This window comes from Meleagris gallopavo, chromosome 1 (assembly GCF_905368555.1).
Source record: "Meleagris gallopavo chromosome 1, MGAL_WU_HG_1.1, whole genome shotgun sequence".
Classification (NCBI taxonomy): domain Eukaryota; kingdom Metazoa; phylum Chordata; class Aves; order Galliformes; family Phasianidae; genus Meleagris; species Meleagris gallopavo.
Genome location: NC_139404.1, coordinates 155395937 through 155972652, shown reverse-complemented (window position 1 = coordinate 155972652; position 576716 = coordinate 155395937). Strand labels below are relative to the sequence as shown.

Below are 576716 nucleotides of genomic sequence, written 5' to 3'. Positions count from 1 at the left end.
ACTGGTTGCCAGGTTGGCATTTTATAGACACAGTCTCAGTTTACATCAGAAGCTCTATCCATCCCTGTAAATTTTTGTCACATTAAAATGATGCATGTTTTTCTACATAAAACATCTCTGATTAAAGATTAAATCCTGTTCAATTACAGCCATAGACTGTAGCTGTAAAATGTAACATGAAGGAAAATGCAATTAAAACTGTAGTGAATATTTATGTAAATCTGAAGTCGGTAGTGGAGCAAATATAATGAGCTAGTCAAACCAATGCTAAATCAGATTCGTTAATGTTCTTGTAGACATATATTTGCACAGAAAACAGATTAAAAAAACAGATGAAAAGGTTATTTCCTTTAGTTCTAGGAACACTGTTGGAACAGTGTTGGAACACTGACTGCAAAATGTATAACTGTAACTATGATCTATAGAAATACGAGAGCCTGCTTTTGAGAAAATAAAATATTTTGCATCATCAGGGCACTTCCTATAAAGGTGAGGAGGATATTAGAAATTGCTAACATAGGCAAATTGCCGCTTTCTGAGTTTGGCTACACTGCTACTTACTTTCTGTTAGCTATTCTGCTTGACACAAAAAGTTTTTCTGGGACTGCAAACTGAATTGCACTGTTTTGAATTATAGTATTTCATTATTTGTAAAAGATAATCTGGTTCTTAATTAATTTTCTATAAAGAAAGAAGAACATCAGAGGCATGGTGAAAAATTAAAAAATGGACAAATGCAAACAAACAGGAAAACAGGAAATTAATAGTATCTTAAATAACTATCTTTGCAGTTATAATACGCTAACTGGATTTTAATTTATTTTTCAATATCTCATTCTGTAGTTTGGGGGGAAAAAAAGGATACAAAAAGGTGACTAAATAATTAGTATTAAATATTGCTTGGATATGTGATACATGTTTTAAAAATCCAAGAAGTTAACAGTAATAGCTTTTCTGAGATAGAAAATGTCACTGTGAGGTTCAAGTGATTCATGATAAAAGATGAAAACCTTGCTCAGAGATGAGACATTAAATATTTGACTGGAGAAAATATCATTGGATTTAGTGTACCCTAATCTTACCTTAGTGTTTAGAACTAAATGACAACTGAAGATGTTATAGAGTATCAGATTATTTATCATATAATTAATTTGTTCTTACACGGAAAAAAAAAAAAAAAAGAAAGAAAATGAGAAATTCCAGGTACTTTCCTTCCACTTGGTTTTCCTCAACCTTTCCTACATTAAACTTAAAGTACATTTTGATTAAGGTAAATACCTATCAGAATGAGTGTTCTATAAACACACACACATAAGACAGGCTGATTAGGATTAAAAATATATTTACAACTATTTCAACTACAACAGTTTTCAGTAAAAGACTCAACATTACGTCTCTGTCTTTAGTGGATGATATTCAGTAATTTACTGCAGAACAATTATTTGAGTAAACAAATCACCAACAAAATCTAAGATCTGGTAGTTTGACAAATATGCTCTCCAGGAACTAAATTCTTAAATTTGGTTTTACATTTATAGTCATTTTATATGTATAGTTGTTCACTAAAGGTAGCTGTAGAAATGCATATTGTAGGATATAATACTTACGGAGAACCAAGATGCTTGCTTGAATGCAATGCTTGATGCTTGAATCTATCTGCCACTTGCTGGAAAAAAATACTTAAGTTAAAAACCCTCAAACAGTCTTCATGTATGCTTCATAAGCAATGCTGTAATCTTTATTAAACTCTGTTTCTTGTGTCATCCAGAATTTCATAATCAAATTATGCAATAGTATAAGTAGATTACAAATGCATCATCATATATTTTAAGGTAATAATCCATTTCTTAAATGAAAGAAAGAACATACATTTTGTAATGTGCCTACATGATGAACATTTTGGGCTACTGTGTTACTATCTCCTTCTGCAGTGATTATTTTAAGTTTCTAACTCCCTGCAAACTGGAATTGGTCTGACTATCCAAGTACAGTCAGTACAGAGCATTGCACTAAATAAATATTCTGGATCTATATTTTCCTGAAGCAAATTCTTACAATAAAAAGTCTCTAACTTAACTTCCTTGACTATATATCTTTAGGGCATTCATGTTTGTATCTTGTTATTACTTACAATCTTCAATCTTGTTCAGTTGCCCAGTCAGCACAGTTCAGTTCAGTTGCACTTATCATGTGAACAAAGTTAAGGTTGTGTTTAAAACAATGGCTTGCAGCTGTTTCCAGCTCTAGTCATTAAAAATACAACATTCTGGTCAACTGAGAGAGTAGCTGACAGTTTTGCTCAAAAATATGATTTAGCATGTATAGTAAATAAGAAATTTAACTGTACTGTAATAAAAGGCTTTTAGATTGACTTCCACAGTGCTGCTGCTTGGTTGCTGTGTATAAAAGATAAAAATAATGTATGCAAATTAGATGAAGCTGAAATTAAAGAATTCTAGCAGAGAATGGCTAAAGAAGCCAATTTTATTTTATGGTTTGTAACTGGATAAATAATTCTTTAGTAGGCATGAAAACAGCAGAAACATATCGGTGAGTTCATTTGAGCATTTCATTTGTTACTCATCCTCACTCAGAAACTACTGCGGAATTAGTTGTTAAAAGAAATATATCATGCTTGTTTCATCTCAAGGTGGACATTTTATCTTCATTTGGATCAAATTAACACACAAATGACACAAAACATAGTTTCCAATTGTGTTTTAAGATACAGCTCAGGAAAACAATCTAGGAGGAAAGAAAAGTTCATAGAAGAGACAAATTAATTTGGATTTTTTTTTTCAGTGAATTGACTCTGAATCATTTAACATTAATATTTACTTAGTGAATAGAACTCTCATAAGGATTCACTAAATACAGAATTTATTCAATTATATATCGACAAGATTATTATTTCTTCTGCTGCTCACATTTTTAAACTGTTAAGCTATTGAGAATCATTGATAATGCAGCAATAACACATCTTCTTTCATGCTTTCATACTTTCTATATTATTTCCTCAATCTTCTTCTAAAAATGTGTAAGACCATTGGTTATGTTATTCATAAACTTCCTTAATAAGAAGTTCAAGATTATTTTAAAAACTTGTACATATATTCAAAAGTACGCCGATGAATGCTTATGCAGTGACAGAACAGTACCCTCTGCTTATTAGGCTAATTTGTTATTGTTTCAATAAAAACTATGTACTTATTTTATTCACTAGTAGCCTTTTAAATTGGCTTAGTCTTTGGGACTAAAGCCAATCATTTTGTTTAAATATGCACAAAACCTAGCAAAATGAGCTTCTTTCCTTAGTGCTTCTAAAATACTACCTGGAAATCCCCATATATTTGTCTAAGGATTTTATAATACACAGCAATACAATTGCTTCTATTTTTCAAAGGAAAGATAAGAGTGAGTGAGAAAGAAATACATCATGAATATGTTTGTCTGAGGAGCTCTATTAAAGCCCTATACAAATCAGTTCTGTTCATTCATCAACAATGACTATGTAATATTAGCCTCTTTGTACTGCTCAGACTTGTAAAGGTAATCTGTGTCATACGTGGGAAAGTACCTACATCTCTAAGGACTGTAATACTAAAGCAACTGTTTATTTTCATGAAAGTCATCAGTTTTCATGACTTAAACAAAAAACAGTGCACATAATTAACTAAAGTCTATCTACTTTTCATCAGCAAGATTAAATGTTTACATTAACTAAGTATGCAGAAAACAGTATTACTCTTGACTGATTCTGGTCTCAGTAACTCTCTTTTCCTTTGTTTTACTTCTCAACATTATCAGAGAATGTTGTTTCTTCAGTGCCTGTAGATTTTCACTGGGTATTAGAAAAAATATTGGATTTGGTCTGATGTATGATCAGAAAGATTTTGCTTGGTGACCTTGCTTTTGTTGTTGCTTTTGTTGTTACTCTTGCTGCTTATGTTTGTGTTTGATTATCCCAATAATTTGAGAGTTGATTAACATGAAACTGTTATTTAAATAGAGAATCCCTTGTAGTTTCAGCTGAATAAGTTCTAGAATGTCCAGTATAGTTGTGTTTAAAAGTTTTACTATATATTTAGCATGGTCAAGTGCCAAGCACAAGATCATCTTTGTTCCTTGCCAGCGATCTAGCACTGATTGGTGTTATACAGCTTTGATTTCAGTAACTGATATTCTCAGATATATTACTTAATCTTAAATATGGAGGATCTCCCTCTATCCTTCATTCTCTCTCTTTCTCTCTCTCCCTCTCCATCCTTCACAGATCTGTATCTGGCAAAATTCCAAACAAACCAGTTTTTCAAATCTGCTGAAGTAAGAGTCAAACCAGTCTTTTTGGCTTGACTTTGGAATCATAGATTATTGTCTGAAGTATAATGGCTCCTGTTCGATTCAGTAAAATCATATGAAGACAAAACATTAACTTAAGTACTTAAAATAAACTTATACACAGGGAAAAATTCCCAGGTTTTGAAATCTACCAGTATCTTTTAAGGTCTGAATTGGTCTACTTTGAGAATTCATCAGAATCATTATTTGGACCAATTTTTATCTAGCTGGCTAGCTATGTACCTATTTTTCCTGTCAGACAAGCAGGATCTAAAATCTTTGTGCAACTAAAGCTTTTAGAGGTAATCACACACAAATGAATACATGCAATATTGAAAACATCAGACTTTATATGGAATTAAATGCTAATATCATAAGATTGTCAGAGATTATGTTGAAATGGGAGAAATTGAGTTTAAAAAAATAATCAGATGAAGTATTTTTCTAAGAATCTCAAAGGAATCAAAGTACAAATGATGTGCTACAGGAAAACTATGCAATTAAAATTGTATTCTGCTACCGCTTAATTTAATGGGTCTTCAATAAGTGACAAAGAAATCAAGATTAGACCTTTCATCATTAAATAGCTATTAAACCACAGAGCTAGAGAGCTGACAGCATTGTACTTCTTTTTAAAGAGGTGCTAAAGATGATCCAAGAAATCATTGCCTGGTATGTTTCATCCCAGTGTTAAGAGAAAATGCTCTAAAACAAAACAAAACAGAAAATCCATTAAAAGTGAAGTCATAAAGAACTTAAATTAACCTAATACATTAGGGGGAAACTAGTAACAACTTCTAAAAAGTGAATTATGCCTACAAGAATTCTTTAAGAACTCTTGTATAACAGACGATACAGATTATCATAGAATCATAGAACATCCTGAGTAAGAAGAGACACACAAGGATCATGAAGTCCAATTCCTGGCTGCATATAGGATCACCCCAAATTCAAACCATATATCGTAGAGCTCTGCCAAACACTTCTTGAACTTGTGGCAGGCTCTGTGCCATGACTTCTTCCCTGGGGAGCCTTTTCTGGTGCCTGACTACGGTGAAGAACATTTTCCTAAGATCCAATCTGAACCTCTTCTGATGCAGCTCCATGCTGTTTTGGGTTCTGTCATTGTCAGCAGAGAAAGAATATTAACATCTTGCCTTCCAGTCATCTCCTGAGGAAGCTGTAGGCCACCATGAGGCCTCCCCTCAGTCTCCTCCGGGCTGAACAAACCAAGTGACCTTAGGTGGTCCACAGACACCTTGTGCTCTAGACCCAGAATAATCTCCACAATTTTGCCAGGCACTGAACTGAAAAAAAAAAAAAAAAAAAAAAACAGGCCTGTTATTACCAGGGTTTTTCTTGTCCTTCTTGAAAACCAGGACAATATTTGCCAGCTTCCAGTCAACTGGGCCTCTCCCAAGACCACTAAAAAATAAGCGAGGAACATCTTGCAATAATATCTTTAATATCTTCCAGCTCCTTGAATACCCTGGGATGAATCCCATCAGGCTCCACAGACTCATGCATCCAGCTCAAGCAGCAGATTCTGCACAAGTTTGATTTTGCTATGAGTTTATTGTTCCTGTGGTCTTGGTCCTCCAGCTTAAGGCTCTGTAGGCCTCACGGGCCATCATCTATGTTAAAGACAAAGGTGAAGAAGGCATTGTCACTTCTTTGTCTATACCCCTATTTATGAGGTGACCATCCTCATCAAGTAGAGGCTCAATGTTATCTCTTGTCTTCCTGTTACTGTTAAAATATTTTTAAAAGCCCGTTTTTATTGATCCCCACACAGTACTGGCCAGCTTAATCTGAAATGTACTTATAATTAATTTTCTTTTTTCTCATATTATAACATTTATCACTGACTACTTTAACAGTTTGTTTTTCATTTGTACTAATTGGTTGGAAAACTGTTCATATAATTATTTAATTTTCAGCACCTCATAACTTGACTTCCATTTGTGGAAGCATCCAATTCTGCCTTGTTTCTTTGCTGTATGTGCATATTCTAAAGGGATTGTATCCAGGTAGATACTGCAACAGTGCTGAAAGACATCTAGTAAGATTCTCATCATAGTACAATGAAAATTTACAACTATGCAAATGCTCTGTATAATTATTAGTTATAAGAATGACAGGATCACATTTATCACATTACACAGCGATAAATTGAAGGAACACAATTATGTTCACAGAAAATATGCATTTCTATGCATGTATATCACAATATGTAAGCACTGAAGAAAGTCAATAATGCAATTTATGTATGTATCTCAAAGATTTAAACAGGGGACTACCAAATTCATGGTCATGTTCCCCCTTCCAGATGGAATTCAGTATTCTACCCTAGGCCTATCTCATAATCACTGCCCAGAGGCAAAGATGTAAAGGTCTGTCTTTAAATTTAATTGTACCAAAACAAGTTCTCTGGTATCTTTCTAGGCTATGGCTAGACAGTCACAGCTAGTGCTAATCTTATTGTTAATGTCAAAGGCTTAGCATGACAGCAGCAGACAAGATAGGTGCTAGTGAATGACAGAGTAATCAGTTTAGAATAGGACTAGTTCATCCATAAGGGATCAGACCATGAGAAATCACTATCAGCATGTCCACATGTTTACTTCTTTTCTCATTCTGATGGCTGTTAGATCATTTAACAGCATACTTCTTTGTCAAAGATTATTTGAAACTCATGCAATTCTAACACTGTATACCTAAAAGGATAAAAATCTTTACATCAGCCTGTAATAGCAGTATTTAATGCTTAAAGATGTAGCTAAAATTTTTCTGTAAAAATGAATTTCTCCAGTCCTAGAAACTTCCCTTATAGTTGTTATTCACTGCAATAATAGATTTTAATGTTATTTAAAGCCATTATACATTTAAATGTTACCTTATTTTAAAAAGAGAATTTGAAAGTGATTTCTACAGAAGAGAACAATGGCATAGTAGTTAATTTATACCTTTTGGGAATTCAGTCCCAATTTGCTAGCAAAACCTGTTTGTTTCTTTCTGCTTCACAGTAGCTCGTTCCAATTTCTGGAATTGCTTTTTTAGTCTTGATGCCGATGGCAGGAATATAAATACGATAGTTGTGCACTTCTAAGAAAAATAAAATTCCAAATCAAATTAGTTCCATGTGGTGTTTTTGCTAAGGACCATCATATTTTGCATTTTCAGTACAAGAGCCAGTTTCTCAGTGACACCTAATCTTAAAAGACTCACTTTCTAAACATTCAACGTAAACTGTAATTTTGCCTTCTTTTTCCATAAGTCAGTATTCCAGCATGTTTTGTACCACCTCTGTATTATTCATTTTCAAAGCTTTATTTATATACCAACAATCACCAATAAATATTTAAACACATTTTCATGGAAAGCAGCTAAATCAATAGTAAATCGAGCCAATGCTAACTTTTGCATGCAATTTCTAATAAGTAACAGTAGAGCTTTGAGACACCATACTTGCACTTTTTTTTTTCTTGAGTTAATTAGGCAGCTGATGGCAAAATAATGACTTATCCAGTGATAATCTAAGCTTATTTAAATTGTAACTGAATAGATGTCCACCTATAATAAATCATTTTTCTCAGTATTTTGGGGTGAATAAATAATAAACACTTAAGTGCAAAATTATAATAATAAAATTTCTAATGTATGCCTTAGAAGAATGTAATTCAAGCATAAGCAAAAACAAAAAAACTCCAATTAATCAATGCATGATTCACTCAAATGAACTTTTTCACCTAGAAAGACTGTTCAAACTTTGTCACTGCACTTAATTTAATTCCTAATTGTTTGCAGATGATTTTACAAGTTTAGAAGACATTTTGGCTCTTCAAAATACTACAGATACTGTAGATTTTCCATCAGCTGACACTCTTAAGCTCTCAAAATGAAAACGTTGAATTAAATATATTTTCTTTTTTATGTGATAAAAAGGCTCCATTATGGAATTGGGATCTAGAGGAAAAAGAAGATGAGAAGCTATCTAGATTTTTATTTACTTCAGAAGACAATGAGAATTTTTAAGAAATTACTAAAGCAAAGCAAAAGATTAAACTAAAGCAAAACAAAAGAAAAAGATTGAAAGTTTGAAAGTAAAACAAAACATAAGGCAGAAGATTAAAAATTTAAGATTATGTAAATAACATTTGAGATGTTAAGTTTAAATGAAGGATCAGTGAAGTTTAAATTTTTTATGGATTAAGTATAGGTCCTGGGAAGTACATATTGTCCTTAATAAAATCTTAGTACACAAGTTATGAGGAATATTTATTCTTTTGCATCCTAAAAAATTAATGGGAATCCTCTTTGGACAATTGTGGGAATATAGTTAACAACTTGGAAATAGGAATATCAAATTCAAAACGTATACATCAGTGCAGTGCAGTCTATGAACAAATGCATTTTAATTAGAAAGTTGATTATCAGTGTTAGTTTTTATGTAGATCTTCTTACTCTTTCAAAAGCTAATAATGTACTACCTGTCCAAGGTGGACTATTTGATTACTTTAATTTCTTTATTAAAAGACCAATTTGCAGGATTCCTGTATCTGTGTTTGTTTGAAGGCATTATCTTCTATCTGCTGATTTCAATAGCATATAATCAACTTTGAAGCAAGCAAGCAATCAAGCAAGCAAAAAACCAAACAAACAAAAAAAAAAAAACAAGATCAGCAGGTAAGGAAATATGCAAAATCTAAAATAAATGGCATCTGTGAAGCAGATTTAATTTCTGTACTTCAAAAGATGCCATATTGTATTTACAAAGATTTAGGTAAATGTAACTACTTTATGTAAATTCAATAACACAAATCCAATTGTGTTTCATTTATTTGAAGTCAATTACGCCGTATAACATGGTTCTTTCAGTTTGCATAAAGCACTAGCAGTCCCCAAGCTGTTTGTGAACTTCAAATTAATTTTTTTTTGACACATTCAAGATGCAAATTAGAGACAAAGATAGGTTAACAAAAGAATGATCAAAAATAACTGAGCCTTACAAGTTATACCTTCAGTGGTTTAAGGTGGAGGTATGAAAAAAGCTCTGCATAATGAAATGGTAGTAGTCTTCAATTACATCACTGATACATTTTCCACTGTCTTTCTAAAGGAGAGAAAAGTTGTATTTATGTAGTCAGTTGCAGAAGAAATGTGTATTCATGACATGTCTGTTAACTAATAGTTTGTAGTCATATTCTGCCTTCAAATCCTTGCCATCTATTTCATATTGTCAGAAATTAGTAGTAGCAATAATAATAATAATAACATTCTTTCCAGTCTAAGACTTTTTGGAGAATTTTTATTTTTTTTAATTCTCCTTGGATAAAATTACAAGTGCTTAACACTGAAAATTATAGCTTTTATAGTACTGGAGAGGAAAAATTTAGATATTTAGAGAAACTCTTGATTTTCTTAAGTTTCTAAACTCTCCTGCAAGTCATTGATTTTCAGAAGATGCTGATAAAATACAACTAACTTTTAGAAAAAGTTTTGTTGCTTTTTTTTCCCCTAAAAATCAGTAGTTTTTAACTCAGTATATATTTTATAGCATTAGCTGAGTCTTTCATATATGTATAACATATTTACAATCTTCATACACTCCCACTGTTAATTGAAATATATTTATTCTGTATTTATAATTTCTTTTTAATTTCAGATCTTTATTTTTATTGTATTTTCATTATATAATAATAATGGAAGCTAAAACAATTAACTATACATTTCACTGCCTATACTGTGTTTTGACACTTTTCATTCTATTTGTTTAAAAATAGAAAAAAATGTTTTTTGTTTTAAAAAAAGAAGAGATGAAATTATATTTTCTGAAGAGGCAAACACAAGATATTTAAATACAAACACTAATAAAATACAGATCTAATGCATTATACATACTGTATAAGAAGATAGATTATAAGAATATAAATTTATAATAAGTTTATAGTAAATAATAAGTATAAGAAACTAGAATTAGATTTTCCAATGAAGGTACATGATACTGATATGGAATAATATACTTTATTGTCCCTCCTTCTTTTTCTGGCATTCATATTTTACTGAATAGATTATATAAACTGTTTCTTATACATGCATCAGATTTTATATCCTCTCCAAGCATAACAGACCCCTTTACCTAAAAACGCTTAGGATATTTCTGTTATCCCTCTATAGGTTCAGCATTTGAGCCCTCTCTTAGTCAAGGCAACATTTTTCTTCAAGGTCATTCAGATGAAATATCTTGATACATGATGTCAAAGCAAAACAAAACAAAACAAAACGAAAAGAACAAAGCACTCATTCTGCATATAATCTGTGGATTTTCATCTCACTAACATTCCCAATATTATGGTCTTAAATAAATGAATATAAATATAAATAAACAACAGAAATTCTTGATCTATGCTAATTTTATTTTCATAACAATCTGCCATTATTCATTTCTCTGTGAGGTAAACAATCTATTTTCTCAGATTTTTTTCTACAATACTGATTTATTTTCATCACCCTTTCCTGAAACACTCTTTCCTGATTGTCAGTGGTAGTTTTTATTAGACGTAGGTGGTTTTTTATTCCATTCAGAATCATGTAAAATGTCACATCTGTACTGGATGATACTCTGTCAACTAAGACCTATCTACGTAATAAAAATGCATGTTCAATATCTCTTTTACTGCAGTGCTTACAAATGCAAAAAATTACTTTAGAATAAGACCTTTATTTGAACAGAACTAGGAAAATGTAAAAAGATTTCCCCCTCAACTTCTGTGAATTAATTTACAGATCTTAGAAATTTTCAAACTAGTGTGGGGCATGGCATTATGACGTTGCAAGAGAAAGACTGTCTTTTTCTCAGGCTTTACTCATAGGAGAGTTGTTTCAGCCCCCTGATCATTTTTGTGATCCTCCTCTGGGCCCACTTCAAATGTCTTTCTTGTTCTTGGAGCCTCAGGCCTGCATGCAGGGTCCTCAGGAAGGCAGAGTAGAGGAGGACTATCACCTCCTTCTCCTAGCTGGCCACTCTTCTTCTGATGCAGCCCAGGACTCAGTTGGTCTTCTGAGCTGCAAACACACACTGCTGGCTCATGCCCAGCTTTTCATCCATCAGACCATAAAGTCTTTCTCCACAGAGCTGCTTCCAGTTAATTCTTCTCCCAGTCTGATCATGTCTGGCATTGCCTCAACCCAAGTGAAACATCTTGCATTTTTCCTTATTAAAATTCATTAGATTCTCATAGTCCCACTTACTAAGCATGTCCAGGACTCTTTGCATTACATCTTTCTTCTACTATATCAACTACAGCACTGAGCTTGATGTCACTAGCAAACTTGCTGAGAGTGCACTCAGTCCCACTGATAAATATAATAAAGAGTGCCTGAAAACAGCACAGCAAAAAGTCTTCTGGGGAATGTAGTTCTTCTTCTGTTTTGGGACAGGTACCCAGAACTGGAGCATTAACACTTTAACTCCCAGTGAACTACATGATGTAGATTACCGACAACCAAAAAGTCATAAAACCATGACAAAATAAATATTATAATTTTAGACTCTTCTTGATACCTGAAACATTGAAAATGGATAGCAAGTTTTGGCATAGCAGAGTAGACCATCATTTGGATCATCTTCTAGCCAGGTAAGATATTTCGCATTACTTAAAAAGATAGCAGGTGTCTGAAGTTACACCACAGAACAATTCAGCTCGCCAAATGTAGATTATTTGGGATGTGATTAATACATCCAGAACTCATTATCTGTATTGACTGAACCTCTTTTGACCAGGATGACTTTGTACATCTAGATTTCTATATAAAAATTCATATACAAGATATCTAAATTTAGTTATTTTATATTTCTGAAGTTCAGGTATTTATTTGTTTGTTTGTTTGTTTGTTTATTGAATTCTTAAGAATATACAATCCAATCAAAGAACTTTATCTAACTCAGTGTTCGAAATAATCAAGGGTATTAGTAAAATAGGGCAGAGGAAGTGTTTTAAAGTAGATACAGCATCATACTGGAAAATAAATACTAGAAATCTGTATATAGAGAGTAAAAATAGCACCTCAGTAATATTTTGGCAGTAAAACTGTCAAAACCAACAAATTCATTGCCAATGTATTTTCATCTCTATACATCAAAAAGGAAAAGCTTTTTCTATCTCAAGACTTACATCTCCTTCAGCTACTAAACCATTTTTGCAGGTTGGTGTCAAATTCTCTCAAAACCTGAATCGAGCTCAAATATATCCATTGGTAGTCTCTGTTGAAATCCTATCCAGTCCAGAGATGTAGCTGTCATAATGGTGGTCATATAAGCCTGATCTAGTGTTAGATTAGTGATCAATTTTCCACAGTTCTTTCAGTTATTCTTCTGTCTTCTGCTCTTCTTGCTGTATACCATTTACAGTATTTTTTCATTATCGTCACTCTCTACTTCTCCCTTAAATTCTTCCAGCACTACTGGATTTTCTACCAAAAACAACTCTTAACTCTAAGGATCTCAAAGCCTTTGAAAATTAGATATATTTTTTTTTCCTGTTTATTTCCAAAATACGATTAATTTTAACATCTCACCATTATTATGAATTATGTTTAACTTATCCTGGTTTAGTATATAAACAGATTATAAAGCAAACCATCACCTTCCCAGATTTGCAATACATGAAGAGTGTACTCTGTACACTCAGCAATAGATACTGATCAGCGGTCAAATCAAGGTGAAGATGAACATGGATATGTCCTGGTTTCAACCTAGACAGTGTTAATAGCACACCAGTGTTTTGTTTTTTACTGAGAGATGGACATGTGAATGAGGCCAGACTGAGACACTCAGTGGGGAAGAGATGTCACCAATTTTACTCATCTTCAATCCCTCAAGAAAATGCTCTTGAACTTTCAGAACTGAATATGGTGAAAATGTCTATATATTATTTCCTCAACGACATTACAAGAAGGATCATGGCAATTAAAATGACTAGAATTTTCTAGAACTAGAACTAGAATTTTCCTTAAGTTCATTTATTACTCTTTAGAAATATCCCTGTCACATATACAACAGTGTTAAAACTGGGAATTACACCAAAAATTCTACATGCTGTTCACTTTGTTCATGAGTTTTAAAGAGAAGCTTAGTTTGTACATTTCAGAGTATCTGAAAATCCATGTTTCATCATTAAAAATAAAAAAGTAATAAAAAAAAAAGAGAGAAAAAAAGAAAGTCTTCAGTTCAATAAGAAAATTATTAACTTTGAAAAATATGAAGGAATATAACTTAATTAAAAGTAAATCTGAAGCTGAAAACAATTTTCCTTTTCTGAAAATTCTTCAAGTTTTTGGGGAGGAGAGCCAGGGAAATTTTTTCTTGTCAGTTTTTTTACTATGTTCATCACAGTTTTTAATTTCATCATTTCTCTTCTTCTGGAGATCCATATGTTAAACACCAGTTGGATAATGATTGCAGTTTCAAATTAAACTACACTAGAAACAGATCACATTCCTCTAACATACTGTTAAATGTTTCTATGTTACCATTAGATTTAACTGTTTTAACCATACAGGCTTCCTGCTCTAGAAATGTTTTCTTTTCAATATTGTTTCCTTGAAAAGTTTAATTCTTCCTTACAATGTCTGTCTAGTTTCTGTAATCAGATCACACAGTGGTCTAGCATTTTTACTTGGATGTAGGGAATATTCTGCATTATATAAAATTTAGTACATTTATGATGTTTTAACTTAAATTCTTATAATCAGGTAAGAGCATTCTTAAATACATTTTGTTTTATATTGTTGAGTTTATGTGAGGCATAAGTGCATATACTTCTAAGAGTTTTGATACAAGAACGCATTAGAAAACAGGCCTTGACTATGTGATACAGAAGGAAAAAACTTTCAATGAAGAAAGTCTATGAGGAGCCCCTGAGGTATTCTTCCTCTTCTCCTGTACCCATTGAAGCTGAAGTAAAACTGCATGTGATAATATTTGATTAACCTTACAGAAGCAAACAAAAAGGAACAGGATTAAATATTGTACTTTACTGCTGTTATTTTAGAATATGCAGAGGCCCACGTGATAACATTCCTCACAAGCATTTGCATAATATATATATTGGAATCAGTGGAAAAAATTCAGTGTTTTAGAGAAGTACAGGCACAGATGTTTTCAGGAAATTAACACCATTCCCTATGCTGTTTATGCTCAGTCTGTAATTTTGTCATTCTGTGAATACTGTTTATTACATGAAAAGAAGCAGAGAACTTCGTAGCAAAGACAGAAGGTACATTTAATACTGAAATAGCTGTAGCTTTGTAAGAATAACTCTTTAAAATTCGCACAGGCTCTTCCCAGTTCTCCTCAAAATAACACACACACACAAAAATCTGAAGTAATCAAGGCATTCAGAGTAATAACAATAAAAATTAAACATCTTATTATTTTGATATTGTTCTTACAGTACTAACACTGCAGGAAGCACCATTATACCACTTTACAAATTCCTAGTATGGTTATAAGTTAAATAATTTTGTGATTCTGGTCATAATTCTGCATGTGAATGGAAGTTAAAGATTTTTTTTGTGTAATGCCTACTTCATTGCTTCAGAACTTGCATATTACATAGATGACCATAATAAATCAGTCAGAAGATAGAAAGACAAAGAAAGATTTTTACCCTGGAAATTATCTATTATTACAGTTAATCAGATTATGTTCTTTCTTGTTCTAGGGAATTCTTGTTTGACACTGAGACAACACCATCATTATTTATGTCAGATTTCTCACAGCAGCATTTAAATATTTAAACATTTAAATATTTCATCATTTTCTGGGTGCTGAAGTTGAGATACAAAAATCAGATTTTATGAGCAGATAAAAATTCCCCTTTAAAAATAATATTAATTAAATTATACCAATATACACTGTCACAAAAGGCTAAACAGTCTGAGGTTTTTTAGAGTGGACACCCAAGATATATAGAAAAGTTTTATTTTCATCTCAGTGTATCTCAGTTCTCTGTTTTAAAACTGAACTTCACTGAAGTAAGACAGTAATGAATTTATGTTTAAAATATTTCTGATCTTTCTGGTCCTGATCTTCTTATTTTGTATTTAGAGATAGTGCTATAGTGTCTAATTGGCTGAATAAATTGGTGAATAATATATATATAGTAGAAAATTGAGAAAATATTACTGAGCAGCTGCTCAGTAATTCTGCATTGTCTATTTTCTTTCTTTTAAATATGAGTGTATGTAACAATGTATGTAGTACCATTAAAAAAAAAAAAAAAAAAGCATGTTTGAACAAGGAGATTAAAAGAAAACTTCATAGGCAATTTCTATAATTCTGCTTTACAAATATAAGTGGCTAGCTTTGCAGTATTTTGTTTTTTAAGCATTCATTTTTGCAGAATGCATACATGTGTGGATATATGTGCAGATAACATTTGTATTAAAAACGAATATGTCTTAAAATTTGTCAGTCTGACAAATGAAAGGTTAAGACTCAAGCTTTCTTCACTCAGCGTAGTGTCACAGACTTTGCCATGTATAAAAAGCAATTTTTATTTTCCAAAACAGTTGTTCACAAAGTGGGAATGTATTTTGGATTACATAGTGTGGGGAGCAAGGACTGAAGAGGACAAAGAACATTTTTGTCTCTTTAACCACATGAAGATGATTCACTGCATTTAATTTGGATAAGGAACTCATTAAAGAAATATTAAAAAAGCACACAAAATCTGCTGATAAATTTACTAAAATTTCCTTTATTGAAGCTTCTTGTTTTTTTTTTTTTTTTTTTTTTAAGCAGTACTTTATTAAAAAATAGTTGCTTCTGCCTTTGGTAAACAAAAAGACTCAAAAACAAAGACAGGGGCTTTTTCTTGTTTTCTCACCTTTTATTATGTCTGTCTATATAGTATAAGATTAATAATCAATTCAGTTCTTTTATTTTTTCCTTTTTCTATCTCTGTATATTTCAACAGCAAAAAGTGCAAAGTGCTTCACCTGGAGAGGAATGAACTCAGTCACCATCACATGTAGAGAGCCACGCTGCTAGGAAGCAGCTCTAAGGAAAAGAACATGATACCCTTGAGGACAATATGCTGAACACAAGCCAGCAAAGTGCTCTAGCTGCAGTGAAGGCAAATGGTATCCTGGACTGCATTAAGAAAGTATTGCCAGCAGGTTGAGGTAGGTGATCCTTCTGCTCTGCTAACTGATGAGGCCACACACGGTGTATTGTGTCCAGTTCTAGGCTCCTCATTATATGAGAAACATGGAAGTACTGGAGAGAGTCCAAGGCCACCAAGATGATGAAGGGGCTGGAGCATGTCTCCTATGAAGACAGGCCCAGAAAACTGGAACCATTTGTCCTAGAGAAGAGAAGGCTCAAAAGAATATTATCAGTGTATATGAAGACTTTGTTGTCATTAATAGCACTAACATACTGGTCTATAAATATAATTATCTTTGTGTTATAGATGCTTGAAGAGAAACTTGAATGGAACTTTGATTGTTAAAATAACTGGTATCAAATTACCGTGCTGAAACAGTGTAAGAAGGATAGAGCAAGGCACTCATACAGAAACAGGAGATTTCTTCTGATCTGTCTTTGATAAAAATTTATAAATATTTGTATAAGGAATAAAAGTAATTGGAAGAGAAATATGCATGCTTCATGCTGAACCTAACAGATTGGAGAAATTGTTCAAGAATTGTTTATTCTCATGGAATGATTGCCCTGTAAGTGCTGCCAAGGACAGTATCAGCTTGAATAACTATCTATATAATGACATTCACATAAGCTACAGTGACTTCCCTTCTAAAATAAAGCTGAAAACCACAGTGTATTAAAGGACACACACTTTTTTTTTTTCTTTTTTTTTTTTTTTTTCTGTTAAATGAAGGAATGAAATGTGGCATTAAAAGCTGAGTGGTAAGTACAGTGAATTCATATTGTTTCCTAAAAGCATGATTTTTATTTCCAGCTATGGGAATGAAGTTTCTCAGAGTTCAAAAAATATTGTCTGTTTATATATTTATGTTTCTATTTCACCGTGAAAAAGAAAAAAGAGACCTGTACAATAAATGCTCATTTTGGCATAGGGTTTTCTACACAGTTGCTGTTGATTTTTAGGGGAATAATATTTCCTTGTATGTGTCAATCTATTTTCTTTTTTAATGAGTATGTCTGTACCTATGTCCATAAATAGAGTGATTTAAAAGAAACTTGCAATAACCCATGGCGCAAAACTGCAGTGTAAAATCACTTGCTATCAAAAGTGGATTTAACCCTTAGTATCATCAAATTTTCAGATTAAAACTTCTTTTGCAAAAAAAATTGGTTTATCTTGTGCTTTTGAATTTTAAAATTTAAAACATCCAGTTCTAATCCTCTTCACAAATAAAACTGAGTGAAAGTTGATTGTCAGCACTCAGTGGAGTTAGAGAGCTCTCACAGTTTCTTGTAGCATTAGAATAGTTCTACTTTATTGCATTCAACATACATCTTATATACCATTCACTTACAAACTAGAAATTCCTGTTCCTCTAACAATTCCTCTAATCAGTTAATTGGCCCTAGCTTCTCCCAAACAACAGTGATAAAGAATGGTTTCTTAAGGCTAACAAGATTAACAGTGCATACAAAAAGAACCTCCTTTTTACCCTTAGACGGAAACAGACACAAAGAGACAGTTTACTCTCTATCTTACACTCCAGTCTCCTAAGGTTTCACAGTGATAGGGTCCATCAAGGAGTCTGATAAGCTCTTTGGTGACTCACAGTTACATCTTCCCCCACAGTTGATGAATAAAACAAAATGGCAGGGATTCTGCCTTTCATATGTTGTATATACTGGAAAGTAATGTATACTTGCACTGTCTCACGTCAGTTATTTTTAGCAGGGAACATGTTCTTCTTTCATGTTTATTCATTCCAATTGTTAGAATTCCACTTCTCTACTGAAGTACCATACTCTGTAGTGATAAACTCTAATTATCTTGTCCTCGGTATCTATCTTAGATGGAAAACTTAAATGTTTTGGTCAATTCAGCATAAGGAAGATGAACCATATTACAAAACATTCAAATACCGTGTAAAGTGGGGAATGAACAGAGACATGCACAGCTACATTAGGTTGCCTAGGACCACATCCAGCCTTGTCTTCAAGTTTCCAGAGATGGGACATCCACCACCATCACTGGGCAACCCGTTTCAGTGCCTTACCACCCTCACTGTAAAAGACTTTTTCCTTATATTCATTCAAAAAAATTCATATAACCTCCTTAAGCTTGAAGCCATTTCTTCTTGTTCTATCACCACAGATTCTGCTAAAGAATGTGTCCCCTTCTTTCCCATGTCTTCCCTTAAGATATTAAAAGGCTACTATCAGGTCATCTCAGAACCTTCTCTTGTCCAGTCTGAACAACCCCAGCTCTCTCAGCCTGTCCTCATAGGAAAGGTGTTCCATCCCTTGGATCACTTCTGTGGCCCCTCTTCAGGACGCATTCCAGCAGGTCCATGTCTCTCCTGTACCAAGGACTACACATTTGGACACGATACTCCAGGTGAGGCCTCGCCAGTGCAGAGTAGAGGGGCAGGATCACCTCCCTCAGTCTGCTGGCCACACTGTGATTGATACAGCCCAGGATATGGTTGTCTTTGTTGGCTGTGAGGGCACATTGCTGGATCATGTCCAGCTTGCCATCCACCAGTTTCTGGTCTGTGCTCCATCCTTACATCCCCCAGCTTATACTGTTAGCAGGGATTGCCACGACCCAGATGCAAGACCTTACACTTGGATTTTATGAACACCATTCACTAGGGGTGGTATGCTCTCCTGGACTTTCCTTTTCTGGTTGAGCTACTTGTAGAACTTTTCTTTGTTTTCTTTGTTTCTTTTTTCCTGTTCAGTTTTGGGTCCATTACTACAAGAAAGACATTGAGGTCCAGAGAAGAGCAATGAAAGTGGTGAGGAGTTTGGAGCACAAGTTTTATGAGGAGTGGCTGAGGGAGCTGGGATTGTTTAGTCCGGAGAAGAGGAAGCTCACGGGAGACCTCATTGCACTCTACAACTTTCTGAAGGGAGGTTGTGATGAGAAGGGGTTTGGCCTCTTCTCCCAGGCAATGAACAGGAGCCAAGGAAATGGCCACTAGTTGTGCCAGAGGAGATTTAGATTAGACATAAGGAAAAACTTTTTTTCTCAGAGAGTGGTCAGGCACTGGAATGGCCTGTCCAGGGAGGTAGTGGAGTTTCCACCCCTGGCACTGTTCAAGAGGTGTCTGGATGAGAAACTACAAGATATGCTTGTGGTAGCAAAGGAAATGGGAGGACAGTTGGTCTAGATGATCTTGTAGGTCCTTTCCAATCTCCTGATTCTATGATTCTATGATTCTTGTTCTTCCTGGCATCCCTTGCCAAGCTTAGTTCAAGTTAGGCCTTGACTTTCCTGACCCCATCCCTACACAGGCTAACAACTTCTTTATATTCTTCCCACAGTACTCATTCCTGATTCCACTGCCTGTGCATTTTCTTCTTGCAGGTCCTTGTTCAGCTGGTCAGCTGCACTCCAATCATGGGAATCATTCCACCAGGTTTTGGTGATGGTATAGAATTAGTAAGGATCAGAAAGAAAATATATATCTGCATGTATATATTTTTGAATTTTTTTTCCAGTGCAATTAATTATATAGTGATGATGGATTAAACATATCTCACGGACATTGTCAGGGTTGGAGGTGCTCAGTGAGGAACTTAATTAAAAGAAAAAGTAAAATTTGCAGCATATTACTCTCTTTTCTGTGATTTTGTTTGTTTTTCACCACTGAATGAAATATCTTTTCCAAACATTTTTTCAGAAAAAGAAAAAGCAATAGAAAGAAAGATAAAGTGCTGACTTCTGGAAGGAGTGTGTAGTCATAGATAATGTCTTCCTTTTCCTCATTCCAATCGTGTACATAGTTGGAAACAGTTGGATTGCAGGAAATGATCCTGTAATTACACACTCCAACTTCCCTACCTGGCTGTTGCATGGCCACACAGTACCAAATTATATAGAAGAGTCTGAAATAAACTTGAGGATCTCTCTCCTAGCAAATTATCTCTGTCTATTTCCCTTTCACTTGTAATTTACCTTCTGAGGTAAATATTCATCTGAAGAGATATGACAAATGTGACTACTTGACATGAGCTGATGGAAAACAATAAGAAATTTTCTGAAACTGAAAACTAAAATAATTATACTATTAACATACTTTTTTATGCTGATTTGTTCTTATGCAGTATATCTGTGCATGCACGTGGATGAATGGATGTTAGTATATATATCTACGAGCAATAGCACGTGTATGCTTGACGATATTTTCTAAGTTCAGGGAAAAGATCTTGATTTTTTTTTCTTTGTCAAACATTCTTTTGATAATGAAACAATGCTTTGAATGTCAATTTTCTAAACAAAACATGGAATAAAACATTTAAGGTAAGAACATAAGCGGAATAAATGTAATTACATCAGACTAACGTAGTCTGAAAGGTTCTATAAGATGCACTACTCTTAAGTAAGTTCCTTTACTTTCAAAGAACAAAATAAATTCATAGCTGAGTTTTAGACATTAATTTAGAGTTTCTTGCCTATCAAACTTCCAGGATTGTGTCTGGTTTTTGTTGTTGTTGTTGTTGTTGTTTTCATTTCTGCAGAACTGTGGGTGGTCCACTGGAACACAGTTGACATGGGAAAGAGCCGACACCGTATTGCAGAAGTAGTTTCAGCTTCAAAAAATTAATTGGTGTGGTGTATTTACTTAGTTAAATAAAATCTCTCATTGTTCATATTTCTTATACCAGAAACAAGGTACTGTGTTTTAAAGATATCAGTAGGCTCTGAAAACCCCCCAAAATCATTGTCTTAAAAATAATTAAGACTCATTATCATATTTCCCCATATGAGAAGCTGCTTAAGAATGTGAAACATTTTTATTAACAAAAGTTAAATATCCTGTTTTAAAAACACATTTTAAAGCTGACAACTGTGTCTGAGAGCAAACACTAAGTGAACAGTTTTGAAAATCAGTGTAGGTGAATAGTTATTTGTTCTGGTAATTAGACAGAAAATCATGTTGAAGCAAGGTGTAAATGCCAGAAGTACAAAACCTTAAAATATTTAATTTTATCTGTTGTAGATACTACACTGATAATCATTTGTTTATTTTTATTAAACAACTACCTATTGTTTCATGAGAGTTACTGAAAAGAAAAGGTACTGAAAGGTACTAAACTGTAAAACTAATTACATTGCAGGGGAACATTCAATTTCAGCTCTTCTATTTGTACTGCAAAAATGTACATTTGAAAATAGTAACCAGAAAAATGAAAGAACATGGAAGGTTCTAGTCTTAAGGAGCTTTTCTTTTTCTTTTTCTTTTTTTTCTTATATATATATATGTGTGTGTGTGTGTGTGTGTGTATGTGTGTGTATATATATCAATGTGATCAATTCTTTTAAAAGTATCTGGTTATCAGCTCCTAGAATATTACCTCATATACAGCATTTTTTTTGCTCTCAACATCTCTTTCCCCTTTAGTCTCTATCATCTCTTTTTGGTTAATGTTATTGGCTTAGATTTAACATGGTCAGAATTGACTGAATACTAATTTATTATTCCACTTCTTTTCTGCAGCTCTTGTTCCAATCATGTTTTCTTTAAGGACTTGCTGTTCACTATGTTGCTTCCTTTTCTCCAAGATCATTGTCAGTGCTGCCATAAAATAAGTCTTGCCAATCTCCTCTGACCCAGATCATTTCTTCATTTTTCCTTATCTCTGAGTCCTTTCTTTCAACCAGTTATCCACTGAGACTTCTTGACATTTGCAACAATTTGAAAATCTTAATACTTTGAAGATTTGGAATGATCCTACTACTTCTTCTAATTGCCTAGATTACTCAGTACATTCCTTAATGATTTGGATGCTGACAACATGCAGCATCCAAATGTAATGTATTAAAGGGAACTACAGAAAGAAAAAGACTAGATCATAACTAATGTGGAACAGAATATAAATTTAGAGGCTCAAAATCCAGTAAAAGACACAGAAGTAGCACTAAAGAACACATTTTCCAATTGTAATTGTCACAAAGAAAAGAACAGGTTTTCTGAATAGATTATACAAACCCCAACATTTAATGAATTGCAAAAAAATTTTGTATTTGTAGGGAATATGGATAGATGATATAGATATATAGTTCAAGGGAAAAAAGGGAAAATAAATAACATTTCAAGTTTGATTTTAGACTTTTCTTCTAGTTTTGTTTTCTTGGTTTTCTAGTCTTCTGGTACATGTGATACTATTAATCCTTTTGCTTCTGTAGTTCTGCAACCCTTGTTCTTCACAAAACTCTTCCCTTCCATCAGCACAGAAAGAAAAGTTATTTCTAGTCAAGAGAGATTCAAACAATATTCAGCAGCATTTATTTTTTTTTTACTCTTACTTCTGTTGCACACATGCAGCATAGCCTTTTCTTTCATTTATTGTTTTTGTTTGTTTGGTTGGTTGGTTTTTTGTGTGTTAGTTTGTTGTTGTTGTTGTTTTTCTATTTTTTAATCTGTAATTTCTCCTTTTCTGCCTTGAGGAATTTCAAATGATAACTGTTTCCCAACCTACTGACAACTTAGACATGCATCTGCACAGGACAGCATGACACTAGTCAAACTTTTCCTGAAGTTCAGAAAGAAGTATGGTCTGAGAATAAGGGTTAATTCACCCCTATTCTGTCTGAGATTTACATTTAGTGTTCAGTGCTGTAATGCTTTCACTTGGTCACAGTGTACAATGTCCTGTGGTCTGCAGTGTCTCATGCACAGACTCAGATGTGAATGATCCAAATTGTTTATTACAAGTTCTCACATCACTTATATACCTTCACAAGTTTTCTAGCTTTCCCATCCATCCCTACAACTTTCCCATCTACCTTTACATGTCAACAGAGCATTCTATGAAACACTCTTCAACCATTCACACAGGCGCTTATCCAATCAGAGCCGTGAGACGTTCTTTCTTCTTCTAGAGGTGTCTTTGGTTCTCATGCTGTTTATCTTGCTCCACAGCTTCTGCTCTGAACAGTTTTTCTTGTATTCCCACAGTGGTCTATTCACTAAGAATTTTTTTTAAAGAACAATCAATATGCTTTATATATGCCTTCCACTTGCTATTTGAGTGTTTGTTACTTCCTACAGTTTTCTACAGATACAAAGTATAAATTCTTTTGCAGTCCAACAGCAGCTAGTGGGACTACCCCTAAAATCCATTTTATTTTTTAGAACGGGGGAATATATGGGGAAAAAAAGGCATTCCCAGTTGATAAGCCGGAAGAGAAAAATAAGTATCTGAGAATAGGCATTAGTGATATACTTACAGAAAGGAACATTGTTGTACACTTTTTGTGAAAAATAAAGTTATTTTTTTATAAGCAACTTTGCAGCATGATAGAAACTGTTGCCTAATGAATGATTCAGTACAATGGACATAAGAAAGGGGATACTAGTCTGATTGCAGAGAGAGAATAACATTATTAAAAATTCAAGTGTTCGTTCTCTTTGTGTTTTATGAAACCCATTCAAACCCTGGGCATCACTGTTCCTCAAAACAATTCATATTATTTATAGTTGGAGTGATCTGGCTGTGTTTAACAACTCATTTCAAAAATTCTCCTTAAAATATCACCTTCTATATGACTTTTGTGTTTAGAGATATTGACTATTCTGGGTTTTCCTGGTGAACTGTAATTACAGATGAACTGTGCTGAGTGAATTTGTTTTGAAACTGTGAACACTGAAAACTTGCAAGATGTGAGGTGTTTTAGTGGTGAAGTGACTGTATAATGAGTTCATATTAATCTTCAATAAAAACAGAAGGTGGCTTTGAGTCAAGATCATCTAAGAACATTTTATAACCCCATCTGTAAAATGCATTGGTTTTTTTATCTAACTGTAATACTTCTATCTTTTATCCCATTAAATACCCTGGATTAAATGGGATTAATATTATGTGTAAAAGCATGTGTAAAACAGAACACTGCAATGAAATGTGTATGAAAGTCTCAAAGTAGTCCATGTGATCAGAATTTAAAGTTTAGTTGTCTATGTTACAAACAAAAGTATTCCCAGCAGCAAGATGCTCACATATACTGAACCATCTAGAGAAAATACAATTGAAAACAATTGGCTTTGATTTCATTTCTGTATGATGTACATACCTGACTAAAGCTATATCTAAGAATATTAGCTATATATACACTGTATAGAAATGATATAATATTTTCCATTAGATAATTTCTCCAGAAAAATGAAAGATAACAAGGATGCTACAAGGTGACATAAGGAATGTGTCTTAGTGTGTTCACCAGTCATTAAAGTAGTAAAATTCTGTGATTTAAAAATAGATTAGAAGCCCTTTAAAAAGTACTGATCTTTCGAAAGCTCTTTGAAAGGTGTTTTGAAGGTTAAATCAAGAAGCCTTTTTTTTTTCTTTTTTTTTTTTCCCAACATAGTTTTAAATAAATTGCTTAGAAGCAGCTCATTATTGCTATCTTTTTGAGTATCTTTATGCTATACACAACAATAAGAAAACAATAACAGCTATGAAGCTAGGTGGTTTATTAATACTGTAAAGCTTTAAAACCCTCTGCCCAAGCCAAAAACCCTAATAAAGAAAAGAGATAAAGTTATTTTAAAGTGTAATCTTCTTATATATAAAATGGCTAAGTAAAATAAATAGATTTTCTGCTAGAATCTGTATTCCTTGCCAGTAGCCAATAAAACCACTACATTTTATTCATGAAAAAAAAAAAAAACCAACAACTTTTTAGATTAAATGTTACCAGCTTGCTGTATATGAAAGGGATAATTTTATTTATATTACTTTTTCCATGTTAAGAATGTTGATTAAGCAATTTTAGTGTCAGTGTTTAGTGTTTAGGAAAGACTGAAGCACAAAATGTTCACTTAAATTAATTCATTTTTGTCCCTGTCATGGGAGCTGAGTAAAATCTGTTGCTTTGTAATAGTCGAAGAGGCTGTAAAACATATTTCATTTTTTGTACTCCTGGATACGCCAAACTGATTTTTGGCAGCTGACTCCCTTCGCTCACTTCTTTCCATACCTTTTATTTATTATTATATATATATATATATATATATATATATATATATATATATAACAAAGAAGCAATGAAATCTTCTCTCACCAAGAAAGTCTAGAATAAACTTTCAAAAAAATGTACTTCAATGTCAGGGTAAGCAATAAGCATAGCAAAGGAAATGCAATGCATACACATTTTTTTCTGATATTGTATCAAACTTATTCATGCTATACAGGCAATATGGGATTGAAGAAAAAAAAAGTAAAATATGTTCCACCCCAAAAGTACCTTACCTCAGGTTTTCACTTCATCTGAACTTTGTTGGCTGGTTTATGTACTGTGAGCTCATGATTGATAAAGAAGCTGGTATACCACAAGCAGATTTCATTTTGGTTTCTCTTGTATATCGAGCACCTGGATCTATATCTCTGAGTCATTCTCAGGTGGAGAGAAGATCTGTATTTCCAATTGTGTTGCTAAGGCAAGCTGGCATACTCATCATACACAGAGATATTTGTGATGTCCTGTTTTTCCTTTTTCAGGTTCTTTAATGTGAGTTACTGTGGTTTTTTTTATTTTTTTTCTGTTTGTTTGTTTATGTTTGTTTGATTTCTTTTCCCACTAGGCATCAGAGCAGGGCACACCTAAATGAATGGGACAATAAATTTATCTGAATCTGTTTCATATTTTATAAATATCTTAGTTGCAGTCTCCTCGTGATTTCAATGCCTTTTTGTAACCAAAAAACAAACAAAATGCACACCAACCAACCAACCAACAAACAAACAAACAAAAAAACACCTGAAAACTGAAATGAAAACAAAATCCAGATAATATGCACATGTTTATACAGAGAATTCACCTGACATAAGAAAAAATGTAAGACCATCGTGCTATAATGAGTCTCCACAAGCTGTTCTGACTTTGCCTTGTGGGCCTCCTAGTGGAGAGAAAACATCTCATCATTCTGGAGGAATCACTTCCAGATTGCTGCTGTTACCAGTGTATGGGAAGCAGTCTATGGAAACCTCGCTTCCAAACTTCTCTTTTGTACCTTTTCCATTTTCTTCAAGACATCTCCAAACAATTAAATGGAGAAAAATATCCAACAATCAGAATGAAGTGTGATATAAATAAATAAATAAATCCAACAGATATTAAGAGAAATCTGGATCCATTACATTATTTTCTCTAAAAAGCAGATTGCATCCTTCTATTCTGCTTTCACTTGGTGGTGATAGAAAAAGCTGTACTGTCCAAATAACTACTATCCAAAAATATCAATAAATCCTCTTTCCTACTCTCCAAAGAAGTAGATATTTGCAAATGTTTTTATGTTACCAAAGCATTGAGCATGCATGAAGTTTGTAAAAACACAAGAAACTCAATTACCAAACTAAAAAGAAAAAACAAAAAAAAAAAAAAAAAAAAAAAACACAAAGGATACCCCTTAAATAACTATATATTGTTAATGGTCTGTAAACAGAGTTTAGTATCCACAGAAGCTATTTCCATAGTTTTATATTTCTGATATAGCCATGATGAGTAAGGCAGTCAGGAAGTTATTATTCAAGTAACCAGTAGATATGGAAGGATGAATATGATGCAGATGCCCAGTCTTGAAAACAACCTTCTATTTCATGTGACTATGACAGATGTCAAAGTGTTCTCAAATATTAAGTATACTGAAATATCAAGTGTTTAAATATGATTTTATCTGAGAGAGTGCTATGGGATTACACCATGTTTTGCACAGAAAAATAAAACAGGAAAAAAAAAAAAATTAGTTCACAAAGCAAAATGTTATCCAGGAACCATGTAGTTTTGCTTGTTTGTTTGGTTGGTACTTTGTGAGAGAGCATTGGTGAATGTTATGAAATATATGCAGTAAACATTTTAGTTTCACAGTTTTACTTCCATCCATGTTCAGTTGAAATTTGTTGTATGGTACATTAAACTGTCTACTACTGTTTAGTTTCCATATTGCACAGCTAAAACCAAATGTGAACATTTGGTGTAGTAAGGTAAAAGCAGGTTGATTTGTCTTAATTGCTAATGAAATCAATTTTATAATTAGAAGGTGGTACGATTTTGGGAACAGAAAACTTTGTTGAAGCTTGTTCCAAATATTTGCAGAGTGATAAGAAACTTCTTGTTTTGACCAGTAATGCAATGCACATTTCTTCCCCTGTCCATTCCACATGGTCAGCTAATAACATGGTCTTTAATCTGCTATGTTTTTTTTCTGCATCTAAAAGATCTGTAGGTACGGTTTCTCTTTTTGTCATAGTTCAAATTACATAGTGGAAGATAAATGGACATCAAAGCAAAGGACCACAGATGCATACAATTTTTATAACATACATGACTTTTATGTGCTGCTGGACAGGTATTGAAAGGAGGAATAGATGTTGAGTAGTTTAGCACTGTTGTTTCTGTCCTGGCAAGAGTTTGGACAGATAAGGGTAGGAGTGTCAGGCATGCTGTGCATAATCATGGAGTCAGGCCCGTAATCAATTCAGTTGGGCTCTCCTCATCTCCCTGTGTTCCCTGGAGGTTAAAGAAGATACTCTGGATTCTGGCAGAGAATTGTGGGATATCTGTGCACAGGAAAACCCTTCCAGAAACTCTTTGCTATCCCAGTATTCATAACTACCTTTATAGGTACTTAGCCAGTTCAAATTGTGCTGCAGCTTTCAGATTTGTTATTGCCATTGTGGGAATGCAGAATCTGTTTCAGACTTTCTGACACTTTGCACTTCTTGAATATCAAGAGGTTTTTGCAAAGTTTGCCTCTCTATTTGCTTGAGCAAACTGTTCTACTGTTGGTACAAGTGGTTGGTCATATTTCACTCAATTCTGTTACAACAAAAGTAAAGTTTCTGCACTTGCATTAAGAGATATGCTAACTAAGCTTAAGTCATGCCAACTGATGCACTCCATTTATAGACTTATAACCTGCAAAATAGAGACAGTTTATTTTGCCTGCCTGAGAAATTTGCCACTAGGAATGACAAGTAAATATATGTCAGAGAACATTCAGCAGGTTCTATCTACTCTGTATGGTTAGTTTATTTTTTAAAATCTGATTATTTCCATAAAGGAAGTTAAAGCTGGAAATTCATTTCCATTTTTTTTGTCTTCCAGCTGGTAACATATAGAAGAAGATCCTTACTAGGTCGGACCAACGGTCCATCAAACTCAGTGTATCACATCTCTAGCAAAATTCAAAAGCCAACACCAAGTAAAAAGAGTATAGCAAGGGAATCATATGAATGCTTCTTCCCTGTACACTCACAACTTCAAATTTTGATGTCAAGGAAGTTTTCTTCCAGAAGACTGAGTATTTCATCAATTACATTGATTTCTATTTTAAGAGCATGTCCAGTCTGCCTTGAATTCATGTGAGATCAACATCTTCTGCTTTATTTTTACTATTAATAAGTAGCTCTACTTGGCACTTCAGTTAAGATACAGAACTGTTTTCTATCCTTATTGGCTATATTATATAATTACATGCCACTATATAAAATTTGTGCTGGGTCTACAAATGGGTAAGGAAGCCGATGAAAAATATTTATACCTCAATTAATTTGATCTCAGCAGAAAAATGAATAAAATAGTTGTGTATGCTGTCAATATTCATCTCATGTTGGAGGAGAAAATGTTTTCTTCATGTTTTTGTACTTAGTATTTTTTTGATATTAAAGAATTAATTAAAAGAGGATGAAAAGGTTCCAACATTCTTATTTGAAACCACATTGAGTATATAAAAATCTGAAACTTAAAATTGAAGTGTGATATTACGCTTGACATATCACAAAGCTAAACACAATGTACAACTGATATGCTTGGTGAAAAAAAGGGCCTCTCTTGTACACAGTATTGACTGTGTTATGCCAGATACATTGAAAAAGAACATTCTTGAAATGCATGAAGCAAGCCACATCGTGTGCACAATTACTCTGTGAAATAGTTGTTATGCCATTATTTCGGTCTCCTGTTATGCTACACTAACTCTGTTCACATAGAATTTTACTAAAAGTGCATCTGGAGGTCTGGCAATACTAGTACTAGTATTCTGCCAGGGCCTAGATGCTTTAACCTTCCTGATGGCTACAAAATCAGACAGAAAGCAAAGGCTCCATCTGGGAGAACTGGTCAAAGTAAGGAAGACATGTTACTAAGGACAATCAGAACCCTAAGATAACAAGTGATTTTCGGCTTATCTCCAACAGAAAGAATTGAAACTAGCTGCTGCTTTCTCTCTCTCTCTCTCTCTCTCTATTTTTTTTTTTTTTCTTCCTTTGATGATATAGAATCTGATGGGCAATTCTCTTACAATGGAAAAAAAAAAAGCACAATAAAAGACCAACAATTCTCTTTTGTTGTTATCTATTTTCTTTATCCAACGTACAGAAAATAATTTGTTTTGAATAGAAGAATAGTATAAAAATGTGAGTGTTGGAAAATAGATGGAAAGAGCCAAGTTATCCAGGCTCTATAAATAAAATATTTTATTTCTCTTATTTAAGAGATGTACTGATGAATTCGGTTACAAGCGTGTGCTCTAAATTACACTTATTTCTTTCCCATGGTAAAGTCTGAAAATACTTTCCTGAATGCTGGATTACTTGTCAGACCATAATGTATGGTTAAGGCACATAATCCCATAACCAAAAGCAGCTCTTATTGCATGTATTAAAGAGGTGAAAGCACCTCAATGCACTAGAATTGTAAGTCTTGGTGTGCAGACAATGAAGTTGGCATGCCTGGTAGACAGGCTGGCTGAGTGTCCTGATAGAGCTCTGTCCTGGTTTCAGTTGGGACATTGTTAATATTTTCTTCCAAGTATCTGGTGTGATGCTATGTTTTGGCTTCAGAAGAAAAACAGTGCTAATTGAACACCAAAGTTCCTTTTGTTACTGGGTGGCGCTGCAAGATGCCAGGAATATTTCAGTTTCTAGTTCTGCTCTGACCATGAGGGGGATGGCTATTCACTATGAGTTGGGAGGGGACAGAATCAGAACAGTTGATCAAAACTGGCTATTAGCATATTCCACACCATATGATATTGTGCAAAAAAAAATTTTTTAAGTGTGGGGAACTGTTCAGAGGAATAGCTGCTGCTATTGGACTAGCTGGGCACTAGGGGTACTTTTCTATCTTAGTGTTACTTGGGGACTGCCTAAATGAACCACAAATAGAAATGTCCATGAAACTGAACAGAAAGTACCTGAAGGTGCTAATTTTATTGTTTAACCACTGTGTATAATCTTTGGAATGTTATGGGGACTGGAGGATGTCTTTTGATTTGAAGTTCTGCTGATTGGGAAAAGAAAGTGTTTATATGTTATCTGCAGGATACTTTCCTTTGCAATCTACTCTAGAGAACCTGTTTTAGCAAGGGGTTGCACTCGATCTCCAGAGATCCCTTTCGACACCTACGATTTTATGATTCTGTGATACCAATTGCCAAAAATTGTAGGAAAGTGTCCAAGTGAATGAATGCACAATCAGTCCCACCTCAGTCCCTAGGAAGATAATGACGAAAGTGCTCAAACAAATTATTTTCACACATCTAACATGCAACAAGATGATTAGCAACAGTCATCACGGATATTTACCAAATATCCATGACTGCCATTTAAGTGAGATGATTAGTTGTAGATAGGAGGAGTTGTAGATAGGAGGACAATGATGGATGACATTTGTCTAAAATTTAGGAAACTTTCTGACTTAGTTTCCTGCATATCTCGCTCCAATTTATAGGAGGGAGAAGAGATTCTTTGATATATGTATATCCAACATGAGATTAAGAAACAATGATTCAAATGTTCATCCCACCAGTTTATTACAAACCTTAATCAGGGTGATGGGGAAGGGAAAGCAAGTGATAGAAAAAATAGGAAAGAAGCAAGAATTATGTAAGAGGGAATAGTCACCAACAAGATCCAGCAGCATCCGTTGCACATCGTTCTGATGGTCCGAGGCAAAAGCACAGGGGGAGAGCAGCAGCAGAGTGGCCAGCTTTAGGTAGCAAGTAGGTGTAGTGACAGGGTAAGTACAGGAGGAAATAGCAGGCCTCAGGTAGCAGGCCCTGGAGAATCCATCAGCAGGAAGGCATCACGTCATGAAGCATCTGATGTCAGACACCTTTTCTTCTTCTTCAGCATACAGGCATCACATCGTGAGTAATCTGATTTCAGACACCTTCTCTTTTTCTTCAGCATGCAGGCATGTTGTGAGGAATCTGATTTCAGACACCTATCCTCATGGCTGTCAGTCTCTTTTTTATCCTGCCAATCTGGCATTCCTGGGCGCCTGGGTAAGAGTCATGTGCAGTGCCCCATGAGATGGCTATCTCCCTTGAGATAAGCCCAAACAGAAGACTGCTTCCTGGCCATTAAGCTGTGGCTTATCTTTCTCTCATTCCCCTTGACCTGCAAATCTTCAGACAATAGATTTTGCCAACTTTGACCAGGACTTGCCTGGACTTGTCCATCTGTGTCCCTCAGACAAAGGATTTTTCGACCTTTACCCAGGACGTGTCCATCAGTGTTCCTCAGCTAGCTTTCAGGCTATGTTGCAAAGAATAATCTCCTACACTGCCTCAGCCTTGTAGCTAAATTGTGGAGATGTAGACTGAATGGATTCACTGCAAGATAAGTGAAGAACTGTTTGAACTGCAAGACTTAAAATGTAATGCTCATCAAAATGAAGTCTAACAGGTAGCTATTTATGAGTAGCATTCTGCTGGGATTAATATCTTCAGTAATCTGTGCATTGTAATGAAATACACTTTCATTGAGTTCATGGATAACTTTAAACTTGAATGATCACTGAAGGGTTATTGAAGGACAGGGTAGCTGTTTAAAGGTGTTTCTGTACACTAGAAGCGTGAGTGCATTGGAATCTCACAAAGTTCAGTAAATACAAATGGGAAGTCCCCAGTGCATCCCCCTCGACCCCTCTGCCATTAGACAGGTTGAAGACTGAATAGGTAGGGACCAGTTTTGTGAAAAGTGTTTTAGAGGTCCTCAATGCATAAGCACTGCATCCAGCAATTAAAACTAATCACAGACTGTGTTGCATTAATAAAAATACAATCACTTCATGGAAAGTGATTATTCCACTCCACTAAGCACCTGTGAAACTGCACTGAGAGTAATGGTTCTTTAGGACCTTCGTGCTGCACAGATATTGACAAATTGCAGCAAAATCAAAGGAGGGCTGTTTGGGTCCTATAGCTGCTAGCATGTGAGAAGATTGAGGTGACATGGAGGTATTTTAGCCTAGACATTGAAAAAAAAAAGAAAAAAAAAAAAAAAGAAGAAGAAAAGAAAAAGGCTAAGGACAGAGGAGAACCTAATATCAGTCCTTCAGATTAATAAGAAGATGAAGTTAGATTCTGCTCAGATATGCACAGCAACAGAGCAATGGGACAGGAAGTAATAAATACAAGTTGCAGAAATTGCAACTCAGTATAAGGAAAAAAATATACACAATTAGAGTGGTTAAGCACTGGAACAGATTTCCCAGAGAGACAATAGAATTTATGTTGAGATGTTCAAAAGTTGATTAAAAGAAAGGCTCTGAGCAATATAAATTTAGTACTGTTTTCAGAAAACCTTTGAGTAAATGATCTTGCCAAAAAGTGGGAATGTCCAGACACACTGACAGGGAAAAAAAAAAAAAAAATAAAAGGAGTTACTTACAAAAAGTTGTAAGACAACAGACAACAAAAGAACACTGTATTTGTTGCTATATAATCACTGCCAGTTTGCCAGTTTTAGCACATGTATCAAAATTCATTGCTGGTATTAGTTCAGCCAACATTATGGCCTGACAATTTGAACACTTTTGTCAGTACTCTTTCCATTCTTGGTAAACTTATAGATCACTCTTGATACATCCGTAAAGTAGTTATACTGCTACTAACATCTGGAACAACTTTCTAAAAGATTATTTTCCATTTTGCATGGGAGGCAAATTAGAAACATTCTTTTAGTTTTGATTTAGAATGCAATCCAAATATACAATACATTTGTTTCCTTGAGGTTTTTCAAACAGATTGATTCGCTAACCAATTCTTTTACTATCCTATTTTAGGAATAAAACCCCTACAAACCATAGCTGTAAATATCTTAAGCATTCCTTTCTATTAGCAGGAAACTAACTTAAATAGCATTTTCACTTGTTTTGACATACTAATTTGAAGTGTTACACCAACATCATCTCTCTTTGTCTTGATAATGTACACTACTCCTTGATGTATTCTCAGACTGATTAGCTGAAGACTTGAGATGGTAGTGTGGTCTTTCATAGAATTGCATTTACATCTTCCAGGAAAAAACGGGTCAAGGAAGCAAAGTGTCAGAGAATGTTTGACACAGATTATAATTCATTCACACAGTGGTTAGCTGTAATACTTCAGCTGCCATTACGTGAACAATTAATCATACTTGAAGTACATTCACAATCTAAATTGATGTAAATTTAAGAACATTTGTTTAAGAGCCAAAACAGAGACATATATCACAGAATCATAGACTGGCCTGGGTTGAAAGGGACCACAATGATCAACTAGTTTCAACCCTCCTGCTATGTGCAGGGTCACCAACCTATAGACCAGGCTGCCCAGAGCCACATCCACCCTGGAGTCATTCAAAGCCAGGGATGGGGCATTCACAACCTCCTTGGGCAACCTGTTCCTGTGCATTACCACCTTCTGAGTGAAAAACTTCCTCCTAGTATCTAACCTAAACCTCCCCCTTCTCAGTTTAAAATCATTCCCCCTTGCCCTAAAAAATATAAAAATATACTTGCCATAGTGGTGTTAAATACACCTTACGATTTAATATATGAAGAAAAAGGAAAGCCGCAATATCTCGGCTATCAGTGTTCCCACCTAATTTGAATGAAATGAAGATTTCCCTGTAGCAATGCATCCCATACACTGATCCAATTCTTTTTCAGAGATTCATCTCTTAATCTTAAATTCATCTCTTAATCTTAATTTCATCAATCTCTACGTGAATTTTGACTAGCCTTTTCACTTGTGTTCAGATTGTTCATGTGTAAACTGGTTATCCTTCAGTGTTTGATAGAAATCTCCTGATAATTACTGGATGTTTACATTGTATTTTCAGTTAGTATCATCAGAGTAACAATATAAGCATTATTTTTTTATTGAAACTCATCAGACAGAACTTCAAGATTAGGTATTAAAAGCATATATTTTCTCCAAATTTTATTTTCATCTTTTTATTGTTTACAAAACACTACAATTAAAGCTGATGAACTGTTAAACAACTACTTGTGACAGAATGCTGAACAAAGGTTATATGCAAAAATAAATAAATAAATAAATTGTTCAATTCATTTATTTAATTCAAACCATGAAAGACAACATTGTAAGATATTGGTTCTGGTGCTTGGTAGGGAAATCAGTTCAAAAAAATTATTGAACACAGATGTCATCAGGCTGAATCCAATCACATTTTCTTGAGCACTGTTTTTTTCCTGCAAGTTAAGGAAAAATCTCGGCATTCCTACTTAAATTTAGGACATTAAATATGATTATACCTTCTGATTTCAGGAGAGTCAAGTAATTTTAGAGAATGTCAGTCCAGTAGGCTTATTTCACAAGACCATTATTTAGTTCTGATTTTTCTTTTATGTGTACCTCAATCAAAGATCAGAGCTCTATTGTGCTGGGCACAGTAAAGACAAGTAATCAAAAAGCAAGCTTCTGCTCTAAATAGTTCCCAATCTAGATACCAGTAAGAATGCACCAGGCAGATGAAGCAGCAAATGGAGTAAAAGAGAGTCAGCCAATAATGAACAGACATTTTAGTTCACAACTTCCCAAATTGATTTCTGCATAGTCACATACCATGATTAAGAAGGTTGTCTGATATCTTCACTTTGAATATCTTACATGGTGGTATTTTGGATATTCTTCTTGGGAAAGAGGAGGGATTCACATGTGAGTATAGAGGAGGAAATAAAATGTGGTTCTCTTTTCATCGATGACTGTTCTAATCAGTAGGATATTTCATTAAATGTTATAATTTCCAAAGACAACATCCTTTAACATCAAAATAAAAACTTGGAGCCAAATCACATACTTGACTTTTCTGATTTACATTCTAGCAAGACAGGCAGACTCTTGTTCAGAATTCAGATTCTTATCCAGATAAAAGTTACCTACCTGCATGAAATGTATGTGGAGCATAGATAAGTAATTTAGTTTATTTCATGGTTAAATGAACAAAAATTAGGTGCAGTATTGACACTGGACAATACTTGATTTTCTAATTAGAAATGGGAACTTAAAATGTATCGTTAAGATGGGGTGCTCCAAAATGTTGTCCATTTTTACTTTCAAAGTCAGTTAAATGCTTCAAAAAGTAGTACCCTAGACTGCTACAAGAACAGATATGATCTGATGCCTGATTTATTCCAAACATTTTCTGTTTCTGAATATGAAGAATTTAGAACTACAAATAAAATTCTTCCAGAATTACTTCAGATATTCCACCAAGTGAGAAACAGGAGGGCAACGTGAGTTACAATATGTGATGGATAATGTTGGTTTGCAAAAAAAAAAAAAAATTGAAAGAATTAATTAGGATTAAATAGATACTCTTTTAAATGTGGATATAGCAATTGGTCTACAATAACATCATTAAACAAAAGATGGTATTCTGTCTTTAGGAGGAAAGTTAACTAAACGCAATGAGTAAATGCATTATTTTTTAGGTTAGTTGTTTTGGAGAGGGAGAGGAAGTTGCTTGTTTCTTTAGACAGTTGATTGTTTGGTATTAAATTAAAATGTAAATTTATGTTTCATACAAATTCCTGCTGTCTGACAGAAGCTTTAGATTTCAGAAAAAAAAGAGAAAAGAAAAAGAGAAAAAAGAGAATCATTTGACCCTAGAAGTGCTTAAAATGATTCAAGCAAATCCATTTTACTCTGAATGGCAATATGCATTATCAATTTTAGTATTAGGGAAAATTCCCAATATTTTAAATCTAGTAATATCTCATTTAAAGAATGAGACACTTTCAGATTAGGTTTTTGTCTGTTTGCTTCTTTGTTTTTTTAACTTAAATAATTTTTTTTTCATGCTCTAAAATACATAGAAATTCATATTTTAGTAAGAATAAAATTCATATTAAAATATATAGAAATATATAGAATAGATATTTCTAGAATATATATCTAGAATATATGTCTAGAATGAGATGTTACTAGATTTAAAATATAAAAAGAATATATATGTTCTATATTCAATTCTATCTATATATCTTCTGTATATATATACATATGTATGTGTGTATGTATACATAGAATATATATAAATATACAGGAAATATGCATATTATACAAAAATCTGAAGTTTATGAAGTAATGGAACTCACTGAATAAAAAAATTACCTAGGGGAAAAAAAGATATTTAAATACATAGCAAAAATATCTACTGTTACTAATATGGAAATTTGGAAATATTTGTCATATTTCGAAGTTTATATCAGTATGGTATAAAAGAGAATGAAGGACCATCAGTATCAAATTATGCTGATAAATTAAATTTAAACCAGTAAAAGACAAGCTAAGATTCCTCTTTGGATAGCAGATACTTCTTGCTTTTTGCATTAGGCTATGATCTGATTTAACCTTGGTTTTGTGCAATGATGATCTTCGCACAGGGAGATTTAAAAGAGATTCAGAGTTCTGACATGAATTGTACAGCCTCGTAAAACTGTTTTTATTGAACAAGCAGAAATATGTACACATCGCAGAATAAGTGCTGTCTACATCAGTGAGTCATGTAAAATAGAACACTTTCTTGTGCAATTATCTATGTGGTTGTACCAGCATTCATAATTACATTTGTAATAATGCAACAAAAATGACATGGCTACATACTTTTCAAACCTTAGTCAGCTTGCATGCACCTCTTCCATCAGGCTGCAAAGTGCTTTCATTGTTCATTGCCATGCAGAACATTACAAGGCAAATATATCTAGATGTATCTGAAGAACAGAACTCTAGACATTTCCCAAGTCCTGAAGTATTCATTGGACCACATTACTTCCACCAACAGCATAATTTACAGAATTAAATACTGACATATTGCTTAATATTTTAAGCTTTGATTTCCTAGATTCTTATTTTATTTTATTTTATTTCTTTTTGAAATAAGGAAGGAGCCTGATCTATTACAATTATACATTCAAATGGTCTCAGAAGTAATGAGAGCCACATTTCATGGTCAGATTTCCAAATCTGCAAATTCTTAATGAGCAAAGTTAAGTATCCTTATGAACATGAACTCAACAGCAATCACATAAGAAAAGCAGCAAGGAATCTTGCACAAATAATTATGTAAACTCCACAAAAATCACATGTACAACTAAATTGAACATAGTGTCCAAAACTGAAAAATATTTATGAACTGCTACTATTCATATAGTATTAACTGCTTGTTTTGTAACTTTGTTTTGTGAACCATTTGACATATAAAGTATACAGCAGGAATAAATGGTTCATCTTGTTGGTTTCCATGTTAATTCAAACACATCTGCTTTGCCTGAGATTTTTTGTTAAATAATTTTTGCAAAAATATATTAATTTAATTGCAGAAATATATTAATTTTCTAGATAAACATGTGCTCAAATTTACTATTCCATTTCAGTACACAATAGCTGGAAAAATCTAATATTATATTAGTTGTTGTTTCTAATGTTCATGTCACGCATGGCACTAAGATCTTTATTACCTTTTCTGTTGTCTGCAACCACTCAACAAAAGTAAGAGTAAAATACATCAGCTACTTTATAAAGAAAGTGTCCTGAAAATGTTCATCAGTCACTACTAAAGAATGTTTTTTAAGCACTTTGATTATGAAATTACAGAATCTTAGACATAAGGAAAAATAAATTAAGTTTAGACTAGACACCAGAAAAAAATTGTCAGATATAGATTTTGGAAGAGGGACTATGCAGATCTTTCAGATGCAAAAGAATAGAGTTACTTAATTCTTTTAATTCTGAAAGTAAACATCACATTGGAAAATACAGCAGAAAAAAATATCATAGCTGAAAACAAGTATTTTTTGTTTAAGGCGTACATCCAAAATGAGAGGCCATATTAGTCAAGACAGAATTTAATTAATTACATCCTCAACTGTCATTTATTGTATAGTTACACCCATCTTGCTTATATGCATATTGCTTATAACCATATTCTGCTGCTTCTTTGTAAATGTTCAAAGACTGCACCTCCTGCTATGCAAATTAAATAGCTAATATTTTTCTCTACATTTGGACATAAATCAGGCAGTTTGGAGAGTTTTGTGGAACAGATGAACTAGACCTATCAAACCTTAATAGATCTTTTTATAATCACATACACAAATACTCATAGACTTTTTTTTTTTTAAAGGGAGACCTGCATTACCAAGATAAAATAATTATGATCATAAGTAAATAAAAAGTATTATTAACACATCTATGTACACATATCATGAACTTGATAATTATCTTCTAAATGTTTATTTTATCTACTATTTCTACAACACAGAAGCCAAATTTTAGTGGATGTGACTATGCTGTTTAAATATAGTTGTTGATTTTGTTTTGCTGCTTTCTCTATATAATTTTTATTTATAGACAATTCATTTTAATTAGTGGGGCTTCTAGCTGGCAAAATAAATACTGTTTCTTGGAGTGAAAACTGCATGAAGATGAATATATTTTACATTTTACCCTACCTTTGGGTACAGATAAATAATTAAATAGTTTAGACAAATAGAAAAGTGCATATGTAGTCATGAATTGTGACTAAATTTATGCTTAAAAATACATAGTTTAAGAGTGCCATCTTCTGGAATCAGTATTTCTTACACTTCTGCTCCCATTTTAGTCTTTTGCTCACAAGATATATCAGTTAAAAAGAATGAAGTTTACTTGCTTGTTTTCTCTACAATTCCCTTTTCATTTGTCTATGCAAGTTTTAAAGGTAGTAGTCAGTACATAAATTATTTTCCGTACAGAGTTAGAGAGTTTGGTTTAAAAATCATCACCTGAAAGTACTCAGCTCTATTCAGCCTGATCTGCATTAGTAGCAAAAAATTATTAGAATGGGAAATTGTGTGTTCCTCCATTGCAAGCACAGATAGACCTCCACACAGCAAATGTAAAGATTACAGAACGTCTGAAATATTTTTTAAAGGAAGATGTTTTAGACTAAATATTCATCTCAGTCTACACATACACAGTTTCCACTAATTCTAATGCAAATATCATTGCCAAGGTATACTGCATCTAATAAAAACAATGGATAACAAAATTTTAGTCTTAACTGTAATATAGAAACATCTATGGTCTATAAACCGACAATGCAGGGATCCAGTAATAGCACAATTTTACTTGCCTTACAGAAGAACACCACATAACCAGAAATTGCATGCTTAAAACATAAGTTAAGGCTTTGCACTGTCTAGGAGCAAGGTTTTGGGGAAGTGATGTGTAAAACACTATCCTCTCTTCTTGCCTTGGAACCCAATAAAATCGAAACTCATCTACTGTATTTCAGCTGGGATTTTTCTGTCCGAATTTATTTATTTATCTATTTATTCAGTCCCAAACCTTCATATTTCAGGTCATTTTTCTGAAACTACCAAAACAAATAGTCATTTGTCCCATATCTCACTCATTCTTTGTGCACTTAAAAGCTCTTAAAATTAAATTCCCCTTCTTTTCTGCTTTTAACTTTCCAGATTACATATACATATTCGTCATCCTACCAAGCTCTCCACTTATAGATGTCAACAATCTGCTCACCCTTTTAGACTTTCTCTTCCAGAGGGATTTTCTCTTTGACCAAACCCTATTTTCTGTTCGGCTGATCAGCAACATGCTCCACTTCTTCCTTCAAGGAATGCTAAAATACATTCTTGCAGATTTCGTAAGAATCTCTCCTTTATCAGTACAGAATCAAGATGGAAAATAGCAATAATAACCAAATAAAACAAAATATATATTTATTAGATTTAAACTGTGATACATATACAATCTATTCTAGATTATGATATTATCAGTATATGTATTAAAGCAGTTCTATACCTTTTCCTATATGATAAGCCTACTAACTTGTATTGATAATGACAGAATACCTCTGTTGCTCTGGTTGTTATTTTTCAATTTCCTTTTCCAACCCTTATTGTCTCCTGTGCACTTTTAATACATATTTAGAAAATTTCAATTCTCATTACTGTATTCTTGTACACCATTTAAAATTGCTTTGTTATAAGTATTCTTAAAACAGAAGTCTAAAAAACTGACATTTTTGAACACAGATGTCTTCTCTGCCTTGTCACTGTCTCTCTATGTCCGTTAAATGCATATTAAAAAGCCCATTTAGTATATTTGGAGAAAAAGCAAGTCAGGAGTCAAAATCCAGATACAGACACATTGCAGTATGATAAACTGTTCTGTAGATATATAAAGCTTCTTACTTGTATATATTTCAGCAAGACAAAGCAAATTACAGATATCTTTTGCAATAATAAAAAACGCAGTGTGCACATGTAAAGGAATAACAGCTCAGTTCCTTGCCCTAAATCTCCTGCAGTCTGATTTCAATTAGGAGAAGTTGAATGAAACCTAATAGTATGAGTGACGTAATTAAAGACATTAAAGAGTGACATAAAAGTTAAACAAAAAGATTATATAGTTACGAATTCAAATATAACCACAATCAACGTTTAAAGACTACATTGAAACATAAAACTATTCTTATACTGCCTAATATTAAAAAGTATTGCTTGGAAATAATGAACTTCCCAAGTATTCTTGGAGTATTTTATAGGAATGCTATTTCAGTGGGATTTATATATAATATTTGAATATACATGCATATTTATCAGATTCTAGTATTCCAAGGCCATGTTTTTATGCCACTCAGGCTAAAAACCACCACCACGACCATACAAGCTATGAACAAACAGAAAACAAAGAGTCAAGCACTGCTGGAAAGTGAAAAGGAAAAAAAACATATTCAGACTATCTTTTAATTCTAAGAAAATATTTCTCACAATTTAAATGGCAAAATGACAGTTCAGAGTCTAAATGGATATGAATAGCAAAACACTTAAATCACAGATATACAAGTTATATGCAGATATATGCAGTTTTACAAACCACATTATTTTCACTGTCCTATAGGGCAGACAGTGACGTTCAGGAGGAGTGTGAAGTGGGCCAGTGAATTTCTTTTTGCTTTTTCCTCTCTTAATGCCAATTTCAGTGTCTTATTTTACTTCATGTTTTTCTTGTGAGCTGCTGCATATTTTTCCTTTTGATTTACAGTCACCTTTTGATAATTACTGTTGCCAGCATTTCTTCTGTTTCCAGCTAAAGAGGTGCGGCTTAGAGTTTCTGGAGAATCTGAATTTCATCAAGCCCTGGGAACACAATATTTAACTCCATATAGTGACTTGGCTTATCATTCCTCCAATTTTAAAGAAATTTCCATATTCTGTATTCAAAATCTTTTTCTATCTCAAACAAAATCATAGCCTTCTCAGTAGTCTTTAAAGACATCAAACTAATGTTTTTGTCTATCCAGTCCCTTAACTAAAATACTAAGTATAACTTCAACACCCATACTTGCAGATTTTCACTCGTAATTCCCCTCTACAAATTATTCATCCTTCTGGATAGCCGTTATCTATTCTTTCTTTCTTGAAGCCTATCCACTCATATATTACGTGACACTCCTAAGATACTGTTAATGAAAATCAGGGAGATGTTCTAGACAAAAAAAAAAAAAACAGCTGTACATAGGGGAAAAAAAAAGTAATAAGGCATAGTCTACTCTTAATAGACATTAAATTGTACGTGTTAGTGCTTTAGCATTAATAAAAATATTGCATCATAAATCTCTCATTAAAATTCTAAGTATTGGTAACATCTTCAATTGAAAGAAATCAATAGCCTTGCCAGTGATATCACTGAAAGTTGTTGTGCTGTTCAAAGATGCTGAAAAACCCTATCCTCAATGTACAATTTTTAATTATCTCTTCTTTGTACAGGTCCAATATATTAAAACAAAACTGCAATACATTTTTAAAGATATTTGCAATTGCAGAATTCTTTTCATCTCTCAAAATTCATTGTGACACAAGAATGAGAAATAAATTTGGTAAGACAACACTGCATATTTAAAATGCAAGCTGTAAAATGGTAATGGACAAGCGACACCCTTTAGCTCCAGCTAACCTACTGTCCACATGTCAGGTTACGTTTTTTTTTTTGTTTGTTTGTTTGTTTTTTTTTTTTTTAAACTTGACTTTCACAGTTTGACACCAACTTACCTGGATGTCAAACTAAACTAGGTCAAATAAAATAAATTTTCCTAAGTAATAGTGAGTGGTTCTACTTTTCTACTGTCATCTTATATATACGTAAAATATCTAAGTATTTACAATCCAAAAATTTATTGGTTTGCTTTTTTTGTTTATTTATTTTGTTGGTTAGTTGGTTTATTATGTCACAACTAAAATTATGCAGAATTAATACTAAGGCAAATTGTGAATCTTTTCACATGCCTAGAACCAGAAAGCTGTAAGGATTTCAAGTTTGTAAGAAGGTACCTTTACGATATGTTGCAATGTAAAAAGTATTTTACCCAAAAAACAGTTTCCTATGTATTAGTAATTAAAAAAAAAAAACTCAGGTATTTATTTTTCATAGGAAGAATTTAAATGAAGAAGTTTATAATCTGCAAGACACCTTATGCTTTAAGGATGAAAAAAGAGAGATATTTGAGTTCACTCGTGATGAAAACTCTTCTGTCTGACAGTGAGTCATTTTCAGTTCAAGGCAGGACTTGGAATCTGGGAGCTAATAAGGAGAACTGGAAGTTTCTATGAACAATTACTTTTCTGATCCATAGTTTGAGAACACAACAAGGGAAATGCACACAGCTGTGCTTCTTAAAAACCATAGAATCAGTAATATTCTAAATGTGATATGTGCTTTTTCTGGGCATGTGCATTCTATATGAAATGGTGTTAAAGCAGGATTCCTCCTTGTTAGCTCACTGTCAGATCATCAGTTTAAGAAAGCCACAAAACTAAAAAAAAATCTCATGTTCACTTTAAGAATATGGAATGCAATAGTAGTACAGCAATGAACAAGTTACAGTCAGAAATCACAGAATCCTAGAATGGCCTGAGTTGAAAAGGACCTCAAAGATCATCTATTTTCAACTTCCTCCCGCTGTGGGCAGGATTGCCAAGCACTAGACCAGGCTAGCCAAAGCCACAATCATCTTAACATTTTATTAAGTGTTCGACTTAAGCAGAAAGCTTATATAAATAAGATATTCAAGGTCATTACTGTACACAAGGACATTCTTTTAAACAGTGATGTTGAGTTATTAAATTAATCTGGGTTTCTGAGCCCTCTACTATCGTTGTGCAACAGGATAAACAAAATGGATGCAGAATTACTGGGAATCTAAACATTTCTTTCGCCTAAAAGGAAAGAAATCTTGCATTCTATTGGAGCTCAGTATCTGAAGAAAATATATAAACTAGAATTGTTATATAGCTTATAGGTTTGTGTTTCAGAGAGGGCAGAAATATACGAATGCATACATAGCATTTTATAATTGAAAGTCTGTAAAACTTCATCTGTATCTATGAAAATAAAGGAAGAACAAACACCACAGAATTCCTCTGCTGAAGTAATAGTACTGTGCCAAGTTTATATATTTTTAACAGTAGAATAATAACCATTGCAGATCCCACGAGCAATGTTTGTTTGTTTGTTTTTAATTTGTTTGTTCCTGTTTCAAAAACCCTCAAGTATTCTTGATCTAAGTAATTATATATATATATATATATATATATATATAAAATATATATATATATATATAATATATATATATATATATATATATATATAATATTTTTCCCTAACAGAGCAGAACCCATGGAAATTTATAAATAAAATTTTCTAAAATTTTATTTATAAAATATCTGTAAGAAGCACATGCTAGAATGTGGGAAAATTGGTATTAAACTTACATGAAGATACAGAAAAATAAACGACCACAAAAAAAAAGGACAAAAAAGTATACTGATAAGTGCAGAAATGACAGTCATTAATATTAAAACTTTTGAAAGATGAATATGGAATGTACTGTAGCAGTCTTTAAAACAAGCTGGGTGCCTTTATGGAGTGTATGCTTAAGTAAATAAGTTACTGGATTCAAACAGGTGCAATTCTTATGATATATACAAAGTCAAAAAAGATGATCTAATAGACCCTCTGACCTATATGAAGAAATGAAGAATTAATCAAAAAAATCATATGATTTTTTTTTTTTTTAATGTCCAACTCAGCTATTTAAATGCAATAAATACTCTAAGAATAAAAAGACCAAGGTCTCATCTTCCTCTGTTTTATGCAAATGTATGTATATTTTGAAGGCTAAATTCTCTATAGTTAGACAGTTACGCCTGGGAAAATATTGAATCTTTGTAGCTTTGTTAAAGAACCATAGAATCACGAGGTTGGAAATGACCTGCAAGATCATCTAGTCTAACCATCCTCCCACTACCATTGCTACCACAAGCCTCTAAACCATATCTCATAGCTACTCATTCAGATGCCTCTTGAACACTGCCAGGGACAACGACTCCACCACCTCCCTGGGCAGGCCATTCCAGTGCCTGACCACTTTTTGTGAGAGAAAGTTCTTCCTTATGTCTAACCGAAACCCCCTCTGGTACAACTTCGGCCATTTCCTGAAAGACCAAAAAGAGTTATTTCACATAAGTAAATAAATACAAATTCCCAAAATATGTTTCTAATGATTCAGAAATAAATGCATTTACTAACTTCTCAAATCTACCAAAATCTATTGCAATAAAGCATATTTTTGCAAAAGAAAGCAAACAAAAACATACAATTTATTCACTGATAACAATGTAAGTAATGAGTTAAAGAAAATTTTATTCCCTTCCAAACTGTCTATTTATAGCAGTAATCCAAATAATGTGGAGTGATATTGTTCTTCTTAATCAAATACCCTTTTCCTTTATTTGAATCAGAACTATTTCAAGGAAGTCCTACAGTCCTACACTTATGGTCAAGATGAACAGAATTATTTCTCTAAAACATCTCTATTCATCATAACACACTAATGATCTTTCAGATGTGTCATCTGTTATTTTACAGAAGGTTATTTGCACATAGAATGCTCAGAAAAAAAATCTTTTCCATACACCATCCCAGAAATTTAAATTTAAAAGTAGTTTTGAGGATAAGACACTTCAACTTTACAGACAGTATTGTATCTTAACTTCATTTCTCCTCATATTGTGATGATCCTATGTGTTAACAGTAATTTTCACAAATTTTGAGTATTTGTTTAAAGCTTTCCAGAAAATATTTTGTAATATCCAAACATGTTTTTCTCATTCATAGTAATCCTTTGCTGTGCAGAGTTCTTGGTTCCGCTGTGTTGAATATTGAAGTTCTATTAGTCCTTTCTGTTTTCTGAACAAAATTACAAAGACTGCTCTGAAAGTAACACATCCTATTTCAGCATGCTGGCCCACAATATCAGAGATGGATGTTGGTGGTATGGCAGTAGAGGTTGAACCTTCCTGCTAATATTCCCTTACATTTTGATGCGTGTCAGATGGCAGCAGAGGGGCAGTCTGACAAAATGGCATCTGACATGGAAGTGTATATGAAGCAAAGGTGTGCCATTGAATTCCTCCATGAGGACAAAAATGGCATCCATTCGTTGATGCTTGCTGAAGATTTATGGAGACAGTGGGTATGAGCACAGTGAGGCAGTGGGTGATACATTTCAGCAGTGATGACTGAGATGTGAAAGACAAGCCATGTTCTGGATGGCAAAGCACAACTGCCATACCATGAAATTATGAGGTCTTGTTTATCACTGTCAAAAATGCACAGCTAGCGGTAGTGGCTATGTTGAAAAAGATTGTTTTATAGCTGAGAATACTATCAAATAGTATCATTGTACTCTGTATCTGTTGTAGTTCCCATGGAAATAAATAGGAGGTATTACTTTTAGAGAGACCTACATACTAACAAAAAAGATAATACTGAAAGATAAATAAAATACTTCACAGCACTGAATTTTGTAACTGGAAGAATCTAAAACACAATCCCTTTATCTACTGATTGTGTTTACCTTTCAGTTTGGCAACATAAGCATAACTGCTTGGGCTTTTATTTGACTTTCAGTGTCTGAATACAATATCTCAATAGAGTTATGAGTACTGCACATCCATTTATTTATTTGTTTTCCTTCTTTGGAAACAGAATTAATTTTCACTACCACTACTTTAGCAGACTGATCAAGTAAATAGTATTCCTCTTCAGTTCCTCTATCTTGAAAATTTTGCTTAGACTTTTCTACTGCTTGTATGAACTGACCTAATATTTGCTTAATTTCAACTGTGGCAAACAAATAAAATGAACTTTGAAATGTAGAACATTTAGCAATGAAAGACTACCTATTGGGCAGAAGTTATTTAATACAATTGAAAAAGATGAGGATACAAAAATTGTGTTTATCTATTTCTGCTGTGCCAAAATGCTTCTTATTGTCTCTTATTCAAATGTTCTATTTGACTATGTGCAGACAGCACATTACAAAAGTTTAAGTAATATTATTACAGAATTGGAAACTGAAAATAGAAGAAAACAAGAACTTCTTTTAAAGTTCCCATCTTGGGCTCAAGGACATCATGGGGCGATGACAAATCTGCTGCCACCAGTATAAATTATGACAACTGTAAATTATATCACCTGGCTACACTTCTCACACATCTCATTGAATGCGGGTTCATTAGAGAATGTCAGCTTCACATGAATTTTACATGAATGAATTCTCAAGTTGTAATTAACTAGCAGAATCTAGATCTGTATATTCTTAAGCAACAAAGGAATGCTTTGCTCCAAATACTTTGAAACATAAAAGTAGCATCGTAAACTTATTACAGCTATCAGTTCAGCTCAGCCTAATTGGTCTTTCAGAAAGATTATTAAGAGAGAAAGGTAAGATGACAGTTAGAAAGAAGGTTTCTGAGACCTATCTTCATGAATTGCATTGCTCATAGAACAAAATCAAATATTCTCAATGAAATACTTGAAAAGTGTAAATTGAAAAATTCCTATATGTCTATTGAAGTCAGAGTTAGGAAAATTTTGCTTCCTCAAAATTGCTGCCAGCACAGATTATGAAAAAAAAAAAAAAAAAAAAAACAGAAGAGAAGATGTTCCTGTGTGAAATGGCCTTATCAGTTAGAGGACAAAGAAGTCATCAGAATTTGTAAATACAAAGGAGAATGGTACAATGCAAAGATCTGACTTATGTTCAAAAAAAAGAAAGATTTAGATAAATGAAAATTAAAAATACCTATTCTGTAAACACATGTACATGTATCTGGGACTGCTCTTGCCCAAGTGCAACACCTTGCACTTCGCCTTCCTGAACCTCATTAGCTTCGTGTGGACCCACTTCTCAAGGTCCCCTTAGATGGCATTCCTTCCTTCCAACTGCAACACACATCTTGGTATCATCCAAGAAAATGCTGGGTTTTTTTTTATTATTTTATTATTATTATTTTTCCTTAGAACAAAACTCCAGCTCACGTAACTCTTGCAATCTGCCTATCACACATTAATCTCTGTAACTGACTTATGGATCCTTTGAAAGCTAACACAATACTCAATCATAATGGTGTACTAATATGCACTACAAAGTGTAGGTACTGTTTAGAAATAAAAAAAAAAAAAAAAATCCACTCCTAAGAATATTTACCATGCACCTGGTTTGGAAGGAGAAAAAAAAAAAGAACTAAAGAAGAAACATTCTATTTGATATTTTCAATCTGTTTATTACGGAAATTAAGCACTGAGTAAGAAAATAATGCTTGCAAATAACTAGCAAGAATGAAGGCACACCTGAGTCAAAGAAACAAAAAGCAAAAGCAAACAAAAATAGAAAACCATGTATATATAACATTGAAAACTTCATTACAAGTCAAATAATTCTTACTGTTCTTAAATCAAGCCTAAAAAAAAAAAAGAACAGGAAATATTAATTTGCTAATCTCAACAATAAGACTGAAACAGTGGATGTTCTGATTACGTTGCTTTGGTAAGTTAATTCAGTGTTACCTCCGGCTTAAAGAATCATAGAATGGTCTGGGTTGAAAAGACCTCAATGATCATCTAGCTTCAACTTCCCTGCCGTGGGCAGGGTTACCAACCACCTGACTAGAGTGCCCAGAGCCACATCCAGTCTTGAACAATCTCAGCTCCCTCAGCCACTCCTCATAAGGCCCGTGCTCCAGATCCCTCACGAGCTTAGTCATCCTTCTCACAACTCAAGGGCCTCAATGTCTTTCTTGTGGTGGGGGGAAATCCATAAGAAACTTCACACAAAAGTCTACAGGTCAATTTTAGCTCAGAAGTAAGAACAAAATAGGCAGAGAAATGGGATTTATGTGGGCAAGCCTCCAGATATTATTGCAATTTTTCTTCACAGTACCAATCTTAAAAAGTTAAAAACAACTGTAAATAGTCTGGTTATTCTCTCCCAGAAAATAGCACCTCTTAGCATAGCAGTCATATTGGTTCAGACTAACAGGATCACATAGTCCAATAAGTAAAAAAAGAAAAAAAAAACACCTGATACTAAATTCAGTTTAAACACATTCCAAACAAAATCAAAAATAGGAAAAATCCACTTTCTTTTCTCTTCAAAACCCATTCCAACTGAAGAAATAATTATATTTGCAGATTATCTGATTTAAATCTTTTTTCAAAGGATTCAAGAGGATTCTTTTCTTATTTTTCATAATTGTCATTATTAAGATGGAAAAAGATACAAAAAAAAAAATCTGCATTTCCCTTAATTCACTGCCTTAATATCAGAATTTTACTTACGATCTAGAGATTGTCCCCCTCTAGTCAGCTCTTCTGAGGCCCCATCGGGAGTACTGTGTTCAGGCCTGGGGCCCACAGCACAAGAAAGACACAGAGCTCTCAGAATGAGTCCAAAGGAGGACCAGTAAGATGATCAGAGGGCTGAAGCACCTCTTCTATGAGGAAGATTGAAGGAACTGGGTTTATATAGCATGGAAAAGAGAAGGGTCAGGGGAGACATCATTGTGGCCTTCCAGTGCTCAAAGGGAGTGTATCAACAGGAGGCAGAACAGCTGTTTACATGGGTTATATGATAGTGGATAGTGATAGGACAAGGGAAAATGGTTTTAAACTGAGACAGGGGAGGTTTAGGCTAGGATAATTAGGAGGAAGTTTTTCATCTAAAGAGTGGTGACACGCTGGAACGTGTTGCTGATGGATGCTCCTGGAGGCATTCAAGGCCAGGATGGATGTGGCTCTGGGCAGCCTGGTCTAGTGGTTGGTGACCCTGCCCACAACGGGGGTAGTTGAAACTAGATGATCATTGAGGTCCTTTTTAAGCTCAGGCCATTCTATAATTCGCTTGCAGTGGGAGGGACATTGCGCTATCAATCCCCACCTTACAAACCATTCACTCAAGTGCTATGTGAAAAGCAGTTGCCAGTGATGACTAAGATAAAAATGTTATTAAGTATCTGAAAAGTTGTTGTGTACCTAAACATACAATTACGTTCAAAGAATGCCGTATTACTCTCATACATTATTATCGGGCATTGCCTGACCTTCCTATTATATAAGAAATATATAAGAATCAATCTTCAATCGAAATCTGTAATTATTTTTTCTTTTTTTCTTCATTTTTCAATTTAAAAATGAAATAAAGATGAACGTGGCAGCATTACTGGTTAGTTCACGTTAGCTGCCCTCAAAAAAAGCCCAAAGTCTTTTTTGCAGTCTAGTTAACACTCCATCCAAATCCCCCTGACAGCATCACATATTCCAACCCAGCTGTTTTCTGTTTCTAATGGCACAAGTGGCTACTTCACCAAAACATTGTTCCAGTTTGAAATGAAGTAGTATAAGTTGCCGGGTTTTTTTTGTGGGTTTTTTTTGTGGTTTTTTTTTGTGGGTTTTTTTTGTAAGCAAATACAGAGTGTATAGTGATACAATTGTAGAAACACAATTCGTTTCATGGAATTTAATTCTGCAGGATTATATAACTCTGGATGCAGATTTATAGTATAAATAGTCACAGATAAGTGGTTAAACTGGTTAAAGACATCTTGTGTTTGCACACTAGCTCAACAGAAAATACTGACCATGTGTATTTTTCAGAATAATTTATTGACTTCTTTAAGTCATTTTCAGTTCACATGGTTGCTTGTAGATCATAATGGGAACAGAGCTTTTTTTTGGTCACAGGAAGAAGTCAGAATTCCAAATTGCCTGTTGTAAACTACAAATTGTCTCTCTAGAAAAACATCAAAGAAACTCATAGAATATATAGCACTCTTATTTAGTCATAAATACTGATTTTAGGTATAGAAAGCTAAATACTGGGACTTGAAAATAATACCAATTATAAAATAAATCTTTTATTTTTAAATACTAAACTAATAGAATACTTACTTCAGTATATTGAATACTTAAGATTCAATTAGCAAAATGAAAAAAAATAACAATAGTCTAGTTCAGAATATATAGCAGTAAAAATATCTAGAGACCTTAAAATGAATTTGAATTTGCAAATCCTTGAACAAGTCTAACTTTTCAAATGCACAGCTTGATTCAAGCAACCTTCTTTATGTGAAATTCATTTTTCACAACTAATTTTTTCCATGAAAAATATGCTAGCCCTAAGCGCAAAAAGGTGTCTTTTTCCCCCCCCCCATTTCTTTCAATGTTTTTAGCTATCTTAATTGAAACATTTGCATTTTTAAGTCTTTTTACACTCTTACAAGTCTTCTGAAGTTTTTATTGCCTGATAGTACAAAAAAAAAAAAAAAAACTGGAAAAAATGGGAAGCAAACTTCTAGAATGTAAACAGTTACTTAAAACATACAAAGTCAAGATTTGTATATACAGGAAATTACTGCATTAATTATAGTATACATAGATAAAAATGCACTATTTGAACTTGTATCATCAACAGTATAACAAGAATCGATTTTATAATAATATGTTTAACAGCAGAATTAGGTGAAGTTGACAGAAAAGAAGAACAATAACTATATCAAATAAGCTTTGCAACCAAGTAAGTGGTTGACAGACAGCGGCCACAAAAGTAGAGACAGATTTAACGGTTTCAGACACTAAATTAAGTTTCAGTTTTCTCTAACTCTTCATAAGTGCTCATCCATGGACTGAAACCAAACAAACTGACTAACAACATATACATACCATATAATCAATGAATTTAAAGATGCTATAATTACAAAATAAACAAGAAAGTTTGGCAAAGCAGAATAAAATAACAAAAAATAGAATAGATAGAAACCTTACCCATACCCTGGGCTTGCTGCAAAACTCCAGAGAAGGGATCTCCAGAAGGGATACTTTCCTACTGGTAGTCAGATCTTAAATGGGTCTAGGAGAGGTGGAGCCAGGCTCCACTCCTTCCGGCAGCACAGGTGAATTGCCTTCACCTGTGCTCCCAGGGCCAACTCATTGCTCACCTCAGGTGATCAATCAGAGGTTCAGGCCACAGTTCCCATACACATACAAAACCCCCTCTTTTTTTTACTAATAAACTGAGATGTTAAATATTTTGATGATGAAGGCTGAAGAGAAAGCACATGTACCTCTCAAACTACATAGAATGATCTCAGAGGGAGTATTTCATAAACCCTATCAGGAAAGAAAGATTTATTTTTATTTTTTTCTAAGCCACATGATCATATATACAATGAACAAGTTATACTCCGGCAGACATACAGGAATTGATTTATCGACTTAAATCTAATGATACCAGAGACACTTGAAGCTATTCAAGAGATTTCTCTGCAGTTGGTAGGTATGACACAGGGGCTACGAAGATTTGCAGTATCTCTAGCAGATGTTAGAGGCAAAACTGGATATCTGAGAGTGTATAAGTTAGCTTTTTTGACTACTTTCAAAAACAATGAATTAGAATCTCAATCAAATGAGTTAATACCTATTCCTACTCTTTCAGGAAAGTTCAAATGAGGCTAAATTGAAAACACTCCAAAACATCAAATGACATTTTATGTCCCTCAAAAAGATGCTGAAGAGATCAGGAATGTAAATGCTGTTCTCCTTTGTCTTCCCAGTTGGAGACTGAGACACATTAAGGAGGCAGATGGATCAGGTAAATTATTGTTTTTATGGATAGTGCCACACTCAGGGTTTTGGGTTCCATGATCTTGGATGCAACTTCGAGACAGTGAGCGTGTTGATTTTGGATCATATGCAACTAACTGAATGAGGCAAGAGTTTTCTGGGCAGCAAGCTGGCTGGACTGATTAGCAGTGCTTAAATCTGGATTCTGTTTGGGAATGCACTTCTGAGTGACAGAGATGAGTTAGGAAATGCTGGCACTTTAGGAAGCAGAAGGGATAAATCTGTGAATTCTAGGAAGGTAATAATTGATAGCCCAGCTGAAGCGATTGTACATCAACACATGCAGTATGGAAAATCTGGAGTTGAAAATCATGGTGCAGTTAGAAAACTATAACAATAGGTCATGGTCACTGATATCAGAGAAACATGGTGGGATGATTCACATAGCTGTAACATTGAGATCAAGCACTACACGTTTTTTTAGGAAAGATAGTCGGGAAATGAGAGGCAGGGGTGCGGCACTCAGAAGCTGTAAAGAGCTACTTCTAAGAAACTGCCATGAATGGGTTCAAAGCTTGTGGGAAAAAATTAAGGACCAGAACAATAAAGGATATCTGATTGTTGTGTTCTACTACAGGCCACTTGATCATGGGGAGCCTGTTGATGAAGCCTTCTTGCTTTATTTATAAAAGGCATTACACTAGTAGGCTCTTCTCATGATGGGGGTTTTCAACCACCCCAGTGTTTGCTGGGAAAGCAACACAGCAGGCTATAAGCAATCCAGGAGACTCCTGGAGTATGCTGAGGATAACTTCCCAGTCCAGCTATTAGGCAGACCAATCAAAGGTGAAGTATTACCAGACCTTGTGCTCATCAATGCAGAGATCATTAAAGAGGTTAAGATTGGGGGCAGTCTAGGCTACGGTGACCATGCTTTAGTTGAGTTTGTCATGTGGGCCTGGCAAAGAGCAAAATCCAGACCCTGAACTTCAGGAGAGTGAACTTTAAGCTATTTAAGGAATTATTAGATGAGATTTCCTGGGAAATTGTCCTTAGGGACAGAGAAATCGAGCAGAGCTAGCAACACTTAAAGGGTGCCTTTCTGAGAGTGCAAGAGCTGTCCACACATGATTGAAATCAAGCAGAGGAGACAGGCCTCACTTGCTGAACTAAGAGTTAAGAAGGAAATATACAGGCAGTGGAAGAAGGAATGTGGCCTTGAAAAGAGTACAGGGATGCTGTTTGGATGTGCTGAGATGGAAGCAGGAAAGCCAAGGCAAGAACTAAACTAAACTTGGCAATTGATGTGTGTATGGAGAGGAAAAAAAAAAAAAAAAAAAAAAAAAAAAAAAAAAAGGTCTTCTAATGAGGTACAAGCACTATGGAGCAATTGCAAATAAGAACAAAAATTGGCTCACCATTTCTGACAACCAGTGACAACTCAAGAAGAGTACAATCTCTATTAAGAGAAATACTACTCTCTCAGCTACTAACCCTTAAATAAGGAGTGAGGAGGGGTGGATCCAGGCTCCACCCCTTTCAGTCACTCAGGTGCATTGCATGCACCTGAGCTCCCTGGCTTAGCCACATCTTCTCACCATGATCACAATAATCAACCATTGGTTCAGACTGTGATGTGGCAATTCTGCTATAATATAAATCATAGAATCATAAAAGTTGGAAAAGACCACTAAGTTCATCTAGTCCAATCATCAACACATCATCACCCTACCCACTAGACCGTGCCAGAATAGCAAAAGGAGATTCAAAGATATACATTCCAGGGTCCTGAAGGAACTGGCTGATATAGTTGCCTAGCCCCTCTCCCTTATATCTGAAAAGTCACAGGTGTTAGGTGAAGTCCCTGGTGACAGGAAAAAGGGGAACATTATTCCTAATTTTAAGAAGGGTAGAAAGGATGGTCTAGAGAACTACAGACCAGTAAGCCTCGTATCTGTGCCTTTGAACATCATGGAACAAATCAATATGGAATCTATGTTAAGAGACGAGCAAGATGAACAGGTGATCTGAAACATCGAGCATGGTTTCACCAAGCACAAATTGTGACCAACCAAACTGGTAGCCTGTTAAGTTTAAGTGATTGTGTAAGCGGACAAATGAAGAACAACGGATGTTAGCTACCTGGGATTCTGGATACCTGGAATTTTTTGTCATTGTCTCACATGACATTCTTATCTCTAAATTGGAAAGATATAGATTTTAAGTTTGGACTATATGGATTTGGAGTTAACTGGAAGGTTGCAGCCAGAGAGGTGTGGCCAGTGGCTGTAGCTGATATAATAGAAGGAAAGGATGTCATCCAAAGGGGCTTGGACAAGCTTGAGAAGTGTGCTGACATGAAGCTAATGAAGTTCATGAAGGCCAAGTACAAGGTGTTTCACTTCACCATTCCAGACATGAGTGCAGTCTGGGGATAGAACTCACTGAATGCTGCCCTGTAAAAAAGGACATGGAGTTTCTGGTGGACAAAAAGCTGGAGATGAGCCAGCAGTGTGCACATGCAGCCTGGAAAGCCAAATGTATCCTGGACTGCATCAGAAGAGAGGAGGTTAACAGGAAGAGAGAGTTGACTGTTCCTCTCTACTCAGTCCTTGGGAGACTTCATCTGCAATACTGTGTTCAGGCCTGAGGGTACCCAGTACAGGAAGGATACAGAGCTGTTGGTGTGGATCTGGAGGAAAGCCAAGAAAATGATCAGAATGCTGGAGCACCTCTCTTATGAAGAAAGGCTGAGAAAGATGGATTTATTCAGCTTGGAGAAGAGGCTTCCATGATTATCAAGATGAAAATAGTCATTTTTTGTCTGAAGAGACATAAACTCTAAACAAAACTGAAATGATTTCTGATTATTTATTTCTAGTCAGAAAAAAAAAAATAAAAAAATCTGTGCAGAATACTAAGTAATTGCTTTCTACTTACAGTGTATGAATTATAACTTACAGATTTACATTTATATTTTATAGCATGAGTAAATAATAAGAAATAATCATCCTCTTATACGGCTAAATCTTGACCTTTAGAGAATCTGTAACCTTTAGAGAAGAATTGGTCTAGACACAGTATTATCTGTCCAAAACATGTCTGTTTGGACTATATTTTGTTTTTACTTATTTCAAAATTTTTTCAAGGGACACTCTCTGTGCTCCTTTAGAATAATGAAAACTACACAGAGATGGAGTTATCTTGGTGTTTAAAAAGATAGTAGTAAAAATATGTTATACGTTTTTCAATATTGGGTGAATTAAAAATGTCTTGTGGTGTTGTCATTAAATACTTCCTAAAACAGTTTTTAAATGTATCCATTCAGCACAGCTTGCATATTCTGATATCTTTATCTGATATAGTGACTATGATCACTTCTTAAGTTTCCAGAAAATAGAAATGAATTGAGTAAGTGTGATAGTTAATATCTGGTATACACGGACTTCAGGAGAAAAGGCAAGTGTAATATAGAAAGAGTGATGCAATAGCAGGTAGTTGTATAAACAAGAAGGTGTAGAAGGTGCAGTTAGTTAATTTAGTGATGTTTCTCCTTCAGAAGGGCTGTTCTTGTTTCTAGCATGGCTAACACTAAACATCTAGGAAGTAAATATTTTCTCTTAAAGAGAAAGAAACCTTTCTAGCAAATAAAGAAAATCTGCTGTCCATTAAATGTGCATATACATATATGTATGCTATTTTCTTTTCCCACTGAAATAAAGGTGATGAGAGTCTCTGGTTTTCACTGGAAAATTCTTTCTCACAACTAGTTTATTAGCAGTCAGTATCTTCAATTTTTATGGTCACAGAGAACAAAACAACAGTTTGAATATACCCTCTTTTGTTTTGCTATGTCACCAGCTGGCCAGGCAAAGTTGTGGCTCTGTTCAGTGAATTTCCTCCCAGTTTCTGAATCTCACATGGTCTGCCAGGTCTCTCCTAACAAACATCTGCTACTGTACTGATTCCTCTCACTGATGTGCTGATCTATCAGATGCTGGCTCAAGTAACTGCCAACACAGGACGTTCTGAAGTCCAACTGCTGGGTTGCTCCTGGCTATGGTACTCTACCATGGTGCTTCTGCCTGTTTTCAATTCAGCAGCCTGAATTTCCTGATGCATTGCTTCTTTCAAAAAGATCTGGAAAATTTCTGAGCTCACATACATCTCTTTAAAGAACTTTTGTTCATCATGTTGGATTATCTCTTATCTACCTATAGTCTTTTCTGGCTTTGTCTCTTGATATTGAATGTGGCCAAACTTTCACTAGAATGTAGTACTGCTAGGCTAACATAGCTGGATAAGATGCTACAAAGTTGAACAGTATTCTGGCACACGCTTTAACTGTAAAAATGCTATTTACAATCACATTTCTAACTCTTGATTACTTGTTAAAATTTTGTGTTGAAGAATCCTGAAATCACTGTTCCAGAGGTTGCAAGACCTATCCTCAAAATATCTCTCCACTGTTCATCAGCAGCCAGGTCCCATCTCTGGGTAGCTTAAATTTTGAACTGACAAAGCTACAGCACAGCATACATTGCAGCAATGTGCTTTCCAACTAGTTCCTATATTCAATAGAAAAAGTGTTTTCCTGGACCTTATGTAACACTATATCAGATTCTTAGTGGTTGTCCAGGTTGCACAAGACAACATGAGAGAAAAAAATAAACAAAATAATCTGTAGGATAGGCATTTATAAAACAATATTTGTAGAAGTAAATCTGTTGGCAAAATCAGTGCTATAGAATAAAAAGCTCTGGTATCTCATATATTTCTATTTACATATGTACATTCATTCTGCATATATGTATATAAAAATATATTAGCAAGTTCTTCAGAGATTGACTGTATTTTTTATACTGTAGATTTTCATAGGGCACATAGCATATAATTCATTGACAGATCATGGAATATGTTACTCACTAAACAGTTTGTAGAAGAAATTTAAAAAAATAACTTTTATTTATAAAAAGTGGCATGTTCGCATTTTTCAGAATAAATTTATTTCATACTAAATAATCCATCTGTTCTTACACCATGCTTGAGGTAGGTTTATCACTTTTTGAGTGCAAGCAATATTTTTTGTGCAGTGAAGACAGAAGAGAAATATGCCTTGAGAATGTATTTCAAGGAAGAATTTGTGCTGTCTTAATGCTTTAAAAGTTTTTTTGTTTGTTTGTTTGTTTGTTTTCTCCCAGAAGGGGAATCTTTTTAATGGGATTCTCTAGAAAAACCCTGCTGGACATGTTGGTTTTATGACTACAGCAATCAGTTTTGTCAACAGAATTTTAAAGATACATTTTCAATTCTTTTCATTTGTGTAATGGTTTTGAGCCTTCAGGGTTTACAATTTCAAAGGTTTACTTCTACTCCAAGCACTTGAAAGTTTACTCTTTCATGACAGTGGAAATGCTTCTATATATAAATCATTCTAGATGTTTGGAATAAAGGAAGATGTATTTTTGTATTTTTCATGCAAGCTTACACATTTATAATAGTCATGTATATATTTTAAATACATGTGTTACTATACCTCTTCTAAAATTCCTAAAGGAAATGTAAATATAGGATTACGAGTGCATGTTTTAATACCAGTATCTGTCTCAGTGATAATGTACTCATCACCATCACTATCACCTTCAGCTTATAAGTACCCTTGATCTAAACATCATTTCTTCAAAATCAGTATAAGTAGTGGTAACAGCATCCTTTAAGGTTTAAATTTTGACAGACAAAAATATTGATTTCATTTTAAATACTTTGATTTTCAAAAATTTTATAGCATTTATTGCAGCCTGGAAGGCCAACTATATCCTAGGCTGCATTAAAAAAGGGCTGGCCAGCAGGGAAAGGGAGGTGATTGTCCCTCTCTACTCAGCTCTTGTGGGGCCCCATCTGGAGTACTATGTCCAGGCCAGGGGCCCACTGCACAAGAAAGACACCGAGCTCTTGGAATAGGTCCAGAGGAAGACTACTAAGATGATCAGAGGGATGAAGTACCTCTCCTATGAAAAAAGGTTGAAGAAACAGTGCTTGTTTGGCTTGGAGAAGAGAAGGATCTGGGGAGACCTCATTGTGGCCTTCCAGTGCTTGAAGAGAGTATATCAGTAGGAGGAGAACAGCTGTTTTCAAGGGTGGATAGCGATAGAACAAGGGGGAATGGTTTTAAACTGAGACAGGGGAAGTTTAGGCTAGGATATTAGGAGGAATTTTTTTCACCCAGAGAGTGGTGACGCACTGGAACAGATTGCCCAAGAAGGTCAGGAGGTTGTGAATGCCCCATCCCTGCAGGCATTCAAGGACAGGCTGAATGTGTCTCTGGGAAGCCTGGTCTAGTGGTTGGCGACCCTGCACTTAGCAGGGGGGTTGAAGCTAGACAATCTTTGAGGTCCTTTTCAACTTAGGCTGTTCTATGATTCTATATTTTTTTTCTATGTTTTTCTGTGGCACATAAAAAGATACTGTGGTGTTCTTCACCCTTTTAATTAAAAGATTGAATATCTTGTCATATGAAACTCCAAATGCTTTTGACACTACAAGCGTATGCATTAATATCTCATAATGATTCAAAACTGATGACAGTCAACATCTTCAGTCCCTTTAGAATTGCCAGAATTCTGCACTGAGTCCTTAAGTGCATTCACCTCTGGGTGGAGGCAGAGCTAACCACTAAGGCTGAGGCAAGAACATAAAATATTTATTGTGGCCAAGCATGTCCTAACCACAACAAATAGGGCAGTATTACTGAAATTTACACTGGAAAAGGCTAGGATGGGGCCCTGTGCAACCTGTTTAGTCGATGACAACCCCATCCATGGTGGGGTGGCTTGAACTAGATGATCATTAAGTCCCTTCCAACCTAAGCCAACCAACCTAACCAGTGGCATTCAATATTCATTATGAAATGAATGAGTTTTACTGTCCAATAGCACTTGAAGTAATAACAGTACAATTTTAGCACAAATGAGTCACAGTTCACTTATAACACTTATCAGCACAATATTTTATAGTGTTGTGAAATTTTCCATAATGACTCATTCCATTCTTTTTACACATCCTGCCACACTCATTCAGAAAAAGTATATTACTGGTTAAAAAAATACAGTTATTTATACTCACCAAGATCTCAACTATCACACATGCATGCACCACAAAGCAGACACGTGCTTCCCTTTTTGATTCCTGAATTCCTCAGGAAAGTACTATGTAGGTAGTAAACAGTATGTAGTTTGGCTGACATGTGAATAACCCCTGAAATAGGCTTAGTGCTGAGTATCTTGATCTGCAAAGCAAATATAACAACCAGGAAATGTTTCACCTTTGTGAAGTCTGGAACAGAAAGCATGAGCATACTGTTCTGAAATAAATTAATGTAGCTGAAAGCCAATATGTTAATAATCTTGCAATGCAATCTCTGCATAACAGTGTTGCATATTCAAACTATTGATTCTATGAATAATATACAGTGTTATAAAAATAGGTACAGAATACTATATGTCTTTGCATGTCACATAGGATGGCTTAGGTTGGAAAGGACTTAATGATCATCTAGTTCAAGCCACCCCACCATGGATGGGGTTGTCATCGACTAAACAGGTTGCACAGGGCCCCATACAGTCTGGCCTTGAATACATCTAGGAATGGGGCTTTCACAAATCCTTTGGGCAACCTACTCCAGTCCCTCACCACTCTCTGAGTAAAAGATTTTGTCCAACTATCTAACCTAAAACTCTCCTTTTAGTTTAAAGCCATTCTGCCTTGTTCTATTACTCAAACTGTAAAATGTTGGTTCCCCTCCTGCTTATAAGTTCCTCTCAAGTGCTGGTAGGCCATGATGAGGTTTCTCCAGAGCTTTCTTTTCTCCAGTCTAAACAAGCCCAACTCCCTCATTCTTTCTTTGTAGGAGAGGTGCTCCAGCACTCTGATCACCATCATCATAGCCCTCTTCTGAACCCGCTCCAACAGCTCCCCATACTTTTTGTTCTGAGGACCGCCAAGACCTGGACACAGTACTCCAGATGGGGCTTACAATGGCAGAGTAGAGAGAGACAATCACCTCCCTTGCCCTGCTGGATGCCTCTCTTTTGATGTAGCCCAGGAAACTGTGAGGCTTCTGGGCTGCATTTGCCCACAGCAAGCTTATGTTAGGCTTTTCATTGGGCAGGGTCCTCAATCCTTCTCCACAGGACTGCAGTGAATTAGTTTTTCTCTCAGTTTGTGCACATGTCCAGGATTGCCCTGTGAGACACTGTTCAAAAATTCCTTTTGTCTCAAAGATTGCTGTGAAGTGCAAGGACAACTGGATGCATCTCTGCCTACATGGGGTTGCCAGGAACAAGGAAGGTAAGGGGAATGTCTCACAGAATCACAAATCACAGAATGGCCAGGGTTGGAAGGGACCTCAAGGATCATGAATCTCTAACCCCTCTGCCACATGCAGGGCCATCAACCTCCCTATTTAATACTAGACCACGCTGCCCAGAGCCCCATGCAATCTGGCCTTGAACACCTCTAAGGACGGGGCATCCACAACCTCTCTGGGCAGCCTGTTCCAGCACCTCACCATTCTCTCTGTAAAGAACTTCCCCCTGACATCCAACCTAAATCTTCCCTCCCTTAACTTAAAACCATTTTCCCCTTGTTCTGCTGCTATCTACCCTTTCAAAGAGTTGATTCCCCTCCTGTTTGTAGGCTCCCTTTAAGTATTGAAAGGCTGCAATGAGGTCACTCCACAGCCTTCTTGTCTCCAGGCTGAACAAGCCCCGTTCCTTCAGCCTGTCTTCACAGGGAAGGTGCTCCAGTCCCCTGATAATCTTTGTGGCCCTTCTCTGGACTCTCTCCAGCTCTCTGTCCTTCTTGTACTGGGGGCTCCAACCTGGACAAAGTACTCCAGATGGGGCCTCACAAGAGCAGAGTAGAGGAGGACAATCACCTCCCTGTCCCTGCTGGCCACCCCTCTTCTGATGGAGCCCAGGATCCCATTTGCTTTCCGAGCTGCAAGAGCACACTGCTGACTCATGTTAAGCTTTTCATCCATCAGGACCCCCAGCTCCTTCTCTCCAGGGCTCTCAAGGACTGCTCCTTCCAATGTGTATGGATGCCTGGGATTCCTCCGGCCCAAGTGCAAAACCTTGCACTTTGCTGTGCTGAACCTCATTAGGTTCACCCAGGCCCACTTTTCAAGCCTGTTGAGGTCCCTCTGAATGGCATCCCTTCCTTCCAATGTGTGAACCGCACCACTCAGCTTGGTGTCATCAGCAAACTTGCTGAGGGTGCACTCGATCCTGTTGTTGATGTCATTGATAAAGATGTTAAAGAGCACCGGTCCCAAGACAGACCCCTGGGGGACGCTGCTTATTACCAGCCTCCATCTGGACAGAGAACCATTGATGACCGCTGTCTGTCTGTGGCCTTTCAACCAATTTCTTATCCATCAAGTGTTCCACCCATCAAATCCACATCCCTCCAATTTGGAGATAAGGATGCGGTGGGGGACCGTGTCAAAGGCCTTGCTCAAGTCCAGGTAAACGACATCGGTCACCTTTCCCTTGTCCACCAATGCCATCACTCCATCATAGAAGGCCAACAGATTGGTTAAGCATGACCTTCCCCTGGTGAAGCCGTGCTGGCTGTCTCAGATCACATGCTCATTCCTCATGTGATCAAGCATGTCATCCAGGAGGATCTGTTCCATGATCTTCCCAGGCACAGAGGCGAGACTCATCAGCCTGAGTTTCCCGGATCCTCCTTGCTCCCTTTCTTGTAAATGGGAGGGATGTGACCGTTCCTCCAGTCATTTAGGACCTCACCTGACAGCCACGACTTTTCAAATATGATGGAGAGTGGCTTGGCAACCACCTCAGCCAACTCCTACAGAGCCCTGGGATGCGTGCCATCTGGCCCTATAGACTAGTACACATTCAGTCTCATGAGGAGGTCAAAGACTTGCTCTGCCCTTACAGTGGGGGGGAGGGGGGATTTAACAACCCACCCCCCACCTAGAGGTTTAGGGATGCAGGGCTCAGGGATGTGAAAGTACGAGAATCCTGGCTGCCAGTGAAGACTGAGGCAAAGAACTCATTCAGTACCTCAGCCTTCTCTTCATCTGTTGAAGCCAGTTCTCCTTTTACATTTACCAAAGGAGGTACACTCACTTTGGCCTGTCTCTTCTGGCCAATATACCTGTACAGTGTCTTCCTATTGTTTTTCACATCCCTCGCCAAGTTCAATTCTGCCTGCACCTTGGCTTTCCTGATCCCACGTCTGCAAGTCCGGATAGCATTCCTGTATTCTTCCCAGGAGACACGCCCTTGTTTCCAGAGCTTGTACGACTTTCTTCGCCCTCAGTGTGCTCAGCAGGTCCTTGTCGAGCCATGCCAATTTCCTACCTCCTCTGCCCGCTTTCTTATTCAGAGGGATGGAGAGCTCTTTTGCTCTCAGAAAGGCATGCTTGAAGAGTAGCCAGCTCTCCTCAACATCTTTGTTTTTAAAGACAGCATCCCAGGGGATCTTGGCCAACAGTCCATTGAACAGCTTAAAGTTCGCTCTTCCAAACCTCAGGGTCCTGATGCCACTCTTTGCCAGGCCCACATACCTTGAGATCACGAACTTGACCAGGGCGTGGTCACTGCAGCCCAGGCTACCTCCAACCTTAACGCCATTAATGATCTCCTCCGCATTGATGAGCAGCAGGTCCAGCAATGCTTCACCTCTAGTCGGACTATCCAATACCTGGACCAGAAAGTTATTATCAGTGCATTCCAGGAGCCTTCTGGACCTCTTGCAGCTCACCATGTAGTCTTTCCAACAGATATCCAGGTGGCTGAAGACCCCTATCAGGATGAGAGCCCATGAACACGACGCCTCCCGCATATGAAGCAAGAAAGCCTCATCAGCAGTCTCCCCTTGATCAGGTGGCCTGTAGTATACCCCTATCACCAGTTGGCCTTTGTTAGACCCGTCCCTAATTCTAACCCACAGACTCTCAACCTCTTCCTGACTGTTTCTCAGAGGGAGCTCCTCACAGTCTATCCACTCTCTGACATAGAGGGCAACTCCCCCACCCTTTCTACCTCGTTTATCCTTTATAAAGAGCCCATATCCTCAGTGGTGGCATTCCAGTTATGAGAGTCATCCCACCATGTTTCCGTGATAGCAACAAGGTCATAACTTTCTAAGGACATCACGGTTTCCTACTCATCCTGTTTATTTCCCAGGCTCTGTGCATTGGTATAAACACACTTCAACTGGGCTTTCCATCTCACCACCTTTATAGAGGATCTAGGACCCCGTAGAACAGCAGCATCCCCAGCATTTCCTTGCCCCAGTCCATCCCTTTGTACTCCACCGTCTTCGCCCATCAAGTTTGGTACAAGCCCTCGAACAACCCACTCAACCCCAGTGGCCCTCATTTTGTCCCTTCCCTCTTCATACCTAGTTTAAAGACCTTTCAACGAGTCCCTCCTGTTCCTTGGTTAAGATACTCTTACTCTCAGAAACAGGTTACTTCCATCTGCAGTCATCATGCCAGGTGCCAAGTAAATTGCCTCATGGTCAAAAAAAAACAAAATTCCTGTGTTTGCACCAACTTCTAAGCTATTTATTTATGAGATGGGTTTTTTGGATGCTCTCAGTATCCTGCCCTGCCACTGAAGGTATACAACAAAAAAACACCTGCACAGACACTCCGTCAACTACACACCCCAGTCCCCTGAAGTCTTTCTTGACAATTCTGAGGCTTTTCTCAGAGATTTCATCACTGCCAGCCTGAACTATCAATAAGGGCTAATAATCAGAAGGGCAAATCAGTCCAGGAAGTTTCCTCGAAATGTCCCTGACCCGTGCCCCAGGGAGGCACGGGTCAGGTCCCTACAGGTAAGGTCAGGCCGACATATAGGGCCTTCCATTCCTCTCAGCAGGGAGTCGTCTATGACAACCACCCTTCTGTCCTTCTGGGTGGAGGCAGTCTTGAGGCGCGGGATCGACCGCTTCACCCGAGGCAACCTCATGGATAAACCTCCCTCCACACCCTCTCTTTTGAGTTCCAGGGCCTCAAACCTATTGCACAGAGGCACTTGGGGAGCCGAGGATGGTTGGGATGGGGGATGCCCACTTTGCCAAGCCAGTATCTGTTTCCACTCCTCCTCCTTTCTCAAATTGTTACTAGGGGGAGGAGAGGACAGGGGGTTCACTGCAGCACCGTCTGCCTGCCGGTTCCCCTCTCCCGCCTGCTGGATCCCCTCTCCCACCTGTCGGATCCCCTCTCCCACCTGTTTGGAAGGCAGCAGGGGGTGACATGGTACTTGTGGAGCCTCAGCTGTTTGCCAAGATCCCGGGGCCAATAGGGACTGGCAACACCAATCAGTCACCCCTCACACTCCTTTATGGTCCTCAGCCTTTCCACCTCCTCCTTCAGGTTGACCACAAGGCTGAGTAAGTCATTTAGTTGGTCACATCTTATAGAAGTGCCACCTCCATCCCCTGGCACTGCAAAGGCCAGGCTCTGGCACTCATGACAGCCAGTGACCTGTATACTAGCATCTTGTGTTGGGGCCTCAGTCTGAGTATCCACACTTGTCTTAGCATCAGCTATCCTTTCAAGCATGCATGGGACCCTGCTGCCGGTAGTGCTGGCTCTGCCCTTGCACCGTTGCTGGGTCATTAACAGGAGCTGGCACACTTATTTGACAGTGATAACAATCCTTCCTTCTGTATTGTCCTGAGTATGGCTGGCTTACAGTTCCTCCTCGTTAAAACAACGCACCTGATCCTTACACCTCGACTCCTCCTCTCTGTCCCTGAGGTTTTTTCTAGGCGAAGGGGTGGGTGCAGAGCCGTTGCCCTGGCAACACTCCCACTGCATCAGCCATTCTCGGGAGAACTGCCCGGCCAAGAGCTGCCCAGCCACTCTGTTATCTCGGGGATCTCTGAATGAAGGAACCAACCCCCCTATACCTCGCGGTCAGTCGCTGACCATCTTGCCACAGACAATTGGAGCAAGACAGCCCCATTCTGCTTGCATTTGGCATTCTGGAACCTCATTTGGTGTATGAGTATGTGGACCCACTTTTCAAGCCTGCACAGGTCAATCTGGCTGCCATTCTTTCCTTTTATTTTATCAACTGCAAAACTCAGCTTGGTGCTGTCTGTTAAGTTGCTGAGGGTGCACTCAGTCCTAGAGTCTATGTAACTGATAAAGATTTTGAAGTATACTGGCCCCAAGACAGATACCTGGAGATCACCACCTGTGACTTGCCTCTACCTGTACATAGTGCAGGGTATGCAGTGTGAAATGCTCTAATCCTATTTGAAAGGGAAATTGGGAATCGTAAAGAAAAACGCAACCTTTGCCTTTCTATTTATCTGTTTAGGTTTCTTCTAATAAAAAGTAACTTTAGTTGTTATTGCATATTTTACGCAAGAAAAATTGATCTTGAAGAAATTCAAAGAAAAAAGAAATAAAAGATTATTCTAGTTTTGCTATTTAACCTTCTCAATCTGGTTGTAAGAAGCAAAAAAAAATGGTGAAAGCAATTTAATTATAATGAGCTAAAGCAGAAACTACATATTTTGAAAGAGTTCAGTCACATAACTTGATTTACAAGATTTAGATTGCAAAGAGCAGTGCTTACTTTCAAAAAATATAACTTAGCACTTATCATTACTTTAAAAAGAAAAACAAACAAACAAAAAATTAAAAAATTATTTGGAAAACAAAACAAAACAAAACTGCAATTAGTTGAATTGCATAATTTATAAATGCAAATAACTCCCATATATATTCAATTTTAAGTTTCCTTATTTTCATTTATTCTTCTACACTTATTTTATTGTTTTCTTGAGGTCAGCTATAAATGATTTGCATTTTGCCTCATTTATCTATCTGCATTTTTTCAGGCTTGTGACACACTTTCACTTGTAAAATTGTATGTGAAATAGAGCAAGTTTGGGAGTAGATGAGAAGAAACCTACTCAGTTTGGATCTTCCTGAATACAGTGAAAGTTGTTCAGCAACCTGATAACATCATTTACACATTCTTTATCAATATTTTCCCTATACCTATTTCACAAAAGTCCAAGAGCCCAGAATAGCACTTAGTTTTCCTGTTCTAGCCCTAGGAGGCCAATGCACAATCCAGTGGAGGCAGTTTTGCTAAGGTTTGACATCCTTCATATTTCTATTCATCAGAAAAGTTATATAATTTCTATTTTCAGGATGATAAAATGGAATACAGACATTAAGTAGCAGTCCATGAAAGCATGTGATGCTGAAATGCTTCAGTGCCATGTTACACTTGGATAGACTTGTGTTTTGTAACTTTTAGCTTTACCTAAAAACTAAACATCATTTTAAGAACATCAGCGCACATCTGTTATATTGATTTTATTAATTTATGGACCCTTGCTGTTCTATTTATACATGCTGAGAAACATGGATTGGTTTATATTCTGGCTGTTGGGATAAAGTACACATACATAAACAACGTGGATACTTTTGTCCTAGCTTTTGAAGATGAAGGAAACTTTATATTTTAAAGGGTTCCAGGAAGGTCTGAATTTCTTTGCTGTAGAAACTTTCAGTGTACAACCTACAGGCTAATACATATTAATTTGAGCTTATAACTGGCAAAAAGGAAGCTTACTTCATGCTAAATATTACATCTTGATCTTTATTATTTTTACTTAATCTTTGCAAGTCAGTACATCTCTGATAATAAATATCTGATTAAAACTAAGTAAACATCTGTTGCTTGCTCTGTTAAAAGTATTTAATATTTATTCTTGTATTCCCAGTTATCAATGATAATCATGAAGATCATTCCAGAACAAATCTTAGAGCTATTCTGAGTATAGCAAGTTCTTGTATTTACCTGCTCACTTTAATGCAGATACATATACACAAATATTGGATACAGATAAATTTTAAAACCTGACATTAAAAATAGTCAGGCTAAGGTTTGTTCTTCATTTAGTCAATGGATAGAAAACATAATGTCCTGAGATACAATGACTGAAGATGCCACTCCTTTATTGATTGCAAGATATAAGAATATAATTTAACTTCCATCTGATTAGACTAAATTAAACGAAGCCCGCGTTTTACATTTAATAAAGTTATAATGCAAAAAATTCCTGCTAATTTTCTTCATACAAAACTTTTCATGAGTGCTCTACTCATTATCTACTATAATCACTGTGTTAAACTAAATATTTTAATTTAAGCATTATTATTATTCATATTCAGGTGCCTTATTCTTTTTCCATGAAGTATTTACAAGAAAAAACATCTACTTATAATAAAGAGAACAAAGACTTGTTAATTTTTTAAAGATTAAGCCTTAGATAGTTGTCACAATATATTTGAGTTTTAGGTCTAACTTTTCAGACAGGCAATAGTTGTTTTGTTGTTGTTCTTGTTGCTACTACCTAAAATTTAAAATAAATAAATAAATAAATAATAAAAATAAAAAACTAAACTTACAATCTAGCAGATGCTTGATAATAGTGGTGAGATATTTCACTATGGATGCAAGATCACTACCACCTGTTTCAACATTTACATTTGCTCAGAAGAAGAGTGTGTTCTTCAGTAACAGTTGGCAATATCTAAGGAGCAAGACTGCATGTCAGTTAGGTGGTTGTCAACTGACAAGAATAAACCTACGTTCACTTCACAGGTCAGAAGTCATTCTGCAATCATGTTGTAGTTGTAAATGTATTCAGTCTCAACAGAGTACATTGAAGTGTTAAAAAAAAAAAAAGTCTAAAACGATATTAAGCTGATCTGTTGCTATTGAAAGGCAAAATTCCCACTACTCAATTAAAAACTGGAATCAGTGGTTTTATAACCAATTATTTGTAATCTAAAGCACAACAACCAAAACTGAAGAACTGTTTAGACTACTAGAATAATTGCTGTTGACCTTATTAATTCAAAAACTGTGTTAGAAAACTTCAACAACTTGACTGTGAAGTATACATCCTCTGATGTAAATGTATGCCTGTAATTTTCTATGAGTCAAATAGAACTAAAAAAGCCCTATAAGTAGAAAATCTGAATTGCACTAAAATAACTTAATGTAGGGTATTGAACACCTTAATAAAACACAGGAAAAATATAAACATTGGCTGGCTTTCTTTTATGTTCAGAACTATACAATTAATCAAAGTTAGACTGGAGGAAAGTATTCTGGACAAATTAACAGAGATGCTAGAAACAACCATAAATTTTCCTAATATTTTGTGCATTTCATAAAATATGAAATATTTTGTAGTAATTTTTGCATTTCATAGTAAATAATTTTAAAAAATGCAACTAAAATTAGTAAATATTTCTAAAGTAAGTTATTTGGAAGTTACTCACATCCGAAGAAATAAAAAAAAATAAAAGATTTTAGCTTCCACAAAGAAGTAAATTTTGTATGTGGAATTGTCATTCATTACTTCTACAATTGAAATTATTGAACACTTCATATTAAAAATAAAAAATAAAATTAAAAAAAAAAAAAGCTAGGCTCATATGTTACTTTCCTAAGCATAAGCCATTTATACTGAAAATTTCCAAGTTGCATGTAAGCATCCAGATGAACTTATTTGGAAGGAAGGGAGCGGAGGGGAGGAAAATGATTTACAATTGGAAGCAGAATTTCAGTAATTTTCACTGAAGATCTTGATATTTTTTATTACAGTGAAGGAGTACTCAGGTATCATTGGCTCTTTGGTCTACCTGTTAATGTATGTAATTTTTTGCAAAACTAACAACTGTGGGATAAACTTTTGGGTTTATTCTTCAAGGTTGATATCATAGAGATCACGTCTACATTGCTTTCACATTTTCCATTTGCTGTTGAAAAGGTGTGGGAATATTAACAAAACATTTGACAAAACAAAAGAAAAAAAAAGCCTAAGAACTTCTAAATGATATCTGAATTGAAAGTAACACTAGAAACAGAAAATCAGGTTATTTTTTTCCCCTCATATTTCCATCTGTCCTGATATTTCACCTGAAAGATGAAAAATCTTGAATTGTTAAGTAAAAAACAGAGAAAAAAGGATGGAAGGAAGACTTTTTTATAGGAAGAGTCTAGAAATATTTGCAGAATGCAATTTAGAGGGAAGGCATGAAGGAAAGATAAGAGTATCAATTACAATTAGGTGTGCTGAAGAGAAGATAGTTTAAGAAAACTTCAGGAAAAAAAAAAGATAATGGAAAAGGATTACAACACAAAATCAACAGCTGTAGGGACTGATTATGCTCCTCAGAATCAACAACCAACTAAATTCAGTGGATAAAAGAAAAGTAATTTCCTTTTTAAAGGTGTATGAAAAGGAGTTACCTTTGCCTAAAAATTTACCTACATTCAGAATAACTTTCTGCTATTAACACTGGTTTCTAAGATCTTAAGAAGGAAATATCCTATTGTGATATTACTTTCCAATTCCTGTTAGTAAAAGATTTTTCTCAGAACAAGGAGTTTTTATTTTGTTTCCCTGTGAATGTATCGCCTCTCTAGATTCTAATTCTGGCCTCTTCCAGAGATATCATTATTGCTGTGAGTTACAAGAAGACTGATTGCTGTTGTTTGTCTAGAAAACCATGGTGGATTTTAGATGGAAGAAAAGATATTGTCTGTGTTTCACTGTATGTGGTGTTAAAATAAAAGGATAAGATTAACCTCTAAAAAAGTAACAGAAAATAGTTCTGATGTGTCTGGATTCGGTCTGCTTTACAGCAACTTGAGAAGATTTGCTACCATGCACTGGAAACTATATAAAAAAGCCCACCTCTGACAATCTGAGCTCTACCAATTAATTATTTATTATAATGTACAGCTCTATAAAACTATTGTTAGCATATAAAATCCACTCAATTTTTGAATTGATCTGGTTTTGCTGATATATAGGATATTGGATCAGAAATATAGATGTTGATGGCTATGGATTAGCCTGCAGTCAGGGAAGACTGTAGATGAGAAATTACTTACATCATTAACAGTGACAGGTAGCAAATAAATGTGGGTGCAGATGAAATGTTGGAAACTGAATTTTTGAACTCTCAAGCACAAGTCTGTCACTTGCTAGCTGCAACCACAAATGCTTGGTTCTACATTGTGATAACACATAGACTGTAAAACTGGAACACAGAGGTCTCCAGTTAATAAAGAGACAACTGATTAGGAGGCTGACCATACACTGTACTTCTGCATACAGGCTATTTAGATTGAGAGAATCAGGCCTAGGAAAAAAATGGAAAATGGGAATAAAGGAAGCTTCAAGGAGACAAATATTGAGGATCTCCAACATTTGAAACTGGAAACTTCAAGCAGCCACGCAGCAAGAGCAAACATAACCTTTTTCCTTACTTTCCTAGACCTTCAATGATCTCTATGATAGAAGGCCAGTTAACACGAAGTGAATGTTATTTTGAGTGGGAAGGTAATTGAGAAATCACATGTGACCATCAGGTAGGGTAAGAGTTCCAATCTTAAAGAAACCTCAGTATCCAGAGCAGTTGTAACTTGCTCTATCTCACCTACAGTACTTGTATACACACACAGTATCTGCTCCAAGGTAAAATTTGTATAGAATGTAAGTGGTTAGCACTGCTTGTATGGAAGGCAAAGAGTGAAAAAAAATTGAACTCCATAGATGTTCATAGATATAGTTATTATATAAGAGATTATTTAGTGGATGTTTTTATTTGGCAGCACAAATATGATAATTAAAATTACTTCTATGAAATAAATTTTATAAAATAACAGACATACCTCTAATCAGAGTACAAACCTAGAAAAGCTGCTTTGCACAAACTTAGCACATTTTCTCTTCTGTCCTAGAACAGCAAATCTCAATACAACAACTAGCGAAGGACTTCAAGAGGGGACAAATCCCCAGTGTTACTAATCAAATGTCTCCAACAGGGGACAAATCCCACTACAGCTTGCAACCAGAATCTAAATATTATCATATCTGAAACAGTTTGCACATACCTTGTGAAGATAATATAAACTGTACTCTAACACCTTCTGATAGTACACCTTCTTGTTCTGCTTCGACAAGGTAGGGAAAGACAAGATAATTAATATAGAACAGAGTTATTTTACTTTTACAATTTAGCGTTTCTATTTTGATCTTGTATCATTTCAGGGCCTTCAGATTCTTGCCTGAGCTCTGTACATTTTTCTTCTTGCAGTAGAGTAAATCTAAAGAAAAGAATTTAATTCATTATAGACATGCAGATTTTAAATTGTATTTCACTGACAGCTTTGGAGAATGCACGTCTGGAGAGAAGATTGAATGGATTGCTAGCAGTTGAAAAAACATATTTTTTTCTTTCCTATAACAACACCTAATCGAGATTTATTATTTTTTGTGTTAGAGTTGGAGCTTTTTTCCTCTAAAATATAAAATTTTATTTCCTCCTTCTCATTCATCATTTCAGAGACCAGGCTGTCACAAAGTATATTGTCACCGCATTTTGGAGCTGGGGTGAGAATCTCTCTTTAATATTAGAGGGGAAAAAATAGGTTATTTTTCTAGTTATTATAGTATGTAAATGTATAGTATATTTTCTGATGAGTTTGCTACTTTTCTATAAATGTATTTTCCCTTGAATTTTACTGCACAGAAACAAATTAGGACAAGCCTTGTGTATTAACCAAGCTGAAATTCTACCATGTAGGCAGATCTCTGATTCACAGTGCAAAAGACATTCATTGTCTTCTCTTACCAGATATTACCACATTTCCACTTACTAATGAAATACCAGAGATGCAATATCTCATACTGAATAGCCTCAAACCTATTTAAATTCCAAATTTTAATTTGTCAGCAATATTGTATATTGGATGTACAGCAATTTCCAAGAGCACTATGACAAATAAACAAATAATAAAAAATAACCCCAACCCTATCCTGTACCATCTTTTCCCTTGGAAACATGTTAAGAGGAAATTATGTCCTTTGTATATACCTCAATTAGGGCAGATTATATATTCCAGCATATACCATGAAATTTATTAATATGGAGAATGTGTGAAGGTTAATATATCTTCTTACATTTTCTATCATTTCCATTGGTATAATATTATTACTGACATATCTTTGTTCATTCAAGGGATTAAAAATTTTGTAGCCATTCAGTATATTTTTTGAATGAAAGTTGAATGTGCAGGCAAGTTGCACAGAAAGCTTGAATTTCAAGTAAATACTGACAGCTAGGGAAGGTTTTATATTTAAAACTTCATTTAACTAATTGAAATGACATTTCAAACATATAGCTGACATTGCAGCAATAAAGTTTTCTTGAAAATATGGTTTTGCAGTCAAGGAATGCATTTCTTTGATTTTAGTCCTGTCACATCATTTAAAAAAAAAAATAACAATAACCCATTTCCATTTTCCCAAAGATTGCATAAGGTTTAAATGAAGCTGTCATGACAGAAATGTAAAATGTGAAGAATAGTCTAAAATATTACAAAAACTTTCACTTATGCTATGACTCTGCCATCAGAGGCTATTTGTTCCAATTTTCATACTAGCAGATGATGCAGTGCATGTCAGTGTGAGTATAAAAGGAACAAAATAGATAGGCGAGTGGACAGGGAGAAGAAAAATAGCATTGGATTTATCTGAAAACAAACAAAACAAACAAAAAAAAAGCAAAAAAAAAAAAACCACAAAACCACTAACAACAATAAAGTATATCACTTAAGTACAATAGCTTCTCTCAAAAAAGTTATGCTTCTAGAAATCCCTGAATGTAAAGAAATTAAACAAAAATGCAAGGGCCTGATTCTTGTTATCATTAGTCAACTTTAAAGTTCTCTTGAAACACAGGAATACATGTTTGACCTGTGTTTGAATGTGCAATGTTGTGTTGAATGAAGAATAATACTGTTGTGCTTTTCCAGAAGGGTTTTGCCTTCAGGATAGAGTATCTCACTATGTTGAATGATACCTGACTGCAGCATAGTGATATCACCTCATTTTTGCTCCATTGTGGTGCCTTAACACCATTAAGTAGCTCAGTTTCACACCACCTCTCTCTCACTGCCTCTCCTCAAATGAAAAGAGTGCCTCCTTTCTTGTGCCTCCTTCAGGCCTCATCCACTGTTTCCCCATGGGCACCTCCGTGGCTGCATGGATGTGGAGATCTGCTCTGCGTGGTGCCCATGTGCTGCAGGAGAACAGACTTCTCCTCCATGGGTCTCTTCGGGGCTGCAGTGAACTACTGTTCTGCACCTGGAGCATCTCCTGCCCTCTTTCTGCATTGACCCTGATGTCTGCAAGTTTGTTTCAGCATTTTCTCAATCCCCTTCCCCAGCATCCAGCATTACTCATTGGCTCATCTCTGGCCAGAAGTGGGTCCCTTTGTAAGCCAGCTGGAAATGGTCCTTATCTAACATGGCACAGTTTCTGAACTCTTCTATCAGAGGCCACCCTTGCAGCCCCTCCAGTACCAAAAACCTTAACTCATAAACCTAACACATCCATGTCTCTGATGCAGAGGTCCATAGACAACATCAGTGCCCTAAAGCCATGATATAACTTCAAGCAGTTTGGAAAAAGGTTTGGAAAAAGGTTGGTTTTTAAACACATCCAGGGATGCTGACTCAACCACCTCCCTGGGGAGCCTATTCCAGTGCTTCACAACCCTTTCTGTAAAGAAGTTTCTCCTGACATTCAACCTAAACCTCCCCTGGTGCATCTTGAGGCCATTTCCCCTCATCCTGTCACCTGTCACCAGTGAGAAGAGACCAACTCCACTCTCACTGTAAGCGCCTTTCAGATATTGGAAGAGAGTAATAAAGTCTCCTCTCAGCCTCCTTTTCCTCAAGCTGAACAGCTGCAGTTCCTTCAGTCGCTCCTCATAGGGCATATTCTCCAAGCCTTTCACCAGCCCTATTGCCCTTCTTTGGACTTGCTCCACACTTCAATGTCCTTTCTGTAGTGAGGTGCCCAAAACTGAACACAGTACTCGAGGTGAGGCCTCACCAATGCCGAGTACAGGGGCAGGATGACTTCCCTAGTCCTGCTTATCACATCATCTCTGATATAAGCCAGTCTATAGTACACAGTCCAGTAAAATTAGGGGTACTTATTCCACAACGACATTTCTTTGCATTCTTACATATATTTTAAGTTTCCTATTCTGTCTTATTTTGTAGCCAAGTAACTGTATGATTCAAAATGGTAGAAATCTCTGAAGTGACTTTTTTCCCTAATTTTCTTGAGTATCATCTACCATGTTGCAGGCAGTACTGTAAAGGAAATGCATCTGGAATAGAGGTATAGTTGACAATTTTAGCAAAGGAGATAGAGAGTAATAATCTTATTTCTTTCCTCAAATTTACACAAAAGAAAAGGCAAATAACAGTGAAACTAGCTAAATATAAGAATATTTAACTCATTAGTATTATCATGAGCTCATGATGGTGTTCCCACCATTAGGCCTTGCACTTAGGATGTGATTTCTGTTCTCTCAATTGTATGATTCTTGTCACAACGCTTCCTGAGCTGAGCATGGAAAGACTACATAACACTGTTATCCATCAGTGGATTCATTTAATAAGCATTAGAATCCAGTGAAATCAGCTTAGAAGTATGATTTATTCATCAGAGACACTGCTGAAAAGACTATGAACATTACTGTGAGTGAAAGGTTTTATAAAATGTTTTTTTCATTGAAACTAATCTCATTATTAATTCTGAAATTCAGACAAAAGTGACATGTTCCTCATCAGAAAGATAAAAATTTCCATCAGGATGCATCTTAAACTGAATAAAAGAAAATCCATGTGGCTAGATTTCCGTTCTGCTACAAAAAAAAAAAAGTAATACTCAGTATTTTATTTACTTTTTAAAGGGAATTGGAAAGAAATAATCCTTTTCCCACACAGGGAAAGTATTTCATTGAATAGATTTCATGGAAATTAACTCATACTGAATCTAAAAATAATCATAATTGGTGTGTTCAGTATTGACAGTAAGAACAACTAGTTTTGAATAGTCTGATATGCAATTAAATGAGTTTAAATTCTGATATCTGAAACATGATCTACTACTATAATCATTCCCTCTACACACACACACACAAAAATTAAAAAAAAAAAAATTCAATATTTCTGAGACTATAAAGCAAGCAGCTCTAAGAAACTTCTAGTGAAATTGCAGCTGAAACATACCCGGGGAAAAAATATGTGCAGACCTTCTCAGTCTGGTGGCCTGCCTGAGGGAAGAGGTGGAGAGGCTGAGGACCATCAAGGACTGTGAAAAGGAAATTGACTGGTGGTGCCAGGCCCTATCGGCCCGGAGGTCCCGGCATGCACCTGAGGCTCCCTAAGGAGCGTGTGGCCCCCAGTCACCTTGCAAACAGGTGACAGAGAGGAATCGGCAGACAGACTGTGCTCCTGATACAGTGAGCCCTCAGTCTGCTCCTTCTCCTCACAATACTTATGAAGAACTAGGGGGTGTGGGACTGGGTCAAAACCACTGTAACTCTCTCCCAAAAGGGCAAGGTGATATCCTCTGCACAGTGGCGAAGCCTCTGCCCTATTGTTGCCGAGCAGAGCAAAGCTATCTGAGAGAGGAGGACGGGTGCAAACTCGGCGTTGTGGACGTCCCCCCCCCAGACCATGCTCAGCTCCCCAGGTGCCTCTGCAAAATAGATTTGAGGCCCTGGAACCCGAGGGAGAGGTGTGTGCAGGTGTGGAGGGAGGCCCACCTGTGAGGGTGCCTCGGGGGAAGCGGTCACTCTCGCGCCTCAAGACTTCCTCCACCCGGAAGGATAGAAGAGTGGTTGTCATAGGCAACTCCCTGCTGCAAGGAACCAAAGGCCCTATATGCCGGCCCCACCCTACCCTACCCAGAGAAAGGTGTGCTGCCTCCCTGGGGCACAGGTCAGGGACATTGCTAGGAGACCTCCCAGACTGATCTGCCCTTCTGACTACTATCCACTATTGATAGTATAGGCTGGCAGAGAAGAAGTTGGTGAGAAAAGCCTGAAGGCTATCAAAGATGACTTCAGGGGACTGGGGTGGGTAGTTGAAGGAACAGGTGTGCAGGTGGTTATTACATCTGTACCTTCAGTGGCAGGAAGCAATACTGGGATGGGCCTAAAAACCCATCTCTTGAACAAATGGCTTAGGAGCTGGTGCGAACGCTGGAGTTTTGGTTTTTTTGATCATGGGGCAATTTACTCAGCACCTGGCATGATGGCTGCAAATGGAAGCAGCCTGTCTCCATGGGGAAAGAGGGTTCTAGCCGAGGAACTGGTGGGACTTACTGACAGGTGTTTAAACAAGGTATGAAGGGGGAAGGGGACAAAACGAGGACCGCTGGGACTGAGGGGGCAGTTCGAGGCTCCAAACAGAGCTTGATGGGTGGAGACAGTGGAGTTCAAAGGCTTGAAGAGGGGTGGGGGGATGCTGCTTCTCTTAAGTGCCTGTATACTAATGCGCGTAGCATGGGAAATAAACAGGAAGAGCTGGAGTTCTGCGTGCGGTCGCGAGGTCATGATCTCATTGCGATCACGGAGATGTGGTGGGACAGCTCGCATGACTGGAATGTTGTCATGGAGGGCTATGTGCTTTTTAGGAAAGATCGGCTGGCTAGGCGGGGTGGTGGAGTTGCTCTTTATGTGAGAGAGCAGCTAGAATGTATTGAACTTCACTTGGGGGAGAGTGAAGTAGCAGTGGAAAGCTTATGGGTGAGAATCAAGGGGCAGGCTGGTAAGGGTGACACTGTTGTGGGTGTGTACTACAGGCCCCCTGATCAGGATGAGGGGGTTGATGAGGCCTTCCATAAGCAACTGGATGTAGCGTCACGTTCCCAGGCGCTGGTGCTTATGGGGGACTTCAATTACCCAGATATTTGCTGGACGACCAACATGGCCAGGCACGCACGGTCCAGACGGTTCTTGCAGTGCGTTGAAGACAACTTTCTGATGCAGGTGGTGGAGGAACCGACGCGGGGAGGGGTGTTACTGGACCTTATTCTCACCAGCAGGGATGGACTTGTTAAGGAAGTAACGGTTGGGGGCAGTTTGGGTTGTAGTGATCATGAGATGGTGGAGTTCAAGATCCTGAGTGGAAGAAGCAAAGTAATAAGTAGGATTGCTACCCTGGACTTTAGGAGAGCCAACTTCGATCTCTTCCGGGACCTACTTGGAGCTGTCCCGTGGGCTCGGGTGTTAGAAGGTAAGGGGGCCTCTGAGAGCTGGTCAGCATTTAAACAGCTCTTCTTCCAAGCTCAGGATCGGTGCGTCCCTGTGAGCAAGAAATCGGGAAAAGGTGGCAGGAGACCTGTGTGGATGAGCAAGGAGCTCATGCGCAAGCTCAAAGGAAAGAAGAAGGTCCATGAAATGTGGAAAAAGGGTCTGACCACTTGGGAAGAATATAGGAATGTAGTCAGGGCCTCATTGCAGGGATGCAATGAGGAAGGCTAAAGCCCGCCTGGAATTGAATCTGGCTCAAGTGATAAAGAATAATAAAAAAGGCTTCTTCACGTATGTTAACAGCAAAAGGAAAACTAGAGAGGATGTGGGCCCCTTACTAAGTGAGGGGGAGGTTCTGGTAACGGGGAATGCTGAGAAGGCAGAGATACTGAATGCCTTCTTTACTTCTGTCTTCAGTGAAAAGGCTCTCCCTCAGGTTTCCCACACCTTGGAGGTTAGTGAGAGGGTCTGGGGAATGGAAGACTTCTCTGCAGTCAGGAAAGAGGACATGCGTGAGCGCCTAGGCAGTACTAAGGTCCACAAGTCCATGGGACCTGATGGGGTGCATCCACGTGTGCTGAAGGAGCTGGCGGAGGTCATTGCCGAACCGCTCTCCATCATTTTTGAGAGGTCTTGGATAACAGGGGAGGTCCCTGAAGACTGGAGGATAGCCAATGTCACTCCGGTCTTCAAAAAGGGCAAGAAGGAAGATCCGGGTAATTATAGGCCTGTCAGCCTCACCTCCGTCCCTGGAAAGGTGATGGAACAGCTTGTGCTGGATAGCATCTCCAGACAACTGGGAGAAAAGGAGGTCATCAGGAGTAGTCAGCATGGGTTCACCAAGGGGAGGTCGTGCCTTCTATGATGCTGTCACATGCTGGGTGGATGGGGGAAGAGCGGTAGATGTAGTCTACCTTGATTTTAGAAAGGCATTTGATACTGTCTCCCACGACATCCTTATAACAAAGCTGAGGAAGTGTGGGATAGACGAGTGGACAGTGAGGTGGGTTGAGAACTGGCTGACTGGCAGAGCGCAGAGGGTCGTCGTTGGTGGTGCAGAGTCTGGCTGGAGACCTGTAACCAGTGATGTCCCCCAGGGGTCTGTGCTGGGTCCGGTCTTGTTCAACATCTTCATCAATGACCTTGATGAGGGGATAGTGGCCACCCTCAGCAAGTTTGCTGATGATACGAAGTTGGGAAGATTGGCTGACACGCCTGAAGGCTGTGCTGCCATTCAGCGAGACCTGGACAGGCTGGAGAGCTGGGCAGTAAGAAACCGGATGAGGTTCAAGAAAAGCAAGTGTAGGGTCTTACACCTAGGGAGGAATAATTGCATGCACCAATACAGGCTGGGGGATGAGCTGCTGGAGAGGAGCTCTGCAGAGAGGGACCTGGGCGTCCTGATGGACGACAGGTTGGCCATGAGCCAGCAGTGTGCCCTCGTGGCCAAGAAGGCCAATGGCATTCTGGGGTGCATTAAAAAGAGCTTGTACAGCAAGTCGAGGGAGGTGATCCTCCCCCTCTACTCTGCCCTGGTAAAGCCTCATCTGGAGTACTGTGTCCAGTTCTGGGCTCCACAGTACAAAAAAAGACAGGTATCTCTTGGAAAGAGTCCAGCGGAGGGCCACAAAAATGGTGAAGGGCCTGGAGCATCTCCCCTGTGAAGAAAGGCTAAGTGAACTGAGTCTGTTTAGCCTTGAGAAAAGATGAGTGAGAGGGGACCTGATCCAGGTTTATAAATATCTGAGGTGTGGCGGCCATAGCGGTGAGGCCAGTCTCTTTTCAGTGGTACGTGGAGACAGGACGAGGGGAAACGGACATAAGCTGCAGCATAGGAAGTTTCGCACGAATGTGCATAAGAACTTCTTCACGGTGAGGGTGACGGAGCACTGGAACAGGCTGCTCAGGGAGGTTGTGGAGTCTCCTTCTCTGGAGATATTCAAGTCTCGCCTGGACGCCTACCTGTGCGACCTGGTGTAGGGAACCTGCTTTGGCGAGGGAGTTGGTCTCAATGATCTCTAGAGGTCCCTTCCAACCTCTACAATTCTGTTATCTTGTAATGTTCTTTGTAAAGGGGAAAAAAATCACATTAACAAAAAATAATTGCAGTTGTATAAATAACATGTGAACAGAAATATTTTGTTCTTCAGGCCTATAGTAATCTGTAATGTATTTACAGAGATACACCACATTATAACCTTCTGATAGTAGGTAGTGATTGTGAACAGGAAGGAAAGACTTTACAGAATGCTTTTTTTTTCTGATATACCTTGAAAGTATATTTTAGTATATGTTATTCTATCAGATTTAAGTACTTTACAATTCAATAAAATTATACACCTATATATATATATAAAAAAATAAAATTAATTCTATTTATATAAAAGCTGCTCTGAAAGTAACGCCTTCTATTTCAATATGTTGACTCACAAAGTCAGAAGCAGGTGTTGGTAGTATGGCATTAGACATTGAATCTCCCTGCCAATATTCTGTTACATTTTGTTGCTGTGCAACAGATGTCAGCAGAGGGGTAGCCTGACAAAATTGCATCTGACATGCAAGTGTGTATGAAGCAAAGATGTGTAATTGAATTCCTACAGATGGAAAAATTTGCACCCTTGGCATTCACTGTTGCTTGCTCAACATTTATGGAGGCCAAACAGAGGATGTTAATACAGTAAAAAAGGGAATAGTGCATTTTAGCAGTGATAAAGAGCCCTTGCTTAGCACTTGCAAAAGCACATAGCTGAAGGTGGTGACTATGTTGAATACTAGTGTTTTCTAGCTGAGAAAATACTCTATCAAGTATTATTATTATGCTTGTTTTATCTGTTATGATTTCAAATGGAAATGAAAAAGAGGCATTATTTTTGGAGCAATCTATGTCTATTTCACTCGCTATCATTGCAGCCACATGGGCTATGTTTTGATATTAAGACACTAGCAGCCCAGAATTTATGCACAGTACACACTGCAAATGAAGTCAATTCAGATCCTGATGGCCTAACATATTTCATGGGATTTGTTATGGAACTTCTAATTTCTTTTAAATTATTGCCCATAAACAAATTCACTCTTATGTTGGTTCTGAGGTATCTTATCCATGTCTATAAACTCCCAAAAGAAGGGTGCCATACATCTTCAGTAGTGCCTAGTGGCAGGACCAGAGGCAACTGGCGTAAACTCAAACTCTAGAGGTCCCATCTAAGCATCAGAAAGCTGTGCAGGTGACTAAGTAATGGAACAAGTCACTCAGAGATTTTGTGGAGTCTTCCTTTACAAAGATATTTAAAAGCTGTATGGATATTGTCATGAGAAAGCACCTCTACGTGTACCTTCTTCATCGGGAAGGTGAGACTAGATGACCTCTAGAGGTCCCTTCCAACCTGAAATATTCTGTAATTCAATCATTATTATTATTTTTATTATTTTTTGTGCTATAGCATAATTTAAAAAGCATTAAATAAAATAAAAAAAATACATTTATTGTTACTGCACATTGCACTGTAGTTCAATGCATCTTCACTCTTAAGCTATGAAATGTTAAACTATTGGAGATAAATACAAAAACAATCTGAAAAGAAAGGCAAATTGATATTATTCTGTCTTGTTTCTTCCATAACTGTATAGTTTCAGAGTAGTAAGATGCACTAATATATGACTGTCCAAACTTTTGGCTTTTCTGGGAAGCATTGAGTGGATCAGACTGGTTCAAAGGCTCTCCTGTGTCTTTTCTACTGCAGTGCTCCTTTGTTCACTATGATATTAAAAAAAAAAATCTCATGTTTGCATCATATGTTTTTATAGGTTCAAGTTCAACACTTTGCAATGAAGTTTACGTTACATGAGACATATTTCCAGTGGTAAAATGCATGATAGCTGACAATGACTGTCACTCAAGGGTTCAATAGGTCAAACAATTTAAAAATAAAATAAATACATAAATGAAGAAAGAAATAAAAAGCACATAAAGGACACATAAAGGAAACTGAATAAAGTGCAGCCTCTGGCCATTTAGAAAGACTAACATTGTTTCTGCTTCCAATAAGAGCAAGAAGAGGAAAGTGAGATTGTCAGTAGAGGGCTTTTAGTTAATACATGAATGAATGAATAAATAAATAAGCCATGTTGACAACAGTCAAGCTGCGTTTGATATGTTAACCATTTTAGAGGGGACTGCACTGAGATTTCCATCCTGCTCTTCTGCCTTACAGGGCTGAGATAACATTTGTTAACATATTCAAACTTCAGCAGACTTTTTCAAACCAAATGGATGCTGTTAAACTTTAGAATATTACCTGTCTCTGCTTGAATGTTCATATTTCCTTAGATTTTGAAACTTCACTATGATAATTCCACAGCTGCTATATTTCATACAGTAAATTCAGGTAAACAGTTTGGGTGCTGTCATGTAGCCACATAGCACCACTTACATTGCTAAAATGTATTCAGCATGTCCGCGGAGCAAAGAGATACAGTGCAGAACTAGCAGGAAAATGGAGCCATCTGTGGGTGGCAGGAATCAGGCATGCATACAAGCCTAAGGGACCTAAGATGGCACCCTGGTTATACATTTGCATTATTCATAATACTTCACTTTTAGTAATAATTGACAGAAAACTGAGGTTAACCTCAGTTGCTTTCCAAAGTCTCCCTCAAGATCAGGATTTCTATCTCTGTAAATAGTGATTATGTGAGGATGACTGCACATTGACTCAGTTTGCACAAGTTGGGCTATAATCTAGGTATCTGCAGTGTAGTACTAAGAGGATCAAATAACACAAGGTATGTCCAGACAGCAGGCTACAAAGTTTCCAGGCTACAAAATCCTGGTAGGAAAAGACTTCTCTTTAGAAAGCTGTTTGGACTTTATATGTGGCGCAGCTTCAAAGCCTACAAGGTGACCTTTCAAAATGGCACAGTGTGCCGATGATGGCATCACTGAAATTCAGCGTACTGAATTATACCGCACTGTAATTCAGGTATGATATCATGGAAGTTATTACAGATCCAAGTCTCTGACAAAAGAAAGAAGCAGATGTAACGAATTGTGCAAAAGCAGCAGTTCTGCTTCAATCAGTATTCCTCTGCATTGAGTTAAATGTTTCTGAACAAATAGTTCAAGATTTCAGCAAGACTCTGGATGCATTGCTATGTACTTCCTTTAGTAGGAAAGGTAATTAATTTATTACTAAGTAAACTATTTTCTATGTCCAGAACTATGTTGAGCAGATTATATGTAATAAGGAAAAACAGGAGTCAAAAGTAACAAATTAGTTAGACATTGTATCACCCTCATGATTAATATTCTTACAAAAAGATATATTAACATTTCAACAAAATGTATAACATTTTGTACTGGCAGTAGAACTATTTTTGGATCCAGGCATTTTATGTCATCTAGATAATGCTATAATTCAATCTTGATAATCAGATGCAGTCTATTCTTCCCCAGCTATTAATGTTATCAATGTGATATCTCCTTTTTAAAACACTAGATTTCCCAGGAAAGTATGAGTAATGCCTTTGAAGATTGAATTTGTCTGAAAAGTTTAGAAAAACAACATAAAAAAGAAACACATAGAAAATCAGAGAAGTTTTCCAAGATGTTTTGCTGCTAACCTTGATGACTTAATGATGTTCTTGAACTGCTGCATAGAAAGATAACTAAAAATGGAATTATTTGCACCCTAAGCCGGGACCAACCACATAGCTCCCATCAAAAAGAAACATCATCAAAAAGTTCATCAACAAGAAAACATCTTTAATGGTGGGACTTCAGTCTGAAAAAGTAAAGAAAACCTTTCTTCACTGGAACTTTCATAGAGGCATAGAATGGTTTGGGTTGGAAGGGGCCTCAAGGATCATCAAGTTCCAAACACCCTGCCACAGGCATAGTTGCCAGCCACTAGATCAAGTACTAGATAAGATTACCCAGGGCTCCATCCAGCCTGGCCTTAAACATCTCCTTGAACGGGGCATCCACAACCTCTCTAGGCAATCTGTTCCAGCACCTAACCATTATCTCAGTAAATAATTTCACTCTTACTAAATCTAAATCCAATCTAAATCTCCTTTTCTGTAATTTAAAACCATTCCCCCTTGTCCTATCACTATCCACCCATGTAAAAAGTTTATTTTTCTCATGTTTATAAGCTCACTTTAAATACTGGAAGGCCACCATGAGGTCTCCCCACATCCTTCTCTTTTCCAAGCTGAACAAGCCCAGTTCCTTCAGCCTGTCTTTATAGGAGAGGTGCTTTATACTGTTTACTTTATGCTATTCCTTCTCATAACTCATTTTTTGTTTATCCAAGATTCCTCTTCACAAAAAAACTTAGGCACAGATCTGAATTTACAAACGTAGGTTGTTCACTTTGGATCCCTGTAAAATACAAGGAAAAATTGTGGTATTGTGGTATTACATAAAGTTTAACTTCATAAACTTGAAAACAAAATAAAACAGAGAATTTCTCAAACACCTGTCATAAAATGAACATAAGTTAAGATCAGGGAAACTGAATTTCATCTATGCAAGCAATCTGAGCTAGCATCAAGATAAACTAGCGTAGCAGCCAATGATGACAGCCTTAAACTCTCTAGCCTTCCTAAACAAGAACTACTGTTGAAATTACTTCATGGCCTGAGTCCTCTTCTGAATTATGTTCATGATCAAAAACCATATCAAAGACCCTTGTTTGAGTATAACAAGGTAGATGATCAGTGCTTGAGAAGATTGCCTGCCACTGTTCAATTCATGAATGAAGAAAAATGTTACTAAAATACTAACTTTGGTGCTTGTATTTGAGATTCTAGAAAATTATAACCATAGTCTGAAATCATAAAGTGGTGGATTGTGTTCTAGAATTAAACATTCTGCCCTTTTAAGCTCTTTCTGACATGGCAACTATTGTTCTTTACAATATGTTCTGTGTTTATGTTCATAGATATTTTGTGTAATGATCCTGACCAGAAAACAGTTACATATTGAGGAGTAGTTAGTGATCCACATAACAGTTAACCTGAATAGACCAAGGTGTGTGCTATGCTGCACTGTGCTGAACATACAGCAGCATTATTCTTCAGGCCTACATTTTGTGGCACACATCTCTTGATCACAGGATGAACTTAGTCTCCTTTGTTTTGTACTGGCAATTACACAATCTGACACAAACACTGCAGCAGGAAGTTCTCCTGTGAACATCTAAACACTTTTCAAGCACCTCCAGGGACGGCGACTTAACCACCTCCCCGGATAGCTCATTCCAGCACCAGATCACTCTTTCAGAGAAGAAATTTTTCCTAACATCCAAACTGAACCTCCCCTGATGCAACTTGAGGCTGTTCCTTCTAGTCTTATCACTAGTTACACAGGAGTAAAGGTCAACCCCCACCTCACCAGAGTCTCATTTCAGGTAGTTGTGGAGTGTGATAAGGTCTCCCCTGAGCCTCCTCTCTTCCAGACTAATCAATACTAGTTCCTTCAACCCCTCCCCATAAGACTTGTATTCCAGTCCCCTCACCAGCTTCACACAATCCAGGACACAATCCAGGCCCTTGATGTCTTTCTTGTAGTGAGGAGCCCAGAACTGAACACAGTTCTTGAGGTGTGGCCTCAGCAGTGCCAAGTACAGAGGGACGATCACTTTTTGCTCCTGCTGGCAACACTATTCCTTATACAAGCCAGGATGCCATTGGATTTCTTGGCCATCTGGGCACACTGCGGGCTCATGTTCAGCCGAGAATCAACCAACACCCACCAATCCATTTCTTCCACAGTCTTCCAACCACTCTGCCCCAAGCCTGTAGCGTTGTCTGAGGTTGTTATGGTCAAAGTGTAGGACTCCGCATTTGATCTTGTTAAACTTTACCCTATTGCCCTCAACCCAGCTATCCAGCCTCTCCAGATCCCTCTGAAGGACCTTCCTAACCCCATGCAGATTGACACTTCTTCCCAGCTTGGTGTGTTTTGCAAACATACTGAGGGTTCTATCAATCCCCTCATCCAGGTCATCAATAAGGATATTAAACAGGACAAGCCACAGCATCCAGCCCTGAGGAACATCACTCACAATTTATCACCAGCCGAATTTAACTCTATTTACCACCACCCTCTGGGCCCAGCCATCCAGGCATTTCGTTACTCAGAATAGAGTGTACCTGTCCAAGCCATGGGCTGCTGTCTCCTGTAGGAGAATAAACCCTGCTCCAGTGCAGAATATTCAGAACAACAGTCAAAATTATTGGAACAAAAGACTGGAATACACCTGCGGTGAAAAATAGATCAAAAGTACCATAGCTATTTTATCCTGGGCAAACTATATTAAGTATATTAAGGAGGTATGAGTTATCAGTAAGCAGTAAACTTAAAGCAGACATTCAAGTATGCATTACAAAGTCATCTGGATTGTTATTTAATATATCAAAGCTTATTTTTCAGTGACAGGTAAAAAAGACTGGTTTATCAGTGAATTTGGAACAATATTAGTTAAATTGTTAAAAAAAGTACCTTGATACTGAATTTACTCCTATTACCAAGGTACATAATTTAGGTTTTACCTGTGATTAGATTTCACCAGGAGAGGTTAACCCTTCTGAGCCTTTGCACATTCCTCCCTTGGAATTTCCAAGAACTCTTCTCTGTGTCTCAGGCTATAAATTATCCAGAAGGCTCCTGGAATGCGCTGAGGACAACTTCTTCATCTCATTCTGAGATGAACTAACCAGAGGTGAAGTGTTTCTGGATAGAGTGCTCACCAACTCAGTGATCATTAAAGAGATTAAGATTGGAGGCAGTCTAAATTGTAGCGATCACACCCTATTTGAATTTCTGAAATCAAGAAATATGGGCTTGACAAAATCAAAGTCAGGACCTTGAACTTCAGAGGAGCAAACTTCCAACTTTTTAATGAAGTAATGGGAGAGGTCCCGTGGGAAGCTATCTTCAGGAACAAAGGAATTGGTCAGAGTTGGCATATTTTTAAAGATTAATTTCAGGGACTTTAACAGCCCTTTATTTCACAATTGCTGTATGTATTTTTTAACCCTTCCTGAATACACCCATGAGGCACCACTATATTAGCTGCTGGGTTCACCCTTGCTTTCTGGTGTGGTTATTAGAGCCAGCTGGACCCAGCAGCATCCAGTACAGACAGCTCCAGCTTTTTCTCCCAGAGGCCACCCAAGTTACAAAACCTTGTCATGTAAACATTTATATCTTTAGCTGCTGTATACACAAAAATATGCTATAAGATGGGGCACTTCTTCACTAGAAGGGCCAGAAATATACCAGGTATCCAGGAGTGGACTAAGCATTTTAAGATGTGTTTTACAGCACATAAAATAAATACAAAGTTGCAAATGATATACATTCCAAGTATATGTTTCATCTGTCTCTCCTGTGAGATACACTGAGACACTGGCAGTATCTTTAGTAATATCCCTCAGAATATGCTTGAGCATCAGAAAGAGACGGAGAACTGCTTGCTGCAAGTTCTGATACAAGAACAGTCACCAAAACAAAGTTTTCATATTCTTTTTCTTTGTTACACTGCACCTATACTTCCTCCAAGACCAACCACATCCCGAAATAGCTAGAAATTAACGTAGGCTCTGAACGGAAACATAGTTATGTTTTGTTCTGAACATTAAAAACAATAATAATAATGATCTTAACAGTTCTGGAAGCCAAGTATTTTTAATATTATATTTGCATATCAAATAATGATCTATAATACAAAGTGCACTGTCAACATTTTACGGGCTGGTTCGGCCCAGTTCCATGACTAGCGGGGCAGAGGGATCTGCGCCTCTGGGGACCCCAAAATAATTAAAAACAGCAGCAATGATCTGAGGAGAAACAAACTAATTTACTAAATAATGCAAGATAACACACCATAATACAACTATAATCAGAATTGAAGTTAATAAATCAAATATAATGAGAAAGAGAATGTCCGAAAGGTTTATAGGGCTCACCACAATGCTGAGGTGAGATGCACAGTCCAGTTGAGCAGCAGAGAGACAGGAGAAGAGCTGATGAAGAAGAGCTGATGAAGAAGAGCAGATGAAGAAGCACAGACAAAGAAGCACAGATGAAGAAGCATAGACGAAGAAGCACACATCAGGTGACCTTGCCAGGAGTTATATCTCCTCTCTGACTGCAAAGCCTCCTGGGGAATGTAGTTCTTCTTCTCTTCCGGACAGGTACCCGGAACTTGAGCATTAACAGTTAAACTCCCAATGCACTACATGATGTTATGATGTGGAATATCGATAACCAAAAATCATAAAATCATGACATGCATATTTAAGAATGTGTCACACCTAACAACCACTTAAATATGTTTTCAGAAATGACCTAGACCCTTTCTCAGATATTTGTTTATTATGTTGAAATTGTATTCTTTATGCAGGAGTAGATAATATACTAAACCCGTTAATACATTAGAGCATACTCAAGAGATACTCTAGAAGTCTCTGCTTGCTCAGAGTTGTCTCTGCAACTGTAAAAAGTAACCATAGAAAAAATATATAGATGATGCAGGAAAATAAAGGTTACAGGTTATATTCCATATGACTTAGATGTACAGTACATCTAGTTCTCTTTAAGTTTACAGTCAGAGACATGAAAAAAAAAATCAGTAGTGAAAAAATTCTGTAAAAGGCAGGTCCTTTTTCATAAGAATCGTGGAGGAAGAGTTCTTTATCTGAAGAATAGAGGGACTTGCCTTTTTAAAGTTTGAGGTTCTTGATTTATTTAAAGTAGGAAAAAAGAACAGAGAAGGTCTAATTCAATCATTTCAATGTCAGAAAGTACTTTCAAAATGTAGAAAGTAGTGTTATTAAAGTGGTTTGCAAACTATTGCCGGTGTTTGGTACTGACAGCTAGTAAGTTATTGCTGTTTTTAATATAAAATCACATTCTTTATGGGTAAATTCATAACTTATTTCCCTAAAATTCTAACTGAAGTATTGATGAAATACTTCAAACAGTTCAATATGAGAAAAATAAATATACAAATTGAGAGAGAAGTTGCAAGCGAATTAATTATGACTACAACTCCGTGCATATGGATTTTATAGATTTTTGTTTTGTTTTGTTTTTAAACTAAATGATGACCTTTTATCTTCTCTCCTAGATATGAGCAATAGAAAGTACTAGAAAGCTAGATTATGGACACAATACAGATATGAACTTCATATCTGAACTTAATTATCCTGGTATTAGGGATATGAGTATGGTCTTTGAAGTCTCTGGATTTTGACAATGGAGTCACTAATCTCATATGTTATATTTAAAATGAGGGAAAACAGTCATGAATAAAACAAAGCACTGTTAGAAAGTGAATCTGTTATAAACTCAAATAAATTATATCCATAAAGAAGTGAGTGAAAGGTAAGCAATATTTTTATTACCTTCAAACAAACCAAAACAAAATAGCTGATTGGAGATTCAAGTTTGCATTTACAGTGTGGAATTTACAATCATTAAATATTTCATATTTTACGGTTTACAGCTGTGTTTAAATAAATCTATCTAATAACATTGAAGGCTGCTTTGTAATCACAGGCTGTTTGCCTTCCTAGAACATGATAACAACAAGCTCCACTGGGTTATTTTTACAAACATTGCAGATTCTGCATTTATCCTAAAGTTCCTTTCTTTTCTTTTCCTACTAAATGTGATTGACTTTCTGCTTCAAAAGAATCATGTTTATGACCTTAAACTGAAAGTAAGAAAGATAAGACAATTCCTGACACCTTCCCACAAAGACCAGGCCATCTGGATACTTTCTAACAGGTGCTTCTGGGACTTGGAGCCTAATTCTGGACCAGACTCTGTTCTGTGCGGATGACTACATCATTGTGTGCAATGCACTTTGCATTAATTGAAGGGACTCAAAAAGGCCAAGTACAGCAATTAGTCAGTTGGTCATGCAGAAAAGAGATAGTGGCTTAATGCCACTGAATGCCGAATGCACAGATGTACAGCACCATCAACTTTTGCTCTCTGTGGTATTCTGCTAATCTCTGGCAGGTCGAGCGAAGATTTGTCTTAGTCCAGGTTTTCAAACTCCTGGAAGCAACAATATAAATTTTACATCCACTTGGGCAAGAAAACTATGAGTTTGAATGACCTGAAAAGAAGCCATATCAGCATAAAATTATCAGAATAGTAAAAGTGACAGATGGGCCAAATATGCTAGTTAGACTTTGAGGTTCCAGTCTGAGCTTTTAGTTTTATCTAACAAGAACTGGCATATACAATAGAAGCTATGATATATATGTATGGTTTTAATTTTAGATGCTTGCTTTATAGAACAATGCTCCTTTACTTTGTACACAATGAGCTTTTCACATGCCTGTTTATTCTGACATAGTGATTAGTGAGGTCAGAGATTATCTGAATTGTTAGCTAATATTACCTGAAAAGGTAAGAACATGCCTGCTGTGCTACTCACTTTCACTGAATAGTATATATAAATTCTGGGAGACAAAGAAATTGTGATAAAAAAGGAATGTAAGTAAAACTAGTTTGCTCAGTGTTCATTTCCTGTTTTCTCTTTTTTGGTGGTTTTTTTTTTTGTTGTTGTTGTTGTTTTGTTTTGTTTTTTTTCTTAAATATATCTTTGGTGGCTGAAATGTGTACCGTTGTGCTATACAAAGAAGATTTCCTAAAAAAAGATAGGAAAATTGCATTGCACTGTAATGTAAAATTCCTAGACTGAAACATCTTTCCAAAAAACTATTTTAGGTTTTTGTAGAACCACTGCTATGTTTTCCAGGAATTTTTAAACTGAAATCATGGTTCAATTAGGCCATCATTTTCAGTATTAAGTTTTAACTAAATTATCCTAAATTTCACTAAGAGCGGTGTGCATCTGTTACATTGCAGTACTTCAGCTGCCTTCACTCGTAGTTCTCACAGAAGATACTATATTAGTAAAATATCTTGTCTGGAAACGTACAGTTCTAATTTTCTTAGAAGAAAAAATTGCTAACTATTTTTATACAAAATATTTTAGTCATTTTACTTCAGTGATGGGAAAATAATGCTGAAGGTCTATAGTAGAGTAAGTCATTGTTGGTGTAATTCTATCCGTATTGCTTCACACAGCTATGGATTGAATTTAGAAAACTCTTTTTCAAGTTCATATTATTCTTTCTTTCCCTGTGTAAGAATCTGAGAAATCAACAGTGTAAGACCCAGGAGAACCTGAGATGGAAATACTGCCTTATTCAGCATCGTTTACTGAAACACAAAGGTTTTTCCTACTTGTTACATTACTAAATTATCGTAGGAAGTACTCTGAATGTGAAAATAAATGGTGTTATTTTAAACTTCAAATTTTAACATGAATGAACAGTTTATAATTTGTCATTGACTTACTTTAACTATTTTTGCATACTCAGTACAACATTTTAAAGCAAGAAGAGAAAATTAAACAATCTACATGATCAGACATGTAGATTGCTCCAAAAGTATTGCCTCCTATTTCTTTCCATGGAAACTGCAACAGATACAAATAACATAATAACTATTGAGCAAATTCTCAATTACAAAACACTAGTTTTCATCTTACTCACTGCCATTAGCTATGCTTTTCTGTCAGCAAGGAAAAAGAGCCGGCATGCTGCACTCATAAAAATCTGGTGGTCATACAGAACATGGTTTGTCTTTCATGTTGCTCTCACCACTGCTGAAATTCACCAACAACCATATCATTGGTGTCTGTAAACATAAAGCAAGCATTAATGAAAGTCAAAAGATGCCAATTTTTCTGCTTGGAAGAATTCAGTTTTTACAGTTCAATTTTAATTCAATTAATTTCAATTAATTCACTTCAATTTCAGTTTTACAGAGGGACCTGGATAGACAGGATTGATGGCCTAAGCTTAACCATATGAGTTTCAGTAGGGCCAGGTGTCAGGTCCTGCATTTTGGTTGCAACAACCCCAGGCAGACCTACAGGCTTGGGGAGGAGTAGATGGGAAGCTGCCTGATGAAAAGGGACCTTGGTGTACTAATGGACAGTCAGCTTAATATGATGGTGGCTATGGGTCGTTGAAATCCCCCATCAGGACAACACCTCCTGCAGCTGAAGCAAGAACACCTCATCAACAGGCTCCCCCTGATCAGGTGACCTGTAGCAGACCCCAACAACTAGATGCCCTTTACTAGACTGATCCTTGATTTTTACCCACAATCTCTCAACCTCTCATGGCTGTTCCTCTGACACAGCTCTTCACAATCTATCCACTTCCTAACATAGAGGGCAACTCCACCACCCCTCCTATCCTGTCTGTCCCTTCTGAAAAGCCTGTAGTCCTCAATCAGGATTCATCCCACCATGTTTCCATGATAGCAATTAGATCATACTTTCCCAATTGCACCACCATTTCTAGCTCCTCCTGTTTATTTCCCATAATGCGTGCATTGGTATAGAGACAATTCAACTTAGCTATTGGCCTCGTTGCCTTTTTGGAGGAGCCCTCCCTAATATCTCCAGGACAAGTCTGGGGTTTTCCTTGCCGCCTCCCAAGGTGACAGCTTTCCCACACACTTCTTTGTCACCCAGTACACCCTTGTCCACCATCATATCTAATTTAAAACTTTGATAACCAGCCTAGCTAGCTTGTTCCCAAGAATATTTGTGGCCCTTCTAGTCAGTTGGCTCTTGTCCACTGCCAGCATTCCCCTTTGCTCAAAGCTGCATCCCAAGCCATAGTACTCAAAGCCCTAAGTGCAACACCATTCGCAAAGCCATTCAGTGTGTCTACCCTCCTCCTTTTGTGCAGATCCCAGTCACCAACTGAGAGGACAGAGGAGAACACAACTTGCGGTCCCAATCCCTTCAGCAGTCTTCCCATAGCTCTGAAGTCCCTTTTGATTGCATGAGAACTTCTTTTGCCTACTTCTTCATTTCCAATGTGGAAAACTAGTAATGGATAATAATCGGAGAGCTTACCCAGACAATGCTGTTCCTAGCAACATCCCTCACCCAGGCTGCAGGCAGGCAACACACCTCCTTGTGGGATGGGTCTGAGCAGCATATCAGGCCCTCTGTTCTTCTCAGAAGTGACTCCCCTATGATGACAATTATTCCATAATTATTTTAAAAACATTACAAATAATTGTGAGCAATTAGATACTTCACATATGATTAATTGGGTTTTAAAGTCTTGTAAATTTGATATCAATTTCTTGTGGAAAACTAAATTTCACTGTGACATGAGAAGTGATAATAAATCTTTAGCTGAATGTATGTAAACAGCCATACAGTGACTGTTGTGTGATGTTGAAGTATTGAGTAGTAATCAGAAGAATCAGAAGTTCATTAGAAGGCCAGTCACCAGCAGTGTGCACCAAGGATTGATACTAAGGCCAACACTGTTTAACTTCTTCGTTAATAACTCAGACAATGTGATGGCATGCACCCTCAGTAATTTGCAGATAACACAAAACTGGAAGGAGTGGCTGACAATAGATGTGATGCCATCCAGAGAGACAGGCTGGAGAGCTGTACAGGTAGGAATTTAAATTCATCAAAAGTGAAATGCACATTTTCAGGGAAATTCCTGGTGAGGAATAACCTTGTGAGCCAGTAAATGCTGATAAAGGCTGATAATAAAGGAAAGGATTTTTGTGGAAAAAGGACCTGAGGCACTGAAGGAAAACAAGTTGAACAGAAACCAGCAATGTGCCTTCATGGCATAGATGGCTAAAAGCGTCCTATGCTGCATTACAACAGGTGTTTCTAGTAGGTCGAGGGAGTTGATCCTTTCCCTCTAGTAGCACCAGTGAGTCTACGACTACATTACCCTGAGCACCCCAGCATAAGAAGCAAGTCCAGTAAAGGGCCATTAAGATGATGAAAGAACTGGAACAATTATTTTATAAGAAAAGATTGAGAGAGCTGGAACTCTTCATCCTGGACAAGAGAAGGCTCACAGAGATCTGCATGTATAAATACCTGATTTGGGGGATGAAGGAGTAAAGAATTTGGAGGTAGACTATTCTCACAGCTACCAGGTTAACAGACAAAAGGCAATAATCAAATTTTAAAACAAGAAATAGCAGTGAAACATAAGAAGAGCAAATGAACTTTTTTTTTTAGTAAGGTGATCAAATGTTGAAATAGGTTGTTCAGTGAGACTGTAGACTCTGTCTCTATCCTTGGAAATATTCAAAACCTGTTGGACATTTTCTTGGACAGTCTGCTCTAACTAGTCATGTTTTGAGCATGGTGTTAGACTTGGCTGATATTCAGAGGTTCCTGCTTAATGAATCTCTCTATGATTCTGTAGCTTACTGTACCTAACATCAAGCTTTCTTTGATGAGTATCAAATGCCTTCTACTTATAAACTTACATCATTTTATTTTCATCCTATATGGTTTGTTCAGTGCCAAATGCTGAGTTTAGAAGTAAAGGTGAAGTATGAGTTTAAAATTATGTTTATTAGTGTTCAAATAGATGTCTTTATACTTTGTATTCATTTTTATTACAAAATAACTCTTCCAAGAACACTTCCATATGAGGAATGTTTTCATAGCACCCAAAGCATCATATGTGAGGATTGTATTGTGACTAAATGAAGTAACAGTACACAGAATTTCAAATATCAATCAAAATGTTATGCATCCTACAGGAGACATAGCAGCTCAGACATTAACTCACAGTCCAGTGGTCCTTGAGAAAGAGCATGAAAGTAAGGAATTTCTTAGATCTCTAGCAACATAATCACAGAAAAGATGCAGACAGATGAATGCCTGTCTGTGGGATTTTACAGAAGGAGTGAGCATGATAAAGAAGATGAAAGCACAGTGGTGAGAGGAGGACTTGAAGGTGCCATGGAAGTAGTTTATAAGAAAAGTACAAAGATATGTTGCAGGAGCTGAGACTGTAGAGGGTTTATAGACATATGCATGAATTAAATGCTTGATTTTAATTTAGAATTTTAAGAAGGTTGCATAGTAAGTTCGTGTTAAATTTACCAGATTTTTACTTACTGGCTACTTTTGCTTGAAACATAAACTAACAACACCTCTGAGTGAGAAAAGCTGGCTAAAGTAAATATATATATGCATATATATATAAATTTAAAACATCAATTAAAAAAAATACATTATCTAGACCTATTCTGTTCATATTATTTGAGGGGAAAAAAAAAAAAAATAAAAAGTTTGAAAAATATGAGCAGAAAATATAAAAACGTACAATTCTCTGTCAAAATGAGGGGCCAATAAAAATATATCCTTTACAGGACATCCAACCTCTCTATCTATTTAATGAATTGAGGATGGAACTAGACAGAACAGGGTGAACAGCAATAAATGCCATCAGATTCCTCAGAGTGGCAGAGTGGAGCGCAATTTGTAATAATACTAAAACTGTGCTTAACAAAATATATTGGTGTTTACATAGCTTATATGAGGAAGCAAAATGCTCTGGAATAAAATACAATTTGCAGAGCAAGTCTAAAGTAAATTTTAGGTGATAGATCATTCTAGATCACAGTTCTTGCAGATTTTCTCTAGATCATATCACTGTGCCACTTACTTGAAAACCATTTCTATAATATGTCTCCATTTAACCTCTCCAAAAGTAACACCTCCTACTTATTTCCATGGAAACTACAACAGATATCACTATTCTATAGAACAAATTCTTGGCTATAAAACACTATTTTTTAACATACCTACCATCATTTGCTGTGTGTTTTCACCAGCAATGAACAAGAGTGTGACATCTCTGCATGTCCATCTGTAATGAGCCTTGTCTTTCATATTGCTGTTGCCACTGCTGAAATTTGCCAACCACCATCACTGTTCACTGTTTGGTCTCCATTTTTTCTGCATGGAGGAATTCGATGACTCGCCTTTTCTTCATATGCACTTCCATGTCAGACACCGTTTTGTCAGACCACCCCTCTGGTGCCATCTGTCACACAGCAACAAAATTTAAAAGAATACTAATGGGAAGATTCAATGTCTACTACCATACCACCAATATCCACCTCTAACACTGTGGGCCAACGTAATAAAATAGGATGCATTACTTTCAGAGAAGCCCTCATAGAATTCAGCGTATATTAATTTTCCATTTGTTCTTGATCCTCAGAGGGTTATGGTCTGTTGTCTCTTTTTGTCTTCACTACTGAGATCAGAAAATTCATATTTTTAATTCCAACAATATTTAGTCAATTTCCCAAAGTGCTAATCAAGAAAATAATCATGTCATCTGACAAACAATGAATTATTGCATTTGTGTATAGCTGGTTAATGACATGTTTCCTAGAGACTTAAATAAAGTGCTTCATCGAAATTAATCTGAGAATACTGGCATGAAACTTATGTTGAAAAATCCAGAAACATTTCCAAATTATAATCTGTATAGAGATTTTTTATTTTTATTTTTCCTAATGGAAGTTGTGGAAATAGCAAAGCTTGAAAGCTTGAGTCCTATAAAACATCTCAGTCACTCAGTTATACACTATACTACAGAAAACTAATCTTCAATTTACAATTGCAGGAAGAAGCAAACCCTCAGTAACAAGTTTTTCTGGACTTTGGGTCATTTTAAACTCATTAATTTAAATAAAAGAAATAGGTAACATCTAACAACTGAGAAAAGTTGTGAAGAGTCATGCATACTCAGTAGTTTACAAAACATTTTCATTTAAAAAAAAATACATCCTTCTCTCAGTTTTCTACTCAGACTGCACCCAAACTTTCATTGGATTTATTCAGTTAGGAATTAGGACCATTCTCATCCAACTAATTAGGAAAAAGATTAATGTCTAGGATCTCCTTGTAGTAAGTTGCTCAGAGTTTTAAGAAGGGTATGGAACTACTGGTCCAGTGAAGGACAATGAAGATCACACTGGGACTGGAGCAACTCTCATATGAGAAAAGAGTGAGAGACCTGGGAATCTTCAGTCTAGAGAAGAGGAGACTCAGGGAGGGAGTGTTGTCAAAGTTGAAGAGAGAATTAAAAAGGACCGAGACAAGCTGCTCAGGAAGGAGAAAAGAGGCAATGGGCACAAGAAGCCCCCTGTGAACATCAAGAAGCACTTCTTTACCATGCAGTTGAATGAACACTGGAACAGTGTCATAGTTTTGGCAGGGATAGAATTCGTTTTCTTTGCAGAGGCTCCTATGATGTTGTGTTTCAGATTTTTGATGAAAATAGTGGTGATAACACAATGATGTTTTTAGCCATTGCTCAGCAGTGCTTACACAATCAAGAACTTTTCTGCTTCTTGAGCTGCCCTGCCAATGAGAAAGCTGGGTGTGCAAAAGAAGTTGAGAGGTGATGCAATCAAGATATCTGACCCAAACAGACCAAAGGGATATTCCACGCTATATGACATCATGCTTAGAAATAAAGCTAAGCCGAAGAAAGAGAAAGGGGTGAGAATGCCAAAAAAGTATTATGCATCATGAGCCCTGCTTTTCTGGAAGCGACTGGACATCAGTAGTGAATAAATTATTTACACTGCTTTGCTTCTACATGCAGCTTTTGCTTTAGCTAGTAAACTGTCTTTCTCAACCCAAGGTGTTGGGTTTTTTTATCTTTCCAGTTCTTTCCCACATCTCTCTTACGTGGGGAGAGTGAGTAGCTGTGTCTGATGAGGTTAAATCACAGCACAGGGGTTGCCTGGAGAGGTTGTGGTATCTCCCTCCTTTGAGATATTTGAAAGCCAGGACTGGGAAACCTGCCTAAGTAGGGGAATTTGGATCAGACAATCTTCAGAAGACCCTCTCAACCTCAGGTATTCTATGATTCTGTGATCAGGACTGTTATATCTCAGAGGTTAAAAAAGTAAAATTTTCAGGAAGTACAAAAGAAAATAAAGTGAATGATAAAGGTTATCCACAGATGTATATGAAAAGAGGACAAAAAAAAAAAAAAAAAGAAAAGAAAAAGAAAAAAGAAATGGACTGGAGTATCTGGAGAGAAAGATGCAGATCGTGAATGATTTAGCTGTTGCCTACATACAAGATACATGTGTTTGTTTTTTTTTTTTTTATTTTTTTGTAAGAATTACAATACATGTGGCACCAGTGGAAAGATAATTTAAAGACAATTAAAGAGGAGTATTAGAATATTTGATACTGTTTATGAATAAGCTTTTGTGAGCTTACAACGAGTACAATTTCGACTGAATGTCTAAACAGTCTGTATCCAGACTACTAATAGAGCGAATGTATTAAATAATACATTAATAGACCTCAGCAATATAGCAGAATAGTAAAAAAAAAAAAAAAAAAATCTCAGAAGGAAAAAAAAGGAAAAGAATGAGTCGAGTAGAAGTCTGGTACTTTTTTCTAAGGATTCTGAAAACTTTCTGATGGAATTTTGATCAAAAATATTAACCTTTTCAGACACAGTATTAGATAATGTTATAAGAAGCAAATTAATTTATCAAAGATATATTATAGACTCATCTCCTGAAAAAGTTAATAAAAAATTATTTGAAATCTAAGAAATGAGCATGCTTATGTAAACAAACAAACAAAACAAACAAGCAATAACAACAACAAAAAACTATTCAGTTTGGAGATTATCCATGGGTTAATGAAATAATTGGAAATTCTATGAAGAGACATTTTCATGGGTAGTAAGTGCAGATTACTGAAAATAAGGTGTTCCTTAGTCTTTTGCAGTAATCATTTATTATAATTGGGTATGTTGCTAGGTATAGATCATGAAATCCTTGTAAAACACAATTTTGAGGAGTTTGACCAACACTGTGGAGACCATATCATGACTCTGGAAGAGATAGCTTATCTTGAAAACTGATATAAAAGAAACTGTGATACAATTTGAATTATAATTAGAAGCTTATTTTCTAAAACTGTTATAGCTGAAGAGAAACTATGTTGACAACAAACTGCCAATGTATTGCAATTTTCTCAAGGAATTTCTAGAAAATCATTAAAAAAAAAAAAGGAAAAACATCATGAAAGTCTTAGCAATATCTTTGCATAACTCATTGTTAATCTATGTAAAGTTGCATTCAGTTGTGACCACCCATGCTCAAGAAGCACAAATTTTAACTTGAAGAAGCGAAACAGAATTTCACCCAACATTATTACAAGCAAAGAGCTCATTGCTTCTCATGACTTCTTGTAAAAGTTCTAATTTGTTATTTACAGTGCATTTAACATCTAATAATATTCAAAATAGGTTTAGGAGGTTTACAACTCCTCATCTCTCAGTGCAGAACTTGGCTTCTCTTTTAGTACACTTACATAATCAACTACTACATTGCCAACTGGGAATGATCAGTACCTGATCTGACATCATCTGTTAAAGTTCCTGTACATTCATTTGCTACTTTCATGTAGCAATTTATCAGTGATGTAGTCTGCATCCATTTTGTCAGTCTCAAGAATAATTGATACATCCAAGAAAATCTAAGTGCTGGAGGACTTTTCATCAATGTTGGCAGCACAAGATCCCCATAAGTTATTTCAATTATGACTACAGCAGGAGGGAAACCACCAAGTGCACTACAGCTATCAAACACCTACTTCAGGACTACAGTATCTGGAACAGAAAACATCTGAAAAAATCCTAAATACTACTAAGGATCAAAATACCAGAAACTGGCTGTAGCTAGGAATTGGTGAAGTTTAACTAACTGTGTATAAGACAGTATCATAACAGTTTCTGGGAAGGGAAAGGAAAGTTATATTAAGTGGATAAGAAAGTCCGTAGGTGACCAAAAATATCTGAGAAGTCACAACTAACGAGCAGTAAAAGCACACCATGACAAACAGTTATGTAATTCAGTGGCAGATACATTGAGTGTCTAGTATCTATTAGTTTTAGTGCTAGCAAAGATTGTCAGTAACTTTGAAATATGGACAGTTTTTAAATTATCTTGACATAGATTTAGATGAGGAATACCTTGTATATTATTTCAAAATGGAAAGTTTGATGTCAGTAAACCATATAGCCTGGGTTTTCTGTGTTTGATAATGTATTCAGCAGTGTGTATGTGTTTCAGAATGTGCAATGAATGTTTTGTAATATTTCTAATGAAATGTCTACTGTGCTGATTTCTATGACTAATTGAATATCACAAGCTACATTACTTTTTCTGGTTCAGTGATTATCCCTCGTATTCAGGAAAAAAAGTTCTTTGTTATGGAGTGAAGGGTTTTATTTCTAAAATTTAGTTATCTATGGTTAGAGTGAAATATCTATTAGAGAAAGTGAAATTTGATGATTTTTTTTTGAGAACTATAAATAAAGACTTTCCATTCACATAATAAATCCCTCAGAAGACAATGTATAGAACATGAGTGTAACTTCAAATACATTCCTAATTACTGTGAAATTACGTCATTATTGAAAGACATCTGTTTAAATACTCAGCTGAATTGTGGTCTCCTTGTTCATAAAGGAAATGTTGACAATATCTGATCTGCAGATTAGAGGTGCAAAAGTCTTTTCTGTGCTACATCAAATGTCAACAACTCTCCATCATTCCTGCGCGAAAGGGCAAAACTACAAATTAATTCCTGTCTAGACAGAAGAAATAATGGTTTTTATCTAAATTGTCTTGGGCCACTGCTAGGACATTCAATGAAAAGCTCTACTACTAATGAATAAAAAGACATTTTTTTTACAATTAATGAGTTGTAGATATTTTAAGCTCTGCAATTCAAGGACAGAAAGCTATTAGATTTAGAGGAAGAATGGAGGAAAATAATGAGATCAGAAGGGTGAGTTATTTCAGTACCTGAGAAAGGTTGCTATTCTAATTCAATATTTATCATGCTGTAGCAACTTTTAAATGAGGAATCTAAAGAAAAGATGCTTGGATTGTGGATACCATCTGGAAAATTCAGTTGAAGAGAACCATACATAAGGAAAGAAATAACATTAGTAATTTAAAATATGTCTGTAAAACACATTTTTAATTCAAAACAGGGAAAAAAAAAAAAAAACACACACAGATGGCAGAATTTGGAAGTAAAGATTAGAAATTAACATATTAATGGCCAGATTCTGCAGTGACTGAAATAAACAGAGCTTTGCCATTGAATTTAATGAGAGTAGAATAAACTGTGTTGTCAGAAGTGGTGAGAAAAGGATGTAAGTATAAATGATCACATTCTCCAGTTGATGTAGTTTTCTGCATTATTAGCACAAATTGTACTTTAGGGGGCTAAACATAACCACTGGCCAAGTCTTCAAGTCAGAAAAACAGTTCTCTGCAGGGATGGGGGGGAGAAGCTAACATAGGTGGTTTCGTCATACTGGATTTCAGTGAATTTTATGAGGGAAAGTTTGACAGATATATATATTCATTTGTACTGGTTCATTCACTGACAAAAAACTAGGACAGCATTGTATCTGATTCAATCTTCAACAAACCTATGTAGCTCAAAATGAGAAGGAAGTTTTAGCTCCCTTATGATCCTCTGTTCTATGAAGTTCAGTCTGTTTTTGAACAAGGTAAGTTATCTGCCAGTAAGACACAATTATTGCTACATTAAGGCATTTCACTGGTTTACATTATTATATATAAAACATTATACTATGCATATATAATGCATCCTATGTTGGTATATTAGGGAGAGATAGGTCCTTCAAAGATCTTAAAGGTATAAACTCAGCATCTCATTATATTTAAGCTCCTAGAATTCATAACTGAATCCAAAAAGCACTTAATTCAGGGTTTGTTCAGTATAAACATTTTTCTATCAAGCAAACACATTGTTGGAACAGGAGGGATATTTTCACATTTAACTGACATATCTGTAAGGATCATTGCACAGTGTAAGTGAGGTATGAAACAGTAGAGAAGATATGACCCTGAAAAAAGTCTTGGTTATTATTTTAAAAAGAATTTACCTGAACTACATGCATGTTATTTACTAGTTACTGGCTTCAATTAAAAACAAATATATAGGTGAGTATAAACGAAATTGAGAATACTGAGATAATTTTACATCATTGTTTATTTTTCTGAAATGCCATAATTTAAGTAAACACTAAGACTGTTTTTCATTATTGCAGTGAAAAATGCACTTAGTTCTCAGGCAGTGCTATGTTTTTACAAGAGCTCCCTCTTGTGTACATAACTGTTTCTGCATTGCATATAATTCAAATATTTCTAGGACCTTTTTAAAAATAATTTTATACCTGAACTTAAGGTAATAGGAATAGCAATAACCTAACTCTGTGTAGAAGACACACAAGGATCACCGACATGAAATGATAGTTCTGAGAATTCACATTAGGGGTTATCATTCTGAACTGTTGCAAAGTAAAAGGACTGAACTTTTCTTTATGCTTGTTCCATGATCATATAACCACAGAATGAGAGAATCATAGAATTGCTCAGGTTGGAAAAGACCTTAAAAATCATCAAGTCCAACAACAACCTAACCATACTACCCTAAGTAGTAATCCTCTGCTAAATCATGCCCCCTGTTCACCACGTCTAAATGTATTTTAAATATCTTCAGAGATGGTGACTCAACCACCTCTCTGGGGAGCCTATTCCAGTGCTTAACAACCCCTTCTGTAACAAAGTTTTTCCTGATATCCAACTAAAACTTAATCTGGTGCAACTTAAGGCCATTTCCCCTCATCCTGTCACCTGTCACCAGTGAGAAGAGATCAACCCTGCTCTTGCTGTTAGCAGCTTTCAGATATCTGAAGAGAGCAATAAGGTCCCTGCTCAGACTCCTTTTCCCCAGACCTAACAGCCCCAGTTCCTTCAGTCACTCTTTGTAGGGCATTTTCTCCAAGCCCTTCACAAGCCTTCTTGCCCTTCTTTGAACCTGCTCCAGCACCTCAATGTCCTTTCTGTAGTGAGGTGCCCAAAACTGAACACAGTACTCGACTTGAGGCCTCACCAATGCTGAGTACAGGGGCAGGATTACTTCCCTAGTCCTACTCACCACACCATTCCTGATACAAGCCAGGATGCCATCGGCTTTCTTGGCCACCTGGGCACGCTGCTGGCTCGTATTCAGCCGACTGTCCTTCAGTACACCAAGGTTCCTTTCCATCAGGCAGCTTTCTAGCCATTCCTCCCCAGGCCTGTAGGGTTGCCTGGGGTTGTTGTGACCAAAATGCCAGACCCGACACTTGTCTCTACCGAAACTCATACAGTTAACCTTGGCCCATCAATCCAGTCCCTCCAGGTCCCTCTGTAGTGCCTTTCTCCCCTCAGGCAGATCAACACTCCCTCCCAACTTGGTGTCATCTGCAAACTTACTGAGGGTGCACTTGATCCCCTCAACAGGGTCATTAATAAAGATGTTGAATAGAAGTGCCCCCAGTACCGAGCCCTGGGGGACACCGCTCATGACCGGCCACCAACTGGATTTACCTCCACAGTTCTTTGATCCAGGCCATCCAGCCAGTGTTTCACCCAGTGGAGCATACACCCATCCAAACCGTGGACAGCCAGCTTCTCCATGAGGATACTGTAGGGAACAGTGTCAAAGTCTTTACTGAAGTCCAGGTAGAGCACATCAACAGCCTTACCTTCATCCACTAAGCAGGTCACCTTGTCATAGAATGAAATCAGGTTTGTCAAACAGGATCTACCATTTGTAAACTGATGACTGGGCCTGATCCCCTGGTTGACCTTCAATTGGTCCATGATGGTTCCTGAGATTATCTGTTCCATAACCTTACCAGGCATCGAGGTGAGACTGATAGGTCTGCAGCTACCAGGATCATCTTTTCGACCCTTTTTGAAGATGGGCATCACATTTGCCAGTCTCCAGTTCACTGGGACATTTCTGGTCAGCCAGGACTGCTGAAGAATTGTGGTTATCCATTCCGAGGTCTGCTGCTTCGGAGCTGGCGCAGGCAGAGTCATGACAACAAATACTGTGTTATGGGCTGTTTCAGCAGTTTTCCTTTCTAAGTGGAACCCCAGGAGAGGAGAATGACCCGGCAGCAACTACCAGCCCTCGTGAGAGCAGCTGACATGGTGTAGGCCTTGCTGAGGCAACGGCAACCACAGCCACGCCATAACTAAAAGCCTCAGAGAGAGCTGTGACTGTTCACCAAGCATGGAGGGGAGACCTCAGTGTATGTGTATCACATAGGTTGTATAAATTTGTAGAAATCATTAGCCACCCATTCACATGACTGCATAATGTGAAGGCTTGTTATCTCACTGTGCTAGTGAGTGGTAAGTGCAGAGGCTGACAAGTTAATGAGAGAATAATGCGGCAAGGACAGAGCCAGCACTACTGGACAGAGCAGATTGGTCACACCCTATTAAGGCTACCTTAGATAGTGCTAGTGAGTCTTCTGATTTGCCATGGCTGCACCCTGGAAGAAACCTATTGCCAGGAAGAATGTGGAGACCCAGACAGAGGTTCCACAACAACATGATCAGGCAGTCCCTGCAAACCATCTCATGAGCCTGTGATCCATGATGTGAGGTGTTTTTCATTTGTTTGTTTATATTTTGTTTTTTCTTTGTTTTACTTTTTGTTTGTTTGTTTGTTTGATCTAGCTGAAGTTAAAGCTGTGCCGTACACTAGCAGATGTACATAAACAAATGTGATCATATGTCTCCCAATGGTCAGACTTGCTGTTGTATGTATTTTAAAAAGCATATATGTTTATAAAGAAAGAAAAAAAAAGTCATAAAATAGTTAGCAATATTTTCTCTGACTGCTAACCTAAACATCCACCAGATGTCAGTGAATACTTGCAGAATGACATAAAATGTCCCAAAGTTATGTTTCTAATCCAAATCTGATATTTCAGTTACATGATACAGAGTGCAAAATCATGTATCATTGATGATGTTGAAGTGCAAATTGCTGGGGAAAAAAAAAAAAAAAATCCCCATACTTCATACTGTATAAATGAGAGACTAAAAAATGGATTTCGATTTTGTATTTTTCTGTTTTTAACACTATATTTTGCTATTAAATGTAACTCAGAGTTTTCATCTGTGAAAGCAGAAATTACAGGGTAGAAAAGATATAGACACTTGGAAAATTCAGATTCTTGAATGTGAGAGAAGAGGAAAGGAGAAGCTCAAAGGTAAGGAGGTCTAGAGTTGCTCAATATTAATAAAAGGCTAAGGGATTATTTTATTGCTAACTTCAAGTATGTGGCAAACTACTGTGGAAGGGTTCAAACTTCTCAGAAATGCAGAGTTATAGGGTATAGAACAATGGACGTAAGAATCAAGGAGAGAAAATTCTGATTTGATTTTAGGGGGAGAAAAAGGTTAAGTGAAAGTAATCAGACACAGGAATCAGTTACTCAGAAGTGTGTGGTATCTCTGTCTTCAGAGATATTCAACTTGTTTATTTAAGGTTTGAACTTGAGAACCTCAAGTTTGAATCATGAGAACCTCATCAAACTTCAAAGCTAGATTCAGCTTCAAAGTTGATCTAGCAGATAGTGAACCAAATGATGTACAAGCGTCTCCTCTGGTTTTATTTCAGTAATCTTTCACTTTTCCTAGAAGCAGGATACATTAAGTCACTTGAAATATCATTAGTCTCCTATCTGTGGACAACAGAACGGTAGATTACTAATATTTTAAGTGCCTAAATTTAAATGTCTGTACATAGAGTTTAATTCAGTCTGTATTGCTAGGTCACAACTTTGTTAACATAGAGAATCACATAGAATGGTTAAGATTGGAAGGGATTTTTGGAAGTCTCCTGGTCTAAATCTCCCTACTCAGGAGACACCTAGAGCAGCTTGTCCAGGACAATGTCGTGACAGTTTTGAAGATCTCTATAGAGGGAGACTTCACAATCTCTCTGGGTAACTTGTGCTCCACTATCTGCACAATAAAGAAATACTTCCTGGTGTTTAGATGAAATACTTTGTATTCCAGTTCGAATCTATGAATGTATTAGGAATAAATTTAATTCATCATTGTTTTTCCAGCCTTCTAAGAATTCTGCTGATTAAAATTATAATTATGAATATATAAGTATATAACTTCCCATCATTTCCCAAATTTTGGTAATGATTGATCCCGGACATAATAAATATTGCAATGTATGATATACAAATAAATGTATACTGGAATGATAACATGATTTTTTACCATGGTTTTGGAAACAGTGATGTGTAGACCAAGAACCATACTGTGTCAGCAGCAATACTATTTTTTGTTTTATTTCTTCCCTGTGTCATCCAAGAATACTATTATTCTACTTATATATTCGATTCTACCTATTATTCTATTCTATATTTATCAATGCCTTATATGACTGAAAGTTATAAGAATGTACCCAACCCTTAACTGAAGTGTAGAAGAATCCTACTTCTTAAGAAAAGCTGTTTGATTCAGAGAAGGGATGTACACTCTTATGATAGTTTTCCCTGAGAGCATAAGGTAATCTCCACAGAGGCTGTGAACAATTACAGCAATGCTCGCTATAGATTTCCTCCAGAGAGACCAAAAACTGCTCAGAGTAGCCATGAAAGTGCTTAATAGTAACTGAGAATTGACTGTGTTCTGCTCTAGGGATGTACTGATTCAGAGTAACATCTATTTGCATACCTTAGGCAAAAAATTAGAGGTATTAGAACTATGTCCTGACAAAATCAGAACCTACTTTTGCATCAGAATAATTGAAATCCCATATGACTACAGTTCCAGTCCTTTTACTTTCTCTGTTTATCTGTCTGAACAATTCATAGTCTGCTTCCTTGTTTTACTCTGGAGATACAACAATTTTTGTCTATAACACCTCTTCAAAATCTGTTTCTAACTTCAGTCCAGATTGTCCTAACAGTTTCCAAGAGTGTTTTGACACATACTTTTTTTTTTTTTTTAATAATTTAATAAATGTAATCTTACCTGCAATATATTTATTTTCTACTCCCTATATATAGTACTTTACAGAATGCTACATTTGTAAACACTGGAACTGTGAAGCACAATCTAAGACACGGTAATATTTTTAAGTTGTCGCTGTTACCTTATACAAACTATGTGTATTTTTCCAGTAAATAAACATATATGTGTACATTTCTTAACACTTCTGTGAAATGAATAAGATCCAATAAAAAAGGCAGACTTGTCAAACCCTTCCAGTTTGATTAATTCATTATGTGAGGTATTGTAAAGGCTGATAGTTATAGAAATTCTGGATATTCAGGACTTTAAAAATATTAAACTATAGTTAAAAAAATTGATATAAACAAATTCTAGGGATCAACTTCTTTAATTCTACATTGCAACATATATTTGTCTTTTATCAATATCTTAAAACTATCCAAAAGAAGGGAATGTTTTCTTGGGTTAGCAAGTGAACTTCTTTATTTATTTATTTATTTATTTATTTATTTATTTATTTATTTATCACTTTCTTATCTACCTATCTATCTACCTGTTTATTTTCTTTCTGTTTTATTTCCAAGCAAACTCATTCAGTCCACAACAGAAATTACAAGAACACTAAACTATCTGACACGTTTAGCAGCAGAAACACATCTATAGCCTCTGAGAGATTTTTTCAGTACCAAATACTACTGGCTACAACATTAACTACAATGCATTATATAATCACTGCCATCTTTTATACAATCATTTTATACATTTTATACAACTTCCTCTATATAATCACTTTTCTCCTTTTGTCCATCAAATGTTTATCAAAAGAGTAAAGGAAGATCTCTGACTTACACACAAGGGAAGGGTGTTAATCTTCATCAAATGTGCTAATATTCAGTATAAACTTTGAGTCAGACTACTTTTCATTGTTTAAACTTCACTAAAATTTGTGTAGATGTCTTCAGACTTGATGTTTTGAAAATGCCAAGCATTACATCAAGAGAGTGATGTAATTATGGGAAATACCTCTCTTACTTAACTTATTGTAAATGACTTATAGAATTATTTTTTAAGGTTAGGTAAAGCAAAGGTTTTAGGTTCAGCTTGATGTATAAACATATTGCAGATTTGTTTTTTTTTTCATGAGGCATCCACACACTCTGTGTTTATCTTCTGTAGACTCAAAGATTTACTAAAGTATTTGGTGTATATATAGTTCAGAAAAAGTTACTTTCATTCAGAACTCCATTTTGTCTATATTTTTTATAAAAGAGATATAACAACCTAAAAAAAAAAGAAATCCTAATCAAACTCTGCATTATGATTCTGTGTATATGTAAATGTACTTGCAATAGTATAAAAAGAGCTGAATTTAATTTTAGACAAATTTGAATCTTTTCACGTTCTTGAGAATTCACACTGCCAGTGAGGAATGTTTTCAACCATTTTGCTTCCTCTTTTTAAATACCTCAGGACAGTAGATGGAGCACATACTAGTAGTACACAGTGAAAACAATTGCAGGATAAAATCCTTTTAGTTTCCTGGAAATCTGCAATTCTTTCTGTGATTTGACAGATTCTGCACAATCAGTTTTCAAATCTTAATTCAGAGCTAACATAAATTCACCTTAAATTTCCCCAGAAACATATTGTATTGGTACAATAATGAGGTAGACATCTTACTGAATTGTGGGAATCCATTTCAAAAAGTGCAGAATTAGATGGATCTGTGTAATGAGAGGGACTGGAAGTTTGGGGTGAATTATTATACTATAACCCTGGGACAGTATGGGGAAAAAAATGATATTGCATGGCATTACATCATGCTCATTAGGATTACAGGAAGATTATTAACCAGAAACAGCCTTTAGCAATATGAATCCCATAAAGCTATTTTGTAGAAAATCTAGAAATATGCTTAAAGTAATTAAGGGTTCAAGCTACCTCAGTGATGAAGGTTCCTAACTTCATGAACTAGCACAGCATATTAAGTGACCCATGGCTATCCAAGGGTGTGCAAATTCTACTTATGTGTTTGTGCGCATTCCTTTGAAAAGATCTCTGTTGCAATAGTGAAAAAATAATTCAAATATTTTCAGTGCATATTCTACATTTAAGCTAGTTCTGGGCTTCTTTTAGAGTTACTGAGAGGATTCAACTGATCTACTTTAGGATACGATACATTTGTCATTCAGAGCGGCCTACATTGGTTAAGAAGTAGGCCCAGGTGAACTCCATGAGGTTCAACAAATCCAAGTGCAACATCTTGTATTTAGGTTGTGGCAACCTGCACTATCAGTAAAAGCTAGGGGGAAAGGGATGAAAGGACTGAGCACAGACCTGCTGAAAAATACTTGGGGATACTGGTGAATGGCAAGCTGGACGTGAGCCAGCAATGTGCCTTCACAGTCCAGAAAACCAGCCATATCCTGGGCTGCATCAAAAGAATTGTAGTCAGCATGTTGAGGGAGGTGATCCTGCCTCTCTAGTCTGCACTGAAGAGACCTCCTGTGAAGTACTGCATCCAGATGCAGAGTCTTCAGTATAGTTCAGTACTGTACCATACAAGAGATGGAACACCGCCCCCAGGAGGACAGACAGAGAGGGCTGGGGCTGTTCAGCCCAGAGAAGAGAAAGGAAGGCTTCCAGGAGACCTGATAGTGGCCTTCCAGTACAGACTCTTAACAGGGTCTATTGCGACAGGACAAGGGGAAATGGTTTCAAAACTAAAACAGGGAAGATTTAGATTAGATATAAGGAAGAAGTTTTTACAATAAAGGTAGTGAAGCACTGGAACAGATTGCTTAGAGAGGTTGTTGATTCTCCATTCCTGGAGACATTCCTCATCCCTGGAGACATCAGTCTGTATGGGGTTCTGAGCAGCCTGATCTAGATGTAAGTGTTCCTTTTCATTGCAGGGGAGTTAGACTAAATGACCTTTAAAGGTCTGTACCAACTCTTAAGTATTCTGCGATTCTATGAATGTTATTAAATTCCCTCAAATATAAAAATGAAGTCATGTAATAAGTTCAGGTGTAAAAGTTTTTATTACAAGTGCCCAAAACTGAGTGAGAAACCAGAAAATTAATGGACAGATATATTCTTGTCGTAAGTCTCAAAAACATTCAGTAGACATCTAGATATAAAATGTTAGAATCACAGGCACAAAGGGACCTCATTTCCTGGTTTCATCTGGGACAGAATTATTTTCTTCACAGTGTCTGTTATGATGCTATGACTGTTATGATGCTATGTTTTGGCTTTAATCAAACAATGCTGATAACATACCAATTTTTTAACTGTTGCTGAGCAGGGCTGTACAGAGCCAAGTACATTTCAGTTTTTCAGCTTCTTGTGCTGTCCTGCCAGTAAAGTGGGCTGGAAAAGGACACGAAGTTGGGAGGGGACAGAACCAGAATAACTGAAATAAGCATGCCAAATGGACATTCCATACCATATGGCATAAAGTGGGAGAATTGGCTGGGATAGGGCAGCCACTGCTTAGGAATTGACTGGACATTGTTCAGTGGGTGATGAGTGATTACTCTGTGCATCACTTGTTTTGCATATATATAGATAAATACATATATACATGTCTGTGTTTACATATTTGTAATTATAATTCCTGTCATTTCTCTTCCTTTTCTGTCTTATTAAATAATTTTCATCTCAACCTACAAGTTCTAATTTTTATTTCCCGTTTTTCCCTCCCATCCCTTTGGCAGTAGGGAGAGTGAGTGAAAGGCTGTGTAGTATTTAGCTGCTTGCTGGATTAAACCACAACACCTCAGCAGGTCCCTGGTCCAACTTTCTGCTCAGAGCCAGTCAGCTGTGAGGTCAGACTAAGTTTTCTCAGGCTTTTATCCAGCCAAATCTAAAAATCTTCCAAGATTGAGTTCTGTGCAATCTCTTTGGACAAGTAAAGAAGTTCACTGCCTAATTGTCCTCATGGGGAAAAAATATTCTCCTTATATCCACTGTGAACCTCTAGTTTAAAGATATGCCCTATTACATCTCTTTCTCATGCCACACACATTTGTGAAATGTCTCACTCTCTCAGCAGATAGTAATCTCCCTGTAGCTACTGTTAGTTAAGTTCACACCAGTCTCTCCTCCAAGCTGAACAAGTCCCACTCCCACAGTTTCACCACACGGGGCAACGGAGCCAGACCTGACCATCCTGGCTACCCTCTACTGAACTTTCCAATTTATCAAAGCCTTTCCTGAAGTGTTGGGTTCTAAACTAGTTACAGAATTAGCTTTAATGAGTACTGAGTAAGTAGGAATTATCCCTCCTTTGATCTCTTGCTTGTGCTCCTGTCAAGACTTCATCCTACTTAGAGCTATTCCGTGGGCTAGGGTATTAGAATGTAAGGGGGCCTCTGAAAGCTGGTCAGCATTTAAACAGCTCTTCTTCCAAGCTCAGGATCGGTGCGTCCCTGTGAGCAAGAAATCGGGAAAAGGTGGCAGGAGACCTGTGTGGATGAGCAAGGAGTTCATGCGCAACCTCAAAGGAAAGAAGAAGGTCCATGAAATGTGGAAAAAGGGTCTGACCACTTGGGAAGAATATAGAATGTAGTCAGGGCCTCATTGCAGGGATGCAATGAGGAAGGCTAAAGCCCGCCTGGAATTGAATCTGGCTCAAGTGATAAAGAATAATAAAAAAGGCTTCTTCAAGTATGTTAACAGCAAAAGGAAAACTAGAGAGAATGTGGGCCCCTTACTAAGTGAGGTGGAGGTTCTGGTAACGGGGAATGCTGAGAAGGCAGAGATACTGAATGCCTTCTTTACTTCTGTCTTCAGTGAAAAGGCTCTCCCTCAGGTTTCCCACACCTTGGAGGTTAGTGAGAGGGTCTGGGAATGGGAGACTTTCCTTTAGTCAGGAAAGAGGATGTGTGTGAGCGCCTAGGCAGTACTAAGGTCCACAAGTCCATGGGACCTGATGGGGTGCATCCATGTGTGCTGAGGGAGCTGGCGGAGGTCATTGCCGAACCGCTCTCCATCATTTTTGAGAGGTCTTGGATAACAGGGGAGGTCCCTGAAGACTGGAGAATAAGCAATGTCACTCCGGTCTTCAAAAAGGGCAAGAAGGAAGATCCAGGTAATTATAGGCCTGTCAGCCTCACCTCCGTCCCTGGAAAGGTGATGGAACAGCTTGTGCTGGATACCATCTCCAGACAACTGGGAGAAAAGGAGGTCATCAGGAGTAGTCAGCATGGGTTCACCAAGGGGAGGTCGTGCTCGATCCACCTGGTGGCCTTCTATGATGCTGTCACATGCTGGGTGGATGGGGGAAGAGCGGTAGATGTAATCTACCTTGATTTTAGAAAGGCATTTGATACTGTCTCCCACGACATCCTTATAACAAAGCTGAGGAAGTGTGGGATAGACGAGTGGACAGTGAAGTGGGTTGAGAACTGGCTGACTGGCAGAGCGCAGAGGGTCATCGTTGGTGGTGCAGAGTCTGGCTGGAGACCTGTAACCAGTGGTGTCCCCCAAGGGTCTGTGCTGGGTCCGGTCTTGTTCAACATCTTCATCAATAACCTTGATGAGGGGATAGTGGCCACCCTCAGCAAGTTTGCTGATGATACGAAGTTGGGAGGATTGGCTGACACGCCTGAAGGCTGTGCTGCCATTCAGCGAGACCTGGACAGGCTGGAGAGCTGGGCAGTAAGAAACCAGATGAGGTTCAACAAAAGCAAGTGTAGGGTCTTACACCTAGGGAGGAATAATTACATGCACCAATACAGGCTGGGGGATGAGCTGCTGGAGAGGAGCTCTGCAGAGAGGGACCTGGGCATCCTGGTAGACAACAGGTGGCCAAGAAGGCCAATGGCATTCTGGGGTGCATTAAAAAGAGCGTGTCCAGCAGGTGGAGGGAGGTGATCCTCTCCCTCTACTCCGCCCTGGTAAAGCCTCATCTGGAGTACTGTGTCCAGTTCTGGGCTCCACAGTACAAAAAAAGACAGGTATCTCTTGGAAGAGTCCAGCGGAGGGCCACAAAAATGGTGAAGGGCCTGGAGCATCTCCCCTGTGAAGAAAGGCTAAGTGAACTGAGTCTGTTTAGCCTTGAGAAAAGATGAGTGAGAGGGGACCTTATCCAGATTTATAAATATCTGAGGTGTGGCGGCCATAGCGGTGAGGCCAGTCTCTTTTCAGTGGTACGTGGAGACAGGACGAGGGGGAACGGACATAAGCTGCAGCATAGGAAGTTTCGCACGAATGTGCATAAGAACTTCTTTACGGTGAGGGTGACGGAGCACTGGAACAGGCTGCTCAGGGAGGTTGTGGAGTCTCCTTCTCTGGAGATATTCAAGTCTCGCCAGGATGCTTACCTGTGCGACCTGGTGTAGGGAACCTGCTTTGGCAGGGGGGTTGGTCTCAATGATCTCTAGAGGTCCCTTCCTACCCCTACAGTTCTGTGATTCTGTGATTCTGTGATCTCTGCTGCCAGGGCTTACTGCTGGATAATGCTCAGCACTGTGTTCCCCAAGGATCTCCAACATCTCTTCCACAGTTGCTCCCCAATCATTGCCATTGCTGGGGAGAACTCCTTCCCAAGGATAGGAATTTTCGTTTGTTCTTGTTGAGTTTGATGATAACACTGATGATAACTTTCTGGTCCAGGTATTGGATAGACCAACCAGAGATGAAGCATTGCTGGACCTGCTGCTCACCAATGCGGAGGAGATCATTAAGGGCGTTAACGTTGGAGGCAGCCTGGGCTGCAGTGACCCTCCCTGGTTGAGTTTGTGATCTCAAGGGATGTGGGTCTGACAAAGAGTGACATCAGAACTCTGAACTTTGGAAGAGTGAACTTTAAGCAGTTCAATGGACTGTTGGCCAAGATCCCCTGGGATGCTGTCTTTAAAAACAAAGATGTTGAGGAGAGCTGGCTACTCTTCAAGCATGCCTTTCTGAGAGCACAAGAGCTCTCCATCCCTCTGAATAAGAAAGCAGGCAGAGGAGGTAGGAAATTGGCATGGCTCGACAAGGACCTGCTGAGCACACTGAGGGTGAAGAAAGGTCGTACAAGCTCTGGAAACAAGGGTGTGTCTCCCTGGAAGAATACAGGAATGCCATCTGGACTTGCAGACGTGGGATCAGGAAAGTCAAGGAGCAGGCAGAACTGAACTTGGCAAGGGATGTGAAAAACAATAGGAAGACATTCTACAGGTGCATTGGCCAGAAGAGACAGGCCAAAGCAACTGTACCTCCTTTGGTAAATGTAAAAGGAGAACTGGCTTCCCCCAGGAGGGAGCTGGGCTTGTTCAGCCTGGAGAAAAGAAGGCTGCGGGCTGACCTCATTGCAGCCTTTCAATACCTAAAGAAAGCCTACAAACAGCAGGGGAATCAATTCTTTGAAACAGCAGGACAAGGGGAAATGGTTTTAAGTTGAAGGAGGGAAGATTTAGTTTGGATGTCAGTTTGAAGTTCTTTACAGAGAGTGGTGAGATGCTGAAACAAGCTGCCCAGAGAGGTTTTAGATGCCCCATCCCTGGAGATGTTCAAGGCCAGATTGGATGGGACCCTGGGCAACCTGGTCTAGTATTAAATGAGGAGGTTGGTGGCCCTGCATGTGGCAGGGGGCTTAGAGATTCATTATCTTTGAGGTCCCTTCCAAGCCGGGCCATTCTGTGATTCTGTGAGTTTTGTGAAGTTCCTGTTGATTTATCCCCCAATCCTGTCTGTCCTACAGGCAGCTACCCTTGACTAGTCTTTCTGGACTGATGTCATATGCAAACTTTCTGATACAGCACTGTACCATCTCATCCAGGTCACTGATAAAGATGATGAATGGGCAGGTCTTGATACGGACCTTTCATTTACTGCCCTCCAGGGATACTACAACCCATTAACTATTATTCTTCTGGTCTAATTATGCATCCAGGATTTAATCTATCTATTTGTCAATGCATCCATACTCTAACATCTTATATTTGAAACAAAAAAGTTTCAAAATGTGTTGAAAGCCTTGCTTTTTAATTGACATCTGCTTCTGCTTTCTCATCCACAAATCCAGTCATTTGGACATTTAAGGTAATTCTGTTATTCAGATCTATCTTTGGTGAATCAATACTAACTGTTCTCTGTTTTCTTATCCACATTCCCAAAAGTGTGCTTGAAGACATTTTGTTCATTAATTTTTCCAAGCAACAAACTGAGGCTGCAAAACAGGGCATAAGAATGAACAGGAAAATGAAAATTGCAGTTATACAGTTCACAGAGGGGAAAATTTGCATTAGGTTTATCTAACCTGGCTTTAAGTATCTCAAAGTTGCATAACTAAGCCTGATTTTATAACCTTTACAATCACGGCCTAGAAATAGAAACTCCAGATGATTTTTTCTCTGTAATGCCTTAAAATGAGATGAACTACCCTCTAGAGGTTTGTTTCATTGTCAAAATGTACGGTTGCATTTGACTCTGATTATAGTCAATGAAAACTTTAGAATTCAGTGTAGCTACCCTCATATAGGGGAATATTGACATTTATGATGCCCTAGAGTATCTGAGATATCTGCAACCACCTGTTATGTGGGACTTACTGGAGTTATTTTTGTATTCATATTCTTCTCAAGTGGTAATTGAAGGTCAGACAGCATACTCCAACGCATCTCAGATACAAAATACCTAAGTGTAGGCAACTGAATGAGCCACTAATCAACAGTAAAGAGGTCCAGAGAGAGATTAACTGAATCTTAAAAGCAGAATTCTGTATGCAGGAAGGAAAAGAAATTTGTTTCCAAAATGTGAATCTGCAGCTGACCCCTTAACTTTTACCCAAGCTAAAGCAGATGTATTTCAACTATTACGGGGCCCTTTATGTCTCACATCAGCCTTCAACAGTTCTTATCGTGACTTATCATTAACGATAATATAAGCTGTAGAATGTTTAACTTTAGATAAAATTCTTCCCCTGACTTCTCCTCTGTGCAAAGAACTAAATTGGGATTCACCTGGATCCACTGCTGCAGCAGAGCCACACTGATGGGTAGCTCAGTTCCACCACACTGTTCTCTCACTCCTCCCCCATTACCTCCTTGTAATTGTCATAAGCCTACATAGTGCCCTAAACTAAGAATTGCATACCAACAATGATAGACAATACTCTGGTAGTATTTATCAAAATTTGTATCAAGTTTTGGTGTTGTTTATGGGACATCTGGTTTACGGTGTGGTTTATGAGACCTCATCCAACATCTCCCTCCCTTTCTCTAATTTCATTTTCCTATTAGTCTAGACTATTGATATGTGAAAGTAAAATTGGCTATGCTGATACACTGAAGGGCATTGTTCAACTTTCCAGACATCTGCTGGATTTATAAAATAAAATAAAATAAAAATAGAATAGAATAAAAGCAAAGGCCAATAAGACTGATATTATCGTGGGAGTCTGCTACAGTCCACCCAACCAGGATGAAGAAGTAGACAAGACACATTACAGACAGTTGGGTGAGGTCTCAAGGTCTCTCCCCCTTGTTCCTGTGGGGGACTTCAACCTCACAGACATCTGCTGGATTTACAATACAGCAGATAGGAAACAGTCCCGGAGATTCCTAGAGTGTGTGGGAGATAACTTCCTGACACAGCTGGTGAAGGAGCTAACAAGGAAAAGCAAAATTCTGGATCTGCTGTTTGCTAACAGAGAAGGTCTTGTGGGGGAAGTAAAGGTTGGCGGCAGTCTGGGGCATAGCAATCATGAGATGCTATATTTCTCAATCCTTGTTTGAATCAGGGAGTGGAGTCAGCAGAACTGCCAAGTGGGACTTTGGGAGGGCAGACTTTAATCTCTTTAGGACCATGGTTGAGAGGGTCCCTTGGGAGGTCATTTTGGAGAGTATGGGAGCCCAGGATGGCTGGAATACTGTAAGGGAGTAATTTTAAAGGTGCAGGAGCTGACCATCCCCAAGTCACAGAAGATGAGCTGACAGGCAAGGAGGCCGGACTGGCTAAACAGAGATCTCTGGCTGGACCTCAAGAGCAAAAGGAAAGTTTATGGTCTCTGGAAGAGTGGGCAAGCGACTTATGATGATTTCAGGTATGTAGTGAAGCTGTGCAGGGAGAAAATTAGAAAAGCCGAAAGTCCAGCTAGAACTGAACTTGGCCACTAAGGTAAAGGACAACAATAAATATTTCTATAAATATATCAACAGTAAGAGGAGGGCTAGGGAGAATCTTCATCCCTTGCTGGATGCCAAGGGCGTGGTGACCAAAGATTAGGGTAAGGCTGAGGTACTTAATGCCTTCTTTGCCTTAGTCTTCAATAGTAAGACTTGTTACTCCCTGAGAACACAGCCCCCTGTACTGTTAGATAGGGATGGGGAACAGAATAGGCCCTCCATAATCTATGATGAGATGGTTTTGGATCTGCTCCAAAAGCTGGATACTCACGAATCATTGAGGCCAGATAGATTGCACCCTGGAGTGCTGAGGGACTTGGTGGATCTGGTTGCCAAGCCATCATTGCCATCATTCTTCGGCAGTCCTGGCTAACCAGAAATGTCCTGATAAACTGGAGACTGGCAAATGTGATGCCCATCTTCAAAAAGGGTTGAAAAGATGATCCTGCTACAGACCTATCAGTCTCACCTCAGTGCCTGGTAAGGTTATGGAACAGATAATCTCAGTATGCAGTCATGTGAATGGGTGGCTAATGATTTCTACAAATTTATACAACCTATGTGATACACATACACTGAGGTCTCCCCTCCATGCTTGGTGAACAGTCACAGCTCTCTCTGAGGCTTTTAGTTATGGCGTGGCTGTGGTTGCCATTGCCTCAGCAAGGCCTACACCATGTCAGCTGCTCTCACGAGGGCTGGTAGTTGCTGCCGGGTCATTCTCCTCTCCTGGGGTTCCACTTAGAAAGGAAAACTGCTGAAACAGCCCATAACACAGTATTTGTTGTCATGACTCTGCCTGCGCCAGCTCCGAAGCAGCAGACCTCGGAATGGATAACCATAATTCTTCAGCAGTCCTGGCTGACCAGAAATGTCCCAGTGAACTGGAGACTGGCAAATGTGATGCCCATCTTCAAAAAGGGTCGAAAAGATGATCCTGGTAGCTGCAGACCTATCAGTCTCACCTCGATGCCTGGTAAGGTTATGGAACAGATAATCTCAGGAACCATCATGAACCAATTGAAGGTCAACCAGGGGATCAGGCCCAGTCATCAGTTTACAAATGGTAGATCCTGTTTGACAAACCTGATTTCATTCTATGACAAGGTGACCTGCTTAGTGGATGAAGGTAAGGCTGTTGATGTGCTCTACCTGGACTTCAGTAAAGACTTTGACACTGTTCCCTACAGTATCCTCATGGAGAAGCTGGCTGTCCACGGTTTGGATGGGTGTATGCTCCACTGGGTGAAACACTGGCTGGATGGCCTGGATCAAAGAACTGTGGAGGTAAATCCAGTTGGTGGCCGGTCATGAGCGGTGTCCCCCAGGGCTCGGTACTGGGGGCACTTCTATTCAACATCTTTATTAATGACCCTGTTGAGGGGATCAAGTGCACCCTCAGTAAGTTTGCAGATGACACCAAGTTGGGAGGGAGTGTTGATCTGCCTGAGGGGAGAAAGGCACTACAGAGGGACCTGGAGGGACTGGATTGATGGGCCAAGGTTAACTGTATGAGTTTCGGTAGAGACAAGTGTCGGGTCTGGCATTTTGGTCACAACAACCCCAGGCAACCCTACAGGCCTGGGGAGGAATGGCTAGAAAGCTGCCTGATGGAAAGGAACCTTGGTGTACTGAAGGACAGTCGGCTGAATACGAGCCAGCAGCGTGCCCAGGTGGCCAAGAAAGCCGATGGCATCCTGGCTTGTATCAGGAATGGTGTGGTGAGTAGGACTAGGGAAGTAATCCTGCCCCTGTACTCAGCATTGGTGAGGCCTCAAGTCGAGTACTGTGTTCAGTTTTGGGCACCTCACTACAGAAAGGACATTGAGGTGCTGGAGCAGGTCAAAAAAAAGGCAAGAAGGCTTGTGAAGGGCTTGGAGAAAATGCCCTACAAAGAGTGACTGAAGGAACTGGGGCTGTTAGGTCTGGGGAAAAGGAGTCTGAGCAGGGACCTTATTGCTCTCTTCAGATATCTGAAAGCTGCTAACAGCAAGAGCAGGGTTGATCTCTTCTCACTGGTGACAGGTGACAGGACGAGGGGAAATGGCCTTAAGTTGCACCAGATTAAGTTTTGGTTGGATATCAGGAAAAACTTTGTTACAGAAGGGGTTGTTAAGCACTGGAATAGGCTCCCCAGAGAGGTGGTTGAGTTACCATCCCTAGATGTGTTTAAAAACCATTTGGATGTGTTGCTCAGGGACATGATTTAGCAGAGGGTCATTAGGATAGTTTGGTTAGGTTGTTGTTGGACTTGATGATTTTTAAGGTCTTTTCCAACCTGAGCAATCCTATGATTCTATTATAATTTTTCCACATGTAACGTAATGTTGCCTTTCATTCACGCATCTCTAAGAAAGCCAAGAAGAAGTTATGTATACAACTTCATCATTTAACAGTGACATTTAAGTACTGCTTTGGCACTCTGTACAATTTTTTCCTGTCTTTTATTCACACAACTTCAAATTCTGATGGCTTTTCAAATAGTAAATTGTATTGGTATGGAAAAAGCTGTACTTACATTAATCCTTTACTAAAGATTGCCTTTCACTGGTACTCAAAATGACTAATGAGAAATGCATGGATCTTTCTCAAGTATAGTAGAATAGTCCAAAAGACAGACCTTGAATTAACTAAAGGTAGGTAACTCCCTCATCTTCCAACAAGATAGTGTAGAATTGCACCTGTCCACATTAACCTCAGCAACAATCAGTACTAAAAAGTCATCCCTAAAAAAGATCTTTTTCAGATCAGATTACCTGAAAAGATATGAAGATTATATTACAATTAAATGTTTGGATTAATATTCCATGTTTTCAGGTGACATCTGACCGCATGGAATGGTTCTCAAGGACTTGCATATCCATAAGGTAAAGAGAGTAAATCAGAGCTAATTTATACCTAAGATTTTTGTGGGGAGTGCCTATGCAGTGAACTTCCCTGAGAACTGTAACTGTTTTGTATCTTAAAGTTAATTTGCTGCTTAGCTCAAAGAACAGTTTTGGAGAAAATGAGCATACACTGCAGGTGATCAGGAGGTGATTGCCACATCATCTAATTATTTAATGGTATAGACACATCCAGAATGTATCAAATTTTTTTTATGAAATGTTGAAGTACAAAGAAGGACTGTCAATTTTCTTTTAATACTATGAAATTGTGTATAATTTCAGTTAAATTATATAAAAGACCTTTATTTTGCCATGCTATATTTTGCCTTGTTTTCCTGCACTTTACCAGTGTTCAGCTTTTACCATGCAGCAGCACAGTTTCAAAATGTCCTGAGAATAATTGGTAGACTTCATAATTTATGCTTGAAAATACTTACATTTCTGAGATTAATACTTGGCTTGATAGAGAATAAACAAACAAAAAATTTTGCTTCACGAAATTTATTTTGTTTCTAGATATGTTATGTGAACTTTAGTGAATTTTTACATTTCAAAGTTAAATACTGTTTTATTTATGTTACTAGTCCTTCTGATAATATTAAAATTTTAAATGCACATAGGTTTTTTCTCCTTGATTAACTTAAATAAATAGATATAAGGGATTTCAACAAGTTTCATCATTATCACCCTTATCTGTCAGAGTCTAATTCTATGCCACAGGAGTAAGTGTAGAACAAGAAAACTTCTGAAGTTTTCCCCGACAAAGATGACAGACATTCAGCATGCCATGCAGTAACTTAATCAACTATAGTGCTGAACCTCAAACAGGTAAGAGTGAAAATTACAATGCCATTTAAAAAATAAAATAAAAAATAAAAAATAAAAAAATTACTGCCTGCCTATATATAACAATTGCAAAACTAGCACAGTGTACAGGAAGCACTCAAAACATCAAAACATCCTCAGATTAATTGGAAGGTATGTAGCAACATTTTATTACCTTGGGTGGTTTTTTTTTTCTGTGTTTGACCTGACAAGAGTTCCAGCTAAGTGCTGGGAGTTACCGTACATGCTAAATTGTATGAAAGTGATAGATCATAAGTTTAGATGAACTACATTGAAAAATGAAGTATGGAATATATATATATATATATATATGACTGATTCATTCAACCTTTTTGGTGTAACCCTGAGATCTTCCAAATATTTTAAGTTATATTGATTAGATTATAGCTACTGGTATATACTTACATGCGATGTGTCAAATACTTTTTTTATTTCTAAACACAAACTAGAAATAGATAATATAAAATTACTATCACAGTAATGGAAGAAAATGAACTAGAAAGCTAAAATACTCTGAAGCTCTTACCCAGACTCCTGTTTGATTGTTTGACATCTGCAGCTCATTGGGGTTCTCTGATCAGCAAGGAGCCTTTCAGAGATGTAAGGAACTTCTTCAGTGTTTCTGATTTTGGCATGATGAAAGACTCGGGCTGAACAAATACTGTCTCTATATGTTTTCCCAAGTTGCAGTAAGAGCATTTGTTGGGCTGATAACCTATTCCCCTCAAAGACTGTCATCTCTGTCTTTGCTACTTTAAAAAGTTGAAATCTATAAGCTACTGAGGTAAGACATTTCAAATATTTTGAAATAATCTCTTGAAACTTTTTTTGGTTAGTAATAATTATGCAATATCAACTGTAGCTAAATTTGTACTGATTAATGCAAGGAAACGATAGAACATGCCCTCTTGACAGGGCAGAATGTTTCCCAGACACATTTCTCAGGTTTAATCTCTAAAATCAGATCATCAAACTACAAAGCATTTGGTTTTGAGCAATCTTTAAGACCCTAAGGCATAAACATTTTAAGCTAGAAATATCTGCAATAACGTAGCAGATTTCCTCATCTTTTCCTTCCTCCCTTCTTACTTTCTTATCTTTCTTCCTCTTTAGTTGATCATCTGTCTTTCCTTCTGTCCATCTATTATTCTTTCTCACTTTCTTTCCTATCCTTCCTTTCTTCACCTGCCAAACTACCTATGTTATATCCCACCCTCCCCTTCTTCCGTTTTTCCTTCCCATCTCTCTGCATAGTACTATTGACTGAGGGGGAAATGTGCTTAATGTCTTTAATGTGAAGTTCCTTAATGCAAATCTGTTTCTTTCTTTCCTTAGTGACTGTTTTAACTGTATTTCTTGTAAAATGTAGGTAGTACTGTAGAGAGGAAACTTGAACTTGTTTTCAATTGCTTTTAGAGAGCATTTTTTCTAATGTGAAATGTCCTTAAACCCATTTTCTTGGGATTTCTTTTGGAATTAGTTCACTCCAATAAAGACTACATAAGCAAACTGTTGTGCACATAGTCTGGGCTGACAAGAACCAGAAAGACAATCACCAAGAGCTTATTTGATGTACCTAAAGTCATTCCACGCTAGAGCTGTTTCATAAACAATTTCCCTGTGCTATCAGCTGGGGAAGGCTATTGTTATGATTCCCATTACATAGAATGTGGAAAAAGAGAAAAGGATAATGAACATAAGGAGTCAAGACACTACCAAGTAGTGAAAACACTCAATGCCAAAGACTAGAAAAAGCTCTGTTGTTTTTCTTGGTTGTTTTGTTTTGTTTTTATTTTTGTTTTAATGATTTAAATTGGTCTTAATGCACAAAAGAGATTTACAAATAAAGTACATAAAGCATTTTTCTTTCTTTATACCAGTGTAGCTACTGTTGCTAAAGCAATCATACTCTTTGAGATATGAGCAACCCTTAGACTCACTAAGAAGGATAAACTTCATTGCAATATTGCTGGTTAAGCTGCATGGTTTTCTGAATTATTTGATCAGTTGTTTAACATGTCCCTCACGTAATGAAGGTTTCAAGCAGCTCAGCAAGAAAGACAGTGTAATGCGTTCACCCTCAATCATTAAAACTTTGGAAAAGTGCATTTTTTTACCTACTCTTGAGAAGGGATTAGAAACTGTATTATCAGCTCTGCAGATGCCAGACAGTGTCTTATTCGTACCTTGAAGCTTCCTATCCCTAAAGATACCTTCTTTACAGAAACTATTGATTTCTCCATCTGATGTACAGTCACTTTCACCAAGTATTCTAGTTTTCTGTTTGCCTGCATGACTTTTATGGAGGGAATCATTGATTTTTTTTTTTTTTTTTTTTTTTTTTTTTTTTTTTTTTGCTTTTTTTGTAATAGGTTTTTTTTTAAATAGTTCTTTACAAATTCACCTTCCTCTTTCTTTGGTGTCAAAAGAAAGAAGAAAAGAGAAGTATATAGAAATAGTCTACTTTGACACTGAATCTCTGAAGAATATGGGATGTATATATGCAGACTTTATAGTGTGTTATACACAGTAGCTGTATTTCTCAAGAAAAAAAAAAAGAGCCTATGTTAAATGGAAAATAATCATGAAAATCAAAGTTAATACTTAGGAAGTATTTTTCTTTTAGTGTATACAAATTTCATAATGACATTCGTGCACTTTCATAAATATTACTTACTTTAGTATAGCTGATTTCATAGGATAAGATAGATCTACGGGATATATTCCCCATAAATTTATATAAATGAAATTTTATATCCAATTCTATGGTAGATAAATCTCAAAACTGTTAAGCTTGTATTCAACTGTAAGTTAGGAAGTGTTCCACATTCTTTTTTTCTGTTTAGATTGACTTTATAAAATCATTAATAACACATTCATTCTACTGATCTTGTTCTCTCTTATTTCATAAAGATTAAATTCACCATTTTCTGAAGAAAGCTAATACATATACACTACTCTTTTTGCTAAGGTTAATATGAACTTTTACATAATGTCATAGTTACTTTATTGCAAACACCTGGATACATGGAGAATTTGTGCTTTGCTAACTATTTCAGCTTATATCTTCAGATACGATGGTATAACAATATGTTAAGCTTCGTGATAAGAGAAGGAATGAAAAATGTATTTTTTTTGTTTCGAATAGAAGCCCTAAAGATTAATAAAATAAGCAGATCAAGGACCTACTGCACTTAGCTGTAAGAATACTTAAAAGTTTGTTGTTGTTGTTGCTGTTTTTTTATGTTAAGAACACTAAGAATTTTTATTTATACAGCATAAATCTATCCCCATCCACTCTGATATACTATATTGAACTTTAAAATAGTGAAAGTCACTATAAAGCTCTTTTATCTTGAGAAGAACGCAATTTCAATCAGACTCTTTAGATGAATTATTGTGCTGCAGCAGATGACTGGAATTTATGTTATAAGACTCTATTTTTTCTAACACATTGCTAGACTGAAGCACAGATGGTTCAAATTTAGATTTATAAGCATTGTTATTCATAGCTGAGAATGAAATCGTCACTCTGTTAATGGCAGTGAGAATTTTAATCTAATTTGCAAGGAGATTAAGGTTTTACTTGGGCATTCAACCCATTCCTTGTTTATCTATGAATATGAATATGATCTGAAAAATATATATTGAAGGTATCTCTGTATATCTCTTAGATAATTTTTAACATTTGTTTACAGAATCTGGAAAATATTGATACCTCCTATTTATTTAATAATTTAAATAAACTGCATATAAGATTCTCCAGTCACAAAATTGTATTTTTCATATTTTTGAGAGCTGCAGTTGAAAATCTAAACAAGAAGAAAATCGAGAACGCTTCTAAAAAAAAAAAAAAAAAGGATGGAATTCAGTATTATTAACTTAAAAGATTCTGTCTGTTGACAAATGTTTCATTTGCCTATATTGTCAAGAGCAAGGTGTCTGATCATATTTAGTGAGAGATCTGGCCTTTATACTTCCTTCTTATCTTTTTTGCAGTCTGAATCTTGACTTTTAGAGGATGTTATGGTCAACCGAAATGGATTTCTAGAACAGAAATTCAATTAATTGAACTATAAACATTTAACTGCACAGGACACTGGATCAAGTGCTTAAATGCTCCAGTTCAAACATTTGTGAGAGATCATAATGGAAACAGAGGAGCAAAGTGTTAGTTTTCTCATGGGAGAAATAATTAAGATGATATGGGCACAAAGCATTTCTTTTTTATTGTACTAATAATTCATGAAGATTAAAATAGACACAATTTGTTCTACATTTCTTTTTAATGATATTCTACAAAAAAATTGGAATCTACTAAGGATATGTCTGGATTTCTTTGCCATATTGCTTCTCACTACATTTCAAAAGTCTTCAATAAGAATAACAATATTCTACAAGACATGAGTGGAAATAGTGGCTGAATTTGTTTTAAATAAGCATGAACTGTGGCAGATCACCTAAAAAAACATAGCCACATAGCATCCTGCAAGTTATTTAAAAGAAAGAACGATTTACAAAATATAACAAAAAAACTCTTTAGTGAAATAAAAGCTATAGAGAATTCTTCTAACCATAAAGAAAACAGTAATTTACATATAAAGAACTTAGCAACAAAATTACTATCTATTTAAAAAAAATTAAACTGCAACCTGTATGCAGTGTAACTTTCCAAAAGATTCTAAAAGCATAATGTATGCAGAGTTACAGGGAAATTAGCACAGAAAAGTTGCCAAATTAGAAAAAGCATACTGGAGATTGAAAGGAGGAAAAAATGAACCTCTGCTTGCCTTTACTTCCATGCTTCAGAAGACTGTGACTTGTAGCTTATCAGTCACATGTTTAAAAACATTGGTTCTGTGATATATATTATTCCTCTCTTCTGTAAAACAGTAAGTGGTCTTAGTTCTGGTGGATTTTGCATAAAAACAAAGTTCCATCATGACATTGGACTTTGACATCCAAAGTACTTTGTGTTTTGGGAATAATCACACAAAATGAAATGTTTGCTTAATTTTGGGTGAGAAAATATATTATCATTTGGAAAAAGATGGAGATTAAATAATGGAAGGATCACAATATAAAAATCATTTTCAAAGTAAAAAGAAGGTATTATTATCAAAGACAAGGAATGAAGATCCAATAATTTTCCCGTCTTTCTGCAACTTGTATTTTTTTATTTTCCTCCATCATATCTCATTTCTAGTGTTGACAACGTCAGTTCGATGAATTCTGACTGTGCTTTCAAAATATTTGCTTCTTAAAATTTAATTGTGTTTAATTAAAATGGAATATACAAACATTTCACCTTTACAATCAGAACATTACATGAGTTAGTTTTGCTTTCTAGTAGATTAGTCCACTGGTGTTTTTTGTTGTTGTTTTGTTTGTTTGCTTTATTATAGATGAAATGATGAGTCTTACAAGAGTTCATCTATAAGGACTGCTCCAAAAGTAATGCCTCTTATTTTATTATGTTGGCCCATGATGTCAGAGGCAGATGTTGGTTGTATGGCAGTAGAAGCTGAACCTTCCCATCAGTATTCAGCTACATTTTGTTGCTGTGTGACAGATGGCAATAGAAGGGCCATCTGAAAAAATAGTGGCTGGCATGGAAGTGCGTATGAAGAAAAAGTATGTCATTGAATTTCTGACATTCATCGAAGCCTGCTGACTGCTTATGGAGAACAAATAGTGAATGTTAATACAGAGAGCCAGTGGGTAGTGTGTTTCAGCAGTGGCAACTGAGATGTGAAAAACAAGCTGCATTCCAGATGACCATGCAGATTTTTATGAGTGCAGCAGGTAGGCTCTTATTTATCAGTGACAAAAATGCATAGCTAATGGTGATGACTGTTGAAAAATCATGTTTTGGAGCTGAGAGTGTGCTCTATCAAATAATGTTATTGTGTACTTTGTATCTGTTGTAATTTCAACAAAAATAAATAAGAGGCATCACTTTTTAAATAACCTGTATATTTTTGTCTCATTTAATGTTATAAAAGAAAATGAGAAAAAGAATATGTAAATGAGATATCCCATTTTCTTAATTCTTCTCTTGTAGTTTTGTCTTATCTAAACTTGGCTTATATCACATCTCTGACTCCTATGGGCTTGTGTACAAACCTTGTGAGTTTAGTCCTCACATCGTCTTTACATTTCCTATTGTTCATCTCTATTTTTCTCAGTACTTTGGAGAGATTTTCCACTTCTCACTGATTTCATCTTTTGTTCCTACATTTCTGACTGCACAATACTTGTGTACATGAAAGAGCTCCCTCCCATCAGATATTCTTCAAGAAGATCTGTGGTACCCTGAGTTCTAGATTTATCTTACCAGGGAGAAAAATGAGAATAAATGTGATCTTCTTATTACATTGCATTCTTCAAGTCTGTTACACTGGTGCTGTTAGGGTCAGCATGACAATGGAGATGTTTTAAAATCTTATACAGTTATCACTATACTCCTTTTTAATCATTCACCACATTTTCTAGTTTTTCCATGTCTGGAAGTTCCCTGATGCTACTTCATAGCATGGATGATCAGTGTTTTGTTCAAGAGCATATTGTATTTAGTGCTCGTAAGAGTCTGTTATTAGAACTTCCAGCAAGAGGCTCTCTTGAGACAGTTTAAGGAAGTATCCTATTCACTGCTTTTCAGTACAATAGGAAGAAATAGTGCAGTAAATTCAGTCCAAACGAGCTACCTTGCAATCTCCTTTGATATTCTCCTTTCATAGAATAATGGAATGACTTAGGTTGAAAGAGACTTCTTTGAAGATTATCAAGCTTCAATCTCCCTGGGGTAACAGGATTGCCACGCACTAGATCAGGCTGACCAGGGCTTCATCCAACCTGGCCTTGAACGCCTCCAAGAATGCAGCATCCACAGCTTTTCTGGGCAGCCTTTGTCAGTGCCTCACTACCCTCTGAGTAAAGAATTTCTTCCTAGCATCTAGTCTAAATTTCCCTTCTTTTTGTTTAAAGACATTCCTCTTTGTTCTATTACTGTTAGGCCATGTAGAGGTGTAGACCTCTTCCTGCCTGTAAGCTCCCTTCAAGTACTGGAAGGACGCAATGAGGTTTCTCCAGAGCATTCTCTTCCCCAAGTTAAACAAGCCTGCTCCTTCATTCTTTCTTCACAGGAGAGGTGCTCCAGCACTCTGATCATCTTAGTGGCCCTCTTCTGGACCTGCTCCAATAGCTTCACATCCTTCCAGTGCTCGGAGCCCCAGGCCAGGATGCAGTACACCAAATGGGGCCTCTCAAGGGCAGAGTACAGAGGGGATAAGCACCCTCTTCCTCCTGGCCACTCCTCTTGATACAGCCCATGATATAGTTGGCCTTCCAGACTGCAAGCGCATACTGCTGGCTCATGTCCAGTTTTTTGTCCATCAGAACTTCCAAGTACTTCTCCACAGGGCTGCTCTCAATGAATTCTTCTCCCAGTCTGTACACATACCTGGGATTACTCTGACCCAAGTGCTACACTTTGCACTTGGTCTTGTTAAATCTCATTAGGTTTTCTGGGCTCATCTCTCATGCCTGTCTCAGTCCTTCTGGGTGGCACTCCTTCCTTCTATGGTGTCAGCTGAATCACTCAGTTCAATGTCTTCCACAAATTTGCTGAGGGTGACTCAATGCCATCATCTATGTCACTGATACAAATATTAGGTTACCAGTCCCAAGCAGGATCCCTGGGAGACACCACTCATCACTTGCTTCTACCTGGACATAGAATCACTGATCACAGCCCCTTGGCTATGACCATCCAAGCAAGTCCTTTTCCGTCAAATAATCCAGCCTTCAAACTCATACATGTCCAAGTTAGAGATAAGGATGTGTCTACTGTCCTACATATGCTCACATAGATGACGTCAGCAGCCCTTCCTTTGTCCAATGAATATTTCTCTGGAAAAACAGATTTTTCACTTTTTCATTTATTTTCCTTTGCCCCTATAATGAGAAGTAGAACAGATATTTTCTACAAAAGATAAAGATACAGTAGCTGTAACAGATCCACAAAACAGAGACATTACATGTAATACACAACTGTTAGTTGCTCAGAAGACATTGCTATGATCTGCTAATATTACAGTTTTTTCTTTTACTTCTGGACATAAAGATTAAGATACAAAAAGTGACATTTTCAGTAATCTCAGTTAGTCTGAAACTAGGTTGTGCAGGAACATCTCAACTCACTTCTTTATAGTCTCTTTATAATAAAAGGGCTGAAGGGTCTTCAGTAGGTCACCTGGACCACTACTCTCTTCAGAGAAAGATTGCCATGCACTATCACTCTGAGAAGATTTGTTTAGTTTTTCAGGAAATCATGGTTTATTATTTGTTTGTAAAAAAAATCCTAGCTTATTACCAAAGATTTAGAAGTTTCTTGCATATTTTTATGGTTTTCTTACTGTTAAAAGTTTAATTATCTAGTTTAAACATGGAAATTCTATTTAAGCAGAGATAAGAACCTTCAGTAGCTTTTTCCCATTCTGAGACAGAACTCTTTATTTTTGACAAAATACATTTAAGAAAAAAAATCCTTTACAGAAATAATTTGTCCTCTTGAATTAAATATATATATATGTATATATAAATTAATATACTTTGAATACTCTCTAGATTTTTTTTACATTTTCTATTATCCTTTGAAGGTAAAGAATCAAGTGTTTATGATGTATAACATATTATTATTTCTATTCAAATTGATAACTAGCTCTACCAAGACCTTTTCCATGTCAAGTGAAGAGTTGTATTGGATTTTAATTGCCATCTTATTGTAAGTAATCATTCTATCCATTCAAAAACACAAATAGGGTATTTGTACTTGATATTTCATTAGTAGCACTGACCTACTTCAATATTTCTCTATGGAAAAAAATATTCCAAAAGAGTACCTTCAAGTACTCTTTTTTAAGTGCTCCAGTGCCCAACCACTCTTAAATACGGTGAAAATATAAGCAAATATAGTGATTGAATTACATTTCCTTGAAATATTCCCCTTCTCTGCTTAGTTCCTTAGCATAGCAGATCTGAGCCTACAAGAATTAGTTTATATTTGCTTGCTTTTTTTGCTTGTTTGGAGACGTTGATGACTACAGTCCAGTTCATATGTATAGTATATATGCCAATATGTAAAAGCCTGTTAAATGTAACATAAATGGAGGGAAATATAGGAGAAAGGGTATTTTTCTTCAAGTAAAATAATAATTATTTATTTGGAATTAATCATTGAAAAACACAATCCATAACAGAATTTTGTCAGCTAATTGTTTACATTATCATCTCCACAGTACCAAGTAGAATATTATAGTATGAACCCCAATATACAGTATGAACCCCAGAGGATCCCAGAATACAAGAATTCTGTCTGAAAGCACAAACTGAAAGAAAAGGTTAGTAATTCCCCTCTGTCACTGAGCACTGATGTTCTTAACACTGCACAGAGGAAAGTGGTAAATGTCATCCTGTGATAGCTCATATACTGAGTGACAGAAAAAACAGATAACTTAGGAGGTTATTCACACTATCTGCCTAAGACTACTTTAAACATACAACTGAAATGTGATCAAGATTTGGAAATTAGTTCTTAATTCCCTGTGTATCAAGCAGAGTGAAAGATAATTACCAACAAAAGGTGAATTCAGAATAATAGAACTGGGTGATTAAAATTAAGTGGTACAAACTTTATAAACTGTAATACAAGTCAGTATAAATGAAAAACTTATAAACTCAGTATCATAGGAAAATATTTTCTCCCAAATTTAGAATACTGCTATCACAGTAGTAGTATCACTATTACTACTATCACTATTAATCATTCTAATCACTAAAAATATGTGCTTACTTTCATATGGATCTGACACTGATCACAGCTGCCTAACAATAGTAACAGAGATGTAAATAGTGAGGACATGTATTTATTTTGATCAGAAGTATTGGTTGTCAGTTGTCTGGGTACATTCAAAGGAGAACCAGAAAACAAATTGGACAGGAGATATGGCAGGTGATAGTTCAGTAATGCTGGCCAATGCCATAAAGCTTTTGAGTCTTTGTTTTTGCTGAAGAAAGAGGAAATTAGCTACTCCCAAGAGGAAACAAATAACATCTAAGAAAACTCATGTGGAGCCAATCTGTAATTAAACTTACTGTTGTTTATTGTATTGATATATAGAAGATTTCTGGGTGCACATTCTTTCTTAGAACAGGTATGTAAGATAAGAAATAGCAACTCTTCTATACTTATTTTAGATTAATGTCTCAGAGGTTTTAGGGAATGTGAATTTTATCCTGCTGAAGACTACAGTGAAATACAACAACATTCCCTCCCCGTACTGAAGGTCAACTGGGACGAACTATCATCACAATGAGTTGTCACTCCCTGATTGCTTTAAATATACATTTCAGGAATAGTCCTGTAACAGAAATAAATTGACAAAAAATTCTTGGAGTTACCGAAAAGATTTTTTTAAGATTTCTTTCATTACCAGAAAAACTGATGATCAAGGTGTAGGAGAGTTCTTAGAGCGACAAAAGACTGCTGATTTAACTGGGACCTATGAAGAAGTGAAAGGGAAGAGATACAAGCTGAAGTAGCAACCTAAAACAAGGCCTACTGAAATGGCTGAGAACAGTTTTAGATGAGTAGATTTTAAGACAAAAGTAAATCTAAGAATTGTTTTACACAAATACATTCAAATATTCAAATGAGTGACACAGAATTCCTTGCAAAGTTTATACATTCAATACTGTAAATTACTTCTATAAAAATGTGTCTATGCACAAAATCTCCCCAGAATTATGTTATTTCTTTCAGGGCATTTTAACATGTTTTGTTTGCTTTTGGTTTTAGATAGCATTAATTTTCTTCATAGTAGCTTGAATTGTACTGTGCTTTAGAATTTTGATGAAAGTAGTATTGATAACGCAATTAAGTTTAAAATGTTGCTGAGCAGTGCTTATGCAGAGTCAAAGGCTTTTCATCTTCTTGTGATGCTCTGAAAGTGAGGAGGCTGAGGTGCACAGGAATTGCTAAGGGGGCACAGCCAGGACAGCTGACCCATATTCATCAGAAGGACATTCCGCATCACATGATATCATGCCCAGCAATACCAGATGGAATAATGAAGGATGAACTATATTATTCAGGGTCACTGTTTACCTTCCCAAGAAACCATTATATGTGATAAAATCCACTTTCTTGGGAAGGAGTTGAAGAACTGCCTGTCAATGGGAGGCAGTGAATAAATTCTTGCCAGAATGTACAGCTTCTACTTTGTCTAGTAAACTGTCTTTATCTCAGTCTGTAAGTTCTCTCGTTTTGATCTTTCTGAATCACATCCTTATTCCTTGGTGGGAGGCGGCGGGAAGCAAAAATTTTCAGCTCTTTGAGGTTTGAACTACGTTTTGCAGTTAAATCACAACAGTTTCTTTTCCATTTTGTATTCCATGAAGGAAATGTGGTTCAGTATAGCTATTATAATATTTTATGCTGAGGAAGAACCCAGGAAGAAAAAAGAGAATGATTTAATGGTAAATATTTAGCCAAAATCAGAGTAAACTTTTGCATATGGAGATAAATTGATGCAATATTTCAACCATAGTCAAATTTTCACACAGGTTTATTTGGGCCTGTAAAAATATATAGATATAAAATGTCTTTGTTTTCTTTATTTCAGATGTCAGTAGGCATCTTTATGAAGCATTGCTACCAGAAATGCTATTCCTGTCCCTAAAACTGTTTTTTTCCATACATATTGAATCTAGTTAAAATGAGAAGATAAAAAACAGAGTTTCATTATGCTATAATATAAATAATTTTCCAAAAATGCCATTCTTCAGGTCAGCTATATACTGTGTGGGAAGGAAGATTAGAAATTTGGAGACTGGTTATAGGAGGGGGTTAAAAAACCCTTGTGAAATTATTGACATTTTTAAGTGTCTGTTTTAGCAATTTATCTGTTTCTTTGGTGATGCTGACTCTGACTGCATGATTAACTGATAATTAATAGATTAGTGAGATTGATAAATCAAAAAAACATACATGGCTTAATCCTGCTTTTTTAATGTTTGCTTTTTTTTTCTTTTTTTTTAATATATGAGTTGAGTATTTTTTTCTAGATCGAGTACATCTGAACCAGGTCCTTTTTAAATACTGCTCAATCAATAGTTGAGAATCTCTAATGTGAAAATTTGGACATCAATACCTTTACAAGATGAAAATGTACCTTATGTATTTTGTCCAGAGTAACAGAGCTAAAAAAAAAAAAAAAAAAAAAAAAAAAAAAGAGAGAAAATTTCATAATCTATAGTATTCCAAGCAAGTTGTAGAGGATATGATGGTTTAATCATCATCATCAAATATTAGTGCAGAGTAAGACAGTGAAACAACTAAGTGATTTAAAACCACAGAGATGGCAAGGGCCCATTAAATTTCAGAGAAGAAAAATCCACTGATCTTCCTTTAAATAGGAAGAATATCATTTAAGTATTTTTACCTTTTGATGGGATAGATGTGAGAACAGATATGTAGAAACTGAAATATGCTGGTTCCAATTAAATATAGGCGCAATTGTCAGCTCACTGAGACGGTAACTTTCAGATCTCTTTTTTTTTTACTTCATTCCCTCTAATTACAACTTATAAATAACCTCTTTACTTACTACCCAAGAACACTACATACAGTCTAAAGAACTTTACATCAGACCTGCCCATGACTTGGACCTTTTCAATGTTTCTTCAGTTTACAATGAAGATTTCTTAAATAGTCTACGCACAGTCCAGAAACATGTACAAAACAAATGCAAAACTTGAGGGAGTTGGGCTTGTTTAGTTTGGAGAAGAGAAGGTGGACCTCATTGTGGCGTTCCAGTACTCGGAGGGAACTTACAAGCAGGAGGGAGACAGACTTTTTACATGTTCTGATAGTGACTGCACAAGGAGAAATGGTTTTAAAATAAAAGAGGGAAGATTTAGGCTAGATGCTTCAAAGAAATTTTTTACTCAGAGAGTGATGAGGTATGGGAATACATTGCCCAGAGAGGATCTGGATGCCTCATGCCTGAAGATGTTTAAGGCCAGGTTGGACAGAGCCCTGATCAGCCTGACCTAGCGGGTAGCAATCTTACCATCACAGGGGAGTTGGAGCTTAATGATCTTTAACATTCCTTCTAACCCAAGCTGTTCTATGATCCATGATCTGTCATCTATAAAATCAAGATCTTTCTTAAAGGATCTGTTCAAAATAAGTCAAAATGAAACCTACCTGCTTCACATGGTTGAAAATGTATTGCCAAAAGAAAGACAATTACAAAATTGATTCCCTTTCTAAATAAATTCCTTTAAATTTGTTTTGGGCTTTTTTTCCCCAACATCAGAAGAATATTTTTCCCTTAAAATTCTAATTTTAAATTCTATTATTATTACACTGAACAGATAAGAATTACTGCTAAAATAGCATATACACACACACACACAGGACTGAGGACTGATATATTTTATTTCAATGTTATCTGTTGAGAATTCTAATTTTTTTTAATTTTTTTATGTTATAAATATATGTATATATATGTATTTTAAAACAAGGAAATACACAGGGATGAGGCCTCTGACTCAAATTTAAATCTCTTATCTAGTAACAATACCAATAACTCACCTTGGATTTATTTGGAAATCTAGTACTTAGCCTTATGTCACTAAAAAATGAACTGTGAAATAGCTAGCATCTGAATTGCAGCCAAATAGTCATATTTTCTAAGTACATGCTGCCACAAGACATGTAAGTAAAATCCTCAAGTTTTTACAAGGCTGATGTTTCTCTTCTCAGAAAATAAAGGAAATGAATCTGAATTAAAATGAACTGCTAGATTTTTCTTTATTTACTGAGTAAGGCTGATATGATGACACCTGTCACTGAAAAACACAGCAATTACTTTGTTCATTAAATTGCACTATCAAAAACAAACAAGCAAGCCAGCAAGTAGTCTAGCAAGCAAAAAAAATATATATTTTCTACACATTCTTTATTTAAACTAGCTGACCTTAATTTTAAAAAGACTATTTACTTACTACTGACAGGCACTGACTAGTGATTAAGAAAAGATCAGATTTAGTGATGAAATTTTTGAGCATCTGATTATTTGCAATTTTTTTAAAAAATTTTCTCACAGACTATTTAGTATTAATTACTATTCCTGTTCTATTTTCTAAACTTATTATGCTTTTTTTAAATTTTATTTTTAATGATATTTTGTTTTGTGAATATGAAAACATTTTTTTACAATAAATAACATAAACTTAGATGTGCGTACTTGACATCAGAGCAAACAGATTTGCTATTTTACCTGATAATTATTACTACAGTAAAAAAGGAAATCCAGGCCCCAACATCAGTGACAGCTTTTTTGTGCTGTACAGAAGTAATATTTTAATGTTAAGATATGCTACTCTGAAATGTATTTTACCGCAGTTGTTTTTTTTTTTTTTCCAGTAACATATTCTACTGTCTTCATTTGAGAGACTTCTTGAAATATAAAGAATGCTGAGTGCATTCTATATTGTAACATCTCTGCAGAACTGAAAATAGTTAATAATTTGAGAGAACTGCATGCTTGACAGGAACAACTGATTGTAATACATTTAGTTTTCAATTTCATCTTCTAAATGAGACTAACATTACCTTCCTTACGAACAAAAGCAAGACATTTAGTATGCCTGGCTTAAGATTTATTACTAGTGAGCCCAGACTAACATAACTTCCACACTTGAAAATCCTAAGACTAACTGTAGAAAATCTTGATGTGGGATCCTATTAATAGATTGAATATACAAAAGTAATTCAACACAGGAAAATTTGTTTTTCTAGATTATATTTCAACATCACATTTCATTAGTATAAATCAAAAATGAATACCCAATGAAAACAGTAACATATTTATTTACTGCCTTGTGCATTAAGCCAATTAAAGTGTTTTGTCACAGGATTTAATTTCTACTACTACTACAGGTGAAACTATAAGCATCTGTATGTGTTGTTGGAAACACATTACTAATTCCAGAAACATTTCTATATTTCATTGATATCTCTTTCGTTGGATTAAAATACTTTCCAAATGCTGACATACTACCTAAATGTCCTTCAAGTCTCTGCAGATTGCGGTAGCTTCTGCTATCTAGCTTAGCTTTTAATTCACTCACCTAATTATGCAAATGCAAAGAGCAGTATCTATGAAAATCCAATGGACTTCAGGATCAGAGGGAATGTCTCTCCTGTTCTGCTATCCAACACAAATCCTGCTCCATCAAATTTGTAGCATCAGTTCATACTTCTTGTGAAGCAAGGAGACAGTTGTTAATTTATCAACATTAGAAACATACCAAGTTCAAATACAGGAAGAAGCATTTAATACTGGAAAAATTCTTCAAAGTATTTCCCTTTCTACTAATTTTTAGTAGATTCTGGAGGTTCCTCCCAACCCCTACAATTCTGTGATTCTGTGATCTATCGCTATCCTATAAATCAGCCAGATGTCATTATAAACATAAATATCTCACAAGAATAGCAGCATATTAAAACTCTGTATAATAAGGCAAGTCTATTTCCAGTGGAGCTGTAACTTCTAAATACTGTATTCTAAAATGTCATTTCAAGAGGTTTGAATGGACTTGGTGTTTCCAGAGTTCATTCTTCCCACCACAAATAGTAAAGATTATATTACTGTAGCTACAGTATTCCCATACAAATAAAATATAATAAAAAATATTTATTTCTAGGTTTTAATTTCTGTGGCAAATAAGAAGGAAATGAAAACTGAACATTTGGTTTGCTCAAGGCAAGCTTATGAAAACAGTTTCACTCTTTCTGAATCTTGTATTGTCTTCTGATTGCCTTTGAAAACTCTTCAAAATAAGCCTAGGTTGTCTTCTCTTGTTTAATTCTCATCTTCTGTAGTAATCCCCTCTAAACTGAGCAAAATGATATGATACAATTGCACATGATGGCATTCTCTTAAGAGAAATAATAAGAATGTGCTTCTAAGAGAAAGTCAATTACAAAATATATATTTCCTTTTATTTAACATTTAATGTGTTAGCTTTTAGACTCAATTCAAATAATTCTACTTGAATAACAAAAAAATTATATATCATAATCTTAATTATTAACTATCACATCATTATATAGTTTAGGATATGTCTCTGGTGCAGAAAGGATAAATGATTGCCACTTTGCTTTTATCTATGTATAGCTTAACTTTCCTTGCGTCAAACTTTACAGTAATACGTAAAGTGGATAGTAAATCTTCCTCTTTTTATGGAATGCAATATATTCTTTCAAGGGCTTAACCTAGCTATACTTTCAGCTTGATTTCCAACACACTTCCAGCTAGTAATGAAGTTCTAATTAACTGAAGATCCTGAAGACATGTAACACTGATAAAATGGATTTTTTTTGCACAGTTTGAGGGATATTTTTACAGGGTGAATATTCAGTAAAGGGTGTTCGATTCTCTAAAAGATTCTAATTAACTCAAGATCCCAAAGCCTGTGACATTGATCAAAAGGAGTTTTTTTGTCTTTGTTTGAGGGATATTTTTACAAGGTGAATATTCATTAAAAGATGTTTTATTCTCTAAAAGAACAAAGAAGGGGAAAAAGATTTGAGGAAAAGAGGAACCTCTAAAGTCATGTCCTATCTCATAAATTGCCATCTTAATGTATATATATAGGTACTTAGATTATAATCTCTGTGATTACAGAATCATGTCTCAATATAGCAATACTTGATTTATTGTATAAGCAGAAATACTAAAATAAATAAATCAACTCATATTAGAAACTGAAGATTGTCATATTTGCATATATCTCAAAAATAACACAAAAATATATATTCAGCTTTTTGTAGCTCTCCAATATTAAATCATGAAAACATCCCCATAGAACTTCCATATTTTTCCTCAAAGGGCATCTTGATAAGTTATTCTACTCCATGCTGAGCAGTATTATATGATTTACTGTCATTAATTACTTTAATTACTATTTTCAGCTCATACATTGTCCAACATTACGAATTTCTATGGCGTGATAAAGAATCATAGAATGTCCAGAGTTGGAAGGGACCCGTAAGAATCATCAAGTCCAACTCCTGGCTCCAAGTAAATCAGACCATATGACTGAGTGCATTGTCCAGATGCTTCTTGAACTACAGCATGCTCAGTGCCACGACCACCTCACTGGGAAGTCTGCTCCAGTACTCAACCAACCCATCTCTGTGACAAAGATTTTATTGATATCCAATATGAACCTCCCCTGTCACAGCTTGATGCCAGTTCTCTCAGGTCCTGTTACTGTCACCAGAGAGCAGAACTCAGTGCTATCCTTCCTCTTCCCTCATGAGGATCTGTAGGCTGTCATAAGACCTCTCCTCAGCCTCCTCTGCTCTGAGCTGAGCAAACCAAAGGATCTCAGCCCCTCCTCATACATCTTCCCCTCTTGACTCTTCACCGTATTTGTAGCCTTCCTTCGGACACTCTCAAATAGTTTTATGTCCTTTTTGTACGCTGGCACTCAGAACTACATACAGTACTCAAGATGAGACCACAGCAGCACAGTGCAGAGTTGGACACTCACTTTGTTCACTAGGCTAGCATGATATCTTTTTAATTAATCAGAATTCCACTGGCTAATTACAAATGCATATCAAATTTTATACATTTTTTGTACAAGTTGAGATTTCCAATTATAAATCAATAATAAAATTTAAAATAACATATTGCTTTGAGGATCTCAAAATCGTAGTAACCCAACTGGAAATTTTTAGCGTTTTCCATCCTAATACAGCTTAGTTGTAGGTTTTCTTTCTCAGTTTGAAATTATTCTTTTTGTCTTAACATAAGACAAATATATTACAAAATTGTATTATAGCTGCTGAAGAAAATGATTACAAAGTGGATAAAAACAACTGTGTTCTGTACATTATAGAAAAAAATTTGTTGAAGTTCACTGTTTTGTACTTCAGGTCCTCTGATTTCAATACTATATTTTGTATAGGGTAATTTTCACCTCAAAAATGTTCTGCAAATTCAATCAAAATATTCTTTTTTTTTTCTTCATTATCATCATCATCGTCATCATCATCCTTTCTATTAGACTTTGAAGCAGTTTTGAACTATAATTTCTACAACTGATAACTGCCACATATTGTATGCGTGATTCGAAAAACAGGGAACCAAAGCCTGTGAGTCAAAAGAATATTTCAATCTAATATTCAGTATTATCCAAAAAAACATAAAGCAAACTGGGAACAAACAGCTATTTTTTATCAGAGGTGTAGTCAAAATAGTCCAGATGCTTTCAACTCTTTTGTACTATTGATCGAAGTAGGTAAGACGACTGGATTAGTCTCCTTACTTTAATTTAACAAATACCTTGGTAAATTACTGGAGAATATACTAGTATGTGATTTTATGGCATATTATTGATTGTAACCTAATGTTGGGAGATAATCAGTATCGATCTGCTGAAACTATAATTTACTTGCAAATATGTACCAAGAGGATGATTTGGCATAATTTTTTTTTAAATATATGAACTCCGATGAATAATCAGGTATCTCTGAATTCACTAAGGTAGAATTGGGTAATAGAAGAGTTTATGTTTATTATGTCTTTAAGTATGTGACTAAGGATAACTGCTGTTCCAGTACTTTTAAAATGTCCTCTGCATCACAGAAGCACTATTTTAGAAACTACTTTCTGAGTTTTGGAATTGCAGCAGTTTTACATAATCTTCCACCACTAAAATGAAATAAGTCTTCTCACAACAGTTTTGACAACCAGGACAGTGACTCCTAATTGGGAAGACTAGGAAGGAATCACAAAAATGAATAAGTTTTTCAAATTAAAAATATTTTTTTACAGATAAGTATCCCAAGGCCTACTTATGATTGTCATTAATAGCTGTTTCTCTTTAAAGAGCTGGTTCCTAATATCCACAGCTAGCAAAGTAACAGATTTCAAAATTGTAACATTTATTAATGAAGTAAGTTATTATTGAACTAAGATAACATTTCACCAGAATCAATACTGTCACAGTGGATAAAAAATTCTCAGTGTGAAAGCAACCTATTAATACAGTAAGCCTCTCAAATATGCTTAGAATTGAGGAAAGGTGAAACAAAATAGCCTTCTAAGGGAGGAAAGAGTCTGTCATTAATCCCACGGTGCTTACTCACTGGAATAGTACATCTCTTTCTCAAACCTCACATTCTTCCACATTATTCCCAGAAATAACAGAAAGTGCAAACAGATATTTAGAAATCAGACATGAACTCTTATGGGCAGCATTCTTGTCATTCTGCCACCCATTTTTATTCAACTCGAGTAGTTTGAATCATCCTGGAAAACATATTTGCTCCTAGATTATTAAGGATCATTTCCCAGTTTCTTTTCAGTCTGCATTGAAAAAAATCATATCTGAAATTCTCAGTATCCACTCCAGTCTTACTAGCACATCAGAATGCATTCTTCTTATTTTCAACTCATTTTTCTCAAATGAGGGGGAAAAGAAGTTGGAAGGCAGGAAGGAGGGAAGGAGAGAAGGCAAATATTTTAGTGATCCTGGGGAAAAGGTGTTTCCAGAGATTGTGAAAGAAAAAAATTAAATTTTAGCATAGAACAAAGAGTTTGTTTATCATACAGAGATTGAGTCACCAGTGAGGAAGAAGAGAACACATAACTGGGCTTTGGAAAATAGTTCCAAAATAGGAAGGGAATTCAAGGGAACTGAGAAGGGCTGTGAAGTTATCTTCAATTGAAGAAACCATGAAGAGACTGATCCTAGCCCCAAAACTGCCCTAAAAGCAGAGATTTGTCTTCCTGGGATATAGAAAAGAGAAAATTGCTTTTTAGAACTTTCTTCTGTCTCATCAAGTAGATTTGAGTTTTCATTATATCAAGTTATCTGTCACACTTCATGTTTTTTTTATAGTTCACATTAAAGCTTAATAAAAAATCATGACAACTTGGCTTTACTTGGTTGCTGTCATGGTTTTCTGATTTTTGTTATTGGTATTCCACATCATAACATCATGTAAAGCACTGGGAATTAAAGAGTTAATGCCCAACTTCGTGGCCCGCCAATTTTCTGGATACCTGACTCTCAAAAGAGAAGAACTACATACACCAGATGACTTTGGATTCAGGGGGGAAGATACAGGTCCTGACAAATCACAGGAATTTTTTTCTTTTCTCGCTGCCTGGCAGTGTGTGAGTGTGCTCCCCAGCCATTTCGCCTTCATTTCAGAGTAAGGCCTTTGTTCTCAAACTCTCTCTCTCACATCTTACTTGATTTATTAGCCTCAATTCCAATTATATATTGTATGATAATGTGCTATCTTACATCCTGACATCATATTTAGTACATCAGTTTTCCTCCTTCAAACGTTCTTAGGCCCATCTCTCATCTTCCTACCCTTTCCCCATTTCCCATTTCCCCTTTCCCAGAGTGTGGGTCCCCTGCCCCACTAGTCACAGTCCCAGGCCAAACCAGCCTGTAAACCAGCAACACCCTCCCCTCCCATTTTTTGAGGGCCTGTGGGCCTGCTTGTTCCCCTGTCACAGACACAGAGACACAGAGAGATATAGAGATAACTCTGTGACAGTTGGTAAACTTAATTTACAAACCCTTTTGTTAATTTTGGAGTACTTTTCTTAGACAAAAAATCAGAAGAGACCTGCATAAAATCTCCACTTAAATAATCCACTGCAGCCACTCAAGGCTGTGATGCTACTATGGAAGACGCAATTCTGACCACTTGAAAAAGTTCAGAAGAAAAAAATTATAATCACAAAGATTACAGTTGCACATACATAAGCCAGTCACCTAAATGTAGCCTGTCATGGATTTCTCTGATTCAGACTTGTATAGCATGATCTTAGTCAGAAGGGGTCACCAAGAGTCAAATGTAAAAAAACTGTGACCCACTGTAAGGTCAACTGATGCTATCAAATTCTGATAAACATTGGAAAAGTCTTAAAAAATTCCATAAACTTACAGTATACTCTTCTTCAATTATAGATAAAAGTTTGTTGAGAACGTTCCATCATTTTACCGTTAAAGAAAAAAAGCATCCATGATAAAAGTTCATGAGAAAGTACTGTCGGACATAGTAGTAAAATCCTTTGCAGGAGAATTAATCCATCCCAGAAGTCATATGTTCTCGTCCAAGTACAATTGTAATGTTAAATCCTTCTTTTGTCTTGTCAGTGAATGTAACAATTGGGGTAATAGCCATCCAGCAATGTCAAAGTCACCACAGTAGACTATGTAGGGCACATTTATCTTTTCTTCTCAGATGTTCAGTGAATTGCAACAGCATTAAATCCACGCTTATATGTAGGGCTATGCCCAAGATGATCAGGAAGTCACAGGGACTGTATTCATTTTTTACCCCTTATTAAAGGAAAATAAGCTGCTCTACAGAGAAAGAGTGTCTGAAGGACAAAGGTGTTAGAATTCAAAATAAAGAAAATTTATATAGAAGCAAATGAACAGAGATGAGGACAGAGGTGCAGTGAGCCCTTCCACTGCAGTTGCACTGGATTCAGTATCTTTGAAAATACAACTGATTTGTATATCCATAAAATAGACATCACTGTAACTGAAAATCAAGTATCCATGTAGAGAAGCATATTAATCTAGTATTTGCCTTACTTACTTCAATAAATTTTGAATTTACATGTAGACACTCTTTACTGTAATTATATACTGGGAGTAGATATGGAGGTAATCTAGCTGTAATAAAAGTTCTGACATGAAATCATCACTGAAGAAGAAAGAAGAATATGCCTGCCAGACTGAAAACACCTTGGAAACCTAGCCGAGGAACAAAGGATGTAATTGAAGTGTGGCTGAATACCTCATAGTGGAGGCACCTGAACACATCACTGATTAAAAAACAAAACAAAACAAAACAAGATACTGAGTAACAACAGACTGAATGGAAATCAATGTGAGAAATAAAGCTCTTGCTTTAAAAAAAAGAAAAAGAAAAAGAAAAAAAATTAACCATCTTTCTGTAGTCTCAGTCTCAAGAAGACTGATACTGCATATATTTGTTACCTGAGTGGTGGTGTCCTACACTTTCTCATTTTCTCATTTCTCAATACAAAAAGGGCCTGATTTTTACTTAAGTTGGAATTTCTCATTTTGAGAAAATTCCTCTTTCTCAGTATTGTTGTTTTTTTTTCCCCACTTCTATTCCCTTCTCAAACAGGCTAAAACTTTTCTGGAATACCACGTTAATTCTGTAACACTCTGATGTGAACTTTGAAACTTGTAATACTCCACACCCTGTGATACAGAACAACTTTGAAGCAAGACTCTGTCCATTACTTTAATTCCCCCTCTGGGCTCCTGACTGAGAGTGGTCAGTCTACAGAAATTGCTTTTTGTCCCTTTGTGGTTAATCTTCTCAGAATTTGTTTCTAGATTCACATCATGGTTTTGAGTGTCATACAGTTAATTTTCTTCATCAACGTTGGTGAGATGCCATGTTTTGAATTTTTGATGAAAAGAGTCATAGAGTTCAGTAAGACCAAGTGCCAAGTCCTGCACTCTGTCCACAACGACTGCAGGCAACGCTACAGCCTTAGGGCAGAATGGCTGGAAGACTGCATGAAAGAAATGGACCTGGACGTTTGTCGACTCTTGGTGAAACATGAAGCAGCAGTGTGCCCAGGTCGACAAGAAGGCCAATGACATCCTGGTTTGTATCAGAAATAATGTTGCCACAAGGACCAAGGAAGTGATCATCCCTCTGTACTCAGCACTGGTGAGACCACACCTTTAGTACTGTGTTCAGTTTTGGGGCCCTCCATACTCAAGAAAGACACTGAGGCCCTGACCATGTTCAGAGAAGAAGCTGGTGACAGGTCTGGAGAACAAGCCTTAAGAGGAGCAACTGAGAAAACTGGGATTATTTGGTCTGGGGGAGGATCATGGGAGACATTATCGCTTTCTACAACTGCCTGAAAGTGGTGGTGAGGTGGAGGTTGGCCTCTTCTGTCAGTCACTAGAATAGGACTAGAGGGAATGGCCTCAAGTTGTGTTAGGGGAGATTCAGGTTGTATGTTAAAATAAAAGGTATGAAAAATTTATCCTCTTAAAGTCTGGTCAAGTGCTGGAATGGACTGGGAAGTGGTCAACATCCCTGGAGGTGTTCAAGAAACTTTTTGAGGTACTGAGGGATACAGTTTAGTGGGGAAAAGTTAGTGGTAGATGGACAGCAGAACTAGATGATCCTGGAGATCTTTTCTAACCATGGTGATTTTGTGATTTTATGATTCTATTTCTCGTGCTGTCCTGACAGCGAGGAAACTGCAAGTGCACAAAAACTTCCCAAAGAGACAAATATTACACATGATGAACCCTACATTCCTGAGAGTGGCTGAAAATCTGCATGCTGATGGGAAGTAGCAAACAAATTCCCTGCTTTGCTTTGCTTGCATGTGCAGCTTTTGCTTTTCCTGCAAATTGGTCTTTATTTGTTCCCTTACCCAAGGTGACAGCATTCCCACACACTTTTCTCTCACCCATCCCTTTTCTCCATCATATCTAGTTTAAAGCCCTGCTTATCAGTCCAGCTAGCTTGTTCCCAACAATATTTATGGCCCTTCTAGTCAGTCGGCTGCCGTCTGCTGCCATCAGCACTCCCTCTTTCTCAAGGCTGCGTCCCAAACGATAGTACCCAAAACCCTGAGTGCAACACTATTTGCAAAGCAATTCATTCAGTGTGTCCACCATCCTCCTTTTGTGCGGATCCCAGTCACCAGCTGAGAACATAGAGGAGAACACAACTTGCGGTCCCAATCCCTTCAGCAGTCTTCCCAGGGCCCTGAAGTCCCTTCTGATCGCCTGAGAACTTCTTTTGCCAGTCATGGCAACAAATCTTTTTTCATTCCCAGTGTGGAAAACCAGTAATGGATAATAATCGGAGGGCTTAACAAGTTGAGCGCTGTTCCTAGCAACATCTCTCACCCGGGCAGCAGGCAACACAACTCCCTGTGGGATGGGTCCGAGCAGCATATCATACCCTCGGTTCCCCGAGAGCCCACTTTTTTTCCTGACTGATGCTGTAGCAAAATGGGAATCAGACTGACTAGCCTTGGGCAACCTCTCCTGCATGGATGGACTTTCACCTACATCCACACCCCCCAGTCCATCCAGCTCCAGAGCTTCATACCAGTTATGTAAGAGCACCTGGGAAGGTGGGACAGACTGAGGGGCAGTCTGCTTGTTGCCCCCAACAGGGACTTGTTTCCATCCCTTGTGTCTTTGAGATCGCCCCTTCCCACCTGATTGTGAGATGGCAGATGATCCCCCACTTCTTGAGGAGCATCTCCCCTGCACCCTTCCCGTAGGGATGGCAGAGTGCAACTCCACCAATCAATCCCCTTCCCACAATCCCGGACGCTCCTCAGCCTTCCTACTTCCTCCTCTACCACGAGGCTGAGCAGATCATCCACCTGCTCACACCGCACACAGCTGGTATCCCGGCTGCCCTCCTGTAGCAGCAGCGACAGGGCTAGGCATTCTCTGCAGCCTGAGACCTGAACTGCGGCACAGGCATTCATACTTTCAGTCCGAGTCTCCACATCCCTTTTAGCAGCAGCTCGCCGCCGTGTGGTTGCACCTCGGTGTGTCCAGAGAGCAACGACCCGTTAAGTGACCTGTTAAGTGCTGAGGCCCCTCCTATACGGCAAGGTGCTGTGCCCTGCCCTGCCTGCTCACTGATCAGGTTTGCCCCTGAAAATCACTCGTTTCACAGCGAGATGACAATCCTCCTCCCTGTGTAGTCGCACGAATGAGTGGCTTACGGTTTCTTTACGTTTGAACGGCCGACATGATTCACACACCCTGACGGCTTCTCTCCGTCCCCGAGGCTTTTTCTAGCCAGGGGGCGTGGATGCAGAGCCGTTGCCCTGGCAACGCCCACTTCACGTCAGCCGCTCTCGCGAGGGCTGCCAGGCTGCTCCATTATCTTGGGGTTCCCTGGATGAAGAAAGCGATCGAAACCCGCCTGTCCCTCGCGGTCAGTAGCTGCGGTTCTGGCCAAGACAGCTCCGAAGCAGCGAGCCTCGGTGAGCTGTTGAAAGTATTCTGTTGAAGTATGTAGTGCTGTAGAATTGATTATTTTTTCTCACAGCAAATCACAGTTCTACTACTTCTAATTGCTGCTACTATTAATCGGTATTAAATCTTTAGTATCTAATTGATTTCAATTGAAACCGCAATAAAGACCACAAACGGCATTATTTGATAGATCAAATTCTCAAAATACTGGTTTTCAAAATAGTCACCACCATTAGCCAAGCATTTTCACCAGAAATGAACAGCGCCTGCATGTCATACTTGTAAAAAGCTGCACCAATGGAGGTGATCATTGTTGCCGTCATTACTGCTGAAGTGCAGCACCCACTGTCTCGCTGTGCTGACATCCACTTGTTAGTCTCCATAAATATTCAGAAAGAGTTGACGGGTATCAGTGGGTGCAGTTTTTTCCACATGGAGGAATTCAGTTCCATACCTTTGCTCCATTCACACTTCCATGTCAGACACCATTTTGTCAGACTGCCCCTTTGCTGCTATCTGTCACTCAGCAATTAAATGTAACAGAATATTGTCAGGAAGGTTTTATTTCTGTTGCCTTACCATCAACATCCACTTCTGACACTGTGGGCCAACATAATAAAACAAGAGGCATTACTTTTGGAGCAACCCTCATGTATTTCATTGACTATGGCCGTAAGACTGTCCTGGTTATTTTTTTCATGTTTCCTACTAGGTATCCATATAAGAACTAGCACAAAAAAACAGATAAACTGTGTATCTATCTTAAAATTTTGTAAATGTCTATGTAAATTCTCTCAAGATACAATCAATGCTTATACATGATTATGATAATTCTTTTGCAGAAAATCTTAATTTTTGTTCCCAGAAACAACTAGACACAATTCTTTGGAAGATATTCTGAAACCACCCGCAAAATGTAACCTTCACTTAACTGAGAAAATCATGGGTTCCAATTTCACAATTCGAGGATTCATCTCAAGGTAGAATTTTTCTTCTTGCATTTTTTTGGGGGAAATAAACTGACAAATCAACATCTGCAATGAGGAACACATATTTACAGTTCTTGCAGTTCTTTGAATTTGATCAATCAAATAATGTTATTGTGCTCTTTGCATGTATTGTAGTTTCAGTTGAAATAAATAGGAGGCATTACTTTTGGAACAGATTATGTATATACATGCATGGTATTCCTCAGAGTTGACACAAGGAGTCACATAAGACTACTTTGGGACTACATCTGTAGATATTCCAGTTTCAGCCAGAAGCTTGCATTGTGTATCATCTATATTCTTACTTATATATTTATTTAGAGTAGTTATCCAGAGATTTTTCATAAAACAGTTGAGTTTATCATGGAATCTCAGTGGTATTTCGGGAGTGGGAATAATGTTTGAGACTATCACAAGAACAGAACAGAAGTTATGTGTCTTTTCCAACAGCTTACACAGTACCCTTCTCATTCCTTTATAATGGATAGTTAACCATGCTTTAAATTACTAAATTACTAAATTAACTAGATGATCTTGTAGGCCCTTCCCAATCTTGTGATTCTATGATTCTATGAAATTCTGTCATGCTGGTTATCATCTTAATTCTCTAAGTGAAATACTAATCTATTTTAACTGTGGTTTAAATTAAGATCCAAAGAGAGCCAAATTTCTAGTTAAGTTTTCAAACTATCTCCAAGTAAATTAATAATAAGCCGATATTTGAGAACTTAGTGGGACTCACACCTTTGCATTTTCCAGACATTGTATTCTACCTTTTTTGTCTGTCTTACATAAAGAAAAACGTTTTGGTCGCTTCTATGAAATAGAGATACAACACAGTATCCCTAAGAACACAGTTCTGTAAAAGTAATAATATTGTGTTATAAATTTATTTTTAAGATATATGTCTACTGTTTTAATTATTCCATTGTCATGTAATAAAGAGTTTCATGGCATAAAATTTCCCCGGAGAACTTCGCCTCCAAATGGAGCAGCTAAGTCATTAATTGCTTGGAAGAGAAAATAATTTGAAGGACAGAGCAATACTGGGTATAAAACTAACATATCACTGTAGAAATACGAGTTTACAAATCATTGCACAGAAGTTTCCAGCTCTCATTATCTTACTCCATATAAATTTCTGGAGACTGGCTTTATGACTATCAATTTTCCTCACTGTAAATGACTCTGAATACAGAATCTGCCCTGAGTAAAGAGATTTGCCATCAAATGAAATAGATTTAATTTCTAAAGATAGTCACTGTATTGTTTTAAATTTCAACCTTAATATAAAAGTTGACATTTAATACAATATTTATCTAATTTGAGTTTAGCTGTCTACAATGCAACTGTGTGTGTCTGAGATACTTTATTAAGTTGCGTGTATGAACAGAGAAGGGGGAGAAAGAATTTCAGTCTTATCCATCTCTCCCTAATTATCTAAATTAATTCACCTGAAGCAACAAGCCAACCTCAGAGACTTCAGATATGGAGATGTGGCTAGAATCTGTGAAAGATTCTTATTACTTCTCCCTTTCTAGCCTAAAACAGAAGTTTGCCTTGAAGACTGTAGTTTTCCTCCATGCTTTAGATTTAATGAACTAACATATGTTAAAAATATGTTATAAGGGAAACACCAGAGAAAGGAACAAGATAGTAAGGGAGAGTTACAGTGGAATATGATGTGTCAGACAACATTGTAAACTGTAGCACACATATTTTTCATTTATATTTTGAAACATTTTGTTATATTAATTCCTTAAAACACTTTTTATAAAAGCCATAACTCCATGACCAACGTGTAACATCAACATTGTTGTTAATATTTTGCTATTTTAATTCCACAAAAAAAATGTAAAAAAAAAATGTTCTATGTATAACTTTAAAAACCACATTTCCTGTTACTCCTGTAACACTTTCTCAAGTTTGTGTACTCCATGATACATTTTAGAAAGATGCAAAAATCAGTCTTGAAGTTCTGAAAATACATCTTTACAATCTTGTGATTTTTTACATAAGCATAATTACTGAAAGGATTCTGATCCACCTTATACAGTGCTTATATTCATTTACTGGGTAAGTAGTGAACATGTTTTTCTCACATTACATTTTTCTTTTGTTATTTCAATTTAACTAACTGAAATGAGACAAAACATTAGCGTATAATGTATGCATGAATCATGCATCATGAACCTTTTCGATAGTTAATATACATATTAACTTTGATAGCAAAGCCTTTCTTAATTCTGTTACTGCATTTCTCTTATATTGGGATTCAGAAGCTTTCAGCCATTTTATCTTACACTGTTACCACATTTTTAACAGTTCTTGCTTAAATAAAAAGCAATACTCTCTGCTTTCTGATCTAATGGCTTATGAAAAAGATGTGACCATCACAATGTCCCATTTCTTTAAATCAGCATGTATTTGACCCATTAATGAAAATATTTTTTCAATTGAAGTGGTAATATCTATCGCTAGGATTAATGCAATTATAGTTAAGACAGTATATAGTTACACCAATTTTGAAAATAATGCACAAGTCTAGAAACTGATATAATTAAGTATACAACATTTCAGAAGTATATCATTCCAATATGAACCAACTTATATCTTCTTATTGCTAGTGGAGATTTTGTCACAATTTCAAAGAAAAGGAGAGGCATTAACATGAACATAAATATTCTATTATGACTTCAGAACTTACATCATGTTGAATAAATCTTAAGAAATGAATATACAAATCATTTTCCATGTAATTTCTATTGACTTTTCATAGGTCATATGAAGGAGTACCCATTACTCTTGGCATTCATCAGCCTTTTGTGGCAGAATGAAAAAAGCATTACTTAACATGACCTAATAAAATATTATCACTGAAAAACATTTACACAAGCATGACCCTTTTGAACTCAAAATCAATATTCTCAAATACACACGTATACAGACACTCAATTCTCTGAAGCAAAACAATACCTAAAATATGAAGAAGGAAAAGGAAGCAAGTTTCGTAACGTAAAACATAACATAACATAACATAACACAAACAAAATGAAAAAATATTGGCAAGTGAAGTATCTTTAGAGATACCATACTAGAGTCTCGAAGGAAGTGTATAACATCTGCCAAAAACAAATCACAGAGTCTAAACTGGTGAAACAAAAGAACAAAAATGTGTGTGGAGTAAAACAAATCCTCAAAGTGTATAGTGAAACAAACAAATAGCAATAAAAACAGATAATTAGATCTAAACTCATAATAAAAGTGGCTAAAAGAAATCAGAGAAAGTACTCTCTGATATTTAGAAACTACAAACAGAATGAAATTCAAACATCTCAGAATCAGGAAGAATAACAAAAATGTCAAATATATTTACTGGGTGCACAGAAAGTATAAAAGATGGAACAAAAGAACATAGAAGAAATGGGAAAAAAAATACTGAATTATTTCAGTGTGTTACATCTGTTGTGGAGGAGTTCTAGAAATTTGCAAAATTGAATTCTTTACTGGGAAGGAACTATCATTAGATAAGTGTGATTAAATCTAAGTCCAAGTAAATAGAATAAACTCTTACGATGTCCACAAGCAAGTGGTATTAATCCTAAAAGGTTGAAGGAATTCAGATACTGAAATATTGTGTGACTATGAAATCATTTACTTAATTGACTAGGGGGAATTATGTGAGTAGAAAATAAAGCACAAGTTAATTAAAAAATTCTGAGACATGTGAGTATCTGCAGATTAGTGTATGTTGGCTTTATGTAATTGAGATTGGTAGAAATTGTACCAAATTAAAAAAAAAAAAAAATAGATCAGCAGAAAATAAGGAAGAACTAACATGGCTTTTGTTAATGGCAGTCCTATGAGGCAAATGAACTAGGAATCTTTGAAAGATGTCTTTGTTAAAGTATAGCCTGATTCCAAAACCTCTTGCAAAATTAAATAAACTAAGTCCTCAAGTGATAAAAATAAAGCCCTGGCAAAGAACTAGGAAATGGGTGAATGTTGATGTTGTTTGCAACTGAGAAAAAATTATACTGACCAGTATAGTCAAATCCTAGCTAGTGAGACTGCTTATGAATTGGTAAAATGGCAGATAAAATTAATTTCTGTAGAGCGCATGCAGAAAACTACATGTAACTATAAAATCTTATAAGTTAGGTATTATTAGGAAAGAGATCTCACATAAATAACTCGTAGCATCACCACTATGTGTATCCACAAGCAAAAGCTAAGTAAGTTACAGATTGCTAATAAAACAAAGGAGAAATGAGTAAAAATTCTGATGTCACTGTGTATCTCCTGAACAAATATAAATTTTGAATACTAAATTTAATTCTGAAGCTATGATTTCTAACATATAATCATAGAATCACCAAGGCCTGAAAAGACCTCTAAGACCATCCAGTCCAACCTTCCACCTACCACCAGTATCTCCCCACTAAATCACGTTCCTTTAATATCCGTAGGGAAAAAATAAAATAAAAATAAAAAGCAAGCTAAAAAGTAGATAAAGATAGTAGAAGCTACAAATAGTGTTTGTACAGTAATAAGAAAATAACTCTTTCTAACTTGGAAAAATATGCTTCCAGTGAAAGATAGTGAATAATATAAAATAATGAGTATCATAAAATGAACAGAGATTGTGAGGACAAAGCAGTATCTTTTGTTTGCTAGTGCTCACTAGTAAAAGACAAAATTTAAGGCTTCATGCATCTTCAAACAAAATTGGTGTAGATTCTTTGATATTCTTTAAGCAATTTTTATTGTTCTATTGTTTTTATTGTAGATTACAGAATATGTATTAGATGTACATGAAGTTTCTCTGAATAGGTAGTTCTGTGCGCCTGTGTTAGAACGCCCTAAAGCTTATCCTGAGAAATCTCCTGAAAGTTGTCTATTTTCTTCCTGCAATTTGTGGAGAAATTAAAGCAAGTCCAGGAATCTGGACTATCATAAGTCCATGGGGCCGGATGAGATTCACCCGAGAGTGCTGAGGGAACTGGCAGAGGTGATATCCAAGCCGCTTTCCACTATCTGTCAGCACTCCTTGTTGACTGGTGAGATCCCAGAAGACTGTCGGCTTGCCAGTGTGACTCCCATCTACAAGAAGGATTGTAAGGAGGACCTGGGGAACTACAGGCCTGTTAGCCTGACCTCGGTGCCAGGGAAGGTTATGGAGCAGATTGTCTTGAGGGAGATCACATGACATATGCGGGACAACCGAGGGATCAGGCCTAGCTAGCATGGGTTCACGAAGGGCAGGTCCTGCTTGATCAACCTGATCTCCTTCCATGATGTAGTAACCTATCTGGTAGACGAGGGAAAGGCTGTTGATGTAGTCTACCTAGACATCAGCAAAGCCTTTGACACTGTTTCCCACAGTATTCTCCTGCAGAAGCTGGCAGCCCATGCCTTGGACAGGTACACTCTTGACTGGATAAGGAACTGGCTGGAAGGCCGGGCCCAGAGAGTGGTACTGAATGGAGTTAAATCCAGCTGGTGACCGGTCATGAGTGGCGTTCCCCAGGGGTAGGTGCTGGGGCCTGTCCTCTTCAGTATGTTTATTGTTGACCTGGATGAGGACATTAAGTGCACTCTCAGTAAATTTGCGGATGACACCAAGTTGGCTGGAAGTGTCGATCTGCCTGGGGGTAGTGAGGCCATACAGAGGGATCTGGACAGGCTGGATATCTGGGCTGAAGCCAATGGGATGAGTTTCAACAAGACCAAACACCGGGTCCTGCACTTTGGCCACAACAAACCCAGGCAACGCTACAGGCTTGGAGCAGAGTGGCTGGAAGACTGTGTAGAGGAAATGGACCTGAGGATGTTGATTGATGTTCAGCTGAACATGAACCACCAGTGTGCCCAGGTGGCCAAGAAGGCCCATGGCATCTTGGGTTGCATCAGAAAGTGTTGCCAGCAGGAACTGGGAAGTGATTGTCCCCCTGTACTCAGCTCTGGTGAGGCCGTACCTTGTGCTCTGTGTCTAGTTTTGGGCCCCTCACTGCAAGAAAGACATTGAGGCCCTGGAGCATGTTCAAAGAAGGGCAACAAAGTTTGTGAGGGGTCTGGAGCACAGGCCTTATGAGGAGCGGCTGAAGGAGTTGGGATTGTTCAATCTGGAGAAGAGGAGGCTCAGGGGAGACGTTATTGCTCTCTATAACTACCTGGAAGTAGTTGTAGTGAGCTGGGGGTCGGCCTCTTCTCTCGTGTAACTAGTGATAGGACTAGAGGGAATGGCTTTAAGCTGCGCCAGGGGAGATTTAGGCTGGATGTTAGGAAATACTACTTCTCTGAAAGAGTAGTCAGGCACTGAAATGGGCTGCCCAGGGAGGTGGCGGATTCACCGACCCTGGAGGTGTTCAAGGAACGTTTGGACATTGTGTTGAGGGACATGGTTTAGTGAGAACTATTGGTAATAGGTGGATGGTTAGACTGGATGATCTTCTAGGTCTTTTCCAACCTTGGTGTTTCTGTGATTCTGTGATTTTGTGAACAATATGTCTGTTCAAAGCAGATCTAAATATAAGTTCATGCACATCTGACAACTCACGATCAGTAATCTAAATTAGTATTGTGTTGCACAGAAATTGTCAGTATACGGGACTAAGAGAATCACTTGAAGCTGAGAGAAAATGCTGAAAATGGGAAGTTGTGGATTCAGGACTTAATTTCATTGCTGGTTACATCACCTAATAATGTTTTAATGTGCAAGGATCATAAACTGCAAAATTTAATCTAGAAAGCATCTTAGGCAAAGCCAAAAAAATCAAGAATTTTCTCATGATGAATGCCCGCATAGATTTAGAAAGTCATTTTCTTTTTCACGGTTGTGCTCATGCTCTAGCCCAATGAACCTTTCATACTTTGCTGTCTAATGATACATTTACGGCAATGTGGAGATTGTGTGTTCTTTGCAATCCCCTAATGATAGCTGCAGCACAAACTGCAAGGTTGATGGACATAAAGCTGAAGTTACAGAGAGAGCATAATGAATTCACAATATAAAATTTCTTCAATCCTTAGGCCACGTAAAATTGTGGATCAAAATATCAGATTGATTTTTTTTTTTCCTGCAGTTTTATATACAGAATTAATATGTGGTGGCGAAAAGAGGACAAGTGATTTTTTTTTTTTTTTAGAGATTAATAAAAAATCATGTGTGTTAATTTAAAATTTAATTTTACAATATGTAAAGAATAGCATCAGCTTTAGGGACCTTTCATTCTGATAATCTGCTTTTCAAAGTTCCTTGACGATAAGAATCCTCCCAGGACAATGGGACAAGGTGTGGTAAAACAATGGACTTAATGACATAAGGAGTAAAGCCTTAAGCAGTAATTATTGCTGGCTTAAGTTTTTTGGAGTTCATGTATTCATAAAGTTCTGTAACTTTTGAACTGTCATTTAACTGGCATTAATGTACGACCATAAGTAATCTGTTTTATAGAATTTGTTAATGTTACTTAGCTACTTGTAGAGTTCAATGAAATGCTAGAAACATGATATTAGAAAAAGAATTCTAGGCCATGTAATCAAATTTCCTGCCACTACAGGAAGATATGCCTTATAAACTTAGAGAGACTTAGAGCCTATTTTAAACACAATTATGCAGGTTGCTCCAAAAGTAATGTCTTCCACTTATTTCCACAGAAACTACAACAGAAAGAATGAACACAGTAACACCTGGAGAAAGCAAATTCTCAGCTACAAAACACTATTTATCAACACAGTCATCACCTAAATTAGCTATGCATTTTTGACAATGATGAACAGCCTGCATATCATAAAAATCTGTACCAGTGGAAGTGACCTTCTGTCATTGTCACTGTTGCAGAAGCGCACCAGCCAGCATGGGAAGTAGCTGTGTGGCAAAAGCCCGGAGTTCCTTATTTTCTGTTACCTCTCTGAGATCACCATGTCAGTGCTGATGGCTGCCAAAGCCGAGTTCCCCATGAATAGCTGCCAGTGGGCGGCTGTTGGCGTGCAGCCTGGGGGTTCTCACAGCGTGGGACCCTTTCCACCATAACCCAAAAGCCTCAAGGGCCATGTGGGCTCTGTCCTGCAAGCTCTCCCCAGCCTCAGTCACAACGGAATCTGGTGTCTGAAACACACCAGGCACCTGCCCTCTGCTTCTGTATTCAACTTGCAAGTGTTGTTTACATTTGAGGATAGCAGAAAAATTCTAAATATTTTGAAAGCTGGTTGTTCTGTTTTATTCCACACACAACAGTCACTGCTTTTGATCATGAGCACTGGAATAGGCTGCCCAGAGAGGTTTTGAAGTCTCCTTCTCATTCAAGACCCACCTGTATGCTTTCTAGCACAACCTGCTGTAGGGAACTTGCTTTAGCAGAGGGTTGAACTAGGTGATCTACAGAGGTCACTTCCAGCTCTTATGGTTCTGTGATTCTAACATCCACTCTAAAGTCAGCATAAATGTTTGGCAAGCCTTGACGAATGTGAATGGCTTCAATTTTTTTTCTGCATGGAGGATTTCAGTTCCATACTTCTGCTCCACACTCACTTCTGTAACAGATGCCATGTTGTCAGACTGACTTGTGCTGCCATCTCTCACACGGCATCAAAATGTAACAGAATGTTGCTGCAAAGGTTTGGACCTCTACTGCCTTGTCACCGACATCCACCTCTGATGTCATGGGCCAACATAATACAATAGGAGGCATTACGTTTGGAGCAGTCATTTTCAAATGATGCATTTTTTCAGTTAACTTCTAAGCATACTTGCTAGAAGGCCACTATAGACCTTTAGTCTTTTTCTGCTTAAATGTCTGTTTTTTAAGTTTCTGACTGCAAACTATTCTTAAACACTCTAGCTGTATTTTTTCCTACCATTTATGATGCTTTCCTTTTTTTGCTCCCTTCCATTCCATTTTCTTTGCATCAGTTGTCATAATCTATGTCATTCTTAATTTCATAGTGCTAACCAATTATTCCCTTCTTATAATAGATTCTGAATCCTTCTACCCATCTCCTTGCAACAGATCCCGCATGAAATAATACCTCATTAAACATGAATACTGAGAAGGAAATACAGAAATACAGTAAAAGTTTATTCTTTACAGATAGGAAATCTTGGTAACAGGGAAATTATGCAACGGGGTGTTCAGTATGCTTTTTTAAATTATGGAGAGTACAACCAGGAAAACAAAATAAAGCCTTAATGACAGTTTGGTTATCAGTTATTTTCTTTTTGTGTGTGTGTGTGTGTGTGTGTTTATATCAGTTACTCACTTTGTGCGTGTGTGTGTCACAGATGCAACTTTATCAAAATAAATATAATTTTACAATACTTATAACAGGACATAAAATGCTTTTTTAAGGATAAATGGCTATAACATATGTTTCCAATACAACATAAGCAGGATTTCTTGATATGGAATATATATACAGAAATGAGAGGAGATTGCAGGAAGAATACTGAACAAATGAAAACTATGAGCTGTAGTCTTTCTAACACACTTTCTGTATTCTATTTTGTTCCCTCTGCTTCTTGTCCTGTCACTGGGCACCACTGAAAAGAGCCTAGCAGTGTCCTGTCCTACCCATAATAGACCCATTAGGGGTGATTTTCATAGACTCCTGTCTGTTAGATACTTACAAGCATTGATGAATAGTCCCAGATCTCTCAGCCTTTCCTCATAAGGGAGATGCTCCAGGTCCGTAATCACCTCTGTGGCCTTTGTGCACTCTTACTGTTATTTCCCTTTTCTTGAACTGTGGAGACTAGAACTGGTTGCAGTACTTCAGATGTGGCTTCACCAAGGCAGAGTCGAGGGAGAGAATCACCTGTCTCAACCTGCTGGCCAATGCTTTTTTTAATGCACCCTGAATGACATTGGCCTTCTTGGCTACCAGGGCACATTGCTGGCTCATGGTCAATCTGCTGTGCACCAAGACACTCAAGTCCTTCTCTGCAGAGCTCCTCTACAGCAGATCAGCACGTAGCATGTACTGATGTATGTAGTTATTCATCCCAAGGTGTAGAACTTCACTCTTGCAATTGTTGAATCTCATCAGATTCCTCTTTACCCAGCTCTCCAGACTGTCCAGGTCTCACTGAATGGCAGCATTGCCTTCTGGTCACTTCTCCCAGCTTTGTATCAACTGCAAACTTGCTGAGGGTACATTCTATCCCTTCATCAAAGTCACTGATAATATATTAAACAAGATTGGACCCAGTACTGACCCGAGAATCATCACTAGCTACAGACCTCAAGTAGACTCTGTGCCACTGGTCGATCCATCTGACTGTGTTATTTGTGCTACACTTTCTAAGCCTACCTATGAGGATGTTCTTGGAGACAGTGTCAAATCCTTGCTGAAGTCAAGGCAGGCATATGTATATAATTGCATACGTATGCATAGATACATAATTGTAGACAAGATATATAATTATATGTCCAATGTGCACTACAGTGAATAATGTCTATAAACCATTATATTATTTTAAAAAAAGTTATGTTAGTATGCCACTCATGTTAGACCATATAGTTCATTGTCAAGAAATGACAAGAATTTACATAGAATGTAGCTTATGGGCACTATTGACAGCCTTATTTTAACTAATTTGAATAGATTAACCAATACTCAACTGTATGCTATTCAAGAGCAATGTGAGACAATGAAAAAGTGATTTTTATTGCAAAGGTTCCTTTGTTTCAAACATTAAACTCACCTGAATACTAAGTTCTTGCTTATTTTGTAATGTCTTTCATAAAAAAATATTTTTACACTACAACACTTAAATGGATTAAGAGAAGAAAGAGATTAAGAGAACATACTTAAGAGAAGTATGTTCTTAGCAAAAGTTCTACAGTTTAACTGTCCACCTTAGAAGCTCTCATATCAGTTATTCAAAATTCATGCTTATTGGAGCAGTCATGTCTGGACTATTTGTCTCTCCAAGGAGTTTTAAATCACTTAATTCAAAATCTAGTATACGCATTCTTCATGCTTCAAGAGTCTCAATTCAAATTTGATTTTGGCAGGACTTCTATCTGTCCTGCATCCCTCGTTTATCGTCATCAAAATGTTTTAGTATGTCTTCTCATAAATGCTGTATAAGGTATATATTGATCCACATTTCCCAGCTGTGGATTTAAAGAATACATAATTCTTCCAGGTTGCACATTTAAAGCTGGGGGAAAACAAAGGGATTGAATCTTGGTCATCTGATCTATCCATCCATCTGAACTGTCTACCTATACAGCAAAGCATGCAGCTGGATCTGTAGGATGAAGTTAGAATAAATCTGAAGTTCATAAGTGGGTCTAAGAAACACAAATTATCCTAAATGCTATAATATATTCTTTTATCCTGGTAAACATTCCAACTGTGATATAACCTAGCTGTTTTGCTGCCTGAATATTTTCTTTGCAACTGAGGAGTTTTTTCTTATTGCTCAATATCTCAAGTAGCAATCACTCAGTTGTACTGTATTTCTCTTACAGTAATTAGGTCCTTGACCACAGAGTTGCATGTGGAGACTTTTTAAAAATTTCTTTTAAGTGGTTGAGTTTTTGATTATGTTTCCAATATGGCATCAGAAAAGATGAAAAACAAAAGAAAAAATGGCTGAATTTTTGATGATATTATGTGTCATTAAGTTATGACCCTGATAGTCTGACTTAAGGAGAAATTCAATAGTAGTGCTTACGAGAATCCTATCAGTTGAATTTGCATAAAAGAAATAAGGTACAGAGAAGCTTAAAACATGTAAGAAAGCCCCTAATTTTGTTGCCATGTGAACTTAACAGAATCACCTCTGCGACACATAAAAACAAGCGTGTTTATTTTTGCACAGTGACAATTTCAGAATTCAAATTCCTTAAAAACAAGTTGTGTCAAACAAAGCTGGGCTACCACAATTTAACATTGTGCTCTATATTTTCAGTTGCATTCTGTACACACATGTTCAAAATATGATATAACCACAGTAAAAGCATAACATTCAGTAAGTTTCTTGCAAATGTTGCAAAACGCAGCACAGCTTAATGTATTTACAACTGTATTTGTACATTTTATAACACATTTTCACACATTCCAAATCATTGTACCCTTATTTTGCACTGTAGTTCCTTACCACACTAAACACACTTATACTGTAGCATTCCAAGATACTGATTTTGATTTCAGGTTCAGACTTCTAACTGGATCAATTTGATGGAAAATTTGTATAATACATCTGCAAACAGTTGCACTCTCAGGGTGAGCACTGGAAAGTTAATATTTAGTTAATATTTATGACATTCTGCTAACCACATTGTGCCTACTTAAACTCATCAACTTGTAGGGAAGACTTAGCCCTCAGTTATGTTAAGCTATAATCTTAGGTAACCAGGAGCTGCAAATACAACTTAGTGAATGATACTTCTCCTTGTTGGTTAATTAAGAGATATACATGTTCACATACGGTCTATTTTTGTATTTACATTCTAAATAGAACTCACAGTCGTTTAAAATAAGAGTTGTGTGATCAGTTTCTTCTAAGTATTCTTCTGGACTTGCTTAGGCTAGAGAAGACTTCAGGAAGACCTTGTTGCAGGCTTTCAGTATTTGAAAGGAGCTTATAAAAAGATGAAATGCTACTTTTTGCACAGTCTGATATGAAGGACAAAGGGGAACAATTTTAAACTGAAAGAGGAGAGATTTATATCAGAAATTAGGAGGAAATTCTTTACTCAGAGAGTGGTGCTGGAACCATCCAGAGATGCTGTGAATGCACCAAACACCAAAAAGGTGTTCAGGGCCAAGTTGGATATGTGACCTTGGGCAGCCTGATTTGGTGAGTGGCAGCCCTGCCCACGACAGGGAGTTTGGAACTGTATAGTCTTTAAGCTCCCTTCCATCCCAACCTATGTTAGATGTCTACAATGTGAAAATCTGTATCTGAACTAGGTATTGTAGAATTTTTTTCAGTCAGCAGAGAGAAATACAGTTCTAGAATGAGATGAATCAGTCTGAGAAATACTGTCTACTTCTGTTTGTATAAAAAAGCTTAGAATGTTTGATTCTGATGTGAATGTTTACACAGTAGATACCTGCCTTTGGGAATGCTCCCAATAAATATTTGGATATTTCTTCATTCAGTTGCAATTGAAAGTCATCTTTCTTTCTTTCTTGTAGGACAAATGACCATTTTCAATACATCAATACTGTGGAAAATATGCAGATCTGGAATAAAGAAAAAAAATCCTCCCAAAACCTGATACGTTTACTTTCTACACTTTGTAGATTTTCACATGGCATGCTATATGTAAAAACATGTGAGGTTTTCTGTTTGACTGAAGTATGCTGTCCAAATATTTACAGAAATACTAATATCTGCTTATGACTGTTTACATGGGTGGATAGTGATAGGACAGGGGGAAATTATTTTAATACAGGGGGGGGTTAGGTTAGGTATTAGGAGTTTTTCACTCAGAGGGTGGTGATGCACTGGAACAGGTTGCCCAAGGAAGTTGTGGATGCCCCATCCCTGGAGCATTCAAGGCCAGGCTGGATGTAGCTCTGGGCATCCTGTTCTAGTGGTTGGCGACCCTGCACACAGCAAGGGAGTTGAAACTCGATGATCTTTGAGGTCCTTTTCAACCCAGGCCATTCTATGATTCTATGATTCTTACAGTCAGAAAGAAAAACAAAATCCAGAACACTATATTATGTAGTAGCAACTACAGTAAATTATTTTTATAAAAAAAAAAAAAAAAAAAATCTCTGCAAAGTAACAGATTTACTCATGACTTGCTTACAGAACAACTTTTAACAGAAATAAAGAACAAAAGCTAATTTTCATGGTAAAAAGGATCTCTGTAAGTTAGCATTTTCCATACTTACCCACATCATGCCAGTATTCATGGATGGTAATTGACTGTGCTCTCACATATATTCTCATTATATGCGACACTTATTCAAAAATGAAGGTAATATTTTCAAATTTGAGCAACTAAGCTTTAATTGTGGTCAGCAGGTCAAAGGAGGTGATCCTGCCCCTCTGCTCTGCACTGCTGAGACCTCACGTTGAGTGATGTGTCCAGATGGGGAGTCCTTAGTACAAGAGAGACACAAATCTTTTTGAGTGTGTTCAGAGAAAGGCCACAAAAATGATCCAATGGTTGGAACTGCCCTGACGAGGACAGGCTGAAAGAGCTGAGGCTGTTCAGCCTGGAGAAGATGAGGCAAGGCTCCTTGGGAGACCTGATAATGGCCCTTCAGTATCTAAAGGGGGACTGTAAGAAGGAGGACAGACTCTTTAGTGGGGTCTGTGGTAGGACAAGGGGAAATGGTTTCAAACTAAAAGAGGGGAGATTTTGTTTGGATATAAGGAAGAAGCTTTTACAATAAGAGTGGTGAAGTACGGGAACAGGTTTCCCATGGATGTGGTGGAAGGCCCCTTTTTGGAGAAATTCATGGTTAGGTAGACCAGGCTCTGAGCAGCCTGATCTGGTTACCCTATTCATTGGTGCCCTATTCATTGTAGGGGAGTTAGACTAGAAATATAAGGTTGTGCCAATTTGAAAAACTTTACAGCAGATTAAGAGTAAGGCTGAAGAATAATCATTTTGCTGAGTATTTTATACATTCTAGTTCCAGTTAGAACAAATACATTGCATGGATAGTCTATTTTTAAACAGAAATATTTTGTAATTTACATATTTAGATTCTCTTTTGAGTTGGCACTGAGTCCATATTACCTAGCATATGTACATCTGCTTGGTATAGCAAATTCAAAAATATGCTGTTTTCAAAATTGAGATTTTAAGAATCACTTTTGGATAACTAATATTTTTTCTTCGGGAACAATGAATGTTTTCTTTCAAGAAACAAAAAACAAAAATCCTAATATTCTTTTCAAATTTTTAGATACTGTTTTTTTCTATTTTGTTATACTTCTCACGGTATTACCTCTTCTAATATTTTGATAAATATTATCCAGATTACGCAAGATGCTACAAATGGTAGAAAAACTAACCTTGAATCAAATCTTCTATCGAGGTTGGAAATGTGCTCTATGAACACTCTGTGATCCTGATTTCTCATTTGTGTATACCATACAGAAGTTTCAAAATGAGTCGCAAATATTGCCTTTGATATTCAACCAGCTTTACATGTCCCTTGGACTGGAAAAAAAAAAAGAAAACAACTCGGAACTAAGAACACCTGTAAGAGATCTGGATGCCAGCAATGGGAGAATGATGAATTATGCATGATTGAAAATACAGCTCTGCAAAGTTGGAGTAATTTATGAATACTTGAAAGCTCTCTATTAAAAATGTTTATATTTTTAGAAATTTATATTGATTCTTAAATATACCAAATTTTAAAATGCTTAAGATATATCAAAGAAGATTCATTTTGAAGAACAAAAATAAGCCATTATTCATTATGCCTTGTACGTCTACTTCTTTTCATAGAGAGTGGTAAGGAATTGGCTACCAGAATGCTGTACTTTTGCACTTGATGCTTTCATCAGAAATAATTCAGTGGGAAAATATTCTCAATAGCAGAAAATCTCTGAAACATTAAAATGATCTGGAGATGGGGAAAGGAGAAGAGTAAGAACACAGGAACAGATATTTATTGTAAAAAACTCTAAAACTAAAATTTGTAATGAGCATTTTGAGGAATTTAATTATATTCTCAGTGAAGTTAATAGTTGAAGATTTTATTCTGCATTACTTTTCACACTGTAAAATCAGAGGGATTACCTGAGAGCCAAGTATCATGCTTAGACAATGATGAGACAATCTGGCTTTTTTCTGCACCTGCAATACCAATTAGCACATGGCAAACTATTACAAGCACTTTTAACACTTGTACGTAAGAAAGGGATTTTAACTGAACATAGGACCAAGGATTTAAGTTAAATATAATTTTGATTTAAGTTTATTCCCTGTCAATTCACAGATAGAAACATCATTGTATTAAAAGGAGTAAACACAATGGCAAGGAAAATGTAAAATCTCATCAAAAACATCTCCATAAATTCTTCTTAGGAAAAAGTCCAGAAGAAAAGATATAGATATAAAAACAAAACAAAACAAAACAAAAACAAAAACAAACAAAAAAAAAAACACCTAAAAGCCAAATTTGGAGAATAAAATTAAATTGAAAATAAAAATAAGATTGAAGATAAACCAAAGATAAAAAATGATCAAAGCAGAGAGAGAAAAAAATACTATGTCAGACTTCAATTATAAAAATTAGTTTTTGAAGGTCAGTATTAGAGCAAGTATATTTATATTGCGTATGAATATAATCAAAAAGAAATTCTGGAAATAGAATTAAAATTAATTTTTTAAATGTATTAGGTATCTGTATAGGAGAACTACATATTAATGTCAGATTTAATTGCAGTTAAATTTCTAGAACCTTCATGGTTTGTTTTCAAAAGCTTATTTTTTTGAGAAGCAAAATTTGTAGAGTCGTAACATCTGTTACTAATCAAAGTGTTACAGTGGTAGAAAAATAAATGTTTGTTTGCAGAAGAAATACTATGATTGCAGTTCAAACATAGATTTCAAAAAAACAATATTAAATATTTTGCAGATGATTTCTTATTATTATACAAAAGAATTAAAGTGGCATACTTAGGCTTCAGAAATGATGTTCACTTTGTGTCAGGAAGCAAAGATCTCCATGCATGCTAATGCTCTTAAAAGGATTAGATACATCATAATTTCTGTACAAAGTAGGAGACACTATATCTTTTTCCAGCTTAACTGGTTTGTATTAGGAAAGCTTGTCTAACTGTAACCAGAATTCTTTATCAAAATTACTAGTGACAGAGTAGAATAACATTACAGTGTTTTGACTAAGAAGGAACTAAGTCTGGGGAAAAGAAGGCTGAGGGGAGACCTTAATGCTCTCTTCCAATATCTGAAAGGTGCTTACATCAAGACTGGGGTTGGTCTCTTCTCACTGGCGACAGATGACAGGACAAGGAGAAATGGCCTTGAGTTGCACCAGGGTAAGTTCTGGTTGGATATTAGGAAACACTTCGTTGTTAAGCACTGGAATGTTTGAGTCAGCATCCCTGGATGTGTTTAAAAACACGTGATGTGGTGCTCAGGGACATGATTTAGTGGAGGGTTGTTAGAGTTAGGGTGGTATGGTTAGGTTGTGGTTGGACTCGATGATCTTTAAGGTCTTTTCCGACCTGAGTGATTCTATGATTCTATAGAAAATTTCAATGTTGAATATACTGTCAAGCCAAAAGTGGAGTGTACCATTGCTGCTGGAAATGATCAAGTCTTAACAGGAAGCACATATTATATTAGTATAGAAATTAATTGATAAAATAGTCTAATTTTGCCTATTCCACTTGCATATATTCTCAGTTCCCTACTTGTACCTAAGAAGTGGAAAGTAATAAATTAGTCAAACTAATCAGGCAGCAATGTGTAGATAAGAGTGCCAGAAAGAAATAAAATGTAGGGGCTTTTTTTTTTTTTTTTAATTCCTTTTGAAATGTCATTGGATCTGTCAATACAAATGAGAAGAGGCTCTATAGTCTCTTCTGGTCACAGTTTACCTGTTACCTGAAGTAACATCCATTCTTTCCATCCATTTATGAGCTTTTAATATACAGAAGGTGCACTGAACAACATGATTAGAGCTCACATGCCTAAAGTGAATATAAAATTAAGAAAGAATTAGGAAATTGTCATTTTGACTCCTGCATTTGCAGCAAGACCCCATCGTAGCCAAAGGCTTGTTTTGTGTATTATTGGATTGAATACTCCAATTTTTTCTTCATAGACTGTGTTTTAAGATGCAAGGAGGTACAATCTGAACAAAAATATAGTCTTGGAGGTTTAGTTAGTTAGTTTTGTTTTTTTTTTTTCTTCCTACTGTACAGCAAGAGTGTAATCACTATAAATTAAAACTGAATATCCAGACTTTTCTTTTTCTGCACTTCAGTAAGATCTAATTGTCTTCCTTAAAATAACTACCTGTCTAGATGGGAAAACTATAACCCACTTGAAGAACAAACCTGAATAGAAAAATTGTATTATCTACTTTTCTCTTAAAAAACAAACAAACAAGTAAACAAACAAGAGTTTGAAAGTCATTAAATATACTTTTACGTTTCCACTGTTAAAACTCTTAAAGCTGTGAAAGCCACTCTTAAATTCCTTTCTGATTCTTACGTAGAGCTATCCCTTGATGCTTTTAATTATCCAGTTATCTGAAACACATTTGAGAGAACAGTACAGAACGTATTACTGAATGCTTACATACTTATGCCTACAGCAATCTAATTTTTTTCTTCTTCACAGAATGAGTAATTTTTGTGATTTTATTTGGTATAAATCCTCTATATTTCTCAATCTTATGCTTCTTCAAATTTGTGATCAACACAGTATTCATTGCGTAAATCCATGTTCATATGAAGTTGTTCTTGTCTTGATAGAAAAATAATCATTTCACAGTCAGTAAAATCCTAAGCAGTGCTGACAAAGTCATGGTTGCTTGATGACTACAACACAGGCACCAGCTCTTCCGATATTTAAGGAAGCCATCTGCATTAAAACAAAACAACAACAACAACAAACTGAAATAACTGAATAAAGTCTAGTCATGCAAGAGTAAGCCAAAGTGTTTTGTCAGTATTAATATAAAATATTTTAAATGAATGGGATTAAATACCCACAATGTGCTAGTACTGTAGTTTTAAATTACTTCATCATATGTTGTATCTTTTGCTTGAAAATGTGGGAACAGAAAAAAAAAAAAAAAAAATTAGAGCAGACATCAGTTTTGTGGATTTGTTGGTATGTCAGTAGTTTCCATATTCTGTAGACTGTGTCCCTGCGAGAAAAGTCAAAGCTAGAAATACCAAAATTCTGTATTTTCAGTACTAAAAACCAGAGTCAAATTTCATTTCAATTAAGTTTGGCAGTTTTAGATACAGTTTCTAGATTCTGCAAGGATTACTTGCAGTAGGAATCTGGATCTCTTTACTTGTTGAGAGTAATACATCTGAGGTTTTCAATAATTATAGCAGTACGCTGTAATTAATGATACTCTGCCTACTAAAGCAGAGGCATTACATATTAAGTGTCTGTCCAAGTGTATTTGCTATGATTCCAAATCTTTTCAAGCACTATTATGACATTTTCTTTACAACAAAATCACCAATTGCAACCACTTTGCACTGTGAAAATGCTTCTGTTCTTACACAGTTCAGTACTAAGTGCATACACAAATTTCAACATTTCAAAATATCCATCAAAAAAAGGGAAATTAAATTGAAGAATGAAATGAAAATTCAGCTCCCCACATACAGTAAACAAAATATTTTCACATGAAACATCTTCAAAACATGCCTGTCAGCAATTAAAATTCCTGATTCATTTTAACCATTTTTATAACATTACTTCTGCACAAAAAAAGAAAAAAAAAGATGGAATAGGTATTAGCTAGTTTTACCTGAAAAAGATTACATTTCTAATGAGTGTTTATTCTCTCTTCTACTGGTTTCTTAGTTCTCTTTTTCCTGTCTGAAGAGGAATCTTTTAACATAATAACTGAAAAAAAAATATTAGGAATACTTTCACAGCCATAGCAATCTAAGATACCAAAATATTTTTTTCATAAAAGTAGTGGGTTTTTTTGTTTGTTTGTTTCTGTTTTTTGTTTTTTGTTTTTTTTTTTAGAAATTATTAAAATGCATGAGAAAAAATACAGACTATAAAAATACCTGTGTCCATTCATTAGTTTGAGGGTCATAGGCTTCCATAGTGTTCAGGTATGTTTGCCCATCATATCCACCTACTGCATACAACTTGTCACCAAGGAGACAGACACCAACAGCATCTCGAGGCATACTCAGTGGAGCCACCATTGTCCATGTATCAGTTTTTGGATCATACCTAATGAAGGAGAAGGGAAATTGAATGTACAGTGAGAAGCAAAGTTATTCATGCTGATTTTCATGTGAAATACAACCCTTTTGCAGAAAAACAAAAATCCACGAGCACCTTATCCAAAATATTTCTGTAACAGCAGAAAGGATAGACGTTTACTGTGTTCCCAATTCATGTATTTTAATGTTGATTAGAAACTTTCAGTTAACTATTTGAAATAAATAAATAAATAAAGAATCCTAAACTATTTATGGTGTAAGGTGTCATAACATAGATCTGAGTAGAAGAGCAATATCTTTATGTAGGTATATATTTATGTATATATTTGAAATAAATCATTATATTTTTGTAGAACATTAAAGTATTTTTGCAATAATTATATTCTACTGTGCTAATGTAAAATCTTCATAGCCAGAAAACTTCCCCAGGAATTACAAAATCACAGAATCACAGAATCGTAGGGGTTGGAAGGGACCTCCGGAGATCATCGAGTCCCGCCTGCCAAAGCAGGTTCCCTACACCAGGTCACACAAGTATGTGTCCAGACGGATCTTGAATATCTCCAGAGAAGGAGACTCCACAACCTCCCTGGGCAGCCTGTTCCAGTGCTCCGTCACCCTCACCATAAAGAAGTTCCGCTGCATGCAATTCATATTTTTAACTTCATTTCAGTTAGAATCTCACTTCAAGTGAAGAAAGTAGTACAGTTTTAAAGACAATCATCACAATTTCTAAAACTGAGAGCAGAATTACATAATAATAGACATTCAAAAATTAAATATCTATTTTATGCTATTAACTTAGATATTAACAGTGTAACATCAGGTAATACCAGAGGCCATTTCAGTGTATTTAGCATCTACTATAAAGTTGAAATCAATCCATTGATATTGCTTCTCAGTCAGTTACTAAGGAAGCCTGGACTATTAGGTTACACCAGACACCTCATTTTTAGGTGATGGATATTTCATTCAGATAACAAAATAAATTATTACATCAGAGTATGATAGAAATACCTTTTTTTTCTGTCCTAAAGCATCTATAATATGCAGTAGAATCACTTTTCAATCACTTGAGAGAAATGAACAGTTTAAGGATGAAATGTCTTGGGCAGACTTCAGTCATTTGATGTGTAAAGTAGCTCAGACTTTGGAAATGACAGTCTAAAATAACTAAAAGGGAACTCTGTGATGGCTAAAGTTCTCTATCGTTATATAATATCATTACATTATTATTGCTACTGAGACCCTCCCCTTATAGATAGAATGTGACACTATCTTACAAAGAAAAATATCCCTCAATTCACAATCACATCTTATTCATTGTCATTATTTTTGGCAATAGGTACATTTGTGAACAACTGTTTTCAAGGATGAAACACAAGAAGAATAAAATTTCATCAAAAATCTCTTGACAAACACCTTCAGAATTCATGAAGAATTGCAACTGCTTCCACTGAACCAGATCAATGCATTACTTTTACAAAAACCAGGTTCCACTAGATCCCACTAGTTTTATGGGTCTTTTGCTCTCTTTTTTATGTTTTAATATAAAGTATTTTAAAATAAAGTAAGTTTTGTTAATTATATACATTGACTATATTATATATCTGCAGCCCAAGACAGTTCCTTTTCACAAAATGTGGCCCAGGTAAGTCAAGAGATTGGACACCCATGAGCTAAAAAAAATGCTTAAAACTTAATTCTATCAGCAGGATAGAATTGCAAAATAATTTGGTCAAGGTGTTTTTGTTCATTCATTTTGTAATTGTCCAAAAAAGTCTGAGTTTTCTTATATTTTTTCTTTTGCTAACAACAACTGTACATTTTGGTTTTACAATAATTGGGTATTCCCTAGCTAAAGAAGGTTTACAGTAAAGTTCATTAATGTTGAAAAAAATGAATTTGAAGTCAAGGTGAGAAAGGAAAAAAATCTATAAATAACTTGTTTAACTTGTCAATAGATATCACATTTTGAGCAAGCAGCATTCTTTTTCAAGTGTTGCTACACTGTCAAAATATCTCCAGATTTGATTATTCTTAAATAGAGATTACTCAGTGTCATAAGAAATCCTTTAAAATTGCATCAATATAAAAAGCTGGGAGACAAATTAGATGTCTTAACTAGTATCGAGCAGGATTTAACAACAGCATTCAAAAAACACAAATATGCTATCACTTGATTTAAGTAATGTCAAAAATATTTTTACAGAAAGTAAAACTTTCAGGGATATATGAGATAATATAATAAATCATATAATAAACATTCATTAGATCTTTGGTATCCGAAGTCATTGGAAATACTGTTTGAAAGGAAGATTAATTTTCAAATGTAAAAGTAGATACATTGAAGCCATATTGTACATCTATCAGTAATTGGCAGCGCTTTGAGATACTGCCCATTTTCCATGGAGACCTTCATTCAATTCACTTCTACTCAATGCAAACTAATATTCTTCTAAGTTCTGACTTGTTAGTTTTAATTATTACACTAGAAGATAGCTGCCCATAAAGCACATCATTCAGATCAGTGCAAAAATACCTAGACAAAGAACACTGTATAATGCAATTCAGACACCAGATAGGTAAAGTATATGTGGTTAACTCATTGCTATTACACTCTCTGAAAAAATCAGATGTAATGGGAAAGGATTTGTTTTTGAAGGATTTTCTTGTCAAAATTGGAAGGAAATAAAACTTCCTTAAACGTACCAATAAGTAGAGGAAGTAGTACAGATACTGTCACCACTAGCTATTAGAAGTTGGACTCCATGATCCTTGTGGGTCCCTTCTTTATGACTATGATTTTAGTACTAATATAAATTTACTTCATGAAGAAATCTGGGTATACTTATTTATAGATAGATAACCATCAAGATAAAGATGAAATAGACCTGGGATTTCTCTGATTAACTTTCCATCTGTTGGAGATAAGGAGAACATAAGTATTTTGCATATGGAATAAAGTCTAAACATGAGGAAAATCACAGAATCACAGAATCGTAGGGATTGGAAGGGACCTCCAGAGATCATCGAGCCCCTCTGCTTCCAAGCCCCCCTGCTACACCAGGTCGCACAAGTAGGTGTCCAGGTGGGTCTTGAATATCTCCAGAGAAGGAGACCTCATAATCTCCCTGGGCAGCCTGTTCCAGTGGAATAAGGAATTCCATAATCATATGGAATAAGTTTCAACTTAGAAATTTAGGATTACTTGTTGAATAACTAGTAAATTCAAATATTAAAAAGAAGACAAAAATGATATTTAATACATTTTTTAACACTTAATGGAAAATAAGTCTCTTTCCTGGTACCTGTCTATTCCATGCTTAAATTAAACAATTGATCAAATATATCTGCTTTAAACTTTGCTACCTGTATATATATGGAAAGTGTATTTACTGTATTCTTCTTCAAAACATTCAAAAACAGAAATTAAAAAAAAAAAAAAAAAAAAAAAAAAGAAGTCAAACCCAAGAGGAACATTTGAAGAGTACCTTCAAAATGAGTGGCATTGTCCTACTGGATAATCTTGAATTTGCAGAACACCAGCTTGTGAAATACAGGGTACTGTAAATATAACGTGTAAGGCTTATACCCATGTAAGGGAAGTGATAGTGCTGTTAAATATCTATTATATCTTCCTTTTCTGCTACATCTTCAGTTACATTATTATGTTATATAATTATTTCAGGCCTGAATTTTTATCTCCTCAAAGTTTACTTTATGACTCTACAATGTGTAATGTTTTGATTCAGAAACAAAGATTTATTAAATGTTAAGTGAAAAGAGATAAGTTGTGTGTCAAATTTAAAATTTAACAGCACTGTGAGAGGAAAAAAGGGAAAGAAAATAATCTCCAAAACTATTCTGTTGGAAGCTTCTAAGAAAAGTAAAGTAAGTAAGAAAAAAGGAAGTCAGTATGTCTTAGGAGAAAAAAAAAAAAAAAAAAAAAAAAAAAAAAAAAAAAAAAAAGTCTGCTGTAAATTTCACCATTATTTAGGTAACAAAATGATGCTTCCAGACAATATATTTTAAAAATGCATGTAGTAGATACCTTTCTACATAGTCCAGTAGTCGTGAGCAGTGGTTAGAAGCAGGAGCATCATGACCTCCAACTGCATAAAGAAAGCCATCACATGTAGCCACTCCTACGCCTCCTCTTCTCTTACACATTGGAGCACACATATTCCATTTATTTGTATGAGGATCATAATATTCCATTGAACTCAAACATGAGCTTCCATCTCGACCTCCAACTGAATATAATCTAAGAAAATGCACAATAATATATCAGTAAAATAACAGTTTAGAACTGTAGAAATAAAGGATTTGTTGTTGTTGTTGTTGATGATGTTTGGTTGTGGGTTTGTTTCTTTGTGTATTTTAAGCTGACTTTAACAAATGGGAGAAAAACAAAATATACTTTCTCAAAATCATATGAATTTCATCTGATCAGTAAACATAGATGATTTTAATATTATTACTAAATCCAAATTCTACTTTGCTCAGCTCTACAGGAATTAAAATATTTTCATTCTGGAAATGGTTATCTTTGTTCTTTGATTACAGCATGTACTGCCAAAAGCCATTGTAATACATAGATTTTTCTCCATAAATTTATAAATCTCATGAGCAGTGCTGGTACTCAATTGTTCACCAGAATATACCATGAGGATTCAGCTCTGTATGGAAGTCTTGGAAAACCTCAGAAAACATTTTAAATATGAAATGGCAAAATGTGGCTTAAAAAAAAAAAAAAAAAAAAGTTTGTTTGTTACTACCTGCAGGCAAGATTCTTGTTTCCTCCCTTTTTTTGTAATGCTTCCCAGGAAGAAACAGTTCTGATAATTCTTTGTCAACGGTTTACGGGCTGGTTCGGCCCGGTTTCGTGACTAGAAGGGCGGAGGGATCCGCGGATCCGCGCCCCCGGAAAAAGAAAATAGGGGACCCCGAAATAATTGAAAACAGTGGCAACAATCTGAGGTGAAACAAAGTAATTTACTAAATATGGTATCAGCAGAATTTTATAAGGAGAGAGAGAGGGAGTGTGAAACTGATGGTGGATCAGCCTTACCACAACGCTGAGATGAGAAGCGCAGGCAGAGAAGCGCAGGCAGAGAAGCGCAAGCGAAGCAATGCAGGCAAAGAAGAGAGCATCAGGTGACCTTGCCGGGAGTTATGTCTCCTTGCTGACCGCAAAGCCCCCTGGGGAAATGTAGCTCTTCTTCTCCTCCGGACAGGCACCCCGAACTTGAGCATCAGCAGTCAAACCCCCAGTGCATTACATGATGTTATGATGTGGAATACTGATAACGAAAAATCATGAAACCATGACATTCTTTCTATCTATAGCCATGCTGCATCCGTGTCTTGTATGAATCCTTTTGCAGGCTATTGCTTTTCCTACAGCGCTTGAAGAATTACTAATCAGCTCTTCGAAAGTCCAGCCACTGAGTAATTTAGGATGCAAAAGCTGTCTGTGGGAAGTAGTTATTCATTTGGAAGTTTTTACTGTCCTAAACAGTCCATGAATTCAGAGCTATTTAAATGTGCATTCACCATTGTATTTCCTTGGCATGGATTCTGATGATATAGAAAATGTAATACCACCACTAAATACATCACAGAAGTCATGAGATATTTTGATATTGCCTGACAGATATGCTTCTATTTGCCAAAGTTTCAAGTAGAGAGGAATATAAGGGAGAGGATATTAAAGCGTCTTTGTATACAATTATCACGTATCCACAGGTGGGACAAATTCACAGTTAAGACTCCTACATATTAGGGTTATCAATGTCAATGTTTGCATTTTTTAAATTGCTTAATGTTCAAGGTGGCAAGCAGAGCCTAAAGTTCAGTTGGCCAGACACTACTGTACTGTTCCTCTTTTTCAGAGAAAAAGAGCTTAAGAACAGCACTAAATGGACATATTAATACTTGATCCAAATCCATTTACATGAAAATAAATCTAACTGTCTGCAAGGATGTTATTGTTATTTGCAGAGAAGATCTGGGACTTGGTTCAGTTGCACACAGACAGTGATCAAACGCTGTTTACTGTATATAGAAGAAAAAAACATGCTCTATCAGAGAAGACTGCCAGAGTTCACGAGTCAGTTCAAATGGCAGTAGATAGTTTAATGTTAATATGTGAATTAATTCCTAAAAGTGGTGATAGTGGTATATAGGCCTGAGATAGAAATCTAAGTAAATATTTCGACAAATAAACATTTCACATGTTTTTTAAAAATGCAAAGTACTAAAACTTCTGCAGGGCTCAGTAAGAACCATCATGCGTTCCCCTAATCTAACTTGCAGAAGGAATAACTATGTCTTCTGGCATGAAAGTTCACTGTGAAGCACTGGTTTTCATTTGCCTACTTCAGTTAAGAAAGCTAGTAAAATATATCTAAAAGCATCTCTGAGTTGCCAATGGGGAAACATATATTGTTCATAAAAACTGATAACAGTTTCAGTCAGCTATCTAGTTTCTGTTAAAACAACTGTTCAGAACAGAATAAAATTTATTTCCCAAATAAGATTTTGGGGCTATCATTCTAGTTTAGATTGTGTTTATATCTAAGCAATTAATAGTCCAGTATTTTGCTTCCTCTTGTTGGCTCCTTCACCAACTGTGTCAGGAAGTTATCTCCCACACACTCTAGGAACCTCTGGGACTGTTCCTTTCTGCTGTATTATAATTCCAGCAGATATCTGGGAAGTTGAAGTTCCCCACAAGAACAAGGGGGAGAGATCTCAAGACTTCACACAACTGTCTATAACATGTCTTATCCACTTCTACATCCTGGTTGGGTGGCCGACATGTGACAGGACAAGAGGACATGGCCTCAAGTTACACCAGGGAAGCTCTAGGTTGGATATCAGGAAAAACTTATTTACAGAAACAAGTTATTAAGCACTAGAAGTTAATGATTGAATCACCATCAATCCATGTGTTTAAAAACCTTTTGAATGTGGTGCTCAAGGACATGATTCAGCAGAGGATTGTTTGAGTTAGGGTAGTATGGTTAGGTTGTGGTTGGACTTGGTGATCTTGAAGGTCTTTTCCAACCTGAACAATTCTATGATTTATTAGATTAGCAATACAATTTTATTTCATAAAGGTCAACTTCAGACAAATAAAATTTGAAAGCGGAATAATTGTTTCAAAACACTGTGGCTGAGCCTGGACACTTCAGTAAGGAAACGTTTCCACTCTTCTGCTAAATTCTGTAATCCACAGTTACTCACTCTAACCTGAAGTAACTAGGGAACAACAACAGTGCAAACAGTGCTGAATGTCCATGATACTGCACAACTAACTGAAGTTTTTGAGATACTTATATCCAAAGAAATTTAGAACTGTCACTCTTTCTTTTTAGTGCTCAGTCATATTTAATTAGATGACTTTGAATGAATCATTTTTGTAACTTTACCCTTCTTGGTAACGGTTCAGACATAAAAATTTCTGCATGCAAAGGTATAATTGATTTCTCTAAAAAAGTGTGATAATCTGTCATTACTGTGATAAAATATAAGCCTTGCAACTGCAAGGGATACTCTTATGTCTCTCAGTTAACAGATACCACATCCGATTTGGGTGATTTGTTGAATACACTTGTAAGCAGATTTTCATTTTCATGTGCATATACCTTTCAAATTCAGACACTGAATTTAACAAGCTAGTGCTTGCCTTTAAAAAAAAAAAATAAATAAATAAAATTATTTTACACTGTTAATTCACAATACTGTCTTAGTAACTTTACCTTATCTAAGTACTCAGTACTACTTCTACCTGCTCTTTTACTGCACATTTACCACTGGGATACAATGTGTACAATCCACAAAAAGTCTAAATTCACAATAAAGGCATCTTTCCTATTTCTCCCAGATAACTGGTATTTGTAGACTTCTTGCAGATATCTAACTTTTGCAGATGATAACTTTTGAGTGTCTACAATATTTTAAGACTTTATTTTCAACATTGCATGGTTAAGAAGAAAGCTTGAAAAGTAAGCATAGGGATAATAATCACATAGTAAGCATATCTTCATTCACTTTTGAGTTGAGAATATTCTGTTTACTGAACTGTATCTCATTCTATGGAGATGCATCCTGTTAAAACTGAATTTATTTTATAATTACCACTGTTTACAGGGAAAGGTCAGCAAGGGGAAAAAAAAAAAAAAACATTCATTACTGAGTACTTTTACTTTATCTCCATGGTTCACAATGAATGTTTTGCCTCTGGAGATGTTACAGATTTCTATTCCCCAATAGTCTAAATTTCAATTTATTCAGATACTGTGAGTGGCTATGAATTTAGTCTCCTCTGAACTGGAAGTTTGGTTTTTTTTTCAGGATTTGGTGAGGATTTTTTACATTAAGATGGGCATAGATTCCTAAATATATATATATATGTGTGTGCATATACCACACACACACTTAGGTCGCTCCAAAAGTAATGCCTCCTATTTATTTCTATGGAAACAACATACACAAAGAACACAAGAACACTATTTGATAGAGCAAATTCTCAGCTGCAAAAAAGCTTTTTTCAGCAAAGTAGGAGAAAGGAGAAATCATGACTATTTGGATCAAAAGCATTTATCTCAGTGCTATGATTACAAACCTTTGATACCTAATCAGAAAAGGCATTTTTAAATTCAGTTTGACAGACCAACCTCAAAAGAACAGAGTGCCTTTGATGTGAGTTCCTATAGCTTGTGAAAACAGTTGAATCATGCCTTTCCAGCATTTCTTAATGAGGTTCGCCTTTCAAAATTCTTTCACTGAAAATATCAAAGACTTTGTCTGGTCTTTTGTTTAGGCCCCTTTGCACCCTTTTCTACCTTTCAGTATGCCTGAAAGAGCAACAGAGGAATATTTTGTCAGAAAGGAAATCTGACGGATGGAAACAAGGGGAAGGTTGGAATTTTCATCAGTGCTATCAATCCACATCTAACCAAGGAGACTGTGTAGATGAAATCTCTCTATCCACACTGCCTTGGTTAGGTCAGTTGTTCACTGGCAAAAGTTGAATATGACAATTTTCTGAATGGAAAGCATTAATGAAGACATTTCTATCGGTAAATTTGGAACGGTACTTCATGTATTTGATAACACAGGAGTGGGATTCATTAGGAATAAACACAGTTTTGTTTAAGAAAAAATGAAAAAAAGTCATAGAATAAGTGCCAACAATTAAAGAACTACTGACTGCTGGAATTTGAAAAGACTCTGAGAGTAACACCTTTATATGAATAATATCATTATGACAAAACTCTACTCTACACTAGAAGGTAAACTTTTCTGAAAGTAAGAACCTGTATCAAGTAAATTTAATTGTAATCAAAGTTACAATTTGGGCTACTTTATCTTTGCAAGACTGAATGCAAATTTCTCCAGTTAAAAACACCATTGACCTTATCAGACTACACGAGAGTTAAGATAAAGTAGTCTGTAAATTATTATTTTACTACAGTATAAGATTAAGGCCCCTTATTCTCTGTCTTGTTTATTAAAATAAAAATGCAGTGCATCTGTCATTTAATAAGAAAATGTTTTTGAGTTCACAGAATGACTTTGTGCTAGATTGAGCTGGTATACTTAGGATATTCATTTGCTTTGTCAGTTCAATCTTTTTAGATTGAGAAATCTAAATATGGAAATATTGTTCCATATTTTCTTTTTCTGTATTCATTTATTGCATAGTTTTTTTACTGAAGAAAATCATCAGTGCACTGCAATTATATGGATGACTAGAAAAAAAGTCTTAGATCGTTTAGTCTGTGACCTTCACAATGAACAAATCATTCTCAATTCACTGAATTCAATCAATAATGAAATGCTCAGCTAAAGCTGCTCTACTGATTCAAAAGAAATTTCATTTTATCTCAATAGAAGTTATTAAGAAGTTGATCTATTTTCAAATTAGAAAAAAATAGTTAACAGTGGATATATACATGAGATTTTGTTGCTGAAAGTAGTAGATACTTGATAGCTTCTGTAAGAGCTGTCAAAGTTCATGAAGATACTTATCAAATTATATTAGCTTTGTAAAAATTTTATTAAGATTTAAATGTTTACATATCCTACTTGATGTATAAATATGTGGGAATAAGAAAGTGTGTACATACATTTATATGTACACATATGAATATGACATCCATATATAACGTTTATATAATTACAGTGGGACTCACATTACATTCAAAAATTTAGACTAGGCAGTGTGAGCAGACTGTTTTCTTCTGCCATGTATTAGGCTGGAGAGGTGGGCCGACAAGAACCTCAAGAAGTCCAACAAATAGAAGTGCTCAGGGGAAACCATATCAATGTCTGTGAACACCTGAAGGGAGCGTGCAAGGAGAACAGGTTCATATCAGTAGTGCCCAGTGCCAAGAGCCAATGAGCACAGATTGAAACACAGAAGGGGCCAGTCTAAACATCAAGAAGCACTTTACTGTGTGAGTGACTGAACAATGGAATAGGTTGACCAGGCTGTGAAATGATCTTGAAGATGTTCAAAAGGTGCCTGAACATGGGCATCTTGTTCTAGGTATCTCTGCTTTAGCAGAGAGAGTGGATCAAATGACTTCCATAGGCCTCTCCAACCTTAGCCATTCTGTGACTCTAAATTTTATTCGTTCTGTCTGCTTGCTCTGAAGTATTCTTAATACACAAACTAAAACATAACATGCTATGTTATGTTTATTATCTACACAGAATCTTTTATCCACTGTAAAATTAGGAGAAAATAAATAAGTAGAAAAGACAAAGTGTTTGCTATTACAAAACCTGAATGGCAGTCCTTGCAGCAAATGACTGTAATGCTAACTTTATGCTGGTCAACAATCACCTAGTAGAAAAAAATCCTGCTCATGTGGTTAAAAAGACAAACAAATGTATACGGTGCTTTATATACACTGAAAAGATGTAGATGCACAGCAAACATGCAAAATATGAACACAGCCTAAGCAGCTAGCAGCCTGGTCATAGCTTACTGAGACAAAGCAGACTCAGTAAGTTCCCACTCTGTAATTTAGCAATGGCTTTAGCATCTGCCATGTTTTCTAACAGTCAAGGCAATACACACTGACTGTAAATGTGTCATGCTTTTATGAGTTGGTCATCAGTATTCCACTTCATAACATCATGTAGTGCACTGAGAGTTGAAGAGTTAATGCTCCAGTTCAGGGTGGCTGTCCCAGAAGGGAAGAAGAACATCTCCCAGAGGTCTGTTCGCTGTTCCGTTACTGTTTTCCACTCAGAAGGAAAGATAAAAACTAATCACAGATCATGAGAAGTCCCTTTTTCAATCTTCCAGTTAGTCTCTGTTTCGAGTGCCGTATTGCCTCAGCTTACTTAGAGTAAGGCCTTTGGTTTTTGGATACTCTCTCTGATTTTATTTGATTTATTATCTTCAACTCCAATTATATCGTCTTACATTGTGTTATCTTGCATTCTGATATCTTACTTAGTAAATTGGTTTGTTTCTCCTCAGATTGTTGCTGCGGTTTTGTTTTTAGGCCTATCTCCCTACCCTTTCCCTTTTTCCCCTTTCCCCTTTCCCAGGGTATGGGTCCATGGGTCCCCCTGCCCTGTTTGTCATGGAACCGAGCTGAACCAGCCCATAAACAATTGACAAAATGAATCTTCCTTTTTGCTGTGAATTTTCATATTTCATTGTCCTTTTCTAAGAGTCACAGATTTACTAACCTAGGAACATGAAAAGAAGCAGACTTTTGCAGAGATTCCTTTTTAACAGCCTGAATGTAAAATGCCAAGTTAAATCTTTCTTGAAAAACTGAGAAGACTATGATGCATATTGAATTGAAATAGATATTCACTGCACTGTATGGGATCCTCACATAGGAAATAAGAATTTGTGTGTAGAAAAGTACAAAAGAACAGAGCAGGGCACTGAATTAGTAACAAGCCCTAATGATTCTGCTACAGAATAAAATGCCACAGATAGTTTACTATATGATGCATGAAAGGCAAAGAAGCAGAACTGGAGGAGACTATAATCAGCCATGCAATCACATTTTGTAGGTTGTTATATGAATGAAATACATTACAAATTCTCTTGTGCAAAACATTGAACTGCTATTAAGGACTTAGTGGAATTATTAACCTGTGCCTCTCTGAGGTCATTACACAATAAATATATCCCATATGTGTGACTACAAAACAATTTTTATAACCTTTCATATGCACATACTGATTTGGTTTGGATTTTGCTATTTTCTTGAAAATGAAGGTTCAGTAAGCTAACCTTTCTCATATTCAATTTGCAGTAATGCATAAGAGTAAAAAGGAACATACTAAATAAAAACAACTGCTACTTGCAGCATGCGCAATTTTAGTTTAAATAACACAAGACTTATTCTAGTTTTTTTTCATTATAGGACATGAAAACAAAATATTACTCTGCATATAAACCAATATCTGAATTGGCCTGCTCCATTTCTTATATAAAATTAAAAAGCATAGAGCTGGAAAAATACTGCTATGAAAAAAATCCAATTTGTGAGAATACATTACCAAATGAATGCAATTATTGTAAAACCAGTGGAACTCAATATAACTAAATGAATATACATTATAACAAATATTTTTAAACATTACACTTGATTTCATCAAAGCCTTCCCACAAAACACCAATTTATCTGAAAATATGAGACATAAATTTATAAGCGTGTGAAAGGACAAAATAGTAAATAGTATATGCAGTCAATAAAATTTTAGTATGCTTTATTTCTGTGAATGCTGAAGTAGAATTTCTATCGTGCTTAAGCCATTTTAAATTCTATCTGTATAATCAAGCAACACAGTAAATCTGTTGTTGTCAATTTACTATAAATTATCTCATGAAGAACACAACCTTATATTTTTATGTTATGTCTTTCAATTAAAAAAACGCAAAAAGGGAATACATTTAAATATCGTTATTAACATAAACAGGAGAATGGAAAACAAACAACTCCAATGTTAAAACTATTTTATTGGCTTAAGATGATCTATATTTATCATAGAATCACAGAATCATAAAATGGCCTGGGTTGAGAAGGACCTCAACCCTGCCAAGAGCAGGGTTGCCAACCACTAGACCAGGCTGCCCAGACCAGGCTGCATCCAGCCTGGCCTTGAATGCCTCCAGGGATGGGGCAGCCACAACCTCTCTGGACAACTTGTTCCAATGCGTCACCACCCTCTGTGTGAAAAACATCCTCCTAATATCTAATCCAAATCTTCCATCTCAGTTTAAAATCATTCTCTCTTGTCCTATCACTATCCACCCATGTAAACAGTCATTCCCCCTCCTGTTTATACTCGTCCTTCAAATACTGGAAGGACACAATGAGGTCTCCCCAGAGCCTTCTCTTCTCCAAGCTAAATAAGCCCAGTTCCTTCAACCTTTCCTCACAAGAGAGGTGCTCCAACCCTCTGATCATCTCAATGGCCCTCCTCTTGACCCATTCCAAGAGCTCTGTGTCTTTCTTGTGCTGGGGGCTCCAGGCCTGAATGCAGTATTCCAGATGGGCCTCACAAGAGATGAGTAGAGGGGGACAATCACCTTCCTCTGCCTGCTGGCCACCCCTTTTTTAATGCCTCTAAGGATATAGTTGGCCTTTCAGGCTGCAAGTGCACCTGGCTGGCTCGTCTCCAGCTTCTTTTCCACTAGGACCCCCAAATCCTACTCGTGCTTCTTCATTTACTTTCAATTGCCCATAGAAGTACTAATTTCCTTCATTTAAGATGTAAAAAAAAAAAAAAAAATAGAAGTCACAATCTGAGACAGAGTTCCCATGTTTCCTTTATAACTGAGGAAGCAAAACAGGACATAATTCATGCTGTCCTAGCGTAAGTGTCTAGAATAAGTAAGACGCATGATAATTTTAATTTATTTCTTCAGTTGATCATAAGGTGAGCTTATGAGGACAACTTGATTGTAAATGTCTATCCAAAAGTATCTGAAGTTATATGTGATGAATCCCTCTCCTACCTCTAAATTTTACAGTTCACATCGTATTATTTTTTCCAGGTAGCTAAAAGCAAATACTTTCAATTGATAAGCAAAAGTAATAAATAGTGTAGGTACACTGCAAACAACATCTTATACTATCAAACAAAGAGAACTTTTTATAAACCCCATGTCTCTAATTTCATTTTAGAAAATTAGATACTCAGAGTTTTGCATAAGATAATTGTATTACTGGGATGCAACTTGGCCCAGCTTTAGTGCAGTGGCTCCTTAATAAAAAGTGTCAGCACAATACTGTGTTACCATAAAATGAGTTTTATTAAGGATCACTTAAAAAAAAAAAAAAAAAAAAAAAAAAAAGTTGTGAGAAACTTAGAATCTAAACATACTTAGAATTGCAAGTTTAATACAGTTTAATGTCAGATTCAAATTTCTGTTTACTTCCTGTATGATTGTAGTTGCCTTCAGTCAAAGCAGGTTTCCTGGGTCAGTGTCTGGCTGAAGCAAGTTGAAAGAGCATGCAACAAACCTCATTGTTGGGTATTTTGGACTGATAAACTCGGTTAACTAGAACTGGCATATACAAGAAAGATGAGTCAACTGACAATTTTTTTCATGTAATAGTTTATGCTGAATATACGCACTGAAATGTCATGTCTATTTTTTATGTATTTGATATGAATATTAAACCAAAGGAGTAAGTATATGTGTAAGAATATATATACAGAAAAATGATGTTTGACATGAGTGTAAGAGCCACAAGATTTTAGGGTGTGCACAATGTGTCTGTATTTACTTTAAAAAGTACCTCAAGTACAATAGGACAAAAGTTATTTACTACTGTGTGTCACAGTTATTCATCCTTCTAAGAAATGCATTTGAACTGTAAAAGAATACCCTACTCACTTGCCATTTAATGCTGCTACTCCAACAGTGCTTCTGGCAATTGACATACTTGCCACAAATGTCCACTGCTGACTTTGAGGGTCCCATCTCTCAACTGTATTCAAATAGCTCCAACCATCATGGCCTCCCACTGCATAAATAGGCCCTTCAAGCACTGTAACTCCTAAAATGAAGGAGAGAGTGAGAAAATGTAAAAATATTATTTCTCTGGAAATAATAATAATAATAATAATAATAATAATAATAATAATAAATGTTTTCCATAATAACAATGCCTAAACTTGCAAACTCAAGGTGAAAATGGAAACTGATTTGAAATTTGATAAATTAAAAGTTAACATATAGGAATAAAATTAATGCCAATGAGCATGGCTTTATGAAGTTCTTGTCAAACAGACTCAAGGTCTTGTCAAACAAACCTAGTTTCATTCTTTGAGAAAGTTGTTTGCTTCACAGAATTATCTGTCAATGATGTAAGCATCTTAAGATTTCTGTAAGCTTTTTAGCCTGTGGCATGTAACATTCTGATCATTAATTAGCATTTAGAATATAAGCAAATCACATAATATATAGACTGGTTATATGGTAGATCTCAAAGAGATATCTTGTTGAATAGAATTTCCTTCTAGTGTTCCACAGCAGAGGGAAAGATGTCTGACACCTTCAGAATTTCTGTCAATTATGTGGATGAAAATAGAATTTTTTTTCACTAGCAGAAGTTTGGTTGACTGGCATAGAATCAAAAAAAACAAACAAACAAAAAAAAACCCTACATTTTCAAAGACTGGAGGAAGTGACTTAAAGTGAGGAACTTAAACTATTTAAACTGCATCATCAGTTTTCTTTATGAAAATTTTCCTTTAGAAAAGAAGTGACAAGTGACAGTGACAGAGAATGAGTGCCTTCAGAGGAAAATAATATTGGATATGTAAGGATTCTTTATCTAGCAAAGAAGGGGTAGAGTTGGTCCCAAATAACTATTATTTTGGAAATCTCAGCCTAAATCCAAACAACCCATTAGCCAGTGTGACTTCATGTGACCCACTGATCTAGCCTATCCCTCTACAAAGCCTTCTAATGCTCAAACAGATAAACAGTCCTGACTAACTTGTTTCATCTGCAAACTAACATTCGAGCCTCTCAATCAAATCACTGATAAAAATGTTAAACAAAATTGGCCGGAAGACTGAAACCTGCAGGATGCCACTGGTGACTGGCTTCCAACTGGATTGAGCTGCATTCACTATGACTATTTGAGTCTGGCCATTCAGCCTGTTCTTCACCAAGTGGAGCCACAAAAAAACAGTTTTTCCAGGAGAATGGTGTCAAACACTACTAAAATCCAGGTAAACAACATCCACAGCCTTTCTATCATTTACTAAGTGGCTTAACTTGTCATAGAAGGAAATCAGGTTAGCCAGGCCGGATCCGCCCACGCTGTCTGCCTCTGATCATTGAGTTTTGCCTGACAGTTATACATACTCCCAAATGCTAGACAGTGAAATTTATGTCATCCAAAACATATTTGCTACAATTTATTATAATGATGCCACTCCAGACATTGTATATAAAACAGTGTTCACTGACTTCTACATGATGAGAACTTTGCTGAGTTTGTAAAATGCATGTGAAGACCTGTGAGAGGCATAATTCCACTAGATTCTTTCCCAGTGTCTGTTACTTTGCATTTTTCACTTGCTCTTGTGTAATCAATTCAATTGTTTTTTTTTATTTCATCAAAGTATTCTTTTAATTCACTCAATCTTACTGAATAACTTGTGTATATTTTTCTATCATTATGTTCAATTTCATTTCCCTGTAAGCTAATTATATACTGACAGAGGGTGGTGTTGTAATTAGAAAACTGACAAAATAAAAATGCTATTTTAATGTGAGATCCATGTCCAGCTTCTCTGAAAAAAAAGTGTGAATACAGTTAATGCCACATGGCTGAGAAATCTGAAAGTTTATTTTCCTTGGGAAACCTTATATGATGCAATAAGAGATTGTCTATTTGGTTTTGCCAGTTTTCATTGCTTCCATAGTAGGAGAAATTACTTGCGAAACTATAGGCAAATCATTCTTTTCACACAAATAAAGATAAGAAAGCTTCTGTACAATATCTTCTCTGCTTTTGTTTTGTAGCATTCATGAACTTGCTATGAGTTTTCGCATTTTAAGTCTCTTCTTTACAGAACAGCAAAAGCAGTGGTATCCTTACATTTGCTCCTTAGCAACTTGTTCAAGCTTATTATATTTTAAAATATTAGACAGATAGGTTCTGCAAGGTCAGATTTCATTCTGTTTTGGAACAGTTATGTCTGTACTATCTGTGAGGACAAATAATCACTTTGGAATACATTCATGTTCAAAGTACAGATCACTAATAAGCAAATAAAAAATCACAAAAGTGCTGCATTCCATGAAAGTCTCATTACGTCTATCTTCAATGGCTTGTGTACTTTTAAATTTTGCTTTTATATCTGAAGATATTTGGAAGTGAAATTGCAAAGTGGAACAGCTATAGAAGCCTGGAGTTGCAGCTGGTAGTAACTTACTCTAGGGGTACATCCATGAGAATTGATGGATGAAGATGTGTGTGTAAAGAATGTAAACCATACAGAGAGACTCATAAAGAATTAGACATAAAACATCAAAAATCTAGAAAACCTGGAAATTCCATGAGATACAAGGTTTCTCAGCATTTTTTTTTTTTTTTTCTAAGAAGTAATCATAATGTAAGTATTTGCATTAAAAAAAAAAATATATATGATTTAGAGTCTTATTACTACAAGTGTAGGATCTGGAAACAGCAATCGGTCAAATTCAGGATAAGAACAATATTCCAATTTTTAACCAAAGAAGATAAGGGAATATTGGAATTGTGAAATCAGTAATGTGCTAGTTTCTCTATTGCTTGAAATTTCTGTACTTTAGAAAGATATTGAAAATCATTGTGAAGTCACATCCTCAAGGTAGAAATGAGTGCATGAAATTGAAAGAGCAGTGCTCTTGCAAAAAATTCCACCTACATGATCACAGAAGTAGCTACAGGTCATAAAATGTATGATTCAGTATAAACTTGCTAACTTTGGGCATTAAGTATCACAGTCCAATTGTGGTACAGACTGTGTCACCTTATGGGGAATAATGAACAACTCTGAAGTCTGATCCAGACAAACTTGTTGAACTGCTAATTGCAGGAGGCCAATGGATGAACAAAATGTAAGATGTAACACATAATTTAATATATAATGACAAAGAGAGTGAGATACTTTGCAGAACAAGCATCTTTACGGGGGAGGAAAAAAAAAAAAGAAGCCCCACAAAAAACCTAGACCTTTGTGTAAATCTAATTGCATAATATTCTTATTTTTTCTACCATTCAAACATTCACTCTCCTTTCCATTCCACTGGGCTTATAAACTAATAATTCTTATCTTCTATCCATTCTCCATCTACTGCTTAACACAGATTAAAAAGCAGAAGCAATTTGGTGTAGGGGGCACAAATGTCACCAACTCATTACTATTCATGTATATCAGACAACTTCTGGCGATTTTGCCTGTCAAATAACACCAGATTAGTTGAATATTCTTTTTTGGTCATCTTTCCAAAGAATTAAGGCAGAGGTTGTATACTGGAACAAATCAAGTAGTTTCTTCTGCACAAAACAAAACAAACAAAAAAAGTAATGATGATAAAGTCTAACTTGTTTTATCTTATACACTAGATAATTAAATGTGAAATTTCATTTTTGCAGCCATAATTTTAAGTAAGTTTGAAATACCATTATAATTCTTAGGATATTGCATATAGGACATCCTTAGTTAAAACGTGGAATTTAGGATGTGATGAACTGGAGAATTAGATCTGACCTACCTTCCTCAATGAATATTTAGTGACATATTGTAGAAAATACCTTTCCTTATATATATTCAGAGGTTGGTATCAAAGCCTATTTTGAAAGAGTTATGAAAATACCCTAGCACTCTAGGGCCCAATAATATTACACTGGCATGTTTATATAATGCAGATTTATAGAAGTAAAATCTGCCTGCAACTTATTTACATCTAGTATTATAGATGAGATACCAGATTCTCAACTCTGATACAGTATTATCCAGAGAACTTGACTCAGAAATCATTAGAAGTGTTGCCATTATGATTTGTAGCTCCTCAGTGAATTGGGTCATGATGCATGGATGCAAAGTACAATGACAAATAATTTTATAATTCAGAAAAAAAATATCTCTGTATGCTCCTCATCACTGGGAGAAAAAGTCCAAAGCAAAATCTAATATACATGCAAATCTAATATACATGGAAATCATTATTGTGAAGAAAATACTTTAAATGCTCAGGTATTCTGTCAAGAAAGCTGGAATTACATATTCCCCTTGATATTTCAACATTAAGGAAACAATAATTTAATGACATAAAGGTACATGTTTCTATTTTATAATGCATAAAAGAAAGATTCTCAAACTAACCTTTAGCTAGCTGCTTCCTGAATAGCAAATGTCAGAGCATTGTAGTAAGCAAGTCTGTTGCTAAAATATTCCTCTCTATTTAATGCTTAGGAAGTTATCACTTCTTATGAGAACTCAAGTTCTTTTATTTTAATTTTATATGTTTTACTATATTATATATTCTATCCGTGATTTTGCACAATGTCAGCATATCAGCACACACTGAGGAAGATTATACATATTGATCATAGTACTGCTTTGTGAGATGCAAATGTACCTGAAGAGATTTACCAGTGCAGAAAAGTGAGATGTTCCAACAAGATACTGACTCAAAGATCTTTTTGGGGGATATATGGCATGAGTCTTTGCTTGAGTTATTTCATTTTAATTCCAGTCATAGTGTTTAAAATGAATCCCAGTGAATAATCTTTTTTGAAACTGTTCCTTCTTGTTACATAAATAACAAAGCAGTGGACATTTTCTTTACACTTATGAAGCATATCTTTTATAGATGAATGTGTTCTACCAACTGAAAGCATTAAGTTTTAATGACTGCCAATTTGTAAAGGTCTAAAAGTCCTTTAGGCTCCTTTCATGAAAGAGATATACTGTAGATATGACATGCACCAGACTTACAGCTCTACTGATTTAAGCTTGATTTGAACAGACACTGTGGCCACTTTTTCAGAATATCTAAAAATCCAGCAATTGTGTTGTATAAATCTGCAAATATTGAATGTCATTGCCTAAACCAGTAGGACTTGATCAACAGCGTACACACATGATTGTATGAGGGCTGCAGTATTTTTAGCTTGATTACTGGGCTTGAATGATTAAAAATAAATACGTCTGTGAAATGAGCAATTGATGATTACCAGAATACTCTACAAGTAAGATCTAGAAAAGTTTCCTTTATCCAGTTCTTGCTTTTGTCAGTATAGCAAATATTCTGAAAAACAAAACAAAACAAACAAAAAAAACCAACTTATACTTTTCATGATTTTTAAAAATTGTTAATAGTTGGTGTGCTTACAGTACTTTTTAAACAGTTAATCATTTAGCATACCAACAGGGTACGATAGCATCATTTTTTCTCTTTAATGTTAAAATAATTCTCTGCATTTTACCAACATTGTTTTCTTCTTGACTTTCATCTCTCACCTGCTGCCCATTAGGACACTGAAGGTTCATATCTGTCTCTGTGTCCATAATGAAATCTCAAATTTTCATCCACCTGTCTGCTGATCTCTGTGTTTTGTTTTCACCTCATAATGGTTAATTCTATATACACAGAGCATACTGAAAAATTGGAATTATTTTGCTGCAAAACTTTTTTAATAACATACTATTTTTTTCCTTTTTTGTGTGTGTGTCTTTTAATGAAATATGTGAATTTGCAACTTGTAATTGTTAAGGCTCTATCAAGCTTTTATTTATATTCCTGTTCTACTTCAAATCTTTTTTCTTTGCCTTGAATGCCACTTGATAAACTGCATCTTTAATCTGTATAATTTCTGCTATAATCAACACCTGTTTCAATGTGAATCAGATATTGCTTTGCTGTTATTGATCCATCAAGTATCTGAAACTTTTTTCTGATGTTTCCACTGAAAGCACATTTTAAAAATCTGTTGACATTTTATACAATTACTGTCTATTTTCAGAACGCTGAGATTTGGGATAAATAAATAAATAAATAAATGTTATGATATTAACTTATGGAAAACATTCTACCTATAAGTTAACATTTCTTAATAACTCCTATTTGCTGTGTTCTTGTCTTTTTGTGAAGTGAGTGAATGAATTATGATTGCTAGCAACAATGTTACCTTACAATCAATCAAAAAGTAATGAACAAATAGCAACAGATTTAATCTAATCCAACAAGGAGTTCATGGACATGTTGGAAATTACGAAAAGATCTTTCAATTAGTGAACAGCAATCACATATAAATGGCAAACATAAGAGACGACAGACCATTACTGAAATAAACAAATTGTTGAGCCAAGTCAAGATGCTCTCTGGTAATTACACAGTAAGTACTTTCCAATATAACAGTGCTTTTTACTTATAACTATATCAAAAGAAATATAAAATAAGAAAGCACGCCAATAAATTTGCAATCAATTTCCAGTAGAGACAGAGCTGATATGGGCCTTACTTAACAAATGGATTAATGAATAAATAAATTCATGCATATATACAGAAATGAAGTTTAGGGAACAGATTTTTAATTTACAGTCTCCTCAGTGATCTTTGTTGTATCTTGAAAAGCAGGTGCTTCTCCCAAGTCATAAATTGTTCTATTCTAATTGTGCTGAGTTCTTGTCATGAATGGAAATGGAAATATACCACTTCAAATCCCTATTCAGACGTTCATCTGCCTCCAGGAGGATAAATCCTGCTCTACATTTTCAATTCTCTAATACTGCAGATAGAGCTTGCAAATATGCCTAAAAATATTTGATATACAATAACTGCTTTTTGAAAATTCAAAAATTATTTGGAAAACATTTTATGAATTTTAAGTCTTTGAAGCCAACAAAAATAATATATTTTATGAAACATCATTTTATGACTGAAAAAATATGGGCTTAGATTAGTCAATACATTCATATTTTAATATGTATTTTCCTCCTGAATTTTATCATGATCTAAGAATTAAATCAAAGTCTAGATCATCAGTCAGTAAGGTCTCAAGCTTACTAGCAATAAACATCATATATTTCTCCTGATTTTAATACTCTTAAGTAGTATATCTACTAATAAGTTTTAATTAAAAAAAAAATACTGTAAATAATCACCACTGCACTGGTCTGCCATGTGAAAGGTTGTATATAAATCTCACAATGATTTGTGTGATCTGAATAAAAGATGAAAACCTGATGCTACTGTTTTTGGATTATCATTTTGTTTTCATTCATATTTTATGTAAATTTATATCCATTAAAACTTAATTGCACTCCATAATTTAGGAAATGAGGCTTTATTCTGACTTGTACTTAAAACGTAGGGGAGAAAATATAGATGATGAAAGCATTGACTTCAAGGTTTTATATTATTTAGAGAATGGTCTTCTTTACAAATTAAAATTACTAAGAAAAATGAAGTATTTGATAAACATTTGGACCTCCTTAGTATTGTAAGTTTCAGGAATGTGATGTGTTAAGTACAAAGCTGCATTTGGAATTCAGATGTCAGTTAAAATCCATCACATCTGAACACAGTTGGGAAAAGGGACCTGGGTGTTCTGGTGGACAGCAGGATGATCATTAGCCCAGCACTGTGCGCTTGTGCCAAGAAGGCCACTGGCAAGCTGGAGTGTATTAGAAGGGACGTGGTTAGTAGGTCGAGAGAGGTTCTCCTCCCCTTCTACTCTGCCCTGGTGAGAACACATCTGGAGTACTGTGTCCAGTTCTGGGCCCCTCAGTTCAAGCAGGACAAGGAGCTGCTTGGGAGGGTCCAGCACAGAGTCACAAAAATGAGAGTGGAGCATCTCCGTTACAAGGAAAGGCTGAGGGAGCTGGGACTTTTTAGCTTGGAGGAGACTGAGGGGTGACCTCATTAATATTTATAAATATGTAAAGTGTGAGTATTGTGAGAAGGGGCCAGGCTCTTCTCAGTGACATTCAATGATAGGACAAGGGGCAATGCATGCAAGCTGGAACATAGAAGGTTCCACATAAATATGAAAAAAAAAAAAAAAAACACTTCATGTTGAGTGTGACAGAACATTGGAACAGGCTGCCCAGAGAGGTTGTGGGGTCCCCTTCTCTGGAGACATTCAAAATCTGCCTGGATACATTCCTGGGTGACATGATCTAGCTGCTCCTCCTCCTGCAGGGGGATCGAATCAGACAATATTTCAAGGTCCCTTCTAATCCCTGACATTCTGTGATTCTGTGATTGTATACACTGAACCTGCTGACAACACATGGAAAGAACCCACAGCTTTTCTAGAAGCACACAAATGAATGGCTTTTTCTACAAAGTGCTTCAATTTATTTTGTAGTGAAGTTGACTTGTCATAACTTACAAGGTGAAAAGTGCTACTTGTTCTGCCTTATAGACCAAAGCACTGATATGAACTGGAATGTCCAAAGGGAAAACATAGAAAATGACTAAAATGTTTAGACAAACTAAACATACATATGTATGCACACACATACATCATGATATATACAGTATATACCTACACTTATATGTGATGCATATGTACACACATATAATTTTTCATATATATTTCAATTTGTTGTTATAAATGTATAGAATTATTTGTTATGCATTTATATTACTAAAATTAATATTATTTGTAGATGAAAATGAAGGTAATAATGACTTTCATTTTGGTCAAAACAGAGTCTGAACTTTACCTGATTTTACCTGTTTTCTTTACTATATATATTAACAGCTTTTCAACAGATGCTTCAGCTTCTCCATAGTCTTTTCCTTGACTAACAGTTTTCACTACTACTATTTACAAAGTACAGAGTTATCTCTATTTTCTTCCCAGCACATCCTTTTTTTTCTTCCCTTTGACTACTGTGTTGGATATTAGAGCAGTAAGAGTGGAAATGGAAAATTACACTGCGTCTAAGAAGTAGAAGGGTCATCCTTTTTCATTGTTTTATATACTTCATGCCAAATCATAACGCCATTTTATAGTTTTATCATCAGCAAATATATTCTGAGCTTTTTATCCAGTAATTCTCTAACTTCCCATATCTTCTTTCATCCTCTGCCTTCTGAACCTACTCTCTTAAGATTCATATTCGCACACACTAGTTTCATGACAATCAGATAAACAAGTATTCACTCTGTAACCTTAAGAATACTCTCTAGGTACTTAAGAATACATTTACATATATTTAGCTGGATCAAAACAATGGGTTGAAGCCATAACCTACTACATATACCAAGACTCTGAAATCTTTATGTGCTCCAGGGTCATCTCGATAGAGTGAATTACACCTTAAGCTATAGGTTATAAAAAGAAATCCAAAGCCTTATCACCAGCAATAAAGAGAAGGAATTTTTATAGCAACTTCACTCAGATGATTCCTGCTTCCAAGAATGAAAGAAGAATAATATGATCCCATAACCTTCCTCCAATCTAAGCTGAACACAAGTTCATTAGCTACTACTGTGTGCCATTATCCCTCTTTCCATTCAGGCCAACTTGAAAACACACATTTAGTTATGGACTGTGAAATCTGCATGTTCACAAAGCCAAACAATGAAGTTGGAGTGTACACCTAACAGTCTAAATCCTGCCCCCAACGGAAGCTTAGACACTTTTTACATAGTTAATGGAAAGCACAAGCCAGTTCAGGACACTTCCCTGAAAAGACAGGTAGCCTAATTTTATATTGTTTGCTTTGGAACAATAAGCTCAGTGTCATTTATTTGTTCAGCTTCTTCATTTCTTCTTCTTTTTTTTTCTTCTTTTAACCAAATTTTCTTTTTTGTTTGTTTGTTTTTGATTTTGTATGTAACGTTTACATTCAGCCTACCACTAATTCCTTATTTCTTCCTTCCCTCTTCTTCCTCTGTGCAGCTTTTTCCTTCTTTTCCTTTTTATTTTCTGAATTAATAATTCAAAATATATTTTTATATTCCCATTCCCCTTTTTGTTCTTTCAGTTACTTTCTACTGTAGCTATAAAAGTTTTAATTTGGTCTTTCTCTTTCTTATGCCAATTTTCATTCATTGTTTTCTGGCTTCACATTACTCTTTTTTATTCCTTAATGTTTTATGCCCTACTTGATATTAGATGTTAGTATCAAAGATACTAGAATTAGCTATTAGTTAGTTGTAGTACATTTCCTGGTACTGTCAAGAAAAAAAAAAAATAAAAAAATCAGTGAAATTATTAACAATTAACAATAAAATCATGGCAAAAAAATGTGCCAAAGTTGGAACAAACTTTGTGTATGTAGTGCATTAACTTTAACTCAATATTTGTAGCTCATCACATAAGTCTATTGTGTTCACTAGACCTAAAGTTCTATTAAATTTAAGCCTCATACTATTACATATCCTAGGAAAACTATTTTACCTTGTAGTACTATTGAGAAGTTAAAATCAGGTCAGTATATCAAAAGTCTGTGCACGAATATGTATAGACAAATTTTATTCTAAGATGTGACTCATTTTCATTGCAGGGAAAATATTTAAAATATATACAATACTTTGCAGTTTAGAAATGAATTTTTTTCTGCATTGAAAATAAATAAAGATAACTAGTTTAGATGTAGACATATTAAGTAAACCTAAATTAAATTTGAAGACAATAACTGAGTTTTAATTTACATTTTGGATTTTGAAAATCAAGAAAACAAATGGAAATGAGAGTTCAGATATCACATTCAGCTTCTATATAATCACTACAGGCAACTTGGGAATAACAGGAAGGAAAGACAGGAGAACAGGAATACAACATATATTGATTAATGCTGATAGTGGTATGAATGATCCTTGAAAAGCTAGGGAATATATGTTTGCAATGGAAACATATCCTCTACCCATCACAGTTAAACTACTGCTACAAATACTTCGTAAAGTTCATTACTGACATAATGTGTATATTCATGAGCATATTTCCTATCATGTTGTAAAAGAGAAAAAATATAATACTTTGAACTGTTCCATCCCGAAGCGCTGCGACTGACCGCGAGGTACACAGGGTTTCGGTCAGTTCCCTCACCCAGGGATCCACGACCAGAGCAGCCGGGCAGCTCTCGGCCGGGCAATTCTCGTGAGAGCGACTGACATGAAGTGGGCGTTGCCAGGGCAACGGCTCTGCGTCCACCCCCTCGCCTAGAAAAAGCCTCAGGGACAGAGAGGAGGAGTCGGGGTGTGAGAATCACCTGGGCTGTTTTAACGAGGAGAAACTGTAAGCCACCCATACACGGGACTACACAGCAAGGACGGTTGTTATCACTGTCAAGTGAATGGTAAGTGCACGGGCTCCTGTTAACGACCCGGCAACGGGGCGAGGGCAGAGCCAGCACTACCGGCAGCAGGGTGGGGCTGATCAGTCACACCCCGTTGAGGTTATCTAGTAGTGTTAGTGGGCCTGCTGGTTTGCAATGGCTGCACCCTGGCAGAAGGCTACTGCCACAAAAATTGTAGAGACCCAGACAGAAGTCCCATGCTCACGCAGAAAGAAGACTGCAGCCAAAAAGAACAAGGAAACCCAGACTGAGGTCCTGTGCATGCTTGAAAGGATAGCTGATGCTAAGACAAGTGTGGAGACTCAGACTGAAGCCCCAACACAAGATGCTAGTGCACAGGTCACTGGCTGTCATGAGTGCCAGAGCCTGGCCTTTGCAGTCCTGGGCGATGGAGGCAGCACTTGTATAAGATGTGACCAGCTAAATGACTTACTCAGCCTTGTGGTTGACCTGAGGGAGGAGGTGGAAAGGCTGAGGACCATAAAAGAGTGTGAGAGGGAGACTGATTGGTGGTGCCAGTCCCTATCAGCCCTGAGATCTTGGTAGCCAGCTGAGGCTCCACATGGAGCATGTCACCCCCTGCTGCCTTGCAAACAAGTGGAAGAGGGGAACTGGCAGGCAGAGAGTGCTACAGTGAGCCCGCTGTCTCCTCCCCCTAGCAACAATTTGAGAAAGGAGGAGGAGTAGAAACAGATAAAGTAAAAGTTGGTGTACCCCTTCCCAACCATCCTTGGCTCCCCAGGTGCATCTGCGCAATAGGTTTGAGGCCCTGGAACTCAAAAGAGAGGTGAGTGAGGGCATGGAGAGAGGTCCACTCCTGAGTTTGCCTCGGGAGAACAGTCAACTCCACACCTTAAGACTGCCTCTACCCAGCAGGACAGAAGGGTGGTTGTCATAGGCAACTCCCTGCTGAAAGGAACAGAAGGCCCTATATGTCGGCCTGACCTTACCCATAGGGAGGTGTGCTGCCTCCCTGGGGCACAGGTAATGGACATTTCTAGGAAACTTACTGGACTGATTTGCCGTTCTGATTATTACCCCTTATTGATAGTTCAGGCTGGCAGTGATGAAATTGCTGAGAAAAGCCTCAGGGGAAGGGGGAAGGAGACAAAAAGAGGACCGCTAAGGTTGAGAGGGTCGTTCAAGGGCTTGTACCAAACTTGATGGGTGAAGACAGTGGAGTACAAAGGGATGGACTGGGGCAGGGGGATGCTAGGGGTGCTGCTGTTCTAGGGGATCCTAGGTCCTCTATAAAGGCAGTGAGACGGAGAGCCCAGCTGAAGTGCCTTTATACCAATGCACACAGCCTGGGAAATAAACAGGACCAGTAGGAAACCATGATGTGCTTGGAAAGTTATGACCTTGTTGCTGTCAGGGAAACATGGTGGGATGACTCCCATAACTAGAATACTACCATTGAAGGATATTGGCTCTTTAGAAGAGAAAGGCGAGGTAGGAAGGGTGGGGGAATTGCTCTCTGTGTCTAAGTGGATAGACTGTGAGGAGCTCCCTCTGAGAAACAGGAAGAGGTTGAGAGCCTGTGGGTTAGAATTAGGGATGGGATTAACAAAGGCCAGCTGGTGATAGGCGTATACTACAGGCCACCTGATCAAGGAGAGACAGATGCTGAGGCTTTCTTGCTTCAGATGTGGGAGGCTTTGTGCTCACAGGCTCTCATCCTGGTGGGGGACTTCAACCATCCAGATATCTGTTGGAAAGACCACACAGCGAGCTGCAAGAGATCCAGGAGGCTCCTGGAATCCATTGATGACAACTTTCTGGTTCTATTAGACAGACCGACCAGAGGTGAAGTGTTGCTGGACCTGCTGCTCACCAATGCAGAGGAGATCATTAAAGGCGTTAACGTTGGAGGCAGCCAGGGCTGCAGTGACCATGCCCTGGTCGAGTTCGTGATCTCGAGGGCTGTGGGCCTGGCAAAGAGTGGCATCAGGACCCTGAACTTTGGAAGACTGAACTTTAAGCAGTTCAATGGACTGCTGGCCAAGATCCCGTGGGATGCTGTCTTTAAAACCAAGATGTTGAGTAGATCTGGCTACTCTTTAAGGATGTCTTTCTGAGAGCACAAGAGCTCTCCGTCCCTCTGAGTAAGAAAGCGGGCAGAGGAGGTAGGAAACCAGCATGGCTCAGAAAGTACCTGCTGGGAATGCTTAGGGCAAAGAAAATGCGTACAAGCTCTGGAAACAAGGGCGTGTCTCCTGGGAAGAATACAGAAATGCCATCTGGACTTGCAGACGTGGGATCAGGAAAGCCAAGGCGCAGGCAGAATTGAACTTGACGAGGGATGTGAAAAACAATAAGAAGACATTGTACAGGTATATTGGCCAGAAGAGACAGGCCAAAGCGAGTGTGCCTCCTTTGGTAAATGTAAAAGAGAACTGGCTTCAACAGACGAAGAGAAGGCAGAGGTACTGAATGAGTTCTTTGCCTCGGTCTTCACTGGTGGCCAGTATCCTAGTATTTCTCACATCCCTGAGCCCTGCATCCCTAAACCTCTAGATGGGGAGAGGGGTGGTAAATCCCCCCACCACTGTAAGGGCAGAACAAGTACGTAACCACCTCATGAGACTGAATGCATTAAAGTCTATGGGGCCAGATGGCACGCATCCCAGGGTTCTGAAGGAACTGGCTGAGGTGGTTGCCAAGTCGCTCTCCATCATATTTGAAAAGTCGTGGCTGTCAGGTGAGGACTAGATGACTGGAGGAAGGGTCACATCCCTCCCATTTACAAGAGAGGGAGCAAGGAGGATCCGGGGAACTACTGGCCAGTGAGTCTCATCTCTGTGCCTGGGAAAATCATGGAATAGATCCTCCATGTGGAATGAGCGTGTGATCTGAGCCAGTATGGCTTCACCAGGGGAAGGTCATGCTTAAACCAATCTGATGGCCTTCTATGATGGAGTGACAGCATTGGTGGATGAGGGAAAGGCGACCGATGTCATTTACCTGGACTTGAGCAAGGCCTTTGACATGGTCCCCCTCTGCATCCTTATCTCCAAATTGGAGAGATGTGGATTTCATGGGTGGACCACTTGATGGATAAGAAATTGGTTGAAAGGATGCAGACAGAGGGTGGTCATCAGAGGATCTATGTCCAGGTGGAGGCCGGTAATGAGCGGCGTCCCCCAGGGGTCTGTCTTGGGACCGTGCTGTTTAAGATCTTTATCAATGACATTGATAATGGAATTGAGTGCACCCTCAGCATGTTTGTTGACGACACCAAGCTGAGTGGTGTGGTTGACAAGGTGGAAGGAAGGGATGCCATTCAGAGGGACCTCAACAGGCTTGAAAGGTGGGCCTGGATGAATCTAATGAGGTTCAACACAGCAAAGTGCAAAGTTTTGCACTTGGGCCGGAGGAATCCCAGGCATCCATACAGACTGGAAGGAGCGGTCCTTGAGAGCAGCCCTGCAGAGAAGGACTTGGGGGTCCCGATGGTTGAAAAACTGAACATGAGCTAGTAGTGTGCCCTTGCAGCTCGGAAAGCAAATGGTATCTTGGGCTCCATCAGAAGAGCAGTGGCCAGCAGGGACAGGGAGGTGACTGTCCCCCTCTACTCTGCTGTTGTGAGGCCCCATCTGGAGTACTGTGTCCAGGTCGGGAGCCCCCAGTACAAGAAAGCCAGGGAGCTGTTGGAGAGGGTCAGAGGAGAGCCACAAAGATGATCAGGGGACTGGAGCACCTCCCCTGCGAAGACAGGCTGAGGGAGCTGGGTTTGTTCAGCCTGGAGAAAAGAAGGCTGCGGGGTGACCTCACTGCAGCCTTTCAGTATCTAAAGTGAGCCTACAAACAGAAGAGGAATCAACTCTTTGAAAGGGTAGTTAACTGCAGTACTAGAGGAAATGGTTTTAAGTTGAAGGAGGGAAGACTTAGGTTTGATGTCAGCGGGAAGTTCTTTACAGAGAGAGTGGTGAGGTGCTGGAACAGGCTGCCCAAGCGGTTGTGAGATCCCCTGTCCCTAGAGCTCTTCAAGGCCTGATTGGATGGGGCCCTGGGCAGCCTGGTCTTGTACTAAATGTGGAGGTTGGTGGCCCTGCATATGGCAGGGGTGTTGGAGATTCATGATCCTTCCAACCCTGGGCATTCTGTGATTCTGTGAAACTAAATAATCTTCTGATTATTTGATAAATAAAGATATCTCTTATTTCAAATGCTTTGAAAACAAACCTGAATGTTCTCACCAATCTTTTAAAGTTTCAGTTTCTTTCCCTGTCTTGTCTTTTCTTAAATATTCATACATCATTAAATCATAGAAAAGTGTCTTAATCTTCTTTCTATTCTTAGTGATCTAACAAGCACAATGTAAATCTTTATTAATACTGATGAATGTGATACGATAGCTGTAGAAACCTAAATTTTGCATTATCATTCACTTATCTGAAAAAATGTTTTAGATTTTTAAAACTTTTTTTTTTTTTTCCTTACCTAAACCATGCCTATGTGTTGACATTGGTGGTAATACAGTCCAAGCCTTTGTCTTTGGATTGTAACATTCAACAGTGTTCAATGTCTTTAAACCATCACGGCCTCCAATGACAAACAACTTGTCATCAATGACAGCAACACCAAATTGAAGCCTCCTCCCATTCATCACTCCAGCCTGGATCCATATATTTGTTCTGAGATCGTACTTTTCAATAGTTGTAGCACCTGATGAGACATAATAATAGGATAATGTATACAAAATTGACTACCTTCTTTGTCTATTACAATTTTTGTTATGAAATTGAAAAAACAAACAACTGAATCATCCCTCCAGTATCAAAATATTGTAAGCCTGAATAACAGTATGCTTTACCCTTATGATCTTCTACATTTCAGCAGTATAACTATCTGAAATTACTGATTTTATTACATGGTAAATTTTAGCAAAATATTTAAAAAACATTTTCTTCTGAACTTAGTAATTTGATTTACAGGTCCACAGATGAGTTCAAAAGATATACATAAAGTAACTTATCAGTTAATCACAGAAGTAACTTTTAGCATTAAATATTAGCTACAAAATTAAGTTTATTAACAAAAACAGAGAGATTAAAGAGCTTGTATAGATCTCAGAAAGTGAATAAATAATACATCCTATTATCTGAATACAGTTATGGGAATCACAGAATCATAGACTGGCTTGGGATGGAGGGAAACTCAAATATCACTCTGTTCCAACCCCCTGCCATGGGCTGAGTTGCCTCTACCGGATTAGGCTGCCCACGGCCCCATGCAACCTGGCCTTGAACACCGTCAGGGACAGGGCACCTAGAGCTTCTCTGGGCAGCCTGTTGTACTCTCTCACCAGTCCCTGAGTAATTACTTTCCTCCTAATCTAATTCTCCCTTATTTTAGGAAAATACATAGCTAATGGTGGTGACTGTTGAAAAATGGTGTTTTGTAGCTGAGAATTTGATCTATCTAATAGTGTTGTTATATTCTTTGCATCTATTGTAGTTTCCATGGAAGGAAATAGGATGCATTATTTCTGGAGCAACTTATGTGCAATTCAACCAGATATATTAAATCCCTCTCTAGTTTTATGATACCGTAAGTTACATAAACAAACTTTTACATTTGATTAACAAAGACAGGTTTATTTATCTATTTGCTTCTAATTTAAAATTGATTTGTGCAAATGTATTAATCTTTGGTTTTGAAGGAGTAAAAATACACAATTTTGTACAGTGCTGCAGGGCATATTATAGTGAGACATTAATACAGTTATTTTATAATGCTTTAAGTTTTTATATGCTGAATGTATTAATGTTAAATCTGGAACTGTAGCAAATGTATGCTATAATGCAGTCTACCTTAATGTACAGATTGCTATTTAAAATATTTGTAATTCTGATTTCACAAAGTATTACTAATACAACAAATGCAATCTTTGATTTATGCTCAGATATATATATTATCATATTGGTTAAGTCTGAGTTTGGCACAATGAATTATTAAATTCCATATTTGACTCCTAATCCAGAAGAGTTCCTAGATATGTGAACTCAGTTTATGCAGGACAACATTTTGCCTATTTCGGGAGGGGGGGGGGTGGGAATCTATCAAAACCTATTTCAACTATTCATGAAAAATATACATAGCCATGAACTAAAACCTTAGCAATTTCTGATATATTCTTTCACTTCAAGCAGATCTAAACAACAACAACAACAAAAAAAAAAAAAAAAAAAAAAAAGTACTCTTTAAAACTTGAAAACAGAGGAAAGCCTTCCCTTTATATCAGTCAATTTTTTTGTTTTGCAACTACTTTCTTAAACTTAATAGAGCACAGGAACACAAAATGAATAGTTTCAGTAAGTACTAAGCAATTCCCTGTTGAAGTAATGAGATTACACTTGGTGTAAAAACAGACAGTTGTGTCAGATTAGATATCTGTCATTGAAAGAATGTGTTGTCCTACTGATGTTCTAATTGTTTGGTTGCTATGACTCTGAAGATGTAATATTTAGCTTGAAAAAATCCTCCAACAGGAAGCTGGTGAAACCACTGAAAGATACAATCAGTGGAGATTTCAGGATGTCTTTAACTGGTGATTACTGACAAGATGCAAATTTTGAATATACTGAACTACAACATAAGGGATTTGACTACATGAATTTACTCTTTGCTTACAGCCCTATAGCCACTCATTAACTTTACCCTTGATAGAAGCAGTAAGAATTACACTGTTCACATGTTGAACCTAGTTCTTTTTTTTTTTTTTTTTTTTTTTTTTTTATAATGTTTACGCTGTTCTTCATTCCAACACAAACTGAGTAGTACTGGAACTACTCAGTCAAAAAACAGAACAAACTTCTACTTTTACCTAGGAAGAAAAGTGGCTATTATTTCTGACAAAGTCATAAATTCAAGGACATGTTATTATTTGATCATGAAAATAAATTGATTTTCTGCACCTAGGAAAAAAGAAGGGACAAAATCTTGATTAAGTCCTTTAGATCTAATGTATTTCAAAAGTGCTTTGCTACTTAAATGCTACATCCTCTGGGTATATAAAATCAGTAACACGTTGGAATAGTGGTATTTCATTCATCACGTATTCTATGGTTTCCTTATACTTAAAAGGAAAGCTTTGTTACATTGCTAAATGTTAACATCACAAAAATGCTAAGCACTACATAGCACTACTTGACAAAAAACAAAGGCAGAAGCTCAAGAGAACTTACAGATCTTGTCTGCTAAGTGAATGACAGCGGAATGGTCAGGACAACAGGCATTAGCTGACTGTGAAAATCTTACTTTAAAGACTTTTCATCAGATTTCCAGTGTTGGGGATCATAGTGGACACCAAATTGAACATGACTCAGCATGAGCTCTTGATGCTAAAAAGGCCAATGGTATTCTTGCCTTCACTAAGTTGCCAGCAAGTCAGAATAGGTCATCTGTACATACCACTGATGAGGATGCCCCTGGAATACTGCATCCAGTTCTGGGCTCCCCAGTAAAGGAGAAACATGGAGCTGCTGGAAAGTCTAACAAAGGATCACAAAGATGAGGACAGTAATGCAGCACGTATCCTGTGATGAAAGGATGAGACCTATGGGACTGTTCAGCCTGGAGAAGAGAAGGCTGAGGGAGAACCTCATCAATGTCTGTAAATATCTGAAAGGAGTATACAAAAAGGACAGAGCAAGATTTTTTTCAGTGGTGTCCACTGCCAGAAATAGACATATTGGGCACAAAATGGAACACGGGAGGTTCCAGCTGAACATCACAAAATATTTCTTTACTGTGCAGTTCACTGAGCACTGGCATACATTCCCCAGAGAGCTTGTGGACTCCTTGAAGATTTTAAAAAAATGCCTGGACAAAAGATGCTGGTAATGGGCAACCTCCTTTATGCTGGCCCTTCTTCAGCAGGAGAATTGGGCCTGATCAGCTCCAGAGGTTGCTCCCAGACTTCAGCATTCTGTGATACTGTGCGTTGGTAGAAGATCTGGAGCTCCATTTTATATTTCCTTCTGCATGTCAGTCTCAGTTGAACTTAACACTGCATAGTCCCTCAGAAAGTAGAAAATAAAATATACAATTTCTGGACAAATGCTTGGAGGTTTATGCTGAGATCAGTGGTGAATAATCTTTCTCTTTACAGTGCACATCCTCTGATGGATGTACAAAAAGTTCATCATGAAGCATATTCACATTTTGATTCCTGGCACTGGCCTGCCCTACTGCAGATGACACTTTAGCATACAAAAGGCTCCAGGAGCTAATTGCCGGATTGAAATCCAAAGTAAGTTATGCATTAGGCTGCTTCAGTGTGAAAAGCTGTGAAGTTTTTTGTATTACACTGTGACAGTCACCAGAGATTTTCCAGAGACATGTGCTTCAGAAAACTTATGAAAATCCTAATGCAAAGGACTTTGCCTCACTAACGTGGAAGATTTAGAATAAGCTAGTTTTCTTCTTGTTCTCATACTAGATTAATATTGACTTTTGGGGAATTGCCAGGAATTTTGAGCATTCATTTTCTGCATAATCCTGAACTCTTTGTCCTGCAGATCTTTTTTTTGCTGATGCTGATTAGCTAGTCACATTCATATTGATAAATCTCTCTTCATGATCCAGTTCCTCACTTGGACAAGAATTAGATGAATGCCAGGATACTTCCTTCTCCTCAAACCTTTATTTCTAATGGAAAAAAAAAAAAATCTATGTTATAGACTGGACGACAAGAGTGTGTCTAGATAAGATTGTAATACAATACTGCGGCCATAGCATCCACCAGCTGCTCTAAAGATGTGCCTGTTGTGTAGTCCTGTCACACTGTCACAAAAGGTTTCAGAGAAATAAGAGTTACTTTGTAAACTGTAGTGTACATTCCACTGCAGTAGGACACCAGAATTTTGTCAGGGTAGAGCCTGAAAGCAAGAAAGTGGATACGAGGTGAAATGTGATGTCAAAAACTAGAGGTTTCAATTCATTTCCATCCTTAAATTAGTATTACTGACAAACATTGCTATGTAGGTTGCTGAAAACTTGAAAGCAAGAATGAATTCAAGTTAATATTCAATACATACTCACATACTTATGTCTATATCCAATGCATATATTTTACCTAGAAGCACATATGCATATTAAATATGTATGTCATTTTGCATAAATCAGGGAAAATTGTATAACCGAATATTTGTGTATATTTCAGAGATAAATATAATAAATAATATAGTAACAGAGAACTTAAGTTTCTAAAAGAGAACGTCATAAAGGCAATTCCTGATTCTGCTTGCACATTTATTTTTCCAAAACTGGTACTGGGTGTTGATGCATAGTGCCTGAGACACTAGAATGACTAGTGCTACCAAAACAAGGTGAATAGACAGAAAAGGAGTGCTTCATCAATCTGATGGACTGATTATCATAATGCAGCGCGGACTGTGAAAAAGCTCACTTGCAAGAAGTTCTATGAAGGTGTAGTAATCATGAAGGCAACCTTACACATATAATAATATGTATGTCATCATACATATAAATCCCTCCTCCCCGCTAGACACAGAACTGGGCCAAACCAGCCTGTAAACTGTTGACAATGTATTTTGTATCATATATTATGTATAATTGAAGTTTTTGTCATCATGGATAAAAGTATAACTGGTAAAAACAAAAAACAAAAACAACAACAACCAAAAACAAACAAAAACCTCGAAGTTAAAACATAAAAGAAAACAACTAAACCCTAAGTTTTGCTAACAATAAATTATCATGTTTATAAAATACTAGACTTTAATTTAAAAAAATAATGAGGCAGTAACTAGAGATTGCAAGTCTACTTATGTGAGTAAAAACAATGTAGTACTTCCAGAAAGGTATTAAATATAACACCTTTTTTTTTTTTTTTTTTTTTTTTTAATGTGAGGGACCTTTTTCTATATTTATTCTGAATAAGGAACATCCACAATGTTTAGCGAGTCAGTAGTATTGTATGTGTTATGGTAGGTCAAAGTGACTATGATTAATGTCTGTTTTTACAGGAAGTAATCAGTAAGTAATTAAGAGTAAATTATGAGTCATATTAAAGTTAACCTTTGTATATACTTCAATTTTTCCTTGAAGTTTCCTCTCTCTACTTGTCAGTAGAAAGCTGATATAACTTTAGACTCGCATTCATCTTTAAATGCTGTTCTTTTTTTAGTAGAAATTATGTCCTTTCCTCAGTTATGATATCAGCAACAATACTTACTCTCTACACACTGACCAATATTTATATGACTTTATATAAAAGACAAAATTAGGAAGTCCTATATAATACTAGTATGATAGCAGAAGAAAAACAGAAAACTGCAGAAACAGAAGCGTCAGAAAGGGTCTATATATAAAAATATATAGACATCTTAGAATATATATAACAATATATTTTCTTTTTGGTAGGCTTTTCAGAGTAACTCATGTATTCATAAGAATCTATTGGTACAGCAAAAGAACTGCGACACAATGAAACCAAAATGATTAATGAAGAGCTTCTTGTTGAATTACTCAGATAGGATTTTGCTATATTAATAATGATGTGGTAGCGCGTTTAGAACTGTGACTTTTCAAACAAACATAGAATCCTTAGAGTTGGAATAGACCTCTGAAGACCACCTAGTCCAATTGCCCTACAATGAACAGGGACATCCACAGCTACATCAGGTTGACCAGGACCTTATCCAGAAACAACACTAAGCTGGAAGGGAGTGTTGATCTGCCTGAAGGGAGAAAGGCACTACAGAGGGACCTGGAGAGACTGGATCAATAATCCAAGGTTAACTGCATGAGTTTCACTAGGGACAAGTGTTGGGTCCTGCATTTTGGTCACGGCAATCTCAGGCAACCCTACAGGCTTGGGGAGGAGTGGCTGGAAAGCTGTCTTGATGGAAAAAGACCTTGGTGTACTGATGGACAGTTGGCTGAATATGAGCCAGCAGTGTGCCTAGGTGGCCAAGAAGACCAATGGCATCATGGCTTGTATCAGGAATGGTGTGGTGAGCAGGACTAAGGAAGTAATCTTGCCCCTGTACTCAGCATTGGTGAGGCCTCACATCGAGTACTGTGTTCAGTTTTGGGCACCTCACTACAGAAAGGACATTGAGGTGCTGGAGTAGGTCCAAAGAAGGGTAACAAGGCTTGTGAAGGGACTGGAGAATATGCCCTACGAGGAGAGACTGAAGGAACTGGGACTGTTTAGTCTGGGGAAAAGGAGGCTGCAGTAAGCAGACCTTACTGCTCTCTTCCAATATCTGAAAGGTACTTACAACAAGAGTGCAGTTGGTCTCTTCTCACTGGTGACAGGTGACAGGATGAGGGGAAATGGCCTTAAGTTGTGCCAGGATAAGTTTAGGTTGGATATCAAGAAACACTTTGTTACAGAAGGGGTTGTTAAGCACTGGAATAGGCTCCCCAGGGAGGTGGTTGAGTCACCATCTCTGACTGTGTTTAAAATCCATTTAGATGTGGTGCTCAGGGACGTGAATTAGTGGAGGGTTGTTAAGAGTTAGGGTAGTATGGTTGCGGTTGGACTTGATCTTCAAGGTCTTTTCCAACCTGAGCAATTCTATGATTCTATGATTCTCTCCTTGAAAGACTCCAGGAATGGGACATTGACCAGATGTCTGGGCAACCAGTTCCTATACCTTATCACCCACACTGTAAAAGATTTTTTCCTCATATCTAATGTAAATCTACTCTCTTTGAGCTTTAATCCAATTCCCTTTGTTCTATCAACACAGACCTTAATAAAGAGTCTGTCCCCTTCTTTCCTGAAGCTCCCCTTTACATACTGAAAGGCTTCTATCATGTCACCTCATAGCCTTCTCTTCTCCAAGCTGAACAGCCCCAGCTCTCTCAGCCTGTCCTCATAGGAGAGGTGTTCCACTCCATGGATCATTTTTGTGGTCCACCTCTGGATGTGCTCCAACAGTTCTGTGTCATTTCTGTACTGAGGACTCCATATCTGGACACAGTACGCCAGGTGAGGTATCACCAACACAGAGTTGAGGGACAGGATTGCTTCTCTCAACCTGCAGATCACACTTCTTTTGATGCAGCCCAAGACATGGTTGGGTTTCTGGGCTAAGAGTGCACATTGCTGGCTCATGCCCAGCTTGCCATCCACCAGGATCCTCAAGTCCTTTTTGACAGGGCTGTGCTCAATCCTTTCATCACCCAGCTTGTATTGGTAGTGGATGTTGCCTTGACCCAGGTTCAAGTCCTTGCACTTGGATTTGTTGAACCTCATGACATTCACCTGGGCCCACTGCTCAAGTCTGTCCAAGTCTCTCTGGATGGTAAAACATCTTTTTGGTGTGTTGACCACACCCCACAGCTTCGTGTCAGCAAACTTGCTGAGGGCGCACTCAACCCCACTGTCAACATCACTGATGAAGATATTAAAGAGTGTCAGCCCCAGTACCAACCCCTGCGGGACACCACTCATCATCAGTCTCTATCCAGACATTGAGCCATTGATCAGCACTCTCTGAACTCAATCCTGCAGCCAGTTCTTCATCCACTAAACAGTCCACCCATCAACTCCACATCTTTCCAATTAGAGAAAATGTTGTGGGCCACCCTATTAAAGACCTTACTGAAGTCCAGATAGATAAGATCAGTGGTTCTTCCCTTGTCTGCTGATGCAGTGAATGTCATGAACTTACTACTCTTAATTAAAGAAAAACAAATACATTCAGGACAGAAACAGGTTGCTGATTTCAGCCTATGTTCTTAACCATCCTTATCGACAGCCTTACCTTCATCCACTAAGCGGGTCACATTGCCATAGAAAGAAGTCATAGAATCATAGAATGACCTGGGTTGAAAAGGATCTCAAAGATCATCGAGTTTCAACTGCCTTGCTGTGTGTAGGGTCGCCAACCACCAGACCAGGCTGCCCAGAGCCACATCCAGCCTGGCCTTGAATGCCTCCAGGGATGGGGCATCCACAACCTCCTTGGGCAACCTGTTCCAGTGCGTCACCAACCTGTGAGTGAAAAACTTCCACCTAATATCTAACCTAAACTTCCCGTTTGTCAAACAGGATCTACCATTCATGAACCCATGCTGACTGGACCTGATCCCCTGGCTGCCCTTTAATAGATCCACGATGGCTCCCAAGATTATCCTTTCCATAAACTACCCCGACACTGTGGTGAGACTGATAGGTCTGTAGCTACCAGGATCATTTTTCCGGCCCTTTTTGAAGATGGGCGTCACATTTGCCAGTCTCAAGCTGCCTGTCTTTCTTGAACTGAAGAACCCAGAACTGGATGCAGTACTCCAGATGTGGCCTCACTACGGCAGAGTACATGGGGAGGATCACCTCCCTCAACCTGCTGGCCACACTCTTTTTAATGCACTCCAGGATACTACTGGCCTTCTTAGCCACAAGGACACACTGCTGGCTCATGGTCAAGCCGTTGTTCAACAGGACACCCAGGTCCTTCTCTGCAGAGATCCTTTCCAGCAGGTCAGTCCTTAACCAGTACTGGTACATGCAGTTATTCCTCCCCATGTGGTCCAATATTCATTGTAAAAAACATTGCAAAAACAAAATGTGTATAGTGAAAACTGAAAATCAAACATAGGCATGAGAATATAATGTGATTGCAGCAAATATTTTTATCATTACACAGTCTTGTGTTTATTTTCTAAAATTAAGCAGGTAGAGGTAAATTAATTGGGGAAAAATGAATGGCAAAGGATAAACGTAGTAGCTGAGGTGGTTCGAAAAAGATGATCGTAGAAACAATTTTTTTTTTTTTTTTTTTGACAAAGCAGAAACAAGGACACACAGAAATACACAGAAGATAAAACTAAACAAGGAGAATAGGATGGTGACATTCCACTGTGACTACAGTGTTATAACATTATCTGAATTGACAAAGTTTACTGCTTTGTTTCTTAGCTGTATTTGATAACTAGGATGATTTCAGTTTATCCAGTCATTGGTGGGAAGAGATGCAGCTTCAGTGCAGGTGTCTGCAGTTTGAGGTACTTGCATAAGCTGCCAGAGTAGTCCTTGGAGACCTGGTGAAGTGTTGCCAATAGATTCTCTACAGCTATCCTTCAGAAATGTCAGCACCTGCTCTGGGATAAGAGTAACTGCTCTCTAGATTACAGCAGCTCTTGCTACATTCTATTGTCTACAGTAAAGATTAAGAGTATAGTTTAGATGTAGACATATCTAGTGTAATCACTAAACTTTAGGTGAACCATATTCTAGCATGGGTATCAGTCCTTATATCAATAGAGTAGGAGGGAAGAACCATATAGGTTCCAGCAACGCAGGGTATGGCAGTTCAAGATCTCAGGCAACAAGAACACTATTATGATCTACTTTCTACAGTAATCTAGATAAACAGCACTCAATTTTTTTAAATAACTTTAAATTATAGATACCTTGAAAAGGACAGTTGTAGGAGACAAGAGCTGTTTTCAATCTTTCACGCTTTCTTTGGCTTGCATGCATAACATTCTGTAAATCTTGTTTGAATACTTTTGTTTCCCTGTAACATTTTACTTAACTTTAAGAATCAAATTAAATGCTCCCAAAACACAAATTATAAGACAACATTTTACACAATAGCACTAACCAATACTGCTCCCCAGTGTAACTGTCTTAAAATTTTATTTCAGTATTGATAACTTCTCTCATTTGCACTTCTTACAGGTTTTCATTTTCTTGTTTGAAACAGACAGAGCAAGTGACCAAAAAAAAAAAAAAAAATTTTTTTTTTGCAAAGCCCTCTAAATGTCTACTCTCATGCCTTACTGCCTCCTCTAATGCAATAATAGTTGAACATTTCACCTGAAAAATTAGTAAGATATAAAGATGTATGTTCAAACTACATAATTCACAATAATAATTTTTAAAATACGCAAATTCCTGTGGTTTGATTAATTACTGGCCCCAGACCTATACATCCGTATATTGTACATAGCCATCTCACCTTCCCATATGTTCCTTTGCATGCTGTGCTATACACATTTTGTCATGTATAGCTCTTTTTTGCAATTGCCCCAGATTCCTGGGGGGGGGAAAAAAAACAAAAAAAAAAAAACAAAAAAACCCAATAAAACAGCAATAACAACAACAACAAAAAAACAAGTGAACTCATATACATTACTTTTTTTTTTTTTTAACAGAACTTTGGAGGGAAAAATACATATTAGATGAAAGAAAGATGCACATAAATAGTAAAAGATATAGTTGAGAGACAAAATGTGGTATAAAACATATGAGACCAAAAGATTGATTTGAATTGAAAGATTGTAGGTAGTCTGCAAAATGAACACATTCAAAGTCTTAAGCTTTGCTTAAATGGATAATAGAAGATTTTGTATTGACATATAACATGTCATAAAGAATAGCATAAGACAAAAAGCACAAAGCTCTTCACATTATCCTACCACATCTTTTTTTCCGCCCCCTAGATTGACGTTTGAATCACATCATGTCTCTGAAGTCTGGAACTTAAATGACTTATTCTAAAAATTACACTTCTATATCATTTATTTATTGATTTATTATTTCACAAAGCAATTTTGGATTCTCTTGAGGAGGGACAAGCATAAGTATTCTGAGAAGTTTAACTGTGCCAGACGAATGCACTTTACAGTGTTGTGTTGTTTTTTTTTCCTCAGAAGTGTGTTTTTTTATGTTCACTTTTAGGAGAGGAGGAGGAGATGAGGTTTAAGGATCATGAACAAAGATCAAAAGTCACCTACGACATCTCTGAATACTGCATTTTTTTGAACCTAATGAGGTTCAACAAGGACAAGTGCAAGGTGCTGTATTTGGGGCAGGGCAATCCCAGATACTTATAAAGACTGGAGAAAGAACTCCATGAGAGCAGTCCTGCAGAAAAGGACTTGGGAGTCCTGGCAGACAAGAAGCTAGATATGAGCCAGCAGCATGCACTTGCAGCCCAGAAGGCCAACTATATCCTGGGCTACATTAAAGAACTGGTAGGCCTGCAGGGAGGGGGAGGTGATTGTCCCCCTCTACTCAGCTCTTGTGAGGTCCCATCTGGAGTACTGCATCCAGCCCCCAGAAAAAGAAGGACGTGGAGCTCTTGGAGCAGGTCCAGAGGAGGGCCACGAAGATGATCAGAGGATTGGAGCACCTTCTTATGAGGAAAGGTTGAGGGAACTGGACTTGTTTAGCTTGGAGAAGAGAAGGTTCCGGGGACACCTACCTCATTGTGTCCTTCCAGTATGTGAAGGGAGTGTATAAGCAGAAGGGGGAACAACTGTTTATACATGAGTAGATAATGATAGGACAAGGGGGAATGATTTTAAACTAAGACAGGGGAGATTTAGGTTAGATATTAAGAGGAAGTTTTTCACACAAGAGAGTGGTGATGCACTGGAACAGGTTGCCCAAGGAGGTTGTGGATGTCCTATCCCTGGAGATATTCAAGGTCAGGCTGGAATCTGTATTGAATTATAGTTTATTCTTTCAGTTTTGGTTTATTAGACTGCCTTAAGATACTGGACATGAAGGTCTGCAGTAGCAGAACAAAAACAAATACATACACCACTCCAAAAGTAATGCCTCATCTATTTCCTTGGAAACTACAACCGATAAACATTTAACAAGTGTTGATGAATGTCAATGAGTGCCATTTGTCCCACAGAGGAATTCAGTAACACATCTTTGCTTCATTTGCACTTCAGTGTCAGGCACCAATTTGTTAGACTACCCCTCAGCTGCTATCTGTCACACAGCAACGAAGTGTAACAGAACATTGTCAGGAAGGTTCAACTCCTAATGACATACCACCATCATTTGCCCCTTTAATCATGGGCCAACGTAATAAAATAAGAGGTGTTACTTTCAGAGCAGCCTTCATACATAGAAAAATCGAGGATCTTACAATGAACATAGTAATTCATAGTAATTTACAGTAATTTCTCTTGCACAAACATATGGAGGCACAACTTCCAAGGGATAGAACACCTCCCCCATGAGGATGAGCTGAGAGAGCTGGGGATGTTAAGCCCGGAGAAGAGAAGGCATCATAAAGATGTGAAAGTGGCCTGTCACTACCTTAAAGGGGGCTATAAGAAAGAAGTAAACAGACTCTCTAGCAGGGTCTGTGGTGACAGACCAAGGGGAAATGGTTTCTAACTAAAAAAGTGGAGATTTAGGTATTGGGTATAATAAAGAGTTTTTTTGGTTTTGTTTTTACAATAAGGGTAGTGAAGCCCTGGAGAAGTTTCTGCCCAGTGAAATGGCAGAAACTCCATCCTTGAGGACATTCAAGGTCAGGATGAGCAAGCAATGTAGCTGTAGGTGTTGCTGTTCACTGCAGGGCAGTTGGACTAGATGACCTTTAAAGGTCCATTCCAACTCAAACATTTCTATGATTCTGTGATTTTTCAGATGGCTAGACTTCTAAAAAAGCATCAGTTATTTTAATTAGTAGTACTGAAAACAGATTATATGGAAAAGACAGGTGAAACAGAACTTAATATCTGTATGTATGACAAACATAGTATGGTTATACCATGCATGTGGCAAGACAAATGATAAGAAGTTAAGGATTTTGATTGATATTCTTGATATATTTCAACTTATTTTTTTACATAAATTCTTATGATCCATATGGTTAGTGGATAAAATTAGCAAAGTACATGACTGCACACTACAAAATTATATTTTTTTCCTTTAGTTATCATTTGTAAGCTTGTAAAATTAGGATGTAGCGTTAGTGAAACCTCTGCAATTTCAGCTACATACAAATGTGAGAATGGTGGCATATACGAATTGAAAATTGCCACAGACACTGAAATGGATGCCTAACCAATCAATTAAAAAAAAAAAAAACAAACGAAAAACAAACCTTGCAAAACAACCAAACAATAAAATACCACCTCTGTGTTCAATACAGATATTTTCTTAAGAAGGACTTTTTTCCTCACAGTTAGAATAATACCAGTATTTAAAACCATGAAGAAAGGTAGGAGAACTATATTTATCATTACAAGGATTTTCCTCCCCCCCTCACACTTTCTGCTGATTTTGCTATTATTAAAACTGTTGCTGATGCATAGTTGGTCCATTTTGCCCAAGATTTAAAGATGCTGCTATGATTAGGTGAAAAAATGATGACCTTGATCTAGTGATCTGCAACATTACATTGTGAGCTTAAAAGATAGTTACTCAAGTGGAATGAATGTGACCTAAGTAGGTTACTAATGCAGGTATCAAGGAGAATACCTCAGTAAAGAAAGAATTATACAGAAACAGAGCAACAATCACTGTTGGTCTCATTATTTTGACTGTAAGAAATGCCTTTAAGCACTTAAATAAATGACTTGTGTATAATAGTCCTTTTTTTTTTTTTTTTGATGAATGAATGAATGAATGAATGAATGAATGAATGAATGAATGAATGAATACATGTGTATAAGAATTTGCCAGAAAGTTACATGAGCAAATATCAAAAAACCTTTGGGAACATTCAATTATTTAATATGATATCTGTCAGTATTGTTAGTGAAGATATTAAAGGCCACCAGTCCCAGTACTGACCCCCAAGTGACATCACTCATCATTGATCTCCATTTGGACATTGAGTCACTGACCACTGTGTACTCTGTGGGTAAAAGCTTGCAACCAGCACCTCATCCACTGAAAACTCCAAAAAAATTCACATATTTCCAGTCTGGAGAGGATGTTACAAAGGCCTTACTGAAATCCACATAGATGACATCAGTGGCTCTTCCCTTGTCCGTGGATGTGGTCATGCTAGAAAGCCAACAGGTTGGTCAAGCAGAACTTGACCCTGATGAAACCATGCTAGTTGTCCCATATCACCTCCCTGTCTTCCATGTACCTTAGCACAGCTTTCAGGAGGATCTGCTCCATGATCTTCCCCACCACAGAGGCTGACAAGTTGATAACTTCCAGAGTCATCCTTTCTACTCTTCTTAAAAATTGATGCTACATTGTCACTAGGGATTTCAATTGACTGCCATGAATTTTCAAAGATTACTGAGAGTGGCTCAGTAATTACATCAGTCAATTCCCTCTGGACTCTGAGATGCAAGTATGCTAGACTACCTTTGCTCATCAACAGAAGCATGGGAGTTATGTGGGAGTATACTGGATACAGACACTAATATATCTAAATGTATTCTTCCATGGTCTACATATCATCATGTATAGTAAGGAATGTCTCTCAAAAGCAAAGTAAGGCAATATCTGAAATACTGCTTCAGCAGGGTAATTAATATTTCAGATTCATTTTCTGCACTATGTTGCTAACATCTTCCAGTTTTCAGCAGAGAATACTCATCTTAAATTTAGTGTTCCTAGGCACCCTTAAATAAGCTACAGTTAAAAATATAAGGTTCTTGCTCCTCCAGAGAATATTTTTGAATAGACAACTTAATGCAAGTGTTAAAAGACCAATGTAAGGATACTTAAAAATATGTGGATATAGCACTTAGGGACATAATAATAATAATTAAAAAAAAAAAAGGCTTCAATGATCTTATTTGTCATCCCTATCCCAAGGACTCAGTGCCAACTCTTGGTGAGACCTTGGAGACGGAACAGAGCACTACTACCTGCTGAAGCCAGGTTGGGTGTGGATGACGTGGCTCGTGGTGGCAGCTGCAGGGGCCAGTGGGGTCTCAGCATCAACTCCTGGAGTGTTTAGATACACAGAATCATTTAGTTGGAAAAGAGCACTAAGATCATCAGGTCCAACCATTAACCTAGCATTGTCTACCACTAAACCATGTTCCTAAGGACCAAATCTTGACATCTTTTAAATATTTCCAGGGATGTTGGCTAAGCTTCCCTGGAACCCTGTTCCAATCCTTCACAATCCTTTAAGTGAAGAAATATTTCCTATCTAATATCAAATCTAAAATGCTTTCTCCATATCGCTATGTACACAAAATGTCTCATGCATATTGTTTTATATATGTGATGGCAATATGGTTTGTAATAAATTACAAACCTGAAAAATGCTATAAGGTGCATACAAAATGCTATAAAACCATCTCAGCATCTCAGGCACACTTCTTAGAGAGAAGTATAATTAACTAAGAGGAAAACCTAGATGCTTTCATTATTTCTGCCTTAATTTTCAGTATTTCCAGTAGACTCCTAAAAGATTAAGAATGTCAGGAGGTTGGACAATACCTCTTTCAATATTTAAAACATGCCTATACGAGAATGAAAAATTTACAATTAAAATAAATGAGATTGAAGGAAAGTGTGCCGCAAAAACTCTTTATAAAAAGTGATGACAAAAACCAAAAAACACAACAAAAACAAAAGAGAAAAGAGCATTTTAGAAGTTCACTAGAGAAAAAGAGCAATTTCATGTAGTTATATTAAATATTATATAAAAAAGAAATAAAGCACATTTGATAAAACATTTTTAAAGAAAAAAGGATGAGAAGTGACTGAGAACTAATACAGAAAAAGGAAAAACATGCAACATAGGAATTTAAGCAGAAGTGACTGATGACTTCAAAATTTCACATTTCAAAAGCTTCACTTTTTCTTATTGCTGTAGGAAAAGTAATGATCTTTCCAGGCAGCCCTAAATAATCATGACAAAATCTCTAAGGTTGTTTGATATAGACTGATGATGCACTTCACATAATAACAAAGTAATTTTCCGGATATATTTTATATTTAATCACAAGACTAAAGAATAAATACACATTTAACAATCAGTAAATGAACTCTGTCTTCTGTTAATGAGATGTCATTTTCCTGAAAGAGTTTTTTTTGCGTAAGTAATTTTTCATTATTTCCTTGTATTTTATCCTTTTATTTACTTAAAGACTATGATTCAGCAAATGATAAAATAATCTAGGACTTTGACTCCCAAAAATATTATATACCAGTCTTCTGGGATCTTTTTTTTTCTGCTTTGTTTTTTTCAAAGGATATTCCTTTTCCTTAGTATTGACAGGTTGAAATATTTCAGTAGAGATCATTCATATTCTGTCATCAACATAACACTCTCCAATTGTCTATACAAATCTCCTCTAGCTGTCTAAATATATTCCTCCTATTGTAATTTTAAAATGCATTTCCTAAGATAGACTGTAAAGATTGTGTTCTACCACACAGCTTTTGCTCTGTTTGGGATTGCAAGACCAATGTCAGTGTTTTTGCATTCTCAGAAATTGACAAATGTAACTTCATGCGTTTATTCATTTATTTCAGCCTAACACTCTCCTTTTTATGTGCGTCTAGACATCTTTTGTCTACTACTAGATGAGTAAATCCTGCTAATTCAATTTACAGAAGTTAATGTGACTAAATGGATGGGTAAGGGGAACAGAGTATTATCAAACCACGTACCTGGAATCACACCTGCCTTAAACCTTCCTCTCGTTCTATTAATACAGCCCATATAAGAAACAATGAAACAGATTATAAGTGTCTTTTAAATCAAATGAATAAGTAAACAAAAATGGGTGAAAAGACATTTAAATGAGGTTTTCAGAAGTTGGGAATTAAAATTATAAAATGATCTAACCTTGCTCCATTTCATTCTATCCGGTTAGTACTATGCTACATTAACTTTTCATGTCAGGCATAATTCCAGTCACTGTCTGCTGGAGTTTAATTATCACTTCTTCTATGGAAAGGAGTATAATTATAGAAGAGATTGCAAAACAAACTTGCTTTAGCATGGTAGGTAACTTTTATGAAGTGGGCCACATAACCTTGAAATACTTTTGCAATACCAGCAGTTACCCACTGCTTTATATACAAACTCTTAAACTGATAATTTGCTTAGCTCATCTCCATCTTACACGTAACTGTTTTATATCTGGTAACAAACACCAAAAAGCATTAAAAACACACCACTGCAAGTAACAGTAATCCATGTCAGCATTTCTTTGGAGAAAGTTGTGGAGAAAGTACTAATTAATGAGGAAAAATAATGCAACATCTGCATCATCTCATGACCTGAAGACTGAGGTGCACTGTACTAATTCACAGTAGTTCTTCAACATGCAACCAGCACTCAGATTTCCTGAACTGATTCTGAGAATCAAGCCTCACAGTGCCCAAAACATAATCCTGGATATGGCAGCATCACATGGGATGAACTGAACAGATGCAAGCCAGTGCAACACGGCTGCAGAGTTATTAGGAACATGTTACATTAGCTGTAACACCCTCCTTTGCAGATGCAATCTGCTCTATCAGGCCCCTTCTCAAAGCAGTTTTTTATCTGTTGTAAATGTATATAAGCCCTAGTATATTTGTTTTAAGTCAGAGTTCATGTTGACAGAGCAACATCTATTGCATTGTTTTCTCACTGCAAGCTACAGAAACAAACTCATGCCTGATCTAGATCTCTAAAACTGACCACAAATCATCAATGGATGCTACACTTCCGCAGTATTTATAGGTATTTCTGTATTTGATTTACTATATGAACCAGAATAAGACTTATACGTTGAGCTGAAAGAAATACAGCTGCACCTAAATACAGCTGCAACTAAATAGTTTTTACAGGCATTCCCTGTATGTGAATGCTTATGCTGTTCACAGCCATTTGTCTTAAGAGAAAAACTGTTTCAACGAATTTTATGATGTGAAAGCATGCTTAGCATTTAGCTGCACAAACATTTATAAATGTTATAAGGATAAAAATAACCTGCAGCTACATTAAGAATATACAAGTATTGGTTCATTCCTCAAAAGTTTCCTATTTTCTCAATATTATTTTTTCCACACAGGCACATACAACTCTCCTGATGCTATAATTTCTCAAAACTTCTCTTTTGCAAATAATACTACCCTGACTATGCATCAAAACAACTTTAAGAACTAACCCTAAACATGGATCTGTGTGAAGACTTAATTTCATTGTATACTTTACAATATTTTATATTTTATTTATTCATTCATTCATTTATTTCAGAACATTCTTTTACAGTAGAACTCTGGCTTCTGAAAGTATATTCTTCAGTCTGAATATTCAAAGGAACTGTAGGATACTGTGGAATTGTTACTGAATTTCAAGACAAATAATGAAAACCTCCCCAAGAGTATAGGCTTACTAGACAGACAGCTTTTACCTCAAATATCTTACTTCAGTCAAAAAATCAGTGGACTAGCCTTCTTAATCATAACTGCTATGCCCACAAAAATAACTATAAAATATTTTATAACATTTCTATTACTTCTTACTTTTTTAAAAACAGTTAATAGCATAACTCAACCCCTCTTCAGGTGCTGAGAAAGTGGGAACCCAGTTAAAGCTTGTTGTCCAGTCTTTTCCTCTAACTGAGTAATAACTTTTTGCACCTGAGAAGTATGATTCACGCATAAGATTCACCTTAATTTCAATTGGGATAAAATTGTTTTCTTCAGAATATCTGGCATGGTGGTATGTTTTGGTTCTAGGAGAAAAATGCTGATAACATACCAACATTTATAGTTGTGGCTAAGCAACATTGTATAGAACCAAAGCCACTCTCAGCAAAGCCCTGTTCTCAGCCCTGCTTACCCTGCACAGCATCAAAACTGCTTCTGACAAGTTCTTTGCAATGCCAAGCAAAGTATTATTGGGAAAACCAATTTAAAAAAAAAAAAAAAAAAAAAAAAAAAAAGCTGACTCATCCAACTGTTAACAAGATCTCTGTCTGTAGAACATACCGTCTTTCCCAGGACCAGCCTTTAAGAAGGTTAACCCAAGAATGAGCCCAGCAAGGGTGGGTGGGGAGTGGGGGGAGAGGACCCAAGGTCCACTCCTTCTGGTCAGGTGGGAAGCAGAACTAAATTGTTTGAATTTATACTTCCTAGGTCAGTCACTCCCTTCACCAGGCGCTCAGTTGTTATTTCAGGCCATGACACAAGAGTTCCTCTACATGCCCAAGGAGATGTGAGGGAACAGAATTAGGACAGCTAAATTAAACTGGGCTATGGAGGTATTCTGTACCATATTAGATCATGCAGGAGTTTTGAAGGAGGTGGCAATTCATTTCACTCTCTTCAGCTGTTCAGGAGACTACTTGGCATCGATGGGGGAGAAATGAGAAATTGCTTTCGCATCACTTGTTATATACATTCACATACATGTTCATTTGTTGTAATTATTATCCTTTTCCTTTTCTTTATCTTAGTAAATAGTTTTATCTCAACATATGAGTTCTAGTTTTAGACATGAGGAAAAACTTTTTCTCTCAGAGAGTGGTCAGGCACCGGAATGGCCTGCCCAGGGAGGTGGTGGAGTCGCCATCCCTGGCAGTGTTCAAGAGGCGTCTGGATGAGAAGATGCGAGATATGGTTTAGTAGCTAGTGGGAGCAGCGGTAATGAGAAGACGGTTGGACTAGATGATCTTACAAGTCGTTTCCAACCTTGTGATTCTATGATTCTAGTTTATTGTTTGTCTGTTTTTTATTTTCTCTCCCACAAAACAGAAATGAAAGAGAATTTCTATAAAACTAAAAGTAAGGTAAATAAACATTGCTACAGATACTTTGTTTAAATTCTTGGAAATCACGGTAATTTTGAGCAAAGAATGAACTCAAAACTCAGTTTCAGTTCTCTAATAACATTACATTTTTCTTTAAATGTAAGTAGATCTTAATTGGACCAAAACTATTGTCAGTTTTCCTGACTTGGATTTTGGCAGCAATTCTACACTGACTTACGTATGCTCCTTCTCCACCCTAAACATAGAATACAAAGTTATTTCACTATTTTCGAATGAATTAAACACAAAAGAACTTTTATAAGGTAACAAATATCATTTAATACCTTTGTTGTTATCCATTCCTCCAACAGCATAAAGTGTCCCAACTGTAGATTTTCTAGGTTTAGTTCTTGGACTTTGCATGAGAGTTCTTCTCTCTGGTAAAAGGTGATATTTCATGGCTTCCAGAATAAGTTTCTGGCATTCTAAGTCATCCTTAAAAAGTGCATGGTTTTCTAGGTCAGCCAGGATCTGTGAATGACAAGATAATTAATAAAAAATGCCTAGATCACAAAACTGAAGTCATATGTTTATAATTTTAGTATAGAACATAGTCTTTTGCGGGATTTTTTATTTATTTATTTATTCATTTTGAAGGACATAAAAGAAGAAAATAAATATTTAACTGAGGTTATTCTACCATTCCTTAAGACTGCCATCTGTCTCTTACTGAAAACACTGAAGAAAATAAAATATTTTCTTGTATGCTTCAGCCTCCAGGAGCTGTATGTTCCCAATATAACATTGAAAAGATGAGAAGGCATCTCTGTAATCATTCTGAACATGCAGTTACACAACATTTCCATATAACAACATTTTGTATTTTTTAATGCATCCTTTAATTACAACATAGTAATAATAAAAACACCCACAAACAAAGAAACAAGTTTTGAATGTATTGATTTCCTGCATTACTGGCAAAATTAAGGATTAATAATCTAGATGATGGAGCAGATCATCTTGTGGGAAATCAAACAGCATGTGTGGAACAACTGGGAGATCAGGCCTACACAGCATGAATATTCCTACAGTATTCTCCCAGAGAAGCTGGCACCCATAGCTTGGGCGAGTACACTCTTTTCTGGGTAAAGAACTGGCTGGATGGCTGGGCCCAGAGGGTGGTGCTGAATGGAGTTAAACCCAGCTGGTGACGGTTCATGAGTAGTGGTTCCTGTGGGTTGATACTGGGGCCTGTCCTATTCAATACCTTTACCAATGATCTTAATGAAGGAATTAAGTGCACGCTCATTACAGGAAGTGTTGAGGGTAGAAAGGCCCTACAGAGGGATCTGGACAGGCTGGATAGATGAGCTGAGGCCAATGGGATGAAGTTCAACAAGACCAAGTGCCAGGTGCTGTACTTTGGCCACAACAACCTCAGGCAGTGCTACAGTCTTGGGGCTAAGTGGCTGGAAGACTATGTAGAAAAAGTAGGGTGTTGATAGATGCTCGGCTGAACATGAGCAAGCAGTGTGCCCAGGTGGCCGAGAAGGCCAGTGGTATCAGAAATGTCTTGTACCAGAAATAGCATAGCCAGCAGGAGCAGGGAGGTGATTCATCCCTCTGTACTCAGCCTTGGTGAGTGCACATCTCGAGTACTGTGTTCAGTTTTGGGTCCCTCACTACAAGAAAGACAATGAGGCCCTGAAGCATATTATGAGAGGGGCAGCGAAGCTGGTGAGGGGCCTGGAGTGCAAGTCTTATGGGGAGTGGCTGAGGGAGCTGGGATTGTTCAGTATGGAGAAGAGGAGGCTCAAGGGTGACCTTATCACTCTCTACAACTTCCTGAAGGGAGATTGTGGTGAGGTGGGAGTCAGCCTCTTCTCCCACCTCTCTAGCAATAAGACTAGAGGGAATGGCCTCAAGTTGTGCCAGGGGAGATTAAGGTTGGACATTAGGAAATAATTCTCCAAGAGAGTGGTCAGATGCTGGAACAAGCTGCCCAGGAAGGTGGTGGAGTCACTGTCCCTGGAGGTGTTCAACAAACGTTTAGTTGTTGTACTGAGGGATGTGGTTTAGTGGGAAATATTGTTGATAGGTGGATGGTCGGACTGGATCATCTTATAGGTCTTTTCCAACTTTGGTGTTTTTATGATTCTGTGTTTCAATAATGTGACTATCTTCTTCATTGGCATAAAAGCTATAATAGGTTACTACATACAGATGGTCCATGAATACAGCTGAAAAAAAATTATATTTATATGAAATAAGGCTTTTGTGTTAAGTATTCAAATCAATTGCCTGTATAGACATATCCAGTGACATCTGAGATGCTATAAAACACCCCTGAAACTTTCAAGATACCATTGGATTAAGCAACCTGGTCTAACCTCATAGCTGACCCTGCTTGAGCTAGCATTTTGACTAGAGATCTCCTGAGGTCTGCACCTTTCTGAACAATTTCGGGATCTCACTGATACCAATCCAGAAAACTTTAACTGTTACGCAGATTCTGCACCACAACCACCAGATCCTTATATCAGATATCCTAAGGCATCCAGAATTGGATCAAACTCTCAATGACCATATTTAAGGAATTGAGTTCTACTTTTAGATGATGATCCCTATGATCTGCTGCTTACAACAAATTAAAGCAGGTTTTAATTGCATATGACACCACACCTGTACAGTCTGGAAGATCTTGTACAATACTTATTTAGAACTCCCAATTGTTTTTGGAGTGCAGCTGATGGCTGAGAAGCAGGAATATTCAGTCCCCTCCACAAATATACAAACATATGCAAATTACAATGCCATTATCTAAACACAGACAGCTAGATTTATTTTAAGGACTGTCAGCTACTTCATCTGGACTTCAATTGCTAATGAATAAAATGTGAATTTCCTTTATCAGCCTGTCAGCTTTTGGCAGGTAAAATGTTCTGTGATACCTAAAACATTACTAGCTGGTACATGTAAACAGCAGACTGCTGCTTCCGATTTTAGGTGCCAATCATGAACTGAATTTCAGTTACAAAGAAGGAAAACTCTTTGCATGTGTCTGGATTTCAGATAAGAAAAAAAAAAATCCTTTCGGAAAAAAATCACTAATAAATACTAATACGATAGTCAGGTTAAAACAATGTATGTGTGTATCTATAATATGAGTGGATGGAGATTTGAGGTGCCAGGTTGTCCTCTTTCTTACTGCAATAATACAAGGCATAAATGGAAGAGAAATAGATGTATGCAGAAAACAGAAGATATTTTTGTTCCTTTAGGGCAGCATATTTGAATAGGGCAACTGTAGGTGACCGAAGTCAACAGCTTGATATAAATGCTTGCAAAGAAATTGCACATGAATAAATTGCACATGAAAACATTCTTAAAGTTTGTTTACATTTTCCACAAGAAAATGACCATCTCCCAAATTCTGCTGCTTTTGATAAAAATGGAAGTCATTAAAATTTTATCAGGAAGTGCATTAAAACATGTACCAGTCTGAGATATTTCTTGAACTTGTATTATAATTGAACATATCATATGTTCACATTTAACCTCGTTAGTTTAAATATCAATATTTTATTCTCTTCTCTCACAGCTGCTGAGTGTTTTCATATTGACTGTAATGGATTTAGATAAAATGCAGTTTAGATATTTACGCAGTGTTGTATGTTTTTATATTCAATATTTTTGATCTATGGCTAGGTCAAAAATAGTAATTACTGGATTTTTTACTGTATTTCTTAATCTAAGTTTTACAACAAGAAAATTGATTCTATAATTACACTGTTTCATTTTTGAGATAATTTAATTTTCTTACTATGTCGAAAAATCAATTCTCACAAAGGTGTTTTAGACATTATTTTATTATTTAAATTATGTTTTTTTGTTTTGTTTTTTCTTTTTGTTTGTTCCTGTAGTAGCTGGTATGGTGCTGCCTTTTGGTTTAGGATGAAAAGAATGTTCCAATGTTTTAGCTGCTGCCGAGCAGTACTTATGCAATGTCAAGGACTTTTCCGCTTCTCCTGCCTTGCCAGTGAGGAGGATGGGAGCGCACAAGAAAGTGGAAGGGATATTCAATTCCATATGACATCATGCTCAGGAAAATAACACCGGGGAAAAGAAGGGGGAAGAGAGATACTTTGTATTATGGAGTTTGTCTTCCCAATAAGCTGTTATGTGTCACAAGCTCTGCTTTCCTGGAAGTGGCTGAACACCTGTCTGCTGACGGGACATACTGAAAGAATTCCTTCTTTTGCTTTGCCAGCATGTGCAGCTTCTTCTTTGCCTTGTACCTTGCACTTTTAGCTTTCTGACTCTGTCCTCCATCCCACTGAGGGGGGCGTGTATGCTAAGGGCTTTGTAGGGCTGAGCTCCCTACCAGGGTTAAACTATGACAGTTATTATGCAGTTCATGATGCTAACTAAGAATATTAAAGTGTGCTAGTTAACATTGTTAGTAGCTATATTTCATAACATTAATTTACAATTCATAATATTAAGATTCTTAATTCATTATTTTTGTGATTCTTTTTCCTTGGAAGTCCTCAGCACAGTACTCAGTAGATGAAAAATAAAAGATCTGAAGACAAGTCATGTTCAAAGTTCTAAATAGGATGAAGTATTCTCTTGCAATATGCTTGAACATGCATGTACCACTATTCAAGCACATACTGCATTCTGTCAACATTTACTTTATCACAATACAGGCACAACAAAGCTAAGAAATCAAATTATTAATTTCCCCAGAACAAATTTGAGATAATATGTTGTTACCTAAGCCTATACCTTTCTAATGCTTAAGGGAATTAACTGACAACAATTTTTGATTTTTTTTTTTTAAAGGCAAATATTAGCAAAGATGAAAGATCAACAATTCTATTTGGTGACTTCCTGACAGACAGCTATTTCTATAGTTTATCATCTCAATCTGCGCTCAGGCTCTTAAATATTTATCCCTATGAGATCTTCCAAGTGAATTACAAGTGTTTCATAGGAGTGATAATCAGTTGATGCTGTTCGGTCACAAAAGACTGAGGTCTCATGCACCAGACACAAACAAAGGCTGTGCCTTCTTTTGCTTTCTTGTAAAGAAATTCATCCTAGAAATGAGAAGCCATTTCTAAGTAAAACTTCATAAAACAGACAAAAACCTATGTTTATGTGCCTCAAAATAAAATTAAAAAAAAAAAAAGCTTTTGCGCAATTCATAAAATTATAAAAATCATTTTTGTTAAAAATAAAGAAAAAATAAGTCTTGTTATGATGGGATAATATATCTTATGCTCTATTTTCAACAGTGCAGATATGAGAAAACAAATTTTCAGAAAAATTCTAAATCATTTCCTTCTACGCACTCAATCTACCACACTGGCTAATTTGTGATAATCACTGGATTTCTGAGTAAAATCCTGTGAATTTAAAAAAAATAAAATACTTGAAATTAAAGCTACTGCTTAGAAAAAATAACGGAGTCCTATAAAGCCTACCGGTTTATCTTGTCTCTTTCAATATTCTTCTCTGTTTTTCTACTCCATAGTTATCTTTCCTTATTACAACAAAATAATCAATATATTGTTATGTAATCAGGATGTACATGATCAACAAATTCTATTAATAAGGATGTTTCCCTGGAAACCATACTATGTTGAGCTTACTATTTCATAGCTATGACATTCTTAATTAAGAGGGACTTACATCTAATATCAAGTGAAGATCTGGTTTTACTAACACACTGAAATTCACAGAGCTATTTCTTCTTACAAGAACCATGTTGATGATACTCCAGCAGTATTAAATTACAATGCTTTGGAACATGGCTAGAATTTTTCAAACTGGTAGTATTCTGAGAAATTTTAGTAACTTTCACTGTACTTATTTTTGCCAGATTAAAACAAACAAACAAAAAAACAGTATGAAGTTCCTTCCCAGCTGTATTTCTAATTTATCTTCAAAACAATGCTAAGAAAGCCGGCTTGCTTCATTTCAGGAAATCAAATTCATTTTGAGATCTGGAGTGAAAAGTAGCAAAGTACTTCCAAAATGAAAGGTAAGTCTAATGAATACAGAAGCAGGAATTTTGTATTGGTTCAGTGACTGACACTGGGACTGACAGCAGGCACGCTGTGGAACTGCACTTGTACTGCTGTGGGCTTTGCCCTACCTGGCTTGGTATCATCTTTGGATCCCAGCTTCTTTCCTGGAGAAGCAGTTCCACTTCTGCTCCCTGAAAAAACTCCCTTAACCCATCTTTTATGGCATTGATTTTCAATTACTATCTAGATGATTTAATTAGTTCCCTTGAATAATATCAAGTGAAAACTCACATATTCTAGAGAAATCACCATCTGAGAGAAAGGATTGGTCCTATCCTCTTCCACTGAACCTTTGATATCTAGAATGAAATTCTGTAGCTCCTAGGGAAAATGAAGATGCCATCCACCTGGGAAAGGAATATTCACTGTTCCTTTCCCTGTGCCCCACTCTTGGAAAAGTCTACAAGGTTATGGAGAGGAACACGAAGAGAATACAAATCTGTCCCACCTTGAGGGTGAAATGGGTCTATTAGCATCCAAGACATGGAAGAACCGGGAAAGACAACAATATTTGTAGCAGGAATACTGTGATAATATGGAAGAAATAGGAATTAAAACTAGTAGCACTATCTAAAAACACATATGCAGATCTGCAGCATCATCAAGGTTAAAGTAAATCCGTATCACTAATTCACATGTAGATTGAAGAGATATAAACAGAAAATAATTGCAAAAGTTGATGGAAAGTAGCCATTGCTTTTTTCTTTTCATTCATAAAAAACAAAACAAACTGAAAAAACCACCCTTATCTCTTCCTGTATCTGAGCAACACTTTTTCATATTCTTAAAAACCCATTTAATCATAATTTTTTCTTTTTCCTGTAATAGGTATACGAGTGCTGATCCAAAAGTAATGCCTTATGTTTTATTACATCAGCTCATGATGTCAGAGGCAGATGTTGACGGTATGACAGTAGAAGTTGAATCTTCCCACTATGCCATTGAATTTTGTGTCATTCCTCATGTGGAGAAAATTGCATTCAGTTACATTCATTTATGCTTGCTGAATGTGTATGGAGACCAAACAGTGGATGTGAGCACAATGAGGTGATGAAGTCGGTGGCAACACCAATATGAAAGACAAGCTTCATTTTGGATGACCATCCAAAATGTCACACCACAAAATGAGGATTATCGCGATCAGCTCATTCATACGTATCAATAGATTATGATGAGGGAACTATATATGGAGCTGAATATCAGTGCACTGGATATAATGGATATAATAATATCGTGCATTGGAAACAATGATGGCAATGTCAGAATATTGCAAAGTTTGCGTCAGGTGGGTACCATGAATGCTCATACTAGAACATCCAAGCTTGTCAGGACCTATTGAACCAATAAAAGGTGAAGATAAAAGTTTCCTGGATCACATCATTACAGGTAATGAGACATGGTATCATCACAGTGAGCTGGAGTCAATCAGGAGTTACAACGCATGAATACCCTATCAACAAAAAAGTTCAAAAAGCAACCCTCAGCTAGTAATGTGATGTGCACTGTCTTTTGGGATAGAAAAGTGGGTGAGCCTTCTGGATTTCCTGGAACTAGAATCAATCATCAATTCTGACCACTACATCATAATGTTGACTAAGCTGGGGGCTCAAGCTTCCAGAGTCAGGCCACAGAAGATGACAACCTTTCTTTTGCAACACAACAATGCTGTTGATAGAGCAAAAGGAAGGGATGCCATCCAGAGAGACCTTGACAAAATTCGAAAGCTGGGGCCATGTGAACTTAATTACGTTCAACAAAGCAAAGTGCAAGGTTTTGCATTTGAGTTAGTGTATTCCCAGATATGTATGCAGAATGGGAGAAGACCTCCTTGAGAGCAACCTGCTGAGAAGGACTTAGGGGTCCTTCAGGTCCCTTCCAATCCAAGTCATTTTATGCTATGCCTTACACCAGTCTGAAGAACATGGAGCACACTGACAATCTTGGCTAGCCATTCTACCACAGCCACAATGTAGTCCAGATTTGGCATCTTCTGACTTCCAGCTGTTCAGATGATGAAAGATGGACTACATGGGCAACACATTCCTAGCACCAATGCCATTGTAGAGGCTGTTAAACATGGGCCAACTCCCACTTAGAACATTGTTTTCTTGATTATTCTTCTATTGATTTACGTTGTCAGTCTTTAGGATAACACAGTTCAACTGTTCATCCTATCAAAAACATTTTAACAGGCTGTTGAGTATTTTCTTAATTACGTTTTGGTCTTCATTAAATTTTCTTGTTTTGAAGTTCTTTTCTTGAGGCAATGAATATGAACAATAACAAAGAAATATCTGAATGTTACACTATCCAATTGTCCTTTACTTGACAGTAGTACCTTACTTGATCATTTTACTTCCATAATAGATCTTGAAGTCTGGTCAATGAAAAGTTCTTACTTCCATTTCATGTTTTCCACTCCATGCCTCACTCTCTCAAATCAGATGGTATTCTAACAAACTCTTTTCTTTTGCCACTTGCAAGACGTTATCTTCTATTTCCAAGTGATAATTGCTGCCAAAAGGGCTAAGCATCATTCAAGGTGATTCTCTGCATATGTCCATACCTGTTTAGTTTGATCCACCACTTTGAATTGTCCTTAACAACACATAACTTCTCTATGCTCTGAGAATTAAATTCAGTACTCAAATACATTCATGTTACTGTAGGCAAAACGTTACTGTCTATTCTTTAAAAATTCTTCCTTTATCTAGATTTATCTTCCCTGTAAAAAACAGACTTGTGCTTTCAGTAATATACATTCCAATGTCATACAGAACACAGCATTAGTTTTATCTTAATCATATTAATAATTGTAAGAACAAAAGCTTAAATACTTTAAATGAACTGTGAGTAAATGAAATGCAGATTTATATGACATAATTTTAACAAAGCCCACGATTCTCTTTCTTGAGACAAACTGTTTCTGAAGTCACTTGACATCCTTGAATCAGAGAAACACGTTACCATATGAAACAAAAATCTGAAGAGGCATTGTAAGTTTATATATTGAATGATCTTCCAAACATATTTAATAAGCCAGCATCACTCTTTTATATGTTTTCTTCTATATGCAGATTTGATATGGCTGGTCATTATTGATGATCATAATAATGGAGCCATTGGGAACAAACTGAGGCTTCTGAAGGAAACATCACGATTGTTCGTTGTACAGATTAAAAGGAAAAACAAATAAATGATTTGCATGAATTCCTGGAAAGTATAGAAGTATTAATTTAGAACTTTTCTTAAACAAAATTGTCAGCCCCTTTTCAAAGTCTTACCACTTTTATGCTGCTTTAACCGATAAGAATATGCATCTCTAGACAGTAATGCTTATTACAATACTTTTTTATCTGTCTAAAACTAGAAGAAAAATAAGTATTCTTATGTCAATGTATTGGTTTACATATGAAAGTATTTTAGTTGATATGAAAGTTTATATGAAAGTATTTTAGGCAACTGATAGAAATGCCTGTAAATTGTTGTAACTGCAGATTTCAACATAATTAAAATTAATTAAACTTAAAATCAACTTAATTAAATTTAAAATTCTGATTAAAACTGTATCTTTTACCTATTTTCAGAAATGTCAGTTAGGTAGTTTATGCTCCACTGTAAGCATGAAAGAATTAAGTTCCATATAAAATACTATTCGCTTTTTCTATAAAAGGAAACATCTCTGAGCTACTTCTGTTCAATACATAATCTCTGGTTATAAAGACTAATTTTTAATAATGGTTAAGGTTTTTATTCTTCTTTAGAAACTTTTGAACATATCAGATGAACAAAACAGTGAATTAATTACTTGCATTTGTTTAATTCATCTTAACAGTTTGAAGAAATACTCAGTTTTCCTAATATTTATGCACACTTCCTTGACTGATCTGAACATTGGTTCCACACTTGGCAACTGATTAGCAGTTTTCATTTCATTTTTAATAGAGGTTAATTGATCTTGGAGATAGGATGTTTTTCAGGACAATTCTGAAATGATGTTAAATAGTTTTGCTATTTCTTTTTCCAAGAACAGCCCGAGATCAATCTTAATTGTTTCCAGTTAAACTCGATCTTACAGCTAGTAACAAAAGCATACTGAGCTAATATCATTAACAGCATACTGAATAGATCTATTTCTGTATGAATACCTTTTGTCATGCTTCATTTAATTCGGGATTCTGCCTGAATGAATACATCCATGTCTTCTCTAGAATTAAAATGATGGATGATATGAACAAGATCTTTGGCTTAGTTTACAATTATTGAATACCTATCATTCATAGTTAAAAACTTAAATAACATTGATGGTAAATAATCTGAATGTTAATCTCACTAAGAAGTTTTAAATCTGTGAAAACAGGCATGGTTTCAAATGTATTGTGATTCTATATTATTATAAATCTTCTTAAAAAATAGATATTGAATAACGAATGCTAGTTTACTTTATCTAGGAAATATACCACTTAAACTAATTTTCTGTGTCAGAAGTGATGGTAGTCTGAGTTTATGTTTAATAAAAATCCAATAAAATTGAGAGATAAAATAGCGTAACCAAAGGTTTTACTTTTTTTCTGAAAGTTCTGAATGCTTTGTTCAAATCAATTTGATTTTCTTTTGCAGAGTCCTAATTTTTAATATAGACTAACACATTCCAGATGGTTCTTAAGTCTCATTATAGCGTTATCCCAAATCACTGTACCTACTTAGCACTGCAATGTATAGTATGAAAACTTTACTGAAAATTCGAAAAATGAATATAAAACAAAGAGAAAATCCTGACTTAGCACTTATTACTAGAATAAATATATAAAATATTATTTTATATTTATAATTATTTATATATTACTCCTCAGGAATTTTCAAAATAATTTATATTTTTCACATTTTGCTGATTCTTTAACAGGCATTATAAGAAGATAAAATGTATCTCCCTGACATACACAATAACAGAAGTCGACATAAAAACATTCTTTGTAGGGCTCAAAAAGATCTATGAATGAGTTTTTGGTGACAAATCAGTATGTTTTTTTACCATCTCTTACTCAAAATCTGAAAACAATACTTATCTTAAATAATACTACATAAATGACAAAAAAGAAAAACAATAGTAGAAAATAGCCTACAAGTTAATTTGTCTTTCAGACTGAAGTAATCAAAATCAAAGACTCCTTACATATCATGCAATATTTTGGTTTTATTTTTGTCTTATGTTTTGTAGATTGATTTTTGCTTCATTTCCTACAGAAAACTACAGCCTAGTTTTCTTGCCTCTAGTTTTTTTTTTTTGCCTTTTTTTTTTTGTCATTTCTGCCAAACTTAAAAACCCTTAAAAACTCTTATTGCATAGTTCTAGCACAAAAGTGCTTGCATGCTTAAAAAATGTAATGAACACATCTCAGAACCAAGATTTTTCCTTTACTACAAATTATCTCTAAGATAAATTTTCTTCATTCAGAACTTGATTTGCAGTTAGATTTTCACTAATACAGATTGAAACAGAAATTTTCCCTCATTCTCTCGTTTAACTTAAAAACAAACAAACACAACAAAAAAAACACATAAGTTGTTATCTCTTCTGGACTCCTAAATATCAAGGTCGCAAGCCTACAAAGTGATCACATATACAGCTAAAATTTAAAGTTAATCTCTAAATCCTATTTTATCCAACCAAACTTTAGTAGTATTACTTCATAATCTTTCTGTTTTGCAAGAATTTGAATAAATTGAGCTAAATTCTACATAATCATCTGCTTTACTAATTGGACTGTTGTGGTTTTGGATTTTTTTTTTTTTAAGAGGCCTTGTGTTGAAATTTTAAAGGAAACTTATACTTATCCTTTTTTATTATTTGTTTTAACAGTCTTGAGAACAACATTTTTTTGAAGGAAAAAAGTATTTGGATTATTGTTATCTGTAATTTAGTATGCTCCATTTTGTTCTGTCTTTGACAATTTTCTTTAAGTTCACTGAACATTCCTTCCTTCTTATTGATGTTTAGTTACTGATTTAAATAAATCAGATTTCGGCCAGAGATTATTTCTAAGCATTTTTTCTGTAATACAAATATTCAGTAAACAAAACTAGGAATTTGTGTTGCTTGTGTACTCAACTGTTCACAGTATGTTCAGTATTCAATAATACTAAGAAATCCCTCAAGTTTTTTTGTTTTCTCAAAGGGATTATTTTATGCACACTTGAGGATTTTAAGAAAGTCTAGAGCTGATCACTCTTGAATAATATAGATAGAATAATATAATTTTAACCATTTCTGTTACAAGTAATCTAACTGTAATCTACTGCCTAGCCACAGCACATATTCATTTATCTGTAAGTGATAACATATTGTGAAGAGATCAGTTGCACAGTGATAACAGTGAATGCTATTGGACTGAATTTTGAAAGAAACATTTTTGTTTAATGTCTACCTAAACTCTGACACCTACTAAGCTGCTATTTTTGGTGATGAACTCCCTTTAAATATGTTCAGTGTTTAACTGACTGTTACTTCCAACCTCTTCCTCACACATTTAAAAATAATTTTATATTCAGAAGAATGTCTAAGCTGTCTTTCTACCATACAATTGAAATCATACATCCTTCCAGCCCTCCACCCACTTCAAAACTGAAGCTTGTTTTTCTTAAACTAAGATTGTGTTACCAAAATGAATATATTAGATAAACAAACACACATTCTCTGAGGCTTTGCATATCATATACAAATGAAGAAACTTCTTATTTTCTCCCATCTCTTGAATTAACTGAGTAATGGGATTGGAATATTCATTGTTAGCATTTGTGATAAGTAATTAAAATACGGTGTTAAAACTACTTTCACAACATTAGTGAGCCCATTTATTAATGAGCCCATTTATTGAAATCTCCATATTATTTTGTGTAAGTGGCTCCTTATTATCTCTTAACTCACTCTTTGAATTTTACTTTTATCTTATTTCTTAAATATGATCACAGCTTTTGGCACACACACACTGACTCTTTACAGACTAAGTGCCACAATCGAGTATGTCCTTGAAATGGACACTAACTTGAACAATTTACTTTTCAGCCTGATTTGTTAATGATTCAAATGCTTTGAATTTAGGAAAACATTGACTGTTTTAGTTTCTTTTTCCCGTGAATGATAACACATCTGTCTTTAATTATGTTTTTTTTTTTTTTTTACAACGATTTTTAAGTCAACATATTTCACTGCAGTAGCTGAAATACGGAGTGGAAAATCTAAAATGCAAGGTTTTCTACACTTAATTTTATAGATCTCAGAATACATATTTGATCTCATTTTGCTAGAGATCTCCTTATAGTAAATGAGGAGAAAAAATGTTTATGTCACAATGTACCTATTAAAGTAAATACCTACCTCAGGTGTTTGATATTTGATTTCCATACATACTGTTTTATGAAATGAATCTGTTCTAAGAATATCTTATCCTTTTTTTTTTTTTTTCCCCATCCATTCTTCTGGGGAAAAAAATACAAAAACGTACATACAATCATAATTCTCCAACTCATACATATTTTAAAATTCTGTTAAAGTACAACAAAAGAAATAAGAACAGTTACAGAGGTCACACAGTGTTTCTATGAAAGGCAATCAAATAGTCAAATAAATCACATTAAAAAAAAAGAAGAAAATATGTAAAGTAGCACCAGCAAAATGCTGGACTATGGCAAATTATTATCTCTTTTCCTTTGGTTCACAGATTAACGTTTTTATTTGAAACTCTTCTGAACCAAATTCTCTTTCCTTTTTGGACTCCAAGTGAAAAATGCAATAGAAAACTAGATAAAAGCATGCCAAGAGATGCCATTCAGTCAATAACAGGTAATAGCCTTCATCTGCAAGCTACTGTTTTTTTTTGGTTTTTTTTTGTTTTTTTTAAACTGGTTATATGTGGTTATATGTAAACCTCAGTTAACTTTAGTCTACCTAAACTGATACCATTTCAAAAAGAGTAAGTACAAAGAAACAATGCACAAAAGAATTAACTTTTCCCTGAGTAGTGTTTCCTTTTTTGAACAGGTTCTTCAGGCCTTACTAATAGATAAAAAAGATGGAGAAGAGAATCTCACCTAAAAATAGAATTGTGTATAACTTAAGCACCTTTTCAGTATAGTATATTTCAAGGTTAAACATCATAAATGCTTAAGATTAATAATAATTCCAGTACAAGTATGTAACTAATCACTGAAATGTTAATGGCTCCAAGACTCTTGCAAGTTTTTCAATGTGTTTCTCTATTACACAAATTCAACATCACGGAAAAGAAAGCAAGCAGGAAATGCACAACAGTGCAAAAAAAATAATGACTTAACTCTAGGGAAAGGTCCATCTCTTAAACTTCTCATGACTCTTTCTCCAGAAAGACCACTAAAGATATCCTACTACAGGATTCCAAGCATTTGCAATCCCTTTTCCTTTACTTACTTGACCACCGAGGTTCGCTGCTTCGGAGCCGTCCCGGCCAGAACCACAGTGACTAACCGCAACGGACAGGGCGCTTTCAGTCCGTTCCTTCATCTAGGGAACCCCGAGATAACAGAGCAGACCGGCAGCTCTCGCGAGAGCGGCTGACGTGAAGTGGGCGTTGCCAGAGCAACGACTCTGCATCCACGTCCCCTGCCTACATAAAGCCTCGGGGACTGAGAGGGTGTGTGAATCAAGTGGGCTGTTCAAATGTAGAGAAACAGAAAGCCACCCATTCACGGGACTACAAAATGAGGAGGATTGTTACCACTGTGAAGAGAGTGATAAGTGCGGGGGCACCCGTTAACAGGCTGGTAATAGGATGAGGGCGGTGCCAGCACTACCGGCAGCAGGGCAGGGCTGATCAGTCACACCCCATTAAGGCTACCCGAATAGTGCTGGTGAGTCTGCTGTTTTGCCATGGCTGCACCCCAGTGGAAGGCTACTGCCACAAAAAATGTGGAGACCCAGACGGAGGTCCCATGCACACATAAAAGGAAGGCTGCTGCTAAGAAAAATGTGGAGAGCCAAACTGAGGTCCTGAAACAAGATGTTAGTGTACAGATCTCAGGCTATAGTGAGTGCCAGAGCCTGGCCTTTACAGTGCTACGTGAGGGAGACAGCACTTGTGTAAGATGCGGCCAGCTAAATGACTTACTCAGCCTTGTGGTTGACCTGAAGGAGGAGGTGGGGAGGCTGAGGAGCATAAAGGAATGTGAGAGGGAGATTGATTGGTGGTGCCAAACCCTATCAACCTCAAATCTTGGCAGCCAGCTGAGGCTCCACATGGAATATGTCACCCTATGCGCCTTGCAAACAGGTGACAGAGGGGAACCAGCAGACAGACGGTGTTCCTGCTGCAGTGAGCCCCATGTCCTTTCCTCCCCATATCAACAACTGGGTGAAGAACTGGGAGGTGTGGGGCGGTAAAAGGTCCCTGCTCAGCCATGTAGGCTCATCCTCCTAGAAGTTCCTCTGTCGCCCCAGCTGCCCCTGGAGAACAGGTACAGTCCTCTGCAGGGACAACTGGACAGTGGCGGTGATGATGGTTCTCCCCAGTTGGTGGTGTTACCAAACTCTAACCGGACCTCACTCAGCATTAAAAGCTCATCGGCCAAAGAAAAAACGATGTGTCATTATAATCGGTGATTCTGCTAAAGGGAGCAGAAGGGCCAATATGTAGACTAGACCCTCTACACAGGGAGGTCTGTTGCCTCCTGGGAGCCCAGGTTAAAGACATAAGGAAGAAACTTCCTTCTCTAGTTCAGCCCACGGATTACTATCCCCTATTGCTGTTTCAGGTAGGCAGCGATGATATAGGAAGAACTTCACTAAAGACTCTGAAAAAGGACTTGAGAGCCTTGGGGTGACAGGCAAAGGTTTCAGGAGCACGAGCTGTGTTCTCCTCTATCCCTCTAGTTATAGGGAATGATGAAGGACTAAATATGATGGGCCAACAGATTAACACCTGGCTCTTAGCGTGGTGTGCCCAGCAGCGGTTTAGGTTTTTTGACCCCTGCTCTGTTTGCATGAGACCAGACCTAATGGCAACCGACAGGAGTAGCTTCTCCCACTGGTGGAAAGGGGTCTGAAGATGGGAGTTGGGAAGATTCATTGATAGAGCTTTAAACTGGGTACAAAGGGGGGTGGGATGTAACTGGGGTCACTAGAATGGAGCCTGTATGTAACATCCCAGTTCATGTAGGAGAGGGATGTGCTAGTAAGATCCCACAGTCTTGTGTCTTGGTGAAGGAGGAGGATGACTCACCCTTCCTGTGTAGAAGAACACAAAGGTTGCTTTGAATGTGGTGTCTGTGGAAACACCTGAGTATGGTCATGAAGGTGTTAGGACTACTGCCACTCAAAAGGAGGCCCAGTTCAGATGCTTTTACGCTAATGCACGCAGCATGGGCAATTAACAGGAGGAGCTGAAGGTCATTGTGTGGTCAGAAAATTATGATATAGTTGCCATCACGGAAACATGGTGGAATGACTCGCACAGCTGGAGTGCTGTGATGGATGGATACCAACTTTTCAAAAGAAATGGGCAAGGCAGAAAGGGTGGTGGTGTAGCCCTCTGTTAAGAAAGACTGTGAATATATGGAAATTAATGATGGTGATGAGAGGGTTGAGAGCTTATGGGTCAGAATAAAAGCAAAGGCCAATAAGACTGATATTATCGTGGGAGTCTGCTACAGGCCACCCAACCAGGATGAAGAGGTGGACAAGACACTTTACAGTTGAGTAAGGTCTCAAGGTCTCTCCCCATTGTTCTTGTGGGGGACTTCAGAGACATCTGCTGGATTTATAATACAGCAGATAGGAAACAGTCCCGGAGGTTCCTAGAGTGTATGGGAGATAATTTCCTGACACAGCTGGTGAAGGAGCCAACAAGGGGAATCAAAATCCTGGATCTGCTGTTTGCTAACAGAAGAGGTCTTCTAGGGGATGTAAAGGTTGAAGGCCATCTGGGGCATAGTGATCACGAGATGCTATATTTCTCAATGCTTGCTGAACCAAAGAGTGGAGTCAGCATAACTGCCACCTTGGACTTCCAGAGGGCAGACTTTAACCTCTTCAGGACCATGGTTGAGAGGGTCCCTTGGGAGGTCGTTTTGGAGAGCGTGGGAGCCTAGGATGGCTGGGAATACTTTAAGGAAATAATTTCAAAAGTGCAGGAGCTGACTATCCCCAGTTCACGGAAAATGAGCCGACGGGCAAGGAGGCTGGACTGGCTGGACAGAGACCTTTGGCTGGAACTCAAGAGCAAAAGGAAAGTTTATGGTTTCTGGAAGAGTGGGCAAGCTACTTATGATGATTACAGGTGAAACTATGAAGGGAGAAAATTAGAAAAGCCGAAGTCCAGCCAGATGTGAACAATAAATATTTCTATAAATATATCAACAACAAGAGGAGGGCTAGGATGAATCTCCATTCCTTGTTGGATACCGAGGGCAACTTGATGACCAAGGATCAGGGTAAGGCTAAGGTACTTAATGCTTTCTTTGCCTCAGTCTACTGAAGACTTGTTATTCCCTGGGAGCACAGCCCCCTGTGCTGGTGGGTAGGGATGGGGAACAGAATAGGCCCTGCATAATCCACGATGAGATGGTTTTGGACCTGCTGAGAAAGCTGGATGCTCACAAGTCCATGTGGCTGGATGGACTGCACCCTAGAGTGCTGAGGGAGTTGGCAGATATGGTTGCCAAGTCACTCTCCATTATTCTTCAGCAGTCCTGGCTAACCTGGGATATCCTGGCAGACTGGAGACTGGCAAAGGTGATGCCCATCTTCAAAAAGGGCTGGAAAGATGTTCTATCAGATCACCTCGGTGTTTGGGAATGTTATGGAACGGATAATGATGGAAGCCATCATGGACCAGTTAAAGGTCAACCAGAGGATAAGGCCCAGTCAGCATGGGTTTACAAATGGCAAATCCTGTCAAACAAACCTGATTTCATTCTATGACAAGGTGACCCGCTTAGTGGATGAAGGTAAGGCTGTTGATGTGCTCTACCTGGACTTCAGTATTGTCCCCCACAACATCCTCATGAAGAAGCTGTCTGCCCACAGTTTGGATGGGTGTACGCTCCTCTGGGTGAAACACTGGCTGGATGGTCAGGCCCAAAGTGTTGTGGTCAATGGAATTAAATCCAGTTGGTAGCTGGTCACATTTGGTGTCTCCCAGGCCTCAGTACTGAGACCGTTTCTATTTAACATCTTTATTAGCAATCTTGATGAGGGGATTGAGTGCACCCTCAGTAAGTTTGCAGACAACACCAAGTTGGGAGGGAGCGTTGATCTACCTGGGGAGAGAAAGGCACTACAGAGGGACCTGGAGAGACTGGATTGATGGGCCAAGGTTAACTATATGAATTTCAATAGAGCCAAGTGTTGGGTCCTGCATTTCGGTCACGGCAACCCCAGGCAACTCTACAGACTTGGGGAGGAGTGGCTGGAAAGCTGCCTGATGGAAAAGACCTTGGTGTAGTGAAGGACAGTTGGCTGAATGTCAGCCAGCAGTGTGTCCAGGTGGCCAAGAAGGCCAATGGCATCCTGGCTTGTATCAGGAATGGTGTGGTGAGTAGGACTAGGGAAGTAATCCTGCCCCTGTACACAGCATTGGTGAGGCCTTACCTCAAGTACTGTGTTCAGTTTTGGGCACCTCACTACAGAAAGGACATTGAGGTGCTGGAGCAGGTCCAAAGAAGGGCAACAAGTCTTGTGAAGGCCTTGGAGAATATGCCCTATGAGGAGAGACTGAAGGAACTGGGACTTTTCAGTCTGGGGAAAAGAAGGCTGAGTGCAGACCTTACTGCTCTCTTCCAATATCTGAAAGGTACTTACAACAAGAGTGCAGTTGGTCTGTTCTCACTGGTGAGAGGTGACAGGATGAAGGGAAATGGCCTTAAGTTGTACCAGGGTAAGCATAGGTTGTATATCAGGAAAAACTTCTTTCCTGAAAGGGTTGTTAAGAATTGAGTCACCATCCCTGAGTATGTTTAAAAACCATTTGGATGTGGCACTCAGGTACATGAATTAGCAGAGGGTTATGAGGGTTGGATGGTTAGATCGCGGTTGGGCTCGATGATCTTTAAAGTCTTTTCCAACCTGAGCAATTCTATGATTCTATGACTCTGTAAGTGATGATTTTCAACTGACATTAAGAATAACATTGATTTCTGCTTTGAAAACTACTAGCTGTTACCTATTGCTGAAAATAATTATTGATTATTGATTTCATTGCTTTCAAAGAATTATATCTGCACCATCCTTAAAGGTATGATCTACAACATTAGCTAACTGCAGAAATTGACTCATGAAGGAATACTTTTTCTTGGAGTGCACTCTCACACTGCTACTGTCCTGATACTGTCTCTTTTTGATTGCCGAGGTTTGCTGCTTCGGAGCTGCCCCAGGCAGAGCTGAGGTGGCTGATCGTGGGGTGCATAGGGGATTCGCTCGGTTTTCCCTCATTCCAGAGATTCCCGAGGCATGGGAGCAGCCTGGCACCTCTCGCGAGAGCGGCTCACATGGCAGGGGCGTTGCCAGGGTAGCGGCTCTCCGTCCCAGCCTCCCTCCCCCCCCCTAATAAGAACGTTGAAGCAGGCAGTGGTGTGCCACACAGACGAGGAGTTTTGGCACTGTGAAGAGGGTGATAAGTGCGGTTGCACCCATCAACGACCTGGAAAAAGAGCGAGGGCAGATCTAGCACTATCAGTAATGGGGCGGCGCTGTTTAGTTACACTTGCTAAGGCTACTCTGATTGTGCTGGTGCTAGTGGGTCTGCTTGATTGCCATGGCTGCGTCCCGGCGGAAGGCTACTGCCAGGAAACATGTGGAGACCCAGACAGAGGTCCCCTGCACACGTAAGAGGAAGGCTGCAGCCAAGAAGAGTGTGGAGACCCAGACTGAGGTCCCAAAACAGCACGCTACCGTTCAGGTTGCTGGCTACAATGAGTGCCAGAGTCTGGCCCTTGAAGTGCCAGGCGATGGAGGCAGCGCCTGTGTAAGGTGCGACCAGGTCAATGACCTTCTCAGTCTGGTGGCCTGCCTGAGGGAAGAGGTGGAGAGGCTGAGGACCATCAAGGACTGTGAAAAGGAAAGTGAATGGTGGTGCCAGGCCCTATTGGCCCCGAAGTCCCGGCGTGCACCTGAGGCTCCTTATGGAGCATGTGGCCTCCAGTTGCTTTGCAAACAGGTGACAGAGAGGAATCGGCAGACAGACTGTGCTCCTGATACAGTGAGCCCTCAGTCTGCTCCTACCCCTCACAATACTTATGAAGAACTAGGGGGTGTGGGACTGGGTCAAAACTCTCTCCCAAGAGGGCAAGGTGATATCCTCTGCTCAGTGGAGGAGCCTCTGCCCTGTTGTTGCCGAGCAAAGCAAAGCTGTTTGAGAGAGGAGGATGGGTGGAAACAGATAACTACTTGGCGTTGTGGGCATCCCCCACCCCCACCCCGACCGTGCTCGGCTCCCCAGGTGCCTCTGCGAAATAGATTTGAGGCCCTGGAACCCGAGGGAGAGGCGTGTGCAGGTGTGAAGGGAGGCCCACCTGTGAGGGTGCCTCGGGGGAAGCAGTCAGCCCCACGCCTCAAGACTTCCTTCATCCAGAAGGATAGAAGGGTGGTTGTCATAGGCGACTCCCTGCTGCAAGGAATCGAAGGCCCTATATGCCAGCCTGACCCTACCCTACCCGCAGAGAGGTGTGCTGCCTCCCTGGGGCATGGGTCAGGGACATTGCTAGGAGACTTCCCAGACTGATCTGCCTTTCTGACTACTATCCACTATTGACTGTACAGGCTGGCAGTGAAGAAGTTGGTGAGAAGAGCCTGAAGGCTATCAAAGATGACTTCAGGGGACTGGGGCGGGTAGTTGAAGGAACAGGTGTGCAGGTGGTTATTACATCTGTACCTTCAGTGGCAGGAAAGGATACTAGGATGAGCCTAAAAACCCATCTCTTGAACAAATGGCTTAGGAGTTGGTGCAAACGCAGGAGTTTTGTTTTTTTTTGATCATGGGGCAATTTACTCGGCACCTGGCATGATGGCTGCAAATGGAAGCAGCCTGTCTCCATGGGGAAAGAGGGTTCTAGCTGAGGAACTGGCGGGACTTATTGACAGGTGTTTAAACTAGGTATGAAGGGGGAAGGGGACAAAATGAGGACCGCTGGGACTGAGGGGGCAGTTTGAGGCTCCAAACAGAACTTGATGGTTGGAGACAGTGGAGTTCAAAGGCTTGAAGAGGGATGGGGGGATGCTGCTTCTCTTAAGTGTCTGTATACTAATGCGCGTAGCATGGGGAATAAACAGGAAGAGCTGGAGTTCTGCGTGCGGTCGCGAGGTCATGATCTCATTGCGATCACGGAGATGTAGTGGGACAGCTAGCATGACTGGAATGTTGTCATGGAGGGCTACGTGCTTTTTAGGAAAGATCGGCTGGCTAGGCGGGGTGGTGGAGTTGCTCTTTATGTGAGAGAGCAGCTAGAATGTATTGAACTTCACTTGGGGAAGAGTGATGTAGCAGTGGAGAGCTTATGGGTGAGAATCAAGGGGCAGGCTGGTAAGGGTGACACTGTTGTGGATGTGTACTACAGGCCCGCTGATCAGGATGAGGAGGCTGATGAGGCCTTCCATAAGCAACTGGATGTAGCGTCACGTTCCCAGGCACTGGTGCTTATGGGGGACTTCAATTATCCAGATATTTGCTGGATGACCAACATGGCCAGGCACGCACAGTCCAGACGGTTCTTGCAGTGCATTGAAGACAACTTTCTGATGCAGGTGGTGGTGGAGGAACCGACGCGGGGAGGGGTGTTACTGGACCTTATTCTCACCAACAGGGATGGACTTGTTAAGGAAGTAAAGGTTGGGGGCAGTTTGGGTTGTAGTGGTCATGAGATGATGGAGTTCAAGATCCTGAGTGGAAGAAGCAAAGCAAACAGTAGGATTGCTACCCTGGACTTTAGGAGAGCCAACTTCGATCTCTTCCGGGACCTACTTGGAGCTATCCCGTGGGCTCGGGTGTTAGAAGGTAAGGGGGCCTCTGAGAGCTGGTCAGCATTTAAACAGCTCTTCTTCCAAGCTCAGGATCGGTGCGTCCCTGTGAGCAAGAAATCGGGAAAAGGTGGCAGGAGACCTGTGTGGATGAGCAAGGAGCTCATGCGCAAGCTCAAAGGAAAGAAGAAGGTCCATGAAATGTGGAAAAAGGGTCTGACCACTTGGGAAGAATATAGGAATGTAGTCAGGGCCTGCAGGGATGCAACGAGGAAGGCTAAAGCCCGCCTGGAATTGAATCTGGCTAAAGTGATAAAGGATAATAACAAAGGCTTCTTCAAGTATGTTAACGGCAAAAGGAAAACTAGAGAGAATGTGGGCCCCTTACTAAGTGAGGGGGAGGTTCTGGTAATGGGGGATGCTGAGAAGGCAGAGATACTGAATGCCTTCTTTATTTCCATCTTCAGTGAAAAGGCTCTCCCTCAGGTTTCCCACACCTTGGAGGTTAGTGAGAGGGTCTGGGGAATAGGAGACTTCCCCTTAGTCAGGAAAGAGGATGTGCGTGAGCACCTAGGCAGTACTAAGGTCCACAAGTCCATGGGACCTGATGGGGTGCATCCACGTGCACTGAGGGAGCTGGCGGAGATCATTGCCGAACCGCTCTCCATCATTTTTGAGAGGTCTTGGATAACAGGGGAGGTCCCTGAAGACTGGAGGATAGCCAGTGTCACTCTGGTCTTCAAAAAGGGCAAGAAGGAAGATCCGGGTAATTATAGGCCTGTCAGCCTCACCTCTGTCCCTGGAAAGGTGATGGAACAGCTTGTGCTGGATACTATCTCCAGACAACTGGGAGAAAAGGAGGTTATCAGGAGTAGTCAGTATGGGTTCACCAAGGGGAGGTCGTGCTCGACCAACTTGGTGGCCTTCTATGATGCTGTCACATGCTGGGTGGATGGGGGAAGAGCAGTAGATGTAGTCTACCTTGATTTTAGAAAGGCATTTGATACTGTCTCCCACGACATCCTTATAACAAAGCTGAGGAAGTGTGGGATAGATGAGTGGACAGTGAAGTGGGTTGAGAACTGGCTTATTGGCAGAGCGCAGAGGGTCGTCGTTGGTGGTGCAGAGTCTGGCTGGAGACCTGTAACCAGTGGTGTTCCTCAGGGGTCAGTGCGGGGTCTGGTCTTGTTCAACATATTCACCAATAATGACCTTGATGAGGGGATAGTGGCCACCCTCACCAAGTTTACTGCTGATACGAAGTTGGGAGGATTGGCTGACATGCCTAAAGGCTGTGTTGCCATTCAGCGAGACCTGGATAGGCTGGAGAGCTGGGCAGTAAGAAATCAGAGAGGTTTAACAAAAGCAAGTGTAGAGTCTTACATGTGGGGAGGAATAATTGCATGCACTGGTACAGGTTGAGGGATGAGCTGCTGGAGAGGAGCTCTGCAGAGAGGGACCTGGGTGTCCTGGTGGATAACAGGTTGGCCGTGAGCCAGAGCCAGCAGTGTGCCTTTGTGGCCAGAAAGGCCAGTGGCATCCTGGGGTGCATTAAAAAGAGCGTGGCCAGCAGGTCGAGGAAGGTGATCCTACCCCTCTACTCTGCCCTGGTAAGGCCCCATCTGGAGTACTGTGTCCAGTTCTGGGCTCCCCAGTACAAAAAAGACAGGGATCTCTTGGAAGGAGTCCAGCAGAGGGCCACAAAGATGGTGAAGGGCCTGGAGCATCTCCCCTGTGAAGAAAGGCTAAGTGAACTGGGTCTGTTTAGCCTTGAGAAAAGATGACTGAGAGGGGACCTGATCCAGGTTTATAAATATCTAGGTGTGGCGGCCATAGTGGTGAGGCCAGTCTCTTTTCAGTGGTACGTGGAGACAGGATGAGGGGAAACGGACATAAGCTGCAGCACGGAAGTTTCACACGAATGTGCGTAAGAACTTCTTCACGGTGAGGGTGATGGACCTGGTGTAGGGAACCTGCTTTGGCAGGGGGGTTGGTCTCAATGATCTCTAGAGGTCCCTTCCAACCCCTACAATTCTGTGATAAGCTAGCCATTCTAAAACTAGCTTAGGTACCTTTATACTAATTCACAGAAATCATTCCTGATACAGAAGATTTGGCACAGTATACCCTCAGCATGTTTGTTGATGATACAAAACTGGGGAAATGGATGACACACCAGACGTTGATGTTGCCATCCAGAGAGATAGTAACCAGCTGGAAACATGGCCTGATAGGATTCTCATGAAGTTCATGAAGAGCCGAGTCCTGCACTTGGAAAGCAACAACCTCAGATACTAGCACCTTCTGTAAGCAATCCAGCTGGAAAGCAGCCTGGCAGGAGAGCCCCTGGCAGCCCTTGTGAACACTAAGTTGAAGATGTGCTAGCAGTGTGCACTTACCACAAAGAAGGCGATATACTCTTAAAATGGTCTGGCCACAACTGGAGTACGCTGTTCACTTTTGGTCCCCTAACTATAAGAAGGATATTGAGTTGCTCCACAATGTGCAGAGATGGTCAGCAGAGCTGGTGAAGTGACTAGAAAACAAGACTTCAAGCCTGCATAAACTTTTTTTTTTTAATTTTGTGATAAAACACCAATTTCTTTGATGCTCTCATTGGGACAAAATAGAGCCTGCCACATTGTAAACTCCACAACATCATTTAAAAATACAGTGCTACTGGATTTTTGCTGCTGTTGTCACTTATGAGCAAAATAAATTACTAGAGAGTAAAACAACAGTGTTCATTATATACAGCAAGGGTTGAATAGCACTGTAATCATCACATGCATACTCCTAGATGAAAATAGAGGATGGTCTAAGGGAAATAAATATCTAAGAATGTACTCAAAATAAGATTTCAAAAAAAGTGGTCACAAATTTGCAACTCCGTTTAGAGACAAAATGCACTAATAGACTTTTTAAAGTACTTAGCTCCCATTCATTTTCTTTAAAATTACTACACAGATGGGTGTTAAGTACTTTGGCAAGTCTTGGTAGATTAAGTAGATTGACAGTGAATCTTTGCTGGAAGCTGTGCCTGTTTTTCATTGCCGAGATCCATGCAAGCTATTCTAATGCAGTCTATTTGTACAATAAAATGAAAAAAAAACAAAAAACAAACAAAAAAAAACCCTGTAAATCTGAGTCTAAACTGGAAAATGGTATGAGGTACACCACCGTTATTTGGTCCATTGCTCTTGCACTTACTTGTACAGCTTTCATTGCACATATTAGTATTTTCAAATGTAAATCATAATTTCCTAACATCCAAATTAGTTAAAATTTATCCAAAGAAGATATAAAAATGATTCCAAAGAGGATGACTAAACATACACGCACAAAAAGAACAAACAGGACCCCTTGGGATTATGTACTCTTAAAAAAAAAATGTTACTTCTACTACAAGATATCAAGATCTATATATAAAACATTGATAAATTAGGACATGCCATCCCTGTACTGGGTGTTATAAACTAATTGACAATTGCTCCTACAGTGCTAAGCTAATAGAGGAATATGGAGATTATCCATACAGCTTGTCTGAAACCTCCTCTTTTATGGACTGAGAAGTTACTCATTTTTAAATATAATTAAATTATCTTTACTTAAGTTACATAAAAACGATTTAAAATTATTCTCAATCTTTCTCACATTCTCAAGTTTATATTTTCCTGATACAATTCAGCATTCAAATCCCTATCTCATATAAAGGGTAAATTAATTATTCACTCACAGAAAAAAAATTAAAAAATAATTAAAAAAAATCAAGTATTTAGCACCATTTGAGATGCTACATGGTGTCTAGGAATCCACATATGACCATTAAATATAGCACTGAATTTATGAAGGAGCCCTTCCAGAAAATCTGCAGGGAACTGGGCAGCATGATAACAGCATATCTCAAATTTACACATAAGTTTATTTTTGTTTTTGAACTGCACTTGGTCTTGATTGCTTAAAGTGGGAGGTTAGGAAACTAGCTGATGTAGAGAAATCTACTGGTATAATTGAATATAAAACCAAATAACACTTTAAATCCTTCCAGAAGTTATAATCTCCTGACATCAATTTTATTTAAAAATGATTGAAAGAATTCACAGAATTTTGTAGAGAACAACAGAATATACACTACTACCAAGCATTCAAAACAGACTAGTAGGTGAGAACCACTCTAACAAAAATATGTACAAAAAACCCCCGCTGCTAGTCTGATGTGAATGTGTGTCAGCTGAACTCTGGCAATGCTAGGGATATTTAAGGAAATGAAAAAAGGCGAAATGATTGATACACAGTGATACCCTCCATTTCTGTTAAGTAAAGACTCCTGCAATTTCTTTATCAAGCCCAGAAGAGTTGAAAAGTTTTGAACTAGATGAACCTCAGCATATTGACGGTTAACTGTTAACTGTGCTTTTTATCAGGAGACAGAAATACTTTTTTGTCACGTGACAAATGAGCTGCTCAAGGAATTCACAAGTTTGCATCTCAGTGTCAAAGTCAAGCTAGGATTTACAAGGCTTATGCTTGAGTGTAATATGCAAATTAACATACACTTAAAATCATATATCATCAGATGCCATATAAGCATCTGAGATAATTTAAACATTTAGCATTTTCTACAGGTTCCCATAAAGTATCTCTAGAAATAAGGACAGAATCACAGATATACAGAAGGTGGATCAGTTCACCTTCTCCCCAGCAACTTTACAGGATATTTAAGTAGGATAGGATTAGGTTAGGATTTTTTTTTTGTCCCTGGGCAAGAAATCTAATTAAGATGCCCACATTAGATCTGGGCAGTTCTCGCCAGAGCGGCTGACGCGGCAGGGGCGTTGCCAGGGCAACGGCGGGAGAATTAAACGGGCGGAAACCCGGAAGAAGCCCTTGATCGCCGAGGTTCGCTGCTTCAGAGCTGTCCCAGCCAGAATCGCAGCGACTGTCCGCGAGATACAGGGGGTTTCGGTCGGTTCTGTCATTCAGGGATACGCGAGACAACAAAGCAGCCGGACAGCACTCGGCCGGGCAGTTCTCGCAAGAGCGACCGACAACATGAAGTGGGCGTTGCCAGGGCAACAGCTCTGCGTCCACCCCCTCGCCTAGAAAAAGCCTCAGGGACGGAAAGGAGGAGTCGGGATGTGAAGATCAGGTAGGCTATTTTAACGAGGAGCAACTGTAAGCCAGCCATACACGGGACTACACAGCAAGGAAGGTTGTTATCGCTGTCAAGAGAGTGATAAGTGCGGGAGCACCTATTAACAGGACAAGAGCGGTGCCAGCACTACTGGCAGCAGGGTGGGGCTGATCAGTCACACCCCGTTAAGGCTATCTAGTAGTGTTAGTGGGCCTGCTGGTTTGCAATGGCTGCACCCTGGCAGAAGGCTACTGCCACAAAAATTGTGGAGACCCAGACAGAAGTCCCATGCTCACGCAGAAACAAGACTGCAGCCAAAAAGAACAAGGAAACCCAGACTGAGGTCCTGTGCATGCTTGAAAGGATAGCTGATGCTAAGACAAGTGTGGAGACTCAGACTGAAGCCCCAACACAAGATGCTAGTGCACAGGTCACTGGCTGTCATGAGTGCCAGAGCCTGGCCTTTGCAGTCCTGGGCGATGGAGGCAGCACTTGTATAAGATGTGACCAGCCAAATGACTTACTCAGCCTTGTGGTTGACCTGAGGGAGGAGGTGGAAAGGCTGAGGACCATAAAAGAGTGTGAGAGGGAGACTGATTAGTGGTGCCAGTCCCTGTCGACCCTGAGATCTTGGTAGCCAGCTGAGGCTCCACATGGAGCACTTCACCCCCTGCTGCCTTGCAAACAGGTGGGAGAGGAGAACCAGCTGGCACAGAGTGCTGTAGTGAGCCTGCTGTCCTCTCCTCCCCCTAGCAACAATTTGAGATATGAAGAGGAGTGGAAATGGATACCGAATGGCTTGGCGAAGTGGGCATCCCCCATCCTGACCATCCTCAGCTCCCCACATGCCTCTACACAATAGGGTTGAGGCCCTGGAACTCGAGGGAGAGGTGAGTAAGTGTGTGGAGGGAGATGCACCCTTGAGGTTGCCTCGGCTGAAGCAGCTGACCCCATGCCACAACAGAAGGGTGGTTGTTGTAGGTGACTTCCTGCTGAGAGGAACAGAAGACCCTATATATAGGCCTGAACCTACCTGTAGGGAAGTGTCCTGCTTCCCTGGGGCATGGGTCAGGGACATTTCTAGGAAACTTCCTTGACTGATTTGCCCTTCTGATTATTACTCCTTATTGATAGTTCAGGCTGGCAGTGACGAAGTCGCTGAGAAAAGCCTCAGGACTATCAAGAAAAACTTCAGGGGACTGGGGCGGGTAGTTGATGGAATAGGCGTACAGGTGGTATTTTCTTCTATACCTTCAGTGGAAGGGCAGGATACTGAGAGGATCCAAAAAACCCACCACATAAATGAATGGCTTAGAGGTTGGTGCAAACACAGGAACTTTGTGGGTTTTTTTTTTGACCATGGGGCAATTTACTTGGCACCTGGCATGATGGCTGCAGATGAAAGTAACCTGTCTCTGAGGGGTAAGAGTATCTTAACTGAGGAACAGGCGGGACTCATTGAAAAGTCTTTAGACTAAGTATGAAGGGGCAGGGGACAAAACGAGAGCCGCTAGGGTTGAGAGGGTCGTTCAAGGGCTTGTACCAAACTTGATGGGCGAAGACAGTGGAGTACAAAGGGATGGACTGGGGCAAGGGAATGCTGGGAATGCTGCTGATCTATGGGGTCCTAGATCCTCTATAAAGGCGGTGAGACGGAAAGCCCAGCTGAAGTGCCTTTATACCAATGCACACAGCCTGGGAAATAAACAGGACCAATTGGAAACCGTGATGCTCTTGGAAAGCTATGACCTTGTTGCTATCACGGAAGCATGGTGGGATGACTCCCATAATTGGAATACCACCACTGAGGGATACTGGCTCTTTAGAAGGGGCAGGCGAGGTAGGAAGGATGAGGGAGTTGCCCTCTATGTCAAAGAGTGGATAGACTGTGAGGAGCTCCCTCTGAGAAACAGTCAGGAAGAGGTTGAGAGCCTGTGGGTTAGAATTAGGGATGAACTTAACAAAGGCCAGCTGGTGATAGGCGTATACTACAGGCCACCTGATCAAGGGGAGACAGTTGATGAGGCTTTCTTGCTTCAGATGTGGGAGGCTTCGTGCTCCCAGGCTCTCATCCTGGTGGGGGACTTCAACCATCCAGATATCTGTTGGAAAGACCACACAGCGAGTTGCAAGAGGTCCAGGAGGCTCCTGGAATGTATTGATGATAACTTTCTAGTCCAGGTATTGGACAGACCAAAAGAAGTGAAGCGCTATTGGACCTGCTGCTCACCAATGTGGAGGTAATCATTAAAGGCATTAAGATTGGATGCAGCCTGGGCTGCAGTGATCAAGCCCAGGGATGTGGGCCTGGCAAAGAGTGGCATCAGGACCCTGAACTTTGGAAGAGTTAACTTTAAGCAGTTCAATGGACTGCTGGCCAAGATCCCGTGGGATGCTGTCTTTAAAACCAAGATGTTGAGTAGAGCTGGCTACTCTTTAAGGATGTCTTCCTGAGAGCACAAGAGCTCTCCGTCCCTGAGTAAGAAAGCGGGCAGAGGAGGTAGGAAACCAGCATGGCTCAGAAAGTACCTGCTGGGAATGCTTAGGGCAAAGAAAATGCGTACAAGCTCTGGAAACAAGGGCATGTCTCCTGGGAAGAATACAGAAATGCCATCTGGACTTGCAGACGTGGGATCAGGAAAGCCAAGGTGCAGGCAGAATTGAACTTGGCGAGGGATGTGAAAAACAATAAGAAGACATTGTACAGGTATATTGGCCAGAAGAGACAGGCCAAAGCGAGTGTGCCTCCTTTGGTAAATGTAAAAGAGAACTGGCTTCAACAGACGAAGAGAAGGCTGAGGTACTGAATGAGTTCTTTGCCTCAGTCTTCACTGGCAGCCAGGATTCTCGTACTTTCACATCCCTGAGCCCAGAATCCCTAAACATCTAGGTGGGGGGTGGGGTGGTAAATCTCCCCTCTCCCCCCACTGTAAGGGCAGAGCAAGTCTGTGACTTCCTCATGAGACTGAATGTGTACTAGTCTGTAGGGCCAGATGGCACGCATCCCAGGGTTCTGTAGGAGCTGGCTGAGGTGATTGCCAAGCCGCTCTCCATCATATTTGAAAAGTCGTGGCTGTCAGGTGAGGACTAGATGACTGGAGGAAGGGTCACATCCCTCCCATTTACAAGAGAGGGAGCAAGGAGGATCCAGGGAACTACTGGCCAGTGAGTCTCATCTCTGTGCCTGGGAAAATCATGGAACAGATCCTCCTGGGCGACATGCTTGATCACATGTGGAATGAGCGTGTGATCTGAGACAGCCAGTACAGCTTCACCAGGGGAAGGTCATGCTTAACCAATCTGGTGGCCTTCTATGATGGAGTGACAGCATTGGTGGACAAGGGAAATGCGACCAATGTCATTTACCTGGACTTGAGCAAGGCCTTTGACATGGTCCCCCACCGCATTCTTACCTCCAAATTGGAGGGATGTGGATTTGATGGGCGGACCACCTGAGGGATCAGGAATTGGTTGAAAGGCGGCAGACAGAGGGTGGTCATCAGAGGTTCTATGTCCAGGTGGAGGCCGGTAATGAGCGGCATCCCTCAGGGGTCTGTTTTGGGACCGTGCTGTTTAAGATCTTTATCAATGACATCCATAATGGAATTGAGTGCACCCTCAGCATGTTTGTTGACGACACCAAGCTGAGTGGTGTGGTTGACAAGGTGGAAGGAAGGGATGCCATTCAGAGGGACCTCGACAGGCCTGAAAGGTGGGCCTTTTCCAGCCATTTTCCAGCATGCCACATTGAGTCTGGTTGTGCTGTTATTGGCCCCTGAGCCAGTATAGGCCAGGTTCGCTGAGAAGAGCCACGCTCATTGGTATCTGATGCAACATCTGAATTATTGTCATACCCTATTACTCAAGTCTGACCACTCTGCCAATGCAATTACAGAAGCTTTAGAGTGAAATGAGCTACCGTAAAAACACAGTCTACAAATGTAAGCCTTCATTTTAGGAGGATCTTAGGGCAGTCTTTTCAATCTGTTAGTAATCTTTGCAGTCTATGACTGCATCTTCTTTTAGAGAAATTAGAAGTAAGGAACACAAATCTGTTTTCTCAAAGGTCTAATGATTAGTTTTTAATTTTGACCCTACTTCCCTCCAGAGAGCTTTTCAGTTAATTTTCATTGCAATTAATCTGACAGAATGTTTTGTTTGATTTATACATAAGTATAAACCACTGTGGGGGAAAATTAACCTTGCGGTAATAAAATTCCACTTTGTTCTCAATAATTTCTGTTAAAACTTAACTTCGATCTGGAAATATTTTTTTAAAGCACTTTTTTAGTGTAACTGCAAAGACTTACATGATGCAATACTCAATGATACACAAGCATAAGGTCTAGTTTTTAGATATAATAGGAAAAAAAAAACCCTTGAAAAATTATATAATTCAAAAATTACTTTTTAAAACAGTTTTGAGGCTGTTTTTTCATATACTCTTATCACTGGTCACTCGCCTTCTGGTTATTCAGAAAAAAACATGATCTCCAAAAATTTGACTTGAATCTGAACAAAGAGATTTTATGAAGAGTTTTCTCAAAGATTCATAATGAAATTCAGTTTGAGGTTAATACAGCTGTATTAGAAATTTATAGGTGCATGTCATTGACGTGTGATGCCAACACATTTATATTTGCAATGCATCCATGATAAGCAGAGGAAATCTAGGATTTAATTAAATTTCTAAACGTAAGATATAGTTACACTTCAGATTATTTAATGTATCCAGGATATTCCCATGAGGACAGCATAAAACCAAGTGAACGTAGTTCGACTGCATAAACAAGGGACACTAATGCTATTAGACATGTCTCATGGTATCCTCACATTTTTGAGCCATAGAGACACTAAAGGAAAACTAAAAGCAGATTTGAAAATATCCAGTCAACTGTACAGGGGTTTGTCTCTATGGAAAAACACTCAGCTTGGTAATTCAGGGACAACTTGTTTATGTGCAATTAGCAGCACAGAGGTAAGCAAAGTATGTGATGTCTAGATAACCTAAGAGCTTCTAAACATAGAATTATTTTGATATCTTGCTGATGCTTCTACTGATATTTTACCTACCAAATTTTATGTTGAAAAATGTAAAACAGAACAAAGAAAAACTCATAAACCCTCTCTGAAACACTGCCTGTAAATCTTAGCATCATGAGTTACAATAGTTCTTGTTTTAATCATCTCCTTCCCAGCATTCTTTTCTGCTCAGTCATCTCCTTCCTAGCATTCTTTACTGTTCTTTCCCTGATATCTCTCAGAGTGTGTATGTATTTATTTATTTACACTGAACAGTACTTAGTTACGTTATGAAGGGCCACTCCAATTTTACATTCATCTTTCTTTCCATATTCTTCAAACGTTAACTGAAACAGAATAAATACGTGGGCATGTCAGAGAATCATAAGCTATCCCTAAGCTTTCCATTGATGGGTATCAAATACCACGACAGCTGTAGAGAAAACATTAAGAAGCATCAGTGGAATTGCATGAGAACCTGGAGGCTATCACTGCACTGTATTTAAACATTCTCTCTTAATTCTACACTCATCTGAGCAAGTGAGATGCATCCTATGTCTACAGAGAGTCCAGAAAGATATGGTTGATTAAAACATCTAACCAAACATATTCCCTATTAATAGAAATATAATTATATGAAGGAAAATCCATTTTAGTATATCTGAGGAAATATATCCCACACTTCTAATTCTGTTTTTCAGGTTGGTTATTACATGCTGTGTTGCCAACATCCACAGAAAGGGCATCAAAAATTTAGTACTGATTGTTCTATGGGGGTCCATTTATTTACTCAGTGCAATTAGAAGATCTCAGAATCCATATACTTCTTTGTCTATGAACTTCAAAAGCTTCTGATATATCTCTGCAGAACCTCTTTACAGCTTATAGCTTTTTTTTTTTTTTTTTTTTTTTTTAGTAAATATATGGAGAAAGGCTCAGAACAGCCCCATTGCTCAGCATTGGCATGCTGCAAACTAAGATTAGCCAGTGAAAGTTTGTTGTTGTTGTTCTTTTTTGTTTGTTTGTTTTTTGTTTTTTTTTTTTAATTCCTAGTGTAGGTTTCCAAGAACGGCTGTGATGGGACTCTGGTCAGTAGCCAAACACATACACTTCTTCTCATTACTCTCATGGGACAGAGATAAAATAGAAGGAAGGTGAGAAGGCTCATTATATTGATATGACAGTCTCATAGGAAAAACAAAAGCTATGTGTGTTAGTTAAGCAGAAAGAGGAATTCACAGCTTCTCATCAGCAAGCAGATGTCTAGATGCTTCCTAGAAAGCAGGACCACAGCGTGCATAACAGCTAGATAGGAAAACACCAGAGATGACCCTCTCTTTTTCATCCTTTTTAAAATCTTTTTATCTTGCTGCAGTTTTCACGATAACAGTTACTATATTCTTATTAAAATAAAATTACCTGAGGTGGAAGCAGTGGTAATCTTACATATGCAAGCAGCATACTTAGGTCACTGCATCGCCTCTGCATATCATACTTCACCCACATCATCAAGGCATGGAAAATGGTCTCTTCATCAGGAACATTCACATCATCGCTAGCAAGAAGTTTATGGAGTTCTTCAGCTGGTAGAAGTAAAAATTCTTGATTTCTTATAACTTCCATTATATTCTCCTGAGAAGAGGAAAGCATTGTAGATTTAATAACACTGGAACAAAATAAAAGCAGTTGTTAAAGTTAATATATACATAGGATTAGTTAATATCCATCTTGCTTACAGATGATAAGAAAAAAAAAACACAGATTATTAAAAGCTATATGTGTAATTCATATATCAACATATTAAAATGAAAGGAAGTTTATATGGTAAAATTGTAATAAAAATGTTAGAATTTAGTTAGAAAGGCTAGAGCATATCTATATATTTAAAAGAAGGTGCTTTCTGTTGGTCCTTTACAGGTAGATCCCAAAAATGCTCACACAGGAACAGAAAAAGAATTGTATGTAATTTTGCTTGAATAAATGCCAAAAGGTACCAAAAATTTATATTTTTCTGGCCTTTATTTTTGTCCATTGACTCCGAACAAAGTAAGTTTAAACTGTGTGCTTAGAATCTTGTAGAATAGCCTAGAAATGTAAGGGAAAGAGTTTACAGGCATTTACCTATAAGTTGGCTTAATTCATTTTAATTAAAAAGCCATAAAATTTCACTGAGCTTCTCAATAAAATGATTTATAAAGCAGAATTTAATTAAGGCTGGTTAAACTGACATTAAATCCCATTATGAAGAAAATATAATTCAACATATTATTAGAAACCAACATGAAACTTTGCAATGGCATATCAATCCAAAGTTCTAATATCATTGAAATGCATTATAATGGTAGAATACATTTTATGAACTCACAGAACTTAATTAATTTTGAGTATCTTTCAGAGCAGGGATATTGAATAATTATATTATTATTTTGATTAAGATTTCTTATAATTTTAAATTGTGTTTTCTTTTGGAGACATACTTAAGAAAATCTTATTCTAGCCTCTGTACTGATTTACCATTGAACGAAAGCAACATCCAACAGTTTCCAGACAAAACATGAGCTTGCTAAGCCCAAATCTTTTCTTCTAAAGATCTGAATTTACAGTAGTTTCATGTGAGTCATGGCTAAGTAAACTGTTGCCTTTAAAAGTTTTAATGAACTGCAACAGTTGTATGTGTGTGTGTGTGTATAAATATATATGGACTTATATGACATATTTATGCACACTTTACATATATAAAACTGATTTCTTGATCTTCAGAGTTAAAACAAATAACAACAACAACAACAACAAAACTCCCCTTTAAGTATTTAGCATTCCTTAAATTGACTTTTGACTGTGAAAAACTTCTACATCACATTTAATTTCTCTAATTCCATTTTATTTGGAGTGGAAAAGTATATTTCAGTGGTTTGCTGTTCTATCAAAATATAGTTTATTATATGATTTCATTACCGAAAAGAGATCTGCCTCTCTTATAAAATAAAATCAACCTTCATATTTTTACCTTAGGGAACAGGCTACAAAAGACATCTGTGATCCACAGCTAACATTTTTGGGATAATTGAAATAACTTTAATTCTCCAGGAATTAGTATTAAAGGTAGTCACTGAACTATTCAGTCTTTCACCAATGAAATGCTTTTAGGAATGCTCTGTGAATAATGATTTTCACCATTTAAGCATGTCCGAGGTTATATGACAGCAGCGTATGAGTTCTCAGAATCTATAATTTTTGACTCCAATACTTACAGAGTTTTGTAGATCTGATCTTCAGTGTCACTTAAGTTTCAGAAGATTAACTGGGATGTAACTTAAGAGTTATTCACTTAGCCTTTCACTTAAGCAAGAATTTTAATGTTTGAATTAAGTACTGAATTTGTTTTAAATTAGAAAAGATAACTTACAGTAGATAGTACAAAAGTCTCCAAATCTATTCAGAGAAAGCTATGTCTCATTTGGTTGACCTTCCACGTTATCAAAACAATCATACAGTAACTATTGCTGTAGGGCCAAAGCATTTCCAGGGCAGTGCAGTTTCACTTTTAAATCTTTACAGTAGCATAGAGAATTAAAATTAAATGACCATGAAGTGTTAGCTGAGTAAAGTCATATAAACAAAATATATCTATATTTGAAAGTAAACAAGTAAGCATCTGTGTATCTGAGTCTAAAAGATCATAGGAACATAAAAGTTCTAAGGAAATTAAACTATTACCAAACAGAATTTAATAAAAATAAATTCTATGACTTATATCCTTATAATGATGTTAATGATATAAACAAATTTCTTTTTTTTTTTTTTTAACCAAGACTTATAATGATCATTATTTCACATGAAATGGTATTTTTGACTGTTAGTTCTTTTTGATGCATGACACTGACTTCACTAATTGGCGTGTGGAGTTTAAAGAAACTTCCTTATTTCTGTAATTCTGTGATTCTGAGTACTGTTCAGTTTTGGGCCCCTCAGTACAGAAAGGACATTGAGGTGCTGGAGCAGGTCCAAAGAAGGGCAACAAGGCTTGTGAAGGGACTGGAGAAAATGCCCTACAAAGAGTGACTGAAGGAACTGGGGCTGTTAGGTCTGGGGAGAAGGAGTCTGAGCAGGGACCTTACTGCTCTCCTCGGACATCTGAAAGGTGCTAACAGCAAGAGTGCGGTTGATCTCTTCTCTCTGGTGACAGGTGACAGGACAAGGGGAATTGGCCTTAAATTGTACCAGGGTTTTGGTTGGATATCAGGAAAAACTTCTTTACAGAAAGGGTTGTTAACCATTGGAATAGGCTCCCCAGGCGGGTGGTTGAGTCACCATCCCTGAATATGTTTAAAAACTGTCTGGATGTTAAGAAACTTCACAGGATAAGGAAAAGGCACAGGTTCTGAATGCCTTCTTTACTTCTGTCTTTAAAGTTATCCTCAGGGTACTGCACTCTCTGACCTGATAGTCTCGGCTGGGGAGCAGACTAAACCCAGAAGGTCACAGTCAGAGACCTACTACTCCAACTGGACTGTCGTAAGTCCATGGGGCCGGATGAGATTCACCCAAGAGTGCTGAGGGAACTGGCAGAAGTGTTGGCCAAGCCGCTTTCCATTATCTATCGGTATTCCTTGTTGACCAGTGAGGTCCCAGAAGATTGGAGGCTTGCCAATGTGACTCCCATCTGCAAGGATTGTAAGGAGGACCCGGGGAACTAAAGGTCTGCTAGCCTGACCTTGGTGCCAGGGAAGGTTATGGAGCAGATTGTCTTGACACAACATGTGAGGGACAACTGAGGGATCAGGCCTAGCCAGCATAGGTTCGCGAAGGGCAGGTCCTGCTTGACCAATCTGATCTCCTTCCATGATGTAGTGACCTGTCTGGTAGGTGAGGGAAAGGTCGTTGATGTAGCCTACCTAGACTTCAGTAAAGCCTTTGACACTGTCTCTCACACAATATTCTCCTGCAGAAACTGGCAGCCCGTGGCTTGGACAGGTACACTCTTGGCTGGATAAGGAACTGGCTGGAAGGCCTGGTCCAGAGAGTGGTGGTGAATGGAGCTATATCCAGCTGGCGAACTGTCATGAGTGGTGTTCCCCAGGGGTCGTTGCTGGAGCCTGTCCTAGAGAGTGGTGGTGAATGGAGTTAAACTCAATTGGCGACCGGTCACAAATGGTGTTCCCCAGGGATCGGTGCTGGGGCCTGTCCTCTTCAATATCTTTATTGTTGACCTGGATGAGAGTCAACAACACTTACTCTCAATAAGTTTGCGGATGACACCAAGTTAGCTGAAAGTGTCAATCTGTCTGGCGGTAGCGATGCCCTACAGAGGGATCTGGACAGGCTGGATAGCTGGGCTGAGGCCAATGGGATGAAATTCAACAAGACCAAACACCGGGTCCTGCACTTTGACCAGAACAAACCCAGGCAACGCTACAGGCTTGGAGCAGACTGTGAAGAGGAAATGGACCTGGGGATATTGATTGATGCTTGGCTGAACATGAACCAGCAGTGTGCCCAGGTGGTCAAGAAGGCCCATGGCATCCTGGCTTGCATCAGGAACGGTGTTGCCAGCAGGGACAGGGAAGTGATTGTCCCCCTGTACTCAGCACTGGTGAGGCCACACCTTGAGCACTGTGTCCAGTTTTGGGCCCCTCACTGCAAGAAAGACATTGAGGCCCTGAAGCATGTTCAAAGAAGGGCAACAAAGTATGTGAGGGGTCTGGAGCACAGGCCTTATGAGGAGCGGCTGAAGGAGTTGGGATTGTTCAATCTGGAGAAGAGGAGGCTCAGGGGAGACGTTATTGCTCTCTATAACTTCCTGAAGGGAGGTTGTAGAGAGCTGGGGCTCGGCCTCTTCTCTCGTGTAACTGGTGATAGAACTAGAGGGAATGGCTTCAAGCTGTGCCAGGGGAGATTTAGGCTGGACGTTAGGAAATACTACTTCTCTGAAAGAGTGGTCAGGCATTGGAAGGGATGCCCAGGGAGGTGCATCGACCGACCCCGGAGGTGTTCAAGAAACATTTGGACATTGTGTTGAGGGATATGGTTTAGTGAGAACTATTGGTGATAAGTGGATGGTTAGACTGGATGATCTTGTAGGTCTTTTCCAACCTTGGTGTTTCTGTGATTCTGTATCATTTGACCTTGATCAAAAGTATGTAATGTGCTAGTCAGAATCTGGTACAACATCAGAGTTGCTGTGGCAGGAAAATATTTAGCAAGACTTTTCTTTTTAAATGAATTTCATAAGTTTTATATTTGGTAGATTTGATACTGTGACCTTTTCAATATGTAATAAAAAATGCTTAAAATAGTGCTGAAAATAGGTATTCATGCACTAGTCTTACAATTAGTAACATGTAGCCAATGTCAATGAGTGTTTGAAACCATATAACATTCAGTTTAAATCCTGCATTTTCATCAAAACGTAAATATATGAAAAATAGCACGTCTTACTTGCAAATTTAATCACATACTATTCTTTCTGGAAGGCTAAAAATCTGAAAGAAATTTTGATTTTGGCCTGGAATTAATGCTCCTGTGCTACGCTGAACGCCTCCACCCTGACTCACAACCCTTTTGCTGCGACCAGCCAGCCAATTCCTTATACATCAAACACTCCTTCCTTCAAATCCACACTTCTCCAATTTAGAGAGAAGGATGTGGTGAGGGACCATGTCAAAGGCTTTGCAGAAGTCCAGGTAGATGACATTTATCGCCCTTCCCCTGTCCACTGAAGCCATCACTCCATCACAGAACTTCATCCCATTGGCCTCAGCTCAGCTATCTAGCCTGTCCAGATCCTTCTGTAGGGCTCCAGGAAGATCAACTCTTCCTGCCAACTTTGTATTATCTGCAGACATACTGACAGTGCACTCAATCCCATCATTCAGGTCATCAATAAAGACATTAGACAGGACAGACCCCAATACTGCCCACTGGGGAACACCCCTTGTGACCTGTCAACAAGTAGATGTGACTCCATTCAGCACCACTCTTGGCCCAGCTGTCCAGCCACTTCTTTACCCAGCAAAGAGTGTATCTGTTCAAGCCACGGGCTGGCAGCTTCTCCAGGAGAGACAGTGTCAAAGGCTTTGCTGAAGTCTAGGCAGACTACATCAACAGCCTTCCCCTCACCCACCAGGCAAGTCACTCAATCATAGGAGGAGATCAAGTTGGTCAAGCAGGACCTGCCCTTCATGAACTTATGCTGGCTGGGCCTGATTCCCCAGTTGTTCTGCACATGCTGTGTGATTTTCCTCAAGATTAACGGCTCCATAACCTTTCCTGGCACCAAGGTCAGACTGACAGGCCGGTAGTTTTCCAGATCCTCTTTACGACACATCTTACAGACGGGAGACACCTTGGCAAGCCTTCAATCCTCTGGGACCTCTCTGGTTGACCAGGAATGCTGATAGATGATGAAAGTGGCTTGGCTATTGCCTCCACCAGCTCCCTCAGCACCCTCAGGTGGATCCCATCCAGCTCCATGGACTTGTAACAGTCTAGGTGGAGTAGTAGTTCTCTAACAGTTTCCACCTGAATCATGGGAGGTTTTTTTTTCTTCTCCATGCAAGAACTCCAGGTCAGAAGTTAGGGTACCCCAGGGATAACTGGTCTGACTTTTAAAGACAGACATAAAGAAAGCATTGAGAACCTCAACTTTTTCCTTATCCTCAGTGGTCACATTCCCTGCCGCATCCAGTAAAGGATAGAGATTCTTCTTAGCCTTACTCTCTTTACTGTTAACATATTTGTAAAAAAGCTTTTTATTCTCTTTTACCCCAAACAGACAAGTTGAGTTCAAGCTGGCCTTTCTAATTTTCTCCCTGTACATCCTAACTTCTTTGTACTTTCCTCAAGTTTCTTGTCCCTTCTTTCACAGGAAAAGATTCTCTTTTTTCTCTTGGAGCCTCAGGAGAAGCTCTCTGTTTATCCACACTGGCCTTCTTCCCTGCTTGCTCATCTTCCAGGGAGACAGCCTGCTCATGCACCTTTTTTATTGAGGAGCAATCAGCTTTCCTCGACCCCTTTTCCATTCAGGACTGAATCCCAAGGAACTCTCCTACCAGCATCCTAAACAGTTCAAAGTCCACCCTCTGCAAGTCCAAAGTAACAGTTTTGCTGGCCCCACTCCTGACTTCACCAAAGATTGAGAACTCTACCATTTCATGACCACTCTGTCCAAGACAGCTCCTGACCTTCACTTCTCCACCAGTCCATCTCTGTAAACAACAGGTCTAGCAGGGCACTTCCCCTGGTATGCTCTCTTACCAGCTATATCAGGAAGTTATCTACCCTAGAAACATCCTAGACTGTTTCTTCTGTACTGCACTGCATTTCCAAGATATATCAGGGAAGTTGAAATCCCCCATGAGAACAAGAGCTGGCAATTGCACAACTTCTGCCAGCTGTTTGTAGAATGCTTCATCTGTCTCTTCATCCTGGTATGACTATCTATAACAGACCCCCACTAGGATGTCCATCTTATTGGCTCTCCCCACGATACTATCCATAGAAACTCAACTTTATAATTCCCAGCTTCATGCTCAACAACATCAAAGCATTCTCAAATAGAAAGCCATGCCACTAGCCCTCTGTCCTTGCCTGTCCCTTTTGAGGAGCTTACAGCCATACAATGCAGCACTCCAGTTGTGGGAGTAATCCCACCACATTTCTGTAATGACAGCTAAGTCATAGTTTGTCCACCACATAGTGGCTTCCAGCTCCTTTTGTTTATTGCCCATGCTGTATGTATTGGCATAAATGTACTTCAGCTGAGTCCCTTGCCTCACACCCAGTCCCCCTAGGCTTATCTCCAGGGGCCCTAGTTTTATCCCTTTCTCCTTCATATCTAGGCTAAAGGCCTCTCAACAAACCCTGCCAGCTCCAGGGCTGGGATCCATTTCCCTCTTTGAGACAGGTGAGACTTATCAGTAGCATTCAGGCCAGGTGCCAAGTGAATCACCCCACGGTTAAAAAAAAAAAAAATAATAATAATAATAAATAATAATAATAAAAAAATAAATTCTTACATCTACACCAGCCTCTCAGCTGTGTATTTGTAAGATCCTTGATTGCCCAGGGTAGCTGCTTTGGAGCTATTCCATCTAGAACTGCAGCAACTGATCATGAAGTATAGGGGATTTCGGCCAGTTCCTTTACCAGGGGAACCCTGAACTAACTGAACAGCCTGGCAGCTCTCATGAGAGCGGCTGATGCAGTGTGGATGCTGCAAGGACAACAGAACTGCATCCACACCCCTTGCCTTAGAAAAAGCTTTCAGGAGGGCCATGACATGTCAAGGTGCGGTAAGGAGAAGGTAGTGTGTGTGCAGCACCCACAGTGTACTGCAGCATTAGATGCGGTAGCCTGTGCAGGAGGCCACAGATGTTCTGTTCCCTCCTTGCTCAGGAGACCAGCTTACCCAATGGCAGTCTCTGAGTTCCTTCCTCATGGGAACAGAGGGCCCTGTATGCATACTGGACCGACTCATAGGGAGGTGTGCTGCCTCCCTGAAGCCTGGGTCAAGAGCATAACTAGAAAACTCTCAGATCTGGTTCACTCCTCTGATTTCTACCCATTACTGATAGTTCAGGCAGGCAGCGATAAAGTAGCTCAGAGAAGCCTGTAAACTATCAAAAAAGGCTTCAGGGCAATTGGTTGAGGGAGTGGGAGCACAAATGGTATTTTCTTCTATTTCTTCTGGGGTGGCGAGAGACACAGAGTGGGCTAGGAAAAACCAGGTAATGAATACGTGTCTGAGAGGCTGGTGCTGCCACAGAAACTTTGTTTTTTTCAACCATGGGATGATTTACTTCACACCTGGTCTAATGGCTGCAGATAGGCGTTACTTCTCCTCTAAGAGGAGGATGGATTCTAGCCCAAGTGCTAGCAGGGCTCACTGAGAGGGTTTTAGACTAGTTAGGAAGGGTATGCACTGAGGCTTGCTAGGACAGAGCAAGTAGTCTGGAATTTTATACTAGACCCAATGAGGGAAGAGAGTCAAGTGCGGCAGGACAGAGAAAGGCTTGGGGTTGCCAGGAGATTGAGGGAAAAACCTTCCAAACTCTCCTGTAGGATCTTCTAGGAACTCCTCAGAGGTGGAGGGACGACTCACAACTGACATACTGTGATTGAGGACTACAGATTCTTCAGAAAACATAAAATAAAATATTCTTTGCTTTTAATGGATGAAGCTCAAGAACAGATTGTAATGGGGAAGGCAGGGAACAGTTCTATTGCAGCCAGTACAAGAATACAGGATGCAAAAGGGATTATGTGAGGTAGTTTCTTATTACAGAAGGAAACTGTCTTTGTTTCCTTCTTGGTTTTAACTCAGTTACCCTTCTGTTGAACCTAATAACATTTGTTTCACTGAAGATTGCTTCCTTATAAAGGCATAATCTCAAAGACATCTGGAGATGGATAATTTGCCACTTCTGCAGTAGTTTTCAGAAGTAATCATCCTCAGCGTTAAAATGTGTGTCTAATTTACCATTTAAACTCATCTGCCTTCCACTCATACATACTCATTCTTATTACGAACTTTTCTCTGATTAACAAGTCCGTTAGCACAAAAAAATAAAAATAATAATAATAAAAAAAAAACAAACAAAAAAACCACTTTAAGTAATCTCTTGGGTCTTTAATAGCTCTAAGAATTTGAGTGGTTTTGGCCTTGCTTTTACAGTTCATTCACAATACTGTATCCTATAGCACACCATCAAAATGTTCAGGAGTCAAACAGGATACTTAATCCTTAATATCGTTTGAGGGGTGTTTTCTTTTTTTTTTTTTTTTTTTTCCGTGGTAGCACCTACAAATTCACTAGTAATCTCATAATCATTCACTGACCTAGCCTAATGCTACTTAGCCTGTGAAATGTGATGGAATAAAGCACAGAGCAAAGGCTGCATAAATACACAGTCATATCTGATAAAGAAAAAACAAACAAACAAAAAAAACCTTTTAGATTCATAAATGGTTAATAAATATTGTAATTAAGATAATATTCTGAATGAATTGAAACTTCAGCCAAAGCATTAAAATGCTTTTTTTCCCTCATATTCCTGTACTTCAAACTCAAATTAAAAAAAAGTATAGTAGTCATTACCTAAAATAAGTAGTCATTAACAATAAAAATTCCTTTAATGAATCGTGGAGAAATGAATGATCATAGATGAAAAATGTATTAATCTCTTACTCTCCACACTATTACCATTTGCAAAAATTATGAGGTTTTTTCTGTCTTCATTAGCTATCTCAAAGCATATGTGTTCTGTATCATGTCATATATCCTGCTGCTAGATAATGTTTCAGTTACAGTTTTGTTTGAGGAGTGAATTTAAAAAAAAAAAAAAAGTGCTTTTATGTTAATATTTCACGTTTAGTAGTCATTTTAACTGAAACCAAATACTAAATAAAAAATAAGAAATAAAAACCCACCCCAATAAACATCACACAGCAAAACATTTTTTGATTAATTTATACAACATTTTCATATTGAAAACAGTAAATATCTTCCAAAAGCATTCTTGAAAACAAGTAGCTCATTATAGGAAAAATATAACGTTCTGGAAATGCCCTAGTTATTTGCCTGAATTATTCTCCCACATTTTTTCTTTTCCTTTTCCAGTTGCTAATTTATCTTTTCAGGAACATCCAACATTTCTGGAAGTCTTATTTAGTATGAAACAAGAGGGTGTACTCCTAATTAGAAAAATACTGGAGCACAAGAAGAATTCTTCACAATCATCCAGCCATTCAGCCCCAAGCCTATAGCGCTGCATGGGGTCCTAAGTGCAGGACCAGGCATTTGGCCTTGTTCACCTCAGCCCAGCAATCCAGCTATTTAGATCCCTCTGAAGGGTCTCAGGCACATCTACACAAGAGGTGAGCCTAGGGGAATGATGCTTAAGCTGGCGTGAGGCAAATGATTCGACTGAAGTGCATCTACACCAATGCACACAGCATGAGCAACAAGTAGGAAGAGTTGGAAGCGATTATGAGTCAGGCTAATTATGACCTTGTTGTTATTACCGAAACATGGTGGGACCATTCCCTTGACTGGAATGCTGTGACAGATGGCTACGAGCTCTTCAGAAGGGATAGACGAGGAAAGAAGAGTGGTGGTGTGGCCTTTCATACTAAAGACTGCTTTGATGTTGAAGAGCTTGGGGTTGGGAATGACAGAGTGGAGTGTCTATGGGTTAGGATCAAGGGGAAGGCCTGTAGGGGTAACATTTTGGTGGGAGTCTGTTGTAGACTGCCTAATCAGGATGAAGAGTTGGACAAGGCATTCTATGAGCAGCTCACGGAGGTCACGCAATCGCTGGCATTTATTCTCATGGGAGACTTCAACTTCCCTGATATATATTGGAAATATAATACAGTGCAGAGGAAGCAGTCCAGGAGGTTTCTAGACTGCATGGAAGATAGCTTCCTTATGCAACTGGTAGGAGAGCCTACCAGGGGTGGTGCCCTGCTAGACCTAGTCTTCACTAACAGAGAAGGACTGGTGGGAGATGTGAAGGTTGGCGACTGTCTTGGGCAGAGCGACCATGGAATTGTAGAATTCTCTATTTTTGGAGATGTCAAAAGAGTGACCAGCAAAACTACTTTCTTGAACATCCAGAGGGTGGACTTGGATCTGTTCAGGACACTTGTAGCACAGATCCCTTGGGAATCGCTTCTTAAGAGTAAAGGGGTCCAGGAAGCCTGGACACTCCTCAAGATGGAAATCTGAAAGGCGCAAGAAACAGACTGTCCCTGAGTGCCGTAAGGCAAGCTGTAGGGGAAGACAACGGTGTGGATGAGCCGGGAACTACTGTTGAGAGTCTGGAAGAAAAAAGAGAGTCTATGTCCTCTGGAAGAAGGGACAGGCTACGTGGGGAGATTACAAGGAAGTAGCTAAGGTATACAGGAGGAAGTTAGGAAGGCAAAAGCCCAACTTGAACTCAGACTGGCCACTGCAGTAAAAGAAAATAAAAAATCCTTTTATAAATATCTCAATGGTAAAAGTATAACCAAGGAGAATTTTCATCATATACTTGATGCAGCAGGAAATGTGGCCACTCAGGATAAGAAGGCTGGGGTCCTCAACACCTTCTTTATATCTGCCTTTAATAGCCAGACTAGTTACTTTCTGGGCATTTTATGCCTTGATCTGGTAGTCTGGGATGCTACGCAGAATACACCCCCAGCGATTCAGGTGGAGACAGTTAGAGAGCTCCTCCTCCATCTGGACTCCGTGGGACCAGATGGGCTACACCCTCGACTGCTGAGGGAGCTGACAGGGGTGACTGCCAAGCCGCTCTCGGCCATCTATCAGCACTCCTGGTTAACTGGAGAAGTCCCAGAGGATTGGAGGCTTGCTGATGTGACTCCCATCTTCAAGAAGGGCCGTAAGGAGGATCTGGGAACGACAGGCCTGTCAGCCTGACCTCGGTACGAGGGAAAGTCATGGAGCAAATCATCTTGGGTGAGATCACATGGCATGTGTGTGGTGTCCAGGGGATCAGGCCCCAGCAGCACAGGTTCATGAAAGGCAGGCCGTGCTTGACCAACCTCATCTCCTTCTACAACTGGGTGACCAGACTGGTAGATGAGGGAAAGGCTGTTGATGTAGTCTACCTAGACTTCAGCAAAGTCTTTGACATGGTCTCTCACAGGCTTCTTCTGGGGAAACTGGCTGCCCATGGCCTGGACAGGTATACCCTTCTTTGGGTAAGAAACTGGCTAGCGGGCTGTGCCCAATGGGTAGTGGTTAATGGAGTTAAGTCCAGCTGGCAACCCGCTTCAAATGGTGTCCCCCCAGGGGTCGGTATCGGAGCCTATCTTGTTTAATATCTTTATTGATGACCTAGATGAGGGGATTGAGTGCACCCTCAGTAAGTTTGCAGATGACACCAAGTTGGAAGATGGTGTTGATCTGCCTCAGGGTAGGGAGGCCCTTCAGAGGGATCTAGATAAGCTAAATTGCTGGGCTGAGGTGAATGGGATGAGGTTCAACAAGGCCAAGTGTCAGGTCCTGCACTTTGGCCACAACAACCCCATGCAGTGTTATAGGCTTGGGGCTGAGTGGCTGGATGATTGTGAAGAGGAAAGGGACCTGGGAGTGTTGGTTGATGCTCAGCTGAACATGAGCTGACAGCCTGCCCAGGTGGCCAAGAGGGCCAACGGCATCCTGGCCTGCATTAGAAATAGTGTGGCCAGCAGGAGCAGGGAGGTGATCATCCCCCTGTACTCAGCACTGGTGAGACCGCACCTCGACTACTGTATTCAGTTTTGTGCCCCTCACTACAAGAAAGACATTGAGGCCCTGGAATGTGTCCAGAGAAGGGCAACAAAACTGGTGAGGGGTCTGGAGCACAAATCCTATGAGGAGCGGCTGAGGGAGCTGGAATTGTTTAGTCTGGAGAAGAGGAGGCTCATGGGAGACCTCACTGCATTCTACAACTTCCTGAAGGTTGTGATGAGGTGGGGTTTGGCCTCTTCTGCCAGGCAACAAACGGGACCCTGGGAAATGGCCACAAGTTGTACCAGAGGAGTTTTAGGTAAGACATGAGGAAAAACTTTTTCTCTCAGAGAGTGGTCAGGCACTGGAATGGCCTGCCAAGGGAGGTGGTGGAGTCGCCATGCCTGGCAGTGTTCAAGAGCCGCCTGGATGAGGAGTTACGAGATATGGTTTAGTTTGTTGTAGGAATGGTAATGGGAAGACGGTTGGACTAGATGATCTTACAGGTCGTTTCCAACCTTGTGATTCTATGGTACACTACCATTCAGTGATTCTGTGATACCTCCCAACTTGGTGTCATCTGCAAACTTACTGATGGTACAACGGTGATCTCCATATATTTTCCAATAAAATAATTATATATATTACAGTGTAAAATAACCATTGTATTTACATGTTGAGTAGTCTGTCAAGATGCAAATCTTCAGAAAATTAGTCACATCAGTTTGCTCTTTTTGACCGAACACTTAATAAGATGATAAGTAAATGCTGAAAATATCTTAACTTACTGTATGAATCCCACAGGACAAATTTCATTCAAAAGTGAAATTGTAAAATATTCGTCATACTGCACATTAACTGATTGTACTGACAGATATTGGTGCTTAGTAAATTAACCAATTTGGAAGGAACAGACATTATGTTTCACTTTCTCCAAGATTCTTCATATTACCATAAACTAATCTCATGATCTATACTACAACGTACAACAATTTCTTATTGTCAGTTCTTTATTTGGAAAGAAGAGCTTCAATACTTTTTGAGATTCACTATTAAAAAAAAAAAAAAAATCCCTAATTTTTAAAGAATGATCTGAACCTGCCTCCAAACTCAACTTCCCAAGCTATATTGCTGTAAAACCATCAATAGCAATAAGGCTAATTGGGGTGCATCACAGATTTTGTAAAGTTGCAATTTTAGGGATTCTCCATGCAATGTTTATTTTTAGAAGACCTTCGTGGACAGGTCTTCAATTTATTTAGTAGTACTTTATGTAGGTTTTGTTGCCACAGAATCCTTCACAGTCAGTTACATAATTAAACACGTAATTAGGGAAGTATTTCTTTTTGTCTGCTTTTTAATCTATTGCTCAAACGTTTTTAATGAAGCTTAATTGTCAAATTGAAGGCCTTAATATCTCATTCTCCCTTTCCATGACATTTATGTCTTACATGTCTATTACAATCCCTCCAGCAGCCATATCTACACCATCACCAAAACAAAAAAGAACAATAAAACAAATTTGTTCACATGGAATATGGGGCTTTTCTTCCTATCTTCAGTTATTTTCAGTTATTATCCCTAGCTACATCTAAGTAGTGCCCTGGCAATGCCCTTGCAATGGCTTCCCAGGATTACTTTTCTTAAGGTGATTTAGGATAGCATACATATTCTTCCTTCCCATGAAAAAGAAACCTAAGCCACAGGATTTAGCCTTGAGTAAGATAGCAGAAGATTTAGTCTTCAGAGTATGTAACACACAAACAATCACTGATGCTTTATTATTACTGCTTTTTTGTTTTCATGTAATCTTTGTGAAATTAGATGACTAGAGTTACAAACAGTATTAAAGGTGCAAACATGGAGTCTAACAGTAGGATTTGACATTTCCTATTTTGTCTTCTATTTCTTTCCTAACAGTCCCCAACACTTTACTTCCTTTTAACTAGCCTAACTGCTCAGCTAATATTTTCACAGCAAATAATTGATTTCAATCAACAAAAGTTGGAGATTTTTCTCCTACCTGACAAGAGAAAGTTATTCAGGACCTTCTCATTAAACATATATAAATTGTTCCTCAGTCTGCAGTAATTTTAACTTGTATTTAATTTTACTTAGCATTATATGCTTAGCATCCTAGGATTCTTTAGCAACTTCTTAGAGTCAGTTTGTGGTTTTTACTATGCTCAGTAAGTACGTACTGTCTATAGAGTAATTTTATTTCATTATCAATTCCTTTTCCATATGACTTATGACAATGTTCAACTGAATAGTTTTCAACATACTTTTCTTGTAGTCTTTACTGGTAACTTTTCACACAGTAACATCTGTATCCTCATTCTCATCCTTTGTTTCATAATTGTTAACCAGGTATTTCATAAGATTCTTTTATTTAGGATTCTTTTTTTACGCTTTCACAGTAACTGATTTATCAAAGGACTTTGAGAAGGCAAATGTACACTAGAAGAATTGCTCACATAGTTCATAGAGCTATGAAGGATGTTTTTCTTAGCAAAATTTCAGTATTCTCCATGTTTTTAATCTATTTTTCTTCCCTTATAATGATTAAACCAAATTATCTTTTACAGATGTCAAGCTAATTGGTTTCTTTCTCCTTTTTCTTTTTTCTCTTTGTTGTCCCTGGCGTCACATTTATCAATTTTCATTTTTTTTTCTCTTACCATACAATTCAGACATTAGGTTAAATAACCAGGCAACAGTAGATATCATTCTACACTCTTTTCCACTGCACAGGGACATCCAGAATCAAACTGAATAAAAGTAGCTACATATATATATATATATGTATAATATTTATTTATTTATTTATTTATTCTCATGCAATTTTAGTTTCATTCAGTATTTTTTTCATTAATCCATGCTGATATGTTTGAAACTTGTAATAAGAAAAACATAAGTCCTTAAAGCAAGCCTGCAGAATATTTTTTGTAGAAGCAGACTTTCGTGAGAAAGTCATGACAATTAATTTATTTCTGAATAACTTAATATTTTTCAATAAATTGTACTTTTAGTGATATCCTACAGTTTTAACAATTCCTAGGAATTTCAAAAATCTCAATTTTTGTCTTAACTTGATCAAAGCAAAAGCAACCATCTGTATAAAATTTGGTAAGTTTTACAGCTGAATTATCTTGGATTTAAGAAAAATAGTTGGATGCCTCTAAAATATTGCTCCTCCTTAGATCAGATCAGAGGTATTTAGTATTATTTTTAATGCTTGTTCCATTAGTCAGTACATGACTAGTCTAAAACAAAAATGTGCAGTGTGTTCAGCATTTGTGAAAGCTCTAGATTTACAGAAGATTGATTTTGTTTCGGGTACAGTCTTGTCAGAGGTCCAATTCACAAAATAAATGTTTCGTAACAGCTGCTGATTTCTTTAGTTTTGACAGCTTTTACTTACGTAGAAAGATGTACAAGATGTTACATTCTAAATATATTTTTTAATTTGTGTGTGCTAAACTACTTACCAACTCCACAGTTTGATCACTACAGAACTGCACTGCAGTAATTCAGTAAAATTCACAGTTATACTCTTGAGAGTTTTGACTTTTGAATCAGTACATTAAAAAAATACAAGTTCTCTTACTTATTTCCCTAACATAAGTTTACCAGCAGAATGTACTTAGTTTACAATCAGCTATTTATGTTTAGACGTTGTGTTGAGGGACATAATTTAGTGAGAACTGTTGGTGATAAGTGGATGGTTGGACTGGATGTGATCTTGTAGGTCTTTTCCAACCTTGGTGATTCTATTGTTCTAGTTAGCAGCTGCTATTTCTTCATAACTTACAATAATTACTGTATTTCTGTGAAATTATTTTAAATTAGAATGACATGAGTAATATTTAACTATTATGGATACTATTAATTAAATTGTATCTTTTATAAGAAAGGTGCCTGTAGACTGGAGGATAGCCAATGTCAACCCAGTCTTCAAAAAGAGCAAGCGGAGGACCTGGGAAACTACAGTCCAGTCAGCCTCACCTCTGTCCCTGGAAAGGTGGCGGAACAACTTGTTCTGGATGCTATCTCCAAGCAATTGGAAGAGAAGAAGGTTATCAGGAGCAGTCAACATGGACTCACCAAGAGGAAATCATGCTTGACCAGCCTCATAGCCTTCTATGATGTCATCACTGGCTGGATAGATGGGAGGAGAGCAGTGTAAAGTCTTGCACCAGGGGAGGAATAACCACATGCATCAGTATAGGTTAGCAGATGACCTGTTGGAGAGGAGCTCTGTGGAGAAAGGCCTGGGGGGTCTTGGTGGACAACAGGTTGGCTATGAGCCAGAAATGCATCCTGATGGCCAAGAGGGCCAATGGTACCTTAGGATGCATTTAAAAAAAAAAAACATGGCCAGCAGATTGAGGGAGATTATCCTTTCCCTCTACTCTGTCTTGGTGAGACCACATTTAGACTAGTGTATTCAGTTCTAGGCTCCTCAGTTCAAAAAAGACAAGGGTCTCCTGGAAAGAGTCCAGTGGAGGGCCACAAAGGTGATAAAGGGTTTGGAACACCTTTCTTATGAAGAAAGGCTGAGCGATCTGGGTCTGTTCAGCCCTGAGGAAAGAAGACTCAGAGAGGATCTGATCAATGTTTATAAATATCAAAGGAAGCAAAGGGACAATGCCAGACTCTTTTCAGTGGTGTGTGTCAATAGGTCAAGGGGAAGTGACCATAAACTGGAGCATAGGAAGTTCCACACAAATGTGCATAAGAACTTCTTCACAGTAAGCATGATGGAGCACTAGAACAGGTAGCCCAGAGATGCTGTGGTGTCTAGTCTATGATAAAGGGCCTGATGCGTCACCCATATGAGGAAAGGCTGAGTAACTTGAATCTGTTCAGCATGGGGAGAAGAAGACTGAAAGGGGATCTGATCAATGTTTATAAATATCTAAAGGGAAATGGGAGGCTAATGGATGAGGCCAGGCTCTTCTTGGTGGTATGCTGCGATAGGACAAAAATAATGGCCTGCAACTTGACTGTAGGAAATTCCATATTGACATGCAGAAGAACTTCCATATGGTAAGGGCGACAGAGCACTGGGACAGGTTGCACAGAGAGGTTGTGGAGTCTCCTTCTATGGGGATGTTCAAGACTTTGGACAGCTACCTACTGTAGGTACCTGCTTTGGCAGGAGAGTTGGAATCAATAGTCTCTTGAGGTTCATTCCAACCCCTGCAATTCTGTGATTCTGTGCTAATGGGAGATTGGATAGCAAGTATGCATATATGTACAGATATGCATATACAATCATTTAAACCCACACTAAAGATATCCCACTGCAGGGTTTTTAATGTATTCTAAATCACAACAGTTATCTCATGAGCAGGCTACAATTAAAACAATTGGGAAAAAAAAACAAAAACAAAAAACACTACTGAAGGAATAAATTCTACTGAAAATTGAAAATCACAGAATGTCAGATAGAATCACAGCTGATTATTTTGTGAGTATTATATTTTCCCTTGATTGGACAGTGATGAAATGCAGTAAGCTTAAAATTAATAATTGTAAAGTAGAAACATAATTTTTGTAGAAAGAGGGAGATGGTCCCTGGTGGTTACTCAGTCCAAACCCCAATCAAATCAAGGCTCATCTCCAATGTAGGTCAGGGCCTTGTTGAATCTAGCTTTGAATATTTCCAAGAACAGAGATTGTTCTGATACAATGATTACCTCCACCACTGTGAATAAATGTTTTTCAATTCATTCCTACTACTTTGACTGCTGCCCAGTGTCCTTTCATTGATCACCTTCAAGAAGAGACTGATTTTTATCTTTTTTACAATCCCTTCAAAAAGGTAGCTCAAAATATTGATTAGGCCACCCCGGCAGACTTCTATTCACATTTCCTCAGACCCCCCAAGCTCTCTTCGTATGCTTCCTGCTTGAGCTGGGTAAGCATAGTTCAGCTTCCTTCTGTTGAACTGAATTGCCACCAGCTGGAAGAGATATTCCAGTTACAGCATCATGAGTTGTAGGTAGAAGGAAATAATTGTTTCTTTAAACCTACTGGTTAATACAACTAAATGTATTGTTGGTTTTCATACAGATGCAGCACAAAATTTCATCAGAGTAAAAAATTCTGAATAGCTTCAGTGGTTGGCTTGAACAGCTAAAAAACAGTAATGCTGACTAAAGCTACATTTCATTTGGGTTGTCTACAGACACACTTGACATACAGACTACAGTTGCATGTTAAAACGGATTAATCCAGCCCATGATGAAGACATTACAATTATTAATTTATTTATACTGTATCCTTTACAGTATTTTTTGCCTTATTTACCCTTTTGTTCTATTTCAGTAATAGAAACAATGTCACTACTGTATTTTTTGCTTTTCTCCTATCCAAGTGAAAGCAGCTATTGTAAAAACAAAATTTGAATTTGTAACTTTAAAATATAACAGCAAAAAGAAGAGTAAGAAAAACTCTTTGATTTTTCTGAGTATTTTTTTGTTTGCTTTTTTTCCTAATATTGTCAATCTTTACATGCATGTAAGAAAAGAAACTCCAAAGATTTTAAAAGAAAAACCTGAATGTAAGAGGTTGTGATACATAATGAGCCAGATATGCTTTAGTCTCACAAGAAGAGTGCCTGCAGTTCTATTAATATATGTAGTTGTAGGATCGTTTCTGAACATGGCCCTGTCTTGCCATACTCTCCCAGGAGTAAAAGATATTCCCTGTAAATGCAGTTTTGTACATCAGTGTATACAAAAATCAGTTCTTATGCCAGAATTTTGCCTGTGAAACCTGCATTTGTGAAGATCAATTTATATGATCAGAATTAGAAAGTCATATGCCAGAATTAACAGGACTCAATTTAATATAATTAAATGTATGAAAAGCCTTTTCACTGTTAATTTGTCTTTGCAGTAGTCGTTTTATTTAAAAAAAACAAAAGCAAACAAACAAAAAAAACCCTGTATTTTGTAACAGACTAAGTTCTTAAGCAGCCTTGTCTAGACAACTCATTGTAAGTAGAAAGACAACACAATTCTACTGCAGGATGTAAGAAAATCAGATATCATCAGCACTGATGGAAACAACTCAGAGAAGGCTCAGTAAGACAAGCTCACTTCCATTCACATTTTCATTATTACCTTTATAAAAAAAACCACACAGAGTTACATAACTAAATAATGGGTGAATTGAAATAAAAAGGCAAAAAACATTCTCATTTCACCCCCAAAATGGTACCAGTTTCTTGCATGTATTAGTTAAATGAATGTACAATACTCTTTTTCATCATAGGCATTTCTGATCACAGCATGATAGGAGTTAGATATAATTTGCATAATTATTAAGTAGTTTGCATTGTCATGCCGAGGAAAGAAGACTTAGTAATAAAAAAAACATCCAAATCTGTACATTTTTCATTACTGCATCCTAAGAATTGTCTAATACTTGTATTTATTTAGAATATACTCAATAAAGTCACATAAAGGAAAAGGACATTTTTTGTTCTAAGCAAAATGAATATATACAGCTAATGACAACCTAGAATACATGACTGTTTACATTTTTTTTTTTCCAATCAATCCACAAAAGCTTTTCTATTGTATGAAACTATGACTTGCTCTCTCATTAAAAAAAAAAAAAAAAGTGCTGAATAAATATTAAATCACAATAGCAAATAAGAAATCACTGCTTACCAAACTAATGAAAATGGAGTAACTGTCTGTTTACATAGAACTGCCTGTTTATATGTACCACTGGAAGTTAATGTCTTTGTTTCGAAGAGTGACCTTCTCCACTCAACACTATAAACTCTGAAAAGAACTTATATATGTTTTGGCAACTTCTAAAATATATGGGTTCTGGAGTATAGTCCAGAAGCCTGTGTGTAATGCTTAGAATTTCTACATGTATGAAGCAATCTAAACAGTGGAGACATACCTGGAAATCGCTAAGTACAGGTTTGTGTCTGATATATTGCTGCTACTTGAGTCTTTCCTGAGACTCATTTCTTATACTCTTTGAAAGAAACCAACAGTGCTCACATTTATCTATAAATGAGGATTTGGAAGCCACTAGATTCATTAACAGCATTCATTGAGTATCCTGGAGACTGACATTAGTTGTGCTTTCACATCCGCTTCTATCAAACTCTAGGACTGTACCAAAACCATCTGAAGAAACTTAGCAGTACTCCAAACATACTGTATGCACCTTGGTATTTAAAGCTCTTACTTACATGCTTAAATAACACACTAACAGACAAACACACACACACACACACACGCGCGCACACATATAACAGCATTCCGTTTTATTCAGTTAGTTAAATGAATTGCAAAACTCAATCTTTTTCTCATATGTTCATGTATGCATACTTTGTGGCACTACAGCTATGTATTCCTACTAAATTTAATTAAAAAACTCACCAGCAAAAAATAAACAAACAAATTGAATTCAATGCTACCTGTAAATAAAGATCTGTAAACAATCACCTAATATTTTAATATAATGTAACATTTTAAACAACAAACACCTAATATTCTAGACCAATCTTAACTTTTATTTAATATTATTTGACCTATTGGGAATCACTTTTATCCATTATTAGGTTTTTTGAAACTTAATAAAGTGTTAGAAACAAAATAAATCATTTATCTAATAACTTTCCTGTGGTGCAGTATAGCTTTCAGACATGTATGACTCACCATTTTTCAGTTACCTTCAGACTTTATCTCAGACATTATTTTTATTACCTCTACTATACAGATCAGAGAAAGAAATAGAATTTAAGGTTTAAAAAAAAAAAAAAAAAGCTAGTATTTTCAAAAATAATCCAGTTTCAATTGTTTAAACATTGCTTAAGGCACTACAAACATTTCAAATATAACAAAACATAAGCTCTTAGATTTCCCACAGAATGGCTTCTCTTCCAAAGTCTCATGCACAGTCCAGATAAAGCAAGAAATATTATTAATTATGAAGAACAAGACTTGCTACAAATTTTTTTCTCTATTTTGGGTGTTAAAAAAAAAAAAAAAAAAACACAGAAAATACAGTGCAATTAAATTTTGAGCCACAGTGCACCTGTGCAAGGATTCCAAATTAAGGCTGAACATGCAGCTCTGATACTAACATCTGAATACTTGTTTCTGTAAGCTAGTACTTTTGAATATATAGTTTCACATATAGCTGTTCTTGTATTTTTCCTAAAAAGAAGAAAAAAACAATAAAAATTACTTATATTTTTCTTAGAAATATGAGAACTGTTTTTTATTGAGATTGAGAAAAAAGAAAATCAAAGGAATAAGAAAAAGAGTATGAGACAGATATATGGCTTGGAAGATTTTATGACTAGTTGAATGTTTCAAAAATTTAGTACGTAAGAATGGAAACAACCAGATTAATATGGGTTAATTTAAATTAAAAATGGTAATCAGTGAGTGACAACTTTCAATTTATTTTTTAAACATAAAAAAAAAAATCATATTTAATCCCTGAGTACTAACTGCCGTCCTGAAATTGAAGATGAAGACAAATGGAATTTAAATGACCACTGGAGAAGCTTCTGTTTCTCTAGCGATGACAGAGGAAGTTTGGATAGCAAGCTTAGACTAAGCAGCTAACATTACTATGACTGAGTTATACAAGCCAGCAGGCATTCTGAATTTTAAAAGGTGCATATGAAGACTGCACTGTATGAATTCAAGAGATGTCTAATATTTTAGTGGGAGAAAGTTGTTTATTACTGACAATTATTTTTTAAATGAAAACTGAAAATTAGATGTGGGTTGCATGGATATCTTTTATGCCAATTCATTTATATATAAACATACTAGAAAAAGCAGTAAATGCTGTTAATTAGATGTTATATCATCTTATGCAGTGGTTTTCAGCTCCATATAAACAATTCTAAAGCCATTAATAAAAGACAGTCAAAAAACAAAACAAAACAAAAAAAAAACACATTGTTTTAGCTTAACAGTAAACTAGATTTGCCATCTGTATTCTGCTGAACTGTGTAGTCACAAGGCTACATAAAATATGAAGGAATATCGTACATTCATGGTACTGAAATATGAACCACTGGATCTTCAAAAGAATGGTTACCTACTAAAAAAGGATACAGAATCAACTAAGCAATAAATTAAGTTTCCCTTCATAAACACACCGAAGTCAACTAACATCCTGTTGACTAACTGCATCATACTCCTGTGCTGCAACAAATTCTACATATCTCCTGTGAGAAAAATGTTGTTTATTCATTATCCCCAAGTTTCAGGGGACTGTATGCCTCCTAATAAGCTGAGAATCTTCTGTTCTCCCTGGTACTATGGATTCCTTGTTTGGCACAGCCTCTCTAATGTTATTCTAAACTCAAAAATATTTCTTTTCCTGATCTGTCTGTTAATGAGAATTTGGCTTTCCTCTCATTCAGTTCCATTTTACTCAGTATTCAAGATGAACAAACAGGAGCCTTCTTTTCTCTTGTGTCTTTATAACAGAAAATAACATATATCAACACTAATAAGGAAATATATAGATTATCATGTCACTGACATTTAGAAATAAAGCGAAGATGACTGTTTAGATCATTAATCTAATTTCTTAAATATCAAGTACATTCTGCACACACAGCTCACCAATTACTCTGGTAATGAGAATAATTCCTGCTTTGCCAAGATTTTACTAAAATGCACTCATTCGGTCCTGAGATGACAATATCTAGAGATTAAGAATTCACCATTTCCTCTACAGCTATTCCAGTCTGTTCCAGCATTTAAGCACTTTTCTTGATAGAAAAATGAACCTTAATTTCACACTGTTTAAATTGAATTGGCTCTTGCTATGGTTAAAGAGCTATTTAGTTCACAGTAGTTTTCCCCTGTGGACATACACTGTAATCAAGTATATTGTCTTCTCTTATTTTTAATATGTTGAAATAGCCCAAGCACTCTCTGACATTCATTGCAAATCATACTATATTTTCTTGTAACCGTGTGTCTCTTTTCTTCATGCTCCCCAAACATCAAGTTCTACTTAAAAGTGGTAACATGAGAACTGCACCAAGTATTCACAAATCCACCAGTTTGTCCAGAGATAAGCTGCTTTTTGCCATAGCACCATATTGAAGCACAAGGGAATTCTCTATCCCTGTATAGATTTTCTGCAGCTAAAATGCCCAGACACATACCACATTTTACTGAAGTCCAAATGTAGGCTTTTCTTTTTTTTTTTTTTTTTTTTTTTTTTTCAGCTAAGAAATCTCAATCACCTTATTAAAATAAAAGATGATGGATAAGTCTGACCTGATATTATTTCATAAATTTTCTGTGTGACTGGGACATGTTCTATATATATAAATGTAGATATGTACAGAAGTATACACATGTATCTAAATACATATACATACACCTATACGTATATGCACACACAAAGACACACTCATACACATGTATCACTTGCAATTATGTTGAACTCTGAGTTTTACCTTGTTCTATATAAACCCAGGTAACAGAACCCAATGGTAAAAGCAGAAGAACTCACGGCTTCTAATGAAGGCAGTTTACTAGGTAAAGCAAAAGCCACACAAAAAAGAAATGCAAACCAATGAAATCATTCAGTACGTCCCATCAGCAGGCAGGTGTTCAGCCACTTCCAGAAAAGAAGGGCTCATGGCACATAACAGTTTACTAGGAAGACAAATGCCATCACTCCAAACATCCCCTCTTTCTCCTTCTTTCCCCCAGCTTTTTTTTTTTTTTCCTGAGCATGATGTCACATGGTATGGGATATTCTTTTGTTGGTTTCAGTCCGCTGTCCTGGTTCTGTCCCCTTCCAGCTCCTCATGCACTCTCAGATTGATCACTGACACAATAGCATGAGAAGCTGAAAAGTCCCTGGCTCTGTGTAAGCACTGCTCTTCAACAACTGTAAGAATTGTTACGATCACTGTTTTCATTAAAAAAAAAAAAAAAAAAAATCCAGAACATGGCATCATATGAGCCTCCACAAAGAAATTCAACTCTATCCCCGTAAAAATCAAGACATACATTCATCTTCACTGTGATAATTTTATTTTCAAGAAGTTCAGTTTTCACTGATGCACATCCTGCCTTGGTCCATATGTTTGAAATTAATATAATTATTCAAAGGAATTAGAGGTTTCTTTTATGATTCATAACAGATACTTAATTATTATTAATCTCTACTTCAATGCAAGCAGTACTGCGATTTTTCCTAGATCAAACAATTAAAATTATTTCTCTCTCCTTTTTTTTTTTTTTTAATCCATTAGGAAGCAATGTGTAATTCTGCACTTACTCCCTATTTTACCTCTGTTTTTACTTCTTAATTTTTCTCAACTGATTATTTTTTCCACATTACCTGTATACTCACAGCACATTTCTAAGTTGATTATGTGGGCTTGTTTTTGAAGGCTTGTTTTGGAGGCAGTTAGAACCCTTCTCTCCAAGCCACTTTATTATTTCTGGGAATAAAAATTCTAGGTAGTTTTATATCTACATTTATTTTATATCTTTGGTTTCAAGATCTAAGTCTCCTCAATATCTTAGTCATCAACCTGTTGAATCCAGTAGACTAGCATACTATAACATTTTTTCCCTTTTGCTATCAAGAATGAAACCATTTATATTTATTTATCCTTCATTTTAAATATAGCTTGTGTTGATCACATGAATCAATTCTGTCTTCAGCTACCAGTGTTTCAGTGATGCTCTCACATTTCATAGTCATGAATTTTTTTCAGCTTAGTAACTATTTAGTGGTAAGTTGCTACATCCAGGAATGACTGCCTCTGTTTTTATTAGCAATACTTATTTCCCATATTTCATGAATCTGTGAAGTTCAGATCTTCCATAATGACAGTTCCTAGTAATAATTCCAACTCATACAACTTTACATAAAACTGTATCCACGTACAAATCTAGTCCTGAGAATCTCTAAAAGGCACTTCTCTCAATTTTAGTATTCTATTGTCCATTTATCAGAAGGTGTTTTATCTGTTATCTCTTATTATTTCTCTAGCATTTACTTCATTTACCGCTTGTATTTCTCTCTTCTTTCCTGTAGTAAAGTCATATCCTTTCACAACTATAAATGATATCCACAAAAATGACGTTCTTTTTATCTGTATAAAACCTAGTTTCTCACATTAAATAAGATTTTTAGTTAGATGTGTAAAAATCAGTACATAACTAATTACATAGTCTATATTTTGAGTCTCTCTTTCCTGTGTTCTAGCTTTCTTTGTCTTGGCTCTTCTTACATACAGTTCCATTTCACATTCACACCCTTCATTCTTCATCTCTATGCCCCAGGATATATAACTTACTATTGTTAAAAAAGAATTAGCTTGCTAGTGCTAGGTTTAAAAATTAATCCAGACAGTACTCCATGGTGGTTGTTTTTCATGATTAATTATTACCATAACGTTGTACCATTTACAGACTTTATCAGTGGTGTTTTTCGTTTTCTTCCAAATTACAGATGATGAAAACTGACTAGAAACAAAACCAATATACCATACTACCATACAATAACTAGGCAGATCAGCTCTCAAGGAATTTAGATCTTTACTGACCTTAGAAACAATTATCATAGAATCACAGAATCATAGAATGGCTTGGGTTGGAAGGGACTCGAAGAATCAGCAAGTTCCAACACCCCTGCCACAGGCACAACCACCAACTTCCAGATCTGGCGCTAGACCACGTTGCCAAGGGCTCCATCCAGTCTGGTCTTGAACACCTCCAAGGGCAGAGCATACACAGCCTCTCTGGGCAACCTGTTCAAGCACCTAACCCTGTAAAAAACTTCCCCCGACATCAAATCAAAAGCTTCCCTCCTTGAGCTTTAAACCATTCCCCCTTGTCCTATCACTGTTCACCCCTGTAAAAAGTTGATTCCCCTCCTGTTTATAATCCTCTTTTAAATACTCAAATGCTGCAACAAGGTTTTCTTGCAGGCGAAACAAGCCCAGCTCCCTTAGCCTGTCTTTGTAGGGGAGGTGATCCAGCTCTGTTAATCAGATAACTTAAAAATATCATGGACAGGAATCATTATGAATGGGAACTGGTCAAATCAGGCAAGAACAGATACAAACCTTATGATGGAAAAAGATAGTGAAAAATCATAACTTTGGATAAAGGGTAAGCATAACCGCTGTTATCTTTAATTGGATTGTGACGTGAACCTGAGACTGGCTTTCATCAGACATTACCTTTGTCTGGTAGGGTATAAAAACACTGCACATATGCAGATACATCAGGTGTACTCTGAGAATCAGTATCAAGATATGATAAACATATGTAACCATCATTAAGATAAATAACATATGAAAAATGCTTACTGAAATCTTCTTAGTAAAGTCATCAATTTAGACTCTATTCTGTTTCATTAAACAATAACCCAAGTAGGTTCATATGGTTAATCCACCAGAGGGAGTTCTATGAATAAAATAAAATAGAAATACTGACAACAAACAGATACATTTTGAATAAGGGTTTACCTATGCAACTTAAGCTTTCACTCTAAGATTTTTAGACAAGAGTTTAGTACCTAAAGATTCAATTAGAAGCTGACATTTCTGCTGCTCTAAAACACTGGCAAAGAAGAGAATGAAATGTAGCTATTTGTTTCTAAACCTAGTCTTTTGTGGAATAAGTATTTTGAGTAATTATTTAAGTATTTAACTGTAAGAGTAAACTGCCAGTCTTTTATCACAGATGCCTAAGTAGAATATCCTCATGAGTTCCAGTTATAGCACCATCAGTGTTAAATAGCAGATTTCCCAAACATTTTCATCCCACAGAAAAGCCCCAGGAAATATACACACAATTTTTTACACCTTGGTCTGAGTAACGTTTCCCTTGTGGATGACATTCAAGCTATATTAAGTTCAACACTGCAAAATGCTAGCTATACAGGTTAACTAAGTATAGTGCTAATACGATGCTATTTTGAACAAATAATTCCAGGAGTTGCAAATGAAAATAATACATATGAGGAGTACACAATACACAAAAAGATATGAGCAGTATTAACAGAGTGATTCTAGAAGTGAATATGCTAGATTGAAAGCTGGTATAAAACAGCGTAACTCTGATGGCTCTAATGAAGGCATGTCAAGTTAAATTAGATGGATTTTTTGCTATTCTCATCAGTTTTTAATAGTCGATGTAATAATGATCTCAAATTTAAAAAAGGCTGTTTACTTTCAAGAAGTAACAGATCCTTCTTTGGAAGAATGTTTTAGTTTCTGAAGTAATTCAGAAGCAGTCATGTTTAAACAAGCTTTTCAAAAGAAAAATGCCATCACTTAAAGAAGTGTTGTGGGTTGTTTTTATTATTATTATTATTATTATTATTATTTATTTATTCTCCCTAGGCTGCATGTTGTGCAGTCTCTCCTCTCATGCTCTAGAAAACAATATTTTTACTTGCTCTACCTAGGGGGCAGCAAATTATCCATAACTAACAGATTTAGCCATTCTCTGGAAAATGCAAATCCTTGTAAACAGAAATAAATATTGCTATCAGCATGAGTTGTGCTTTCAGAAAAGGACCATTTTATGTGATGATGGTAGCTAGTTTCTCGAATACATTTAGACATTAACAAAACTATTGGTGAATACTGTTGTAGTAGAATCAGACAATTTTCATAAAAAGAGACACATGTTAATAGTAGAAGAAAAAAGGATTTGTATTCTACATATTTCATGAGATTTGAGCAAGTAATTTTAATTATTTGTATTCCGGTTTTATCTTCACTAGCATGGTGATAAAAAATAACTTACATGTAGATGAACTCACCAGGTTTTTTACTATTTAAGTTGCAATTTACTATAGAAGTCTCAAGGTAACAAAATTCAACTAGAATAGGATATCCAGTAATTCAAAACCTGCTTATAATGCTATTTATTTTAAACTGCACAAATTGCAAGCAGTAATAAAGATCAGTATTTGACAAGAAAAATAACAAACAAACCATCATCTGTACTGCGAGATATTTAAAAAGCCCCACTGAATTCATTTGAAGTCCCTGAGAAAATGATGGAGGCAACAAGATCATACCATAAGAATAAAATGTCAGGAAGTAATGAATGAGTGAGGTAAACAAAGAATGAACTAAAACAGTCATTTCTAGTAATACCTACTTTTTTTTTTTTTTTTTTAATTTTTTTTTCCTGCATTATCTTCCTGCCCAGCTCTGTTTTAAAGCTTTCAGTTGCACATTCTCTGTGTAACACTATTTTGTTACTACTTAGAAATGAGAAAGGTAAAACACCTGTACAGGATGTATGTAAACAGAGTAAAGAGAGGAAAAAAGAGGGAAGGGAAGAAGGGAAGCAGGTAAGGAGAGAGGGCAGGAAGGCAGGCAAGTAGGAAGAAGGGGAAAATAGAGAGAAGAAAGGACAGAAAAGGAAGAAAGGAGTGGAGATAGGGAGAGAGGTAAAGTGAAATAAGTGCCTTACTTTGAAAAAGAGAAGGAGAGGCAAAATGAAACTAAGTAGCTCATTACATACAGCTACAACACTTGGCATATCCTTCTCATGTATTTTATACGTATATCATATTTTATATATTGATCTTACTGTTTTTGTATACAGATAGTGAATCATTTTCAGAATAGGTTGCATGAAGAAAGCAGTTCCAAAGCAGTTTATAAGCTATTTAAGAAAGATGAAATCACACTCTCCAGATTTTTAAATAAAGGGTTTTGGAATATTTTGAAATAATTCTTTTAACACAGTCTGTCTTACTGAAGGCATCATCTGTTACAAAGTCTTCAACAACATTGATTATAAGTGAGCTGTAAAAATTAAAAAGTTTTAAAACATAATATCTTGTGATCCAAAAAAAAAAACAAAAAAACACTTATTTCTGATAAGGAATATTAAAGAATATTTCCAGTCATAAAATCATAGAATGGCCTGGGTTGAAAAGGGCCACAATAATCATCGAGTTTCAACCCCCCCACTACGTCAGGGTCCAGTGAGTCACCATCCTCTGCATGAAAAACTTCCTCCTAATATCTAACCTAAACCTCCCCTGTCTCAGTTTAAAACCATTCTGTCTTGTCCTACTACTATCCACCCTCGTAAACAGCCGTGTTCCCTCCTGTTTATACACTCTCTTCAAGTATTGGAAGGCCACAAGGTCTCCCCAGTGCCTTCTCTTCTCCAAGCTAAACAAACACAGTTCCCTCAACCTCTCTTCATAGGAGAGATGCTTCAGCCCTCTGACCATCTCAGTGGCCCTCCACTGGATCTGCTCCAAGAGCTCTATGTCCTTCCTGTACTGAGGGTCCCTGGCCTGGACGCAGCACTCCAGATGGGGCCTCACAAGAGCCAAGTAGAGGGGGACAATCACCTCTCTCGCCCTGCTGGCCACCCTTTTTTTAATGCAACCCAGAACACAGTTGGTCTTCAGGGCTGCAAGCTCACACTGTTGGCTCACATCCAGCTCCTCGTCCACCAGGACTGCTTCTCCAAAGGGCTGCCCTCAAGCAGATCTTCCCCCAGTTTGTATAAATATTTATTTACCCAACCCAAGTACAGCACCCTAATTGAACTTCATTAAGTTTTCATGGGGCCACTTCTGCAGTCACCCTCTGGATGGCTTCCATTCCTTACAGTGTATCGACTGCACCACTCAGGACTCTGGTGTCATCTGCAAACTTGCTGAGGGTGCACTCGATGCCACTGTCTTCGTCATTGATGAAGATGTTGAAGAGCACTGGTCCCAAGACTGATCCGTGAGGGACACTGCTTGTGACCAGCCTCCACCCTGACACAGAACCATTGATCACAACCCTTTGTCTCATATGTGTCTTAACATAGCTTCTAGGAGGATCTGCTCCTTGATATTACCAGGTACAGAGGCAAGGCTCAGCGGCCTGTAGTTACCTGGGTCATCCTTTCCCCCTGTGTTAAAAATGGGAAGAATGTTTCCATTTTTCCAGTTACCGGGGATATCACCAGACAACCAAGATTTTTCAAATATAATGGAGACTTGCTCGGCAACCACATCAGCCATCTCCCTCAGAACCCTAGGATGGATATCATCCAACCCCATGGACTTATATGCATTCAGTATCATGAGAAGGTCTTGGACTTGTTCCACCATTACAGTGGTACAGAAACCACTCCTACACCCTCACCAAGATTCTCATGGTCCTGGCAGACATGGGAAATGTGACCACCCTTGAAGACTGAGGCAAAGCACTCATTGAGTATCTCAGCTTTTTCTATGTCTCAGGAAGCCTGCTCCCCATTACCTCTCATCAGAGGGGGAACACTCTCCTTGGCCTGTCTCTTCCTGCCTATGTACCTGTAGAACTCCTTCTTGTTATCTTTCAGCTACATCTGCGCCTTGGCCTTCCTAATCTTATCTCTACACAAACGGACAACAGTCTTGTTTTCCTCCTAGGCTACAAAAACCTGTTTCCATTTCTTGTACATTTCCCTCTTTTTCTTCAGTTTAAGCTGCAAGTCCTTGCACAGCCATGACAACCATCTGCCTCCTCTGCTCGATTTCTTCTGCTTGGGGATGGACAGCCATTGTGCTCTCAGAAGGCTGTCCTAAAGGAGCTGCCAGATCTGTTCTGCACCCATGCTCTTAACAACAGTTACCCAGGGGATCCCACCCAGCAGTTCTCTGAGCAGCTATAAGTTTGCTCTCCTGAATCACATGGTCCTTGCTCCGCTTTTTGCCAGGCCCACATTTTTCAAGATCACAAACTCCATCAAAGGCATGGTCACTCTAGCCCAGGCTGCCTCCAATCTTAACCTCTTTAACCTCTTCTCCTTTGCATTGGTGAGCACCAGGTCCAGTAAGGCTTCACCTCACGTTGGTCTGTCTACTACCTTGACTTGGAAGTTGTCCTTGACAGAATACAGGAATCTTCTGGATTTTCTGCCACCCGCTATACCACTATTCCAAAGATATCTGAGTGGTTGAAATCTCCCATCAGGACAACAGTCCGTGAGCACCTCCTGCAGCTGAAGCAAGAAGGCCTCATCAACAGGCTCCCCTTGATCAGGTGGCCTGTAACAGACTCCAACCACTACATGCCCTTTACTGGACCGATCCTTGATTTTTGAAATCCACAAGCTCTTGACCTGATCGTGGGTGTTCCTCAGACACAGCTCTTCGCAATCTATCCACTTCCTAACATTGAGTGCAACTCCCCCACCCCTTCTATCCTGTCTGTCCCTTCTCAAAAGCCTGTAGTCCTCAATCAGGGTATTCCAATCGTGGGATTCACCCCACCATGTTTCTGTGATAGCAATTAGGTCATACTTTCCCAATTGTGCCACAGTTTCTAGCTCCTCCTGTTTATTTCCCATGCTGTGTGCATTGGTACAGAGGCACTTCAGCTTAGCTATTGGCCTCATTGCCATCTTGGAAGAGCCTTCCTTAATACCTCCAGGACAAGTAAGGGGTTTTCCCTTACTGCCTCCCAAGGTGACAGCGTTCCCACTCACTTCTCTGACACGCAGTACATCTCCTTCCCCCAACATATCTAGTTTAAAGCCCTGCTAACCAGCCCAACCAGCTTATTCCCAAGAAGATTTGTGGCCCTTCTAGTCAGTTGGCTCCCATCTGCCGTCAGCATTCCCCTTTTCTCAAGGCTGCATCCTAAACCATAGTACCCGAAGTCCTAAGTGTGACACAATTCACAAAGCCATTCATTCAGCGTGTCCACCCTCCTCCTTTTGTGCAGATCCCACTCACCAACTGAGAGGACAGAGAACACGACGTGCACTCCCAATCCTTTCAAGCAGTCTTCCCAGAGCCCTGAAGTTCTTTTGATCACCCGAAAACTTCTTTTGCCTACCTCTCCATTTCCAGTATGGAAAACCAGTAAGGATAGCAATCGGAGGGCTTAGCTAGTTGAGTGCTGTTCCTAGCAACTTCTCTCACCTGGGAATGAGGCAGGCAGCACATCTCCCTGTGGGATGGGTCCGAGAAGCATACCGGGCCCTCAGTTCCCCTCAGAAGGGAGTCCCTTACGATGACAGCTCTTCTTCTTTTTCCTGACTGATGCTGTAGCAAAATGGGGATCAGACTGACTAGCCTTGGACAACCTCTCCTGCATGGATGGACTTGCACCAACATCCACACCCCCCAGTCCATCCACCTCCAGAGCCTCATACCTGTGTTATGTAAGAGCACCTGGGAAGGTGGGACAGGCTTAAGGGCAGTCCACTTGTTGTCCCAAACAGGAATTTGTTTCCATCCCTCACTGTCTTGAAGGTCGCCCCTTCCCACCTGATTGTGAGATGGCAGATGATCCCCCACTGCTTGAGAAGCATCTCCCCTGCACCCTTCCTGTAGGGATGGCACAGTGCAACTCCACCAACTGATCCCCTTCCCACAGTCCTGGATGCTCCTCAGCCTCCTTTAGCTCTACCACCAGGCTGAGCAGATCATCCACCTGCTCACACCGCACACAGCTGGTATCCCGGCTGCCCTCCTGTAGCAGCAGCGACAGGGCCAGGCATTCTCTGCAGCCTGAGACCTGAACTGCGGCATGGACATTCATGCTTTCAGTCTGAGTCTCCGCATCCCTTTCAGCAGCAGCCGCCGCCGTGTGGTGACCATGGTTGCACCTCGGTGTGTCCAGAGAGCAACGACCTGCTAAGTGACCTGTTAAGTGCTTAGCGCTAAGCCCCCTCCTGTACGGCAGGTGCTCTGCCCTGCCTGCTGGCAGATCCGTTCGGGGTTTGCCCTCAAAATCACTCGTTTCACAGCGAGATAACAACCCTCCTCCCTGTGTAGTCATGTGAACGGGTGGCTTACGGTCTCTCCTCATGTGAACGACAGACGCCATTCACATCACCCCGACTCCTTCTCTTCGTCCCCGAGGCTTTTTCTAGGCAAGTGGCGTGGATGCAGAGCCGTTGCCCTGGCAACGCCCACTTCACGTCAGCCGCTCTCGCGAGAGCTGCCGGGCTGCTCCGTTATCTCGGGGTTCCCTGGATGAAGAAAGCGATCGAAACCCGCCTGTCCCTCGCGGTCAGTCGCTGCGGTTCTGGCCAGGTCAGCTCTGAAGCAGCGAACCTCGGCAATCAGTCAAAATAAGACGCTGTGGTATTTCTTAGCAGCCAGAAAAAGAATATGAGGAACAGTTGTTGAGGGGATGGGAGTGGGAGAAAGAGCACCAGACGCAGTGACTCTGCAAAGTTCAATTTAATAACTGAACCGAAGCTATGGATAAGCTGTGTTAGGAAAAACTTCACACTCCTACACATACACACCCACATACAGTTACAGTTATTGAGGCTGTCCCCAACTGTGTGTTGGCATCGTTAAGCCTTGGGGAAATGCAACACTTGCTCCAGCCCAATGTTAAATGCCTGCTCAACAATATCCTCCTCCCACTGCTCTTCTGGCCCCAATATCTTTTACTGGAGAGACGCCACACAGGCCACCAATCAAATAACTCATGAACCATCTCCAGCAATGTCAGTTCTATTTTTTTGTTTGTTTGTTTATTTATTTTTGTTTTTCCTCCCCTCACTTGCTATCCCATAGCCTGCACCAAGACTTATCACACAGCCTTTGTTTGCACCATACTGTCAGCCATGGCTCATTATATTCAGTTGCTCACCCCTGATCCAGGCAAGGTCATGATGCTCCCATGACAATACTTCAAACTCTGAAAAACTGCAATACCAAAAGAAATGTTCCAAATATGAATAAAATAAAACTTTTAATGAACCAGAATTCATAGCAACTCTAAGGCTTAGGATGGAGTAGCATGCCAATGAGATCAAGAGACCCAAGTCTTGTCTACTGAACATGAACTTCTCAAATATAGGTTGAGAAAATGAAAACATGGACAAACCTGCTTCTCTGGCCTCACAAATATTCTCTGGCCTCACAAATATTTGCAGATGATGCATTGCCTTTTTTTTCCCAGTATCTCCTTACTATTGTTCTCTAATACCTGTCTCTACTGTACTGAAAGGCACCTGTACAATGCCAGAATACTGTACAGTGTTAGTATCCGAAACTGCTGAAGTGTGCGGACCTTTACTGTAAATTATTATTCTTACTAGTACTGAATGCATCACAAGAGATGTATTGTCGGTATTCTTGGGTGACTGCACCTTCTTCCCATCTTAGTCAACAGAGAAATGAGCTGTAGGTCCTGCATTATACTGAAGACGTTACTGCCAGAAAACAAGAGTGAATACTCCAACACCCTCTATTCTTCAATATTATTAGACAAAAATTAACCAGCAGATATGAGGAGTGGCATCTCAGTAATTCAGGATGTCTTCCAGCTTTTGAAAAGCAAATCAGTCCAGAAACAATCTTATCGTGACTGATAAAAGAGTGTACCATTCAGTACTTAACAGGTAATCACAGAGTGAGAATCATAGAATGACTTGGGTTGGAAGGAATCTTAAAGATCATGAGTTCCAATCTCCCTACTATTGGCAAGGACACCTCCCACTAGATCAGACTGCTCAGGGCCCATCCATCCTGGTCATGAATGCATCTGGGGATGGGGCATCCACAATTTCTCTGGGCTGCCTGTTTCAGCACAAGTAATTCTTTACCCTCTGAGTAAAGAATTTCCTCCAAATATCTATCCAAAATCTTCACTTTTTTTACATTAAAACCATTCCCCCTTGTCCTGTTATTATCGGACCATGTAAAAAGTTGGCCTCCCTCCTGTTTATAAGCCCTATTTATGTACTGAAAGGTTGGAATGAGTTCTCCCTGGAGCCACACAAAGTACCCTCAACCATTCTTTATAGGAGAAGTGCTCCAGCCCTCTGATCACCTTTGTGGCCCTTCTCTGGACCCACTCCATCAGTTCCATATCTTCATTTTGCTGACAGACTCAGACCTGCAGTCAGTAATCCAGATGGGCTCTCAGAGCTGGGGGAGAAAAAAAATCACATCCATATGGATGTTCTGCTGGCTCTTTTGATGCAGCTCAGGATTCATCCTGCTTTCCGGGCTGCAAGTGTATACTACTTCTACATTGCATGTAAAAAATTTTGCCCACCACAACCCCCAAGAGCTTATCTGCAGGGCTGCTCTCAACAAGTTCACAGAATCACAGAATGGCCAGGGTTGGAAGGGACCTCAAGGATCATGAATGTCCAACCCCTCTGCCACATGCAGAGCCACCAACCTCCACATTTAATACTAGACCAAGCTGCCCAGGGCCCCATCCAGTCTACCCGTGAACACCTTTAGGGACAGGGCATCCACAATCTCCCCCAGCAGCCTGTTCCAGCACCCCATCACTCGCTCTGTAAAGAACTTTCCCCTGACATCCAACCTAAATCTTTCCTCCCTCAACTTAAAACCATTTTCCCTTGTCCTGCTGTTATCTACCTTTTCAAAGAGTTGATTCCCCTCCTGTTTGTAAGCTCTCTTTAGTAAAGGCTGCAATGAGGTCACCCCACAGCCTTCTTTTTTCCAGGCTGAACAAGCCCAGCTCCCTCAGCCTGTCTTCATAGGGGAGGTGCTCCAGTCCCCTGACCATCTTTGTGGCCCTCTTCTGGACCCTCTCCAACAGCTCTCTGTCTTTCTTGTACTGGGGGCTCCAGACTGGACACAGTACTCCAGATGGGGCTTCACAAGAGCAGAGTAGAGGGGGACAGTCACCTCCCTGTCCCTGCTGACCACTCCTCTTCTGATGGAGCCCAGGATCCCATTTGCTTTCTGAGCTGCAAGAGCACACTACTGGCTCATGTTAAGCCTTTCATCTGTCAAGACCCCCAGCTCCTTCTCTGCAGGGCTGCTCACAAGGACCTCTCCTTCCAATGTGTATAGATGGCTGGGATTCCTCCAGCCCAAGTGCAAAACCTTGCACTTTGCTGTGTTGAACCTCATTAGGTTCACCCAAGCCCACCTTCCTAGCCTGTTGAGGTCCCTCTGAATGCCATCCCTTCCTTCCAATGTGTCAACTGCACTACTTGCTGAGGGTGCACTCAATTCTGTCGTCGATGTCATTGATAAAGATGTTAAAGAGCACCGGTCCGAAGATAGACCCCTGGGGAACGCCGCTCATTACCAGTCTCCACTTGGACATAGAACCACTGATGACTACCCTCTGTTTGCAGCCTTTCAACCAATTTCTTATCCATCAAGTGGTCCACCCATCAAATCCACATCCCTCCAATTAAGGATGTGGTGGGGGACTATGTCAAAGGCCTTGCTCAAGTCCAGGTAAATGACATCAGTCACCTTCCCTTCCCTGTCACTCCATCATAGAAGGCCACAAGATTGGTTAAGCATGACCTTCCCCTGGTGAAGCTGTACTGGTTGTCTCAGATCACACGCTCATTTCACATGTGATCAAGCATGTTGTCCAGGAGGATCTGTTCCATGATCTTCCCAGGCACAGAGGTAAGACTCACTGGCCTGTAGTTCCCCAGATCCTCCTTGCTCCCTTTCTTGTAAATGGAAGTGATGTTACCCTTCCTCCAGTCATCTGGGACCGCATCTGACAGCCACAACTTTTCAAATATGATGGAGAGCGGCTTGGCAACCACCTCAGCCAGCTCCTACAGAACCCTGGGATGCGTGCCATCTGGCCCTATAGACTTGTACGCATTCAGTCTCATGAGGCAGTGTGTACACATATCTGGGATCGATCCAATCAAGGGGTAACACCTTGCACTTGTACTTGCTGAACCTCATTATGTTCACATGGGTCAACTTCTTAAGCCTTTAGATGACATCCCTTGTCTCTGTCATAGCAGCTGCATCATGCAGCTTAGTATCATCAGCAAACTTGTTGAGGGTGCACCCTATCTCACTGTCCATGTTGTTGTTAAAGATATTAAAGAGCACCCGTCCCAAGATAAGCCACTGAGGGACACCACTTGTCTCCATTCTCCACCAGAATACAGAGCCATTGACCACAACCCTATTGTAAATGATGTGCATTGTGTATCAAAGAAGAATAAAAATAACAAAGGCATAAGCTCTCAGGATGGGCCATTTTAAGAATACTAGTCACTGTCAATTCCAGAAAACATAGCAATGAGTGGAGTCAAGAGTCTTGTTCATAGAGTTTCTATAGAATAGGATTTCTGCTTGTTTTCTCAGTCATAGCCTAATGCCTAAGAATGACTTCTCTGTCACTTCCTTTTTCTTTATCTTCTCTTCCTCTGTTTTTCCTACTAGAGCTCCTCGCTTTAGTTTCAACTCTATCACTCTCTCCAGTGTTATTTCCTTGTACTCCCCCATGGTCTATGTACTTCAATCATGCTACACTTCAGTTGTTTTAACATACTTTTCCCTGTTCCCAGAAATGTCCCCAGAAAAGGACTAGTGGATCATCTTTCTACTCTAAAAGACCTCTGCTAAATTCTAAAGTACTGGGAAAAGAAGATAATGCAATTGCAGGTTATGTCGTGCCATACTTTGTCATTACTCCTGAAGTAGAACTTCAATACAATGAATTTAGCCCTTAACTTTTAATACTTTACTGTGCATGAAACCTATGCATTCTGCTGTGGTTTCTTTTTGTTTATTTTTTTTTTTTTTTTTATTGTGTATTTAGCCACTCTTGAACAGCCTTTTGTGAAAACAATGTTTATTCCCAATGCAGGGACATATACCTCTAGTCTTGCCAAAGACATGCACAAAGGTAAGGTATTCAATTTTATGCTATTTTGCAGATTCAAAGCCTTGGACCTTAAAGCTACAAAATGAATCTGTCTTGTGGTTTGTTTGTTTGTTTGTTTGTTTGAATGCCAATACCCTAAAATTCACTCACCTTATAATACTTTGTTAGTGTAATATTTGTAGTTGCATTACAACTACATAATGCACTGTCATAGATTTAACCTAACTGATTTTAGATATCCACCCATCCTTTTATGTTAAAAGTCTGTTTGCTCCAAACTACCTCTGTGGAGAGTAATTTATTAATGCCTACAGATCAGTGAGATAAGGTGGGATTACAAATTGATATATTCTTCACTTGGCAGACTGAGATGTAGATCTGCTTACCTGACAGACAAACCGTCACCAAATCCACTGAAGAAAAAGTCGTATCACAGTAGTTTGGTAGCATTTTGAAACATGCTATTAACATGATGTGATGCTACCGTGGCTACTGAATATTAAGGTCTCTGGAGCTAGAATAAACTTTAAAGACATATTAAAAATATATGCATCTAATGTAAGAAAGGTCATTCAGGTGAGAATGGAAAGTAGCATTCTCTGGGAACTATACAGAATTCTGCCATACTAACCTTTTTATGTGGCATTTAAGAAGAAAAATGGAAGTTCCAGATGATAAAGGAGTCATCAGATTGTGATTCATGCACAGTAAACTACTTGCTTAACTATTTTCCTGTAGATTTCACAGCATTTTACTACCAGCAATTGTCTTCTCTATTTCCTTTTAATTATTTTGTTGTCCATATGCTAGTTCTTGAAATGCTCTTACTTTCCTGTTCTCCTACTGTTTCTTGATGGAGTAGTACTGTAACTTGCCCTGTCACAGCTGTATTAAGGAGAACTTATAAAAAAAAAAAAAAAACAGCATACTGTGCTAGGTGCTGATTATTACATTCAAAAAAGCATCTTAAAAATACCAGAAAGGTGAAAAGTGATCTATGAATTATGTCATAAATCACTGAAAAAATGAAAAAAAGAAACTGAAAGCATGAGTAATAATAATAGCTAAATGTCCTGAAAAAAAAGAGAGGCTCTGTGACATTTTAGGAAAGTAATACCACCAACAAAAATACATTAGTTGCAGATTGGTCTTGTACATAAAGATCAAATTTTCCATTCTGGAAAGATCATGAAAAGCATTTGGAGACTCTCATTTGTGTTTGCACTGTGTTTCAGTCTTTCTCACTTTTGCCTGTTGCTAGAACGGCTTAAAGAGGAAAAAATTGTAAACCTCACAAAATATGCTCTCTGTCTATATTTCAAAATGTAAAAGATGCACACTATTTTTTACAGAGATGCGCTGATATGATAAGAAAATGTCAGAATTATAATTTAGAAACAGTCCCAGAGACTCTCAATGATCATTGACATTTCAGCAAGGTTGTGAGACATCTTCTCACTTCTGTTATTGGTGGCTTGGGAATACAAATATTTTTAAATATGTATGCATTATATTGTATTTTTATACTGAATATTGAAATTTTTAAATGATAATCCACAATGTAAAAAGCATAAAAATAAACAATTACAGCTTTCCAAACACTTGGAAAAAGTACGATTAATGGACTGGTGTCTGTTTTAGTCACAGCTATACAGTCATCCCATATTCCAAGTAAATGGCACTGATTTTACATCCCAAGTAAGTCTCAAGACCTTTTTATAACATATATCACTTAAAATTCCATACAATATGTACAGTATTCTTATTACACCAGAAAATGCATTTCCAGTTGAGTAAACATTAAACTGTCCCTTTAAAACTAAACATAAATAAATAAATACTGCAATATACTGCAATGTATTGAAATGTTGTATTTTTAAAGCTTTTTTTTTTCTCCCCCTGAGTATTCTCCTCAAAGCTATTTCTATCTTTCCTCTGAGTGTTAAGATCATAATAATGCATTATTAGACGAATACTTAACAGTGATAATTTTTTCCATAGTTTCTTCAGTATTGTGATCTAACATAATATCGTCTTAGGTGGCTGGACAAATATTTAAATAGGAATTTTAAAGAGATAACAACAGAAAACAGGTAAAACAAATGTAATAAAATGTATGTTGCTGTCTGGAGTCCCTATGTTTTTCTATAAACATTATCTATCCTTAAAAACAAAACACACCTTACAGATCAAGCTTCTTAACATTTGAACACAGACTCCACAAATCTTCTGGCAGATCTGTATTTGCTACTTATGGTGCAAATAGGACATTTTGTACAATAATATATTCTGGAAATGCCTGCCTGACAGCATAAGAACTAAAACACAGAATGATTTGAAATTTCAGTGTGTCACTGCTAACTTGTTGCTGGCATGTTGTCAATAGCTTGTTCCTAATAAAAGTCAACTAAATGTTAGCTCCGATAATCCCATCTGCTGCGTATTGCTTAACAAATAAAAAAGAAATTAAACAACAACAACAAAAAAATCTGAAATTTTGCTCCACGTTTCCCTTGATATTCAACTCAGACCACTGGAAGTGTACAGGTGATACGTTTGATAAACTCAGAATAATTCAGATCGGAAGCAACCCTGCTCAGTGCATGTCTAACTAGGTCAGACTACCCTGCAAAATTTTCAGTCAACTCATGGAATCACAGAATCATAGTCCTGAACATTTCCAACATGTGGCTGTACAAACTCAATTGAATTTGCTCTTCTAGTATTTGAGTATGCCTCCCACTCTATATTGCTGTACCTCCAACATAATCTTCTCTCTATTCTCCAACCAGGTACATGTAGACAGCAGAAAGGCTTCCTTTATCTGTCTTTTATCTAGGTTCAAAAGACTCATCTCCCTCAGACTTTACTAGTATGCTCTGTATTCCAGAGCCCAGCCAGTTTGGTTATGACTTCTGCTGGATTCACTCAAACACATTAGTCCCTTTCTTGTACTGAGGAACTCCAAACTGCACACAGCCCATCATATGTGGTCTCAGAAATTCCGAACACAAGAAAATGATCACCTCTTTCAACTCGTTCTTCTAATAATCCCTGGACTCTTGGCATTTCTTGCCATCATGTTATATTCCTGGCTCATGTTCTGGAGCTTTCACCAGAACCCTCAGCTCCTTTTCTGCAGAGGTGCTTCCTAAACAGTTGCTCACCAGCCTGTACTGGTGCACAGGATTATTTGTCTACAGGTTGCAGGACTTCAGGTGGTTCCTATTAGCTTATTTCTCTAGCCTGTCCACAACTCTGTGAATAGCAGTCCCACTCTCAAACACACTGATCATCTTTGCCCCATATTTTAGAGACATCTAGAAACTTGCCCATCCTATACTCTAGGCCATTAGTGAAGATGACAAACAGTATTAAACACAGAAGTGATTTATGTGAAATGTCACTGGATGCATGCCTCAGGATAAGCTGCTGTAAGTGGAACTAGATAGGAAAGCCTTTGCATATCAGTCCTTCCCCTCACCACATCAATAAGTTTTAGCTCTGAAATTCTGCAGCTTACAAAACAAATATAACTAACAATAACACCATTGAAGTTCTTCACCATAAAATATCATTTAACATAAATGAAATTACTGCTCCATCTGCAGTATAATCAAAATAATTCATACATTAAAGGTTTTTTACAGAGTCGATATATGGCACTGAGATTACTTACCTGCTTATAATTAAGTTTGAATGATGTTTTCCTGCATTGAGAATAATGACCCTTGCACTGCGAAGCAAAGAACTGTAGCTAAGAAATACTAAACACCTCATGCATTCAATTCATTCAAAGGTACGTGCAAACATTCTCCATCTCCTAGGCTCAGAACTGTAACATAAGCTAGGATCCTTTATAAATCTAATGTTTTATCAGGCTAACAGACACATCAGTCATTTTATTCATACACATTCTTCTACTCATGGAATTTTTACTATTTGGTTATCCTACTCAGAGTCTCAAAGTAACTTTTCCAAGTTTATGCTTAGCAATACACCTTAGAGTATGGCAAACTAAAAATGTGGAATAAAGCTCTATCACCTCACTATTCAAACTACGCTTTCAAGATCAAAGAATCGTACAATGGCTTGGATTGAAAAGGACCACAATGATCATCTAGTTCCAACCCCCCGGCTATGTGCAGGGTCACCAACCACTAGGCCAGGCTGCCCAGAGCCACATCCTGCCTGGCCTTGAATGCCTCCAGGGATGGGGCATCCACAACCTCCTTGGACAACCTGTTCCAGTGAGTCACCATCCTCTGCGTGAAAAACTTCCTCCTAATATCTAACCTAATATCTAATCTCCCCTGTCTCAGTTTAAAACCATTCCGTCTTGTCCTACCACTATCCACCCTCGTAAATAGTAATTCGCCCTTCTGTTTATACGCTCTCTTCAAGTAATGGAAGGCCACAAGGAGGTCTCCCTGGAACCTTCTTTTCTCTGAGCCAAACAATCACAGTTCCCTCAACCTCCCTTCATAGGAGAGGGGCTTCAGCCCTCTGATCATCTCAGCAGCCCTCCTCTGGACCTGCTCCAAGAGCTCCATGTCCTTCCTGTACTGGGGGCCCCAGGCTGGACATAGAACTCCAGATGGGGCCTCACAAGAGCCAAGTAGAGGGGGACAATCACCTCCCTCTCTCTGCTGGCCATCCTTTTTTTAATGCAGTCCAGAACACAGTTGGCCTTCAGGGCTGCAAGCTCACACTGCTGGCTCACATCCAGCTCCTTGTCCACCAGGACCCTCGAGTCCTTCTCCAAAGGGCTGCCCTCAAGCAGATCCCAGTTTGTATAAATACCTGGATGCCCCCAGTTTGTATAAATACCTGGAATTTACCCAACCTAAGTGCAGCACCTTGTATTTGGCCTTGTTGAACCTCATTAGGTTTTCATGGGCTCATTTCTCCAGCCTGTCCAAGTCCCTCTGGATGGCTTCCCTTCCCTCCAATGTATTGACTGCACCACTCAGGACTCTGGTGTCATCTGCAAACTTGCTGAGGGTGCACTTGATGCCATCGTCCATGTCATTGATAAAGAATTTGAAGAGCACCGGTCCCAAGACTGACCCTTGGGGAACACCACTTGTGACCGGCCTCCACCCAGACATAAAACCATTAATCACATTACTGTGGCTGTGACCAGGAAACCAATTCTTAATCAATTGAACAGTCCATCTTCCAAATCCACACCTCTCCAATTTAGAGAGACGGATGTGGTGAGGGACCATGTGAAAGGCTTTGCAGAAGTCCAGGTAGATGACATCCATCACTCTTCCCACTGAAGCCATCATTCCATCATAGAAGGCCACCAGATCGGTCAGGCAAGAACTACCCTTGTGAATTCATTCTCAGATCACCTCTTCACTTCATATGTCCCTTAACATGGTAACCATGAGGATCTGCTCTGTGATCTTCCCAGGCACAGAGGTGAGGCTCACAGGCCTGTAGTTCCCCTGGTCATCCTTTCTCCCTTTTTAAAAAATGAGAGGAATATTTCCCTTTTTCCAGTCACCGGGAATATCACCTGACAGCCACGATTTTTCAAATATGATGGGAGAGTGGCTCAGCAATGGTATCATCCATCTCTCTCAGAACCCTGAGATGCTTATCATCCAGCCTCATGGATTTGTATACATTCATTTTTATAAGGAGGTCTCTGACTTGTTCCACTGTTACAGTGGGATAGAATTTCCTCCTCTCACCCACACATAGATCTTCAGGTTCCTGGCAGACATGGGGAGCCTGACCACGCATGAAGACTGAGGCAAAGCACTTACTGAGCACCTCAGCTTTTTCCATGTCTGATGAAGCCAGTTCTCTGTACTCATTTATCAGAGGCGGAACACTCTCCTTGGCCTGTCTCCTCCTGCCTATGTACCTGTAGAACCCCTTCTTGTTATTTTTTACATCCCTTGCCAAGTTCATCTCCATCTGCGCCTTGGCTTTCTCGATCGTATCTCTGTGACAATGTCCATGTATTCTTCTCAGGCTACACAACCCTGCTTTCATTTCCTGTACATTTATTTCTCTCTTTTCCCTTAGTTTGAGCTGCAGCTCCTTGCTCAGCCATGCCAGTCACCCACCTCCTCTGCCTGATTTCTGCTGTGGGATGGAGAGCTGTTGCGCTCTCAGAAAGTGTCCTTAAAGTGAGCACCAGGTCCAGTAAGGCTTCACCCGCTGTCAGTCTGCCTAGTACCTGGACGAGTGAGTTATCCTCAGCAGACTCTAGGAATTTCCTGGATTGTCTGCCACCCACTGTGCTGCTACCCCAGTAGATATTTGGGTGGTTGAAATCCTCCATCAGGACAAGAGCCTACAAGCACGACACTTCCTGGAGTTGAAGCAAGAAGGCCCTGTCAACAGGCTCCCCCTGTTCAGGTGGCCTGTAGCAGACCCTGACCACTAGATGCCCTTTACTGGACTGATCCTTGATTTTAACCCATAAGTTCTCAACCTGGTCATGGCTGTTACTCAGACACAGCTCTTGGCAATCTATCTACTTCTTAACTTAGGAAGCAATACCCCCTCCCCTCCTACCCCGTCCATCCTTTCTGAAGAGCCTGTAGCCCTCAATCACAGTATGCCAGTCTTGTGAGTCATCCCACCACATTTCCAATATAGCAACGAGACCGTAATTTTCCAAATATATCATGGTTTCCAACTCCTCCCACTTATTTCCCATGCTATGTGCATTCATGTAAAGGCACTTCAGCTGGGCTTTCTGGCACACTACCTTTCTAGAGGAACCCTCCTTCAAATCTCCAAAAGAAATCTGAAGTTCTACCCCACTGCTTCCTAGAGGGACATGAGAAGGTTCTGGACAGGAGGTCAGCAAGATTACCTCCTTTGAGGAGTTCCCAGAAGATCCTACAGGACAGTTCGGAGGTTTTTTCCCCACTCCTGTGACAGCATCCCCAAGCTGTCACACCACACTCTGTCCCACCACACTTGACTTTCTTCCCCCATCAGATCTAGTATAAAATCCTAGACTACTTGGTCTGTCCTCGCAAGCCTCACTGCATCTCCTTCCCCCTTCCTACCTAGTTTAAAGCCCTTTCAATGAGCCCTGTTAGCTCTTGGGCTAGGATCCATCTTATTGTTAGAGACAAGTAACACCCATCTGCAACAATTAGACCAGGAGCGAAGTAAATCATCCCATGGTTGAAAAACCCAAAGTTCCTGTGGCGGCACCAGCCTCTTAGCCACATATTCATTACTGGGGTTTTCCTAGCCCACTGTGTCCCTTGCTGCTTCAGAAGGGATAGAAGAAAGTATCAGTTGTGCTCCACTCTCTCAACCAACTGTCCTAAAACCCTGAAGCCTTTCTTGTTAGTTCACAGGCTTCTCTGAGATACTGCATCGTTGCCTGCCTGAACTAGCAGTAATGAGGTGTAATCAGGAGTAAGCCAGGTCTGGGAGTTTTCTAGTTATGCTCTTGACCCAGGTCCAAGGAGGCAGCACATCTCCCAGTGAGTCAGGCCTGGTCTGCATACAGGGGCCTCTGTTACCATGAGGAGGGAATCACCCACAACAATAACCCTTTTGTCTTTCTTAGCAGTGGCAGGGCAGTAAGCATCACAGAGAAACAGAGTCGCCTGCCTTGTCCTTGGCAATGCCTTAGGCAAACCCTTCTGTGCCTTCTCGCTTATATCCCTTTCGATTGCCAGTGCCTCAAACATGTTACTTAGCGGCACCTGGGGAAGTGAAGTTGACAGGGAGGGTTGGCCCATGATGCCGAGCTAGGACTGTCTTCCAGCTCTCCCCATCTTTCTTCTGCGGCTTGCTGCACAAGCTACCACACCGGCTGTTGAAGTATGCTGTGGGTGCTGCACACGCACTGCCTTCTCCTCACTTTACTCTGAGAAGCTTTTTCCAAGGCAAGGGGTGTGGATGTGGATTTGTTGCCCTGGCAATGCCCACACCACGTCAGCCGCTCTCGTGAGAGCTGCCAGGCTGCTCTGTTATCTCAGTTCCCGTGGTAAAAGAACTGACTGAAACACCCTTGTACCTCATGATTAGTGCGGTTCTGGCTGGGACAACTCTGAAGCAGCAAACCTCAAGGGCTACTTCTGGGTTTTTGCCCGATGCAATATGATCACTTGGCTTTCAGTAAACTTTCTTCACAAGTAGGGCACTGACAGATAAAAAAAACTACAAGGTATTTCAATTTTCCACAGACTTTAGTTAGATGGCATAATATTGAGATTCAGAAACTGGTAGCACTGCTTGGCATATCAAATTCTAAATTTCTAAGCATTGTCTGCATGTCTTAGCACAGACAGGTCCATGTTGTTCACTGTGAGATAAACCAAGCTACAGTACAAATAATAAAATACAATTTTTTTATTTTTATTTTTTTTTAAGAATTTCCCATATTTTAAAACCAAAAGGCAATTCTCTGTTTTAAACTTAATATAACAATTCTTAACATTTTCTAGCACAGAAAAGTTGTTGTTACAAGAAGAACTATTGCCAGGTCACAGTTTATTAAATTAACAAGGATTGTTCAAATATTTTCCTCTCCCTAGATTTACTAATGTAGAAAAGTAGTTGTTGAGAAAACAGCTAGTAGTACTTTAAGGCCACAGAGTTTATTAAACTAGCCTGGTCTATTACAGCACTTCAAAATGAAATATACAATGGTTCAAATAAATAAGCTATATCAAGTCATACATTCTAAGAAGAATTGCATTTCAATAAGGCTGCCATCATAATTTGTTTTATAAAAAGACAGATAATATACTACAGCTTTAATTTCTGACAAGTTTGACAAGCTGATAAACTGCTAACTTTAGAAGTTATCTTCCCTTCACATGCTAAAAATAGAAGAAACTACAATAATACAGAACTGTCATTAAAAATGTCTGGTGGAAAAATGCAGTTGCTTGAGCTCATTGAGACTTTCCATTTTGCTGGTTTGTTTCTTTAAATAGGCATCACATGTGCAGGTCATTGTACTAGCATGTAACTTGATAACTAATTAGGAAATTATAGTTTTAAGACATATGGCTCTGCAGATTGAAAACTTACTGAAGATGATGTGCCAGTAAAAACCGAGATTGTCATTTAAAAGTATAGAAGTCTTAAATCAAGACAGACATGGGTGTCTGTGCTGCAAAATAAGCTAACAGATTCAATTAAGAAAAGAAAAAAACCAAAGCAATTTCACACCTCAGAAATAAAACAGCCCACAGTAAATCTGATGTGCCACAAAAAAAGGTATCAGTGAGACTGTGCAATTTTTGCCCTTATTTTTAACATGTTCAAAAGCTTTAATTTAAAATGTGGCTATTCAAGATCCATTTACAAATAAAACAGGGAATGCAAAGAGAAGTCTACAAATTTCATTGTTCACAAACTTTTTATTCCATGTTAAGAAATAGATCTTTGCATTCTGAAAATGGAAAGAAGCTTGTCAGCATTAAATTAAATCTGAAGTACTGTGTCAACTATGCAAATAAAAAAATACTGTTCAGGAATTCTCTAGATTTCATGGCTGAAGCAAACTAAATTATTAACAAACATAACAACATAATTGAAATTACTTATTTCCTGAAAATAAAAAAATACATAAACATATAAACATACATAAATAGTGGTTTGCTCTTTAGCAGCTCTTTTTCAATATAAAGAAATTTCCAAAGCTCCATCTTGTCCTGATAGGGTGTTATGTAAAAGCATAAAGCAAACATGAGTACATAGCTCTGAAAGTAATACCTTCTATCCATTCCCATGGAATAGAAAAAAAATGCAAAGAGCACAATAACACTAATCAATACAGCCAGTTCTCAGCTACAAAATACTATTTTTCAATGTAGTCACCACCATTAGCTACGCATTTTTCCTAGTGATGAAAAAGAACCTGCATTCCATGTTCATAAAAATCCGCAAGGCCATTTGGAAGATGGCATATATTTCATGTCACTGTCACTGCTGCTGAAACATACCACCCACCACCTCACTGTGCTCACATCCGCTGCTTGATCTCTGTAAATGTTCAGTGTGGATGAATGTCAAAAGGTACAATTTTTTTCCACATAGAGAAGTTGAGTTCCACCCTTTGCTTCATATCCACTTCCATGACAGACACCATTTTGTCAGACTGCCCCTCTGCTGCCATCTGTTGCACAGCAACAAAATATAAGGGGATATTCACAGGAAGGTTCAGCCTCTACTGCCACCACGCTATGTTGATGTTATGTGCCAACATACTAACATAGAATCATATCATAGAGTCATAGAAAGGCCTGGGTTGAAAAGGACCACAGAGATCATCTAGTTTCAACCCCCCATGCCATGGGCAGGGTCATCAACCACTAGACCAGGCCTTTCTGCCCAGAGCTACATCCAGCTTTGCCTTGAAATAGGAGGCATTACTTTTGGAGTAGTCCTGATATATTGTATATATATAAATTGAAAATTACAGTGTAATTTAGAACTTATTAAATAATCAACTAGTCAAGGAAATTGCCTTTGAATAAGTAAGATTAAAAAATTTATGGAGATTAAATCAAGCAGATCATTTTCATGAAAATACATTGATTAAAATGCTATTGTGAAGAAAACTATGATAAAGAATGACTTTCTAACCAAATCTGATTGGTGGATGAAAGCTTTATGATGTTTGTAAGGAATGATGCAGTCTAAGGGAATGCTAAGGTTCAAGTACCTTAGATTATCTCAGTTAGAGTTGAGAGCTAAAGAGATGGACTTTTTTCTAACATTTCTAGTCATGTCTAACTGCATTTTTTGTATAGAAGTATCACAAGCTCATTGATTTGATAACTATTGGCTATATATGAGAGAAATGATGAGCTAAAAATAATTTCTTGCTTGTAGCATAAGTATCTTTTTAAATATAAAGAAGGCAAAGGTATATCATCTCAGTCATTATTTTTTTCTTTATTTTGGGCACATGAATACCTACTTTTCTTCATTTAGAAATTTCTATCATATTAAAAAAAACCAAATTTTGTTTTGAAAATTAGCCTCATAAAACTGTCAACTCAGACTGTCAGTTGTAATTCCCTACTCACTGAAATTATTTCCTATTCATCAAAATAGTATTAAAATGTTTTAACAATAGTTTTTAATGCTGAATATCCAGAAACTCTCTTTCTAAAAACTGAAAAAAAAAGTAGAAAGATATACTATTTCACTTTTTAAAACTTTTATAATTGAAATGCTATTCAATCTTTTCCTCCCTTTTGTTCACAAATTTTCTCCTTATGAATCTATCAGAGACACTTATGTTCTAACACTTCCACTATTTATATGAGAAATAATTTAAGTAAATACTTTAGACAATTGGCTAAGAAAAATTCACTTAATCTCTTGTGTTTTTGTAGAGAAAAATTACTTTCCCTTACAAAGCAGAAACACAAAATTTGAAATCTTCATTTATTAATCCATTATTCGGCCTTCATTCCAGAAGTTTCTTAATCTGTTTATATTGCTTTCAGAGAAATATACATTTCTACAAGCCAACTGGCAGGATATGTCACTATAAAGCCACAATTTGCAAACTTAAAGAAAACACCTTGAAAAGAATGAAAAGAAAGGACTTTTAAGTTCTCATGGGAGCACAACAGCCTTTAAAAAAAAAAAAAGGATTTATTCATCCTTTTTTAAAAGAGAGCTTCTCCTAAAATGCACTGCATAAGACAAAATGAGTTTATTGACAACTCTACCTTTACCATACTTTCAGAACTGTTCTCATTAAAGTCCATACTATTTCCTTGGAATCTGCAGGAAAAAAATTGTTTTTTTGTCACCTCAGTGACCATGCATCCACTCTTTGCTCGCCACTTCCTTGCTCTTTATTCACGTCACAAAGTTTCTGTTTTCTGATCTTCCATCCACCTGTCCCAGTGTATCTACTCAGCACTCTGGAAGTTCTTCCTAGTATGCGTGAGTGCAAAATAATCTTTTTTCACTTAGGTAGAGTCAGCCTGATCTAGAGTGCTGCAGTCAAGGTAGGCAGTAATATCCCACACCAAGTTCCTCATTCACGTGCTTTAAAAGAAAAGATTAATTAAAACAGATATCATAGAAGCACGTAATTGTTTGAGTTGAAAGAGATCCTTAAAGGTCATCTAGTTCAGTTTCCCTGTAATGAACAGGGACACATACAGCTACAACAGGTTGGTCAGGGCCCCGTCCAGCCTGTCCTTGAATGTCTTCAATGACAGGGCACTCACCACCTCTCTGGGCAACTTGTTTCAGTGCCTGACCACCCTTAATGTAAAAAACTTCTTCCTTACATCCTAAATTTTCCCTCTTTTAGTTTGACATTATTTCCCCTTCTCCTATCTCAACAGATCCTGCTAAAGAGCCTGTTCCGATATGAACTCACTAAATGTAATAACACCATGCCTATTAAAATATCATGCCCTGTTAGGATAGACTTCTATGACAATCATTTTAGTGAGCTGGAAATTAAATGACAGAATGAATACTGTTATATCACAACTGAATAATTGTGCATTTTTGTCATTCTTGAAAAGATGAAGTATTACTATCACACACGCTTGAAAGTGTAACTGCAGTTACCTTTGAGTTTATATATTAATTACAACTGACTTCCTTTCTTATCTATCATTTTTTGTTAGCAATCTTCCCATTGCACATAATTCAGATTTTAAATCTGAGCATTAAAAGCTATACTATACTTTAGAATATACCTAATATTTTGGACATTGGCACAGATCTTTGTTATTTATCAGCTATGTTTCAGTTGCCAGTCTTCACTTGTACTACAGTGTTTAATTTCAAACTGTTATTCAACCCCAGAAAATTTCAAAATGATTTTAAAGAATCATGAAAACCTTTTAAAAACCAAAATCTTTCCCTATTTTTTTTTTAATTTTAATTGATTTTTTTCATTGCTCATCACATTGGTTTCATTCCATAATAATAATAAAACACCAATATAATACACAAATGTACTGAGAAAAGAAAAAAATGCTAAAAAGGTTGAAATTATTTTTACAGACCCACACCTGTTCACTTTTTAACACAATATAATTCTATTAAAGTAGCTCAGATGAAATCTACTCTGCTTATTTCCCATCACTGACAGCAGAAGGTTAAACACATGAGTTGACTTGGAAGACTAGCTTTATATGTCTAAAGACAGATAATTAAAACCAGCATAGACCAAGCTCCATGTGTATAAAACAGACATAACTATCTTGGCTGCAGAAGGAATAAAAAGACAGTTAAACCCATGAACTACAACGTGGTATTAGTTAAGCAAAATAAAGATGTAACTGCTGGGAAAGTGAAGAAGATTTGCTAAAATCTGCTGCATTACTTTAATAATAATTTCAGTATAGACCTTAAGGGACCATTATTTCTCAGAAATGATAAGTAATCTATCCTTATGTAAGCTTAATTTCATGAGCCAGATGTTTTTTTTTAATTTTGTCAAACTATGCAGAATTAAATGGCTACAGATATAATTTACATTCTGAATAAGTAACATATTTTTGCTCCATTGATTCTGATTAATTTTTATGTCTTACAAGTTCTGCTAGGTGTAATTGGAAAAAAAAAATTAAAATATCGTCAGACGTTCATCACTGAACTTCTGTTCATACAATTCTGTGTTCAAGTCTATCTTAAGCTACTGCAAAAATGAATTAAAGGAGGCAAACTGGGTGAGAAAAAGAAAAAACAAAAACTTGATATTGCATTGAATTACAAATCTTCCCTGAACTAAAACAAAAGGAACAGTGATTTAAAAAAAAGTGACTTACAGACACTACTTACTGTTATCAACTGTATGCAAACACAAATTTAATTAAGTCATATGCTTTTCTGTCTCAGTACATAGTGTACTCATTACAAAGCAAGTTCTCATAACTAAAAGAAAGTTGAGAGGGTTTCAGAAGGGCCACTTGTAAAACAAAGTATGAGACAAGTACAGAAGAATTTCAAGCCCAAAATTAGCACAATATTTTTACTTACAAAAGATAAAGAAGATTCACATGATCACAATTTAGATATTCTAAAACTGCCTTACCATAGTGTAGTTGTGAGCCACCTTCATAAGCTCTGTGCATCCCTGCGCATCAGCAAAAGCTCGTATTCCCAAACAGTTGGACGGGTGCAAAAGCTTCATTAGAAAATGGCAGCAAACCTCCACTACTTGTGGGAGCTGGAGGAGGCAGGCAGCTGCTAGAAGATTTTCAATAGTGTCCTCTTTCAATTCCAGGCAGCCTGAGAAAAAGAAGTGATAACATATGCATCCTTGGTTGTTTTTTTTTTTTTTTTTTTTTTTTTTTTTTAAAAAAAGCAAAACTCCATGAAACATTGAAAGATCTTTTATAAATAATTCTAGCTCTATATAAATAATTCTGCAGAAAAAGCAAGCAGAGAGAGGATTACTCTCTGACTGGACATCTCAATTACCTGAATATTTCATATGTGTAAACATTAATTCAACTATGTAAGAGTTTTACAGATGAAGGCTGGAACATGAAGAAATAAGAGAAGGCTTGGGAACACTGCTTTGATTTCTATAGTGAGATTAAAATCTAAGTACATATATAATTATCAACTAGACTGTGTTTTATTTATTCATTTATTTATTTGCATTAAAGTTGGCGATTAAACTTGCACTATCTTTGGTGGTACAGAGCAAAACTCATTGCCATTTACCTCCTTACAGTGCACTAAACAGTTGACTATCAAAGCATCACTACAAAAATATAAGTACATTCAAAGTGGTTCTTATAGTTTTCAGACTTCCTGGTTTTATTTGTAACGTGACTTTGGGGTAAATTTTATCTAAATAATATGCACCACTCCTCTCATAGCCTATAGTTCTCCTACAAAACTTCATACTTGGTAAAAGAGCATCTACGAATACACAATAGCAATCTTCCCTTAATTGTTACATTACACAAAGTTGTTGTTTTTTAAAAAAAAAAAACAAAATTCCTGCTGATAAGCTTTTTAGTAAGTAAAAGATGAAATAAAATGATACAAATTTAAAGAACCATCCTTTTCAGTAAGGAATAGCCCACAAACCTGCCATTTTTAAATGAAATCTTTTTTATAGTATCTTCCACTAATAGCACCATCAACTCCAAATAATTTAAATACCTATAAATTACATATCACAGGGATAAGTTGGAGTACAGGAAAATAAAACGATACAAAAATGTGAAAGTGTAATATAAATTTTAAGAATCTAACATTTTGGTTTCATTTTACTGTGCTTGGAATATCATTTCATTCTACAAAAGGATTAAGATTAGATTGATCTTTCTGTTCAAAGTAATATAGATCAGCTGTTAGATAAACTCATACTTTTCTTCATACAAATGTTTGTTGTCATATGAAGAGAAATCTACACATCTTAATAATTTATCACGTGACTGAAGACTCCCAAAGTCCTCTACTTCACCACACAATACCACAGAAAAGCCACTTTATATTATAATACCAAAACAATACAATAACCATAGCACTATTTTACCTTTTCTCCATCTTTTGTGTTACGTGGAGCTTTCAATATAAGATGGAAACTATAAAGCTATCTTGTAGTGTCATGCAAGTTTCTCTTCATGTTATCTGACTTTTTCTTACCACTGTTGTCCCATCCCCTCCCCCCCCCCTAGATTTACACAAGATGGTCAGAAGACACAGTAAGCAGCTGGCATTCTGATAACCCATATATTTATCAGTGACCCTCCCAAATTTGCTGCATGGCTGCAGGTAATCACTGGACCAACACATAATTCATTATGTAGACTATAGTCCCACTATGCCACATGGAAGCTAACCAAAAAAATATATATTTTTTTTTACGTTAAAAATGATTATCCAAAAAGCAAAAGGCAAAGAAATAAAAATATGTGAAACAGTTGAGAAAGTTAGACTGACTGAGAAGTGTGATGATGGAAACAAAATCAGAAGAAATAAATCTCCTTTTCCTATTCACTATTTACTTTTTAGCAACAATCTCAAAGAAGTCTCCAGCTTTACAAAGCTGATTTGGATAACATTTACAGAAAGAAATAAAGATTGAAAGAATCATCACCCTTTATAAAGAACGGTAATTCTATCACATTTAGGCTTCTTATCGCTAAATGTAGCATTAAGAGAAGACCTGCTGTTGTATTTTGTTTGTTGTTCTTTTTTCAGTAAACATGGTAAGAAGAAAGACAGATCTCTCCGGGGTCCTGCTTTACAAAGCATTAACTTCAATGGCATGCAGCATGTACCAAATCCATTATGATTTTCACTATGTCTTACTTATCTTTGCCTTTAAGCATTAAGGCACCTTCACAAGTTTTGTAAAAAATGTATTCACTTTCTTAGAAGGAACAGTATGATGTTTCTACCTAAAGTCTCATGTAATATTAAGTGGTTTAGCATGGTCAGTTTGAAAAAAAAAAAAAAAAAAAAAAAAAAAAAAAAAAAGCAGCTAAGTGTCTTAGTACATGAACTGTTCAGCTTCATATTGACAGCATATTCAAGCAACTAATAAAAAAAAAAATAATAGGCTATACAAGCATGTATTAGTATTACTGCTATATCAGTTCACCTCCCCCTCACACTTCTATAATAAGCAGCTTCTACTACTTCAGCATGAGCAGAACAAATTAGCTTAAAATCCCATTTTGTGTTATTTTAATTAGTATGAAAATAAGAAGAAAAAACATTCATAAGAACTTTAATGCATTATAATTATTATTCCATATTAAAGTTCTGTTTGTGACAAATTTTATCTGCATTGCTTATGCAGAAATTAAAATGCTTATATTTAGAATGCATTCTTATGATGAATAAATACAATTTATTACCTCAACATTAAATTTGGAGCAGAGATATAGCTTTCTCTGATGTTTTTATTCTTTTGCTAAATCTTTTTCTTTCTTAGGCTACATTTTTACAACTAATTTCATGTATAGGGAAATTTTTAACATCTTGTTAACATGAATCAGAGAACCGTAGAATCATAGAATTTCTTGAGTTGACAGGAAGCCTTAAAGGTCATCTAGTCCAACTCCCCTGCAATGAACATCCACAGCTACATCAGGTTGTTCAGAGCATTGTCCAGCCTGATCTTGAATATCTCCAAGGACAGAGCATCCACCACCTCTCTAGACAACCTGATCCCATGCCTCACCACACTTATTGTAAAAAAATTTCTTCCTTACATCCAATCTAAATCTCCCCTATTATAGTTTGAAACCATTTCCCCTTGTCCTATCACCACAGACCCTGCTAAAGAGCCTATCCCTTTCTTTCTTATAATCTCTATTTAGATACTGAAAGGCTGCTATCAGGTCTCCCTGAGCCTTCCCTTCTCCTCTCCAGGCTGAACAGCCCTAGCTCTTCCAGCCTATCCTCACAAGAAAGGTGTTCCATTCCATGCATCATTTTTGTGGTCCACCTCTGGATGTTTTCTAACAGTCTATGTCTTTCCTATTCTGAGGACTCCACATCTGGACATTACTCCAGGTTAAGTCTCACCAGCACAGAATAGAGGGACAGGATCACCTCTGTTAACCTGCTGATCATGCTTCTTTTGATGCAGCCCAAGGCATGGCTGGCTTTCTGGGCTGAGGGCACATTGCTGGCTTGTGCCCAGCTTGCCATCCACCAGTACCCTCAAGTCCTTTTTGGCAGGGCTGTTCTCTATCTTTATATCCTTCAGCTTGTCCTAATAACAGGGGTTGCCACAACTCAGGTGCAAGATCGTGTACTTGGATTTGACGAACTTCATGAAATTTACCTTGACCCACTGCTCAAGCCTGTGTAGGTCTCTCTGGATGGCATCCTGTCCCTCAGACATGTTGACCATACCACACAGCTTTATGTAATCCACAACCTTGCTGAGGGTGCACTTGATCCTACTGTCCATATATTTGATAAGAGATATTAAAGAGCATCAGTCCCAGCACTGACCCCTGAGGGACTTGTCAGCAGATTCCACACAGAAACTGCCATCACCACCCTTTAACTACCTTGCAACTGGTTCCTCATCTACTGAACAGTCCAACCATCAAGTCCATTGCCCAGGAAACCTTCAATCCTGATGTCACCAATCAGTTCACTTGCACTGTAGAGCAGCAGGTACTTGAAGTCCCAAAGCGGGATGAGATCCTGTGATCATGACACCTCCTTTAGACAAAGGAAGAAGGATCCATCAACAGCTATACTTGATAAAGCTGCCAATAAGGTTAGCGTGTTAGCCATGGATTCAGACTTCCATAGGTAGAGATGAATATATGCCAATAGGAATATGGTAGAATCAAGCTGTACGTACTGCTCTCTTGCTTTGTATATGAGGAAGAAATTCTACTCTAGATCCACAACATATGGCAATATCATTTTATTTCATGTACACGGTAATTTAGTTTTCAGAAAAGCTGGGGAAGGACTTTTTATAAGGGCAGGTAGCAACAGGACAAGGTTTTTATGCCAGAAGAGGGTAGATTCAGATTGAGTATTAGGAAGAAATTCTTTACTGTGAGAGTGGTGAACATTGGAACAGTGAGGTCATGGACGCCCCCTCCCCGGAAGCATTCAAGCCCAAGCTGGATACAAGTAAGAATATGGCGAGGAGTTACTCATGACCGATTGGATAAGCACTTGCATGTGCATAAGGTTAAGGAGTGTTTGTTTGTGGAATGTTTTGTTGACATGTAAAGGGTGGCAGGGGGAGGAGAAAGGAAGTTACAAGAGAAAACTTGAGATTGTATATAGGGGATGTGAGAACCTGTAATAAACAATACAGACTATTCACATCTGAGTCTGTGTCTCAGACGCTGCAAAGCTGGATGGGACTCTGAGCAATGGGGTCTAGTGGAAGGTATCCCTGCCTATAGCTGGGGGTTGGAACTAGGTGATCTTAAATGTCCCTTCCAACCCAAACCATTTTATGATTCTATGATTCTACAATAATGAATCTGTACATTGATCCATTCACATGAGTAAAACTATACAGAAGACATGGGAAATGTCAAGGAATATGAAACAACGGCTAGAACTAATTCTTCTAAGTGTTTTTATTTTAACCTGTCACTTCCCCATGACTTCATCAGTTTTGTTGCATTTTTGAAATTTATGAATAGCATTATTTCCATCAGTTAATCATGACATCCAGTCTTGGTAAGGCCTATATTATTAGGTCTATAGATTTTTCTAAACAAAAGAAAATAACAAAAATAATACTGAGATTTTGAACAGTAGATAAATTGCTTTCAATTATAGTTACAAAAGGAAGGTGCTTTTTTGCAACAGGATCAAATTCCAGTGAAAGAAGAGGTTATGAAAAATCTGCTATACTTCACGTTGCTATTGCAGACCTTTTTGGCATTTCTTAGAATTAATCTTACTAAATCTCATCAGCCAAGTAGCTGTCAGAGCTAAACATTTTAGGTTTAATTTTATAGTCAGTTGAGAGAAATATGAGCTTTAGAGCAGTATTCATCTACTCTGTTTTAGTCATCCACTTTACAAGGAGATTACCTGATCCTTAGGAGTGGCAATTTCTTGCTATCAATCACCTTCATTTGACTTGCTGAGTCACTGTTGTTATTTATATTGGATGATATAAATTCAGTCCATCTGCTCCCAAGTACACAATGATGGAATCATGGAATCATCAGGGATAAAATAATAAATTGTCTGGAAATGCTTTGCACTTTTTTCAACACTCTTTGGGTCCAATTCTGATTTTCATATCCTCTATCACCGTCAATTCCTGGCATTGATAAAATGTGCAGTAATTATCACTTATATGCATCCATGAAGAGCAGTCAAGGGAGTATGAAATAAGAAGTAATCCCCCTCAAGTAGAACATTAATCTCCACTGTTTTCTGAAATGTACGATAAGGTTTTGATTTTGACCCATGTCTTAAAATGTACATTCTACACTGTATCATCTCCTATATCTTTTATAGAGGTGAGGTTGTTTTCAGAATATAACTAATGACAGACAATATTTTGTTTTTGCAGAGGCTTTTCCTGATCTAACTTTTCTATTTCTATTATTTGCAGACCACAGTCATCAGCAGCAAGAGAGGAAGACAGGCATTCAATGTTATTTTGTGTTTACTTCCTTACAGTTCTGCATTTTGCATCAGTGAAAATTCAGTCAACTCTTTTTTTCTGTCTATTGTATGTATGGGAACTGTTGAATCACAGCCTGAACCTCTGATTGATCACCTGAGGCAAGCACTGAGTCAGCCATGGGAGCACAGGTGAAGGAAATTCACCTGTGTGACCAGAAGGGGTGGAGCCTGGCTCCCCCTCTCCATACCCCATTTAAGGGCTGACCGCCACTAGATCTCTTTCTGGAGATTGCTCTCTTTGGAGTTTTTTCTGTGAGCCTACGACATGGGTGAGCATTTTCATTTATTTTTTATTATCCCTTTCCACCATGATAATCCTTCCAGTTATATGATCTGTGAAATACCAACCTAACCACACTACTCTGTATATTTGTTGACTGTATGCTTCGTGAGCCAGGCAGGCCAAATACACTAAAAATAAATATATATATATATAAAATGTCTTTTCTTTGGAATATCTATAAATGGATCAGGGAGGAGAACATTACCCCCCTAGACAAAACAATCCCTGGACAGATCTCAGGATTTCTGGGATCCTCTTATTATGAACTGGCAACCATAATTGAAAAATGGGGTCTCCTTTGTGTTATGGGAAGTATTTCCCTATTCTGCATGGCAGACTATTTTCATGGATTAAGCAAAGATATATCAATCACAAAAGAATGGCAGCTAGCTGCTTCTACGGTGGCGTGGCCACTGCTAAATGCTTTAAATCAGGCCAAAATGAGAGCCAATACCTTAGAAAATGAAAATTGGTTATTGTAAGACTACACAGAAAAATCAGAGCAAGAACTCCATATACTGACGGGGGAAAAAAACAACCATGAATTTTCCAACAGAGCAGGTCCATAACATTTCAATAGATAATAACCAGGTTCCTGAATCAATGGACCTGGTTGATCCAGAAAATGAAACTTCTAGATCAGATCTTGATGCTCTGCTTGCAATGGATCCCTTAGAGATCCATCCTGTAATAACTCAAAAAAACAACACAAAAAATCAAGATAGACCAGCAGAGGTGCCCCCGATCAGTGTCCTCTGGCTCAAACTCATTTACGTGTGACTGCCCATCCATATATGGCAACGGAATTAATAGACCTAGTACAAGGGTTTCAAGAAAAGCCTAGAGAAAATGTACCAACTTGGCTGTTAAGATTATGGGATTCAGGGCAGAAAGTGTTGTGATCAACAGGCCCCAAAATCTCTAAATTGGCAACTATGACTGTGCACCCTGCCCTGAGGCAGAGGCTATATGCTGGTGTCCAACGTATCAATGAAAACCATTCCATAAAAGATTGATTGATGGCAGCATGCCATATGGGCCTAATAAATCAGATACACTGTTATACACAGTTCTCCAAAATTACTTTCGTAATTTTCAAAATTACATTTGTGAACTGGGTATAAAAGAGGAGAGATATGAAGATACACTTGAAAGCCCAGATATGGTAAGATTCTCAGCAGGTATGAGAGACCTGATCCTGCGGCAGGCCCCTTCCCATCTGTATGGGACACTAGTGTCTATAATGAACTCCTTAGTAGCCTCAGAATCGGTGGTCCAGCAGGCTGCCCAACTGGTGGCCAATCTGGGGAAGACAGAGTGCCTGCGGACGAGGTGCAATATTTGAACATTAGAAGAGGCAGAAGTTCTTCCAGTAAGTAAAACTAGGAGACAACTGTATGAACTCCACAATAGGGATCCATATAGGTATCCTCCCCCCAAAAAAATGTTTAATGACTTAATCTGGGCTGGGGTTCAATTTGTGAAAATTGATTGCCAGCCCAATCGTGTCCTCCTTCAGCTATGGAAACAGTTAAAAGACAATCAAAAACTTCAAAATTACCCCCAAAAACCTTGGGTAAGAGATATTGACAGATTACCAATGACAACATGGAACTTGGAAGATTTTTTTAGTTCCTAGCAGAAAAAAGAAGCCTCTTCAGGTGACTCCGGCCATGATGCCTGAGCCATCAGAGGTAGGACATGTAGCCGCAGCACAATTTATGGCTTAACAAGGGATGTTAGTCCCCTGTTTGGGTATTTCAAGAATTATTCCCAAAAGCTAACTTCAGATAGACTTCGTTTATTTTAATTCTCTTTAGGCAGTGAACTTTAGTACTAAAGTTTGTTTTAAGATTGTAAGTCCTGCTCACTATGTCACACAAAAACAGGGGAAAAAAAAAGGGAAGAAAAAAATATTCTTCCTATATACAGCAGGTACATTTTTCCATGGGTCACTTCCTGGAGGTGGTATGAACAGTATCCCAATGTCTACTGATCATTATGCTACAAACAAAACCACACAGTACACAGTTAATACCTTCTCATGTCTGTATCTCCGTGAGATATAAACTCTCAAACTAAACATAATCAAGCACTGAGCTATGGAGAGAGAGGAGGAAAAAAAAAAAGGAAAAAAAAGAAGAAAGGTCTCAAGGGCAACAGGGTTCAGCTTGCAGATTTGAAGGGTGCAGTATTTTATCCTCTGCCTATCTCAAGCTGGCTCAGAAGCAAGAATACTCACCTCTGCCAGAGTGATTTTCAGCTTTTCAGGCATTGATTTGGCAGCCTCTGCCATGGCAACACAAAGCAGTTCAAATACATATTTAAAGAACAAAAGCTAACAGAGATGGTAGCATCAGCTGTCAACAAAAGTTTTTTGCTTCATGTGGCCTGCTTTGCTTTGAGTTGGATTCTGTTGCTGGAAGAAGTGAATTTTATAGTAGCATCACATTCTGTAGGTACGCTTCAGCACAATGATCGTGTGATGGACAAAGAATGGAAAGTGAATGAAGGTGTACCTTACAGCTCAGCTGCAGATAAATACATGAAAGGTGAAGAGATCTTTTACAATATACCATTCTGATTTTCTTGCAGTTCTTCTTTCCTTCAGAAATTTGGATTTGTAGCTAGTCAGGTGATCTTCAGAAAAAGGGTTTGAGCTCACATCACCACTGCACTAACTTCAGAAAGAAGCACTTGAAAGAGGCAGCCCACATAACATCAGCTTGACTGATCACTTCATAGTCTGCTTAGAATGAAGCATGGTGTCACGGGTTATCATTAGATATAAGTCAGTGACAGGGAGGCACAGGCCCCGAGGAGAGAGCGGGAAAAAAAAAAAAAAAAAGGTAGAAAGGTTTGCCGCGACCCGGCTGGCCCCGGGCCACGTGCGCTCCGGAAGAGGGGGAAGGGCAGAGAGCTAGCAGACAGTTTTAATAAAGAGAAAACACAACGGCAACGATCTGAGGAGGAAGGGTAATTTACTGAATCTAACTAACTCAAACAAAACGAGAGAGACAAGAGTATCAAAAATGAGAGTCAAACCACGATAGTGCGAGGGAAGCACATGCTTTCTCCACGGCGAGCTGAGACGGGCCAGACGAAGACAGAGGCAGCCGCTCCGCGTCCTGTCCACCGCTCCCCCACTTCCTCTTCCCGCTAGGTCCTCTGGGGATGCCGCCCCCTCCCCTCCCAAACAGGATACTCAAAGAGTCCACAACAGAAAACGGAACTGGAACGTTAACTCCACACGATGTTCTGATGTGGAATACTGACAACAAAAAATCACGAAACCACAACACATGATAAGCAACAGGTGACAAAAAAGAGGCATGACACTTGACTGAAAGGAACTATCTCACTATTCAGTCAGTTCTAATATGCAATACTTGGTTTATTCTCTCTTCACAAATGATGAACTGTGAACAGAACAAGGGAAAGTTTGTAAAACAATGACATTGCAATACACTCAAACTCTTTTGTGCAGTCTGCTTATTGCTACTCTAAGGATGGTCTGAATTTTTTCTGACATCTTACAAGTAGCAGGCTGTGCCACAGCACGAAGAGACAGTCACTAGTTATAGCTGCCTATAACAAGCTCAATTATTCTGAATATTCAAAATTTATGAATATCCAGTTCAGAGCTCTCTTCCAAGCAAGAACTGTGCCAAAAGAATGAGAATACAAGTGGTTCCTTGTACACAATTGCAAATATTGTTTCTTAATGGAGTATTCTATTTGTTTTATTGTGTACACATAGAGCAAGGACTTAATTTTTCATTTACAGGAATGGAAGATTTCTGGTCCAGCTAGACACAGACCCATAGAGCAGGAAAAAAAGATAAAGGAGAAAATCATTCTCTCATTAATTCTATGATGATCTTTTTCACAGACCTGAACTAAGTGAAAGTCCATAACTTGAATAACATTAAGTGTGGGAAAGTACTAAATTACAAGCAGGGTCACATTCATAGATAGAGGAGGATGACAGTTAAGTCCCTCACTATACTTATAGGACTTTGAAATATTCTCTCATTATACGTATAGAAAGTATAGCTAATTATGCCATCCAGAAATGCTCCTTGGTGTTGCACTTAAGCATCACTAAAGCCTAAGTAAGAACGTAATGAGGAACACTATATGGAAATGTGAACCTTGTCTATTGTTCTACAGCTAGGAAGAAATGGAGTTGGAACAAAGGATCCTGGATGTAGTCAATGCAGAACATTAATGGACAGACAATCTCAAACATGACTTTGCAAGTTATTACCAGAACACCACTTTCTGAATTGGAGAAATTCTGATAAACGAGGCTGCTCTGGATATTTGCAATTCTCTTTTCTGTTAATGACTCCTAAAAATTAATGACAAGTTTTAGTTCCCCAAAGATAACTTCACAGGGGATCTTCTATATACAAATATTTATTAGAGATTTATACCATCCTGCATGACATATAACCAGAGGCAGTGATCTTCAGGATATGCACAGTATCAGGGATAAATCCAGATCTCATTACAATGAGTATCTCCTTGAGTGGATTAGTTCATAACACAGCAAGTAAGCTGTAATCACCTAAGAATCTGTAATTATTTATTTGAGTCTTCAGTAATGCCTATTAAGTTAAACTTGTTAGAAGGAAGTTCCAGACACTAAGGATAAGTGGATTGAAAGGGCCTGTGTTTCACACTGAACTTTGCTGTCCTCCAAACTATGGCAGAAACATTCAAATTGCATGCTGAAGAACAATCCTGTGGCTGTGACAACTTCTGGATTGTGTGAAGAAATATTTTCAAAGACTATAAAATGGTACATGCCAAAACTATGCTAAGTATCCTTTACAGCCTTTATTCATTTAGGAAGCAGCTCTCTCCCATTTATTAAAAAACAAACAAACAAAAAAAAAAAACACACAAAAAAACCACACCTCTGCTGTCTTGGGATATCTGCGTACACTGTATTCTGTTATAAGGAAACCTAAGGGCTCCTGTGCTCCAAGCTAGTTTTCTTGCTGTCCCTGTTGTCTCTCCTGTTTGTGTGATTAGATTTAACACTGTCAGATATGACATTTGAAAGGCCATCCACTAAAGAGCCTTCAAAATAAAATCTACCTAAAAGCTTGTACTGATACTGAAGAATGAGTAATTGATATTAAGAGAAAGCAGCAAGAAATAACAGTGTGCTTCTAATAAAACTACACAATACACACAGTTTTAATTATACAAATTGCATGTACATTGTTATTTAGTTGATACAGTTAGAAAGCCTTTTACTTCAGATAAGATCAATAACTGTATTGTTTTATTATAAAATCAAATCCTTCAGTTATAATTCTTCCATGTAAAACAAAAACAAGAAGTGTAAAAAGAAACTCAAAGCCTATCTAACAGCCTTTATAAGGTGTTTTAAGATATCACAAGTTTTCAGTTTTAATCAAATTGTGTTTTACAGATGCGTCTAACATACCATTTTTTTTTTTTGTAATTAGTGATGTTATTTCTTCATAGAAACTTTAATACTCTTTACCATACAATTTTGGAAGACTAATTTTCTTGTTTTCCTTTTAGTACTTCTAGATAGACACATGCCTTTATTTAGGAGCAGCTCTTATTCAAGACTGTACAAGACTTAATACTCTGCTGGCTGCCATGTAATTTTACCTTGAAAATTAGTTACAAGTCTATTTGCATGCACGAGTGAACACAGTCCAGTTTCACAGTGTGTCAGGACTCTGTCTTCTATATATTCAGGGGTAGAGAGAGCAACATAATGTATGAAGTATTTCATGTTATTATAAGCAATTTCTTTAATAGAATAGTATCTGTTTAAGAAGAAAATAAAAAAAAAGTCTGCAAGTGCTGCCTGTTTTAAAAGAAAACACAGCTATAAGCAAATAAAATTAAATGAACATTGTATCTTAAGCATTTGTCCAACTTTACTCATGTATAGTCTCAAAAACATGATTGAATTTGAAACACTAGCTTTATTTAATATGCCAATTTCTCACAGATGGCAATCTCTTCCTGAAGTTGATTACAGTTTAAAACATTCACTTTCCTTTGCAAATTAGATATAATCCTGACTTCACACAATTGGCAAAGAGAATACATTCCTTTTTACTCTATATATACATTCAAAACGCATATAATGATAAGAATTAAAAGAACACAGCTTCATCATGAAAAAGAAAAATAAACCTTCTGAAAACTAACATAGCCTTTATTTTGTAGGCTAGCAGGGAAGGTTTTTTGTTTGTTTTCCTGCCATGGTCTCTTTTTTTTAACTGCAAAAAATATTTGAAGCATATATATAAGATATTCATATATAAATATGTATAATTTTATAAATGCATACCTTATAAACTTATCTAAATAGATGTAAAAGTGAAATTTTTTAGGATCTACTGGAATACTTTTTTTGAGATTATTAAATAAGAAAAAAGCAGAGTAGTTTGTTACTCTAGTTTTTTTTAATAACATAAATGACGACTGAACAATTTTCCTTCAAAATAAAAACTTAAAATATAGTTTGTTCAAAGTATTTAATAAACAAACTGCCAAGAGTGATAGAAACACTTACAGAAGCTAGCATTATCTTAGCAAAATATTATCTTTAATATAATGGTGTGAAGAACTTCTGCACTGATCAGAATTTTGTTTACATAAATATAATTAAATTCCAATGTAAGTTTTGGATAAGTATAGGAAAACAGCCTTGGTTTTGAAATACATACAATCTATTCACTTTCTCTGACATTTTTATTAACACTGTTTTGTTTTTGGATTTGAAAACTGTTTTCTCTCTCTAAATATGTTATATAACTGCGAGCTAAAAAGCCTCTGTTTTGGGCCAGATCATAAATTCAGAGACTTGCTAAAAATAGTATCTGTTAGCTAATATAATATAAAATGGTTCACTTTTAAAAATCACATTTAAATAAAACTATTTGCAATGTAATAATACTCTTTGCTTCTAAAGTTTTGCAAACAAGCCCATGTTCATGTATATTTTAGTGAAGTATTCAGTCATCCTTGGGGAAAATCTCTAAAACAGCAGCAACTGTACATGAAATTAAATGTTTCAGGATGCATATCTTCAAGACAATTATAACTAACTCCTTGGGCAAACTGTAGAATTCATAATATTTAATACAATTAACAAATCCTATATGCACCCAACAGAAATAGATATATAGGTGTGAGACTTGTTGAAAGGTCAAAGTTTAATGAACTGCTTATGAACTCACTTGTTCAGACCCTCCAGGAGTTCAAATACTCCCTTCCACATGTATCCATTAGCACAAAAAAATACCAAATTTTAAGAAACAAGAAAGATACCAAGAAAGTTTTGAAGTTGATCAAGATGCCTGATGAAGAGAAATAAAGCAGAGAAACAAAGAGTCTAACAAGAATTTCATGACATAAGTGCAAAAGCGAGAATAAGTCAGAACAAAGACCTGATGGAGCAGGAATAGATGATAGGGTAATCAAAATCTGAAGATTCTATGGAATCAAAAACATGTTCTCTTCTAACATGCATTACAAATGTCATCGCTCCTTTTGATCATCAATCAAATGAAATTTATTTTTAAAACGGACACTTCAGTGGACACCTTCAGGGTCTTATTTTGTCTCCAGAATGGGGAAGTGGTGCAAGTGTAAGAAGTTAGAGATCTTTGTGACCATCTGTACAATTAATGAATATACAGATGGTATAGTATATCCAGGAGCTTGGCTGATGTAATTACTATATTGGAGTAGGAAAGGAAAAACACTCACCCTATCCTGGGCTCACAAAATAGACTCTGATGGAGCAGATCTCCAGAAGAGATCCTTCCCTACTGGCAGTCAGCTCTTAAATGGGTCTAGGAGAGGTAGAGCCAGGCTCCACCCCTTCTGGTCACACAGGTGAATTGCCTTCACCTGTGCTCCTGTGGCTGACTCATTGCTCGCCTCAGGTGATTAATCAGAGGTTCAGGCCGTGATTCAGCAGCCCCATACACCATCTTAATCTCCAGTTCTTCAAGGTGACTTTACAATGGCACATAATGCTGCTATTTTTAAGGTAGTTTGGGCTTTATTTGACAGTTTAAATGAAATAATATTAAGGATGCAAATTCACACAAGGTAAAGTGGAAAACATTAAACTTACAGTGAAGATCTTTTTTCATCCATTTGTGAAAGCTGGTCCTTAACCACCTGACCACAACATGAAACTTCCATGTTATACAGCTCGTATGAAAAAAAAAAAAAACAGAACACAACAGTTTGCAGAGAGGAGTCAAGGTGAATGAAGCAACTGAAAACCTCAGGCAGGAAGTAAAATGTCTTAGCTCTTTTCTAATGTTTTTTTTGTTGTTGTTGTTGTTTTTTGTTTTGTTTTTTTTTTGTTACCACATTCATTCTTCACAGTTCCGAAGGTAACCAATAAAGTTTTAAGACAGCTTTATTAAATTTGAAAAGTTAACTTTGTTTGCTTTCTTCTTCCTCATTCTTTTCTTAAAGTAATCTTAATCTATGCCTAAAATTTGATCATTCACTGTTTCTGAACTATTCTTTGTATTTATTTGCTATCTTTTCAGTGAAATCTGAGGCAAGAGAGCCACACTGTACTTCAGGATTTCGAGTTTTGCTCCCACTGGAGCACTGTCATTCATCTTCCCCTACCTATAATGCACTTACAGAATGATATACTATTACCTGTAACATCTTTTGCTATTCTGTCCAAAGGTATTCTTGATTTTGCCCCAGTATTCCTGTTCTTTTTATTTTACACTCATACCTAGTAATGTGATTGCATCTTTCTCATGCTTGATGACAAGTGCTTGTTCATTTCATGGGTCCCTAGCTTGAGATCTCCTGGATGACATACTGTTCTGAATAGTGAATCTAAAATTAAATGCAGTAGACACTGTCCTTTGAAGATGGTCTGACATTCCTATTATCTGAGCTTCTGAAACATGATTCCCAAGAAAGAATATTTTTAAACTTAGATTGTTTGTTTGTTGTTCTTGGTTCCTATTAAGAAAGTAAAAACCACTTAATATGTAATAAAATAAACAGCACATATCCTGATCAAATATTTCAAAGCAAAGAGGATCTTTGATTAAATTATTATTTAGACAGGATTAAAACTAAAGGTTATGCACTATCCATTTAAAATTGAAGTTAAAATCAAATGCTTAATTGTAAAATTATGACAAAATATTATTAATTTAAACAATATAAGGATGTCTTTGAGGAAACAGAAAGTAGCTTGTGTTTTATAATAGCATCATTTATATGCAACGTGAGACAAATTCAGATTACAGATCTTGTTGGTATTTCTTTTAATTGTTTTGTGACCTTTGTATTCTTCAATATTTCACTTCAGATACATTGTGCATAAAAGCTTGTTTAAGAAGGATAAAAAAAAAGTTTGTTATGCATTAAAGCATAACATCTATTCAGAAGAAAGTTCTGAGTTATTAACTCTGAGTTACGAGCTATTCAGAAATATTATACAACCAAGTATCAGCTTATAATATGAAAAGTGAATCACAACACCTAGATCTTAACAAGAAACTTTCAAAAGATCCATATGAGTATGTAAACTGGAATTAGACCAAAATAGCAATATAGCAAAATCTTCAAAAATATAGGTATTCCTTCAATGACTTAATGAAATCTGAATCATACACATAATGAGGCACTCTTCTATATGTATTTCAAAACTAAGGCATAGATATCATTTTCTAGACTGTTCTCACGTGCTTATACTCCCAACATATTTAATAGATCAGATATAAGAGAATGTTAGAATTTAGCCCTAGAATTGTTAATTGTTTTGAATGACTGATGTTTGTTAAAAAAAAAAAGTTTAGAAAATGAATATAATTCATTTGCATGCAGACATAAAACCATCAACGTAAAACTATCAGCATCTATGAATGCAGCAAGTATAACACATGCATTACAATACCTGTATATGCAAACTGAACAAGATCCCATAATGCATTAGGGTCAATGCCTTCCATTTTGATCTCTTCTTGCTTGGCTTCACAAACATCACTTGTAAACATGGCAGCAAAGTAGTCAGAGACAGAACTGAGGACAAGTCTGAAAAAAAGTTAAAAGCTAGTGTTGATACATGTCTTAAAAATTCGAGATTTTCAAACTCTTAATTATTAATTTTTTTATTATAAATTAGCAGGATCAATACATAAACACATATAAGCAATAAAATACAGCATGACATTTAATTCCAATTTGATTCTGCTTCGTGTGATATGAGCCAAGAGGCACGTTAGCAAATGAATATAAAAACGACATAGACATTAGCTTTCAATTTTTATGATGTCTCCTGTCATGCAGATGACCTTATTGTTAGTAAGATAACCTCCCTGTATCAAAGAAAAAAGAGAAACAAATTTTTTATACCAGACGTACCCTATATTGGGCTTAGTTTTGATAAACTTCGGTAACAGCATGTAACTTCACACGAGCTTTCAATCTTCAGAAAGAGTGTTAATAGCTGCTATTCAATAAATTAAAAAACAAAAACAAACAAACAAAAAAAACGAAAGAAAAACATGATAATGCAAGGATGTTGCTTTTTTGTTCACGTTAATAAACATTCCCAAAGGAAAATAATTTCACAATATCTGTAAAATGTGCATATCTTGTTTGAAGACCTGATTTACATAAGCCAAAATCATGGCAAGCAATAGGTATATTTACCATTTTAACGTCATAAGTTCATACATTCTTTAAGTAACATTTGTAGAATCACAAAATGGCTTAGACTAGAAGGACCTTAGAGATTACCGAGCTCCAACTCTCTACCATGGGCAAAGCTGCAACCCACAGAATCTGTCTGCCCAGGGCCCCATTCAACCTGGTCTTAAATGGCTCTGGGGTGAGGCATCCACAACTTCTCTGGGCAGTCTGTAAGCAACTCATCACCCACGAGCAAAGATGTTCTTTTCTAACATCTAACCTAAGTTTTCCCTCTTTAAAAGATTTCCCCAAATCATTCCCCCTTGAGCTATAACTATTAGACTGTCTAAAAAGATGATCCTGCTCCTGCTTATATGTTCCCCTTAAGCACTGGAAGGCTGCAGTGATATCCCCCTCAGAGCCTTCAATTCTCCAAGCTAAACAAGCTCAAAGAGTAATAGTATGATTTTGTTAGGAATGAACATTCACGGATTATTAGAAGCGAAGTACAGCTATATATAGTGTACTGCATGCTTTCTGCCTTAATTTGAAATTATAATATATAAAACATTGATTAGCAACACAGGAGTTACAACCAAAGAACTGTAGGCAGTGATTATATTTACCCATCCGTATATAGTTAATTATTTTGTACGAGTTTAAAAAAAAAAAAGGAAAAATAAAAAAAAACAACAAACAAAAAGAATAACAACTTATCACTCATCAGCCAGTGTAATAATTGATTGCTTTGGCTCTCTTAGCTCAACTCACTAGGAAAGTAAAATATGACAGTTTTAATTAGCTTCACTGCTTTAAGCTACTATATTTACCTGCAAGTAGAGCAGCTTTGTATCATATATATAACTTTTACTTTGGTTCAAATTACGGGAAATGACTAATTGTGATAGTTTAATCCCTCCTGATAGTATACTCAACTCTGGCAGTCATGAACTTTAGGAGCTTCTAATGCATAAAAAGCTCATATTTACCTAGGATACTCTGAAAATAATCCCTCTTATTTACATAATATTTCCATGGAAACTATAACAGATACGAAGAGCACAATAACACTACTGCAGAATGCTATTTTTAGCACAGTAATCACAACTAGCCAATTCATATGGATGCAATGATCAAGATGCTCTTCATCTCATGGTATGACAGCTGTGCATGGCCATCTGGAACATAGCTTGCTTTTCTTATTGCTGCTGCTATTGCTAAAATGCACCATCCACTGCCTCACTATGCTCACATCCAGTTTTGCCTCCATAAATGTTCAAACTCAGTGGGTATCACTGTTTCCACAACACACCTTTGCTTCAGACGCACTTCCATTTACATGCTCTTTTTTCAGACTGCCCCTCTGCTGCCATCTGTCACACAGCAACGAGATGTTAGAAGGAAGGTTCAACCTCTACTGCCATATCACCAACATCCACCTATGACATCTGGGTAAATACATTTTAAGTTATCTTAATGAACTGCCACTGCAAAAGAATACTCAGTTCAGACGAGCACATGACCAAACAAGATTCAGTCCAAACTGAAAAATCCTAAAAAAAATATATACACAGATGTCAAGTCTTCAGTACCTCATTTATTAAGGAAAACAGTTTAGATGAACAGAAATATCCTGTGAGGTAACTGCTCACCTAAACAAGCAAGACACGTTTTTGAACAGTTATTTATTTTTTAAATTCTGTATATTACTCACTACTCCATAAAAATAATAAAAAAGCTATTTCGAGAATGGAATAAAATCAAAAAGTGAATTGATTTCTAGACAATGTTTTTTTTTTTTTTTTTCCTTGGGAATTGTTTCAAAGGCTAAACTGAAGTGAAAGAAACCTGCTAGTTACACTTAATCCTGAACGTTGGCACTTCTTGTAAATCCTGTGCTCCAGGAATATCTAGTGCTGAGAGGGAAAACAAAAAGTAAAAGTTTCAAAGCACTTACAATTAAATTGTAATGATCTGCTGCATTTTGTATCCCAAAAGGTTCTGTAAGGCTCCTAAATCTTGGGTTAAAGGGATTTTTACCCATTCATCAGACGTCTGAGGACACTGTCTGTTATCAACTGATGGTCTATCAGTCAAAATACATAATATGCACTCTTAACCTAGAGAATACCAGCAGGTAACTCATGGCTACAAAACGAATTTGTAGACTAAGAAAGATCACCTCCATGCTAAGTTGTAGCAAAGGTCTCAAAATCCCTATTTTTTTTTTTTCCTCATTTCTTTTCAGATATATCATTCATATCTGCGGTTGCATTTTTACCTACGATTACAGATTTTATTTCACTTCTATTAAAGGATATTTAATTTCAATATTCAACAGTTTTCAGGTCAGTCTCTGATACAGAATTCCTTCAAATTTGTGATACATTTATCAATTAAAAGAAAAACCAACTCAGGTCACTAAAATTATTTAAGCAAGCTCTAATGTTACTTTAATGCCAACTGAGCAGTACCTAAGAATACTTCAAAAATTCATAAGCACAGATTTCTCCAACATCTATAACACTAGATCATTCAGTAGTTGACGATGCATTGACATGCAATATCATTTGTTTCTCTGTATAGGATACCAGCTAACATGGGTTACCTTTGCTGAGAGTGGTGCACAGTGATTCTTGAAGGAGCCTACATCAGAGCGCCTACATCAGAGCGCCTACATCAGAGCGCCTACATCAGAGCGCCTACATCAGAGCGCCTACATCAGAGCGCCTACATCAGAGCGCCTACATCAGAGCGCCTACATCAGAGCGCCTACATCAGAGCGCCTACATCAGAGCGCCTACATCGACGCCATCTGATCATCAAGAGGAACACGCTCAAGATCAAAAGTTTCTTACCAGGCAATGATCTCTGAAGAGTAATTTATCCATTATTGCAACAAGTGCTGTGCAACTAGTCAGCGAAATCCTTTCTTTTATATACCATTTTTCTGATGCAGGTGATGCCTCTCCTAGCACTCACTTGTTGACTATCTCAGGATCACTGTGTTTAGTAAATGTGTATATCCAGCAAATGTTTGAATCCTTCAAGATTGCACGTGGGCACGCACGTAGGCACGCACGATTTCGTACATTTTTAAGCTCACATTGTTTAAGGTATGCATTTGGAAAGAAAAAAAAAAAAAAAAAGAAAAAGATTGACTGTCTGACCCTTGCAGTACATTTTGTCAGATATCTAAGTGTAAATACATTGGGCTTGTGCACGCATCTCTTTTGTACAGTCCAAAATCTAACACCATTTTGCAGCAATTGCTGCCATAATCCTTTCAGTATTTTTATGCAGATCTGACATCAGTGTTTCCACTGTGACATTTCCACCGAACTATACTGTCTGTAACAGCCTTAGTTGTTTTTTTTTGCTTGTTTCTTTAACAGCAAGCTCAAGCAATACACAAGTCTCAGCTGCCAGATTTGATAACAAAATTATCCAAAACAATTTGCAAATGTCAGTTCATGTCCCTGTGTAAATTTTAAAGATATTGGTTATTGCAGTCAGCACTTAGAACTCTGACATTTGAGCAGAGTGAGAGAAGACAGAATTATGAATCCAAGCAACTTATCAAAATTTGGGAACAGGTGAGATAAAGTGTCACAGTTATGAAGATAAGAGCAGATAAGGCTTGTTACGATGCAAATACAATGCAGAGCTCAGTATTTTTCTCCTGAAGAAAATAAAGACAACACAATCAACTATGATCCTTTACTGGATGGCTTAATGACTTAATAGAATCATGCAATCACAGAATCACCTGGGTTGAAAAGGACCACAATGATCATCTAGTTTCAAACCCCCTGCTATGTGAAGGGTTGCCAACCACTAGACCAGGCTGCCACGTCCAGCCTGGCCTTGAATGCATACAGGGATGGTGCAACCACAACCTCCTTGGGCAACCTGTTACTGTGTGTCATCACCCTCTGTGTGAAAAACTTCCTCCTAATACCTAACCCGAGCCTCCCCTGTCTCAGTTTAAAACCATTCCCCCTCGTCCAATCACTACCCAATCACTTATTAACTCAGAGAGGAAAAAAAAACAGTAAAAATGCTTTCAGGAGAAAGAAAAGTCCAATCTCAGCTCCTTTGAACTACAAGGAGAACTGTCAGAAACATGATTAAGTTCTTTTTAAGTCTATCTGTCATCCTTCTATTCTTAAACTCTTTTTTAGAAAAATGAAACAATACAGCATAATTATTAATTAAGCTCCGTAACTCATTTCTCCATATAGCTCAGTTTGGTCATATCCTTGTTATGGATCTTCAATCCCTTTTTAGGCCTTTCAGACCTATGTTATTTCTCTATGACTTACTTTTTCATCTCTCTGTTCTCTGCAAGGCTGTCATAATTAATTTAAGTCCTATATATACATACATATATATACACGTAATTACTCATTTTTACTTTTATTCTCTAAATCATTCTGTTTGTCTTTAAACCATTCAATTTGTGAAGGGAAACACTTGGGTTACAGGCCAACTTTGGATACTGCAGGCTGTCCAAGTTATCTGTATGGGGCTGGTGCAGAACTATAAAAACCTTGAACTTTCCTGGATTAGATGATGAAAGCCAGGCAGTTTACTTCAAGGTATCTCAAAAGAGATTAGGTAGCTGAATACCACTCTTCACATTTCTTCTGAAGAGCTCTTATCCCTTGTAATAACCAGAAAGGTCGGTGCAGTAAAAGGACAATAAAGGAGTGTAGTAGAAGAAGGACCAGCACAAATAGAATGGTGTTACAAAGAAAAAGTGCTCACCCATCTCCAAAGGTCCAGGCTCACAAAGAAAACTCCACCGAGAAGAGATCTCCAACCACAGATCCTTCCACAGTTCCAGTCAAACCCTAAATGAGGTCTAAGAGAGATGCAGCCAAGCTCCACCCCTTCCAGTCACACAGCTGAATCACCTTCACCTGTGCTCCTAGGGCTGACAGGTCCTTTCCCCAGGTTCTCAATCAGTGGTTCAGGCTGTGACTCCTTTCCCCAGTGCTCAATCAGTGATTCAGGCCACAACTTAATAGTTACCAAACGTGTCTATTTCCTTCACCCTTTAAAGCCAATGTCAGTTACTGCACCTACTTCATTCCATAAAGTAACACCATTAATAGTTTGGTTTAGTAATTCTGCATTTTGTTAATAACAATGTCATTTAACCCTTGAAACTGTCTCTGTAAAAAGCACACATGTCCTGCAATTTCACTTTTCTGCAGTTCAGGACTCTATTTGCATTTCTTTTTCTAAGCATAATTGTAATCCCTACAAGAACTTATTCTACAGGCAGGTTGCTGTTACTTTGACTAAAAACTGCATTGTTAATTTTAACACCTTTGCCACGTATACTATATCAGCTGTATGTAACTCAGTAGCTGAGGTCTGCTGCTTTGGAGCTGAATCAGACAGAGCCATGACAATGAATCTCGAGGTACAGGGGGGGTTGGCAGTTTTCCTTTCCCTGAGGAAACCCAGAAGAGTGACCCAGTAGCAGCCGCCAGCTCTTGAGAGACTGAGTGGCATATGCATTGCCAAGGAAATGGCTTCCACACCCACACCCTCACTAAAAGCGTCAGGGAGGACCATGACACATCAATGCCCAGCAGGCACAGAGAGGAGAAGTCAGTGTGTGTGTATCACGTGGGCTGTTCAAACATGGAAAAACAATAAGACACCCATTCACTCAACTGCATAGCGAGGAGGCATCGGCCCAGTATGTCTGTGGCAGTGGGCTAGGCTGAATCTCTCCTACACAAGTGGGGGTGTGTGTTCCAGAGCTACTGTGAACTACTGAGAAGAGAGCAACTGTTTGCCACTCATTCATATGACTGCATAGTGAGAAGGCACATTATATCACTGTGCAGCATAAGATGCAGGGGCACCTGTTAACAGGCTGATAACATGGCATGGGCAGAGCCAGCACTGCCTGTACAGGGCAGAGCAGACCAGTTACACCCCATTACGGCTGCTCTAATAGTAGTGCTGAGTCTGCTGGTTTGCCATGGCTGCACCCTGGTAGAAGGCTACTGCCAGGAAAAATATCCCATGCACACATAAAAAAAAGGGCTGCTGCCAGTAAAGTGTAGAGACCTAAACGAGGACCCACAACAAGATGCTAGTGCACAGGTCTATGGCTGTAGTGAGTGCCAGAGCCTGGCCCTTGTAGTGCAGGGTGTCAGAGACAGCACTTGTTTAAGATGAAACCAGCTGAATGATTTACTCAGCTCAGTGGTTGACCTGAAGGAGGAGGTGGAGAGGCTGAGGAGCATTGGGGAGTGTGAGAGGGAGACTGATTGGTGGTGCCAGTCCCTGAGATCTTGGCAGCCAGTTGAGGCTCCACGTGAAGCACTTCACCCCATAACACCTTGCTAACAGGCAATGGAGGGACCAGCAGGCAGACACTGTTCCTGCTACAGTGAACCCCATGTCCTCTCCTACCCCTAATAAGAATGGTGATGAATTAAGGGACAGGGGGCAATAGCAAAAGGTCCTGCTCGGGGGGGGGCACCTGCCCAGCAATTTTCCTACCTCCCTAGCTGCCCTTGCAGAACAGGCATAGTGCTCTGCAGGGACAACTGGATGTATGAATTCTTTGCTTTCTGGCTCAAAGCTTGCTTTCTGAGGTATTTCTTGTGATAAGACTCTAGGAGATGAGAGATGGGTGTTGCTGTGTGACAATCAACATCACTGTGCAGAAAATTTTACATTTGAAAGCATTTCTTTGGAGCTGTTTACCTTCAGAAGATAGTGCTCTGGAGTGTTTACTGGCAGAAGATCTAGCCTGTGACCAAATAACTCCAGTTTGCTATGGGAGACTGAGGGATGATACCATTGTATCCCGTGAAGGCAAGATACAAGTTGGCACCTCCCTGCTCCCTCTTATCTGCTGGCAAGGCCAGGAAGATAGGAACAAAAGAGTTTCTGCTGAGATCCCAGAGCCAGAAGCTGTCACTCCAAAGAGAGCTGACTTGACCACTCTGAACTTACAAATAAGTTGGTACTATCACTGAAAAGGGGCCATCATCGCCGTGGTCACGATTGTCGTCAACAGAACAACAATGCCCAACTACCCACCACTACTGAAGATCAATGACTCAACTACGAACCACGCTGGATCCATGGTGGTGACTATCTCCCTCTTGCTTCCTATAAAGACTCCTTGCTTCTTCATTCCTATCTTTTCTATCGCTCTCCTTCCCTTCCCCATTACCGTAATTCATAATAGTGTCCTTCCTCCCCTTCCCTATCTCCCTAGTTAAAATTTATAATAAACTGGTCGGACCAACATTTGAACCGTTGTTTCTTAATTTCACGCTGGGTATACAGGTACTAAAAGAACCTTCTCTCCCTCTTACAAATTGGAGCGAGACACTGGACCAGTGGGGATGATGGTTCTTCCCACTTACAGGTGCCACCAAAGTCAAGCCAGACTACTCTTAGTACTGAAACTTCAGGGTTATTGTCATTGGTGACTTGCCCCTGAAGGGAACAGAAGGCCCAACATGTAGACCAGACCCTCTACACAGGGAGGTCTGCTACCTTCCAGGGTCCTGAGTTAAAGATGTAAGGAAGAAAGTTCCTTCCCTAGTACGGCCCTCAGATATCTGTTTTTGTTTCAGGTAAGCAATGATGAAATAGGAAGAACTTCCCTAAGGACTATGAAGAAGGACTTCAGAGCCTTCGGGTGACTGGTCAGAGGTTTGGGAGCACAAGTTGTGTTCTCCTCTATCCTTCCAGTTATAGGGAATGATGAGGGTCTGAACACAATGGGCAACAGGTTAATACTTGGATCTGAGCCTAGTATGTCCAGCAGGCATTTGGGTTTTTTGACCTCAGCTTGATTTACCTGAGACCAGGCCTGCTGGCAACCAGTAGGAATAGCTTATCCCACCAGTGGAAAGTCATTTTACAATGGGAATTGGGAAGGTTCATTAATAGAACTTTAACTAGGTATGAAGAGGGGTGGGGGTGAAACTAGGCGTCACTAGAAAGGAGCCTATATGTAACATATGAATGCTTGTGGGAGGTAGATGCGCTGATAAGGTCCCACAGCCTTGTGTCTTAGTGGAGGAGAATGACACACCTTGTAGGAAGAACACAAGGGTTGGTGTGAGGTTTGTGGCAATAGAGTACGGTCACAAGGGTATCAGGGCTTCTCCCACTCAAAAGGTGGCCCAGCTCAGGTGCATTTACACTAATGCAAGCAGCATGGGTAACAAATAGGAGGAACTAGAGGCTATGGTGGGGTTAGAAAATAATGACATAGGTACCAACACAAATGGGATGACTCCACAGCTGAAGTGTTGTGATTGATCCCTACCAACTTTTCAAAAGGGATGGGCAAGGCTGAGTGAAACACTGGCTGGATGGCTGGGCCCAAAAAGTTGTGGTCAAACGGAGTTAAATTCAGTTGGCTGTCAGTCACAAGTGGTGTCCCCCAGGGCTCAGTACTGGGACCACTTCTATTTAACATCTTTATAAACAATTCTGATGAGGGGATTGAATGAACCTTCAGTAAGTTTGCAGACAACACCAAGTTGGGAGGGAGTGTTGATCTGCCTGATGGGAGAAAGGCACTACAGAGGGACCTGGAGAGACTGGATCAATGATCCAGTTAACTGTATGAGTTTCAGTAGGGCCAAGTGTCGGGTCCTGCATTTTGGACACAGCAACCCCAGGCAACCCTACAGGCTTGGGGTGGAGTGGCTGGAAAGCTGTCTTGATGGAAAAAGACTTTGGTGTACTGATGGACAGTTGGCTGATTATGAGTCAGTAGTGTGCCCAGGTGGCCAAGAAGGCCGATGGCATCATGGCTTGTATCAGGAATGGTGTGGTGAGCAGGACTAGGGAAGTAATCCTATCCCTGTACTCAGCATTGGTGAGGCCTCACGTCGAGTACTGTGTTCAGTTTTGGGCACCTCACCACAGAAAGGACACTGAGGTGCTGGAGCAGGTCCAAAGAAGGGTAACAAGGCTGGTGAAGGGCTTTGAAAATATGCCCTTCGAGGAGAGTTTGAAGGAACTGGGGCTATTTAGTCTGGGGAAAAGAAGGTTGAGGGGAGACCTTATTGCTCTCTTCAAATACCTGAAAGGTGCTTACAGTGAGAGCAAGGTTGGTCTCTTCTCACTGGTGACAAGTGACAGGATGAGGGGAAATGGCCTTAGGTTTTGCCAGGGTAAGTTTAGGTTGGATATCAAGAAACACTTCTTTACAGAAAGGGTTGTAAAGCCCTGGAATGAACTCCTCAGGGAGGTGGTTGAATCACCATCCCTGGATGTGACCATTTGGTGCTCAGGGACACGATTTAGAGGAGGGTTGATAGAGTAGTATGGTTAGGTTGCAGTTGGACTTGATGATCTTTAAGGTCTTTTCCAACCTGAGCTACTCTATGATTCTGTGAATTCAGGATTTTATCTCAAACTGAAAAGTACATTAGGATTAGGACACTTGTGGATGCCATATGTCAACATCTGTATTACACAAACTAAACCGTACCTGGCAAAACGTTCATTTTGGCTCACGGTTCAGAATTTAGGTGGTTCAGATCATAGTTTAGGCCATGGAACATTCTCAATGCTCAACATAAATATGGCAGCCCTGGAAGTCAGAATAGTGAGTTTAAATACTGATTTTACCTTTTCTTTAACGTTGTTTGTTAGGGAAAATAAATAAATAAATAAATAAATAAATAAATAAATAAATAAATAAATAAATAAATCTAATATTAAAAAATAAAAATAAAAAATAAAAAAATCCCACATCATTTGATTCCATTTTGTCTTCCTTCAATCTCCCTCCTGGCTAGCAATAATAATATTGAAATCTGGTTGATAACTCAGAAAGAACCTACATCACTGCACAGCCAATCTCTCCATGTCCAGAAAATGAGTTGTCAAACAGAAATAAATGCTTGAGATGCCACTTAGACTCCAAACATCTCTCCAGAAAGGCTTTCTACATCCACATCAACACCTTCTCCATAACAGTATCTCAGATGTCTGGGGGAATCTCAGTTACTGTCAGATACAGGTGTATAGGTAGGTAACTTACACTGTAGATCTCCACTGACTACTAGTATTAGAAACATGGGAAGGAAAAAAAAAAAAAAAAAAAATTCAACTGAAGAACTCTTTATGCTCTTTATATTGAAAATCAGGAAGATGCCTTCTCCAGTGCCTACATTTCACAGAATCACAGAAACACCAAGGTTGGAAAAGACCTACAAAATCATCCAGTCCAACCATCCACCTATCATCAGTAGTTCTCACTAAACCATATCCCTCAACACAAAATCCAACCATTCCTTGAACACCTCCAGGGTTGGTGACTCCACCACCTCCCTGGGCAGCCCGTTCCAGTGCCTGACCACTCTTCCAGAAAAGTAGTATTTCCTAACGTCCAGCCTAAATCTCCCCTGGCACAGCTTGAAGCCATTCCATTAATTTAAATTTATTTGATAGTATGGAAAAACAGCAAATATAGAACTCAGTTTTCCCATGATTTATAACTAAAAATATAAAAATATATCTGTAACAAAGCTCAGGTAATTTTTTTTTTTCTTTTTTCATTTTAGTCTATTCCATTCAAAATTTGGTTTTCTTGCTGCTTAACCTCGTGTGACCAAAGACAGAATTACAAGTTGAGAATGTAAATTTTCAACATTTTTTTGCATTTTTTGTTTTCACTGTATTTTCTGTTTATATTGTAATTCATTCTCTGTTACGTGAAAGCTTTTGTTTTAAATAAATAGGGATTGGTAAATTCCAGGCTTATAGCACTTACTCTATTCCTTCCTTCGAATCTCTGTAAATTATTTGTGCACCATTCCTACACAAAATCTAACTAATAGCTTAAACCTTGTTCTGAGTTCATATCTGCCTGTAACATAAGGCAGTCATGGATGGAATTCTTAAGAAACTCTCCAATACAAATCTTAAAGTTTTATCTACCATTTGCATTGACTTTATCTGCTTTCTTAGTGGCATTTTTTCAAAGTTGATTCAGAAGCTGTGTAGCATTGAAACTGGAGTACTGGAGAGCACTGCAAGTCAAGTGAGCTGTTTTCATTCAGCACATCTAAATTATTTTAGGCAAATCTCCATTTTTATTTTCATGTTGACCCATGGAATTATTGCTTGATTATGAGCCTTCTTTTACATTTAATTGCTTTGATTACATCACTGTAGTTCTGAATAATGTTTACTTCCTTTGTGTGTGTGTGTGTGTGTGTGTGTGTGTGTGTGTGTGTGTGTGTGATTCAAATCCAATCTAGTTAAACATCTAGCTGCAACAGCATTTGGTTGATTGCAAGCAGTATGCAGGAAGAAAGTTATAATAAATTTCTTGTCTTTAAGAAGTTATAGTCCAAATAGGAAATGCAGAAAAAGCAAAACAAGAAAACACACAAGACTGTGTGTCTACAGAATTAATGGAGAAATTACAAATTCCATGTTAATAAAGATTTAAAATGAAGATGGACTGTTATCAATGCAATAATATAATTGAAAAAAGTGAAAATATTATTTCAGTATTTCCCTTTAAAAAAATATATTACGTATTTACATTTGATTATTGTCTCTACATGCTATAGCAAAACAGCAATAGAACTAGGTTTTACTTTTTTTTTTTCTTCTTCTTCTTTTTTTTTTTTCCATCTTTCCTCTCTGTTACAGAGATTTACCTATTTTCACAGAATCGCTTGTGGTCGCCTTCTCATCATTGCAATTCATGAGCCAGCAAATCAGCTCAGGACACTTTAAAGCTGTTTCAGTCACCAGAACAATGAAGAGCAGCTATAAGACTAAGCGTTTTGCAGGGTACCTTCAAGTGGAAAACCAGGCATCCATGATACTGTTTTATGATCTGCCTTCCAGTGAGACATTATACCTTTACTTATGAGAAACAAAAATGTAGAAAATAATGAAAATTAGATAAATAAAAGTGATAAAAAATAATTTGACAGCATTAAGGATACGGCCAGAGCTTATCTGATATTCTTCCTTTGAAAGTGATTGGAAAAGAGAGAAAAAAAAAAAGACTAAATAGAATGAAACTGGAAGTGAGAGAAATTACAGATTGCAGATCACAATCTTTATTATACACTATGGTTTGTTGTATGTTTTTATTTAGCTCAAATAAAATAGTTTTAGCTGGATTTTTATTGATAAGAGTTTGTTTTATCCAGGATAAGATTTTATAAACTTTGCACAGGAAGTGTTCCACTTAATATATATTACTGAATATGTAAATTCCACAAATACTGATTATCCTATAAGCAGGATTACAGGAATACAGTATCAATAGTGTCTATCCTGCTTTGCGTAAAACTTTAAGTAGAGGAGGCACTTTGTTGGTTTTGTTTCTGAATGATCTGGGGGAAAACAGTGCTGGACCTATGATACTGATGTCAAACATTGCTGCAGTGACCATAAGATATCAGTTTAAGAGAACGTAAAATGGGAAATTACAACCCCAGTTGTGAGAAGTGATTCCTGGTTGAACTCAAAAGGAAGAAGAACATAGAAGGTTTCAGCAGGGATGCACATCCTGGGGGAAATATAGAAGCACCGCCCCAGGCTGCAGAGATTGAATTATTCAAGAAAAAGTTTAGTTGTAGATGGGAGTTAACAAGGGACATAAAGGGATAAAGAATTTCTTTAATTCTTTTATTGCCAGTAAGACTAGGCATTTTTTTTTTTTTTTTTTTAACCACTGCTCAACAGAGCAGCAGCAAAGGACTCAGAAAACGCCACACTACTTAAAACTTTCTTAGGCTCAGTCTTTCTGTTGTTGCTGTTGTCACTGTTTTCTTTATGCTTTCAGGACTTCCATGTTCCTGTGCCTAGTGGCAAGATCTATGGGGTACAAAGTATCTCTCACAGCAGAGGAAAAAGTACTCAGGGAGCAATACAAGTAAATCCAAAGAGTCCATGGGATCAGAGAGAATATATTCAAAGAGCAGTGGCTTAAGGTAGCTCAACAATGTCACAGAGAAGACGTTCTCTCTTACCTGTGTCAGACCATGACAACTGTATGATGTTTCTAGAGACTGGAAAAAAATGTAACTTCCATCTATCCCAAGATGTAACTACAGTCTTGTTCTTCTGATCAAAGAAATCACAAAGCAAATCTTCATAAAAACTACATACATACACTAAAGACAGTGAGGATAATCAGAGACTGGAAGAGGCTGCCAAGAGAGGAACCTTTGTAAATGCCAATATTTAATGAGCCTCAACAGGCTAATCTAACTTTGGACTTGAGCCTGCTTTGAACAGCAGCTGTTGAATCAGACTCTAGAAGGTCTCTTCCAAATTAAATTATAGTTTAGGACTGTAATAGCCAAGCTAAAAGCAAACAGAAAGCCATTTGTATGTGCTTGTCCAGTCACAACTATCTAGATCTACTAGATATAGATCTATTTGTTAATAGTAGAAAACAAAAAGAAAATTCAGAAAACCCTTCTCTTCATTTTTTTCTTGTTGAACAAAATTCCAATTTAGTCAGAACATAATATTTTCAATTATACATAATTCAAAAGTTCTTTGACCAATTTTTTGACACCCAGTCTTTTGACTGGAGAGGAGTAGATCAATGGAAAGTTGTCTGAAGGTTTATTAGAAAATCTAAATATGATTTTGCTTGTTATTTCATTATCAGTCCTCTCCTTATTAAAGTATTTGCCAGTAACTCCAGAAGAACTTAGATATGCTGTAGAACTGAAATGACAAAAGTGAAATTAAATTTACTACTAACAGTCAGGAATACAAACATGTACAGCTGTCTTAAAAATAGTGGGAAGAATGAACTAGATTAGTTTAAAATATATATATTGCATTTTCCTCTGTTTCCTTTTCTACAAACTATGCACGCTACCAAAATAATTAAAAATGGCAAAAAATATACTGCTAAAAATAGCATTTCTATATACTATTTTAAAATAGTATTTTAAGTAATCTATATTCAACAAGGCAAAGCACTAATAATATTTCTGTGTATCTAGCGAGTATGTTTTCCTAACAGTTTAAGAGTGTAGATTCAGGCATTGCATTTGTTTTACTTTTTACCTCATCTGTGCTGGAAAATTGAAAAGCAAAAACAGACCAAGAACCTGTCAGAGAGGCACAACCAATTTATCATTATTTCTACCAATTTTTGTTCATTCAGGAATGTTTGTAATTCCTCCTATTTGTTTCCATGGAAACTACAACAGGTACAAAGAACACAGTAACACTATCAGACAGAGCATGTTCTCAGCTACAAAACACTAGTTTTCAACAGTTACCACCATTAGCTACGCATTTTTGGCAGTGATGAACAAGAGCCTGCATGCCACACCAATAAATATCTGCACCAGTGAAGGTGACCCACAGTCGCTGTTAGCAAACACTGAAATGCGCCACCTACCACCTCATTGCGCTCACATATGCTGTTTGGTCATCAATATTCAGCACCAGTGCATGTCAGTGGGTGTTGAGGAATGGCTGCAAGAGCAGGACGGCCATGAGAATATATACGAGCTTAGCTGGTGCAGTGGCACAGAGTGCATATCCATGAGAAAATACTCGGAGTTAGACAGGAGTCACAACGTCCTTGGGGCAGCATGTAAATAGCGGGCCCACATCTGCAGCTGTACTCTGTGGATGTAAGGGGGGCTGACAAGTAAACTGGCTTAGCAGCACAGGGGTGAATGCTGACTGAGCATTGGTTAAGACTGAGCAGCCCACCTAGCAGCCAACGTTGTGCACCAATAGTAAATGAATACATGCGTATTGGAAACCTATATAAACCCTATGTGTGCAACAATAAAGTGAAGCTTGATCACTCATATTGAGTACTGTCGTGCTTCCCCGCTCGAGAACAATCTAATTAGGACACTATCCGTGGCAAATGGCGCCCGAACAGGGTGTGGACCTGATGGAAGATTGATTCAGGAACGAGCGGACGGACAAGAGCACCGGCGTCGCAGAAGCTGAGCCGGGCGGCGGCATTGGCTAGACCGACTGAGAGGGGTCTGCACAGGATCCAGAGGGCACGAAACGGAGCTCCGCTGATATTGGGCGCTGTGGCGGTGGGACGCGGATTGCAGTGCACCATGGAAAAAGAGGTAGCCCTACACTTTTTACGACGCTTCTTAGAGAAGCGAGGGGTAGATATTCTCGGTAAGAGAGGGGAGCAGTCATCTCCTAAAGGCATGACCGAGACGCTGGTGCGTTGGGCTTGGAAGAAGGGACATTTGTCAGAAGTGGTGCTGGTATTCAGCATTGACAAATGGCGTGATATTGGGAACCACATGTGGGAATCAGTCATTAATGCTGGAAAGGAAGAAAAATTATTGCGGACCCTTGACCCCTTGTGCAGGTCTATTATTAACTCTTTGAAAGCTATGCAAGCCGAGCGATGGGTAGCTGCTGCAGCTATGCAGGCACTGGCCGGTACAACAACTAATTCGGCTTTGGAGTTTGACGTGCTTGTTCGGGGTATCACACACCCTGTGTGTTCCTCAGCAGGTCAGTTAAAAGCATCAGTAGAGGCAGCAGCTCCTGATCTTTCAAATGACACTGTTACTGAGTCATCTGCAGTACTGCAGCATGTAAAAGGGGCTAAAAATACTAATGAACCCCTGGTGAGATGTTATAACTTGTATTAGGAGGTATAGGTTAGAATGGCAGGTAGCTGCCTTAGCTTCGCGCCAGTTTGAAAGTCTGCCTGAAGACACTCGGCGCTTAAAGATTGGGGGGGATTACGTTCCGATACCCTCCTCGGGAGGACCAGTTCTGGTCTGCACTAATGGCCTCTTGCAGGCAGGGGCTTTGGAAATTCCATCTACCCCCCCTCCCTCCCCCCGGGACGATATAGAGGAAGAAAGTGAGGATGAGGGGCTGGACCTCTTTCCCCCTGATACAGAAGGGAGTAATGGGGATGGAGCAAACATAGCCAGCGGCTCGAAACTACCCACTACTCCGCGGGTGATAGGCAGGGGCTCTAAGGGGGCCACACACACTAGGCCGTCATGGACTCCACCTAGTAGACCACCCCCTCCTCGTCTTGATTGATCAGCAGTAACAAGAGATGCTATAAATGCCAGGGATATGAAAATTGTAGAAGCGACGAGTCAAGCATTCCCTGTGCGGTTTGAAGTAGATAACGATGGAAATCGACAAGGAATCCATGTACCCATGGGCTGGAAAATTTTATCAGAGCTTAGGGCCACAGTTAATGAGAGCGGGATGCACGGAGAGCCTACTAAGCAGATACTGAACTATATAATGGGGCAGCAGTGTATTAGTCCCAGAGGATGTCAAGGTAACTGTCCGAATGATAATGAGTCAGTCAGAGCAGTTGTTGTGGCAAGCCCATTGGCAGAGGCTGTGCAAGATCAGCTCCAATAGCCCAAGGGCTGCCACAGATCCCCTGTTCGGGGTAACAGTAGAACAATTGATGGGCACAGGTCAATTCACTGTCCCAGACATGCAGGTCTACTTGGGGCCCGAGGTCTGTTTGGAAGGAATGCGGCTAGCCCGACAGGCAATGGAGATGGTTAAAACATCCACTCCAACTCCCTCGTACATGTCTATAAAGCAGGGTCGTGAGGAGACTTTTGCTGGCTTCATTGACAGAATAACAGAAGCCATAAATAGGGCAGATGTTCCGGAGTGGATGAAGGGCGCCTTGTTACGCCAATGCGCAATGGAAAACTGCAATGCCTCCACTCAGTCTGTCTTAATAACCTTCCCAATAGATGCAACTATTGAAATGATGCTAGACCAAACAAGCAGGGTACCAACAGGCCCCCAGGCATTCTTAGTGGAGGGGTTACGAGAAATAGGCAGTAAGTTGGTGGAGGCACAAACCCAAGCCTTTGCTGCTCTCGCGCCTTTGACAAGAGGGGGAGGGCAAAGGACTGAGCAACCACGGAAAAACCAGGAAACAAATTGTTTCCGTTGTGGAAAGGCAGGGCATATGAAAAGGGAATGTAAGGGCAAGGTTTGGTGCGACAACTGCAACTCCACCTCCCATAGCACATTAGCATGCCGCTTATCGGGAAACTTCAAGCAGAGCACGAAGGGCTGCCACACGCCGACAACAATGGCGGCCCTAGTAGTAGCCTCCTCAACACCTCCACCATCAAGCCCACACAAGACAGCGGCACACAATGAAATGTATTCACAAGGGCCTCCGATCTTTGGCCGCCACAAGGGGAAACCTCGGCCTGGACTTGCAACCGCAGTAGATTCCACCCTTCTTGACAACCGGCCTATCCAAATGCCTATGACAACTCGCGGTCCTCTAGAGCTAAAAGGGGCTGCCGTGGGCGCCTTGTTAATTGGACGTTCATCTACCGGTCTACGTGGTGTGACTGTTCTTCCAGGACTTATTGATGCTGACTTTGATGGGATTATGCAGATAGTGGTGCAAGCACAGTTTCCACCTGTCCACGTTCCTGCCAGTTCAAAGATTGCTCAGCTGGTGCCACTACCTGTGCTGACACAAAGTATGCAGCCACTTACCTCAAAAGCCCAAAATGACAATGGCTTTGGGTCAACTGGAGAATTAGTGCTTCTTACAATGCCAATGCATCAGCGACCCATCATTTCTGCCACCTTCCATTCTAATGGACAGTCGTGCGAGTTACAAGCCCTTTTGGACACCAGAGCTGACATCACAATTGTTGCCAAGATTCTCATTGCGCAACCACAACCGTTCACTACTGAGCAGGAAACATTCCTGGAACATACACTCCAGAATAAAGGACTGGTCATAGCTCCTGAAAAGGTGCAGCGCGAGCCCTTATAGAAGTACCTGGGCTGGACCATCACACAATCACAGACCAGCCCACAAAAGTTGGCATTACATACTGATATTCGGACTCTCAATGATGCCCAGAAACTTCTAGGCGATTTACAGTGGCTATGCCCGTTGTCAGTATCTCCAACGATGATCTTAATGTACTGCGTTCCCTTCTAAAGGGCACCAATCCTGCCACCCGCGTTTCAGTGACAACGTTTCAGTGACAACAGAGCAGCAGCATCTTATTGAAACTCTCGGGCATCTTATTGTGACACAGGCCATCGACCATCATGAGCTGTCTCTCCCCATAGATAACACTATCCTAAGCAGCCACAGGCGACTTAGCCACAGGGTGCACTGACACAGTGCAAAAAGAAAAAGGGGGAGAGACCAGACATAAAGGTGCTGGAATGGCTGTTTATGAGCTTGCAACCAAAAACGACAATCCAGCAAGGGATTGATAATCTCGCGGAATTAGTAAAAAAAAAAAAAAAAAAAAAAAAAAAAAAAAAAAAAAAAGGACGTCACAGAGTACTCAGCATCTCTGGGGAAGAGCCAGGAACCACATATTTACCTCTCAAACGTGTGGACTTGGACTGGTATCTACAGAATTCAGATGAGCTGGCAGCAAGTTTGCTGACCTCAGGAACAGCCCTGACAGTACGATCTCTCGCTTCCCCAGTATTGAAATGGATGTCACAACAACATTGGTTAAGAATACCTAAATGAAGTAAAACTCCTCTACAAAATGCTGTAACAGTGTTCACGGATGCCGGCCGGAAATCGCGCAAAGCGGCTGCAACACGGCATGAGAACTGTCAGTGGAAGCATAAGATTCTACAAGCGCAGCCCGGGGATTCCCTTCAAACCTTGGAACTCTCGGCTGTAGTATAGGCATTTATGAACTGGTTGCAAAAATCTATTAACGTAGTTTCAGACTCCTTATACATTGTAGGCCTGGTAGAAAGGATGGAAGACGCTAGAATAAGAGAGATTAATAATCGGCGCCTGTTTGAATTACTAACTATGCTACAGAGAGCAATTACGATCAGAGACGAGAAATATGCAGTAATTCATATGAGGAGCCACAAATGGGCAGAAGGACTGGGGGAAAGAAACCAAAAGGCAGATGATTTAGTAACAATACCCGTCCCTGTCAATAAGTTGGCACAAGCCCGTGAGGCTCATAGCACTTTTCATCAGAATGCGAAAGGCCTTCAAAAGCTGTATGGAATTAGCTTAAATGAAGCAAGAGGGATTGTACGGGTCTGCCCAACATGTGCTGATCATGGCCCCGGCCTAGGGTTAGGGGTCAATCCAAAGGGGCTTGGTCCCCTGGAAATATGGCAGATGGATGCAACTCACGTTCCCGAATTTGGTATATTGAGGTATTTACTATACAGACATGTATAGTAAATTTATCTGAGCCGCAGCCCAAGCCGGAGAAAGAGTGTTGCACGTAACCCGACATTTGACAGCATGCTTTGCTATCATGGGGTTTCCACAGCTGATAAAAACAGACAATGGCCCCACATACACTAGCAGTAATTTTCAACAGTTTTGCAAGAAATGGGGGGTGCAACATGTCACTAGCATGCCTAATTCTCCAACCGGTCAGGCGGTGGTGGAGAGGACAAATCAAATGCTTAAGAGGTACATAGGAAGGCTCCTGGAGTTAAGGGACCCTCAAGAGCACCTTGCCAGGGCACTGTATACAATCAACTATTTATGCATCTTCAGGGACAGGGAAGAGACACCCGCCCAGACTCATGGGTGGGTACCTTCCCAAAGCAGCACCAAGCCATTCTTTGTAAAATAACGAAATTCTAAGTCAGGGATTTGGGAGGGCCCCTTGGAGGTGAAATACATGGGGAGAGGATACATGTGTGCTCACCCCAACAGGTCCACTATGGGTTCCAGCGAAATGGACTAAGGCAGCAGTGTCTACTTCTGGTGATACTGGTGTGCTGCTGCCTCAGCGATCAGGCAGGATGGTATACAGTTAATGGATATACAAACGGTATGTGTATATAGATATAGATATATATATATATATCTCCAGGAGCTTGGCTAATATAATTTATATTGAAGTAATGAGAGAAAGTCACTCACCCTGTCCTGGGCTCACAGGATGAACTCCATTGGAGCAGATCTCCAGAGAGATCCTTCCCCACTGGCAGTCAACTCTTAAATGGGTCTAGGAGAGGTGGAGCCAGGCTCCACCCCTTCCTGCAGCACAGGTGATTTGCCTTCACCTGTGCTCCCGTGGCTGACTCATTGCTCGCCTCAGGTGATTAATCAGAGGTTCAGGCCGTGATTCAGCAGCCCCATACACTCGTACAAAAAGAAAAAGGGGGAATTGTAGGGGAATGGCTGCAAGAGCAGGACGGCCATGAGAATATATACGAGCATAGCTGGTGCAGTGGCACAGAGTGCATATCCATGAGAAAATACTCGGAGTTAGACAGGAGTCACAACGTCCTTGGGGCAGCATGTAAATAGCGGGCCCACATCTGCAGCTGTACTCTGTGGATGTAAGGGGGGCTGACAAGTAAACTGGCTTAGCAGCACAGGGGTGAATGCTGACTGAGCATTGGTTAAGGCTGAGCAGCCCACCTAGCAGCCAACGTTGTGCACCAATAGTAAACGAATACATGCGTATTGGAAACCTATATAAACCCTATGTGTGCAACAATAAAGTGAAGCTTGATCACTCATATTGTGTACTGTCGTGCTTCCCCGCTCGAGAACAATCTAATTAGGATACTATCCATGGCAAGTGGGTACCATTTTTTCTGCATGGAGGAATTCAATGACACATCTTTGATTTATACGCACTTTCATGTCAGGCGACATTCTGTCAGACTGCCCCTCTGCTGCCACCTGTCACATGCCAAGAAAACGTAATGGAATATTAATGGGAAGGTTCAACCCCCACTACCACATCACCACCATCCACCTCTGATGTTATGGGCCTACATCATAAAAAAGGATACATTACTTTTAGAGCTGCTCTCATAAAATTGGATACAGATTAGAAGGCCTTAAGTCTTTATCCCTTGTGTTTTCTTCTTCTTGGAACACCACAAATGCCAACTGACAGAAAGACTGAAATTTAGTATAGTTGTCTGTTTACTTTACTGAGGGAAAGACCTTAGTGTTCTAGATAAAAACAGCATCAGATGACAACTGTCAGGGGTGCATAAAGCATCAGATGCATAATAGATTTAACATTGGCTAAAAGCCTGGAACACAAGAGCAAAGCTAGTTGCTAGCTCAGTGGGTAGAAATTACTGGGAATTTTTCTGGCATCTAGAAATCTGAGCATATCATGGCAAGATAGGAGAACAGAAACAAAGTCTTAAGAATGATAAATGCTGAAAGAAGACAGATTTCTACATTTATTACATCTACTGATCTGAATGTATGAGGACTCCTCTTCACATGTGCTGCAAGTTACCTAAATCAATCTGTTACTGGTGTTTTTCCTTATTTATTTTAAATATTTGTATTATTTAAATACTTTAATGAACATTTATTATCTCAGAAGATAAACCAGGGCACAGGCAAGGAAGAGGTCACCCTTAGACTGTAGCCTTACATAGAGTTTAAATGCAAAAATATTTGCTCTCTAACTGGAAATTCAAAAGCATTCTCTGCATTTTAATCTGAACTCTTGGAGTGGATTTTCATTTGTATGTACGAAGTCAGAGGATATAGCAAAGACCAAAATCTCAGATGACTGTACCTATTTTAACTCTAATTAGTCCAAAATCAAGCATAGTTTCATACATATTAGCTGTTCTAATACTCTTAAACCATTTTGAAAATGATAATGATATATAGTTTTTATATTTACTGGAATTAATTTTTATACTTATTGTAAGTTATTAAGCCATTTTTCAGTACATTGAAAGGAAACATTCATGAGAAGTTGGTGTTCAGTATTATTATTCTACTGTATGTGTCTGAGAGATCCTGTATAATATCTTTGAAGATTGAACTTTCAGATAGCACCTTCTACAGTCATTTACACTTGTGGTAGGAGACAAGAAGAAAGCAGGCATAAGGAGCCACAGAAAATCCTGTTCTATAAAATAAGCAGATCACAAATATTTGATGTAATATGTTTACATCCTACCTGTGAGCAGGTATCTTGCGATTCCCAGCAATCAGGATAACATCACAGAGCTGCTGTTGCTTCAGGTAGCTCTCCATTTTCCTGAAGGTTTGTTCAGCGTGGTGAACAGCTTGGTAGAATTCCTCAGAGGTACTTGAGTCTATATCGCAGTGAGGTGATAAAGGATGACTGGCTGCTGACAGCCTGTAAACCACAAAAGAAGTTCCATGTTGGCAAGGTGTGACCAGTTGCCTAGACACCATGTCAAACCTCTGGAAGCTGGTAAGTGCAATTATTGCATCCTTCAAAACTCTCATCACCAGAAGTACAAGAAGGGACAAGTTATAAGGCTTCTGACACTGAAATATATGAGGTTTTTTTCTTGTTTTGGTTTGGTTTGGTTTTGGTTTGTTTTTTTTTAAAGCATGGGCACAGGGATAGGGTATTTCTTTCCTCTTTGACAGAGTTATTAAAACACAAATAAAGACAACAAATAGAAGTTCAGCATATTATTGTTGAGGATGACAGTACAGCTATGTCTTCATTATCAAAATATGATTATTTTCCTATCTGTAGCACGTTAGAACAAATTTATTCTACGGAATTAAACAAATTACCTGTTTTTTTCTGTTTAAACTTTAACATTACTTCACAAAACAAAAGAATGGAGAAAGCAATTATTTTTCCACCGACACTAAGAGCGCCTGCTCTAGCTCATTTCTTCAAATTCACATTCATTTTACACCAGCTTGGGAAGAAAATTAAAACTCCAATTTACTTACTTAATAATCAATTGGGAATATTTCCACATTGATAAATTGCAGGGATACTTTTTAACCAAAAGGCTCACTAATGCAAACTAAATAAAGCCTACAAAAATGATGATGTCTACAATCTGTAAGCTGAAAAATAAAATGGAAATAGGAGAAATACTTCAAGGTATAGTACAATTTTCTTTTTTTATTTCATTTAGTTCAGGACTTCTGATTCGGACCTTTACTGAAAGTAAGAAAATCTGTCCACAAGCACTAGCCTTTGAGGAAATACGCACTTCAAAACAATTAATGAAACAGGCATTTTTTGCAAAAAATATAATGAGCTGAAAATGGAGGGCTTCACAGATGATACTGATTACATTCTTTTCTTCAACTAGGTATATATAAAACAAGATACATATTCAATAGAAGACCATCAGTATTACAGAACATACTTCAATCCATGAAATTAAATTATATTATCCATTTTAATTCAAACCAATCTCATTATCTCCATATTCCACTGAAAGGAAAATATCATTATTTTATGATTTTTGTTATCAGTATTCCACATCATAATATCACGTAAAACACTGGGAGTTAAAAAGTTAATGCTCCAATTCAATGGACTGTCGACCTTCCAGGTACCTGGTTCTCAGAAGAGAACTACATACCCTAGTGGACTTTCATTCCCATTTTCCATTCAGAGGGAAAGAAAAAACTGTTTACACATCACGAGATGTCCCTTTTTCCCTTTCTGCTTGTCTCGGCAATGTGTGTGCTTCCTAGCCAACTCACCTTCAGCATTAGAGTAAGGCCTTTGGGTTAGGGGCACTCTCTTTCTCATTTTATTTGATTTATTAGCCTCTATTCTAGTTATATTGTATTGTGTTATCTTGCATTCTGATCTTATTAACTTTCCTCTTCAGTTTTGCTTTTAGGCCCATCTCCCTCCCCTTTTCCCCCTTTTCCCAAGGAGGGGTCCATGGATCCCGCTGCCCCACTAGTCACGAAACCGGGCCAAACTAGCCCGTAAGCCACTGACATACTTCAGTCCATCAAATTAAATTATATTACCAATTTTAATTCAAACCAATCTCATTATCTCCATACTCTATTGAAAGAAAAACATTCAAGAGAGAGTAAGTAATTTTGATAATTTACACTAATGACATATCAATTTAATTATATAAACTTTGCATTAATTGGGTACCATGTTCTAAGGAATAATATTAATAGACCTTAATATAAGGCAACCCACACTTCTGATGCTGGAAACATTTGAAAAGTGCATAACAATAATTAAAAAATAGTTGCTAATATGATACACAGTTATTTTAACAATACATATTTTAACATTTTTATTGACTTTTGATAGACTGTAATATAATTTAGAAATAGGGTATTTCCTTTTGATATATACCAGTGATTTATTTTTGCATTATTTTTTGTCCAAAAGTATCTTGTGCACTCTCCTGTATGTGGAAACACGGGAGAGATGAGGAAAGGTTGGTCCATCCTTCTGTCATAGGAAATAGCTACGCTTCACAGCATTCTTTTAAAGTAGTTAGAAGCCTGCCACGGCTATCCTGTATATGATCTTACACAGACCCAATTCACCCCCTGATTTCTATCTCACCTACTGATGTGTGCCATATGCATGTACTAGAATGTTACCTTTCAAAACTATTATGCATGTTAATGTCACCTATGTAGAATTAAACTGGACTCTGAGAAATCATCATCTGTTTTTAATTAATCAATATTACAATTTGTATTTTGGTAAGGTTACCATATATGTGATGATTGAGTGGTTTGTATCAGATACAAGCTGAGAGTATGTATCTAATATAAACTTTACTAATCATACTTAAAAGAAACAGTTATGAACTGATGATTCAGAAAAGGACAGTTCCTTAAATCTTTTGTATTCATCATATTATATGTTCAAATAGCCCCTGCCATACAGTTCTTAGAAGCTTCCTCTAAACTTTAAAATAAATGTCATATTTCCACAAGTGACATCATCTGCTTACGTTCTGTCTGGACTGCCAACCACATTAAACAGATATCCAAGTTTACTTTCACATCATGGATGATCAACAAATACTTTCACATAAAACTGTAATGATGGAGCTAAGCTCATTAGTATGGGTAACAGGGATTTCAACATTTTCTTTCAATTATTTTCCCTGAGGTTTATTGTGGCCCTGTGCATACCTCTTCAGTTTTATTGCTGAGTAATTAGAATGACAAGTAATTCACAGTAAAGAAATCACCGTCTAATAAATGAGGTTGGTAGGGTTAAATAGACATGCTTCTACCCTTTCTCCAGGAAATATGGAAGTTACAACATCAACAATTCTGAGAAATGACAGTAACAGGAATAAGCAGGCCTGAATTGTTTCAGACTGTTTATTAAATCAGAACTTGGTGTAAGCCGGCTTACATTTGAACAGAAAAGATACTAATCCTGCCTCTTCCTGGCTTTTCAAAACACACTGCACTTTTAAGGTCAGAAAAACAGACTTACCCTTCTGTTTTTTATGATAGTGCTATAAAGCTAGATTGGGCTGAAATGAACTTTTTTGTCTTTGTATAACTACAGTGAGTTCGCCACAAATTTTGCCCTCTTTTCTGCTTGCTAATTATAAACAACATTTTCCACTCTCAAACACATCAGTCTATGCCACTTAATGAGTCGTTAAATGGCTACTCTCAAAAACAAGCTCCAAAGGCACAGCACATTTTAAATTATTATCTTGGAAATTAACAAACTTAATAGATGGCAGTAAGTTAATCTTTTATTTATTTTCTAAGAAAGCCCAAATGAAAAATCTGCTACTGATCCTCTTTGACAAGCTCTCTCTTATACATTTAAATGCTCTGTCTGCATAACCAGTATTTTAAATTCAATCAGAAGTTAGTTAATACAAGAATTGTTAAAGACCTTCAGAGAGCAAAGAATGCTTGTTTTGTATCAGTTCATGAAAAATATGAACTTACGACCAATTAGTGATATAAAAGCAACATTTTCTGTTTGTCTATACTGTATTTGTTGGGAACTCTGAGCAATTCAGTGAGAATTTTGTTGACTGTGTTCTGCAGGAAACCCAGCATAAACTCATCTGAAGAGCCCCTGATTTTTCAAAACACTTTTTAGCACTTTTGTACCTCAATATGGATGGGAAGGCCTACTCTGTAGTACAAGAACATGAAAGACTCCAGATGGCCTTTTCCCGTAATCTTTCTTAGTACATATGTGCAAAACCTGAACTTACTGTGGGAATCTCAAACTTTCATTTTGAAATTTCAAACACAAAACATGCCTCGTCTAGAGCACTTTTTATCTTTGAACAATTTAGTGAATGATACAGAATTAAGAGAACAAAACCTTCCACGCATTTACAACCATGCTACTGAGTGTGACAGGATGAAAAAAATAAAAAGGCCAAAAAAATTATCAACACTGTAAATGATCAATAATCTGAAGTTTAGTCTCTACTGCCATACCACCACCATCTGCCCCTGACATTGTGAACCAATAAAATAAAATAGGAAGTATTACTTTTGGAGTAGCCCCCATATAAATCGTGGAATTGCACTTAAAAAAAATGAGATGGACTGTCAAAAGTCATGATTTTAATTAGCTATTACTTGCAAAAACACAGAAGTTTTATATTTTTTAAGTCTTTTAAATTATTTTCTTATTGCAACAGAAAGTTTTAAAGTCTTTCCCCACCCCCCCATCAAAAAGCATGCTTTTTACTCCACTGACAGGAATTATGTCTGCAACAGAGTTCTACCAGGAGTTTCAGGAGATCAGTAAAAATTTATGCTATAAAATTTAAAAAAGATAATCAGAACATCGAACAGGACTATTTGTACCATTTTGTTTAAGAGATGCATTATTGCTGTCTCAGAGTTTCCCCATCTATGCAAAAAAATATTTTTAGACAGTCATTGCAGATGACAGATTTGTCATTCTGGAGATAACACTGTTTCCTTGTAAATGTAATTTAGAGATCAAACTACTGGTAATGCAAATTATTCTTTGGACACCAGAAGAAAAAAATTCAGACACCAGGGCATCTGTGTGAATAGCAAAAATATGTATTGACCTACCACTGGTGGGTTAATCTTAAGAGTATTACAAGCCTCTAGTTACCAGTTTATTGTCATGATCTCAAACAAGTTATCTGAGCAGCACTTTTTAAGAACCAGGACAATAAAAAGCTACACTAAAACAGTTTCTATTGAGAAAAAATATATATGTTTTTGTTTAGTACATGACAGAAAAAAAAGAAAAAAAAAATTAGAAGTAGGCTTAGAAGAGTTTGTTCAGACTGTAATTTAACCAGGTTACTAACTGTGGTAGTTTCACTCTGGTACATAGCTCAATTCCATCACATCTCTGTCTCACTCTTCTTCAGAAGAACAGGGAGAGAAAGAAGACGAAAAATAAAAATAAAAATAAAAATAAAAATAAAAATAAAAATAAAAATAAAAATAGGACAGAAAGATTGCTCACCTGCTACTTTTATGGGCAAAAACAGACTCAAAATACTGAGATTAATGTAATTTATTGCCAACTTCTAAGAGACTACAGCAGTGAGAGACTAGAAGCAAACTAAACACCTTTTCTCCATCCACTCTCTTCTACTTTCTTCCCCCAAGTAGTGCAGCAAAACAAGGAACGTGAGCTCTGATCGGCCCATTGCACTTTCACAGAATCACAGAATCACAGAATTGTAGGGGTTGGAAGGGACCTCTAGAGATCATCGAGACCAACCCCCCTGCCAAAGCAGGTTCCCTACACCAGGTCGCACAGGTAGGCGTCCAGGCGAGACTTGAATATCTCCAGACAAGGAGACTCCACAACCCCGCTGGGCAGCCTGTTCCAGTGCTCCCTCACCCTCACCGGAAAGTTCTTATGCACATTCGTGCGAAACTTCCTATGCTGCAGCTTATGTCCATTTCCCCTCGTCCTGTCTCCACGTACCACTGAAAAGAGACTGGCCTCACCATTATGGCCGCCACACCTCAGATATTTATAAACCTGGATCAGGTCCCCTCTCAGTCTTCTTTTCTCAAGGCTAAACAGACCCAGTTCACTTAGCCTTTCTTCACAGGGGAGATGCTCCAGGCCCTTTACCATCTTTGTGGCCCTCCGCTGGACTCTTTCCAAGAGATCCCTGTCTTTTTTGTACTGTGGAGCCCAGAACTGGACACAGTACTCCAGATGAGGCCTTACCAGGGCAGAGTAGAGGGGGAGGATCACCTCCCTCGACATGCTGGACGCACTCTTTTTAATGCACCCCGGAATGCCATTGGCCTTTTTGGCCACGAGGGCACACTGCTGGCTCATGGCCAACCTGTCATCCACCAGGACGCCCAGGACCCTCTCTGCAGAGCTCCTCTCCAGCAGCTCATCCCCCAGCCTGTATTGGTGCATGCAATTATTCCTCCCTAGGTGTAAGACCCTACACTTGCTTTTCTTGAACCTCATCTGGTTTCTTACTGTCCAGCTCTCCAGCCTGTCCAGGTCTCGCTGAATGGCAGCACAGCCTTCAGGCGTGTCAGCCAATCCTCCCAACTTCGTATCATCAGCAAACTTGCTGAGGGTGGCCACTATCCCCTCATCAAGGTCATTGATGAAGATATTGTACAAGACCGGACCCAGCACAGACCCCTGGGGGACACCACTGGTTACAGGTCTCCAGCCAGACTCTGCACCACCAACGACGACCCTCTGCGCTCTGCCAGTCAGCCAGTTCTCAACCCACCTCACTGTCCACTCGTCTATCCCACACTTCCTCAGCTTTGTTATAAGGATGTCGTGGGAGACAGTATCAAATGCCGTTCTAAAATCAAGGTAGACTGCATCTACCGCTCTTCCCCCATCCACCCAGCATGTGACAGCATCATAGAAGGCCACCAGGTGGGTCGAGCACGACCTCCCCTTGGTGAACCCATGCTGACTACTCCTGATAACCTCCTTTTCTCCCAGTTGTCTGGAGATGGTATCCAGCACAAGCTGTTCCATCACCTTTCCAGGGACGGAGGTGAGGCTGACAGGCCTATAACTACCCGGATCTTCCTTCTTGCCCTTTTTGAAGACCGGAGTGACATTGGCTTTGTCTCTGATACTCTTTCACATCACACTCTGCCTCTGCTCCACATGACATCCTTGCCATGGGAGACTGTCCTTCCCAAACTGACCCCTCATGGGCCTCCCACAGGCTGCAGCTCTTCAAGCATTGCTCCAACACAGCTAAGTACCAGCGGGGCCAACCTTCAGAGGCAGACTGCTCCAGGACAGGGCACAAGGGCAGCAGCTCCTTCAGACCTCCTGCCCACCCCAGGCTCCTTTTCTCTCTCTCCTTTTAATATAAGAGAAGCAGACAGAATTCCTATTGCAAGGAATCAGCTTAGCCTCACGTTAAGAGTAAGGCTACTGCTTCTTCAGATACAATTCTCCCAATCCCACCAAAAATCATTGCAATCTTTCACCATACTTTTTCAGTTATGGAAGATTCTGACTCAAAGGAAGAACAATAAAGAAATCTGTACTACTGTGGAGATGAAATTCCTTCTGTTTGACAGACTCTGTGCTTCACATTACATCAAATAAATAAGTGAGCAAGCTAGTAAATAAATAAATAAGAACAAAAGATTTGTTATTTGTTGATTTATGCTCTTCTAATCCTTTTATGACAAACACATAGAACAAGAAATCCTCATATATGAATCAAGCGTTCATAATGCATTCACAGTGCAGTTCCACTGTAATTACCCAACTGGTGATATGATAGAGAGACACCATTTTCATTGTGATTACAGGATTATCAACATAAAACTTTTTTAAGCTTTGGTTAAATATTTTTTAGAACATCTGATTCCACATTTCTATGAAGGGAAAGTTTAATTTAAAAGATTATTAGGACCCAGAAATTCAAAACTGCAACTTCAAATTAAACTCTACTTAAAACGTTGAAGTTCTCCCATTTCTAAAATAATATACCATTGTTCTTAACACACATGCCATTTTCTGTGGGGTTTTTTTGACTGTTTGTTTGTTTTATTATAATAAATTACTTGGAATCTTTAAAAATAAATTTTCTACTTTCATTGATCAAAACCATTAATAAAAGTAGTAAATAATAGGAATTCATGAGGCAGCTGTTCGTGGCAGACAATGCCATCAGACAGATTTAAATTGGATAAGGAAGAACTTCGTCTCAATTGTAGACATTATTAACTGGGAAATCTGGGACAAATGGTAAAGAATGTTGGAAAGGAGCCTGATACTGCTGCCTGAGCAGTTAAACCTGACAGGATGGAGATGGATTGTCCTATCTTCTTGCAGATATGAAGCACTCATTCCTCTGGCTTAAAAGTACCAATGAGCAGACAGGTGCAGGAAGAAAACCAAAAAGCAGGTGCAATAATGGAAATGAGAGACAGACGATTTCTTAACAGCTCAACAAATTTATGGTGTTTTATTTTGTATCACTGCATATCGGCTGAGCAGCACCAGCAAAGACACTCAGGAAGACACTCAGGAAGACACGAAGCACAGACTGCCACACTTTCCTTGGAGTCAAGTAATTACGATGGCTTACTGCAGATGCTGATGTGCAGTGAATCTTTTTTATTTTCTTAGATTGCTCATACATATATCCAAACAGTTCTGTTAAATTATGTCTCTTATTCTCCAGTGCTACCTTTTATGGTAGTAACTGTCCAATGTGTTAGCACTTCATAATTCAGCTTTTTAAAAAATGGACTGAGTCAAAGCCTGAAAACAAATGCACAGTCTTAGTACCCCTTGTAGAGGACAAAAATCTGAGCAAGATTTTCCTTCCAAATCTACAAAAAGATTCAGGTCATGTTCCTGGTGCTGGATCTGCCTCTCAGAATAAAAGATAAACTATCAGTAAGGCTGTTTGCAACTGAAATTATGTTTTTTTAAGAGATGATAATTGTATGTATGGATAGTTTGTTTACAGATAAAATAGTTACATTAAAATTAATGTTCATTTAATAAATAAATTCTGCAAGCATTTCAGAACAGTTCTTAAAAAAATAATCATTATGCATTAATTCTATTTATGGATTTTTTTTTGTCATTATTCAGAATCACTTAGTTATAAGTAATACTCAGAGTTTCACTAAGTATGATTTTTAGTCAAGAAAATGAATGCAGAAAATATAACCAATGTGAAAGGCTAGTAATTGAAAGTGACTAACTGATAACAGAGGCTTACCAACTTTTGTTGTCTGGACAAAACCAAATTCAGAGCAACTGTATTGTATTGACATGAGTTCATAATTTTTGTCATTGAAATAATCAATACTAAACATTAATATTAAAATATAATTCATTACATTAATACTATGCAGGTACATGAAATACAAGGATAAAACATTAGAATTTTTACTTTAACTTAAGTGCTGTCAAAGCCATAGCAAATAAAAAAGATAGTTTCTGACAAGTATTACAAGGAAATGGTATCAGGTAAAATTTTAATTCAGAAGCTATGCACATAAAATAACTTGTAGTTTTCTTACCATCCATCATTCATATACATATTTCACCACAAAATTAGAATCTTACAAATAAAGACACTTAAGACATTCAGAATCTGATGAAGCAAAAAATACCCACAAGACTCCTCTAATACTCTATGCAGAGAAAGCTCCCATATATTTCAGGCAGCTCAGCCTGTAAATTCGTTAGTGGTGTGTAATTTTCCAACAGTTCCAACTTAAAAAAACTGATACAGTACCACTAATAGAGTATCACTCTTCTATGTTAGTCCCATAACTGTTCTAGGAATAATTAAGCTTCAGATTCTTAAAAAATCAGCCCCAAATTTCCTAGTGAAATGGTCTAGGGTGAGCAAGTGGAAAAAAATAATAATAATAACATAAAACAAAAAGAAGTGCAGAGCACACTCCAGCTGATTCCTCTAAAATTGCTATTGCTTCCTTCCTTACTAGACTGTTATATTTTCTGAATGGATCACTTAAATTATGCAACATTTAATAGAATTATGATATTACATTCTTGTCATGCATTACTTAGTTTGTTATGACAAAAGATTATATCTATATGGATAAACTAAATAAATTAGCCCGCACAAGGATGCAGAAATACAGGGATGCTGATTTCTTTTTTTTTTTTTGCTGAGACACTTCCTTCTATTTAATTTATGATATAGGTGCTTAATGCAAATAGAAATTATATACGTGAATGATGGAAGTGGCATACAAAAGAATAAGCAAGAATTGTATTACTACTGCATTTAATATATATTTCAGTAAAATTTCAAAGTGCAATTGTAATATGGACAGAGAATTGGAAAATTTAATAACCCTATAACTGCCATGGTCATCATGTCAAAGACTTTGGGAAGCTTAATCCTCAAAAAATCCCAATTCTAAACTCTGGTTCAGCCCTTGATCAAAAGAGAAATCCACTCACATGCACATACACCCACACAACCAGCCCACCACTACTAAGCAAGTTGAATGAACGATGCTTCACAGCAGGGAGCTTGCACTGCATTAGGTAGCAATAAGCAGACAATCTCTTCCTGCTAATCATTACAGACCTGTACAGTGTCATGTCTTTCACTGATGCTCACAAACTTCATGGTTCTAACATGCATGTCTGTATCTGCAAAGCACTGGAAAAGATTTATCTGAAATAAAGGCATAAGTGTATGCTATTCTGCCACCCTGTTTTGAAGTGTCAGTACATTTATTTGATAATTTTGAACACAGTGACTGACACTTTGGTGGAGTCCCTCCAAAACGAATTTGACTAATTCAGCTTCTACAATACAGAATCACTTCAACTTTGGAAACTGAACTGTCAAGCAGTTTAGTATTTCATATTCTTTAAAAACTAAGGGTTACTAGCCCTGTACATACTCAAGCAATACTCTCCATAATGTATTAAACTTCACAGAACCACAGAATCATAAGGTTGGAAAGGACCTACAAGATCATCTAGTCCAACAGTCCTCCCATCATCATTGCTACCTGTTATAAGTGACTTATAAATAAGTGGCTCATATGGATATGAAAAGTATAATTTTATTCAATTCGGCAAGCGGCAAAGTGAGCAAAATAGCTCTGGGCGGCTGGGGAGTTAGCACTCTTCCAGCGGCTCGCAAATGTGACAAGCGAAGTAGGACCTTTCATATTGTCATTGTTTCCATGTATGTGGTCTTGCTAGCTTCATGTTCACCGTATTAGGATATTTTTCTAAGTCCTTTGTCCCATGTTTGTCCCCGTGAGGTGGTGGCGGAAGTGAGGAGCTAGGTGTTGGTTGCACGCACTGAGGTCATGGCCGTGTCGATTTGATCAACAAAATCGTTCTTGGTATTCTCCCATTACACTACCACAAGTCTCCAAACCATATCTCACAGCTCCTCATCCAGATGCCTCTTGAACACTGCCAGGGACGGCGACTGCACCACCTCCCTCAGCAGGCCATTCCAGTGCCTGATCATTCTCTGAGAGAAAGAGCTTTTCCTTATGACTAATCTAAATTTTCCCCAATATAACTTCTGGAAATTTCCTCGGGTCCTGTATATTACCTGGGAGAAGAGGCCAAACCCCTAGTTATCCCTTCATCGCCGAGGTTCACTGCTTCGGAGCTGTCCTGGCCAGAACCGCAGCGACTGACCGCGAGGGACAGGCGGGTTTCGATCGCTTTCTTCATCCAGGGAACCCCGAGATAACGGAGCAGCCCGGCAGCTCTCGCGAGAGCGGCTGACGTGAAGTGGGCGTTGCCAAGGGCAACGGCTCTGCATCCATGCCCTCCTGCTTAGAAAAAGCCTCAAGGACTGACAGGAGCCGTTAGGGTGTGTGAATCACGTCGGCCGTTCAAGGGTAGAGAAATTGTAAGTTTCGCCCACCCTTTCGGGGGTGGAGGGTTGTTATCTCGCTGTGAAACGAGTGATTTTGAGGGCAAACCCCGAACGGATCAGCGAGCAGGCAGGGCGGAGCACCTGCCGTACGGGGGGGGGGGCTCGGCGCTTAGCACTTAACAGGTCACTTAACAGGTCGTTGCTCTCTGGACACACTGAGGTGCAACCATGGTCACCACACGGCGGCGAGCTGCTGCTAAAAGGGACGTGGAGACTCAGACTGAAAGCATGAATGTCCATGCCGCAGTTCAGGTCTCAGGCTGCAGAGAATGCCTGGCCCTGTCGCTGCTGCTACAGGAGGGCAGCCGGGATACCAGCTGTGTGCGGTGTGAGCAGGTGGATGATCTGCTCAGCCTGGTGGCAGAGGAGGAAGTGGGAAGGCTGAGGAGCATCCGGGATTGTGGGAAGGGGATTGATTGGTGGAGTTGCACTCTGCCATCCCTACGGGAAGGGTGCGGGAGAGATGCTCCTCAATCAGTGGGGGATCATTTGCTATCTCACATTCAGTGGGAAGGGGCGATCTCAAAGACAGGGAGGGATGGAAACAAATTACTGCCTGGGACAACAAGTGGACTGCCCTTAAGCCTGTCCCACCTTCCCAGGTGCTCTTACATAACTGGTATGAAGCTCTGGAGGTGGATGGACTGGGGGGTGTGGATGTTGGTGGAAGTCCATCCATGCAGGAGAGGTGCCCAAGGCTAGTCAGTCTGATCCCCATTTTGCTACAGCATCAGTCAGGAAAAAAAAGAAGGGCTGTCATCATAGATGACTCCCTTCTGAGGGGGACTGAGAGCCCAGTATGCTGCTCGGACCCATCCCACAGGGAGGTGTGCTGCCTGCCTCATCCCCAAGTGAGAGAAGTTGCTAGGAACAGCACTCAACTTGTTAAGCCCTCCGATTGCTATCCGTTACTATCTGTTACTGGTTTTCCACGTTGGAAATGAAGAAGTAGGCAAAAGAAGTTTTTGGGTGATCAAAAGGGACTTCAGGGCTCTGGGAAGACTGCTTGAAGGAACTGGGAGCTCAAGTTGTGTTCTCCTCTGTCCTCTCAGTTGCTGACTGGGATCTGCACGAAAGGAGGATGGTGGACACACTGAATGAATGGCTTTGCAAATGGTCATATTCAGGTCTTTGGGTACTATGGTTTGGGATGCAGCCTTGAGAAAAGGGGAATGCTGACAGCAGATGGGAGCCAACTGACTAGAAGGCCCACAAATATTCTTGGGAACAAGCTGGCTGGGCTGGTTAGCAGGGCTTTAAACTAGACATGGTGGGGCAAGGAGGTGTACTGGGTAACAGAACTGCATGGGAATGTTGTCACATTGGGAGGTGGTAAGGGAAAACCCCAGACTTGTGGGAAGGGGGTGATATGATGGGGAAAAGGGGTGTACTAGGTGACAGAAGCATGTGGGAATGCTATCACCTTGGCAGGTGTTAAGGGAAAACCCCAGACTTGTCCTGGAGGTACAAGGGAGGGCTCCTCAAAGAAGGCAACAAAGGCAGTAGATAAGCTGAAGTGCCTCTATACCAATGTACGCAGCATGGGAAATAAACAGGAGAAGCAAGAAACCGTGATGCAGTTAAGAAATTATGACCTAATTGCTTTCACAGAAACAAGGTGGGATGAATCCTATGATTGAATACCCTGATTGAGGACTACAGGCTTTTCAGAAGGGATAGACGGGGGTGGGGGGGAGGGGACGGAGTTGGCCTCTATGTTAGGAAGTGGATTGATTGCAAAGAGCTGTGTGTGAGGAACAGCCATGATCAGGTCAAGAGCTTGTGGGTAAAAATCAAGGATCGGTCCAGCAAAGGGTGTCTAGTGGTTGGGGTCTGCTATAGGCCACCTGCAAGGACACCCTTCTGAGGGCACAATGGCTCTCCATCCTCCAGCAGAATAAGTCGAGTAGGGGAGGCAGGCGACCGTCATGGCTGCGCAAGGACCTACAGCTTAAACTGAGAGAAGAGAGGGAAATGTAATGAAAGCAGAAGCAGGGTTGTGTATCCTGGGAGGAGTACAGGGGTGTTGTCTGTGTGTGTAGAGGTAGGATTAGGAAAGCTAAGGCGCAGATGGAGCTGAACTTCGCGAGGGACGTGAAAGATAACAAGGGGTTCTACAGGTAGACAGGCAGGAGGAGACAGGCCGAGGAGAGTGTTCCCCCTCTGATGAAAGGTAATGGGGAGCTGACTTCCTCAGAAATAAAAAAAGCTGAGATACTCAGTGAGTGCTTTCCCTCTCTTCACGGATGGTCAGGCTACCCATGTCTGCCAGGACCATGACACTCTAAGTGAGCATGTGGGGACTGGTTTCTGTCCCACTGTAATGGTGGAATATGTCCGAGTCCCTCTAATGAAATTGAAGTGCTTAAGTCCATGGGGCCAGATTTTATTCATCCTACGGTTCTGAGAGACATGGCTGATGTGGTTGTCAAGCCGCTCTCCATCATATTTGAAAAATTATAACTGTCTAATGTAAAGTCCCCAGTGACCAGAAAAAGGGGAATATTACTCCCGTTTTTAAGAAAGGAAGACCTGAGGAACTACAGGCCAGTGAGCCTCACCTCTGTGCCTGGGAAGTTCATGGAGCAGATCCTCCTAGAAGCTATGTTAAGGCACATATGAGATAAAGAGATGATTCAAGACAGCCAGCATGGCTTCACCAAGGGGAGATTTTGCTTGACCAATCTGGTGGCCTTCTATGATGGAGTGATAGCTTCGGTGGATGTGAGAAAGGCAGTGGATGTCATCTACCTGGACTTCTGCAATGCTTTTGACACGGTCCCTCACCACATCCTTCTCTCTAAATTGGAGAGGTGTGGATTTGAAGGATGGACTGTTTGATGGATTAGGAATTGGCTGTCTGGATGCAGCCAAAGGGTTGTGATCAATGGTTCTCTGTCAGGGTTGAGGCCAGTCACAAGCGGTGTCCTTCAGGGGTCAGGTCTTGGGACCAGTGCTCTTCAGCATCTTCATCAATGACAAAGACAGTGGCATCAAGTGCACCCTCAGCAAGTTTGAGGATGACATCAAGCTGTGTGGTGCAGTCGATACATAGGAAGGAAGAGAAACCATCCAGAGCGACCTGGACAGGCTAAAGAACTAGGCCCATGGAAACCTAATAGGTTCAATAAGGCCAAGTGCAGGGTGCTGCACTTGGGTTGGGGCAAGCCCTAGTATTCATACAAACTGGGGGGGGAGATCTGCTTGAGGGCAGCCCTGTGGAGAAGGACTTGGGGGTCCTGGTAGATGAGAAGTTTGACATCAGCCAGCAGTGTGCACTTGGAGCCCAGAAAGCCAACTGTGTTCTGGGTAGCATTAAAAAGGGGGTAGCCAGCAGGGAGAGGGAAGTGATTGTCCCCCTCTACTCAGCTCTTGTGAGGCTCCATCTGTAGTACTGCATCCAGGCCTGGGGCCCCTGCAGGAAGGATGTGGAGCTCTTGGAGTGGGTCCAGTGGAGGGCCACTAAGATGATCAGAGGACTAGAGCACCTCTCCTATGAGGAAAGGTTGAGGGAACTGGGTTTTGTTTAGTTTGGATAAGAGAAGGCTCCAGGGCGATCTCATTGTGGCTGAGCTGAGGTGGCTGATCGCGGGGTGCATAGGGGACTCGCTCAGTTTTCCCTCACCCAGGGATTCCCGAGGCATCGGGCACCTCTCGCGAGAGCTGCTCATGTGGCGGGGGCGTTGCCAGGGTAGCGGCTCTCTGTCCCTGCCTCCCTCTTCCCCCCCCCCCCCCCCCCCCCCCGTCTCCATCCCCGTCCCCCCCTAATAAGAGCGTTGAAGAGATGGGGAGGAGGAGTTTTGTCACTGTGAAGAGGGTGGTAAGTGCGGTTGCGCCCGTCAACGACCTGGTAAAAGAGCGAGGGCAGATCCAGCACTTTGAGTAATGGGGCAGAGCTGTTAGTCACACTTGGTAAGGCTACTCTGATTGTGCTAGTGCTAGTGGGTCTGCTGGATTGCCATGGCTGCATCCCGGCGGAAGGCTACTGCCAGGAAACATGTGGAGACCCAGACAGAGGTCCCCTGCACACGTAAGAGGAAGGCTGCAGCCAAGAAGAGTGTGGAGACCCAGACTGAGGTCCCAAAACAGCACGCTAGCGTTCAGGTTGCTGGCTGCGACGAGTGCCAGAGTCTGGCCCTTGAAGTGCCAGGCGATGGAGGCAGCGCCTGTGTAAGGTGCGACCAGGTCAATGACCTTCTCAGTCTGGTGGCCTGCCTGAGGGAAGAGGTGGAGAGGCTGAGGACCATCAAGGACTGTGAAAAGGAAATTGACTGGTGGTGCCAGGCCCTATCGGCCCCGAGGTCCCGGCATGCACCTGAGGCTCCCTATGGAGCATGTGGCCTCCAGTTGCCTTGCAAACAGGTGACAGAGAGGAATCAACAGACAGACTGTACTCCTGATACAGTGAGCCCTCAGTCTGCTCCTACCCCTCACAATACTTACGAAGAACTAGGGGGTGTGGGACTGGGACAAAACTCTCTCCCAAAAGGGCAAGGTGATATCCTCTGCTCAGTGGAGGAGCCTCTGCCCTGTTGTTGCCGAGCAAAGCAAAGCTGTTTGAGAGAGGAGGACGGGTGGAAACAGATAACTACTTGGCGTTGTGGGTGTCCCCCCCAGATCATGCTCGGCTCCCCAGGTGCCTCTGCGGAATAGATTTGAGGCCCTGGAACCCGAGGGAGAGGTGTGTGCAGGTGCGGAGGGAGGCCCACCCATGAGGGTGCCTCGGGGGAAGCGGTCAACCCCGTGCTTCAAGACTTCCTCCACGCGGAAGGATAGAAGGGTGGTTGTCATAGACGACTCCCTGCTGCAAGGAACCAAAGGCCCTATATGCCGGCCCAATGCTACCCGCTGAGAGGTGTGCTGCCTCCCTGGGGCACGGGTCAGGGACATTGCTAGGAGACTTCCCAGACTGATCTGCCCTTCTGACTACTATCCACTATTGATAGTACAGGCTGGCAGTGAAGAAGTTGGTGAGAAAAGCCTGAAGGCTATCAAAGATGACTTCAGGGGACTGGGGCGGGTGGTTGAAGGAACAGGTGTGCAGGTGCTTATTACATCTGTACCTTCAGTGGCAGGAAAGGATACTGGGATGAGCCTAAAAACCCATCTCTTGAACAAATGGCTTAAGAGTTGGTGCAAACGCAGGAGTTTTGTTTTTTTGATCATGGGGCAATTTACTCGGCACCTGGCATGATGGCTGCAGATGGACGGTTCTAGCTGAGGAACTGGCGGGACTTATTGTCAGGTGTTTAAACTAGGTATGAAGGGGGAAGGGGACAAAATGAGGACCGCTGGGACTGAGGGGGCAGTTTGAGGCTCCAAACAGAACTTGATGGGTGGAGACAGTGGAGTTCAAAGGCTTGGAGAGGGGTGGAGGGATGCTGCTTCTCTTAAGCGCCTGTATACTAAGGCGCGTAGCATGGGTAATAAACAGGAAGAGCTGGACTTCTGCGTGCAGTCGCGAGGTCATGATCTCATTGCAACCACGGAGACGTGGTGGGACAGCTCACATGACTAGAATGTTGTCATGGAGGTCTATGTGCTTTTTAGGAAAGATTGGCTGGCTAGGTGGGGTGATGGAGTTGCTCTTTATGTGAGAGAGCAGCTAGAATGTATTGAACTTCACTTGGGGGAGAGTGATGTAGCAGTGGAGAGCTTATGGGTGAGAATGAAGGGGCAGGCTGGTAAGGGTGACGCTGTTGTGGGTGTGTACTACAGGCCCCCTGATCAGGATGAGGAGGCTGATGAGGCCTTCCAAAAGCAACTGGATGTAGCGTCACGTTCCCAGGCACTGGTGCTTATGGGGGACTTCAATTATCCAGATATTTGCTGGGCGACCAACATGGCCAGGCACGCACGGTCCAGACGGTTCTTGCAGTGCGTTGAAGACAACTTTCTGATGCAGGTGGTGGAGGAACCGACGCGGGGAGGGGTGTTACTGGACCTTATTCTCACCAACAGGGATGGACTTGTTAAGGAAATAAAGGTTGGGGGCAGTTTGGGTTGTAGTGGTCATGAGATGGTGGAGTTCAAGATCCTGAGTGGAAGAAGCAAAGCAATAAGTAGGATTGCTACCCTGGACTTTAGGAGAGCCAACTTCGATCTCTTCCGGGACCTACTTGGAGCTATCCTGTGGGCTCGGGTGTTAGAAGGTAAGGGGGCCTCTGAGAGCTGGTCAGCATTTAAACAGCTCTTCTTCCAAGCTCAGGATCGGTGCGTCCCTGTGAGCAAGAAATCGGGAAAAGGTGGCAGGAGACCTGTGTGGATGAGCAAGGAGCTCATGTGCAAGCTCAAAGGAAAGAAGAAGGTCCATGAAATGTGGAAAAAGGGTCTGACCACTTGGGAAGAATATAGGAATGTTGTCAGGGCCTGCAGGGATGCAACGAGGAAGGCTAAAGCCCGCCTGGAATTGAATCTGGCTAAAGTGATAAAGGATAATAAAAAAGGCTTCTTCAAGTATGTTAACAGCAAAAGGAAAACTAGAGAGAACGTGGGCCCCTTAATAAGTGAGGGGGAGGTTCTGGTAACGGGGGATGCTGAGAAGGCAGAGATACTGAATGCCTTCTTTACTTTCGTCTTCAGTGAAAAGGCTCTCCCTCAGGTTTCCCACACCTTGGAGGTTAGTGAGAGGGTCTGGGGAATGGGAGACTTCCCTTTAGTCAGGAAAGAGGACATGCGTGAGTGCCTAGGCAGTACTAAGGTCCACAAGTCCATGGGACCTGATGGGGTGCATCCACGTGCGCTAAGGGAGCTGGTGGAGGTCATTGCCGAACCGCTCTCCATCATTTTTGAGAGGTCTTGGACAACAGGGGAGGTCCCTGAAGACTGGAGGATAGCCAATGTCACTCCGGTCTTCAAAAAGGGCAAGAAGGAAGATCCGGGTAATTATAGGCCTGTCAGCCTCACCTCCGTCCCTGGAAAGGTGATGGAACAGCTTCTGCTGGATACCATCTCCAGACAACTGGGAGAAAAGGAGGTTATCAGGAGTAGTCAGCATGGGTTCACCAAGGGGAGTCGTGCTCGACCAACTTGGTGGCCTTCTATGATGCTGTCACATGCTGGGTGGATGGGGGAAGAGCGGTAGATGTAATCTACCTTGATTTTAGAAAGGCATTTGATACTGTCTCCCACGACATCCTTATAACAAAGCTGAGGAAGTGTGGGATAGATGAGTGGACAGTGAGGTGGGTTGAGAACTGGCTGACTGGCAGAGCGCAGAGGGTCGTCGTTGGTGGTGCAGAGTCTGGCTGGAGACCTGTGACCAGTGGTGTCCCCCAGGGGTCTGTGCTGGGTCCGGTCTTGTTCAACATCTTCATCAATGACCTTGATGAGGGGATAGTGGCCACCCTCAGCAAGTTTACTGATGATACGAAGTTGGGAGGATTGGCTGACACGCCTGAAGGCTGTGCTGCCATTCAGCGAGACCTGGACAGGCTGGAGAGCTGGGCAGTAAGAAACCCGATGAGGTTCAACAAAAGCAAGTGGAGGGTCTTACACCTAGGGAGGAATAATTGCATGCACCAATACAGGCTGGGGGATAAGCTGCTGGAGAGGAGCTCTGCAGAGAGGGTCCTGGGCGTCCTGGTGGATGACAGGTTGGCCATGAGCCAGCAGTGTGCCCTCGTGGCCAAAAAGGCCAATGGCATTCTGGGGTGCATTAAAAAGAGTGCGTCCAGCATGTCGAGGGAGGTGATCCTCCCCCTCTACTCTGCCCTGGTAAGGCCTCATCTGGAGTACTGTGTCCAGTTCTGGGCTCCACAGTACAAAAAAGACAGGGATCTCTTGGAAGGAGTCCAGCAGAGGACCACAAAGATGGTGAAGGGCCTGGAGCATCTCCCTATGAAGAAAGGCTGAATGAACTGGGTCTGTTTAGCCTTGAGAAAAGAAGACTGAGAGGGGATCTGATCCAGGTTTATAAATATCTGAGGTGTGGCGGCCATAATGGTGAGGCCAGTCTCTTTTCAGTGGTACGTGGAGACAGGACGAGGGGAAACGGACATAAGCTGCAGCATAGGAAGTTTTGCATGAATGTGCCTAAGAACTTCTTTACGGTGAGGGTGAGGGAGCACTGGAATGGGCTGCCCAGGGGGGTTGTGGAGTCTCCTTGTCTGGAGATATTCAAGTCTCGCCTGGACGCCTACCTGTGCGACCTGGTGTAGGGAACCTGCTTTGGCAGGGGGGTTGGTCTCGATGATCTCTAGAGGTCCCTTCCAACCCCTACAATTCTGTGATTCTGTGATTCCTGTACTTGGAGGGAGTATATAAAATGAAAAGGGAATGGCTGTTTTCGAGGGTGGATTGTGGTAGGATAAGGGGGAATGGTTTTAAAGTGAAACAGGGGAGATTCAGTTTAGATATTAGGAGAAAGTTTTTCACTCAGAGGCTGGTGATGCAGTGGAACAGGCTGACCAAGGAGGCTGTGGATGCCCCATCCCTGGAGGCATTCAAGGCCAGTTTGGTTGTGACTCTGGGCAGCCTGTTCTAATGGTTGGCAATCCTGCAAATAGCAGTGGGCTTGATACTAGATGATCATTGTGGTCCTTTTCAACCCAGGCCATTCTATGATTCTATGAGCTGGAGGCCATTTTGTGGTCTGAAAGCGATGATATAGTTGCTATCACGGAAACATGGTGGAATGACTTGCACAGCTGGAGTACTGTAATGGATAGCTACCAACTTTTCAAAAGAGATAGACAAGGCAGGAAATTTGGTGGTATAGCCCTCTGTTAAGAAAGACTGTGAATTTATGGAAATTAATGATGGTGATGAGAGGGTTGAGAGATTATGGGTCAGAATAAAAGGGAAGGCCAGTAAGACTGATAGTATCATGGGAGTCTGCTACAGGCCACCCAACTGAGATGACGAGATGGACAAGACACTATAGACACTTGAGTGAGGTCTCAAGGTCTCTCCTCATTGTTCTTGCAGAGGACTTCAACTTCACAGACATCTGCTAGATTTACAATACAGCAGACAGGGAACAGTCCCGAAGGTTCCTAGAGCATATGTGAGGTAAGTTCCTGACAGAGTCTTGTAGGGGATGTAAAGGTTGGAGGCCATCTTGGGGCATACTGATCACGAGATGCAAGATGTCTTGATCCTTGTTGAACTACGGAGGGGAGTCAGCAGAACTGCCACTTTGCACTTTGGGAGGGCAAACTTTAACCTCTTTAGGTCCATGGTTGAGAGGGTCCCTTGGGAGGTCGTTTTGGAGAGCGTGGAAGCCCAGGAAGGCTGGGAATACTTCAAGGAAGTAATTTTAAAGGTGCAGGAGCTGACCATCCCCAATTCACAGAAGATGAGCCAACGGGCAAGGAGGCCGAACTGGCTGAATAGAGACCTCTGACTGGAATTCAAGAACAAAAGAAAAGTTTATGGTCTCTGGAAGAGTGGGCAAGCTACTTACCATGATTACAGGTATATAGTAAAGCTGTGCAGGGAGAAAATTAGAAAAGCCGAAGTTCAGCTAGAAGTGAACTTGTTTACCTTAGTGTCCAATAAATATTTCTATAAATACATCAACAGCAAGAGGAGGGCTAGGATGAATCTCCATTCCTTATTGGATGCCAAGGGCAACTTGATGACCAAGGATCAGGGTAAGGCTGAAGTGTTTATGCTTTCTTTGCCTCAGTGTTTAGTAGTAAGACTTGTAATTCCCTGGGAACACAGCCCCCGGTGCTAATAGATAGGGACAGGGAACAGAACAAGCCCTGCATGATCCATGATGAGATAGTTTGGGACCTGCTCCGAAAGCTGGATGGTCACAAGTCCATGGGGTAGATGGATTGCACCCTAGAATTCTGAGGGAGTTGACGGATATGGTTGCCAAGCCAGTCCGTAATTCTTTGGCGGTCCAGGCTAACCAGAAATGTCCCAGCAGACTGGAGACTGGCAAATGTGATGCCCATTTTCAAAAAAAGGCTGGAAAGATGATCCTGGTAACTACAGACCTATCCGTCTGATCTTGGTGTCGGGGAAGGTTATGGAACGGATAATGTTGGGAGCCATCATGGACCAGTTAAAGGTCAACCAGGGGATCAGGCCCAGTCAGCATGGGTTTACAAACAGTAGATCCTGTCTGACAAACCTGATTTCATTTTATGACAAGGTGACCCACTTAGTAGATGAAGCTAAGTGGTGTTGATGTGGTCTACCTGGACTTCAGTAAAGCCTTTGACACTGTCTTCCATAACATTCTCATGGAGAAGCTGACTGCCCACTGTTTGGATGGGCATATGCTCCACTGGCTGGATGGCCAGGCCCAAAAAATTATGGTCAGTGGAGTTAAATTCAGTTGGGGGCGGGTCATGAGCGGTGTCCCCAGGGCTTGGTACTGAGGCTGCTTCTATTTAACATCTTTATTAGTGATCTTGATGAGGGGATGGAGTGCACCCTCAGAAGGTTTGCAGACAACACCAATTTGGGAAGGGAATGTTGATCTGCCTGATGGGAGAAAGGCACTACAGAGGGACCTGGAGAGACTGGATCGATTGGCCTAAGTTAACTGTGTTAGGGCCAAGTGTTGGGTCCTGCATTTTGGACACAGCAATCCCAGGTAATCCTACAGGCCTGGGGAGGAATGGCTAGAAAGCTGCCTGATGGAAAGGAACCTTGGTGCATTGATGGACAGTTGGCTGAATATGAGTCAGTAGTGTGCCCAGGTGGCCAAGAAGGCCGATGGCATCATGGCTTGTATCAGGAATGGTGTGGTGAGTAGGACTAGGGAAGTAATCCTGCCCCTGTACTCAGCATTGGTGAGGCCTCAAGTCGAGTACTGTGTTCAGTTTTGGGCCCCTCACCACAGGAAGGACACTGAGGTGCTGGAGCAGGTCCAAAGAAGGGCAACAAGGCTGGTGAAGAGCTTGGAGATTATGCCCTGTGAGGAGAGTTTGAAGGAACTGGGGCTGTTCAGTCTGGGGAAAAGGAGGCTGAGGGGAGACCTTATTGCTCTCTTCCAATACCTGAAAGGTGTTTACAGGTTTCTTTAAGCAGGGCTGGTTTCTTCTCACTGGTGACAAGTGACAGGACGAGGGGAAATGGCCTTAAGTTGTACCTGGGTAAGTTTAGGTTGGATATCAGGAAACATTTCTTTACAGAAAGGGTCATAAAGCCCTGGAATAGGCTCCCCAGGAAGGTGGTTGAGTCACCATCCCTGGATGTGTTTAAAAACTGCTTGATTGTGGTGCTCAAAGACATGATTTAGTGGAGGGTTGTTAGTTAGGGTAGTATGGTTAGGTTGTGGTCGGACTCGATGATCTTAAAGGTCTTTTCCAACCTGAGTGATTCTAAGATTCATCGCAGTCTTCAGGAAGTTGTAGAGTGCAGTGAGGTCTCCCATGAGCCTCCTCTTCTCCAGACTAAACAATTCCAGCCCCCTCTGCCACTCCTCATAAGATTTGTGCTCCAGACCCTTATCAGTCTTGTTGCACTTCTCTGGACACATTCCAGGGCCTCAATGTCTTTCTTGTAGTGAGGGGCACAAAACTGAACACAATAATTGAGATGCGGCCTCACCAGTGCTGAGTACAGGGGGATGATCACCTCTCTGCTCCTGCTGGCCACACTATTTCTAATGCAGGCCAGGATGCCGTTCGCCCTCTTGGGCACCTGGGCAGGCTGTCGGCTCATGTTCAGCCAAGCATCAACCAACACCCACAGGTCCCTTTCCTCTTCACAGTCATCCAGCCACTCAGCCCCAAGCCTAGAAAGAGACGAGGTTGGTCAAGCATGACCTGCCTTTCATGAACTCGTGCTAGCTGGGCCTGATCCCCTGGACGCCATGCATGTGCTATGTGATCTCACCCAAGATTATTTACTCCATAACTTTCCCTGACACTGAGGTCAGGCTGACAGGCCTGTAATTCACCAGATCCCCCTTTGAGCCCTTCTTGTAGATGGGAGTCACATCATCAATTCTCCAGTTCTCTGGGATCTGCCAGGAGCGCTGGTAGATGGCAGAGAGGGCCTCAGCAGCCACCCTCACCAGCTCCCTCAGCACCCAAGGGTGGAGCCAATCCAGTCCCATGAACTTACAACAGTCCAGGTGAAGGAGGAGGTATCTAACTGTCTCCACCTGAATCACTGGGGATGTATTCTGCGTAGCATCCCAGACTTCCAGATCAGGGCATAAAGTGCCCTGTGGATAACTGTTCTGCCTGTTGAAGGCAGATGTAAAGATGGCATTGAGGGCCTCAGCCATCTCCTTATCCTCAGTGATCCTATTTCCTGCTGCATCAAGTAACGGATGGAAATTTTCCCTGGTTCTTCTTTTACTGTTGATATATTTGTAAGAGGATTTCTTATTCTCTTTTACTGCAGTGGCCAGTCTGAGTACAAGTTGGGCTTTTGCCTTCTTAACTTCCTCCCTGCATACCTTAGCTACTTCCTTGTAATCTCCCCAAGTAGCCTGTCCCTCATTCCAGAGGACATAGACTCTTTTTTTCTTCTGGAGTCTCAACAGTAGTTCCTGGCTCATCCATACCAGTCTTCTTCCCCTACAGCTCACAGCATTCAGGAATGGTCTGTTCTTGTGCCTTTCAGATTTCCATCTTGAGGAGTGTCCAGGCTTCCTTGACCCCTTTACTCTTAAGGAGTGACTCCCAAGGGACCTCTGCAACAAGCATCCTGAACGGATCAAAATCTGTCCTCTTGAAATTGAAGATAGCAGTTTTGCTAGTCACCCTTCTGACATCTCCAAGAATTCTATGTTTTTTGTGGTCATTCTGCACAAGACACTTCACAGCTCCCACCAGTCCTTCCAGTTAGTGAAGAGCAGGTCTAGCAGGGCACCACCCCTGGTAAGCTCTCCTACCAGCTGTGTAAGGAAGCTATCTTCCACACACTCTAGAAACCTCCTGAGCTGCTTCCTCTGCTCTGTATTATATTTCCAACATATATCAGAGAAGTTAAAGTCTCCCATGAGAACAAGTGCTGGCAATCACGCAACTTACGTAATCTGCTCACAGAATGCCTTGTCCTTCTCTTCATCCTGATTAGGTGATCTATAACAGACCCCCACCACAATGTCTCCCCTACAGGCCTTCCCCCTGATCCTTACCCACAGACATTCAATTTTATCATTCCCACCCCAAGCTCTCCAACATCAAAACATTCTTTAATATAAAAGGCCACACCACCACCCTTCTTTCCTTGACTATCTCTTCTGAAGAGCTTGTAGCCATCCATCACAGTACTCCAGTCACGGGAGCAGTCCCACCATGTTTCAGTAATAGCAACTCGATCATAGTTAGCATGACGCACAATCGCTTCCAGGTCCTCCTGCTTCTTGCCCATGCTGCATGTGTTGGTGTAGATGTACATCAGCTGAGTCATCTGCCCCACCCCGAGCTCCAGCATTGTTCCTTTACGCTCATCTCCGGTGAGCCCTGTTTTGTCATAGCTAGTTTAAAGCTCTCTTAGTAGCCGTGCTAGCTCCTGTGCTAGGATTTGTTTCCCCTTTTGGGATAGGTACATTCCATGCATAGAGTAAAGTGCCCCATGATCAAAGAACCCAAAGTTTCTGCCTCAACACCAGTCTTTGAGCCAATTATTCATTTCTTATGCTTTCCAAGCCCACTCCGTGTCCCACACTGCCCCTTAAGATATAGAACAAAAGATCAGTTGCGCTCCCACTCCTTGAATTATATAATATATAATATAATATAATTAATTATATAAATAATAAATGCCCTAAACCTCTGAAATCTCTTTTCATAGTTCGTAGGCTTCTCTGGGCAGTTTCATCACTGCCCATCTGAACTGTGAGTAATGGAAAGTTACCAGTGGACCTAACCAGCTCTGGAAGTTTTCTTGTTATATCCCTGACCTGGGCCCTAAGTAGGCAGCACACTTCCTGATGGCTCAGGTCCGGTCTGCATATGGAGCCTTCAGTTTCTCTGAGAAGGTAGTTGCCCACCACATCCACCTTTCTTTCTTTCTTTCCTAACAGAGGCAGTCTCAAGGTGTGGGGATGACTGCCTCGTCTTATGCTCCCTCCTAGGCAGATCCTCTGTCACCTTCCCACTCACCTCCCCTTTAATTTCCAGTGTCGCAAATTTGTTGCTTAGTGGGGGCTGGGGAAGTGGGGTAGGCAGGCAGGGGGGGCTCCCATGACGTTGAGTCAGAACTCTTTTCCAACCCTCCTCATCTGTCAGGGCAGGGGGTCAACTTCTTTTATGGGGGAATCTCCCTGGTACCCTTCCTTCTGGCATGCCGGTGAGTCACTCCACCAGTAAATCTCCCGCTCACACTCGCTCATGGTCCTTAGTCTCTCCACTTCCTCCTTGAGCTACATCAGCAGCTCATCCACCTGCTAACACCTCGCAGAGGTGGAATCCCTGACAGCCTCCCCAGGCAGCAGCAGGCTCAGGCACGCTCTGCAGCCAGAGACCTGAACAGCTACATTTCTGGGCAGGTCCTCCATCTGGTTCACTATGGTCTTCTTGGTATAAGCCTGCTGTCTCGTGGAGACCACTTTTAGGCCCATGGTCTCAGAGACTGCCAAGAGGAAATCCAGTCTCCTGAGCAAGGAGAAACAACACAGTCCTGACCATTTGACCCACCTCCCACACCCACAACTGCAGCACCTCACTGAACCTCCCCAATCTCAGTGGGCAGCAAGCACAGTTACGTTCTGTGCTCTGTCTCCCCAAGACTATTTAAAGCTTATCACCAGGTGCCAAGGGCAGGTGATGACATGTTCATAGGGTGTTTAAACTGTGATGCTAATGTGCCAACTCCACCCCTTGCCTTGCTCAGCAGCCCACCCACAAGCTGCCTGCTCTCCAGCACAAGCACAGCACTGTTGCTGGCCTCAAGAAATCCTTAAAAAGAGTTTTTTTGTTGGCCTTTTTCACTCCAGATCCCTTGCCCAGTGCAGTCTTACCTGCTCTGAAGTTAGTCTCCGCAGCAAATGCAGTCTAACATATTTTTCATACTTGCATGCTGGCACAAAAAACGTAGCCATTAATACTGTTTCAGCCTAACAGTACTTGCAAAAGCAACTACTATTAGAGTCTGAAAAGAGGCAGTAAGAGTGATGGGCTAGGCCTCTGAATTCAAAAGGTACACATGCTAAGTACTGCCCTTAAACTGTACCCTTGAAGATATATAATCTCCAACCGAAGCCACAACAGTAGGCACAGTCACACAAAGCTACAGTCACACAAGGGCAGCAAGGAGCATAATTACTGTTCACTGTAGAGAATAAAGAAATTTTTTTTTACTGTGAGGGTATTCAGACACTAGAGCAGGTTGCCCAGTGAGGTTGTCAATGCTCCCTCCCTGGAAGCATTCAAGACCTGGTTGGATGGGGCTGTGAGCAACCTAGTCTAGACACAGGTATCCCTGCCTATCGCAGGGGGCTGGAACTAGGTGATCTTAAAGATCCCTTCCAACCCAAACCATTCCATGATTCTATGATATAACAGTGCATTTGAATATTTTGAGTTATTAATCTTTTTTGATCAATATAATATTCATTGGAAAGGTGAAAGTTAATATTAGAGAATAGAAACATATTTTTAATCAAGCTACTTTAAAATCTCTGTAACAATGCCTGCATTTGCATCACCAGAGTAAGGGGGGACGGAGGGAGGGAAAAAAGACTTTCAGTAATTTGTCATTCTTTGTATAAAATGCCATTATAACACCAAACAGCTTAGCGTATTAAAATAAAATGTATACAGGTAAATAACTTATTTTATGAACTAAAAATTAATGCAAACCTATTATCTGATCTAAATGAATAAACACATTTTACGGTCTATTAAAAAGAAGGTAATCTTATTAGATGAGTGAAGTTCTAGCCATGTATTAGTGCTATATGAGTCAGAAATGGCAAAATTTGCTTCCTGCATTTTTTGTCAGCCTTTCCTAGGCAGGAAATTCACCACTGCTTTCAAGGTTAATACTTAAAGAAAAATCAGAAATAATGCAAAAAAATAGGTACTGCGTTTGGATTTATCCATTTTAATAGGACTACATTATTGCTTCAAGTGTGTTTTCTATTCCTACTCCAAATTTGAAACCCAAAAGTTCTGATGATAATGCAATGTTCAACATTTACGAGATAGACATAACTACATTTAAATTCTTTTCTGAACAAATCAACGTTGGTAATCTGTGTTTGAAGAAGAGATTTATTAAAGTTTGAGTAAGATTTTACTCCAAATCCCTTTAAATCAACCCAAGTCACAGACATAATGGTACTATAAAACTACACTCAACTCCATGGGTATGTAGGAGAAACAAATCCAGTCCTAATTTCACTCGCATCTTCACCATGTTTCATGCAGAGCCCAGACAGCTACATTATGGTAGGCTACGTATAAGCACTGCTCCTAAATGTGTTACCTACTTAACACTGCTCATTTTTTAATGTTTGCCACCAGGTAACTTCTCCATATATGGAAATTGATCAGTGAGGTGGAAAGTGAAGAGGAAGAAAGAAATGACATCTAACAGGAGTTCTTGCCATTGCTCTTAAAGAAAAAAAAAAAAAAAAAAAAAGGAAAAATATATATTAAAAAATAAAAATAGGAGGGGAGGAGAGGGAGAGGGAGTGGAGAAAAAAACAGAACACTGCAAAGAGAACAAAAAACAAAAAAAAAACAACCTAAGCATAAGTAATGACTCCAGTAGAGTTTAAACTATGAAATAGTTCAAATTGCCCATATCAGAATTACAAGCTTTTGAGTACGAAGGAACTGTTGAAGGTCATCTAGTACAGCTCCTTGCAATGAATGGACAGGGACATCTGCAGCTAGATCAGGTTGCTCAGAGCCTGGTTCAGCCTGAACTTAAATGTCTCTAAGGATAGGGCATCCACAACGTCTCTGGGCAACCTGTTCAAGTGCCTCACCACCCTTATCGTAAAAAACATCTTCCTTATATCCAATCTAAATCTCCCCACCTTTATTTTGAAATTATCTCTTCTTGTCCTATCACAACAGACCCTGCTAAAGAGTCTGTCCCTCCCCTGCTGTTGATGTGGTCTACCTAGACTTCAGCAAAGCCTTTGACACTGTCTCCCACAGTATTCTCTTGCAGAAGCTGGCAGCCCGAGGCTTGGATGGGTATGCTCTTGGCTGGGTAAGGAGTTGGCTGGAGGGCCGGGCTCAGAGAGTGGTGGTGAATGGAGTTAAATCCAGCTGGCGACTGGTCGTGAGTGGTGTTCCCCAGAGGTCGGTGCTGGGGCCTGTCCTCTTCAATATTTTTATTGATGACCTGGATGAGTTGAGTGCACCCTCAGTAAATTCGCAGATGACACCAAATTGGCTGGAAGTGTGGATCTGCCTGGGGGTAGCGAGGCCCTACAGAGGGATCTGGACAGGCTGGAGAGCTGGGCTGAAGCCAATGGAAGACCAAATGCCAGATCCTGCACTTTAGCCACAGCAACCCCAGGCGACGCTACAGGCTTGGGGCGGTGTGGCTGGAGGACTGCATAGAGGAATTGGACCTGGGGATATTGATTGATGCTCAGCTGAACATGAGCCGACAGTGTGCCCAGGTGGCCAAGAAGGCCAATAGCATCCTGGCTTGCATCAGAAACAGTGTTGCCAGCAGGAGCAGAATGGTGATTGTTCCCCTGTACTCAGCACAAGTGAGGCCGCACCTTGAGTACTGTGTCCAGTTTTGGGCCCCTCACTGCAAGAAAGACATTGAGGCCCTGGAACATGTTCAAAGGAGGGCAACAAAGCTGGTGAGGGGTCTGGAACACAGGCCATATGAGGAGAGGCTGAAGGAGCTGGGAATGTTCAGCCTGGAGAAGAGGAGGCTCAGGGGAGACCTCATTGATCTCTGTAACTTCCTGAAGGGAGGCTGCAGTGAGCTGGGGGTCAGCCTCTTCTCTCGTGTCATTAGTGATAGGACCAGAGGGAATGGTTACAAGCTACAGCAGGGGAGATTCAAGCTGGACATTAGGAAGTATTACTTTTCAGAAAGGGTGGTCAGGCACTGGAATGGACTGCCCAGGGAGGTGGTGGAGTCACCGACCTTGGGGGTGTTCAAGGAAAGACTGGATGTTGTGTTGAGGAACATGGTTTAGTGGGAGCTATTGGTAATAGGTGAACGGTTGGACTGGATGATCTTTTAGGTCTTTTCCAACCTTGGTGATTCTATGATTCTATCTTATAGTCTCCTTTAGATACTGAAGGACCACTATCAGATCACCTTGAAGCCTTCTCTTCTCCAAGCTGAACAGTCCCAGCTCTCTCAGCCTGTCCTCACAGGAGAGGTGTTCTATGCTCTTGGTGGCCTTTCGCTGGATATGCTCTAACAGATTCACATCTCTCCTCTTCTGAGAACTCTGCATTTGGACACATTACTCAAGGTGAGGTCTCACTAGCACAGAGTAGAGAGGCAGGATTATGTTTCTCAACCACACCTCCTTTGATACAGTGCAGGACACAGTTGGCTTCTGGGCTGCGAGGGCTCATTAGTGGCTGATGTCCAGCTTACTATCCACCAGAACTCCTAAGTGCTTTTTGGCAGGGCTGTTCTCTGTCCTTACATCCCCCAGCTGTTCCTGATAGCAGGGGCTGCCACGACCCAGGCGCAAGACCTTACACTTGGTTTTGCTGAACTTCATGAGGTTCACCTAGACCCACTGCTCAAGCCTGTCTAGGTCACTCTGGATGGCGTACTGTCCCTCCAACATGTTGACCATACCACACAGCTTGCTGTCATCCACAAATTTGCTGACGGTCCACTCAATCCGACTGACTGTGTCACTGATGAAGATGTTAAAGATCACTCGTCCCAGTATTGACCCCCCAGAGACAACACTCATCACTGATCTCCATTTGGACATTGACCACCACGCTCTTGGTACATTCTTCTAACCAGCTCCTCATTCATGAAACAGTCCACATGTCAAATCTGCATCTTTCCAATTTGGAAAAAAAGGATGTTTTGGGGGACTGTGTCAAAGACCTTAATGAAGTCTACATAGATGCTATCAGTGTCTCTGCCCTTGTCCACTAATGCAGTTATGCCTTCATAAAAAGTGAAAGGGTTGGTCAGGTAGGACAATGATTTTCAAATACCACTGAGAGTGGCTTGGCAACTATGTCAGCGCATTTCCTCAAGAATCTGAGATGCTTCTCATCAGGACCCATAGACTTATGGATGTTCAAGTTCCTCCCATTGTCATGAACCTGATCTTTGCTTACAGCAGGAGAGCCAGTGCTCCCCTAGTTCCCACCTTCCCAACCATCCGCTCAAGGGCTGTGTTGAGCAATCATTAGTGAAGACTGAGGCAAAAATTTCTTAAATATCTCAACCTTCTCTTTGCCCACTGTTTCTACCCTCCTGCGTTTCTCACTAGGGAGGCTACACCCTCCCAAACTTTCCTTTTCCAGTTGATGTACCTATAGAAGCCTTTGTTTTTCTCCTTTGCACCCCCACTGAAGTCCAGTTTCAGTTGGGCCTTGGCCTTCCTGTCCCCATCCCTACACAGCCTAGCAGCAACTCACCAGCTGATGTTCTTATCTACTGCATGCATCATCTGTCGTTATGTATAATTATTTGTTTGAGATTGTCTTGCTGAGAAGACATTTCCAGTCATGATTGAATGCTTCCATATTTTTGGCAGCTCTAAGACACAGAGAAGGCATTAATGCCTTAATTAGTAGCCTTCATATCATACCTTCCAGAATGATACAGATGTGACAATTTTTCACCAGTGTAACTGACTGAGAGTAGTAGTTTATACAGTGCTTAGTTTCAGAGACCTTAATTGTAGAATTAATTTCATTTACTTGCCACTTAAAAATGCAACAAAAAGGTTTCAGAAGTTGAATACTTCAAACTGTTGTACACATTCTTCAGGGCAGTGTGACAGTCAGGCAATATTATAGATTTGTCTCTGGTCCCTAGATATTGGCAGGCTGAGAGATTTATCATTAGCGTTTTTTTCCAAACCCGAGCAACTTTTACACACAACAGATAAACTCAACTACAAGCATGCCTTGGGTTTCATTAAGTGTGCTGCAAAATGAACAAAGGTTTACTTCATTCTTCTTATTCCAAAGTGCAAATAGATTTTGTGCCTTTACAAGTGACTTTTTTTTTTTTTTTTGACCACTTTAGGAGTAATTGCTTAAGAATTTATTTTATGCCTTTTTAATAAAAGATTGCCACTTTCAGAGAAAATTCAAGAATCTTAATTCCACATCAATAAACTCTGATTGACACTAATTAGACTCTTTATTTTCCTTTATTGATAAAATATTAAGGCAGCACACTTATATCTTTTGACTTATCCTAGATTACAGTTCATTTCCAAATTAGTGTATTATGACAAACCTTATATTAGTTTCCGCCACATTTTCATACCTAGGAACTAAAGTAGGAAATATTAGTAAACAAATCAGTGAATCTGTATGTCTTTCCAGTAGACTACCTGTGGCCATAAAAAAATAACTAATAAGAAGTGTGTGTTGGATAACCATATGTATACATATATATTTTAATATAGCACGAAATTAACTACATTCATATATGTGACTTTTGTTAATGAACTACAGCTGCTTTCTGTTAAGCTTTGTTGTGATGGAGTATTCAATTAACAATATTAACATGTGCACGTATGCTAATTTCTGGGGTTTTCAGCTGTTTTATTTGGACATTTGTCAGATATGTATTATAATATTGACAGTCCACAGACAGATTTCCAAGAAATAAAATTTCATTGAATCATCTCCATTCTGCTTGACATGATCACATTCTCACTGTCAGAGAGATTAATGCATTTTTCAATGATACGAAATCTCTCAGTCATAACATTCAACTGCAATGTGTTGCAAAATCCTACTTAGTCCTCCTAGCAAAACACTCTATTTAAAATAATACCACTGATAAGACATCATCAGAGTTTATTTCAAAGGTATATGTTATGCTGGGAAAAGTAACTAGATAAATAGCAATCCAGTTTGTAAGTCAACTTGTCTAGAGGAATTTCATCCCTATAACACAATCGGGATGCCTGACATCTAAAAAAATCCTAACTTCCAATGGTTATACTTGAAATTGGTATATGCTGTCTCAATGTAAAATTTCATTTTCTTAAAATAACGTTTCACTAGTATGTTCCTTAGTTTTCCAATACAATTGAGTTAATGTCCTTAAAGAAATACTAATATCTTTACCATCATGTGTTTAATGTATTTTTATTATTACATTATACACATTTATGACTATGCAGAAGTACATAACAAAAAACTGCATGCATAGTATCATACTGTATAAAATAAAAAGACTAAAAGATATTCTTTTTGTTATTGCTTTTGTTTTGTTTTGCCTTTTCCTCCTTTTCTGATAGCATTTAGAAAACAGATGAAAAATAGAAATTAAGAAAAGTGAATTTAGTGCCTATTTTCACAAGCATTTCAGACAATAAAAGTATTCAGGAGTTCATTTATTAGCACATTTAGTAAGAACTCTACTTTAAACATTAAATAAAATCTTTTTGCTACTGTAACTGCAATGTTGCTGAAAAGCAGATTAAGTTTAAACAATCAACTCAATTGTGTAAATATTTCGTGTTATTCTTATGTTACAAATCACACACCACAATTTTATTTTGATGCTTAAATGCTTTCAGTTAACTGCTTTTCATATGCATATTCTAACTCAGTATTGTTCCATTTATGATACAATTGCAGTATCTGAAAATAGTTTCATAACAATACTAAACTGTGTTTAAAATTTTAGACTAAAAGGTAATAATTCTTACCACAAAGAAAGGAAATATAGAAAACAAGTGGAGCTTTTGTTGTTGAAAGGAAGGCACAGAGATTATTTTTTCACTATAAGATTAATGTGGGTATTGCACACATGACTGAAGTATTATTTCATGACTTTATCTGCAAGCCTTGATTAAATAATTGGCAAGCTGTGTTACAAGAAATCCCAGTGTTTAAAAGGACTTGAATCAGTAATGTAGCTTTCACAGAAAAAAAAAATCCTGACTAATTAAAATCAGTAAAAGGTCGTTTGTCTACAAAAAGACAGCTAATTAAAGGTAAGATAATGATAACTGAGTTGAAACTCTTTGAAAAAACAACAAATTTGGGAAAATGTTTTGACTGTGTTGTAATGCAGCCTTAATAAATAGATCAACATGAAAGTTAGATGGAAAGCTATCAATGTATGCTGTATTTTTGGAAGTACTCTACTGTAATTACTATATTTCTTGAAAACTAGGAAAAAATAACAAGTATACTTTTTAAACTGCTGCTAAAATGTGTTAATTTTTAATATAACAAGGCATTATATATATAACAAGTAAAACAAACCATAATCAAGACAGTCAAATTTGGGATGAGGAAAACTTATGAAAAATTCTTTTAATTCAGGATTCAGTCACTGCTATTAAATAAGTATCTTTTCACTCTATTATTAATTTTCAGTTTATCTAAAGGTAAATTTTATATATGAATTTTCTAGATTAGTGAACCAAAACCAGAATGATTATTTTGCTATTGTTTACATATTACATTAACTTTGCAATATGATCTAAAGTCAAAATAAAAAGTACTGTGTGAAAATTCCACATTTCTTTGTGTCCATACCATTTACCTTAAAGACTCTTCAAAATTTAGAATCAGAGAATTATTAAACAAAAAAATATCTTAACTCTGAACAAACAGGTGACTATAACTTCAAAGTGTGAGGCTTGTGCAGAGGGGATTTTGATGTTGGGCCTGGGAACTGTTAGCGTAGAGTATTATTTGGTTTTTCCCTGCTTCACTGTTCTTTGTGTTCTTTCATAGCTGGGCAAATGAGTTTTCATCACATAACCTAACACTTAGTAATTCAATGGTGAAAAAAATTAACCAGTAAAATAAGTGCACGTATGCTTGACAGTGTCTCTATATGCTGAGATAAAGATCTTATTATACACACCACAGAGAGGCTTTAATTATCAGGTTACTGACTATTCTGTAAAATAAAATATGTTGCTTACTGATTAATAAAGCTGCTTGCCTTTGCTGTAGATGGAAAGAGGGGAAAAAAAAAAAAAAAGGAAAAAAAAGAAAAGAGTGAATTGTCAAACTTCATTTCTATCCTCATTCCACAGACTATTAATGTAGTAAGTATCAAAATATTACTGCAAAAATATAACAGCTATTAGTGGAAAAAGGACCAAGTTAGAATGCTTCTCCCTCAAGAACAAGTGAATGAATCACTAGGCCAAACCAGATTTCTTCACAATTAAGTTTCTTCTTAATGAAGAAAAATTATCATGAATTTATCATTAGCATCATATGGGTATACATAGCATGTATCATATATTTGATATGCGTGTCGTCATTTATATGTACATATGTGCATCTTTGCATATATACATACACACAAACATACAACACACTCAGATGTTAGCTCATTTATACATTTCACTTACCAAAAGTTTTTATGTATGAATCATTTGTACAACTTAAGTTTTTATGTATCAGATTTTTGTTTGTTTTTTTTTTCCTACTGTCATTAATGTTGAACACAATTCTGTTAAATGGAAACTTAAAATTTAGACAAAAGATTATTAAAGGGAAAGACAATTAAAAAGAAGGAAAAAAAGTAAAATTTTGTCTAGTGCTATTAAAAGATCTATTGCTGAGTAATGCTGCGTTACACATGCAGAAGGAATTTTGTAAGGCTGGTGATTATCTGTTAAGTTTCAAATGATTCATTGCCAAGATCACCTATTTTATGTGCATTTCACAAAATAATTATTGTGGGAATCAAATGTTTCTGCATTAGAATTGGATAATATATATATATATATATTTTATTTTCATGGTCTCCGCTATCATAGTTCTTTTTGGGAGTCTTACTATTTTACTTGGGGGGTGTCTCTGATAGTTTGCATCACTTATCCTCTAGATGAACCTTCCCCAGGAATGCACGCTTGGTATATAGGTGTATATATGTATATTTTACCATACATTGCAAGAATATCCTGCGCGAGATTGATCAAACCAGAGAACAAGTCATGATATGTCCAAGGAAGTGCCTGAGCAGACATTGGAAGGCCTGGCATCACCCCACCCCACGGTGCTCTTCGTTCAACAAAGACTTTGAAGAAAATCACCATATCAATGTGACAAGAAAAGCACTGAGACATCTTGGAAATAACAGGATGGCTACTGACTGACACCAGATAACACACCAATTAACAAATGTAAACTTTGATAAGATTGTGAACCTGGAGTACCCAGCCAATGGGGAAACAGGGGAGGGGGATAGGCAAAGGGGAAAACAAGGTACAAAAAACTGTCATTGTGTCCTTAGGGGTGCTCCTACTTGCAGGACACCCGACATTGCAATCGGGAATAAAATCTGCTTTTATCAGAGATACCATCCTGACAAAATTATTTGGATATTTTCAACAATTACTACTGCAACTGTCAGATAAGATAATGGCTTTGTGACCTCTATATTGTATATTTATTCCTAAGGATACTTTGAAAGGAAAGCAAAAACTTTCAAGGATGCACAGAACATTTTGAGCTAATTGCTCTGTGAACTGCATTAGCTGCCTGTATTGGTACAGACCAAATGCTGTTATCAATCTCAAGGATTGTATGGTTAGTTCTCACAATATATATGTAATACACTGTATGTCATTTCTGCCAAGATCAGCTAAGAAACTAATCGCAGCAATATCTAGATGGGCTTTAATGTCAAGCTGTTCTCAACCAGACATTTTTGCTCACCTCAAAGTGAAAAAATAAAAAGACCATATAATTTCAAATAATGCATTTTAATACGTGAATCATTTAGAAGAAATCATAAAAGTGTTTGAGTTTCTTAAACTTGAAACCAAAATAGTGAAACTTACACCACTGGAGCAAATAGAATCCCTTCTCCTAATTCACTTTTCCATTTTATATCTTCCTACTTTTTCAAAATTCATAAGGAGTTTATCAACCTAATTTTCCTGTTTAACTCAAATATTGTCTCAACATATTTCATGCATTCAGCATCACTGCTCTTAAAAGGATGCTGTCATTATTAACTACATTTTAGTAATGGAGAAACTGAGGCATCAGCATATGAAGTGATAAATTCAAGAATCAACTGGTCAGTAAAAGATGAAACAATGAAGTCCAGAAGCAACCAGCTGGTAGTGCACTTTTCCCTGCAAACAATCTCATGTAGGTAATCAAATATAATAAACTACAATAGCTTAACCTGTAGTAGTAAATATGGTATGTCACAACCACCTTTGGCATAGCTGAGAATGGCAAAGCATTCTCATTGTGCTGTTCTTAGTCCTGCACTCATTTTGCTAAAATGGTCTTGCTCCAAAACATGGTGCTTTTCCCCCTTAAGGAAGTATCCCTGTTCTATGCAGTTTCTTCTATTATGCTCAGATCCCGGGGACAAATTTACATCACAAAACTCGCTAGCAAGAAAACAACAGGTGAGAAGAGGCTGCTTGAGCTTGTTTACCAATAGACCTAACCGCATTGCTATTACTTCCCATTGAATTCTAATTTCATAATAGATCATACAAAAAGAAAAAAAGACATCTATTGAAATTTGTTTTTTAAAATAATTTTGATATAACATATTGAATGAAAGAGCCCTGAAGAAATTAACTTAGCATGTGATGGATTTGGAAACAGATTTTAAGAAAATAATTGGTATTTTTCTTAACAATATCATATTACTGTTTTCTTTCCATAATTTTCATGAACAAATTTAATAATCATAGTATGAAAGTTTTATATGCCTTAATTGTATTGGGAACAATATATTTGCTCTGACTTGCAATGCCTTGCAATAATAAAAACATAGATTTCTGCTTCATATTTCAGTATGGCTTGACATGAGATGAAGTAGAATTAATGTTTTTTTGACAGCAAGATGGGTTGTATTTTGAAAATTCCTTGAAAGCGTTTTACTGAAAGAAAATGGATTTCAACTGTCATGTGGTGTGTTCTTGGAAGCCCAAGTGTTCAACCATACTGGCAGATTATTCTGAGTTACAGACTAGTTGCAAGGGCCACAAGCAAGCTTTTAAAAGTTTAACTACATTAAGCTGATGATCTAATTTAAAGAAGAGAAATAGCAACAACTTATGGAAAATAACATTTAAAAAAATCAACACATTTCATTGGCAGTATGTACTGGTTTTATGCTTTTTGTTATCAGTAATCCACATCATAACATCATGTAAAGCACTTGGAGTTTAAGAATTAATGCTACAGTTCAGTTCTATGGACTGACAATTTTCCGGGTACCTGGTTCTCAGAAGAGAAGAACTACATATCCCAGAGGACTCTGAGTTCAGAGGGAAAGATAAAATGGCTCGCAAGTCACAAGATTGCTCTCTCTTTTTTTGCTATTCGTCTCAGAGTATGTGTTCCCCAGCCATTTCGCTTTCAGCTTTAGAGTAAGGCCTTCTGTTTTGGACATACTCTTATTTTATTTATCAATCTCAATTCCAATTATTTATTGTGTTATATTGTGTTATCTTGCATTCCGATATCTCATTCAGTACACTAACTTTCTTCTTCAGATAATTGCCACTGATCCATTTTTAGGCCCATCTCCCATCTCCCTACCCTTTTTCCCTTTCCCAGGGTGTGGGTCTGTGGTTCTCCCTGCCCCATTAGTCACAGAATCCGGACAAACCAGCCCGTAAACTGTCAACACCATGCCCCTCCCTGTTCACCCTTTTTCGGGTTGGTGTAGGCCTGCTGTCCCCCTGTCACAAACACAAATAGATTCAGAGATAACTCCATGACAAATTAAAAGATTATTCTGTCCTAGTAAAAATGACTTGATATGTCAGTGTTCACACCTCTCTAAAATATACTTTTGCATAATTATAACAAGAGCATAAAAATGTAATTCAAATGTGTCCGGGTTTTAAATCCAGCAGGGTAATTTGTAAGGCATGTACAGTTTTGTATCAATATGAAGTACACCTTACTTTCAAAAATAATTTACTATACTTGGAAAAAGATTTGACTTCATTTTTTAAGAATGATGGAGTTACTTAACACATCTGAAGATTCTGGCATGAAAAAACACAAAACACCTCTACTTGTTGACAAAATTGGTGTGCATTCAATTGTTTGTGAGTTTTATGCTGAAAAACATGCTTTGAAGTATAATCTGTTCTCAGCCAGAAAAACAAACAAACAAACAAACAGTGAAAACATCTCAGCCAAATCTATGCTAGTTCCAATTAAAGCACAGAAAAATAGCAAAAACAAAATAAAAATTTGTCTTGTTTGGGAAGATGCTTATTACCCTAACAATGTTTTGAATAAATACATAGCTGTATTAACAGTAACCTTTGTACAGTAAGTTTTAACCATCAGATTATGGAATAGTGAATCCAAATGTAACAGAATAATACATTTCTGCTATATTTTAAGATTAGCTATGCATCTTAATTCAATTATAGTTTACCTTGATAAATTATAACTCCAAGTTATAACATTCTTTAACTTAGATGTTTTAACCCTTCAAACCTGTGAAACGCAGAAAGAGTACCAATATAACCTTCCTATCAAGCTCTATTATGCTGTCCAAATGGATAGTAATTCACAGATGAAATGTGATATATGATAAAGTCCTGATTATCCTAACAGTTGTTTATTGCCACTCCCTGGCAGCAGTGAAAACAAACATAAATACATTCTTCCTCTTTTCTCCTGGAAATACTGTCTCAGCAATGTCTCACCTTTTAATTAAATTTGTAAATGTATATATACAAGGCAGGCTGATTCATCTGTAACACTACAAAGCTAGTAGGATTTAACAGCTAAGAGAAGATATTATAAGTTTTTAATAGTGTTTCAACTTTGACTGGTTGAAGAGGGCTACAGCTGAGACGAAAATAATGCCAGGTAAAATCTGTCTCAGAGTTATCAAAATCTAAGGATAAGAATCACAGAATAGCTTAGGTTGGAAGGAACCTTAAAGATCATCTATTTCCACCCCCCTACCATGGACAGAGTTGCCAAGCACTAGATCAGGCTGCCTAGGACCTCATCTGACCTGGCCTTGAAAGGCTCCAGGGATGGGGCATCCACAGTTTCTCTGGGCAGCCTGTTCCAGTGCCTCACCACTAACTAAGTAAAGAATTTCTTTCTAACATCTAGCCTAAATTTCCCCTTTTAGTTCAAAGCCATTCCCCCTTATTCTGTCACTATCAGACTGTGTAAAAAGCTTGTCTCCCTCCTGCCTATACTGGAATGCTGCACTGAGGTCTGCCTATAGCCTTCTTTTCTCCAAACTACACAACCCCAGCTCCCTCAACTTTTCTTCATAAATGAGGTGCTTCAGCCCTTTGATCTTTGTGTCCCTCCTCTGGACCCACTCCAACAGCTCTGCATCATTCTTGTGCTAGAGTTAAGTACAATCACAGTTACTACTAGATGCCTAGCTTCAGAAATGGAAGTAATACAATGGATCTAATTTTCCAATAGGTGGAGTGGGAAACTTTGGTTCATAACAGCCAAAGTAATGAAGGCTAGGAGACCTTATCAAACCAGCACTGAATACTAATGAAAGGAATGAAAATGAATTTCCTTATACTGTATAAATCAAAAAGGCTTTCTCATTGGTGTAGACTAGTACAAACATAAAACAGAGATGAAGAGATACAAATTCATTCTGGGGTTATTTATCTATTTAACCGTCTTTACAAAGACTACCAGGGTCAGAGGAATTGGCTCAGACTCTGGGAGATCTGGATTCTGTACCTAGAACCTCAAGTTCTGCACAGCTATACAGCCCGGGAAAATTGATTCATTTGATCACACACTACTCTGAGTCGGAAGTTCTCTCTAAACATCCCTGATTATGCCTTAACACGGAAGTAAAATGTCAGTTGTGGGTCTAGAAAAGATCAGGTACAATTGAGAGCTTCAGGTAATGGGTTGATATGGTTTGACACGGTGTCTATCTGAATAGAAACACTTCAGCAACTCTTCTGAATAGTAATCTTACATTAATGGCCACTCATAATTGCCATACATTATAAATGGAAACTGTATAAAGAATCCTGCAGTGTACTTCAAACCTCATTCACCCACTACACAATTCCAAACCATAATCACTTAAAAAGCCTGTCCTGCATCAACATAAATCCTCCCTCTTAATCATACTGTTCACGGTTTCTAAATCAAAATATTATTCTAGTGAGTTTTCACCAACTTTACCTTTGTTTGCATTTTGTCGGTTTTTGTGCGATTGGATTTCAAACTTTTTGTCTAGCACATAATGCCTAGCTAACTGCTGGCAAAAATAATAATAATAATAATTATATATATATATGTATATAAAATAACAATTACATGTTTTTGGGATGTCTAATTTCAAGATCAAAGATATTTATTAGTTTGCCATTCTACCATGTTCCCTCCACCCACAGCTATCGACCAGGTTTATTTTGCCCCAGGCTTTATTTGTTTTTAACAGATGTTTGTTTTGGATATTAATTTTATGTATATTAATGAGCTGTACATTCTAAAGGATTCAGGTTTGTATTCGCAAATAATCTCTTAAAGCTCTTTAAGCTGTTCAGTAACATCTTATCAATAGCAAAAAGATCTCTCACTTAAACAATCCAAATTATTTTACAGATGTTGGAAAGACACATTTATTGTTAATTGTACTGCACATAATTAAATGCATTTTAATTCCTTTAACCATGGACACATTTTTCCAATTATTTTACTCCAAAGCTATCTGCCCAATAGAAGATACAGCATTAGTATTTGTTTTTCAGAATAGCCAACACATTATACACACTTCACTCCCCCCCCTTTTTTTTTTTTTTGCAATTTCCTTACAATAGTCACTCACTACCATAGAAATAAGCCAGAAATTCTAACATACTTTGAAAGAATTCAAATACTTCACAGTTCTGTGGGTTTTTTTGGTTTGTTTGTTTTTTTGTTTAACATCAATAGATAATCTAGAATAACAATATGCACAATTATGCTTTCGTGCAAAATTTGAATGGTATGGCTTAGTATCAAGATGTTATCAAAGGCATCTTTGATAATACTGAGCAGTCACTGAAAAGTAACAGCTGACTAGCTACATTTCTTCCTTTATCTTTTTTTGGGTACATCCCACATTGTGTCTGAATCCATGCTTTTATGACGCACTTCTGTTCAAGAAAGAGGATGAGCTGAACACTGCTCTTTGAAGGTGGTAAGGTTTGACTACTATTCCACCTTAGCCTTTTTGAACACCAAAAATAGTTTTGTGAAACAAAACAATAAAATTGAATCACCAAACCTATTTTACAACTAAAACGAAAAAACTCCACAATATCAAAAAAAGAGGTTTTATAGATACTTGCAAGCATCTTTCTCTTTCCAAGTAGACTGCTTTATTCCTCCCAAACCTTTTATTTTATTTTATTATTTTTATTTTTATTATTATTATTTATTTTATTATTATGTTTCAATTTCTTCATGTCCTTCTGAGATTTTTGATGGGTCTTGAATTGCTCTGGCTTGTTTCTCCAACATGAGCAAAGCAGCAGTTTGTATTGCACTAGCTTTTTCTTTTCTTGCTTGTTTTTATTTCGGGTAAACATTAATTAAATAAACTCATAAAATATACAGCCAAAAAGAGATAACATATAGCACTTAAAAAAATATGACAGAGTTGTCTCCAGTTATATTATATAGTTTCAGTGGTGCCAGAATTTCATTTTGTTTTGTATTTCAAAATTACCCTATTTTGCTGACTTATCTGTTATAAAGAGCAATGACACATTCAAACAAGTAGAGGATGAAATTTAAATGGATAACTTCAAGGTGAGAAATTGCTTTTGACTGCATAATGACCAAATCTTTCTCAGTGGTAGGCCTTTTATCAGAATAATTAACACTGTCAACAGTCCTTCACAAAAATCATGATGTCACCATTCCAAGGAATAGAGTTTTCTCTCTCTCTGAAGTTTTCACAGATTAGTTGGAGAATAAATAAGAATGCCTAACAGCATATACACATCAGTATTCATAGCAACATCCTATGGAAATCCCCTGATATGAAAAAAACAGGATCAATCTGTTCACCCTCGCTTCTTAAAAAAACTACCCGCTTTTAGTTATTCCTTTTCTCTATTTGTTTTAACAGTGCAATTTATCAAAATGATAACACTAGGAGAATATAGAATTACATTTTTACTATTCTCAACTACTCTCAAAGAGCCAAATATTACTTACTATTAGAATTATACCTTCTTTGAAGCATAATACAAAGAAAATAGTAGTACCTTTATGTTACAGATAGTTTGAAAGCTTTCACTTGCCCACCAAATTACACTGAAAGCTAAAGCAAAAAATCTGAACGTGAATCAGCTATGAATGAATGTTGTGCTTCAAAGCAGAACCATACTCCCTGTTCATCTGTATCTTCTATTTGTTGAATATAACTAAAGACAAATAAGAATAAAAAAACTTGCCTAAATATTTCTCAGCAGTCATGGGTAAGACACAGAATACAAAAACTAAATGATCCAATTGTTGCTACATTATGAAAATAAAACAATAAATAAAAATTCTATTATCTCCAAAATATTTATTAATCACACTTTCTGTAGTTATGAATGTTTTTCAGGACCTTTTGAGTTTGCTAAGTCCAACATCCTTGGTTATGAATGTGTTCATATCTTCAAACTTCTCTTGGCTTGATCTCTAAAGGAAAGTTTTTATTAAATCAAAGATAGAGCAGCCTGCTATTTATAATTTAATTACTAACATGTTCAAAGAGAAACTTCAAGATCAGTTGATGGAAATGAATGTATAGAAGACTATGGGGCCCAATGACATGCATCCCAGAGTCCTGAATGACTGATGTTTCCAAGATGCTCTCCATCATATTTGAAAAGTTGTGGCTGTCAGGTGAAGTCCCCAGTAACTGGATAAAGGGAAACATCATTCCTATTTTCAAGAAATGGAGAAAAGAAGACCTGAGAACTAAAGATCAGTGAGCCTCACTCTGTGCCTGGGAAGATCATGAAACATAGCCTTCTGGAAGATAGGTTAAGGCACATGAGGGATGAGCAGATGATCCAAGACAGACTGTATGGCTTCACAAAGGGGAGATCGTGCCTGACCGATCTGGCAGCCTTCTACGATGGAGACAGGTGGAAAAAGGAAGAGCAACTAACATCATCTACCTGAACTTCCGCAAGACCTTTGGCATGGTCCCACACCGCATACTTATCTCTGCATTGGGGAGAAATGGATATAAAGGCTGAAATATTCTGTAGCCAAATAATTGGTTGGATGGTCATAGCCAGGGGGTTGTTAGCAACTGATCTGCATTCAGGCGGAGACCAGTAATGAGTGGTTTTAGAGGTGCTGGAGCAGGTCCAAAGAAGGGCAACAAGGCCTGTGAAGGGCTTGAAGAATATGCCCTATGAGGAGAGACTGAAGGAACTAGGGCTGTTTAGTCTGGGGAAGAGGAGACTTAGGGGAGACCTTATTACTCTCTTCAAATACCTGAAAGGTGCTTACAGAGACCAGCAGGACTGGTCTTTCCTCACTGGTAACAGGACGAGGGGAAATGGCCACAAGTTGTGCCAGGTAAATTTAGGTTGGCTATCAGGAAAAATTTATTTACAAAAAGGGTTGTTAAGCACTGGAATAGGATCCCCAGGGAGGTGGTTGAGTCACCATCCCTTAATGCGTTTAAAAGTAGACTGAATGTGGTACTCAAGGACATGATTTAGTTGAGAGTTGTTAAGAGTTAAGGTAGTATAATTATGTTGTAATTGGACTTGATCTTTAAGGTCTCTTCCAATCTGAGCAATTCTATGATCCCCCAGGGGCCCATCTTGGTACCAGCACTCTTCAATATCTTTATCAATGACAAAGAAAGTGGAATTGAGTGCACTCTCACCAAGTCTGCAGGCACTAAGCTGAGCGATGCAATTGATGTAATAGAAGTATGGGATGTCATTCAGAGCAACCTGGACAAGATTGAGAAGTGAGCCAGCAGGAAGCTAAAGAGGTTCAAGACAGTCATATACACACTGCTACTGGGATCATAGCAATCTCATGTATGTGTGCAGACTTGGAGAATGTGAGAGCAGCCCAGTGGAGAAGGACTTGGGCATTCATGGGGACTAAAAGATTGTCGTAAGTTAACAGTGTGCACTTGTAGCCCAGAAGGCCAACAGCATCCTGGGCCTGAGGGGAGACCAGCAGAGTGAGGAAGCTGATTGTCCTCCTCTACTCATGAGCCCCATGAGGCTGTAACTGGAGTACTGTGTCCAGGTTCAAGGCCCACAGCATGAGAAAGATGTAGAGCAATTGGAGTAGGTCCAGAGTAGGATCATGAAGATGAGAAGGCTGGATCACCTCTCCTTTCAAGAAGGGTTGAGGTAAAAGAGAAAGCTCCAGGAAGATCTCATTGTAGCCTTCCAGTTCTTAAAAGGAGCTTATAAAGAGGAAGGAGATCAAATTTTAACATAGGCACACAGTGATAAGCAAGAAGGAACGGTTTTAAAGTAAAAGAGAGGAGATTTAGATATATTTTTCTCTGGATAGAAACAAGATGTGAAAGACTTGTGATGATTCCATCAATGCCATATATACTTTGTGTCTATTTCCTTACTTTACAGATGATACCAAGCTGGGAGGAAGTGTCAACCTGCCTGTGGGGTAGGAAGGCCCTAGAGAGGGATCTGGACAGGCTGGATAGCTGGGCTCAGGCCAATGGGATGAATTTCAACAAGACCAAGAGCCACAATGAGCCCAGGAAATGCTAAAAACCTGGGGCAGAATAGCTGGAAGACTCTGTAGAAAAAACAGACCTGGGGTTATTTGTCAACAGTCAGTTGAACATGAGCCAGCAGTGCACACTGGTGGCCAAGAAAGCCAATGGCATCCTGGCTAGTGTTGGCAGCAGGAGTAGGAAAGTGAACATCCCTTTTTTGATCGCCGAGGTTTGCTGCTTCGGAGCTGCCACAGGCAGAGCTGAGGCGGCTGATCGCGGGGTGCATAGGGGACTCGCTCGGTTTTCCCTCATCCAGGGATTCCCGAGGCATCGGTGCAGCCCGGCACCTCTCGCGAGAGCGGCTCACGTGGCGGGGGCGTTGCCAGGGTAGCGGCGGGAGATTTAAATGGGCGCAAACCCGGAAGAGACCCTTTTGATCGCCGAGGTTTGCTGCTTTGGAGCTGCCCCAGGCAGAGCTGAGGCGGCTGATCGCGGGGTGCATAGGGGACTCACTCGGTTTTCCCTCATCCAGGGATTCCCGAGGCATCGGTGCAGCCCGGCATCTCTCGCGAGAGCGGCTCACGTGGCGGGGGCATTGCCAGGGTAGCGGCTCTCCGTTCCCGCCTCCCTCCTCCCTCCCCCCCCCCTAATAAGAGCGTTGAAGCAGGCAGTGGCACGCCACTGCCCACCCAGACGGGGAGGAGGGGTTTTTATTTTTGTCTCTGTGAGGAGGGTGACAATTGCGGTTGCACCCGTCAACGACCTGTAAAAGAGCGAGGGCAGATCCAGCACTTTCAGTAACAGGGCAGAGCTGTTAGTCACACTTGGTAAGGCTACTCTGATTGTGCTGGTGCTAGTGGGTCTGCTTGATTGCCATGGCTGCGTCCCGGCGGAAGGCTACTGCCAGGAAACATGTGGAGACCCAGACAGAGGTCCCCTGCACATGTAAGAGGAAGGCTGTAGACAAGAAGAGTGTGGAGACCCAGACTGAGGTCCCAAAACAGCACGCTAGCGTTCAGGTTGCTGGCTGCAATGAGTGCCAGAGTCTGGCCCTTGAAGTGCCAGGCGATGGAGGCAATGCCTGTGTAAGGTGCGACCAGGTCAATTACCTTCTCAGTCTGGTGGCCTGCCTGAGGGAAGAGGTGGAGAGGCTGAGGACCATCAAGGACTGTGAAAAGGAAATTAAATGGTGGTGCCAGGCCCTATCGGCCCTGAGGTCCCGGCGTGCAACTGAGGCTCCCTATGGAGCATGTGGCCTTCAGTTGCCTTGCAAACAGGTGACGGAGAGGAATCGACAGACAGACTGTACTCCTGATACAGTGAGCCCTCAGTCTGCTCCTACCCCTCACAATACTTATGAAGAACTAGGGGGTGTGGGACTGGGACAAAACTCTCTCCCAAAAGGGCAAGGTGATATCCTCTGCTCAGTGGAGGAGCCTCTGCCCTGTTGTTGCCGAGCAAAGCAAAGCTGTTTGAGAGAGGAGGACGGGTGGAAACAGATACCTACTTGGCGTTGTGGGTGTTCCCCCCCCCCAGGCCATGCTCGGCTCCCCAGGTGCCTCTGTGGAATAGATTTGAGGCCCTGGAACCCGAGGGAGAGGTGTGTGCAGGTGTGGAGGGAGGCCCACCCGTGAGGGTGCCTCGGGGGAAGCGGTCAACCCCGTGCTTCAAGACTTCCTCCACCCGGAAGGATAGAAGGGTGGTTGTCATAGGCGACTCCCTGCTGCAAGGAACCAAAGGCCCTATATGCCGGTCCAACGCTACCCGCAGAGAGGTGTGCTGCCTCCCTGGGGCACGGGTCAAGGACATTGCTAGGAGACTTCCCAGACTGATCTGCCCTTCTGACTACTATCCACTATTGATAGTACAGGCTGGCAGTGAAGAAGTTGGTAAGAAGAGCCTGAAGGCTATCAAAGATGACTTCAGGGGACTGGGGCGGGTGGTTGAAGGAACAGGTGTGCAGGTGGTTATTACATCTGTACCTTCAGTGGCAGGAAAGGATACTGGGATGAGCCTAAAAACCCATCTCTTGAACAAATGGCTTAGGAGTTGGTGCAAACGCAGGAGTTTTGGTTTTTTTGATCATGGGGCAATTTACTCGGCACCTGGCTTGATGGCTGCAGATGGATGCAGCCTGTCTCCATGGGGAAAGAGGCTTCCAGCCGAGGAACTGGCGGGACTTATTGACAGGTGTTTAAACTAGGTATGAAGGGGGAAGGGGACAAAATGAGGACCGCTGGGACTGAGGGGGCAGTTTGAGGCTCCAAACAGAACTTGATGGGTGGAGACAGTGGAGTTCAAAGGCTTGGAGAGGGGTGGAGGGATGCTGCTTCTCTTAAGCGCCTGTATACTAATGCGCGTAGCATGGGAAATAAACAGGAAGAGCTGGAGTTCTGCGTGCGGTCGCGAGGTCATGATCTCATTGCGATCACGGAGATGTGGGACAGCTCACATGACTGGAATGTTGTCATGGAGGTCTATGTGCTTTTTAGGAAAGATCGGCTGGCTAGGTGGGGTGGTGGAGTTGCTCTTTATGTGAGAGAGCAGCTAGAATGTATTGAAATTCACTTGGGGGAGAGTGATGTAGCAGTGGAGAGCTTATGGGTGAGAATCAAGGGGCAGGCTGGTAAGGGTGACACTGTTGTGGGTGTGTACTACAGGCCCCCTGATCAGGATGAGGAGGCTGATGAGGCCTTCCATAAGCAACTGGATGTAGCGTCACGTTCCCAGGCACTGGTGCTTATGGGGGACTTCAATTATCCAGATATTTGCTGGATGACCAACATGGCCAGGCACGCACGGCCCAGACGGTTCTTGCAGTGCGTTGAAGACAACTTTCTGATGCAGGTGGTGGAGGAACCGACGCGGGGAGAGTTGTTACTGGACCTTATTCTCACCAACAGGGATGGACTTGTTAAGGAAATAATGGTTGGGGGCAGTTTGGGTTGTAGTGATCATGAGACGGTGGATTTCAAGATCCTGAGTGGAAGAAGCAAAGCAATAAGTAGGATTGCTACCCTGGACTTTAGGAGAGCCAACTTCGATCTCTTCCGGGACCTACTTGGAGCTGTACCGTGGGCTCGGGTGTTAGAAGGTAAGGGGGCCTCTGAGAGCTGGTCAGCATTTAAACAGCTCTTCTTCCAAGCTCAGGATCGGTGCATCCCTGTGAGCAAGAAATCGGGAAAAGGTGGCAGGAGACCTTTGTGGATGAGCAAGAAGCTCATGCGCAAGCTCAAAGGAAAGAAGAAGGTCCATGAAATGTGGAAAAAGGGTCTGACCACTTGGGAAGAATATAGGAATGTAGTCAGGGCCTCATTGCAGGGATGCAATGAGGAAGGCTAAAGCCCGCCTGGAATTGAATCTAGCTAAAGTGATAAAGGATAATAAAAAAGGCTTCTTCAAGTATGTTAACAGCAAAAGGAAAACTAGAGAGAACGTGGGCCCCTTACTAAGTGAGGGGGAGGTTCTGGTAACGGCGGATGCTGAGAAGGCAGAGATACTGAATGCCTTCTTTACTTCCATCTTCAGTGAAAAGGCTCTCCCGCAGGAATCCCACACCCTGGAGGTTAGTGAGAGGGTCTGGGGAATGGGAGACTTCCCTTTAGTCAGGAAAGAGGACGTGCGTGAGCGCCTAGGCAGAACTAAGGTCCACAAGTCCATGGGACCTGATGGGGTGCATCCACGTGTGCTGAGAGAGCTGGCGGAGGTCATTGCCGAACCGCTCTCCATCATTTTTGAGAGGTCTTGGACAACAGGGGAGGTCCCTGAGGACTGGAGGATAGCCAATGTCACTCCGGTCTTCAAAAAGGGCAAGAAGGAAGATCCGGGTAATTATAGGCCTGTCAGCCTCACCTCCGTCCCTGGAAAGGTGATGGAACAGCTTGTGCTGGATACCATCTCCAGACAACTGGGAGAAAAGGAGGTTATCAGGAGTAGTCAGCATGGGTTCACCAAGGGGAGGTCGTGCTCGACCAACTTGGTGGCCTTCTATGATGCTGTCACATGCTGGGTGGATGGGGGAAGAGCGGTAGATGTAATCTACCTTGATTTTAGAAAGGCATTTGATACTGTCTCCCACGACATCCTTATAACAAAGCTGAGGAAGTGTGGGATAGACGAGTGGACAGAGAAGTGGGTTGAGAACTGGCTGATTAGCAGAGCGCAGAGGGTCGTCGGTGGTGGTGCGGAGTCTGGCTGGAGACCTGTGACCAGTGGTGTCCCCCAGGGGTCTGTGCTGGGTCCGGTCTTGTTCAACATCTTCATCAATGACCTTGATGAGGGGATAGTGGCCACCCTCAGCAAGTTTGCTGATGATACGAAGTTGGGAGGATTGGCTGACATGCCTGAAGGCTGTGCTGCCATTCAGCGAGACCTGGACAGGCTGGAGAGCTGGGCAGTAAGAAACCGGATGAGGTTCAACACAAGCAAGTGTAGGGTCTTACACCTAGGGAGGAAGAATTGCATGCACCAATACAGGCTGGGGGATGAGCTGCTGGAGAGGAGCTCTGCAGAGAGGGACCTGGGCGTCCTGGTGGACGACAGGTTGGCCATGAGCCAGCAGTGTGCCCTTGTGGCCAAAAAGGCCAATGGCATTCTGGGGTGCATTAAAAAGAGCATGTCCAGCAGGTCGAGGGAGGTGATCCTCCCCCTCTACTCTGCCCTGGTAAGGCCTCATCTGGAGTACTGTGTCCAGTTCTGGGCTCCCCAGTACAAAAAAGACAGGGATCTCTTGGAAAGAGTCCAGCGGAGGGCCACAAAGATGGTGAAGGGCCTGGAGCATCTCCCCTATGAAGAAAGGCTAAGTGAACTGGGTCTGTTTAGCCTTGAGAAAAGAAGACTGAGAGGGGACCTGATCCAGGTTTATAAATATCTGAGGTGTGGCGGCCATAGTGGTGAGGCCAGTCTCTTTTCAGTGGTACGTGGAGACAGGACGAGGGGAAATGGACATAAGCTGCAGCACAGGAAGTTTCGTACGAATATGCTTAAGAACTTCTTCACGGTGAGGGTGGCCGAGTGTTGGGGAATGGCTGCGAGAGCAGGGCGGACATGAGGCTGTGTACGAGCATAACTAGTGCAGCAGCACAGGGTGCGTTCTCATAAGAAAAGTATTAGGAGTTAAGTTAGGAGACACAACATCCTTGGGCAGCTGTAAACAGCAGGTCTTAAACAGCATGCCCACATCCGCAGCTGTGCTCTGTGGATGTGTGGGGGACTAATAAGCGGATGAGCTCAGTGGCAGATGTGAATGCTGGCTGAGCATTGGTTGAGGCCAGGCAGCCCACCTAGACGCCCACTTTGTGCTCCAATAGTAGGTGAACACATGTGTAGTAGAATCATATATAAGCTCTGTGTGTGCAACAATAAAGTGAAGCTTGATCACTCATATTGAGTACTGTTGTGCTTCCCCACTTGAGAACAATCTGATTAGGACACTATCCAGAGGGCAATTGGCGCCCCGAACAGTGAAGGACCTGATGGAAGATTGATTTGGGAGCGGATGGACAAGCGCACCGGTGGGCGGCATTGCCTAGACCGACCAAAAGGGATCTGCACGGGATCCGGAGGGCATGGAATGGAGCTCTATTGACAGTGGGCGCTGCGTGCGGTGAGACGTGGATTGCAGTGCACCATGGAAAGTGAGGTAGCCCTAGATTTTTTAAGACACTTCTTAGAGAAGAGAGGGGTAGAGTCTGTGACTCTAAAGCAATTGCCTGGGTTGCTAGCCTATGGTAAAGGGCAAGAGTTCTTTGCTCGTTCTCAGGATGTTCTAGGAGAGGAGGAATGGCACAAGTTAGGGGATGTCCTTTGGTATAAGGTAATTGATGACAACAAAGGGGCTAAAAAACTAATGAAGCCCTGGAGAGATGTTGTAACTTGTATCAGGAGGTATAGGTTAGAACGGCAGGTAGCTGCCTCAGCTTTGCGCCAGTTAGAAAGTCTGCCCGAAGAAGCTGGGCACTTAAAGGTCGGGGGGGGTTACGTTTCAATACCCTCCTCGGGAGGACCAGTTCCACTCCGCACTAACGGCCTCTCGCAGGCAGGGGCTTCATCGATCCCGTCTGCCCCCCCCAGGGAGATATAGAGGAAGAAAGTGAGGATGAGGGGCTGGAAAAACTGGATTGTGAAGTTAAAATATTAACAGAGCAGTTACGTAATCTGGAAATCTGTATGCGGGTCCTGTCCTACCGATAGTGCCTGTTGCTCCACCGACTCATCCGGCAGCGCCGCCCGACTGAACTGCGGAGAGATCGTTTCGCGCTCCCGCACCGTTCTGCCGGATGGGGGGTGAGCAGTCGGGAACTATGGGGAGTTCACTAACAAAGGAGCAGCAAGTACATCTTGAAGCCTTACAGTTAGTTTTAACGTTTCAGAATCAGCCTGTATCTACCTCAGCATTAGTTACTTTTCTCAAATGGTTAAGCAGAAATATCCCTGAATTTCTGAAAACTGCATTCTCTTTTTATGGTGAACTTTGGGACGAAATTGGCGCAAAACTCCGGGAGGCTTCTATTACTAAAGATAGAACGACTGCTAAACTTTTACCTGTTTGGCACCAGATAATGGAAGGGCTTAAACAAATTCGACAAGGAAGACTTTCTTCCGACTATTCCCCATTGCCCCCCCTCCCACCCCCGCCGCTGCCCCTCCGTGCAGCAAGCAGCCCTGGTCCGGATTCGATCCGCGGCTCCGACCCCGCCCCTGACCGTGGGGAAGAGAAATTGCGACCCCCCCCCATCGCCGCTGCCCTCGGTTCCGCCTCCGGCGCTCATCCCGCTCCCGCCCTCCGCTCCGCCCCTGACGCTCGCCGCGCTGCTCCTACCCTCCGCCCCGCCATGACGCTAATGTCCTGCGCTCCTCCCCTGACGCTCGCTGCGGCGCTCCAACCTCTGACCCGCCGAGGAGCTTCATCAGTACTTGCTATAACCTTGCATCATTCAGATGATGACCCTATTTGGATTCCTGCTCGCAGTGTTCATCCTTGGCGCAGAAGCACTACCTGAACCACACCAAATCAACCCGCGACAACACATGTGGGTCACCTGCGCTAAATCAGCAGGCTGGACCAACTTCTGCTTAGCGCTTGCTTCTGCCACTGATCCCTTCCAAACTTGTTTTGAAGGGATGCTGTTTCTCAATGATTCTAACTTTTCTGCTTACTCCACAGGACATGCATGACATCCACTCTAAACACACGGGTAGCTTTAGTTGTCCTTATACCAAGGGCTGTTGCTGGGAGTAGGTATTATAACTACTAGTATAGTATAGTTATTGGTACTGTAAAACGCTTACTTGAGGAAAAAAAAAAAAAAAAGGGGAAGAAAAAGATGTGAAACAATGAGAAAGTCTGAAACCAAGTTTGAAACGACCATGAACTCATAATGATTGGGATTGTGTGCTTCTTATTGCTTTGTAACTTGTTGTATTGCAAATAGCAACAGTAGTAATGGTTGTTGTGTGTTTTTTTAATTTTTATTTTAATAACAGATTGAATGTTATAGTAACAGGATTTAATGTTACCAATGCTGGAATCTATGGAAATATGGAATCTATATGGAATATGGAAATCTATGGAATCTATGGCTATTTTAATGTATTAGTAGCACTAAGACAAAACCTGGAAAGGAATCCCAGGCAAAGGGATGACCCTATATTATAGAATGATTAACTCTCTTTCATCCCATTAATCAGGAATTTAAAATATGATCATGCAGCACCTGATACAAAGGCGCACGATAAGAGTGTTAACCTCGATAGTTTATTCTGCAAGCAGGTGTTCCATTTGGCCTCTGTATCACGCACTGGCCATGCAGATGCAGTGTACAAATGGAAAATACCCTTCAGACCCTGAGAGAATCTGGGGTAGGTGAGAGAGGAAAAGTGCACCTTGAAGCAGGGGACGCCCTGCTCGCACTGCCTATCGCATTCGCCACCACCATGTTTTTTTCTCTCTCTTTTTCTGCAGATTGTTGGTTCTCGAGGGTCTGTAAATAATAATGCCCATAGTTCTATCTGGCATGCAAAAGTTGCCCAACTATGAATTCTCTATTAGCCAAAGGTATAACCATGAGCACTCTAAAAGCATCTGTTGTACAAATCTTATTGGTCTTTCAAAATCAATATATCAGAATACATTAAAGTTGAAGATCTCTTTCAAGGCAGTGAGAGATTAACACAGAACGGGTCCCTCCGGGATTTATTTCCAGGTTGCAGAAAGTTGGGCTGCAGACCAAACACGTGTTTGTTCTTTTTAGGTTAATGGTATTTCTTGTCATGATACTATGTTTGCCTTGTTTCCTTTCTCACACTTACAGTATTGTCAATTGAGGCCTTGATTGAGTTATAATGATTGTATTATTAATATAATTAGTGTTCTATAGCATGGTAGAAGTTGTTGGTATCTTCAGTGACGATCTCAATGTACTGTGTCCCCTTCTAAAGGGCACCGATCCTGCCGCCTGCATTTCAGTGACAACAGAGCAGCAACATCTTATTGAAACTCTTGGGCATCTTATTGCAACACAAGCCATTGATCGCTGTGAGCCATCTCTCCCCATAGATATCACTATCCTAAGCGGCCTCAGGCAACTGCTGGGTGCACTGACGCAATGCAAAAAGAAAAAGGGGGAGAGACCAGACATAAAGGTGCTGGAACGGCTGTTTATGAGCTTTCAAGGATACGTAAGACATAATCCGTGTTTCCGTTACAACACTTCAGAACAAAGTGCATGCTTGATAGAACGACTGTCTCCTTGCCATGGGACCCCCAAGAGCTGGATCTCCTGGGTTCCCAGGCAATACGAAACGCTTCAGCGGGATGGAATCAAACATGCTTTTGCTTTGGACGATCGCACCAGGGCCTTAGTGCTCGAGCAAGTATCCTTAAGTGACTGTGGGTCTATGCGGATAACCCTTTTTTCGATACAACAGGATGGACGGTGGTCTCCCCCCATAATGAACAGGAATTCTCGGTATGGGGGGCATATTGTGGTTACAGCAACCAAACCGGGGAAGGAGGTAACCTACGACCGTGGTATGGATATGGAGCAAGCCTTTCCAAAGACGATTCCCAACCTGCGCTGTGGAATAATGACTTGGCTAAGGCCTTACCCCTAGGTGTATTTTTAATATGCGGTGACCGACCTTGGGCAGGCATTCCTGCCAATGTCCAAGGAGGACCTTGCTATCTTGGACAATTAGCACTGTTCGCTCCCCAACATCGTCAATGGCTTAATGTCGCCTCTGGTCTGCATAAAGCCAGGCGACTGCGGAGTATATGCCACCTGACGCCAGATTGCTACGATAACGTTGATTTGTGGTCAGCTACTGCCCGGGTGTTCGCTTCAGTTCTTACACCGGGCGTGGCTGCGGCCCAAGCGTTAAAACAGTTAGAAAACCTAGCATGTTGGTCAGCGAAACAGGCTAATGAGACCACCTTAATCTTGGCATCTATGTTATCTGATACGAATAGTTTTAGGCATGCTTTGCTACAAAATTGCGCGGCAATTGACCTTCTGCTTTTAGCACGGGGGCATGGCTGTGAGGACTTTGAGGGGATGTGTTGCTTCAACTTTTCGGACCATAGTCAGTCCATACATGAACAACTTCAGTGGTTGAAGGGACATACGCAAAAGATTCAGGTTAACTAAAATCCCTATTTGGAGGACTGTCCCCATGGCTCACAGCATTAATCAAAGAAGGCTTGCGTTGGCTATTGCTTATTCTAGTTATGCTTTTACTGCTCCGCATATATTATAGTTATATCCGCCATTATAGTTGTATAATGAGGAGTATTGACAAAGCCACACAGAAAGTTATGCTCGTGCAAAAAGAAAAAGGGGGAATTGTTGGGGAATGGCTGCGAGAGCAGGGCGGACATGAGGCTGTGTACGAGCATAACTAGTGCGGCAGCACAGGGTGCGTTCTCATAAGAAAAGTATTAGGAGTTAAGTTAGGAGACACAACATCCTTGGGCAGCTGTAAACAGCAGGCCTTAAACAGCAGGCCCACATCCGCAGCTATGCTCTGTGGATGTGTGGGGGGCTAATAAGCGGATGAGCTCAGTGGCAGATGTGAATGCTGGCTGAGCATTGGTTGAGGCCAGGCAGCCCACCTAGACGCCCAGCTTGTGCTCCAATAGTAGGTGAACACATGTGTAGTAGAATCATATATAAGCTCTGTGTGTGCAACAATAAAGTGAAGCTTGATCACTCATATTGAGTACTGTTGTGCTTCCCCGCTTGAGAACAATCTGATTAGGACGCTATCCGGAGGGCAACGGAGCACTGGAACAGGCTGCCCAGGGAGGTTGTGGAGTCTCCTTCTCTGGAGATATTCAAGTCTCGCCTGGACACCTACCTGTGCAACCTGGTGTAGGGAACCTGCTTTGGCAGGGGGGTTGGTCTCGATGATCTCTAGAGGTCCCTTCCAACCCCTACAATTCTGTGATTCTATATTCAGCCCTGGTGAGGCTGCATCTCAGGTACTGTGTTCAGTTTCAGGCCTCCCTGTACAAGAAAGACAACAAGGCCCTGACATGTTTACAGAGAAGGACAACAAAGCTGATGAGGTGTGGAGCAGAAGCCTTATAAGCAGCAGCAGAGAGGCTAGGATTGTTCAGTCTGGAGAAGAGGAGGCTCAGGAGTGACCATGTCATAAAAACGTAGAATGGCTTGGGTCGAAAGGCAACACACTAAATATCTAGTTTCAACCCCCCTGCTATGTGCAGGGATGCCAACCACTAGACCAGGCTGCCCAGAGCCACATCCCGCCTGGCCTTGAATGCCTCCAGGAGTCCACAAACTCCTTGGGCAACCTGTTCCAGTGCCTCACCACCCTCTGAGTGAAAAACTTCCTCCTAATATCTAACCTAAATCTTCCCTGTCTCCATTTAAAATCATTCCCCCTTGTCCTATCACTATCCACCCTCATAAACAGCTGTTCCCCTCCTGTTTATATGCTCCCATCAAGTACTAGAAGGCCACAAGGAGGTCTTCCCAGTGCCTTCTCTTCTCCTAGCTAAACAAACACAGTTCCTTCAACCTCTCTTTATAGGAGAGGTGCCCCAGACCTCTGATCATCTTAGTGGCCCTTCTCTGGACCCACTCCAAGAGCTCCACATCCTTCCAGTACTGGGGGCCCCAGGCCGGGATGCAGTACTCCAGATGGGGCCTCACAAGAGCCAAGTAGAGGAGGACAATCATCTCCCTCTCCCTGCTGGCTACCCCCTTTTTAATGCTACCCAGAACACAGTTGGCCTTCCGGGCCCCAAGTGCACACTGCTGGCTCACATTCAGCTCCTCCTCCACCAGGACCCCCAAGTCCTTCTCCGCAGGGCTGCTCTCAAGGAGATCTTCCCCCCATTTGTATAAATACCTGGGATTGCCCTGACCCAAGTGCAGCACCCTGCACTTGGCCTTACTGAACCTCATTAGGTTTTCATGGGCCCACCTCTCCAGCCTGTGCAGGTCCCTCTCAATGGCTTCTCTTCCAATGTATCAACTGCAGCACTCCGCTTGGTGTCATCCTCAAACTTGCTGAGAGTGCACTCGATGCCACTGTCTGTATCATTGATGAAGATGTTGAAGAGCACTGGTCCCAAGACTGACCCCTGAGGGACACCACTCATGACCGGCCTCCACCCTGACACAGAACTATTGATCACAACCCTTTGGCTGTGTCCAGCCAGCCAATTCCTAATCCATCAAACAGTCCATCCTTCAAATCCACACCTCTCCAATTTAGAGAGAAGGATGTGGTGTGGGACCATGTCAAAGGCTTTGCAGAAGTCCAGGTAGATGACATCCATTGCCCTTCCCCATCCACCGAACCCATCACTCCATCATAGAAGGCCACCAGACTGGTCAGGCAAGATCTACCCTTGGCGAAGCCGTGCTGGCTGTCTCAGGTCACCTCTTTATCTTGTTTAACAAAGCTTCTAGGAGGATCTGCTCCATGAACTTCCTAGGCACAGAGGTGAGGCTCACCTGCCTGTAGTTCCCAAGGTATCCCTTTCTCCTTTTCTGAAAAATGGGAGCCACATTTCCCTTTTTCTAGTCACCAGGGACTTCACCAGACAGTCATGATTTTTCAAATATGATGGAGAGCAGTTCAGCAACCACATTAGCCAACTCTTTCAGAGCTCTAGGATGGATATCATTGAGTACCTCAGCTTTTTCTATATCTCAGGAAGCCTGCTCCCCATTACCTTTCATCAGAGTGAGAACACTCTCCTTGGTCTGTCTCCTCCTTCCTATGTACCTGTAGAACCCCTTCTTCTTATCTTCCACATCCCTTGCCAAGTTCAGCTCCACCCATGCCTTGGCTTTCCTAATCCTATGGAAGACAGCCCTGTATTCCTCCCAGGTTACACAACCTTGCTACCACTTTCTGTACATTTCCTTCTTTTTCCTCAGTTTAAGCTGTAGGTCCTTGCACAGCCACGGCGGTCACCTGCCTCCCCAGCTCAACTTCTTCTGCTGGGGGATGGAGAGCCATTGCGCTCTCAGAAGGGTGTCCTTAAAGAGCTGCCAGCTCTGTTCTGTGCCCATGCCATTCAAGACAGTTTCCCAGGGGATCTCACCCAGCAGTTCCTTGAGCAGCTGAAAGTTTACACTCCTAAAGCACAGGGTCCTTGCTCTGCTTTTTGCCAGGCCCACATTCTTCAAGATCACAAACTCCATCAAGGCATGGTCACTACAGCCCAGGCTGCCTCCAATCTTAACCTCTTTAACGTTCTCCTTTGCATTGGTGAGCACCAGGTCCAGTAAGGCTTCACCTCAGGCTGGTCCATTTATTACCTGAACCCGGAAGTTGTCCTCGACAGACTCCAGGAATCTCCTGGATTTTCTGCCACCCGCCAGGCCGCTATCCCAGCAGATAACTGGGTGGTTGAAATCCCCCATCAGGACAAGAGCCTGCGAGCGCAACACCTGCAGCTGAAGCAAGGCTTTTTCAACAGGCTCCTCCTGATCAGGTGGCCTGCAGCAGACCCCAACCACTAGATGTCCTTTACTGGACTGATCCTTGATTTTTACCCACAAGGTCTCGACCTGATCGTGGCTGTTCCTCACACACAGCTCTTCACAATCTATCCACTTCCTAACATAATAGGCAATTCCCCCATCCCTCCTACCCTGTCTATCCCTTCTGAAAAGCCTGTAGTCCTCAATTAGGTTATTCCACTCATGGGATTCATTCCATCATGTTTCCATGAAAGCAATCAGGTCACACTTTCTGAACCTCTGGGCAACGTCTCCTGCATGGATGGACTTCCACCAACATCCACACCCAACAGGCCATCCAGCTCCAGAGTTTTATACCAGTTATGTAAGAGCACCTGGGAAGGTGGGACAGGCTTAAGGGCAGTCCACTTGTTGTCCCAAACAGGAATTTGTTTCCATCCCTTTTGTCTTTGAGATCACCCCTTCCCACCTGATTGTGAGATGGCAGATGATCCCCCACTGATTGAGAAGCATCTCCCCTGCACCCTTCCTGTAGGGATGGCAGAGCGCGACTCCACCAACTGATCCCCTTCCCACAGTCCTGGATGCTCCTCAGCCTTCCTACTTCAGCCTTTAGCTTTACCACCCGGCTGAGCAGATCATCCACCTGCTCACACCGCACACAGCTGGTATCCCGGCTGCCCTCCTGTAGCAGCAGCGACAGGGCTAGGCGTTCTCTGCAGCCTGAGACCTGAACTGCGGCATGTGCTTTCAGTCTGAGTCTCCACGTCCCTTTTAGCAGCAGCTCGCCGCCGTGTGGTGACCATGGTTGCACCTCAGTGTGTCCAGAGAGCAACGACCTGTTAAGTGCCCCCCCCCCCCCCCCTATACGGCAGGTGCTCCGCCCTGCCTGCTCGCTGATCCGAGCGGGGTTTGCCCTCAAAATCACTTGTTTCACAGCGAAATAACAACCCTCCTCCCTGTGTAGTCCCCCGAAAGGGTGGGCGAAACTTACGATTTCTCTGCCCTTGAATAGCCAACGTGATTCACACACCCTAACGGCTCCTGTCAGTCCTTGAGGTTTTTTCTAAGCAGGGGGGCGTGGATGCAGAGCCGTTGCCCTGGCAACACCCACTTCACGTCAGCCGCTCTCGCGAGAGCTGCCGGGCTGCTCCGTTATCTCGAGGTTCCCTAGATGAAGGAACCGACCGAAACCCCGCTGTCCCTCGCGGTCAGTCGCTGCGGTTCTGGCCGGGACAGCTCCGAAGCAGCGAGCCTTGGTGATTAATATAATATTGTTCTCTGTAACTACCTGAAGGGAGGTGGTGGTAAATTGAGTCTGTCTCTTCTCCCATTTAACTGGTTATAGTACTAGAGGCTTCAGGTTGTGCCAGAAGACTTTCAGGTGGATTATTAGGAAATTCTTTTCCTTCAAAAACGTCAGATGCTGGGATGCGCTGCCCAGGTAGGTGGTGGAGTCACTGTCCCTGGAGGTGTTCTAGAAACATTTAGTTGTTGTATTGGGGGAACGCTATTTGATGGAAATACTGGCGATAGGTGGGCAGTTAGAGTGGGTGATCCTGGAAGTCTTTTCCAACCTTGGTGATTTTATGATTTTACTTGCCCCTTCCTTCTTTTCACTTTCAAAAATAGTAAGCAATCATTCTAGGATATTTTTTTTCCCTGTCTTATGAATGTATTTTATTTTTTAGCAGATATACGTGGATAAATTTCCAAAGCATGTATTCAGAAGATTCTCTTTGAATTATTTCATACTAGTACATATGCCAACTGATCTGTTTTACTAGGCTATTAATATTTAAGTTTCCATTATTTCTGAATAAATGAGATAATCTCAGAAAATATTTATGTATGGTCTTTAAGATCAGTCATATATTTATGCACATTGATAACATAAAGTCTTGAGTAGCTTAAAGCAACAAAGTTAATCTATGACATGCTTCATATATCTGGTATAAAAAAAAAAACTTTTTTAATTAAAATCTGATATAAGTCTAATATAAAACCTTACAGGTACCTAAATGTATTACATTATTAAATGTATTACAGTGTTACAGAATTGTGTCTTTATCCTGCTTTAAACGAAGATAATGAATTGATGTGATAAGGCTTGTCTTCCACTTACAGCACATACTATATCAACTTCTCTAGTGTTTTGCTCCTACACACCTGGAAGGACTGAGGTCTTAGCTCATGGCTTGCCATGTTGGGGATATCAAACAGCTCTAGTTACCAGCCTTTGGTTTTCCATACTGCGCTTAGACCCTGTAGGGCCATTTCTCATCACTGCAGGTGATAACCATAACACTCTCTGTGGAAAATCTACACCTGAAGTTAAGTAAGGTGAGAATTTTAAGATAATCCATTAGTTGTATTCTGTTTAGGTTGAAAGATATTTCTGTAGAAGATGTAAGATGTGCAGGCTAATTTATTTTCTTTTCTTTGGTGCTATGGGGAACTTCATTTACTTAAATGCTATTATGACAGTGATGAAGTCATTACTGTGGAGGAAGTGGGTACTCAATGTTGGAGATACAGCGTGAGTTCACTCTCATTTCCCTTTTTATAGGAATATTTCAATAGTAGGGGTTGTGAAGGGAGCAGATGAGAGGATGGTCTTTAGGGAGAATTTTTCATATTTCTGGTTGGGGAGAAGGATGAAAGACTGCAAGTAATGAGTTTGAGTACAAGTAATAGCATAAATTACTTATGACTGCAGTTGTTAATATGATCTGGTTATAAAATGGTCACCTATTTTAAAACAAAACTGCATTTATGCTAGATTAATCTGAAATTCCAGCTGAGATTTGCGTTCTCAACCAATGACCAACAATTAGCATATATCTAACAATGCAACAACTACAGAATTATAGACTTATTCCACTCTGTTTTTTTTTTTTTGCTTCTACAAAGTTCACTGTGGGCTACATACATCTGTTCAGGTGCTTTTCATTTTTAAGTTTGATAGATTTGGCCACAGTTAAATGTAAGTTGCAACTGCCTAATTAGCAGTGGCCAAAATAATGCTAAAAAAAGTATCTTTGAAGTACTGATTCGTTAACTGGAGTTACGGCAGGAATCATGCTGATTCCTGAGAAAATACAGTGATCTGAGAGAACAGTTGATCCAGAGATTGATTATTTACTTAACTATCTATCTAACTCTATCTTAAGCAGGAGAAACCTATATCCTCATTAATAGATTGCTTCTTGCTAGGGTTTCAGAGATGTGAATTAAACAACAAAACTTACTCTTATGTTGCTAAAGCTGAAAGCATCAATAAGAAAAAAATAAACAACCACAGAAGTTCAGTGCACTCCCAATAGATATGTCCCAGCAAACGCTTTTTAAGAAAACTAAAATCCAGGTTATGTTTCTTGTTTCTGTATTTGTTTTCCTTTTTAAAAACAAATATATAAGGGCACCAACTCCCTGCCTTAGCATGTAGTGCTAGCTGGGATGTGAAGATGAGGAAAGACATATGGCAAAGGGAGGCTTTTTTTTTTTTTTTTTTTAATCTCAAAACAAGATACAGTAAAATGCTAACAACTCATTTTACCCATTCTGTTCCCTCATTTTCTTACATACATTGTTGTTGCAGCCTATTTCTTTGTGTAAATAATTACACATCAGTAAACAGAACAGCTCAAATTAGAGCTGAGGTTGTTGAAGACACAGAGACTCACGTTTGCTGTGCACCAGAAAGTACTGCTGTAGAGTATACAATTCACAATCTCTTTGGAGTAAAATACATGAAACTTAGCAGATTGCTTAGATTTGACATTGATTACTAGAGAAGGGTAGAGGAGTTTACATTCTTCAAACAACAACAGACCATTTTTACACTGATGTTATTTGTGAACATACAGCAGATTAGTTTAAATGCACACTAAGTAGTCTAAAAAAATCTAAAACAAGATATTGGAGGTAGCACTGTTGCTCCAGGTGCACTCGATGACTATGAGCCACGTGAATGACAGAAAGCATTCCTCAGGAGTGACCAAAAAGAATGCTGGTGAATAGACTAATAGCTAATCATTGCGGTGCATTTGGTCAAGCAAAGGACATGAGATATGCTTGTAATCTTAACTGTAGTGGGAAGAGAGAGAGAAAATTTCTACACAAACAAATGAAAGGGACAGACGTCTAGATACATCTGTTTCTAATTGTGAGATAGGAGAAACTCAATGCTTATGAAATGGTTGTTTTAATATTCCTTCCTATTAGTAAAGATGAAAATCTTTTTGAGTCAGAAAAGCCAAGTACAAGTTCAGTGCCATCTTACTGATAATGGAACTGAATATTAACAAAATACTGTTCTAACGTCTCCTGCCATTTCACAGAGTCACAGAATGGCCAGGGTTGGAAGGGACCTCAAGGATCATGAATCTCCAGCCCCCCTGCCACATGCAGAGCCAACAACCTCCACATTTAATACTAGACCAGGCTGCCCAGGGCCCCATCCAATCTAGCCTTGAACACCTCTAGGGACGAGGCATCCACAACCTCTCTGGGCAGCCTGTTCCAGCACCTCACCACTCGCTCTGTAAAGAACTTCCCCCTGACATCCAACCTAAATCTTCCCTCCCTCAACTTCAAACCATTTCCCCTTGTCCGGCAGTTTTCTTCCCTTTCAAAGAGTTGATTCCCCTCCTGTTTGTAGGCTGCCTTTAGGTATTGAAAGGCTGCAATGAGATCAGCCCGCAGCCTTCTTTTCTCCAGGCTGAACAATTTCCTTACATCCTGTCCCTAAATTATTTGTATACTCAGTACCAGAAATGGTGCAAATATAAAAACATACAAGGAGGTGCAATTACAACTTTCTGACCACTGTATTGCTTTGGGCCTTGTTACTTTCCTGAGATATGGAAAGTGCTGGAAACAAAACTCAGAAGTTACCACCAATAGTTAACAATAACCCAAGTATGAGTCTGGTGCGACCTTCTAGATTCTCCACAAGCACCGTTAGCAATGTTCCAATGATTTCTAACTATGAACAGAACTAGAGGGCTGGATTACAGAGGATTTAACAGTTCCAACAGGAGATTCTCTCCAAGGGGAAAATTTTACTTAATCAGATTCCATTTAATGTTAAAGGCCTACAAAATTATAGTTAAGAATTTAAAAGTAGAGGATGCTGTAAGTGCTTACATGTTTAATCTGAGACTAGTGTGAATGTGGCATAATTTTTTCTTAAATGGAGACCCATGTCTGGCTACCGAAAAATGGACAAGTGTTAAGAATGGGATAGGACAATTGCATAGTTTCAAGCATAACCCTGAGGATAGAAAACAAATAACTGCTAAAAATAATTGAAAGTGCAGGATTAGAAATATCACTGTGACATATATAGAACATAAATGTAATAATAGGTGTACATTTATTTGAGAGGTAACAATAAGAACACTGTACATGTAGGCACACATTAAGGTTTACAGGATAAATACTGATAAATAATTGTTTCTACAGTATGAGTTCACTGTTTGCTCCAAAAGGAGCCAGCCATGCTCAGCACAGGCAAAGTAGTCTATTCTAATTCCAGAAGTTGAGGTTGTTCCCTGGTGAAAAGCTCAAGAAGACCTGTGCAGGTACAGCTGTAGGAGCTGCCACAAAGGCAAACAGCAAGATTCCAGCTGTCTGTTCATGGGAAATTCAAGAGAACTGGATGAACAACTAACAAGAGATTGATCCAAGTATTAAACTGAAATGAATCTTGAAAAACTATTTAAATGTCTGCCTAGTTATAATTAATTGCACCTAGGCAATTACCAGAAATGCCTTACTATTCTCAGAACTTAACACTTCTTAGTAAATTAGATTTACAGGTAATATGGAAATATTTAGCTAAACTTGTTCCTAGAAAGGCACTGCATAACAATTTAAATTTCTATTCTCAATCTAGAATAGCTTACCCTTTGTTGAAACAGGAAGAAGTTAATTCAAATTGCCTTGTGTTTGCTGTGGGATATGTTTATTTGTGATTGCTAAAAAAAAAATACCCGTGGATAATTTTGATTTGTGTCTAAGCCTAAAAGGATTGATTTCAGGTGTTTTTTTTTTTGTTTGTTTGTTTGTTTCCCCTCAAATGATCTAAGGTTATTGTGAGACCATGTTTTCAAACATTTCTGGAAGATGTTCTTCATGTTTTCACCTGTGAGCTGTGTGCATATGTTTTTTTTTATTATATTATTCATGGAATTAAAGTAGGGAGAGAAACTGGCTTCAGGACATGACTGTGTTAAATGTCATTCCAGTTTGACAACAGGCTTTTAACAACTATTATATGCATGATTTTTAGCAGCTGAGCACTCACCAGAGGCTGATTATACCTCCATTATATTCCATTAGTTCACTTACAAGTGTGCTTCAGAATCAAGGATTTAATTCATCAAGACTGTAAAATCTAACAAAGAGATTGATTAGACGTGATCTGTTCACCATCCGATTACGGGTTTCTATCTCTTGATTCCAATATTAGAAGATTAGTGTTTATTTATCCATTACCGTGAAATTCTATGTACGTGCTCCACGTGATTTGAGTCAATGTAATGATCCCTTCTGGACTTACTTGCCAAATCACTTCTTTACTGTTTTCAAACACCTACAGTAAGAGACAGTAGTGCTTTCAAGAAACAAATTCAATGAAGGTTCCATTAAATAAACTTCAGTAGTCTAGTTACTCTTGAACATTAAAGAATTCAACCAAAACTTTGTTTCTTAAGTTTACAATCTCAAGGCATCTGAAGTGAATATATTGAATGAATAACATGCAATACACTTTGTCAATGTGAAGTAGAATCTTTCATTCAGGTATTTTAACAGTCAAAACACTGTATTAACATCTGTGCATTTTATGATTCATAGACTTCCTAAAAGATCAGTTTGTTTTTTTTATTATTACTTACTTACTATTCCAAAGAGAAATCTAGTTATTTTAACCCTGCAAAATAAATAATGCTACACTGACTGTAAATTTTAGTATAGCCTTAATCAATATGGAAATCAAACTTATTACAGAGCAAAATCACACAAGTACTCTATTATAAAGTGTGCATATATTTTAAGGCAATCTCATTTCATGACCAGAGGAAACTTAGTCAGAAAGATTAGTTATAAACAAAATAGCACACTTAGCTGAATAGATTATCAATTACTCAGAGAACAAGTTTCATTTTTATAATTTGGATACTGTAATGTCTCATCTCAGTTCCTTTCTTAGATAAAAAGTTGTTTTCCTCTGTGCTTCTGTCCCTTGGTGCCCATTCTGTATTCTTACTAACCTTGGCTGTTAGCAAAATCTGAAACATTGCTTAACTCAAAATGTAACTAGACAAATTTAAGAACTTAAAACTTACTTATTTATTTTTAAATAACTTTTCTCATCACAAAACTTCTGAAGAGATATTGAAATTCAGGTAGAACTGTAAGAAAATATGTTAAAAGAAATTTTTTTATTATTATTATGTTTCTTCTCACCATCATCCATAACAACTTGTCTTTCTCTTTTGAATCATATCTAATCCATCGATTTTACTGCTACACTTGTGCCATATGAGCAAAAATCAGAATATGATGATTTATATTTTTTTTTCAAAAATAAATTACAGTATCAAAAAAAAAAAAAAAAGAAATCCAGCTTCTCTTTTATATATTTTTTTAATTTGGGTTTTGTTTGTTTTATAATAGAAGCTGCTGCATGCATTATTAACAAAGGAAGGCTTTTGTTTTGCTTTTGCTGGATTGGATGATCTTAGATCCTTTCCAGCCCCTACAATTCTGTGATTCTGTGAAATAAAACATAATGCTGCAGTCAGAATTACTAAATGAACTTTTTTACAGAGCATTTGTGAACTCTTCACTGTGTAAACATTACTGTCCAAAATTACGCCTCATTGACATGCTTTTATACTTTGCACGTAAAGATGCCACATACAGGCATCTGAAACAATTTAATTTGTTCTCACACATCTGATTTGGTCTTCAGATGGCAACACAAAGTACGATCACCAGTAGATCCAGTGATCTGTCAATTCATCTTTGCCATCTTAGGGCTTCTCAAATGACGGTAGATGTCCATGCATGAGTAACTGAACTAAGCTATTCCTGTAGTCTGGAGAACTATCAATCTGGATTTCAGATCTCACTTCAGCAGTGAGATTTCCAGCTCTCTGGATACCGTTAACTTAGATGTTTCTTTTAACACAGCAGTATGTGCTGAATTACAGACATGGAAGTCAGGTACAATGAATCCTAAAAAGACTGCAGAAGTATTTAAAGATAAAGAAGGTGTTGGAGTAGGTATTTGACCACAAAATGCAAAATAAAGAGCACAGCAGAATTTGCTTATATATTCTTTGAATTTACTAGTTAAAACTGTTGCAGCGTAATCTTAATCATATATTTAATAAAATTAACAAACAAAAACAATTGAGGAGGATTTGAAAATATATGTAGTTGCACAGTATGAATAATATATAATGCAATATAAACACACAGCTTTGAATTTGGATGCTGCCTGCAAAAACAAATTCCACACTTATCCTTTCAGCTATGAAAACTGCTGAGCATAGGGTTTACAACAATTGCGTACAGTGCAATCAATGGATAAATATTCTCTAAAATGCTCACATCTCATGAATATTCTTTAGGCTAAACCTCTGCTAAGCCAGAAGGATTCCACCAAAACTGCTAAGTGGGAGTAATGCTAGTGTGATCTTCTATAGTCATTTCCATTGTTTTGGTAGTTGTGGCCCACGAACCATAAGCTGTTTCATGTAACAGGCAGTGACAATATTATGATTTCCCAGGCATCAATCTGTGGGAGTGATAAATAAATCCATATTTTAAAACTTTAACCTCTATCTCAGAATCACAAAATGGTTTATCTTGCTTAAAACCAACACAGAATATGAAAATAAGCTTTCAAATATTTTATTCTGCTGAATGAAATATTAGTAATATGATCTGAAAGCCTCCTAGTAGAGATGTCTGAAGTGACTTAGATGTATCAACACCTGCCTGCCAAAGCGCATAGTGATGAAGCATACAGCTAGCTATATACAACAGCACAACATTCTCACTTAACGCTCAAGGATTTGTCAGCTTAGTGACAAACTTTATTGTAAGAAGATATCTGCAGTATTCATCAATCAAGAGTCTCTAAGGCAAACAAGGTAGTGCTAGTGAATGTAGAGTTAATTTGCCTCCGTAACAGTCCATAAACAGGAAATTTTAAGAAATTAATGAATGGCTCTTATTCAAGGATTTCCAACATGAGGCACTTTAGATTTACTTAGTTTACATTTTCCAATCAGCAAAGTCTACGTAACCCTGTATTTCACTACAACTCCTGGAAGTGCCTTTTTAGCATGCTGATCTTTGGAATACTTTATATACACTCATGCGTAAGGATACAGTTTTGCTTTTGTAAATCTTTTCATTTGGCATTAGGCACATACATTCAGTTTTTTCAAGCATTACACTAAGGATAATGTTACATAGCTTTTCATTATTGAAACTACATGCATGCAGAATACTGTTAGTTAAATGTGGTTGACACAGTAAATTCATTCAGTTAAATCAGTTGCAAAATATTTTTTTTCTGAATATCCAAAACATTGCAGACTTTTAAAATAAAGTTTGAAATCCTGAGTTGCAGTCTCATTTAAACTAGATGCTTTTGCACTAGTGAAGTAAAATCCATACCTATTTGTTTTTTCTTCTGTAATAAAAATTGAGCTGTTTCCAAATGTCATTTACAGTAAATCTGTCTAATATTGAATTCTATTTACACCTTCCTTTAATTTTTTTGTCAGTCGGGGCAGAACAGAAGTATGGCTAAGGGAGGCTAAGGACAGAGCTCATCACTCTCTGCAGCTGCCTCAAAGGAGATTGTAGTGAGGTGGTTGACAGTATCTTTTCTCAGGTGACGAGCAATAAAACACAAGAAAAGGGACATAAATTACACCAGAGAGGTTAGAAGAAATGTCTGCAGGAAGTGCTGGGAATAATTTCTCAGTCTTTCCAGATCTCCATAAATGAATGGTGATTGTATAGTTTTTAATAGTACTACTATGTATTTCCTTATCTCTCTCTTTATTCATCTCCCTTTGAAGGCCACAGAATACTAAAGGAGTTAGAGAGAAAAGTTTTGACTCATACTGAATTATTGTTTTGTAATACATTTTAAACAAGCAAGATGATCTATAAATACTCATATTTTTTCACTGCTACTTCAGAAAGTTCCTGTGTTCCTCATCTTCAGGCCTGATGTGCCTAGTTGTCGGTAGAGACATGAGCTCCACTGTGAATAAATAGGAAGGGGGCAGATAGGCACAGAACTCATGCTCTCACCTCGTTTAGGAGAATGAGGAAGCCCTGCTTTCAGCCTCTGTACTGCTTTTCGTTAAGATAGGGTCAGTGTCACTTGTATGATGAAATTTGATTTTGCAACAGTAACAAAGTTGACAATATATCATTTTTTTTGGTTGTTACTAAGCATTGGTTTCACACAGTTGAGGTCTTTTCTGTTTCTCACACTGCCATGACAACAAAGAGTCTTGGGATGCACAAGAAGCTAGGAGGACACACAGACAGGGCAGCTGACCCCAAATGAACAGAGATATATTCCCTATACATATTATTATATTTTCTTAGATGTTATAGAATATATACTCCCTATATATGCTATACCATCACATCATGCACAGGAATAAAAGCAATAGAAAGAGGAAAGTTGAGGGGCTGGATGGATGATAGATTTTCAGAGTGATGGTGTTTGTCCTTCTAAGAAACTACTACATATGACAGAGCCTTGCTTTCCTGGAAATGGCTAAACACCTGCTTGCCGATGGGAAATAGTGAATTAATTCCTTGTTCTATTTTTGACAATGAGTGCAGTTTTTGTTTTACCTATTAAACTATTTTTATCTCAATCCATGAATTTTCTTACTTTTATCATTCACTCTCCCACCGAATTGGAGAAGTGTGAGACTGTGTGGCTGAGCTGCCTACCAAGGATAACCCACAACAGTGGACAGGTCATAACTGTGGACTGGTCAGAAGAGCTTTTAATTAAAATGCCATTATTGTAAGCTCTTGTTCAAGAAAATAAATACACTCTTATGTAAATTAGTGGAGCGTTAAGTTTTCATCAAGATATTTCCTGAATGAAGCTTCTGATTTAACAAGGGAATGGAGTATATTTCTATTTTCTGGTTTATTCTCAGTGATGGCCTAGAAAGGCATATGAGATTAATATTAATACCAATAAATTAGTCTTTAGGAGAGAAAAGTGATTTAGGTACTTGAATTTCACAGCTTTTGAGTTTGCCTGAAATATAGTAACACCTAGAGGCTACAGAAATTTAAAATTATGAAGAAGGTTTCCTTTATTTTAAATAATACGAAGAAAAAAATAAGATTAGATCCATTTCAACAAATCAATATATGTTTGTTTATGTAGTGCAGAACAGTATGGTGCAGATTTCCCCAAGTTAATATCATTCAAGTTGCCATTAAGTGTCTACATGCTTTTAAACTAATAAACGGTAGGATGAAACATCAGTGAATAACTGGGTAAGAATGAATCTGTCCTTGAAACTGGAGATTTACAACTGCGAAACCACTGTTTCCAGTACACCTGCAACTGCTGCTTTCCTGAGCACACCTGCAAAGTTAAATAACTTTGATCCCAACTCATAACTAATCCACAAGCTACAATTACATAAAACCTCAAAAACTAGCAGCCTATCTACAAAACCATGAATCATCAAAATAACCGAAAGCACTAATATACAGATCTTCAGAGACCTCCTCTGCATTGATGAAAACGTTATCATTAAACATACAATTTGCATCTAAAAATATTGTTTTTTTTTCAGATCTGAATTGTGTTTTTTGAATGAGTTACACAATTACACACTAGACATTTAGAATCATAGAATCATAGAATCACACAGGTTGGAAAAGACCTTAAAGATCTTCAAGTCCAACCACAACCTAACCATACTACCCTAACTCGAACAACCCTCCACTAATTCATGTCCCTGAGCACCACATCCAAATGGTTTTTAAACACATCCAGGGATGGTGACTCAACCACCTCCCTGGGGAGCCTATTCCAGTGCTTAACAGCCCTTTCTCTAAAGAAGTGTTTCTTGATATCCAACCTAAACTTACCCTGGCACAACTTAAGGCCATTCCCCTAGTCACCTGTCACCAGTGAGAAGAGACCAACCCCCCTCTCACTGCAAGCACCCATCAGATATTGGAAGAGAGCAATAAGGTCTCCCCTCAGTTTCCTTTTCCCCAGACTAAACAGCCCCAGTTTCTTCAGTCGCTCCTCATACGGCATACTCTCCAAGCCCTTCACCAGCCTTGTTGCCCTTCTTTGGACCTGCTCCAGCACCTCAATGTCCTTTCTGTACTGAGGGGCCCAAAACTGAACACAGTACTTGAGGTGAGGCCTCACCAATGCAGAGTACAGGGGCAAGATTACTTCCCTAGTCCTGCTCACCACACCATTCCTGATACAAGCCAGGATGCCACTGGCCTTCTTGGCCACCTGGGCACACTGTTGGCTCATATTCAACTGACTGTCCATCAATACACCAAGGTTCCCCTCCATCAGGCAGCTTTCTAGCCGTTCCTCCCCAGGCCTGTAGGGTTGCTTGGGGTTGCTGTGACCAAAACTTGGCCCTAGTTTCAACTCCCCTGCTATGTGCAGGGTCACCAACCACCAGACCAGGCTGCCCAGAGCCACAGTCAGCCTGGCCTTGAATGCCTCCAGGGATGGGACATCCACAATCTCCTTGGGCAACCTGTTCCAGTGCATCACCACTCTCTGTGTGAAAAACTTCCTCCTAATATCTAACCTAAACCTCCTCTGTCTCATTTTAAAACCATTCCCCCTTGTCCTATCACTATCCACTCCTGTAAACAGCTGTTCCCCCTCCTGTTTATACACTCTTCAAGTACTGGAAGGCCACAATGAGATCTCCCCAGAGCCTTCTCTTCTCCAAGCTAAACAAGCCCAATTCCCTCAACTTTACTTCATAAGTTCCCTTACCCTTTCTTCATAATATACATGTATATACACATATATATACATATATATGTATACTCAATTCTGATAATGTGATTTGAACATCAGTGGGAAACACCCATAGACATAAACTGATGGAAGGTCTGAGCTACTGTTTTAATCACTTGGTTAATCTCTGAATGGATATAGTAGTGTCCTTTTGATTTTCTAGTAGCATAAACTGCTGTGGAAAATTATCAGAAGGGTCAAATGATACTATCCCTTTGTTTTGTTCTTTTTTTGCAAAACACAAACAAGTAGCTGTTATCCCACTCACCTCTCATCATCAATACCTACAAACCCATAAACAGAGAGGAAACAGAACTGTTAGCATCCCAGTTCCAATTCCACCCTGGAATTCTAATACAGGTTTGGAACTCTGAAAGTGTCCTAAGAAACTCCTAAGTAGGAAAAACTACTGAATACAAAGGATGAAACATCAGAGAGCCTAAATACCTCTAACTCACACTGACACAGATAATAACTGTAGTTTAAACAGGGAATGGATGTGGCCTAAGGGAGGTACAGCCCATGGAAAACCCCTGCAGGAGCAGCACTAGGCCTGAGCTGTAGCTCATGGAGCTGTGTTGGAGAAGTGCCTGAAGGGTAGGCCCCATGGTATGAAGCCATGTTGGAGCAGTGCTGGGAGAGCTGCAGCCTGTGGGAAGTTAACCTTGGCCCATCGATCCAATCTATCCAGGTCCCTCTGTAGTGCCTTTCTCCCCTCAGACAGATCAACACTCCCTCCCAACTTGGTGTCATCTGCAAACTTATGGAGGGTGCTCTCAATCGCTTTATCAAGATCACTAATAAATATGTTAAATAGAAGCAGTCCTAGTACTGAGCCCTGGAGGACACCGCTCGTGACCAGTGATTTTCTACCTGACCGAGAAAGTTCAGTAAAACTAAAATCTTTCCTGTTGAATCTCCTAATTTCAAACATCTGCATTTCAAACAAAATATGTATAGAATATCAATGAGCATTCCACAGTAGAAGACTATACTTAAAAATTTTTCTTCATACAATTCTGTCAATAGAATAACAGTGCTGACATTAAAATGAATAAACTGATCTCCTTCTATGGATGAACAAATACCAAACACTAAAATAATAAAAGTAAATTATGTCAGTGAATTTTAACAATCCAGATGGTAGCAGAGGAGCAATGACAAAATCTGACAAAATGATCTCTAACATGGAAGTCTATGTAGAGCAAAGAGGTGTCACTGAATTCGTCCATGCAAAGAAAATGGCACCCACTGATATTTCTTGATGTTTGATATATATTTATGGAGACCAAAGGGAGGATGTGAGCACAGTAAGCAGAGGATGGTGTGTTTCAGCAGTGGTGACAGCAACAGTAGGTCACCTCTGCTGATGCAGATATTTATGAGTACAGCATGCAGGCTTGTTCATCACTGGCTAAAATGCACAGATAATAGTGGTGATTATGTTGAAAAATAGTGTTTTGTAGCTGAGTTTTTGCTCTATCGAATAACATTATTGTGCTCTTCATATCTGTTGTAGTTTCCCCAGAAAGAAATCAGAGGCATTACTTTTGGAGTGACCTACGTAGACTATCGCAAGTTAGAAGGGACCCATTGGGATCATCAAATCCAACTCCTGGCTATATAGAACCACATATTCAAACCACGTCTGAGAATGTTGTCCAAACACTTCCCGAACTCCAGCAGCTCGTTGCCATGACCACTGCCCTGGAGAGCCTGTTCTAATGCCTGATCACCTTCTCAGTGAAGAACTTCTCCCTATCCACAACCTGACACTCCCTTGACGCAGCTCCATGTCATTCCCATTGGTCCTGTTGCTGTCAACAGAGAGCAAAGATCAGTGCTGTACCTCTCTGCTCCCTGTAGGCCACCATGAGGCCTTTCCCCCCTCAGCCTTGTCTGGGTAGAACAATCCTACCCACCAATCATCCACATCTCTCTAGACCCTTCACCATCTTCATAGCGGTCCTTTGGATGCTCTCTAATAGTTTTACATTCTCCAATGTTAAAAAACAAATGAACAAACAAACAAAAACCCACACCAAAACAGAGTTTGGATATCCAATCAATCAGCAGTAGGCTCACTTCTGATTCCATGTCCTGAACTTGGACCTTCTCCTAATCTTTGACATATAGATCACCTTTCGTAAAAATAGTAATCAAGTGCTGAGGACATTTAAATAACTCCTATTTTCCTCCTTTCCACTCTTCCTTCACAAAAGGTGCTGTTATGTATGACTAAGATAAAATTATGAAGAAGTTGGCACAAATAAAATTCACTCAGCATAAAATTATTTATCTGTGAGATATCACTCATATCTCCTTGTACTACAGATGGCAGTATTGTACAGTAAGGGCAATTGCAGAGACTTCAGCGATCATTACTAAACGTCTAATGAGACTTAATACAATTGGTTCCATAATCATTTATTTATAATTAAAAAAAAAAAAACAAAACCTTAAACCCTTGATTTAGTTAGTAGAACTCAAGTCTTTATTTGTATAATCTCTCAATTTGCCTTGTACACTGACTGTGATAGACAAAAAAAGGCATCTTTCTTCCCATTCTTTTTCTTATTATGAGGGTATTTTTTGATGCATTTGAGAAAGCTTGACATAACGCATGTAAGAACTCAACAAATTTCCATTTTTGTGGACTTGTATGTCTGTTGTTTTTTTTTGTTTGTTTGTTCTTTGTTTTGTTTTTGACAGCCAGTCAGATTTGAAATAAAAAAGACAGAGGTAGCAAAAAAAAAAAAAGAAAGAAAAAAGAAATCGATAGCAGAAATATTGCATTAACAGACACTGAATGGATGAGTCATGCTTGAAAAGAAACTACACAGAAAAGTGCATTTATCAAGTTTTTATAAATATGGAAAATCTAATTATTTATTCTACTTCATTTTCTATTTGCAACAAATTTCAGTCACAGAAAAACACATGTATGCTCCCTGACCAGATGTCTCCTTTTTACTGGAAACAAATTTTGACAAGCAGTCACAAAATGAATTTGTTAAAAAAAAAAAAAAAGAGGTTGGAGCAACTATATGCAGTAGAAAATAACAAACCGTCTGTACAATTTCACCCTCAAATTTTCCATTAAATACATAAGAAACTGCTGTTTAGTAAAATGCTAGTTCCGTAGCATTTTTCTGTAGCTACTATTTAATTCAGTTGTTATATTAGAATAATAGGAGGTATTAATGTGACACCAACTTTCAAAGCAACTTTACTTTAGAAGCAATAATGGCTTTACAAGTTTTACCTAAAGGTATTATCAAGTGTGTGAATATGATGTGAGCAACAGTTACTCTGTTTATATATTCTGTTGATATGAGCAATAGTTGCTCTGTGGGGAGACCTCCCTGTGGCCTTCCAATACTTGAAGGGAGGTATGAACGCCAGGGGAACAACTGTTTACAAGGGTGGATAGTGATAGGACAAGGGGGAATGGTCTTAAACTGAGACAGGGGAGATTTAGGTTAGATATTAGGAGGAAGATTTTCACTCAGAGGGTTGTGACACACTGGAACAGGTTGCCTAAGGAGATAATGGATGCCATACCTGGAGGCATTCAAAGCCAGGCCAGATGTGGCTCTGGGCAGCCTGGTCTAGTGGTTTGCGTCCCTGCACATAGCTGGGGGATTGAAACTAGATGATTATTGTGGTCCCTTTCAACCCAGGCCATTCTCTGATTCTTTGTTTTCTGATAAATTTTTTAACTTCTTCCGTTGAAGAATCTGAAAGAATCTGTCCTGTTATAAAGGAAAAAAAAAAAGACTTGTGACTTAATAACTAGCTGAAAGATAGAAAAAGGATTGGAATAAATGGTCATTTTTCGTAACAAAGATATTTACAGAGGGGCATCCCTAAAGAACCTGCATTGCTGGGTTTGTTGTTAAGTATCTACCTAAGAAATATAAGAATGCAGAATTTCATTTTAATTATTAAGGAGAATAAGTTCTTATCTGATCATGCAGATATAAGAATAACATTATTTAATGATTGAAAAATATATTCCAATATTAAAAAAGTAAATGAAATTCAACATTATAGATAATTTTACAGTCAAAGAGATAGGAGGAAATTCCAAACACATAAAAAGCAATAGATTCTACACTGTCTATTATCACTTACAAAAGCTCTCTATTAATTGTGTCTAATTCTCAAAAAAAGTCAGTAAAATATCAAAAGGAAAAAAAGAGAGGGGAATTCAATTTTAGGTGTTATTATGAAAGGAAACTGTAATCAAACACAAAATTTTGTTAAGATTAACATTTATAACCAGCTATATTTCAATACATGTACAGTGCATGCCAAAAATCTGCCAGCACAGCCAGCATGTATTTAACTTCACAAAAAAAGGTGCCGTGATAATTATTTAACCTTAATACTATTCTTTGTTTCAACATTCTAATTTCACTTTGCACAAAGGTTTGTGGGATTTTTTTGTTGTTGTTGTTTTTGGGTTTTTTTTGGTTTGATTGTCTGTTTGTTTCCAAGAGCTTTTCAGCATCTGCTTTCTGCAAAGAATAGAAAAATCATCTCTTTGTGTAAATGTGCTGTGTAATACACAGCATGCCATGACACTGATTGGATTTAACAGAAATATCTTTTTATAATCATCTCTTGAATTACTTGCCATAGATTTAAGATGATGCCTAGGCTTGCATCTCATTCCTAGTTTTGTCTTTAATTAATTGCTTATTCTTTAGGAAGTCAGTTACTGGTTGTATCTTTTAACTACACTCCTTCCAAATAAAGAATCCATTTTTTATAATTTTCTGTAATCAAATTTTCTGAGTGTGAAACTCTCTGTGAAAATTTGTATGCAACCAAATTATACTACTAAACAAATTATAATACTGACTATTATAAAAGAAAGCTCTGCAGGTTTTCAGTAATCTAAGCAACTTTTACCTCCATAGAAAACTAAAAGTAGAAACTTCATGAATAATCTGAAAGACTTAAACAGTTTGTGGTTGTCTGACTTACTTGAGGAAAAAATAATAGTATAATTTTCTGCAGAGACTACACTCTGTTCTTCATTACAGATCAGTATATACTGCAACCATTAATTGGACTTAATAGGCAAGACTGACTTGAGTCATTTGTCATGACTGGAGATTTTACTATGTTTTCAGTTTAAAAAGTAGTGTTTTCGTGAAGAAACAATAACAACAAACACAATACTGTGGAATGAGAAGGAAAAGGAAATATACCTAAAAGAATGATCTTTTGGGAAGTTGATTTCTTTGTTCTGAATAAATTCTTTCTCACATTAATGCTCTCCTTGGCGTGCACAGTCAGTGGATATGTGACCTGTATTTCACACTGCTGCAAACTACAGAGTAACTGAAGTCTGAAAAGGAAGTAAAGACAGATAAAATGTCTCTCATTTCAGCCTTTGAAGCTATTTATGAGATTTGGAAACAAAGATATCGAACACCATCAATCATATAGTTAAGAAAGCTTCTACTAATAAAGGACCATAAAACATAGTTTTTGGCCATTCTGTAATTCTGTGATTTCTTAAAAGTCTTACTGTTGTTGCTTAATTTTAGTGGAATCATTGCAGCAAAGCAGCATGGTATATACAGTTGCAGTTAAGTGAAAACTAATCCAAATAATGCTATTTAAATGCACATTAAAAGGGGCTCACAAAGACTTCAATCTGGAATACAAATTAATCATTTTTCTCTTATTCATTTTCCTTTAAAGTACTTTCTGGAAGATAAAGCTTTAGCACTGCTTATTTCAAAATGCATTTATCTCTGAATGATATTTTTTAATTGACTTTAGAAACATGCATACTGAAAATGTAAAAGTCTGCAAACGTTTCCATTACTTCTGTGCTTGATATTATGAACGTAACCTTTTCTAAAGGCTGTAACTAACCTTTTGATGGTCCTTTTGTCAAAAAAAAAAAAACTGAGGGGTGACATTGAAGCTGGTTCTTCAAACATGAAAAAAACACAAATGACTTCAGTGCTTCTTTGTGCTTAAGAATCACTTTCAAAACATTCTTATTCAGCATCTGACTTCTGCTATGTATTAAACTTTTATATCAGAGTTAAACTTTTATAAGGTTTAAGGTTATAAAATATTAAGACAAGAATTGAGCTTGTGAGATGTTCTGCTTAAAGGAGGGAAAGTATATCTACCAAAAAGGGGAGAAATGCACATTTCTTATTGCTTTACAGGGATGCTTTTCTGTTTCATGGGTTTCTTTGTGTGTGTTGTTGTTGTTGGTTTGGTTTGGGTTAGTTGTTTTTTTTGTTTGTTTGTTTTTTGTTTTTTGTCAAGGTATATTTAATTCTGGCATATTCTTGGCAGAAAAAGAAAAAAGGAAGATAATGTTTAAGTTCTAATAAAATGAAATTATTACAGATATGTCTTCAGAATTACAATTAATTTGTCTTGACCAATCCAAAAATTTGATAAAGCACTACTGCTCACTAAAGGTCAAATGGATTTTAGCTACAATTATTAGTTTAGTTGTCGATAACTATAGGACACTCTAAGGCTAAGTTTCAACTTCAGCGCAGTTCTTATAAATTCAGAAATGTTCATCCACATAAATAAATGTCTATTATTTTCAATTGAAAAATTAGCTTGGAATTTCGTATTTACCTTCTGAGATTTTCATTTTTTTAATTGCAAATTTATAGGGTATAAGAATTTTCATTATAAAGATCTACAATGTGTAATTCTTGTCCTCTCTCAGCTTTTAATTAGATCCTTCTGCAAAACATTTTCATCCTTATGTATCTGAAGTAGTAGCTGCAATTTCAAGTAACTCTGTGAAAGTTTATTTTTGCTTCTGCTGTGTATTCTCTTTTTAATTCTTCCTATCATTTTCCTTAATCTGATGAAGTTCATTCTGCCTTGTCATGAAACACGTCAGAAAGGTAATATCCAGATTTTCTTTTGCCCTTGTCTATTCACATATATATATATATATATATATATGTACATATAGTATGAATGTACATGTATGCATATATATATATATATATGCTATAAATACTTTGATGGAAACTTGGGATGTGCACTATAGACATCCAGGCACTTCTGAAGCATGATCCAGTCCCTTTCATTGTAGACATTCAATCATCTGATATATGTCAGCTTGACAGTGGCTGACATAAGTGTGCATTTCTCAGTTGGCTATGAAGGGTGTAGGAAGACGCAACAAAATGAGTCACCAAGGTGAAATGCAGTATTCTGTAGTGAATGGTGATACTGTTTCCCTTGTAATACAAAAACCTAATAATGCCTTTGTAAGATAGAACTGAACTTTCAGTTCCTCACAAAAATTAATATTCTGCTTCAGACCTCGCATTCTTCAAAGCAACAAACCAATAAATATAAAACCCATATAACATATTGGCTTCTTTGAATACAACTAACATGGAACCCTTCACAACAAGTTTTGGAGCAAACTGAACCATTCATACCTTCCGAGCCCAGCTTCTTTCAGGTCCATGAATGCTAAGCTGGATGTATATCAAAAATATTGGATAAAATATGACAACTAACATTTTTCATTTTTCTGTTTTATTCAATAAAGTGAAACTCAACATTTAGAGTTTTTAGTATTAGGATGTGGACAGATAATAGCAAGTGAACAAGCTGATCTATCTTAAGATATCACTGTCTCTCCACTGACGTACAATAACTGTCCCTGCAAATGCTCCTCGATTGATGTAGTTTTGAAGCAAAATGAATTAAACTGCCATGAAGACAGCAGCAGTTCACTGTTACCTTAAAGCTATTTTTTATGTTGTTTTATTCTATACTTTCTCGGCTCCACTATTCCTCACCTCAGTTAAAAAATAATTCCACTCATTTACAGTCCATTTCATATTAAAAAGAGTCCCAGCAATCCCCAGTGCAATAAAGCACGCTGGTTTTAAACCAAGACTTGGTTGTTAATATTGTAGATAAAACACAATGTAATAAAATTAAAACTTGTACTCTTCATCAGAATATGGCTTGATTCCTAATACATTTTTGTTCTCTTAGTTGAAGTGTAACAAGATTTTCTGTTATCTGTTCACAGATACCAACCTTTCAAAAAGAACTTTGGTGGTGGCACACCAGCTGCTATGTGCAAATAAAATGTTTTCTAAAACTTGTGGGAACATAATTAATTTGCGTACTTATCTCAGTAATGTGATATTCAGTAAAGGTTGAGTTGTAGGATGTACAAAACAAATTTTTACTGACATGGTACTAAAATATGAACAAATGAATAAATGTTCTGTGATTAAAGTATTATCCTCCAATTTTATATTTCTTCTTTTTTTTTTTTAATTTCATAAAGCTATCTTGTCAAATTTAATTCTGTAGTGCATCTAAAGGAGGTCAACAATAGCACTACTTGAGTAAAACTAAATTAAGTTCATCCAAATACTTGAACCCTCTGTTAATACTTGGATCCTCTGTTACTTGCATAACTATTTGAAGCTCTATTTGAACTGTTCCTTAATAAATTTCTGCTTTTCCTTGTTTAACAAATGCACATAATTTCACTGTACAGATAGAGAATTCCTTCTGAGCAGCATATCCCACATTCTCTTTACCCAGATGAACTGTATACAATTGTTAGGTCCATCAATAAATTGATAAGTCCATTAGCTAGATGACCACTGGACTGTCAAAATTCTGTTAGCAAATGAATACATCATTGTAAAAACAAGCCTAAAATAGCTGCACCGACATTAACTGCCTGCAGTTCTATCCAAGAAAATTTGGCAAAGTTGACAAATTGTTTTGGTTCTGATAATCCAACAGGCAATAATACTACTATGAAAAATCCTTGTAGATCGAAACAGGATAACTAGCAATTTAGTACAGTTTCTCTAGCATGAATCTCATTTACCCAAAATGTTCTAGTTATAATGTAATACCTACAGATTGTTCTATTCCCAGAAACTTTTCTTTTAATGCTTAGTTAAATTAATTTGTAATGTAGAAGATTTGTTTGAAATGTAGAGATTTAAGAAGAAATATTATTTTAAAAGATCATACAGCAGGGCCAATATATAGTTTGAAACTGAAGTCTTAGCAGAAGAACAATACAGCTCTTTTGGCCCTGTTAAGCTTTTAACTAAAACAGTATTTTCTGATACAAGATAATACGTCTCATTCCCCTTTGACACTACATCTTACTGAGTATTCTGTAGCAATAAGGGATAATAAGCTTGAAATATTATGTTGATAGTAATCTATAAGCTTTAATTTAAGAATAATTAAGTATATTTATAGAAAGGACAAAAAATATGGTAAAGTTGTAAAGCAGATTAGATCCTAGGCTGTTGTCAATAGTATACCAAGTACATGTAAATACAGGTTTTTTTTAGTTTTACAGTTGTCAAGAATACAATTACCAGAAGCGATCAATAATAGCTATAAAGAATATTTCTAAAGTCCTTGTTTCAAAGTTATGATATGTTGATGTTTTCCAGGCTCCAAAAGAAAAATGTACTTTCTCTAAGCACCATCAGAGTCTCCTCCAATCTATTTTTATGAAAAAGGAAAAGGGCAATAATATTATTTGGGTTTTTTTTCATGAAAAAAATGAAGTAATGACCAAACATCAAAAATAAAAATACAAATCATTTAAATAAAGCATCAGTTAAAAGCTATATATTTGATATTCAAGATGGTCAAAAGGGGAGAGGCGTTGCAAAAAAAAAAAAATATATATATATATAAAATACATATATATATATATATATATGATATGTATTTATATAATACATATATATATCATGTAATGAACTTCCATTCTGCTAAATAATTGCATCCAAAAAGATTTAGAAATCTGTAGAACAGAACAATGTTGTGGCTTTTGAAATTAGCAGTTCCTTGTTTTCCATCCTATCTGTATTTACAGAGACAGAAACATAAAAAAGTGTTGAAATATGTAGATTCTTCACCTTTTCACATGTAAAAACAGACATAGATATTTTTCTGCTTCATTTATGCCACTTTCATACTTTTCTTCAAAACTTTTAGCAAACAATGTTATTCTACATAATACTAGTCAAAGCACTTAGCATCTGCTTGTAACAGAATGCACAAACCATCTGTTGGTAATTTTTTTTTTCAACTGATGTTTTCATATGCTAACATGAAAATCAAAACAAACCAAAATAAAAGCCCTGTATATTTGGGTATTCCTACAGCACAGTAATCATAGGAGGCTCTGTTTAATATACTAGGACAGGTGAGGAAAAAAGACTCTGAAGAGGGAAGATATTTGACTACACATATTTCTAGCCATCCTCTGTTGTAATATAATGATTTCTTTCCAACTAATAATAATAAAAATAAAAAGTAAAAATCAATTCTTCCCAAAATTCACACTTGTGATTAAATAATCTTGTTATTTTTCAGTTTTTCTGTAGCTTAAACTTTTCTGTTAATATTTAAAAAAATGTTCCTCTTAATGCATGAGGAAATTAAATTCAGAGGCAGAGAAAAGATTTAAGAAGCATTTTTATCAGTTCCTTATCACTGAGATTTGGAAGGAAATCCTCTGATGATTTCCTCTTTCAGGAGGAAGACTTTGAGAAGGTAACGTAAATTCCTTCCTTCCCTGTCTCTTCCTTTTTTCTGACACAATTCCCAATCACCACTACAAACAAAACAGGACACTTCAAACAGCAGTCTCCTTAATTAGAAGAGATGTTCAGTTCTCCAAGTTGCTGTCTCAATGTTCTATATTCTCTTACTGTAAGAGAATTTAGAATCCTGCACATAAAAAGATGATCAACTTTTACTCTCCATACAAAATGTTTGCATTTTTAAAAACTATCAGCATTTGGAGCAAACCTTTTCATAGAAAGATACAGGCTAATTTTTCATGAAAGATTACTTGATACACTTCCAGCTTTAAAGAAAATGGGCTGTCATTCCTAGACACATCATGTTTGGCTGATGTTTGTCTAGCCTTTCTTCTGATCACTAACATTAACCAGTCCACAAGACTCCCAGGAAATCTGTTCTGATGCTTCACTATCTATAGATTCTGTTACCTGCTGAATGTCTGATTGTAATTTAAGCCCTTTAAGTCTTCTCCAATATTCCCTTCACAGGAGGAGTAGATCAATACTTTTATCAAATGAAAACGGAAAATATGCTTCCTATAGCAATTTTTTTTTGTATGCCATATTTCCTAAAATTCTAGGATTTTTATCTGGAATTTCTCCAAAGACTATCCTTGACAATATAGTGGGGCTGAAACTCTTCCAAATCAGCCTGTTTCACAGGCTATGCATCTGTCTGCATATTCCTTCGATTATTTTTTAAGCTGAAGCATGGTACTGTTTACTCATATTTTACTTGTTCGTTACTAACTGCAGATCTTTTGCAGAACTGCTGCATGGTCATTTTATCCCACTGGGTTATTTTTCCTCATTATTTTTCTGGCAGAATACTAAGTTGAACTGTTCTATATTCATTTTTAAGAGACTGTCTCTTTTTTTCAGAGTTATTTTAGATTCTAATTCTATACTGTAACATACTGACAATACTTCCAAGATTTTCTTTTTTTCATTTTTATGAAGTATATCTTAAAGTATATGCTTTATTTCATTATTTAACCTTTAGTGACTACAATTAAAGTACTTGGCCCAGAAGAAAACTCTGAAGAATTCCAACTGATATATTCTACAATTCTGACACAAAAGCAACTATTGTTTCTATTTCTGCATGTGAAAAAGGCTTTTCCCTTTTATAGTAGTTTTGATAAATTCAATTTTCACCCCAAATGAAGCATTCACTTTTCATCCGTGTATTAATCATCCCAAGTAATATATTTTTCAACAAAATCCATTAATCTTTCAAGATAAAATAAGAGTTAAAATATGCAAAACTCAAATTGAGAGGCTTAACATTAAACAAATATGCTGATTAACAAATGTTTATTGAAACCTCTTCAGTTAAAACATCTTCTGAAATGAGGCAGCAGTTTTACATCCTACATCTGTCATTAGAATACAAAAAAAAATCCAAAATGTATTTCTATCAAAATATTAGATTGTTCATTCCATTTTCTTCTCTCTTTCTTGTTATAAATCCTATTTTGTAGATGTGCATGCTATTACTAATCTTTTATTATTTCTTTTGAGATATTTTTGTTCTGCACTTCAGGTAATTGCTAACAAAAAAAAAAAAACAGGCTATCACTGGGAGTTAATTAATAACAAAGATTAAGACAAAAAAATTGGCTACTAATTATCAAACAAAAATTCAAATAAGTAAGTAGAGCAGGTATGGAAGATATACTTAATTCTTAGTACTACTAAGTTATGTAATAAATCTTTTTGTAAAAGGAACCTTTTGGTCATTCACAAATAATCATAATTCAGTTGCATGCATAGAAGCCTAACAATGTATGTGGCGATGAATAATAAATGGATGTATACTAAAATCACTCCTATTTCCTGTTTAAAAGCAGAGAAATAAGAAATTTGAGAAAAAGTGGTGAATCCGATCATTCTGAAGGCACAGAATAGTGACACATCTAACCTGTCTACATCATTAAAATAACTTCTATTTCCATAGAAAGTTTACGAACAGAAAGCTGCAAATGTGAAGTTATTCTTGTATATTCAGATGAACTTTCTGCATATCTTCTCCACATTTTTGACACTTGCCCAAGAAGCTTAAGAGAACTTCTATGCTCTGAAAGAACTTCTTCATCACTAAACTCTAAGATATTCTATGAGACAGCTTCAACAAATACAAACGCAACGAACATATATTTAGTGTATGCATTCATATTTCTTCTCCCTACATACTTCTACACCCTGTTTGCAAAGCTGAGTAGTATCAACTAGAATCCAAAGACGGATTCAGCCTAGGATTATATTCAGATAAGATGGTTTAAGTGTTTGGTTGTACCTGTCCAGAAAGAACGTCACCCTCTATTTGTGTTTTGGCCTCCTTTTTGAACATTGCACGAAGCTCCATTACAGTAGCAATAAAAATGGGGTAAAAACATGGGGTAATAACAGTGCTGTTTCCCATATGGTTAGAGTGGGAAGAAGGATAAAAATAGATGATAAATCCAAGCATTACAGAAGGTAGATCACTCTAGTGTTGATTATACACAGTAAAACAGAAAGCCTGACTGATGCAGTGAAGAAAAAAAAAAAAAAAACCAGTAACAAATGATGCATTCCACACAGTAAAGCCAGTCACTACTAGGCAATAAGAAAGTGCCATAACTGACAATCAATTCAGTGTGATAAAGATTATTGTTTTAGATTCAGGAAATGATTTTGAAAGGGACTTTTGGAAAATAGACATATCTGTCTTTCAAACTCAGATAATAGCAAGCATTGAAACAATGCCAAAGAATGAAAGAGAAAATGCCTTATTTCCAATTAGACCTAATGGTAAATGTTTCATTTCTAATATTCATTGTAATGTAGTAAGCTAGACAGCAAATAATTCCAAATTGTATTCCAATACATAAAACATTGTACTAAGTCTTAATTCTTTCCCCAAGTGTATTTTGAATTTTCTGATATTTAAATACCCATGTTCATGCTTTGTAAAATACATATTTAAAGCACGAACTGATGGACCTAATCCAAGGTAAAAGCACCTTTGTAGACACACTAGGCTAGGCTAGATGTTCTCTGATTTCTTTAAGAGCCTGAATATGAGAAGACCAGAATCTACTTCAGTGGCTTAACTTCTACTTTAAAGCCCACATATCAATCCAGTTGGGACAAGTAGAACACATAAAATTCCACATGAAGTAGCAAAAATGGAAGTGTAAAGATGAGATGCCTACATATGTGAAAGAGTGGATTGTGGATCCTAATTGCTAAAAAAAGCATACTAGACAGCCAATATGTAACTGAGAGTGGAAAAATTCACCTACTAAGAAATTCTGTGAAAAGATTATAGTAAAATTTTTAGAAAAAAGTTTTCACCTAAGAAATGCAAATTTCAGATATAAAAGAGCAATCTCTTAAGCCGTTTACAACAATATATTATAAAATATGTCAAAGGAATAAAAAGTAGGTTTTAGAAAGCAAAGATCAGGAGCTAAGAGTATATTAACCTATAAGCAGCACCATCCTTATGAATTTAACACAGATACCAATGATATTTTCTAATTTTTTTCCATTTATATTATTTAAGTGAATTTTATTGCTCACAAAAATAGTACTAAAAAAAAACCCTATAACTGATTTATTGATATCTATATAGGAATGTAAAAAGTGTGTATATATGCACATATATATGCATATATGCATACATATCCACTTTTTACATTATTACATATTGTGACTTAAAAAAATGTAAATAATACAAATTGAGATATCTACATGCACACATGTATGTCACGCTTTTAGAAATAAAAATACTGTTTTTATCAGCCACCACAGTTTCCAAACGCTTAAGAATTCTGAAATGCAACTCTTCTCCATACTTACTCTCTCATATACTACAGAAAGAGCAAACAGTATTTACACTTCTTAACTATGTCTGAGGAGTACCTGAGATCCTTTGGTTTGTTCAATCTAGAGAAAAGGAGACTGGGAGAAGACCTCATGATGGCCTACAGCTTCCTCAAAGAAGTGGAGGCGCTTACCTCTGCTGTCCGAGATCGGAGATACGAGCCATGCAAACTGCGTGGAGCTGTATCAGGGGAGGTTCATGTTAGACATTTGGAAAAAGTTCTTCAATGAGATAGTGGTTGAGCATTGGACCAGGCTGCCCAGGAAAATGGTCACAGCACCAAAGACTTATAGAATTTGAGAAGCATTTTGACAATGTACTCAGACGCATTGCTTAATTTTTGGGTAGTCCTGCATGGAGCCAGTAGCTAGAGTCAGTGATACTTGTGGGTTCCTTCAAACTTGGAACATTCTACGACTCTGCTGAAAATATCATTTAATCCAATATTTAAATTACATGGATAATAACAAAAAAAACTTTGAAGTCTTGGTTTCTTGTGTGTTTACTGTCCCCATGTTTTATAGCCGCACTTTTGCGAGCATTAGGATGAGTTATATGCTCTTTACTCACACTACGAAAATCTACCAAGATTTCATTAATTCAGAATAATTTGAATTTGCAACGTAGACTTCAGATTATCTTTTTTTTTTTCAAATTTAATTGAATATTAAACATTTAAATTGAACATTTAAATATGAATTAGTCACTCTAGACTACTGTTACACTCAGTGAAGGAAAATAGACATGTCTGGATGACAATTTCTCTTATTCTAAAATGGGTATCTAAGAAAGAGATAGAACTGTGTCACCGAATTACTGACACTTAGGGGTCTTACTGACCATTAGATATGGCAAATGGTACTATCAACTTGGCAGCAATTCAGGAAAGAAGTCAGAAGAACAGGGCAAAAGTGGACACTAGAGAAGAAACACAGGAGTGGAAATTCTGTGAGAATTCCATTAGAACTGAGGTGGAGAAAGCTCTGAAGGATACTGAAATACAGAGTAGGAAAAAGTGCCAGAAGATGAGAGGTATGAACAGTTTTTAAGCAATTAGAGGACAGCGGGACTTGATTTGTGTAAGCATCCAGGACAAAATATAAGAAAGAATGGGCTGTCCTATAGCACAGTAAATCATAAAAAGTCAGGAAAACCAAGTGAGACTCTCTGTGTGAAGAGCCCAGGATTTAAATCATACAGTCACGAAAGGTTGAGACTGTGCAAAGGAGAGCATGGCTAGGATAAGATCCAGAAGGAGAATAAATAATTAGGACAACAAGTTTAGAGAGGATGGAATTAACGGAACTAAATTTGGAAACAAGAAGAAAAGTGTAAGTGTGTGCTTGTCCTGCGGATCTCAAACAAAGCAGAAGGTTCTACAGACTGCTATCACTTCAGCTGCCATATCTCCAAATCTTTTGCACAGACCACACATAATCATTCTTGTAATTATCCTCACAGCTATGAACCTCCTTTTGTCATTAGTTATTCTACTGATTCAAGTGACACTAAATCCTAAAGTTTCAGTTCTGCATCCCAGGGAAGACAAAATAACAACAATAACAACACAATTTCTTTTCCATTTCCATTCTTTCCTAAAGCCAAACCAACAAACAAATCTATTTGGGGAAAGAAAAAACAAACAAACAAAACAAAACAAAGTCCACAACCAATTTTTGAGGTAAGCAAAGCCAAAGACTTCAAAGTTAGGAAATCCCATAAATGTACTGAGAGCTCATGAGTAATTATGTCATCAAAGTAAAGGTTTGGATAGTTTAAAACAAGTAAAGCATTCTATCATTCATTGAGCAAGGGAAGAATAAAACATGGCTTATTAAGTGAGTGCTATTCATTTTGTGAGTTGGTTAATAGGTCACATGGAAAAAGCTAACATGATCATGCAAAAACTCCATTATAAACACACAGGAGAAATCTTAGAACTGGTATTTTTCAAGATTTTTTGAGTTGATTTTAAATCTTAATTGCAAATCCACTGTATAGATTATTTTTCCTGACAGCTTTTTCTTATATAATTAAGATCAAAATAGAATCTGTGATATCTTACGCAGTCATTTTGAAATTTGACATGCAAGCTGTAAAACAATTTGATATGTAGGCTTTTGAGCGATTTCAAACAACCAGTGTCAAACAAACCAGAACTAACTGTACACTGTAAAATATATATTTTTTTTTACAAAAAAATATGGAATGTAGAGCACTTACTTCAGTATTTTATATCATGAATAATGATATAAGGTCTTCCTAAGGCCTAAGGAACTATCCATATAACCCTATTTACACATGAAAAATATCTGTACAATTAACCCAACAGGATGTGAAAATACTGTAGCTACAAATCCACAAATAGCCCCAACAGAAGAGTTCTGTATAAATATATATATTATTATCGGGAAAAAGAATTCCAGAACAGAATTTGGGTATTGAGCAGAAGAAAACAACTAGAAAGAAATGTTTGGGGATACAAGATCCCAGGAAAAAAATATGGAAAGAAAAGTAGTAACAAATATATTAATACTGAGCATAAAACCAAAACTTCCTTGTTGACCTGCTTCTCACATAACATACTACCATCGCCACACTGAAGATCTCCTGCTCTCTACATTTGAAATATCGCGGGTATGTTTCATGATGAATTCTCATTGATTTCACAAAATAAAATGTTTTTCCAACAGTTCTAATGTTTTAAAATAGCTGTAAAATATGTAGTGATATGACCAGAGGGAACGGTTTGAAACTAAAAGGCGAGATTAAGATACTGGGAGGAAACTGTTTTCTCAGATGGTGATGAGGCACTGAAACAGGTCAGAGAAGCTGTGGATGTCCCATCTCTGGAGGAATTCAAAGCTAGGCTGGATGAAGCCTTGGGTGGCCTGATCTACCCCACAGCAGTGGGGTAGAACTGGATAATCTTTAATGTCCCTTCCAATCCAAGTCATTCTATGATTTTGTGGTTCTACAATTATATCATTCTGTGACTTTACATTCGGGACAAAATACTAAGGGGAGCCGTGAGCTAGCAATTTTATACTTACTGTACCAAGAAAACGCAGATTTTAGCCTTAAGGCTTGCAGAAAGTTAAGAATGTGTGGCTGTTTACATATCTGGTAGCATCTATGATTCAGGACTGAAGTGCAGTTATATATATGTACACAACTATATATCTTTATAATAAAGTACAAAAGTTGGCATCACTTAGAAAAAGATAATTTCTACAAAAAAAGAGCAGATGTTGAGGCATAGGAAGATATGTCAAGAACACCACCAACATTTTTGCAGTATTTGATCATCTCTTTTCAGAGCATTCAAAATTGATATGGATAAACTAAAAGGTCTTGGACAGAAAAACAAAAATGAAGCCTCAGACTATAAAATATCTTAAACATTTTCATATTTCAAAATGACATTTTCATTAATAATACAATGATATCTACATATTTTGAATTTTGGAAACTTTAGCATATGACTTCAACAAGTCTAGTATCTACTGATTACTAGATGTGTTGTTTCACTAGCCATAAATGAAAAACATGAAAGAAATGGGCTATAAAATCCCAAAAGGAGTAAATCAGATATGTATCACAGAGTTCTTATGTGATATGATGATTTATTGGTGATAGGTGGATGATTGCACTGGATGATCTTGGGGGTCTTTTCCAACCTTGATGATTCTATGATTCTATGATTCTATGATTCTATGATTCTATGATTCTATGATTCTATGAGGAAGTTCATATAAATTAAGTGGTGCCATCAAAACCCTGTAAGCATCAGTCAGTATGTAAGATCTCTGAAGACACTCAGCAGTGCACAAAATATACAGTCTATACAACGGCATTGTATCTGTGGCAGTTTTTAACCTATTCTGTTCAGAAACCCTGGAGAGTGAACCTTTTATCTTACTTCTATTATCTTAATATTTTCTATCAAATCCTGTAAGTCTCAAAATTCCCTCTTTGAATTCCCTTTCAACGTAAGCCATTCTACAATTCTATGATTCTTGTTTAGAATAACTTCCAATGTTTATAGAAATTATAGCATCTGTGATCTTTTCCCTAATATCATATACTGCCATTCAACAACTATTTCACATTCATTTAAATGATACATTTACTATGAAAAGAACTCCACTGCTAACACATTTAAGAGCTTAAAGCAGAGAATGTATGCTTTAGAATATATTCTCCACTTCTGCAATTTGTTCTATGAGAAAAAAGCTGGAATTTGATGTATATGTTCAGCTATGTTAATTTAAAAAATGCAGTTATCTTTTTATCTAAACTAAGTATTTGATATATTTTACTTTCAATAAAATGGTAAGGTATGACATAAGAATCCTAGATATCTCTTTTCTATTTAGAAATAGAACTGTGTGTTTATTTTCCACAAAAAAAGTAGTAAATGACAAGGGAGCTAGCAATAAATTTACTTTAACCATCAGGAATTTGGGGAGTCAAAATTAAACCAACAAAGAGTTTCTCATCCTTGTAAGACTGCTTCCAGAAGCTCTGTCAGAGCTACATTTCCCTCTCCTAATAACTTTATCGTCTGTTTGTGCTGGGGAGTGGGAGTGAGAAGAAAAGAAAGGGTTCAACATTCAAAGACATTCCATGTGAAGCTACTAGAACCTGCCTGTGACTTGCCGGTTCTTATGTCTTTTTAGGTATCACTCAGTTCGTGACTCTTCAATTCTTTTCTCTTACACCATTTAGAGTGTTTAGACTTCCCAAAGAGGAGACCTCGCTTTTTCAGCGGCCACCTGACACCTCAATGCGCAGAAGACCACCACCTCACACTCACATTTCGATTAACTTCTCCTAAAGTTGAGTGGCCACAGTTGGCGACGCAGCAGGCCACGTTCCCTCGGGACGCCGGGGCCGCCCTCCCGCTCCTCTGCCATAAACCGTAGCGTCTGAAACGGTGAGCCCCATACCCAACTCAGCAAACTTTCCTCCGCGAGCCCCGCTCCTGTAGCTCCTCCCAGCCGCACGGCAGGGGCACGGCCTCTCGCTACCCCCGGCCCGCGCAGGGTGAGCCAACGGCTTTCCTACCTGTGCCCTCCTCCGTCACCTGTTGCAGGACACCCGCCGTCCGCGCACCCCCTCGGCGCTTCCTTCAGCTCGGGCGGCGCCAGGGGCTTCTCGAGTTCCCGGGCGACCTCCATCCTGCCGGGCGCCGCCTCCGCCTCCTCCTCTTCTTCCTCCAAGGATTCCACGTAGAAGACGGTGCGGGGCGGCGGAGGCCCCGGGTCGTGCCCCCCGCGGGGCCGGCCGCCGGCGGGCAGCAGCGTCGCGTTGGGCGGACTGGCGGTGGTGGCCGCCGAGGAGGAGGCGGAGGAGGCGGATTTCTTCCAGAAGGCGCCGTTTCCTCTCTCCTGGCTCTTCAGCAGGCGGCTCTGGCTGGGCCCCCAGTGCTCGAAGCTGCTGTCGGGCGGCAAGCAGCCCCCCCCCGCCGGGCCGCCCGCCGGCGAGGGGTGACTGAACAGTTTCCAGCGGAGGCGAAGGATGTGCTTCACGTCGAAGTCTTTCCTGCTGGAGCCGGACATGGTGCCGAGGCGGGCGGAGGACGCGGGCTGAGGCGGGACTCACGGCGGCCGGCCAGGGCCGGGCGGCGGCGGCGGCTGCTCCGGGCAGCGCTGCAGGGCGAGGGCTGGCAGCCGCCGGCTGAAGGGAGATGCGCGCACACACCAGTGCGGAGAGAGAGGGAGGATGGATGGATGGATGGAGCGATGCACAGAGCCGAGAGGAGGTAGAGACACCCAGCACAGGGAAGGGAGAGGAAGAGATGCCCAGAGCTGACGAGAATTGCACGGTGATCAGTGGAAAGGGGTGGAGAGAGAGGCAGAAATGAGAGACACCTCTCAGGGGAGACAGGCACTTGCGAGAGAAGAGCGGGTGAGAGGCTGTAAAGAAGCGGTAATTTGATGAACAGAGGGCGAGCGGAGCCTGCGACCGGAGAGGACCGGCAGCGGCAGCCACAGCAGGAGGCAGGTGGCTCTCCCTCTGTCTCCTGGAGCTCCGTACCCGGGCGTTGCTGGAGGAGGAGAAGTCACCTGTAAGCCTCTCTCCACCTCCCGCCTTCCCATCCCATTTCTCAGGGGAGTCCCATGCCTGCAGTTATCTGGGATAGCAAAGCCAGAGAGCTGGCACAGGGTTAAAGCAGGGCTCCTTTATATATGCTGTATGTAGGAGGCAGGGGGGCTAGGGAGCGGGGGAAGAGAATCTGTGAGTCTGTCAAGGTCCTCACTATGCAATTTTCTGTGTGTCTCAGTGCCTCTCGCCAAGCCGCCCCCTCCCTTCCATGTGACGCAGATGTGCTCTGGGGCCATCAGTGTGAAGAGACACAGGGAAAGGGATGCTTCAGTCATTCTCATGCAAGTAAGTCGGCAGGTCGCTAATTGTCTTTCACAGCCCCTGCTTCTCTCTCTCCACCTTGCTATTTTGGCTTGGATTACACTATATAATACTGGGAGAAAGATACATGGAAACAAATGCAGCAGTAGCAGTAAACACAAGAGCATGAATCACAGGAGTACAAACTTAATAGACTGCATGCTGACTGGATGAGGTTACAGGTTAACGATTTATTCTGCAGGCTCCATTCATTAGCATCTTGGCTCAGTGTTGCTGTAGCAGTAGAAAACATAGGCTAGACAAACAGTCTGTCAAACTGAGATAGTACTACACATCTGTTTCTTACCTTTTATATGGGCACTTAATGTAGTCTGACAGTGCTAAACCCAAGGGAAGTTCCTTCACAACAGAGAAATCTGTTTGGGAACATCTGTTCACATGGGACGGATGTCACAAAATATTCTGTGCATCTGGGACATGATTCTGGAATTAAAAGCTTCATGGTGAAATGTGGGAGAGGGATACTACACTGCAAAACTGCACAGCATATCATCACCTGCAAGCTTGTAAATTACAGTGCATGAGAAGTTGCCAGAAATAAGACAATGTACAAAACGCCTGAAATCCACCTGTACTTTAGAAATTAGTATTTTAGAAAAAAAAGATGTGTTGCTAGGAAAGTGTTGGAAAAATGTTTCTTCGAGGTACTCTCTGCTTCAGTCTGCTTCATGCACTGCTGATGCACTTGTGAGCTACCAAAAGTTTCTTGCAGTAACACATTATGAATTCAGGAATAAAAGTTGAAGAAATTCTTTCCATCAAGTTGGAATGTTCTGACTCCTCATTCATAAAGCACTACAGCTTTAAAAACCCTTCAGAGAAACAGAGAATTCAAACATTAATTAAGAGTTTTATTCTGTTTTATTTAGTTTGTCACTGCAGCTGTACTTCTATTTGCAAACCAATATTAGGCTTTCTGTTTTAGCTTTGATTAAGTTCAGTATTGAACAGAACAAGAAATTCAGGACACATAAACTCCTACTTTCTAGGGAAGAAAAATTTCTACTGTGCATTTTAAATACTGATTTATTCCACAACTGGCCTGCAAACTCCTTAGTGTCTCAGTTTTGCTTTCAGTATTCGGAGCTTAAAAAAAACTTTACAGAAAGCAGAAGAGACAGGAGCGAGAGGAGAGAGAATTGCCTATTTTCCTTACTCTGTTGTAATTCTTAGATAGGATTAACCCTTGATTAACGTATTAACACTTCAGTTAAACATTTGATGTGAGTAGTTGATAGCTTTTTGTTTGATTTCATCTTAGCTTTGTTGCATAGATTTTCTTTCTTCGGTTACTTAGATAAATGGCAATATATTGTCACATTTCTTTTTTTATAAATGTACTTCAGACGTCACTCAATTAATATATAGAGATCACCCAACAAAGTGATTCAGTCCTTTATCAACTTTCCACTACAGACTAGCAAGCAATTACGAAAAGTAAAAATTATTATAGATTGTAACTGGAAAAGGCTCACATTATTTTTGTCTAATGGTTAAAGTCTCCGCTCTTCAGTGTATTCTGTGTAGTTTTATATGCACTGTAATACTATTTAATTCCTTTACATTTCAGTATATAAGCATTTTTTGCAACTAAATGGTACATTAATTTAGTATATATACCTGATTTTTCACCAGCATCTTGCAGTTAATTTCAGGTATGAAAATGTATAAACAGTTCTCTATCAATGAAATCTAGAAAGCTCTCTTATTCAGAGCACATTCACAACTATAAATAAAGTATTTTGTCAATGTACAGTGAAGAAGAGTTAAACCAAAAAAAGCTATACTGGAGAAGTAACTGTTGTCACTACATATACTTCATGAATAAATCATTTTTCCTAGAAAAAAAGATGAAACTGTTATTCTTAGTTTTTCAGAGTTTCTTATTTTCATGTTTCCTTGCAAGTACTTTTGACATATGCAAGTGAGGTAAAGGACGTATTCTAGACTACTACATGACAAGGTAAACACAAATGTCTTTTAAATTACAGCTGAGATTTCTGTTACATAATTTGATTAATTCTATGGATTATGTAGACTTGTACCATGTGAACTTTGTCCTCCTCCCAGGAAAAATAAAAATGATTCTTTTTTGTAGGTCTAGGCACCTTGCTCACATATGCATAGCACGAACAATTACAACAAATACATTAATTTATTAGTCAGCGATGTCTTAGACTATGTATAGGGGGTTGACATGAACATGTGAACAAATACGTGAAAATAAACATTTCTTAGTTACTGATGGGGAAACGTTCTGATATCTTAAGTTTCCCTCCTTACCCATGAAGTGTAACTAAGATAATAATAAATATGGATAAACTGTCAAGTCTGTTACACACTAGAACATACTGTATTGCATTGTATTTTAAATGACGTGTTTCTGAATTCTTCACCTCTTTCAACTTCCCCAGATGAATAACCGCACAGAGCTTGAATAACTTTAGCAACTTTGCTCGAAAGTGCTCATGGCTTTTTCTTCTTTATCTATTTAGTTAGGTTAAGAAATAAAAGAGGATAGTCTTTATATCTCTGTTGTGTCAGATTTCTGAAAGTTTCTTTTTGTGTTTCTAAATGCTTTGCAAACTAATTAAATTCACAGTTACATTCTGGCAAAAAAAAAAAAAAGATTTCTGCTCATTCTTTTTAGGAAAAATGGCTTATAGATACATATTCTTTTAATGAGTCTCCTAAAAAATAAAAAACAGTTCAGAGAAAAGGACTTTGTAGTAGGTACCCAAATTGGTCAAATGTGATTAACCCCCTGTTTTCCTTTTTCCCATTGCAAACCTTGTTGATAGTGGCCTAATTCTTTGGTTGGTTTTCACATGTTTCACATTAAACCATTTACATGTTGTGCCCTGTACCCCACCAAGAATTGGTGGATCGGAACTACTGGTAAATTGTAGTTGAATTTATTGATTGTTCATGGGCCAGAGGAGGGCCACTAGGATAATCAGAGGGCTGGAACACCTCTCTTTTGAAGAAAGATTGAGGGAGCTGGGCTTGTTTAGCTTGGAGAAGAGAAGGCTCCAGGGAGACCTCATTGTGGCTTTTCAGTACTTGAAGGGAGCTTATCAACAGGAGGGGGAACAGCTCTTTGCAAGGGTGGATAGTGATAAGACAAGGGAAATTGATTTTAAACTGAGGCAGAGAGGTCTAGGTTAGATATTAGGAGGACATTTTTCACGCAGAGGGTGGTGACACACAAGAACAGGTTGCCCAAGGAGGTTGTGGATGTCCCATCACTCGATGGATTCATAAGGCCAGGCTGGATGTGGCTCTGGACAGCCTGGTCTATTTGTTGGCGACCCTGCATGTAGCAGGGGGGTTGAAACTAGATTATCATTGTGGTCCCTTTCAACCCAGGTCATTCTCTGATTCTATGATTCTATGATATGATTCTATAATTCTGTGATTTGATTACCCTGTGACTGAGGCAGCATAGGGGCAGTCTGAGAAAATGGCGTCTTAACACCGAATTGCATGCGAACCAAAAACGTGTCAATGAATTCTTCCATACAGAAAATACTGCATCCACTGACATTCATCGATGCTTGCTGAATGTTTATGGAGACCAAACAGTGGATGTTGGCACTATGAGGCCGTGCGTGGTGTGCTTCTGCAGCAGTGACAGCAACACTGGGTCACCTCTGCTGGTGCAGACTTTTATTAGTGTGACATGCAGCCTGCTGCTCATGTCTGGTAAAAATGCATAACTAATGGCTGTGACTGTGTTGAAAAACTCTGTTTTGTAGCTGAGAATTTGCTCTTTCAAATGGTGTTATTGTATCTATTGTAGTTTCCATGAAAATAACAGAGGCACTACTTATGGAGTAGCATGCATAGTAAGAGAAAGCATGATTAATAAGAGAAAGGATATACTTGTCAGCAAACTAAAAGCATTAAGGGTAATTCTATAATTTAATTTTAACTTGATATGTAGTTATAATCCAGAAGACAGTAAATTTTGCTGAACAAAAAGTAGAAAGAGGAGGTCACTGTACTTAGATAACAGAATGAGCAGTTTTAAAACAGTTCTCACTTGAATGTGAGAATTGTCACGCGGATAAATGGGCATGTACTTCAGCTATAAAGATGCTGATTTTGTAGGTGTTTAATCATGCATTCAGAAGCAAGAATCTGAGAGTGTAAAAAGGTGCTATGAAGACATACCTACAGGAATACTCAAGCTAAAGAAGTTAATGGGACTGGACATCCACTGAGAGGTCCAAACTTACTGAATAAAATGGCAGCATCACGCATGATAAAAATGTAATTTATTAGACTTATTTTTAAAACTTCTGTCATGTATAAAGCTTTATGAAATTTTGAATCAGTACTGATAATAAAAATGCAGAACTGGGTAAAGATGACAGTAATGAATAACTAAGCAATAGTGCATAGTGTATACCTTTGAAGTTGTTAATAGCAGGAGTTTGAAGTTGTTGATCTGATTTTCCTCTCAAAATACTGTAAATATTTCAACAGGAATGACTAAAGGAAGGCAAGACAGCCAAGCTTAGTAACTATAATTGATTTCTAATGACAAGAAAGAAAGAATAAAACTAGAAAAACAGAAAGCCAGAACTTATTTACATATAAACTCTTGTGTGTGTTTTATCTATAGTGAGTTTTCAACTGAGTTTTCAGTGTAGAGAATGAGTTTGTTTTTAGACGAGTTAAAAAGTTACGTCATGTTATTTCACAAAATTAACAAGGAGTTAGGATAGTAGAAGATAGGTGTCTGTCTGTGGTCACGTGAGCAGCTACAGTTATTTCAGAGAGTAGCAAGAATTTTCAAAGCCATATTAGATGAGGCTTCTGAGCAGTTTGATCTAGTGTCCGGCAACTCTGGCCATGGCAGGGGGGTTGGAATTAAACAATCTTTAAGGTCCCTTTCCACCCCCCTGCCATGGGAAGAGCTGCCAACGACTACGTCAGTCTGTCTATGGTCTTACGATTCTAAGCCATTCTATGATTCTAAGAATTACTTCTTTGAAGTTGTTTCTTAACTGCCCCCTTAGTAATGCTGGGTAAAAAGAATGATAGATTAATTAAGTGCTGATGTGAACAGACACATTCTATTTTTTATCTCATGAACCTAGATGAACACAGCCAGTTACCTTATACTGAGGAACAGTTGCTTCTTAAAGTTGTATGAACACACCCTAAAAAGCAGTTTTTAAAAATTTCACTTAGGAAGAGAAATGCTACATGATTTTTCAAGGACAAAAAATCACAAGTAAACTATGTCTTGAAAAATAAAATCATGGATATAATGATTGAATTCTTTTTTCTTCTTCTTTTTTTTTTTTTTTTTTTTTTTACTTTTCTCCTATTACTCTTAGTGGCTTTAAGACATTGTCTTTAAGTGAAATCAAAAATATTGAGTTTCTTCAATTCTAAAATCAGTTCCCATAGTTTCTCTGCGGTAATTACCACTTCAGTAAGGGATGCCTAATTTATGCATTCATTCCAACAATTTCCAGAATATCTATAGATTATGTTTATTTGAAAAGATTGTCAATGCCTTCTTTCCAAAATTAGGTTCAAGTGAAATTGCTATCCTAGACCTAATGCAGGTTTGGCAGAGCACGCACCTTTGTGCTTATATGCCATACTCCACCATTTGGAAGTCATTCATCTGTACCATTTTCTAATCCGCATGGAAGCTGTTACTGTCAATTATAGGTGATAGTATTTCAGTATCTTTGTAAAATTATTACACTGTCTTGATTTAAATCTTACTGTTTTGACAGTGCATCTGTGAGTTATCAACTGAAATTCTTGTGATGCAAAGAAAATAAGATGCTTTTTCTTTGCTAGATTCAGGAAAATGGCTGTATTTTTTTCTTTAACTCTGAACTCTAAGAAGTGGCTTGCTTTCATGTTCTGTTCAAAAAATGTGCAGTTCCTGCTGATCTTTTATTTAACAATGGAGGTGGCATAAGATGGCCAATACTGTTAAGGCATTATCACATGGACTGAAACGATGAAATGGTTTTGGCTGGTGCAGACTGTCATTCTAAGAAGCTAGTGCAGGAATTAGCATAGGAAACACACTCAATAGGCACTTTGGATATAGTCAGTGTTTTAGAGGATAAGAGCAGTTACCATATGGAGGTAAATTGTGCCATGCCTTTTGGCCTGAGTCCCGGAGCCTGAGCAGAGCAGAAAACAGGCATTGGGAGATTTTATTTACTGCTTTAGACATGACCTTATGATACTTACATTTCTGCTTAAAGGTTCCTTTGAAGTAAAGAAGAAAAATATGTTTTCAGGGGTTTTCACCCTTGAAAACCTTTCAGCATTTGACAGAAAATGAACAATTTCTAGAGTTCTCTTAAGAAAGAAATCTGGTAAGAATAAAAGCAGGTTTGTTAAGCTGTATCATCAGGGAAGTTATCTTTTGAGCAACTTTCCAAGTTGGTATGGCTTTCAGGGTGCTGCCATCTGAATAAGCAGCAGTCTTAATGTCAGAAGACACTGGGATGTAATGTGAATACAGCAGTCACTGAATACAAAGGAAAGAAGTTGATTGGCCGAGTTGAATAACAAACACGATTTTTTATATTTACTCACAACTGATACTAGGTATGTTATTATGTTCCTCTATGCCTATTTTATTTTTAAAGGAATGTTTCTTTTTATAAATCTGACACATACTTTTATTTCCTTCTTTATTTGATAGAAATAAATACTATCTTCGTAGATGATAATATTAAAAATCAAAGTTCTTGATCTAAGAAACATAGTGTTTTAGTTTCAAGAATCTTGTCTGATAATATTATTTGCCTTAAAATGGCTTTAAATCAGAGTAGAAGAGTAGGTATGTAGAAAGTAGAAAATATGAATATTGATAGAAGAAAATATGAGTATATTGATAGTTTCATTCTGAGGAATAAATAGATTATAGAATACAGTTGTTCAGAAAAATACTTTTGGTCACAAATATAGTAATCTTATATTGGTGTATTGAAGTTTCACTAGTTCAGAAATAAAGTGAAGAACAAAATTCTGTCCTCTGAGTGTTCCTTCTACAGCCTACAGTTAACATGAAAAATCTTGAAGTACAGAACAGCAATTAACTTCTGTTAATGTAAAAAAATACTTTTTCATTTGAAAGGTATAAGCAAAATTCTGTTATTAAGCTGTATCAAGAAAAGTCATCTAGAAATGTGTCTACATTTCATTCACACAGAATTGCTTAAGGAATAAATCATTACTCCTGAAATGTATGTTTGAAAACACATATTAAAACAAACATTATATGATGTTCATGATGTCTCCTCACTTTCTCTCCATATCATAGTCTCATTGTCCATTGGAGGTAGTTTCCTGTCTGTACTGCTTTTAGTCCTTAATGGATATATGCACTTAGAAGAGAAGCCTTTGGCTGTTCTCAGGTCATGTAAGAATTGTGTTCTCACAGAGGTCTCTTCCATTGCATGGGATGTTATTTAGTATCAGATGATGCTACCTTACACTTCACTTATTTTCTGTTTGCAGTAGATGGCATTGTAGACTGTGCAAAATTATATATTTCCAGTTTAGGAAGTTAAGTTTTTGCCGCACAAAAATAAAAATTTCTACTTGCAACTTATATTATTGTACCAAGTGCCATATTACAGTAGTAATATTAGTATAATTTCTATATAATTAGTATATTATTACAGTAGTAATATTAGTATACATTTCAGATCTGCAGATAAAGCCTCTCTCCTTGAGACATGATGGATGTTTGGGCTGCTTCTGACTTCGTGATTAAATAGAAGAGCATTTATTTATGGGAAATCTAGTAAAATTTATATATAGTGATGCTGAATGTCTGTATAGTACTTTAATTTATAAGGAACTGTCAATGACAGTGAAGTCTTTATTTGCAATGCATCTCATTGTGTTGCATCTTGGAATACCAAAATCAAATAACTTTTTCAAGCTTCAGGGATAAGTTACAATATTTCCTTTAGAAATAAGTTGTTTATTTAAGGAAATAATTATTTCTGTTGCCCTTCCTTTTGAAAAGGTAATTTTTGTTTTTGTAATTACATTTGCATGTGTTCACATTCTGTGTCCTACCAAGTTAAAAAAAAACAGATATTTGAGAACGTGGTGTTTTGTTTTGTTTTATGTACTTATTCATTCTGTCATTGAACTCCTTGGAGACATTCAAAAACTGTCCAGAAGAGGCTCTGGATAAGCCACTCTAGGTGACACTGCTTGAGTAAGAGAATTGGAACAGATGACCACCGGAAGTCCCTTCCAATAAAATCCATTCTGTGAGTCTATGATTTTCTGTGTGTGCATGTTTTTTCCCCTTTTAATTACTTTATAATTCAAACGAGGTTATTGTAATTTCTTGAACAATTACAAAACATAGTCTTCTGTACAGATTCCATTATACTTATAAGAGTTAAAATTATAATTTAGGATCACAGATTGCTTCTTTTTCCCCTTCAACAAAATTTAATTCAAAAACAATACTTGTATGGACACTATGGTTTGTTGTTGTTTGGTTGTTTATTAAATGCTTTAAAATGCATTAACAGAATCACAGAATGGCCAGGGTTGGAAGGGATCTTAAGGATCATGAATCTCCAACCCCCCTGCCACATGCAGGGCCACCACTGTCCACATTTAATATTAGACCAGGCTGCCCAGGGCCCCATCTAATCTGGCCTTGAACACCTGTAGGGATGGGGCATCCACAACCTCTCTGGGCAGCCTGTTCCAGCACCTCACAACTCTCTCTTAAAGAACTTCCCCCTGACATTCAACCTAAATCTTTCCTCCCTCAACTTGAAACCATTTCCCCTTGTCCTGCTGTTACCTGCCCTTTCAAAGAGTTGATTCCCCTCCCGTTTTTCCTGAATTACCTTCTAGTATAATTTTATATAGTTATAATTATTTTTGTATTCAGAATGGCTTTCCTACTATGATTTCTGTGATTTTACCTTATTAACTGCACTACACTTTTAACCCTTTGGCTAAAATCATTTATCATGGGATAATGCCATAGATTTCAGTGTCATGAAGCTACAATTTCTGTCATAGTGAATATGTTTAATTTCATGTTTTGATATAATTGGTTGTCACTTATAATCTATACATAAATGATACTGTAGAATTAGGAAATAGAGATGAACTTCAAACATTTTTTAATCTAATATTTTCCCCTGACATCTATAACTGTTTTTGACAAATGCTTTTTTGCTTTTAAAAAAATGCTTATAATAGAAAGTCTACAATTTCCCTAAATAATTTATTCCAATAATTACTAAAAATTACATCAGTTTACATGCAAATTAAATCAATATGTAAGATGGAGAAATGCTGCATAAGTTTGATAGTTGGATTGCAGCTATGTAAAACGAATAAGTAGGTATGAGTAACATAGGTAATGATTCAGCTTCTGCAATGGCTAGGGTAGATGCAGTTGTATATCTAGGTAGCTAGATGGCTAGTGTGTCCAACTGTCCAATAGGAGTGCAGTGTCTTTAGACATGCTTGAACTTTAGTATAAAGAAACCTACAAAACACTGGAATCTGATGATTTAAAGGTGAGGCCTTTGACTGAAGTAAACTCTGATTGATAGAATCATTTTGATCTACTTTTGAGTAACTGTCTTATTTGTGATAAAACTTGGTGTATTCAATTTGACAATCAGTCTGTCATTTCTAAATTGATGCAACAGTGATCTTTCATATTCATTTTAGCTACCAGGTTGTTACTGTCAGCTGTTTTGCATTGTTTTGGTTTTGAAAGATTTTAATTTTCATGTAGTTTCCAGTTTGAAGTGCTGTGCCAACTGAACGATGTTCCTATTTTCTATGCAATTGGACTTGATGATCTCTGAAGATTTATTCCAATTGTTCTATCCTGTCCTATCCTGTCATGCATGAGGAAGTTGAAAATGTCAAGGGAGTTACTGTGCAGACTTTGCCTATGCTATGAGTATGTGTTTTTTTCAACTGTATGGAAGTCAGTATGTAATTGATACTTATTAATGTAAAAGTGAAAAAAAAAAAAAAAAGACTAACTACATTCAGATATCTCTGTTTTAGCAGGTTTTTGACTGGCATCAAGTATATTGTAGATGTTCTGAGCGATTTAAAGAATTAAATAAATACATATAACGGCATCTTTTCACCTTCATATGTATGAAAGCTACAGTAAGTTTCATGGTATTTTTTTGAAAACTCTTATTTAGGTGACTAACTACATAGCTAGATAGTTACAACCGATGAGCTACCATGCTAAGCATCAGAACGTTTGCCATCTCTAGTGACTGATCCCTGATGAGTCTCAGTTAGCTGTGCTCATAGCAGGCAGAAAAAAGCCTCTGTGTTCTCTGGAGCAATGGTCCTTAGTGCTTCTGAATTACTGTCTTCTGATGTTCTTTTTCCTCAAGATTTCTTAGCTTTTTTTTTGTACAGAATCTCTAACCTGATGATTGTCACAATCTGAACACTTACACTTCTTTCTTGTCTCCCACTTTTATTTTTTTAACTTTGCATGGCTTTAGACATTTCACACACTTAATTTTCTCAGAGAAACTGCTGAAGTCTCTCAGTTGTGCTGCGGAAAACTAAGCTGAAGTCATAGGTAGTATGGGTAGGAAGGTAGTATATATGGTAGTATAGCATAGGAAGTATCAGTTTTATTGTATTACAAATCATAATAATTATCAATGACAGTAGTCCTAATTAATTCTAATTACTACTGTGTACTAGAGGTAGTATATTTTCAAACCTAATCAAAGTTGTGGATTTGTTGTTTAGTATTTATCTTAAATCCATCTCCAATAATTTCTGAAAGCTTAATTTCTTAACATTGATATCATTTCTAGATTTTGGATAGAAACAACTTGTTTCTCTAAACAAAAGACAGAAAAAAAAAAAATTACTCAGTAGTCAGTAGAAATTTTTGATTCACAAGTATCTACATTAGTACCTTTAAAGATATTTACCCATTGGCATTCCCAAGAGACTACCAGCAAATGTGGGAATAACAGGTGCTCTCATCCACAAAGCACCTAAGAATTAATCATAAATTTAAACAATTTAAGTAGACTGTATGACTATATGTCACTGTTTAATGGCTCATATACCTTTTCATACTTAGTAAAATGTGCATCAAAATCAAATATGATTTTCAGATATAATTCACATTTTGTTGAACACAACTTATCTCTTGGCAGTAGAAAAAATGTGTTCTAATTAATTGGAACTTGTATGAAATACTCTCTTGATTAAATGTGCATTACTGTTAATTAACATTTGGCAATAAACAGTTCTTGGAAAATACTCCAATATGACATTCTTTTTTATTCACATAGATTGTGTGGGCAGTAATATGTTGTATCTGCATCATGTTTTCCATTTTAATACAGTTCATAAGCAAAGAAGTGAAGATCCAGAAAAGCGTTATATTTTACAAGCTTCAATACTGCAACATCTATTTTAGTTATCCAAGTTCAATATTTTTAATTATCTTACTTTCACTTATAGAAAAAAAATATATATATTGTATTTGAAAATAAATACTTTCATGCATGAGAGTGAGGATCCTAATAGCTGGAAAACCTAAATAAAGTAAAAATATTAAAGAACTCAGAAGGATAAAACTAAAAGAGTCAGTTACATGAGCTAACATTACTCAAGATAGGTATGAGTTAGGCATCTTCACAAAGTCAGCTTCTGAGCTGGAAGCCCATCTAAGAGTGATCAAATGACAGTGAAATTTGTGGTGATTTTTTAATTGTTTTTCTTTTTTTTTTAACATCATACGTTATTTAGGATAAGAACAAAAATGCAAGCCTACTAATGTTCAAAATATGTTCAAAGATATATTCAAAAACAGACAAAGCAATTTACGGATAAGTGTAGGTCATTTCACTTTTAGTCTTTCTCAAACAATTCCTTTTTCATCATTACTGTTGTTCAAAAAAATGTAATGCATGCTTAAGAGCTCTGGAGTTGTCACCCCCATTTGCACATTCTTTCATGTCTCAAGCAGTATACCGCTGAGGTGCCATTCAGGCCGTATGTCTCCTGACATTGTGCAAAAAAGTAACATTGATTCAAAAAGTTCTTTGGAAATGATCTTTCAATGTCAGAATTGATGAAATGTGACAATTCTTACATGTCTCATGCTTACTAGGAAACAGAAGCTAGCAATGTTTAGCTAGATGAATGCTTTGTATATACATTAAAAACAGATATTCATTATAGTAGATCTATACCATATTGTCACGGAGTTAACTAGATCAATCTATGCCCGTGGCAGGGTGGCAGTAGGCCCCTGGGCCCCCCTAACACTACAAAATAGGAAGGAAAAGGGATAGGCAGATGGGAGCTGGGCTCAAGAAATAAAAAAAAAAAAAAAAAAAAAAAAAAAAAAAAAAAAAAAGCAGCAATGATCTATGGAGGAAAACTTATTTTACTGATTATGATATCGGACTAATAAATAAAATAGGAGAGGGAGAGAGAGATCCCAAGACCGAGTCAAACCTGAAAGGTTTGGTACGGCTAGGAAAGCACCCTCCAGCACCCACTGCAAGGCAATAAGAGACCGCCCAACCAGGAAGGGCTAGACCCCATGAGTTTCACAATGTACAGGGATAGGTACTAGCACTTTAACTCCCAGTGCACTACCTGATGTTATGAAGTGGAATACTGAAAACCAAAAATCTCAAAATCATGACACATACCATCCTTCTTGTACTTGGAGAGAGTTTATACATCTTAAGGATTTTTTTTTTCTTTTGAATCTGCCTACATATTTTCCTTTATAATATTTTATAGAAATTATTATGCAGTAATTTAAAGACAGCGTCCTCTTTTATCTTATGTCCTGTACTGCATATGAGGCTTGAAATATTCTGTATTCCACGTTTTCATTTGTTTTCTTTCTTTATTGAATATGTTAAAGCGCTACATGAATGAATTCTTCATAATACTTTAAACAAGGGATGTTCTGGAAGTAACGCCTCTTATTTCATTATGTTCACCCACAATATCAGAGGTGAATGCTGGTGCTACAGCAGTGGAGATTGAGGCTTCCCAACAATATTCCATTACATTTTGTTGCCATATGACAGATGGCTGCAGAGGGGCAGTCTGACAAAATGTCTCACATGGAAGTGCATATGAAACAAAGGTGTATCATTGAATTCCTCCATGTAGAAAAAAAATGCATCCATTGACATTCATTGATGTTTTCTTCACATTTATGGAGACCAAACAATGGATGTGAACACAGTGAAGAGGTGGTGGTGGTGGTGCATTTTAGCAGTGTTGACAGCCAACAGTCAATCACCTCTGGTAGTGCTGATTCTTATGAGCGTGGCATACAGGCTCCTGTTCATTTCTGGGGAAAATACATAGCTAATGGTGTGACTGATGAAAAATAGTGTTTTGTAGCTGAGAATTTTCTCTGTCCAATATTGTTATTGTGTTCTTTGTATCTGATGTATTTTTCATGCAAATAATTAGGAGACATTACTTTCAGAGTGACCAATGTAATATTGAAAGCATAAAATAAACTTGTAGAAGCTAGAAAGTATGGGAACTTTTATTTTATTAAATCTACTTTTAATTGTTTCTAGTTAAGAAAAGAAATTGTAATTAATTGAGTAGCACTAATCCTAGTTCTTCCTTGTATATCAGAAATGAAGTGTCTCAGATCTCAGGCAATTTTTTTTTCTAGTGCTTTATTCCACCTAATATATATGCACCGTATTTTTTTTATAACCTTTTGCCTGTTTCATATCTCCATCTGTTTGGCAGTAAAGAAAGAAGTATCTTGATATTAGATGTACAAACTGTTACTTGTGCTTGAAGGAATTCTGAAGCAAGAATTGTAGTACTTTTTTCAAATAATTTAAGAGAAGTATTAATTTGACATCTCTGAACCAATAGAGATTCAAATCATTTTTCCAGTGTGTTCCTTTTTCTTGTTTTGACTTACATCAACAACTGAAATGCTGAAATCTGAGTTGCATTAATTAACATAGCAAGATTTATGTCAAAATGTTATTGTAAAAAAAAAAAAAAAATGTTAAATGTTTTTAGCAATGATGGGAAGAGAAGCAGATGCTGTAAGGAGCAAGACCTATTCATTTGTCTGTCCGAGTATGTTCCTGTTAGCCAGGGAGAACCCTGCCCAGGCCATCCTACTTTTGTGTTATGCTCATTGTGACAGGCTTTGTCTATGGCAAGACAGTCCAGCAGATATCCCCAGGCAGCAGTGATCTCAAGATTAGCATACTTTTTTAGTGCTTTTTTCTTGACCTTCCTCTACTTATCTTTCTCTGTCTCAACTCCTCCAAACAACCGTTAATTACATTTTTTTCCCTGTTGGTTCCAGTTTTGCTTTGTCTTTAACCAAATTAGATATTTGTGTTACCATTCCCCGTGTAACCTTGCAGGTTATTATTGATGTGGCTGTCTAGTCACTGCTGCCCTATATACTGACATCCCAAAGGTCCCCAGTACTCTCTCCAATTATCTGTGAAGCTCAGCCACGTCTCATATAACGCTGCCTTAACCACCTGTACACACTTGCAATGCTTCATGGTGCTGTCTCTAATTTATGTCATCACACTGTTACTTGTCACATCCAACAATTTTTCATGTCTTGTCATGTCGCGTCCTGCTCAGTTAACCTAATCTCAGAGAAGGGTCTAGCCAGCAGACTTGTCATTGTCTTGCTGTCCTAAGATTCTGAATTTTACATAACTTCAGAGCTATTTATAGCCAGCCTTCATTCTACCAGCACTTGTTTTAAGTACAGACATTTTATTATATTTTTAACACGGATAACTGGGAAGACTGAAATGTCAATGATGAAAGAACTGTATGAGTAAAAGGGATTAAGTGCTCATCACTTTTGTGCACCTCTTCCTGCTATATTAGTAGTCAGCAAACTTTTCTAGTAACACGACTTGTAATACTTCAGATTGAGAGATTTAGATAACTATTATATTAATCTATTTTTTATTCCTTTTACCAAGTACAGTAAATAAAAAATTCTATTTTTTTTTTGCTGTGTCTGGTGCACTGGTATAATAATCTGTTATGTTTTGCTTGTTGCTTGTTTCTTTATGAAGTTTGACATCATCTTCTCAGAAAACTTATCCATACTTCATAGAATCATAGAATCACCAAGGTTGGAAAAGATCCACAAGATCACCCAGTCCAACCATCCACCCATCACCCAATAATTCTCACTAAACCATGTCCCTCATCACGATGTGCAAACATTCCTTGAATACCTCCAGGGTCAGTGACTCCGCCACCTCCCTGGGTAGCCCATGCCTGACCACTCTTTCAGAGCAGTATTTCCTAACGTCCAGCCTGAATCTCTCCCGGCAGAGCGTGAAGCCATTCCCTCTAGTCCTGTTACCACTTACATGAGAGAAGAGGCCGACCCCCAGCTCACTACAACCTCCCTTCAGGTAGTTACAGAGAGTAATAACATCTCCCCTGAGCCTCCTCTTCTCCAGACTAAACAATACCAGCTCCTTCAGCTGCTCTGCATAAGGCCTATGCTTCAGATCCCTCAACAGCTTTCTTGACCTTTGTACCCACTCCAGGACCTAAATGTCTTTCTTGCAGTGAGGGGCCCAAAACTGGACACAGTACTTGAAGTGCAGCCTCACCAGTGCTGAATGCAGAGGGTCAATTACTTCCCTGTTGGTTCTGGCAGCACCGTTCCTGATGCAAGCCAGGATGCCATTGGCCTTCTTGGCCACCTGGGCACACTGCTGGCTCATGTTCAGCCGAGCATCAATCAATACCCTCAGGTCTATTTCCTCTATGCAGACTTCCAGCCACTCATCCCCAAGCCTGTAGCGTTGCCTGGGGTTGCTGTGGCTAAAGTGCAGGATCCAGCATTTGGCCTTGTTGAACCTCATCCCATTGGCTTCAGCCCAGCTCTCCAGCCTGTCCAGATCCCTCTGTAGGGCCTCGCTATCCCCAGGCAGATCCACACTTCCAGCCAATTTGGTGTCATCTGCGAATTTACTGAGGGTGTACTCGATGACCTCATCCAGGTCATCAAAAAAAAAATTGAAGAGGACAGGCCCCAGCACCGATCCCTGGGGAACACCACTTGTGACCGGTCGCCATTTGAGTTTAACTCCATTCACCACCACTCTCTGGGCCCGGCCCTCTAGCCAGTTCCTTATCCAGCCAAGAGTGTGCGTGTCCAAGCCATAGGCTGCCAGCTTCTGTAGGAGAATACTGTGGGAGGCAGTGTCAAAGGCTTTGCTGAAGTCTAGATAGACTACACCAACAGCCTTTCCCTCATCCACCAGACGGGTCACTAGATCATAGATCAGGTTCGTCAGAAGCATACTTTCTCTCCTATAACAAAACAAAATGAAAAAAAGGAAAGACAAACTTCTGTTTTCAGGTTTTGTTAGATATTTATTTTTTAAATGATCTTATAAAGTTTAATAACGTAAGAAAATAAGTTACAAAGCTATGTCTAATAATTTTGTAGTCCACTGTGTTTATATTTTCTGTGAATACTTCCCAGAAGTAGGAGAATGAGAGATTGTAGCTAAATAAGAACAAGTACGTTTTTGAACTGAATTCTGTGAACAAAACAAATTTCATTGCTAGTGTTATTAAAAAGGACACTCTGGTTTTATGTTAATCAAAAAGTGCAAAGTTAATTCCAGTTTCCAAGGTATTGATTGTTCCTTCCTTGCTCTCCATTTTATATATACGGAAAATTATCACCAAGTTTTTGGAATTGTACTCTTAGAACTTACAATTAGTATCTCTATTTTAGCTGCTTACATTGCTTTTCTCTTATTTCTGAAACAAAACATTACTAAAATATAGTTGTCAATTCAGTTATCATAATTTGTATACTAAACTCCAAAAAAGATTTATTTTAAAAAATATGTGGAAGTAACACATCGATGAATCTGATACACATATTGCCCCAACTCGATCCTCCTGTAAATGTGTTTTAATTGCAGAGAAAGTTTTTGGGCTTGCTGACCATGTATGGAGCATAGTCTGTGGCCTCTAGTTCCTGTGCAGTAGGGAACTTCAATCAGGTCCTTCAGATCTCTGGATTTTGAATGTTAGGACTGTTGTGGTTTTGTGATTTTTTGTTGTCAGTATTCCACATCAGGATATCATGTGGACCAGTGGGAGTTAACGAGTTAATGTTCTGGTTCCGTTTACTGCCTTTTATGGGCACTTTGAATAGCCTGATGGGAGGGAGGGTACGGCATCCCCGGAGGACGTGGCAGGAAGGGAAAGTGGGGTGGAGCTCCGGACGGGGCCCGAGCGTCTGCCTCTCTCCATCTGGCCCCGGCTCGGCCGTCTCAGCTCGCTGCGCAGAAAAGCACGTGCTTTCCCTCATACTGTCGTGGTTTGACTCGCATTTTGGATACTCTTGTCTCTTTGGTTTTGTTTGATTTAGTTCAATTCAGTAAATTACCGTTCCTCCTCAGATCGTTGCCACTGTGTTTTCTCTTTGTTAAAGCTATCGGCTAGCTCTCTGCCCTTATCCCTCTCCTGGAGCACACGAGGCCCGGGGCGGCCGGATCGCGGCAAACCGTTAGTACCCCTTCCTTTTTTTTTCTTCTTTTTCCTTTTTTTTTTTCCCCGGGGCCTGTGCCCCCGTGTTACGGAATTATACCTAAGGATAACCCCATGACAAGGACAGATCTTTCACTATATTGCTGTGGGCAGAAGAATTAGTTTTGTAAGATCATTAGACTAAGTGGGCATAGTATTGCACAAGGGGGGAGTTTCCTCCACACTTAACATTACTTGCATTTACCTTTTTTTTTTTAATGTGGTTTTGAAAGATAAATACTAAATTTTGCATTACAGTCAGTAGTATTCCTGGGCACCATTCAGGTCCATCAGCATTGAAAGAGATCTAACAGACGTGACACAGGATCTGTGTCTTAGTCAAGTGACAACTGTTTGAAATATATAAATAGGCATCTGTCTAATGTAGCGCTCTATTTTAAAAATTTTAGTTATTTAATTAGATATTACCTATTTGTACTATCTTAGATTATTCTAGATTATTCTTAACATAGTGTATTCAACTTCTGGAGATGGGGAAGAGGTAAGAAAAAAGTGCTTTAAAAACAAAGAAACAAAACAAAACAATACAAAAACGATGAAGAAGCTAGATTTGGTTTTGTTCCTTTTGTCATCCTAAAAGTTTTTACTGGTCTTTATGAACTTTTACAACTGATATCCTGACAAGGCAATAGAAGAAAGTGGAAGAAAAAAAAAAAGGTGTCAAAAGACTTTAGGGAAGAGAAGGATGCTTTTCGTAAAATGTATTTTACTAGAGTTGATTGTGAGTTTACCGATGAAGATTAATGAAATGCTATTTTTAATTAAATTTTGAAAGTATGGGCACACCTACAGAAATTTTTGACCAGATTCAGTATCATTTAAAATGTTGTGACAGTAAAAAGTAAAAAATCTACAATTAACAGTTAATGAACTCATCTGTATAAATCATATTTATTAGGTCTCAGTTTAGGGAAGTAAATGTAGATTGAAGGTTCTTATTCTTTGATTGCTTGCTTATTATACAGAAGCAATTAAAGCTGTGTATTCAAAAAGATGTCAATCTGATTTCATGAAATAAATTAGGGCAATTATGTTAAAAGTAAAATCTAGTGTAGTTTCAAAATTTATCGTATGACATAATTGCTTCAGGTATGTTTTTGTTTTTGAATAACTCATTTTGAAATGATAAAGAATACCATTAAGAAGCATTGTTATAATAAACACTTTCAGTAAGATTTACTTACTCCATTAATAGATATAAAAGAAACCAGAATAAGTGCTATCTGAAATCAGTATGGGATTAGATCTAGAAAGGAATTGCATACGTATTGCACTACCTAATTTTTAAGCCTATTTTTCAGATATGTTTGTTGTGAATTGAAATCCCAGTCACTTTGTTACACTTCTAGCTTCCTAAACAAGGTTATTTATTCTTGACAAAGATTAGAATGTTGAGTGAGAAACAAATTAAGATAGGCAATAGTGAGAAATATCTACTCAGTACAATTTCACTTCAGACAATACTGATCTCTAGGGAGGCTGCTTTCTCCATTCATGATTAACTGTCCTTATTCTTAATATGTAGAGTAGAACAAGAAGAGTTTTGCTTCTATTTCACACAGTAGTTTATTAGAACATAATAGATGCAGATTCCTTCATCTCTTTGCAGTCTTAAACTGACTTCTTTTTTTCCCATATGTCTCCAGGCTATAGATTATTGTGGAATGAAGCTGCAATTGGAAGAGCAGGATTTAAAATATTTGTTTTTTCTTCAAAGAGGAAAGCATTCATAAGCTACTGGATCAATATCTACTTTCTCCTTCTATACCGTACATCAGTCTTTCAGAGTTTCTTTTGGTCCTTAGAGTTTCAGTTCGATATAAACTGAAGAGTTATGGAGATGTAGTTCTTTGCGTGCACCCAGAAACATCTTTAAAAATTACTTGTGTGTATTCCTCTGCAGTATAAGTTTCCATGCAGTTTCAGAAAAATGATTGCTTTCTTTTGATGGGAATTCATCTGATACATTCCTGTGAGGTGATTTCTTCTTGTTCATTTATGTATACCATAGCTTCTCCTACTACAATCACTTAATTACAGGGAGAACTTCTTCAGAGCCCTTTCTAGAAAGCATTTTGCTATAAGAATAATAGAATTGTAGAATCATAAAATCATAGAATGGCCTGGTTTGAAAAAGACATTAAAAATCTAGTTTCAACCCCCCTGCTATGTGCAGGGTCGACAACCACTAGACCAGGCTGCCCACAGCCACATCCATCCTGGCCTTGAATGCCTCCAGGGATGGGGCATCCACAACCTCCTTGGGCAACCTGTTCCAGTGTGTGAAGAACTGTTTTTTTGTGTCAGTTGAACAGATAGAAATATATAAAGTTAAATAATTTGAAGAAATTTAACTTCCATAAGAAGACTGGAGACTTTAACTTTGAATGGAGAACATTATGAGATATAATTTTGGCCTGTGCTGGTTCATCATTGTGCAAGGAAAACATTTAGAACTATCTTCTAAGCTCAGAACTGTGCTTGGCTCCCACTTGGATGTAGTATGTTCAGTATTTCATGATTGTTACTGCTTGTTTTCAATCTCCCAGGAATTACCTGCAAATTGTTCTTGCAACTATTACAACTTTTCTCTTGGAGGTTTCGTATTACATCTCCAGACCGTTTATGTATTAAAAATAATTACAACTGTCTTCTAAAACTTTATAATTTTTACGTGGTATTTTAATTCTTATGAATTTATTTTTTCCTCAATTACTGAAAAGTTGTGGGTCTTGTGTATTTGTATGTTTGTTTAAAAGTTGTGGGTCTTTCTTGTGTATTTGTATGTTTTTTTTTTAATTTGAGCACTACTGGTATCTGTTTCTAAGATGACTTTTATGTTAATTCCAGCTTGCAAAACAATATAATATTGATTACTTGTGCTACATGGAAGCTACTAACTTCTGAAATTATTAACCTCTGACATGAAATTATTAACCTCTGACATGCTTTGGCAGGGGGGTTGGTCTTGATGATCTCTAGAGGTCCCTTCCAACCCCTACAATTCTGTGATTCTGTGATTCTGTGAATGAGAAGTAAACGTAAATGTTTTATTTCTAAGGACACTGTAAGTTCACACATTGAGCTTAATAGCTCATTACCCAAGGAGCATTGGGCTATTTTTTCTTGCTAAGAACTCTACATAAGTAGGTACAATTTGAAACAGGACAAAATTAATACCTATCATAAATCATTGCTCTATTGCAATATTACTAGAGAATTTCTCAACTCCCTTTCCCTACAATAACATTTAGTAAAACAGTGCAGTATTCATAAATAATAAGCCTTCCAAGATACAAGGGACTCAGAATGAAAAAGGAGCTCAGATAATGGAGCTGACTATCTTGATCATATAATTACAGTGCATGGGTAGTTTATCATAAGATTAATAAAATTTGACAACTGCTATGTTTTTGGTGGCATTACTGGTTCTGCAAATGCCATATGTTCATTGGATTTTATACTGTGTTGTGCTTAATGGTGTACTTGTAGCTATAAACAGCATTTGTTTATTATAATTAATCTTTAATAAATGAGTTTCCACATCAGATTATAATTAGATCATCTTAATTAAGTAAATATCTTTTCTGTGCATTACAGTGGCAGAGGTAAGATTCTTGTTATTTTCTCACACATTCACATTTTGTGATACTGAATGCAATTTAATTATGCTTCTCTAAATCTTCTGTGAGAATTATCTACAGTAGGCATTATTGGATGTCCTACTGACATATAGATTTAACTTTTCCAAGCTGATACATAGGTTCATGGATCCGAGCTGGAAATAACTTTACGGAGGCTTTTTCAAAACAATAAAAATTGGATGAATAACTGAATTATCCAACCTGAAGCAATCTTTACCTCTGAAATATAATTACATGCAAGATGCAATAGATAACTTTTGAATCTAAGTTTGGACTTGGTAAATCTGACTTTGCTAACAAAATCTGTGTTTGTCATGTAATGGCAATACAAATCACAGAATCATGGAACACCTTAGGTTGGAGGGGACCTTAAAGGTAATCTAGTTCCAAACCACTCCCACTAGACCAGGCTGCCCAGGACCCCATCCAACCTGGCCTTGAACGCCTGCAGGGATGGGGCATCCACAGCTTCTCTGGGTAATCTCTTTAGGCCTCTCCACACTCCGAATAAAAAATTTCTTCCTAATGTCTAATGTTATCTTTCCTCTTTTAGTTTAAACCCATTCTCCCTTGTCCTATTTCTATCAGACTGTATAAAATGTCAGTCACACTCTTGCTTATAAGCTCCCTTCAAGTGCTGGAAAACTACAATGAGGTATCCCCAGAGCCTTCTCTTCTGCAACAAGCAAATTCCCTCTGTCTTCATAAGAGAGGTACTCCAGCCCTCTGATCATCTTTGTTTCCCTCCTCTGGATCTTCTCCAACAGCTCTATATTCTTCCTGTACTGGGGGCCCCTAGGACTGGACACAGTATTCCAGACAGGGAGAATCATCTGTTTCTCCCTTCTTCTCTTTCGATATGGCCCAGGATACTGTTGGCCTTTTGAGCTACAAGAGCACAGTGCTGGCTCGTATCCAGCTTTTCATCCATCAGGACCCTTAAGTCCTTTTCCCTTCCTTTCAGGGCTGCTCTCAATAAGTTCTTCTAGTCTGTACTCCTGTCTGGGACTGCCTTGACCAAGTGCAACACCTTGCACTTGGCCTTGTTGAACCTCTTAGGTTCTCATGTGCCCGCTTTTCAAGCTTGTCCAAGTCCTTTTGTACACTGAGGTGCTGGAGCAGGTCCAAAGAAGTGCAGCAAGACTTGTGAAAGGCTTGGAAAATATGCCCTATGAGGAGCGACTAAGGGAACTGGGGCTGCTTAGGCTGGGGATGAGGAGGCTGAGGGGAGACCTTATTGCCCTCTTCAAATACCTGAAAGGTGCTTGCAGTGAGAGCTGGATTGGTCTTTTCTCACTGGTGAGAGGTGACAGGACGAGGGGAAATGGCCTCAAGTTGAGCCAAGGGAGGTTTAGGTTGAATATCAGGAGAAACTTCTTTACACAAAGGGTTGTTAAGCACTGGAATATGCTCCTCAGGGAGGTGGTTGAGTCACCATCCCTGCATGTGTTTAAAAACTATCTGGATGTGGTGTTCAAGGACATGATTTAGCAGTGGGTTGTTAGAGTTAGGATAGTATGGTTAGGTTGCAAGTTGGACTTGATGATCCTTAAGGTCTTTCCCAACCTGAGCAATTCTATGATTCTATGATTATATGTCCCTTCCTTTCTATTGTCTCAACTGCACCACTCAGCTTGGTGTCATTAATGAACTGGCTAAAGGTACACTCAGTCCTACTGTCCATGTTGTTGATGAAGATGTTGAAGAGCACCAGTCCCAAAACAGATGCCTGCAATATACCAGTTGTTACCAGCCTCCATCTAGACATAGAACTATTGACAACAACCCACTGGCTACAGCCACGCAACAAACTCTGTATCTACAAAATAGTCCAGCCTTCAAATCCACATCTCTCCAAATTAGAGATAAGGATGCATTGTGGGACCATGTCAAAGGCCTTGCACAAGTCCAGGCAGATAACATCAGTTTCCCTTTATTTGTTTACCAATGCCATCACTCCTTTATAGAAGGCCACCAGGTGGGTCAGGCATGGTTTGTCCTTAGTGAAGCTGTGCTGACTGTCTCGGTTCACCTGCTCATCCCTTTAAACCTTAACATCTCTTCCAGGCAGATCTGTTCCATGTTCTTCCCAGGCATAAACATGGGGCTCACGGGTCTGTAGTTCCCTGGGTCTTCCTTTTTTTCCTTTTCTTAAAAATGGGAGTAATGTTTCCCTTTTTCCAGTCACCAAAGACTTCACCTAACAGCCAGTTTTTCCAGTATAATGGAGAGTTGCTTGGCAACCACATTAGCCAGTTCCTTCAGTACCCTGAGATGCATATTGCTGACCCCATAGATTTGTATACGTTCAGTGTTATAAAGTCTCGGACTTGCTCCACTCTTACACTATGAGGGATTTTTCTCCTCTGGCCCCCACTTAGAAGTTCAGGGGCACAAGAGGGATGGGAAGCCTGACTGGCAATGAAAATCAATGCAAATAACTCATTAAGTACCTTAGCTTTCTCCATGTCTGGAGTAGGCCAGCTCCTTTCATTTATCAGAGGGGGTATAATCTCCTTTGCCCATCTCTTCTGCCCAATATATCTAAAGTAACTCTTGTTGTTTTTCACATCCCTTGCCAAGTTTAATTCCATTTGTGCCTCAGCTTTCCTGATCCCATCTCTTCACATCTAGACAGCATCTCAGTATTCTTCTTAGGCTATCCACCACTACTTTCACTGCTTATACTTTTTCTTTTTTTCCCCTCATTATGACCAGCATGTCCTTGTATAGCCATTCTGGTTTCCTGCTTTGTCTGCCTGATTTCTTATTCTGGGAAATGGAGAGCTCCAGTGCTCTCAGAAAGGCATCCTTAAAGTGCTGCCAGATCTGTTCTGTTCCTTTGACCTTAAGGATAGTTTCCTGGGGAATCTCATCCAACAATTCCTTAAACAACCTGAAGTTTGCTCTCCTGAAATTCAAGATCCTGACTCTACTCTTATCAGGCCCACATTCCTCAAGATCATAAACTTGAACAGGGCATAGTCACTTCAGCCCAGGCTGCCTCCAATCTTAACCTCTTTTATGATCTCCTCAATGTTGGTGAGCACCAGGTCCAGCAACACTTCACCTCTGATCAGTCTGTCCAATACGTGAACCAGAAAGTTATCAATGAACTCCAGGAGTCTCCTGGGTTGCTTGTAGTTCACCATGCTGTTTTCCCAGCAGAAATCCAGGTGAGTGAAATCCTTCATCAGGATGAGAGGCTGTAAGCACGATGCCTTTTACAGCTGAAGCAAGAAGGCTTCGTCGACAGACATCCCTTGATCAGGCAGCCTGTAACAGCCCCTCACCACCAGATGTTTTTTATTGTCCAGTCCCTAATCTTAACAACAGGCTCTCAACCTGTACGTGACTGTTTCTCAATCGTACTCTTTACAGTCTAGCCACTTTTTAATACAGAGGGCAACTTCATCATTCCTCCTACCTTGCCTTTTCCTTCTAAAAAGCTTATAGCCCTCAATCATGGTGTTTCAGTTATGTGAATCATCCCACCATCTTTCTGTGATAGCATTAAGATCGTAGTTTTCAAATTGCATCACAATTTCCAACTCCTCCTGCTTATTTTCTATGCTGTCTGCATTGGAAGAGGCACTTCAGCTGTGTTTTCATCCATGTTACCTTTTTGGGGAAATATATAAAGCCTATAAAGCCCATCCCTCTTTGACTTTAAAAATCACTGGTATCACTGTGTTCGGATTATGTACATGCTTCTAGGGAGTCTCATTCTGATCTGTCTGTATAACCAGGGTCTTGAACCTAGATGCTGCATTCTGAATACGCTGCATCTACCTATGACTTCTGAGTGGATGTGTAGAAGTCTCGAATGACAGCAAGCAAACTTTATCATCATGTAAGTCCTCATAAATAATTGTCATAAAAACTTTATCAGTAAAGCATTAGTTAAGTAATCCACAGTAATAGTGCAGTAGTTGAAATGCTGAGAGAAACTGATTATTTTTTTTTTTTCCCCAAGAGGGACAAAATACGTGTCTTCCAGCTTTCAGAAGATGCAACAGTTGTGTTCCCTGACACAGTATTGTTTTTTTCTGTACTGTATAGCAGTACTGCTTCAAAAGGAAGAACCAAGAAAATTAAATCATCTGCTCCAACCCAGCATCTCTTTGTGTAAAGCATTGTCCTGGGAAATCCAGAATGCTTATTTTACCCTTTCAGTGTAAGGTGTGCATTGAAGTCTTTGGCAGCCTGGGAAAGTCCTCTGGCCATAAACAAATAATATAAAATACAAACAAGACACCAGTTTGTCTTCCAGTGATTATTCCTTAAAATAATAAATAGATAAATAAATCACTAGTTTTGCCAATGCCTTGAAAATAGCAATGTAAGCGTACCTTTTATAAGGTCTGAAGGATGCATCTACCAATAGATTCTCAGGTGTTCACATCAAAGCACTCCTACGGAAATTCAGAGCTACTGAGACACTTAGTTAGTTTAGATGATTTATTCAACTGTATTTGTGAATTACAAGAGTTGTACCTACAAGATCAGCTTCATACTTTTTATCAATTTGATAGTCTGTAGTTAAATTGGGTATGATGTGTTTGCTTACATATGCCACATAAGGCATACTTGCAAGTTGATGTAATTAAATGAAAACTGTTAACCTAAAAGAGAAAAGGAACCAATAGGTAGCAAGATGGAGAACATGCTGTGACATATCCTACTATCCATTTCAAGCATTTAAAATAACTTACGTTCAAGACTTTTCTGTGATTATACCTTGATGAGAGTTTCTACTGCCTGGAAATTAAAAAATATCTTTTATGGTTAAATGTTTCCATACACTAAGGTAATACTTCCTTATTTGTACATTTCTAGGGACATATAATACAAGTTTTGAGTAGAAGTCATTTGTTAAGATAACTGCAAACTTTGAAAATAATAATTTATTTAAAAAAAAAAAAGAAAAAAAAAAGAAAAAATCATGACATCTAATCATTGCCCACCCCTGTATAAAGCCATGTTGACTGGCCAATAAATAAAGCAAATTGACTGGCAATATGAATATGTAACATAGACAAGTTCTTTATGCCTTTTCCCATGGTATCATTTACAGGAGCTTACTGGTAGTTTACCAAACAGTTTATTTATTTAAACTCCAAATCCGACAGAACTGTAAAGATAAATCTGACAGAACCAGCAAAAAAGTCAGAGAAATATATGGAAAATATAGATTTCTCATAGGCCATGCAAATACTGCAAAACCATGGGCCTTATTTGCAGATCATAATTCCCTAGCAACACAATAAAGGAACTACTTTCATATTTATTTTTCCAAAAATAAAAAGAAACAAAAGATAGAAAGAACAAAAGCTAAAATTCATGGATTCTAGTGACTTTATTCTTGAGTATGCGTACATATTTTTTTTTAGAAATAGTATGTTTTTAGAAATAATCATTTACATTCTTACTGTACAGATGCACAACTGCATGATTAAGAGCACTATAGAATTGGATCTCTTTCTGTCTAATACACATATTTTCCCAGGCTTCATTCAGTTACACTGATTTCTAAGCATTTGTCAAGTACTCTGCTTTTGTTTAAAAAAACATCTTTCAACACAGTGAATTTTCACATCCTTCTTAACTTTTCTTAAAAGAGAATTTCCATTTCTGAATATAGTGTTTTTAATCTAACAAGTGTTGATTTTGATCATTGAGAGCAGATGCATTACTGAAAATAGTAAAAAAAAAAAAAAAGCTATCTTAATAGAATAGCCCCCATGTGTTTTACTTCATAAATATTAATAGAATTAATAATTTTCTATTAATAGTAGGCCAGAATGTATTGTGATGAAAATTTGTCAGCTTTCTTAAATTTTGCAGGTCCATATCCAGTTATGCTGGCTAAGGATCTAACTGAATCCTTTTGTTTTGTTTTGTTTTGCTTTATTGTATTGTTTTTGTAACCATGTTGCTCTTACACATTTATTTTAAATATCATTAATGCCTAAGCAAGGAATATATCTTTGACCTTGTGAGTTTCTTCTAGATGAAGTTTTCTATTCTATCTAGCTTTCCAGAATCATAGAATCATAGAATAATAAAATGTCTTGGGTTGGAAGGGACCTCAAAGATCATCAAGTTCCAACACCCCTGCCACAGGCAGGGTTGCCAGCAACTAGATCAAGTACTAGATCACATTGCCCAGTGCCCCATCTAGTCTATGCAGGGCTACTCGCAAGGAGATCTTCTCCTAGTTTGAATACATATCTGGAATTACCTTGACCCACGTGCAAAACCTTGCACTTTGTTGTGTTGAACCTCATTAGGTTCACAAGGGCCCCACTTTCATTTTTATCAAGGTTCATCTGGATGGTATCCCTCCCTGCAGGGAGTGACCCCACCACTGCTCCTTGCTCCATCCTCATCGTGTTGTGTGAGTTGTCCTGGTTGTGATCCTTCCCAGTCTCTTGTGCACTCCTATGAGAAGCTGAAAAGTCTTTGACTTAATGTAAGCACCGATCAGTAACAACTAAGATATTGATGTGTTATCTACATTATTCTCATCCCAGTCTCAGAGACAGGCTCTTTTTGGTGGTGCCCAGTGATAAGACAAGAGGCAATGAACATAAACTGGAACACAGGAAGTTCTGTCTGGACGTGAGAAAGAACTTCTTTACTTAGACAATGACAGAGTACTGGAACAGGCTGCTCAGAGAGGTAGTGGAATCTTCTTCTATGGAGATATTCAAAACCACCTGGATGCTTCTCTCTATAACCTACTGTAAGGGAACCTGCTTTACCTGGGGGTTGGACTAGATGATCTCCAGAGATCCCTCCCCACCCCTGCAATTCAATGATTCAGGGATTCTGTAATACAAAACATGGCACCTTACTAGCTGCTAGGAATGCAGTTAACTCTATCCCAGCCAAAACCAGAACAGGTAAGGACAGTTCTATGACTGGGGCCTTTTTTCAACAACTTTTGTAGTTTAAGTATCTGGTAGCTCCCTGTACAGTTCCAGAGAGCATTCACAATTTGGAAAAACATTACAAATCAAAAAGATCGAATGTGGTATCATGTTGTACTCACAATATTGCAGTAAATACTGTGCTCTACTTTCTTTATAATCAAATTGAGTTCCACAATTGGGCCACAGAAATATGGTTAAATTTTAGTAGCTAAATGGTACTTGAAAAATTCACCACACTATCTCAAAACATTCTTCTAAATTATTTCAATAAAGTAACTTACTGTGTACACATGAGCGAAGAAGTTACAAAACAAAAATTGAGGACGAAAAGTCTGAGAGCCTTGTTTGTTCTCTCTGTTGATATAACCTGCAAGTTGCTCATCTTGTTTGTCAGAAAGCACCATAGAATATGTCTAGAATGATTTTAAATTATTTATTATAATTAGTAGAATGAGGAAGAAGACAGAAATAGTCTTTTTGTATGCAGAAGAGATTTAAGTCTAATTTCCATTAGTAGTGATCAAGAAAGGAATAAAAATAATTAATTTAATCATTTACTCCAAATTTCAGAACTGCTCTCATTTAAAATCAGTAATAACATTTCCAGTTTAGCGTTGTACTCATTGAAATATACTGGGGCTCTAGGGGTAAGGGACATTTACATGGCAGTTCTTAAATGATTTCACTTGCTAATTCTGCCAGTAAAATCAAATGATCTCCCAAAAGGGAAGAACTAATTAAAAATTAGATGTTTTCTTGACTTTTTCACTTTGAATAAAACCTCAGAACTAGAATGACACAGTCATTCTTTAGGAAGGATTTGTCAAATCTCTTTTCTTTAGGGTCTGTGAGCTTTTAAATGTATAAAATTAACATCTTCAATTCACAGCTCAAACCCTCATGATATAAATAAGTTTTACACAAAGTCGAAGCAAAGTCCATGTTATCACTTCTGCTAAGCCTTCCTTTGCGTTAGAATGACAGGAAACAGAGATAACCATCACAAAACCATTTCACACAGAGCAATACAGACCTTCTTTAAGAGATATACTGTATGCACTGCATGTGACACTGCATCTGACATTAACAGTTTCTTAAAATTCATCACGTCTAGAGAAATCTTCCTCACTATTCAATTGGCTTTGTCTATAACCTTTGTAGAAGGAAGCATCTAATGCTAAGAAACCATTTTATATTTGTCATGATTTTAGGATGGGATAAAGTTAATTTTCCCCATAGAAACTCATATGATACTGTATTGGATTTTTGATGAAATAATGTTAATAATACATTGTTTTTTTTGGCTGAGCAGTGCATAGACAGAGTCAAGGACTTTTCTGCTTCTCATGCTTCTCATGGCCCATCAAGTCCAAGAAAGGACTTTTCGAGAAACTCACATACTATTCTGCTGGGTTTATTTTTACTTTCTTAGATTTGTTCATACAATGATAAGCAAGAAATGCATAGACATGGTGATTAAGATAGACACCCTTATATTAAAAATGTATAGAGTAATTATAGCATGTTGCAATCAAATCCCAGCAAAAGCATCTTATGTACATATCTTTTATGTACTTACAAAATTCAAAAATGTTGTTTAGCACTACATGTGTCCAAGTCATTCCTAGCTCTGACAAAGTGTTGAAACATCCCGCTCAATTATTTCCAACATGGTTAGTGCTGCTAAATGCCTTTGCAGTCCACAGTCTCGTGTTCTGGTTCAGTTCTAGCTGCTTAACTCTGCTCTCAAGCACTTTTTTAAAATGCTTGAGAAAGTGAAAATTTAGTCCTGTGAAGGCATGTTATTTGTTTGAGAAAAAAAGGAAAAAACATCACAGTCTTTCCCTTTCACATCAGGATAAGATCTGATTACAAATCAATAAAAACAAAACTAAAACTGCATCTTGGGAGGACAAATTTATATGTGTGCTGCTCCAAAAGTAATGTGTCCCATTTCATGATGTTCAGAGGCAGATATTGGTGGTATGTCAAATTTTAGTCAAATGTCAAGTACCCTGGTAAAATAAAGTTTGATAAACCATAATAATATGTAAATTTATTCTACTATGAGATATATATTGAACAAAAAATTACTTTTAGAATAACAGACGACAAAAACATTGTGAACATATCATATCCAACCCACAAAAAAGGAACAGTTACATGTTCTCTTTAATTTTTAATTTTAATTTACTAGTGTTCTTATATATCTTAAATACTTGATCTTATGGGACCTTTTCTGTCATATAATATTTTACAAAATCTTTATATTACTTTCTGCATTTACTAGAAACAGAACAGGACCTAAAACTAGTACGCTCTATTTCATGTTTTTTCTAAAGCAAAACAAAACAAAACAAAACAAAACAAAAAACAAACAAAAAAACACTTGAAATGGAAACATTTTAATTTTCATTACATTAAAACCTAATAATTGCATTCTTTTTAAATAATAATGAAATGAATTAGTCATATATTATAGAAATATTCATTTTCCATGTTGTAAAAGTTGAAATAATTTACAAAGGGCTGCTCCAGAAGTCCCTCCCATTTTATTATGTGGAGGCCCACAGTGTCAGAGGCAGATGTTGGTGGTATGTCAATAGAGGCTGAACCTTCCCACCAATATTCCATTACATGTTGTTTCTGTGTTACAGATAGCAGCAGAATATCATCTGACATGAAAGTATGTATGAAGTAAAGGTGTGCTGTTTGTATCTGTTGCAGTTTCCTTGGAAGTAAATAGGAAGCATTCCTTTTGGAGTAATCTACTTAACTACTTTTGTCAGTTTTTGTTCAAAGAAAATATCAGATGTATACCACCTTGGATTTTACTGAAAAGCTTATTTAAAGAGAATTCATATTCATTTAGAGCTCATATGAATATTTTAACTATTTTTAGGGACATGGCCTTACAAACACATTAACATTGTTGAATTTTAAGGAGAAAAATTATGAGAGCTAGCAAATATATGCCCATTTCGATATCTTCTAAACTTTCAAATCTTAACCTTTTGTAAATATTTGTTGAACTCAGGCCCTTGGACTGAATAACAGTGTATATGGATGCTACTCATTCATCAGTTGTGTGCTAAAGCAGTCTGCTAGCAAAACAGAATTTATTTGCTAGCTCTTAGCTCTTTCATATTCCATACTCTATTATGGACTATTCTTTGTCCCATAAGGAAAGGAAGATAGATGTCTAGGCAACAATGAAAATGCAGTGTGCTATAAACAGATTGTAGTCTGCTTATCCTAGCAATTATTCCTTATAGACACTCTTTTCTTTATCTTGTATTTATCACATTCACTGTAAAGGATTACACAGAATATATCCTGGAGAAGCTCCCAAATCCACCTTTGTAAGAACAGAGATTATTTCAGATGTGAGTTTTCAACTTGTGCTCTGTGACTTATCATTTTAAAAGGAATGAAGAAAACAGGTAAGGATTATCATCCTGTATCCTCTGACAGAACACAGAATGGAGTGATTGGAATGTGCATGACTCTTAGAAGTGCTGTATGACAGTCCTAATTCTATTAGAGAGAAAAGGAAGAGAAATGGAAAGAGAAAGTTAAAAATAGTTATAAGAATGTATTCAGGAAATACACTCTTTCTAATAACATCAGACTTTGTATTTTGCATTTACTAAACACTAGTATTGTTAATCATATAATCATATGATAATATGTCATACACATTATACATATTATAGAAATACATTTCAAATCATGCTATGCAAGACCACTAGCACAACAGCAAACTGAGAGCACATTTAAGAGGCTGGTGGCTACTGTCTGCAGAAAAACAAGACTTGTTTACATACAGCTGATGAAACAAGGGAACTTCTTGAGCTATCATCTGAACACCTACCTAGAAGCCAATGGAGCATCAGTTTGATTACCTGCTCCTAAGCTGAGATTGACCTCGTGACTGTTGGTCTGTGTAACTGTGTGCATGAATATGTGAGACAGAGAGAGATTCTAATAAATATTGGTTACGATCATTTTCCTCCGATCTGGTCCCGTGACACAAAACGGAATTTACAACAGTAGATACTTAACAGACTACATGCAGTTTCCTAATCAAGGTGGATGCAGTATTTCTTTTGGTTACATTGCCTGTAAGTCATGGTCATTGAAAACTTCAGAGAATGGAGATTTTATAACCCCGTAGGGTAACCTGTTCTACTGGCTGGCTGTCTTGATGGTGAAAAAGGTTAGAAAAACTACTTAATTTTAGGTTGGTGAAAAGTGAAAAAGAATCTGAACTTTTCTTCTGTCAAGATTCCCGTGCTTTATAGTCCCTCCACCATGTATCACTGTGAATAAGTTGGTTTCATCTCCTTTGTGGCCTCGTGGTGAATTCTTAACATCTTCTGTAGTTCAGAATCCTAGAAATTATAGATAATTTAGTCTTCTGTGAAGTTTATTCTGGCACATCGACTGCACACATCTTGTGCATTTGATATACAATCATCATATTTGAAAAGTCGTGGCTGTTGGGTAAAGTCCCTGGGGACTGGAAAAAAGGAAATATCACTCGCATTTACAAGAAAGGGATGAAAGAGGACCCGGGGAACTACAGGCTGGTGAGCCTCACCTCAGTGCCTGGGAAGATCATAGAGCAGATCCTCCTAGAAGACATTTTAAGGCACATGAGGATTGAGCCTTTCTGTGATTATGTGATTCTGTTACATGGAAAACCAGCAAATGTTGCACACTTGGCTACAGTGTGCAGTTAAAAAAGTTGATGATGTCAAGTTAGCTTGAAAATATAAAAAATGCTTTTTAGTGGATCTATTCTACTTAAGTTTCTATTGAAGCTTAAAAAGTTGTTAGTTGAACAATTGCAATTGCAAATTATTAGGCAGATAAAGTACTTGCTAAAAAATGAGACAATGAAATTCAAAGAGCAAAAAGCTTTTAAAGAAATTTTGTTTGATTTTCTTAAGAATTTGTGTTAAGAACAAGCTTATTTCCCATTTTTATGTTTGATTCTAATATAAAAAAGAGAATGTTCTAAGTAAGATTTCTCATAATATGGAATTAGAAGGTATTATTAATACATAATTGGACTAGAATATCACAGGGGAATAATGAAATGATATAGGATAAAATGTAATTTCCCATGTTTGGGAAAAGTGCCCGTGTTCCCATATTTTCAGGAGAAGGGACTCGAGGCTGAAAAGATTCCTCTCAGTCTTGTACAGTAATTATGGTATAGCACTGTTCTTCTTGGAATGTTAGCTATTTTGTTACCATTACTTACTCATAAATTATTTTTTATTATATTACTTTTGGATGAATTCCTTTTTCTTCATGTTATTAGACCTGTATTTTGAGGCATAACTCCAAATACAGTTAACAATTTGTTGCCAGCAAGAGCACTATATTTTGTTTCACTGGCAGTAAACAAATGAACAGAACAGACAGTGTATTTTGGCTTTGTATTTTCTTGTATCTGTGTCTAAATGGTGAGATGTAATTGTTATTTAGAGAGAGATAATGAAAGCAGTTGTGGACACATTGCACCTGACAGACATAGGATAAAATAAGAAGGCTTTAATAGACTTTTTAAATCAATATACATTCCAATTCAATATGTAACTTTAGAGAATGTATTTGAAAGAAAATTCAGTTGTGCTAAGCGATTACTATTCAGTTTTCTACTTTGCGTGGGCTCTATTTGCACAAATTAACTAACTTAGTAATACGGCATACAAGCAGCATTATATAATTTGAACATAATTGAAATCTTACCCTATAACATTAATTTTAACAAGCTCGTCTTGCTATATCTGTTTCAGACTATGAATGATAAATGTCATTAGCTAGAAATTTATGTTTTAGAATATATACCTTAAAATAACTTTTTGTGGTGATCGATAAATCCTTTATTTGTTGACCTAATGCTTCATAGAATTTAGATAAGTAATACTTTTTTATCCAAAATTAAAAAAAAAAAAATTGTCTAGGAAAATGATAAAAGGAAGTCTGAAGTCTAGACAAAGTAAAGAATCTCTAGTTCTCAGAAAGAAGGAAACAAAGTAAGAAAAGTATCCCTTACTATTAATATCATACAGTAAAAAACAATCAGCAAATATAAAAATAAGGGAATTTATATGATAATTAAAAACAAAAACACCTAGGGGAAAAAAATAAAAAAAGAAGAGAACTGCATTAAGATATTCAGAAAATAATATATTTTGTCTACAGGTAGATCTGAAAAAGTAACAGAGTGACTCTGACATGGGGAATAAATTCCTCAACCAGGCTAATCATTCAGTGTTCAGATTATTAGGGGTGCTTGTAGCAGGGTTTTTAGATAGGATTCCCCAGGCTGTTCTGATAAATTTTTATAATCCAGCTGGCTTGTATTCCTATGTTATTTGAGTTCTGAGTGTGCTAATGCATTAATTGCCCTAAGAGATATACCTGCATCTCTCAGCAGTGCACTCACTCTGCCACCCCTTGTTTGCAGAGGTTTTGCTTGCCTAGCACAAGAGCTGTGGGACTGTTCCTTGCTGATGAATGTGTAGCCTAGGGATTATGCTGGGGTTGTCCTCAGCTCTCAAACTTCTTTCAAGGAGTAGCACTGCTCAAGCTGCTTCCTGACATACATGATCACTCCAGCACATGTATGATAATCATAAACCGCATGCAAAGCATCTCCTGTCTATCAACCGTATTCGTAGAAGACTGTCACATGTCACAATTTCTTCATCTGCATTAGCACTTTCTACTGACTGCAAGAATCCTGCTTCACAGAATCACAGAATATCAGGAATTGGGACCATGAAAGATCATTATTTGTGCAAATGCTGGTCAGTATATATGTATGTATGTATGAAGTTCTCTATTTATTTATTTATTCAATTAAAATCCTGATATACAAATACATTGTTCCAACTAAAAAGAAAAAAAATGTACGTGAAATTTTATTTCCAAAGCTCTGGCTTCATAGTAATATAATTTGTCGTGGTCCTTCTTAAAAATTCAGTGCTATGATCCATTGAATTATAGCAACAGAACTAAATTTGTAAAAGCAATATGCATGTAATGGTTTTGTTTTAAAAAGAATAATTTGAGGTACATTATTCAGCAACATGAATTCAATCAGATAAATAATTTTTAAAATGGCCATTTATAATAGATATGAGTTAATGAGTATAGTATAATTAAGGAAACTTTGTTTAATCACATATTTAGATGCTAGGAAGCATCTTCCTTCCAAATGCACTCCTGAAGAATATGCATGCAATTTTAATTTTAGTCTTGGAGGCATCTCTCCCAACAGATCAGTTTTAAATGTCAATGTTCCAGACTCTAGCCAAATTCAGCACATTGAACTGTGATAATAAGAGATGTGATGGCCGTACAGCATATATAATGCATTAATAGACATTGCCTTCTAACATTTCTGACATGAAATATTTAGATACAACATGGAGACTTTTTCCATCGGTTTCTCATCAGTTGCTAATTGGCAGTCAGAATGATTATTTTCTCCATTATTTCCTCATGCTCTTTCTCTCCATATTTCTGCTCAGTCTTACTCCTTCTCCAGATCTATCATTAGTCTGTTTTTCAGAGAAAAGCAAAACAAAACCTTGAAGATTTATTTTCTCTTATCTGTTAAAATCTCTTTCTCATTTACCTCAGATGAACCATTTTGACTGTCTTCATGGACAAAATGAAGTAGCCTCTGTTAGACTACTCTGAAGGGAAGGTCACAGCTTCTACTCTCACAGAAACACAAAGTTTTCAAATGCCATCACATATGGGCGCCATGGTTTCCCTATTTCACAGCCAAAGCTGGTAGTTATCATCACATATATTCAGTCATTAAACATTGCAGTTGCTGTCTGTAGTACAGTGCATTTTATGATTTACATGCTTTTTTTTTTTTTTTTTTTTTTTTTCTTCCCAGAAGGGCACATGGACACAGGCTGCTTGAATGTTCCCTCTCCCTGAATGGAACAGATGGTAGTGTTCTCCCATTTTACCCTGTAAGGTGAAAGAACTCATATAGTATAGGATAAGACAGAATGGACGGGTAGGTGTCTTAGGTTCAGCTGGATGAGAACAGCCAGTAATTTAAATTGTGCACATTAGATAGCTACAGAATACTGTATCTCATCATTATTATGGTTTTTATATGTCTTGTTAACAGTTTTACAGAAAGAACTACCCAGGTTAAAGAAGAATGAACTCTGAAGGAACTAGAACTAGCTTTTGCATGCAGAAGCTGTGAATCATTCCTTCTGCACTGAAGGACTGTTACGATAGAAAGAGCTTAAAGTTATGAACTAAATTAATATGATGGACAGTTTAAATGAATGGCCAATAAACTATGGAAATAATATGTGTGTATATGTATTAAAAAAAAAAAAAGATAAATGACGGTAATTAGTTAGGATGTATACAAATTGTGAGACTTGGATATGATGTAAATGGTATGGAAAAGGTGGTAGATATTGTCTTAATTTCATCTGAGATGACACTATATTCTTAAGAGCATCTGATATGATTCTGTGTTTTAATTCTAGGAAAAAAGCAATGTTGACCACACCGATGTTAGTAGTTGCAGCTAAGCAGTATTGTACAGAGCCAAGACCTTTCTCAGTGAAAGACCCAAGGAACTGGGAGGGAGCAGAATTAGGACAGCTGACTTAAATTGGCCAAAGGGATATTCTGTCCCATATGACATCATTCAGAAGGAGTTTTGAAAGGGGTAGGAGTTCATCTCTCTCTTCTGCAGCTCAGAGGACTAGCTGGGCATTGACTGGGGAGTGATGGGCAATTGCTTGTGTATTACTTCTTATATACTTTCATACATTTTTGTACATATATATAGTCACATCTATTATTTTTCTTTTCTGTCTTATATCTCAACTAATGAGTTCTACATTTTTATGATTCTCTTCCCCGTCACCAGGAAGGTGAGGAATGAGCGACTAACTGTGTGGTGCTCAGCCACCTGCTGGAATAAACCACAAGAATCAGGAAGGATTAAATAGGAGCATAGTTGTCAAAGGACATGTAGAGGGCATTCTGAGTGTATCTAGGAAGCTGTATAGACTCAGTTCCCCACTTTCCTCATTTGTCTTCGAAGTCTATACAGGATTAAGATAGAGGAGCCAGGAATACTGCTTGCAATAAATGCTTCATGCAAGACATTTATTGCAAGACGTCAGTACAGACAGTGACACAATTCTTTTGCAGATCTGGCAGCAATGGTTAACCTTTCTTGTAGTCAGTTCCAGAATCCTTCCGACCAAGTAAACTGCTTAAGTTCCATGGCTAAACAGAAATACGGAGCAAGCTCCCAGATTTGGACTCCCTTGAGCCACAGAAACCAGTGCTAAAACATTCTATTATTAGCATGAAGTGTTTGCTTCATGTGATCAACAGGATGAACCCATCATCATGATCGTAAGTTTACAAGAGTTCACTTAGTGTTGTGGCAAAAAAAAAAAAGTCAGAATTTCGATTAATACAAGGAATAAGTTTATTTATCAAGATAGAGAAGTAAAGGTGCAAAGCTTGGAAAGACAAGTGGTTCTGAGTACATCATAATTTATACTCTTTCTTTCAGCAGCTATTAGCAATTGAATATATATATATAACTGGCATGTGGAATACCTAAGGAATAAAGAGGAAAAAGGTTTCTGAGAGGCTTAATATTTCTGTACATTTTCTCCTCCCCCTCACAATTCTTTCCATATTTGTTCTGAATTTTGGAGTGTTGTTGAAAAGCATAGTGCTTTGTTCTGACCATTGTCTTCAGCTATCAAATGCAGTCTTGTACAAAAGTGGAGAGAAAAGAATCAGATTAAAATTCCTCACACACTTACTGAATACACTGAATGAAACTCAGATGAAGAGCTAGAGGAGTCATGTATTGAGTGGGAAGTGTTTGAAGCCATATGGCAGGTCTCTGTCTTAGAACTGTTAATTCAGATGAAATCTTATTTCCATATCTGTGCAAATTTTATTTAAAATCATTAAGGCTCTAGCTGAACACATAAAGGAACTACACATGACCTGTTAATAAAAGGTAGTTGAAAAGAAGTATCACATTCAGCTTTTGTTTGAAAGCAGCTGACAGTCAAATGGTACTTCTGTTGGTACTGCTGCTAAACTCCAAATGGAAATAGAGGTCACTGTAAAGAGATAATTTCAGTAATATTCTAGGACAAAATGCAAGCTGTATAACACTGCAAGCAGATATAAATGCTACATTATCTTTCTGTGATCAAGATGCAACACAACACATAATCTTTGAAATGATTAAGAATAAATCAGAATATGTTAAAAATATCTTAAATGACAGGAGTCCAGTATATGCTTGAATCCATGCTGCAAAGTAATTCCAGTGTCTGGTGTTCCCAGAACTCCAAAGCATCTTATCTGTGGAACTTGTACCACTGTCAAGAGATCTGTATAGCTTTACAAATGGGCCCATCATTAAATGTTAGAAAAATTCCTTCTTATAAGCATGATATATTAACTCTATCATAACTATATTTGAGGGAAAAGTGTATGGGTTTGTGCATTTAGATCCTTCAGTCTACAGCCTACAGTTTTCATGAAGGAAGGAAGGAGTTGGTTTTTATTTATTTATCTATTATTTCTTTTAATCTATTATTTCCTCATGGAATCATATCACAGAATAGACTGGGTTGAAAAGGACCTCAAAGATCATCGAGTTTCAAGCCTCTCTGCTATGTGCAGGGTCACCAACCAATAGACCTGGCTGCCCACAGCCACATCCACCCTGGCCTTGAATGCCTCCAGGGATGGAGCATCCACAACCTCTCTGGACAACCTGTTCCAGTGTGTCACCATCCTTTGTGTGAAAAACTTCCTCCTAATATCTAACTAAATCTCTCATCTCAGTTTTAAACCATTCCCCTTGGTCCTATCACTATTCATCCATGTAAACAGTCGTACTTCCTCCTGTTTATATGTTCCCTTCAAATATTGGAAGGCCACAATGAGGTCTCCCCAGAGTCTTCTCCAAGCTAAACAAGCCTAGTTCCGTTAAGCTTTCTTCATAGGAGAAGTGCTCCAACCCTCTGATCGTCTCAGTTGTCCTCCTCTGGACCCACTCCAAGAGCTCCACATCTTTCTTGTAGTGGGGGCACCAGGCCTGGATGCAGTACTAAGATGGGGCCTCACAAGAGCTGAGTAGAGGGGCACAAAAACCTCCCTCTCTCTGCTGGCCACCCTTTTTTTAATGCAGGCCAGAACACAGTTGGCCTTCTAGGCTGCAAGCGCGCACTGCTGGCTGATGTCCAGCTTCTCATCTACCAGGACCCCCAAGTCCTTCTCTGCAGAGCTACTCTCCACATGATCTTCCCCCAATCTGTATAAATACCTGGGATTGCCCTGAGCCGATATCACCTTGTAGCACAAATGTACACAGATTTCAATGACATCCTTGCTTTTTTACTCATGATGTCCAAAAGGATATGCATGCAGAAGTTTATAAAATGGACTCCTTTATATGCATATTTTATTTTCAGATATCCCATTCTTGCCTTCATTATCTGTTTTCCCTTTGTATAACCTTTTGCCAATCTGTATGCTGGGATTGATACCAGAGATAGGTTGCTAGGCAACATAAAATGGAAAACATATTGTGGACTAGCAGGCTTTTACAATGAAGGCTTCTTAAACCACACTTTAGTCTCCGCACCTCACAAATAAATCTGCAATTATGTGCTGATATAGCAAGTAGGCAGTGGTCTCTGATTAGTAAGAGCTACATGCTTCTCTAATATACAGACAGGTATCATGCCAAAAATGAATGTTATTAATGAATACACGAAACACAATTAACAATAATTGGCACAGGACTCAGAAAGCACAGTTATGCCATATGATGTAACAAATTATCTCTTTCTAAGCCTGAAATATACAGTTAAAACACAAGGAGAAAATTAAATATCAGTAAAGTAGCCCTTGCTTATATCTTTTTTAATAAATAAAACACTTTCTCTAAATATTCCTAGATTCTACTGCAAATTCTGTCAGACTGTTAGAATGGTCCTTGAAAAGGTTTTGGCTTGTGCCTGGAACATCTCCCACAGCATTTATTGGGACAGTCAGGGACTTAGCACTGAACACTGATGACCCCCAGAAGGCACTGTGGACCTATCCCCTGTGCTTTGGAGCACGAGGCAGTTAATAGCAGGTTCTTTCACAGAGTTGGTCTCAGTGATGTAAGGAAGTTTGTCATAGTTCATTTGATATCATACACATTTGGGATTTTGTGCATTTTCAGCACGGGCAATTTTCTTGATTCCTAGATACTGTTACTCTATCCAAACATTGTGATTTGCATTTTTAGTTTACTTCTTTAAGATATCTAGAAACTTTTGATCACAACTAAATTCCATAATTTTCTGCACACCATTTTCCAAGTGAAATGTATGTGCATCTTACCAGACTGTTTATCTGCTTCTCTATAATGTAAAAGTGGTTACCTGAATAATTCACCAGAAGCATTTTAATTATTTAAAAAGTCTTACTAGTCAGTTCTGTTACTCTGTATATTTCTTTTTATTTGCAATATTGTTCTGGCAGTTGTGAATATGCAGAATTTCTGTGATGAGACATCAAAGGTAGAAGCTCGTGTAATTTTGTCATTGATTAAATAACACATAATTACAGAAAAACTCACAAGATGTATTTCATTGTCACTGCTTTCAGTAAGTTCTTTTATCATTTAATTCATTTCCTGCCTTCCTCCACGCTCTCTAGATATACCTTTTCTGTCTTTCTGTGATGTCTGCTAGAGTTCTCTACCTTCATATTGTCTTTCTCTGGTCTGATCTACAATTAAGCAAGCCATGCAAAGTTAAATAGTTGTAACATAAAAGAGGGAGAAGTAAGCAAAAATGTAATGTGTTGTGATTTATTATTAATTTAAGAGATTAAAGACACATCTTCAAATTTTTCTGCATGAAGAAAGAGTTGGAACGAGGTATCTTAGTCACTGCTTTGGCAAGTTTTCCAGATATGCTCCATTTAAATTTTTGTGTTTTATGGGTAGAATTTTCTTGTTGTAACAATGGTCTTCATCTCAGATAATTTACACCTCTGAAAATCATCTAAGTTTCTTAAATGGTCAGTAGAAATACAAGCATCTACAAAGAGGAGATAGAATTTGTCTTCAGAATGTGTCTTTAATGTAGGTATCTACATATGAAGTAATCTCTGGATTAGTTAGAAATATTCTACTCAGTAAAGCCAGTGGATTTTAGAGAGTTGATCATCTTATGAATAAATACCCATAAAGGTTGAAAGGCTTTCCATGTTCCATGCCTACTAATTGTCTGGACAGAGTTGAATTCTATAAAAAGTAGATTTTTTCTATTTAAGGAATAAATGTTGAGTAGAATGAATCTTTTATTTTTTTCTTTTAGTAGAGTATAAAGTGTTCGTAATGATTAAATACATTAAGTTAGCGGAGAGAATCATGTTTTTTGTAGATGTCATGAAGTATGCTTAATTGACTACAGGAAGAACCAAAAAAGTATTCAAATGAATATGTGTTGTGCAAGAAGAGCTGAAAAAAGATCACTGAATGAATACTTACTTTATATGTGAGAAAAGTGATATATATTTTATATAGATATATATATATTAGTACAGAGTGCTTAATTATATTTATCATTCACATTTAAAATGAGAGCTTATATTAAAAATGAATGGCATTTAATCTTAGAAGATTTCTTTAGAGGCAGGTGTCCTGTGGATACATGTCAAGTCACCTATTAATTTCTTATTGGAAATTTTTGCTCTTTTACTTGCTCTTAAAATCTATAATATAATGATTCTGAAATATTTCTTTTTTTACAATATGTAACTAAGATTTATTATTTGCATTTTATCGAGGCAAATCTCATTCAGAATTTTAAGACCAACATGGTAATACATTTATTTCCATTTTATTTATTTTATTTATTGCTCGAAAGGCAAAAAGGCAATTCCCACAAACATTAAAACACAGACTTTGAATATAGCTCCTGTTTTTTTCTTCTACAGAATTCATTATTAACACTCTGACACAGATCATATCACTGTGCAGCTTCCAGAGTCTTCAGAAAAAGACAAAGTATTTATGAAGTACAGTCAGCATAAATGTGTCACATTTCCAAAGCAACGTAAAGAATTCTGCTGTGAATAAGTACTTAGTCCCAAATATCTAGAAAAAAGGATCAAATCATTAATGATCATTAAAACCATTAATGATAACTGCAAAAAGTGAATTAGTTTCAATTAGTTCTTTCCCTACTGATCCTTATCACTTATTTTATTTATTAGTTATTTTATTTCTACTTAAACAAAGGGTTCCAAAACATCATTCTCCTTACTAAGATTCTCTCTTAATCAAAACAACTTCAAAGATATGGAAACAAAAATACCCAATATTTCAGGAAAAGGTAAAGACATGTTCTTCTGTGAAATCATTTACTTTTTAAAATCAGGCATTAAATATATAATATATCAACATAAATACAGATATATAATGTATCAACAACTTTGTTTTTGCCTCTGTCTTTACTAGTAACTGTTCCACACACAGACCTCAAGCAGATGGTTCAAAAGGGAATAGCAGGAGCACTGATTCTCTTAGGGCAAGCAGAAATCCGGTTCACAACTGCCTGTGGAAGCTGAACATCCATAAATCTTTGGGTCCCAATGAGATGCATCCCAGAGTCCTGAGGGAATTAGCTGATGTAGTTGCCAAGCCACTTTTGATGATACTTGAAAAGTCATGGTGGTCAGATGAAGTCCCCAGTAACTTGAGAAAAGTCACATTCATTCTTAAGATGGTGTTGAGGTTTCAAGCACGATAGGAAAAGAGGAAAGAAGGTCCCTTTCATCCTCCTGTTCTTCTTCCGGGCAGGAGAAAAAAACAACCCAGTTAAAGATAAGATAATACATTTACTACAAATTGTAAAAGAATGTAAGATAATAATAACAATAAATCAAGTAAAATGGGAGAGAGAGGAAAAGCTATGACTGTGTTGCTTGCTGCTCTGCCAGAACATGGAAATGCCTGTCACCTCCGTCATCTGGAATTCGAGAGCATGAGAGCATCAGAGTCTACTTTGACAAGAGGAGATTGTTTCAAACTAAAAGAGGGGAGATGAGATTGGATATAAAAAAAATAAGTTTTTTACAATAAAGATGTTGAGGCACTGAAAGAAGTTGCCCAGAGAGGTGATGGATGCCCTGTCCTTAAAGACATTCAAGGTCAAGCTGGACCAGGCTCTGAGCAACCTGATCTAGCTGTTAGTTTCTCTGTTCATTTCAGGGGAGCTGGACTAGTTGACCTTTAAGGTTCCCTTCCAACTCAAGCGGTTTCAAAAATTGTTGCATGCTACATGGTAAGCACTAAAATCTATGATAACTGTTTTAATTTTTATATAATTTTCTAAATCCAATTATAAATTTCTTCTGATAGCCATTTTCTTAAATGTTATAAAAATGAAATATTTTTATGTTAATACAAACAAACAAAAAAGCACCTACAGGTTATGCATTTGCAACTTTTGTACTCACCTTCCATTATGTCAAAGTCGCCCTTTCCATTTTAAGGAGGAGAAAGTACTAACAGCTGTTTGAAATGATGTCATTTCTAAAAGTATTTTTGTCTGAAAATCATTCCTAATAGGTAAGTGGTACTGCTTTCTTCTACAAGTTGTTAACTTTAATAGAATTAAAGCCAGATTAATCAGTGTAGTGTGGTTTGGTTACAGAAATAAAACGTCGTTATGTATGTATACATATATGTTTGTATCTGCTGTAGTCAAAATTGGATCTTCCATCTCTCTAGTTATTGTTGTTCTTCTGGTGGATGAACACAAAGGAATTGCAATGAAGTACCACAGCCCAGAATCCAATCTGTTCTCTTTACTATCAGCTTTTTCATTTGTATTCTCATACGGTTTATGGTGCACGTTTTTCATAGAAATTTCGTATTTGTTGTAATTCACATAATTATAATAATTTCTATTTTCTTATTTTGCAGACTATAAATTATTAGCCAAGTACCATATGTTCTCAGCATATTTTCATGCCAGATTGTTTTAAATGGGACTATAGTTCATAAACGCTTTTAATTTATAAGTAATATTCCAGAAGACTTGATATGAATTTTGATATATAGATGATTATTTAAATGCTTCCTGTGAACACTGCTATAGTCAAATTAAATGGATTTAAAGAAACTTATTTCATCTTTTCTGATGGTAGTTCTAGTTGGACAAAACAGTGCAATATGAAAAGAAAAATATACATCACTCATTTGAACTATTAATTTTTAATTAAAGCCATCTTGAAACTCCATCAATTAGTTATATATATTTTTATTATGAATTATCTATTGATTATCAAGAGGGTTGAATTACAATTTGTCCATAAGTCTGTGATTTAATTGTGTATTTATCATATTTCTCTTACAACCAAGGCTTCTCCTGGACATTTTTATGGGCCTAAGGAATCAATACAAATATATTTCAATGTATTTGTAGTGATTATGCTTCTGACATTAACCTTCTGAAATTCAAAATATGAGCATGTTCTTTCTTCTGTTAAAAAGCACTCTTTGATCAAGATATGTTTTTACTGACACCACTTAAGAATTATATAAGTTTGTCAGATCAAGACCTGTTAAGCCAATCAGTAGGTATTTTCACTATGGGTTTCTCATCAGGTTGTTGGCTGAATTCCATCTCTCAGAAGACTCTCCTAAAGGAAATTAGCTTGAGTACATTTATATAATAGCTTTCTTATCTAATTAGCAGCCAAAATGTACGCAATCAACTTGGAGATAGAAAATGAAATCAATTTGAAGCATCAAACTTTTTTTTTTTTTTTTTTGCAATTAGTTTAACACTATTTTCAAAAGGATATTTACATTAACATGACATATGCAAAAATGTAAAACCTAATATTTCTATGTTCTTAATTCTTAAGAAAGATTTCTTGAAAAAATCACTATAATAAAAATTGCATACCGTACACATGTGATAAATGTACCATATATGGGCTTCTGCAAAGGTCACTTGTCACTGATATCAGTATTCTTTAGCTACTATTTCATATTCCTAAACAGAATTCTGCGTGAGTCTCCCAATTTAGAAGAGCAGTTCATATGGAAGTATAATTTGAATTGTCTTCAACAAATATTTTATGAATTTCATTGACATGAGAAATAATTTCTTAACTTTGAGGACTCAGGTGTATTAAACAGAAAAATGAAGATCTGTTCTTTGAGACAAAATCACAGAGCTATATGCCAGAACAGTAAATAAATACATACATTAAAATGCCTGCTACCTGCAGAACAAATATAATGATTAACTTATGGCAGAAAATATGTGTGGAGATGCATGACCTTTAATTAATAAATTTTTAAAAGATAATTTTATTTTAAAAGATTTTCAAGACAAACTCTCACTATTTCACACTTTGCTAATTAAAACCAAATTAGAGATAAACAAAAAAAATTCCCAAACAAAAGAACACTATACAAACTATAAAGATATTGACATATCTGAACTTAAAGTGCCACGAGCATTTCTAGTTTATACTAATTACAGTGTTGTAGTCTTGACTTAGACATACATGAAATGAAAGCAGTTAAACTGTGATTTCTGATATCTAGAACTTCAAGTGCATCTAATGCAGCACTAGGAAACACTGAAGATTTTGGAAATTGTTTTACTTATTGCTTTCTGCAAGGACTCAGAATCAGTGGTTTGCAACAGTATTTTCAATTTTTTTTTTTTTTTTTGTCTTTTCATTCCTTAGACTTCACCAATACAGAAATATGGGGTCGGTTTCTCTAGTCGGACTTTTTTAACTATAGAGAGCAGTCAATAAACAATCTAGATCCAGGGAGTTCTGGTCGATGATAAATTGTACATGAGCCAATAGTGAGCCATAATAGCCAGAAGGGCCAATTATACCCTGAGGATGCATTAAGCCTAATTTAACTTGCTCCCTGAGGGAAGTGATTGTTGCCCTCCTCTGCGCCCTCTGCACTGGTGTGGCTTCACCATGAGTACTGTATGAACTTTTGGGTTCCTCCTTATAAAAAAGATGTATATAGAGATTGCCCAAAGGAGAGCAACAGAGACAGTGAGAAGTCTAAAAAGGCATCTTTGTTAGTTCTTCTTAGGGAAGAGACGGAGAGATGAATTCATTACAGTTTACAACTCATCATGAGGGGAGTGGAGGGGCAGTTGAACTCTGCTCTCTGGTAACAGTGACAGAATCTAAGGGGTTTCGTGGATCTGTGTCAGGAGAGGGTCAGGTTGGGTGTTAGGGAAAGGTTCTTCACCAGAAGGTAGTCGAGCACTGGAGCAGGCACCCCAGGACAGTGTTCATGGCACTGAGCTGCCAGATTCAAGGAGTATTTGGACAATGCTCTCAGACATAGGATTTGAATTTTTAGTGGTCCAGCATGAAGCCACAGTTGAGTTCAGTGATCCTATTGGATCCCTTCTAACTCAAGATATTTTATGATTCTGTGTTTTTAAGTGATTTAACAGGCCAAATGTGGACATTACTGAAAAATAAAGATCAATCAAGTCTTTCGTTCGTAAATAAATCTTAAAATATTTCTATATTGTCACAATTTAAGTAAGACCAATACTATTGCAAATATTTCCTCTTTTTGCTAAATTGCATTTGGCCTTGAACCTATATTAACATACAGCCTATGACTTAGGGTGTGCCTAAATATGTCACATCTGTCTCCCTATTTTAGGTAAGATTGTACCTGTTAGATCATAAAGTAATACACACAGATTCATGACTTTATTACAGTAATTTGTAACCAATTTTTTTTCCAATGTTCTGTGTGCAGATGAATGCAAAGGCGACTCTGCAGGTAGCTTTCCAACAGCTATGGAATCATAGAGTGGCTTAGTTTGGAAGGGACCTTAAAGATATCTAGATTCAATCCCCCTATCATGAGCAAAGCTGCCACCCACTTGATCAGGCTGCCCGGGGTCCCATCCAACCTGGTCTTGAACACTTCCAGGGACGGAGCATCCACAGCTTAAATGCATAACCTGTGCTAATGCCTTACCAGCCTCTCAGTAATATCTTCCTCCTAACATCATTTTGTTATAAGCTCCTTTTAAATACTGAAAGGCTGTAATAAGGTCTCCCCCAAGCCTTTCCTGAACAAGCCCAGCTCCCTCAGATTTTCTCTGTATATACTGTATTATAAAACATAATGCAGACCCAGAGGAAATTAGGGTATTTGAGCCACTTTTAAGCAACCCAAATTCCAGACTAGAAGCTTATAAAAGGCTTTATTACTATTATTATTATTTAATAGCTGTTAACCCAGCAGTATCGTGGAATGGAACAGCACAATGAAAAACATAAATTCATTACCATGATTATTGTCCTTATGCAGGAGTGTATGACAGTATTTCTTAACTATAATTTTTACTGCAGCAGCACAGTAAAAATATTTTCTTGAAGAACTGTGCCTTAATTATGGACATGACATGCTACATAAGTTGCTCAGATAAATGCCCTTTAGTTCACTGGAGTAGTTGCATTATGATCAACCAGAGGATACTGTTTATTTTCTTCATTTTGGTACAGGTGATAAATAGTGATTGCTTTAACAAAGACACACTTGAAATAACAGTAACTGAACTCCAAAGTAAAGTAAATTTGAGAAAGAGCTCCTAAACTGTGGCTTCACTTTGTACATTTATTGAAAATCATATTCCTTGCAGATGTTATAATCCCTGAACCAAAGCCAAGTGATTTCAACTATTTAGGAGAGAAGTTATGTTATACTAGTGTGGTGGAACATGTTATTGTAGTTATAAAATGATAATCTGAATTTTAGAAAGAATATATTATTCCTATGAAGTAATAAAATGCTTTGGTTTAAAAATAAAATTTGTTTTGAAGGAAGAGTGTTTGGAGGATAGCACAGCAAGATCCCTGAAATTCAGTACCAGCTTTGTTCTCTGGCTCAGAGACAAGTGAAGCAATTCAGAAGTGTCCTCCTGTGAAAATAGTTTACAGATTCTTCTGCACAACAGTTAACAACCAGCATCAGAAGTGTACACATACAACTAAGCACTACACGTTTGTCATCCATGAGTGGTAGTGTAACAACAGATTGATAGCTGTGGTGTTGTTACTTCTGTGGCTATGAGAATAGATAGAAAATAACGAATATTTTCTCCTTTTTTTTTTTTTTTTTTTTTCTTTTTTCCCAAGTAATTTATTTCACTATTATTGCAAAGACTATCTTCCTGCCCCCGGGGGACGGTGAAAACTGCCAGCAACTAGAATGCTTCAGAATTGCAAATGATTTGAATCCTAAAAACTGCTCTTCAAATAAAATCTAAAATGTAAGTTATAATTTTAAGGCAGATAGAACTATCTAAAACTGAATGTAATATACATTCTAAATGTTGTCAGAGCTGGCCACTGTATCATGATCCTTTTTAGAAGTCTGGGCGCCATCCAACCTGGCCTCGAACACCTCCAGGGATGGAGCATCCACAACCTCTTTGGGCAACCTGTTCCAGCACCTCACCATTCTCTCAGTGAAAATTTTCCTGACAGCTAATCTAAGTCTCCCCATTTCTGGTTTAAAATAACCTCCCCTCGCCCTATCACTATCTATCCATGTAAAAAGTTGGTTTCCCTCCTGTTTATAAGCTCCCTTTAAGTACTGAAAGCCTACAGACATCAGATCTTAAGAACTTTGTATCTTTTCTTTCCTCTTTTTTTTGGGGGGCTGTAGCCCTTGACTAAGTTTGACAAAATATTTAGACGTATAAACCTTGTACTAGCTTAGCTTCTTACCTACCAATGAAAAGAACTGGAAAAAATACAGAGGTAGCAGCCACTGGATATGTCTCTTCCAGTTTGTGAAGTAGATCATGGATGTTTCTCTGGGCCCAGTTACTTCAGGAAGTATCTATCTGCACCAGCATAGGAACCTCCACAGGCTACAGTGTGGGTATCTGCTCCAACATGATGAGCTCTAAGGGCTGAGAGGAGGATCTACGCTCCTATGCTGGAGCACATGCTTCTCCTTCTGAAACCTTGTTGTTTGTAGAGCTGCTTTTCAGTTTTGTTTTTTTTCCTTAATCCTCATTGCCTTTCTAGTGTTTTGCCCTTTAATGGAGGTGCCAGCAGCTTTCCTCAGCAGTAAAATGTGTTCTTCTGGAAAATTAAGTGCTATACAAAAACATTATTTTTATGAAAGGGTGGTAGCAGTGAAAAAACATACTGCTAAATAATTGGAAAATTCACTAATACTTCATTATAAATTGTTTGTTTTATGGTTTTTTGTTAGTTTGTTTTTCTTCTTCTTTTAAGGACATGAAGGAATAGTTCATGTGAAACAGTGTTGTTTTGAAGAAAATATTGTTTAGGGTGATGGTGGATGTGGTTGTTAGAAATGCCACTTGTCTTAGTTGGGTCACTATCCCTTTGTGTACATGCTATAGTCTATGATGCTAGAGGATTGTTAGAGTTAGGATAGTATGGTTGGGCTGAGGTTGGACTTGATGACCTTGAAGGTCTTTTCCAACATGAGCAATTCTATGATTATATGATTCTATGAAACCAAGAAAGGTAAATGAAAATCTGGAGAGAAAGAGCAATGTAATTTCACCAGTCAAGATACTGACTAGTTGCTGGAATTAGCACTTCATGCATGTTTCATCTTTTTTTTAGTGAAGAAATTAGAATAAATTTATTCTAATTAAATTCTTTTGTACAGAAATCTTCAATTATATTTGTGCTTTTTACCCTAGCCACAGCTGGCTTGACATTTAAGCATACAGTAACAGCATACATTTCTTGCTGTTACTAGACAATCTATGTGAATCAGTGACCTTTGCAACTAAATTCAAAACTTGAGCATTTCTCATAAAATTAATAAAATGTTCTCAGATGAACAGAATACTTTCTGTCGCTGCCTACTATGCAAGCCTACAGAATATATGATAATGGTGCTAGCGTCACAATACTTTGAGTTCAGACTATACAACATAAAGGAAAAAATAAAATACAGAAAAATACATTAAAAAAAAAAAAAGAAAATAAAAAGAGTCTTCCAAACAGTAGTATGCAGTATGCGGTACCAGCATGGAATATAGAGCTGATATATATATTGTAGAAAGATCATACCTTCTCTTATTGGAGTGGGTTTTCTTTCCTAATTTCAACAGGAATAGATTTAATTTTTTCCTGGATCTGTTGTGGTCCTGTTTAAAACATGCACTGCAATTAAGCAAGCAAAGTGGATAAAGCCTCTTAGGTATTGAGTATGATGGCTGAAATATAAATATGGGGAGACCTGGCAAGTGAATTACATCACAGTCCTTCAAACCTGTCATGATAAACACTATGTGTTTACAGTGGTGTATGCAACCATTGGATGGCTGGAAGCAGATCCCATTCCCCATGCCACTGCCTGAAATACTATCTTGGGCTTTGAAAACGAAATGTTGTGGTGACATGGCACCCCAGAAAGAATTGAATCAGACAACAGGACTCTTGTCCAAAACAACCTTGTAAATACTGGGCCGATGTGGCATTGAATAGGTGCATCACATCCACTGTCATGCACCTGCCTCTGGGAAAACTGAACAGTACAGTGGACTGTTAAAGATTACATTTAGAACAATGGTGCCGGGACATTCAAACATTGAGACACACATTTAGCAAAAGCCACCTGATTAGTTAATATTCAAGGATCTGCCAATCAAGCTGATTGTGCCCAATTCTTACATAATGTAGAAACATATAAAGTCCCAAGATGCATATAAGGAACATGCTGGGCATGATGATCTGGATTAGGTCTGCAATAGGCAAAGGCAAACCTGTATGTAGGAATGTTTGTTTGTTTGTTTGTTTTTTTCTCAAGGACATTGGTGTTTTTGCTGGGTGATACAGGAAGATGGGGAACACTGGCATGTACTTCGTGGGTTTTGATTTGGGCTAAGGGGCAATGATTTGAATTGTATGATGGTAACTCTTATATAATACTGTACGCCATCACTCTATAGTTGCTATACGTCATGCAAACAAAAGAACAGAGAGAAGGGGACATGTTCAGATACTGAGAGCTAAGAAATTTTTTGAAGTTAGTCTGGTGAACAGGGCGGACAGATTAAATCTGACACTTAATGAATCTAAAGGAGTATTAAATCCTGTCTGCTTTATAAAGTGAAACAGATATGGGTTTCTCTTAGAACAACAAAGTAGGTTCAGGAGTACTTTTTTTCTTTTATTATTATTTTTTCTTTTTTATTTTTTTTTTCTACTTTTTATTTTCTCAATTCTTTTTTTTTTTTCCTTCTGAGAGGTGATACCCAGAATGCTCTTTTTATTACAGATTCTTACTCCTAACTGACTTCATTACATTTTTGTAATGTACTGTTTTTTCTCCACAGATGCTCAGATGCTACTTTTTTTTTTTTCTCTTTTTCAAAGTATACCTTTTAAAGGAATATATAAAATAAATAACACTTAGTATATATAAATATACACTCATCTGTGCTTTATTAAAGCTTTTTCAGAGGTTGTTTGGTTTTATTTATTTATTTTTAAATTACAGCATTCTCACCAGCATCAGAACCACTGACAGCAGAAGTTAAAGAAATCTTACCGAATAATTCTGTTAAATCTATGAACATCCAAACTTGGTGTGGGTTGTTTCCTAAATCCTTTTAATTTCAATTCTGCCTACCTGAATTCTCAATTTTATTATAAAACATTCTATTTATGTAACAGATCCAAATCAATTGTTTCTGTAAGTTAAGTTAAATTTTATTTTATTTAATTAAAAGAAACTGTTTAGTTGAAACTCTAAAAATACAGATTTGATGTCTTATGTGACCCTTTCATCTCTTTGAAGAGAATTTCAGAGTATAAATTTCTAAATTGCTTCAAAAAAAAGGCAGATTCTGTTAAACTCATATAGAGTGTTATTTAAATTCCTCTTATGGGAAGTTAAAGGAATGTTATCTTTTATAATCTAGTTCTACCTATCGCAGAGTTTATAGTTCTCTACCAGAATCAACTTCAGTTGTAATAAAAGATAATTATTTAAGTAGACAAAAGCATGCATAAAAGTGAAAATCTAAAAAATATAGTTGATCAATATCATTCTAGAGAATTCCAAATGGCTAAAAAAAAAAAAAAAAAGGAAAATAAGATATATTTTGGAAAGAACTTTAAAGTATTTTATATTATGCTTTGGAATTCAAAACATACTGATTTTTTTTTATTTTTTCACCTCTTGTATTGTTTCAAAGAATATGTAAATGAATTGTCATTTCCTTGTTTTAAATGAAACTATTTTATATATTGTATTTTTTTCTTAAATAGTGTGGTTATGTTCAGAAGCTCAATATTGTGTTATTACATGAATTATTTATATGGTTCCACTGTTATTATGACTTCAACAAATCACTTTTCAGTTGCAAATTTTTGCCATAAGATGTCACAGAACTCTAATGAGTTTTACTGATGAGGAGAAATAATATGCAAAATATAACCATGACATACGTCTTACCAATGCACAAATAAGCTAAAACAAATAAACTTCATAAATTCTAAGTATCAGAAAGACATAGACTAAATGTTGGCAGTCTTGATATGGGCAACTCAGATCGCATGACTTTATAGACACATAAATATAAAGGTCAAAGAAAGAGCAGAAGACAGTGTTGCACAGGACTGCTTTCAGTAATATTGGCAGGACTGCATATTAGAACAGATTCCACCTACAGAAGCAGTACTGTAAGGGTAAAAAATTTCTGCTACAGTCCAGTTTTCTGGAGGTGTTTGAGCCTAGGCATTCTTGAAGGTCTTTGAACCTTACTGAGTTTGCCCCTTAATGTTTTCTTTTCTTTTTTTTTTTTAATGCCTGACCTCATCTGGTGTTATGTACTATATTGCATATTTTTTATTAAGTGTCATACTTCAAGCATTTGAAGATAGTATTTAAAACTGTGTGGAATTATGTAAATAAATATTAATATGTGTCAAATGTGACAGTTGATTTAAAAAAATCTGCTTTCAGCATAGTATAAAGAAACTCATTTATGCTATGGATTTATTTTGAATTTTCAGGGTAATTTGCACTGATGGTTGTATAATGTGTACAATAACGACTTACTTGGCTTATAATGGTGTTTATATTGCTCTGTACATTATTATGAAGAAAACTGAATTTACCATTATTATTTGCCTACTACTATTGTGCCACATGGAAATAATAAAAAAGTATTGTATTAATTAGTAAATAAAATGCACATTTGTATTTAGCATCTTTGTATTTAACATCTTTATTAAATGTAGTCCCCACCTCTGAAAGCTTTATCTTAGAATCAGTATCAAGCTGGAAAGCTAGACAGATGGCAGAATAAGAACCATCAGGCAATGTACAGCATAAAAGGAAGAAATTCTTCATGGATTCTGCATTAGTAGAAAGTTATCATTAATTAAACCTGCAAAGTTGAGAAATGTGAAAAATTTTAAATGAATAGAAGTCTATAGTAAACAAGGAACTAAAATGTTGGGAGTGCTAGAAGGCATTATTTTAGTTAATGTTATTTCCAACATAAGAAGAATACCATTTTTATTGTAAAACTCTATTGTAAATCTATTTAGATGCCACAGCAATTTGCAGATACACCGTTATATTCTATATTCCTGGAAAACCTTATGTCTACCATTGTCAGTGACATTGTAAACCTTGACGTTTTTAAATACAATGCTAATCTAAAAGTTAATTGTATTCATAAGTGCTTCGTATGTGCTAATTTATTAAGTTGTTAAACCAGAACAAGTGAAAAGAAAATTTCCCCATTACACACCATACTCATATTCTAATGCTTAGATATGACATTGATGCACGGCTCAGCCTTGCAAAAATCAGTATCTTGAATTTACGTTGTGAGTATTCTTAACGCCTTTACCAGGTTAATTTCTACAAAAGATGATGAGAAACTGTGCTCAAGATTAGTGAAATTAACCACTGTAACCATTAATTGAAGTAAATTTGATTTTTTAAATTTCTTCTCTCTGAGGAAAAATACATCCCATCATGAATCTTCTGTGTTTTTCAAGAATGGTAATAATAGGCCCTTCCACTTAGGTTAACTCTTTTTTTGTTGTTTTTTGTTTTTCATGAGAAGAAAATAGAAAAAAAAATCTGATTTCTTTTTATTGTGTCATCCCAGATGTATTTTCTTGTAAATAGCTCTAATCTTTCTAATTTCTATGTATTGCTAACTAAATTCTATTTTTTAAAATATGTAAAAAATAACAAATATTTTGTGTTTATATACAAAAACATATTTGGGAGGGTGGGAGGGGAAAGTATGAACAAACCAAGAAGACTGAATGATTTGTTTTATGTCATTGAAGAATTTAAAAGCTTTTAAAAGTGAGGCCAGAAAATATCTGTAAAACTAGTGTTGCTAGTTGTTTCTCAAAAAGTGTTTAGTTCCCCTTGATTATTTTTCTCTCTGTTTGAATATTTCATACCACAGTGCTGATTTGAAGCACTTAATTCAAAGACAGAAATTTATTGTCAGAATTTTCTCTGATTTGGAAATTGTTTTTTCTTTTTTCCGTTATTTCTTTCTTCTCCGTTTTTTGTCAGATTTAGAGAAACACTTAACATGTAAGAACTCTTTTCTTCTTCCATTAATAACAAAGCAGTTTTATGCTTTTTAAAATCTCTTGTTTGATACAATATTTGAGTGGAATGTTTCTGTCATGGTTTTGTGATTTTTGGTTATCGGTATTCCACATCATAACATCATGTAGTGCACTGGAAGTTTAACTGTTAATGCTCAAGTTCTGGGTATTTGCCTGGAAAAGAAGAAGAACTACATGCCCCAGGGGACTTTGCGGTCACAGAGAGGAGATATAACTCCTGGCAAGGTCACCTGATGCGCTCTTCTTCGTCCGCTCTCCTCCTGTCTCCCTGCTGCTCAACTGGACTGCACATCTCACCTCAATGTTGTGGTGAGGCCTATCCACCTTTCGGACATTCTCTCTCTCATTATATTTATTAGCTTCAATTTTAATTATATTGTATTATGGTGTGTTATTTTGCATTCTGATACTATGTTTAGTAAATTAGTTTGTTTCTCCTCAGATCGTTGTTGCTGTTTTTAATTATTTTGGGATCCCCTGTTCCCTTTTTCCGGAGGCGCAGATTTTGCGAAATCCCTCCACCCCACTAGTCACGGAACTGGGCCGAACCAGCCTGTAAACCGTTGACAGTTTCAACTAAGACTTTATCTATACAAGTTGAAAAGGCAAAATGAAGAACAGAATTTCAGTGTCTGTCCTTACTCAGAAGTGTATCTAGTTTTGTCCAGGAGATGGGCACTTTGAATACTGCGGGTATGTTGACAAGAAATATCAATCTGAAGTCTGTACATGAATTACAGAACAGGAGCTGCCCAGGCTAGAGCAGACTAAAGCTTCATAGCACAGTGAAGATGGAAGCTGCTTACACATGTTTTGCATGATAAACCCCATGCTGCTTAATCATTTAGCAAGGAATGACAGTACCAACAAATAAAGTACTTATATAAGCAGAATTTTTCACAGAATCTGTGCCTATTTGAGTAAAGGGCCAGAACACTGAGCCCATCACATAACATATGCACATTCTCTAGCCTACAACTTTAAAACCATCTACAGTAAACAAGCATCTCTTTGTTATCTTGATCTTCAAAGTTTTTTAACTTGTTCTTGATACAGTTATGTGCAACTTTGACTTCTGGAGGGAATAGTTGCTGCACAGATTGCACGGGTTTCCACAGCTGCTGCATCATGTTGTTTCCTTACCCTAGAAAAACTAAAGCAAAATGATTATTTGGTCTTCTGAGTGTGATTCAGTATGTTGCCTATGATCTGTAGGACTTGTCCTGTGTGGCTGTCCTTAAGATCTGCTATCATGACTCTTGAGACCTAATGAAGTACTCAACGTAGCAGTTTACTCATTCCTGGAGCAAACTGAGCGTTTTCATTGCAAATCTGCCTCCTTTTTCACCAATGCAACTAGTGATTGACAAAACAGTATTATCATTCAGATGCATCTTTCCAAAAAAATGATCTCTCTCTCCAAAATGGGAGAAGATAGAGTTGAAGAGTCAACTGAGTGTTTCTCTTCTAAGAAATCATTTGACAGGAAAGTCAAAACTATGCAAGTCTTTGAAGCTCCTTTCTCTTTCTAGGTAGCCTGTAAATTTACAACAGAATATTTGCCACAAAAAAAACCATAGTGTGACGGTATGTCACTTATGATTTGTTCTCAAGCATAAGGCAATTAGAAAATCTGACCTCAAGAAAGCAAGTAAATGAGACAAAAGTATCCCTTGCTGTTCTCAGAAACAGTAATCAAATTAGAGAAATAGAAAGGCTGTTTAGGGTCAATAGAAGAATTGATTCATGAATTGCCATTGAAATCAACTGTAAGTTTCCCATCAGTCTGTGAAATGCAGAATTGGATCTTTAGTACTTAAAGCTTTCTATCATTCCTCAAGCTCAAAGACAGCCTGTGGGAAAACAGGTAGTGTCAATTTCCCAGACACCCAATGAATCAGATTGCTGCAGAAATTAAGTTTTTGCTGCCCTGAAATAGCAGAAGATATTTCTAGTATTACTATTATGATTCTTTTATAAATGTGAAATGTAGGCATATTAGAATGGGCGCTTCAAAAAAATCTAAAGCTTAGGCACATATACACATGTTGTTACATAATTATGTGATACTGTAATGTTATTTCTGATGTAGAGCATCACCATGCCAATCTTTGAATAGGCTATATTTTATTCAGACCATATTTGGTAAACATTTTTTTTTTTTTCCTTTTCTGGCCATGGTTTAGTGAACAACAAAAAATCCACCTTGCTCTTCAGGCACTAAAATGACTCCAAGAAAAGGACACATGAAACGACAGTGTGTTCTGTGCTCTGTGAAGAGAGCTGAAACACTTATTTTCTGGACTCAGTCCCTATTCTGACTTAGAAAGTGCTCAGAGAGGTGTAAAGCACAGCCTTCACCCTGGAGACAGAACATGACTCAAGCCTTTTACAAAAGGCTTCTCTGTTTTACAGACAATATATCTCAGGAAACATTTACAGTGACAGAAAACACCACTTCTAAAAAGCCTTCTGAAACTGTTCAAAAGTTATTCCCATTCACAGCTACAAAACATCACTATCTAAATTTCAGAAATGTTTGGGGCTCCATCAAAAATTAAAATAGCTCTAAAACATATACTGATGCTGCAGTACTGAATTAATATAAATAGTCAGTTACCATGGAAGAAGATCCTTATATTGCTGAAAAGGACTTTAATATTAAAACAACAACAATGGCAGCAGCAACACTGCATATATAAAGCATATATAAAGCAAAGGAAAGCAAGTATGTATGTATGTATATATATATATATATATAAATAATTTTCAATAGAATGAAGATCCTTGACTTTTAAAGTCAAATGGAGTAGCAATTTTTAAACAAGTTTGTAAAAATAAGCACTTAGTAGTAAGTAGCAGTACATATAATTGGTGCATAAGCATTCAGCTTTTCAGCTCAGAGTTGGAATATTAGGTTAATTTTTAAAAACAGAACTTTTTCCCAGTGAGAATGTAGATAAATAATAATTCTGTCAAAGATAGCTATTCCTATGAGGCAGTGCCACTACTAACAAAAGGTTTTTTCTTGCATGTAATCACAGGAAGCTTGAGAAAGCAGGAGGATATGACTGTTTTCTTTTTTTACAGTTTTGCTGCAGCAAATTGTTCTACTTTTTAATCCTGAGACATAATCTAAAGATAGCCTGTCAAAGTAAAAAGACCATAATACAAGGTATTGTAAATACTACATAATAATTTCAGATCCAGACAATTTTAACTTGGCAATACTGAACTTATAATGCAGTTGTATATTCTATTTCACTGATGGATTATATTATCACTGATACATCTGAATTCAGGAGCAAATGCACATGAGCATGAGATTATGAAAGCCTTTTAGGGTTAACTGCAGTGCCTTTTTTTATAAACAGCTATGTCCAGTAATACCATCTATACCAAACTGAGTGGTGCAGCTGACACCCTAGGGGAAGGGATGTCATCTGGAGAGATGAACCCATGCCAACCTCATGGAGTTCAACAAGGCCAAGAGCAAGGTTCTGCACCTGGGTAAATGCAATCCCAAGCATAGATACAGGTTGGGCAGAGAATGGCTTCAGAGTAGGTCTGAGGAGAAGGATTTGGGAGTGTTGGTTAACGAAAAATTCAACATGATCCAGCAATGTGTGCTTGCAACCCAGAAAGCCAACAGTTTCCTGGGCTGCATCAAGAGAAGTGTGATCATCAAGTCGAGGGAGGTGATTCTGCCTCTCTGCTCCTGTGAGATCCCACTTGGAGTCCACTTCTGGAGCCCCCAACACAAGAAAGACATGGAGATGTTGAAGCTCCTACTATGATGACCAGAGGGCTGGAGCACCTCCTTTATGAGGACAGGCTGAGAGAGCTGGGGATCTTCAGATTAGTGAAAAGAAGGCTCTAATGGGACCTTATAGCAGCCTTCCAGTACCTAAAGGGGGACTACAGAAAAGTTGGAGAGGGACTTTTTATAAGGACAGATAGCAATAGGACAAGAGGAAATGGTTTTAAACTGGAAAAAGGTAGACTTAGACTAGATATCAGGAAGAAACTCTTCAAAATGAGGGTGGTGAGATACTGGAATCAGTTGCCTAGAGAGGTTGTGGATGCTGCCTCCCTGAAAGTCTTCCAGGCCAGGCTGGATGGGGTTTTGAGCAACCTGGCCTAGAGGGAGGTGCCCCTGCACATAGGAGGAGGATTGGAACTAGGTGACCTTAAAGATCTCTTCCAACTCAAACCATTCTATGATTCTGTATGAACCAAATTTTATTTCCTACATATATTATCTATAATCTAAATTAATTTGACATTGTCATATAGTTTTTGGAATAATCTGCAAAATGCAATTGCAAAAGTCTTGAAGACATCTCAAGCCTTCTTTTTTGTCCTAATTACAACTACCTTGGAACCTTTTTTAAAGTGGTTTTTTTTTTTCTCCTCCTTAAGATTTAGTATTTAAAACTACTATGTTATCATTGAACAGAATACTCAGAATCTAGTTTACAAATATGGATTAAGAGCAATGTTTTTCCTAGGATTCTTTTTTAGTGTGCAGTAAGCAGTTTAATGAATGGATTGCTGTTCTTTATAGTTTATCATGACCATGTGTCATTACTTACGGCCTAATCATTCACTTCACCAAAGTAATTTAGAATGAATAAATGTTGCAAAGCCAACACTAGTAGTATAATGTGACAAACCATAGACATGACTGAGTTGAATTTGTAGCACTGATGACAATACATAGGAAACAGCTAATTGAATTTGCATGCTGCTCAGTTGTTAAGGGTATATAACATGCTACAGTTTCTTTTAGAATTATGATATTTTCCCATATGCCCATGTGTACAGTCAATGGACATACAGATGGGATATATATATATATTAGGAGCTTAGCTAATATAATTTATATTGGAGTAATGAGAGAAAAATGAGAGAAAGTCACTCACCCTGTCCTGGGCTCGCAAAATGAACTCCAGTAGAGCAGATCCCCAGAGAGATCCTTCCTCACTGGCAGTCAGCTCTTAAATGGGTCTAGGAGAGGTGGAGCCAGGCTCCACCCCTTCCTGCAGCACAGGTAAATTGCCTTCACCTGTGCTCCTGTGGCTGACTCATTGCTTGCCTCAGGTGATCAATCAGAGGTTCAGGCCATGATTCAGCAGCCCCATACACCTGTTAAAATCAACTTTTTGAACAATACTTTTGCAACAGTGTAGTTCCAATCTGATCGCTGTGGGCAACAGCTGAATTATCAGGAAAATGTCTGGCCAAGGGATTTCACTCAAAGGGATTTTAATCTACAAGATGTTTGAAAGTCCTGATAAAACAGTGTTTGTCAAACATAGCCTCTAAATGAAATAAATCAATTTGTCAGGTGGTGAATTATAGTACAAGATCCTTAGTGGGATCTCTACAGTATGATATGCCCTTATTTTCTCATTCACCTTCTTCAAGAACATCTCTCATCTGTTTCACATGAGCGAAGTTCAAAGTTTGCAGGGTTATTTTCAAAGAACCTTGAGTCCTCACACATTAAGAGTGTTGCATTTAACTCAGACCTGTGATGGAGTTCCTACATTTGATAGCCTGGCATACAGAAAAAAAATACAATCTGTGAGAAGCTTCTATATTCTTTCTTTTTCTACTTAATCTCTGGTACTACTATGGAAAATTCCTTATCAGTTTGCTAATGAATGCATATAAGAAAAATACAAAGGGTACAGGGAATAATACAGTTCTACTTCATTCTATTACACCATCCTACTGAGTGATTCACAGATGAGATTGTGACTGTCTTTCACATTAATTCTCCACTTATTTTACCTTTTCTTTCAGAAAGAAAATAATTACACTAATGTAAAGTAAATAAATTTAAATTACAGATAATATACACTCTCCATAGAAGAAATGAGTGAGTAGACCCAATGTCCATACTGAAGCAAATTTATTCCAAGCTCAGAACTGCTTTTATCTGTGAGTAAAAACCAAATATTTTTCATACTCCAAGATACTGTAAAACATCTGTTTCAGGTGCTTAATTTCATTGTTGCAGTACTAACCAGCAGAAGTCCAAGAATCAAAGTCCTTTAAATTTATATCCAGATATTGTCTACCAAGATTCCAATGCAATCTGTTATATGTCTCTAAAAGTCTTTTATTTGTGATTGAGAATATGTATGTTTACTGTATACAGAATAGTAAAAGATAAAGCATCAGAAGATCCATCAGAAATTCTGATTCCTCATTTGGAAAGTATTTTAAGTTAGTAATCAGTATATTGCTGAGGTCATTATATGATCGTCTAGAAATGTTTCCACTAGGACTACCTAGTAGATACAATTTTTCACCAATGATCCAGAAATCCATGCCATTTTATGAAGGTTTCATGAGCTGCTTTATATCCTGGTGCAATTGTCTCTTAGCTACAGCCTCCCTCAGTCATGAAAGACTCTCCAGGTCATCTTTGACGTTATAATGTTTGAACATACTGCTCTTTTCTCCAAGAACCTCATTATCCATGAACTGCCTGGTCAAGTCAATATATCCAAATTAATTTGTCTCAGTAGGAAATTAGCAGAATCTGTCCTAATATTAATGTAATCACTCCCATCCAGATTAGTTGGCCTCTCCTTGCCCTTCACAGGTTATCATGGAGTAAATTCTGACACATCTATATGTTGAATTACATAACATCTTTTTTTTCCTGACACCAACTGAAGTGATTGAGAGTGAAACTTACCTGACTAAATGAAGTTTGCATCTTAGCTAGGTACTCTAGCTCTGTTTATAGTTAATGAGAGAAAACAGAAAATTGCCATTTGATTAATCTGAATTAAGACTACTTAAGATGAGATAAATCACATTCTGAAAATACCTTTTTCACTCCCTTGATTATAAGTAAATCCCGATGTCAGTGTATTAAAGAGAGACATTCAGACTGTCTGTGTCTGAAATCAGATGGAAGTTGAAGATTCTTCACTAATTGCTATGGCTTTGGAATAAGTTATTTATGCCTCAGAACAGAAAATCCTAAGTGCTTCCTGTAGTCCCTTTTTTATTTTTTTTGCTGTTCTAACCATCATTTGTACATACACTTAAAAAAATCTCTCTTCTAACTTCCTCACTATTTAGGATTAGGATATTTCAAAATTCTTTCTTTCCTTTATTCTTTTTTGTCTACCAGATTTGTATTAGCTTCATCTTTTAATTACATATTTTATTATCTGCTCTATTAATGAAACTATAAATACATACTTGAAAAGCCATTTTGTTGTTATTTTCAATTAATTTGTTACATATATGAAATGGCAGGGATCATCCAGACAGCTTTCTGAACTACATTAAAAATAAACAAATATGACATTTGCTTTATAGAATGAATGAAGATGTAATTTATTAGAAATTCTACAAATTCACTGAGATCTGGGCATATTTGACGGACCATACATGTATAAACCAATCAACTGCAATATCATACAATAATACATACACACAAGATATATAATATCTTGCTTTAAATGAGATCTTCTTTTGTTTCAAATTAAATTGCTCCTAAAAGTCATTTTACTTATATTCAGTAAATCTTTTAGTAATGTGTGAGGTGATAGTGTAAAGTTGGAACTGCTGATTGTAAAGAAGGCACAGGTGTGTTCTCAGTAATGATAATTATGATCTAAATGGTGTGTGCAAAGACTATGGAATGAGGGAAACCATGATTTTCTTATTGATGCCCAGTGGCAAGACTGGGAAAAAGTGGCAATGGTCACAAATTAGAACACAAAATCAGAATCATAGAATCACCAAGGTTGGAAAAGACCTGCAAGATCATCCCAGCTAACCATTCACCTACCACCACTAAATCATGTTTCTCAGTCCAACATCTAAACTTTCCTTGAACACCTCCAGAGACAATGATTCTACCTCCCTGGGCATCCCTTTCCAGTCCCTGACCACTCTCTCTGAGAAGAAGTATTTCCTAGTACCCAACCTAATCTCCCCTTGTGCAAACTTGATTGCCGAGGTTCGCTGTTTCAGAGCTGCTCCAGCCAGAATCGCAGTGACTGACCGCAAGGTGCAGAGGGTTTCGGTCGGCTCCCTCATTCAGGGATCCACAAGACAACAGAGCAGCTGGGCAGCTCTCGGCTGGACAGTTCTCGCGAGAGCGGCTGACGAGGCGGGGACGTTGCCAGGGCAACAGCTATGCACGCACCCCTTCGCCTAGAAAAAGTCTCAGGGACGGAAAGGAGGAGTCGGGGTGTGAGAATCCGCTGGGCTGTTTTAACGAGGAGAAACGGTAAGCCATCCGTACACGGGACTACACAGCAAGGAGAGCTGTCACTGTCGAGTGATAAGTGCGCAGGCTCCTGTTAACAACCCAGCAACGGGGCGAGGGCAGAGCCCGTCCAGCACTACCGGCAGCAGGGTGGGGCTGATCAGTCACACCCTGTTAAAGCTATCTAGTAGTGTTAGTGTGCCTGCTGGTTTGCAATGGCTGCACCCTGGCAGAAGGCTACACTCATACAGGAGACTACACAGCAAGGACAGTTGTTATCACTGTCAAGTAAGTGGTAAGTGTGCGGGCTCCTGTTAACGACCTGGCAACGGGGCAAAGGCAGAGCCAGCACTACCGGCAGCAGGGTGGGGCTGATCAGTCACACCCCGTTAAAGCTATCTAGTAGTGTTAGTGTGCCTGCTGGTTTGCAACGGCTGCACCCGGGTGGAAGCCTACCACCACAAACATTGTAGAGACCCAGACAGAAGTCCCATGCTCACGCAGAAAGAAGACTGCAGCCAAAAAGAACAAGGAAACCCAGACTGAGGTCCTGTGCATGCTTGAAAGGATAGCTGATGCTAAGACAAGTGTGGAGACTCTGACTAAGGCCCCAGCTAGTGCACAGGTCACTGGCCGTCATGAGTGCCAGAGCCTGGCCTTTACAGTGCTGGGAGATGCAGGCAGCACTTGTGTAAGATGTGACCAGCTAAATGACTTATTCAGCCTTGTGATCGATCTGAAGGAGTGGAGAGGCTGAGGGCCATAAAGGAGTGTGAGAGGGAGACTGATTGGTGGTGCCAGTCCCTATCAGCCCTGAGATCTTGGCACACAGCTGAGGCTCCACACGGAGCACTTCACCTCGTGCAGCCTTGCAAACAGGTGGGAGAGGGGAACCAGCAGGCAGACGAGTGAGCCCCCTGTCCTCTCCTCCCCCTAGCAACAGTTTGAGAAAGGAGTAGGAATGGAAATGGGTACCAGCTGGGCGAAGTGGGCATCCCCCATCCTGACCATCCTTTGCTCCCCACGTGCCTCTGCTCAATAGGTTTGAGGCCCTAGAACTCGAGGGAGAGGTGAGGGAGGTCCGCCCATGAAGTTACCTCAGGTGAAGCAGTCGACCCACGCCTTAAGACTGCCTTCACCCGGAAGGACAGAAGGGTGGTTGTTGTAGGCAACACCCTGCTGAGAGGAACGGAAGGCTCTATATGTCAGCCTGACCCTACCCTCAGGGAGGTGTGCTGCCTCCATAGGGCACGGGTCAGGGACATTTCTAGGAAACTTCCTGGACTGATTTGTCCTTCTGATTATTAGCCATTATTGATAGTTCAGGCTGACAGGGATGAAGTCATTGAGAAAAACCTCAGTACTATCAGGAAAGACTACAGGGGACTGGGGCAGGTAGTTGTGTTTTCTTCTATACCTTCAGTGGCAGGGCAGAATACTGAGAGGATCCAAAAAAGTCACCACATAAATAAATGGCTTAGAAGTTGGTGCAAACCCAGGAATTTTTTTTTTTTTTTTTTTTTTTTACCATGGGGCAATTTACTTGGCATATGGCATGATGGCTGCAGGTGGAAGTAGCCTGTCTCTGAGGGGTAAGAGGATCTTAGCCGAGGAACTGGTGGGACTCATTGAAATGTCTTTAAATTAGGTACGAAGGGGGCAGGGAACAAAACGCAGGCCGCTGGGGTTGAGAGGGTCGTTCGAGGGTTTGTACCAAACCTGATGGGTGAAGACAGTGGAGTACAAAGGGATTGACTGGGGCAGGGGGATGCTGGGGATGCTGCTGTTCTAGGGGATCCTAGATCCTCTATAAAGGCGGTGAGATGGAAAGTCCAGCTGAAATGCCTTTATACCAATGCACGCAGCCTGGGAAATAAGCAGGATGAGCTGGAAACCATGATGTGCTTGGAAAGTATGACCTTGTTGCTATCACGGAAACATGGTGGGATGACTCCCATAACTGGAATACCACCACTGAGGGATATCAGCTCTTTAGAAGGGATAGGTGAGGTAGGAAGGGTGGGGGAGTTGCCCTCTATTTCAAAGAGTGGATAGACTGGGAGGAGCTCCCTCTGAGAAACAGTCAGGAACAGGTTGAGAGCCTGTGGGTTGGAATTAGGGATGGGATTAACAAAGGCCAGCTGGTGATAGGGGTATACTACAGGCCACCTGATCAAGGGGAGACAGTTGATGAGGCTTTCTTGTTTCAGATGCGAGAGGCTTCATGCTCACAGGCTCTCATCCTGATGGGGGACTTCAACGATCTGGACATCTCTTGGAAAGACCACACGGAGAAATGCAAGAGGTCCAGGAGGCTCCTGGAATGTATTGATGATAACTTTCTAGCCCAGGTATTGGACAGACTAACCACAGGTGAAGCGTTGCTGAACCTTCTTGCTTACCAATGCGGTGGAGATCATTAAAGGTGTTAAGGTTGGAAACAGCCTGGGCTGCAGTGACCACACTCTGGTTGAGTGTTATCTCGAGGGATGTGGGCCTGGCAAAGAGTGGCATCAGGACCCTGAACTTTGGAAGAGCGAACTTTAAGCAGTTCAGTGGACTGTTGGCCAAGATCCCCTGGGATGCTATCTTTAAAAACAAACATGTTGAGGAGAGCTGGCTCCTCTTCAAGAATGCCTTCCTGAGAGCACAAAAGCTCTCCATCCCTCTGAATAAGAAAGCTGGCAGAGAAGGTAGGAAACCAGCACGGCTTGGCAAGGACCTGCTAGCACGCTGAGGGCAAAGAAAGGTCTTACAAGCTCTGGAAACAAGGGCATGTCACCTGGGAAGAATACAGGGATGCCATCCAGACTTGCAGACGTGGGATCAGGAAAGCCAAAGTACAGGCAGAACTGAACTTGGTGAGGGACATGAAAAACAAAAGGAAGACATTGTACAGGTACATTGGACAGCAGAGACAGGCCAAAATGAATGTAGCTCTTTTGATAAATCTGAAAGAAGAACAGGATTCAATGGACAAAGAGTAGGCTGAGGTACTGAATAAGTTCTTTCCCTCAGTCTTCACTGGCGGTCAGGATTCTGGTATTTCTTACATCCCTAAACGCCTATGTGAGAGCTGGGGTGAATTCCCCAGTAAATCAATGGTTCTATGTCCAGGTGGAGGCCAGTAACAAGCGGTGATCCCCAGGAGTCTGTCTTGGGACCAGTGCTCTTTAACATCTTTATCAATGACATCGACGACGGAATTGAGTGCACCCTCAGCAAGTTTGCTGATGACACCAAGCTGAGTGGTGTGGTTGACATGGTGGAAGGAAGGGATGCCATTCAGAGGGACCTCAACAGGCCTAATGAGGTTCAACACAGCAAAGTGCAAGGTTTTGCACTTGGGCCAGAGGAGTCCCAGGCATCTATACACACTGGAAGGAGCGGTCCTCAAGAGTGGCCCCGCAGAGAAGGAGCTGGGGGTCCTGATGGATGAAAAGCTTAACATGAGCCAGCAGTGTGCTCTTGCAGCTCAGAAAGCAAATGGTATCTTGGGCTCCATCAGAAGAGCAGTGGCCAGCAGGGACAGGGAGGTCACTGTCCCCCTCTACTCTGCTCTTGTGAGGCCCCATCTGGAGTACTGTGTCCAGATCTACAGCCCCCAGTACAAGAAAGTCAGAGAGCTATTGGAGAGGGTCCAGAGGAGGGCCACAAAGATGATCAGGGGAGTAGAGCACCTTCCCTATGAAGACAGGCTGAGGGAGATGGGCTTGTTCAGGCTGGAGAAAAGAAGGCTGCAGGCTGATCTCATTGCAGTCCTTCAGTACCTAAAGGGAGCCTACAAACAGATGGGGAATCATCTCTTTGAAAGGGTAGATAACAGCAGGTCAAGGGGAAATGGTTTTAATTTGAGGGAGGGAAGATTTAGGTTGGAGGTCAGGGGGAAGTTCTTTACAGAGCGAGTGTGAGGTGCTGGAACAGGCTGTCCAGAGAGGCTGTATATGCCCTGTCCCTAGGGGTGTTCACAGGCAGACTGAATGGGGCCCTGGGCAGCCTTGTCTAGTATTAAATGTGGAGGTTGGTGGCCCTGCATGTGGCAGGGGGTTAGAGATTCATGATCCTTGAGGTCCGTTTCAACTCTGGCCATTCTGTGAACTTGAGGCCATTCCCTCTAGTCCTATTACTAGTTACTTCGAAGCAAAAGCCAAACCGCATTTCACCTTAACTACTTTCAGGTAGTTGTAGGGAGCAATAATGAGCCTCCTCCAGACTAAATAATCCCAGCTCCCTCAGCCACTCTTCATAAGGCCTGTGCTCCAGACCCCTCACACATTAGGTTCCCTCCAAACATCGGGATGTGCTTTTCTTTGAGGAGACTGAGTACTGGCACAGGGTGCCCAGAGACAATGTGGAGTCTCCTTCCTTGAGAAAAATCTGTCTGGATATGGTCCCAGGTAAGCTGCTCTGAGCGTCCTTTCTTGAGTCTGAGGGTTGGATGAGATAACCTCGAAAGGTCCCTTACAATCTCAACCGTTCTGTGATATAAAAATCATGTTGGTTAAGAAACAGTGAATTGAAGGAAGATAAGATGGCAAAACCAAAATATTCCAATAGCTATTTTAAGAGATGTTTTGTCTTCTTAAAATGCATGGAAAATGTGATAGTTTGGCTGTTTTTCTGTATTTTACCGTATTATATCGCAGAGTTGTGTCTTGCTCCAATTTACAGGAGGGAGAGGAGGTTCTTTTAATATAACATACCCGGCGTAAGATTAAGAAACAACGGTTCAAATGTTGGTCCAGCCAGTTTATTATAAATCCTAATCAGGGAGATGGGGAAGGGAAGGACAGTGACTATTATGAATAAGGGTGACAGGGAAGGGAAGGAGAGCGATAGAAAAGATAGGAAAGAAACAAGAATTTGCCTAAAGTGGGGATAGTCACCACCAGGATCCAGCAGCTGACCCTTTGCACACTGTTCCGAAGGTCCGAGGCAAAATTGCAGCAGGGGGAGAGCAGTAGCAGAGTCGCCAGCGTTGGGTAGCAAGTAGGTAGCAAGAAGATGTCACAGAGCCAATCCGGGATGAAGCAGCAGGACTCAGGTAGCAGGCCCAAGAGAGTCTGTCAGCATGCAGGAATTCCATAATGAGGAATCTGGTGGCAGACACCTTTGTTCTTCTTTAGCGTGCTGGTAAAGCGCAGAGCAAGTCCAGGAGGGAGAGGGGCACGTCATGAGGCTTCTCATGTCAGAAACCTCTTCTTCTTTTGAGGAATCTGTTGCCAGAAAACCTAACGTCATTGTTATAGGTCCCCTTTTTTATCCTCCTTCTTCTGCCAGTGTGGCATTTCTGGGTGTTTGGGTTAGAGTCATGTGCAGTACCTCCTGAGATGGCCATCTTCCTTAAGATAAGCCCACACAAAAGTCTGCTTCCTGGCCATTAATCTGCAGCTTATCTCTTTCTCGTTGCCCCTGGCCTTGTCCATCTGTGTCCCTCAGACAAAGTATTTCACAACCCTTGCCCAGGACTTGTTTGGACATGTCCATGTGTGTCCCCAGCAAGCGTTGAGACAATGATGTAAAAGAACAATCTCTTAAAAGTTATCATGGAGAAAAATGTGAGTGCATAGGGGCTGAAAAGAACTAGGAAGATATCCCAAAGAATATAACCAATATAAAATCATGAGACAAGGGTCAAGCTCACAGAGATGAAAGTGATCACAGGATGAAAAAGTGAGTCATCAGTAAGCAGAACACAGTAGAATTTTTCTGTTCTTGATCTCTATTCACATTTTGCAGTAGTTTTATGAACAGAGCATTTATTAACATCAGTGGGAGTCCTGTACACAAGGCAGCTGCCAAATGTATAATTAAGAACTGCAATGCAGGTTGGAGAAGCAAATTTTGTCCTTTATTAATGACTACATTGCAGCATTTCTTATCCTTTAAAGGAGAGACTTTAAATAAGATTTTCTATTGTGTGTCCTGATTTCTTTAATTGTCTATTTTTTTTTTTTTTTTTTATCAGTGTATTCTATTTAACCTTTTCTCTTTACAACTTAATTTATCTTACTTTTTGTTTTGGATTCCCAACTTGTTTCTGTTCTCAAGTACATATGAAATTGCAAACCGATATACAGCGAACAAGCGCTTTTCTCTAACTCTGAAAAAATAATAATCAGAAGCTCTCTTATGGGGGTTACTCTGAAGTAATGTCACCGATTTATTACGTTGGCCCATGATATCAGAGGCAGATATTGGTAGCATGGCAGTAGAAGTTGAACTTTCCTGCTAATATTCTATTACATTTTGTTGCTGTGCAGCAGATGACAGTAGAGGGCTAGTCTGACAAAATGGCATCTGATATGTAAGTGCATATGAGGCAAATGTGTCACTGAATTCGTCCATGCAGACAGAAATTGCACCTTCACTGACACGTGTTGAGGCAAGAGAGATTAGTTTCAGCAGTGGTGATAATGATGTGAAAGACAAGCTACATTCCAGATAGCCATGTACAACTGTCACACCACAAAAGGGAGAATATCTTGATCAGCTCATCCACACAAATTGGCAGGACATGACCAAGGAACTGTGTATGTTTTGAGTTAGAGAGCTCTCACAGTTTCTTATATCATCAGAATACTTCTCCTTTATTGTGTTCAACATAGGTCTTATATACCGTTCACTTACAAACAAGAAAATTCTGTTCTTCTAACAGTTCCTCTAATCAGTTAATTGGCCCTAGGTTCTCCCAAACAACAGTGATAAAGGATGAAAGGTTTCTTAAGTGTAACAAGATAAACAATGCATACAAAAAGAACCTCCTTTTTACCCTTAGATGCAAACAGATACCGTTTGCTCTCTGTCTTACACTCCAGTCTCCCAAGGTTTCATAGTAATAGGGTCTGTCAAGGAGTCTGATAAGCTCTTTGGTTATTCACTCACAGTTACATCTTCCCCCGCACATATGGAGATTAATATCAGCTTCAATGTGTTGGAAAAAATATTGGCAAATGTAATACCTCAAAGTTTGCACAAGGTGAATCCCACAAATGCTCACACAATCTAAAAGAATAGCATATGCAAGTTTGTCAGGGCCTACTGAACAAATATGATCCTGACACTGACTGATCTGAAGACTCAAACTTCCCAAGTCAGGCCTGCAACATGACAGTGCCAGGCCCCGTGCCAGTTTGAAGACCATGGAACACACTGCCAATCTTGGCTGGACTGTCCTAGCACACACAACATATGATCTAGATTTGATCTTTTTGACTTCCCTCTATTCAGGCTGATGGAAGATGGACTATGTGGGCAACATTTTTCTAGCAACAACACTAACATAGCAGCTGTGAAACGGTGGGTCACCTCCACTGGTGCAGATTTTTATGAGCTTGGCATGGAGGCTCTTGTTCATTGCTGGTGAAAATATATAGCTAATGGTAGCGACTGTGTTACAAACTAGTGTTTTTTAACTGAGAATTTGCTCTGTCAAATGGTGTTATTGTGCATTTTGCACCTGTTGTAGCTTCCATGGAAATAATTAGGACACATTACTTTTGGAGCAACCTACTTATTTCAATGACTCTCATAAGTCTCATGCTTAAATTTATTCTTGTACTTAAATATTTTACTTATTAGTGAACTTGTTTATTATCCTGCTGACTATGGAATAGTCTGGTTTCTATTAAAAAGAAACTTTTAAATGCACTGTGATGATGGGGAAATCTCTTCAGTTACACTGTATGTATAAGAATGTTCTAATTAGAAGTGAAATAAACCCTACAATATTCTGATCAATTTGAAACTAATTTCATATTACCAGCTAAAGAAAAGACAAAAATATATCTCCTTTAATATACTCTTAATAGCTTGATTTAATTCTAATCTGTAAATTAGAACACCATAACACAGAATCAATCATAGTGTCATAGAATCACCTCCCTCTTCCTGCCAGCCACTCTTCTTTTTGATGTCATCTGGAATGCAAGCCCACAGTGTTAGTTCATGTCAACCTTTTTCTCCACCAGAACCCTCAAGTCTTTCTCTTGCAGCATCATTCCCAATGAGTTCTTCTGCCAGTCTGGACTCAGGTCTGAGATTGTTCTGACTCAAGGGTAGTACTCTGCACTTGGACACCATGTGTTATGATACTATATGGTATCAGTAGTAAAGATAGAATTAAAAGTACACTTGGGGAAATGAAGGTATAAAAATCAAAGGTTTAAATAAAGAGTTCACAGGTAAAAAAAAAAAAAAAAACTGTAAGAAAGCTGAAACTTTAAAAAAAAATCTTTCTAGGTACAAAAGACATCTGGCATAGACGTAGTAAATGATGGTGTTCTTGAGAATAGTGAAGTTTAAAGAACTAGGAGTAACAAAACTTTTTGTGATATTAAGTGGAAAGCTATTCCAACATTGCATTCATTGCATCAGTAAAATTGCACAAAAAATTTAAAGACTCTTAAGGAAATTTCTATCTTATAAAGTATGAGGCTTGAGTATTAGTTTAGCTTTATGTTTAAAACTGTGAAAGAAAAAGAATTAAAAGCAGCCTTGAGACTAGTGAGCATGAAAATTTTAGAGTGTATTTGAAATCCCAATAAAGAAGATTGTAATATGAATCTGACATTGAATGTTGAGGAGAGAGTGTTAGAACTTGATTTAAGCTTAGAAAAAGCAATTTGTATTTCCTAAGCTACAGAATAATATCAAATCTTCTTGATGTGTTTAGGGGGGGAAAAAAAAAAAAAAAAAAAAAAAAAGGAATTTGTCACACAGGAACAGAGCTGTTAAGGAAAATGAAATAGCCATAAAAAATTCATATGTAAGAAAAAAAATGATTTTGCCAGAGTCAATATAGAAAGAATGAAAGTATCTAAGAAGAAATAAAATATACAAATACTCTATATAGTGAATAAGATCTTGTAAATTGTTGAAGGTGTAATGATAAGATTGTCTTAGACATGAGTAGAATCGTTATTCATAAAATGGATATTATGTAAAGAATAAAGAAATGCCTGAAGAAAGTTTGGAAGAAAGAAGAATTGCTTTGAACATACAATTCAGATAATACAGCCAGCTGTCTCAAAGTACTACAAGCCATGGTAATATAGAAATATCAAAACACAATTCAACAAAATTCAAACTTTGTAGTACCCAGACAACTGTACTGTAGGAATTAGTGGAGAAATGGCTTGTCATGGTTAAGTGTTCAAAATATGCAGTTTTATGTAAATACCTGAAATGTGTATGTCTTACACATATGCATTTACACTGCAGAAAAGCAGATGTAGAATTTTAAGTTAAAAGCTTACAAAACAGAACATGTTTTCTTTTTTTGTTGCTGGTGCTGTCATTAGTGGACAGAATATAAATTACTGCTTTTTATTTTTCCAATAAAGTAAATATTTAAAATAACCAGTCTGACGAAAAATTTTAAGTAAAATGAGTTTGCCATCTAGTAATAATAACACTTCTTTATAATCTATAGGTTATACTTTTAACTATATGCTTATTAAAAAAAAAAAACATAAAAAATAAATCCTCTAGATTTTGTTAAATGGTGAATCAATAAAGCTTTGTGTAATGACAGTTTTGGATGAATGCTGATTGTTATATAGTACTTAATAAGGCAACATGGCATAAATTAGCCTCATTACAGTAGCCAAATAAATTTCATTAGCTCTTGAAACTCAACATATTTGAGGTCACAGGCTTCAGAAGCTTCAGATTATTCATCCTGCTAGCCCAACAAAAGAGACAGAAACAAGCTAAATCCAGAAAACAGCATTACAGTCCTAGGTCTGAATTACCACTCCTTACCTCTTAGCAAAGCCTATCAGCCTGAGTACAATGACAATGTCATTAGTTTTTACTACACCCATAGCATTACTTCTAGTGATTGCTGAAGACATTTTTGTCAGATATAATTTGTCACACATTCTCTTTTTATAGGTAACATCAGTTGCAGGCTGATGCAAAGCAAGCTAAACAAAATAATATTCATTTGTGTAACATTTTTATGTTCAAATAACTAACTACACTCTAATAAGTACAGAATTCTTACAGACTTGAGTAATAAAATGGAGTAAAACTGAACACATTATGTGAGAGAGATGTCCGAGGTTACAGAAGAAATCAATGGCAGATGAAATTAGAGCTCAGGAGCTCTGAAATTGAATAAGCCACCCTTTGGTCACATTGGAGGTGACATCTTTGTGCTGATTTTATGAAGTCTACAAGAGTTGATGATGTTTTACAAATACATGAAAAAGACAGGTTCTCTAGTTAGCATGACTTCATGTAAAAGGTCAAACATGAGGACAGGAGGCAGTTTTCTCAGAAGAAAATCAAGGTGACTGAATAGCAATGTTTTGAAGGCAATGTCCTATCTCTGTTATAATGGCAACTATATCAGAGCAGCAAATGACATATGGAAAAAGCTGCCAAAGAGTAGGAAAACAAGAATATTTAGTATTTTACAATAACAATGAAAGAAAAAGCATATAGTTTTTCAAGGTTATTCCAGGATCCATGTCAACGTGGGTAACTCAATCTATAGGTAATGTATTATTTGTATTACATGGAAATAATATGGGCATAGCTGCTATGTACAGTATTGCAGCACACACACATACACAACACCACATACACAAACACTAGCAAAACACATAGCAGTAGATTTGATTTGTATTTATTAAGTCTCCTGTGTACCTTAAATAAAACCCATTTACTGACCTGGGATCTGATTGTAGATGTTGGCCATAAAGTAAAAAGACCTCTTCTGCTAGTTCTGTGTGCACTTTTGCACTCTTCAACATGAAGAAAATGACCCCACAAAATACTTGCTTCTTCATGATTTTCCTGGTAAGAAAGATTCATGAACTAGAACACATCAATTCTTACCCGTTTATCTTCAATTGAAAAAAACAAACCAACCAACCAGACAAAAACACAATAATAACAAGATTTTTCTGCCTTTACCATGAAAGCAGATCTCTTATGACTTGGACACTAATAAGGTTAATGTCAATAGCAAACTCTGTAGTCTATTTCTTGTTTTAACAAATAATAATAATAACAATAAAAAAAAATCATTGAGACTCTTTCTGAAATTCTCATTGATTTCCATAGACATTTTATAAGCTATTCAATATTTTCTCACTAGATATAGAGCAACAGAAAGTCTGAATGCAGAATATGAAGTCACCCAGGACACCATAACAAGATGGAAAATAAATTCCTTTGGACTGCAGGTGTACAGGCAAAATCAACACAAGTTGAGCTGCATAATCTATGATTGGCTTATGGAATCCAAAATCACCAATACTTGGAAAAAAAAACTTTTTTGGACAGAATATACCACCAGTTGAATTGTTTACCTTACTTTGAAATAGTGAACTTTTAAGGTATTGTGAAAGTAAGCCAGAAAGCAATTTTCAAGAACTAATTGACACATAAGTACCTTTAAACCTGGAAAAATATTTGCTTAAAAAAAAAAAAATTAAAAAAATGCTAGTTTGTTTTTCATTCTCCCCACTTGACTTTTTGTTCATGTCTCTGATATATTTTTCTTTATTACTTATGTTCTTCACATGGATTCTTCTTCACTACTTAAACTGAAATCCTCCTCATCCGGAACAATATTTTAAATTGGATTTAAGGAAGAAAACAAAACAAAAAACAAAAAAAAAACAAACCAAAACAAAAAAAAAAGTTGTTATTTCAGAATATATTAAAAAGTAAGGAAATTTTCACCTCTTTTATCAATTCTAAAATGTATACATTCATTAAGCATAGTTCGTTGTATAGTTGCATTCATATTGATTACCTTTAACTTTTATGATAGCCCTGTCTTAACTGTATAGGGGAAGATGGCAATTAGGTGTGTTGGGGGAGTTGAAACGAAGGAGCCAAGCAAGTTGTTCTGCCGGTCCTTACAGCCACACAAAAGCTTAGTGTACAAAAGACAAAATTAAAAATTCAAGCAGTGAGATTGCTTAAAAACATGCAACCATGGATAAAAGACGGCACATTCAGAATAAAGAATGTGGGTAAAAAGTGTATCTTGTGTAACAAATGATTCACAGTGGAGAGGGGGCAATTTGAAAGGAAAATGACTAAGAAATTTAATTATGGAGAGGGTAGAACCAAAAAAATTGTGGAATAAGTCAAACAAAGGCTTTTCTTCTCATACATGAAAGAAAACAAGCAACCAAAAAAAAAAATCAAACAACAACAACAAAAACCCTAAAAACGAATAGAGAGGTTTACCTGAAGATGAAACTGAGGCCTAATATCCAGACTCTAAAAGGTAGTTAAACCTGTATTCTTGTACAGCTAACACTTCTTACCTTTTCACATTGTGTTTCCCAGAAGTTGAGATAATGAGAAGTTCCTGTTGTTATGACAGGCAGCTGGAAGTGGGAAACAATAGATCACATTCAGCACCTTACAACACGAAGTCATCCTTTTTGGTCACGTGTTAAGTACAGAAAAAAATAAATTAAGTAATGAAACAGAAAAGGAATTGGTCAGTGGGCATTGCCAGGGCAACGGCTCTGCATCCACGCCCCCTGCTTAGAAAAAGCCTCAGGGATGGAGAGGAGGAGTCGGGGTGTATGAATCACGTGGGTGATTTAGATAAGGAGAAACGGTAAGCCACCCATTCATGTGACTACACTGGGAGGGGGGATGTTATCTCGGTGTGAAACGAGTGATTTTCAGGGCAAACCCCAAGCGGATCAGCGAGCAGGCAGAGTAGGGCACTTTGCCATATAGGAGGGGGATTAACACTTAACAGGTCACTTAACAGGTTGTTGCTCTCTGGTCACACCTAGGTACAACCGTGGTCATCACACAGCGGCGAGCTGTGTGGAGGGACGTGGAGACTCAGACTTGAAAGCGGGGGAGATACGTTGCTTGCCTGGTGCCCGAGTAAGAGATGTTGCTAGAAACTCATCTGGTTAAGCCCTCCAATTATCCTTTACTATTATCCATTACTGGTTTTCCATACTGTAAATGAAGAGGTAGGCAAAAGAAGTTTTCAGGTGATCAAAAGGACTTCAGGGCTCTGGGAAGGCTGCTTGAAGGGGTCGGGAGCACAAGCTGTGTTCTCCTCTCACCTCTTAGTTGGTGACTGGGATCTGCACAAAAGGAGGAGGAGGGTGGACATGCTGAATGAACGGCTTTGCAAATGGTGTCACACTCAGGGCTTTGGGGGGAATGCTGATAGTGGACGGGAGCCGACTGACTAGAAGGGCCACAAATATTCTTGGGAACAAGCTGGCTGGACTGGTTAGCAGGGTTTTAAACTAGATATGATGGGGAAAGGGGATGTACTGCATGACAGAGAAATGAGTGAATGCTGGTGAATGCTGTCACCTTAGGAGGTGGTAAGGGAAAACCCTAGACTTGTCCTAGAGGTATTAGGGAGGGCTACTCAGAAAAGGCAATGAGGCCAATAGCTAAGCTAAATTTCCTCTGTACCAATGTGCGCAGCATGGGAAATAAACTGGAGGAGCTAGAAACTGTGGTGCAGTTGGGAAAGTATGACCTAATCGCTATCACAGAAACATGGTGGGATGAATCCCATGATTGGAATACCCTGATTGAGGACTACAAATTTTTCAGAAGGGACAGACAGGATAGAAGGGGTGGGGGAGTTGCCTTCTATGTTAGGAAGTGAATAGACTGTGAAGAGCTGTGTGTGAGCAACAGCCACAATCAGGTCGAGAGCTTTTGAGTAAAAATCAAGGATCAGTACAGTAAAGGGCATCTAGTGGTTGGGGTCTGCTACAGGCCACCTGATCAGAAAGATCGCCTGTTGACGAAGCCTTGCTTCAGCTGCAGGAGGTGTTGTGCTCTTACGCTCTTGTCCTGATGGTCTTGTCAACCACTCGGATATCTGCTGGAATAATGGTATAGCGGGTCGCAGAAAATCCAGGAGATCCCTGGAATCTGTTGAGGACAACTTCCTGGCCCAGGTAATAGATGGACCATTCTGAGGTGAAGCCTTACTGGACCTGGTGCTCACCAATGCAAAGGAGAGTATTAGAGAGGTTAAGATTGGAGGCAACCTGGGCTGTAGTGATTGTGTCTTGATGAAGTTTGTGATCTTGAACAATGTGGGCCTGGCAAAAAGCAGAGCTTGGAGCCCGTGATTCAGGAGAGCAAAATTCTGGCTGCTCAAGGAACTGCTGGGTGGGATCCCCTGGGAAACTGTCCTTAAGGGCGTGGGTACAGAACAAAGCTCGCAGCTCTTTAAGGACGCCCTTCTGAGAGCGCAATGGCTCTCCATCCCCCAGTAGAAGAAGTTGAGCTGGGGAGGCAGGTGACCGCCATGGCTGTGCAAGGACCTGTAGCTTATACTGAAGGAAAAGAGAGAAATGTACAGAAAATGGAAGCCGCGTTGTATAGCCTGGGAAGAATACAGGGCTGTTGTCCATATGTGTAGAAATAGGATTAGGAAAGCCAAGGCACAGATGGAGCTGAACTTGGCAATGGATGTGAAAGATAACAAGAAGGACTTCTACAGGTACACAGACAGGAGGAGAAAGTCCAAGGAGAGTGTTCCCCCTCTGATGAAAGGTAACAGGAAGCAGGCTTCCTGAGACATAGAAAAAGCTGAGGTACTCAATGAGTGCTTTGCCTCAGTCTTCAAGGGTGGTCCGACTTCCCATGTCTGCCAGGACCGTGAGCCTCTAGGTGAGGGTGTGGGGAGTGGTTTCTGTCCCACTGTTACAGTGGAACAGGTCCAAGACCTTTTCATGAAATTGAACGTATGCAAGTCCATGGGGCCAGATGATATCCATCCTAGAGTTCTGAGAGAGATGGCTGATGTGCTTGCTGAGCCATTCTTCATCATATTTGAAAAATCATGGCTGTCTGGTAACTGGAAAAAGGGAAACATTCACATTTTTAAGAAAGGGAGAAAGGAAGACCCAGGAAATTACAGGCTGGTGAACGTCGCCTCTGTGCTTGGGAAGATCATGGAGCAGATCCTCAGAGAGGCTTTGTTAAGGCATATATGAGATAAAGAGGCAATTCGAGACAGCCAGCGTGGCTTCCCCAAGGGCAGATCTTGCCTGACCAATCTGGTGGCCTTCTATGATGGAGTGACAGCTTTGGTGGATGGAGAAGGGCAATGGATGTCATCTACCTGGACTTCTGCAAAGCCTTTGACATGGTCCCACACCACATCCTTCTCTCTAAATTGGAGAGGTGTGGATTTGAAGGATGGACTGTTCAGTGCATTAGGAACTTGGCTGTCAGGACGCAGATTTTGTGTCAGCGTGGAGGCCGGTCACGAGCAGTGTCCCTTAGGGGCCGGTCTTGGGACCAGTGCTCTTCAACATCTTCATCAAGTACAGATGATGGCATTGAGTGCACTCTGAGCAAGTTTATGGATGACACCAAGCTGAGCAGTGCAATTGATACATTGGAAGGAAGGGAAGCCATCCAGAGGGACCTGGACAGGCTGGAGAAGTGGGCCCTTGAAAACCTAAATAGGTTCAATAACGCCAAGTGCAGGGTGCTGCACTTGGGTCAGGGCAATCCCAGGTATTTATACAAACTGGGGGAAGATCATCTTCTGAGAAGCCCTGCAGAGAAGGTCTTGGGGGTCCTGGTGGATGAGAAGCTGGACATGAATCAGCAATGTGTGCTTGCAACCCGGAAGCTAACTGTGTTCTGAGCCCCATTAAAAAGGGAGGGCAGCAAGGAGACAGATGTGATTGTTCCCCTCTACTTGGCTCTTGTGAGGCCCCATCTGGCTGGAGTACTGCATCCAGCTTTGGGGCCCCCAGTACAGGAAGGACATGGAGCTCTTACAGCGAGTCCGGAGGAGGGCCACTGAGATGATCAGATGACTGGAGCACCTCTCCTGTGAGGGAAGGTTGAGGGAACAGGGTTTAGCTTGGAGAAGGGAAGTTTCCGGGGAGACTTCATTGTTGCCTTCCATAGTGTCCTTGAAGAGAGCATATAAACAGGAGGGGGAACGGCTGTGTAGATAGCGATAGAACAAGGGGGAATGGTTTTAAACTGAGACGGGAGGTTTAGGTTAGATATTAGGAGAAAGTTTTTCTCTCAGAGGGTGGTGATGCACTGGAACAGGTTGCCCAAGGAGGTTATGGATGCCCCATCCCTGGAGGCATTCAAGGCCAGGCTGGATGTAGCATTGGGCAGCCTGGTCTAGTGGTTGGCAACTCTGCATATAGCAGGGGGGTTGAAACTAGATGATCATTGTGGTCCTTTTCAACCCAGGACATTCTGTGATACTACGGTACTACATATTAAAATACAGAGATCTAGTATTAAGTATGTCACAGTATATTTGTTGCTTTTAGGTCAAGAAAATTGTGTTGAATGTAAGAAAAATCCCTGACATGGATTATGCTCTTCGTTAAAATATACAGACGTTGAATTTCTCCTGAATTCACAACTGTTAGCCTTTCCTAAGGAACTGCATATTTTCTGCAAGAATACAAAAATTGTCCAGAAGTTTTATCATAACCTTGATTACAGGAGTGTTCCTCACTCTGAAAAAAAATTCATATGTGAAATCTGGACTCACCTTAGATATGGCAGTCAAATAAATAGGATAAAGGTTATTTTGCTAAGAATGAGGACACAATGATATCACATATTCAAGCTTAGTAGTGTGTTGGCATCCAGTAATATAGTTTTCCCTCTAATTTCCATAGTTGAAAGAAGAAAGGTGCTTGAACAAAATATTCAGAAGTTATGTAGTTTGGAACAGTTTAACTCTGTCTGCTCAATGACTGTCATTTTTCTGTGGCCACTGTAAATAACATAGACTGAACAATGAGCTTGTGGGGGACAGCAGTGAAAGTTTCAAAAGACTTCCAAATATCATTCTGACATTTACAGAGTTGCTGCTTTTATGCTAAGTTGGAATAAAGATTAATTACTTATATTTATCTTTATTCTGATACTGAATCATACTGAAAATTTTCTATTTTCAATATCTCTGCGAAGCAGTGCTATGAATTTGTTTAAGTTTTAAGTTAGTGTTGAAACTGTGAATCTTAATGTATTTCCACATCTAAATGCAATAAAGCTTTTCTTAGAGAAATGGCAAAATTTATCTGATTGATGTCAGGGAAACAATGGATGGTAAATAGTGTAAATAGTCTCAAACAAACAAACAAATGAGATAATAAAGAGTAACTGTTTATATGTATAATGCCCTAAGGCTTTTAGACTCTTAAGACCATTCTAGGAACTCCAAAATCCTAGAGAACTATGATTTCTGAAATCTTACAGATTTTGAGTGATCTGAAAAGAGCTTTCAAGTGGTGAAAAGTCAGAAATGCTTCTAATGCATTCTAGTTCTATGATAGACACAAGGAGATAGAGAGTTCTGGGGCTCTCAGAACCCTGGAGATAATGTACCTATTTTGAAAATGAAACTATCTTTCATTACTCTGTTTTTCTGGACAATCTGCTTCTTGGCTCCATTCCTTGGATTTTGAGGATCATAATATTATCACATCTTTGGCTGCAGAGTCTTCTGGTCCTGAATTTACCTGCCTGGAATAGGTTATGGGAGGGTTGCTGTGTTATGTTAAACCATGAAATCTCAGTTTCTCTACCACTAAACCTACCTGTGCTAGTATCCAGCAAAAATTAAAACACTTATGGCTAATACAAGGAAGCTGACAGTACTTTCTCTCATCACTGTAGAGAGAAAGGAGACAACTCTACCATTCTATGAATAAGGCTATTCTTTTAAAAATGAAGACACATTTCAGCATTTTTCATTGCCATTGAAAAAAATGCTGAGTTCTATCCTCAGAATCATCCATCTTGATTTTCTGATGGAAGCCAATTGAGTCTGCACCAAGATTTTTAAACCATTTCTTTCAGTTATAATATTTCATACCATTTTAATAAAATGAGTTTTTCTGCACAAATATTGCAAAATGTCTTATATTTAATATAATGCTCACTATAAAGTCATATTAAAAACAGGAGCATGTGATATCTCTGCATCTACGGAAAAGTTAGTCTAGCATACTATCTCCTTATCCCTAACATAACCTTTATTTTAACTTATGGTTTCCAAAATTCTACCTTATGTAAAGAAACATAGATAATGTTTTGCCAAAGAAAATAATTTCCTGCTTTCAAATGAATAAGTTAAACTATCAAATGTTCTACAGCCTTGGAAGGTCTTTGACAGCCCTAGAGACAGAACCACACACCCTTCTGTTCATTAGTTTTCATGAGGGAAAAGAAAACAATAACCAGGAAGCTTTGCCTTTATTTGCCTCTTGCATTAGAGTCTTTCTATCAAATGAGCTCTGTCTGTCAACCTACCCTGAAGCAAAACACTGTCTAAAAAACATAAGGAAAAAACCAACCAGGTATTGTTGTAATAGGATCTTTATTAATACATTTATTTATTAAGTCATCCATTTGTTTTCACTGACGCTAGCAAATGCTGTATCTGGTTCTTAACCATGTGGACTCATTCCTGTTTTCATCAGATCTGTGTTTTTTGTTTTTGTTATTGTTGTTGGGTTTTTTTTTTTGTTTTTTTTTTTTGGTGGATATGGATCCATGGAATTCTATTTATATGTTTCTTTCTTCTTTTGTTGAAAAATACAGTTGTAACATCTTTAAAAGTCATAATGTTTTTTGATGTCTAGCAAGTAATTCTTTATGTCTCAATAATTTAAACTAATACTACTGTACTGAAGTGCAACAAAATGTGATTATGACTTCTACTCTCCTACTCAATAATTAATTGTATCTGTCAGAGATTGGAGAGTAGGGAAAAAGTCTTTCAGATACAGAATAGGGTAGGGAAGAGAGAAATAAAATCAGAAGAATTTTCTGGAAAGTCTCCTTTTTCTGCTCTTCGGAAGAGCATGGATAAGATGAGAAATGGGAAGTATACATACAGTTTTGCCTCTCTATGCCTCTCCTAGGTATTCATTCAGTATTAATATTAAGCGTGAATTGGAATGCGTAAGGTTATTTCAGCTACTGATTTCACAAAGAACTGTGGGTGTTCATCAGTTTCAACTGAACTCTCTGCACCTTCACTTTTTAATGTTAATTTTATTAAAATATTATATTTTTATTGTATTGATCTATATTCAATATCACATTAACATCTTGTTCTGTGTAATTTTGTGATAACATAGCAAGTTTTTTCCTTCAGATGTTAACTCAGAAACTTCAATTTTATGTTGACTTATACAAATAGCAACTTTAAATTGCTAATATCCCTCCAATCATTCACTCAGAAATTTTATCTGAGTTTTGAAGTATGTTAGGAATAACATTTAAACTTCATTAGGGAAGAAAAGTTCATCTACTGTATTAGTACCTTCTACATTAAATTATAAAGAAATATATTGTAGTATACAAGTCTTTATTTCAATAAACATTATTTTTCCTGCTTTAGTGATTTATTCTAATTTGTCTGTATTGGAAAGAGATGCACTGATGAGGAAAATGACTGGAAGAAGCTTCATGTTCACAGGCAGTGGTAGATTTTAATGACCTTGATGTCTGTTGGAAGAACATCATAATTGCAACTCAAGCAGGCCGGATTTCTAGAGTGCATTAACAATTTCCTGACACAGATTACGGAAGAACAATTAAATGTCCTGACACTTAGAAACAAAGAACTAGTCATGGATGTGAAAGCTGGCTTGACTGCAGTGGGATTAAACTAAATGATCTTCAGAGGTCTCCTCAAAACCAGATCACATTCAGAGATTCCGTGATCATGAAATGGTAGAGTTCAGAATCCATGTGTGAAGATCCAACTCTGGACAACTTGCTCTAGCTCACCTTGCTTATGCAAGGAGTTTGGACAAGATCTTCTCAAGAGTTCCATGCCAACCTAAATGATTCTGTGATGTATGTATGCAAACAAATATGAATTTTATACGATACAGTAAGAAGATTTCTAAGGTGTCAGTATTCACAAAAACAGTGGGAAACAAATTCACAGTGTTTTTTGTTTGTTTTCTTTTGTTTTGTCCCCATCCCTTTTCACTGTATAAATAGTTCCTGTCTAGCTCTCTTCAACTAACAGTGTCAGTTCATTTTAAATTTCAGTGTAACATGCCTTCAGGTTCAATGACTGTTTAGCAGTAGTCTGCCTCTACAATGAAGTAACATCAACATGAATGCATTCATCCCTTCCCTGCCCCATAAGATTGTCATATAAATAGTGCACACTACAGATTATTTTGTCTACCATTATCCTTTCAGGGGAAAGGAATGAATGGTAAGACAGGATAATATGCTTAATTCATTAACCTTTGGGAAACTACCTAGTTTTTAATGTCTCTTAATTGTTTTTCAAATGTTGCTGAGAGCCTGTAAAATGTCACCCATTCATCCCTCATGTGCCTTAACATGTCTTCCAGATCTGTTTCCACGATCTCCTTTCCCAGCAGATATCAAAATGCTTTAAATCCCCATCAGGACAAATGTCCGCAAGCATGACATCTCTTGCAGCTGAAGGAAGAAGGCCTTGTCAGCAGGCTTCCCTTGATCAGGTGGCCTTTAGTAGACTCTTACCAGAGTCTTTATTAATCCTATCCCTAATTCTAACCCACAGGCTCTCAACCTACTCCTCACCATTTCTCAGAAGGAACTCCTCATAGTCTATTCACTCTTTAACATAGAGAGCAATTCCCCAACCCTTCCTGCCTTGCCTATCCCTTCTAAAAAGGTGATACTCCTCTACACTGGTATTCCAGCTATGAAAGTCATCCCACCATGTTTCTGTGATAGCAATCAGATCATAATTTTCCAAATACTTCATGGTTTCCAGCTTGTCCTGCTTACCCGTGCTGTGTGTATTGGTGTAAAGCTAGGCTCTCTAACACACTGTCTTTATAGAGAAGCACTCCCTCAAACCTCCAGGAGAAATAATTAGGTCTCAAAGTGCAAGAACTTCTTCCACTTGTTGTACTTGCTCAGTTGCAAAGCTTTTTGTTTTATGTCCTTACCACTAGCAGCAACATTTGTTAAAACTACTAACATCAAATAGCTACTAAGCACTTACCACTGCACTCATATTTCAGATTCACAGGTACTCCATATGACTTCCAGTTTTTAATTTTCAGTATTAAATATATTGTTGTTGTGACACAGTCACAATGAAATTGATACAGGCTAGTTTGTTTAGCAATAGAGATTAGTATATTATAGGCTGGTTTGTTTAGCAATAGGGATTGGTATATTAGTTTAAGGGCTAATATATTAGTTTAGCAAAAGGAATCCCTGAGTGCTAGTTCCAAAACTTTCCATTTCAAACTTTACTTGTATGTGAACAGCCTTGTTTTTTCTCAATTTGTGTGAACAACCTTTTCCTCAACAAATTTTGTTCCACTACACTAGAGTCATAATAGACTAATTTTATCTTTTCCACCCAACAGATGCAAGGATATCTTCCTTAGATTTCATGTATATTGTTTTGGAAGTAACTAATTATGGCTTCACAAGCAATGGAAATTTGCCAAATTGGGCAAAAACACCTAGAGGTCAGCCAAAAGTCTCAATACTTTCAATGCAGTCTCAGTGTACTGCGTATGTATGTCTTAATTGTTTAAATATAGAACCTGAACTCTGAGAGTGAACGCCTGTTTGTCAAGTCACCTAGTACTACATATCATGAGTAATAAAGCAATGCCACTTTCTAACACCACATTAGAGCTAGAGAGTTTTCTTAGATTTCTGATAAAAAAAAAATGAAAAAATAAGTAAGCCACCAATCACACAGGTGGTTTACTATGTGGTAAAAAGCCAATGCTAGGATATTTTGAAAGGACATGGGAATCATACAGTCACATGTTAGATTGCCATGGTGTTACCAGACAAAAGTGCCAGTCTGAAAATAGTACTCTTTGGAAGAAATATGATACTAAGAAGCAAGCATTCTTCATTGCTGCACAGGTTGCATGGGGGATCACTACACCTAAACATACATATCTGGCATAAAAGATCTTCAGCTTACTTACAGTACTTGAGTTACATATATAAAGATTTTCCCAGACAGTACACATATGAAGCAAAAAGCTGGATTGCTACCCTGGACTTTTGGAGACTCGACTCTGACCCTTTCTAGGACCTACTTGGAGGTATCTCACGAGCTAGAGTTGCAAAGGGAAGGGGGCCTGTGAGAGCTGGGCAACATTTAAACAGAACTTCTTCCAAGCTCAAGATTGATGCATCCCTAGAAGTAGGAAATCAGACAAGGGAGGCAGGAGACCTGCGTGGATAAGCAAGGAGCTCATGGATAAACAAAGGGAAGAAGGTGGTTTATGAAATGTGGGAAAAGGGCCTGTCTTGTTGGGAGGAGTATAGGAGTGTTGTCAGGGATGCAAGGAAGCAACGAGGAAGGCTAAAGCTCACCTGGAGCTGAAGCTGGCAAAAGAGCAAAAGGTTAATAAGAAGGGTTTTTAAGTATGTTAACAGTAAAAGGAAGATAATGTGGTCCGCTACTGAACGAGGGAGGTGCCCTGGTAATGGGGAATGCTGAGAAGGCAGAGATGCTAAACACCTTCTTTGCTTTGGTCTTCACTTCAAAGACTCCCCCTTGGAACTCCTGGACCGTGGAGGGAAGAGAGAGTCCAGGAAATGGTGAGGTTCCCTCTGGTTGAGGAGGGGGTAGTCTGGGAGTGTCTAGGTGGGATGAGTATGCACAAATCCATGGGCCCTGATGGGATCCACGTGTGCTGAGGGGTCTGGCAGAGGTGATTGCTGAACCGCTCTCTATGAGCTTTGACAGGTCTTAGAGAACAGAAGAGGTGTATGAAGACTGGAGGATAGCCAATGTCACTCTGGTCTTCAAAAAGGGCAAGAAGGAGGATCCGGGAAACTGCAGGCCAGTCATTCTCATCTCTGTTCCTGAAAAGGTGATGGAACAACTTGTTCTATGCCATCTCCAAGCAATTGGAAGAGAAGAAGGTCATCAGGAATAGCCAGCATGGATTCACCAAGGAAAAATCGTGCTTGACCAGCCTCAAAGCATTCTATGATGGCATCACCAGCTGGGTAGATGAGGGGAGAGCAATGGCTGTCATCTACCTTGACTACAGCAAGGTTTTTGATACTGTCTCCCGTGACATTCTGATACTGAAGCTGAGGAAGTGTGGAATAGAGGAGGGGATGGTGAGGTGGGTTGAGAACTGGCTGATTGGCCAAGCTTAAAAGGGTTGTGATTGGTGGTGCAGTCTGGTTGGATACTTGTGAATAGCAGTGTTCCCCAGCAGTTGTTGCTCAGTCCAGTCTTGTTTAATATCTTCATGGATGATCTTGATGAGGGGATAGTGTCTACGCTCAGTAAGTACACCAGTGATAGAAAACTAGGAGGAATGACTGACACACTGGAAGGCTGTGGTGCCATTCAGCAAGACCTGGATGGACTGGAGAGCTGGGCAGCAATAAAACACATATGGTTTAACAAAAGGAAGCATAGAGTCTTGCACTTGGAAAGGAATAACTGCAAGTATGAGTACAGGTTAGGGCATGACCTGCTGGAGAAGGTCCCTTGCAATCCACACAATTCTGTGATTCTGTGATTCCGCGATTCAACACTTAAAATCATTAACATAGGGTTCCATCCCCTTACACATATTCTCTGTCTTTTTGTGTTGGTGGTCCTGGAAACCCCAGTGATCATCTCATTGTGTCCTTTACTTTAATTTTCTGGCCTTTTTATTTTATTAGAAATGGAAAGTTCCTTTTGTGAGATGCTTTTCTGACTACAAGATCAAGGACTAGTTCCTAGCTGTGCTTATCTTCGATGCGGCCTTGTGGAGTGGTCTTACTTTGTAGGCAAGAACCTTCTATATACAGTCTATCTCCTGTTATCTAAAATAGTCACAGTGCTCCCCAACAGCAGTACATCAGTGGCTACAGTAGTCCTAACTTTCTTTGATTTTCAAGTGTCATTGCCCATTTTCTCTCTGAATTGCAAGAACTGCTGCAGAGGACGAAAGCACTTTACAACAGCTCTGATAGATTGATAACTGATAGATTTTTTTTTTTTTTTAATAGTAATCCACGATCAGTAAATAAATACGTTACATCTCGTCAGAAATATTTAGTACAACTTATAATGTAAATGAAAATGGTTCTTAATAAGCTTACATTCAGATTTATAACCTGAACTGGCAAAAAAAAAAAGAATAGTATTTGACATTCTTATTCTGTTTGGTGCTCCATTACTCACTTCCAAGAGTGCCTACATCAAATGCTCCCATAGCAAGAAAACATCTGAACATTTCAAGGTTGGTTTTGAAGGACTCAGCACTGACTTTCTTTTTTTACACTGCAACTCACTTTGCTGTTGTCAGGTAATCTGCTGACCATGCAGAATGCAAGTGCCTGCTGTGGTGATTGAGTGATTCATGTAGACTCGTGCTCTTGACACTCAGAAAAATTTAAGTATCTGTCTTATTTCTTATTATTGTATATAAGTCATTCTCAGTCAGGACCATAGGTCTTGTAATAGTATTCTGCAATATCAGTACTCTAGAAAATGTGTTTACTATATACTTCTTGGTCAGATTTGCTGCATCTTCTTTTTCTTTTGGTTCTATTCTTTCCTAATCATCCATTATTGGCCATTCTTAGAGTCAGGAATTTGTGCTACATAAATAAAAGTATATTAACTAAGTGAGAATTTTTTGTATTTTTTCTTAAAATGCCATGTAAGCATTCTGTATGCAATATTATTTTAGGCTGTGTACTAAAAACTGAATCTGGGATTTCATTGTAGCAAAAATATATTGCTCCACTGCTATATCAAAGTAAGCTTTGAGTTTATTACTTCACTATGTTAATTAGTTTATTAAATATTAATGATGAAAAAGCCATTCAAGTGATGTTATATAGAGAGCTTCAGTATTGCTGATGTGTTATTACCCCATTTATCAGCAACTATGCATAAGATGTACAAAGCAATATAACTGGTATGTTCATACTATATGTTGTTAATCTAGTTAATGGAATAACAAATACATAGCTGAGTCTGTTAAATGAGAGACTTAAAGAATGCATTTGTGTTGAAATACTTTATCTTCCACAGGCAGGATGATTAAGCTGTCTTTGTTTATCTCATATAAAGAATATAGTATAAATAAAAACAAATTAGAATTATGTTCACTATCCCAAACATTGATCTGACAAAAGCTCTAAACTGAAACAAATGCACTTATTTTTAGATAAATATTATGTATAGATATATTAATTGTAATTTAATCTTCAAAATTATTTGTATGTCTTTAAATACTGAATTTTACTTAATCTCCTTTATATTTGCTTATTATATTTCTTCAGTTTCTTACTATTTATTGCATTTCATCAATATGAATTTTCTTCTTCCTTCTGTTCTCCTGAAATAAATGTAATAAAATGTCAATTTTCTGAGCTGTAACTTTACTTGAATGTCAATTTTGGAAGTTGATGTTTGTTGTTATTATTATTTTTTTAATGTAATTATGTCATAGTTATTGACCTAAAACTCAGAGATGAGACAGGAAATTCAAACTCTGTTGTGTTTTTCTTCACTTACTGTACTTTCTTGTACAGTTCCCTAAACACTGCTCATTTCTTTTATCAGTATTGTCTTTCATTAGTTTGAAAAATGATATATTTTTGAAACTATGATTTATAAATGATCTTCTATTAAACAAACATACTAATTATTAATTTGTTCTTTTAATAGTTCAAGCCATAGTAAATCAATTCTATTACATATAAAATCTGATGTTCAAAATTTCTGATTGCAGCTATACTTTTGAATGTTCCTTTATGATTGTAATTAACTTAGGCAAATGAACCACTCACAAGTAATTTCATAATCAACACTGTAAACTTTTGAAGGGTAATATTTTGTCCAAAATATTGCAGGCAGTTAGTGCTGCTCATCCTATTTTGAACAGGAATATTGCATGCATTTTTTAATGTGATATGTTTATTAAAAAGGCATATATATTTCACAGCGTAATAAATCCAGTCAAAATCTGTGGCTATGCATCCAGCAAGGTAGTGTTGAGGCCAACATGTCATGTCTGTTACTACACTAGTTTTGTGTTAGTCATTTCTTTATATCAATAAGTTTATGTTGATTTAGTACTGGAACAACTGAGATTGAACACAAAAAAAGAAAAGAGTATTTTATGAAAGACAGTTCCATTTGGGAAAATTTATAGAGCAATGGCTGCCACAAATCTTCTGTCTAAATACTTCCAAATTACACTGTCCATAATTTTAGACTATTTTACCTAACTTGGAATATTCTTTGAGTTTTATATTATTCTGATTGTCTTTTACAGTACGAGACCTAGGTGTCTGGACTCCTACAAGAATATTTCTAGGAGCAGACTGTACAATCAAGCTCCCTCCTCATCTTTGTGTCTGTTCCATGTTGATGACTTCATTGCCATGCTCTATAGAGCTTCCTTACTTATTGTTCTCTATTCTGATGTTCAATATAAACTTTCACAATGAATATTTCAAAGCTGTGTTAGAGTAAAAGGTTGTAGAGCTTAGGACTTCTTTCCTTACAAGCGCTGTAATGAAAGTGTTACACAAAGACTCATTTTTTTAATCTTTATTGTGAATCAAAGTAGATATTTCTAGTATCCATTATTATAGAAGATGTGACCTCAGTGTGCCTTCTATGACTGTTCTGCCTGAATTTACTATGAAAAATATAATTAGCCACACAGAGATTCACAGTCTGCTCTGACTCATCAAGATAGTGTCATACTTAGATGTGTGACAGTGTGCGTCCTCTCTCCCACCCACCCTCGGCTTCCTCCTTCAGCCTGGTTATTATAGCCAAGGGTTTATCAAACAACGAGGTGAAAAAGACCTTGCCCTTTCTCAGAACTGGTAACAATCAGAGTATTGCCAGGAGACAGTTAAGGTCCACCGCAATGCAGTCTCAAACTAAGTGCTCAAAGAATTGATAGAAGGCACTTGGTTCAGTAGATAGCAATGCTAAATACTATGACTATGAGTCATCTTATCCCATAAAGCGCAAGCAGTCCAGGAGCCCCTTTAAGCTCTTCTTGCAAGCAGCTGGCTGAGCATTATGATCTCGCCTTAAATAGGGATGCCTCTTGAGGTTACTCAGGCCTGTGCAGAGATGCACTACTATGTAGTGACGCCTTGCCTATCCAAATCCTCTGTAAGTGGTTTACTGATCTAGGTGTACTAGCTTCGCTAAGATTTGATCTTAAATTTACTATGAAACCCCACCCTCTAAGTAAATAGTCAAGGGTAGCTAGCTATTCTAAATCTTATTAAAACACTGACTCTGTCGTTTAAATTAGTATATTTTATATTCATAAATATCTTTTTGCCTCTTTCTTACGTGTAGTAAGAAGTAGTTTCCATCCATGTAGTAGTTTCAATCCATGACAAAGCATGTGCATCAACTTTATATATCTGAGGAATTTTCCCATAAAAGAGATTAAATTGATGATTGAGGGTTTTTCTAGGAATATAAATTCCATGTTAATTTGGACCTAGCGCTGTAGATAACTTTGTGATACCAGTCACGGCACTGCATTTTAGTGTTCTTTATAAAAAATAATTACCTAAGCTCAGTGGCTAGATTCTTCTAAAATTTTAAGTGATATGATAAAGACATTCAAGAATTATATTCATACATGTCTGCAGAATGAATGAAGAGCTACACAGGCTGTCCAGTAGGAAATACATAAAACCTAATTGTGGGAATCAAATATTGTTTCTGCATTAGAATTAGATAATATATATATATATATTTATTTCATGGTCTCCGCTGTCATAGTTCTTTTTGGGAGTCTTTCTACTTTACTTGGAGGGGGAGTCTCTGATAGTTTGCATCACTTATTTTCTAGACGAACCTTCCCCAGGAATGCACGCTCAGTATATACGTGTATAGGTGTATATTTTGTCATACACATTGCAAGAATATCCTGCACGAGGTTGATCAAACCAGAGAACAAGTCATGACATGTCCAAGGAAGCACCTGAAGAGACATCGGGAAGGCCTGGCATCAACCTACCCCCCAGTGCTTTAATGAAGACTTTGAAGAAAATCACCATATCAATATGACTGAGACATCTTCGAAATAACAGGATGGCTACTGACTGACACCAGATAACACATGAATTAATAAATGTAAAGCTTTGATAAGATTGTGAACCTTGAGTACCCAGCCAATGAGGAAATGGGAGGGGGATAGGCAGAGGGGAAAACGAGGCACAAAAGCTGTCATTGTGTCCTTAGGGGTGCTCCTGCATGTGGGACACCCGCCATTGCAATTGCAAATAAAATCAGAGATACTGTCCTGACAAAAATTATTTGGATATTTCCAACATAATTAAGTGTATGTCTGTCCCTGCTTTAGATAGAGCATCCTGTTGTGGAAGTTAATAACTTTAGAGCCATGTAACCTTCCTTTTTGAAATGACTCACAATTGATCACTTTATTCAGTATTACAATGTACTGACCAGTCATTCTGAGTGTAAAAAAATGAACTCATAAATTACTGCTTCCTAAATGGACAATAACCTATAGGCTGGGTATTCATTTAAGAAATGGGAGCATTTGGTTGATGTACCTACTCAGTTTGTGGATAGAAGACTATTCTGATTAGGCTATTTGAGTTCGGATTAGTGCTTCTTGAACTTTTTTTTGTATAAAATTACTGAATATTCACTAAATCAGAGACCTGAACATGAAACTTTAATTTCCCAATGGTGTGCCCTCAATTCTGAGGCTGTAAAGTCATTTTTTTCTCACTACCTGAATTAATACTTTATTACTACAAAGTGGAACAGCTCCAAGAGAAAGACAAAGGATGGACAATCACTCCTTCTGCTGTAGCTGGTCATCTCCAATGCAAAGTACCCAGCTTCTAATCACCCACTGATCTGAAGCTATGCAGAAGTGGAGATATATCAAGTTCCATTTAATTGCTTTTCTCACTGTCAATAAGTTGATCAGTACAGGTTTATAGACATCTGAAATGTTAGTTATGCTTTAAAAATAAACTCTCTGGCAGCTTGAATTAAACAGCAGAATAGAGTTAATGAACTCCGTGGCAGATTGAAATGAATATTTATTCCTTTCATGTTGTATAATATTGTATCTTACATAGTCCTGTGTTGCATCATTCTATGTGAAGTTCTATAAGTTTTTTAATCAATGCATGCCTTCCTCCAAATACCACACCTCTAAGCAAATACTGTAACTCTGGAAGTGTTTATGTTTCTAATGAGTAGATTACAAGAATGTGTTCACTTGCCTATTCAATGTTATTGATAATTTGTTCTTCTGAAAATAGAGATTTCTTTGCAGTACCTTAATAATTTTCATTTCCATTTCCATTAACCCTAATCATATCATTCACTAATCTGTTATTCTCCAATGTCTTCTAGAGGTTGGTTGTTCTAGTCTTATGTAGATGTACTCCGTTTTTGGTGCCATCTGGAAATCTATTCCAGTTCTCCAAATTGATGATATTTATAGTCCATGTAAGGAACTATATGAACTACTAAATTCCGCAGTGATGTTACACATTTCTTCAACACTGGAGGGTTTACAGAACAGATATCTGTCAGGAATGCCATAGGTATAATTGTGCTTACATTGAAGCAGTTAAAATGGCTTTTAAATGCACAAATAAGTTCATCTCAAAAGGGAATCAGTGAATATGAATATAAATTTTCTTCGTCAAACACATTCCCAGTACCTGTTCTTTTTCACCTAAATAACCTAGTTATTATGGTAAAAGTTAAGCACTTTGCTGTCATGCAAATGAGATGAAATACATCTTTTCTTATTTATTTCCTACAGTACTGGCAATATTTTCAGAATGTTACCATCCAGGGAAAAGCTGTTTCAAAGTCCTCTTTAAATTCCTTATAGGGGAAAGTATATTGATTGACAGCAGAAAATAAAGGTGAAAGGAAGAAGATAGATTGTATCCTGAAGGCGAGTCTGTTTGGAAATTATGATTTAGTTTGCATTAATAAGAAAATTATGCACTGAGCTTGCAATTTATTTAACTTTTTCCATTACTTATTTGTATAGAACAAACGCTCTTCACTATTATTATTTAAACAGTGTGTGTGTTTCACCGATTTCTAAGAAATTATAAAGAAAAGCATGAGAATAATGAAGCAAACTAAAAGTCAGAAGAAACTAGACATGGTAGTGAATTTCTCTCTCCCCCACTGGTAGGTTTATTGTCTTTTTTTAATGAATTATTATTTCATTAAAGTGATACTATAATATAGCTGAAAACACTTTTGAAATGGATGATTTTAAATAAATAGTCTTTTGAAGTTACAAGTAATCAACATATTTTTTCCTAGAAATATAATTAGAATGTCATAGAAAATAATTTGAACTTAATAGAAATGACCATTTAAGTGTAACTTGTTTAACAACAAAAGAGGAATATAATTACTAATAACATATTATTTTAAAAAAGCTTCTAATATATACAGTATTTCTTGCACAAAGCACACAAAAAAATTTTGTCCTTATATATCCATATTAGCTTTCTGTATTTGACATTTTTCTGTAATTTTCACACATCTGTTAATTTTTAGGCATGTATAGGGCAGATGAAATGTCAAAGCAAGCTGTAATATATTCTATCAAAGTCAGATTTATCACACTTTGCCAGGTATTTATGACACCAAGATTTGATTAGTACAGCACTGAAAACTAAGCTACAAACCATAAGAAATGTCAGCTAACTCTAGAAAAGCTGTCCACTGAGCAAATTCAGCCATGGTAAATATAGCTGTCCAATGGGTATGGAATACACATTCTTCATTTGAAAATTGTTTTCTGAAACTCTTTAACTTCAGCTCTGTTTCTGATAATTTTTAGATGCATAAATATTAATCCTATGTGCTCGATAAGATAGTAGGTTGATTTTCAATTTTATTTATTTATTTATTTATTTATTTTATTGCTAATAGTAATTTGATATCCAACTAAAGAATTTACAAATACTTAATGATAAATTGTTTCTTAACTATCTCTTGTGATGATGCAAGCTTTGTACTGGCCTGGAACAGACCACCACATGGTGGTTGTCAGTATCTGTGTGTATGTGACTCACAGATGAACTCAGCACATGTTTCAGAAAAGCAGCAAAATTATTTCAAAAGAGTCTTTGAAATTATAAACATCAAGTCATTTAAAATGCATGTAATAGACACAGCATATTTGTGTGAAAAAGCCACTGTTTGCCTGGATTGCAATGTGGACATTCAGCTTGTATTCAAATTTGAATTCTTTACTTTGTTCTTCTGTGAAATCTTCATGGAGTGGACATTCAACAATTCTGTCAACCTAAGTGTTATTTAACTTACCTTATTATGGTATTAAAGGGGATGTTTAGCTGGCTTATTTCGGCATCTGAGGCACAGTGCCCAGTACACTTCAGTCAAAAACTTCTCTGGCTTACAAAAGTAATCTGAGAGGTCTGCCTTGCTATAATTTTGACTCAGACTATAGGTATATCCATCTTCCGTATTAAAATATTTTAAATAAACTTATATGTTGATGGAAGAATTTGACTTGATAGGGATAGTCAGTACTATCTTTCCTTGTTCCAATTGATTTCTGTCAACTCTCTGCATAAGCACTTAATGATAAAAAATCTACTTAATCTTGAAAAAGGTGATATGAACTCTACCTCTTGTTAGTATGAGAAGATCAAGTTTGCTAATTCTCTAAGATATAGTTCTTGCAATTGCTCTCAATGTTGCTTTCTCTCTCACTAAACCTTGACATTGGGACTGTGAAGAGCAAGATTAAAAAAATAAAGCCAAGCCAGTCAAATTTTCTAATATATAGATATATAGTGTTTATTTATTTATTTATTCTGCCTTATAATACTGGCTGTAGTAAGTATCTAAACTGAAACAAGAATTTCAAACAGATTTACCTCAATATTTTAGGCTCATACGCATCTGCTACCACATGGAATGCCTGTCTGAGACATATGTCCAGGTTTGGCAGATGTAGCAAGAGACCTGGATATCCTTACCCTTCTAAACAGCACCTTAAGATTTGTTCACAAATCCTAGAGAGTAACAAATGGCAGCTCTATCTTTGTCTCATATTTTCTGTCTTGAGTACTCCAATGTTCAAGGAAGTTTATGGGATTCCAGTTTATGGGAATTTTGTCATCTTCATTGTAAATTCTCTTGCTGCATCTGAGCAATTACGTTTTGCAGTTTGCAGAATCGTTTAACTGAAGCCCATTGGCTGAATACCTCCTTGACTCAGTTATTTTAATACATCTGCACATCTGCTGAAGTTGCAAAGGAAAAGAAGTGTTAAAAACAACGAGCAAATCAATATAAATTCATTAAGTATAATGACATTTCTACCTCATACATCATTTAATAAAAGTTATATACTACTGTAATTACCACACACTATAGAAATATAACTTAAATTAGCAACATACATTAAAAATGATGTCATAAACGATTAAAAACATCCCTTCCACAACAAGAGCAAAGCAAGTCAGAGACCACCTATTGTTTGTTATGTGTAACAGTCCTAAAGTTTTCATGTATTTCATAGCACTACTTTCAACCCAATACATTATTATGTATTCTACTTCTTCCATTACAAAGTTTTATTGTATAGTGTTTGATCATGACACACTATAAAGATTGTTCTGCGTTTTTTCTTGTCTTAATATACTTTTTTTTTCTTTGCTTTTTTTTTTTTCCCCCCCAGACTTCTGACTGCAGAACTGAAAGGCGAAGATATGAAATGTGCAAGAATCCATTGACAATTCATATATGCTTATGGGAGAAGAAATATTTTCTTACATTTTCTTTTGGCATCCCCTACTGGCATACAGCTGTAAAAACTCCGTCATGAGACCAAAGATCTCAAAAAGGCTTGCTGAGCTTCTTTAGCTCTAAGTTCCTTTGATTGTTAATAACAGGAAAATTGAAGGCATGTTAATGTGAAATAGTTTACATTCTTCTCAATCAACATGAATTCATTGATTCAGTGAATATATGATTTTCTTAAACAGTAAATCAAATTTCTGAACTTTCTTTGCATGTTACAGAAATTTATTTTCATTGTGTAATAGAAATAAAGAGGTATTCTGGATGTAATTTTTTTTTTTATTCTTAACAAGAAAGGTTTGTAATTTTTTTTTGTTTGCTTGTTTATCAAAGATGATAAACTAGTATCCCAGAATCATAACCTGCAAGTTCTTATTGACTGCAGAAATGTTGGGTAGCTGCACATCCATGTAAAAATATCTAAAATCTCCATTAATGTCAGGAGTAAGGATGTGTATGCTGGCTGTGGAAAATGATATGGGGAAACTAAATAAATAACAATGTTCTAAGTTTGCTTTTAACAGTATTTTCTACATACAGTTTTTGGGTTGTTTGTTTGTTTTTACCTTTATTAAACCTCCCTGTGTGAGTTTTCTCATTTAACTTTCTGTTGATACTTATCATGCACAGAAAGCTAAATAACTTTAAATAGAAATCAAGTAGTCCACTACTGAATAACTAGGTGTTGATTAATGTCACTTTCTAAGTGATAAATGATTTCCAATTCCACATTTTGTTCATTTTTAAAAAATGACCATTAATCTCTAGTCATGATAAAATCAGATTATGGACAGCTAAATATTAACATTTCCCATTAACCTTAAAATGTAATTATGATTGTCAGATGAAATGATATAATCATGTGTCCTTTCATATTATATATTAGACAGGAGTAACCTCCTCCTTCTATCATAGACTATTTCTGCTATTTGCCTAACATACCTTTTTATTATTATTATTTTTAACCCATGTCTGAATACATGCGCATATAGAAGAAACACCATATTTTAACTTCTATTGCCTTCTAGATTGATTGTATTTACATTTTAACTGCAGGCTATTAGTATTTCTTTAGAGTTAATGAGTGGATTATGCCTTCTTTGCAGATGGGAACTGGAAGGCGTAGTCAGCTCAGTGACTTGTGAATTGGTAACACCTGCCTGCAGTACCAGAATACAGGAGACTCTGTTCCCCAGTGTATACTTTAATCATATAGTACAATAGAATGTAATTTCTTCTGGCTATGGAATATAAACTAGTGTGATTTATTTCCATTTATAGTGAAAAAGCTTGCCATGTCCTTTCATTTTCAAGACAATAAAAATGCGAAAGATGTGTCATATTTATAAAAAGAATGATGGTAACACCAATGTTACTAATAAAGAGCCACAAGGCACAAAGCTATGTCCAGATTTGTAAACAACAGAGGACCAGGAAGAGGGTTACCATTTTCTAAGCTTATTTGCTAGCACCTTCTCTAACATTTCCTTGCTATGCACCAGCTGTTCTCCAGAAAGTGTCTGGGCTTCAACAGCATATCCTACTAGGCAGTATAGAAGAGAAAATCTTCTCCGGGAATGAGAGAGTTTGTAGAAGAGGATGCAATAAAGGCTATGCTACCTAAGCCTGAAGGCCATAGAAGTGTCCCTGGGCTTCTATATTTACCTTGTAGAAGACAGCACATAACTGTATCCAAGTTGATTTCTTAACAGCTGCTGAATTTTTAACCATGAACCAATTTGTCAGTCAGTGCAGTATCTTACTGCAGTTCTTAGGCTGTGCTAGAATAAATTCCCATTTCCTGGTAGTTTAGAGCATCAAATATCCGATTATGTAAGTAGGGTAAATTATATTGCCAGGTGGACCACAACCCACACTGAAAACAAAATCTGTCTGCCTTGAAATTTATATTGAAGTCAAATGTGATATTTCTGTTGTTTAGAATGCTCCATAATATTCACAAGTTCATATGTTCTGATATAAATTGTTATCTCCCTACAGATTTACTGATGGGGGAAGTTACGTTTTTACTTTTCACTTTCAAAGTGTACCTGACTTCTCTGCTATGCGGGTTCAGTATTTTTTATCTAAAAGACACTCACTTGAAAATTTGTGACCCTGTGAAATCAAGGAAAATGTCATTATTATACTGTTTAAAAATAATAATAATAATAATAAAATTATATATTTTATATTCAGTCAGATAGTATAACACAGGCTATTTTTTTTTTTTTTTTTCCTGCAGGGTAGAACAAAAAGAGTAAGAAGTTATTTTTCTCCTCTGTGAAACAAAACTTCAATGTTGTAGATTCCAAAGATATTTGACAAACAATTTAGGATCAGGCTTATATCACTTCATGAAGTGCAAACTTGTTCAAATCTTTTATCCTCCCTCAGAGTAGCAGTAACTGGACTGAAGATTAAGGGCTTTTTAACAGTGTAAATTAATTCCAGCTGTTGATATCTCCTCCACTTTAAGCAAACAGCTACTATCAGAAGTCAGATTTCAGAAAATGTTCTAAAAACAAAATGTATACATACATAATAAATTTATATTACTTACATTTCCATAGCTCTGAGATGATACCAGAATAAGAGATCATCACATATTGAAAGTTCATATAGAAAACATAAACAATAAGAATATAATAGGACTTAGTGTTTGTTAATTTAATAAAATTGTCAAAACTGCAAAGGAAAACTCATGTATATATATTTTTTTCTGTGACTTTCCCCAGTGTCAAAGAAAGGCAAATCCAAGATACAGTTGCTATACTAATTCCAGTATTTAATCCTAGGAGTGTAACTCTGGTTACCTATCTGCTGCCATTCAATGGTTTTGATTTCTGGTTTTCATTCCTTCTCATTAGGTTAATTCTGTATAGCAAAAATCTACTGTCTCATCATTTGAAAGTAACAGCAGTAGGTCACTTAGAGCATGTTTTCTCAGAAATGAAAACATCACATATTTTATAATTTTTGAGACACAGACAAGTAACATAACCCTGTTCAAGACAGGGATACTGGCTCCGAAGATCTAGTATTCAAAAATCTCACTGCTTAGCATTGGGTAAGAATAATCATTCCTAGCCTCTTCCCTTTCTTTGAGAAGAAGGAGCGCTTTAGTACATCCTACTTATCTCTCGTGAAATAAATAAAACTTTAAGTTACATGTTTATTTCATGTCTAACAACCTCTGCTTCATATTTTTCTCAGAAACAGGCTTCAATATATGTTATCTTCATTCCTGAAGACATTCCTTAGAAAACCTGCAGAACAGAGTGGGGGAAAAACACACCACATAATTTAATATATTTAATATTTAATAAAGTTTTCTTTCCATGCACAAGGGAACTATTATCCTCCCTGTAGCAATGCTGTAGAGTCAGAAGTGTGTTTCTGGTCTGAATATGCTAACTTCTGCCTATTATACTGCGTTATGTTGAGCGTTGAAGTCTTATTCAGCTTTTTCCTAACTTTTTTTTTTTTTTTTTTTTAAATAGGGGATTTAAAAAATATTTGTTTTTTGTTAAAATATAAAATACTTTTTTTCCCCGTATCTAGCTTAACAAAAGGAGAGTATATATATGTCTGCCCTGGTCAGGCCTCACCCAAAGTGCTCTATCAGTTCTGGGCTCCTTGGTACAAAAAAGACAGGGATCTCCTAGAGAGAATTCTGTGGAGGGCCAAAATGATTATAAAGGGCCTGAAGCATCTCTCTTATGAGGAAAGGCTGAGTGATCTGGGTCTGTTCAGCCTGGAGAAAAGAAGACTCAGAGGGAATCTGATTAATGTCTATAAATATTTTAAGTGTGGGAATTAAAGAGACATGCCCAACCTCTTCTCAGCGGTGTGTGGGGACACAACAAGAAACAGCCATAAACTGGAGCATAGGAAATTCTGCACCAATATGTGAATGAACTTCTTCACAGTAATGGTGACAGAGCACTGGAACAGGCTGCCCAGGGAGGTTGTGGATTCTCCTTCTCTGGAGATATTCAAGATCCACCTGGATGCCTACCTGTGCAACCTCCTGTAGCGAGCCTGCTTTGCAGGGGGGTTGGACTTGATGATCTATGGAGGTCCCTTACAGCCCCTACAATTCTGTGATTCTGTGATGTATGTACATGCATAGGTACCACACAATTGAGATCCAGAAAAGCTTAAATACAATCTTTTTAATTTTAGATTTTGCTCATTTATTCGATTTTTTATTAAACCACTACAATAAATACAAATATTTTTATTTAAATACAAAAGAAAACATCCACTTATTATATGATAAACAAAGTCTTCATATGGAGCACAGCAGGAGAACCACTGAAATCACTGAGAAATCCTCAACTGTTTCTGATAGCTGAATGTCAGCAGCAAGTATCTGTATTCCATAAATTATAATAATTTCTTACATATCAGACAATTTGTACAAAAACTTCTTGTTGTCAGTCATGTAACTGTGATGATCAGGAAATGACTCAGTAAAATTCATATATTCTTCAAATACTGAAATTAAGCTTTTTTAATGAAATATGCATGTTTATGAAATATGTATGTTAGCATATTTACAAAGGCAAAGGCAACCTATGTGTTGTCAGATTTAGGGTGCATCCTCATTTCTTACTTTACTCCTACTCAGCTGTTAGTTTAACTAAATATGTATGTGTTATCATCTCTTGTAACATTACACAAATATGATAGTTTGGAGATGATAGTTTAAGATCTATTTACTTTAAATTTATGTTTGCATGCATTTAATCCCTCATCTATGGTACATAATAAATACAATTTTACATATATTTAATTTTGCATATTTTAAATGTGCTCTAGTCCTCTAATCTATGATTCCATTGCTTTCAGATATCTTTTTTTTCCTCCCACAAATATGCAAATACATACAAGGAAATAGATTACCAATGGATTTTTTAAAAATGCTAACCGAAGAAGATAAATGAAGCCCCCTTCTGAAATTCAGTTCATTAGCATTAAGGTCTTGACCATGTATAATATTAGAATCAGAATCATAGAATAACAAGGTTGGAAAGGACCTGCAAGATCATGTAGTGCAACCGTCCTCCCACTACAATTACTACTACAAGCTACTAAACCATCTCATAGCTCCTCATCCAGACGCCTCTTGAACACTGCCATGGAAGGCAACTCCACCACCTCCCTGGGCAGGCCATTCCAGCGCCTGACTACTCTCTGAGAGAAAAAAAAATTCCTTATGTCTAATCTAAATCTCCTCTGGTACAACACCACGCACGTGCTGTATGATCTCACCTAAGATGATTTGCTCCATAACTCTCCCCTCAGGTACTGAGGTCAGGCTGACAGGCCTGTAGTTCCCCAGATCCTCCTTATGGCCCTTCTTATAGATGAGAATCACATTGGCAAGCCTCCAGTCCTGTGGGACTCTCCAGATAACCAGAAGCACAGGTAGATGTCAGAGAGGGGCTTGGCAATCGCCCCTGCCAGCTCTCTCAGCAGCCTAGAGTGAAGCCGTTCGGTCCCATGGACTTGTGACAGTCCAGATGAAGGAGGAGCTCTCTGTCTCCACCTGAATCACTGGGAATATATTCTGCGTTGCATCCCAGAATTCCAGATCAGGGTGTAAAGTGCCCTGAGAATAATTGATCTGCCTGTTTAAGGCAGATATAAAGAAGGTGTTGAGGACCTCAGCCTTCTCCTCATCCACAGTGATCACAGTGCATCAAGGAAAGGATGGAAATTCTCCTTGGTTCTTCTCTTACCACTGATATATTTGTAAGAGAATTTCTTATTCTCTTTTACTGCAATGGTCAATCTGAGTTCAAGTTGGGCTTTTGCCTTCCTGACTTCCTCCCTGCATACCTTGGCAAATTCCTTGTAATCTCCCTGAGTAGCCTGTCCCTTCTTCCAGAGGAGATAGACTCTCTTTTTCTTTCAGAATCTCAGCAATAATTTCCGGTTCACCCATACTGGTCTTCTTCCCCTACGGCTCACCTTATAGCATTCAGAAACAACCTTTCTTGTGCCTTTAAGATTTCCATCTTGAGGAGCGCCCAGGCTTCCTAGACCCCTTAAGGAGTGAATCTCAAGAGACCCCTGCAACAAGCGTAATGAACAGGTCAAAGTCTGCCCTCTGGAAGTATTGTGAGTCGTAGTTTATATTGTACACACAAACCCAGTTCCTGTCCCCCAATATGTACATTTTTGCTAAATAACAGTAAATCTCGGATTCCAGAACAGAGTGAAGAGGGAGAGACCAGATGTGTCTATGGAGACGGAGGCTTAATTACAGAATTTGATTGTACTAGTAAGATCATGCTTAACTGTGCATCCTCCTTTGATATTTTAGCCCAGCTGCTCTGCAGCTCTAAAAGCCATACAGCATGTTTCAGAATACTTTATGCTTTTTATTAAAAGATAGATAGCAATGTATAAAATAATGTTTAAACTAGTTCAATACATAATTGCACATTGTAAGAGAAATCAGATTATATTTATTTATTTTGCCTGCTGTTAGAAACAGATTTGGTAACTGAAATGACAAGCTCATTTAGACTACACTAAAGTCCCTTGTTCCCCTGGTAGTGTCAAGGCTCTCACTTATTAAAAGCAGAGCTGTTCAGATATTCATATTTCTAAATAAACATTTCCATTAAAGTAGGCAAGTGAACAAGCTGCAGTGTGTTTTCCCATATCAGGAAGAAACCTAAATACACATAGTTGTCATCAGACAGATGTCATTTGGCCATAGATAAGCATGTGTTATTGAGATCTGCGATAAAAATTCTTTGTATATAAGTGAACAATGTTATTTTCACATTAAGCCTCCTTAAAATCTTACAATATCACTGAAGATGAGTTATGAAGTTCTTATTAGATGGGAAATTGGCATTTTCCTTTAGTGCATGCTATCCAGAAATGATTAACAGAAGCAAATTAGTAAAGAATAAGCACTAGGGATGTAGAAAATTTAGACTTATTTACTTCCAAAGTTTCTGCTTTTAGCCCGATGTATTAAAACTATGCAGGAAATAAACATAGTCTGTTCTTGTTTCCGTGTTTCATAGATTCCTAGCTGAATTAAGTGATTGTAAAGGGTGCTGATAAAAGTTGGATTAATATCACATGCATTTTGCTCGTGAGTTCAGCCTGTTCTTCTTGTAGGAAGGAGTCATTAAAATCACATTAGATGTCAGTGTTTACTTTTCATCCTTTTACTCTTCACTGATTTCTGGTTATATTCAAAACATATGTACAAGGTAAAATGCAAAAGAAGCAATCCTCAAGAATATGTCAATACCATTAAAAAGCCTATAGCCAGGGTAGTCAGTATCACTATGATTTGTGCTATAAAATTGGCCTGTGATATAGTTTTGCCGCAGTCCAAGCAGCTCTTTCTTAAACAGCTCCATCACAGTTCAGGGAATACACTATTCCCAGTGTTCTTTACCAAATCATGGTACAGAATAGTAAAACCTATTGAGGGGCAAATAAATGAAATTGATGAAACTAAATAGTCTGTGTCACCTGATCTCAGAGACAGAGAAACTATCTGTTTATTGACGTTTTCAGATAACAAATTATTGTAAAAATAAAGTCCATATTACTGTTCAATAGGAAAAGACCATCCCTGTTCCTGAATTCAAGGAGCACTTGAAATGTACTTGAAATGGAAAAGATGTGTAAAGGAAAATCAGATTTATATATAAGAAAATGTGAGCTGTTCAGATTCCTCACTCAATTTATGAGTTACCATTAGAAATCCCTGTTATTCTTCATCTTAATTCCTATTTTCATTTCACTGTGATGTAGTGAAAACATGGAGGCACTTTAAATAAAAACACATCATTGGAAGCCATATTTAGTGCAAAACATTTTAATGCAATCTCTACAAAGATGTATAGGTTGATAAAAATGAAATGATTACATATCAGAAATAGTGTACTAGGAGATTTATTTTTGTTTACGCAAAAATGATTTTGTTAGTGCAACTAGAAATAATTACTTGTGTTAATTAGTTATTTTATTATCTGTCAAGCAAACAAACAAGGATGAGATAAAATGTTTATAGATGAATTATAAACAATATTACCATGTCGTTATTTATTTTTTCTTACCAGCTTCAACAGCACAGGATCTAAGTCTTTTCCAATAGTGCAGAAAATTACTTGCTTTTACTGAAATGTGGCTTACCTTTACTGCAAGTACCTAACATATACAGTATATACATCTGAAGGAAGAAAGGTGTAAGGGGAGACATGAAACAGAGAGAAAATAATGTCAGCAATTTCAAGAAAAGCAAAAAGAAAGGAAGAAGAAATAAAGCAGAATGTTTGGAGAATTGGACAAGATTTAGCAGACTTCAGACTCCCTGAATATCTCTCAGTAGAGGATGCACAAACAGTGAAATAAAGAAGAAAATGAAGTCTCAAATATTCTCAGGGACTTGTGTCCTCTTAAATTCTTGGATTTGAAAGTACTTGACTGGTAGTGTTGTTTTCTGGATTCTAATGATAAAATAGATAGTAGTAGTTGATCTATTGTGGATCAGGAGCAAGCTGATACTCAGACTTATAGTTGCTAAATGATTTTTTTATCATTATGAATTTATTTTCTTAAGCAAATTATTTTTCATTTTATGAGTTAGTCTCTTCATGTGATTATCCTTGGAGCCCTTATATCCAGATTCAAATTTCTGTCAGTGAGAACTAATTTAATATATGGAATAGCGATATTTTGTAGTCATAGTGAGATAAATATATATATAGACAAAGATTCAAAAAATTTTTTCCTTTCCCCATCTTATCTGGCTTTATGAAAGCATTACTTCTTTCCATCTCACATTTCCAGTGATGTAAATATTGGCATAAATTTGAAACTAAATTAAATTCGTACATTTGTTTTAATTTAGAAACCTATCAAAGTTTAACTAAAGATCTACAAGACCATCAACAAATGAACAAAAACAAATAATCCAAGTCTTTGCTTGTTTGATTTTAGTTTACTTTTACTAAATGTTATTTCAATATCATAAAACAGAAAAATAAAATTTTATTGTATTAGTATTTTATTTTCAGTATTTAAAACTTACATGCTTTTTAATGCTAGACAACAAACTAACAAACAAACAAACTCAAATAAATAAACAACTGCATACACATATACATAATTTGTTTTTATTTTCCTGTCACATACCTGTGGGAGGAAATGGAGAATCTCTATCAACCGATGTTACACTTTCATTGAGTTAAACTGAGCAAAGTTTGTAATTTTTTTTTTTTTTTTTTTCCAATACTGGAAATTATTTAGCAAAGTTGATCTTGGAGCAGACAAAATAACTTAGATAAAATCAGCAAAGGTGAAATTCACTACTTGCAGAAGGTCTGCTGAGGGCCTATGAAGAACTCATTTCCCACCTGTGCTTCATTTTCAAAGTTTGAAAGATTTCAAGCTGACTCCCGGGCGTAATACTTTGTACAGAATACAACATAAGACATAATAGTCAACACAAAAGGGTTTGTTGGGACTGAAAGGGTAAAACTATCTGGTATGATCAGATTTTCTATGGTTTTTGTTTTCTTTTTGATACAGAATAATTTGGATATTATTTTTACTAGCAATACTAAATATTACACTGATATTTTCAACCTAAATTCTATTACAGATTAATTATTTTCTAATCTTATGAAGAATACCACCACAAGCTTATGAAGTATATCTCTACAGAGAGAAAAGCATTACATTCACAGATAAATTGTTTAGTGTTTATCTTATAGTGTTTTAGTAAGATATTTTATTTCTTTATTGCTTATTTTCTTTAATTTAAGCAGAAAGTTTGTTCCCCAGACTGGTTTGGTCTTGTTGATTTTCTTTCTGGTGTTTCAGGGATGCATTATGACTCAATTTCTCAATGATTTCTTTCTATGGATCTATATCCCACTGAGAGTTCTCATTACACAGGAAGCTTTCTCATTGTCTTGAAATGGTCCAATTTTAAGCTCTGATAGAGAGGGTGACATAGTTGTTCAAACAGAGATATTTAACGTTATTTGATATACCACAGCATTTCCAAGAGATATAAATAAGGCTGTAATTTCTTGTATAGCTGGAGGCCAGGGAGGATGGCAAAGGGCAGGCTGTAAGTAAAGCTTGTAATGAAATAACATTAATGAATAACATTATTTCTTAACAATGTTGAAATACAGATCAGTGGAACTAATGCTTGTTAACTAAACTAATGCTTAATAATATCAAGAGGTAAATTTTAACAAACTGGAGTGTAACAGAGCAGACTACATTTGCATCCTAAGAAATCAAGGTACATTTCTAAGACCGAAAACCAAATTGTATTCCAGCTTCAAAACAAGGACTGGGGCTTCCCTCTGTGCATGCACACCCTCTGTTTCTATGGGACATGTACATGCTCTGGCTTTGAATGCACCCCCGCTGCTCCCAAAATTTGATTGATCTACACACTGTTCAGAAAACACCCGGTAGACTCATGCTGACACATTCAAGGCATGATCCCTCCAATGTCACCCTGCATACTGCAGCATATAGTGTAAGATTCCTTGTCAGCATGCAGGTGCTTACACCACCTCATTCCAAGGTCTTTCTATAGGCAATTTCGCCAAATATTAGCCTTGTGATCATCTGCAGAGGTGACTTCGATTTATTAAAATACATGTGAATGTCCTGGTTTCAGTTGAGATATAGTTAATTTTCTTCATAGAGACTGGTATGGTGCCATGTTGTGATTTAGGATTATAATAATGTTGATAACATAGAATATTTTAGATTTTGCTGAGCAGTAATTACACTGAGTCAAGTATTTTTCAAATACTCATATTGGCCTGCCAGGAAGGAGGGTGCACTAAAAGTTAGGAAAGGGCAGAAGAAAGAGAGCTGACCCAAACTGACCAAATGGATATCCCATGCTATATGACGACATGCTCTGCAATAAAAAAAATAGTTGGCCATGGAGGGATGGCATTGGTTTGGAACTGGCTGGGCATTACTCTGTGGTTAGTGGGGAACTGTACTGTGCATCATTTGTTTTGTTTATTCCATTTTTATTATAAAGGTTGCCATGAAACCTTACATGAAAGTAATGCCTCCAATTTATTTACATGGTATCTATAACAGATTAAAAGAGCAGAATAACTCTCTTTGATAGAGCAAGTTCACAGCTACAAAATGCTATTTTTCAACATGGTCACCACCATTAGCTATGCTTTCTTGTCAGCGATGAACAAAAGCCTGCATGCTGTGTTCATAAGTATCTGCATGACCGTTCAGCTCCTGGTTACCTTGTTACCTTTCCTATCACTGTCACCACAGCTGAAATGCACGACCCGTGGCCTCACTGTGCTCACATCCACTCTTTGGTTTCCATAAATGTTTAGCAAGCGTCAATGAGTGTCAATGCATACATTTTTTGCATATGGAGGAATTCACTTACACCACCTCCTTGCTTCATAAGCACTTTCATGTCAGACTCCACTATGCCAGTCTGCCCCCTGCTGCCATCTGTTGCACAGCAACAAAATGTGACTTTCTGGGAAGATTCAGCCTCTACTGCCATATAAGCAACATCTGCCTCTGAAATTTTGTGGGCCAACATAATAAAATAAGAAGTATTAGTTTTGGACCAGGCCTTGTCTTGTCATCATAATTATTGTAAAAGAAATAAAATTCTAAAGAAGTTATAATAACAGATAATAATTATGAAATGTAGTACTAATAAAAAATTTAAGTAAATAAACTGTACCTCAGAATTTTATGGGTTTCTTGATTCTTTCTTCCATTCCACTGGAGGGAGAAGTGAATGAATGTCTATGCGGTGCTTGGCTGCCTGACAGATTAAACCTCAACATTTAATTATATCTTTCTATTCTTATGAAAGAGAAGCCAAAATAGTAACTTGTGGAAACAACTAGGTCTTTTATTCAAAATATTTATTTATGAATTTTGACAAAACCTGACTTAATTAGACAAAAATGTGCTTTTGTCAAAAAGCAGTCTGATATTTTAAACTCTTAGTCATACTGATATTATTATAAAAGGAAAAAAAAAAAAAAAGTGAAGACCATTGCATACTCTTTTCAACAAAATTAAGTGAAGACTATTTGATAGATTCTATTAGTTCACAGCAGCTAAGGATTTGATTTTCTGCCTGTTGAAAGGCCAGGTAAAATGGTAAAGACCATGCTGTATGGTTATGAAATTTGAAACATCCTCATTGTTCATGGTAGATAATTAACTAAAAGCTCAGCATAAGAGTATAAACTAGGAGTATTAAGTAATGTTTATGAATAAGCCACTAAATACCAAGTAGGAAGGAAGAAATAACTAATAATTTGCTCTAAGTATACTTCTTAGGAGAGGGAAGAAAGTGATTATTCTCCTCAAGTATTTCCCTCACAAATACTTGCTAGCTGTGAAGCCTCATATCATATCCAGTTTAGTCTTTCAGTATATGAAAGACATTGATATGTTGGTGCAAGTTTCTTTCAGGGTTACTAACATGGTTGATAAGTTGGATCAACTGATACACAGTAGAAGATTAAGAGAGCTGGAGTTGCAGTTTTAAGGTTAGAAGACCTACTGTTCTGTACCATCCTCCTGATTGAGTATAGAGAAGATGAAGCCAGACACCGTTTATACTTGCAGAGCAAAAGAAAACGAAACAAAACCAAACCAACCAACCAACAAACAAACAAACAAACAAAAAACAATGAATTCAGGAAATTCCTACTAGATATTAGGAAAAAAAATCTCAAGTAATGCAGTACAAGAACTGGATGCTGATGGAACCTGTGCAATGTCTGTTAGTAGACATTCTCTACTGGATGCAATCTGAGTGATCTGATTTGGCTTCAAAGTTAGCTCCCCTTTGTCTGGGATGTTGGACCAATGCTGAGATCTGAAGGTCACTTCTGATCTATATTGTATCTGGTTCTGTATCTCTCTAATAAAACTCCATCTGGTGTGTTTTATTCAAGGCAACTCACAAGAGAAGGAGGGACACACCTTGGTCCTAGCTTTCTGCTCAATGACTTTTAGCAGAGAAGGTGCTCATGTTTTTGGAGTCCATCTGTTAAATTTCTTTGCATAGACAACAAAATTTCTAGACAGGGAGAGTGAACACAGAGGTCATCAGCAAAGCTCTAACCATATCTCCTCCTCTCACAGATATATTATTACAGTTCCTATTATGATTGCCCCTTAAAGATATATTCATACATTAACTGAGTAAAAATATATCTGCAAAAGTTATATCAAACACTGCATTGAAGTATAGAGTCTTTATTGCTATAAAGAAAATTTAACAATAGTCATGAAGAGATTCGGGTGGACCATCCAACAACATAGTCTGTACAGATTTCCAAAGGGTATTTGACAAGATTCATCACCAAAGTACGGCTAATATGCTGAATTGTACCAGGATAAGAATAAAATACGTAAATAAAAATTGGCTAAAAGATTAAAAACAAAATCAAACCAAAACAACAACAAGAAGAACAACAACAAAAAAAAAAAAAAAAAAAAAAAAAAACAACCAGGATGTGAATGTTGAGTTTTTACTGTGGAGGGAAATGAGCAGTGAGTTCTTATTAATGCTGTAAAAACATCACCTTAGAATTAGCAACTTTGTACTGAAAGATGCTGGATGCAAAGAAAAGATCATTACCCTATATGCTCATGATGGAGCACTTGCTTTGTTCTGCCAGCTTCTGATGCTATTCATTGAAAAACACAAGATACAGGCTTAGCAGGTCTTTGACTTAATCTTACCTACTAAGGTTTTTCATACTTTTTAACATTAAATACCTAAGTTCCACAGTTACCTATGTTGATATTTATGTCCTTCAACGTATTCATAAAAACTTGGAAAGGAAATCATAAATTTTGCTGACAGTATTAAATAATTCAGGTATCTAATAAAGACTGTAGAGAATTATAGATATATCTGACATAAATGACAAGTGAAATTCACCACAGGTAAATGTAAAATGACATATATAGAAAAAATAATTATATGCATACATATTAGGCTCTGAGTTGGACTGTCAGACTACATGTCAGAAACAAGATTCTGCAGTTGCAGGTGTTTCCACAGAAAATGTATCTCTACACTCAGTAACTATTTCAAAAGAAAAAAATATATACCTACCAGGAGTTATTAGGAAAAAGAGAAAAAAAATAAAATAAAGTATAATGTAATATATATATATTCATATATTCATATATATATATACAAATAAAACATCCAATTGTTATTAATAATAACAAATTTTCTATTTGAAGTAAAAAAAAAAAAGGATTGACTGAAGAAGGTTTAATAAAAGTGTGTAAATCATTAGTAGCATGGAAAATGTTCATTGAAAACTCTTTTACAAAAATAGAACACATCAGTTAGTAGAATATCTAATCATGCATCTAGCCCCCAATATAACATCTAGTTATAAAAATAAATAAATGAAAAATGTTAATAGAAAGCAAATTCAAAAGAAAGCAACAGAGTCAGTAATTTCCACAACATGTAATCACACTGTAGACTTTCTCTTCAGCAAGATTTGGAATTAAGTATGGAATTAAAAAAAAAAAAATAAAATAAAATAAAATAGGAACAAAACCTATGATGTATTTCTAGCTAAAATCATGCTATTCCTGTCTTAGGAAATGTTGAGTCATGAACTACAGAAAAAAATGATTACTGAAGAAATACATACTATCACTGAAGAAATATTTGTTCATGATTGGTCTGTTACTGTGTTCTTCCTTAAACATCTGATCTTAGCTGCTTTTGAAGAACAGATATCAGACTTGTTAGACCTTTGATCTAATAGTATTTGTCTTCATATTTCTTATTCATTTAGCTGATTTTAGCCAAAAGCTAACTTCTATAGTTGATCACAGTTCTTAAAAAAACTGAATATGATAATAAGAAATACTTTATTATTATTATTATTATAGTTCTTGACAGTTTCATGTTAAATGTAATTTTTCATAATATTTATCAAATCTAGAACACAAATTCCTACCTGCATAAACTAAAAGTAATATAGCTTAGAGACATTTCTTATTTCAGATTCCAAATATTCTGTCTGGATATTTTCTGTATTTTATGAATATTTCTCTATTAAGCCATTTATTATGTTGAGTCATTTTTGACATACAAGATGAAATCTATTGGATGCAGTAACAGTTACTTTGTGGAAGAAATACAGATCAATTGAAATACTCTAACAGTTCTGATAGACTTTAGTGGAGAAATTATCTCTTAAATATCACACCTGTCCTAGATAGCTACATGAGCTTTATCTCCTGAACAGTGTAACAGGCTTTGTTGTGGATTATTTTGCACTGCATCTGACTTAAAGAACAGTTTTCATCATATCTACTGATGATATACAGGCATATACTGAAAGACAAAAAAAAGCCACCATCAAAAAAACAGGATACTAAATTAAGAAAGGCTGTCCAGACAGTATATTAAAGTGATAGGAAATTTATTCAGGTATACAAAGATGATGTCAGAATCTCTCACAATTACATATTCATGGTTTTCATGGTTTTCCAATTCATTAATTGTAAGAACTGCATACTAAATATACTGTGAAAAATATACCATCAATTAATAACACAGGAGCTATGATGCAAATTCAGGAAAAAAAGTAGTAGTAGAAAATGTCATTGCATATACTTTACACAGGCCTTGTGGTAAGGCATTTTACTAGTCTTTGAACAACCTTCCAGGCATCTACCTGATGTTCCTTGGGAATACTTGTGACATTATGTTACTATGAGCAGCTGGAAAATGAGAAGAAGACAGCCCCAGAAAGATGAAGGTTTTGGATTGTATGTGCTAACTATAATTAAGAATAGATGTATCTTTTTCACAAGATGTCGTCTTGAGATTGCATTTACAGATACACAGAATTTACACAGCAGTATGTAGACCATATTGAACTAAATCTGCTTACAGTGTGTTTACATACAGGCATATCTAGTTGCTGTCAAAAGCTTCACCTTCAACTGTCACCTTGCATTTACAAAAATAGTAAAGAAAGTACATTATTATATAACTATTATTATTAATCTCTACATTATTTCTTTTTCTTTATTTAAATTTTAAGCATATTATTTTAATTAGAAATATTAATGACTATCCAGTCTCCTAGAAAACTTTAGAACCCATAGGAATCTGATCCCAAAACTCCTGCCTGTATCCATTCCTGTATATATATAATTTCTATATATACGTAGAATACCTAAATTTATATATATATATATTATATATATACTCATATAATATATATAATATACATATAATATGTATGTAAGTATGTATGTGTGTATATATATATGCACAAATCTTATATTTTGGAGATACAGATTTTAGAAAGAAAATAACTTTCACAATATACCAGAAAATAACAAGAAAGAAAAAAAAAAAAAAAAAAAAAGAGTGAGAGAGAGAGAGAGAAATGAGGAATTTTATGTGATAAATAATTTTTCAAGAAGTCCTAATAGACAAATCCCAAGAAATTGTTAGAGACTTCAAGAGTAAAAAGCTAAAAGCTATATGTGGACTATATGACTATATGTAGAAAAAAAAGTCAGAAGTCTGTGCAGAATAATAGTAGATTATAAAGGCAGGAAGTCAATTAAGTATTTACTAATTTAGTTGCAGTCAGGCTTTTTACTTTTTATTTAAGTTAAAGGCTTTTTTAATAAATATGTATAAGTGAGGAATGTAATGAAAAGGTAAAATATACACCAACTGTTCAACTGATATTCAGCAGATGGAGGAATACAATAACCGGGAGGATAAAGATAATGCCAATAAAGATTTATTGGAGGAAGGTACTACATGATTTACCTACTGTTTAAAAAAATCTTAGATAAATGGATTAGCTATGTTTTAAATGACCTTTCTAACATTAAAAAAAAAAAAAAAAAAAAAGTAATAATAAAAAACTACAAAGCAAAACAACGTTCTCACACACCTCCTAGCAAGTCAAGGGAATATGTTTATTTTTACTCAACATAGAACTGTTGTGAGACTAAATAAATATTAAAGAGCAAGGCCTGCTTGGCTTATAGAGAAACTCAGGGTGCAAATAAGAATGAACACTAAGCTAGAAAGATAAAATAAAAATTATCTTGGGCCACATATAAAATACATAATATAGTTAATGTAGACAAGCTATTTTTTGTTATTTTTTATTTTTTAGGAAAAAAAAAGGAAAAAAAAACCTAGTTGGTTGGACAGTTATGATAGACACTAGAAATATCTACAGGTTAGTTAATTTTCTGCATCATTCTGGAATCTTTTGAAGACAAAAAGTAAGATTATGAGGGATAAATAAGCTGTTAGCTTAGTTACTACCTGGGTAATTTCATTTGTTTTTCCTAGGATTAGAAAAATACCATCCACTATGCCAAAAACAACCAACAATGAAACACTTAAGAAAAGATTTCCCATACTATATTTGTGATGAAATTATAATACAGAAATTATGAGAAACATTTCATTGATAGATTGTCATTATATTCAGCTGTAAAAACATACGAAAAGGAAAAAGAATTTGTTTGATAGTCATCACAATGACATACAGAAATATACGACTTATATTTCAATCAAACTTTGTTGCAATAGATGTGAATATCTTTCTTTTTAGAAATGAAATCAATTATATTGCCTGACATTCCAATTAAGTGTATTTTAGATTATTTTCCTTTCTAAAATATGTATGTCTATCTTGTTTGAGATACTAGCTCCTTTGGGTTTTTTTTCAGCATTACCGAACTGAAACAGTTGACATTTCTGTTATAGAGAATAAGCTCATTTCCTATGAGTATTAAATTTCACACAGAATACACTGAACCTTTGCCACAGCTACACCTAATGAGCTTGCTTTTTTTCTATTTTCTATAATGTACAAATGAATGAGTGAGAACTTGACAGTTTGCTTCTCGTTAAGATGAAAAAATAAGAGAAGTAAAGGAATAAAAAGATGAAAAATATAGCTTTCTCTGCTTGAAAGCATGGAGAGAATTTTAGTTATTACCTTATTAACCTGTTTTGGGAATGTCTATATTACAAATAAGAGAAGGCTGGAAAGTAAGCAGCAGTAGTTTTTCTACTATTAGTTTTCTCCCTGGCTCTCCCCATATCTCACTGTTTACAAGATAAACTTCAGGTAAAATTTGGGTGGCTGCTTTATTAAAGGTTCTTCCCATAGAGACAGAATGGACAAAAACTGCTGTAATTTTAGGTATCCTTTACCTACGAAGTTCTCCAAATCTGCCACTCCAGGATTTACACCTGGAGTCTTCACATTTCATCCAAAGCATGGAATAAACTCATCAGAGTAATAAAATACACTGGCCCACTGAAGGAATAGTATAGTATCCTCAGTGTTTGCTACACTCTGAACAGAAATATTATGTTTGTGTAATGTTTCATGAGATCAAACAGAAGGATAGCCTTCTCTGGAAGGAGAAACTCCCAAGCGTTGAGAACATTACCAAGCTGTGCCACCTGGTTTTGGAGTCAGAGGTGGATATAAAAATACGTCACTTTATTTACCAACATATACATAATTGTCTTCATAAATTAATTCAAATAATTGTGTTATGATCTTAAAGCATTATCTAATAAAGAGTAAAAACAAATCAACAACAACAACAACAACAAACAAAAAAAACAGGGTTTAAAATTCCTAGACTTCTTTCTTTCCTGTCTGTCAAAATCAGATTCTTTTATTTGGAACTTCTCAGTTGTCAAGGAAACAGATTCAAACCTGTGTAAAATTTTAGTTAAGTCTGACAGCAGAGAAACTAAAAAAAAAAAAAACAAAACAAACAAACAAACAAAAAAAACAGAACTGCAAGCTTATATTCTTAGTATTCAACTTCACAGACACATCTGATTCTGGATGGAATGAACTTCTGTCCCTTGGGAACCTATATTGTAGGTAGCAGCTGAATACATCATGACAGCTTGAAATCTGCTTGGCTTTGTGAGATAGGTGACCAGTGAGCAAATTCAATAGAAGTGAAAACAATATAGTAATACTATATAGAAAAACCCATAAGCTTTTATATGAGGAATCTAGTCTTGGCACTGGATGTCAGGAGGAAGTTTTTGGATGTCAGAGAAGTTCTTTACAGAGAGAGCAGTGAGGTACCGGGACAGATTGCCCATAGAATATTCCATCCCTGGAAGTGTTCAAGTCGACTGGAAGGTGTCCTGGGCAACCTGGTCTAGTACTAGATCTGGAGGTCGGTGGCCCTGCCTGTTACAAGGGGTTGGAACGTGATGATCATTGGGATCCTTTCCAACCCAAGTCATTCTATGATTCTATGCTTCAATGACTCTCTGACTGTCATTGCTATAATCCTAAATCTTAATAATACAAATTAATTGCAGCATTCAATTTCCACCTACATTTACATAATTTTTTCTACACTGCACATTATTGATGAAGGTTAAAGCTTAGATCCTAACAGAAGTCTAGGTGCCAAGAGGATAAATTTAAACTACACCTAATAATCCATTTCAAACTTCAGAATTAACTTCTAAGACACTTAATTTTAAACCTTGTGTGAAGCTGAAAAGTCAGATGGAGTTTTGACTTATTCTGAGCTGCTTTCCAGCCTACATTCACTTGTCTTCAGAAAACAGTTTTCGATGTCAATTCTTGGAGAAGAGAAACCTCCAAGCATGATAGAACCTCATCAGAAATACTTGGTACACTGCAGGGAAAAGTCAGTGAAGGCCATTGCTTTATTTTAAATCACAGAATCAAGCAGTGATTAAGGTGAGAAGGGAGCTACTGAGATGAGATGTTTCAATTCCCCTCTTCAAAGTGGGTTCTGTTGGAACAGATTAATCAGGACCATGTCCAGTCAGGCCACATGTCTTAACATCTTTAATGAGTTCATCTGCATTACTGAGCACCAGGACCAGTAACATTTTACCTCTGGTTGGTTTGTCTAATATCTGGAGTGGGAAGATGTGCCCAATGCACTTCAGGAGGCTCCTTGATTCCTTACAGCCTGTTCTTCTGCTTTCCCAAAAGACATCTAAGTGTTTGATATCCCAGGATGAGAGCCTGCAAGCATGATGCTTCTTCATTTAGTTAAGGCAATAAATAGAAAAAAGAATGCTTGAGTTTTTTTTCTTTTTTTATGATGTAATATCATTTATTTCATCTCAGGGCACATGGACTGATCTAACAAATGAAGAAAATATATGCATAGCATGGACTCCCCATCTGGAAAAAAAAATTGTTAATGTTTTCTAGATCTCTCTTATGTTTAGGTAATTCAATTGTAAATAGAAAAAAAAAAAAGAAAAAAGAAGAAAAAAAAAAGAACAAGAATGTAAGCAATTTTTAAAATCACTCAAATAAGACAGAAAACAATGTGCCCTCTATTATAAAAAACTATATTAAAAAGAATAATAGAATCATCGAATGTCTGGGGTTGGAAGGGACCTCAAAGATCAACTAGCTCCACTGATTTCCCTCTCAGATTACTGATTTATACCGAAAATACAGACTCAACCATTCAAAACTGGGACGTGCTTGCTGTATCATGGGACATAGAGTACAAAGAGTTAGAAAAATTCATAAAATCTGTAGTAAAAAAACGGACATCTAAATAGCTCTATCATACCTTAACAGTGACATTTTAGAAAAGAAGCAGATTTTCTTCTCTCTTTTTTGTTTAATATTTTAGTTGAGAAAGCAAAAACATGATATTTCTTTCATCAATTCTATTATTGTAGCTCTCCTGCAGCTTTTGGACCCTCTAATGAACTGAAAACGTTCCCTCTAGCTACTTGAAGTATATGAAATATATATGCTACATTATGTTCATGGAAGGTAGGGATAACTCTTCAAAAAGTGAAGGCACTGACAGTGTTCTGTTGCAATGCTACTGAAACTGCAGTCCCCTGACAATTCACCCAGCCAAAACAAAACAAAACAAAACAAACCCTATGGTTGTGTAGAAGAAAAAGAGATTCAGGACTATATGCAAAAAAAATGTAAAATAGGAAAAAAAAAAAATACTGGACAGAAAACACAAAGGAGAAAAAAAACCTTTAATATATAAGGAAATAAGTGAAAAATAAGGAAAATCTTATTTGTCTCATAATTTTCTTATTTGTCTCCTAATTACACTAGAAAGTGTAATTATGAACATAAAAAATGAGATTACTAAAGTTTACCTAATACCAGGATCAGAGGCTGAAAGATGGTTCATCAAGGAAAAGAGAAGAATTTAAAAAATTTCCATATTTGCAATTGAATATGCAAGTCAGATAATACTTTGTTTTCTTTGGCTTCTCATTCCTCTGTTTTATCAGATCCTTGTTTGATGGGTGACTTAAGCAGACTATGTTACTATTTTCAATGTTTTTGTTCAGCTGATACTCAGCATGCACAATGAATCTTTATTCAGAATTAAAAAAATATTGGTTTTTTTGCACATTCTGATTTTTTCTACCTATGTGAGAAGCCAAGAAAAGCCACCAGCTAATGAAAGAAGAGTGACCATTTGCACCAGGAACAAAATAAGATTTTCTTCCTATTTGGACAGATCATCTCTCACAACTCTTTTCTTCTCTCACAGCTATACAGACTGAATTGCTTAAATCTGAAATTATAACACACGTTTTAGAATTATGAATTCCACTTTTGGGAATAGCAGTATACTTTTGTTTCTAAAAGATACACATAGAAAAAAAAAAATCCAAGTTTTTTTTGTAGAGAACACTTTAATTGAAAACAAATAAGAAATTATTTCTCATTCAGCTCAGCTGATAAGATTACTTTCTGCTTCCCTGCTGCCCTTTTTGATTCTGTGAAGCTCAGCATTTGCAGGAGCTAGAAACAAAATAATTATCTATGTATAGGTGAGCTTCTAAGGGTTTATGGAGCTCTCATACCTACACATACCTGTCTACAATTTTTCTCTCAGACATTTTGCTGATTTTACAATGTTGTGTGTTGACTTCAGGGTTTCTTTGGGTACTTTTTCTTCTTACTGGCCTGTAGAAAATTGCATTTCTAGTATTCCCTTAAGCTTCTCCCTGAATCCATATTCTTTTCCTTTTAGGTCATGCAGACAATAATAACAACATGCTGGTTCACTAGGACTGACCCAATTCCTGTGTAGTTCTTCATATGCTTTATGCAGTAAACAACAACAGCTATAGTTACAAACCTCCACACAGTTATTTATTCAGAATAATCATGTGTATGTTTCCAGATAGATTGAGATCCATTACCAATAGAGAACATAGGAGATATTTCTAGCTATCAGGGTGTTTTTTGTTGTTATTGTTGTTGTTGTTGCTTTTTTTCCCCTCCTTTTTTAAATCACATTTTACCCCTGCTAACTCAAATCTGAATGATAATAGCATCTATCTGCAACATTCAGTTGCACTCGCTGAGGAGGAAGCACTTGCCAGCTGCAGCACATTGCTGGTGGAATCTGAGATTCCTGGCTCACAGAAATTGTAATTGGTTACATAAAAACGTAGTAGTGATGAGCCTACAGACAGAAGAAGATAATATTGGTTGCACTCTGTCCAAATAATGTTTATGTCATTCCTCCAACAGATTTATTTTATTTGAAAAATAATAAATAGGAAGAGGAGGAAGCTGAGAAGGACACAGAGATTCTGATAGGCAGCAAAAGAAAAACAGTTGCCCAAATCTTCTTCATTAACATAATATACAGAAGAGATAGCTGCAGTGATTTTTTAAATATTGACTCTGATGTTGTGAATTGAGTAACACTTACCATCTCAGCTGACAGCCACTGCCAACTGCATGTGTAACAATTTTTGAGATTCTATGATGCCTACAACAGACAGCAATTTTGTGGGTGCTGGCGAAATAACCAAGGAATTTCAAGTAAAAACCTTTTTATTTTTTTTTCACAAAGCATTTCTGCTTATTATGACAAACATAGTAACACAGTCAAAAACTTGATCAGAGAAGTGATGGCTGCATATTTATAAGGTCCGTAGCTCCTGTTTCCCAGTGGATTTTGTGTCATTTCAGTCAGAAAATTGCCTCCAGACAAATGCAATAGTAAATCGGAGAAATCATTTTCTGCCTTTTCTTTCACGGCAATGAGCCTGAATCGGTAGGAATAGTGAGAAGATAGAGGTCATCACAAAATACTTACTTTAGTAGCATTAAATTATATTGATTGTTCCATGATAAAGCAGTCTTGACAGGAAAACAAATTTGAAAAACTCAGTGCCTCTATAACCTAAAAAGTGAAAGATTTTTTTTCTTTAAAGTTAATGAAAAAAACAATTATGTCATCTATGTGTTAAGATTTGTCAATGATAAACACATTTCTGAAAGAACACATGAATTGTATACATTTACATTATATAAAGTCATTAAAGCAAGATCCAAAAATTAATTGCTTTTCTCAGTGCAAGGTCTCCAAAATCTACATCGTTGATTTTACCTAGGTTTTTTCTGTTTTTTTTTTTTTTTTTTTTTTTTTTTACATTTGACAGGAAATGCTCATTAATCATTGTCTATTATTGTCTTTAATTAAGACAGTCCAGAAAAATAACACGAGGAATATAAAGAGTGTACTTTTGTCACTAGTGAGAGAGACTAGATTCCTGACTTAGGCAGATGAAATAAATAGTGTGATGCCTTACACGGTCATCAAGGGTAGGTGTTTATCAAGGAAATTCAGCTTTTTCTTTAACCTGAATAAACTTGATGTGTTCTCATAGTGCTCTGATCATCTAATTACTTCTAACAAGGTACCTTCTTATACTGTTAAATACAAGTCTTTTTGTCTTTTGATTCTATACAGAATCTACAGAATGACACTAAGCTTCACTAAAACTTACTGGTGACAATATTCACCTCAGAAGGAGTAAGAGAAGTTTTTGTTGCCTACAAGAAGAAATAGACCGTGGATAAAAATGAAATTAAATTAGATTAGATAAAATAAAATAATCTTGAAAATTAATTATTGGGATATCTTTTCCACACCTATACGAGAATCCAGTCTCCTTATGCAGCTTCTAACCTCATGACTCATGTACTGTGGTGTTAATTACACTTAATTAAGAAAGATGTCCTAACTGAGAACCACTGATAACTTTGAGGTTTTTTTTTTTTTTTTTTTTCTGAAAACTGAGGGAGGAATCCAAGAGTTCTTTTTACTGTATATGCGTTTGATTTGCTACCTATAATACTAAAACTCATTGAAAAGAAAATGGAAAACACTGTATCTGTCCCATCAAATGACTATTTCTTAGGTTCTAATTTTATCTTCTAGCTTTTCTTACAGGAACAATACTGAGGAAATGCAAAAATGCAGAATTTATTATACTTCAGCTTCACTGTTTCAAATCCAACTTTTTCAAGCATATACTAAAAATTGGAAAGTGCCTTTGCAAAAATCACTTACATTCAAATGCAGATCAGTTCACCAGACCATGATATGTTGATTGTTTACACCTAAATCATCCACTGGCTCCACTGAGATTACTTTTTCAAAGCACAAACTTACTACTCAATAAATAAAGTATTGTTCACAGTGAATGAAAGATTCAGAATATTTATTGTGAAGATGTTCTTCGGTGTCTGTCTGCCTTTATAGTAAGAATGGAATACGAAGAAACTGAAAAAAATAAATTAAAATTTAATCTTCTCTTCCACATATTTTAGTCTTATTAGATTCTGGATAAGTGACCTGTACAGTTACTTCAAAGTGGGTTAAAGTGTTTTTTTTTTTGTGTGTGTGTATTTGTGTATGCGTGTCATAGCACATACTCTAGAAAGCCAGAAAGTCCCATTTTACACATCATTTGTATCTTGATAAGTAGTTAGTTTATCAGGCTAGAATAGTTAGAAGGTATTGGGAAGTTTCAAATAAAATAAAATAAAATAAAATAAAATAAATATGTATTTCAATGTTTATGTATCAAAGTTCTGTAATATGCAAGGAAAACTATAATTGTAGACTAAAAGGGCAGTGGCACATCCCTGTCAGACGTGAATTTTTTGCTGTAGAAAAAAAGAATAAAGGAGTTGAAGAGGTGATTAATTCCTCTTTTCAGCTACAGTCAAGTATCAGTTTAATTGCAAGTTAAGCATTTAGCTAACCCAGGTCTAAGCACCTGGCCTTTCAGAATACATAGCAGTGGAGGGCTGGTAGGTGAGAGAGATCTCAGCGAGTGCTCAGTGAGTATTTAATACTATAATGATGTCTCATTTCTCTAGTTACCACTCTGTGCTAATAGTATGTAATATTACTGTTCACGAATACCACACTGATTTAAGAAAAAAAAAAAAAAAAGTAGAATGTATTATTAGCAATTTAGTTAGGTCTTGATTATCTTACTGTTTTTTCCACAAGAGGCAGGCTACTGACTTCTGCTGTTACTAAAGCTTTTCTCTCTAGAGAAAGTATCTACTACACAGAAGTATTGGGGAAAATTTTCAACTTTAAAGCCTCATTTGTACTATTTTCTGGAAAGACAGATGGCACAAATATAAAGAAATGCCTTGTCCTCTTAAACACAGATCTATATTTTCTTACTGTTAATAAGATTTGAAAGTTATCCATATAATCCTGATTTTATGATTTTTTTAAATGGACAATCATAATGATATATCATTATTTTTCACAGCCTATGGCTTTAAAAAAAAATCCTTGCCATTTTGTGGAATGTTATCGTTCTTTATTTCTTCTTTGATGGGATGAATTTTAGTATAAACAAGCAAAGAAATATGCAACTCATGACCAAAGTGTATCTACATGTCCTGGGGACCATCAAAGCTTTACAGCAGTAATATCTAGAGAACATTCATTTGATTTGCTTGAATGACAGAATTATATGAATTTAACTTCATAGGAAAATCTTAACTGTATTAATAAATTTGCATTGATAGGTTTTAAAACTGTGATACTTTTTCAGAGCAGAGTTATTAGTCAGAAGGACTGGATAGGTGCTCTGCAGAGCTTAGGTTGACTGTAAGGCAGCAGTGTGCCTTTGTGGTCAAGAAGGCCAGTGTTATCCTTCAGTGCATTAAAAAGAGCATGGCCAGCAGGTCGAGGAGGATGATTCTTCCCTCTACTCTGCCCTTGTGAGGCCACATCTGGAGTACTGTGGCCAGTTCTGGGCTCCCTAATTCAGGAATCATAAGGAACTTCTAGAGACAGTCCAGTGGAGGGTCACAGAGATGATTAGGAGCCTAGAGCATTTCCCTTAAGAGGAAAGGCTGAGAGATCTGAGACCTTTCAAAAGGGAAGACTAAAAGCTGATCTTATAAACATACATATCTGAAGGGCAGGTGATGAGGTCAAACTTTTTTTGGTGGTGTTTAGCAACAGAACAATGGGCAACGGGCACAGACTGGAACATAGAAAGTTCCATACGAACGTGAGGAAAAACTTTACTCTGAGGTGACAGAACATTGGAACGGTCTGCCCAGAGAGGTTGTGGTGTGTCCTTATCTGGAGATATTTAAACCCGCCTCAACACTTACCTGTGCAACCTACTGTGGGGAACCTGCTTCAGCTGGAGGACAGGACAGGACAGGACAGGACAGGATAGGATAGGATAGAATAGGATAGGATAGGTCTAGATGATCTCTACAGTTTCTTTCCAGCTCCTAAGATTCTTTGATTTATAAAACTAACAAACAAATAGTTTCAAAACTTAAAATCATACTTTTCTATATCTAATGATAACTTCTTGCAAATTCTCTAGTCATAAAATATTCATCATCATGTCATACAGAAAATGTATTTAACAAACGTTCTGCACGTACAGTGTACCATAATAACCATGCATTTTTAATGGCTGTGGTCTTTGCTTGTTCTGCAAAGTATGAGTCAGGCTCAAGAGTTCTTTGATTGCCTTTTCCATGAGAAGACATTTGGGACTAGTTGACAAATGACAAGGACATTTCAGGATTTTATGTTTAAATACTATTTTAGATTCACTCCTGTTTTATTTAACAGCAGGAAGACATTATTATTCTGAAATATTTGTCACTTGTGGCAATACCATGACCCATATTAAAGAGATGGAACATATTTATTAAACTAGCGAACAAACAAATAAGCAAACAAAAAAGTAACACCAAACCTTTTATTACTAAATATATTTAATTGGTCTGGAAAATAAATGGTACAGTAGATATTGTCTGTATCCTTGCCTATTTTCTTTCTTGCTCTATTTTTTTAATTGTTGAAAAGAATTATAGCCAAGAAGGAATTCTTTATTAATAACTGGAAACTTGCCAATGTCTAGGAGAGTCTGTAAGAATACAAGAAATACCCTACTAAGTCAAATCAACATTGCCTCTATTCCACAACTCTTGAAAAAGAGACAAGAGATTCTGCATAGATTGGACAGTTTAGTCAGCATATTTGCTTCATGATCTCATGAGAATTTTTGTATTAGGACCCTGAGTAATCCTGCTATGATCTTTTTCTGGACTTCTTGTCCATTAATTTTTCTGATCTACATTTTTTATATTTCTGGTACTGCCTCATTCTACAGTACAAAAGACAGTAAAATTATTTTACCTTTACCAAATATTAATGCAATTCATAACTTGATTACAATGTTGACTTATCAGAAATAGTATGCATGTTCTTTTCCTTAAATATATTTTAATGTATTCAAATTGAATTCATCTGCCATCTTTTTTTTTCTCATTCAGTTTTATGATATCTTTACGAAATTCCTTATCATCACCATGACATTTAACTATCTAGCAGAGCTTAGTAGTAATTGCAGAGTTGGAGATCTATTTATTGGATCCCTTTCCCTGGTCATTAATGAGCATGTTTTCAGTGATTTATCATGTTTATTTACCCTGTTTTCAAGACCAGACTAGACAAACCATTGCTGTCAGGTCTCCAGCATGAATTTGTGCCAGATGACCTCCAAACGTCCCCTTCAGACAACTTTTCTCTGGTTTTATGAATACAGCCAGGCCTATCATTATTTCAGAACATGTTAAATAGCATAGTACTTTAAATCTGCAGGAAATATGTTATAGCAAACATTATTTTAAATATTATTTAACAGTTCTATCACAACATCAGACAGTTCTTCGTAGTACGTGAATTTGTTTTCTTAAAGGTTAATGTCTAGACTAGTTTTCCCTTTCCTATTTGTTAGCAGCCTGATGCAGAATGAAAAGGAAAGGAAAGGAATAGAAAGGAAACATAGTAAACAACAAACTGATCATATAAAGTTGAAATCAAATGAAGAGCTACTGTGACAGGATCTGTTGTTTGGTAAAATCTGTAACAGTAAGTGGCTTCTTAAGAATTCATAAGATAGAATAAATAGACTTCCATTCATATTATGTAATTCAAATTCTTAAGCCAAGGGTTTGTTATAAAGTCGATTAATGCTGATAGAACCATTTATTTCTCGTATATTTGCTGCTTTTTGAGAATACAATTGGAATATTACTATCTGTTTATGAAATATAAACAGAATAATATTATCTCTTTACTGAATATAAATCATATACGTGGTAGCTACAATTTGATCAACAAGACTAAGTCTCCTTCGCAGTGTCTTCTTCATTGAGAAGAAGAAATATTTTGTCTATAAATACGAAGTGGTTTGTTGAGTGCTCTTTTTCTGTTGTTTTTCTTATTTTGTTTTTATGCACACAATACCTTCTGCTGCAAGCATATTCTTTCACCAGAAGATACCTGTGCATATGTTATGGAAATCTGATAGAAATGATTACTACTTTTAGTAAGTCATTAATCTACAGGTGTGAGATAATTGGATGAATTATGGTTCACTTTTTTTTTTCTTTTTTCTTTTAAATCTATTTTTGTGTGTATGACAAAAATACTACTTCAGAGTATAAAAATATTTTTTAAAGACTGAATGTTTAATCCAAAAAAAACTTACGTATAATTTGAGTTTTCAAAGCTGAATACATATAATTATGGCTATTTTTTATTAAAAAATAGAAGAATATTAAAAGAAGACTTAGTGAGTCACTGAGTGAGTCATTCACTCAGTGAGTGATTAATTCAAAACACAGGAAAACACAAAATAGACAGTTCATCTGCTCCCATACTATAGCTTTTGCAATCTGAGATTGTGAGATACTTCCTTCAGGTGACATGAAGAAAACTGTCAGGATAATCTATAATATGAAGACAGGAAAAGAAATCCTCAGAAATTTTTTGAACTTAGATATGAGTCTCATTTTGCTGGATATTTACAGTTACAAGACAAATTTGACACTGTCTTCAGCACTGCTGACAAAATGGCATGACTATTTTTTAAGCTATAACTACTACTGAAATATATGTGGCTTCCAAACGGAATTTTAAGTATTTTTAAGTAAGAAATTACATGATTTTTCATGTGAAATAATTTCACATATGTGTAAATATATATGCTTATATGTTATCGAGGTTCGTTGCTTTGGGGCAGCAGCCAGAACCGCAGCGACTGACCGAGAGGTACAGGCGAGTTTTGGTCGGTTCCTTTACCTAGGGAGCCCCGAGATAACAGAGCAGCCCGGCAGCTCTCACGAGAGCGGCTGGCATGAAGTGGGCGTTGCCAAGGCAACGGCTCTGCATCCACACCCCCTGCCTAGAAAAAGCCTCAGGGACAGAGAGGAGTGTGTGAATCACGTGGGCTGTTCAGAGGAGGTGTAACGTAAGCCACCCATTCGTGCCACTACACAGTGAGGAGAGTTGTCACTGTCAAGAGAGTGGTAAGTGCAGAGGCACCTGTTAACAGGCTGGTAATGGGGTGAGGGCAGTGCCAGCACTACTGGCAGTAGGGCAGGGTTGATCTGTCACACCTATTAAGGCTAACTGAATAGTGTTGGCGAGTCTGCTGGTTTGCCGTGGCTGCCCCCCGAAGAAAGGCTACTGCTAGGAAAAGGTGGAGTCTCAGACTGAGATCCTGAAACGAGATGCCAGCATGCAGGTCTCTGGCTGTAGTGAGTGCTAGAGCCTGGCCTTTGCAATGCTCGTGTGAGATGCGGCCAGCTAAATGACTTACTCAGCCTTGTGGTTGACCTGAAGGAGGAAGTGGAGAGGCTGAGGAGTATAAAGGAGTGTGAGAGGGAGATTGACTGATGGAGCCAAACCCTATCTGCCCTGACATCTTGGGAGCCAGCTAAGGCTCCAGACAGAGCATGTCACCCCCTGCCTCCTTGCAAACAGGTGACAGAGGGGAACCAGCAGGCAGATAGTGTTCCTGCTGCCATGAACCCTCTGTCCTCTCCTTCTCCTAGCAACAGTGGTGAAGAATTGGGGGGTGTAGGACAGTGGCAAAAAGAGAGTAACTCTCTCCCAGAAAGGCATCAAGGTGATATCCACCAGACAGTGGTGGACCCTCTGCCCTGCTGTTGCTAAGCAGAGCAAGGCAATTTGAGAGAGGAGAGGGAGTGGAAATGGGTTCCGGCTTGGTGAAGTGGGCATCCCCCATCCCGACCATCCTCAGTTCCCCAGGTGCCTCTGCAGAATAGGTTTCACAGAATCACAGAATTGTAGGGGTTGGAAGGGACCTCTAGAGATCATCGAGACCAACCCCCTTGCCAAAGCAGGTTCCCTACACCAGGTCGCACAGGTAGGCGTCCAGGCGAGACTTGAATATCTCTAGAGAAGGAGACTCCACAACCTCCCTGGGCAGCCTGTTCCAGTGCTCCATCACCCTCACCGTGAAGAAGATCTTACGCACATTCGTGCGAAACTTCCTATGCTGCAGCTTATGTCCGTTTCCCCTCGTCCTGTCTCCACGTACTGCTGAAAAGAGACTGGCCTCACCACTATGGCCGCCACACCTCAGATATTTATAAACCTGGATCAGGTCCCCTCTCAGTCTTCTTTTCTCAAGGCTAAACAGACCCAGTTCACTTAGCCTTTCTTCATAGGGGAGATGCTCCAGGCCCTTCACCATCTTTGTGGCCCTCCGCTGAACTCTTTCCAAGAGATCCCTGTCTTTTTTGTACTGGGGAGCCCAGAACTGGACACAGTACTCCAGATGAGGTCTTACCAGGGCAGAGTAGAGGGGGAGGATCACCTCCCTCGACCTGCTGGCCACGCTCTTTTTAATGCATCCCAGAATGCCATTGGCCTTTTTGGCCACGAGGGCACACTGCTGGCTCATGGCCAACCTGTCATCCACCAGGACGCCCAGGTCCCTCTCTGCAGAGCTCCTCTCCAGCAGCTCATCCCCCAGCCTGTATTGGTGCATGCAATTCTTCCTCCCTAGGTGTAAGACCCTACACTTGCTTTTGTTGAACCTCATCCGGTTTCTTACTGCCCAGCTCTCCAGCCTGTCCAGGTCTCGCTGAATGGCAACACAGCCTTCAGGCGTGTCAGCCAATCCTCCCAACTTCGTATCATCAGCAAACTTGCTGAGGGTGGCCACTATCCCCTCATCAAGGTCATTGATGAAGATGTTGAACAAGACCGGACCCAGCACAGACCCCTGGGGGACACCACTGGTTACAGGTCTCCAGCCAGACTCTGCACCACCAACGACGACCCTCTGCGCTCTGCCAGTCAGCCAGTTCTCAACCCACCTCACTGTCCACTCATCTATCCCACACTTCCTCAGCTTTGTTATAAGGATGTCGTGGGAGACAGTATCAAACGCCTTTCTAAAATCAAGGTAGATTACATCTACCGCTCTTCCCCCATCCACCCGGCATGTGACAGCATCATAGAAGGCCACCAAGTTGGTCGAGCACGACCTCCCCTTGGTGAACTCATGCTGACTACTCCTGATAACCTCCTTTTCTCCCAGTTGTCTGGAGATGGTATCCAGCACAAGCTGTTCCATCACCTTTCCAGGGACAGAGGTGAGGCTGACAGGCCTATAATTACCCGGGTCTTCCTTCTTGCCCTTTTTGAAGACCGGAGTGACATTGGCTATCCTCCAGTCTTCAGGGACCTCCCTTGTTGTCCAAGACCTCTCAAAAATGATGGAGAGCGGTTCGGCAATGACCTCCGCCAGCTCTCTCAGCACACGTGGACGCACCCCATCAGGTCCCATGGACTTGTGGACCTTAGTACTGCCTAGGCGCTCACGCACGTCCTCTTTCCTGACTTAAGGGAAGTCTCCCATTCCCCAGACCCTCTCACTAACCTCCAGGGTGTGGGATTCCTGCGGAAGAGCCTTTTCACTGAAGACAGAAGTAAAGAAGGCATTCAGTATCTCTGCCTTCTCAGCATCCCCCGTTACGAGGACCCCCCCCTCACTTAGTAAGGGGCCCACATTCTCTCTAGTTTTCCTTTTGCTGTTAACATACTTGAAGAAGCCTTTTTTATTATCCTTTATCACTTTAGCCAGAGTTTGAGGCCCTGGAACTCGAGGGAGAGGTGAGTGAGGGTGTGGAGGGAGGCCTACCTGTGAGGTTGCCTTGGGTGAAGCAGTTGACCCCATACCTCCATCCAGAAGGACAGAAGGGTGGTTGTCATAGGCGACTCCCTTCTGAGAGGAACGGAGAGGCCTATATGTCTGCCTGACCCTACCTGTAGGGAGATGTGCTGCCTCCCTGGGGGCACGGGTCAGGGACGTTTCTAGGAAACTTCCTGGACTGTTCGCTCTTCTGATTATTACCCTTGTTGAGAGTTCAGGCTGGCAGTGACGAAGTTGCTGAGAAAAGTCTCAGGACTATCAAGAAAGACCTCAGGGGACTGGAGTGGGTAGTTGATGGCGTACAGGTGGTGTTTTCTTCTATACTTCTATACCTTCAGTGGCAGGGCAGGATACTGAGAGGATCCAAAAAACCCACCTCATAAATAAATGGCATAGAAGTTGGTGTAAACACAGGAATTTTGGTTTTTTGACCATGAGGCAATTTACTTGGCACCTGGCATGATGGCTGCAGGTGGAAGTAGCCTGTTTCTGAGGGGTACGAGGATCTTAACCAAGGAACTGGCAGGACTCACTGAAAGGTCTTTACCCTAGGTATGAAGAGGAAAGGGGACAAAATAAGGGCCACTGGGGTTGAGCAGGTAATTTGAGGGCTTGTTCCAAACTTGATGGGCAAGATGGTGGAGTACAAAGGGATGGACTGGGGCAGGGGGATACTGCTGTTCTAGGGGATCCTAGATCCTCTATGAAGGCAAGAAGGAAAGCCCAGCTGAAGTGCCTTTATACCAGTGCACACAGCCTGGGAAATAAGCAAGACAACTTAAAAACCTTGGTGAAGCACTTGGAAGTTATGACGCTGTTGCTATCACGGGTGATGGGATGACTCCCATAATTGGAATACCACCACTGAGGGATATCAGCTCTTTAGAAGGGATAGGTGAGGTAGGAAGGCTGGGGGAGTTGCCCTCTGTGTTCAAGTGTGAATAGACTGTGAGGAGCTCCTTCTGAGAAACGGTGAGGAGCAAGTTGACAGCCTGTAGGTTAGAATTAGGGTTAGGACTAATAAAGGCCAACTGGTGACAGGGATATACTACAGGCCATCTGATCAAGGGAGACTGTTGACGAGGCCTTCTCGCTTCAGATGCAGGAGGCGTCGTGCTCACAGGCTCTCATCCTGGTGGGGGACTTCAACCATCCAGATATCTGTTGGAAAGACCACACAGCGAGCTGCAAGAGATCCAGGAGGCTCCTGGAATCCACTGATGATAACTTTCTGGTCCAGGTATTGCACAAACTGACCAGAGGTGAAGCGTTGCTGGACCTGCTGCTCACCAATGCGGAGGAGATCATTAAAGGCGTTAAGGTTGGAGGCCGCCTGGGCTGCAGTGACCATGCCCTGGTTGAGTTTGTGATCTTGAGGAATGTGGGCCTGGCAAAGAGTGGCATCAGGACCCTGAACTTTGGAAGAGTGAACTTTAAGCTGTTCAAGGAATTGTTGGCAAAGATCCCCTGGGATATTGTTTTTAAAAACAAAGATGTTGAGGAGAGCTGGCTACTCTTCAAGGATGCCTTTCTGAGAGCAAAAGAGCTCTCCATCCATCTGAATAAGAAAGCGGGCAGAGGAGGTAGGAAACCGGCATGGCTCGACAAGGACCTGCTGAGCACGCTGAGGGCAAAGAAAGGTCTTACAAGCTCTGGAAACATGGGCGTGTCACTTGGGAAGAACACAGGGATGCCATCTGGACTTGCAGATAAGGGATCAGGAAAGGCGCAGGCAGAACTGAACTTGGTGAGGGATGTGAAAAAAAAAAAAAACAGTATGAAGACATTGTACAGGTACATTGGCCAGAAGAAATAGGCCAAAGCGAGTGTGCCTCCTTTAGTAAATGTAAAAGGAGAACTGGCTTCAACAGATGAAGAGAAGGCTGAAGTACTGAATGAGTTCCTTGCTTCAGTCCTGGCGAACAGGATTCCACTATTTCTCATGTCCCTGAGCCCTGCATCCCTAAACCTCTAGTTTGGGACCAGGGCAGTAAATCTCCTTCCCCCCCCCCACTGTAAGGGCAGAGCAAGTCCAAGACTGCCTCATGAGACTGAATGTGTACAAGTCTATGGGGCTGGATGGCATGCATCCCAGGATTCTGAAGGAGCTGGCTGAGGTGGTTGCTGAGCCACTCTCCATCATATTTGAAAAGTCATAGCTGTCAGATGAGGTCCTGGATGACTGGAGGAAGGGTCACGTCACTCCCATTTACAAGAAAGGGAACATGGAGGACACGGGGAACTACAGGACGGTGAGTCTCACCTCTGTGCCTGGGAAGATCATGGAACAAATCCTCCTGGACGACATGCTTGATCACATGAGGATTGAGCGTGCGATTTGAGACAGCCAGAATGGCTTGAGGTCATGCTTAACCAATCTGATGGTCTTCTATGGTGGAATGACGGCATTGGTGGACAAAAGGAAAGCGACTGATGTCACTTACCTGGACTTGAGCAAGGCCTTTGACATGGTCCCCCACGACATCCTTATCTCCAAATTGGAGAGGTGTGGATTTGATAGGTGGACCACCTGAGGTATCAGGAATTAGTTGAAAGGCCGCAGACAGAGGGTGGTCATCAGAGGTTCTATGTCCAGGTGGAGGCCAGTAATGAGCGGTGTCCCCCAGGGGTCTGTCTTGGGACTGGTGCTCTTTAAGATCTTTATCAATGACATCGACGATGGAATAGAGTGCATCCTCAGCAAGTTTGCTGATGACACCAAGCTGAGTGGTGTGGTTGACACAGTGGAAGGAAGGGATGCCATTCAGAGGGACCTCAGCAGGTTAGAAAGGTGGGCCTTGGTGAACCTAATGAGGTTCAACACAGCAAAGTGCAAGGTTTTGCACTTGGGCTGGAGAAATCCCAGGCATCTACACACACTGGAAGGAGCGGTCCTTGAGAGCAGCCCTGCAGAGAAGGACTTGGGGGTCCCGATGGTTGAAAAACTGAACATGAGCTAGTAGTGTGCCCTTGCAGCTCAGAAAGCAAATGGTATCCCGGGCTGCATCAGAAGAGGGGTGGCCAGCAGAAACAGGAAGGTGATTGTCCCCTTGTACTCTGCTCTTATGAGGCCCCATCTGGAGTACTGTGTCCAGGTCTGGAGCCCCCAGTACAAGGAAGACAGAGAGCTGTTGGGAAGGGTCCAGAGGAGGGCCACAAAGATGATCAGGGGACTGGAGCACCTCCCCTATGAAGACAGGCTGAGGGAGCTGGGTTTGTTCAGCCTGGAGAAAAGAAGGCTGCGGGGTGACCTCATTGCAGCCTTTCAGTACCTAAAGGGAGCCTACAAACAGGAGGGGAGTCGACTCTTTGAAAGGGTAGATAACAGCAGGATTAAATGGTTTGAAGTTGAGGGAGGTGAGATGTAGGCTGGATGTCAGGGGGAGAGTGGTGAGGTGCTAGAATGGGCTGCCCAGAGAGCTTGTGGATGCCCTGTCCCTAGAGGCCAGGTTGTATTGGGCTCTGGGCCTTGTCTAGTATTAAATGGGGAGGTTAGTGGCCCTGCATGTGGCAGGGGGTTAGAGATTGATGATCCTTGAGGTCCCTTCCAACTCGGGCCATTCTATGATTCTCTGAAACTGACTGCGTGATTTAGTTTATATTATAACAACTAAATGGCTGATTTGTATGAGAGAAATAACAGTTTATAGAAAAATCTGGACAGAAAAATTACAGATAATTAGACTAGACTACAGAAGAGGAGACGAACTAAGACAGAATACCATAATACTTACCTAGGTTCTGTAATATTATCTACTGACATTTCTCTCTCCATTTATATATAATTATTATGCACAATCTACTTCAGCCACGCATACAGTGGTGCTGCATGGATTACTCTACAGTGATCAAGTCTGTAATGCAGGAAGAAGTGTTACGTGGTATTTCATTACCTAGCAATCACAGTACAGATCTTAGTGGCAAAGTGCAGTCCAGAAAGTAGTCTAGTCTCTTTTAAGAATTGCCAACAATTTATGGGCTGGTTCGGCCCGATTCCGTGACTAGCGAGGTGGAAGGATCCACAGATCCGCGCATCCGGAAAGGGAAACAGGGGACCGCAAAATATTTGAAAAACCAGTGGCAACCATCTGAGCAGAAACCAGCTAATTTACTAAATATGGTATTGGGATGCAAGATAACACACTATAATACAGTATAATTAGAATTGAAGCTAATAAATCAAATATAATGAGAGAGAGAGTGTCTGAAAGGTGGATAGGCCTCACCATAACACTGAGGTGAGGTGCGCAGTCTGGTTGAGCAGCCGGGAGGAGAGCCTGACGAAGAAGAACACATCAGGTGACCTTGCCAGGGGTTATATCTCCTCTCTGGCCACAAAGTCCCCTGAGGTATGTAGTTCTTCTCTTCCAGACAGGTACCTGGAACTGGAGCATTAACAGTTTAACTCCCAGTGCACTACATGATGTTATGATATGGAATACCAATAACCAAAAATCATAAAACTATGACAGTTATAAAAAACACAATATCTGTAATTTTTTTCTTTATATTTTCAAAATATTTATTGAAGTTAGTGTAGCGTCAGTTTAGTGAAACTTCATTAAAGTTTGCATTGTTCTGTGTAAATGAAGCTGCTGCACAGAGAAATTTTTGGGTAAGTTTTTATACTACAAAAATAATTGTTCAGTATTCCCTTTCCTAGTTCATGACCTACATAGGCTTTAGTTTCTAATCAAAATTAAGTAAAATTCTAAAGTTATTTTTTGTGTGTACAAATGTATATATGAAAATGTATGTATACAGACATATAAACATGTGGGAACAGTAGTTCTGAAAATACAATATTATAAGAAAGTAATATTTCAATATATGTTTAGTTTACACATTGTCTTTTTGAAAGATATGTCAAATACATAGTACATCATCATATAATTGATAGATGGATATCTATGCTGCTCTTTAAAAGTTTTAATTATAGTAGAGAAGCACACAGGAATATCCATACCATGTTGTAAAATAAAAAGAATGCTAATTAAATATTGTACCTTTCCTTTGTGCTGGAATGATACAGAATATTTATTTAATATTAGTCAAGAGAATCTCACTGCTGTGGTTTGGTGACTTTTTTGTTGTCGGTATTCCACATCAGAACATCATGTAGACCAGCGGGAGTTAACAAGTTAATGTTCTGGTTCCGTGTACTGCCTTTTATGGGCATTTCGAGTATCCTGATGGGAGGGGAAGGGCGGCATCCCCGGAGGACCTGGCGGGAAGAGGAAGCGGGGCGGACCTCCGGAGGACGCCAAGGTCTGCTTCTTCTTCCGGCCCCGGCTCAGCCGTCTCAGCTCGCCGCGGAGAAAAGCACGTGCTTCCTTCACGCTATCGTGGTTTGACTCGTATTTTGGGTACTCTTGTCTCTCTCATTTTGTTTGTTTTGGTTAAATTTAGTAAATTACCGTTCCTCCTCAGATCGTTGCCGTTGTTTTTTCTCTTTGTTAAAACTATCTGCTAGCGCTTTGCCTTTCCCCCTCTTCCAGAGCACGCAGTCCGGGGCCGGCCGGGTCGCGTGGCAAACTGTTAGTCTCCCCATTTTTTTTTTTTCTTTTTTTTTTTTTCCTGCTCCAGGGCCTGTGCCCCCTGTCATGAACATATATCTAGGGATAACACCGTGACAACTACTGGTGGAGAATGCGGGCAATTATTGGTCTTTACTTCATCTTGAGAGCATTAGATAGAGGACTAAGGACTTTTATATTCCTTGGAACATATTGGTTCCTTTTTAAGCTCCTTATGCTATGTGTTGGAGTTGCACATGCCCGGTTCCCATACACTTGATAATACAGGGTCAGACAACAACATGGAGAAAAAATAAGCCAGAGAAAAAAAATCGGAACAACAACAACAACAAAAAAAAAAAAAACAATAAAAAAAAGCCTTATAGGAGTTGATATCATGAACATGGCTATCATTTCTACAGTAGTAGTAGTAGTAGTAATAATAATAATAATAATAAATCTGAATGCCACAGAGCACTTTAATACCAAAAGTACATATATTTTATCTGTCTCCTATGTGTTCCTCTTCTCTTGTAATGTTTGTAGATTACAAATGTTTTCTGGAATAGTGAATAAGGTATGTATACTCTTTTTATAAGAAGAAACACACAATCTCAGAGATATTGTGGAGCTATGTTTATATCTATGAGAAATTATATTCATATTTATCTTTTTCAAAGTATACGAATATAAAACTGAGGATGATATTGATAATATCTGCTGAATCATAGGATTTTCCCTAGAATATTTACTGTAGTAATTGTATGATTCTGTTAATAGTAATATGTACTGCTTAAAGTTTTTGACAGTTGAAAGTGAGTTTGTTTTCTAAGACCATTCTGCTTAACATTAAGGTGAAGAACTTACGACATTATGGAAATACAATAATGCAAACAGAAAATCAGCTGCCAGAGAATAGAAAAAAAAAATAGAAGTAAAAGTCTGTCTTTGCTTCTTTAGCTGTGCTATCAGAGCACTTGCAATATCATACTGAAACAAAATAAAATAGAAATTAGAAAAGAAACTGAGGAATGAAAATGAGACAAGGAATGAAGTGAGATAATTAGCGATTGATAGTGGAAAGTTACGAAAACAGTTAATAATTCTGTATTTCACTCAAATAACAAAGAAAATATGGAGAGAAAGGTAACATCATTGATATATTTAAAAAAAAAAAAAAAGCAAAACAAACATACAAATACAGAATAAGCCTAAGAATCTTGAGTATGAGTGGTTGTGGATCCGTAGCTGCCTGAAATGTCACTTTTATATATGGTAATGTGCTGTTACAGTTTCCTGGCTTGCTTCTCTAGCAGATAGCAACAGAGAGTAGTGAAACCTGAGAATGGCCTATTTCATGGACTTCTTTATTGGTATTCTACATCATAACATCATGTAGTGCGCTGGGAGTTAAAGAGTTAATGCTGAAGTTCCATGGGTTGTCAACAGTTCCCTTTTATCTGTCTCTGCAGTGAAAAACTTCAGCTCCCCAAAGACTTAACATTTTCATTTTCTGTTTAGAGGGAAATATAAAACCATTTGGAGTCATGAGACTGTCCTTCTTTTTCTGCATGTCTCTGCAGTGTGCGCTCCCTAGCCATCTTGCACTTGAGTAAGGCCTTCAGTTTTTGGACAATCTCTCTCTCACTTTATTAGTTTCAGTTGAATTACATTTTATCATATTGTGTTATCTCACGTTCTGCTATCGTATTTAGTAAACTAGTTTTCTCCCTTAGCTTGTTGCTACTGTTTTGTTTTTAGGCTCGTCTCCCTACCTTTTTCCCTTGCCCATTTTCCAGTTCATGCGTCCATGGGTCCCCCCTGCCCCATTAGTCATCTAACCAGGCTGGAACAGTGACATATGCAGAAGAGTTTTAATGGAAGTTAGAACGTCTTCTAGAATATAACAATTTATTCTGTAGTTTTCTGTACTTTTAAGTGATCATGGTAGTGATAATCATTTGTGTAGAGCCACTGTATATCTTAATAACATTATGATGCTAACTTGCCATAGAATCTTTTAGCCTGGCACCATTTATCCTGTTTTTCTTTGTATGGGTGTTGTCATAAGTGATAATTATTTAGGAAATGGAGGCTGAAGGTGGGAATGTAATTTAAACGGTTGTCTGCTCAAGGAAAAGTACACAGAAAAAAAGGATTGACAGTGCATCTCTACTGAATGCAGAAAGTTTCCCAGTAGCTAAACTAAGTGAGGTTAAAACCATGTGGGTAACCTGGTATACTCCTTAAGGAGACAGAAAGAAAGCTTTTAATGGAAAAACTGTTAACTGCTTATATATGACCCTCCATCCTGTTTTCTTTCTTACAGAAAGGTATCATGGTACATATTAACTTCATATGGTTATGTTCTTTTATTAGGCCACATATGTCCAACTTCCTAGTTCTGTTTTTGTTGCTCTCTTTTTGAGTTAAACTGTGTGTGTGTGTGTATGTATTTTTTATATACATATAACTTATGGTATTTATGGACAATCACACTTTTCAGTAGATTATAGCTATTATTATCCTATTGTTATTCTATTATCATGGTGTGTGTGAGAGGGCTATGTAGAATATAGAACATTCTGAAACTTTTTTTTCCTCAATGGTGGAGTAACAAAATGAGGAAATGACACCAGTAAACAGACAGTATCAATTTTAAGTGTCTCTAAGGATCATATGTATTTCAGAAACCATTAATTTGGCCTCAAGAGAGAGAAATCAGCAGTTCTTAGTGAAGATCTATCTTATCGTACAGCATGTCTAAAATTGATCTGATAAACATTCTCAAGATGTACCATTTTTTCTCCATTTGTTATAAAGAGAGTATATTGGCTCAAGAGAATCAATTGTGTCAAGAATTGACATCTCTATTACAGATGTCTTAAGAGAATTTAAATAAATCTGTACCTGTATGTGGTGGTGACAGAGGTTCCAATTTAGAAGGCAACTTTTAATTCTGATTCTGTTTTAGTTACACATGCTGTAGAGAGTTAATAAGATTATTTCCTATATAAAAGATAAACTAAAAAACAGACCTATTGGAAGGAAAAGTCTAGAGTCAATTGTTTTAAGCACTACAATATTTCAATGATACAGTAAGTGTTCTGAAAACATACTTAGAATTATTCTTTAGATATAAGAGAGAAAACACTCCAGGAGTGCTTTAGCCTAGTAGTTACATAATTAAAAATAATTACGTACCAATATCTAAAATGTATATGTTCTAAATTGTATATAACTGTTCTATTGGCATCATATGATCTTAATTAAAAAAATTAAAAATATCACAATTTTTTACTGTCTTTAAAGGTCAAACCATTTGCTTTATTTAAAGTTTTCTGCATTGCTAATCTAGAGATAGGCAATAATACTTAAGTGGAGATAATAAAAGCTTCATAATAACATTACATAAAATAGCAGAAATGTCTCAAGGCTCTTTAAGTGGAAGTGGAAAAACAACCTCTAAATGTGTTTGTTAACATTAACTGTAATGTTGTTGATTTAAACTCTTATACACTAGCAAATAGAACAATCTAAGGAACACTCTGGGCTCTTAAAGCTAGTGCTACAGCACACCTTACGTGCTTATTACTAAGCTCTCTTTTCCCTAAACAGCAGAATTGCCTTGTTCTTATTGTCTATAGGAATCACTCATTAGTTCAAGCACAGTTCTAGGCCGTGTTAGTCATTGCTTAGAAAGTGCTATTTGAAAGGCATCAACACCATGTCAGAGCCTTAAAAGTTCTAAAGAGCATGAAATTCTGTGTATTCACTTTGCCTATCTGTCAGTCTTGTTGCTACTGTAGATACTATCTAAAGGTTTCAATTTGTTTAATTTCTGGTAGGCAAACATAAGAATTATCTTTCATCAAGTCTCACTAGTTCTCTTCCCTTTTCTCTTTTGTAGAAAAGAACTTCTTGTTCTCTAATCTGTGATATTTATTTTTTTTTAATCTGCAATAATGTATAGCTTGAAATACATAACCATTGCACTACTCTACTTTTTCTTCATTCAAAGACTCACCTCATTAACTCACATTTGCCAGTATATGCTATAATATAGACTAGATTTTCCTTGTACATACAAGAGAGAGTTCTTTCATCATACTGTTTCCTTGGGGCTGTTGAAGATATTATCCTGCAGGCTGTATGTGCTTCTTGTACATTATGGTGAGTATTGATTCTATTACAAAATAAGCATAGCTAGAAATTTGCTGTACATAAATGAACTTATTTCTGCAGAAGACACCTTTCAAATGAACAAATCTCTGTCCCTGGTAAGGATAAAAAATTTAGGAATATGCTAGAATCTACTTCTTATGCTGCATGTTATCTGTCAGGAGTACTGAAATGGCTTTTTTTTTTTTTAACTGAGTCTAAAATATTTTTATTGAAAACTAAAATGATAGATAATTTTACCTTTTTTATTTCCAAATTTTGAAACTATGTTTGGAGATAATGGGCAGTTTCACTTTCTATTATTAATCCTAAACTTATTCTCTGAATATAGGCCACTGGACACTTTTCTGCAATCAGTCAGTGGAGTCTGTGAGTCTAATTATAGGTTTACCTCAAGAAAAATCTTTTTCATCCTGTAATGATAAATGATTTTACCTCCTGAGGTCTGTAGTTGAGTCCTAGTGTCACTGGGTTAGTATCACTAAACGTCAAAGTTCTGAAACTAAATCCCCACACAAAGAGTAAAAGCTAGATGTGACAATTCAGATACTAGTTCAGTTTGTTTTTTTTTTAAAAAAGAAAAATGTAAAATAAATACAAAATGTGATGCACATGTGTGCATGCGTGCAATTGGACATAAGTATATGCATATCAACAGCAGTATATGAGGCTGTAAATGAATATCAAGTAGTTCATACTACATAAGTCAATTGCAGCAGTGCCGTTTGAAGTTTATTATCCATTACTGGTGAGTATAGATGATACACCAGACTTCTTTTTATTAATGTAAAAGTTTCCTTTATTTGGATGGGATCTGGCATTTGCATATTAATAATGTCAATACAGAACATGAAAAATGTTTTACTAGTAAATTCTAAGTAACACAAAACAGAACTCAACAATTAAACCCAATTTTTATTCCTAGACTTAAACCAACATGTATACAAAATATCATTACTTTTTATATATTAAATTTAATGAGTACCCTCTGGAGTATGGCATGGTGACTTACCAATCAAGAAGGCATTTCAGTATTCAACTGTACTTGATTATATCATTGCAGTTATTTTCTAGATTTATTGTGATCTGTAACATATGGAGTTTTCTAGTTATGAGTAAAATCACGAGGATATAAGTTAGTTGAAAAAACTGCTGAGATTTAATGTATGTGCATATTTTAACACAAATGCCCTAAGTTGACTGGAGGCTAGCAAATGTGATGCCCATCTAGTAGAAGAGCTGGTAGGAGGATTTGTGGAACTTCAGGCATGTCAGTCTGACTTTTGTGCTGAGAAGGGTCATGGAGCAGATCATCTTGAGTGTTGTTTCACAAGGATTGCAAAGTCCTGCATCTGAGGAAGAATGACATGCACGTGTTGAGTGACATCCAGATTTGGATTTTGGAGAGCAGCTTTGCAGAAAAAGATCTAAGGATTCTGATTGATATCCAGTTGGAACTTAAGCTAGCCATGCACTCTTCCCACAATGATGAGGCTGACCTGGAGTACTGTGTCTGGTACCAGACTCCCCAGTAAAAAAGAAATATGGACATACTGGAAAGAGTCCAGCAAAGGGCCATAAAAATGATTAACAGACTGGAGAGAATGCAGAGGGGAGAACCAGGCTCTTTTCAGTGGTACCCAGTGCTAGAAGAAGAGGTAATGGGCACAAAATTAAACTATGGAAATTCCATCTGAACTCTAGAAAGCACTTCATTACTGTGCAGGTGACTGAGCACTAGAACAGTTTATCCAGAGAGGTTGTAGAGCATTCCTCCTTTGAGATCTTCAGAAGCTGACCATAGTTCTGTTGCTTCAGCAGGGAGTTTGGACCAGATGGCCTTCAGAGATCCCTTCATATCTCAGCCGTTCTGTGACTCTGGAGTCACAGAATCACTGAATTGCAGGAATTGGATGGGACCTCAAGATGTCATCGAGTCCAACGCTCTGCTAAAACAGGTACGTTACAATAGGTCGCACAGGTAGGCATCCAGACACATCTTGAATATCTTCATAGAAGGAGACTCCACAACCTCTCTGGGCAACGCATTTCAGTGCTCCATCACCCTTACTGTATAGAATTTCTTCCACATGTTAGTATGGAACTTTGTATGTTTTAGGTCATTATTCCTTGCCTATTGCTACACATCACCAAGAAGAGCCTGGCGTCATCATTTGCCTCCCACTTCCCTTTAGATATTTATCAGATTCCCTCTCAGTCGTCTTTTCTGTAGGCTGAAGAGACCCAGGTTACTCAGCCTTTTCTCATATGGGAGATATTCCAGGCCTTCAGTCATCTTCAGTGTCCTTCATTACAGTCATCTGTGTCCTTCTGCTGGACTATTCTATGACTATTCTAGACTGATAAAGGTAAAAATCCAGTGTCACTTCCATCTTCAAGAAGTTTGAAAAGTAAGATACAGGGAACTAAAAGACAGTTAAGTTAATCTGGGTCACTATTAAGGTTATGTAAAAATCTGATCTTCATTGTGAGGATGGTCAGGCACTGGAACAGGCTGTTTATTCAGCCACATCAAGAGCACTGAGTTGAGAGGTGCTGGAGTCTTTATTTTGGGAGATATTAAAACTCCAAATGAATGCAACCTTGAGCAAACTGATCTAGCTGTCACTACTATAAGCAGAATTCCATAGTAGATTGTTCGCATGATAATATAATCACAGAATTACAGAACTGTAGAGGTTGGAAGGGATCTATAGAGCTCATCAAGTCCAAGACTTCTGCTAAAGCAGGTTCCCTGCAGTAGGTTGCACAGGGGCATGTGTCCAAATGGGTCTTGAATGTCTTTGGAGAAGGAGGATCTGCAACCTCTCTGCAGCCTTTTCCAGTGCTTTGTCACTGTGAAAGTGAACAAGTTATTCCTTGTGTTAGTATGGAACTTCCTGTGTTCCAGTTTATACCTATTGCCCCTTGTCCAAGTGCTGCACACCACCAAAAAGTGTCCCCCCCCACTGGCTTGACTACCACAATTTAGATATTTATAAACAGTTATGAGATTCCCTCTCAGTCTTCTCTTCTACAGACTGAAGCATCTCACATGTCTCAGCCTTTTCTCATATGGGAGATGCTCCAGACCCCTAGTCATCTTTGTAGCTCTCTGCTGGACTCTTTCTAGGAGATCGCTGTCTTTTTTTGAACTGAGGAGCCCAGAACTTCACCAGGACAGAGTAGAGGGGGAGAATCACCTACCTACACCTGCTGGCCATGCTCCATTTAACGCACCCCAGGATACCATTGGCCTTATGGCCAAAATGGCACACTGCTGGCTTATGGCCAGCCTGTTGCCCATAAGACCACCCAAGTCTTTCTCTGCAGAGTTCCCTTCCACAAGTCATCTGATAACCTGTACTGATGTATGTGGTTATTTCTCCCCAAGTGCAAGACTCTATACTTGCTTCTCTTGAACCTCATCAGATTCCTCTATGCCCAACTCTCCAGTCTGTCCAGGTCTTGTTTAATGACAGCACAACCTTGCAGAGTCAGACATGCCTCCCAACTTTGTATCAATAAACTTGCTGATAGTATGTACTATCTCTTCATTCAGGCCATTGATGAAGATGTTGAACAAGACCAGACCCAGTACTGACCCCTGGGGAACACT

At 38.1% G+C, this 576716-nt stretch overlaps 2 protein-coding genes and 5 long non-coding RNA genes across 15 annotated transcripts in view; 6 read left to right on the top strand and 1 right to left on the bottom strand.

Moving 5' to 3' along the window:
- Nucleotides 1–158584: 158584 nt before the first annotated feature.
- On the bottom strand, nt 158585–434229 carry KLHL1 (kelch like family member 1). 5 transcript variants are annotated; one of them, XR_014880961.1, is made up of 12 exons: nt 433535–434218; nt 342523–342705; nt 319851–319987; nt 303539–303735; nt 251084–251296; nt 217776–217962; nt 197458–197682; nt 181586–181748; nt 170741–170953; nt 166522–166693; nt 162524–165340; nt 158585–161935 (listed from the first exon to the last, which is right to left on the bottom strand). XR_014880961.1 is itself a non-coding variant. In XM_085215757.1 (11 exons), exons 1-11 carry the CDS (start codon nt 434026–434028, stop codon nt 165281–165283), a joined length of 2244 nt encoding a protein of 747 aa, XP_085071883.1. In that variant the 5' UTR covers nt 434029–434218; the 3' UTR covers nt 158585–165280. The 5 variants fall into 5 exon arrangements, 4 of the variants coding, with proteins under 4 accessions (XP_085071883.1, XP_085071886.1, XP_085071885.1 ...); XM_085215757.1 differs by having other exon boundaries at nt 158585–165340; XM_085215760.1 differs by lacking the exon at nt 433535–434218 and adding an exon at nt 353870–354007 and having other exon boundaries at nt 158585–165340.
- Nucleotides 192826–230919, top strand: LOC146545737 (uncharacterized). Of its 2 annotated transcripts, XR_014880963.1 has the most exons (5): nt 192826–193014; nt 198475–198567; nt 201131–201271; nt 223322–223483; nt 224358–230919. It is a non-coding gene; the product is annotated as an uncharacterized LOC146545737 (long non-coding RNA). The 2 variants fall into 2 exon arrangements; XR_014880962.1 differs by lacking the exon at nt 198475–198567.
- On the top strand, nt 244335–280774 carry LOC146545736 (uncharacterized). 3 transcript variants are annotated; one of them, XR_014880966.1, is made up of 4 exons: nt 244335–244657; nt 245396–245532; nt 246683–246882; nt 267799–280774. It is a non-coding gene; the product is annotated as an uncharacterized LOC146545736 (long non-coding RNA). The 3 variants fall into 3 exon arrangements; XR_014880965.1 differs by lacking the exon at nt 246683–246882 and having other exon boundaries at nt 244336–244657; nt 267803–280774; XR_014880964.1 differs by lacking the exon at nt 246683–246882 and having other exon boundaries at nt 244336–244657.
- Nucleotides 354053–378565, top strand: LOC146545735 (uncharacterized). Its single transcript, XR_014880967.1, has 3 exons — nt 354053–354175; nt 363131–363214; nt 366743–378565. It is a non-coding gene; the product is annotated as an uncharacterized LOC146545735 (long non-coding RNA).
- LOC146545734 (uncharacterized) lies at nt 396296–397630 on the top strand. The gene is made up of 2 exons (XM_085216787.1): nt 396296–396595; nt 396811–397630. The coding sequence occupies exons 1-2, from the start codon at nt 396296–396298 to the stop codon at nt 397561–397563; spliced, it is 1053 nt and encodes a 350-aa protein (XP_085072913.1). The 3' UTR covers nt 397564–397630.
- A 63757-nt stretch (nt 434230–497986) lies between the features above and the next one.
- Nucleotides 497987–533164, top strand: LOC146545733 (uncharacterized). 2 transcript variants are annotated; one of them, XR_014880960.1, is made up of 3 exons: nt 497987–498141; nt 500331–510999; nt 530841–533164. It is a non-coding gene; the product is annotated as an uncharacterized LOC146545733 (long non-coding RNA). The 2 variants fall into 2 exon arrangements; XR_014880959.1 differs by having other exon boundaries at nt 500331–528304.
- Nucleotides 533165–568606: 35442 nt separating this feature from the next.
- Nucleotides 568607–576716, top strand: part of LOC109364187 (uncharacterized) — a 9563-nt gene continuing 1453 nt past the window's right edge. The window contains exons 1-3 of the long non-coding RNA XR_014880958.1: nt 568607–568765; nt 574916–575055; nt 576660–576716. The exon at nt 576660–576716 is cut by the window's right edge and continues 1453 nt beyond it. This is a non-coding gene — a long non-coding RNA (uncharacterized LOC109364187). The remainder of the gene's footprint in view (nt 568766–574915; nt 575056–576659) is intronic.

Coding starts and splice junctions, on each gene's coding strand:
- LOC146545734 (XM_085216787.1), top strand. CDS start 396,296: ATGGTAGAAGTTGTTGGTATCTTCAGTGACGATCTCAATGTACTGTGT. Junction 396,596..396,810: donor TTATGAGCTTTCAAGGATAC/GTAAGACATAAT, acceptor AAGTGACTGTGG/GTCTATGCGGATAACCCTTT.
- KLHL1 (XM_085215757.1), bottom strand. CDS start 434,028: ATGTCCGGCTCCAGCAGGAAAGACTTCGACGTGAAGCACATCCTTCGC. Junction 319,988..342,522: donor CGCAAGATACCTGCTCACAG/GTAGGATGTAAA, acceptor ACTTTTTTTCAG/ACTTGTCCTCAGTTCTGTCT. Junction 165,341..166,521: donor AAACTAATGAATGGACACAG/GTATTTTTATAG, acceptor GTTTTAATGCAG/ATGGCTTCCTTAAATATCGG.